We start from the raw sequence: 576716 nt of genomic DNA on the forward strand, positions 1-576716 counted from the left end.
AATAGTAGTTCCGACCCTAAACCCAAACACCCCTGGTATAATAAAGCATGCAGGGAAGCCAAGCACGCTTTATTACTCGGGATTAAGGTGAATGACAGCCTACGTATTAAAGAAACCAGGAAACATTATAAGAAATCCCTAGATGAAGCTAAAGCAATGTGGGAGACAAATGGGAAGCAATTAAGAAAGCTTTAGACAACAGAGACATGAGAGGCTTTTGGAATCTAGTGAAAACCGGAAAATCCGAAGGCAACTCAGCAATTGAACCAAATTTGGGGGAAGAAGTCTGGAGATCCCATTTTAAAGCGTTATACTCAAAGGCCCCAGATGGAGATGTAGCTGTCAGGGCATCAACTAGAAATAAACCCCCCCCCCCCAAATATTAGTGCACCTCTTTGCACTATGAAAGAGGTTACTGTGGCACTGGGCAAATTGCTTCTAAGTAAGGCACCAGGGCTGGATAGAATTCCTGGTGACCTATTTAGAAACGAACAAGTAGTGTGGGCACCTGACTTAAGGACATTATTTAACGCTATCCTTCAAGGTATGGCGTTGCCCCCGACCTGGTCAGGAGCAGAAATTATTCCTATCTATAAAAAAAGTCCCCCGCTCAATCCGGCATATTATCGCTCAATAAGTCTTATTGATATCACAAAAAAGATATTTGCCCGTGTTCTCCTGGGCCGTTTGCAATCATGGATGGATGATAAGAATGTATTAACACCTTTACAAGCTGGTTTTAGGTCTAAAATCTCAACTATTGACCAGATTTTCAGATTGCAATTGATCCATTGGAAAACCATAATCTTGGCGGGTGGCAGTCTTTCTCTAACCTTCGTGGATCTTAAATGGTGCAGCGTGATCAGCTATGGGGCCTACTCCACGACATGGGAGTACCAGCATATTTATGCCATCAGTTGAAGCGCTTACACAAGGATACATATGCGAGAATAAGATATGGTAAGAAAGGGGAATTGACAGCTCCCTTCCCTGTAGAGAAAGGGGTGAGACAGGGATGTGTGTTAGCCCCAACCCTGTTCTCCCTCTTTTTAAATGGTTTAATTGAAACTCTACTGGCAGTAAAAGATATAGATTCACCAAGGTTAGCGAACCGCAAAATAACAGCTTTAATGTTCGCTGACGATACGCTGCTACTGTCTAAGTCTCCTATGGGTATGCAGAGGGTACTGGAGGAGTTCTGTCTATTCTGCAGTAAGAGGCATCTGGAGATAAACCTCCAAAAAACAAAATATTTGATCTTCCATGCTAATACAAGTAATTGCCCACACCCCCAAATGGAAGGCAGGCCTCTAGAGAGGGTGTCCATCTTCGATTATTTGGGCCTCACACTTAATGATAAAATGGACTGGGGGACCCAAGTAAAGAAAGCTAATTTAAAATTGACTCAGTCCATAGGGGGCATTCTAAAAGTACATAAAAACTGCACCCAAAAAGTGGTAGACCCACCTGCAGAAATATATAAAATCCAGGCAAGGGGAGCGTCGTTATATGGAGCAGAACTTTGGGGCCATTACCCGTCCACTACATTATCTATAACAGAGAACATCTTCCTTAGGCAGCTGTTGGGTCTTCCTAAGAGCACCCCCTTAACATCTTTAAGGATGGATTTGGGAATTGGCTCCATTGCTGATATAATTGCTTCCCGACCACTTTTATTTTGGTGCCGTCTATGGAGTATGCCGGACCTAGAATACTATAGGGCGGAATTGAAGAATGTTATGTCCATTTTGGGAGCGGGGAATATTCCATGGCTGTCATATATTAGGAACACATGTCACGCACTGGGGAGGGCAAACATGTGGTTAACACCCGAAGCGACTTGCCCCTCCATTCCTAAAAGGTACCTATTCCTCGCCTATAAAGAACATAAATTTGCCCAACAGTCGCAGAGCATCAACTCATGTAGTCTGACCTCCAGGTTTCTGGATGTCAAACAGCAATACAAGCTAGAGTTGGCTCTGGATAGCATTCAACCTCCTATGGCAAAAAGAAACAGTTTCTGCAATTTAGACATGGGGTGCTCCCACTCCGAGCATTTACAAATAAATGGAAGGGAGCCATTAAATTAGACTGCCCTGGGTGCACTTTGACCGAAGAAACAGAACTCCATGTTCTACTCTTCTGCCCTGCCTATGGAAGGTCAAGGTCTAAGTGGGTGCTCCCGTTTTGCAGAAACGAGGGGATTAGAGACCACACTGAGACCTTTAGGCTATTAAAATATGAGACACACCCACTATTTGTATTTGCCACCTCTAGATTTGTATTTGTGATGTGGTGTATACGCAGAGGCATTATAAATAAAAATGAGCTCGGAAATAATTCAATTGTGTTCTCCTAATAACTATGCTGCTGAGCTAATGTTTGCACATTCTCCCAACTAGAATAATTGCTCTGACTTTCTTTGCTAAACTATTTTATAATTTTATTACTTTTAAAATGTATATATTGTAAATGTTTTTGATGCTTTTAAATTGTGTACATAGAATACCTGGTAAAGACTGACATCTAAGGTTGTTAACTACGGGGTGATGAGTAGTAGTGGGGTCGGAAAATTCTTTAAAAAATTTGTAATATACCATCTCTCCCAGTAATAATGACATTTAGTATTATTTTTAAGTGTATAATTGTCGTGTATTATAAGTTTTTGTAATACATGTAATGCTATAATCATTCTTGCTTTTATGGCTGTATAGCCGAAATAAAGTTTTCTTGACTGACTGACTGACAGAATGCATTAATGCATATAGCTAGCTCAAGGGAGCTGAAGTGCTCTTCAATCAACAAGTACTCTTTATGGGTCATGCCCCATTGGGCTTGTGCAAAACCATGTATGCAAGGAGCTTATGCAATCTTGCAGATTATACAGTTTAACACATCCTTTGACACAAAAACTGTATAAATCAACAGAACTTGTTTATTTGTCTTACAACCCCATTAATTAAAATGTTAATATTTTGACTAGGTACCCAAATGATAATATTCACAAGCATAATATCATGAAGTTGCCAATATGCATAGTGCCAGTAAAAGCTAATATGCCTCATACTGTGATAGTCGTAAAATAAATCGACTGTTGGTCAAGAGTCAATCAATGTGGCTCGTTCAGCATTTTGGAATGAATATACAGAACTACTTATCGTGCCCCATTGGCCCTCGTCTGTTATGATACAAATTTCTGATTTGGTGCATTCCAATTGTGCTGCATTCACAAAAGTGAGCACTTCAACCAACAAGAGGTTAAATCACTGATGCATTCAGTGTCATTTGGAAAGTCATTCTTGCAACCCCTATTATGTGCATAGTTTTAAATGCACAATCTAAAAACAAATACAATAACTGAGGTGTAGGCTGATCACACTGTCCATTTCTAAAGATATGCATACATTTCCTCATCAGAGTTCAATCCTGTCGGTTCTTTTGCACCTAATTGTAAAATGTACCTGCATTCCAGTTGTCTTAATGCTTTTTCTATGTCTCCTCCATGCGAGGATTTCATTACTTGATGTATCACACTGTAGGTTAGAAGATTGGGATTGCTAGCATGGTACTCCTTGAAGTGTTGTGCTACAGGATATGTTTCATCTACGTTTCTTACAGCCCTATTGTGCTGCAAAATATGCTTGTGCACCTGTAGTATAGTGCTGTCAATGTGCCTTTTGGGGCAGGGGGCTTTTAAATGTGTCTATTGCAAAATCAGACTTGCAATTAAATGGTTTCTTAATCTGTATTTTTTCACCCATATTAGTCTTGATTTCTGTATTGTTCTTTCCTTGTAAGTAGGCTTTGCATTTACTGCACCTCCGAAAGCCATTCTTGGGATTTAGCCAGCTGCCTTGGGTGTTGGGTGTTGATTTGATTCTTTACTAGAGTATCTTTAATCAATTGTGATTTCCTGTAGGTGATGGAGAGTTTACTATTGATCTCAGGTAGATTTATCATGACTTACAATAATTTCACAATAAAGTCAGACAAGTCATACAGAGGCATTGCCACCTGATCTAACAAGACCCAGTAGTTGGGCCGGAGATCAATAGCAAACCCTCAGTAACCTATAGGAAATCACAATTGATTAAAGTGGAAAACCCCACAGAGTGCTTGTGTACTTCCAAAATCTGAGCTCAAAGGGGCTTCCTGGCGACACACGGATGGAAGATTTTTTTAGACACCTTGGAGAGGGGTAGGATTCAAGCAATGCTGCCTTCCAGAAATGTAAAGATGATTTCAAATTGGAAGGCTATTTGGAGGAGATTGAAGCACCATTGGCAAAGACACAGAGTGTGAAATTTCAGTTTGGGTCCTTGCCTCTACGTACAGTAACTATTAAATGGCAAAAATCGGGTTCTGATCTTGATCCATGCTGCCCCTTTTGCTCTGAAGTGCCAGAATCCATTCAACATGTTGTTATTTTTTGTCCTAAGTATCATGTAAATAGGAGGAGGCAGCCTTTGCCTCTATATCAGAACCTTGGGGCCAGAGAATATAAGACAGTGTTTAGGCTATTAAGAAATGACACATCACAACCTGTTGTTTTTGCAGTCTCCCTTTTTTTTTTTAAACATGTGGCGCATTCGGGATAGCAATTTGTATTTATGATTGGTGATTGACCGCTTTGTCTCCCCCACTAACTATTAAGATTGATTAACTTTTTATTTAATTAATTATGCTCTTCCTTGTTTTGATAATAACTGTCTATGTATTTTATTGATTATAACAGTTAAAAAAAAAATGCAACTTGTTATTTTAATCTTGTTTGTTTGTATTTGTGCTCTAATAGCATTCGCCGAAAAAAAGAATATGATGATGATATGGGCTGTGCGCCTGAGAAACATCAGCAATACATGGTGCACAATGTTCAGGAAGTTATGGTGGTGACACTACAAATGAGGGGTTCTTGACACCATTGAAGGCACAAAATCCACACACTTGTGTACACACACACCCACACACACCCCCACTCACCACACTCCCCTCAGCTGACCTTTGTACAATGATACTTCAATCAATATCTTTACAGATAAATCTGAGCAGGCCAGTAAAGATGTGTTGAAGAGGTGTTCCAGAGGTGTGATTGTACATGCCATCTACAACCAATGCAAGGTTCTTATCATGCATGGTCCTCTTATGGTTCAGTGTCCTAAACACAGGAATGGGTTGTGGATAAATACAGTCTTTTTTTATATTGTTTTGGCTTAAACGCAGACCTTCAAAAGAATGATGCTGGATCAAACATTTTAACCCTGCCCACAGACTACGGGGCATATTATCAAGCACGGCGTTTAAATTATCACCGGTTTAGCGGCAGAAAACTGCAGCTAAAGCGGCGATAATGGGCTTGATTTTATGCCCTGGAGAATTCCCATAGAAGCCCATGTTCACACCAGAACATGGACTTCTATTGGAATTCTCAAGGGCATATTATCAAGCCCATTATCACCGCTTTAGCTGCAGTTTTCTGCCGCTAAACCGGCAATAATTTTTAGCGTCGTTCTTGATATTATGCCCCTATGCTATTACTCTCTGGTCCTTGGGATCCTGCTGGGCATGACCACCTGTGGTCACATTTTCTTAACTTTATGGACAAGAATTAAACGAACTTTGAATCCCTTGTTTTGAATCTTAAGACAAAGCAGTGTAGTTTATTATGTTTAAAGTAGCCTATAACCCTGATATTTGGCAAGTTTAATAATAAGATTTACAATCTTCCAGGAGTTGCAGATTGAAGGGGGGGGGGGTGTTAGGGGGCGGGGCTGGGTTTAGGGTTCACGGAGGGGGGAAGGGCTGGGAGTAGTTATTAGGAGGTTGAGTTTTAGGGCTCAGGGCAGGGGGCATGAAATGGGCAGTTTTCAGGAATAGAGGGCAGTTGGGCTGGGACCAGCTGGAGAGGGGGGTAGGTTTTAGGGGGTGGGCTGGTTTTGGAGCTCAGGGAGAGGGCTGGGGACGGAGTAGTTTTTAGGGGGCTGAGTTTTAAGGATCAGGGCAGGGGGGAGTATAGGGCAGTTTTCAGGCGTAAAGGGCAGTTTTTAGGGATCCGGGCAAGAGGGAAAGGGGCTGTTTTCAGGGCTTGAAGGCAGTTTTAAGGGCTCAGGACAGGGGTGCTGGGGTCGGAGTAGTTTTTAGAGGGCTGAGTTTTAGGGCTCAGGGCAGGCAGTAGAAAATAGGCAGTTTTCAGGCCTAAGGGGCAGTTTTCAGGGATCAGGGTGAGTGGGAAAGGGGCTGTTTTTAGCATTAGGAGGCAGTTTTAAGGGCTATGGGAAGGGGTGCCGGGGTCGGAGTAGTGTTTTTGGGGCTAGGGTATTGGATTTTAAGGCTCAGGATACGGGGCAGGGTAGTTTATAGGGCTGGGGGGTAGAAAACACTGCAGGAGGGCCGAATTTTAGGGCCCAGGGCAGAGGGCAGGGGTGTGATCTTTACCACACATGCCCTTTTACCAATCATGCATTTACCACAAAATTGTTTAGTAAAGGCATGTGGTTGAGACCGCTTGGTTGAGGCATGTGTTGTTGAGGCATGCGTTGTTCCATCACGCACCCCTACATGTCTCTTTGAAGGATAAAGGAGTGAATTCAAAAAGTAGGCATTCTTTGAATTTAAATGCAGAGATGCAGTGCCACGAAGGCTCCATCCTTTCATTCACAGCCTTTTCAGTAGGATTCTGTGTTTGCGGCAGAGGGACTATGAGCCCCAGACTTCCAAGAGGCCAAGGCAGTGGCCCATCATTAACAGCACCTGGTTCCCGCCTTTAGCGGTATATAGCACTTTATGTGTAGCCGTGGTGCAGGATTCTTTGTTTGTGGCATGGGAACTATGAGCCCCAGACTTCCAAGGGGCTGGTAGAGCGCGGGTCACCAGCTCAGGTTAAACACACACATACCTAAATACTCACCTGGGCCCAAACCATTCACTCAAATGAGCTAGCAAACCCCACTGATATCATTTTTTTTGTTTTCCTGCAATTAAATTTTACCTTACCAAGTCTTACCAATTTGATCTCTTTAATAATTACTTTCTCGATGAATCAGGTTTCTAAGATAGTTTAAGGTAGAAAATGACATTTAACTTAAACATAAAATAACCACAAACTCAAAAAGTTTTAAGAACTTTATCTAAATCAATAATTTTGTGAGTCAGAATCAATTACAGCTTAAACACATTCTTTCAAGAGGCAAATTAAAATCAAATAAAACAAAGTCATAATAATGATCAATGAAGACGGTACCTGGAAAAGAAAAAGAGAGAGCAGGTACAATGACAGTTTTCACAGAATTATATTTACCTAAGGTGATAGATGAACCCAAATCTTTGAAGGTAGGCCAGATAGAATCTGCCAGAACAGGATGCAGACAGAAGATTGGACAGATTCAGATCTGGGAAGGTTCTAAGTGCAATGCCAGCGTCGCATCCCTCTCTGATACTACTCTCCTCGGGTGTCCCTCTTCCGAAAACCCCTTCTAGATGATTAGATTAGCGATCAGTATCTCCATTTCTCGAGCAGAGTTTCTGGCAGCAGCAGGGTCTGAGACAGCATCTCGGACAGAGTTTGTAGCAGCATTCGCATTGCGTCGGTGACAAATCGGAATGGCGGATCTGACAAGTCTGACAAAATTTCTAGTTAACTTACCTCAATTATACTATTCTGTATTCGTGTACCTCCCCCAAAATTGCCATATTTGTTTTTTCCCCTATTCTGATTGGTCACCATATTAAAAGTAATAATTTTACTGTGGACTATTGTTCTATGTTTCCGCCCCTTAATTTACTTTCCCATAGCTTTATTCCCACCCGCATTTCACATTATGATCATTACAAGTTATACATTTTATTCAAAATTGTTGCTTTCATCCGGCTCAGTGGTTTACTTTCCCAGGCGTCTTCGCCTAATGTTGCCTTGGCTGTGATTCAAGTGTGTCATCCCAGTTTCCGGCAAGTTTCTATGCACACGCGCGCGGATCATGTGAGATAGGAATTTCAGTCACCCTTCGAGGCCCAAGCGTGAACTAATAATAAAGTCAGAAAAAGACACGTTAGAATGTGACAATAAATGATCTCACTGTATACCACTTATCTCTACTCTATCCCCATTTACTTATTTTTAATCTTTTGCATTAGTGTTTAATAGAACCTACGAGTTTAGTTCAAGCAGTAGCATATGCGTTCACATGTGAGTTTTAAACGGTCATATTTAGTGCTATTGCGCAGCTGCAAAGTTTTCCCACCAAGTGACAGAATACATCATACTACGTAGATGCAGTAGACGCATGCGCAATAGAAATCCCACGTTTTTGGCAGCCATTTTAAGACACTCGGGTTACTTGTTAGTAATACACATAGGAAAGCTTCACCTAGATGCAGTATGTTCTGTATAATGCAATATTAGTATTTACAAAACGTGTTGGTTACTTGGTTACATGTTATTTGAGAGGATTGCATACAAGCAAGTTTCTTTAATATGAAACCTTGCTCCATCAGGGCCATGGAAGAGGCCCATCATCAAAATCTCCTGTTTCTGGCCTTCAGCGTTATATAACGCAGTGTGTGTAGCCGCGGCGCAGGATGCATTGTTTGCAGCAGGGGTACTACGAGCCCCAATCTTCCAAGGGGCCAAGGAGGAGGCCCATCATCAACAGAACCTGGTTCCCGCCTTCAGCGCTATATCGTGCAGTGTATGCAGCTGCAGCATGGGACACGCACAGGCCGTGCCGGGGCAAAGCCGGGGTCAAGGACGATCCCATCTTGTGCTCATCAGTGACATACAGAGCCAGGACAGGACCACCCCCTGTGCCTTTCCACCCAGTGTACCTAGAAAGTCTGGTAAGCACTTTCATCCCTTCTACCTTCGTTTCCTACTGTTGGTTGGAACCTCCTGTTTCCTGCTTGTGAACTATTGCTTCCAACACCATAATTAGTCATTGTATTCGCACTTGAGCTCAGAGAACATGCAATAGGAGGCTCTCTGTACATCATCATTTGGTTGCTTTGGGACTACAATAGCAGGAGGAGTTCTAACCCAATTGCTGCTCCAGTGAGTTACTGTTTTGAGACTCAAGTTAAAGGGAGATTGATAATCACTCGTCTATAACACGACTGTAACTGGTTGATAACGTCACCTTATCTACCTGATTTGCTGACTGCTGGGAGTCAAACTTGTACCCTTTCTTGGGATTCCCTGACTGTTGGTATAAAGCCCCAGTGGTTGTCTACTGAATTCTGTTATCTCAGCCACTTGTTGCTACTTAATGAGACTTTTGAAAAATCCTTAATGTTGCAGTGTATGGGTATACGTTAACAGCACACTTTTGGCTCCACTGTTTTCTTCTATAGGCCTTATTTAAAACCTTTATCTATGACTTTGTTATTCATTTATAGCCTCAACCTCCCTGAATAATTGTGTGGATTCCTGGCTGTGACTCTGCAGGACGCATGGAACACACCTGCCCTCCGTGCTTCCTATTGACATAGTGGGCTAATATTTGGTGTTATACACTAGGTGATACATCAAGATCTGGTTCAAGGAACTTAGCAATTTCTGACAGCGGCTTGTATTATCTTCCATCCAAAAATCTCCTGTAACTTTATCTTTGGCTGGAATCCACCAGTATCTAGCTAACTTAAGATTTTGCAATGGGGGAGAGTAAAAGCAGTGAGAAACATATGGTAGAACCTAATAACAAAACTTTCCTTGAATCTTCCCCTAAAACTAGTACCATGAGTGAGATCGACATCCTCACTGAAGAGGTAAAGAACATTTTATGCCCTGAATCCCAAAGCAAGACAGGCATTAAACCTAAGGATACTAAAAGTGGCCCATTATTTAGCAAAAAGGGTAAAAAAAAAAAAACCTGAATCTCCAACAAAGCTCAAGATTTGCTGGTTCAGCTGCCATTCCTGTGCCAGGCTCATCAATTCAAACCCATGTGCCAACTTGTTCCCATATATCTCTAGAACCCAGGATCCTCTGTTCAGACTGATTCCTGCCCCTGACCACATGCGATCAAACTGCAAATGAGTCCCGCAAAAGACCTTAGGCCGTGCAGGTTTGTGTGAGGCTGGAAGCCAGATAGAGGACCTCTGGGAAATATTAAACATCATGAGGGCAGACATCACAGATCTGAGACAAAAGGTTTGACTATTAATGGCACCTCACTCAAACTGATTGTCGATGGTGGGATGCGACTCTAATGTGGGTGCCTAGTGTCGGGGGTCTAGTTCGCAACCAATTTAGGACAAAGAGAAACATTGCGGAATCCCGCCCATCTTCCCAATAGCCAAAGAAGGGCCCCGCAATTACACCCCCTTGCCCAACCCAGAGAACAGCCCTCACTAACTAAACTAAACCGGCACATTGTCCACGAGGTTCCCCTACAAACAAAGCCCCACAGAAGAAGTCATTATTATTTGACATAGAATTTCAAACTGTTTGCCCAAGGCACCTTCTAGTCGAAAACCCCACCCCTGCAACTCCTCATTTATCAACATCACACGCTCGGTCCCCCTTACATAAAGGCCAAAACTCTGGTACCTTTTGTCACAGTAGAACAATCTTCATGGCAGGAGTGCCAAGAATACAGCCCCATGTTAGAGAGGATGAGACCTCTCTGGCCAACAAAATTATCTCCTGAATTAGAGAGGGTAGAAAATGCCACAGTGTGATTCATTCAGATATTATTCAAACTATGTGGTTCCTTCAGTAGGCTACAACCTAGACTGTATTAAACTTCAACCTGTGCATCCGATCATTGTGAATGGCCCTGCTGGAACTAGATGCTCGTTCCCTTCCCCATTAAATTCAAGCATACACTTTAAGCCCAGGTACCAGCTATACAGAGAGCTATTGGGACCCAGACCGTGCCTTTTATAAATCTGGTAGTGTGACTGGAGGCTCCAGGGCACTCTGCCCATTCTGGTACTACAGTGCAGAGCTCCTTTGGGGGCCCCAATACCAGTTTTGAAAAATCTTTGCAGAACACCTGTGACTTATCTCACCACCCTTGTTCTACAACAATTGTATCCCCTCTCCAAAACCTAGAGCACACACAGCCTGGAAAGGCAAAACCATCACACATAATTCCAGTGGTTCCTTTGACCAAGTCCAACAACTTATTCCTTATCCCCTGGAGCATAGAAAGTCTCAAAAGCAAGAATATGCAGACAGACTGGGGGATCTATATAGACTCAGGGGATATTATTTTATTCCAAGAGAATTGGAAAATAGAGCATTCGCATAGGCAGGCTTTTAAAACGTATTTTGTTCCGGCCCGCAGGTCCCCAGCAGGCAGGGCATCGGGAGAACTCACTATATCGCTTAGTATTTTTCTGAGCTGCTCTGTGAGACAACTGGCTGTAGAATCACCTGATGCTCTTGGGCTTGAAATCTCTCATTGGCGAGGGAAAGAACTGTCTTTCTTTAACATCTACAACAGAAGTACTACTAAAACTTCGGAGTCCCCAGTGCTAACTCTGTTGAGAGATTGCTTACCAAAGGCTGGAAAAGAGGCTGCCATTACAGTGGGTGGTGATTTTAATTCCTCTTTTGAACCCTCATCGCTTCTTAGAGACATTGCTGGCGATGAAGACCAATCGTTGGTTATTCCACAACCACTGGGTCCGTGTATATCATCCTTGACCAAGGCAACTTTGCAAATGATAGACCTTTGCCTATGATGGGATGTGAGAGCCTGTAATGGCCGATTTCTTTCTGACTTAATGAAGCACCTCACCTTTAGGAGGCACAACTACCAGAGTTATATGGATGATATACTTCTAGACCTATATTCCTGGGATAAACTTGTCAATTTGAAGGTCTGCCAAAGATTTGAGAGCAATCATTTCCCTTTGATCCTCACTTTATGGGGCAATCCCGTTCACGTAACTCCAAGTTCGCAACACCCTGGAGGGGACCTATTGATTACTAACAATAGAAGGAACTTAACATGGAAGCATGTTGTTGAGGATGAAGAAGGCATTGCCGAATTATATTCTTGTCTGGTCTCAACCTTCAGTGCCTTTGCTGATCCTCTTTCCTCACCTTACGCTGTTATTGATCACCATGTCAAGAGCTTTGAAGCTCTGAAAGCTTTTGATTTTACTAAACCTTCTAGCAGTGGTACTATGCTGCCTCCAGTTAACCCTACATGGTATAACAAGATGTTCAGGAAATCTAAGACCTCCATCATTAAAGCCATTAAAGGTGGCTCCTCAAACGAAATTCAGATTGCAAGGGCAATCTACAAGGAAGTCCAAGGGAAGGTCAAAGTTAACTGAGATATCACCATATAGGAGGATGTTTTGGGTGTTGCTCAATCTGGGAACCAGACAATTTTCTGACACACGATTGGCTATGGTGCAAAATATTGCACTATGAGACTGAAAAGTAACATTCTACCTTAAGACTTGATCGCTCATTTCCAAACACTATATAGCAGTGAAACCTCTAGCCCTGCCTTTGCTCCAGCTATGGCCACCGAGAAAATTGACCTTAATTCACATGTGCCTATTTTTTTCACTTGAATCAAAACTAATAACCCAGGCTGTTGCTTCTTTACTGTGGCAGAAACTGAACGTGCTATTGCTCACAGAAAGCCAGCAATGTGCCTGGTCGGGACAAGATCCTAGTGGATCTCTTTAAATCATAGCCCGATGTTTGGACTCCTTATTTAAATCATCTAGCAAAGGCAATCATGGTGGGAGCCGAAAATCCCTGCCCCTTGGTAAAGGGCAGACATAGTGCCTATACACAAGGAGGGCCCAAAATCAGAGCTGGCTAACTATCAGCTGATAAGTCTCATTGACGCTGCTCAAAAAATCTTCTGCAACCTAATCTTAGACCATCTCCAATTGTGAATAGAAGACAACAAAATCCTTTCACAATTCCAAGCAGGATACCGCTCAAAGGCAAGCACAGTGGATCAAGTTTTCGGATTCCCGCTTTTCTGGTGGAAGGTGGTAGATATTCTTAACCTCTTCAGCGCGGCGCGGATTTCCGCGCCACGCTGAAGATTCCGTGCGCAGGCGGGGCCATGACGGAACGGTTCCGTCATGCGCACAGCGCAACCGACGTGCATGACGGAACCGTTCCGTCATGCGCGTCGAAGGGGTTAAGGGCAGCCTCTCCGTCGCATTTGTTGACCTAAGGATAGCCTTTAATATGGTGTTTCCTAGGTGAGCTAGGGCTCCCATCTCTCCTTCTGGACATTATAATTTGTCTCCACACAGAATTATGCTCATATTACATGGGTACATAATGGGGAAGTAACTGGTAGAATAAAGGTCACCAAATGAGTGCGCCAGTGGTGTGTTCTGGCCCCAATACTCTTCCTTCTGACAGATTGCCAAGAGTACCCTTATACTAAAACACAGGGCTGCAGCCATGCTGGGATTTGCCAAGAACACTGCTGTCCACCCTATCTCCCCTTCTCTTAAAAGTCTGGAGAGCACAAGCTGTAACAGTGGCAATATATGGGGCTGAGCTATGGGGATATGACAGAATCAACATATTAGGCACTGCAGAGTACAAGTTCCTAAGGTCAGCATTAAAACCAGAGTTCCTAAGTGGCGGAGTGCAGTGCGAACTGCCGTTCGCGCTAATCTTCTTGCAGCTTGGGTAGATATTCTACCCGAGTGGCAACTCGCGCTCGCCAACTTACCGTTCCCAAGCCCGAGCAGGGAAAAAACTCTGCTGCACTACGCAGAGTGGAGTTTTCTGCACTCCGTGAGCTCCGTGGAACGCGGTGTGTGGAAAATTCCGCAAACTCTGTGAACGGAGCGGAGTTCACCACCCAAACTCCCCCAAAGCACCCCTTTAGTATTTAAACAAGAGCTGGGCATTCAATCCATTGTCCCAAAAGCAAACCTTAAGCCAATTACGTATTGGCTGAGAATTTGGTCCATCACCAAGCTGAAGCCCTTCAGAGTGTGCTTCGGTGATATCTTGGCCAATGGAGAGGGTTCTGAGAAGCCAGTATGGCTAAACTTTATAAAAGAGATGCTGAACTCTCTGAGCCAGATGGGCTTCTGGACTAATCCAGCCTCCGTTACCCACTCTTCTGCCATTGCCGTGAAGACCTTTTTCTGGGAACACAAGGCACGGTAATTGTTCCACACAGGAAACCCAGGTTTACTAACAGCCACATTCACAGAATTTAAACTAAGTTCTCTTTTCAATCAATATATGGACAACATCAATCCACCTTTCACTAAAGCCCTTTACATAAGATTCATGCTTGACTCCTTGTGTCTAGCCACTTTCACGTCCAAGTGGAAAGGGCCAAAGTACAGGAACAAGTTATGCCCAGTGTATAGTGATACAGAAGAAAATGTAGAGCATCAGCTATTCTACTGTACAAGGTACTCTGGGCAGCATAAACGATTGTCACCCTGTGTCACATCCTGGGTACTCATCAATACCAGACTGCACTAGAATGTGTAGGTCTGACATCACGCCCTACATAGTATGTTCTATAGCCAAATACCAAGGTCCTTATTCATGAGACTCCTATGCAGCTGTTGGGTCACTCTTTTTGAGGCTGCCTCAGAGTATCAAATGTGCCACACTGCGCCGTATTTACAAAGTGAAGCATCTAGGCTGATGCGTCACTTTTTAAACCCCTGTGCTACATTATACTGGTAACAAGTATAATGTATACAGGGTGTGTGTTCCTGCACAGAAAAGTGCTTGTAGAAGAGTTGCAGTGAAATCTATGAGCTTTCACTGCGACATTTCTACGGCCTCACTGCGTCAAATCCTTACACCTACTTGAAGCAGGCATAAGGGGTGACACAGGCATTTTCACAAGGGGCTTACTACATGTAAAATGGCACATTGCTGGTTGTTGCGTCTGTTCCTAGACACACTCCAGCAATGCGCCATTTTTGCACTGACAGATACCTCAGGATTCCTATTGTATTTGTCAATCCTTGCAACAGGAGCACGGTACAGTAAATACGGCACATCCATGGTGTCGCAAGGAGGGCGCACTGAAAAGTGTTTCATCGTTGTTTTACCGCAGTGATGCAACACTTTTCATAAATGAGGCCCTTAGAGTGCATCTGGCCTATTCGAGCCAAGATCCTGTCCTCAATGGCCTCTCCAGACCGTCTGTAATAGAATCCTTTAAACAACTTAACTAAAACAACTTAACCATGGCAAATGGCAGATGAGTCATATTATTGTCGCAACTGTTGTGTTAATGCACTATTCGGGCTCTCTAGCTTTGAGGTTGTACTAAGATTCTATGGGGAAGAAGGATTGAAACCTGCTTCTTTACACTACTTTCTCCCAAGCGCGTCCCAAGGTTTGCGCTTCGAGGAATGTAGGCACGATTATGCATACCAAAATGTTATTATGTATAATTAGTGTATTTTATAGGTTCAATTATTTACATATAATTTGACAAGCTTTTCTGCATGAAGTACGAATCACTAAGGTTTGGCATATAGTTCCATGACTCTAAGGGCAAGTGAGATTCTTGCTTGTCCTCTCTCACTTTCAAATGAGGGCGTTTTTAGATTTATGTTTCTAGTAATTGTTATCATGATTGTACATACAGAAGCTTTTCACTGGGCTCAACGTATGCACTTTAAGAGTCACATGAAAGTTTTACCTATTTGTACATATACATTGACAAATTATTCGGTGTGAACTGTGAATTTCTGACGCTTGGCATATTGTAATGTAATGTAATGTAATGAGGTGCTTATATAGCGCTCTATCACCCGACGGGTATCCTGGCTCTTAAAAAGGAGAGTCCCCACCAGAAGTTAATAGGGGCAGCCGAGGTGTGACACAGGAAGGGAGGAAAATAGACATAATATTAGAAGGAAAAATTACTCCAGCCTAGGGAATAAAAACATTTTCAACTTTTTCCTGAAATCCATAAGACTTTGGACCTGACGTAGATCCAAAGGGAGAGTGTTCCATAGCCGAGAAGCAGCGGCAGAGAAGGATCTGCCACCTGTTCTGGACCGCCTGAACCTGACTACATTCATCAGAAATGCAGAAGAAGAACGAAGGTTTCTAGTTGGAGAATACCAGCTGAATTTTCTTTGCAGGTTCTTAGGGCCCATTCCATGAGCTGCCCTAAAGACAGTGCATAGAGCTTTGAATTGAATTCGCTGGTGGATCGGCAGCCAATGCAAATCTCGCAAGGCTAATGTGGTTGAGGTCCCTCGCTGCCTATTTAAAGCGAGTTTCGCTGCAATGGCCTGTATTCTGTACAGCTTCCCGATAAGGGTGTTAGGCGCACCCAGATATAGAGAGTTGCAGTAATCAAGTCTGCTGAGAATTACGCATCTCACAACCTGCGTTCGAGCAGAGTTAGGCAAAAAAGGGAGGTTCTTTCTCAGCACTTGTGCTTATGTACAGGTTGAAATTACTTTTGTACATGTCTTGTTTAGAACTGTCAACTTTTATACTGTGCTTTTAAGGTCTTTGGCCGAAATAAAGTGTTTTTGAATGCTTATTGATTGCACTACGTGTCCCTTTGAGGGACAGAGCAGTGAATTAAAAAGGTAGACCTGGGGCGTGGTTTCGGCGCCGAAGGAAATGGCCGCTGCTCCGGAGAGCTCCATAGGAACGTAGCCGCGACGGTAGTTCTTCAAGTGCTGCTAGCGACTAGCGGTGCCTCAAAACCGCATAAATCACCTGCGGAATGCCTGCTGCTTCGTCTGTTGTCTTCGTGCTTCACTGGGGTGAGCGAAATAGTCCTTTTTTTGCCGTTGCATTTTCGGCGGTTCGCGCTTGAGGTGCGGCCGCCATTTTGTGCTCTCTGCCTCCCCCAGTGAACGTTGCATATTCTCCGCTCAGTGAGCGCTGCATATTCTTCACTCAGCTTCACGATGACATGGATTTTGTCAAGCGCCTTTACGCTGAAATATTTGCCTACATTGCTGTTTTTTAAGTAATGGAAACTTCTTTCCTGACTGACTTTGCTTTATTTTCAATTGTAAGTTCATCTAACTGCCATTTTTCATGGGGGAATCTCCTCACTAGCCTTCACCTCACTATTTTCCTACGCTACAAAGTAGATTTCTTCGGACTACAAATTTCTGCAAGTCGCTTATTTGCTTATCTATTTGAGGGGAAAAGTCGTTTCTACTGTGGACTCCTCCCTGTTCAAGTATTTTTAGCCCTGTATTGTAGAAACGACAGATAAGGTAATATTACACCCAGTTTTGCCAAGTCGCTCTCCCATTGTGGCATTCTTTCTCGTGGACTGTTGTTTTGGAACAGTGGCTCTTGTAAAAATGTTATTGCAGCATTTGCAATTCACGTTTGTCAAAGTATCCAACTTACTTCTTGAATTGTTATTTCATTTTCATATTTAAACCTCATTTTCTCAATGGCAATGCCGCGCTGGAACCGGAATTCCTCTCAGCAGGTTAATGCTGCCAACGTGCCTTTGGAAGATGCTAACCCCTTTAGTGTCTTGCAAGAGAATTTGGAAGATTCACTCAATGACTCTATTGCCGCAAAGTGCTCCTCTCCTCATTTTTCGCGTCCAAGCTCAAAAATTTCAGCTAAATTACCTTCATCTTCTGCTTCTACATCTGGGAAACAAGTGAAAGCGAATCCCCCCTCTCCTATAAATATAACATCCTCCATCTCTATGGAGCTTTTATTAGAGGAAATTCGTTCACTCAAACCCTACATGGCAGAAACAAACGCCCGACTTCAAAGTCTTGAAGACAACTGGTCGCATACTGAACAAAAGGTTGAGCATCTTGAAAAGACAATCGCGTCAGTTCAAGTTTTCACTGACCAAGTTCCTAGTATGCACAGAGAAATTCAGAACCTCAAGCTACAAGTTGAAAATTTAGAAAATCGAAGCAGGCGTAATAATTTACGCATCTACGGTCTTGCAGAAGGTCTTGAAGGATCAAACTCCGTATCCTTTTTCCAAACGTTTTTACCTACGCTGCTTGGTCTCCCAAGCTCTCCAGCTTTGAACATCCAACGAGCGCATCGCCTGGGTCCAATTTCTCGTTCATCTAGTGCTTCTTCTTCCTCTGTATCAAAACCCAGGGGTGTTATTCTGTATTTTTTAGAATATACAGATTTACTCAAAGTTCTTCAGGCTGCTAAGCATAAAGGGAAAATTACTTGGCATGGCTCTAACCTTTTCTTTGCTCAGGACTACGCCAAAATTACTGCAGACCGCCGCAAGAAGTTTTTGGAGATGAGACCTGCTCTTCGTTCTTTGAATGCTCATTATGGTCTGTTTCACCCATGTTTGTTTAAAGTGACTTATAACAATAAGACGACGAATTATGAAGACCCGGCTGTGCTTCAACAATTCTTGGACTCTTGTACAAATGAACTGATGGATATCCCTCGAGTTTAACTATTGAGCATAAAATGCTTTTTATATATTGGAATGATATATTCCGTGCTGATGTCGTTTCTGTCTTACTCCCCCTTTTGTATTTTGTATTTAGTATTTTGTATTCCGTACTTGGTCTTTTGTAGTATATATTTTATGCTTTATATTTGCTTGTCTTCTGTTGTGATTTTAGTGCTTAATATTATCTCTTTTTGTATTCTTTTAGATGCGGTTTTGTGACCCTTGACTTGTGTGTTCTTCAAACTCACTTGGAGGTCATTCTCCCCCTGCGCATTCCTGTGGAGTCTTTGGTTTGGTGTGCTGATTTCCTCATGTGGTTCCACCATCCCCAGTCTCATTGTTTTCATGTGGTATGTCTTTATGTCGTCTTTTTTCTCTGTCAATTGTTAATATTTAACCACTTCTTTGTTCGTTGTTCTCTTCTCTCCCAGACGTTTTCTCTCTTTTCCTTTTCCTTCTTTCTACCCTTTTTCTTTTACGGTATCTTCGTTTCTACTCTAAACTATATTCCTTTTGTCATCTCTCCTTTTATACATATCCTGTTCATCTCCCTTATCCTGAATATATTTCGCAATCCTTTTTTCCCTGTTTTCTGTCTATTAGGTAATAAGAATCTGAACTCTTATACTGATTGCATATTGATCACTCCTATTTTCTTTGCTAGATACTTTTCAAATGTTTTCATTATACTTGTGCATGTTCTTTTTAATGGTTTGCCTTTAGAGTTGTAACCTGGAATGTTAAAGGAGTTAATAATCCTATCAAAAGACAACGCGTGTTAACCCATTTATCTAGATTGAATACGGATATTGCTCTAATACAAGAAACTCACTTATCAGATGCTGAAGCAGATAAGCTAAAAAGATGTTGGGTGGGTCATGTTTTTTCTTCCCCGGTCCTAGGAAAGAAGAATGGTTCATCGATTTTATGTCATAAGAAACATCCGTTTTCAGTTATATCTCAGGAAAACAACCCAGATGGTCGTTGGGTAATTGTTAAATTACATATTGATCAAAAAATACCCTTAGTATTATTTAATGTTTATGCACCTGTTAATGTGGATAATACGTTTTGGACTCAGATTTCTGACAAACTTCTTCTGTTAGATGATGACTATGTTATCTTTGGAGGTGACTGTAATCAGGTTATAGACCCCTCTGTAAAATTTTCTAATACCAAGATGCACTCACAATTCATTTCTGCCATACGTCGTAAAGCTTTAATTGACAGTTGGAGACTTTGTAACCCAGATTTACAAGAGTACACTTTCTTTTCTCCTCCTCACCATTCGCAATCTAGGATAGATTATCTCTTTTTCAGTAAACCGTTATCCCAACATATTTCTCATGCTGAAATAGGTTCTATCCTCATATCAGATCATGCTCCAGTTTTTGTAGATTTTGATTTGCTGCCCTTTTCCCCTAATGTTGGTAGATGGCGTTTTAATAACACGTTATTATCAGACCCTAATTTCACAAGCCAATTCACTTCTTTTGCTTCTGAATTCTTTTCTTTTAATTGCACTCCGGATGCATCTCCTGTAATGATTTGGGATTCTTTTAAAGCTGCAGCGAGAGGATTTATCATAAATTTTGTTTCACGAAAGAAAAAGGTTTTTGAAGCTAAAAATATTTAGTTACTAGCCACGATTAAGCAACTTGAATATTGTTATTATCGCTCTAATTCTGAAGCATCGTTAAAGAATCTTATTGAAGCAAAAATCTCTTTTAATAAGTCTTCTACAGAAACCGCATCCTCTTATCTCTTAAAAAGTAGTGCCCGTTATTATGGAGGCCAGAATAAGATGGGCAAATTGCTTGCAAATTATTTAAAAATCCGTCGCGAACGGACTAAAATAGACTCCATACGTAATAATGTAGGAGATTTGTTGTTTAAAGATAATGACATTCTAAATGAATTTGTTTCATTTTACAAAAATCTGTATACACCAGAACATCAGCCAACTTCAGATGCACTGTCTTCTTTTTTCCAATCAATAAATTCCCCCCCTTCGCATGATACTGATTTTTCCTTGTTAGAAACGGACATTACTTTAGCTGAGATTAAGCACGCTGTGTCCGTACTGAAAAGAGGTAAAGCACCTGGTCCTGATGGATTTACTATCGAATTTTATGCTCACTTCTCGTCCCTATTACTTCCGCATCTCTTATTGCTTTATCAGTCTTTTGTCAAGGATGGTTCCTCTTCAGGATCTTTTCAAGAAGCTATGATTTGTTTGATTCCCAAGGAGAACAAGGATCCCGCTTTTTGTACAAATTACCGTCCGATCTCCCTAGTAAATTTAGATTATAAGGTTTTCGCTAAGATTCTTGCTCTTCGTATTGATCCCATTCTCCCGAACCTTATTGGCCCAGAGCAATCAGGTTTTGTCAAAGGTCGTTTGTCTTCAGATAATTCCAGAGTCTTTTTTAACATTTTGAGTAAGGCCTCTTCTCTCGACTATCCCATTGCTGCAATAGCTTTGGATGCGGAAAAGGCATTCGATAGAATTGGTTGGGCTTTTATGTTTCACGTTCTTCAATGGATTGGTTTCCCTCTTAATTTGATTTCTCTTATTTCTTTATTATATTCTGGCCCTAAGGCCAAACCTCTGACTACTTCCCTCTTTTTAGAGGTGTTCGTCAAGGATGCCCTCTATCCCCTCTTCTTTTCATAATCGTGTTAGAACCTTTTCTAACGAAAATTAGGTTAGACGATAGAATCACTGGTTTTAAATTGACCTCTACTCATGTTAAAATGTCGGTATATGCTGACGATATCCTTCTTTATTGCTCAAATCCGGCTACTTCTCTTCCAGCCTTTCTTTCCCAAGTTGATACTTTTTCTCAACTTTCTGGATACCGCCTTAATTCAGATAAATGTGAGGTTCTTCCATTAAATGTTCTCTGTTTAAAACAGGATTTTGTCTCCACTGGCTTCTCCTGGAAAACCTCTAAAATAAAATATTTAGGTCTATGGTTCACTCCTACTATCCCAGAAAACTTGAAAGAAAATTTTGATAATCTTGCAAAAAATTTATCTATATCTATTGACCGTTGGCATCCACTTTTCCTCTCATGGTGGGGACGCATGGACTCTATCAAGATGATGCTTTCTCCGTTAGTTCTCTATCTCTTTTCTATGATCCCGGTACATATCCCTGGCTTTTACTTTAAAAAAATTGATTCTTTGTTAAATAAATTCCTCTGGAAAAATAAGACTCCTCGAATAGCTCTCAACGCCCTTAAAGCTGACAACAACTCTGGTGGTCTCAAATTCCCTGATTTTAAATCCTATCATTATGCCTTTTCTCTCAGACAATCCTCTCGCTGGCTTTCTCCAGATCAATGTGTTCATCCCCCTATTTGGTTGAAAATTGAAAAACACTTTCTGACTCCTTTCAACTTTCATGAATCTCTTACTTTTACTAACACTATTTCTTCTTTTCGCTCTCAAGTTATTTCTCATACACGTAAAATATTAATGCCATTACTTCCATCCTCGTATCCCTCTCCTTCTTCGTTAGACCAACAACCTATCTGGAATAATCTTCTATTACGTGTCAAGGGTCGTACTATCTATTGGAAATCTTGGAGACTCAAAGGTTTACTCTGGATTTCACAATTGGTATCAAATAATACTCCGCTATCCTTCTCAGAGCTTCGATCACAATTTTCCTTACCCCCTTCATGTAAATCTCAATATGACTCTCTTCTTCCTCCTCTTTAACAATATCTACTTTCCTTACCGCCTAGTCCCAATATCCCTTCCAAATGTTCCAATCTTTTTCCTTTATTATCTTCTAATTCATCAGCTTCTTCTTTATATAGAACTTTGTTTTTCTCTTCTGATAGAATCAAGGGGAAGGCTGAATTGGCTTGGGAAAAGGATCTTGGGGAGTGTTGGCCTATCGCATTTTGGGATAAATTATGGTTAAAAATTCATAAGACGTCTAGGGCAGCGAATACTTCTCAGACTCTTTATTTTGTTTACAAACGCCTCCTTCTAACCCCTTTGAAGTTAGCTTCTTTTTCTACAGAATATTCTTCGGCCTGTTGGACATGCGAAAGGGCTTCAGCGGATTTAAAACATATGCTCTTTGACTGTCCCTCCCTCTCCCGTTTTTGGTTTCTAGTTTGGTCCCAAATTAATAAAATTTTCAATACCCACATTCCATTTTCCCTTTCTAACGTCTTTTTAGGCTCCTTATCACCTTCCTGGTCACACCCAGCTCCTAATCCCTCTTTAATTGACTTACTATTCGCTATAGCCCTACATTTAATAGCTTCCAATTGGAAGCAAGCTGACAAAGTCACTTTCAATGCTTGGTGGAATGCTGTTTGTTTTAACCATAGACTGGACACAAGCAATGTTTCTCCAATATCTTTATCTATTAAATTGGATCTTTTATGGCTTCCTTTATCCTCTTACCTAACTGATATAGCTTCTAATTCCGCCACTATAGTTAATACTCCAGATGAAGTCAGAAAACCTCCATAAATCTTATGTTGTCTCTTTAACTCAGTGCTAAGTGTATATTTTGATATTGCTCCTTTTTATTTTTCAGTATTGTGTTTTATGAAACTATAATTACAGTATATTCACTAGATTTCTTGTTTATGCAATAGAGTTTCAGGCTCTGATGGTTTCTTCTACCCATACAGGATTTTCCTCCTCCCTATCCCCTCTCTCCCTCTCTTGCCCTTTTTCTTTCACTCATAGGTTTTTTTGTCTGTTATAAATTTAGAGTATTCATTAAGCTGTGATTTATCCTATATAATGTTACTTCCTTGTATGCTGCAATTTATTCTTCAATAAACTTTAAACTTAAAAAAAAAAAAGAAAGGCCTTCTCTGAAATCAAACACAGAGATGCTGTGCCATGAAGGCTTCCTCCCTGCATTCACAGCCTTTTCAGTAGGAGTTGCTAAATGAATTGCATCTCCTTAATATTAATGTGGCGTTTTCTGCAAATTCAACTGAATGCCCATTTTGCTCTGTAAAAGAATTGTACATTTGTTGCGTTAGGACGCATAGAAATCAGTGTGCAAAAACACAGAGGGCCTCATTTATGAAAAGTGTTGCATCGCTGCCTGAAAGCAGCTAGGCAACACTTTTCAGTACGCCCTCCTTGCAACACAATGGATGCGCCTTGTTTATTGTACCGCGCTCCATGTTGCAAGGACTGATAGATACGTCAGGAATCCTGACGTATCTGTCGGCGCAAAGCCCATGCATTGGTGGAGTTGTGTCGAAGCTTTATCCAACTCCAGCAATGCATGGGGGAGACCTATTCCCATTGCACTGCATCACCCTTACGCCTGCTACGAGGCAGGCGTAAGGTTGTTACGCAGTGGCATCCTAGAAGTGGTGCCGTGAAATCTGATAGATTTCACTACGCCACTTCTACTAGTATTTTTCACATGGGAATGCCCACTCTGCATACATTATACCTGATGCAGGTATAATGTAGCGCAGGCATTTACAAAGTGACGCATCTGCTTAGATACGTCACTTTGTAAATATAACGCAACGTGGCGCATTATTGATGCCGCCGCTGTGTCACAAAAAGTGACGCAACAGCGGTGTCAAAGTGTTGCAAGCTTTTTATAAATAAGGCCCTGACTGCTTTGCCAGCTCACCTTTTGTAAATAGGGCTTTACATTGGAACTTCCTAGAGCTTTTGAGCAGCGGCCTTACCAAACATCTGAAACCACCATACTATTTAACCGTAAACTGGGCTTTCGGTGTCATACTCGACCATGAGCCAAGCTGTCAGGCACAGAAACACAAAACATACAGGGGTTTACACACTAATTATTAGAAATGATACAGAGTTAATAGGACACTTCCTGTGTCGGACTCAGGCTCCTAAATCCCCCTTACTTAGTCTATCTACGGCGCTAGTCTTATAGCATTTTCCAAGTTATATTTAAAAAATAGCTGATTTCAATAATTCTGTTTCGTGTGCTTCACCCTCGCAGGTGCTGCATCATAGCTTTATTAAAAGCGGAAGTTCCATGTACAAAAACAAACGTGTCAAATATATTTTGCCTGCCTTCTAGTTTAACAGTTTGTAATTGCTCACATAAAATATCCACTTTGTGAACATAACAGACCCGCAGGACTGTTCCTGATGTGCAGTGTTCGCTTACAGGGACAGTCTTCCTAACTGACATGCATCCTATAGATCCAGATGTTTTGTATTTCCTTACATAGCTGTCAACATTTCAGACATGCATCGGTAACTTGTCCCTGAGTTAACATCTGATGCTGAGGACTTGTCTAAATATGTCAGTAGCATGCTTTGCTGTACAGACATTTGTGCTATTTGGCAGTAGCGGCTGGTGCTGTGGAAGACTGGTAAGCTGGGGGTAAGGGGTCGGTTAGTGGACAAAATAAAAAAATTAATTTAACAATCTTATCTGCAGCCGGCCTAATCACGCTCTTCTGCTCCTCTTCTCGCAGGCACAGGCTCCCAGACTCCACTGCGGCCAATCCTGATGCTGCTCTTATGTCATGAGAGCAGAGTCCGGATTGGCCTGAGACGGACGGCCAAACCGTCATGCGCACTGATCACAGTTCACTACCACTCCTCCTGCACCTGTCGTCCCCCAAGACCCCGACCACAAAGACACGGCAGGAAAGGAAAAATAAAACAATAATAAAACGTGTTTATTATTGTTATAGTTTTCCTTTACTGACGTTTTGAGGTAGCTGGCAGGGGCAGGCAATGCTCAGCTGCCATAGCAGAGAATCCGCGGCTGCTATTTGGGTGACGGGGTTAATGGTGTGCAAAACAACTACATCAAATGTTGATTATGGTAGGGGGCTGGGGCATCGCGGCAATGCTGTGAGCCAGGAAGACAGGACTACGTTCCCAGGGATCAGCCACTCTGGCCTGAGACTTTGTGACCAGCCCTAACAGAGTAGGGTGTAGTTTAATTTTCCTAGCTGACACAACTCAACATACTTTCATCTTTTAATGCTGCCAAATGAAGATTGCAGGTCATATCTTCACAGTGGGAAGGGTCAGTAGGACGGGACCAGCTCCCTAGGTTTCAACAAGGCTTACCCAAGACATTACAACGAGCCTCAATGTGATGGTGGAGGGGTGCTTCTAGGGCTCAGCATACTTGCATCTTCTAATGCTGATGTAGGCAGGGTGCTGAGACATATCTCCGCATGCAAAGGGTCAGAAAGATGGGACTAAGCCCCAATGAGTCATTTGCACGAGCTGGGGACATTGAGACCTGCCGTAATGTGGTGGAGGGCAGTTTGAGGTTTTTCCCGGGTGGCAGGGCTCAGCATACTTCCAACTTCTAATGCTGATAAAGACCGATTACCTGCCATATCTTCACAAGGGTGAGCAGGATGAGTCCAATTGCCTGACTTCAGAAAGGCTAGCAGGAGAACATAGCAACCAGTCTCAATGGGAAGGGTGAGCAGGATGGTACTAGTTCCCTGGGATTCAACAATTCTAGCCGGAGACATTACAACCAGTCCCAATGTGGTAGGTGTCATCTTCTCTTGCCTACAAAGACAGATTGTAGGTTCATATCACTGCAATGCAAAGGGTCAGAAAGATGGAACCCATCACCCAGAAATCAGCAAGGCTGGCCCCAGGCATTGCGACCTGACTTAATGTGGTCTGTTTAGTTTGATTTTTTTTGTTTGGAAGCGCTCAGCAGACTTTCATCTTCTAATGAGGATAAGGAAAGAATGATGGTCATATCTTCAAAATGGTAAGTTCAGCAGGACAGGACTAATTGAATTGTGAGTTGTGCAAGACAGAAAATCACACCTTTTGGCTATTTTTATTTTAGTTCTCAAAAAAAGGAGCCTAGGGGGTTAAAGGGTAGGCAGCCCCCCTCTCAAGACCATGAAACACAACAAGACCTACCCCGAAAAGAAATTGATTTAAAATTTATATAGTGTGTCTAGGTACTCAATATCTGTAGTGCCTGCCTCACTCTCACTCTCAGTCTGGCCTGACTATTAGCAGGTTTTCACAGCACCACAGTATAGGGAAACACTTTGACACTGAGGGTCACGTTGTTGTTGCTACTGCCTTGTGACTTCCCACGGAGACAGTGTTTAACAACAACTCTTTCATATGTATGTGGCAGAAACACCAGTGAGTGAGAGTGAGGCAGGCACTACAGATATTGAGTACCTAGACACACTATATAAATTTTAAATCAATTTCTTTTCGGGGTAGGTCTTGCTGTGTTTCATATTTTTATTTTAGTTCAAAGGTCTCTAGCTAGAGGTGGCAGCAGAGTTAATGAGCAAGTGGGGTGGGGTGAAGTGGGAATGGACCAGACAAAGGAGCTTGGAAGGAAAGTTAACTTGGACAGGCATATATAAAAGGTGTTTTTCACAATGTGCTCAGGTCAGAGAAGATCCAGGCTAAATTTGAACAATTTGAGAACTACCATAATGGTGCCATACTGCTGTCCTAGCCTAAACTATGCAAGCAGAGCAAGTCTCTTTTAACCATTGTGTCTCTTTTGTTACCCTAAAATACCACTCACTACTAATAATGGATGTGGAAGTTGTGCTGGGAGGAAATTCTTGAAGGTGAGAAAGACGCTTCATTCGCTATTGTGCTCACAGAGCCGAAACCTACCAAGTGCTTCATCTCTCACCCTCGCATGTGCAGGTTTCATGAATAGTTGGGGTCTGAGCTACGACCCAGCTAGGGCTCACCGGATTGGTACTCGTCTGCCTTTGAGAGCCTTCAAGAACCTGAAAGGAGCTTGGGGCACGAAAGCTGCTCAAACCTTTGGCTTCCTTCAGCCTAGCAGGAGTAGATCCAATCTGGGTATTTTAAAGTTTGTGTAGTTTCTGCTCAGGCTGCCAACCTTGATTACTCTTCCACATACTTCCTCCTTCATACAGAGTATTTCTTCTGCAGCAGACAGTGTCCCTGGCTTTTAAAAATAAACACATAAATTAAAGGAAATGGTGAATGGCTACTGCTTGTCACTACTTCCCATTTTTGCACTTTTGGGGTCTTTTTCCACATTCAACAGTATCTCTGCCTGACGCATGTCCCTGTACGGATTACTGTGCTTTCGCTGATTAACCCTCTGTTTGTTTTGCAGGCCCACAGTATCTGACTGCCCCTGTGGCTAAGCTTATTAGTCCTTATTATAATTTGCATGTCTATCTCTCACGTACCATCACCATTGCACCACCGGACACTTCATCCTATAGCACGATAACTGCACTTCTGTGGTCATTACACACAGAGCATGAAAGCACTTCCCATATAGGTTCAAAATGAAAACAACGCCCTCTCAGCCACACATCCCATACAGTGTAGCCTGCTATCCGTTTGGGTAAGCACTACATCACCCCACATACCATTAGTAAGCACTTTACAAGCAATACAGCACATAAACTACCCATCAATGTTCCTTATCTGCATCTAGGATTCAATACAGGCCAAAGAGTTTGGATGAATAGCGATGCAATGACATCACACATGAGGCTGCTTGAGAAGTGTCTGAGCTAGATCCATGGGAAAGTAAATGGGTAATGTACACAGAGGTGGTTAAATGATGTGCAGTCTCTGTGCACAGAGTGCTGCTGAAGAGGGGGTGGGACAAAAAACATACAATGTAGGGTGCAAAAAATTTTCAGGATATGATGTGGCCGTCCAAAATGGCAGTCAAGATGGTGTGGTGAATTCCAGAGGTGGTTTTGAATGACAATGGTACATAACCTGAAAGACGTATGATCGGCAGACAGGCAAAATCAGGACAGACACAGCTCTACTGGGGTTTGGAATAGACTAGGGGTGGGGGGACTTTGCGAAAGTGACTTTTGCCAATTATCGCGAAATGTTACAAATCTCCGCAAACACGCGGAAATATCGCGAAGATGCGGAAGTTTTTTTCCCGCCCGTTCGCGGTATTTTCTGCATGGTCGCGGCTCGCCAACTTACCCATGCGGTTGCTTGCGGGCGCGGCCATCTTGTTTTCACTCTTCTCGCGGTGCATGATCGCGAGAAGAAAGACGTGATCGCGCGACCAATGACATTACTGCGGGCGCGAACTGTCGCGAGACAGCGCAAATGGCTACCAACAATCCAACATCTTGTGGAGAACGGGACCGGATCGGGAAAACTTGTCGGCGAACGCGGGAATTCAGGTAAGGTGATCGCGCGCGCGCGAGAATGTATTATTTTACAGCGCGAGCAAGAAACAAATTATCGCTAAGCTGCGGAATGTGGAAATTTTGACATTTTCGCGCTCTCCGCGGAACGCGAAAATGTCAAATTATCGCAATTTCCGCGAGCGGAACGGAAATTTAGCCCAGGCCTAGAATAGACCACAACGTGCACGGCTACTTGTCACTTCTGGGTTTAATGGATGATTGTATTTTTGTCTAATTCTACTGCTCAAATTAATTAATAAACAAATGTTTGTTTTCTTATCATTCAGCCATGCCATCACAACATTAGCAAATCACAGATGGCCATGCCCCCTTCTGGCATATATTCAATTTTTTGATTGACCATGATGCCTGCAGAACATGCCTTAGCCACTGATATTACATTTTATGGACAATATCAAGATCTTGGTCTCATTCACGCCCACCCCAAAGTCACCATTGAAGAGCAGTCTGGCCCACTCCCCAAGGATGTTACTTGGAGGAATCCGCAGTCTTGTCATATTCCCAACCCTATCCATATGAATTTACAGATGGTAGTATCCGGCTGGGAACCTAACTCAAACCAATCTCTTTACCATACACATTGCCATTTTGTTGACCCTACTTTGAGGTCCCACCTATCCATGACGTCATCGCACCAAGTAGACTGTTCTTGGGCTGTTTAATTAAGTGTCTCCTATGTTGCACTGAGGTGACCTTTAAGGAGCAGATGAGAATGTATGTGAATCCTAAAAAATATTGGTGATTGATTTTCGGAAGTGTACAAATACTCTTAGCCCCCAAATCTCCAGAATTGTGGCAACATCTGTAGAGTCAACCAGTGTGACTTGAACCCAGAAATGTTGTTGCATGTAAGATGTTCCGCTAAACACCACAGTGATAAACTACACAAACTACTGCAGAGGCGTGTTCCCAGTCTAGCTGTTGACCTCCCAAAAATGCATGGTCCTTGAAGGATGTAGACGGCCCTAAAAAATGCAGTCTTCAGCTGCAGATTTCCATAAAGTGGCATACTGAAAAGAGATGCAGGCTCCTCTAAAATTGTGGCATTGGAGTGCAGTGAAACACACCAACAAGGCATTGTCAGTGTGGGGAATGTATATTCTTTCAAGGGTTGCTGACATGGGACATGATTCAGAGACAAGCATGCAACAAAGCCCAGAAGGGTCAAGGACTGGAGAGACCTGAGATCTGGCAGGGGATCAGTGCTTAATACAGGAGCCGTGTGGCCACCTGCCCACTTTAACTTTTTAATCTGATGTTTGCTCTCCCTACTATGGGTTACCTTGGGTGCACATTTTGTCTGTCTTTTATTGCCTTCATGGTAGTATATACTAAATAAAAAGTCTGAATACTCAGTGTACTAAATATTGAGGACAAAATATTGAAAAATATATCGACAGGTAAGTATGTCTAGATTTCTACACCTTAAGCCACATGTATGTAGAGATACCTTCAAGGTACATAGATATGAAGTTGGGAATACTAAATCTATCCAATCCAATCCAAACAGCTTTATTCGACAAAAGTCATAAAAGCGAGACAAAACAAGTACAGGTACAAAATACACAAATAATTTAACAAGAATCAGTGTAAAAGCGAAGCTACTTAAAATATTTACAAGTTTTAAAAAAGCATATAATAAAAAGATCATTGGGTAAAACATACCAGATGTCTGACTTTACTATCTGATACTCTTAGCTCTTATAATCCATGCCCACCCCAGAAATTTGGCAACCCCCACAACAATTACCGGGTCAGTGCAAGTGCGAAGGAGCCTTCCTGCTTCAACACTCTGTCTAGTGCCCAATAATAGGCAAACGGGTTTCAACCACACACGCCTCGGGGCCGAGTAAGCTGGGCATATAAAAAACATATGCACTAATGTTTCCACCTGGGATTTGCAAAAGGGGCATAAATTACTTTTCTGGGGTTCCCACTGGGCTACAAATGAATTTAAGGGCAACGCTCCCACCCGCATCTGGAAAAACAATTTCCTATCAAGAACTTTGGTTACAAGATCCCAGAAGTGTTCTAGCCTAGGGACGAGTTTGATGTTCATAAATTTGTCCGAAAGCGAAAAGGGTTTAGTGGCAGAGAGTACCTTTGTGTTTACCAGCTCCCAATATTTCTCCTTCAAGAGAGCTTTAGATGGAAAAATAGCTGCTGTAGGGTTATCCCAAAGTTCGCTCAACCCCAGAGCCTCAAGGGATTTTCTAGTTTCGTTAAGCCAAGCAATCTTCCGGGAGCCCACCATCGCCAATATGTCAAGAAAACCCTCTGCATACTCTGCCAGCGCCGGAGTGGTCCATAGGCGACGCCAATAAAGGATAGGTCGAAGCCTGGCTACATCAGCTATAGAGTTCTTCCCAAGGTCATACCTTAGGGGGACTAAAGGTGTGCTCTGCGGGAGGGAGGTGATACTGCGCAAGAACTTGTTTTCCGAGATGGTTAAGGAAGACAGGTTCTCGTACCCCCACAGTTCCGCACCATAAAGAGCCGAGCTCACCGCTTTGGCACTATAGACCTGTAACACGGGTCTAATGGGCTTCGAAGGAGACTTTTTGAATTCAGCAGCTAGTACACCAGCTAACTGCCTGTGTTTTAGAGTAGTCAGATCTCTCTGTAACTTCCATGCAAAGTTATTTTGGATATTAACTCCAAGATAATTAAAAGCCTGCACTTGTTCTAGTGGATTGTTAAACAAAACAAATTGATTTCTAAAAGATTTGTGTGGCCTGAATGTCATAAGCTTAGTTTTTTTTATATTGACCTCCAGGCCACGATCAACACAAAAGGACTCAAAAATATTTAATGAACGCTGAAGGCCGCCAGGTGTCTTAGCAATTAAAAGTGTGTCGTCAGCGAACATTAAAATTGGGACCTTAGTGTTGCCAAGAACGGGAGCGTCAACGTGTGCTTCCAAAAGCCGATCCGCTATGTCGTTAATATATAGGGAAAATAAAGTGGGGGCCATTGCACAGCCTTGCCTGACACCTCTCTGGACCGGAAAATCCTCGGTCAACATGCCCTGGCCACCCCATCTGATTCTAGCCAAATTATCTTCATGAAGCCTCTGGATTAGGGACAACAATCCGCCATGAAGCCCCAAATCTTTTAGAGTCTGCCACAGTTTTGAACGAGGGACTAAATCAAAGGCAGCCCTTAGATCCACGAACACTGCATACAAATTTCCCTTACCCAAGACCACAGTCTTCCAATAGAGAAGAGTAAAACGGAAGACTTGGTCAACAGTGCTAATGTGCTGGCGGAATCCGGCTTGAAATGGGGATAAAATATTATTTGACGCAATCCAGAGATGAACACGATTTAAAATCAGTCTACCAGTGATCTTTTGAATCGCATCAATCAAACTGATAGGCCGATAATTCTCAGGAAGCGAACGGTCACCCTTTTTGTACACCGGAATTATTTCCGCGGCTTTCCAAGAGCTTGGAATTGGAGCTCCATGTGCCAACGCGTTAGCAATCAGCTGTATATACCTCCCCCATTTTAGCTTGTCATACAGAAAGACATCCGCAGGAACACCATCAGGTCCGGGAGCCTTACCAGATGCCACTCCCACCAGTGCCAGATCAACCTCAGAAATAGAAAAGTTATCTTCTGGATTAAACAACTGGGGGGACCCATAGCTATCAGAAGGATCGGTAGGGGAAGCATACTGCGGTTTGAAGTAGTCCACCCACTTCTCATGTGAAACATTATTTTGGGGACACTCAGACTGTGCACCAGAACCCCACTTAACAATACTCCAGAATAATTTACTATCATTCCGGAGACTAGCTTCAAGGAGGTCCTCCCACTTTTTGCCATCCCATTGGCGTTTAGCTTTAGCGACACAGCTCTTGTAGACGATTCTCCTATGCCGTACCAGGCTAACATCACCACCCTTCAGGGCAGACCCAAGCGATAGCCTTGCCTCCCTGCATTCTCTATTATACCAAGAGGCTTGTTGGTTAGCGCCTCTTGGTCCTGGTCTCACTTTTGTGAAGAAATAGGATTTCAGTTTTGCAAATAAACTATCGTGCGCTGATGTTACATCCCTCAGGTTCCCCTCAGCCGCTAAAACTGACTCTATAGCAGTGATGGAGCCATTCACCTCCTCTATAATCTTTGATAAGGTGGTAGGGTTCCCCATAAGTCCGGACCATCTCAGACGACGCATATCGTTGGATGGGACCACAGCGGAAGGGGGCGATACCCTGGCCTCAGCAGGACCACCGTACACCTTCCACCATTTATGTGATAAACAGAGGGGGTTATGATCACTCTCTGGAAGGGACACTATTTCCATGTCAACGAGGGAGTGCCATAATTTCATATCAGCCAGGATGTAATCAATTCGACTCCTGCTCAGCCCATTATTAAATGTACAGGCGCCCTCGCGGTCGCCTGGCATCCTACCATTCAGAGCCCTCAGGCCCCTTTCCATGCAAAGGGAATTAATCTGAATGGCGACTTCTGAGCATCTTGATATAGGGGACAACTCCAGGGGGGGAATACCCCAGCAAAACTCTTCACTGTCCTGTAGGTCCCACTTATTATCAACAAGAGGTTCGAATGATGTATTAAAGTCACCTGCAACGATGACGAAGGTGTCAGCTGAATAAAGGTCAAACAGGCGAAGTAAGTCATCAATGACCGAAGATTTTGCACCTCTAGAACCCCTAACGTACACATTATATATGTCGATTGTACCCAATAATCCAAGGTCTAACCTCAACAGTTGGATATCACTACTTCCCGTATGGGGAAGCTTAGTGGTCAAACACAATTCGCTTCTTAACCAGATAGTTAAACCCCCTGATGGACGCCCGTGGGATCCCTTGGTTGCCGGAATGTGAAAATTTAAGTAGCCCATACAAAAGCGTGGTTCAAGAAGCCAAGTCTCCTGGAATATACAAATGTCCATTGAGTTAATAAAAGCTACCCAATCAGGAATAGCTAGCTTGGAATTCAAACCAGCAATGTTCCAAGAGCAAAGAGAGCCACCAGCCAAAGGAGGACCGGCAATATCAGGAATAGTGAGTTGCGAATCTACTATAGAGTTACTAGCGGATGGATCAAACCCCTGACAAGATTCCGGAACAGAGACAAAATGACTGCTACTCAAAGTTGTAACCACTTGGTTGGCAGATATAGGACAGGGGTCAATGCAAGGGTTAGCCATAATGGACTCCTGGTGCTCAGTGACCCTCACCCTCACGCCCCTGTCCCAAAAGCCAACACCCCCCTCACTGTGTAGTCAGTCATTGGTATCCAGGGATGAACCATCTATGTCCCTATCGCTACAGAGGCCTCGCTTCAACCCCCCTAGATCATGCGAGAGATAGCTTCGCAGTTGGATGGAAGAACCCTCTGGGGGGCAAGTTCTAAACTCAAGTGCTAGAAGATTTTCAGCAAGGTAATTGCTTTTAAGAGTTAATTCGATGCAATCAACAGAAGCCCTGGGTGAAGAAAATCTCGTAGCTCTGGAGATATCCTCCCTAATAACTGAACGACAGCCCCTCACATGTCTCAACCAGTGGATTGCCTTGTTGGTCAGCGACTCAGGGGACTCAGTGCCGCCATTGGGTAGCAATTTGGGGACATTGGTCATGTAGATTATGTTGGAGGAATCTACGACGTAGCCCTTGGGAGGGACATTACGATCGCTCCGACCGACCCGGGACCCCTGGTCAAAGGTGTCATGGTCACTTCTCGCACCCGGCCTCTTTGGATGACTTGTTCTGTCCTGCAAAGAACATTTGGTGTTATCAGGTAAGCTAACCAAAATGTGGTTCGTATTGGCCTTGGCTACATTACTATAAGTGGCATAACCCTTAGGGCGAGGGTTAAAAAGGCCTGTCCTATCAGCCTGAGTTCCTAAGGGATTATCTGGAGCAAGAGAGGGGTTAGGTAAAGTAGTGGCAGGGGCATGGTGTGGGACAACAGAACACAACCCTGCTTTGTTAGTCAGAGATTCTATCACTAATTTCAAAGCGCTGACTTCATCTCTCAACAGGTTAACCGTTTTTATAAGGTCTAATAAGGGGTTAACAGATGAGTCGATAGAATTGCCTAAGGGGATAGCAGGGGAATGCGACAAAGATTCACATGGGACCCCACTGCCGACAACCTGTTCGTTCATCAAGGGAGAAAACCTATTAAAGCAAGGAACAGCAGGAACACTGCTCTGAGTATCAACTGAATCACACAATAGAGTATTGTCCCCAACATTCGAACCCTCGAGCACATCCGCTTTGCTAACCCCCTTAGCAACTCTTACAGTAGGCTTACAACGGAACATTTCCGGCACAATAGGTGTTGGCATAGAGTTAACTAAATCTATACTTCCCTATATGCACTTACCTTTCAGTATTTTGTCCCTCGATATTCTGTCCTCAATAATATTGATGTCCATATTCAGTGGTAAAATACCTTCATGCATGCAAGTTCTTACGCATACAGATACCTCTGTATGCATTTGTCTAAACATAAAGCGATCGATGTGACCATTGGAGGTAGAATACATGAGAGTGAGGTATAGGTGCTCCAAAGAACATAAACCAATAAGCAGTCAAAAAAAGGGTAGTAGACGCCTGAAAATGTATCCCACTTGGGAGCATATTTACAAGGGCATTGTGCCACAGCAACGTCACTTTTAATGACGTTCCTGTTGTGCAATGCCCTGCTCCATATTTCCAAGGTGGGGTTAAGCCACTTAACGTGGCTCAACGTCACCGTGTAACTATGCCTCTTACGACAGCAGTCCGCTGCAGCAAAGGGGTGTTTGCTGTGAGCGTTCCACCGCAACACCCATTGCTTTTTTACGCTGCCCCCTATTTACAAGTGTTCCATAAATATGGGGTAGCTCCAAAAATAAGACCAGGAAAAACCTGGTCTTAAACAGGCGTAATAAGGAGAAATGATTCATCATTAGAAAATAATGAGTTACAACTATTATATGTACTGCATTCTGCAGCACACATAGAAGTTACAATTCGCCATTAGTTATTCATGTGCAGGAAGGGACAACTTCCTGCACATGAACTATGATTCCCTGCAATGCAGGCACCCTTGCACTATGGCGCAAAGGTGCCTGCGTTGCGCCAGGCTGCTAAATTTAGTGCCAGCGCTAGGGGAAGCGCAGGGGTGCACTGTATTATTGTAAATGCAACGCATCCCTGCGTTTTGAAACTGTCGAAGCGCGGGGTTAGCAATTTTGGCTTAAAGCTACTATGTACACGGGAGTCAGAATTAGGAGTTTGTCAAATTTTTCGCCAGTTTGTTTTTTCTCTCATAGGTTTTGGGAGGTCAAACCTGCTGAAATTTACATGGTGAAAAATACAAAGTAAAAAACGGGACAGGCAGATTTTGGTATTTCGGTATTTATCGTGTGTAATAAATAACGCTCAGATACCAAGGCGCTTTATAGCCATAATTAGGAGTGTTACAGAGTTTTCCACAATACCCTGGTTTGCACAGGGGTCAACATTTTGAGTGGTCCGGACTGCGGGGTTTACCACACCCAGTAATTACTGGGTGCAACAAAGGTTGCACCCCTACATTGTAGCAGGTAAAATCTAGATTTAAAAGGAATATGGAATTTACCCTGGCATGCCGATTTTAGTGCTGTAAGCACCAAAATCAGCATATTATTTCTCAAAATTTCGGAACAGCTGCTATTTATCACAGCCAATAAATTCCGAACCACTGAGAGTTGGATTTTATCGGTTGCATTAAATAGCACATTTCCTTTGGGCCAGTCTTAATCAGCAGAGAAAGGCACATTGGTTACAGCTCGTGGACTTCATCTGCCATTTCAAGCTGTACTTTGTCCTTAAAAGAATGGTGGGAATTTGCTTTCTCAGATCTCCTACACGATTTTAACCACCTCTTTTATATATTTTGCACAAATATCAGAATTAAAATACATTTCGAGAAAAAAACACCGCAAACTAGGATCAGGATTTCCAAGAATATTTCATGTTGGAACATAACAATACCTGCCTAAGCAAGGCACTGGAACCGGGATATTTATGTACCCCCAGCTGTGTAACCTGAGACTGGCCTTGGCGCCAAAATAGCATGACATCATTCAGAAAAGAAGCTGAGGAATTTCCAGCTATAGCAGCAGGTCTGCCAACAAAGTAATTGTGTTCCTTTGGCCTTCAGCTACTTGCATGAGTGAGTTGCGAATGAGGAAACAGCATGGATATTCGACATTCTAGGCCGTTCCTGTCTTCCACGTTCTAGTCAGACATGCGCACGCCTGCCATAGGGATGAACGAGCTCACAGCAGCAGACAGCAAACGACGGTCTCAAGTAGAGGTCTAAAGTTCCAATAAACATACACAAAAATGTTTTGTACACGAGCCACCATCTGGTTAGGTCTTGTCTGCATTCCACAGTAATGGATATGACCAAAGTGTAGACGCGGAGCCATCCAGATGGCCCACGGAGCTTCCTGACCTGTGGTGTTTTCAAAATCACTTCTCAGATTCGAAATGTTAAAGAAAGAAGTTGTTTGCAAAACTCTTGTACTTTCCATCTGCACTATTAAAGCTTGCAGCACACACGAGTAAGGCATGGATTTGAAAACATATCTTTTTTTTTATTAAGTCAGAATTAATCAGATCGCTTACATAACAGTCAAATAAGAAAAAAAGTGTCAGGGGACTTTGACCATTTGACTTTGCCCCATTGACCAGCAAGTGGGTGCACATAATGTTTTTTGTTTTTTTTGTAACTTGTCCTTTGTTTAATATCACACAAATATCACATAACATGTTGTCCCATCGGGTCACAAATCAATGAAAAATAAATGGCAGGTTACATTACATATCAGGAAAGTAGTGCAGGATACCACCGCGGCCTCAGTGTTCACCGATGTGCACGGCTCAACTTGGCAGCGATAGGCAGTTGGGTGGTTTTACCAAAAAGCATCTTCAGGAAGCAGGTGGGGAACACTTGTATGCGTGTATGAAGCCCTCCAGTCTCCCAGGGGACAGAGCATCATCTCATCTGAGCGGGGGCGGGGGGGGGGGGGGGGGGAGTCAGGATACACACTTGTGGTATCAATCAAGAGTGGCTCAAAATGCAGAGATAGACGTACAATTCAGCTATTCCGATATAACAATTAGGGGGCATGTAGGGAACCGTCCCATGTCCATCCCCCCAGACCTACACTCCAGGGCATGGCCCATTCCGAAGTCTGCTCAGTCTCTAGCACGCCTTCCCATGTGCATCATGCTGTCATAGACCACACACCAACTCAGTCAGCCAGTCAGGGGACCATCCTCGAGATCATGGCAGAAGCATTGAGGGCCATGTGCCTCCTCACCTGGTCCACCATCCACCAGCAGCCCCTCCAACATAGTTGACCATATCAACAGGTCACGCTCCGCATTCTCATCAGTGGGGACCGGACCAGGAGCATTTGGCGTTCCTCAGCTACGCCCCACTCACACAGGTCTGCCCTCCACTTATTTAACCGGGGGGGGGGGTAATAGAGTGGGTCCAGTGAATGGCAATGCGCTATTTAACCAGTACAAGTCCCAGGAGAGCAAATTTATGTCCCATATGAGCATCTGACTTGAGTATCAGGAACATGCCTAAGAGACAATGTTTGACTGACACCTCAATACGCACACCTGTGACCTCTCGCACCAGTCATAGCATCTCCCTAAAATATGTCTGAAACCGGGCATAATCCCATGTCATATGTAAAAATGTCACAGGTCACACATCACACCGGGGGTACCTTAAAGGGCATGCCGCATCAAACTTCACAACCTCTCGGGCGTTAGATACGTGCAATGCAAATAAAAGAACCGAGTGGGCTTAAAATGTGCGTTGCTAGCCACCTTCCGGACCTGTGCTAATGCCCGTTTCTACTCGTCCTCTGTGAGCAGCGACGATAAGTCAGCCATCCATCTGTCTTGTATTTTTGACACAGCAATCCTGCGATCTTCCTTCAGAGCCTTGTATATGTAGGATATTATTTCCCTAAAGGTGCGCCGGTTGAGTAGCAGTGCCAACGTCTGTGTCTCCTCTGGCTCATCTGGGAACGTGGTCCATATCTCGTGGTTTGCGCAAGATATTTTCGAGTACTGTAAGAAATGGCCATCCGGCACATGAAAACACTCCTTTGCATTGTCAAAAGAAAGAAAGGTCCCATTGAGGTACAGGTCCCCAGCTGTTTCACAACCCCCTCATGCCACCCCCGGAGCATATGGGGCCCTACGCATGACCAGGATAACTGCCCTTTCCCAGGCCCCTGTGACCTGACCGACCACAAACAGGCAATCCGAAGGAGTCTGTGAGCCCATCATGAGGTACCTCAGGAGTTCTGTCTCCACAGCCCAGTCTGCCAACAGCGCCTTCTCTAAATTGGGACCTTCAGCGCACCACTGCGCCGTATATTGTAGCAGCCCCGCAAGAACAGAGAGTAAAATCAGGGAACCCAGGCCCCGAGTCCATATCCAATTTAAGCACCTCCAGTTTCACCCTACTACTCTTCCCGGCCTGCACCAAGGAGATCAGGAGAATGTTTAAGATATTAAAGTCAGATTTTGGGATCCAGCAAAAGGAGTTCTCAAGGGCATAGAGGCAATGGGGAAGCATACCCATCCTCGCCAAGGCTACTCGCCCCATGAACGAAAGGGGCAGGTGCTTCCAGAACCAGATGGACACCTCCAGACCCATGATGACTGCCCCCATATTCAGGGCATACTGGGCCTCTGGTGTTTAAGCCACCTGTACACCCAAATAGCGTAAATGGTCACGCTCCCATCAAAGCCACACATCAGGAAGGTCTGCAGCATCCCCTCTTGCCAGGGCTGCCAGTGGGAATATAACTGACTTCTGGTGATTAGCATAGAATGAGGCTAGCACATCCAGGAGGGTAGGCACCGCTGCTTCCGGGTGACAAATGTACTGCATTACCGCTTATAATGAGACTACATGGGTAAGGCTATCCACGGCAATACCCTATTGGGCCATATCTTGCCACAGCCTCATCGCTAGTGGCCCCCTTGCCAAGGTGAAAAGGAGTAGAGGCAATGGGCAGCCTTGTCTCGTGCTCCTCTCCTTGGGAAACCTTTAGATAAAAGGCCGCCATCGGTCAGCAGTAAAGGAGACGGACCCAAGATATAAACTCCTGGCCAGACCCATCCTCCTCAGGACCTCCAAAAATATTCCCATCACCAGGTGTTGAATGCCTTTTCAATGTTAAGGGCGACCACCGCCGCCCGAAACCCAGCATTTGCCATCGAATGCAGCACGTGTGAGAGTCGCTGTATATTGATATGTGTCACTTTGCTCAGTGTTAAGCCACACTGGTCTTCGTGGACCAGGTGTGTTACTACCTTGCCCAGACATGTTGCAGACACCTTGGCCAGCAATTTGGCATCCACCCCCAGCATTGATAAAGGCCTATAGGAGACAGGATCATGCGTGTAACTACCTGGCTTGAGGAACATAACAATCTGTGCCTCCCTCATGAATGACGGTAAAACCCTCAATCTCCTGGCCTCCTGGAAGGTCTCCAGTAAACGAGGGAGTAGAAGGCTGGCAAACTCCTGGAAGAACTTCACCGGGAGACCGTCCGGCCCAGAGTCTTACATTGTGCCATATTCTGTGTTCTTTCCTGTAGCTCCTGGATTCTAAGCGCCCCGCCAAGTTCGCCCGTCTGCGATGCAGTAATATGGGAGAGCGGAAGGTCATCCAGAAATCCCTTAATCTCAGTTGAGTCTATGCTTGAGCTTTCCCTTGCCACTCCCCAGGCCTATGTGGAATTAGTGGCCGAGAACATCTGCCCTCTCCATTTCTTGTGTAACTTTGGAGTTTCAGGGTCTGATAATTGTGTCTCTTGCAATAATGCCACATGCACTCCCCATCTGCGGAGATAGGTTTTTACTCTATAGCGCTTCAGAAAAAAGTTGAGCACCCGCCCATTCCACATTTAAATTGACCCATCTTTCTGCGACATGCGCCATCTCGGCTCAGTCTGCCAGTTGTCCCGCCATCGTCGCTGCCACCAAGAACCATAATAACAATAAATGAAACCCCCCACCCTCTGGGTAAACACAACAATAACAATTTGTGGCTCCCCAAACATCATCGACTCCAACAGAACCTACCCCTCCCCCAGCTTCAAAAAGTGTACAACCGTTATCTCTTTAGACCCAACAATAACAGAGGATGTACAATGTACAAGATCCAATCAAGCCACAATCAATGCCAGTCACAGCCCAGGCAACCAGTGGCCCACGTACTGCACCAGGTGATCCACTCTCACATATAACATAGTCAGCCTCAGAAGATCACAGTGCCAGGATGAGGAGATGCACCTGTGGCAACCACACGATGGTGCGCCTCAGTTACACCCTTCGACACCTAGCCACTACATGCAACCACACACTCGATCATATACCAGGCATGCTTAGTCACACAACAAATCCGCAAATCACAGAACGACTAATAGAGAAGAAGAGAGAAGAGGACGTGTGAGAAGGGAAAGTGATAAAGGGGAATAAACAATGATAAGAGGTGGAGGGAGGAAGGGAGAGGCACCCTCCTGTGTCATTTTAGAGCCCATCCTGTTCACAACATACATGATCCGGGATTCCGGCCATCAACACACCACCACAGGTCAAACGCCCTTGTAATCCACCACCAGGGTCAGGTGTATGACCCCCCCTGGCAGTGAGGAAGATTAGACACATGTGACCCACTGTTCCTTTATCCGTTCAGGGGTCCTCAGGTTGAGGGGTCTCCTCAATCACATCTCCCATACTAGTATCCGAGTTAGAGGCAGTGACCTCTTCCATCAGGGCTCTTGCAGCCTCAGGCTTGCACTCTCTGCAGTCGTCATCCCTTGTTGTCGGAATCCAGCCGCCCCAAATCTAAGGAACGATCATGGCGCACCACTACTCATTGGGTCAAACCGGAGGCACATCTGCTCCGCCCACCTCACCCACCAGTCCTCTGTGTCTGCTTCATACCAGAGTTTCACATATCCGCAACTCGCTGAACCAGTGATCTCCCCTCGCCTCGCACCTTCAACCAGTCACCTGCGGCCTCCAGGCTGGTGAAAAATGCGTACGATCTCCATGGATGACCTTCAATTTAGCAGGATAAAGGAGCATATACTGCAGGTTCATTGTCCTCAATTTCTATTTCACTCCGCCAAAGGAAATTCTCTGATGTTGCACCACGTGCATGTAATCAGGGAAAATTGAGATGGTGTGATTATCTAAAGTAGGGTCACCATCTCAACGAGCGGCCTTGAAGATGCAGTTGCGATCCCTGTAGTTTAGGATCTTTAGAATAAGTGTGCCAGGCAGAGTTCCCACTGGGGTTGGATGTGTACAGGCACGGTGTGTGCAGTCAATCACAAAGATGGAGAACAGTTTAGCCATAGGGAGCACAGTTTTGATCCGATTTTCAAGTAAGAGTTCAGGAGCCCTGCCCTCTGCTCCTTCCAGAAATTCAACAAAATGTAGTTTGCATTTCCAGGATCGGCCCTCCGCATCCTCTGCTCTACTCTGAAGAGCCGCTGACTTGGCAGACAAGTCAGTGAGGGCTGCCTTCAGGCTGGTTACCTCACTCTGCAATTCAGACACAGTTTTAGTGGCAAGGGACCTTTCTGCCACTGTGTGTAGGTAAACTCGCAAGAGCCCAACATCTAGAAACGCTGTGTCTATTTTGGCTTGGACCTCTGCACTTGAGGCCTTTATCGCTGTGAGTATTTGAGCTCCAGAGGGGTCCAAGTGCATTTTCTCGCTCTCTGGAGGGGACTCATGTGGAGGATCCATCCTCGGCATGCCCCCCTGCGCCATGTATTGGTCCATCTTCATCTGCTGTGCCCCCCTCTGCGGTCTGTCCTTGCCCATGACATGCCCTCAAGGTTGTAGGGCAGTCATTTGTATGATAAGTATGCTACGTGCGGTCCCCTGCCGGTCCCACGTCCCTTCTGTGTGTAAATGTAGGTCTGGTGTACAGAGAGCTGACCGCAGGGGGTAACCCAGGGGCAAGCACTGCCTACTGCGAGGACCTACTGGGGAATGTCCAGCGGTGACCCCAGGAGTGGTATCCACCTCCCTCACATGTAGAATGCAGCACTTAGGATACAGTAGCGCCCATGGGGTGTCCAAAATGCAAAAAGGGGGTGCAGACCAGCTGGGGGCCACGCGAGACTGGGGCAGCAGCAGACCAGTGATGTGCCCAATAAATTCCCAACACCTATGCTCCTTACATCGGCCACATGGTTTGCCTGGTGTAAAGTCAATGGCCCCCACCTCCAACAGGCAAAGTTCTCTTCACATTCGCATTTCACCACCTAGGCATAGGTGAAGGATTCTGGCAAACACCTAGGAGTTTCAGGCATAGAGGATCATTGCCCTCCAGGGCAGCAAAAAGGGCAGCAAAACAATGGTGAGGCACGCACCAGGATGCTCCCCCCAGGGTGCACTGCACCCCAGCATATGCAGGTAAGCAGGCTGTTTGCACTGCTACCACACCAGCAAAGAAAGGGCAGAGGGACTAGAGCTTCCTCCCCAAGCGAAGACTGCCTCCCGCTGTGTCCCACGTCTGCCCCCTACCTCGCAGTATGCTGGGTCTTCAGGCAGGTGCGGCCGAGTTAAAGTGGCGGCATCCACACTCCGTCTGGTCGTGTGCCCGCCTCGCAGGCACAGGAGCTCCAAGTGTGGCTCTACCGCCGTGTGCCTAACCCGAACGTGGGCCGGCGTCTGATCTTCAGGATGGACCCAACCCAGGCAAGTGACCGAGATCAGGTTGACTTCGCCCTCAGCCCCCCGCTTGACCGGCGGGGGGGGGGAGCTCCATCAGTGGCACCACAGCAGTGGGGGAAACAGGTCCACAGCTGAGGCCCAGTAACCAGTTCAGGCTGGGACGGGCACCGCCAGCATGCGTCGGGACCTGGTTGGACCGCGACACCAAAAGGATGAGGATCCGGTGCCATTCACTGCAAACCACGCCTCTACACAGCCCCCACCCGTATCATGAACTGGGGATGGCTGTGCTGACACAGAAATGCAGGATGTGCACGAGAAATGCCGGATTCTGGACGGGTAGTCTGTGAAGTTCCTCAAGCCATGTCCACTTCTGCCACCAGCTTGGCCAGGTGCACAAAATCTAAGCAAACATTATTATATCCAACAGAAATGTTACAACAAGTGTACGGGTAAAGGGATGGTAATTCTAAAAGGAAAACAAGAATTTATTCAATATCAACTCATAGGAGTTGGACCAGGAGGAGGTCTCGCAATCGCACACAAGACCTCCCTCCGACACTCCACATCGAGCACGAGTGACCCCCACTCCAACACAGAACACCTCCACTTCCATATCCAGACCAGCCCAAGGACCACGCTATGCGGCACCCTCATCTACAGACTGCCGTGACCTCGCACCCAGTCTGCATCTACCATCGCCGAGCTTGCTGCACCCCACGCCATCACCTCCACGGACTACATTCTACTCGGGGACCTGAACTTCCACCTCGACAACTACAGCAACCCTGACTCCACCACTCTCCTCGACAACCTCGGACTGAAGCAGCTGGTCAACACGCCCACTCACAGAGCTGGACACACCCTTGATCCTATCTTTGCAGGAGGGACAAACATCCGCTTCAGCCACACCACTCAGTCCCTCTGGATGGGCCACCACTGCGTCCATTTCACCTTCAGCACCACCATCGCACCCAAGCCCGCACCCAAGCCCGCCCCGTGCCCGCCACAAAGGGACAGGAGCAAGGTCACAGAGGAACACCTCAACACCACCCTCTTCCAAGACCCCTCGAGCACCACGACCGACACCAACTCTGCAGCCATTGAACTTCACAACTGGGTCTCCCGCTGCGCCGACAAGCTCTCACCCCTCCGCCACCCCGCCAAACAATGCCCTCTAAAGGCAGCCAGGTTCACCACTGAACTGCAAGAACCCAAACGCTCCTGCAGACGCCTGGAGAAAACCTGGCAAAACCAGAAAACCACGGAAGCATGGGACAACCACAGGAGTGCCCTGAAGGAATACCCCACAAGCGCATAAGAGACACCAAACGGACCTTCATAAGAGACAAAGCCCAAACCAACGCCAAGGAACTGTTCACCGTCATACAGCAGTTCACAAAACCCCCAGCGAAGCCACGGATGTCACACCTTTCCAGGAACTCTGCGACAAACTCAGCTCCTACTTCCATCTGAAGATTAAGGTCCTCTACGACAACTTCAGCAAACAGACGCTGGGCACCAACCCCCCCCAACAATTCTGACAAGCCAACCATCATGACCTGGAATCCCGCCACCGTTGAACACATCACCGCGATCATGACGAAAACCCACTCAGGAGCCCCAACGGACCCCTGCCCACCACACATATTCCACAGGGCCTCCGTCGCCATCGCACCCGAACTAGGACAGATCATCAACGCCTCCTTCATATCTGGCATTTTCCCAGACGACTGGAAACGGGCAGAGGTTAAACCCCTCCTCAAGAAACCAATGCTCGACCCAACAGACCTGAAAAACTACCGGCCCATCTCTCTCCTCCCCTTTGCGGCCAAAGTCACCGAGAGTCTCGTAAACGCCCAGCTGACCGTCTTCATTGAAGAGAACTCCATCCTAGACGCTTCCCAGTCCGAATTCCGAAGCAACCACAGCACTGAGACCACCCTCCTCGCCGCCACTGACGACATCTGCATGCTGCTCGACCAGGGGCACACTGCGGCCCTCATCCTTCTAGATCTCTTCACAGCCTTCAACACCATCTCCCATCGCACGCTCGCTGCCATACTTCACGACCTGGGGATATGAGGAACTGCCCTCACCTGGATCCAATCCTTCCTCGCCGGCAGAACCCAGAGGATCAAACTCTCTCCCTTCCTCTCCGAGCCCACCGATATTAACTGCTGAGTACCCCAAGGATCATCGCTCAGCTCCACGCTCTTCAACGTCTACATGGCCCCCCTCGCCGCCATCATCAAATAACATGGGCTCAGCATTGTGTCCTACGCCGACGACACCCAGCTCATCCTCTCACTCATGAAGAGTCCCGAAGACACCAGCCTCAGCTTCCAGGAAGGAATGAAGAACATGGCAGCCTGGATGAAAGACAGCTGTTTGACGCTCAACTCAGAGAAGACCGAGGTCCTCATCCTCGGAGCATGCACCTCCATCTGGGACACCTGGTGGCCCTCCGCCCTTGGGAATCCACCCACCCCTACAGACCATGCACAGAACCTCGGCATCATCCTCGACTCCTCCCTCTCCATGAACCACCAGATCAACACCGTTGCTTCCACTAGTTTCAACTGCCTATGCATCCTCCGCAAAACCTTCAAATGGATGCCCCGTCTGCAGAAGGACCATCATCCACCCACGCGCTCATAACCAGCAGACTTAACTACAGCAACGCCCTATACGCTGGAATCAACAGAACCCTTCTACACAAACTCCAAACTATCCAGAATGCCGCAGCCAGACTCGTCCTTGGGACACCGTGTTACAAACACATGACCCAACACCTACGAGACCTCCGCTGGCTCCCCGTCGAGAAGAGGGTCACCTTCAAACTCCTCACCCACACTTATAAATCCCTCAACAACATCGGACCCAAATACCTCAACGCAAGAAAATCCTTCCACATACCCAAAAAGAACCTCCGCTCCGCTGACCTCGCCCTGGCAGAGTTACCCCGCATCCGCAGAATCACAACAGGCGTGAAAGCCTTCTCCTACATCGCAGCCAGGACCTGGAACGAGCTCCCGGTGGACATCAGACGTTCCCCGACCCTGCACACATTCAGGAAGGACCTCAAGACCTGGCTTTTCGACTGATCCGGAGCTGCCCCCTCCCCCCCCCAGCGCCTTGAGACCCTCATGGGTGAGTAGCGCGCTTTACAAGCCCCTGATTGATTGATAGTTACAGTGCAGGAGGGGTAGAAAGGAAAAATACAGCACCAATGAAAATAAGAACTTTCAATCTGCGCAAGAGTCGTAGGTATTGCTAAATCTTAAATAATTGCACCCCACCCATTTTCTCCCAAACCTCCTGAGTAACCAAGCGCCCCTTGCTCAAACCAGAGCCTGTTCCGAGTCGTGTATTTGCCAGGAAGTTGCCCACTACTTGATAGCCAGCTGGGGGACTACTGAAACCCAAGATATAGCAATGCAGAGTCTGGCAGAGACTATAAGTATAGACAGCAACCATCTTAGCCCGATGTCACATTCCATTTTGTATCCTAGCATTATTTCAATAGGAGTAAACTGAATACCATATCCTAAACTAGCTGTAACAAGTTGAGTAACCCCCTTCTGAGAACTCCTTAAGGGCGGGGCATGCATATAGCATATGAAGAATATCTGCTGCAAGACATCTACACTTGGGCAAGCTACTTTTATCTGGTCTAAGATTCACAACCCACCTCATTAGTTTTTCTGGCATGTAATATAACATATAAATGGTCTTTAATTGCTGCAATTTCAACTTTACAGAGTGCACCGCACCCTCACCCGTCTCCAAAGTCCGATATATTTCTTACGGTGACACCTCACAGGAGAGCACTTTGCTCCATTTAGCTGCCAAAAAAGATGTCATCGCTCATATGCTTACACAACCCTTGATAAGTAATACTAATCAAAGATTTCCGACTAGTTTTAAGAATGTTTGACAACATGACAAAGGCTTCCAGATCAATTGAAGCCTTGCCTTCGGTATGAAAGTAGTCCTTCAGCTGTACATTTTTAAAAACGTGATGGTGAGGGAGAGCAAACTCGGTCTGCAACTCAGCAAAAGTGCCACAACCATTCACATCGAAAAGCTACCCCACTGACAATTTCGCCGAATCTGAGCCGCGCTTTACAGATAGATATGGAACACCCCCGGAAATGCCTGTTTGTCACAAAGTGGTATATTCCCATGGTTTAACTTTATTGAATATTTGCACAAATTTCTCACCAAGTGTGTCCCTGATGAACTTAACTCTTACCTGCTTGTAATAATTGGAGTCTGTTATTCTGTGAAAGAAGAGCCTACTTTCAGACCCTAAAGCTAGATAATTACCAAGAGTAGTTGAGTACGGTTCTACAGAAGTGAGCAGGTTAAGCAGACAACCAGCAAAAGTTGCCCAAAAATATACCTTAAAATCTGGAAGCTGCAGCCCCTGCCTGTATGGTAGTTTTAGTAAATGTATAGAGCACCTTGCACACCTGTAACCCCAAATAAAACTACTCGTGGCCCCTTCTGGCATCTTAAAGAATGTATTTGGAACTCTTAGTAGTATAGCTCGAAAAAGATAGAATAAGTTTGGAAGAACATTCATTTTGATGACATTACAGCATCTGATAATGCTTATGGGATGCCTATTCCTACTTTAAAAGATGGATTGAAGCAGGGGCTCACAGTTTAATTAAAAAATCGTATCAACCTGAACACTTAATTGTATTCCCAAGTAGGTGGCTGTGGTTACTACCCTGGGTATCGGTGTGGCCAGCTCATGATTTAACAGCAGTTGGGCCTTAGTTTTGTTCAGTTAATAACCAGAGAGTGACCCACATTTCTCAGCCTCCTCTATTAAACATTTCATAGTAATTAGTGGTTTATTGGAATATATAACCACATCATTGGCATATGCGCTGACCTTCAGTTCGCATTCACCAGAGACCATAGACTGAATCCCGGCAATATTCTGCAATGATTGCTGAAAAGGCTCTAGATGAAGGGCAAATAAAAGAAGGGAAAGCGGCCGCCCTGCTGGGTGCCCACCTGGAACTTAAAAGGCGGTGAAGATATGCCAGCATATACAAGTTTGGTGAGGGGGACCAATGCAAGGCCTGTATCCATTGACCAAATCATTCTCCGAACCCGAAAGCTCCCATTTTAGTCCATATACAGTCCCAGGTTACAAGATCAAAAGCGTTCTCAGCATCTAGTAAAGTCATAGTGAGCTTCGTGCCCGTTCTCTCCGCTACATCAAAAGTAGCCATTGCAGTGTTACAGTGTTGATGTGAATTGTGGCATCCCTGCCTGGGATACAACCATGCTGCTGTTTTTAAACTAAATCTGGTAAAAGAGGGGCAAGCCACATAGCTAGAACTTTGGAGAAAATCTTAGTGTCAGCATTAATGAGAGAGATGGGTTGATATGTGCCCATTTCCTCTGGTGGTTTGCCCCTCTTTGCAAAAAACATGAAATATGTCATATTCCAAGTGTCAGGAACTTTACAAACCTCATCAATAAACTGCGTTACCCTTAAGAGTTAGGAATTATAACTACCTTGAATGTTTTATAAAATTCCAATGGGATTGAATCTTCACCTGCCACCTTGCCTGAGGGGAGAGCTATGAGAGTCGCCTCTAATTCTCCAGCAGTAATATCCATCTGTAACAATGATGCCTGGGATTCCTCCACCTTCTGCAGCCAACTACCCTGGACATAGATCCTCACCTCTGACACACAAGCAGTTTAGGGTTGTCTATACAGTTCTTGGTAAAATAAAGGACACTGCTCAGAAATAGCTTGAGGGAGAGTATGTTCCGATCCATCACTGCCTTTAATACACTGGATCAGACACCTAGCCTTTCTTCCTGAAATTTGATGGGACAAAACTCGACCAACCTGATCCATTCTATTCATATTGGAGAGCCTTATTTGTGGAGTAAGCAGTTGCAATCTTCTCCATAAAGTTTTGACCAAGTTGAAATTGCCAATTAATAAGTTGGGCATGCAGAGTTCATTCGACAGGACTCCGAGACCTAATATCTACTGCGAAGGATACTTCCAATTGTAAGATTGCCTGGACCGTGAACCAGCTGGTTGACACTATTTGTATGTCTCTGTTTTACATGTAAATAAAGTGAGCCATGATACCCAGAATATAAGGTTTCATTGCATCCCTCATGACCAATGGTAAAGTTCTACCTAAGTTATCCCTCAAAAATCCTGTGAGAGAATTTTTAACAACCTTACAGTAATCTGAGTTAGTAAGAAGGTGCCTAGGGAATGAGAACTGACGCTGTCGTCCCCTCACCCCTTATAAGTTTATACATAATATTATAGGATTATGTTCCGACGAGACCTTAGAACATACCTCCACTTCCACTTCTCCGAGAATACCCAGTTTTATAAATATCATATCTATCCTTGAGTAGTGCCTATATGGGGATGAATAAAATGCGTAGCCCGGTATAGTAGGATGTAATGCCCTTCAGGCATCCACAAGCCCATGCAGCCAGGCGACTTCCAAAATGGAGGCCCTTGTCTTAGCCATACATGGGGAAGTAGATGATTGGTTGAGTTTATAGTGTAACCAACCATACAATTAAAATCACCCATAACTAGCATTTATCTGGACCAATTCTATAGATCCAAACAAAGCATATTCAACATCTCAGGGTCATCCACATGTGGCCCATATACAGCACAGATTATACATTTCTGTTCAAATGCAATAAGCTGAGCTGTCCCCCATGTGACCAGATGCAGTCCTAAGAGTCTTAAATGCCAAGCTCTTTGCTGCCAAAATAGCAATAGGAGCAGTTTGTAGCGCACTTACATTTACATTATAAACAAGCTCTTTAAATAGATGTTGATTTTTATAGGCCAAATGTGTCTTCATTAGTGGTATTATATGTGGGCTATAGTACCTGCTGTCGTTTGCTGGAGGAATTCAGGCCAGATACATTCCAACACATACACTTTAGTCTAGTCATTGTGGCATTAATTCCACCCTCAACAAACCCACCCAGCCCAAGAAACCATACACTTGCGCAACTCCAGTGACATTGACTTAAAATGCACCCTCTGATTAATCTGTCTATTTTCACCCCTCAGGACCCCCAACCTGCCGATTGTGAGGCCTTTATCCACATATCCTAGCAATGAACCCCACCCAGAACCATCCCCTGCCTGCTGTAGGAGCTCCCGTCTCTGGCAAGTGGAACCTTCTCCGCCCATAGGTTGTTGATGGTTTGGAATCACCCCATGAGACCATCACCCCCATGCCCCCGAGCACTCACCAAGTGCATAAATTGCCCTGTGAAAAACAGAAAAAGATTAGAAAAATTGCGCAGCCTAATACGAAATGTGCATGCAGCCGGACCCATAAATTCAAAAACATACTTTAATAAACGACATACATTGTGGACATTTCAACGGTCTAAGTCTCGATCACTTGGTGGTCCCTTTGAAGTTACCAAGTACAGGCATTGCATCTTGCTCTGTGAAATCTTTCTGGGTCCGCCCTTTATGAAAAATCTTGAGCCTTGCTGGCTTCTGCAAAAAACAACCTGTGCCCCGGCCGCCTTCAGAGGATCAATCTGTTGATATAGTTCCCATCAGCTGTTTATGGTAGCCTTGCTGAGATCTGAATGAACAATAATCGACATGGCATCCACAGCCACTGGTAGAGCTGGACGCGCTTTAAACGACAACGCCTGCCTCAGCAAAAAATTGCCTATGTTTACTAGAATCGGAGGAGGTTGGATGGAGAGTGAGTTAGAGAGAGTCTTGTTGTTGTCTCGATTTATAGATAGTGTATGCGCCTGTTGAATCTGTGAGTCCATGTCCCAATTCATGAGGTCAAGGAAGACTTTCCCAAACAGCTGCAATATGTACTGCTGAGGCTCATCTCCCTCCTTTCCTTCCGGTATGCTGAACATTGCCATGTTGTCTGATCTGACTTGTGCGTAATACTGCTGTTCCTCTGCCCCCTGGACCAGCAGGAGCTGCAAGATTGCCTGGAGAGAAGTTCCTGAGCTTCATGTACAGCTGGAGAATATTCTAATGCCCCAGAAATGGAGTAACAAGGGGAGTGACTACCAGAAGAGCTAGGGCAAGTGTCAAGGGAAAGGCCAGCATCTGAACCAAGTACAGCTACAGAAGATAGCTCCATGCTACGCAGTCTGTCTTCTCTAGCTGGTAGTTGAGCTGGTATTTAAGCCTCCATGTTGATGGTAGACAAGCTGGATACCATAGCTTTCATTTCGCCCTTAGACATCACCCAATCTCGCAGTGGGCTGCACTTAGCCCAAAAGACCTTGCACTTGCCAGGTTGGGACCCCTTCAGCATCCCATTTTGCTTTTAAAGTTATCCCAGCTGTTTGAAGCTCACCGCCTAGTTGATGGTGTACTAGAAGCCTCCTCGGTAACACCTAGCATTGTATCCGCAATCAGCTATGCTTCTTCAGAGAGCAATCAGCATGAGCTGCGGCTGCTGCTGCTACTGTTATTGGCAGTGACATAATATTACTAAACTTTTTCCAACTGTGAGCTGTACCAACAAGACAAATATTCAAGGGACAAAGATTAAATGTCCATCCAGTAATTGAAATGTTCAGGTTTCTTTATTCTTTCTTTTATTTGAAATAAAACACCAAGCAGCCAACGCGTTTTGTTCTTAGACAAGAACTTTGTCAGGGCGATCGAACTGTTACTAGTTGTATTCAACAAAAGCAGAAATCGTCAGGCTGGCTCAACTAAGAATTCTACACAAGACGTCACCTTGTTTTCCAAAGACCAAAAGAAAATAGAATGGCTGTTGTGCCTATCGTGCTGATTGCCGGCTGAATTTTCAGGCTAAACTGCAAGGAACTGTAAGAAGGCCAAAATGCACAGCGTCTCGAGCGGCGAAGTATGCGTAAAGTTGAACACGCCAAAAAACCCCATAATATTACTAATTTTATAGGTATTTTGCATTTGCCTTGGCGTGGCTGAGTCACAAGTTTCCATCACAACAGTGTCCCCAACCAACAATGCGACAGTTAGGTCAGGAGTACTCACAGTTCTGTCCACTAAGTCCCCCAGAGCTGAAGCAGTGATGGGAGTTTGAAGGAGTCACATGGCTGAAACCTCATGAGGCACGAGACTTGTGCTGAGAAGCGCTGCTACTGTGTTGCACCACAGTTGTTTCTGAAATGCCCGCCTCTGTTACAATGTTTCTTTTGGAGATGATGTGGGCCGGATAATCCTTCCAGTGGGGGCTGCCGCCATTAGCACATCCACCAAAGAGGTCTCCTCTCTGGCAGCCAAAGACTCTCTGGAGCATGCTTGAAGCAGGCTGACTGCCGTGCCTGGCCCCAGCAGCATCAGAATCACCAGTCCCACTTGAGAGGTATGGCATTCCACAGTGATTGGCGACAAGCAGGGTGCGCTTTCAGTGGTTTCCAGCCTGTTCACTTCTAAACATGTCTGTGCTGAGCCGGGAGTTCCACCACCACCTCAGAGCACACTGGAGCAAGGTGGTGCCATGTTCTGCCAGACAGTCAGTGCTGGGAGCCTCCATACACGGTCCGCAGGAGGCTGCAGCGACCCCAGCAACTGAACTGCCACATAGATAAATCCCCTTGTCAATAAAAAGAAGGCAGCTTCAGACCTGTAGAGCCAGGTGTCAGAAGTTGCAGCCGAACAGCCTCTCCGCGTTCAGATTGTGCTCATGGGGGCAGGTGAGAGGAGCTGGTCTCTGGTTATAGGATCAGCCTGCCAAATTGTTGTACAAGTGCCACCATCTGGTGAAGTCTTGTCTTCGTTCCACAGTAATGGATATGACCAAAGTGTAGACACTGAGCCATCCAGATGTCAGCCAGTCTCTTCAGGATGTAATACTGAGAAGTACAAACAGACAAGCTACTCTTTTATTTTCAACGAAGGACGTAACTCACAAATCTCACCATTGGCCATATCTTCTAAAGCACTAGTCTAAATGCCTAAGCATATAAAAGCATAATTTTCTTCATGACCAACCTTGACCCCTAAATATGCAACCCTTAGGCCTACTGCTACCTTCCCTGCCCAAAATCTCCAGGATGATAGAGCTTCTTTCTTCTTGCCCGGTCCGGTTAATATAACAAGGTATATGCCATACTATTTTCCAATGATCTCTCAGTTGTCTTCCCCATGGACTGACTGATAAACTGTTTAGTCAGCCCATTCACTGGACCACTTCTGCCTACTAACATTCTGGTCTCATCTCTTTGTTCCCACCCATCCTCCGGGAATCCTACCCGGCCACCTTTCTCGTACTACTCTCTTGCCGACGCCACACAATACCCTATGGGCCACATATATAAAACTTTCACACAGCAAAGCAAAACACCTTGCTCTGCTGCATGAAAGGGGAAGATTGTTCCGGATTTAACATTATAACGTGCTTGCTGACCTTTCCTTGAGTTGGTGCACAAACTGCTGCCTAGTGTAAACACAAGCACCCTTGCGTCTTGGTGCAAGGGTGCCTGCATTGCAGACAGGATTGTTTTTGTGCAGGAAAGGGCACCTTCCTGCACAAAAAAATCCTCTGAGGAATTTTCCACTTTCTATGTGTGCTGCAGAATGCAGCACACATGGAAAGAGGAAATAACGAGGAGAAATAAAGATATTTCTCTTAGTTACACCTCACCTGGGGAGGCGTAGCATTTTGTTGCATTCCCAGGTCTACCAGTAATGGAAAATCTGGGCCTGCACCAAAATCCACGGGTTGATGCGTGAACACCCAAGCTCCACCCATGGAATGCCTCCCTGTGGCAGAGTAAACACTGCTAAGCGATGTGCACTGCATTACGTTACTCTAGATTTATCAAGCCATGCAGGACCACGCTTGCTAAATCTCACTAAGTAGTTGTTTCACCCTTGTACACCATTGTGCGGCACAAGGGTGACGCCACCGCTTGATAAATTTGTCCCTATGTCTTTAGCTCAACTTGTCAAGCGTCACCATGAGTAGTACATTTAACAATACAAAGCCCCAATAATAAACATATGCCACATTATAGTCTCATACCTGTCTGCGTCCTGCTGAGGGGGTCCTTGAAGTCAAAGAGGTGGGGAGCGTTTTGGACACTACCTCCCTCATCATCACATCAGTTGTAGGAGAGTAGGATCTGCACTTATGTTGCCCCCACTTTTTTTCTGATGTTTACATTGGTTTCTGGCTGTAGTCTGGCTGGGACCCTACTAATCAGGGCCCCACCCTCTCTGTTCTCTCTAAACAACTTGGAGTGCATATTAGATGCACTAGTGATTGGATACTGTGGTACCTTATGAGCCCCTAGTATATGGTACCTTAGGTACCGAGGCCATATGTACTTCACAGGCCTACCAGGGGCTGAAGCATGTATTATGCCACCCCTGGGAAGCAGACTAAATCTGACACCACTGGCCTGCTACTGCAGCCTGAGTGAGGTAGTGCTAACACTCCTCACTGAGATATAGGTTCACTATATCTCTATCTACACACACATAGAAACCTATCAGTCACCCCTAAGGCAGGCCCTATCAATCCTGAGGGCAGGGTGCTTGGTTTCCATGTGAGGGGGTGCCTCCGCCTGAGCAGGGCCTCTCTGCAGCTCTCAGAGTCCATTCTCTGTGGCTGTTTGTGAATGTGGTTAAACCATATACTCTTAAGTGCATTATAACCTCACGGTAAATGCTAACTCTGGGATGGCTGCATCAAAAAATGTCGTGTTTGGTGTAAAACGCTTTGGACTCATACCCCCATACCGTAACTGGTGTGGGAGTATGATCCCACCCTTCTAGAGGGATAGACATGTACCCACTGTGGAAACACGGTAGAATCCTGAAGAGCCCTGGCATCACAAAATGGACGCCACCAGTCACAGACACTGGGCTGCCCTCCTGCTGCTGACCGAAACTCGCAGTGGAGGAGGCCCAACAATAGGCATCCTGTCACAGTGAGGTGTGGTCACCTCCCAGACAGGGTTTAGTGTATTGGGGCTGGGTGGGTGCACTCCTAGAGTGCTTTGAAGTCCTGCACTGGGGGAGCAGTAGGCTCCTCTGTGCATATGCCAGCTCAAACCGGTTCAGGGGCTACCAGCCCCTGCTCTGGCGCGTAAGTGGACAAAGGGAAGTGGGTGTAGCCACCCACTCCCCTGACCCTCCCATAGGTGGGGTCATAGAGCTAGTCCCTCCCTTCCTTGTAGTATAAGTTAGGGAACCCTTGTCATTGCAAACTAGATATCCCTGGACGACACTCTGAAGAAGAATCCTGGACCTTCGACGTTCCACTACCTCTGAAAGACTGAAGAATCTCCCTTGGAGTCGAGGAGTGACTCCCCTGCTTGGCAGTCACCAAAACTTTGTATCAACGGTCGCAAACGTTCCCGCTCCCGCCATCGTGAGTCCCCAGCGACGCTGAAGCAAGTGGACCCCACGAGTGACGAGGAACCGCAATACCTGGGTGCCGGGCACTATTTTCGAGTGCAACCCCTTTGCGATGTTCTACAAACTTGTGCTTTAGACCACGTGTGGTCCAAGCCTCCAGCAGGATTGTCTCCGAAGATCAAAGGCCTTCCTTGTCCTGGGTGACCGTGGGCTCCTAGTGAGTGAGTCCTCCCGAGGCATCTTCGCGATCCCTTGCCGGTTGACTTGTGGATCCCCAGAAGACGTTTCTACAAAACCAAAGGGCTCCCCTGGTTGCTCCAGGCCTGCCCTGACTTACCCTTGCTGGATAAGTCCCTCAGACCTTGCTGGTCTGCACCGCCCACTTTTTACACTTTCCACGAGACTTGCTTTTGCCAAGGCTTGTTGGCTCCAATCTGGACGCCAACACCGCAGTAAGCTGCAGACTTTGTGGGACAAGCAGAATCCAGCTCCTGGTTGTCGTCGACACCTCCTGGACCTCATGGCTGAAGACTCGAGAAACCCGTGATCACCTGAAATCACCCAACGACTGTGGGCATCCAGCTTCCTTGCCCCGGGTCTCTGCCAAGTGGCTTTGAACACTGTCTCCTCTGCTTTCAGGTCTTCTTTCTTCTGAATCCAGGCTTGGATTCCACCGGACACTTCTTCTGTCTTCACAAGCAGCAAGTCTTCTTTGGCTCCCATTGAAAACAACGCTGCGACCAGACACCAAAAGACACCTATGCACCCGGCTTCCCTGGGTGAGGTAACTCCAGCACTATGGTGCTCCTGTGTGTGTTGGCTCTAGAACTACTTACCCTGTAAGTGACTTGCTTTTAGACTCTCCCGAAGTATCCCAAAACTTTAAAATTCCAACCGCGATTTGCTCCATTGAAGTCAATTGGGATCCGCGGCTGTGTTCTCACACTGCATGCGTCTCCCATGGGCCCTTTACTTACCTGCCTTAGGTGGATTAGTGAGGCCCCAGCGCTTCTGAAGGCCCTAGGCCTGGTCCCCTCACAAGTCGTTATCCCTAAGTCTCTTTTTTAGTATATGGTCTGGTACGCCCCTAGGGCCCCAGCCATATTTGTGCTTAATTTATTGTGAAACGTTGATTTGTGCATAAATTCCTGACTTCTAATCTCATAAAGAGATTAGTAGAGTGTGTCTAGTAATATATACATATATATTTGATATATATACCTGTGTGGTGTCCTTTCATTTAGTGATTCAAGAGATTATAAGGTAAAACAAGCTGTTTTACATTCCTCCGAGACTTAGCCTGAAGGCTGCTCTCCACAGCTACCACTAGGATAGCTTTCTTTAAAAGGTTGTCTTAAACCTATCTACCATAAGAGTCGAATTGTACTGGTGCAAGGTGTCCACTTTAACTAGTGAACAGCATATACCAGGCCAACTTCTCACATTGGTGGGCAGCGTGTGGAATTACAGCTTGCCATTGTTTTACCAGAAAATCTCTATTTGAATTACTAACGGAAAACCACTATAGGTACTCAAGGTAGATATAAAAGTCAAGCTTTGTATCAATAAGTTCAACTGAACTTAGAGTTGTGTGCCAAGGGATATCACACCCTTTCCACAGCTCAAGCTAGGATCAGTAGGCCACAAACTAGTGTAGGTAGTACAACACTGCACAACACTAAAATGTCCTTAAGGGTTGGAACCAGTGGGTCCACCCAGCCTCAGTATAAAGACATGACTTTCTTTGACTTGAAAGCCATGTGTGCTGCAAGGCACCTGAGGATAGGACAGAGTCCTTCCACACTACACCTGATAGATCTGCTGACAGCAAATTATTTTAGATTAGCTCTAGGAGCTAATGGGTCTGATTACAGTGTCTGGGTCAGATGATGTAAATCTGGATGACCTGGACTCTGTGGTTGAAGGGCCAGACCCACAAGGGTCTGAAAAGGACAGAGGAATCGCCCTAAGAGAACTGACAGAGTGGAGGAAAGGCCTAGGTCCCCTTCAAGGGAATCTGACCACTCCTATCACTCTGGCAGAGAATCTGTCCAGCAGAGGAACTCCTACCCTCCTAGAAAGGAGACCTCCTCTGACAGAATGTACAAACTGCTGTAGTATGAGGAAGCAAGATCTGCCCTCAAAACCAAGCAATTGGCATTAGACAGAGAAGCCTTTGAGCTCCAGAGAGCTTCTAGAAGAGAGGGGTTAGAACCCCCTGGTGGCAGCAACAGTGTCCCTAGAGGTAGTGAATATATTCCAGACCAGAGGAACCTGAGCAAAGTTGTTTCTCCCTACCAGAGTGGGGATGATATCCACAAGTGGATAACTGCTATGGAAAGAGCCTGTAAAGTACAACAGGTCCCCCAAAAGCAGTGGGCAGCAATCTTGTGGCTCTCCTTTTCAGATAAAGGTAGAGACAAGCTCCTCACTGTTTGAGAAGAGGATGCTGATGACTATGAAGTCCTGAAGAGTGCACTGATAGATGGGTTTGGCTTAACCACTGAGCAGTACAGGTTGAAGTTCAGAGACACCCAGAAGGCACAGACTCAGGACTGGACTGACTTTGTAGATTGTGCAACCAAGGCTCTGGAGGGTTGGCTGGTTGGCAGTAGGGTTACCGGTTTCAAGGGATTGTATAATCTAATGATGAGATAACAGATCCTTAATAATTGCCAGAACCAGTTGTTGCATCAATACCTGGTGGACTCTGATCTGACCTCTCCCCAAGAATTGGGAAAGAAGGCAGACAAATGAGTCAGAACCAGGGTGAGGCAGAAAACCCAGAACCAAGGGGGTGACCCTAAGAAGCAGGATTCTAAGGGCTCTGAGAAAGGTGGGGATAAGTCAAAAGACCAGAAGTCTTCACAAGGGCCCCAAAAATCTGCATCTGGTGGGGATTCACAGGCTAACAAGGGAAAAGGCCAAAAGAAGCCCTGGTGCAAATTCTATAAACAGAAAGGGCACTGGACTTCTGACTGTAACAAGTCCAAAGACCAAACCACCACCACTCCTGCCCCTAAGGCAACTGTTCCCACTAGTTCAGCTACTGGTGGAGGTGGTACTCAGAATAAGGGTGTAGTAGGGCTGACCCTGGGTTCTGAAGTGGACTCTGGCCTAGTCAGAGTACCCACTCAGGCATTGCTGATTTGTGATGGAGACATTGATATGTCCTTCCTAGTGAGCCCCAGTAATCTGGGCAAATACAAACAGCAGCCTGTAATAAATGGCAAACAGGCTTTGGCATTCAGGGACACAGGTGCTAGTGTCACCATGGTGGCAGAGGATCGTGTGGACCCTGGGAAGATCATCCTGGGTGAAATGTACCAGGTTACCAATGCAAGTAATATCAGGACCAACCCTAGTCTGTCAGTTGTGAATTTCTCCTGGGGAGGGGTAACTGGCCTTAGGAAAGTAGTAGTCAGTGCAGACCTCCCTGTCGAATGTCTATTGGGCAATGATCTAGAGACTTCAGCCTGGTCTGAAGTAGAGTTATGGACTCATGCTGAGATGTTGGTCATACCTGCAGAGGTATTTGCTGTGACCAAGTCACAGGCCACAATGCATCAAACTGAACCAGCTCTGGATCCTGAAACTATGGACCAGGTGCTACCCAAGAAGAGAAGCAGTAGGGTAAAGGCAGTGCCTTCCCCTTTGTCTTAGATTACAGATTCACCTCTTGAGGGAGGAGAAGCAGATCCTGAAGAAGCAACTGCCCCAGAGGGACTTGAACCTGATCAGGTTGAGTTCTTGGGGTCAGGGGGACCTTCTAGGGAAGATCTGAGTAAGGAGCAATAGTGCTGCCCCTCTCTTGAACCCCTCAGACAGCAGGCTGCTTCTGAGGCTGATTGGAGTGCTAGTGGGTCCCATAAAGTTTATTGGGATGAGGGACTCCTATATTATGAGGGTAGAGATCCCACCCCTGGAGCCACCAGGAGGTTGGTAATACCTCAGAAGTTTAGGGGGTTCCTCTTGACCCTAGCACATGACATCCCTTTAGCAGGTCACTTGGGCCAAAACAAGACCTGGGACAGGGTTGTTCCACATTTTCATTGGCCACATATGTCAGAGGACACCAAGGAGTTTTGTCACTCCTGTGTCACTTGCCAAGCCAGTGGCAAGTCAGGTGGCACAACAAAGGCTCCCCTGATACCACTACCTGTGGTGGGGGTACCCTTTGAAAGGGTAGGGATTGACATTGTTGGTCCCCTTGACCCTCAAACTGCATCTGGGCACAGATTTATCCTGGTGGTAGTGGATCATGTCACCGGGTACCCAGAGGCAATTCCCCTGAGGACCACCACAGCCCCTGTGGTGGCAAGAGCCCTCATTGGAGTTTTCTCCAGAGTGGGTTTCCCAAAGGAGGTTATATCTGACAGAGGTACCAACTTCATGTCAGGATAACTTAAGGCAATGTGGAAGGAGTGTGGTGTAACTTATAAATTCACTACTCCCCATCACCCACAATGCAATGGGTTGGTTGAACGTTTCAACAAAACCCTAAAGGGAATGATTAAAGGCCTTCCCTGCCTTCTGTTTGCATACAGAGAGGTTCCACAGAAGAGGGTTGGTTACAGCCCATTTGAACTTCTGTTTGGGCATCCTGTAAGAGGTCTTGTTGGAGCCGGCCTCGTGGCGTGGTCCTGTTCCCCCTCGCCAAGCTGCACGAGGTCCCCTGCACCTCGGGGCTCCTCCATTTTGGATCGTACGTGACTCTGCGCACCAGCCTACGTGACCCCGCTCAACCCGGCCTCGGCCCCAGCAAGCCCCGACATCAAGGCACCAACAACTGGCCAGGGGGTACCACGTGAACACTTCCCCACTCCCGGCGGCGGGCCGTATCGATGGGACCCCCAACCGTCCCCCCACACCTAGGTGTGATCGCCCCACAGCTCTCCTGGGCCTGGCGCCTCTCCAGCTGAGCGTCTGGCCACTCCCGACCCGGCCTCTCCGCCCCCCGGGCGCAAGGGTCCGGACATCAAAGGGCTCCAGACCTATATCTGGGGCGACCCTGCAACAGGACAGCAGTTGTATCCCGGAGTCAAGAGCCCTGCTGATCGGATCGCGGCTGACCCTACGGAGAAAGACTCATCCTGGAACCACGCTCTGAGCCCTGCTGACTACGTCGCGGCTCTGTCGTGGCCCGACCTTGTTGAACTTGCCATCAGAGCTCAGCTGACCTCATCGCGGCTCGACCGAAGCGGACCTACCACCGGAGCCCTGTTGACTGTGTCGCGGCTCGACCCAAGCGGAACTACCACCCGAGCCCTGCTGACACCGTCGCGGCTCTCCACGTCCGAGCTGCTTTGAGACCAGCACCTGCCGCTCCGATCCCCGGAGCCACCTTCGGCCTAACGCAAGGTCTGGCTCCGAGCTTCCCCGTACCAGGCTGGTACTAAGACTGTCCCGCTACCCTGTCCCTACAAAGACATTGAGACTCTTTCTGGATCTCTCGATCCCCCTGTAAATATTTCGAATGTGCTACTATTGATAAAGTACCTAGATAAGCAACTGATATGGAGTCCTGTGTGGTGGTGTTACTGGGCCTAGTACGATCATTGGAGAAGACCTCTCCTAAGAGGCTTCTCAGCGGCGCTCGGCTATAACTTCGCGGTAGGAAGGTGCCCCGGGGTGGGCCCCCTGACTCCCCGGTGGTCCTCCCTCCAACAGGTCTATTATGTTTGGTGAAGGAGGGTTGGGAGTTACCTCTCAAACCCCCCAAACAGGATGTGATGGACTATGTACTTGGTCTCCGCTCCAGGATGGCCAAATACATGAAGAAGGCAACTAAAAACCTGGAGGCCAGCCAAGAACTACAAAAAACTTGGCATGACCAAAAGGCTGTGCTGACTGTGTACCAGCCAGGACAGAAAGTGTGGGTGTTTGAGCCTGTGGCCCCAGCAGCCCTCCAAGACAAGTGGAGTGGCCCCCACACCATTGTTGAGCAAAAGGGAGAAGTCACCTCTCTGGTGAATCTTGGAACTCCCAGGAGCCCCTTAGGGTTCTCCATGTCAACAGATTGAAACCATATGTTGACAGGGCTGACATGGGCTTGCTCATGGCAACTGATGAGGAACAGGAGGAGGAGAGTGACCCTCTCCCTGACCTGCTCTCACAGAACCCTGATGATGGGTCAGTAGATGGTGTTGCTTTGGCAAGCAGCCTCACTGACCATCAGCAAACTGAATGCAGGTAAGTTCTGCAGCAGTACAGACATATGTTTAGCCTGACCCCTAGTCAGACTTCCTGGTGCACCCATGAGGTGGACACTGGAGACAGTCTGCCTGTCAAGAGTAAAATCTACAGGCATCCTGACCATGTCAGGGACTGTATCAGGACTGAAGTCCAGAAAATACTGGAGTTTGGTGTGATTGAGCCTTCAGATAGCCCTTGGGCTAGTCCAGTAGTCCTAGTACCCAAACCTCATACCCAGGGTGGTAAGAAAGAAATGAGGTTTTGTGTAGACTACAGAGGCCTCAATGCAGTCACCAGGACTGATGCCTACCCAATTCCAAGGGCAGATGAGCTGATTGATACATTGGCCTCAGCCAAGTATCTAAGTACATTTGACCTAACAGCGGGATACTGGCAGATCAGGTTAGCTGATGATGCAAAAGTCAAAACAGCATTTTCAACCTCTGGTGGGCACTATCACTTTGTGGTGATGCCCTTTGGATTGAAAAATGCACCAGACACTTTTCAGAGGTTGGTGAACAAAGTTCTGGCAGGAATGGAAACTTATTGCTCAGCTTATCTAGATGATATTGCTGTCTTTAGTTTCCTCCTGGCAGGATCACCTGGTCCACCTCAGAAATGTTTTGGAGGCTCTGCAGAAAGCAGGCCTCACTATCAAGGCCACTAAGTGCCAGATAGGGCAGAATCAGGTTGTATACCTGGGACACCTTGTAGGTGGAGGCCAGGTTCAGCCTTTACAGAGTAAAATCCAAACCATCATGGAATGGGTTGCTCCAACCACCCAGACTCAGGTGAGAGCCTTCTTAGGCCTGACTGGGTACCATAGGAGGTTTGTTAAGGGATATGGATCTATAGCGACCCCCTTAAATGATCTTACCTAAAAGAAAATGCCAAAAAAGGTTCAGTGGACAGCTAGCTGTCAGAAGGCATTTGAAGACCTAAAGCAGGCCATGTTACAGAGTCCAGACTACACCAAAAAGTTCATTGTCCAAACAGATGCTTCTGAGCTGGGTGTGGGAGCTGTACTGTCTCAACTAAAGGATGAAGCCAGTAACTTTTATTAGCAGAAGGCTGACCCCTAGAGAGAAATGTTGGTCAGCTATAGAGAGGGAGGCCTTTGCTGTGGTGAGGCCATACTTGTTTGGCACTCACTTCATAGTTCAGTCTGACCACAAGCCCCTCCTATGGCTCAAACAGATGAAAGGTGAAAACCCAAAACTTTTAAGGTGGTCCATTTCCCTACAGGGGATGGACTATACAGTGGAACATAGACCTGGGACCCAACATGCCAATGCAGATGGATTCTCAAGGTATTTCCACTTAGAACACGAAGACTCAACTGGTCAGATTTAGTTTAGTGTCCCTGCGTTGGGGGGGGGGGGTTGTGTAGGAGAGTAGGATCTGCACTTATGTTGCCCCCACTTTTTTTCTGATGTTTACACTGGTTTCTGGCTATAGTCTGGCTGGGACCCTGCTAATCAGGGGCCCCAGCCTCTCTGTTCGCTCTAAACAACTTGGAGTGCATATTAGATGCACTAGTGATTGGATACTGTGGTACCTTATGAGCCCCTAGTATATGGTACCTTAGGTACCAAGGGCATAGGTACTTCACAGGCCTACCAGGGGCTGAAGCATGTATTATGCCATCCCTGGGAAGCAGACTAAATCTGATACCACAGGCCTGCTATTGCAGCCTGAGTGTGGTAGTGCTAACACTCCTCACTGAGAAATAGGTTCACAATATCTCTACCTACACACACATAGAAACCTATCAGTCACCCCTAAGGCAGGCCCTATCAATAGTGAGGGCAGGGTGCTTGGTTTCCATGTGAGGGGGTGCCTCTGCTGGAGCAGGACCCCTCTGCAGCTCTCAGAGTCCATTCTCTGTGGCTGTTTGTGGATGCGGTTAAAGCATATACTCTTAAGTGCATTATAACCTCGCGGTAAATGCTAACTCTGGGATGGCTGCATCAAAACATGTTGTGTTTGGTTTCAAACACTATGGAATAATACCCCCACACCAGTAACTGGTGTGGGAGTATGATCCCACCCTTCTAGAGGGATAGACAAGTGTACCTACTGTGGAAACACAGTAGAATCCTGAAGAGCCCTGGCATCACAAAATGGATGCCACCAGTCACAGACACTGGGCTGCCCTCCTGCTGCTGACCAAAACTCGCAGTGGAGGAGTCCCAACAATAGGCATATTGTCACAGGGAGGTGTGGTCACCTCCCAGACAGGGTTTAGTGTATTGGGGCTGGGTGGGTGCACTCCTAGAGTGCTTTGAAGTCCTACACTGGGGGAGCAGTAGGCTCCTCTGTGCATATGCCAGCTCAAACCGGTTCAGGGGCTACCAGCCCCTGATCTGGCGTGAAACTGGACAAAGGGAAGTGGGTGTAGCCACCCACTCCCCTGACCCTCCCATAGGTGGGGTCATAGAACTAGTCCCTCCCTTCCTTGTAGTATAAGTTAGGGAACCCTTGCCATTGCAAACTAGATATCCCTGGATGACGCTCTGAAGAAGAATCCTGGAACTTCGACGTTCCACTACCTCTGGAAGACTGAAGAATCTCCCTTGGAGTCAAGGAGTGTCTCCCCTGCTTGGCAGGCACCAAAATTTTGTATCAACAGTCGTAAACTTTCCCGCTCCCGCCGGAGTCCGAAGTCCATGCAGCCCCGGAAGGGGATTTCCTGATTTCTCCAAGACCATCGTGAGTCCCCAGTGACGCTGAGGCAAGTGGACCCCACGAGTGACGAGGAACCGCAATACCTGGGTACCGGGCACTATTTTCAAGTGCAACCCTTTTGCGACGTTCTACGAACTTGTGCTTTAGATCATGTGTGGTCCAAGCCTCCAGCAAGATTTCCTCCGAAGATCAGAGGCCTACCTTGTCCTGAGTGACCGTGGGTTCCTGGTGAGTGAATCCTCCCCAGGCATCTTCGCGATCCCTTGCCGGTTGGCTTGTGGGTCCCCAGAAGGCTTTTCTACAGAACCAAAGGGCTCTTCTGGTTGTTCCAGGCCTGCCCTGACTTACCCTCACTGGGTGAGTCCCTCAGACCTTGCTGGTCTGCACCGCTGACTTTTTACACTTTCCACAAGACTTGCTGTTGCCAAGGCTTGTTGGCTCCAATCTGGTCGCCGACACGGCAGTAAGCTGCAGACTTTGTGGAACATGCCGAATCCAGCTCCTGGTTGTCGTCAATGCCTCCTGGACCTCGTGGCTGAAGATTCAAGACACCCATGATCACCTGAAATCTCCCGACGACTGTGGGCATTTAGCTTCCTTGCCCCGGGTCACTGCCAAGTGACTTTAAACACTGTCCCCTTTGCTTTCAGGTCTTCTTTCTTCTGAATCCAGGTTTGGATTCAACCGGACACTACTTCTGTCTTCACAAGCAGCAAGTCTTCTTTGGCTCCCATTGAAAACGACGCCGCGACCCGACACCAAAAGACACCTATGCACCCGGCTTCCCTGGGTGAGGTAACTCCAGCACTATGGTGCTCCTGTGTGTGTTGGCTCTAGAACTACTTACCCTGTAAGTCACTTGCTTGTAGACTCTCCCGAAGTATCCTAAAACTTTAAAATTCCAACCGCGACTTGCTCCATTGAAGTCAATTGGGATCCACGGCTGTGTTCTCACACTGCATGCGTCTCCCGTGGGTCCTTTACTTACCTGCCTTGGGTGGATTAGTGAGGCCCCAGTGCTTCTGAAGGCCCTAGGCCTGGTCCCCTCGCAAGTCATTATCCCTAAGTCTCTTTTTTAGTATATGGTCTGGTACGCCCCTAGGGCCACAGCCATATTTGTGCTTAATTTATTGTGAAACGTTGATTTGTGTATATGTTCCTGACTTCTAATCTCATAAAGAGATTAGTAGAGTGTGTCTAGTAATAAATACATATATATTTGATATATATACCTGTGTGGTGTCCTTTCATTTAGTGATTCAAGAGTTTATACGGTAAAACAAGCTGCTTTACATTCCTCCCAGACTTAGCCTGAAGGCTGCTCTCCACAGCTACTACTAGGATAGCTTTCTTTAAAAGGTTGTCTTAAACCTATCTACCATGAGAGTCGAATTGTACAGGTGCAAGGTGTGCACTTTTAACTAGTGAACAGCATATACCAGGTCAACTTCTCACACCAGTGTTCATGTTTTCTCTCCCTTTTCCTCTACAATAGAATAGACAAACCGGTATACCTCTGCTTCTAACTAACATTTTGCCAGCCATCTTATTTTTCGTTGTCTGATCCCAAACCACTCACAATTCTAATAATTGATCCCAATTATACCCATGTTGCATTTAATGCAATGTCGAATGCAATGCTGAACTCCTTGGCAGACAGTCGTAAGTGTTTTCACCCATATAAAAACTAGGCCTGGGCTAAATTTCCGTTCCGCTCGCGGAGATTGCGATAATTTGACATTTTCGCGTTACGCGGAGAGCGCGAAAATGTCAAAATTTCCGCATTCCGCAGCTTAGCGATAATTTGTTTCTTGCTCGCGCTGTAAAATAATACATTCTCGCGCGCGCGCGATCGCCTTACCTGAATCCCCGCGTTCGCCGACAAGTTTTCCCGATCCGGTCACGTTCTCCACGAGATGTTGGATTGTTGGTAGCCATTTGCGCTGTCTCGCGACAGTTCGCGCCCGCAGTAATGTCATTGGTCGAGCGATCACGTCTTTCTTCTCGCGATCATGCACCGCGAGAAGAGTGAAAACAAGATGGCCGCGCCCGCGAGCAACCGCATGGGTAAGTTGGCGAGCCGCGACCACGCAGAAAATACCGCGAACAGGCGGGAAAAAAACGTCCGCATCTTCGCGATATTTCCGCGTGTTTTCAGAGATTATTAACATTTTCGCGATAATTTGCGAAAGTCACTTTCGCAAATTCCGCCCACCCCTAATAAAAACATGCTAGACCCAGTCAAAGCTTCTATGGGGTACACCTTCCTTGATGGCCTACCCACTGTATTGTGAGATCTACTGATAAAGCCCTCCCTACAGTCCCTTGGATCAGGAAATCCAGTTCAGGAGGTAGACCCTTCTCACACCTTTCCTCCCTGTATTGGAACCCGCTACCCACACAGATACGGATATGTAGTGATCACTTTAAATTCAGGAAACTACTGAAAAATGAGCTGTTTTGGGCCAAAGTGTTCCAACTTTGCCTGAGTCCTGTGCTGTGCCGAGATAGCGCTCCTGGGGTGATTTGTTGCACGCTATAATTTAAATTAACATAGCATAACATAACATAACAACACCTTGTTTATGTATATCATGTGTCCCACCAGTCTTCGATTTCTAAGAGTTGCAGATAAGTGCTCTTACTGCAATAGTGCATTCTTACTGACCTCTCATGCGCACAGCTGCTTCACTTATCCACGTTCAGTCAGATATTCCACGGTATAGCAAACAGCAGGTGCCCTGTAGTGTCCAGCCAAGACTCCGGAAAGCATCAAGTCACCATCATTAAACAACTTTAGTATTACGGATGACTGTGTGCGAAAACTGCATTTGATTTTTGAGTGTTATTAGTGCCAAATGTTTATTGTTTTATCTGATTTGATTCAGTGTTTCTTTGCCCATGGTAGGAGTTTAGGTTTCCTCCTTTACTTGATCAATAAATCACTTACTTACTTTCTATCTTGGTCTTCCAATGGATCTTTATAAATCACAATAAGGACAACTCGAGCATTTCTGGTCCGATTAATGTTCGATTTCAATTAACAGTGCATCCAATTTGGCTACACAATGAGGATCAGGGATCTGTAGTCAAGTTAAATGGTGTTTATTGCAAATTAGTAAGTAATTTCAAATAAATCACTCTTAAGACCATACTGTAGAGATACGAGATAGCAACAGAGAGGCCAAGCCCCTTAAAGAAGTTTCGGTGGACAAGAATTAAAGAATCAAGGAGCTTGTTGCTGGAATATAGAACAATAACATGAGAACCTGATGTTTGGATATAAATCTCAATTGTTCTTTTCTATGTATCAGCAATCTAAGTATTCCAAGCACAAACCAAGGCACAGACATACTCATAGTTCAGAAATCAAATAGCTCTATAGAAAATGATAGGGATAAGGCACAAGAGTATTAGCAACACCAGTAGTAGCATTGCAGAAGCTCAGTCAGGAGTCTTCAGTAAGTTGAAAATGTGTCAGTTCAAGCCACACTTAGGAAAAAACATCGGGACATAAGGGACTGTCTTAAAGAGTCCATTCAAAAGGGCAATGGGGATTCAGGAAATGATTTGGGTAGGAGTTAAAGGAGAATTCTTCATAAGGTCTGCAGAAAGGAATTCAGCAAACAGTCTACAAGCAATCAGCAAGGGAAAGCTCAGCAGTGTCCCAAGAGAGTTCTGAAGAGGGTTCACAGCTGTTGATAGGTTATAGTCCACAAGTTCATAAGTGACACCCCTTTGGTTGCATCATCAATAAAGGTCTATTGCATTTGTTTCATTCTTTTTGTGGATTCACGTGCGCACGCTGCAACGGTAGAGAAAAATCCCACACTGGACATAGGAACACCGTCTTGGTCCCACACTCAGGCTGGGGTGTAACGGGCTTTTATTCGTCCACAGGTTTCTCATGTGCCCCTTATCGAATTCCCTTCCCAGACATGTATCTAGCACTGTTATAAGAAATGTATCTATTCTAAGCTAGCAAAGTATGAGAACACCTACAAAAAGCAAGTCAGCAAAATACTGGAGCACAGTAAATTATTAAATGAAATGCAATGAAAGACAGTCATTTTGAGTAAATGCTAACTTAAGCTATTACATCAATGGTGCACATTTATTGTGCATGTGCACTTTGAAACATATATGAATATAATATTTCTTTAGTACTTTTAGTTCATATTGCATAGCTCCCACAATAAGCAATGAAACTGCACAGTTGTAGGGACCCATGATAGTACATACATGGAACTTTAATGCATACTTTAAATATTTGTTGTCATTTGACTTGTACTAAGATACCACACATATAAGGATCATTAAGAGCTAAGAACGATATCCCTAACAGTTATACAGATAACATGGCACACGTTTAGGAATTGTGAGTAATGTTTCTGCATTGAAGCAAAGAGGAGGGTTTTTGGAACAATCACAAATTACTAATTTTCATCTTTGCATTGTAGTACACATCATAACCCTAAATCCTTTTAGTTGCAATGAATCACATATGTTTTATTATTGCATGTTAGTCACTTTATTTATCAACACCAAATGATTATTTCTAAATTATTTTTTAAATGCATCTCTTATTTAGTAAAGACGGTTCCTAAGTGACATTTTCAAAAGTATTTCTTTCGACATTAGTAAACATTCTATATGAGAACTGCAAATTCTACTGTAAAGTTTGCCCTGCAACAGCAGTGTCAAACGCAATGTGTGCTTGAATCATTATGACATGTAGAACTCATGTGTAAAGTGCACGTTCATTTTGTCTGTCAAGTATCATTTGCATTTAAGTTTTAGTGACGTATAAAGAATGGGCAGTTTTTCGCTGCACTATGAGTCATAACATAGTTCTTAGTATTGTCACAGGCACCATTTATTGAGGAGAGATTTAGAAGAGTACACAAACTCCATTCATCTCCTTACAATGAGCACAGGTGACTATGTTATACTTGCATTTACCCTTCCAAGATGTATCAACACAAAAAATGTTCATGGATCATAAAAGTCACAACAGTCCCTGATAGTAATAATAATAATAATAATAATGGTGATGATGATAATAACAATATTACAAATTTGAAGAGTGATAATTTTCATATAGTGCTTCACTTGACACTAATGCAGTTTTTAAGCACTGTAACTAACAGGCCTTACTATTAACTGTTTTAATGGTACGCCACAAGCCAATCCTCTGAAGGATGGCAGGCTACATCAGTCTTAGTGATATTCCAACTTGTGTGCTAGAAGCCAAAGCTTATTTGGTGACTAGCGTCCAGCTACTAGCATCCAACTCACCGAGCCAACCTGCCACCTATGATGTGAGACTTTTCTTTAAAGCCCCTGTGTGGTCACTGATTACTGCCAAAAAAATAGTCCCACTTTTATAGCATGTCCTGACCTCCAAAGCTGAAAACCAAGTAAACCCACCATGCCAATAATTTCCCTGTTATCCCCCATCCCAAATGCCCACCTTTACATGAGTGGGCAGGAGGTGCTGATGTGGGAGAGGCTGTCCATGACCCTACGCAGCCCTATAGTTGGCATTGAAATCCTGGATTGAACAGGTGCCAGACTCCACCCAGCATGGCATCACACCCCCACCTATCACTGGTGAGGTGATCACCCATCTTGCGGCCAAACACTCCACTCCTATAAAGAGGTGAACACAGTCTCAAGGCTGCTGGATTGCCACAACTATGGAGGACTTCCATTAACCCTAAAGAGGGCCTTTCTTCGAGCTTACTGACTTCTCTCGCCAGCTACCTGCAAGTGGGAACTGGCTTTCACATCAGCGTGTCACACTGCTGTGGCTGCCAATATGCCAATTCCCCTAAGCTGAAATGGAAGCTGCCTCCCCTCCGACCATGACCCTAGTTTTTTGCAGTTTGTCAACTGCAAGAATATTTACTTTGTTAGATCATCATTAAAAATGACAAGGAAATGATGTGTGGATGCATCTTGGTTTGATTCTCAATTGGCACTTGCTTAGTAATAGGAGGAAAGGGGTGCCTTATACTAGCAGCAACAAACTGGTGCCTTAGCCAAACTAGACAACAGACTCTCCCATTACTTTTTTCCTTAGAATTTGCTGCTCCACTTTTATTAGACACTCCGAGTGGGTCGGGTATGCTCAGACGTGAGTCCCGTGCTCTCCATGCCAATGGAATCAAGCTATCCTGGCTGAAGAGGGGTGAAACTCTGAAACCGGTCCTAGGATGCTTGTTTCCAGTCCAGGGAGGACCTGGCCTGGCAGTTCGGGCTGGACTGTTCCCATAGGGCACAGGGTCAAGACTGATTTGCATATGGCTGGGTCCAAACTGGAATGGCATGGTGAGCAAAACAACGATGGATTTAGGCCCAGATCTCTGTACTGAGGTGAATGTATGACATTGTTCTGCATTCTGTCCATCAATAGTTCTTTTACCACTTTTATTAGAGCCATAAAAAACAAACTAATTCACCTCTTTGAAGGAAGAGACATCCCTCTTAATAATCACCCCAAACACCAAGAGATCCCTAAAATGTATTAAAGACATGTGTCTAGAAGTGTGATCTGGAAAATATTTGTATTTCAAACCCCCCTCGTTCCTTTCATAATGCCTTTACCACCCTAAGACAACATAAAGCATTTACAACAAATTGAAGAGAGAAGAAGTAGGTATGAGAGAAACAGAGTGAGTATGAGTAAAGGGAATGCCAGGATGGTCCGTTGTCATCACTCTATCAAAGTCGACTGATAAGACCATTTTCCCATCCCCTTTTCAATCATCCTCCTTCATGAACCCTCTTTCATTAAGGTTTGCCTCACCTTTATTATTAAGTGATTCTTCAAAAATCTGTCTCCTAACCTGAGCTGCTCCCATACAAACTGCATACTCTTCCTAATAATATTGAGGTTAACACAGTCATTGACAGGTACAACCTAACATATCCAAGCTGTTGATACTATGGTCACTGTGAAACAAAAATATATACATCTGAAACCCTTACATTAATGGTTCACCCCTAATCTAAATACCAAAACGTAAGAAATGCATATGCTTTAGAAACAACGGATAATCTTTAACATGCAGCCAAGAATACTAAGAGAGCTGCAGAAACAGCACATTCTTCAGCCCAAATCCAAAGTCCTTCTCACATAACTTCAGAGACCTCTTCCAGACATCCACATCAATTCCTCACACATTAGAGAGAATATTATCAACCTTCCACCTATATATGAGACCTTCTCAAACTTTTTTCCAACGATTGAAAATGCGTCCCCCATCACCTCCCTGGATTCATCAATAATGAAAACTTGCTAGAAGTCCACCAATCAGGATTCTGAGGGGGTCACAGAATTGAAACAGCTTCTTTAAAAATCCTGTATGACATTTGCCAAGTACTGGATGGGGTGAATCCTGACTGCTTGTTATACTGCCACTTTCTACACAATTGATCACTCCAGATTACTTAACCTCCTTGAAACACCGCTTTAGCTCTAGAGTTACAGTGTTCAAAGGTTTGCCTCCTTCCTTTCCAAGCACTGGCAAATTGTAAAAATACTTAACAATGCTTGTGACCCAGCCCCTATCATGTGTGGAGTTCCACAAGGATCTATCCTATCTCCCATGCTCTTTAACCCTCATGTAGAGCCACTAACCAATATTTGCAAAGATTCAAGAGTTTCTATTCACCAGTATGCAGACAACAGATACATTTACCTGAAAACCTCAACATTAGAATACATTCTCACCTTAAGAGCAGTCTTACTCTACATTCACACCTGGATGAAGAACAATGTTCTAACCTTTAACCCAAAAAAGACGGAATTCATTCTGTTCTCACCAAAATCTAAAAAATCATTACATGCAGATGTGCTTTAATCTTCTAGATTTAAATCCCACGTTGCCACTATTGCTTTCCTCACTTGGAATTACTCTAGACCCTTCTCTAACCATGGTACCACACATAAATAAAGTTGTGAGAAGCACTAATTTTCTATTTCAGATGCTAAAGAACTGAAAACCATCTTACAACCAGATCACATGAAAACTGCTGCCCATGCTCTTATACTCTTTGGATTGGACTTTGGCAATGTAGTTCTAGTGGGCACATCACAAGCGTCCCTTATGTCACTAAAAGCTGTCCTACATGCCACAGTCACACTATTTTCCTCAACCAATAAATTTGATCATATCTCCCCAAAACTTGCTGATCTGCACTGACTTCCTACCACGGCCAGAATCAACTTCTCGCTGGGTTGTCTAGCCTTCAGAGTAATTTACTTGAAAGCCGTATCTGACTTGATCAACCTACTCAAGACATTAGCTGGAACCAGGAATCTTAGAAGCAAAGAAATTCTTCTCCTTGAAACACCCTTGCTCCGAGCCTCGCATGTTCTACAAGAGGCTACACCTTTAGGAACTCCCTGCCTTCTCTTATCAGAACTGCTCCATCCCTTCTGTTCTTCTATCTTCTGTTGCACTCACACCTATCCGAGCTGTACCTGACCCAATATTCTCTACATTGCGCAACGTGTCATAAAAAGGGATCCGCTTCAATGCCAGAGCTGATCGTTGGACTTGCAAATTTCACCCCCATCTTTCCTGTGTTACCCGTCTTCACTTTTCCAGCTTTCCTCCCTCCCGCTCCCTATTCCCCCAGCGCAATCTCCTTTCACATCGCCCTCTTCTCTCTCCCAATAATGCTTCTCCCACCCGATATTTCCCCCCTCTTCCCCTATGCACTTACCTCTTCACACCAGACTCCCCTCTCAATCTCCTCCTCGTTGTTTACCAATCCCAGTTTTATAGAAGAACCAGTGTTGCGTAAATTGTTAACATATAAACCGCGCCCATATCTTTGGAGACCATGTGCTATATAAATCTGCGAAATAAATACAGTTAATTTTGGTAGCTTCTATATTCCTTGTTTTTCTTAGGTAGAGTCTCAGTTTTCCCTGCCTTATCCCGATTCTGTATGTGTGAGACTCGATCTATTTCTTCCGGAAAAGGAACTGTGGGCACGATTCACAGAACTAACTTAAGACAAAATCCTAAACTTACTACCATTTTGGTATTCACAGAAGGCACTTACTTATTTTGGTATTCACAGAAGGCACTTACTCATTTCGGTATTCACAGAAGTTAGGACTCCTAATTTTAGGACTCCTAAATGCCTTCTGTTAATACCGAAAGTCTTAAAATTAGGATTTTTCTCAGTTTAGTAGTAGCAAAGTTAGGACTCCTAACTTTAGGACACCTAAATGCCTTCTGTGAATACCGAAAGTTTTAAAATGAGGATTTTTCTCAATTTAGGAGTAGTAGAGTTGACTCCTAACTTCTGTGAATACCGAAATGAGTAAGTGCCTTCTGTGAATACCAAAATGAGTAAGTGCCTTCTGTGAATACCAAACTGGTAGTAAGTTTAGGATTTTGTCTTAAGTTAGTTCTGTGAATCGGGCCCTGTATCCTTACTCAACACCATGTGAGCTGAAATTAAGATCAGGTTGTCATAGGTCACCGGAGTGTTGTAAAGCTGCCATTGCTTGGGTATTCATTTAATTGTAAGGTACACTAATAGGCTTCAGTACTCAATTACAAGCATAAACATCAATATCTCTGTTACAAACCTAGACCAATCGCATTTGTACAGCACCACATCACAAACTCTCAGGGAGTGATGTGTTCTAAAGGAAAGGTCCCAGTCGCCATCTTCCCCCCGATGTCTCAACCGGTACCCTGGTGAATTGCATGACAGAGTTTTAAAAAGGGGCTGAAGGGAAGAAGAAAGGTACTGCCTCAAATGACGAGGGATGTTACAGCCACTGGCGTCTTTGTTCCGCTGATGTGGGGCTCTCTACTGGGGTACTTGCTACTTAGATTCGAGCAGTGGCACCTGAAAGATATATAAGCACAGAGGATAATCAGACTGCTTGCAGTGCACCTGATTCTTCAGCACCTGTCAATGTCATAGTAATGTGAGTAATTGTGTCACTAAAAACTAGGAGATTACATCAGTAGTTAAGATCAATAGGTTTTAATTTATTCCTGTTATTTGTTGTTTTATGGATTTTTTATATATTTTTAAATATTTATTCATTATATTTTATTACATTATGTATTGTCTATATAAATGTGTACTTTTATAATCTATGTGCTTTTAGATCGAATAAAGTGTTTTCACTGACTAACTAATTGTGTTACCTGGTAAGCATTATCTCCTCATCCATCTGCCTTGACCCAGTCCTGATTGGGTGAGTAATTGATTCCCAATGCTGGACATTGTTTAGCTGTCCATGCACAAAAAGAAACTACAGACATGGCTGCCTTCCTCTTCATATCTTTATAAACAGTACACTTCCTGTTTCGTTTTTTCCAATGGGCTTATTAAAGTCTATCCAGAATTCTAGCTTTCAAGTAAACATATTTATATTTGATATTTAAGTTGGTCTTGCCATAACATACATCAAATATCTAGAGTGACACCTTAACTGAGAAGCTGTGCTGAACAGGGTTGGTTCCAGGGGGTCGCACATCCATAAGAACTGCTACAGCGGTCCAGGGCTGTATTACATAAAGTGCCCCAGGGGCGCAACGGGTGTTTGAGCTCGCTTTGCGCTCAGCCAGAGCACTTTGGTACTACAGAAGGGGCCTCAGACACTTCTACAGCCTCTTATATAATACCGATAGCACTGGCACACATTAAGTGCCCGCGTTATCTTCAAGGCGCATTCCCTCATTTGCATGGGGGCATACTGTGCTGTTTTACCGTTGGGGTGCAGAGGCAAACAAGCCCTCAAAAGGCGCACTGATGGTGCACCATTTAAAAAGGTGGTGCGCTGTCAATGCGCCTCCTGAGAGCAGACCTCTCCTATGGACCCCCCAGACATCCCCTTGCAGGTGGGTTCCGTCACTGATGACACCCGCCTGCAAGGGGATCTCTAATCCCCTTTGAAAGTGAAGGCGGGTTGCCGCCTTCACAGTGAAACATGGAGCGGCTTTAAAACAGCCGCACCGTATTTCACTTGAATGCGCTGCCCCCATGGCAGAGTGGGCTTGCGGCTGCCCTGAGGGCAGCACATTCATGGAAATAGGGTGCATTTTCATTGTCTGCACAGGGCACACCATTTTTATGGAGTGCACGGCACAAACAATGAAAATGCCCCTAAACCATAATCCGGCCCCAGGTTGTAATGAATTAGCGCATACTTTAGTCATGCTATAAAGGACTGGGTTCAGCGCTCTTTGATTTATCAGAGTGGGAACACGCTAACTGGTGATGTGCTTTGTATTTCCAGCGCCATGATAGGGTGAATCACTGCTAAAGTCTGGCTTAAACATGGGGGCATTATCGCAAGGTTCCATTCCACCGCTTTATATGGCTACCTGGTAATAAGATAAAAAGGGAAGTTCTCATTGCTGGTAATCAAAACAAAGATGCTGACATTGATTGCGGGCGCACTGTACAAGATGTAAATGTTATGGAGCAGAAGAAGTGTGCTCAGAAAAGGCCCAGTACGGAGGTTGGCTCCTCTCCTATTCAGGGTTTCAGGATTTCTCTCCATAGGCTGCATAAAATAACTGTAGGCAACTATTCAGAAGATGATCAAGCAGGCTGTTGATGGAGCTTTCATGCCCAGAGAAGGGTCTCCAACTGTTAAAGTCCCTAAGCTGACTATAGCTCCAGAGGTAATCGTGTAAGGGGAGTCAGAGGATGAAGAGGCCAGAGGACGTTGATACAGGGACCTGAATTAACTAATATTTTAAGTGGACATCCGGAATTTGTGTGAAGCCAATATAAAAAAATGAGAACCTGAAACTTTACCCTTGCATTCTATCCTAAGGAAATATTGTCACAAAAATGGAAGGCGTTCCAGTGACAAACATTTCCAAGATTTCTCACCTGGGGGTATCCTTTTCATAAATTTTCAGATGTATTTCCATCAATTGTCAGGATTGGATTGTTAATGGCTTGCCTCACATCAAAAGGGGTGATCATTTCAGAAGATTCCACTTCACTAGAAGCAGTGGACAGGAAGGTTGGATCAGCAAATAAGTTCTCAAAGATTTTCAAAGGTTGGCTGAACAGATCCGTCAAGGCACAATTTCACATCAACTTAATTTTAATGCAGCAGCAAGGCAATTTGTTTCAGACACCTCAATCGACTCTCTTTGGGCAAAAGTGGCAGCTTTGGGCTTTGCCACTGCAGTCAGGAGGCATAAATGAATGTTTTCTTGAAAGGCAGAAGAAGAAGGCCATGATGATGCATTTTTAATTTTCAGGATCCGAATTTGTGGTCCACAAATTTAAGTGTTGCTCAATAGATCTCCAGAATATAAAAAGCTGATGGCTCTGATACATTTATCCCTCAGAAAAAAAGGCCTTCGCTACAGAAGTGTGTTTGGTAAGGCTCAATGGCAAAGGGATTTAACCAGCCCTGTTCTGGGAGGTGTTGTAGCCATGTGACAAGTCTCAGTTCGGGCCAGCAAATGCATCTAACTCTCCTCCCTCTCCAAAAACATGATTATCTTCTGGCCTATTTGGATATGCCTGTCTGAGGTCACCTAAAATATTTATGGGAACAGAATGAGTCTCATATTTGTGCAATAAAGAATGTACAAATAGGTTATCTCATTCAGTTCAGTTCACCACTAGAGGAATCCTTCTGTCAGACTCCTCTTCCTCAAGACCTAGTTTGTCAAAGAGCCTGCTGAAAGGTATTCATTAACTTTTGTGAAAGATGGCGATCATCCCAGTACCAGAATAAGAAAAAGGCAGAAGGTATTACTCAATCATCTTTCTGGGACAGAAGGTATTAGGAGAAGACAGATCTGCCCTGGATCTAAAGAGAGGGAATGAATATATTCCATGCCAGAGGTTCAAAATTTTTGCTCTACAGAATGTCATGCCATTCCTAAAGCAAGGTGATTTTCTGACATCTGTTGATCTGTTGGATGCCTATTTATATGCCCAGATGCACAGAAGTTCTCAGAGATTTCTGTGGTTTTGTGTTTAAGGTCAGCTCAATGAGTTTCTAGTTCTGTCCTTTGGTCTCTCACCAGTCCCAAGAGTTTTAACAAAGCTCTTGGCACCGATGGCGGGTAGAATTCATGCTTCGGGTTGATTCGCTGGGTGCTTTTTCTTCTTTTGTCATTCTGCAACATACTGTGGGAGCACGGATTCTTAACAAACTTGGAAAAGTCCCACCTGGTGCAAAGTCACTCTCTTCAATACATTGGAGCAGCATTCACAACAGACTTGGTAAAAATATTCTTCCAAACCACAGGAAGCAGAAACTGGTTCCTCATCTGGAGTCTCTTCCACTGCCATCAGAATCTGCAGCCCGACAGTAGTTAAAAGTGCAGAGGGAGATAACGTCAACTTTAGTAATTCTGCCTTGGTCTCATCTCCATTTATATCCATTGGCTCATCGTCTACTGGGGTTTTGCTGCCAAAGTACTCAGATGTGCAAATCCATAATCCTGATATTAGTTCAGATGCAGTGATGGCTTTAGTCATAGAACCTGAAGAAGGTTTACCCTTTTTTCCTACTTCATCCAAAAGTGATTACAGCAGATGCCAGTGGCAGAGGATGGGGCACATTAGAAGGACAAAGTAGCACAAGGCAGATAGGATACATAGCAGCAGGAATGTCTTCTAATTGGAAGAAAATTAGGGTGGTGCACCTAGCTTTGCTACATTTCTCAGATTCTGAAAGTCTAGGTGGTGTGCATTTGAACAGCCAATAAGATTGTCAGATCCTACCTGAATCACATAGGGGCCTATTAGGATGGCGGTCGGAAAACTACCCCTACTGCCATGGAAGCGGAAAAAACCACCGCCCGCCTGTACCGTGGAAAAACCGGCAGCCAAATTAGGATCATCCGCCAAAAAACACCAACCATGGCGGAACGGGGCAAAGAAAAACCGCCCGTAGCGGGCGGAGATGGCCAAAATTCATCCGCGGCGGTCCATTTTGCAGTGGAAAAACCCCAACCCACTGCAAATATAGCGGAGACACCGCACGGGGAATTAGGATATCCCCGATGGTCCCGCTGTACTTTCCGCTATTTCTGACCACCACGGTCGCACACAGGGATGAATGGGAGAGCCAGCGGACGAGCTGCAGCATCTCCACCGCTGCGGACGATCCGTGAAAAATATGGCAGGCTAATGAAAAAACCCACAATAAGGCCGAAAAGTGCACACAGCAAACTAGCCATGCCCCACAAAAACACAAAACACACCCCAATGACACAACCACATGGCAAAAAGAAAAATACAAATCCCAGGACAACCCACACAAAACACCTGACAGCACTCCCCCATATGGACACACCCACATAGCTGAGTATAAAACCAGCCCCTTCCCTGACCACAATCCTTTGCAACACTCCAGAAGGAAAGGGCATTCAACAGATCAGAGAGGAGAGGCAAAAGAATACAGCACACACACATCACCACCACCACCACTATCTCCACCACACCTGCACCACTAACCCCCCTGCACATCACACACCATACACATCACAACCCCACCAACCACTCACACCCCTGCACCCACAGTCACCTTGCACACCACACACAATATCAACACATAAAATGCCCAAATTCACAGAGAGTGAGTTGACAGTCATGGTAAATGAGATAGTCAGAGTGGAACCACAACTGTTTGGTAGCCTGGTCCAACAGACACCATTAGCCACAAGGACACAAATGTGGGCAAGGATAGTCAAAAGGGTCAATGCAGTAGGGACCACCCGCGATCCAAAAAGGAGATCATGGCGCGGTGGCATGATCTGAAGAGGGTTGTCAAAGAGAGGAGAAGCAAGAACCATGAGCTGGCTGAGAGGACTGGCGGTGGCCCTCCCATTCCACCAAAACCATTCACACCATGGGAGGAGAATGTGCTTGCCATACTGCATCCAGAGAGTCTCACAGGAGTAGCCAGGGGAGTGGAGGCTGGTAAGTACAAACAAATGACTACCACCACACTGCCATGTACTGTCTTGCACAGCTACAAAGCTACACCATCTAGCACAAATTCCATTCACCTGCACCACACACTCACAAAAACATGTCTCACAGATCCAACATTCACTCACTCCCAGTCACCCCAAACGTAGCTAGCAACATTACCATGGGGGCATGTGTACAGGCAGCCAGCACAATAACTTCCACCAGGCCCCCTTGTCCCACAGCATCAGCAAGATGGATCCTTCCCCCCACCCCACCCAGAATCATGTGTCAGCCATTACACAACCCACATCAAACTGACAGGTAGGTAGCCATCTTCCCTGGGAGGGTGTTTGTGGGTGGGAGGCCTGTACCACTACTCACACCATGCCCCCTGTCCCACGGCCTAGCAAGATAGATCCCTCCCCCACCCCACCCAGAAGCATGTGTCAACCATTACACAACCCACATCAAACTTACAGGTAGGTAGACATCTTTCCTGGGAGGGTGTTTGTGGGTGGGAGGCCTGCACCACTACTCTCACCATGCCCCCTACCCCACACCTCAGCAGGATGGAGCACTCCCCCACCCAGAAGCAGTTGGAAGCCATTGCAGTACACCTAACAAACTTACAGGTAGGTAGCCAACTTCCCTGGGAGGGTGTCTGGGGGTGGGAGGCCTCTACCACTACTCTCACCATGCCCCCTGGCCCACACCTCAGCAGGATGGAGCACTCCCTCCCACCCAGAAGAATGTGGCATCCATTGCATTGTTCACCTCGACCTAACAGGTAGGCAGCCATCTTCCATGGGAGGATGTCTGTGGGTGGGAGGCCTGTGCCACTACTCCCACCATGCACCGTTGTCCCTGGAGCTCTCCATATCACCCAGATGCATGTGGCATCTAATGGCCCACCTCAAACAAACTAACAGGTAGGTAGACATATTATTCTGTCTTGTGACACCACTGAGCAGGATGTAAGCCTCCACCACGCACACACATAACAAAGCCAAATATGAGCACATAACAGATAAGTAGCCAGTACGTGCACCCAACCATTCGTCACAAAAGAAATGGTGCCATATGACAACAACAGCCCTCTCATTGCACAAATATGCACACAGACCCCATTGCCATGCACAGTGTGCACACAGGTAAGCAAAGGAAACTGTCACAGCTACCAAAGTGTGACACACCAATGCACATGTAGAAGAACGGCTGGGCACAATCATGCACAGCACCTATTGACATGTGCAGTTCCATGGGGCCAGAGCAACAAGGACCATTCGAAAAATAAGAAAGCATGTTTGATGGTACAAATCAAGATATGCACATGACAGGACAAAGGTATGCAGGAGATGACAATGGCCAGTCCATGGCCAGATGTGACGTCTGCCAGGTCAGACAAATCAACAAAGAGTCCTCAATGAAATAACATGTTGTGCCAGTCCCTAGATGTCAACAGGTCCATGTAATCATAAATTATGCACGTGGCGCATGGTATGTATTGACAACTCACACCATGGACAAGTAATGTATGTACTACTGCATCATGTCAGGAGGCACAGTAGTGCACATAGAAAACAATGTGATGATCAGTCAACTGTGTAGTGTACAAACATTGAATGACACACAGCTAACACAAAGCTTGCGGGGTGCACTACAATGACCTTTTCTCATCTGACCCACAGGTGACCAAGAACTCACTGCAGAGGACAACACCAACAACCTGCAGAGCCAGTCTTCCCCCGGGTACATGGACTCTCGGATGGTGACTCCCGGTATTCTCTGGATGATGAGCTTGAAGCCGGCGCATCTGGTGTGCCAGGGAGCAACAGGTCCCAGGACCCCATCGTCCCCCCCACCACATCTGCTGCAATAACAACGTCACTGCAGACCCCTGCTGTTATGGCCTGTGCGTTCACCGCCGCCACCACCACCACCACCATCACTGCCTGCAACACCCTCCCTGTCCCAGAGGATGACCACCCCACACCGCCGACTGAGGAGAGCAGGAAGAGGATGCGGGTGCCCACAGTGGTGAGGCAACAGGTCCGTGGCAGCAGGGTAGGTGGGAGGGGCAGGGTCACCCACAGACACCAAGAGGCTGGGACCCAATCCCTGGACCACATCACCAGAGTCCTTGGGGCATATGAATAGGCCCAGGGACAAACGGGCCGGTTGGACGAACTGTTACGCGAGCTCATCCTGCTGATGAGGTCCATCGACACCCGCATGGGACAAATTGTGGACCTCTTGGGCCAGCAAGTGGCGGTACTGAGGGACAGGCCTGTGCCACAACCAACACCTCCACCTCCCTCTGGTGGGCCGCAGGATGACAGTTCACTATCCTCCTCTGCGCCCACAGAGAGGGGTGAGTCCTCAGACCCCACTGGCCCCCCCGGCCAAGCGACAAAGGGGCAGTCCTAAGAAAACCCTGGGAGTATCTGGAGGCAAAGCACCTGCCAAACGCCAGTCACAGAGCCAACCCTGATGGCAACCATCTTCACCACTGCATTGACTTTTTGGACTGTCCTTCCCCACACTGCCTTGTGAATGGCATCTGTCTGTTGGACTGGGTCACCACATCAATGTGGTGACTACTCGATTATCTCATTTACCATAACTGTCAACTCACTGCTCCACCACCACCTCAATGTAAATGTAAACCCCCTCACATGTCACCATTGAAAATAAAAAATCCTTACACACATGTTGTTGTGTCTGCTCCTTCTTTATTGCAGGATGTACAGTCTTCAACATGATCACAATGTACCAGGAGAATGGACTGTATGTAGGCAAGGAGAAGTTGAAGGCACCTAGGAAAACACAACAGAACAACATTCACTGGTCTGGGTGTGGCATCACAGACATCACACAACACCTACCATCAAGATAATACAACATGCACATGTCACAATGGGCAACAAGTGTCAACATACACATCCTGTAGATGTTCCTAAATGACCTGTCCCAGAAACATTGCCAGCCACCACTGAGTCTATAACCGGCTGCTGTCACAAATCTCACATACCCCTTCACAACAACAGCAACATCATCAGACATTGGGTATGTTGTACATTGTCACCCACCTTCAAGTGAAGTAGCGGGTGATGAGCTGTTCACGCAGGTCAACACCTTCCTCCTCTCCACTGTCCTCATCACTGGACACGGGTTGGTTTGCAAGCGGGGGCCTTGGGTCCTCATCATCATCCAGGAGCAGGGGAATCTTCTTGCGAATGGCTAGGTTGTGGAGCATGCAGCATGCCACTACAATCTGACACACCTACCCGGGCGAGTACGCCAGTGCACCTCCGGTCTTGTCCAGGCAGTGGAAACGTGACTTAAGCAGACCAAAAGTACTCTCCACCACACGACTAGTCCTCCCATGGGCATCATTGTAGCTGACTTCAGCCGGGGTCCTGGGATTCCGCAGTGGGCTCAGCAACCAGGGACCGTTGGGATATGCAGAGTCACCTAGGTATGGCAAACACAAATAGGCATTGCAATGTCACTGAGGCAGAGGGCAGCAGGTCACACACCCAGCACGCCATACGACTAGGCATACTCACCCACAATCCATGGACGCTCGGGAAGCAGATTAGCCATCAGCTGGGGCACAATGCTGTTCCGCAGGATGAAGGAGTCATGGGCTGAGCCTGGGAATTTTGCACATACATGGGAGATGATCATATCTGCCAGGCACACCATTTGCACATTTATGGAGTGGTAATGTTTAAGATTCCTGTAAATGTGCTCACGTGCCTGTGGTGGCACAATCCCAACATGGGTGCAATCAATGGCACCAACAACATGGGGGATTTGTCCAAGGGGATAGAAATCTCCCTTCACAGCTGCCAATTCAGAACCCCTGGGGAAATGGTTATATCTGTCCTTGTATACCATCATGGCGGATAGAACATCATGCAGCACCATGCTGAACATCGGTTGTGCTGTCCATTATTTAACAGTTGAATTCATAGTGTAATGATTGAAACATTAACACTGATGACTTTTATTGTCAGATTTAATCAAAAATAAATTGAGATCATGAAAATCACATAGTACTACAATAAACCACGAACCTAAAACTCATCTTAAAGTGCTATACATCAATTGTTTTGTGTGCAAATTTTAGCTTTTTTTAGACAGACACAGAAAAAAGACACTTTCTATTTACAACAAACATTAACACAACATCACTCATACCCATTCGTACAAATCCTATTTACACAAACAATATTGATTCATGATACATCAAGAGGGCCATCAGAAGAATTTAGCACAGTTGAAAAAAAGAGAGAGACACTATTTGATTTTGAGTGAAATGATTGGCCTCAAAAAGTAAGGTCGACGCGTTTCAGATCTCTTTTCTTGGAGAGATCCTCATCAGGACCAATGGTAGGCTGAAATCAAACAAGAAAGTAAATTAACTAAACGACCCTAACCAATGGATGTCAGCGAATTATAGCCTCTACATTTATTTCTTACCTGCATGAATGCAGACACAACCAACAAATGGTAGTATTTCCAAATTAGACCTGAAAGATAACGACATAGACACTCAGCTAGCAACCTAATTTTCCAGTCATTGTCAGTTTTAACCCAACAAGCACAAATGTCAGTAACCAGTAGTACCGTCTTACTTGTGGTGTCTTGGTGGTTCGTGGACCCGACTATGGGCAAAGAATAGGAGGATTCTAAAGAGGGAGAAGAGCGCTGTTTTAGAATCAGAACAAACTTAGTTGCGCTACTTTACAAATGTGAGGGACTAACTTTGTACAAGGCATACCTTAGAACGTAGCGTTTCGTCTATCGAGCTGGGAGTGGCCGGTATTTTTATTCATTTGGCTTTAAGTTCTTTCTGTGTGGAAAAAATTGGTGGCCATGTCAAAAAAGTATTCCCACGGATGGATGCATGTGCATCGATACTATGACTCTCCTCTTCCAGACACACAGGTCTCTTACCTTTGGATAATGGTATCCGAAGTGTTCTATCGCTCACTGCCCTGGAAGCGTCGGCGTCTTCCTGGTGTACGGCTTCATTGACGATGTTTAAATCTCGCGGTTTATTCTAGTGCCTCTGGGAAATGTAGTTTCACATTACGTTGCCTCTGGGAAATGTAGTTTTCCATTGCGTTAGCGAGCGTGTGTGAAAACAAACTTTATTGAAATGCTGGTATTTTTTGCGGACAATGGTGTGTCCTAAGTGAGAATATATTTTTCACATTGTATTAATGCTTGCTTTAAAGGATAATGCGCATTTGTATCTCGAGGTAAAACTCGATCCATTATATGGTCAGCTCATAGTATTTCTTTGTCGAGAGGCAGATATTAATGCTTTATGTCTAAATTTTGGAAACCTTTTTAAGACACGTAGACTTTTCTTCCCCAGGTGGAGGCTGCATAGACGGCCTTCGTTGGAAATACGTAACCACTTTCTTTAGTGGATCTTTTAGTAGACTTCTGCTGAGAATGGAGAGCGGAGGCTTGTGTGAATCAGCCGCTTTTTAAACTGACAGGTGCTTGTAAGGGTATGAAGTAAATACATTCAGACTGGACTTGGCAGGTGTTCACAAGTTGTAAATTTCAGATAGTTTGTTTAGTCCATCCAGAGATGTATTGAATTTGACAATAAGCATTGCTTCCCGTCTTAGTAGTTTGGAATCTAGGTCGCCTCCCCTCATGTCTTGTTCTACTTTAGAAATTACAGTCCATTTAATGTCTTTTTCTGTGTGACCGTGGGCCAACCAGTGGTTGACTAATGGTACATTCTGGACATTTTTTCGTACTCTGGACTTATGCTGTTGAATTCTTTGTTTGATTTCTTGATTGGTTTTCCCAATATATAGCTTGTTACATGGGCAGACTATCCCATACACAACATACTTGGATTTGCAGTTTGAAAATTTATCATGTTTCCAATAGGTTCCTTTATGTGTGAAAAGAACCCCTTCCATGGTAGATTCACAACTGATACAAGAGCCACATTTGTGATGTCCTTGTACAGGTGGCAAATTTAGAAAACTTCGCATCGTCATGTTTTGAGGTTTAGGAAGGGCGGCTCGGACTAGCTGGTTGGCAATGCTTTGATCTTTTTTGAAAGCAAAGAGAGGAATCTCCTGAAGTGTTGGATCTAGATTCTTCACTAGATGCCAGTTTTGATTTATAGTCTTTTTGAGCCAATTAGAAGAAGGGCAAAAAGTAGAAACGCAGACAATCCTGTCTGTTTTTGTTTTGTCTTTTCTTTGAAGTAGTGAATCACGTGGGGTCCACCATGCGCGCTTGATTGCTTTTTTCAAAAGTTTTTGGGGATAACCTCGGACTAGCAGGTTGTTTTTAAGAGTCTCAGCATGGGCAAAAAATTCATCTTTGAAAGAGCAATTTCTTCTTATGCGCAAGAATTGCCCGTAGGGCAAATTCTCTCTGAGGCTTCTTGGATGACTGCTTGTGAAATGTAAAGCTTTGTTCCTATCTGTTTTCTTTTTGAAAAGTGTTGTGGCCAATTTCCCATCTGTAGCATAGACTTCAACATCCAAAAATGGCATTTTAGATCTAGAATGATTTGCACTGAATTTGATATCAGCTGTTCTATGGTTAAGCCAATCAACAAAGGGCTGTAGTTGGTCTTCATCTCCATGCCAAATCATAAACACGTCGTCGATATAGCGGACCCAGGTGTTAATCCTGTCTGCAAATGGATTGTTGTTGAAGATAAAATTGTCTTCATATTTTGACATAAAGAGCACAGCCAATTCAGGGGCAAAGGGACAACCCATGGCCACGCCCTTTATTTGGAGGAAAAATTCGTTATTGAAGCTGAAGTAGTTATTTTTTAGTGCAAAAGTTGCTAAGTCCATAATGAATTGTGTGGACACTTTTTCGGGTTTGGGTCTTTTATTGAGAAAGCTTTCCAAAACTGCTAAACCTTCGTCTTGTGGTATTTCTGTATATAATGACACTACATCTAGTGTAACTAGAAGGTCGCTGTTTTCTTCAAAATTCATTTGGTCTAGTTTATTAAGGAAATCAGTCGTGTCTTGTAAAAAAGATTTGACCTCCTGAATGAAAGGTTTTAAGAAGAAGTCCACAAACTTGGAAATGGGTTCTAGCAGAGATTCACAACCCGAGACGATTGGTCTTCCCGGGGGGCATGACTGATCTTTATGTACTTTTGGAAGTACATAAAAAATAGGAATTCGAGGGTGGTTGTTTCTTAGGTAATCGTACTCTTTTTTGCCCAAGAAGCCTTGATCAAAACCTGTTTGTAAGATGTTGAACAGTTTGCCCTTCAATTCTATTGTTGGGTCGAATGTTATTTTCTTGTAGCAGCGGTCATTGCTGAGTTGTTTGTTAGCTTCTGCTATATAACGATCAGTACCCCAAATGACAATTGAACCGCCTTTATCGGCTTGCTTTATTGTTATAGATTGATCAGTTTTAAGCTCTTGGAGTGCTTCCCTTTGGACTTTTGTGAAGTTGACTTTGTTGTATCTTTTTTGATTTTTTTCTTTTTCGGAAATGGCAGATAGCATTACCTTTTCAAACATGATGACTTCCTTGGGAACTTTGCTCGATGGTGGACAAAAGAAAGATTTTTTTCTTAGTCCTGTAGTCTCCGTCTGGATCATTGCTGGGTTGTCTTTAAAGTAGGTGATCAGACGTACTTTTCTGCAAAATTCTATCACTTCAGTTTTTATTTTTATGAAGTTTGTGTCTCTTGTAGGAACAAATGACAAGCCCTTTTCAAGTACACTTGTTTGTGCAACAGTCAATACTTTGTCAGAAAGATTATAAATAGGTGATACATTCAATTCTTGTAGTTGTGGCGTCTTGTCGACATTTCCCACGGTTGGTTGTTGAATCTGACTCTGCCCCGTGATTTTTGTTGGCCTCTTCCTAAAAAAGACGGTTGTTGTTGATAGTTTTGTTGATAATTGCCACGTCTATTGAATTCCGGACGACTATTGGGGATGTCTGTATCACTGCCGCTTGATGACGATGTTTCAGAAAATGTTATAAAATTATTTCTGGATCTGCCTCGGTATTCGGGTAGATATTTGCGAGCTTCTGGTCTGGAGTAGAAATCAGTTTGAAGGTATGGATATACTTTTTCTAAAGAAAAGTTTTTTTTATCCTTTTCGAATTTATTGCCCTTCTGATTGATTGAAAAGTCCTTGAATTCAAGAATTTCCTTTTCCACTTTTTCCAGTAATGATTTAGCATCCGTGATTAATTGATTTGATTTGATATCCATTTCTACTGCGGCAATCTCATCTAGTTGTTGTTTAGACAATCGCTGGGCCGTCTCGACAGTTAGGACCATGAGGTCTCTACTACATTTCGTCTCGATTTGACTGTAGCCTTTTTTATAAATGGGGTCTTCTGTAAAAATCACAGGTACATTGCGTATCTGTAGTCCGCCTGGGATAGTTCCAGCTCTGAGATGTTCAACCAAAAAATGGCCATGAAGGTCAGTTCTGATTTGTTTTTTCTTAAGTCTGATTAGTTTGTCTGATTCATTGGTGATTTTAGCTGTTGCGCTTAGGGACACTGAGGCAAACAATGGAGGGTCATTAATCAATTTAGTTATATGTTCTTCGCTGTATGCGAATGTGTCTCGGTCAGTCATGGTCGCGTAAACACTGCACTACAATACCCAACAAACAACTAACAACAAATATGAGAAAATCTTCTAGGGTGGTGGCAGGATAACTCCTAAATTTCCTGCGAACTACTCGTACGCTTTAATTTACAGGGTGCTCACTTCAACCACCTGAAGACCACACGGGCTGGTGCCCGCTAGTAAACCTGAAAAAAACAATCTCGGGTCTAGGCTGTAACGGCAGCAAGGCCTAGCCTAATAATAACAACAAACCTAAAAGAGCTGCCAATGCTGTCCATTATTTAACAGTTGAATTCATAATGTAATGATTGAAACATTAACACTGATGACTTTTATTGTCAGATTTAATCAAAAATAAATTGAGATCATGAAAATCACATAGTACTACAATAAACCACGAACCTAAAACTCATCTTAAAGTGCTATACATCAATTGTTTTGTGTTCAAATTTTAGCTTTTTTTAGACAGACACTGAAAAAAGACACTTTCTATTTACAACAAACATTAACACAACATCACTCATACCCATTCGTACAAATCCTATCTACACAAACAATATTGATTCATGATACATCAAGAGGGCCATCAGAAGAATTTAGCACAGTTGAAAAAAAGAGAGAGACACTATTTGATTTTGAGTGAAATGATTGGCCTCAAAAAGTAAGGTCGACGCGTTTCAGATCTCTTTTCTTGGAGAGATCCTCATCAGGACCAATGGTAGGCTGAAATCAAACAAGAAAGTAAATTAACTAAACGACCCTAACCAATGGATGTCAGCGAATTATAGCCTCTACATTTATTTCTTACCTGCATGAATGCAGACACAACGAACAAATGGTAGTATTTCCAAATTAGACCTGAAAGATAACGACATAGACACTCAGCTAGCAACCTAATTTTCCAGTCATTGTCAGTTTTAACCCAACAAGCACAAATGTCAGTAACCAGTAGTACCGTCTTACTTGTGGTGTCTTGGTGGTTCGTGGACCCGACTATGGGCAAAGAATAGGAGGATTCTAAAGAGGGAGAAGAGCGCTGTTTTAGAATCAGAACAAACTTAGTTGCGCTACTTTACAAATGTGAGGGACTAACTTTGTACAAGGCATACCTTAGAACGTAGCGTTTCGTCTATCGAGCTGGGAGTGGCCGGTATTTTTATTCATTTGGCTTTAAGTTCTTTCTGTGTTAATGTTTGTTGTAAATAGAAAGTGTCTTTTTTCTGTGTCTGTCTAAAAAAAGCTAAAATTTGCACACAAAACAATTGATGTATAGCACTTTAAGATGAGTTTTAGGTTCGTGGTTTATTGTAGTACTATGTGATTTTCATGATCTCAATTTATTTTTGATTAAATCTGACAATAAAAGTCATCAGTGTTAATGTTTCAATCATTACACTATGAATTCAACTGTTAAATAATGGACAGCATTGGCAGCTCTTTTAGGTTCGTTGTTATTATTAGGCTAGGCCTTGCTGCCGTTACAGCCTAGACCCGAGATTGTTTTTTCAGAACATCGGTTGTGACATCCCACCTGCACTGGCCACCATGTGCTGGAATGATCCTGTGGCAAAAAAATGCAGGGCCGCCATCCCCTTATAATTTGAGGTGAAAGCTGTTGGATATGTCCTGCGAGGCTGCAGTTGGCGCTCCAACATATCACAAAGGGTTTTTAGGGTGGCTCTAGCCAGACGGCATTTCCATATATTCGCATCATCCTCCATGTCCTCCAGCACTGTTAAGTGACGAAGCAGATTTGGTCTCCTCCTAGTTGAGATGAAAGTGGACACATGTCAATGCAATACATCATGAGATGGGCACAGCATCTCACGTTCTGGATGACACAACGCCAACAATGACTGTCATTAAAATTGAGTTACAGACCAGCTTACATGTAGGGACACCTTCAGCTACACAAATGGCACACCTGTAAACTTACACAAAACAAGTACCTCAAACACCACCTCGGTCAATGTGAATGCACATAGGGATATAGCCACATTTCACATGGGCAAGGCGGGGAGTATAGCATCCAGCATATGTGTAACAAATCAACCACACTGTCTCATACCTAGCTGCTGTACCTGACACACCTTCATGCGTCATTTGAACCAGGCACACATCCACAACACAATGACCACAGTCGGAGCAGAAATGACGATTGTGTGCATGATCAGACACAAGAGGACATGCAAAAAATATCATCATTCATTGAGACGAACATTGCTGTGATTGTCACTGCACCTCAATACATTGACATGTGTACACACTGTAGAGTCCAGAACAACACTGTCCTGCGTACACGACCATCAATATTGTAAGTGACATGTGAGGGAGTACAGGCCAATCAACGAAATCAAATACACGAACATGGCATGTGTAGTCACCAGTGGAGTAAAGGGAACATTGGCATCGTGTGCACAATATTTTGCCATTGACCATGTGGGCACTGTGCACTGTTGATGTTTGCCAGATGGCCATTGCCATTGTATGGCACCCAAATCGTGGTAGTGATAGGCATAGAGACATGCCCAAATGGCAGTTGGCATGCTCCGCTGCCTAAATCGCAGTGCCTCATGTCAATGTATGCGGTACAAAAGGGGGTGGTGATGGACGGAGCATCAGAACCAATCAAACACTCACACCCAGTCAAAAGATCTGGGTTTGAACCATCACCGTTCTTTAGCCCACTCTGCCACCCCAGTTCAGACATGGCCATATGCAAATCAGTCTGACCCTGTGCCTCATGGCAACAGCGCAGCCCGAACTGCCAAGCCATGCCTTCCCTGGACCGGAAACAAGCTTCCTAGGACTGGTTTCTGGCATTTCAGCCGTCTTCAGCCAGGCTTGCTTGAATCCAGTGGCAAAGTGAGCAAGGGACTCACGTCTGAGCATACACTGCCAACTTATGGCGAACAAAGCGGTACAAAAGGGGGTGGTGATGGACGGAGCATCAGAACCAATCAAACACTCACACCCAGTCAACAGATCTGGGTTTGATCCATCACCGTTCTTTAGCCCACTCTGCCACCCCAGTTCAGACATGGCCATATGCAAATCAGTCTGACCCTGTGCCTCATGGGAACAGTCCAGCCCGAACTGCCAAGCCATGCCTTCCCTGGACCGGAAACAAGCTTCCTAGGATCGGTTTCTGGCATTTCAGCCGTCTTCAGCCAGGCTTGCTTGAATCCAGTGGCAAAGTGAGCAAGGGACTCACGTCTGAGCATACCCTGCCAACATATGGCGAACAAAGCGGTACAAAAGGGGGTGGTGATGGACGGAGCATCAGAACCAATCAAACACTCACACCCAGTCATCAGATCTGGGTTTGATCCATCACCGTTCTTTAGCCCGCTCTGCCACCCCAGTTCAGACATGGCCATATGCAAATCAGCCTGACCCTGTGCCTCATGGGAACAGTCCAGCCCGAACTGCCAAGCCATGCCTTCCCTGGACCGGAAACAAGCTTCCTAGGACCGGTTTCTGGCATTTCAGCCGTCTTCAGCCATGCTTGCATGAATCCAGTGGCAAAGTGAGCAAGGGACTCACGTCTGAGCATACCCTGCCAACTTAAAGCGGTACAAAAGGGGGTGGTGATGGACGGAGCATCAGAACCAATCAAACACTCACACCCAGTCAACAGATCTGGGTTTGATCCATCACCGTTCTTTAGCCCACTCTGCCACCCCAGTTCAGACATGGCCATATGCAAATCAGTCTGACCCTGTGCCTCATGGGAACAGTCCAGCCCGAACTGCCAAGCCATGCATTCCCTGGACCGGAAACAAGCTTCCTAGGACCGGTTTCTGGCATTTCAGCCGTCTTCAGCCAGGCTTTCTTGAATCCAGTGGCAAAGTGAGCAAGGGACTTACGTCTGAGCATACCCTGCCAACTTATGGTGAACAAAGCGGTACAAAAGGGGGTTGTGATGGACGGAGCATCAGAACCAATCAAACACTCACACCCAGTCAACAGATCTGTCAATGTATGGCAGCCATATCGCGGTAGTAACCGCCTGGCCCCAGTGGTGTATCACCAGCACCCCCCATTCGCACAAGTGTGGTAGTGATAGGCATGGAGACATGCCCAAATGGCAGTTGGCATGCTCCGCCGCCAAAATCGCGGTAGCGCACACCGGGCCCCTGCGGTGTGTCACCGCCATGGAGCATGCCCTTACAGCCAATGGGAACCTTGATTGCGGTGGCATGATGCAATCTTGAAAATCACGGGAGGCGTGTTCCGCGGTCATTGGATGCATTTGAAAGAGAGCCTCACATTTCCACTGCTCCCAGAGCCTGCTGCTAGAGACCCCTCACCTGCTGCTACCTACAGGGACTGCTGCCAGAGACCCCTCACTTGCTGCTGCCTCCAGGGACTGCTGTCAGAGACCACTTACCTGCTAACATCCTAATAGACCCCTAAGTGGGGACAGATTCCTTGATTCTGCCATCCCTGTCCCAGAGAATCAGTCTGTGGGCTAAATCAAGCCTACTGGCTCTCAGTGTAGTTTGTCTCCTGGGGAAGGAGAATGTGTGAGAGGAAGGCGCCTCCTGTACATCGAACCCTTAGTATCAGTGGGACAGATTTTTGAGGAGAAAATATTGAATCAAAAATGTTTACAGGTAAGGGGGCGTGGCTTGCTGCCTACGGGAATGGCCGCGCAGTAGCGAAGCTCTGCAGCGCCACTCCCGAAAAATCCTGAAAATCTGCGCCCGAGGCCCCGACCCGAGCGAAGAGCTGACGCTGGTGGTGCTGGAGCCCGGCGGCGAAGTTTGGTGGCAATCGGAGGTGGGGCCGCAACTGAGCTCCACTCCGCGGGAGCTGTTGTGCTGCCGGGTGGCCGAGAGGTGCGGCCTGGACGGACGAGGCAGCTACGTGAGGTCGCGGCTGCGGCCTGGGACTTCCGGTGCAGAGTGTGCTGTGGCTCGGTGCACCGGGTGACTCGAGGGCTGGTTCCGCGGGGCCCTTCGATCGGCCCGACCCCACTGAAGCCCCAACGGAGACAGAGGCTGCAGGGCTGTACACACCCGGTACAGCCGGTGGACTTTTGGGCCTGCAGGTATGGCCGGATCGTGGCCGGTGGCGGCAGAGCTCCGACAAGGAGGGCGACGGAGGTGGCGCGGTGGTCCCGGTTGCCGCTCTGAGTGGTGAGATCTCGGGACGAGCCCACTCCTGGCCCCGGGTGCTGGCAATCCCCAAGCTGAAGGAAGTGCGACCCAGGTAGGCGTTGGGACAAGAACGGTTGCGGTGGCGGCTTAGTCTGCCGGGGGAGAGGCAACGTGGGATGCGGCGTCTTCAGCGGGGCAGAGGCGTGTCCCGAGAGACTCTGCAGCCCCCCCGTGCCACCTCAGAGACCCATACAGTGTCCGGGCGTGATCAGTAGCGTCATCAAGGCAAAGATACTACGGAGTGCTGAGGCGGACGACCTGACCCCCGCGCCACCGGTAGGGGGTGCGCTCAAGTGGTGGATTGCGGGACCTACCAGGAGGTGGGGTGCCAGATCACACAGGGAGCCCTCGGACTCCCGCTTCGGCGGAGGAGCGAGACTTGGCCGCTGGGGCTATCCTTCAGACGACCGGCGGCGGGAGCCGGGGAGCGGCCTTACTGAGTGGCGGGACCCGAGGGCCTCTCTACGAACCCTGACGCCGGGCCCCCACGTGCAGGGGCGCCTGGCTGGAGAGGGACTATCTGGCCACGGTGCAGCAGTAACGGGGTGGCGGTGACTGGCCCTGGCAGTGGTCCGCCCTGGGATTTTGGAGCCAGAGAGGGGGGCAGCCTGCGAAAACCGACAGGCTGGGTGGAGATTACCCACCGCAGGCGGCGGGGATTAGCGGCGGCGCCCCAGAGTTGTGGCGTGCCCACTGAAGGGCGATCATGCCGTCCGGGCGGGGCACCAAAAACACGACACAGGCCAAGCTGGAGAAATTCGCATGGCACCAGCAACAGGGCGGTGATCGGGCTGGAGCGCCGGCCTCGGACGGTGGGAGTGACCTGACGAATAAAGACCTCCTGGACGCCATCAAAGCCGTCAAGTCGTCCCTTGAACATCGGATCGATACTGAGGCCACCTATGTTGGTCTGATTCGCGAGGACGTCAGAAAGATCGCCGACCGGGTGGGGGCAGTGGAAGCGGTCACCAAAGAACTGTCGAACGACACCAGCCTCCTTAAGCGTGAAATCACTGACCTGCGAACATCCCACGAGGTCCTTGCGCGGCAGCTGGACGACTATGAAGGCAGGATGCGCCGGAACAATGTACGAATTATCGGTGTGCCGGAGCAGGCGGAGGGGCAAGCAGCGGACCTCTTTGTCGAAGACCTGGTCCTCACTCATTTACAGCCTAGGGGTCTCTCCAAGTGTTTCTCCATTGAAAGAGCCCATCGAGTGCCGGGGGGTCACCCTAGTCCAATTCTGGCCCGAGTGTTCAACTACCGGGATCGGGACATTATTCTTCAAACGGCGAGGGCGGCCCCACCCGTCACCGTGGAAAACAGCAACATCACGTTCTTTCCGGACTTTACCCTACGGGTTCAGAAACAAAGACGCAGTTTCCTGGAGGTGAAAAAGGCCCTTCGCGAACGTGATGTTAAGTACACCATGATGTTCCCGGCCAAGCTGCGAGTGGAGGCCGAGGGCAAATCGTTGTTTTTCATGCACCCGGAGGATGCTTGGGACTGGCTGGACGGTTGGCGCACTGTAGACAAACGTAAGAAAATGGGTCCTTTGGCGGCGGATGCGGCCGACGACTGGCGCCAGCAGAGACGCTCTCCGGTACGTTCGGATTCTGGGGCCCCCGGCCCAGTGGGTGATCATTGACTTTGGACGATGGTAAGAAGGTATAGGATCTCCCATGGCCACACAGTATCCCCCCTGTAGATGTCAAGAGGCGGACTGCTATCCTCACGGGGACAGTACATAATGTATAGATGACACTTCCGCTGGGAGTGTGTTGCATCCTCGGCTCTGTTGCTAGCATGGTCCCCCGTTGTAGGCTCCGGAGGGTCGTGAGCCGTGCTCATACTAATATTGGTGGCCTCCCCTCAACTGTGTGTTTACTGATGGGAATATTTGATGGAGGGATGTGGGGGAGTTCGAGTTCAGCACGTAGTGACGGGGTCGAAGAGGGCTCTGGCGGTTCGAGCAATGCTCAAACGGTATTCTTTGACTTGTTGTGAGTAGGGTGGGGGGAGGGGAGGGGTTTTATGTAAGTTGTCATTTGTTTTGATGGGAGTGGGGCAGCTCACGTTTTCTTGAAAGATTTATGGGGGGGCGACAGGCACTCTGCATGTTGGGGGAGGCGGGCGGTTGTAGTCCCGTTTTGCAGGGGAACAGGGAGGGTTGGGTAGTTTATTGGATTGAGGTGGTTGGGGGGATTGTTATTTATTGTTTTTTTGCAGCAGTCCGACACGGTAATTTTTGTCAATGCACGGCACGGGCTAGTCTCCTCTTGAATTCTGATCTCCTCTCAGTCGTCTTTGGGCTGGGCGGGGGGCGGGGGGCGGCGGGTGGCGGTACTGGGAGTGCTGGCTCTGGGACCCCTGTACATTGATCACCCCGACTACTCCTGCATGTTGCTGTCCAGATCTGATGGCTATGGCTCAGAGGCTTAGTCTAATGACCTGGAACGTTAATGGGCTGGGCGATAAAATTAAACGGAGCATAGTGCAACAATATATACACCGAAAGCGCGTAGATGTGGTGCTGCTCCAAGAAACTCATCTCATAGGTAACTCCTGCCAGGCCCTAGACCGGAAGGGGTATTGCATGGTTGCGCACTCTGGATTTACCTCGGGATCCAGGGGGGTGGGGATCCTCCTGAGAAAGGGCTGCCCCTATGTGATCCACGCCACTCACACCGAGCCTCAGGGTAGGTAAGTGGTTTGCTCCGGTAGCTGGGAAATATGTTTACAGGTAAGTAAGTCTAGATTTTCTATATCCAACTCCACATATATGTGCCTAGGTGGTACACATATCTTCAAGGTACATAGATGTGGCATTATAAATAGGAAATCTATACTTCTCTGTATGCACTTACTTTTCAATATTTTGTCCCTCGATATTGCGTAGCTGAAATTCCTGTACCAATAAATTGCTGTACAACAGGGGCGTGGACAAACTAAGCTGTTTCCTCCCATCTTCAACCTCTCTTTCTCTATACATCCCCTATTTTTCCAACAAATTGCTCAGATGTTTAGGCACTTTGCCTAAACTTCTTTGTGGCTTTGAGCAATGCCCTTCTTCCCAAATTTTGCAGTCAGATTGCAACACCCAAGGTTTGGTTCGAGGATGCATTGTATATTGTGTAGCCTCTCGGATCTTCTATATGCTTTCTTTCCTATTCCCCTAATCCCAAAGGTGTTACAGAAGATTCCGGAGGATCAGACTGAGGTCTATTGACAATGGCATCCATAGTTCCCTCTTCTTCTGCGCCTGTCCATCAGTCCACAATTAATCTTCCCAGTAAATTCACCTTCCCTTAGAGCTCAGCTCATTTCAAAGGCAACAATGTTATATCTCAGTCTAGAGGTGCGGAACTTAAAAGGATAACTTTACAACCACAGAGTTATTCAGCAGAAGTAGCAGTATGTATTCAGTAATCTAGATGCCCAGCAACAATAGATATTTATGCATGACAATGCATAGCTTTAATAATTGGTGTAATTCTAGAGGCCTTCCATCCACTTCTTATGAACCAGCTAAGATTTTGGCTTTTCTAAGGATAATTTTTTTATTAGGTCTCGCTGAGTCAGCGCGCATATGCTGCTCGTAGAGACATTTTGTATGTGAGTTTTCACCTTTCACCCTCGCGATCGCGATCACTTTCACTTTCGCAAAAGTAAAGAAATTGAAAAAAACATAAATTTCTTTACTTTCGCTATAATCGCGGTACCCGCCCTTTACTTCGAACATTAAAAGTAAAGCGCGGGTGCCGCGATTATAGCAAAAGTAAAGAAATAGAAAAAAAATCTATTTCTTTACTTTTACTATCATCGCGGCACCCGCACTTTACTTTTAATGTTCAAAGTGGAGCGCCGGTGCCGCGATGCTTGTCTGCATGAAAAAAATGAAAATATGTGGGAGCAAGTTTGAAAATCATATGAATGCTTATTAGACAAAAGCCAAAATTAATTATAAATGTACATCAAATTGCACCTCACTATATTAAAATGGTGAATATTGTTTATAAACAAGCCTCTTCACACATGTCAAATATCTTGCCTCCTACTCCCCAACGAACATCTCAGCTACAGTTTGGCAGTCCTGATGTCAAGTAACGCATCTCCTTATTTGATTTGGCACCTTCAACGAGATGTTTTTTTCCTTAAATATAACGGCCCTTACAGTCGTCTTAAATGACAGAAATGTGAACAGTATTAAAGGTGCGCATCTTTTATTTGTTGTAAAAAGAGCCTAATTTCCAGCTGCCGCTATACTCCTGCTTTAATCCTTTCTAGAAGAGAAATCCAGAACATCTGTTGTCTCGGAAGTTGGAGGGTTAGGTTTAAAATTTTGCACACTCTGCTCTGTTCTCTAGCCCTCCTCACTACATTCAGTTGAGGTCCATTTTAGTGGTTAACTTGTCGGTAGGGAAGCTAAGGCAGCTTAACTATTTTCCCAGCTTTCACTTTTGACCTCATAGCGTGCTCCTGGGCAAATCACATCATCTCACGTTACCTTAGTTCTTGCCCCTTACAAAACCGAGAGCGCCCTGCCCAGCTATAAAGTACTGTAAAGACGCTCTTCCACGTATTATTGAGAAACAGCCGAGCAGGCTGAGGTAAGAGTGAGCAGACAGACTCCCTCTCTAGCCCCACTAAAGCTCTCGTCTCTCTTGGATTCGTGGCCCATTCTTAAGGAAATGCCGGCCGCCCACATCAATGGACTGCAGACGAGGAGCGGCCTCCGGCGACAGAAGGGCTCTTCAGATGCGCCGGGCCAACGCCCAGGGCCTTCCAGGAAAGTTTAATGCGCTTTTATTTTAAGAGAGTTCATGCAGTGCCCTTTCTAGTCTATCTACATCTGCTCGCATCTAGCCTTCACTCTTACGGTTTTAGAGCCCAAACTTGAAATGTAACAAGCCCGAACTACGTTGTCATTAAGCATTGATGGTTTGAGCATGACACAGTAATGGCCACACAATTATGCATGACGGATATACATTTCAGGGGCTCGATATATTCTGGAAGGGGGAGGGCATTAACCAGCATCATGTCCTCCTGTTTGCTGACTTAAGGCTATTACATTGCAATTACATCTAAATAGCGTGCAGAGGCGCAACTAAAGCCACATTTCGGGGAGGGGGGCTAATCAAAGTTTCAGTGGGGTGGAGGAGAGCAATTTTTCCTGCAATAAACAGCGTGGGGATGCAGGGGTTCTGAAAAGGGGTGAAAAAACAACAAAGCCTCATTAACAAGTCTCAACAAGCATTGGCATAGCCAATAGGTCTCGCCTTTGGGACCTTATAAGTATTTAGATATGCAGCACAATATCCTTGGTGCAACAACATCAACTGTTGCATGGCTAAACACTTATAAGGTCCTAAAGGCGAGACCTATTGGCTATGCCAATGCTTGTTAGGCTTGGCATCACTCATGCTAAGAGGTCAAGGGGCATCAATTCAACATTTAGTGGTCCAGACCTTAATTCCATTGATAGGATCCCAATTTTTGAAGTGGCTTTATTTAACCAGCCATACATTCACTGGTTCCAAACTGGGATCTTCTTTTAGTTCTAAGAGCAATGGAGTCTGCTCAATTCGTGTCTGTAGAGTCTGTGGCACTGGTGTTTCATTCCTTTAAATCACTTTTATGGGAGCTGTATGCTCAGGTAGGAGGATTGGAGCAACATGGGCTCTGTTGTGCACCAAACTATTCATACTTGTTGAGATGAGGTTGTTTTAGGCCAAGTCCTTCATTTTTTACAAAGATCCATCTGCACTTCATGTGCTCCACGATCTCATGTTACCTGTTTATTGCCCGTCTCCAACTTTCCTGGAGGAGGAGGCTTTACATTCCTTAGCTGTGCATAGGGAGTTATTCATTTATGTGGACAGAACAACTCTGTTAGAAATGGGGTGCTGGTTGGCTGAGGTATGCACCTAAGCCAGGCAGAACACACCACTCTAATCAGGGCAAGTAAGTTACCCACCAAAGATAACTTGTGTTCATTCTCTGGTAGCTTGGGGGAGAGCAGGCAGGCTTATCATCTGATGCAATGTGTAAGGCATTTGCACAACAAACTCACACAGAAACATAATGAATACACCACAAAAAGAGACTCTGCACAACATTATATAAGATATAGTATATTGTACATAACATAGACCAAAACAACAAAAATCATAAATACTGTGCATACTACGCAAATCCTGAGATCGTACTCGTTACCCTGACCAATTCAAGGCAAAAACAACATATATCAGTGAGTACCTAGCAAGTAATGCAAACTATTTAGGGTAGGTCACATACAAATGCAGGGAATACATAGGTACTGCACCCCTGCACTCCTATTACATGTTATGCAGTATTATAATGAGCCCTATGAAAATAATTACATGCAGGCATGAAATACCTAGGGCACGAAATGCAGCAGGAAAAGCACATCTGTAACCGTAAAGATACAGAGCCACAGGAACCTCTGCACTCCTATTAGCCGGGTTATGGTAATCTCTATTTGCCTAACTGAAACAAGTGCACTTAAAAACCAGAGTAGGGCCCTGGGGCACTTGCACCTACTATACAGGATACGGTAATCCTTGTATCATCGTCTCCTAAAATCAAGGAAAGTTCCCCATAATGCTTAACTAACAAGTGCCCCCAAGCTATGTTCTGTTAAGTAAGAGGAGAGGCACAAAACTCAGGGCCACAAGGGGAGACCTTGTTCGTCCCCTGCATTTAAAACACCAACTTCAACTGCCCGTGAGCGTACGGTGAAGCTGCCAAGGTACAGCACCTTTGGAAATCCAGGTTGCCTGCGAAGGTGTGCATGACGACGGTCTCTCACCTGTGGCCCGCACAGTACTGTCCTGTTATCAGAGTGGTCCTCACATCGAGGGACCTGCTCTCGCTCCGAATGGGGATTTGGAGGGCAGATTACCATAGCTAAGTCAGGCCCCTGTTTTTTTTTGGGAAGTGAGCAGTCAGGTGACTGCTCCGGGGTTAGGCTATATAATCGGGCATTTTATAGTGCCAGCCACCATTTGTGGTAGCATGGTGGCTGGCACCTAGGTAGTATATTTTTTGCCCGGCCCGCCCATCCCTTAGCTGGTGGTTTTAGGTAAGGTTATAGCCTGGTCCAGCTTCATTCGAACAGGTGCGCAGGGGGTGCTGATTGTTAATGAGGGTTGTCGCTTGGAGCAGGTGCATTTGACGTTTGGCAGAGAAGTTGCTATCATTTAACAACGTTTATTCTTGTTGGCAGCGTCAATTCAGGCTCAAAGAGAACGGCTAGATTTGTTTCTTCCTGGATGTCACAGGAAGTTCAAGGTTATGTAGGAAGTGTACTTGAGTAGGGGTTAATAGCTGGTGTAAAGGGTTGGGAAGTTTAAAGGGCACAGTTACAGTTAAACAGATCTGGAGCAGGTACAATATTACTGTATTAAGTTGTTGTGGGGGAGGGAGAATTTTAGGGGAGGGGTAGCTTAATACAGGTGAGAGAACTGTATAGGGAGGTTTTAGTTTTGTGAAGCAAAGGCCTAGGTTGTATTGTGAGGTGCACCTGTTTCAATAAAGCAACCTTTTTCACACAATCCTGGTGTCAGTGGTCCGTGCTGCTCCCCTCTTCCCCAATCAACAACCGTGTTCAGAGGGGGAAGATGCCTACAGGGATACCAGCGTTCCTCGGGCACCCTTCCCACCTCCTTTGTTCACAGCCTCACTCACAATGCGCTCTGGGGGGAGCCGGTTATTGCTCCTTGTGCGGCTGGCCTGCACCTGGTTGCCAGGTGATACGTCCTTATTTTGGTATTGCGGCTTCCACAGGACCTCCCTTCATCTGTGAGCTCAGAGACGGCAATTTGGTGCTGGCTTTCACACTCTGGGAGTGCTGAGGTCATCCAGCATTGGGGCACCACAAAGCGCCCACAACACACTGTTAGAGAAAACAAAACTCTCACCATGACCTAGTTTGACCAAAGTGCCCGCACCTTAGATTCAAGCTGAACAAAAGAGTTCAACATGTGCTGGTTTGTGGGACACAGAGCAAGCCTCAAGCCCTGGGAGAGCACTGGGGCACGAAGAGTTGGGCAGGTGACAGGCCAGTACATAAGGCAAAGTGTCAGTCCCTCCTGAAGCACAGCAGGCAGCAGGCCAACACAATAAAGCAGGCAGTCCAAATGGCGGTTCCTCCTGGCAGCCCAGTAGTGCTCTGGCAATGTGCAGTCTGTACAGCCAGCAGCATCTGGTTACAAGTCTATGCAGTATCTAAAAACACTGGGTCAGAGCCCCTGTACTTATACTCAAAAATGTCTTTGATGAAGGGATAACTTCAAAAGGAACATCCCTTTCAAGCCAGCCCTGACTCTAGACAATCAGTAGGGGGTAAATCAGCCATTTGTGTGAGGGCAGGACACAACCTATAGAAATGTAAAGTGTGAACGCCCTCTCCCCCTCCCAGTTTATGAAGACCATCAGTATGTATATAAATACAGATATAGTCCCTGTCACACTCAGCTCTTCCTGTCTTGTGGCTGTCTCGAAAGTATGCACAAAGTGCAGCTGTCAGCCAGCCCTAGACGTTCATTGGAGGCAGTCTGCAAAGCACAAGAGTCATAAACACGGAGAAATGCCCACTTTTAAATCTGACATGTCTAAAATAGTAATGTAGAATCCAACTACACCAATAAGCTGGATTTATCACCACAATTCTAAGTATACCAAACATGGCAACGCCACTCCTTTATCATCAGGAATTCCCAATTAAAATAAATATAAGAGAATTCCCAATGCTAGTTTATGAGAGGAGTCGGCCTCACATCAGTGAGAAACAAAGGAGGCTGTTTGTCACTATCAGGACATACCACACATACAAAGCACCCTGCCCCTTTGGATATCTAGGCCCTACCTTAGGGGTGGCCTATGTGCAATAAAAGGGGCATTTAAGGCTTGGCAAGTAACTTTGAATGTCAAGTCAAAGTGGCAGTAAACTGCTCACATAGGCCCTGCAATGGCAGGCCTGAGACAGGTTTGAAAGGCTACGTCTGTGGGTGGCACAAGCAGTGCTGCGGGCTCACTAGTACCATGTAATTCACAAGCCCTGTGTATGTGGCATACCACTTTACAAGGGACTTACAAGTAAATCAAATGTGCCAAACAGGTGTAAACCAATCGTACCATGTTTAGCAGGGAGAGCACATGCACTTTAATAGAGATTAGCAGTGGTCACAGTCCTACAGCCAACAAAAAGAAGGTCAGAAAAATAGGTGATGGAAGGCAAAAAGTTTGAGGATAACCTCGAAGAAAGGGCCAGGTCCAACACACTTCATTTAGGAAGATAGAGTCTTTCTTTTTGATTTTTAGTTTGACAAGTCAGGATTTCTACGATTAATGACATCTCTAAGTAGAGTGCTCAAACAGACGTTATTGGCCTATGGGAAAAAGGAACTTTCTGGTTCGATTCAGAGATGGATGACTAGGGGAATTTCAATGTTCTTGGCAGTTCTTAAGTGATGCATCAATTAGGGATGTTTGTTTGCTGCACTTGGTCGAATCCACACACCTATATCACCCATTCGATGGGGTGTTGACAAAATTTGGTGCCCTTCTTCTTGATACAGTTAAAGATGACATCTTAAGTTTTCAGTGTACATTAAATCACAGTGTGTACCAGAAAGTATGTTATCTTTGTTTTAATTTGATGGTTGCCTACTTGGCTATAATCGCAACCAGTAAGGACTTGGATGGGGACGATAAAGGAGGTAATGGCCCGGTTACTTACCAGTAATCATCATTGCTCCAAGTTCAAATCTCCTTCGACACTGTCCTGGATTTCCCACCCACAGTCCTGTTCTTCATGGTCAACCTGCTTCATTCTTCTATGGGATTATTACTTGAATTGTGGCTTTGTACATCAGGAAATGCAAATACTGCTTCCTTCTTTTATAATGATGTGCACAGGAAGAGGAAGTAAACCTTGTTTGAAGTTTCTTTTGTGCTGGGATAGCTAAACAATGTTCTGCAGTGGGAGACAAATACTCACCCAATAAGGATTGTAACAAGGAAAACTTGAACTTGCAGTAATAATGATTATCGGTAAGTAACCTGCCCATTGCCCTTGCCCTAGCTGTCCTCTTTCTCTGTTTGCACCCCACCCTGACTGTGTCTGTAAAAGCAGAATAGTCCTGGTTACTGTATTGGAACCTCTTCTACAGTCTAAAATCATCAATTTCTCTGCCCCCCACCGCAGCAATTTTTTGGAGACGTTGGATTTGGAGCATTCTTTAGGTTTGGTGCCAGCACTTGTTCCACTCCTGATCATTTGCAGGCTCTAACATTCACTGCATCAAATTTAATTAGCCATTTGCTCACGAAGTTTCTTCACAAGCACACCCTTGCTCACTTTCTATGAAGTACGCTCAGTAAGTCACTCAAATGAGGGTCTCTGCAATGGCATGTGTTGTGGTGGTATGTGTGCCTACTTCAAATGATATATACTCATCTACTTTTTATGACGCTGAACCTCTCCTTCAAGCCTGGATTCATACCACTCAGTACTGCTATTGTGCTGAACATGTGCCACATTACAGAAAGTGTTCTGGAGTCGCAACGTACTTTCAGAAAAGAGGCAGAAGATGCCTGTGCAGCCCTTTCTATAATATGGATTGCCCTGATACACATCTTGCACCAGCATGACCACGTAAGAGCGTTGACTGCAACGGGGCAATGTCCCCATGTAAATCAGGGCATGCATCGCCTTTGCTCACAAGTAATTTTACAGACTCAGGCACAGAGACAAATAACCTGTTGAGAGGAGCATTAACGGTGTGCCACATACAGTAGGCGCTTAGTCAGTACACTCCACAAGGGCTCCCGTTAGGAAGGGTAGGGTGCCCCAGAAACCCCCACACATTCCTGTGAAAGCGGGTGCAGTAATGCACTGCACACACCTGCAGGGGGCATCTTTTACCCTCTTCAAAGAGAGGCTGGTCCACCCCCAGTGAAAGACAAGCCTGTGGTTTCAAACTGAAATCCTGTCTTTCATTAATGTGCTCTCCTACCATCACAAACAGTCAGAATGCGTGCAGGCACTGAGGACAGGTAAAAACTCAGGTGCATTGTCAAAGTCTGTGCTGAGCGCAAACAGGAACGGTGCGCTTGATGTATTATTCAGGCCCAGTTGGCCACGGCTGTTCTTGGCAATGGTACTTTCCAAAGAGCATTAATTTGTTGGTTACTTCTAATTCTTTATCAAGCTGTAAGGAAGCATCAAGAATAGATGGGATGAGTCTTAACCCCTTCCGTGCGGAGGACAGAATGGTTCTATCCTCATCACGGTGGGCTTGTGGAGAGGACGGAACCGTTCTTCCTATGCACACATAGAGGAAATCCTTTTGCTGTTTACACCAGAGGGATTTCCCTTTTTAGTTTTCAGGAGCAGGGGAAGCCCAAAGCATTTTCTTTATTAGAGTATAATGATGATTGACGCACATGGCACACTGACGTCATTACATTGCAAGTGGAAGTGAAATGTGCCGATCGGCTCATTCGAAGAAAAGGGTCCATTTTCGGTGGAAAAATGTACTGCATCCATGATGCGTTTTAGGACGTTTCCTGTTCTGGGCACTAGGTCTACCCACACAAGTGAGGTACCATTTCTATTGGGAGACTTGAGGAAATGTTGGGTGGAAGGAAGTTTGCGGCTTTAGCCAAAGTTTGAGGTTTGCAGGGGATTCTGGGTAATAAAACGTGATGAGAGCCATGCAAGTAAGTTCGCCCTGGATAGCCCTAGATGTCTAGTTTTAAAAAAATTTACAGGTTGGCTAGGTTTCCCTAGGTGCCGGCTAAGCTAGGGTCTGAAATCTAGGGGAACACAAAATAGTAGAACAAGTGGAATTACCAATTGTCTTTCTCTGCATTTCCACCTTCCAAATGTAAGACAGTGTGTAAGAAATAAGTCATTTTGAGAAATGCTCTCTAATTCACATGCTAGTATGGGTACCCACAAATTCATAGACGTGTAACTAACCACTTCTTCTAATCTACTCAACCTAGCTGTAATGTACTTGACTCATAAACTGGTCTCAAATTGTGGGATCATTGTCAACTCACCAGAACGATTGAATTGGCAAAATATGATTCGCCATAGTGAATGGGTAAGTAGGTTTTTCGAGGCCTGCTTCCAGCTCACCGTGATGGGGCTGGGATGGGGGTCCATCGGTCCCAGGAAGGCGGCCCCGGCTTGGTCAGGTTTAGAAGCTCTGACCGGGTCCCCTGTGAACCCTGGGGTTGGAGCCCCCATCCTGGGCTCTGTCTCCCAGCCTGCCACACTGCAAAGGGCCTGGGACAGGGGTCCATCGGGTCTGGGGAGGCTCCCCCAGATTGGCAGGGTTCAGAAGCTCTGACAGAGGCCCCGGCGGACCCTGGAGTGGTGGCCACCATTCCTGGTCTCCGTCTTGGGACCCGCCACTTGGCAAAGTGCCTCCGACACGGTCCCACGGGTCTGGGGAAGCCTTCCCTGAGCAGGAGCTCTACCCGGCACCGCGGCAGATACTCTCGTCCTGGGCTCCGTCCAAAAGCCTGCTGCACAGCCAAGGGCCTGGGACAGGGACAGGGAATCCTCAGGCCTGGGAGGCTTCCCCTGCTTGGCCAAGTTTAGAAGCTGTGACCAAGGTCCCGGCGGGCCCTGTGGTGGGGCCCTCCATCCTGGGCTCTGTCTTCAGGTCAGCCATGTGGCAAAGGCCCCAGGACGAGGTCCAATGGGCCCGTGGAGGCCTCCTCTGTGTACCTGGGTCCAGGAGCTCAGACTGGGCCTTGTGGTGGGATCCATCGGGCCCAATGAGGCCTCCCCCACTTTGCTGGTGTATTAAGCTGTCTGCAGGCCCCAAGTTGGAGCTCCCTTCAGGCCCTCCCTTACAGCCCTGTGCCTGAGGCCCAGCTGTGACTCCGAGCACCCGGGCCACAGATTCCCCGTCTCCTCCAAGGACAAGTGGCAGCCCTTTTGTTAAGGCACCATGCGACCAGATGTCCATCCTTCAAGCTCTGCTATCTGGGCGCACCAAGCCCCTCGGGCATCTGGTCATGCTCCATGCTTTCTAGTGGGGTATCCAGATGGGCTGCTTGCTTGAAGTCCCGATGCAGGCTAATTTGCTTCTTCAAGCCCAGGCAGGGCTCCAGGAGATCGGGTGCATTCGTAGCGACAGTCCCCTCTGTCACTCGATGCGCACGGATTACATGAAAGGGGTGTAGGACTCTGGATCCCTTTGTGGTTCAGCAGTTCTTTGCTGAACGTTGCCAGGGCCTGGGGCAGCCTGCAAGGGCCCCCAGGGGTCCAGGTCCATGACTGCTTCCCAGCCCTTCCCTGTGACCCTGTCCTCTGAGCCTGCCTTACGCAAGAGCAGGCAGGGTCCCACAGCCGACCTCCCCAAGCAGGGCGGCTTGGCCGGGGAGGGTCCGGCCAATGCTGTATACTCCGATCGATTGGGCAAGCTTGGTCTGTTTAGGGATGGACTGCTTGGCCAGCCTCAGCTGTTGTTTCACATTAGGAGCTTTCACCCTGCTGGGGACTGTCCGACCCGAGGGCTTGACGTTCGCTGAGTTCCTTCTCTTTCCCATCAGAGCAAAGGCCTAGCAGCCTTGGCAGCTTGCACCCCCTCCCACCTATCAGAGCGGAAGGGGTCAGGTGGCGCCAAGTCCCAGATGCCGCTTGGTGGTTTAGACCCCGCATGCCACACTGTTGCCCTCCTTGACCCAGCGCATTTCCGCATCTCAGAAAGACTCTTCTATGGGTTGTCCCAGCCACACAAGCCAGCACCACTGCGTCTCGCTCAGACTGCGCCTCGGCCCACCTCTCCCTTCTATGGAGACGGCCGGGCCCACTGGTTCCCATGCAATTGCACCTGTCCCACCATCAACCTGCCCAGTTGGGTGGGCTTCCCCAGCAGGCTCCCAAGGGGTGCGAAGGCTGGTCGGGCATGAGCACGCGGCACCCAAACCCCCTCCAGCAGGAGCGGCTACCTGGTTGATCCTGCAAGTAGCATATGCTTGTCTCAAAGTTTAAGTCATGCATTTGTAAGTATACATGGCCGGTACACATCCAAGGAAGGCAGCAGGCGCGCAATTTACTCGCTCCTGACTCAGGAAGTAGTGACAAAAAATAACAATACAGGACTCTTTCAAGGCCCTGTAATTAGAATGAGTACACTTTAAATCCTTTAAAGAGTATTCATTGGAGGTCAAGACTGGTGCAAGTAGTCAGGGTAATTCCAGCTCCGATAGCGTATATTAAAGTTGCTGCAGTTAAAAAGCTTTAAGTTGAATATTGGGTTCAAGCTAGCGGTCCACTGTGGGGCAAGCTACCGACTGTGCCAGGCCCTGCCTCTCGGCGCCCCCTTGATGCTCTTGACTGAGTGTCCTGAGGGTCTAAAGGATTTACTTTGAAAGAATTAGAGTGTTCAAAGCAGGCAGGTCGCCTGAATACTTCAGCTTGGAATAATGGAATAGCGCTCTGACTCTATTTTGTTGGTTTGCAGAACTGGGGCCATGATTAAGAGGGATGGCTCTGTGTCATTTATATTGTGCCGCTAGAGTTGAAAATCTTGGGCCAGGGGCCAATGCACGATGAACCAAAGCAAAAGCTTTTGCCAAAAATGTTTTCATTAATCAAGAAAGAAAGTCGGAGGTTCGAAGATGATCAGATACCGTCATATTTCCGACCATAAACAATGCAAACTCGCGATATGGCGGTGTTATTCCCATGACCTGCTGAGCAGTTTCCAGTAATCCAAAATCTTTGGGTTTGGGGGGGGAAGTGTGGCTGTAAAGCTAAAACTTAATGGAATTTATAAAAGGGCACCACCAGGAGTGGAGCCAGTGGCTTAATTTGACTGTTAGTGATATTTTATGTATTACACATTCTGCTTGCTTGGGAAAACTATCAGTGCTCCCTTCCCTTATGGAAATTAGCCAGTGATCTCCAGTGCGTAAATTATTCCTATGTTTTTATTTGCTGCAGGATGGAAGATGAGATATGTTAATTAAGTTTATCTTTTTTAGCATAAAGAGTGTGCTGTATCACTATATTGTAATTTAACCAACATTTTAGCTGTAAATGATTGTGGTTTTTATGATACCTTTTTATATGTATATGTATACTTGATGGTATAATATACCAAATAAAGTACTTTGATGATGAAAATAAAATTAATTTGACTCAACACAGGAAACCTCGTCTAGTGCGGTAACGCAAACAATCTCGGAGAAGTCAGAGGGAGCCCCATGGAGTGTTCTCTTTATTTTGTGCTCTGGAATGGGTTCACCTCAAGAGAGGAGCCTAAGTCTTGGAAAGCATCACAGTTCCAGCGGCAATCAGTGAGCTCTCGCTTGTCCTTGAAAATCCAGCTGAGATGGTGTAAATCTCGCACTGGGCCGTACCCATATCCGCAACAGGTCTCCAATGTGAACAGCCTCTGGCATGTTGGAACAATGTAGGTAAAGAAAGTTGACAAGACAGATTCAGAACTTCGGGATAAGGATTGAATCTAAGGGCTGGGTCAGTCGGGCTGGGGCACGAAGCGGTGCTGGGTGCGCCCCGCAGCTGGACGAGGCACTGTCCTCTGTACGCGAGCCGGGCCCTTCTTGTGAATTGCCCCAGCTGCGGTGGTTGCCTCTACCCATGCCCTTCCCTGACGCCAGCATTCTGCCTCAGCTGGTGCCTAGCAGCTGACTTAGAACTGGTGCTTCTTGACAGGATGTAATGTGGATATGGCCCAACACTATTTGGTACCAAATTGTTAAATACGCTTCAAAGACAAATGTCTCCTAACTGTTTAAAAAATGTTTCTGTTGGTGCTACCATGTCATACAATGTCAGTTAAAAGCTCAAACCTGCAGATTCATAATTATACAAAATGCTTTTACAGACCCACAGGCTGTGGTCTGGGTGCATTCAGGGGCAGATTTACAAGCCCCCTGCACCACCAGTACGTCACTTTTCGAGACGTACTGGTGGCGCAGGGGGCTCCTCCATATTTACAAGGACAGGAAAAGTCACCCCGCTTGACTTTTCCTCTCCTTGTAAATACGGCCCCTTCACATGCAGCACTTTGCGTTGAAGGGGCGTTCCATGGGTGTTGCTGTGGGTGTTCCCACACAACACCCATGGAACAAGACACATCTCCGCGTCTGAATGCTACGCCACCCTAGAGGTGGAGTAGCGAGGCGCAAAGGAGGAGAAATGTTTTCATTTCTTCTTGCTTTTTCCTCTTTCCTCTTTCAATGCGTGCTGCATTCTACAGCATGCATTGAAATAGGAAAATGCCTGTAGTGATTGTTTTTGTGCAGGAAGATGCCCCTCAACTCAGCATGGAAACTGATATTCACTTGAATTTAGAAGACTAATTGAATGCGACCTGTAGCCACTTGGCAGCTATGGGTAGAACCTGCGTTCTAATCATGGCTTCCATTTAAAAAAAAAAAATATGATAAATGAATGGGGAAACTTTAAACGTACATGTATGCCCCAGATATCTTTTCTGCCTAAATCTGAAAAGCCTCGATCTGAGTCTTCCGTTGTGTGTTAAATTTGAAAGTTTCGCAAAAATTCAGTTTTTCTTTTTAGCAGTTTTATATAGCCCGAACTGGACCCTATTTAGAGAGCTTTACATGAGCACTAAGGGGCATATTTACAAGCTGGCGATACAAAATTATCGCCGCTTTTGCGGCCGTTTTCGGCCGAAAAGCGGCGATAATTTTATCGCCTAATTAGCAAGGCCACGCTACCGCGTGAAACCTTGCTTTAGCGTGGGGATTCCTAACGCCCAGCGTTGCATCTCTAATGAGATGCAAAGTGGGCGTTCCTGAACTAACATGACAGGAGAAATGTCGATGTCGCTCAGCGACATTTCTCCTATCATCAAGCCCCGCGCTATGAAGCATAGCGGCAAGAAAAGTAGCGATAACCCCTGTTATCACTACTTTCCTTATGCCTGCTTCAGGACTGACTTAGCCATGATATCCCATGGAAGGTGGATATCATGGCTAAGTTTGTGAGTCCCTATCAGCAAGCTATCGCCACACTGCGTTAGATTATCGCTGGGTTTCCAACGATAATCTCACGTTAGACTGTTAGCGCTAGGATTTTTATCGCTGAGGAGATAAGCGTTGCTAATAGCACGCTATCTCAGCGATAAAAATCCACGTTACCCGGCGATAATTATCCTCACGCTAAGAGCATGGAGCGATAATTATCGCCGGTTGTTGCTGATATGCCCCCAGTTACGTTACACAATGACACATTCATTTTTTGGAAGGCACGGGGAGGTAAAGTGACTTGCCCAGCGTCACAGGACGTTGAGCCAACGCCGAGACTCTAACCTAGATCCCCAGTTCCTAAGACGGTAGCTCTGACAGTTAGGCTACATCCTCTCCCCTTGCCAATAGGGCTCTTTTTATCCACTCCATCTGCTAATAAGGTGTCCTTTTTAATAAAGAACTGGCATCATTGGCTACGGTAACTCTCATTTGAATTTTTTTATGTGTGCAGTGCACAGTGCAACCTGAATACCTCTAGGCGCTGTAACACCCAACATCTACCAAGCATCCAGAAATGAAAGGACTGCTCCAGGGGATGTTGAATGAAGAGATGATACCGGCATTTGTTGCAAGTGAATCAGAACTGTTCACTGTTCACTGTTCTTGGTAGATTTGGTGTTTTGTTGCAGACCTCCAGCACTGTGTGTTTTCATAGTGAGAACTAGCGACATGTTTAAACTGATAGGCTAAAAGGTCGATCTGTTCTTCCACCCATTTCAGGCAATCTGATGGGTTTCGCATTTTTTAAAAACCGGTATCAAGAGTTCTGAAAGTCCCTGTTCATTTTCTAACGACTTTAGAGAGAAAAGAGCCCAAGCAAGTGAGCTCCACCTAACAGAGGGTGGTTTGGAAAACGTTGTTTCTCTACCGATATAATTTTGAAGAAATGGTGCAAAATTGTGGGGCAGATTTACAATAATAATCCACATTTGTAAAGCGCGAGCAATCACCCGTCAGGGTCTCTAGGCGCTGGGGGCCGTCGGGAAGATTAAGCAAGCTATTGCCCAGAGTCACATGGTGCTGGGCTAATCTGCTGCTGGCACCGGGGATCGAACCGTGATACCCAGATTCCGGAGTTAGTCGCCCTGGCCGTGGCGCCACACCTCTTCCCTCAGTGAAAGTGACTCAGTGCATTCCACATGCTATTTGGCTGTGTTGCACTGAGTCCCTTTCAAAGCACAGGGATGCGTCATTTATAACAATATGTCGCATCTCTGTGCTTCCCCCTGCGCTAGCGCACAAACTGCAGCCATGCACCGGCGCAGGCACCCTTGCACCATGGTGCAAGGATGCCTGCATCGTGGGGAGATTGTTTTTGTGCAGGAAGGGGCACCTTCCTGTAAAAAAACAATCACTACAGGCATTTTCCTCTTTCAATGAGAGCTGTAGAATGCAGCATGCATTGAAAGAGGAAAAAACTAGGAGAAATGGAAATATTTCTCCTTGTTGCACCTCCCTACGCCTCCCCAGGGGAGGCGTAGCATTCACACGCATTTCCAGATGTATCATTTCTCGTAAATCTGGAAATGTGTCTGGTTCCATGGGTGTTGCGTGGGAACACCCACAGAAACACCCATGGAATGCCCCTTCCACGCAAAGTGCTGCGTGTAAAGGGGCCATATTTACAAGGACAGGAAAAGTCACGCCGGGTGGCTTTTCCTGTCCTTGTAAATATGGAGCGGTGAAATGCACCACTAGTACGTCACAAAAAGTGATGTACTGGTGGCGCAGGGGGCTTGTAAATCTGCCCCACAGTATTTTGAAGGAGTTTGTTTGTAAATATAATTGTGAAGAGCCAGTTCTGAACGGTCCCTCATGATGGTAGTTTCTAATACTTTCACAGTCTAATAAATAAGGGTGAACTTGCTCACAGGTATTGGAATTTTTCTGCCCCCACCCTATAGGACAGCATAAATTAAAAATTCTGTAGTAAAACTGTGTGTTTAGTCCCGTTTCCATAAAATATCCTAGGTTTAATGGCTGATTCAAATATTCTGCCAAATTAGTTTGACGTAGTCTCATTTTTCTATTGTGTGTAGGAAAGGCACGGCCGGCACAGGTAAGAGCAGTGGAGCAGGGGGGGGCTGGCAAGTCAACAGACAACAGAATATGTAAAATGAAATCGAAAAATGTATAAAACCACTTACCCTGCGCCGAGTTGGCGATGCGGCGAGCGCAAGTTAAGTGGTTTTATTTTTAATTTTTAATTTAATTTTACCTATCTCATCATCTGTCGACTTACCCCTCCCCCATCCCGCCCCGCCCTATCGCTTTTACCTGTGCCAGCTGCACCTGGTGTAGACAAGATAGACAAAGAAACAGAGAGAGTGTTTCTAGCCAGCTCCCATCAGCCATTGGTTGCTATGGATCAGCACACCTTCAGTCATAGCTTTAAGATAGTGTCTTTCATATAGCTGGTCAGCCCTTGGGAGAATTTCTCACCATTATGCTATTAGTCAATCAATCAATCATTCAGGTTTCTTGTAAAGCACAACTAATCGCTTGTTAGGGCCTCAAGGCGCTATGGGGGGAGGGGATCTGTGGTTTAGTCGAAGAGCCAGGTCTTGAGGTCCTTCCTAAATTGAGGCAGAGAAGGTGATTGCCTGAGATGTAGAGGCAGGAAGTTCCAGGTCTTCGCAGAGAGGTAGGAAAAGGATCTTCCTCTGGTCGCCGAGGTCTTGTGGATCCGTGGGATGGTGGCTAGGGCCAGTTGGGTGGAGCAGAGATGTCTGGTGGGTGTGTAGAAGGAGAGGTGATGGTTGAGGCAAGGGGTCGGCGTTGTAGAGGGCTTTTTGTCTTATTGTCTATTAGCTGCATTACCTCCTTGTCCGTCTTCCTCACCACAGTTATAACACTTTGAACTTTAGTCTCCCTACAGAAACTTCCAAGAAAAAGTTAGCATACTGGTTCCCCAGCCCTCCAATATGGCCAACTTACTCTCCCTCCATCCACCATAAAAAGGAAGTGCACCCAGACTTCCACCTGCTTTTTAAAATTTCTGCAAAAGACTTCCAAGTGATGCATCAAATCGGACTTGCAGGTAAGTGTGAGGCAGAGGTCTTGCTTTAGCAGACTCATTATGTCCCACAAAAGTCAAGGTCTTGCGTTAGCAGGCCTGGTACATTGCTGTGAATATTGGTGTTTGGTATGCCCGCTAAGTGTGTGTATGGCCTGAACTACCACTGTTGTACCCAGGCGCTTGCGGTTACCTGATGGTCCCGCTTGAGCGGACTGGGGATCAGGGACGCAGATAAGTATTTTATCCTGCTTGGTGAGGTTCGCGCTGGGGACGCTTATGGAAGCCGGCGTCCTCCAGCTGTTGGTTTTTCAGAGCCTGCCATCGGGTTAGGCAGCTCTTCCGTGTGTGCTTCGGTTGTGAGCAAGCCACCGGATGTAAGCTTTTTTATGTATTACAGCGTGTCTAACTGCACTCTTGTCTTCTTGTCTTGCTTTGCAGCATGATGTGCACACATTATGGGGCGTTTGCCAGGTGATTCTGACATTTTTTTGGACACAGTCATGCTGAATCATCTAGCAACTATATTAGCAGGAAGCTAGGGCTTTTCTGTAACTTTTCCCTGTGTATTATGGAGTCTGGTGGCAAGGCTATGGAGAAATCCCACCATGTGGAGGAGCCTGGAGCCTTCTTCATTAGGGGTAATTCTGCAGAAGATCCAGCAATCTGTGGCTGCTGCTTTTCGTGTGAGAGAGGCTGTCCCTGCTGCTAAGAAGGCTCATTTGGGGGCTGTCTCCTCTGCTGCCTCTGATACAGAGAAGGATGCTGAACTAAAAGGGTGATATGTGCAGGGTCTTGAATTGAAGGAAGAAGGTCCTTCAGTGCATTCACCAGAATTTGGTGTTTCCGGATTCGGTGGTGCCAGAGAAAAGTGATGATTTTGTTTTTCTTAGTATTAATGTAAGGAACGTGAATCCTTACCGCTCCATTCTACTGTGAAAAGGGTGTTGGAGAATGAATGGAAGGATGTGGACAAACATGGTTTTCCACGTTTTCTAGCAAAATGTTACCCACTGCTGACAATTTTCCAGCATCCATAAAGGCAGAGTCCTTGATGGCTGGGTTGGTGTCACAGGGTGCTATTATCTCTGAAGATGCTTCACCTGCTGACCCTGTTGATAAGAGGGTGGATGTGGTGGTAAAACACACCTTTGCTGCATTTAATTTTGCGATTCAGGCTGCAGCTTATTCATCTTATACGATTCAGTCACTCCTCAAAGATTTGCAATCTAAGGCATACCTTATGGATCAGGGGGTAGACCTTTCATCTACTCTGGCTGTGTTGGAGCATAATGTCAGACTTTTGTCAGACATCTTGTTTGATTCTTTAGGTGCGGCGGCATCTATGGTGTATGGCGGGAGAGGAAGTCGGCCATATTGGAGGGATAGGGAACTAGTCTTATAACTTTTTCTTGGCCGTTTCTGTAGGGAGACTAAAGCTCATAGTGTTATTACTGTGGGGTGAAAGATCAGGACCCAGAGTAATGAAGATTACCAGTAAGTAACTGGAGCATTATTGCACATACCAGGGAGTATGTCCAGGGCAATTCATGAGGTGCATTGTCTTCAGGAGCAGCATCAGCTGTCATAATCTATTTAATGAATGTAGAAGCCATCTTGAAAAGGTTTTCCTATTAAGCAACACATTTCGAGGATAAACAATTACTTGATCTAAATATTCTATATCAATATTCTATATTTTTGATGTGTTATTTTTCTGCCAAATCATTTTTTGTTTGTGAAAGTGTCAATCCATGAGTCTTAAATAAAATCCATAAGCAGGATAATTCTTTAAGAGCAAGGTTTTATCTAGCTGAATGACATGGGTGCTCCTGGAGCTCAGCAAAATGACTGACCAAAACTCATAGGGGCATATTCACAAGAACGTGTGATAACTACCGCAAGAGCAGCATAACGCAATTTCAATATCGCAGCCCATCACCGGAAAATAACCCTGTGACAACATGAAATTCACAACAAAGCGGTAGCAAGCGATAGTCTGCCGAAACCGAGGACAATGTCCGCGATCCAACCACCACAACGGCGATAAAACCACAACACCAAATAACACGCGATGGGCCAAAGCGCGATGAGGAAATCAGCGATAAGCTGCGCCAGGCCTGCAACAAACACATGGCAGGCAGGAAAAATCACCATAAAAGTAGAAACACCCAAACACAAACTGACCAACACCCAAGCACCATGGAAGCAGCCGGAGCAGGCGCAGAGGACGAGCTCAACCCCACAAGCACCCTGGATGACCAGCCTGGGACCACGGGAACAGGGAAAGGCAAGGACAAGAAGACGAGGAAGACGAAGTTCAGTCCGCAGGCGAACAGGATCATAGTCACGGAGGTGATGGAACACCATCAACAACTCTTTGTCACCTCCAACGTGTCATTGTGCACCAAAACTGGAATCTGGCGGGACATCGTCGACAAGGTGAATGTCGTCGGAGAACACAAGTGGACAATGGACGAGGTCAAGAGGCGATGGAATGACATCAAGCAGAAGACCAAGGAGAAACTCTCTGCCAACCAGAAGGCAGCAACGCAGACCGGAGGCGGGGGCCCAGCGCCACAGCTGGAGCTGGATGACATGGTGGAGCTGGTGTCGACAGTCATCAGTGTGGAGACTGTGGCTGGAGTCGGGGGAGCAGATACTGCTCGACAGGACACAACACAACCGCAGCAGGGTGAGTGACCACCAGGTACTGGGGGGATGGGTGGAGATAGGCACAATGGCACACATGCATAATCAAGCAGGGCACAGTGCACACCACAATGACCCTGGTTCCTCGACCAGACCTACAGACTGTCACAATGTACAATGCCATGCTATCTGAATGTCAACATGTACCATGCGGCTACATACATGTGGACACATTGTAACACACCATCTCCCCTTCACATCACACGGGCATCGTCAACACCTCCTGCAGAGCAGTCCCAGCCACACTTAACTGATGAAGAGGAGGGCAACGCCAGCATTGACACACAAACCATCCAAGACATCATTGACCTCATCTGCCACTCACCTCCAGGATCAGGGCAGCCCAGCTACATCGATGAGACCCCACCCACCACCCAAACCACTCAGCAGGAGGCACCCACAGCCCCGGCACTCTCCCAGGACCCCCAGGAACAACACATGGCCTTCCAACGTCATGTATTGGAGTGCCAGAGGGAGTCGACTGAGCAGGTGCGGGTGGGCTTCGGCATCATGGCTGTCAAACTGGATGTCATCCTAGGGTGTCTATGTCTGCCCCATGGTCTCCACTGAGCCCTGACTGACATCGCTGGAGTCATGACACGGAGAGAAGAACAGCTGTCCGTTTAGAGTGGCTCCAGCGATGCCAGCCGTGAGCTGGCACACATGCGAAAGCTCATGGAGGACATGGTGCGGATGGAGGCGGAAAGGATGGCAGCCACCGCTGTACATCATCAAAATGTAGCTGGGATCTATCATGCCCTGCAGACCTCCATCATGGCATTGCTGCCACAAGGCGTGGCGCTGATGAATGCTGCTGCCCCCACACCATCCACATCCCCACCCCCTGGTGTGTCAGTGCCTCCCAGTGTGGCAGGCGCATCCACTCAGGCACCTGATATGTCAGTGGCACACAGTGATGCAGCCGGCACTGCAACACCCACAGGTGGGGCAGAGCAAAACTCCGGGGACGAGGACGTGGATGGGTTTGTGATCAGGAGGCACTAGCATTCATTTCCGCCACCTGGCCTGTTTCTGCTTGGTGCTGCACATGGCCTCATGACCTTCCACTGATCCCAGAGACATTCCGATGCACTGACCTTGGACAGCGACATGGACTGTCACATCCTGCTCGATGACCTATGACACGGCGGACAGACTGCGGACTGTATCCTTCCCTTCCGCAGGACTAGTCATCCCCGGATGGACTTTGGCTGGCCCTCCACGGGCCCATATTGTGTAGTGTGCTCGGCATTGCCCTGTACCGCTCCAGCTGCAGCAGTGCACAGGATGTGCAATAAACATCCAGTGACGCACTGCTGTGTCATGTCTTTCATCAGTGATGTATGTATGTGTGGATGAATGTAGGAACAGTGATTTCCCTTGCGTCAATGTTGCTCATCCTGTGGGATGCCAGTCAGAGGGTGCTACATTGCATTTTGTGTACCGGGTCCCATGGACACTACAACAGGGACACACGCATCACTCACTTCCTTGTCCAGACATGGACTGCACCACGCCTAGAGCTCACAAGTCATTGTTGCAAGCCCTGCACTGGTCCGGCGTACTGCAGGCCAGACCACTCCGCTTACGCGCCGAGTGGGGGCCCTTATTGCTCCCCGTCGCAGGCGTAGTCGCTGGTGGTGTGCAGGTCACTGGTCTAGTTGTCAGCATGTCACAGCCACTCCCTGAGGGCAGGTTTTTACACACACCACACCCATTCGGCACATGTGTCACTGGCCATGTGACTCCGCCAACATAAGGGGCCGACAACGTCACATTCCCCTCTTCCGGTTGTGACTGGATGACAGACGCTCCATGGTTCTCAATTATAAAGGGCCCATGAATTGTTGCGCACAGGGTTGGTGGCACCCGAGGCCTTGCGTACGGCAAGGGAATACCACCACGTAGCGCTGACTGGGGTTGCACAGGGTTAGTGGCACCTGAGGCTTTGCATACGGCAAGAGCCTACCACCATGTGGCGCTGACTGGGGTTGCACCGGATTCGTCGCACCCGGAGCATTGCAGCCGGCACAGGCACCCCACCACGGGACGGTGACTTTGGGTGCACTGAGTCAGTGGCACCTTAAGCTGCTAAGCGGGTAGGCAGCCTGCGATGATGCACCGTCCCGGCGGTCCGGAACAACTCATGTTTTGTGTGCCCTGCTGAACCGCAGTGTAGGCCGGGTGCACTGGTATGTCCTATGCCTTGGAGTAATCAAGACCCAGCACCAGACGTGAGACCTGGTGGGCTGCGGAGCGTGGCTGCATGGTGTGGAGGGTGCCATGTCCGTGGGGCCTGGGCCCCGGGCTTGTGGCCTGCAGCAGCACATGGTGGGACATCCTGTCTACACGCCGGTGGAGGAAGGTGAGCAGTGAGGCCTGGGTGTGCATGGGCGGGCATGCTCCGATGGGAGGTGGGTGGGGTGCCTCTGCCTGAGTTTGCATGGGCGGGCAGGTGCTGTTGTATTGTGCAAGTGTGTGTACTGTGCCAGTCAAGTATCTGGACTCTGTTTCAGATGACTGCTCTGACTCAGATGTGTGACCTGGTGTACTGCTATGCATACCGGCAAGTGGTTGGAGACACACCGGTGGCAGCACAACTCCCCTCATCTGCGGAGCCTTCACTGGCTCCCAGTGAAAAGGAGAGGCATTGAAAACATGGCTGTTTGAATTGCCCTAGTGTGTCCCTTCCCTCCCTTTCTGACCGTTCAGCGCCGGGACACTGCCATTGGTGGTAGCCGAGCCCTTTATAAATTGCATGGTATGGGATAGAATGGTATGGTGAGCATTGTGGCCTGGGTGCGCAGGGGTGGCTCTCTCTCTCCCTCTCTTCCTCTCTCTCCATCTCTTCCTCTCTCTCCCCCTCTCTTCCTCTTCCTCTCGCTCCCTCTCCCTCTCTTCCTCTCTCTCCCTCTCTTCCTCTCTCCCTCTCTCCCCTTCTCTTCCTCTCACTCTCTCTCCCTCTCTTCTTCTCTCTCCCCCTCTTCCTCTCTCTCTCTCTCTCTCTCTCTCTCTCTCCCTCTCTTCCTCTCTCTCTCCTTCGCTCTCTCTCTGTCCTTTGATGTGTGCAGGACACACATTCTCATCATGTTTTTTGTCATGCAGGCTGTGACCTACAGAGTGTCCCGAGGGGAGCCGCCATGTGTCTTCATTTCATTTCAGTGTTCATTTTAATAAAGTTTCATTTTTTGCTTCGAAAGTGAATGTGTGATGCTCAGTTCTGTGATGACACATGCATTTCACCAGTTGTGCGACATCAAGCAGATTATTTTGTACATGTTTTGGTGTAGCTGATGTGGCAAGTCTTTGTTTGGTGGGGGTGCCAGGGAGGGGTGGTCCGGAGGATGGTGACGGTGGGTGTTGTGGCCCTCTTGGGTGTTCAGGCCGCATGATGAGTGGCTCCATGGCATCGGTTGCACTTTCGATGTGGCCCTAGGATGGGCTCCCTTTTGTGGTGCCGGCTGCCGTCCGACTTTACACCAGATAGAGCAGGTGTAGATTTCCTGCTGCTAAAGCGCCTTATCGCCGGTTTTGTGTTCTTATCGCCGATCTGGCTGGTCGTTGAGAATGTTGAGGAGTGGTGTTGTCGCGGCTTTTGGCACGGGACCGCCCTCTGCATCTTATTAGCGACAGTGGCGGGGGTCCTCTGTGGCGATGTTTTTTGCGGCTGCTATCGTGGGTAAACTGGTGCTGTGGGCTGTTAGCACCAGCTTGTGAATGGGGAGGTAAATTTATCACGACTTTGGCTGCGATAAAGTGCTGTTAATTCGGCGATAGCTCCATGTGAATATGCCCCTAAGTGCACAGAGATATACCCTCACTCAGTGGTGGAAATTTACCCAATAGTTCAATGCTCAAGCAAGGCAAACAATTATGTATTCTTTCTTTATTCAGCCAGATTGGATCCAATGATCCATCAACATTACATTATAAACAGTTGATAACAATACAGGTTAAAAGTTTCAAACCACATTTAAAAAAAATCTTAAATCAACTACAAATTGATGGTCTTTCCCCTTCACATATGCAGTAGGCAGCCATACTACAGCACCTCAGCATGATGTCTTAGCTTCTTGCCACCACCTTGTTTCTGGAACACCAAGGGCCAGATGTACGACCATTCCATGTGGGAGTCGCAAATTGCGACGTTATGCAACTCACAAAATGGAATGTACAACAGTGTCTCAGACACTGTTTGCGATTCCCAATGGGGTCGCAAACGACCTGCCTCATTAATATTCATGAGGCAGGTCGCAATTTGCGACTCCATTGGGAATGACCAGCACTCACAGGGATGGTGGCCTGCTGGGGTCAGCAAACCACCATGTTTGTGAATGCCTTTTAAATAAAGCAGTTATTTTTAAATGCAGCCCGTTTTCCTTAAAGGAAAACGGGATAAATTTAAAAAAGAAAAATTAGATGTTTCTGTTTCATTTTTTAAGAGTTGGCAGTGGTCCGTGGGACCACTGCCTGCTCTTAAAAAATATTTTCGATGCCAGTCACAAAGGGGAAGGGGTCCACTGGGGACCCTTTCCTATATGCGAGTGGCTTGCCACCTACTTGAAGTAGGTGGTAAACTGCGCGTGTTTTGAGACAGCAATTGCACTAGCAAAAAATTGATAAATAGAAGTGCCACTTGCTATTAGTAAGGGACGCCCTTGGCACCTCCCTTCCTAACAGCGAGTCGCAAACCCTATTTTGCGAGTTGGTAATAGGTCACCAACTCTCGAAATAGGGTTTGTACATTGCACAGTCATATATCTGGCCCCAAGCAACATGTATACATTTCTAACTGCAAATTCTACTATCAAGATAGTGTTTGTCTTGCAGTCTTTGTCTTGTAGTCAATGCAGTTTGATATTGGTGGATACCTAATAACTTTCGCAATGGTTTTAGCCATTTGGCCTGGGTCTGGACTAGAATTTACAAAAAAATAAAAGATGGCCCTGGGTCTCCTCGTATAACATACAGGTTGGACATACATTGTTGACTTCACCCAGACCTGGCCCCTTAGATGTAAAGGAGGCATTTGCCAAGGTCCGAAGTCTACACTTTATTTAAAGTGACCAAGCTACGGGGAGGTACTATCTGATCTAAATAATCTTCAAATGTATTAATTCATTTGGACAGGAAAAATGTGCACGTCAGCCTACCATGGGACCAAGCCTTGTGTTGTTTGACCCTAAAACCCTGCCAATTTGTTTTAGAATGACAGGTCATGCTAAAATTTGACTCAACTTCACATGGTCAGCTGTAGGATTCCATGGCCAAATCAAGTCTTAGGGAAAGCATAGAGAAGTACTTGGGGGATGAGACAGCACTTCCCTTATAAAGGCACTACCAGCTTTCTCTAAACGAGAAGCATCACAATACCTCCCTAGTTCAGATCCTAAGAGAGCTCCAGTGACTTTTTGTGCTCTATATATCTCAATAGCTGGTGATATAGGCTGGTACGAGAATTGCCTCAAGAATTTAGATATGAGCAATCCTCTATGTTTTAGGGTAGAAGTGATTTTTAGTATTTGGTCCAACGAAAAATATGAGTCTGATATCCTTATCCCCAGGTAAGCAATCTCCCTTGATCTTCCTAGGTAGCTTCCACCTATAGACATCTTCCCTCGGTATTTCTTGTGTGGGTCAAACACCATTAACTTGGTCTTACAGGCGTTTATCTCCATCACACGGGTAGAATAAAATAGAGAAAACCTCTGTATTAAAGTTTCAAAATGGTCCACTGGCTGTCATCCAGGGCTTAATCGCCTCAGCCCGTATTCCAGTTCCTGTCAAACTAAATATTCATGGCACATAGAGTAGGCTGGATTGACCGCTCTGAGAAGATGTTTTTAGGTGACTGTATCATAGTCAACTTTAACAATATTGAAAGGGCTGGACGTATCCTCCATACTTTTGGGCTTAATGGTTCCCCTAAGGACAGTATTTTAGTGCTCCCTTTGGGCTTTTTTTATCCTCCTCTCACTGTAAGATCCTTGGAATGGGGAGGACAGCATTCTGGTCAGCACAGATCATAAGACGGATTGGTCAATTACGTACGACAAAGTAAAACTGCAAGCATACCACTCAGTAACCGTTTCGAACACCTGATCAAGTTGGAAGATCCTGATTGACTAGGTCCTGCCCCGACAACGAGGACCTGCCCAAGTCTACAGTACCCAGCAGACTCTCAGTCCTGAATGTTCTCAGTTGGAATATTGCAGGGGTGCGCGGTAAGCAAGCTGATGCTGGCTGGATTCGAATCTTTGCTACATATGACATTGTATGTCTACAGGAGACGTGGAATGCCAGTGATGGCCTGCATCTGGTTGGTTTTTCCTCATTTACTGTACCATCCCCTCTGTCACCCAGTGGACTTGCTAGTTTTGACCTCATCACACTAGTAAATTTGGGTCTTAACTGTAATGTTGAACCAGTTAGGTCCAAGTCGAAGGAGGTCCTGGGTAGTCTTTTAACCTTTAGAAACAAATGTATACTGCTGGTCATAAATGTATATAATGCAACCACACCCAGGTCTGAAGTAGACACTGTTTCTAGCTTAAAAGTTTTTATTGATTTTTTTTCACTTATAATCCTTATTCACTGTGATAATGTTATTGGGGGATTTTAATTTGTATCCTTGTCTGTCTTGACAAGCCAATGATGTATCTGAGAATGCGAACCCAGGCCTTGCTCAAGTGTATCTTCTTCACACACAGCAAGGGGATATAGTTAATATTTTAATTGCCGAGTATAATCTGGTCAATTTAATGTACCCAAGACTAGAGAGGTCAAATGAGAGGATTCCTAGTTCAAAGGGAGAGGTTCCAGCACAACCATAGATTATATTTTTGTATCCTCTTGTTTATACTCAGCCTTTTTAGATTTTACGGTTACCTGGGATATCCTTAACAGCCACAATCCTTTGTCAGCCACCTTTTTCTGGGACAAAAAGCCCAACAATGTGGTCTCTTCCTACAGGGAACTAGTACTCCCTGTCGATCAGGGCCGACTGGTGTGGTGGTCTTCAGTTGTCCCTTCTGATTTCATCTCTAACCTGGTCACCTCCTGTAGTGCCGATTTCCTTTCAAGTCTCACTGAAGACGCCTCGACTCATAGTATCATACTGTTCTTTTCAAATATTTGTAGGTTTATCAAATCGGCCCTTTGTAAACCAGGTGTGCCTTCTACACTGCAACCAGCTAGATGGTTTGACAAAAGGTGCTCGAAGGCACACAAGGATCTGTTGAAATCCCTGCATGAAACACCCCAGTTTCAGGAAAAGGTGAAGAGAGCCAAGGTGGTTTATCATCTGTCTTGCAAGGAGCGTAAGATCCAGCTGAAAGATGAGGCCTGGGAAAATGTACTTACCAGAAGCATGTTGAGGGATAGTGCTGCCTTTTGGTGAGTGGTTAATCTCCCTCTGTTCAATAGCGACCAACTTTCTATCCAACTGCCAACTGTCACTTGACAAGCTTGGGTTAAGCACTTCAAGGCCATTTACAGCCAAGAAGAAGAGGCCATCCAGCCGGAGGGTAGCAAAGAGGATCATACAATCATATTTCTATTGGCCGAGGTGACCTCAGCGACTCTCTGATCTTCCCTCTAACAAGGCCCCAGGGCCTGTCGGAGTCCCTGGGTACCTTCTCAAATTCTCTGTCGATCTCTGGGCTCCCATAATAACCCACCACTTGAATGCAGCTGTCAGAGGCTCCCTTGCACCGACTCTGCGGCAATCAGTTATATTCCCAATTTTTAAAAAGGGAGATAGGTCAGACCGTTTTCGGACGAAAAGCAACGATAATTTTATTGCCTAATCAAGCAATGTCACGCTATCGCGTGAATCCTTGCATTATCGCCCTTTCCCCCAACGCCCATCTTTACATCTCTAATGAGATGCAAAGTGGGCGTTCCTGCCCTGACATAACTGGAGAAATGTTGCTAAGCGACATTTCTCCAATTATCAATGGGCACGCTAACCTGCAGAGCGACAAGCAAAGTAGCGATAACCTCTGTTATCGCTACTTTCCTTACACCTGCTTCAAAACTGACTTAGCCATGATATCCTATGTAAGGTGGATATCATGGCTAAGTCTGCCCTGCCCTATCAACAAGCTATCGCCAAACTTTGTGAGATTATCGCTAGATTTCCAGCGATAATCTCACATTTGGCGCTAGCGCTTGGAATTTTATCGCTTTTGAGATAAGCGTTGCTAATAGCACGCTATCTCAGCGATGAAATTCCACGTTACCCGGCGATAATTATCCTAGCTGAGGTTCCGTGTGAGACGGAACGACACTTTTTGAGTGGTGACGAATATGGATGAGTTTGGTGTCTACGAACCGCAAATGACGAGTATAGTGGGTGTACGCAGTTTCGCTACGCAACCACGTATGGTTCGTCTCATTTTTGGGTTTGTTCATCCGAACCCTCGGGTTCCATTTTAGATACGGCATCCATTTTGTTTCTTGCCCTCAAGTAGCCAGCGAACGGACGTTGTCCGCTTCGTGACCCTGGGACTCCCAAGCTTACACGAGGGACACGTGTTTCTTTGAGGGTGACTTTTACGATAAGGGAAATGACACGGCGAAAGCAGATGGCCCCGCTCGAGGCTCATCTTGCCGTGCTAGCCTATTGTTTCAGTCATGCATGCATTGGACACGAGGTCTTTGATCCTGTCATCAAGTTTCCCTTATTACTCCCAACACTCTTTTCTAACCTGTTGTGCATCTTTGTCCTTTCTTTGCATCTGTTTTTGTCCCCTCTCCTAATGTGTTTACGGTCAGAATGGAATGTGTTTTATTGCGGGGTAGATATGTTTTTACAGTTGGGAACCGGCAATGCTGCTGTAATTATGTTCCGGCCTCCTGAAACATGAACACGACTCTTTTGAAGTTTACTGTGGGAACTGAGTTGTAACCTTTGTTCGCCATACTGTGTAATGGCAAAAACGTGTATAAAAGGAGCGATCCACTTTTGCAATTTGAAGCAGTCTCCGAGAACCTACACGTTGTGTACTTCTTGTGATTTCTGTATCCCTGCAGTAAATAAACGTTGATCTCTGACGTCGCTGGAAGTGTCCCGTGTCTCTGTGTTTTGTACGCCAGAACAGGTAACCCACGAAGGTTTCAGGTGTTGTCCCCTGGCACCGCTGGGTCTTAGAATAACCCAGTCCTTCAGTTGGCGCCCAACATGGGGCGACATCAGCGGTACCGGTCCAAAGCCCGACGATCGTGAGGAACTTCGTGTGAAATCTCCGAGGGAAGGTGCACCCCGCTTCATCGATCCAGTTGTCGAAATAAGTGGCCCGACGTCTTTTCCCGCGAAGATCCCCGCCTCCTGACGGCTGCGACGGGCTGATGCCCTGACTGTCGACCTGTTTTGGCGCCTGGCGTAGTCCTTTGTACGGCGAGACGATAGACGGGCCTTCCTGGTGACGCCATTGCTCTTTCAGTTAAGTATTTGTGGGTCGCTCCCAGTGTTCCTTCGTTGTTTGCATGGTTCCATAGCATTTGTGGTTCTTAGTTGTTGGGTTTTATTTGACGATTGCAATTGCCAAAACCGAGGGTCTTGCATTTTTGTGCGAGGACATCATAATTCGATAGCCCTTGAAGTTTGTGAACTCGGTTAGTGTGCACGATGCCTGGCCGTTGTACTTTGTTTGGGTTTCTTAAATGTTGCAGAACGGATTCCCGGCTGGAGGATTCATGTCAGATACCTCCGGTTGGAACTCCAATTTACGAGCTCTATAGTCGCCATGGCGTGGGTCCTATCGTATATAACGAATATTGGGTTCGTTACACTAAAAATGATGGTGTTCTTAGTTGGCCATCACATGGTAGTTTCGAAACTGCCGTTTTAGATAATTTGGAAGCTAAACTGTTTAAAAAGAAGGCTAGGCCAGCCATGTTTGATTCCATCCGGTTATGGCGTTAAGAGGCCAAGCAGAAAGACATCAAACAGAGTAAGAAAAATAAAAGAGAAGGTGTCATTACGGTGATGCGAAATGCTGAACAGTATCAGCGAGACAAAGATGAGAAAGAGCAGGAAGTTAGTGCTCGACTTCATCATATGGCGGTGGATAAGTGTTATCCGGTGTTACCGTCTAATGCCGATAAGACGGGAGACGAAGTAATAGAAGATTCGCTACTATCTTATTTGTTGAAATCACCACCTCCCTATGCTCCAGATACTGTGGGTCCTATGATTCCTCCTATTCCTCAACCTGCTGTTTTGGCGGCTGCTGGTCAGCCCGTCGTTCCTCCCGCTCTCCCGAATCCTCTTGTGCCGCAAATTGTTCATCCTCCTTTACCGGCTTTTCTTCCTACTGCGCCTTTCCCAGCCCCTCCTCAGCCTGTTGTTCCCGCTACTCCTGGTGCCGCGTCCACTTCTACTGTTTCCACTCCTACTGTTGTTGCTCCTGTGCCTTCTTTTTCTTCTCCTTCTGTTCGTAGCCGTCTCCTGAATGCTGTTGCTACTCTTTATTCTCCGCTTTTTGGGCCAATACTTGGATCGACTCTTTCTGATGTTGCTCAGAGGCGCAGCCAGCTTCCTGATGGTAGGGAACGTGAATCGTTGGTAAAAATGGCACGTAAATGGATTTGTAATCCTGTTAAGTACACTTCGCGTATAGTGTTTGAAACATTTTCCCAGTTTAATGCGCCCACGCAACGATTCGTGTTTGAGGAAATGTGTAAATCGTTGAAGGAAGAGTGGGATCATGATGTGGTCGACAATGTACCGTCTGAGGTTTCTGAGCTCCAGCATCAATTTACAACTGGTGTGATTGTAGGTGATAAGATTCGAGATGCTCTAGAACGCCTGTTATCCTTTCGATGTACAGTGCAACCTCGAGCATTGTTTAAAGACGAGACTGCAGAGTGGATGGCAAAACCTGGTCAGTATCCTATGCGGGAAGTTCCCCCAGTGTGGATGCCAGGTGATCCTAATGCTAATCCTGCTGTCCCAGGACGTTTTCAGAGAGTGTGGATACACCTCCCTTGGAAGCGATCGGAAGTTTTGCAGGTGAAGCAAACTTTGCCCGATCCCCATAAAAATCCTGCAGGTTATTATAAGGAGTTGTCCCAACTAGTAGATGCTACTGTTATGAATCTTGCTGATATCGACATGTTGTTTGGCAATGTAGTGCCTCAGCCGATTTGGGCGAAAATTCGTCACGAGAATCACGCGGCTGAGTTAGGTGGTGACTGGGCTGCCCTTACGGCGGCAGACGCCCAGCAAGTTGGTGGGGCTAAACCTGAACAGCTTATTGTGGATTTGCCCCAGAGGATAATTACTCTTATGAAAACGCTTATGCCAGCAATGCGCGTCAATTGGGACAAATTGTCCGCGTGTAAGCAAAAGAGGGACGAGAGTGTCTCCGATTTCTTTACGAGATTTGAGGAAGCATTTGTTGATCATAGTGGTCAGGACATGAGTTCGGAGGGTGGTCAGCGGTTGTTCGTTGATAAATTTGTATCGAACTTGTTGCCCGAACTCAGCAACAAGTTGAAGAATTCTGAGAGTTCGTGGGCTGTTTCTACCACTGCTCAAATATTGGCTACGGCCCAATATTACGAAAACAGAGAAAAGGAAGAAAGCGAACGTGCAGATAAGAAAACGAAGGATCTTAAAACTAAGGTCTTATTGCAGCAAGCGTATCCTCCGCGCTCAAATTTCAATGACTCGCAACAGCCAAATCGCTCACAATTGCAGTTTTCCAGATCGCAGGTGCGTAATGACTCTCCCGCACCTCGTTTTGTGTTGGGGTATAATCAATGTGCATGTTGTCAAGGGGAGGGCCATTTGAAGTTTAATTGCCCTGTTCTACGTGATAGGAACAATGGTGTGTCGGCTCGAGGAGGTCGTAGTGGTCCTCAACAAGCTTCACGTGGTAGAGGTCGCGGTGTTACTCAGAATCAGGCTGAGCGTCTTGCCACTTCCTCAGACTCGCAGAATTGTTTCGATCGACGCGATCTCTCGTCTGGTAGATCTGCACAGTATCATGTGGACGACTATTATGTTGAGCGTGATGTTGATACGGATGGTATCTACTAGGACAGCCATAGACAAAGGAAGGGAGAAGTATCAGTTCCGGTTGATCAGAGAGGGCCTTACGTCGCAGTTGCCACATTGGGCGTAGTTGAGCCTTTTTTGTTGGACACTGGTGCAGCAAAAAGTTCCATCATGCCTTCGAAACTCCCTGGCGCGCCTTTGTCTGGCTTAACGAATGTTTCCGTTGGATTCTCTGGCGCCCCCGTTAGCAATCCAGTTTCTAGCCCCTTGCCCCTTACGATTGGGTCTCATGAGTTAGAAGCTCCTTTGATTTTGACTACTGGTTGTGGTGAGAATCTTTTGGGCTTGGATTTGTTGAAAAGGTTACATGCGACTTTGTACTGCTCTCCTTCGGGAGTGGAGCTTACATTGGGTCAGAGAGTGATTTCCCCTATGTATCTATCGATCGATAAGCTCCCACCGGAATTGAGTTCTCTTCCGGCTTCTTTGTGGGCGACAGGTCCCAATGATGTGGGCCTGCTGGATATACCACCTTATGTTGTTCAATTGAAAGTTGATGCGCGATTACCGCGCATACCCCAGTATCGTATCTCCCTTGATGGTGAACGGGCACTATTAGCGATCATCTATGATTTGATCGATAAAGATGTTATTGAGGAGACACGAGGTAACATGTGTAATAGTCCTGCGTTGCCTATTCTGAAGCGAACTGATCCCTCCAAGCCTCCCGTGTACCGTCTAGTTATTGACTTACGGGAGGTAAATAAAATTGTTGTCCCGCAGTTTCCTGTGGTGCCCGACATTACAGCTTTACTGACTCTGATTCCAGCCTCTGCATCATGGTTCTCGGTAATTGATCTGAAGAATGCGTTCTTTAGCTTTCCGATTGCTGAGGAAAGTCGAGATTTGTTCGGTTTTTCATTAGGTGGTCGTAGCTTCCGGTTCAAACGTGCACCTCAAGGCTACTGTGAGAGCACATCGATCTACAGCCAAGCTCTCAAGAGCCAACTTGATGCATTTGTGCTGCCAGCTGGTGCGGCCTTGATTCAGTACGTTGACGATCTGTTGGTAGCTGCAGACACTGAACAAATTTGCAAGACTGCTACTGTGTCACTGTTGCAGCATCTATGTGACTTACATCACAAGGTGTCACCTTCTAAATTGCAATATTGTTGTCAAGAAGTTACCTACCTAGGTCATTTATTGTCAAAGGCGGGAAGAAGGTTGACCCCTGAAAGAATCGCAGCAATTGCTCGAATGACTGTGCCGACGACTCAGAGAGACGTGCGTGCCTTTTTAGGTATCACGTCATACTGCAGACAGTGGATTCCACATTTTTCACTGTTAGCGAAGCCATTGATAGCTCTCACGTGCAAGGATGTTTCGACTCCTTTGCCATGGACGGAGGAATGTCAGAAAAGTTTTTCTGAACTTCGTGATGCGTTGTGTTCGGCTCCTGTGTTAGGTACTCCAGATTACAGCAAGCCATTTACACTATACGTCCACGAGAGGGAAGGCTGTGCGTTGAGTGTTTTAACGCAACAATTTGGTGGCAAGCAGCGCCCATGTGCATATTTTTCCTCGACCTTAGACCCGGTAGCTAGAGCGTTGCCGAGCTGCTTGAGGGCGACGGCGGCAGCTGCGGCGTCTATTCGACAATCCGCAGGTCTTGTCATGGATAATATGCTCATAGTGATGGTTCCGCATGCAGTTGATACTCTCCTGAATCGTACAAAAACTCAACATCTGACGAGTGCAAGGTTGTCTGGGTACGAACTGACCCTTTTGGCAAGTCATATACAGATCAAGCGTTGTAATGTACTGAATCCGGCGACATTGTTGCCAATTAATATGGAATCAGATGATGTACCACCACATGATTGTTATTTACGAACTGAGGAAGAAACAAAGGGTCGTGTGGACCTGAAAAACACTCCATTGACAGATCCCGATGGTACTTTGTATGTTGATGGTTCTTGCTTCAAATTGCCGAATGGCGATGTGACGACTGCGTATGCTGTAGTGACGTTGAGTACAGTCGCGGAAACTGCGAGATTGAATCAGAATTCAGCACAAGCGGCAGAGTTGATTGCATTGACAAGGGCATGTGTCTTGTCTAAGGGAAAGCGAGTGAATGTATTTACCGACAGTCAGTACGCATTCGGCGTTGCGCACAGTTTTGGAAGACTTTGGAGAGAAAGAGGATTTATGACATCGCATGGGACGAAGATCCAACACGGGCAGCTCGTGAATGATCTTTTGGATGCACTTACATTGCCTAAACAAGTGGCGATTGTTAAATGTAGTGCACATCGGAAAGTGACGGATGATGTTGGTCGTGGTAATGCATTTGCGGATGAGATTGCTAAGGAAACGGCTAAGAATCTTACAACCCGAATGTACGTGACAGGTTCAGTGAGATGGCCGACGGAAACTGGTATGTGTGAAGACACTGTTGAGAGTGTGAAAGCAATTCAGAACGAGGCAACTGAAACTGAAAAGATCAAGTGGAAAGAAAGTACGGGAAGGTTTGATATGCATGGATGTTGGGTTGACTTGACGGAACGTCAGAGGTGGATGTTACCAGATGCGTACGTATTAGCTGTCGTGACGATGGCTCATGGGTTGTCACATATTAGTGCAAAAGGGATATGTAAGTTCTTGTCCCCTGTATGGAAGAATGAGGGTATTACTAAGTGTGCTGAGAGAGTGGTTAAGAATTGCATGGTGTGTTTGATGCACAATCCTGGCAAGGGCACCCCCACTCCACCTGGTCATTTTGCTCCCCCTGTTTGTCCCTTTGAGGTTATCCAACTGGACTTTATCCATATGGAGAGATGCAATAACTTGAAGTATGTTTTGGTTGTGGTTTGTGCGTTCTCTAGATGGATTGAGGCCTATCCTCTTAAGGATAATACTGCCCTGTCCACAGCGAAAATCCTGCTGAAGGAATACTTTCCTAGGTATGGAATGCCACGGATCGTGTGGTCGGATAATGGAAGTGAGTTTGTGGGAAGTGTGATGCAGAGTGTGTGTAAGGGCCTTGGAATCCGTCAAAAATTCCATAGCGCTAATCATCCTCAGGCAGCGGGTTTGGTTGAAGGGTACAATGGTACCCTGAAACTGAAACTTGCAAAAATACAAGCTACCACTGGTCTATCATGGCCTGATGCCTTGCCTCTGGCTCTCCTATCAACCAGGGCGACTGTACACTCTCGAGTAGGGCTTAGCCCATATGAGATTGTGTTCGGCCGCCCTGCGAACATTTGGGGAGTCCCGAGACCTAAGGCCTTTGATAGTCTTGAGTATCCAATGCTAATTGATTACCTTCATGATTTGACCACTAAACTACGGTTAATCCATCTACAGGTCTTTGAAGCTCTACCGGCGCAGACAGAGGGTCCTGGACATCGGCTCCGGCCAGGCGATTGGGTCGTTACCCGAAATTTTGGTCGGAAACGTAACTTGGAGCCAAGATTCGTAGGACCCTTTCAAGTCTTGTTGACAACGAGGACTGCGGTTCGATTGGAGGGCAGGAAAAACTGGGTTCACGCCGGCCACACGAAAAAGGTACCGATCCCCTCACCAACAGACGGTTGGGTGAGAACTGGGATTGCGGCAACGGAAACTGAGACTCCTTTAAACTTTGTGCCGTTTAGTGACGCTCAACCTGTAGGAGATGATTTGTCACTGCCAAACCCACTTGTGGAGTCATCCGTAGCAGGGAACCCAAGGTCCGACTCGTCGTTCACTTCATTGAACACTGTTGCGCCAGCTGAACAATTGTTTGTAGAGCAAACTCGACCTGGAAGAAGTCGATACTTTCTTCGTTCAAGGACTAATAAAAATTAGTGGTATATTTGTTTTCCCTTTTTCTGGTGCTATGAACATTTTGGACAATTACATCCCTTCTTTTTCGAGTTTTTATGTGCTTTTCACTGCTAAGAGATCTGTATAAAAACTGAATGTTTTGAGGAAACTCTACCATCCGGGTTACCGTAGGGCCGTGCGGGTACTCCTTTCTGTTTAGCAGGTTTCTGACGCTAGGTCGGTTACTTTTGTCGATTCCTGGGAACCCCTGGGAATTGATAATCGCTACTCAGAACGAAGTGCGTCAAGTACGTCACGGACGGTTTGTAGAGGATGGCATTCTCTAAGCTGTTGGAAGTAGAAAGGATGTCGGCGCAGAAATCAGAGTTGCATAGGGTCGTACGAACAAAATGTTTTCTGTTTCAGGTATTCCTACTGTTTCTGGCTGTGTCTATGCTATTGGTGGGCGGAGTGTATTTTGGAATACAGTTGTTATTACCTTCTGTTTCACCTACTCTTTCTCCTAAACTAAGCTCCATCACCACTGTTTCCCCACATTCTTTTCATCCCTTGCCTCAACACGAACAGGTTAGACGTGCGGAATTTATGAATAACTCCTTCGTTCAACTCCTACATCAGCATCAGTTGGTGATGAATACTACCAACTGTTGGGTGTGTGGGTTAATGCCACATACCATGGATAGGGGTATTCCGTATTTGGTCCTTCCTTACAGCTCCCAGGGTTCAGCTCGAGCATTTCAAACTATGTTTCGTAGTGCACTAGATTCCTACCCCAGTCGAGAGCCACGCTCTGTCAATTTTGGTCCCGGTCCGTACCACAAGCCTTTGGCGATAGCGATAGCGGATTTAGATAGAGATGTTTTTGATGCATCGCTTATCCCAGATGAAGAGGTGCAAGCCTATAAGGATCTGAGTGAGGCTGAGTACAGTGTTTCAGTGGGTGATAGACAGCTTAAGAGCTCGTCCCCAATATGGATTGTACCACACCTCGGTAATTTCTGCTTGAAAGGTTTGGATCGAAATCCGAGAGCACAACTTGGGAACAGTGCTTGTACTGACACGTATGTCCTCCCGATGCTCTCTTCCCCTGTTTTCCTGACTGCTAAGGGCACTTATTTCGTATGTTATGAACGCGCATATACATGGTTACCCCGTGATTTTTCGGGTACCTGTTATATTGCGAATCTTTTACCACCGACTTTCACAGTTGCCTCAGACTATCACAAGACTAGAGTTGTGAGAGGCGTTATTAGCAAAGAGGATACTGCCGGTCAAGAAGCAGGAGATTTCTTTAAGGGTTTCTTGCCGTTTTGGGGACCTATGGTTAATAGTAGGAACCTAAGACAGTTGACCCGTGTAGTTGAGTCAGCTGCTAATATTACCGCGAGTGCCCTTGGTAATTTAACAGCTGAACTTCAGGCGGCTAGACTCATGACGTTGCAGAACCGGATGGTTCTAGATGTTGTTCTTGCAGATAGAGGTGGTGTGTGTAAAGTTATCCATTCGAGTTGTTGCATTTTCATTCCTGACAATGCTCCAACTGTCTACCAAGCCATCTCAAAGTTGCACAAGATTTCCGAGTCCATACACGTGGACGAAGGTAATTGGACACTTCTAGGATGGTTTTGGAGTCTGATGTCAACTTGGGGTTGGAAGATTCTGATGATCGTAGGGGTTGTTGTAACGTTTCTATTCACGTGTTGTCTTTGTGTACAGTGTGGTCCTGCGTTATGTGGCCTTTGTGCTACAACGTGTATAAGACGGCCATCTGTTACCAAGGAGATGTTGATGAATAGAATGATGTTCCAGCAGCAGGTGAACGATCTGATGAATATTGAAATCGACTCCGATCTTGACTAGTGCTTGCCTACATGAGGGCAAAAGGAGCGTCTGAGGTTCCGTGTGAGACGGAACGACACTTTTTGAGTGGTGACGAATATGGATGAGTTTGGTGTCTACGAACCGCAAATGACGAGTATAGTGGGTGTACGCAGTTTCGCTACGCAACCACGTATGGTTCGTCTCATTTTTGGGTTTGTTCATCCGAACCCTCGGGTTCCATTTTAGATACGGCATCCATTTTGTTTCTTGCCCTCAAGTAGCCAGCGAACGGACGTTGTCCGCTTCGTGACCCTGGGACTCCCAAGCTTACACGAGGGACACGTGTTTCTTTGAGGGTGACTTTTACGATAAGGGAAATGACACGGCGAAGGCAGATGGCCCCGCTCGAGGCTCATCTTGCCGTGCTAGCCTATTGTTTCAGTCATGCATGCATTGGACACGAGGTCTTTGATCCTGTCATCAAGTTTCCCTTATTACTCCCAACACTCTTTTCTAACCTGTTGTGCATCTTTGTCCTTTCTTTGCATCTGTTTTTGTCCCCTCTCCTAATGTGTTTACGGTCAGAATGGAATGTGTTTTATTGCGGGGTAGATATGTTTTTACAGTTGGGAACCGGCAATGCTGCTGTAATTATGTTCCGGCCTCCTGAAACATGAACACGACTCTTTTGAAGTTTACTGTGGGAACTGAGTTGTAAACTTTGTTCGCCATACTGTGTAATGGCAAAAACGTGTATAAAAGGAGCGATCCACTTTTGCGATTTGAAGCAGTCTCCGAGAACCTACACGTTGTGTACTTCTTGTGATTTCTGTATCCCTGCAGTAAATAAACGCTGATCTCTGACGTCGCTGGAAGTGTCCCGTGTCTCTGTGTTTTGTACGCCAGAACAGGTAACCCACGAAGGTTTCAGGTGTTGTCCCCTGGCACCGCTGGGTCTTAGAATAACCCAGTCCTTCATAGCGCTAAGTGCGCTTAACGATAATTATAGCCGGTCCTTGATGATATGGCCCTTGGTATTTCCAGAATGAGAACATAATGTTTCAGTCCCCAGTCTTCCCATGTCATCTGAAGCTAAGCTCTGCAAAATACATTTAAATATTAGCTGCTGAAGCTTATGCGTGTGTTAGTGCAGTAGCAATGCATTCATGTGACTTTAAGCAAGATGGCGTTGGTTTTATTTCCACAATATTTACTAAGCGTTATGGAAAATACAGTATGCATGATTTTATTTCAAAATAATTAATGAGATATATTGTACATCTACAGATTTTTCTTGATATAGTTTCCAGTAGGTATTTCATTTTTATGCAGCTTGTGTTTTTTGTTTGTGTTTCATTGCCTGTGAAATTTGTCTTGTCCTAATTACTTGTTCACAAGGGCAGTCTTTCTGTCCATTTTAACATTTTAGGCCCTGACATCTGGCTTACCGATGCTGATGTGCAAGCATAGCAGAAGCAAGACTTAGCTGGTTATGTCAGTTTTTCAAGCAGCTATCTCTAAATGATGCCGCTTATTAGTAACTGGATCTTCAATTATTCTCTTACAAGTATATCGCACCTAGGGCCTCATGTAGGTAGCCAAATACCGGTCGGTAACGGCCGACTTTCGGTAATTATACCGTTACCGACCGGTATTTTGGCTTTTGAGATGTAGGGGGAGAATTTCTGTATTCGGAATTTACCGAATCGGTAAAATTACCGATTCGGTAAAATTACCGAATCGGTAAATTTATCGATTCGGTAAATTCCGAATACAGAAATGAGATGTAGGGGGACTGTGTGGTGTGTGTGGGGATTCGTTATTTACCACCAACTAATAGTTGGTGGTAAATGACGAATATGTGTGTAAATGCAATATTTTGCCCGTAGATGTGTGCAATGTGGCAGACACACATGCCCTCAGGGCATGTATGTGTGCCACATGTACACACATGGCCGAATCAGGGGTGCAACAGGGTGTTAATGTGACACCCTGCCACCCTTGCATGTGCTCCCCCATTACCGAATCGGTATTTACCGATTCGGTAATGAGGCATACCTTCCAATCAATGGGAAGGTATGCCTCATTACCGAATCGTTGAATACCGATTCGGTAATTTCCGAATTTTTCCGAATCGGTAATATTTACCGACCAATTACTTACATAGCATTTACCACTTCATAAATACCGAATCGGTATGATTCGGTATTTATGAAGTGGTAAATGCCAGCCCACCTACATAAGGCCCCTAGTGAGGAAGCACCAGTTCAGAAAACTTTCTTTCATCTGGTTAGTAGGGTGTTTTGCTTATTCTGGGCAACTTTTGCTAGGACCTGCTCCAGCTCACTCCGAACTGAGAAAATATGACCCATTTACTTTCCGCTACACATGGATCTTTGACTGCATGAGAGACAAAAAAGGAGAGAAAATGTAAGTTTCAAAGTTTCACAGAGTAACCCATTAGCTCACACAATAATCCAGTCCCCAACTGGAAAATGTTTAGGGGGATTTATTACAAATTCAAAAATAAGCTCACATAAACCACTCTTAGCATAAGCATATAAAAATACAAAATGAGTAAAACTTGACCAAATCTCCTGAAGAGATGTGCTAGATACAGAAGAGTAAGTATGATCATTTCAATTATAATGATATAAACAATCAGGAAAAAGAAAGTTAAATCAAATTTAATTGATTGAATCCCAACAAGCAGCATTAATCCAACCCTTTCCTACACTATCCTAGCAAGAAACCCCTATTCTAACGGCTGATCTTCAGATTCTGGACCAATATCAGGGGAAAGAAAAGAAAGGAGTCAGCAGTGAAGGCTTAGGTAGAAGCTCTTCAAGCATGGATCTAGTAGCATGAAGCCACATAAGTATAGGTCTGCACCCTACCAAGCCTCAAAGGTGTCTGACTCCCCTAAGTATCAACAAGCAATATCAACTGCATTCAAAAAAACAAGTTCCACGTGGCCTTACCTCTGGTATTTTTCCATCACCCTGGAATGATTCTTCTCGCATAGATAAGCGATCCTCCTCGTCCTTGGCCATTCTTCTTCTCCTCCATGGAAACTCATCCCCGTGCTCATTACCACATTCCTCTCATGCTACTTTGTACTTTCACACCTCATTATCGAACAAAACAATAACTCTTCTATGCTAACTAACACAGCTTTATCCACACCTGCAGTGGAGACAAAATACATTCCACACTGAAGGTTAAACACAAATCAAATGTTAAGTGTATCCCACATTTGCACTGAAATACAGCATAAGCTAGAATAAATCACACATGATGTTAGATGAATGCACATTAGGCCTAAAATCCTAGGCAACTTAACAAGTGCACTGGGTGACATATATGTGCACATTTTCTCTGCAGTTAATAAATGTATATAATTCACCATTATATAATTTCCACAAAATTATTAATAATAAATTCTAACTTCACATTCAAATGATTAGACTTCAACCTTCCCACATTCATTAATTACTAGTACCGCAATACCACATGTTAACCCCCTATTTTATCGTAAACTCTGAAAAGTCCCTTACAATATTTTTCATTAGTCATGTTTTATTAAAAAAAATAAGCAAATTTTCCTCTACATGGGATGTACTAACCGAATGTCACCCCTTCTTTAGTAATATTAGTCACACATAATATTTGAGTACATAATCTAGGTAAATATTATGCACTCCTCTGTTTCTCACATGGAGATTAAAATATCTCTTCCCTATGCTGGGACTCGGACTTTGATTTTCAGGGAAGGCTGCATTTGTATTGGGTTTCTTTTGCAAGAATCTGAGCTTGTTTAGAGATAGTATCCATGAAGGTACGTCATTATTTCAAGCCCATATGTTTTGGCCATTTGTCTAGTAGGCTTGGGCTTGTTTTTCGTTTTACTTATATGAGATACAACATTCCTCCTTACTTTGCACCAAGAGTGATTCTGTACCAAATGTGTTTACACACTGAAATGTGTTTCTTGCACCTTGATGTGCTTTTGTATTTTTTACAGAGTTTTATATAGCGTGAACTTGACCCGAATCGGGGATCAGAGCACTTTACATAGCACCAGTTGCATTACATGAGGACACATTCAATTTTGTTAGGCACGGGGAGATTACGTGATTTGCCCAGAATCACAGGATGTTCAGCGTCATTGCCGAGACTCGCACCCAGTTCCCCAGATTCGAGGTCGACCGCCCTAGCCATTAGGCCAAATGATTCTGCACTCCTGCTGATGTTGTACTATGGGCATGCTTGCACTCCGAGATGTGATTTGGGATTCTGCGATGATTTGCCACCCCTGTTAATGTTGCACCAAATGCAATTTTGCATCTAAAAGTGATTTTGCACCTAAATGTGATCCTAAGTGTGTTCCCACCCTCCTGCTATAATGTGATTTTGTACCCAAATTTTATGTAGCTCCCACCACAAGCTGCTTACCTGCACAACAGGAGATCTGGCACCTAAAGTGATTTTGCATGTAAATGTGGTTTTAGATATAAATGTAATTTGTGCTCCTGTAACTGTTTCCACACTATAGGTGTTGCTGCACAAAGAGCTTTTTCGCACCTAAATGTGATTTTGAATATAAATGTGATCTGTGCTCTTAAAAGTGTTTCTCCAACCCCAGCTCATGTTGTATCAATAGTGATACAGCAAATACATTTGATTTTGCTCATACATGTGTTTTGTGCTCCTAAAAGTATTTTCACACCTATTTTTTGCACCTTAATGTGAGTTTGCATCTACACGTCAATACACTTCTAAATTTTATACCACAACACTTCTTACTTGCATGAAGGGTGATTTGCACCGCTAAGCGATTTTCTACCTAAATGTGGAGGTGTGCCTAGATGTGATTTTGCACATAAATAAATTTGTGCTCCTAAACATTTCCCCTCTGGTGAAAGATGTTGCTCTCCTGTTGATTTTGCACCTAGAAGTACTGTCATGCCAATGTGATGTTCGGGCTGGACTTTTACCATCGGAGCAAGGTCAAGACTGATTTGCATCTGGATGGGTCCAAACTCAGGTGGCATGGTATGCAAAATAGTGATGGACTAGGAGACAGACAAGTAATTACCAGTGGCTGAGATTAATTCAAGCATTCTATCAGTCACTTTTTGTTTACTTTACCCTAATTGGAATGGGTATTTCCAAACGTGAGTCCTGTGCACTCTGTGTCACTGGAACCAAGCTATACCTGGCTGATGAGCCTTAACTAGGGTGAAACTGGTCCTAGGTTGCTTGTGTTTTGGTTCAGGGATGACCAGGCCTGGCACTTTAGGCTGGACTGTTATCTTTGGAGCAAGCAGGGTCAAGACTGATTTCAAAATGGCTGGTTCCAAACTGAGGTGGCATAGCGTGCAAAATAAAGATGGATTGGCATGTGGCCCGAGTATTTAGCAGTGGCTAAGCGTAATCCAGGATTCTATCCATCACTTTTTTTGTTTGTGCCTAAACCTTTTCCCACTGTGATGAGATTACACCAAGGGTGATTTTGCACCTAAATGTGCGGTCAATCAAAAGTGATGTTATACTGATGCACATCTTTTAGATATCTTGTGACATCTTGCCACTATATACTCTCCCTGCACACGATAATTTTGCACCTAAATGTTGCACCCTACTCCTGCTTACTTTGCCCCGAGTGATTTTGCACTTCAATGTGTTTGTTCACATAAACATAATGTTTTTGTTCCTAAATGTGTTTATACACCTGGAAGTATCTCAACAGTTCTGCAAATTTTTTGTTTAACATCTGTTTGTTGAGGACAAGCAAATAAAAAACAATACATGTCGCAGAGGGTAAGGGACAAGGGCGGGGGGCAACAAAAAAAAAAAGGAAGGGTTATAGAGTAAACAATCAGACCAAAGACCATGTAAGGAGGGCTGGGCTAGGCTACAGAGATTCAAAATACACGTGCGATGAGGGCACAGCAAATGTCCAAAATGTATGAGACAATGTCCACAAGAAAGTTTGTGCCACGCCTAGAGGGAAAGTTACGTGGTGTGCTGAGAAATAGGGGCCTAGTGAAAGTTTCAACATCCAGTACAAGAAAATCACAACATCACCTGGAAAGCAAACAATTAGGACTAACAAGGTCTGGTGAAAACGAGGCCCTCCGCCCTTGTGGGAAATACAGGTCATAGCGCGACAGCATCACTATGCATTGCAGTAAATAACAAAGGAATCATCAAATAACAGAGAGTGAAGGGGGAAAAAGGGGCAGAGAAAGGAGAAAAGGGAGGGGGACCGAAGGAAGGAACAAACAGAAAGAATGAAAGAAGGACAGTACAGAGCACAGTTCCCAAAGGGATGAGGAAAAGAAAAGAGGACAGCAGTGGATGCGCCTAAGGAGGGAGGAAGAGCGAGGGAGGTCAAGGATCAGACACAGAGTGTAGGCCAATACTTACAGGGCCTGAAGGAGCCGCCCAGAAGGTCAAGCAAATTATTCCAGGGAGGTTGGTCTCGTGCCCCGAGAGAAGGGTACCAGGGGATCATCAAACAGCTGTAGGGCCCGCAGTCTAGGGGGCATCAGGCGAGAATGTTCAGTTTTAGTAAGGTGATGTAGAAGTGGGTGCCAGATGCGATCAAAGCGTGTGTCAGTGTGGGCGAGATGGGCAGTGAGCAGTTCCAGTGAAAGGACATCCCACAATCTGAGGACCCACTGTCAAGAATTCCTGTCATACAAGGGAAACACGCCCTTATGTAAACAGGAGAGCTGTTACATAACTCAAGGGAAACACGCCCTTATGTAAACAGGAGAGCTGTTACATAACTCAAGGGAAACACGCCCTTATGTAAACAGGAGAGCTGTTACATAACTCAAGGGAAACACGCCCTATAAAGGGAGGAACCGGGAGGTACAAGGCTGTCGGATATTGTGTTTACACCGACGTACCTGCTTCGTGAAGAGCAGTGTTCCGGAGTGGTGCTCCAGTAAGGCAAGAACGGAGGTAGGTCGAGTCGTTACTCCCTGGGCCGTGTCTTGCCCCATCGTCACCTGTGAAGGACCCGGAAGCTCTACCGGTCAACCATTGAGCTTCGCTTTTTGACTCGGCTGAGTCCAAGCGCAGTGGCGCTTTTGCTGGTTGGAGTCGTAACTCCCAGCCCGACCAGAGACACAGGGACTGCCAGCTGTAACGCACACCAGGAGGTGTTTGCCGCGTTACAGACTCGGAAGTCCACAGGATCGATCGAGCGGCTGCTCTCGGTTCAGTCTTCTTGCTTGTGATTGGGGTATCGGTGACGCATCACCAGGAGGTGACTCCGCGTCCCGGTGCAGTCTGAGGAAGAGGTTGAGCGGCTGCTCCCTTCAGGTAGAGACCCCGGCTGGGTGTTTCCCTGACTCCTCGATTCTCCCCAACACTCTTCGTGCCCCTCACAGCCTACCGATTGGCATTGTCGGCCATTTCATTTCTGCCCTCTGTTGGCATACGCCGGGATCGGCGTATATGCAGAGGACGGTTAGGACCATCCGTGCTGTGGGCTGGTAACGTACTTAGCCTGGAGGATTCCAGTGACTATAACTTTTGTTTGTTCTTTGTATTTTATTTGCCTTCATTAAAAGAACTAACCCTTCACAAGTGGTTGCGTCCTCATTGTCGTGTCTGTTAAACGATCCTGAGACGTTCAGGGCGTTACAAAATATCCGACCTTAATAACACTAACTGTCTCCCGGTCGATAACAGACATGGCAACACTTGATGATGTGCTGGCTGCTTTAGCGGCCATGCAAGTTGAAGTGGCTGCCTCTAGGCAAGAAACAGCCGATGTAAAAGCCAGACTGGATGCTATCCAATTGGACCCGCTCACGCCCAGCACCTCCCTCACGAACCAGACCCCTGCGGTAGTAGTGGAAATGCCGGTAGCCATCCCCTTGGCAACACCAGAGAGGTACAGTGGGGATCCTAACACAGTGCAGGTATTCCTCACACAAGTGGCGCTACATTTATCGTGCAAACCAAAGGCGTTCCCCACGAGTCAGGCTCGTGTGGCTTTCCTTATATCCTATTTGGCTGGAAACGCGGCACAATGGGCCGTACCTCTGGTGAGCAGGGACGACCCCCTCTTATGTGATTGGGGTGCTTTTCGCGAGGAATTCCTGAAGGTATTCGACAGAAGGGCTGACTCGTACACGGCGGACCGTGAAATGCTTGAGTTGAGACAGGGATCCAACGACCTGGTGCAGTATCTCAACGCGTTCCGAAGGCTGGTTGCGGAAACCAAGTGGCCTGTTGCTAAACAGACGGCGCTCTTCCATCAAGGGCTGTGCGATGAGCTCAAGGACGCCGTGGCTCATATTGACCCTCAACCCAAGACATGTGAGGGCCTTATCAACCTGGTATTACGGCTGGAACATAGGCTAAGTGAAAGAAAGGGGGATCATGGGAGAAAAGGAAAATCCCTTCCATCCTATGTGACGGTGGGAAGTCCTGAAACTTCCACCGCATCCAAGGGAGAACCCATGGACATCAGCGCAATACGAGCGAGCCTCACAGCCACGGAGAAAGAGTCACGCCGTAAACAAGGATTGTGCCTATATTGTGGCAAAAAAGGCCACTACGTACGTGAATGCCCTGCCAAACCGAAGACGTCACGTTATCGGGCCAACCGGTCGGTAACAGCCGTGGTGGACAAACCGGCGGAAAACTAGAGGACTCCAAGACCAGAGAAGGGGCATCTCGGAGTCACTCATCCATCCCTTCACTTTCCAACTCGGTCACTAAGGGACAACGACACCTGTTTATCACGGTGCACGTGGGAGTGCATGACCAGTGGATACCCGTTGTGGCCATGGTGGATTCAGGGGCCACTGGCATGTTGATGGACCACAACGAGGCATGCAGGCTAGGGCTAGTGCTTCTTCCCAAAGCAGTACCCGAAGACGTCTATGCGGTAGACGGAAGGCGATTGGTGACGGGGCCCATCGGACAGCACACGGGGGTCCTTCCGATGAGATATGGGAGGAACCATTTGGAACAAATCGATTTTAACATCATCCGAGCGCCCCAATATGGCGTCATATTGGGATTGCCGTGGCTACAGAAACACAACCCCTTTGTGGATTGGCCAACACATCGCATCGAAATGACGTCACCGTATTGCATCCTGCATTGTGGAATAAGAACGGAATCCCTTGACGCAGATGAGAGCGGGAGTCAGACGGTGGCTACAGCGGCAGAAAAAGATGTGGCTCTCCCCCAGGCTTATCACAGTTTTGAGGATGTATTTGATGAGGTGAAGGCGGAAGTGCTACCACCACATAGACAGTTTGACTGCCAGATCGACCTGGTGCCAGGGGCCAGCGTTCCCAGCGGCAGGCTGTATGCCCTGACGGAGCCTGAAAACGTGCATCTCCGGGGGTACCTGGATAAACTCCTCAAGCTAGGATTCATCCGCCCGTCCAAGTCTCCGGCCGCCTCGCCACTCTTCTTCATCCCGAAGGCTAATGGGGAGCTGAGAGCCTGTGTGGACTTTAGGGCATTGAATGCGATAACCATAAAAAATCGGTACCCCTTGCCTCTCATCAGTGTACTTCTGGAACAGGTCAAGAAAGCTCGTATCTACACCAAGTTGGATTTGAAAGGGGCATACCATCTGGTGCGCATGAGGGACGGAGACGAGTGGAAGACCGCCTTTAAGACCAGGTTCGGCCTTTTTGAGTACCTCGTCATGCCGTTCGGTCTGTGCAACGCCCCGGCAGCCTTTCAGTACTTTTTGAATGAGGTATTCAGAGAGGAGTTGGATATCTACGTGGTCGTATATATCGACGACATCCTCATCTATTCGTCCAGTGTGGAGGAGCACGTACACCACGTCAAAGCTGTGCTCCAAAAGCTGAGGGAAAACATGCTGTTTTGTAAACTCAGCAAGTGTGACTTCCACGTCACATCCGTGGAATTCCTCGGAGTGATGCTGAGTCCAGAGGGACAGGAGATGGCAGAACGAAAGATCAAGGCGGTGAAAGAATGGCCGGTGCCCCAAAGCGTGAAGGACGTCCAAAGTTTCATTGGCTTCGCCAACTTTTACAGGCGGTTTATAGATGGATTTTCAGGAGTGGTGGCCCCAATCACACAGCTACTGAGGAAGTCCAAGGAGTTTGTCTGGTCCCCTGAAGCGAACAAAGCCTTTGAGGCCCTGAAAAGCGCCTTTGGTAAGGCGCCGGTGTTGGCTCACCCCGATCCGGATCTCCCCTACGTGGTGGAAGCGGACGCGTCGGATGTGGCGCTGGGGGCTATCTTGTCCCAACGCAACCACGACACAGGGGTGATTCATCCCGTTGCGTACATGTCCCGCAAACTCAACGACGCCGAACGCAACTACCATATTGCGGAGAAGGAGCTTCTCGCAATCAAGGACGCCTTCACCGAATGGAGGCATTGGTTGATGGGGGCAAGACATGTGGTATCGGTGTACACGGACCATCGGAACCTACAGTTCATGACGGCCACTAGACACCTTTCTCCCAGGCAGCTGCGGTGGATGATCTTCTTTGCGGGGTTCAACTTCCGCATCACATATCGGCCGGGGACGGAAAACCGGAAGGCGGACGCCCTGTCCCGTCAATCTGCAGTTAAGGAACCATTGCCTGCAACCGAGCGTTCCATCATTTCCCCGAGGATGGTATTGGGGGTTATCCAACCGGATACTTTCCTGAGGGGAATAAAGAGAGGGATCAGGTCATTCGCATGGCGGAGGTGGCTCCTCAGTCACAGAGAATGGCAGCTGAAGGACGGGATACCCCTGAAGGGCAGGTGCCTATTGATACCCACGCCTAGGCTAAGGAAACAAGCATTCATCTGGTGCCATGACTCTCCATGCGCAGGTCATTTGGGCTTTGAAAAAACGGTGGCTAGCATGGGACGGCATTTCTGGTGGCCAACCATGAGAGTGGATGTCAGGAGGTGGGGACAGGAGTGTCCTACGTGTGCTACCATGAAGGCCGACCATGGCCGAACCCAAGGGCTCTTACATCCACTTCCGACCCCGGATAGACCATGGGATAGCATATCACTGGACTTCGTGGTGGGCCTACCGGTAGACCAGGGGATGACGGCAATACTGGTGGTGGTGGATTACTTGACAAAAATGGGGCACTTCATCCCCTGCAAGAGAGTCCCTACGGCCGGGGAATTGGCGTCACTACTCCTAAAGAATGTGGTACGACTGCATGGATTACCTGGGGTGATCGTGTCGGACCGGGGGTCGCAGTTTACTGCGCAATTCTGGAAGACTTGGTGCACTGCGCTGCATGTTAAGACCGCCCTGTCCACCAGCTACCACCCTCAAACGGACGGCCAAACCGAGCGCCTGAACCAAACGCTCAAACAGTATCTGCGATGTTTTGTGGACCAGGGCAGGGAAGAATGGGTCGACTTGCTATGGGTTGCAGAGATAGCCTATAACAACGCCACTCACAGCTCCACACAGTCATCTCCGTTCTATAGCAACTATGGCCAACATCCCAGGTTCTTGCCATTTCTACATCCGTTCAGAGAGGACAGGATTCCCGCCACAGCGGACAGGGTGGCACACATAAAAGACACGTTGATGCGCTCAAGGGCTGTCCTAATAGAGGCCAAGAGAAGATACAAGGCTGCGGCAGACAGGAAGAGAAGGCCCGGGCCACTGTACCGCACTGGAGACTACGTCTGGATATCCACAAGAAACATGAGGTTTCGAAAGAACAGTGTGTTCCATCCCAAGTACATGGGCCCCTATCGAATTACCAAGTGTATGGGTCCCGTGAACGTGAAGGTGTGCTTGCCCCAGTCATTGCGGATACACCCTGTCTTTCATGTATCATTGCTCAAACCAGCACCCTCCAAGCCGTCTGGGACACCCAGGCCGGTATGCGTGGAGTCGGAGGTGGAGTATGAAGTGTCGGGCATACGGGCGTCCAAATGGCGCAGGGGGAAGCTGTGGTACCTGGTTGCGTGGAAAGGCTATGGCCCGGAGGAGCATTCATGGGAACCGGCTGAAGGGGTTCATGCTCCGCGCTTGGTCTCCTTGTTCCATCGGCGTTTTCCTGCCAGCGCTGGACCCGTGGGGAGCCGCTGAGAGGGAGGATGTACTGTCAAGAATTCCTGTCATACAAGGGAAACACGCCCTTATGTAAACAGGAGAGCTGTTACATAACTCAAGGGAAACACGCCCTTATGTAAACAGGAGAGCTGTTACATAACTCAAGGGAAACACGCCCTTATGTAAACAGGAGAGCTGTTACATAACTCAAGGAAAACACGCCCTATAAAGGGAGGAACCGGGAGGTACAAGGCTGTCGGATATTGTGTTTACACCGACGTACCTGCTTCGTGAAGAGCAGTGTTCCGGAGTGGTGCTCCAGTAAGGCAAGAACGGAGGTAGGTCGAGTCGTTACTCCCTGGGCCGTGTCTTGCCCCATCGTCACCTGTGAAGGACCCGGAAGCTCTACCGGTCAACCATTGAGCTTCGCTTTTTGACTCGGCTGAGTCCAAGCGCAGTGGCGCTTTTGCTGGTTGGAGTCGTAACTCCCAGCCCGACCAGAGACACAGGGACTGCCAGCTGTAACGCACACCAGGAGGTGTTTGCCGCGTTACAGACTCGGAAGTCCACAGGATCGATCGAGCGGCTGCTCTCGGTTCAGTCTTCTTGCTTGTGATTGGGGTATCGGTGACGCATCACCAGGAGGTGACTCCGCGTCCCGGTGCAGTCTGAGGAAGAGGTTGAGCGGCTGCTCCCTTCAGGTAGAGACCCCGGCTGGGTGTTTCCCTGACTCCTCGATTCTCCCCAACACTCTTCGTGCCCCTCACAGCCTACCGATTGGCATTGTCGGCCATTTGATTTCTGCCCTCTGTTGGCATACGCCGGGATCGGCGTATATGCAGAGGACGGTTAGGACCATCCGTGCTGTGGGCTGGTAACGTACTTAGCCTGGAGGATTCCAGTGACTATAACTTTTGTTTGTTCTTTGTATTTTATTTGCCTTCATTAAAAGAACTAACCCTTCACAAGTGGTTGCGTCCTCATTGTCGTGTCTGTTAAACGATCCTGAGACGTTCAGGGCGTTACACCCACGCAGCAATGGGTGGGGCCGCTTCCAGCAAGAGACAATAGACTGTCGTGCTGCTCCTAATAGGTTAATGATGAGATGGCAATGCGCCGAGGTCATAGCTGTTAGCGTAGCAGGGCGGATGCCCAAAATCACCAGGGAGGGGGTAGGAGGGACTGGGAAACCCACCACCTCTTTGATATGGCTGAGGACCTCCTTCCCAAAAACAGTGAGTTCAGAGCAAGACCACCAAATGTGCAGGAAGTCCCCCCTAGCAGCCTGGCACCGCCAGCAGATTGGAGGATTGTTCGGGAACATCTGGTGGAGAAGGGTAGGGATGTAATACCATCGTGTCATCAGCTTATAGGTCGATTCGCGCTGGGGAATGCTACAGTACACCTTGGGAATGTCCTTCCACAAGCGATCCCATTCCTCCGGGGAGATGTCAGCAGCCAGGTCAGATGCCCAACGGGTTTGGTAGCCATGGAGAGGAAGTTGCCCAGAGTGCTGGAGGACAGAGTAAGTTTTAGAGATGAGGCCCCTAAACCCGTCAAATCTACAGACCAGAGTCTCAAAAGGGGTGAGCCGCCGGGTCATCTCACAAGAGAACTCCGGAGAAGACAGCCAATGATGCAGTTGACAGTACTGCAGGCGTGCGTTATCAGTTTGGTGGAAGAATTGTTTACACTGAGCAAAGAAACAAAGGGTGGAACCCTGAAAATAATCCTGGAGGACCCGTCGACCCTCTATGGTCCAGGCCTCGAAGGCCTGATGCTCAAGGGCAGGGGGGAATGCAGAATTGCATGTCAGCGGGGTGTAAGGGGAGCGGGAGGTCGTAAGTCCCCGAGGAAGCGCTAGCCTATCCCAAATCTCCAAGACCGTTCTCGTTGGAGTTGCTAAGTAGGCGCTGCGAGAACGTGCCTCATGTGAAAGCCAGGCTAAGTCCCACAATGGTCTACAGGCCACCTCACGGTCCATATGGAACCAGTGCTTCTCACTTTCAGGAACGACCCATTCCGATATAAAACAGAGGTGGCAAGCCCAGTAATATTCCAATAAATTGGGACAGGCCAGGCCTCCCCGAGACCTGGGAAGCATGAGTATTTTATGAGAGAAACGGGGGTGCGACTTCCCCCCTGATGAACCTGGGAAGGTCGCGTTGCAAAGCCTGGATAGCCGCGTGTGGGATAGGAGTAGGGAGAGACTGGAACAAATAGAGAATTTTAGGAAGAAGGGACATTTTAACGGCGTGTAGGAGGCCCAACCACGCCAGTGGGAGACCATCCCATCGTCGCATTTCTTCACAGACAGAGTTTTGAAATCCCAGCCAATTAGATGAGGACCACGAAGCGTGCATAGGAGTATGTTCCAAGCCCAAGTAGCGAATCGACTCGTCAGTCCACTGTACCGGAAGAAGGGCTCGTAGCTCCTGGACCTCTGAGGCCGAAAGCGTGAGATTGAGAGCATGGGCCAGAATAATCCGATAGCCAAAAGCGATCTCGAAGGACCCCAAGAGTTCAGCCACCGCAGGAAGAGACGTCGACGGGGAGGACAAGGACAAGAGCAGATCATCGGCAAAGAGGGAGGCCTTGTGTTCAGTTCCCCCATACAGATACCCTCTATATCATGATTACAACGTATGGCAATAGCTAGAGGCTTGACAACAAGCGCAAATAATAAGGGAGAAAGTGGGCACCCCTGACGAGTGCCTCAGTGGATAAAGATAGGAGCAGTAGTAGAGCCATTGAAATGGATACGAGTGGTGGTTTTGCATAAGGGGCCATCAATTTAGAGATAAAGCCAGGTCCCAGGCCAATCTTTCAGAGGACGGCCTGGAGGAAGCCCCAGTCCACACGGTCAAACGCCTTCTCGGCGTCAAGGGAGACCAGGCAGGAGGGGATGCTCCTGATGCACGATTTCTCGACCAAGTGTGCAATCCGCCGTATGTTGTCGGCTCCTTGTCGGTGGCGAATAAACCCCCCCTGGTCAGGGTCAATAAGGCCCGGAAGATTGGGCTCCAAATGGTTCGCCAGGATTTTAGTAAATATCTTGGCGTCAGTATTTAAAAGGGCAATGGGGCGGAAAGAAGCTGCCAAAGTTGGATCTTTGCCCGGCTTGGGAACAAGTACTATTTCCGCTTCATTCATCGTCAGGAAGAGGCCCGTATGATCTGTAAAGTTATTAAAAGATGGAGTAGATGGTCCTGCAGTTGTGGGTAGAAGACCCGATAAAACGCAACAGGCAAGCCGTCGGGACGCGGTGTTTTGCCCGTCGATAGCTGCTTCAATGCCTTGGCGATTTCTTTGTGAGAGATAGACTCGTCAAGCAATTCCTTAAAGTAAGGCGCGATAGGGTCCCAAGGACACGAATCGAGTGATTCTGCACTCCTGCTGATGTTGTACTATGGGCATGCTTGCACTCCGAGATGTGATTTGGGATTCTGCGATGATTTGCCACCCCTGTTAATGTTGCACCAAATGCAATTTTGCATCTAAAAGTGATTTTGCACATAAATGTGATCCTAAGTGTGTTCCCACCCTCCTGCTATAATGTGATTTTGTACCCAAATTTTATGTAGCTCCCACCACAAGCTGCTTACCTGCACAACAGGAGATCTGGCACCTAAAGTGATTTTGCATGTAAATGTGGTTTTAGATATAAATGTAATTTGTGCTCCTGTAACTGTTTCCACACTATAGGTGTTGCTGCACAAAGAGCTTTTTCGCACCTAAATGTGATTTTGAATATAAATGTGATCTGTGCTCTTAAAAGTGTTTCTCCAACCCCAGCTCATGTTGTATCAATAGTGATACAGCAAATACATTTGATTTTGCTCATACATGTGTTTTGTGCTCCTAAAAGTATTTTCACACCTATTTTTTGCACCTTAATGTGAGTTTGCATCTACACGTCAATACACTTCTAAATTTTATACCACAACACTTCTTACTTGCATGAAGGGTGATTTGCACCGCTAAGCGATTTTCTACCTAAATGTGGAGGTGTGCCTAGATGTGATTTTGCACATAAATAAATTTGAGCTCCTAAACATTTCCCCTCTGGTGAAAGATGTTGCTCTCCTGTTGATTTTGCACCTAGAAGTACTGTCATGCCAATGTGATGTTCGGGCTGGACTTTTACCATCGGAGCAAGGTCAAGACTGATTTGCATCTGGATGGGTCCAAACTCAGGTGGCATGGTATGCAAAATAGTGATGGACTAGGAGACAGACAAGTAATTACCAGTGGCTGAGATTAATTCAAGCATTCTATCAGTCACTTTTTGTTTACTTTACCCTAATTGGAACGGGTATTTCCAAACGTGAGTCCTGTGCACTCTGTGTCACTGGAACCAAGCTATACCTGGCTGATGAGCCTTAACTAGGGTGAAACTGGTCCTAGGTTGCTTGTGTTTTGGTTCAGGGATGACCAGGCCTGGCACTTTAGGCTGGACTGTTATCTTTGGAGCAAGCAGGGTCAAGACTGATTTCAAAATGGCTGGTTCCAAACTGAGGTGGCATAACGTGCAAAATAAAGATGGATTAGCATGTGGCCCGAGTATTTAGCAGTGGCTAAGCGTAATCCAGGATTCTATCCATCACTTTTTTTGTTTGTGCCTAAACCTTTTCCCACTGTGATGAGATTACACCAAGGGTGATTTTGCACCTAAATGTGCGGTCAATCAAAAGTGATGTTATACTGATGCACATCTTTTAGATATCTTGTGACATCTTGCCACTATATACTCTCACTGCACACGATAATTTTGCACCTAAATGTTGCACCCTACTCCTGCTTACTTTGCCCCGAGTGATTTTGCACTTCAATGTGTTTGTTCACATAAACATAATGTTTTTGTTCCTAAATGTGTTTATACACCTGGAAGTATCTCAACAGTTCTGCAAATTTTTTGTTTAACATCTGTTTGTTGTGGACAAGCAAATAAAAAACAATCCATGTCGCAGAGGGTAAGGGACAAGGGCGGGGGGCAACTAAAAAATAAAATGGAAGGGTTATAGAGTAAACAATCAGACCAAAGACACTGCAAGGAGGGCTGGGCTAGGCTACAGAGATTCAAAACACACGTGCGATGAGGGCACAGCAAATGTCCAAAATGTATGAGACAATGTCCACAAGAAAGTTTGTGCCACGCCTAGAGGGAAAGTTACGTGGTGGGCTGAGAAATAGGGGCCTAGTGAAAGTTTCAACATCCAGTACAAGAAAATCACAACATCACCTGGAAAGCAAACAATTAGTCAGGACTAACAAGGTCTGGTGAAAACGAGGCCCTCCGCCCTTGTGGGAAATACAGGTCATAGCGCGACAGCATCACTATGCATTGCAGTAAATAACAAAGGAATCATCAAATAACAGAGAGTGAAGGGGGAAAAAGGGGCAGAGAAAGGAGAAAAGGGAGGGGGACCGAAGGAAGGAACAAACAGAAAGAATGAAAGAAGGACAGTACAGAGCACAGTTCCCAAAGGGAAGAGGAAAAGAAAAGAGGACAGCAGTGGATGCGTCTAAGGAGGGAGGAAGAGGGAGGGAGGTCAAGGATCAGACACACAGTGGAGGCCAATACTTACAGGGCCTGAAGGAGCCGCCCAGAAGGTCAAGCAAATTATTCCGGGGAGGTTGGTCTCGTGCCCCGAGAGAAGGGCACCAGGGGATCATCAAACAGCTGTAGGGCCCGCAGTCTAGGGGGCATCAGGTGAGAATGTTCAGTTTTAGTAAGGTGATGTATAAGTGGGCGCCAGATGCGATCAAAGCGTGTGTCAGTGTGGGCGAGACGGGCAGTGAGCAGTTCGAGTGAAAGGACATCCCACAATCTGAGGACCCACGCAGCAATGGGCGGGGCCGCTTCCAGGAAGAGGCAATGGACTGTCGTGCTGCTCCCAATAGGTTAATGATGAGATGCCAATGCGTCGAGGTCATAGCTGTTAGCGTAGCAGGGCGGATGCCCAAAAGCACCAGGGAGGGGGTAGGAGGGACTGGGAAACCCACCACCTCTTTGATATGGCTGAGGACCTCCTTCCAAAAAACAGTGAGTTCAGAGCAAGACCACCAAATGTGCAGGAAGTCCCACCTAGCAGCCTGGCACCGCCAGCAGATCGGAGGAGAGTTCGGGAACATCTGGTGGAGAAGGGTAGGGATGTAATACCATCGTGTCATCAGCTTATAGGCCGATTCGCGCTGGGGAATGCTACGGTACACCTTGGGAATGTCCTTCCACAAGCGATCCCATTCCTCTGGGGAGATGTCAGCAGCCAGGTCAGATGCCCAACGGGTTTGGTAGCCATGGAGAGGAAGTTGCCCAGAGTGCTGGAGGACGGAGTAAGTTTTAGAGATGAGGCCCCTAGACCCGTCAAATCTACAGACCAGAGTCTCGTAAGGGGTGAGCCGCCGGGTCATCTCACAAGAGAACTCCGGAGAAGACAGCCAATGATGCAGTTGACAGTACTGCAGGCGTGCGTTATCAGTGAGGTGGAAGAATTGTTTACACTGAGCAAAGGAACAAAGGGTGGAACCCTGAAAATAATCCTGGAGGACCCGTCGACCCTCTATGGTCCAGGCCTCGAAGGCCTGATGCTCAAGGGCAGGGGGGAATGCAGAATTGCATGTCAGCGGGGTGTAAGGGGAGCGGGAGGTCGTAAGTCCCCGAGGAAGCGCTAGCCTATCCCAAATCTCCAAGACCGTTCTCGTTGGAGTTGCTAAGTAGACGCTGCGAGGACGTGCCTCGTGTGAAAGCCAAGCTAAGTCCCACAATGGTCTACAGGCCACCACACGGTCCATATGGAACCAGTGCTTCTCACTTTCAGGAACGATCCATTCTGATATAAAACAGAGGTGGCAAGCCCAGTAATATTCCAATAAATTGGGACAGGCCAGGCCTCCCCGAGACCTGGGAAGCATGAGTATTTTATGAGAGAAATGGGGGTGCGACTTCCCTCAGATGAACCTGGGAAGGTTGCGTTGCAAAGCCTGGATAGCCGCGTGTTGGATAGGAGTAGGAAGAGACTGGAACAAATAGAGAATTTTAGGAAGAAGGGACATTTTAACGTCGTGGAGGAGGCCCAACCACGCCAGTGGGAGACCATCCCATCGTCGCATTTCTTCACGGACAGAGTTTTGAAATCTCGGCCAATTAGATGAGGACCACGAAGCGAGCATAGGAGTATGGTCAAAGCCCAAGTAGCGAATTGACTCGTCAGTCCACTGTACCGGAAGAAGGACTCGTAGCTCCTGGACCTCCGATGCTGAAAGCGTGAGATTGAGAGCATGGGCCAGATTAATCCGATAGTCAAAAGCGATCTCGAAGGAGCCCAAGAGTTCAGCCACCGGAGGAAGAGACGTCAACGGGGAGGACAAGGACAAGAGCAGATCATCGGCAAAGAGGGAGGCCTTGTGTTCAGTTCCCCCATACAGATACCCTGTATATCATGATTACAACGTATGGCAATAGCTAGAGGCTTGACAACAAGCGCAAATAATAAGGGAGAAAGTGGGCACCCCTGACGAGTACCTCGGTGGATAAAGATAGGAGAAGTAGTAGAGCCATTGAAACGGATACGAGTGGTAGGTTTTGCATAAGGGGCCATCAATTTAGAGATAAAGCCAGGTCCCAGGCCCGAAGGAAGCCCCAGTCCACACGGTCAAACGCCTTCTCGGCGTCAAGGGAGACCAGGCAGGCGGGGATGTTCCTGATGTGCAATTTCTCGACCAAGTGTGCAATCCGCCGTATTTTGTCGGCTCCTTGTCGGTGGCGAATAAACCCCACCTGGTCAGGGTCAATAAGGCCCGGAAGATTGGGCTCCAAATGGTTCGCCAGGATTTTAGCAAATATCTTGGCGTCAGTATTTAACAGGGCAATAGGGCGGAAAGAAGCTGCCAAAGTTGGATCTTTGCTCGGCTTAGGAACAAGTACTATTTCCGCTTCATTCATCGTCAGGGAGAGGCCCGTATGATCTGTAAAGTTATTAAAAAGATGGAGTAGATGGTCCTGCAGTTGTGGGTAGAAGACCCGATAAAACGCAACAGGCAAGCCGTCGGGACACAGTGTTTTGCCCATCGATAGCTGCTTCAATGCCTTGGCGATTTCTTCATGAGCGATAGACTCGTCAAGCAATTCCTTAAAGTAAGGCGCGATAGGGTCCCAAGGACACGAATCGAGGAACGCCTCAATTGCTTCTGATGGGCATGGGTCATGAGCGTAAAGATCTGTAAAGCAGGCCATTAAAGTTCGACTCTTGTCTGTTTCCGAGACAGCCCAGGAGCCGTCATGACATTTAAGCTTTGCTATATGGGAATGGGCAGTCTGGACCCACAGGCGGTGCGCTAGGCAGGCTCCAGCCTTGTCCCATCACCACCCGTGCAAAATTTTTGTTTAAGGTTTACCAGGAGCCATTCGGCCTTATTTGTGCATTGTAGACAGAGCTGGCCACGTTAGCAAGGGAAGGACAGTCATGGTTTACACGTTCCAGGTCCTTGAGATCTCGAGAGAGGGTGGATTCTACCAACCGGGCTTCTTGGGTCCGGGCAATAGAGATGGAGGTAATCACCCCCGAACAGTGGCTTTGACGGTGTCCCAACGGAAATCTTCGGGTGTATCCGTGAGGGAGTTAGCTGTAAAGAAGGACTCAACCTCTCTACGAATGTCTGCCACATCAACCGGGTCACGAATGGCTTGAGGAGGTATCCGCCATCGAAGGAGGGGATCGCCACGGTCAGTGGGAGATTGAAGCGCAAGCCGAACATGTGCGTGATGGGAGATGGAAATGTCTGAGGTGTCTGCTGCGCACAGGACATGAGCCAAGGAAAGCGACAGAAAAAAATAATCTATTCGCGAATAGGAACGGTGGACATGAGAGAAAAAGGAATAGTCCAGAAAGCCCGGGTGCAGGTATCTCCAGGCATCAACCAAACCAAGATCAGTGATGGCATTCTTCAACTGTGCTGACATCGCCCCAGCCATGTGATGCGCCTGCATGGAGCGATCACACTCAGGGTCCCAAACCAAGTTAAAGTCGCTTCCAAGGATGATAGGCATAGAGAGGGAGCGTAACAAAGTTACTAGATGCTGACGCAAAAACGCATCTTGTTTCTGGTTGGGGGCATATACATTAACAAAGGTACAGGAGCCCCAACCCCAAACCATGTCAATCTTGAGGTATCTCCCACCCTCGTCAGCCGTATATTGGGGGGACACAGCACGCCAGCCAGGTTTGAAAAGAATTGCCACACCACCAGTCTTGGACGGGGAGCATGTCCAGTATTGGTTGGGGTATTTGCGGTGGGACATAAGGTGAGTGTCAGAGGAAAGGAGGTGAGTCTCCTGCAGGAAGACTACATCAGGGTCATGCTGAAGTAGATAGCGCCATTTCTGCCGACGCTTGTTAGGAGAGTTGAACCCTTTCACATTAAGGGAGAGAAGAGTGAGAGTGTGTGTCATAGTGTGGAGGAAAAGGGACAGAGCGGCACAGTAGCATCAACAAGACGCCAAACCCAGCAAATCTCGGGCCCCACTAAGTACACCTCAAGAAAGATAAGGAAGGTAGACCCCAGGACTGGGAAACAAACAGCCCTCAAAAATTGTGCAGTAGAGGGGCAGCAACCTATTGACGTGAGAGGCAACAAAGAACATGGAGAGAACCCGAGAGCAAGGAGCCAATCGAGCTTGCAAAGTGTCCAATATCCCCACCCCGTGAACCCCAAGGAACAGCACATCTCGGCCTTCGGGAAGCACATCCGGGAAAAATCAGAAAGAGGGGAAACAGAAGAAAAGAAAAAAGGAGAAGAGAAAGAGTTAAGAAAAAACAGGCCAACAGGGCCAAGTCAACGCGGAGTCTATTCGGAATAGCCCGGGCTCCGAAGGTGGGCCATTTCGGAGAAGTCACTCCCCTATGGGACTCCATGGAGGGGGGGCGGCAGGCACACACAAGGCGGAGAGCCTCTGTCGGCAGCCTCCCGTGTATCAGTGAAGAGATAAGCAGACAAGAAACCCAGCCACCAGGCCCAGACTGGGAGACCTCCAAGGCTAGGAGCAAGGGGAGAGCTCCACCAGGAGCACCATAAAGCAAGAGGCAATTAGTTCATAAGTGATGGGGAGGCACTCAAAGAACGAACTTGATTGATAGCGTCTTGCTTGGCTTGAGACAAATCAAGTCTCTTTGAAAGACGTCTGGCATGTGGAGAAAGGGCGTAGACCATTCCGGCCTAAGAGGGCCCATAGGACGTATACGAGAGGACGGAAGATCATCACTGTCAGAGTCAATAGGAAGGTGGAGGAGGTGCCGCGCCTCCTGCAGGGAGCGAACCATCCGTCGTTTACCCTCCCAGTTAAATTTCAAAGTGAATGGGTGGCCCCATTGGTATTTAATCCCGAGGTCACGCAGCTTGTCCGTCACAGATTTAAATTCTTTCCTCCGGCCAAGCATAGAAGGTGCAAGGTCTTGGTAGATTTGGATAGAAAGCCCATTATAGGAGATGACTGGGACCCCCTGTACCTTTCGAAGGATGGCTTCTTTGTCCACAAAAAATTGGACGCGTGTGATGATGTCCAGCACAAAGCCGGGGCGGTTGCGGGGGCCAGGTACTCGATGTGCCCTATCAAGCATGGGCGGTGACGTGCCCTCACCCTCCCGGATGGCATGCAGGAGGACCGCCATGCAGGACAGGATGTCCGTCCTCTCCGTTTCCAACGGCACACCTCGGATGCGGAGGTTGTTCCGCCAACTGCGGTTTTCTAGGTCCACCTGTTTCATCTGCAGGGTGATGTTCTGATCCTCCAGCTCAGTCACCTTTTTCCAGAGACCATCAAAGTCATAGTCAGGCGCAGCCTTGCAGGTGACCAAGGAACAAGCAAACAGAACCAGCCCAGGGCTAGGACACCCACCAGCGAGATGGGGTCGCACACAGCCCCGTAGAGGTAATGAAAACCCCGATCCAGGGGCGATCTATGGAGGCCAAGAGGAGGGACGCACAAGAGGAAGGGACAGAGAAAGGCCCCGGAAGCCTTCGAAAGGGCCTACAGACAGCGCGGCCTCCAACAGCGAAGGGCAGTTATCCCCAGTATCCAGGAGGTGTTCAGAGGCCCCACAGAGCGCGAAATGCAGCAGTTCAGGGCGCGGAGGTTAGAAGGGCCGAGTCAGGCAATGTAAGCTGTCCCCCGGATCGATCTTCAGAGCCCGGACGGCGGGGAAAAAGCCGGAGTGGCAGAGAGCCACAGGCCGCCAAGGGACACAAAATGGCGGCCCCAGCGCCGGAGCCAAGCAGCGCTCAACCGGCTCAGGCGCCCAGACTGAAATGATTCCCCCGTCCCAGTACCTCCAGTTGCAGGGCAGTCCATACTCAACCGCCACTCTCACGGAGCACAGGGTGGGGAAGAGCTGGATGTCTTCGCAGCAAGGTGTCCCTGGCAGCAGCGGGGCCGATCGTCCCTCCGCCAGCGCAGGCACTGAGGATTCGAGAGGTTCCCAGATCCACTCCGGGGGCCCAAGCAGGGCGAGGAACACCAGGGCGCTTAGGCTCTTCTCGGCGCCAGGTCTGCCACTCCGCATCAGCCAGGGAAGTCGCGAGGTGTATCCAGAGCGTTGCCGTGGCCAGGACCCAAAATGGCAGTCGGGGCGGGACGTGTCAATTCAGGCCAGGAATCACAGCTGAGATAAAGCCCCCAAATGGTTCCAGCAGGATTAAACAGCTCCAGGGAGTCCCCCCACAGATGTACAGGCTTCACAGACAGCAAGGCGGGCCCAGTGACCAGTAACAGGAGGCACAGGAGCGGAGACTCGGTGAAACACTGAAAAGCTGATGTTAAGCTATTGAGATTGATATGAGTTTATGTTGTCAGAATTTGCTGGCACAAGAAAGGACTGAGTGTACAAAAAGTTTTGAATACATTTTTTATGTATTTATACTAATCAAAAAATTGGTTGTAACTACTTTGAGCAAATGTGCATAGTGGTCAAGTACAAGTGACTTGTGTTAGGTTGGTCTTATTCAGGGCACGGTTTACACAAATGGGCCACCACTGTAGCACGCCATCAAATCTGTCATTAAAACAAAGGAGTGCTTCTCTCATTTATACATATCTCTCAAAATCAATACCTTTTTGCATGATCTTATTCGGGTTACAAACAGAACAGAACAAGAGCTTCAAGTCAAATCATACTCTTAGATGCATGTACCTACACCGGATAAATCCTATTCACCACCTGCATAGCCAAACCCACATTCAAATGCTACAAACATAATCTCAAATAGTCAACCGGGAACCCTCAATTAGTGACAAATACCAAGGTATAAGACTGAGCTCAATTAAAAATTACCTGTTTTGCATTTACTACGGACAAAGCCTGGATCAACACACTATGTTTTTCTTATTAGTTTTAAAGAACTGAAAGCATCACTTATGGAAGAAATGCTAACTTTCTCAGGTTGCTGCGACCAGTGATACCCTGAAAGCCCTTGAAGCCTCTAAAAGAGCTAGAGATATTAGCATGTACACCATGCACACAATCCTTCCTGAATATCATACCACCCTCCCAGCGGCGGCTCCCCAACTATGGAGGAGGAGCGCCGCCCCGCCTTCCCCACTGGCCACCTGAGGGAAAGGTGATAAAACAGCATTAGTATAATTTTGTTTACCTCTGGACAAAGCCTAGTCTTTGGGGACAGGGGCAGGCTGTGTCAGGCATGTAAGGGGAGTGGTGAGCAGCACTGCTGTCAGTGCACATGACGGTTTGGCCGACTAACTTAGGGCGGCCAAACCGTCAAGCACATTGACATCTCCCCAATCCAAGCTGCATTGCTGGGTGAAGAGGACAGCAGGCACAGATGAGGGCCAGTCCTCTTTAGAGCAGAAAACATGCCTGCTCCAGACCCAGCACTTCTATCATACTGGCCAGCATGAGAGAAGCGCTGGCATTGGCCGTGGGGAGTCTGGGAGCCTCACCACGTACACAAAGGGAAGGAGAAGAGCCACAGAGTGGCGATCAGGGAGGGTCAGGTAAGTTATTTTGTTTTGTTTTGTTTAGTTTGTCGTCTGCCCCCGCCCCTTACCCCTCCCCTGCCATGCCGCTCTGCCGTGAGACCAGCCGCTACTGTTTTTCAATAATCTACATTGATGGTATCTCGTATGCAACAGCACCTACAATCAGGGTCTCAGACTTTCCCACTGTTTGTTTCCAAAATCAAACAACTCTCTTCTACATACCCATTCAACAGGCACAGCCTCCTTTTAAACTGCCAAGAGAATAAATCAAATGGTTCTTTAGGGCATTGGTAATAGTTGCCAGTAAATATAATTTATCTACTTTCTACTTTATAAACAGTTGGCTCTGTCTATCTGTTCAATTCTCAATCTCTCTATGAGAGAGGGCCAACTACCATTAGAGTGGAAGGCCGCACAAATAATTCCCATCCAAAAGAAGGCTAATGCCCCTGTGGAGGATCTATCTAACTACCGCCAGATCTCTCTCTTACCTCTTCTGAGTAAGTTATTGGAAAAACATATTAATAAACAACTTTCTAAATATATTGAATCTACTTGATGCCTCGACTCCTCACAGTCTGGGTTTATGCCAATGTACAGCACGGAGTCAGCACTGATTGCCGTCACTGATAATATAAGACACTCCCTTGACAATAGCCAGGCAGTACTATTGGTGCTGCTGGATTTGTCGGTGGCTTTCGGCACAATATCCTATTCCATCCTACTCAGGACAAGCCTTTCATTGGATCTCGTGTTTTCTTACCCACCGAACACAGACCATTAATATCGTCTCTTTCCGCTTGCAGACTATGGAACTTACCAAAGGAGTGCCTCAGGGATCTTGCCTCAGCCCTACTTTGTTCAATATTTATGTGGCTCCTCTGGCAGGGCTACTTAGAAAGCTTGGCTTTACTCCGATTTCATATGCTGACGATACTTAGCTCCTACTGTCATTTGACAAAACATTCAGACCACCTTTTCAGAAGGCATGACTGCAATTGCTGCCTGGATGAGGAATAACTTCCTACAGCTAAATGCTGGGAAAACTGAGATCATGCTTTTTGGAGATGCGCCTCTGCTCTAGTCTCCAGAGTGGTGGTCACCCAATTAGGTGCTGGTCCCCAAGACTGTGGTTAAGAACTTAAGCATACTTCTGGACCAGAAACTCACGATGAAAGAGCAAGTTACGACTACCGTGGGTTCCTGTTTCCATATGTTAAGCCTCTTACGCAAAGTATTTCCTTTTCTCCCCCTCACCGTATGTAAAACACTAATTCAAGCACTGGTGATAAGCAGCCTGGACTACTGCAATGCCCTCCTGATTGCAGCATGTGAGTTTCCTCTAAATAGACTTCAGGTAGTTCAAAATACCCCGGCACGTCTTGTCATGAATTAATCAGCCAGAACAGCCTCTCTCCCTCTATTGAAACACCTACATTGGCTATCTATACGTAAGCAGGTCAGATTTAAGATATGTTGCATTGTGTCACAAAGCACTAAACGGTAAAGGCCCTGGTTCTCTAGGGGATAAACTCATCCAATATTTGCCACACAGACCCCTCCGTTCAGGAGCAAAATCCCTGCTCCTCATCCCTCGCTTCAAGAAATCCCATATGGGTGGGAAGGCTTTCTTCTACTTAGCCCCCTATTACTGGTATCAGCTCCCAATTCATCTCTGGAAATGCCCAGAATATCTTCTATTTGGAAACCCTCTTAAGACCAAGCTTTTCTAAATTGCCCTCATCTGGTCTGCTCTGATTGCTGCACCTCCCCAGCGTGGAGATACCCCTCTGGGGGTGATTCAGGCACTTTCCATGTAAATAAATAAATAAATCATTTAGGCAGGTACCATGGGCAAGGAAGTGTGTCCTTCTCACCTTGATCTCAGCCTTCAGGTTGTGAGGAGGGTTTGATGCCACAGAAAGTGGCAATTTTATAGCTTGCTTTTGTGGTGGAACCTCCAACAATCCCATGTAAAATATTACCAAGCTACAGCCGACTGAAGAACCCCAACAAGGCGAGACCAGTGAGGAGTTCCATGTGGTTGAATTTGGAGAGGACCTGGATTGGCAATTTGGGCTGGACTGTTTCGTTTGGAGCAAGATCAAGGCTGATTTGAATACGCTGGGTATAATCTGAGGCAGCATAGTGGACACAAAACTAATGGGTTGGAACTCTACCCTGAGTGATGGTCAGTGGTTAGACTGTTTGCAAGCATTCCTCTTATCACTCGATGTGCTTGACAGTTACATAATGTCTTGCTTACCTGGTTGTGTTCTGTTGGCTCCTTAGCAGAAGAGGTTTGTGCATTGAGGCATTTTGGATCCTGGATTTGCCCACTGTGGTTCTGGTCAGCAATATGGACACATTTCTACTTGGTGTTCTTCTAGGACCAGAGCCAAGAAATGCCCTCAAACTCATCTGTTCCCCTTCTCTTTTTTTAGTGTTCCTTTCACCAACACATTCTTGAAACTCCCTTTCCTTTCTGCATTTAACTTTTTCTTTTAACCCACAGCAGAACAGGCCTTCAGTGAGCCAAGTTACAAATTGAACAATATTATACTCTTTTCTAAGCCTGCCAATCCTCTGAAGTCTCTCTCCAGGACTTTCCTAATGTAATCAATCCATAGAAAATATGATGCTATCCCGAATGACTGCCATTGATGCAAATATTTGCAAGAATTCCGCATGTCTTGCGTGGCTGGTCTTGTTCTGTTTCTTGGTGTAAGAGGTGTGTGTATTGAGGCCTTTTGGATCCTGGATTTGCCCACGGTGGTTCTGGTGGGCAATGGGGCATTTTTCTACTGGGTAGCCATCTAGGGATGTAGCCAAGACATGCCCTGCAAACTCCTTTGTTTCACTTCTTTCTTTAGAGTGATCCTTTCGCCAACAAATTCTTGAAACTACTTTCCCTTTCTGCATTTTCTATTTTCTTTCAACACATAGCAGAGCAGGCCTTCAGTGAGCCAAGTTACTAGGAGAAAACAGGCCGTCCTTGACCTCTCCACTGAGTTGGACACTGTATCCCACAATACCCTCATCAACAGACAATGCAACATAGGCATAAAACAAGACGCCCTCAAGTGGATCACCTCCTTTCATACTGGATGCACACAGAGCATCCAACTGCCTACCTTCACCTCAGCACCCAAAGACATCATATGCGGAGTACCACAAGGATCATCCCTCAGCCCAACATCAACATCCACATGACCTCCCTCGCAGACATCGTCAGATCCCAGAGATTCAACATAATCTCATAAGCATACGACACTCAACTAATCCTCTCGCTCACAGAGAGCCCCTCCAACACCAAATCCAACTTCCACGACACCATAATCAATGTAGCCAAATGGATGAGAGACAACTGCCTCCAACTCAATTCCGACAAAAACGAAGTACTGATCTTCGGGAAGAAAACCTAACCTAGTGGCCTGCAGAACCCGGACATACACCCACACTGATTGACCATGCACACCAGTTCAGCATCATTTTTGACAGCCAACTGACCATAAAATGACAAGTCAATGGAGTTTTATCCTTCTGCTTCCACACACTTCGCATGCTCCTCAGAATCTTCAGATGGATCCCAACCATCACCAGAAAGCCCCCACTCAAGCCCTCTGCACCAGCCGCCTCGACTAAGGCAACACACTTTACGTCAGCATCTCCATCCAGCTCCTCAGAAGACTCCAGACCATACACAATGCTGTAGCCAAGCTTGTCCTGGACATCCCCAAACAAACCCACATCACCCCCCACCTGAGAGAACTCCACTAGCTCTCCATCCAGAAGAGATGACAGTACTAGAACCTCACGTACACCTACAAAACCCTCCATGACGTAGGACCTGCCTACATCATCCATCAACGGAACTTCCACCAACCCTCTAGACACCTGCGCTCCTCTTCACTTGCCCTCGCGCACACCCTCCGCATCCATCGCATCCGCAGTGGTGTCCGCTCCTTCTCCTACATCTTTGTCAAGACCTGGATTGACCTGCCCCTCCAGCTCCGTATAGCCCCCTTGCTGGCAGACTTCAGAAAGAGACACAAGACCTGGCTCATCAACAGAGACACAGCAACCAGCTACCCCTTGGTGTGACAGTGTTGCACTTTACAAATGGTCTTTGATTGATTGATTTATGCTTCTTTCTACACCTGCCAATCCAGGATCCAAAATGCCTCAATGCCATTTTGGCAGCCTAGTGCCAACGAATGCAGCACACATAGATAGAGGAATAATCAAACAGAAATAAAGTTATTTCTCCTCATTGCAACTCCCCTGGGTAGACATAAAGTTTTGGCACATACCAAGGTTTGCATGGTCTTGTAAATCTGGGGAAGCGTCAAAATCCATGGGCGGTGCATGGGAACACCCACCGCAACGCCCATGGAACTCCTTCATTGTGCACTGTAAAGCAATGCAGCGATTTGTGCTGCCCTACCTTACACCATATATGTGAGGCCATTCAAAGCCATGTAAAGTGGCTTTGTGTGGCCTGATAAATATGATTGGTGGTTTGCACCACCGTAGCGTCACCAAAAGTTATGCTACAACAATGCAAGGGGATCATAAATATGCCCCATGGTCTTTTGTAGCATGCCAACCAATAGAGTTAACAGGTATTTAAGGAGAGAGGCAAGATTTATTCTGTCTTTCAGTATTCTAGTAATCATCCAGTGTTCATTTTATGGACATAGTTAAACGAGACATTTAGAGAACGTCAGAAGTTGAATACAAAATACAACCTGCATTTTTTCAAGGCGATTATCCAAATAAATATTGGAGTCCTTGGAGGTCAGTGTGATGCACTTCCCCAGTTTTAGTTTTACCCTATTGACCCTTTAATAAAGGGAACTTAAATCTCACTTTGTATGGTGAAAGGGTGAAGAGAAGAAAGTACTACACCATAAACATTCACTATGGAGCTTGTGGTCTAATTAGAACTGTGGCATAATCAAAAAATAAACAGAACATTGGTAATAACCATTTGCCCCATAAATATAGGGAGGTGATCCACTCATCTCAAATTGTACCCATGAAGGTGCATTCTATGTACTTGGAAGCATTTGACAATTCAGAGGCTATATCTAGCATAGATATGGTCACTTGTCTAACATGAGCAAAACAGAAAATAGAAAGTGCCTCACCGTATAAACACTCTCACACTCTCTCTCTCACCACTTATCACTGTAAACCATGCTTTTTCTCCAGTGAATATCTCACTAGACTTCTATGTGGTTCTTGTTCGCATGTAACATATGGTACACATTAATTGTCACTAATGTTCATCAAAACTGGTGGTTTGCATCATACAGACCACCTAGGACATTGTTTTTATTTATGCAACTAGATGCCATCATCATGATCAGTGGTAGTAATTAAGATCTGTATCCAGGCTAGTCGTCTGAGGCTGTCCCAAATCCCATAGCATCAGACTCGGTAGACTCTCTGTTCTGTGGTTTACAACTGAAGTACTGGGTATTTTAAACCCAGCGGTGCAGGGGCACACACCCTATGACTTCTGGGTTCTCCCTGTTCCAGACCTACAGAAACACAGAGTCTTCTGGGTGAAGTCAAAGATTCATTTATTGGCTGCAGACCAATTACAGGTATCCTAGAAGTACAACAGCGTGTATGTTCTCAGGAGACTGCTAAAAATCATAGAAACGGGCTTCTCCTTAAGTACAGTTTTTCCTGCCTCAGGCATACATTCCTAGGTTTATGATATGGTCATTTAAAGTATACATTACAAACGGAAAGGCAGAGTCATGATGACCATCCCACATTCCAGTTAAGCCAGCCCACAATTATTTACACAGCAAGGTTCAGATCCCACATCAGATATCGCTAGGCCCCAATAAACCACGGGCAGCTCCTGTTGATAGAAACAAGTCATAAAGCAGGAACAGTCAGGTGTGAAAGAGATTAGCCAGAGGCTTGTGTGGGATGAAAGGACTTTATGGCGTGTCAAGCCCTGATGCTAATCACAGGTGGCCGGAGGAAGGGGAGCTCGTGAGACCAGTTTGACCTGGGGCAGCAGAGCCAAGCTGCCCAGGTCACAGAAGAGTCATGGAAAGGCAAATGTGCTGTGAGGCCCGTATTTGCTTCATTATAGCCTATGTGAGGGCAATCACAAGATGGCCACCGCTTCCAAAATGGAACCCGCGTAGTGATGCAGAATAACGTGTACACAGTGCATTCCTAGCTAGAACGGTATACAAAGCACTTGTACATACCGCATTAACCATTTGCGGTTCGCCAATACCAGGATAGACAGTGGTGGGGCCCTGTCCCCTACGCGGACACAGAGATTAATGTACGACAGACCCTCCTTTTGCCCTTACATAGGCAATCACTATACTCATCTTAATCCGAGTCTAGGTCAATGTTCACAAAGTCATGGAGATGTTGCTGTAGCATTATCCTATTACTTAGCTCGTCCCTCGATACACACAAGGTAGCACAGAGGCCACATATCGCAGGAGCACACTGTATGCACAGACAGAACAGGAAAAGAATGGCTAAGATCATTCCAATGACCATCAGAACTTTCCAACCCCAGGCAGATATCAGTTCCCAGAACCACCCCACCAGTGACCAATCTCCTTTATCCACGTGTATGGACTCAGATATTTTATGGAGTCTGGAGATGGCTTGATAGACTGTTGGAGCGTTATCTGGTATGAAAATGCAACAACTGGATTGGATAACCTTACATACCCCACCGCGGTCTGCAAGAATAACGTCTAGAACCATGCGGTTCTGCAAAGTCATAAGGCGATCCGCTTGGAGCTCAGCTGTCAAATTACCGAGGGCACCAGCCGTTACATTGACAGTGGATTCAACCACACGAGTCAGTTGTCTCAGGTTCCTACTATTTACCATAGGTCCCCAAAACGGCAGGAAACCCAAGAAGAAGTCTCCCGCTTCCTGACCGGCAGTATCCTCCTTACTAATTACGCCCCTCACAACTCTAGTCTTGTGATAGTCAGAGGCAGCAGTAAATGTTGGCGGTAGCAAGTTCGCAATATAACATGTGCCCGAGAAATCAGGGGGCAACCATGTATATGCTCGGTCATTGCAGATGAAATATGTGCCCTTGGCAGCCAAAAACGCAGGAGAAAACTGTGATGGGAAAGTGTACGTTTCAGTACAGTCACTTCTCCCCAGTTGAGCTCTAGGATTCTGACCATTACCCTGTAAGCAGAACCGACCTATGTGGGGTACGACCCAGATTGGAGATGAGATTTTTCGCTGTCTTTCACTCAGACTAATACTATACCCGTTGCGTTCCAACCTACATAAGGTCTCAATTCTTCCTTGGGTATGGACGAGTATGCATCGATATCTCTGCTCATATCGGCAACTCCTTTCATCAAAGCCTTATTATTGGTGATAGGTCTGATGGAACGCGGTTGTCGCGGGGAGTACGTATCTAGAGCATAGAGAAACATGGTCTGGAATGCCCATGATGATCCATTGTAACTGTACGGCAACACTAGATAGGGAATACCCTTATTGATGGTATGTGGCATTAACCCACACACCCAGCAATTGGTTGTATTCATTACTAGTTGGTGTTGGTGCAAGAGCTGAATAAACGAGTTATTTACAAATTCTGATCGTCTGGCCTGTTCATGTTCAGGCAGAGGGTGAAAAGAGTGTGAGGAGGCAGTAGAAAGAGGTATAGGCTGTACAGTGGGTGCAATGGGCTTTTGAGAGGAGAAAAATACAAATCCAACGATGAACATTATTATACTACATAGTATAAATAGGCACAAAAATACAAAACATTTACTCTTTATAATTTTACACATCCTTGCTTTAAAGTTCATTTCCTCAACGGGTCTCTCCATCTTAAAAAACTCCATCCTCTAATCGGGCCGCTCGCGGCGGATGAGTTTCTTCTGCTAAGGAGTACGCCTGTCAGTCCAGGGAACGCCCTAGACCAACCAGAACCGTTGACCTAACGTCTTCGGCCTGTACCCCAAAGTCTTGGCACCGCGACCCTGCGGCTGAACCCGGATGGTGGTTCGAAAAACAAAAATCAAGAAAGTCCTTCAGATGGGAGAGCTTATAATGTCAAAAAGAAAAGATAGTAAGGAAATCTTTATTTGTCCATAGGCCTTGGTCTCAAATTATAGCGGAGACGGCCAGGTGCTGTTTGATCCTGGAACAAAAGTTCAGGCTCTGTGGTGTCCAATCGACTTGATGATGGCACAGCTTCTTGCAAAATATCGTTACTCTCTTGGTCTGAAACTGTGCCCTTTATGCGTGCATCACTGAATGGTACAAAACGAGGTACAGTGTCTGTTTCAGAGTCGGCGATACCCTCCTGGACCCACTGGTCATATGGCAGGGGCAAGGGGACTACCTTGCAGTGGGTGCCATGGACCCAATTCTTTCTCCCTTTCACCCGAACCGCTGATCTTGTTGACAGAATTACAAGGTGGGGGCTGATCCAACGAGGCTCGTCGTTGCTTTTGCGCTGGAAATGTCTAATCAGCACCCATGTGCCAGGGTCGATAGGGTGTCCAGGAGTTTCAGAAGCTTGGGGAAGAGTATCATGCACCTGTTGATGTAAAACACGCAGTTTAGCAGTCAAATCATACAAGTAATCGAGTAGTACTGGATGCTCGATCTCACTGAATTTCGTAGGCCTTGGTACACCCCATACGTTGGCCAGGCGGCCAAAAACGACTTCATAAGGACTAAGTCCCACTCGTGAGTGTACGGTCATTCTGGTGGACAGGAGTGCTAAAGGCAGAGCATCAGGCCATTTAAGACCGGTGCTCGCCTGGATTTTGGCCAGTTTAAGTTTTAGAGCGCCGTTGTAGCGCTCTACTAATCCAGCTGATTGGGGGTGATTTGCAGCGTGGAACTTCTGCCTAATACCTAGCCCCTCACACACATTCTTCATCACTTTACCCACAAACTCACTTCCGTTATCACACCACATCATTCTTGGCATTCCAAACCTAGGGAAGAACTCTTTCACAAGGGCTTTGGCTGTGGATAGGGCAGTGTTATCCTTTAGAGGATAGGCCTCTACCCATTTTGAAAAAGCGCAGACAACCACCAATACATATTTCAGGTTGTTGCACCTTTCCATGTGGATAAAGTCCAGCTGCAAAACTTCAAATGGGTATGATGGGGGTGCAAAATGACCAGCTGGAGTTGGGGTTCCCCTACCAGGGTTATATTTCAAGCATACCATGCAATTCTTGACCACATTCTCTGCACACTTGGGAATTCCAGCATTCTGCCATACTGGAGCCAACAACTCACAAATTCCTTTCGTACTGATATGTGCCATTCCATGTGCCATTGTAACTACTGGAAGCACATATGCATCAGGCAACAACCATCGCCTATGTTCTGTCAGATCAATCCAACAACCATTCTCATCCAACTTACCCACACTTTCTCTCCACTTGCTTAATTCTTTCTCTGTAGCTTCAGCTTGAAGCGACTTCACACTCTCTATCGTGTTTTCACACATTCCAACATCATCAACCCATCTTGCGGGGCCTGCAACATACATTCTAGTCTTTACATTCTGTGCTGTTTCTTTCGCGATCTCATCAGCAAACACATTCCCACGTCCAACATCATCTGTGATTTTCCTGTGCGCACTGCATTTCATAATCGCAACTTGCAACGGTAGGGTCAGTGACTCAAGGAGATCATTCACCAACTTGCCATTCTGAATTTTAGCTCCATGCGAAGTCAGGAACCCACGTTCTTTCCACAATCGCCCAAAACTATGAGCCACGCCAAAGGCGTACTGGCTATCGGTGTATATATTCACTCTCATTCCTTCAGACAACACGCATGCTCTTGTGAGGGCGATTAATTCTGCTGCTTGGGCCGAATTATGTGGCACTCGTGCAGTTTCCACAACCGTGTGTAAAGTCGAGATAGCATATGCAGCAGTCGTGTCACCATTAGGGAGCTTGAAACACGAACCATCCACCCATAAAGTACCATCACACTCAGTCAGGGGAGTATCTTTTAGATCTACTCTCTCTTTCGTCTCTTCTTCTGTTCTGAACAGACAGTCATGTTGCTCATTCTCATCTAGGTCTGCTGGATTTGGCAATAACGTAGCTGGATTCAGCGTGTTGCATCTCTTTATGTGTATGTGGTTTGCTAACAGTGTGAGCTCATAGCGCACTAGTCAAGTGTTGTGTCTTGGTTCTGTTTAATAATGTGTCTACAGCATGTGGAACCATAACGATCAATGTGTTGTCCATTACCAAACCAGCAGATTGTCGGATAGACATAGCTGCAGCAGCTGTCGCTCTCAGACAGCTTGGCAATGCCCTCGCTACAGGGTCCAAGGTTGATGAAAAATATGCGCATGGGCGCGGTCTGTCACCAAAAGGCTGTGTTAACACTGATAATGCACAACCATCTTTCTCGTGAACATACAATGTAAAAGGCTTGCTGTACTCAGGGGTACCCAACACAGGAGCTGAACATAATGCATTACGCAATTCCACAAAACTTTTCTGGCACTCTTCAGACCATGGGATAGGATTCGGTGTGTCTTTGCATGTTAATGCTAACAAAGGTTTTGGCAACAGGGAAAAATTTGGGATCCAGTGCCTACAGTATGAGGTAATGCCCAAGAAAGCACGCACTTCTCTCTGTGTTCTTGGCACACTCAACTGTGCAATGGCTTGAATTCTTTCTGGGGTCAGTTTCCTTCCCTCCTTCGATAAGAGATGACCTAAGTAGGTCACTTCTTGTCGACAATATTGCAGCTTTGAGAGAGACACTTTGTGATGGAAAGCAGATAAATGACGCAACAATGATAATGTGGCTTCTTTGCAAATCTTCTCAGTATCCGCGGCAATTAGTAAATCGTCAACGTACTGAATCAGGATAGCGCCACTAGGTAAAACAAGTGCATCAAGCTGCGCTTTTAAAGCTTGGCTGTATATTGATGGACTTTCACAGTAGCCCTGGGGAGCGCGTTGGAAGCGGAAGCTTCGGCCTCCCAGACTGAAGCCAAAAATGTCTCTGCTCTCCTCTGCAATTGGGATGCTAAAGAAAGCATTCTTTAAATCAATCACTGAAAACCATGCAGCAGATGCTGGAATCATCGTTAACAAGGCAGTTATATCAGGGACAACTGGAAACTGTGGCACAACAATCTTATTAACCTCTCTAAGATCAATCACAAATCTGTAAACAGGTGGCTGTGAAGGGTCCGTTCGTTTTAAGACAGGTAAAATCGGACTATTGCAAACGTTGCCTCTTGTCTCTTCAATTACACCCTTATTAATCAAGTCGCTGACAATGTCTAACAATGCTTTCTGGCCTTCATTAGAGATCTTGTACTGGGGAATGCGTGGCAGTCTGACATTAGCCTTTAAAGTTACCACGTATGGCGGTATCTCCAAGAGGCCCACATCATTGGGACCAGTAGCCCAAAGGACATACGGAAGGGATGACAATTCAGGCGGCATTGTATTTTTAGACAGGTACATCGGGGAAATAACTTTCCTGCCTAATGTAAGTTGTACTCCTGACGGTGAACAATACAGTGTAGCATGCAATCTTTTTAACAAATCTAACCCTAGCAAATTTTCACCACAACCTGTTGTTAGGATCAGGGGTGCTTTCAGCTCGCAAGGTCCAATAGAAAGTGACATGGGACTAGAAATCGGGTTCCTAACTGGGGCGCCAGAAAAACCTACTGAAACATTTATATCGCCAGACAAAGGTGCGCCAGGGAGTTTTGAATGCATGATTGAACTCTTTGCAGCACCAGTGTCTAGCAGAAAGGGCTCCGTTACATTTCCTGTAGTCACCTCAACATACGGTCCGCTCTGATTCACTGGCACTGAAACAACTCCCTCTCTCTGTCTACGGCTGTCCTAGTAATCATTATTTTCTGCATCGCCGTCCTCTGCATAATAATCATTATTGTAGTACTGAGCTGTATTACTAATCGCGTTGGCTTGCTGATCAAAGCTATTGATGGTATTTTGAGGCGGAAGAGGACGCGCGTTCTGGGGAACATTCCCACGCCCTCTGCCTCTAGGAGCTTGCTGACCACCCCTCCCTCTTGCGCCATACATGTTGCTGTTACGCTGCATCAATTTAGGGCAACTATATTTAAAATGACCTTCCTCTTTGCAGTATGAACATTGGTTGGGACCTACAGGGACACGTGGTTGATAATACCCATTCATTTGCTGATTGTTCTGAAATTGTTGGGGTTGGTGATAGACACCTTGGGGTTGCCTATAATTATTCTGACCTCCACGTGGCGGATAGGCCTGCTGTAAAAGGACCTTTGTTTTTAGTTCTTTCGTTTTCTTTTCTGTTCTATCTTTCTCGTCTTTATCTCTGTTTTCATAATACTGTGCAGTAGCCAGTATTTGCGCTGAAGAGGAAACAGCCCAAGAACTTTCTGAATCTTTTAACTTTTTACACAGGTCAGGAAGTAAATTCTGCACAAATTTATCCACAAATAACCGTTGGCCACCCTCAGTACTCATATCTTGCCCACTGTGGTCAATAAACGTTTCTTCAAACCTGGTAAAGAAGTCTGACACTGTCTCATCTTTCTTTTGCTTGCATGCAGATAGCTTATCCCAATTTACGCGCATCGCGGGCATTATTGTCTTCATATGCGTGATGATTCTACCAGGGAGTTCTGCTATTAAAGGCTCTGGTTTCGCGCCACCAATCTGTCTAGCGTCAGCAGCGATGATGTTAGCCCATGTGTCCCCTAGTTCTGCAGCATGATCCATATTACGAATGGATCCCCACAAAGGCTGTGGAACCACATTCCCAAACAGCATATCTATATCAGCCAGATTCATTACACAGGATTCTGCAGTTTGTGACAACTCCTTATAATAACCGGTAGGGTTTTTACGGGGATCAGGCAATGTCTGCTTAAGTGCTAACACCTCAGATCTTTTCCATGGAACATGTACCCAAATACGCTGAAAATGTGCTAAGACAGGTGGATTAGCATTTGGTTCAGCAGGTCTCCAAACTGGGGGAACCTCACACATCGGATATTGGCGTGCTTTTACCCTTTTTCCCACAGGGACATCAGGTTCAAACAACAACTGTTGACAATCATCATTCCTGAAGGATAATACAACCGCAACTGCTTTATCTACATCGCGATCCACAATGGTACCAGTTCCAAAATCAAATCTCACTCGACACAACTCCTGCGGGCTTGGGTCTTTACCACTATCATCCAATTCCTCACAGAGAATTTTGCACATTTTCTCAAAGACATACCTCTGTTTTGGGGCATCCCATTGATGGAAAACGTTGACAACTGATTCCACATCATACAGTGAAGGGAAAACAATCCATCTACGCGCCATGCGATCTATTACCTTTTTCTCATCGGGGTTAGGCAATTGACTGCGCAATTGCTTACGCTGTAAGCCAGGAGTCGCACCGGATGACTCAAAGAGAGGTGACATTAACGTAGTAACCACATTAGCCAAATGCTGTCGCGCTGAAGGAGAAGTTGAGGCGAAAACAGGGGGATAAACAGAGGGGAGAAAAGAGGATGCAGAAACAGGTACTGGAGTGGTGCAAGAAAGAGTGTCAGGGGAGGCAGCTGCTGAATTAGACAAAGTCGCTGGAAGCGCGGGGGCAGTTGGAAACACAACTGGCGGCCCTTGAGAGGGCTGCGCTATAGGGATAGGAGCCGGCTGCGAAGCAGCTGGCGGTAGCGGCAAAGCTTGCAGTATATTAACTGGAGGTGGCATATTCACAAGCTGGGGAGGCGCCGTGGCATTTTGAGCATACGGGGGTGGCGAACTCAACAAATGCGACATCAGGGGATCTTTCTCCTTTTCTTCTAACTCATTCTGTTTAGAGTGCGGTAAAGCTGGGTAACATTTGTCGATCCCTAACTTACGCTGTCTGTGCAATTGCTCATTCATCTGCTCCTCCTCATTGTCTTTGAATTGTACAGCTGCTTGTATTACTGTCATACCTTTTTCTCTCCTATTCTTTTTCGCTAGCTTAATTTCCTTCTGTTTGGCTTCCTTCCGCCATAAGCGGAAAGAATCAAACATCGCCGGCCGGGCTTTCTTTTTAAACAATTTAATTTCCAAATTATCTAAAATATCGGTATCGAAACTACCATTTTGGGGCCATTTTAAAACACCGTCTTTTCTGGTGTAGTGGATCCATACTTCGTTATATGCAATGGGGCCTACGCCATGTTTTACATAGAGCTCATAAGTTGGAGTTCCAACCGGAGGAACCGGACATGATTCCTCCAGCTGGAAATCTCTTCCACAACCCAAACAAAATAGTCTACCAAATATTCTAGAACCAGGCATCTTCGCTCACTAGTCTAGATCCAAACGTCAAAGGATTATCGATTACGATAGTCTCGTGAATACACGAGTCCTCTGGCTTTGGTGTTTGCAAACTCCAAATTTCCAAATCAAAACGATCCCGAGGGATACCAAACAAATGGGAGACGCTCCACTTATACTTAACTGAATGTTGATGATCAATGGCGTCACCAGAAGACTCTCTCGATTGTTTCGCTCTATCAAAACTCGTCAAGGGTCCAAAACAGGTCGATTAATCAGGGCAGCAGTCCTTCGTAGCCGTCGGGACGCGGAGAACCTCGTAGAAAAGACTTTCGGACCACGTCGACATGCAGGGGTCGATGAAGTGGCGGCCTTCCTCCGGAATTTCCACACGAAGCTCCTCACGAACCTCTGGCTTGGACTGGTACCGCTGAAATCGAGCCCCACGTTAGGCGCCAAACTGAAGTACTGGGTATTTTAAACCCAGCGGTGCAGGGGCACACACCCTATGACTTCTGGGTTCTCCCTGTTCCAGACCTACAGAAACACAGAGTCTTCTGGGTGAAGTCAAAGATTCATTTATTGGCTGCAGACCAATTACAGGTATCCTAGAAGTACAACAGCGTGTATGTTCTCAGGAGACTGCTAAAAATCATAGAAACGGGCTTCTCCTTAAGTACAGTTTTTCCTGCCTCAGGCATACATTCCTAGGTTTATGATATGGTCATTTAAAGTATACATTACAAACGGAAAGGCAGAGTCATGATGACCATCCCACATTCCAGTTAAGCCAGCCCACAATTATTTACACAGCAAGGTTCAGATCCCACATCAGATATCGCTAGGCCCCAATAAACCACGGGCAGCTCCTGTTGATAGAAACAAGTCATAAAGCAGGAACAGTCAGGTGTGAAAGAGATTAGCCAGAGGCTTGTGTGGGATGAAAGGACTTTATGGCGTGTCAAGCCCTGATGCTAATCACAGGTGGCCGGAGGAAGGGGAGCTCGTGAGACCAGTTTGACCTGGGGCAGCAGAGCCAAGCTGCCCAGGTCACAGAAGAGTCATGGAAAGGCAAATGTGCTGTGAGGCCCGTATTTGCTTCATTATAGCCTATGTGAGGGCAATCACAAGATGGCCACCGCTTCCAAAATGGAACCCGCGTAGTGATGCAGAATAACGTGTACACAGTGCATTCCTAGCTAGAACGGTATACAAAGCACTTGTACATACCGCATTAACCATTTGCGGTTCGCCAATACCAGGATAGACAGGGGTGGGGCCCTGTCCCCTACGCGGACACAGAGATTAAAGTACGACACGTCTCCATGTTCCGGCTCCACCACCTCCTCTTTTTCTTTTGGAATCTGTTTGTAGGTCAGTCTGCTTCACATTGTTAGTTCTTTCCTTCTTCGCCTCTTATGTTGGGGTCTCAAGGCCTGCCATTGACCATCTCCTCTGAGTATGACTGTCTATTGTTCCACCCATTTCCATGCTTCCTCTGGCTAAGTGAAGAAACAAGTTTTGCCCTGGGCTCTAATCTTTAGTATTGGCAGAAGCACAAGCATATATTTTATGTCCATCACCCTGAGTTTGCTCTTGACTTCCCAGAAGAAATTATCGCAGACCTGCATTGCCACTGTGACGTCGGGAAAAAAGAGAGCTCATTTGTTCTCAGCATAAAATGAGGAGCTTTGTCTGCCAATCTGAGTCAGATAGTCTACAGTTAAAAAAATGGGTTATCACAGGCCTTGGTTGTGCCCCTGAGAGGGCATGGGCCTCTGGAACTGTGTGCTCCCACTCCACTGTCAAGAATGTGAATAGGCCTTAAGGTGCAACCTGTCAACTAAACCAGTCCACCAGGATTACTTCCATATGGCCACCTTAATTTTTCTACGGTAGACCAATGGTGCACATATTTGCTCTTTTTTATTGTTAGAGGACATCGTGGGTGTCCTGCACTACCATCAGGATATGATCCAGTCTGTCAGAGTGATTGTTGATGGACAACTCCAACTTGTTCCCTTGTGAAGTGCCTGTGGTCAGCTCCATCTTCCCAGTTTTGGCTTGCAACTCTGAGGGTTTTGGTTTCATGGGTATGGAATGGCCCGTCGAAGCTCTTCACATACAAGGGTTTCCACCAGAGCACCACTAGAGGGACTTAAGCAGGCACCACCAGTCTCCTAGCAGTGATAGAGATATCCCCCAGGTGCCACATCCAGTCCTCTTACTAGATGCTCCACAACAGGCACATCAATCACCACAGGTAAGCCGTGCCACTCTAGGCTATTTCTACAGGGAGCACCAGTCTGAGTGAAGCATACTATCTGCTATTGCACAAGACCTCGTACCTATAAGTCAGTCTATTATTCTTCCTATCACCTCTTCGCGGAGGCATCAAGTGAATGATGAGCATGGGCATGTCGTGGTGGCCTGGTTAGTTGTAAAGAGTAACCACCAAAGGAAATGATGGACGGAGTGTTGAACATTGCAAGCACTCACCCCCAGTCAACTGATCTGAGTTTAATCCATCACCGTTCTTTAGCCCACTCTGCCACCCCAGTTCAGACATGGCCATATGCAAATCAGTCTGACACTGTGCCTCATGGGAACAGTCCAGCCCGAACTGCCAAGCCATGTCTTCCCTGGACCGGAAACAAGCTTCCTAGGACCGGTTTCTGGCATTTCAGCCGTCTTCAGCCAGGCTTGCTTGAATCCAGTGGCAAAGTGAGCAAGGGACTCACGTCTGAGCATACCCTGCCAACTTAGGATATCTGCGTAGACGCCTGGCTGAAGATGGCTGAAATGCCAGAAACCGGTCCTAGGAAGCTGGTTTCCGGTCCAGGGAAGACATGGCTTGGCAGTTCGGGCTGGACTGTTTCCATGAGGCACAGGGTCAGACTGATTTGCATATGGCCATGTCTGAACTGGGGTGGCAGAGTGGGCTAAAGAACAGTGATGGATTAAACCCAGATCAGTTGACTGGGGGTGAGTGCTTGCAATGTTCAACACTCCGTCCATCATTTCCTTTGGTTTTTGCTTTGTTCGCCAATAGTTGGCAGGGTATGCTCAGACGGGAGTCCCTTGCTCACTTTGCTACTGGATTCAAGCAAGCCTGGCTGAAGACGGCTGAAATGCCAGAAACCGGTCCTAGGAAGCTTGTTTCCGGTCCAGGGAAGACATGGCTTGTCAGTTCGGGCTGGACTGTTCCCATGAGGCACAGGGTCAGACTGATTTGCACATGGCCATGTCTGAACTGGGGTGGTAGAGTGGGCTAAAGAACGGTGATGGATTAAACCCAGATCAGTTGACTGGGGGTGAGTGCTTGCAATGTTCAACACTCCGTCCATCATTTCCTTTGGTTTTTGCTTTGTTCGCCAGAAGTTGGCAGGGAATGCTCAGACGTGAGTCCCTTGCTCACTTTGCCACTGGATTCAAGCAAGCTTGGCTGAAGACGGTTGAAATGCCAGAAACCGGTCCTAGGAAGCCTGTTTCCGGTCCAGGGAAGACATGGCTTGGCAGTTCGGGCTGGACTATTCCCATGAGGCACAGGGTCAGACTGATTTGCATATGGCCATGTCTGAACTGGGGTGGCAGAGTGCAGTTGACTGGGGGTGAGTGCTTGCAATGTTCAACACTCCGTCCATCATTTCCTTTGGTTTTTGCTTTGTTCGCCATAAGTTGGCAGGGTATGCTCAGACGTGAGTCCCTTGCTCACTTTGCCACTGGATTCAAGCAAGCCTGGCTGAAGATGGCTGAAATGCCAGAAACCGGTCCTAGGAAGCTTGTTTCCGGTCCAGGGAAGACATGGCTTGGCAGTTCGGGCTGGACTGTTCCCATGAGGCACAGGGTCAGACTGATTTGCATATGGACATGTCTGAACTGGGATGGCAGAGTGGGCTAAATAACGGTGATGGATTAAACCCAGATCAGTTGACTGGGGGTGAGTGCTTGCAATGTTCAACACTCTGTCCATCATTTCCTTTGGTTTTTGCTTATTTGTAAAGAGTACCTTACAAATGGTAAACAGGTGTGAAAAGGCTTCCAAGTGGACTAGTTGCTATGCACTTTCAGTAGTGATGTGTGGGCCAGAGAAGGAAGCCTACACCAGTCCCCTCAGGCAATCCAAATTGGCTCCTGTTCCACAGCCCATTCTTTAAAAATCCAGGGCCTCATTTACAATAGAAAAGCGCAGTGCGGTGCCGCAAGCAATTTTGTAGAGCTTTGCTGCATCATTCCAAAAATGCAGGAATGCACTGAATTTACAAGAATAGGGTGCTGTCCTGTACTGACCCCGGCACCGGTGCTAAAAAAAGAACCCTAGCACCAAAGCAGGCCCCCCATATTGCAAGGGTGCCTGTGCTGCGAGGTTGATTGAATTTGTTCAGGAAGGGACACCTTTCTGCACAAAATCAATCAATGGAGGCGATTTCCTCCTTCTATGTGTGCTGCAGAATGCAGCACACATAGAAAGAGGTAATAAAACAACAAAAAAATGGCATATTTCTGCTCGTTGCGCCTCCCTAACGCCATCCCTGAGGTGGCGTTAGAATATGACCCCTTCACAGGTTTATGATTCCTCATTAATCTGGGAATGCTTCAGATTCCATGAGTGTTGTGTGGGAACACCCACAGCAACAGCCATGGAGCGTCCCGTTCACGCAATAAAAAGCCAAGTAAAGTGGCTTTGTGTGGCCTTATAAATATGCTGTGGTACATTGTGTCACCGGAGCGTGAAAAAAGTGATGCTCCGGTGGCGCAAAAGTGCTACTAGGGCCTCGTAAATGAGACCCAAAGTGCTCCCTTCACTCTGTGCTCCCTTTCTCATAAACATTGCTTGTAAAAGAAAACAATAGGGAGTTTGCAAGACATGTAAGAATTTATTTTCGACGTTTAAGGTATGTTTCCAAACAGACAAATCTGGCACTGGGGGCAAGCTCACCTTTCCCTCAAAGTAAAGGGAAATTGAATGTCTTAATGCTTCAGTGAGAAACCAGTCATTGTAGTGTGGCAGTGGTTTCTATTGCAGCTCACTTTGAATGAAGGTCCACTCTCATTCTAAAGAAGGGTAGGTGTAAAGTGTCATCAGGATTGTGGATTTTTTGCCTGCTGAATTCAACTCTAGATGGGAATCACAACAGGTGCCAAGTGGCTGACCTGTCCTTTACTGCCGAGGCATAGTGCACTACACAGACCTTGACCGGTATGGTAATCACAGGCTCAAAAATTTGAATTTCATAGATTACAACTTGCTGAGAGAGAGGGTACTGCACAGTAACAGTTCATAATATTCTGTCCAGCACTAATTGAGCATTGGTATAGACTTGGAGGCTAATTCCCAAAACCCCTTGTGCCACCGGTGCTTTACTTTTTTTGACCCATCAGCGGCACAGTGTGCTGCCCCATATTTACAAGGCCACGCAAAGCCACCCTGCGTGACTTTCCATGGCCTTGCAAATATGGCCCCTTTTCACGCATCAATTTTCATGAAAGGGGCGTGTCATGGGTGTTGCTGTTGGTGTTCATGCGCAACACCCAAGGATTCTGCCACATTCCCAGAGTTACAGCATTTTGTATACCTGGGAATGCATCAGAATCCTACACCTCCCCCAGAGGATGCGTAAGGAGGCTCAAGGATGAGAAATACTATTATTGTTCCACGTTTTTTCCTCTTTCTTTAGGAGGAAATAGAAAGAGGAAAAAGCCTCTTGTGATTGTTTTTTTGCAGGAAGGTGTCCCCTCCTGCACAAAAACATTCATCCCCGCAACGCAGGTGCAAGGATATCTGCGTAGGCGCATGGCAGCCAATTGTGCAGCAGCGCAGGGTAAAGCACAGGGATGCATCATATTGTTGTAAATATGATGCATGCCTGTGCTTTTAAAAGGATGCCGCTTGGTCCAGCCAAATGGCTTGCCGAGCTGCACTGCATTATTTTGTTGTAAATAAGTCCCGCCAAGTATAGCAAACTGCTGCAGACCATGAACTCACTTTCAGAACTTCTTTGTATATAGGCCCTCAGTGTTCATATGTACAGGCACCTGCAGCCCAAAGGCAGTAATCATTCCTTTGCCAATTCACCCTCTGCTCAGCCGCTGCAAGGCAAGCCTGCTAAAAAGGACCACATTTTAGTGTTGCAAGTATGATGCTACGGGCGTCATCAATATTGTGTGCCTTTCTGCTTGTACCGGGCTGATACCTGCCTATTGGTTCTAGAATTGTCCTCTTAGCTCTTCAGCCACCCGTTATGGCTCTTAAAGCTTTTGCACTGTCCTGTACCAGTGCTCTACCGCAGGTCTTCTATAGAGCTGTGCTCCTGTGAAGCAGGAAATTCTTGTCTTCTGTCCTTTGGCATGAATGCAGCCTTCCGGTTTCCAGTATGTAACCTCCTGGTGGCTTTTACAGCATCTAGGGGTATATTCACAAGAACGTGTGATAACTACCGTTAGAGTAGCGTAACGCAACTTTCAATATCGCAGCCCATCGCAGGAAAATAACCCTGTGACAACGTGGGATTCACAACAAGGCGTTAGCATGCGATAGTCTGCCGAAACCGCAGACAATGTCTGAGATAAAACCACCTTCACGGAGATAAAAACACAAACCACAACACCAAAAAAACCTGCGATGGGCCAAACGCGATGAGGAAATCAGCGATAAGCAGCGCCAGGCCTGCAACACACACCTTGCGGGTGGGAAAAATCTCCATAAAAGCAGAAAAAACACCCACACACAAACTGACCTACACCCTAGCACCATGGAGGCAGCTGGAGCAGGCGCAGAGGACGAGTGCAACCCCACAAGCACCCCAGATGACCAGCCTGGGACCACGGGGACAGGGAAGGGCAAGGACAAGAAGACGAGGAAGACGAAGTTCAGTCCGCAGGCAAACAGGATCATAGTTATGGAGGTGAAGGAACACCAAAGTCAAAAAACAATCCCCTTGGGAACACATATTTGCCTGCAACAACTACTTCTCACTTACACCACCAATTATTCTCATTCAACCAGGGTGATACCAAACACAGAGGTGCAAATTTGATGAACTGAGGAATCAAACCAGTGCAAAAGTGTATAGTAATAATTTTTACTTATTCTTACAATTTATTAAAATAATATATGTACATATAATACCAAATCACAGAGTTAAAAATCATACATTCCAAAGACAGGTTTATTGCTCAATTATATCATTCAATTTAAAAACAAATAATCACAATAATAAATACAAATTAAAAACCACAACAGCAAGTGGGACAAAAAAGCAGCAAGAAAAATGTTTTCAAATCACGAAGCCATCACGATAGTCAGACAAACAAATTAATAAAATTTAAATGCACACAACCAAAGCAACAAATTCTTGTTAAATGCTAATCATAAAGTGTTGCATTTGTCATTGTTCCGTGATGTATTCCAACGCAAAGCATCAACGCGTTTCGGTGGGTCCAACGTTATATCACCCCCACCTTATTCAGGAAAGCAAAATTCTTCCCACCTCGTTTCAATAAATCTAAATAAAATAAAACACACATTTAAAAAAATATTTTGAATTGATTTGATTGAAAAGCTCACAATTAACACCCTCTGTGGGTACACACCCTCTGGTAACCCTCATACACACAAACAATTAGACCCAAAGGCGTACTCTTGGACCTGTCACTGGTTATAGCCATACTACATTCATTCATAAATTTAGCAAAAAAGAGCACACATACCTCAAAGTAAAATAACTGCCCATTAAGGGTTTCGCTAGAGAGTATGGGCTACATTAGGCTCCACAAACAATTTCTTAAAACATTAAGACAACATCCCACACTCACAGTGTGAGCATGCCGCTAGACCTATCACCAGTCTCAACAGTACTCCATTCACTAATTTATTCAGCAACAAAGGGCAAAATTACCTCCAAATGAAAGTACTACCCGACTCAGGTGCACTAAAGAGACGCAGACTATAATCCTCACCATACAAGGCTGCAAGAGATACACAAAGGATAGAGCACAGGAAGGTCCTCAAAATACTTCCCTTTGGCTCAATATTACAGAACTTTATACTTCTTAGGCATTTACCTTATTGAAAGATAGAAAGCCCTCTCACGTTTCTAAAAGGCACACAAGCTCTTTTTCAAAAGTTCGCTTCCTTATGTTAGTGATTAAAAACATAAAGGATATACTCCCAATCTACATGGAAACAAAATATAGGAAGAATAATTTTTACGTGTTGCTTTCCCGCTAGGGTCATTGCATATAACAAACCCTCCAGAGAAATACCTGTTAAGTTATAAAAATATCCAGGCAACTATCGCCTCTCCCGCACGTCCAAAGGAGGGAAGGCAAATTCTCGCTCCGCACAGTGTGTTCAATAGAACATGTCTAAACAAACAAAGGTGAAATAAAGTTCACCATGATTGCGATATAATTGCAAGAGTGCATACTATGCTTAGATTGCGATAAAGTTTTGAAGCTCAAGGCCTATTCTACAACTAGAAATAACTATTTTGGAGGTTTTTTATAGACATAACAAACCTAATGGGTACCCAACCCTCTTCACTAGCAAACCGAAACTATATGTATAATCCACCCATTCTTTGTATCTCGAAGTGTCCCGTCCCCAGGTACGATGTATAGACCAAAATAAATAACCCGGACAAAGTCCCAAAGACAGATTTCAAGGTGCAAAAAAACTCTCTGTTCCCAGCGCTTAATCAAAAAGAAGCTTAGCCCTGCTCTGAAATGTACAAATTGCACTAAAAGCACGGTTTCGAACCACCAAAACCCCTCCCGCTTACCTGTCAAGTCGAAACACGTTCCTTGTACCGGGGATTCAACATGGGGTACTCTGCCTTTGTATGCGTGTCTATTTCCAACTCGACCACATCTCTATTTAAACCTAAAAAGCCCGCGACTATTCTACTTGGTCTCGATTCCTATAGCAGCTATGATGAATATATCACGTGATTTAAGGAAGTTCCTAGTGGCGCCATCTTGAAATGGAAATCCAGGAAGGTAGTATTAACAATAAAAATACAGAACCCTACCTACCAACTTAACAAGCTGCCACATCTCTAACATAATTCCCAGCATATTTTAGAGTATTGAATAAAAGCCCACTGTAAAATGATCTCGATTACTGTAGCAACTATGGTAAATGTATCACGTGATTTAAGGAGATTCCTGGTGACGCCATCTTAAAATGGGAATCCAGGAAAGTAGCGTTTACAATAAAAATGCAGAACCCTACCTACCAGATTTACGTGCGGCCACATCTCTAACAGGATTCCCCACATTTTTTATAGTATTAAATAAAAACCCCTATGGGGGAAACACCAATTTAAGTGGCAACCTAAGCATAGTTAGAAATGTAGGGAAACACAACCCGTAAGCGTCATATTGGCGTTTAAAGGACCGAAAACAAACTGCCCCCACTTGACACTACCTAACTAGGTGCCCAACTATCGATCTGAATTTTTAGCTCAAAGCTAATGGTTGATAAGAGCAGTAGAATTGGATAAATATATCAACGGTGCAAAAAGTAAAATTAACTTTATAAAATCACACGCATTTCTAATAGCTTATGGCCTATAGTGGAGGACTAACACTAACATCCCCTGAACTTGGTGTATACATACTTCAAAAATACCTAACCAAAACGGCCCTACCAAACGTTCCCATTCTTCTTTGGAGTTCAGGCCTTTACGCATAGTATTAAGGAAAGAAATGTACCACTGTTCTTGAGATTTTCTTTTGGTCTCGAGGTTTCCAACTCGCCTGCCGATGGTTACCTTTTCCAATATGAACCATCCTAGATCGTTCTCCTTATGTCCCATTTCAGTGAAATGGGAGACTAATGGGGCATTCTTTTTTCTTGTTTTGATAGTTGACCTATGTTCCTGGATCCTCACCCATAGTTCTCTACTAGTTTCACCCACGTAGCCTAGGCCACATGGGCAAAGCAGTAGATAAACCACACTTTTACTTTTGCAGTTATTAAGGGTTTTATATCTCAAGTGTCGTCCATTTAGCTCCAAATCTTTTGACTGTATGCACAAAGCACATATATTACATGTGCCACATTTCACATTACCAATGGCTATGGTATTGCCAAGAGTTCTTTGAGTCCCTCTACGGTCCTTACGGTCCTCACGGTACGTGTGTACCAACTCGTTTCTGAGGTCCCTATTGCGTTTGAACGCAAACAATGGTTTCTCTAATTTGAGCTCTGCTTCATGATTAAGGATGTGCCAATTCTTGTTCACAACATTCTTAATTTTATTGCTCACATTTGAGTATTTACTTACAAATACCAACTTATTCTGGTTTTTGTTGTTCTTGTCTTGTTCGTTTTTCTCAAACATGGCTTCTCTGTTATAAAAACCTAGCTCTTTTAAAAGAATGAGAAATCAGTTTTTTCGGGTATCCTGTATCTTTGAACTTTTTCTTAAGGATTTCAGAATGTTTATAAAAATCGACCAAGTTAGAACAAATTCTCCGGAGATTAAGGAATTGGCTAAAGGGAATATTGTCCTTTTGAGACTTGGGGTGATAACTTGAGTAGTGTAATAGGGTGTTTTTATCCATTGACTTCGTGAAAATCTCTACTTCTAGGACATCATTAACACCTTTGATTGTGATGTCCAAAAAATCCACCCTAGTTCTACTGATCTGAGATGTAAATTTCAGATTGGGGTCCCCCAGATTGAGCCAAATCAAGAATTCATTCATAAGATCGAGATCACCTTCCCAGACAAAGAATATATCGTCTATGTAGCGGTACCAGCCCGCTACATTCTCAAAGAAGGGAGCAAGATCATTCAAAATATGTTTCTTTTCAAACTCTCCGACATAAAGACAGGCCAGCCTTGGGGCGCAAGTTGCCCCCATACTGGTCCCCTTCTTTTGTTTGAAGAGTTGATCACCAAAAAGGAAGATGTTATTTTTTAAAATCATTTTTACACACTCAACAATAAAGTTTTTGTTGACCCCTTCCAGGTCGACATCCGTCAATAATTCACGCACCATCTCTATGATGTCATTTTGGGGGATGTTCGTGTAGAGAGACTCAATGTCAAGAGTGACCAGATACTGAGTCTCTCCACAGAACGGTTTTTCCTCCAACAGAGAGATAATGTGTGATGAGTCTTTAACATAGGATTTCAGCCACTCACCAATGGACGCAAAAAACAATCCACATATTTGCTGAGTGGTTCCAGAAGTGAATCTATACTGCTAACAATAGGCCTCATAGGAGGATTATCAGGACTTTTATGCACCTTAGGCAGACCATATAGTGCAGGAATTTTAGGTTCTACATTATTTAAAAACTTAAATTCTTCCTCGCATATCCAGTCATTATCTTTTGCTTCATTTAGTAATCGTAAACAATCTCTAGACAACATGGTGAGGGAGCTTCTCTGGGCAGGTTCATAATGCTCAACGACATTTAACATCATGGTCATCCTCTCATTTTAGTCGGTAGTGTTAAAATCTACTACTCCCCCACCCTTATCTGCTGGTTTTATAGTCAACCTCTCATTGTTTTTCGGGGAATTGATAGCTTCTCTTTCCTCTTTACTGGTATTATAGGAAAAAAATGATTACTATCATTTAGGATTCTTTGTAACACCTCTAAGTTTTTTCCTACCATACCTAAAGATGGAGTAAAGGAGGATTTTGGTTTTAAACCAGAATAATTAACCGAATCCCTAGGTGGTCGATTTTCAAAAAAACTATTTAATCGGATTTTGCGAAAAAAAAGCACGCAAATCCTTCTCTAGTTCAAATTTAACCTGGGTGGAGGGAACAAGGCTGAAACCCTTTCCTAATACCCTAACTTCTGCTTCACTCAACTCCACATCCGATAGATTAATTACAGGGGCTACATCTAATGCCAATGACTCTGTTTGCATGTCCGAATATACTCTTGAGGTGGAGGGGGGACCTCGATTCTGTTGCCCTCTCCCTGGGTTCCTGTTGTATCCCTGACCTGTCCGGGGGCGTGTATCTAAAAAAGCCCCATATTCTTTGGGATTATTTCTATTATTGGTCTATTCTCTATTCTCACACTCTTCTTCACTACTGGAACCTGAGGTGTCGGAGAATGTGATCTGTTTTCTACCTCCTCTATTGTACATGGGTCTATTAGCTGGTCTCCCCCACCCTGGTTCTTGTCTTTATTGGTAATAGTTCTCTTTCAAAACGGGTATGTCACTTCCTGATTAAATCTTTCCATATCTTTCTTAAGTTTGTTGTTTTTTTTATTAATGAGGTAATCCCTATAACCTTCAACATCTCTATTGATGTCTTCCAATTTATTTTTGGCTTCTTCGACCGCTAGACTTCCTCTCAATTCTATTTCCAGTTTTTCAACGGCTTCTTTCTCATTAATGACAAGTTCCTGGGCGGTCTCAATAATGAGAAGGATCCAGTCCCCACTACATCTATTTGATATCATGGTCCAGGTTTCTAAAAATGTTTGGTTTTCTACAAAACGCCCTGGTTCATTACGAACCTGAAGCCCAATTGGTATTGTTCCTGATTTAACATATTCAATAAGAAACTCTGCATGGGCCTCTGTGCAAATGAGTTTCTTCTTGAGGTTAACTAACTTACCCCAACTTTCTCCCTTGCCATTGATAACTACTAATTTATTACTATTCTTATCATTAACGATCCGATTGAACTGATCTTCACTAAAGCTGAATGTTTTAAATTGTTCCATAGGCTCCACCGAGCTCAAAACAACTTCAACAGGAGACTCTCCAGTCACAACAGACTGTGCAAAGTATTTCAGAAAAAGAGAGAGGGACCCTATTACACCAAAGGGGTAGGATACCAATAGACCAAAGTCAAAAAACAATCCCCTTGGGAACAAATATTTAACCGCAACAACTACTTCTCACAATTATTCTCATTCAACCAGGGCAATACCAAACACAGAGGTGCAAATTTGATTAACTGAAGAATCAAACCAGTGCAAAAGTGTATAGTAATAATTTTTACTTATTCTTACAATTTATTAAAATATTATATGTACATACAATACCAAAACACGGAGTTAAAAATCATACATTTCAAAGACAGGTTTAATGCTCAAATATATCATTCAATTTAAAAACAAATAATCAAAATAATAAATACAAGTTAAAAACCACAACAGCAACACCATCAACAACTCTTCATCACCTCCAACGTGTCACTGGGCTCCAAAACTGCAATATGGCGGGACATCATCGACAAGGTGAATGCCGTCGGAGACCACAAGTGGACAATGGATGAGGTCAAGAGGCGATGGAATGACATCAAGCAGAAGACCAAGGAGAAACTCTCCGCCAACCAGAAGGCAGCAATGCAGACTGGAGGTGGGGGCCCAGCGCCACAGCTGGAGCCTGATGACATGGAGGAGCTGGTGTCGACAGTCATCAGTGTGGAGACTGTGGCCGGAGTCGGGGGACCGGACAAGGCTTGACAGGACACAACACAACCGCAACAGGGTGAGTGACCACCAGGTACTGGGGGGACGGGTGGAGATGGGCACAATGGCACACATGCACAATCAAGCATAGCACAGTGCACACCCACAATGACTCTGGGTAATCGCCCAGACCTACAGACTGTCACAATGTATAATGCCATGCTGTCTGAATGTCAACCTGTACCATGCGTCTACACACGTGTGGACACATTGTAATATACCATCTCGCCTTCACATCGCAGGGGCATGGTCAACACCTCCTGCAGAGCAGTCCCAGCCACTCTTCATGGATGACGAGGAGGACAACGCCAGCATCGACAACCAAACCATCCAAGACATCATTGACCTCATCCGCCACTCACCTCAAAGCTCAGGGCAGCCCAGCTACATCGATGAGATCCCACCCACCACCCAAACTACCCAGCAAGAGGCACCCACAGCACCCTCCCAAGACCTCCAGGAATAACACATGGCCTTCCAATGTCATGTGCTGGAGTCCCAGATGGAGACGGCTGAGCAGGTGCGGGTGGGCTTCAGCATCATGGCTGCCAAACTAGACGCCATCCTTGGGTGTCTATGTCCGCCCCATGGTCTCCAACAAACCCTGACTGACATTGCTGGAGTCATGACGCGGAGAGAAGAACACCTGTCCACTCAGAGTGGCTCCAGCGACGCCAGTCGTGTGCTGGCACACATACGGAGGCTCATGGAGGACATGGTGCGGATGGAGGCGGAAAGGATGGCAGCCACCGCTGCACATCATCGAAATGTAGCTGGGATATATAATGCCCTACAGACCTCCACCATGGCATTGCCGTCACAAGGCATGGTGCCGATGAATGCAGCTGCCCCCACAGCATCCACCTCCCCGCCCCCTGGTGTGTCAGTGCCTCCCGGTGCGGCAGCCGGATCCAGTCAGGCCCCTGATGGGTCAGTGGCACACAGTGCTGCAGCCGGATCCACTCAGGCCCCTGATGTGTCAGTGGCACACAGTGAGGCAGTCAGTTCTGCAACACCCACAGGTGGGGCAGGGCACACACCCGTGGACGAGGACGTGGATGGGACTGTGGTCAGAAGGACCAGGCACTAGCATTCATTACCGCCACCTGGCCTGTTTCTGCTTGGTCCCGCACATGGCCTCATGACCTTCCACTGACCCACGATACACTCCGATGCACTCACCTTGGACAGCGACATGGACTGCCCCTTCTGGATTGAGGACCAATGACACGGCGACCAGGCTGCGGATTGTACCCTTCCCCTCAGCAGGACTTGTCATCCCCGGATGGACTCTGGCTGGCCCTCCACGGGCCCATATTGTGGAGTGTGCTGGGCATTGCCCTGAACCGCTCCAGCTGCATAACTGCACTGGATGTGCAATAAACATCCATAAACGCACTGCTGTGTCATGTCTTTCATCAGTCATGTATGCATGTGTGGATGAATGTTGGGTCAGTGATTACCTTTGCGTCAATGATGCTCATCCTGTGGGATGCCAGTCAGAGGGTGCTACATTGCATTTTGTGTACCGGGTCCCGTGGACTCTACAACAGGGACACACGCATCACTCACTTCCTGGTCTGGACATGGACTGAACCACGCCCAGAGCCCACGTGTCATTGTGGCAAGCCCTGCGCTGTTCCGGTGTACGGCATGCCAAACCACTCCACTTACGCTCAGAGGGGGGCCCTCATTGCTCCCCATCGCAGGCGAACTCGCTGGTGGTGTGCAGATTACTGGTCTAGTTGTCAGCATGTCACAGCCACTCCCTGAGGGCAGGTTTGCACGCATACCACACCCATCCGGCACAGGTGTCACATGCCATGTGACTCCGCCAACATAAGGGGCCGACAACGTCACATTCTCCTCTGCCCGTGGTGACTGGATGACGGACGCCATGGTTCCCAATCATGAAGGGCACAAGAGTTTTGTTGCGCACAGGGTTAGTGGGAACCCAAGCCTGCGTACGGCATGGGCCGACCACCACGTGGTGCTGACTGGGGTTGCACAGGGTTAGTGGCAACCCAGGCCTGCGTACAGTATGGGCCGACCACCACGTGGCGCTGACTGGGGTTGCACAGGGTTAGTCGCACCTTGCGCATTGCGGCAGGCACAGGCACCCCGCCATGGGGAGGTGACTTTGGGTGCACTGAGCCAGTGGAACCTTAAGCTGCTGAGCGGGTGGGCACCCTGCGATGATGCCCCGTCCCGGCCGTCTGGACAACTCAGGTTTCGTGTGCCCTGCTGGACCGCAGTGTAGGCCAGAGCCAGCGGGCAGCGTGGGCCTACTGCCACGTGGCCTTGCTTCCGGGTCACAGACTTAGTGGCACCCATTGGGCTGATCGGTTGTGCGAAAGACAAACAATTGATGTATGTAATGCTGAACAAATCAAAACTGAGCGGGTGTGCAGCCTGCGATGTTGCCGGGTGCACTGGCATGTCCTCTGCCATGGAGTATTCAAGACCCAGCACCAAACGTGAGACCTGTTGGCCTGCGGAGCGTGGCTGCATGGTGTGGAGGGTGCCATGTGCACGGGCCCCGGCTTGTGTCTTGCAGCGGCACATGATGGGACATCCAGTCTACATGCCGGTGGCAGAAGGTGAGCAGTGAGGCCTGGGTGTGCATGGGCGGGCATGCTATGTGGGCGGCCGGTGCCTTTGTGATACCACTGCCTGGGTGTGCATGGGTGGGTAGGCGATGTTATCTTGTGCAAGTGTGTGTACTGTGCCAGTCATGTATCTGGACTCTGTTTCAGATGACAGCTCTGAATCAGATGTGTGTCCTGGTGTACTGCTATACATACCGGCACGTGGTTGGAGACACACTGGTGGCAGCAGGTGAGCAGTGTGGCCTAGGTGCGCAGGGGCGGCTCTCTCTCTTTCTCTCTCTCTCTCCCTCCCTCTCTTCTTCTCTCTCTCTCTCTCTCTCTCTCTCTTTCTCTCCCTCTCTTCTTCTCTCTCTCCCTCTCTCCCTCTCTTCTTCTCTCTCTCTCTCTTCTCTCTCTCTCTCTCTCTCTCTCCCTCTCTTCTTCTCTCTCTCTCTCTCCCTCTCTTCTTCTATCTATCTCTCCCTCTCTTTTTTTTCTCTCTCTTTCTCCCTCCCTCTATTCTTCGCTCTCTCTCTCGCTCTCTTCCTCTCTCTCTCTCCTTTGCTCTCTCTCTGGCCTTAGATGCACGCAGGACACACCTTCTCATCATGTTTTTGTCTTGCAGGATGTGACCTACGGACTGTCCCGCAGGGAGCCGCCATGTGTCTTCATTTAATTTTGGTGTTCATTTTAATGAAGTTTTATTTGTTGCTTCGAAAGTGAATGTGTGATGCTCATTTCTGTGACGACACATGCATTTCAACTGTTGTGATTGTGTGACATCATGCAGAATATGTTGTACCTGTTTTTGTGTAGCTGATGTGGCATGTCTTTGTTGGGGGGGTGCCAGGGTGGGGTGGTCCGGGGGTGGTGTTGGTGGGTGTTGTGGCCCTCTTGGGTGTCCGGGCCCCATGATGTGTGGCTCCATGGCATCTGTTGCACTTCCGATGTGGCCCTGGGCTGGGCTCCCATTTGTGGTGCTGGCTGCCGTCCGACTTAACACCAGGTTAGAGCAGCTGTAGATTTCCTGGTGCTAACGCGCCTTATCACCGGTTTTTGTGTTCTTGTCGCCGATCGGGCTGGTCGTTGAGAATGTTAAGGTGTGGTGTTGTCGTGGCTTTTGGCACGGGGACGCCTACTCTGCATCTCATTAGCGATAGTTGTGGGGATCCTCTGCGGCGATGTTTTTTGCGAATGCTATTGCGGGTAAACTGGTGCTGTAGGCTGTTAGCACCAGCTTGTGAATGGGGAGGTAAATTTATCACGCCTGTGGCTGCGATAAAGTGCCATTAATTCGGCGATAGCTCCTTGTGAATATGGCCCTTAGCGTCTTCTTCCATAAAAGTTATGTCCACATGTCTGAGATTACAATAGTTTACATCACTTATGTCGGTAAACACATTCTCCCTACTTGCGACCCCGCCTAAGACTGCAGTTTTCATTTGTACCTTTCCTAAAATATCTCCTCATGCCAGACCTGTTTAGATTTGGCAATAATTAAAAATAGGGGCAACAGTAAAACAAAGGGGTTCTTTCAGGTTGGCCTTCCTATGCTCCTATACCAGTACAACCCTATAAGGATATACGTGGCCCAAGAGTAAGTGGCGTGCTTTCCGCTGATATTCCTTGCTTTTTAAATCCCTCCTTTCTTCACGGTCTTGACCCCTTTTTGCAGCTCTCTGTGGCAACCTCTATTTCCCTTTCAAGCTGCCTCTCGCAAATGGGGGACCTGTACCGGGTGCAACTGGGCGTGCCACCTCTCCTCAGAGGCCAACGCGCCATCCAGATGGAGCCCGCTTGATGAGGCCGTAATGTGTCTCGGTCGCACGTGCCTCTAAAGTGAAGGCCCTGATCCGCTAATTATTGCACGTATGAATAAGGGTTAAAATGAAACCAGATGCTCCAGAATCCGAAAAATAATAATAACATCGATGCTCTCTCCAGTTTCGACAACAAGGACGCAGCTGCGCATATCAATAACGGAGTAAGCCTTCAACGGGGAATTTCCAGCACCCAGAAGGACTTTAACGTAGGATGCCTCGCCCTGTCCTGTCTGCAGTAAACTTTTATTGTGTGGGTTGGATTACTGAGCAACGTCTGATGAATTGTTTAGTTCTACGTGATTTTTACATCTTTTCTAGGGTGTGTAAAAATGATTCAAATGTGACTTAAGCCTGCGAATGGGTAACAGAATGAAGTGTTAAGGCAAAATGTGCACTTCCGTTTATTTTAGCAACGTGCTCTGCCGTCTGCCGTCTGGGTTATATCTTACACAGGGTCTTATACGTTCATCTCGAAATCATGCGGAAAGCAGGCCAGCCCCTGTAAGTGCAAGGCCAGGCCGCAACTTTTAGTCTATTCATTTCCGTCTTTTTTCATGCTGTACAATCTCTGCATTGGAAAAGATTTATGGTTTCATTTCAGGAACAAACCAGTAGTGTGCCAGATCTCCCGCCCTTCCAAACCCACAGTTATGTTATGTTTTGTTGTGTTATGGTATTGTTATGTTTTGTTACGTTATGTTATAGTGTGCTAGCATCCATCAAGGTATCCAGGCGCTTTGCAGGAGGGCAGGCAGCTGTCTCCTAGAGGAGATTAATCGAAGAACAAGGACTTCAGCTTCTTGCGGGACTCGAGAAGCGATGACGAGGCTCTGACGTGGTGAGGGAGGTCATTCCATGCTTCTTTGGAGGAGAGATATGAGACGGCACGGCCTCCGGCTCTGGCTTTGCAGATGTGGGGTATGCATGTCAATGAGAGCCCAGTGAGAGTAGGTGCCTGGGAGGTGTGTAGAAGTGTATGTGACTGTTAAGGTATTCAGGGCCGGTGTTCTGTAGTGCTCTGTATGTCTCTGTGAGTAGTATGAACTTGGTGCGTTTGTGGATAGGGAGCCAGTGCAGATCTCTGAGGTGTGGTGTGATGTGAGTGCGATGAGGTCGGTTGAATACGAGTCTTTCTGTGGCATTTTGAATGGTCTGGAGCCCGTTAAGGGGTATCTTGGTGATTCCTGCATAGAGTGAGTTGCCATAATATGAGTCTGCTGATGATCAAGGCCTGTGGTAGCAGTTTTCCTGGTGTTCTCTGGTAGACATTTGAAGATCTTTTTCAGCATCCTAATGATGTGGAAGCAGGACGAGGTCACTTTGTTTACTTGGGATGTCATGTAGAGCTTGTCATACAGCAGGATTCCAAGATTTCTTGCGTGGGTGGTGATAGAGCTAGATTTCTCAAAATTAAGCATCGCTCTGTTTTTGTGTTTCAGACAGACTGTATTTAAATTGGCATGCAGATTTTGGTGCAAGTAAAACACAAGGCACATGAAATATGAAATGAGGCCTAGTCAAAGGTTTTTAAAAAGGGGCACTTTTGGTGATTGCAAAGTGAAAGACGTAAAATGAGGCCTGGTCAAAATGCTTTCAGTCTGAAATGCTTGTGCTGAATTAACGTGTTTTTGCAGTGTAGAGAAACTCGTGATTGCAGTTTCCTTTTTAGCTTTGAAGATAAAATGGAATGTGTTCTCTCCTCCCAGCTCCTTTCCCTTATAATCTACACTCCCTGTTCCCGTCTCAAGAGACTCTGGCTTTGTTGCATATTTAGACAATACATATTCAGTTCATAACACATCTTTTTATAATGTGTATTCATTAATCAACCAACACTACACGAGGGGTAAAAGCATTTTGCACGAAAAGCTATCTAAAACATTAGAGCATGTTGATGTATTAACTGCTTGCGCGTTGAAAATTTGCACTGGTGCATGTTTATGCTATGTTGTACATTGCACATTTTTGCATGTTGTGCACAAATAAAAAGCTGCTTTAAATTAATAGCTTTTGCTAGGTAATAAATAATAATGGGTACTAATATGGGGGAAGGTAAACATAATGGGTTTTTATTTCATAAATTAATACTTTTTTTTGTGTTTGTTTTGTTTTTGACCTACCATAAAATGCCTGCCTGGGAATCCAGCATGGCTGAGAATTGTACTGAATGAGAGACGCATGCGCAGAACTGCCAAGTGCCTCAAGTGAAGACACAATGGGTCAAGGCCACAGTGAACTGTACATTCTTGTTATCATGCCAATGAACCAGTGTTTGTGAAAAGTATCCTTCCTGCGTGCTATGTGAAAGGAAGGAAGAAATGGACTGAAATATTTTTCAGCCTTAATGTTGCATATTTGCATAATTATTGATGGTGAAACAATAAGACCGTATTAAGCATTAACGCTTCCTTTGTTAAAACTGGTATGGGTTGGATTTGCAATGAAAACAGGATGGTGAGACCCTCATGTCATCTATGCTAACCAATCACAGTGCGAGTTTCTACTGAAACTGCAACATTATTAGTGTAGTCAGCCAAGAATTAGAGTATAAATAATTACCTCTTTAGGGGGCGTATGGGATTTTAGAAGCTTTAGGGGGCATGTGAGCTTTTTGGGACTAGAAGAGATAGGAGGAGAGAGGAGAGGGAGCAGATGAGGCCAGACATCATATGGGTTAGGCACGTGAACATCGCGGGTGCAGCCTGGGAGGAGATTGTGTCCAAGGAGAGACAGAGGGAGGTGGGGGCCTTTGCTCATATTATTTTTCAGAGAGTCCTATTTTTGGCAAGGCAGATCACATTCCTCTGTGGTCTTGTGAAGGGCGGGCTGTCTCTCTCTGAAGCACAGATACGCAGATGAACAGACCAGGGCAGAGAGTGCAGCTGATAGAAAAGGTTTAGATTTAAATGCTAAAACTCTAAGTTTATGCTTTGACTGATTAACTAGTTTTGAAAAGATTTATTTGTCTTATGCATTTATTTCTCTTTATGGGAGATTTTTGCCAATTATTAATTATTGATTAGCCTTTCAAACTCATTCTTGAATTATATTTTTCCTGAAACTCTTTAAAGAGTTCTGACTGACATAGAATTAGGGGTTTTCCCTCCTGTATGCAACCTATATGTTTGTATTAATTATATTTTTCCTATTTTCATTTCTGTAACCTGATTAATATTTGACTAATGAATAAAGGGTCAGAGAACTTTAACTTTTAACTAGAAGGGGGAGGAGCCTAGCGCGTAACCAAGATGGCCGCGTAGGCTCAAGGCTCCCGAGGGCCTCCGCAACCTCCCACGTCTATCCTGAATTAATCCTGGTTTTGTCGACGGGCTTTTGTTGATGAGCTTGAGCTGAGGTGCCATCCGTTCTCCAAATTCAAATTGGGCTCGGGGAACCGGAATGGTTGCGGTCTGAAGTTTACAGCCTGCTCCTGCCTTGGTCCCGAACTCGAGTTGGTGAGGTGCCCGGGTACGAAGTGAACAACAGCGGCATGCAGGGCCTGGCCTGTCACGTACCCCGCACTTTCACTTTCGTTTTTGAACCTGTTTGCTGACATCGGCTGAGGGACCTTGATGTTCCAGAGGAGCGTGGATGGTGGAGTGTTTGGCCTGGATCTCGGACTATACACAGGCTACAGTCCGTAACGGCTGTGGTCCCTTGAATTAGCTGTCTGGTCCCTACTCCTGTGCTGGCCGGTGCCGATCTCAGTGGTCACCGGACGATGGCGGCGAGGCTGGACGGAGATAAGCAGAAACCCAAGAATACCCGGCGGGGAGTTTACACCCAGGCTAATAACATGGACCGCTATGCGCAGACAAAGGGATCCCCTGGTGGGTCGCATAAATCGCCGGAAAGGTCCAAGGATGTCTCGGGCCTATCTGCTGACTTGACTTTGATAGACGTCATGGGCGCCATTGAGGAGATGAAGGCTGCAGTGGGTCAGCAGTTTGATACCCTGGCTCGTAAATTGGATGCGGTCCTGATAGATGTAAATCTGGTCAGGGCGGATCTGTCTAAAACGAATGAGCGGGTCAATGCTTTGAACTACACAGCGTCGAGCCTAACTGTGGACGTGGCCGCCCTGCAAACGGAGGTTCGTAGGTTACGGCTGGCCAGTGACCTAACTGACCGTCGACTTGAGGATTCTGAAAGCAGGGCCAGGCGGAACAATGTTCGTATAATTGGGGTACCGGAACGATCGGAGAACCCTGCTGCTGACCTTTTTGTGGAGGATCTGGTGGTCAACCATCTCGCGCCCAAGGGGCTGAGCAAATTCTTTGCGGTGGAGCGGGCTCACAGAATTCCGGGTGGTGCGCCGAAAGTGGGTGCTCCCCCGTGGCCTATAATTGCCCGACTTTTTAACTTTCGGGACAGAGATGCTATCCTTCAGGCGTCGAGGGTGACTGGGCCGCTGAAATTTGACAACTCTAACGTCAGCTTCTATCCAGACTTTACGCAAGCGGTCCAAAAACAACGACTGGGATTCTTGGGCGTCAAACGGCGCTTGAGGGACAGGGAGCTGAAGTATGCGATGCTATTTCCGGCCAGGTTGCGGGTTGAGTTCGAGGATCACTCGCACTTCTTCGACCGGCCGGAGGCGGTTGGAGACTGGTTGGATACCCTGCTTCGGAGTCGAGATCGGGATGGTCAGACGGCGGAGAGTGGCGAGGGTTCGGCGGAACAGGGCTAGAACTTTTGTTCCCGGTGATGGACTAGGCTGGTGACGTTTTGTACCTTAGCTCTATGGGACTCAAGTTTGGTGCAATATGCCCTTCAAATGCTCGGAGGTTGTGGAGAGCATATTGGGGCCCTTTCCTCCTTCAGGGGTTCTTTTTGTGGTTCAGTATATGTTAGGGCGACAGGCACACTGCAAGTTGGGGGGGCTGTTTGGGCTCAAGCAGGGGTGCAGGGAGGGGGGAGTTGTGGTTTGGATATTGTGGGGGAGGGGGGGTGTTGGGGACTGTTTGTTTGTTTCACAAGGCAATGTGAGGTTAGCTGCTGATTTGTCCTGGTTGTGTTCTCCGGGATGTGGGCATCATGCACGGGAGCGGGGTGGGGGGTAAGGGTTTGAGAATACTTTCGTGGAATGTGAACGGACTGGGGGATAGGATCAAGCGCGGGGTGGTGTTGCAGTTTTTGAAACGGATCTCGCCCGACATTGTTTTCCTGCAGGAGACACATCTGATTGGGAACTCCTTCCATGCCCTGAATAGGCGGGGCTATCGCCTTGCTGTTCACTCTGGTTTCACTTCTGGCTCTAGGGGAGTTGGTATCTTGGTCAGGGCCTCTCTCCCGTTGGAGGTGGACGAGGTGCTCCACGATGATAGAGGGCGATATGCAGCATTGGTGGGGAGATGGGAGGGTAGAACTGTTTTGCTCGTTGCTGTCTATGTGCCACTGGGATTACAGACGGCTACATTTGCTGATTTGGGGCGTTTGGTCCTGGGACTCCCTGGGGGGGTTCTGGTGTTAGGGGGTGATTTTAACGCTGTTGTATCCGGTATAGAGGACCGTCACCCCCCCAGGGATCTCCCTAGAGCCCAGGCCTGGCTGGGTGGCTGTCTAGATACTTTAGGACTTATAGATTGCTGGAGACTTGTGGTAAATATTTCGTTACCGGTACTATTTTTTATGCGGTAAAGTCTGTCTAAGAATAACTCAGTAAAATGAGAGGCAGAATCCGTGGTATTAGAGGGTTTAAAAGGGCTTTATTCCTATAAAAAGGAACACAATTCGAATTGTGGGCCTTCTATTCCATCACCACGAAAGTTCAGGAAGGAAGGAACATATATTATTGACAGTTAAGCGGTTTTATAGAAAATGCATTACAGTGAAACAGATGCAAGAGGCGTGACAGCTGATAACTCAGAATAAACTGTACATACGTAACTAAACATGGGTGTAACTAAAATACGTCATTTAAACATGATGTTACAAGTGGGTGGATCCATAAAAGAATCCTGCAATGTCAGCGGAAATATGTGGCAGAGATGCGCGCGCAGCTGCATGACGTGTGATTGACGTGCAACTAGAGGGTGAAGGAGACTTGACATTTAGCTCTACATGTGGAGACAGAAGTCTGGGGTTATGTCAACCTAATTCCAAATCATATCTAATATCCTATGTTTAAAGAACTGTGTTATCCAAAAGAGAGGTCTCTTAGGATAGAATCTTATTCTATACTGACTATACTGACTGTTAGTGCGTGTACAAGCGTCTAAGTGTCTACACTAGATGCGAGGGGATAGGAATATTCCATGGTAACGGGGCTATGAGTTATTTGCATGAGGGCAGCGAGGCCTGGCCCCTTGCACGGGAGCTGGAAGAATGTTTACCTAAACTACTAGACAGGAATGCATCGGATGAGGAGCGAAGAAGATAATCTCGAAGGTGAAATACAGTTTTTGGCAGGCAATATGGTGGATCAGGCACCGTTAGCCGCGCAGGGAGTAGGACAAAGTTCATGGTCACGGATGCGGGCTCAGACTGGAGCTTTCAGAGGCAGAAGGCAGGAAAAGGCTCGATGACAGAATTCGGGCCTACTCGCCTGAATCTGTGAGATGTGGAAAGTGAACCACATAAAGTCGGTGGCCTTTCATACTTAGGAATGGAATATCTGACCCATTCATGGCGGATCTGAAAGAGGACATGTTGACGGTGGACGCACATATATTTGCGTCTTCAGAACTGGAGCAGGAGGGAACATACATGTACTTATAGCATACACATGGAGCCGTTGGGGTCTACGATAGGGGACATAACTGATCACAAAATTCATATTTCCTCATTCCCTCCTTGTCCCCTTCGGACCCTTAGGAGATATCGATCTTCATCAATCCATCGATCTGTTCATATAGTATTATTTGTTCTTCTTTCTTCTTCCGGGATCTCGAACGAAAACTTGGATGTGGGATACACGAGGTGGCACACAGACCACAAATCGCTGGCCCACATTGTAGACATAAGCAGCAACTGAATAGTATGAGAAAGCCAATACCTAGGAAGGATAGAATTCTCCATCCCCAGGCTGACAACACGCCCCAGAACCAACCGGACCAAGTCCAGGTGCCTGGACTCTGGTGTATCTGGCTTACAATCTTATGAAGGCGGGTTATGGCTTTATATACTGACGGCGAATTTTCTGGTATGAAAATGCAACAACTTGATCCGATGACCCTACAAGCTCCGCCCCTATCGGCCAGGATGACGTCAAGGACAAGACGGTTTTGAAGCACAACAATCCGCATAGCAGACTGCTCTTCTGTTAAATTGCCTAAGGTAAACAGGTGGCAGAAGGAATGCTATGTAACAGGTACCATCCCAATCTAAAGGTAGACATATATATGCGGTCTGGCCACATATGAAGTAGGAATGATGGGAAGCTCTAAATGTAGACTTGCCTTGATCACTGAATTTTATTACAGTGGTGCATTTACTATGGCCCATATGTATGGAACCATTCTTTCTTATACATAATTCCCCTTTTACTGGGAATACTGACATGGCGGGCAGGATTGGTGTAGCTTCAGATTCAACGTTCAGGATCATGAGGTTAAGTGTAAAATTACCTAATCCATATACTTCATTTTCTAGATCAGTTCCTGTTCTTTTGGGAAGTCCCTCCTTGTTAGGGTAGCAGACTTTAAGTAAAGCTAGGTTCAGGTTTCCCCATACCCAGTTGTCTTGATAAACTGCGGAATTTGAATCTAGGGTATTAATCAAACTAAACCATGCTCCACAGGAGCCATTGTGTGTGAACGGATAGGGAAAGAGGGGCAAGACTCCCTTATAGTTCTGATAGGGAGGGAGTCGGCCACATATCCAACAATTTGTGGCATTGCTGGTTTGATGGGAATGATGTAACATACTAATGAATGTGTTGTTGCGCAGCGCAAATCTATAGGACAATTCATGCGGAGGAAATTCGCTAAAAGAATGTTCTGCAGTTATATTATAAGAATGCTTAGGAATAGGATAATACATGTGCAATAGGATGCTGACAATGATGATCAAAAGACTTAGAAAAAACAAAATTAATAATGTTACTGTACAATGACTACGAAATGATTTACAATACGCTTGCTTTTTCAGCTGCTTTCGCTGATTTCTTTCTCTTTTTCGGTCTAGAGGATACATGTCAGAGACAAATTCAACCGATTCACCTTGGAGAGGACTTAAACAATCAAATTGTCTGACTTATTAGACCTCAATTTTAGTTTATAGATTTCTGAGTTCGATTGCTCAACCAAGGGGAGCTTTAAGTCTGTCTTTGAGGAAATACAGGGTTTAGTCTCTATATCGGATGGTAGTCCATAAAATTTCTTGATATGACTTGAGTGCAACCATCCTTTTCTTCCCTCGATTTTCACGGCTGTCCTGGTGGTAAGTAAAACTAACTTCGGTGACTTCCACCTAGGATCCAGTTGGGTCTTCCGGTCAAAGTTCCTGACCAGCACCAAGTCCCCAGGAACCACGTCATGGGGCTTCACCTCAGTACTGTCGGGAAAAGCTGCGGATACCTGTGAACGACAAGATTGTAGTGCAGACATCAAGGAAGCCAGGTAATCTGTCAGCATATTACAGTCAACGTCAGTGATTTTACGAGGTATAGGCGTCCCCCACATATTTGGTGGTCTACCGAAGATCACCTCATACGGGATAGCCCTGTTCGAGAATGTGCTACCATTCTCATGTAAAAGAGCGCAACTGGTAAGGCTACTATCCAATCGACTCCTTTTTCTCTACATATTTTGGACAATCTAATTTTCAAAGTTTGATTATGGCGTTCTACGAGACCTGCTGCCTCGGGATGTCGGACACAGTGAAATTTCCATTGATATCCTAATAGAAGGGAAACGTGTTTCATTAGTTCGGATGAGAACGGCTGGCCGTTATCTGAATAGACAACACGTGGTAAACCGTACCGTGGGAAGAATTCTCGAACTAACTGTTTGGCAGTAGTCGGGGCAGTGTAATCTGAAACTGGGTATGCTTCTGTCCAACGGGAAAGAGCACAGACAACTACGAGAACATATTTGAATCCTCGACATCGTTCCATCTGGATATAATCCATCTGGAGGACATCAAAAGCATGATCGGGAGTTTGGAATCCACCCTGTTCTACGGGGATGCTTTTACCTGGATTAAACTGACAACATATCATACAGGTACGAACTTTTTGTTTAGCTGCGGCTCGTAAATGTTTGTTGAACCAAATGTGTTGAATGCTGTCTAGCATAGCTTTTTCTCCTAGGTGTGCTGGACTATGTATAGTGTTAATGATGACTTGGACCATTGAGTCGGGAAGAAACCATATAGATTTTTCCTTCGTCATCCATCCCTGATCTGTTTGGATCCCTCCTAATTCAGTCCATTTCTTTATTTCTTCTGGTGTAGCGTGTGTCTGTATATCAATTACATCAAGGGCGGGATCCTTAACTGTCATGCAATGTGTTGGTGTCGGAACTATTGTCTTTGTCATGTCAGTTGTGTGAGTCTGATTCTGAGCAGTCTGTTTAGCTGTTCTGTCAGCTAGGTCATTACCCTGAGAAATGATATCGGTAACTTTTGTGTGGGCTTTGCATTTCATAATCGATATTGCAGTAGGTAGATGAATCGCGTCTAATAGGGCTTGAATGAGGGGTCCGTGTTGAATGTGGGCACCGTGAGAAGTTAAATAACCTCTCTCTCGCCACAGTACGCCGAAGTCATGGACAACTCCAAAGGCATAACGTGAATCTGTGTATATGTTGACTTTTTTATTTTTGGCTTGAATACAGGCTTGTGTCAGAGCGGTGAGCTCTGCTGCTTGAGCTGACAAAGTGTTAATACAATTTGTTTCAATGACTTCAGTGTCTGTTGTGACTGCGTAAGCGGCCACTAACTCTCCTGTACTTGTTCTCATACATGACCCATCTACATACAATGTCAAGTCTGGATCTGTCAAAGGGATATCTGTCAAGTCTTGTCTGGGTTTCGTCGTGATAGTAATGACTTCGACACAATCATGTGCCAATGGATCTGTTCCGCTCACTGGTAACAGTGTGGCAGGATTTAACGTATTACAACGTCTGATTTCTATATGTGGCTGAAACAGTGTTAATTCGTAACCAGTGAGTCTTGCTATCGTCAAGTGTTGTGTTTGTGTGCGGTTCAAGAGAACCTCTACTGCGTGTGGTACTTGTACTGTTAATTGATGTCCTAACACTATGGCATCGCTTTGTCTGATTGCTAAAGCTGTTGCTGCCACTGATTTCAGGCACGCTGGAAGTGCCTGAGCTACTGGATCTAATGTACTAGAGAAATAAGCACATGGTTTATGTGATCCTGCTTGTTCCTGAGTGAGTACTGACAAAGCAGTACCTTCGCGTTCTGTAACGAAGAGTGTAAACTGTTTACTGTAACATGGTGTTGCTAGGACTGGTGCTTGGCATAAAGCTTTCTTTAAGCTTTCAAAGGCGTGTGTATGTTCTGGAGTCCAAGGGAGGACAGTCGATGTGGCTGCCTCCTGTGTTGTCAACTGGATGAGTGGTTTTGCTAGAAATGCATATTGAGGGATCCACTGCCTACAGTATGAAGTGAGGCCTATAAAAGCCCGCACCTCCTTTTGTGTCTTGGGTGGTGGCATGTTAGCGATTAACTGGATGCGGTCGGATGTAAGCTGCCTTCCCTCCTTGGTCAGCGAGTGCCCAAGGTAAACAACTCGCTGGACACAGAATTGCAGCTTAGAGGGGGACACCTTGTGCCCCTTGTCAGCCAAAAATTTTAAAACCGTCAGTGACGCTTTTTCACATTCAGGTTCGCTTCGGGCGGTGATCAGCAGATCATCGACATATTGAAGCAAGGCAGTGTTAACTGGCATATGGATACTGTCAAGTTCTCGTTTCAGTGCTTGGCTATAGATGCTGGGGCTTTCTGTAAATCCTTGAGGTGCGCGTATGAATTTAAAACTTCGTCCATTTAAACTAAATCCGAATAAATATTGACTTTCCGGATCAATTGGGACACTAAAGAAAGCATTATTGAGATCAATTACAGTGAAGAACGTTGCTTCTGAGTCAATAGCTGTGAGTAATGAAGAGATATCTGGGACCACGGGGAATTGTGGCACAATACATTTATTTAATTCGCGCAGATCAATAACTAATCGATATACTGGTGGAGCTTTTGGATCTGTTCTTTTAAGAATCGGAATTATCGGAGAATTACATACATTGGAGTCTGTTTCGACAACCACTCCTTGTGCAATGAGCTCGTCAATGATTTGCAGTAAAGCCACTACAGCATCTGGTGGTAACTTGTATTGTCGTATTCGTGGTAGTACTATTCCTGATTTCAGTGTAACTCGATATGGTGTAATGTTCATGCAACCAACATCAGTGGGGCCTTGTGCCCATAAATGTGTAGGTAAATTCTGCAGTCGGTGATCCATGTCTCTGGATACGTAGTGACCTTTAAAGTCACGTAAAAATAGTCGTACTCCTTCCGGAGAACAACATATTATAGCTCCTAGAGCTTTCAATGTTTTTATACCTAACAAGTTTTCTGGACATGATTTAGTAAGCAATAAATCTGTTGTACGTGTTAATGGACCTACTGTGAGTGCAAGAGGTTGTGTTACGTCATTAATTATAGGTTTTCCTGAAAATCCAAGAGAAATATTCTGTGAGCCTGAGAGGGGTGCCCCTGGAACTTCACTACGTCTTATAGTTGTTCTGCTTGCCCCTGTATCAAGTAAAAACTTTCTGTCTTCCCCTAATAGTTCACTGTGTACATAAGGTCCCTCTTGGTCTACAGGAACCTCAATAAGGGGTAAGCCAACTTCCCTCTCTAGGCTATCTCATGAGTATCGCTGATAATCGGGATAATCTGTTTGTGCATACTGATACATTTGTTGTGTTGTTGCTTGAGTTGCAGCAGTAGGCTGCGCTTGTGGTGGTACTACAATTTGTTGTGGAGCTGCCTGTTGCGGAGCTAGCTGTTGCGGAGCTAACCTAGGTTGTGCCTGCTGAGGCGTCTGTTGTTGATTCTGATCCTGTCTAGATGGACGTGGTCTCTCATGTGTTCTACCTGTGGCTATATTATGTTTCAGGACTGGACAATCGTGTATATAATGACCTGGTTGTTTACAATAGTTGCATGTCCCTTTCGCAGGGCCTGCGGAATCACCCTTTTGATGACTATCAGCTGGAACTGACTGTGCAACAAGCATTTTCATTTTCGTATCTTTCATACGTCTCTGTTCGTGTTCTTGTTCTTCTCTAATTCTATTGTGATGATATTGTAACATCTGTAGCATCTGTGATGGGGTATTACCTTGCCAGGTACTTTCGAATTTCAATACTCTATTCTTGACTTGTAGCAGAGAATTTTCAACTAATTTTGTCACAAACAGATGTGGGTATGACTCACTACTAGCTTTTATACCACTATTTATACTGAAACATTTTTCAAATCGGGAATAGAAATCACTAGTGTCTTCATCGGGTTTTTGTTTACAGGCTGAGATTGCACCCCAGTCTTCCTTTTTCGTAGTTAATAAACGTGGCAATACCTGTATTAGTAATCCTGCTAGTGCTGTAGTCTTATCCCCAAGCCCTGCTCCTGCAGCTCGGGCCTTTTCTTCGTTTTCTAATGCTGTCCAATCTATCTTTTGGTCTCCTACCTCCCATTCTTTTTCTTTGAGTTTTTCATAAACACCTGCGGGTAATAGGACTTTTAATATTTTCATAATGTCGGGGTAGGTATACTCTCCCATGAGTAACATGTCTTTTATCTCACGGTGGAAACCTGCTGGATCTTTATCATGACTGGGTACTACTTTCTTCATTTCTAATAATTCCAGTTTAGTTATAGGCGTGTACACAAACACACGTGTGAAATTATCGTCGGCACCTCTGATCGGGTGCACTTCGCGTAACGGGTTCTGTCTATCTATGTGATACATTTTTCTTCCCATTATGGGAACTGAAACGTGTTCTGGGCATACGAAATTTAAATATTGGTTTCGGGATTCTAGTATTTCCTTAATCAAATCAGTACCTGACCCTCTCCATATGTTCGTGAGTAGTTCTGTCAATATGTCAGGTAAGGGTCCTGGATCGGAGTGTTGGCTTTTATATAATATAAGGAGGTGTTGAATCATGTATATACTAGCCAAACGCTGTTCATATGGGTCTAGATTCAGAAACGTGTGTGCAAGTACATCATCATTGTATTCGCCGGGACTGTCAGCCCATTGTACTGCTGACCTGACTAATTCTTGTTCGTCCATGGAATCGAGCATGTGGTACCCCCTTCGATCTCGGAGTAATTTATCAGCGGCTTGGAATAGGTGTTCAGGGGATTTTGTATTTAGCATAATGTTTGGAAAATGTCTATTATATTCTGGACGTATTGGACGTATTGGGTCGTTAAAACCTCTGGTATTATTATGGGGTCTTCCTTTACCTACATAAGCTATCGTGTCTACTTGCTCTGATTCTTGCTCCTCCTCCTCTCTGTTTAGATCAGCGGCGTCTACCTCTAATCTTTCTTCGTGTATTCGTTCTACCTCTTTGCGGATCTTTCGGTACATAGCTATTATACATAACTGTTTATCATGTCTTCCTTCTGATATATTCCGACCCCAAGTGACAAGTGTTTGCATTTCTTCCGGATTTACCCCAGGCCGGTCTTGATTTCTAATTACACAGTTTATGAGAAAACGTAACAGTTGTCCCTGTACCTCCGCTTTCTGGTACTCCATGGCTCTGCTAATACTTTCAGGGCCTCGCCCTGACTGGACAAAGTGATATATATTTTCTAAATGTGTATTCATTCCTGGTAACTTCGTTAAATATATTGCAGCTCGTCTAATACGTAATGATGACAGCAGCATTTCGTCCCGTTTACCGGGCACAGGATCATATCTACAATCTACTAGAAGTTCCTTAAGCATGTCGGGAGTGGCTAGTTTGGGCGTACGTTGGAGGGCTAAATCTCTAAGGGAAAATTTATTTCCTCTGGGTGGTGTAGAAAAAATGTCTGTCGTACCTCCTGTAGCACCGTCTGGGGTGCTGGACGTGAAAGGATTTGTTGAGGGTGAGACAGCAACCGTCGTTGTGGGAAAAGCTGTAGAAACAGATGTGCTTGTCGGAATGTGTGTCGAAGCGTGTTGTTGCGGAGGTACAGACGAAAGATCTTGGTGATGAGCATCACCGGCAAGCGGTCTATGTGGTGCGGTATTAGCATACTCGGGAGCTGCGTCATCTAAATAGCGGGAAAGGAAAACATCTTCTGCGGTTCTGGGATGTCCCTTGGGATGTGCTTTTATCGGAAACAATGGAGTTGGCAAGTCTTTTGGTATTTCCGGAGTAGCCTTAGGTAACCCTTCGGCCAGAAGTGGATACATACCATTCATAAGAGCGTTTCTTTGTCTATCTACTTGTTCTGATTTTACTCGGGTACCTTCCTCAAGTAATAGATTTTCTCGGACTTTATTCGAATTCTCCTTACCCTTATTTTCCTGTCTGAGTGCTTTTTCTGTACGTCGATATGATTCTTTACGCCATAATTCAATGGCATCTTTCTGTGACTGTCTGGCTTTCTTTTTCCATAATTCTTCTTCTACTCTCATGATGCAATCTGCATCCCAGGTCCCCGCTGCGGGCCATCTCTGACTCTCTGGTAATTCTTCGGTGTAATCTACCCATAAATCAAGAAATAATACGGCATCTAGGCCATGCTTATGATACATGAAGTACCCTGGAGTGTCCCTCGGTGGGATGGGAACAGCTTCTTCGAGTACACCTTTTCTAGTTTTGATTTGTCTTAGTTTCGAAAAGAGCGGCATTTTTAGATCTTGTTTCTAGAACACACTTTGTACGAGAAAACACAATAATGAACAGTCATTCATACCACAATATATATAGAACGTATTTAAAACATTTAACGCTTAACAGTTTTTAACGAACAATGATAACTAATAAGAAACTAGTTACTGACATTATACTGACACTGGATAATACCTATTTATATGCACAACATACTATATATACTGCTAAACAGTACAGATACACTGCTAAAACAGTGCAGACCGGATTTGTGTACCCAAACCCGTCTTGACCGGCACAGACTATGTGCACGTAAAGTGCCTCCCCGGTAATGGTACTCACCGGGTAGCTCGGAACGGAAGGCCTCGGAACGGAACTTGAAACTGGACCGGACTGGATTCGACTCGACTGGACTCGGAACTTCGGAACCTGGCGGGTCTCTGTATACCTCGGATCTTGCTCTCTCAGCTAGGCTCTGGTCGGGATACTTCGCACTTCTCACCGCCTCGTCTGGGTGTTGATCGCAGCCTCAGTCGTCCCCGCTTGGCCGGAAGGAGACACAGGAAATCCTGCAGATACGCGTTTTTGTTGTCCGTTCAGCTGTGGCAGGAGACCAGGCCTGCAACGCACCGCCGGCGCGTGAGATGAGAAAGTGTCCCTGTTCGGGCGCCAATTTATGTGGTAAATATTTCGTTACCGGTACTATTTTTTATGCGGTAAAGTCTGTCTAAGAATAACTCAGTAAAATGAGAGGCAGAATCCGTGGTATTAGAGGGTTTAAAAGGGCTTTATTCCTATAAAAAGGAACACAATTCGAATTGTGGGCCTTCTATTCCATCACCACGAAAGTTCAGGAAGGAAGGAACATATATTATTGACAGTTAAGCGGTTTTATAGAAAATGCATTACAGTGAAACAGATGCAAGAGGCGTGACAGCTGATAACTCAGAATAAACTGTACATACGTAACTAAACATGGGTGTAACTAAAATACGTCATTTAAACATGATGTTACAAGTGGGTGGATCCATAAAAGAATCCTGCAATGTCAGCGGAAATATGTGGCAGAGATGCGCGCGCAGCTGCATGACGTGTGATTGACGTGCAACTAGAGGGTGAAGGAGACTTGACATTTAGCTCTACATGTGGAGACAGAAGTCTGGGGTTATGTCAACCTAATTCCAAATCATATCTAATATCCTATGTTTAAAGAACTGTGTTATCCAAAAGAGAGGTCTCTTAGGATAGAATCTTATTCTATACTGACTATACTGACTGTTAGTGCGTGTACAAGCGTCGAAGTGTCTACACTAGATGCGAGGGGATAGGAATATTCCATGGTAATGGGGCTATGAGTTATTTGCATGAGGGCAGCGAGGCCTGGCCCCTTGCACGGGAGCTGGAAGAATGTTTACCTAAACTACTAGACAGGAATGCATCGGATGAGGAGCGAAGAAGATAATCTCGAAGGTGAAATACAGTTTTTGGCAGGCAATATGGTGGATCAGGCACCGTTAGCCGCGCAGGGAGTAGGACAAAGTTCATGGTCACGGATGCGGGCTCAGACTGGAGCTTTCAGAGGCAGAAGGCAGGAAAAGGCTCGATGACAGAATTCGGGCCTACTCGCCTGAATCTGTGAGATGTGGAAAGTGAACCACATAAAGTCGGTGGCCTTTCATACCTAGGAATGGAATATCTGACCCATTCATGGCGGATCTGAAAGAGGACATGTTGACGGTGGACGCACATATATTTGCGTCTTCAGAACTGGAGCAGGAGGGAACATACATGTACTTATAGCATACACATGGAGCCGTTGGGGTCTACGATAGGGGACATAACTGATCACAAAATTCATATTTCCTCAGACTGATGCACCCGGGGCAGGCACAATACACCTTCCACTCGGGGGCCCACGGGAGTCTCTCGAGACTTGATTATATACTTATGCCGGCGTTCCAGGCTGGAATGATCGGGGAGGTGCGTCATTTGGCCCGAGGTATTTCTGACCATTCCCCTCTGTTGTTGCAGATGGAGGTTGTTCCTGGGGCAGAGGGAAGAGTAGCGCCAATTAACCCCTGGTATTTACGTAACCCTAATATTCGCGCGGAACTGGTTAAGTCCATTGATCACTACTTCGACGATAATGTAGGGTCAGTGTCGTCTGCTGTCTCCCTATGGGAAGGTTATAAAACGGTGATCCGGGGGCATGCCTTGTCTCTTATTTCCCATGCTAGGAGGTGCGGGAGGGAAGAGGTGGTTCGCCTGGAAACTGACATTGCTGAGATGGAGGGGGATTTGGAGCGGGGTGTTACGGATGAGAAATTGCACGTTCTCAGCCTTAAACAGTCAGATTATAGAGCGCTGGTCACGGATGCTGCTAAAAGGATGAGTAGAGAGCAACAAGGATGACGGTATGATGTGGGAGATAAGGCCGGAAAGTTGATTGCTTGGTTGGACAAGAAGGAGAGAGCGAGTAGAGTGGTGCCGGTTGTGGAGAGAGTGGATGGCGTGTGTGTTACTGACCCGGTGGAAATTGTTAACTGCTTCGCGGATTACTTCCGTGGGGTATACTCTCCGGTCTCTGGGCGTTCGGAGGAGGACTCTCGTCTGTTGCTTAGAGATATTGCATTGCCGTCCCTCTCGGAGGCTGATAGCATATTGATGGAGGCGAAGTTGTCGCCGGATGAGATTGCTTTGGCCATTCGCTCGATCGCTTCTGGTAAGGCCATGGGTCCCAATGGTCTCCCCATTGAAATATATAAATTGCGTCCAGATAAGCTAGCACCGTATCTCCGTGACATGTTCCTCGCTGCACGGGCGGCGGGCTCCCTCCCCCTTGACCAACGTCTTGCCACCATAGTTGTGATACATAAAGAGGGGAAGCCGCGAGACCGCTGTGCCTCCTACAGGCCTATCTCGTTGTTGAACGGCGGAACACAAAATTCTGGCTAAGGTATTGGCCAATCGTCTGGTTCGGGTCGTGGGCGACTTGATTCATCAGGACCAGTCCGGTTTTATACCTCATCGTAATACCGCCCTGAACCTGAGGCGGTTGCATGGCATGCTTGCTAGAGCGGAGTTTATGCGTGAGCCGGCCATCTTGGCGTCTTTGGACGCTACCATGGCGTTCGATACTTTAGAGTGGCCGTATATTTGGGCTGCGTTAGCGAAGTTCGGGTTTGGCCCTGAATTCATTGGGTGGGTAAAATTACTATACGCTGACCCATTGGCGCAGGTTGTGGTGAATGGTAGGGTGTCGGCTCCCCTCGCGCTGGGGAGAGGTACGCGAAAAGGCTGTCCGTTGTCGCCCCTCCTCTTTGCACTTTCTTTAGAACCTCTCGCTGCCTGGTTGCGTTGGGAGCCGTCGTTGCGGGGCATTAGATGGACGCCGGAATTTGAGGACCGTGTCTCCCTTTATGCGGATGACATCCTTTTGTATCTCACCTCTCCTCGAAAGTCGCTAATTGTATTGGTGGACGTATTGAATTCCTTCGGTCGTAATTCTGGCCTGGTTATCAACTGGGCCAAGTCATGTGTTTACGTCCTCTCGGGCGAGGCCCCCCTCCTGCCGCGGGGATGCCCTATTCAGATTGCTACATTGGGGTTCAAATATTTGGGAATCTTCATATCACTGGACCCTGCGGTCCGATATGAGCGAAACCTTCTCCCTCCACTCCAGCGAGGTGGCGACGGCTTCCGCTCTCGCCGCTCGGACGGGCGGCATTGTTTAAAATGATGTCGCTGCCTCGCTTCTTGTATGCTTTACGAAATACGCTAGATGTCGTGCCGGCCCGTTACTTCCGTGAGGTGGAGGGTCTTCAGCGCCAACTGTTTTGGGACGGGCGACCAAGGATCGCTCTCACCAAGTTGACACTCCCTTGGTATGATGGGGGTGTTGCCCTCCCCGATATTAAAAGATACTATTGGGCGTCTCAGTTGGCTGCGGTGAACCACGGGATATACGGTCCTGCTTTGAATCCGGCCTTCGAGATGGATAAGTTATTACTTCCGGGCGGGGATTACAATAGGGCACTGTATTCGGCGACTCCGGATGCACGGTTGACAGGACCAACGCAAGTTGCGGTACGCGTGTGGCACGCGGCGAATGCTGCGATGGGGTGGAGGGATCGCTTGACTCGAGCGACGCCGTTGTATGCCTCCCAGCGCTTGGGTTGTCTGTGGAAAACGAAAGGCTTTGAGAAATGGGATATGATTGGTATAAGTAAGGTGGGTGACCTCTGGGCGAAAGGGTCCTTTAAAACGTTTGAACTGCTCAAAACTGAATACAAATTAAATGATAGGGAGTACTTCCGATATGCACAGGTCTACCATGCGCTGTGTTTGGTTTTTCCGGATGTTGCTGCTATCCCAGAATATTCCCCGTTGGAAGATAGGGTGTTAGATGGCTATGTGCCCGACAGCACTATTTCTCTGATCTATAAAAAACGTATTAATGATCGTACGGACTTGCTGACCCATCTGCGGGAGGCGTGGACGGCCGACGGATTGGAACTGGACGATGAGGATTGGATATCGGCGGTGGCCTCCCCGAAAGAGGTGGCGATCCCGGCCCGCCTTAGATTTGTGCAGCTGAAGATACTCCATAGAGTGCATGTCACAGGGCCTGGTTTGATACGTATGGGTTTTTCGAGGGATGGAATGTGTAAGCGTGGCTGTGGCTTGTTGGGTACCTTTCTTCATATCCTATGGGAATGTTCGGCGGTCGTACGATTTTGGAACGGGGTACATACTGTAATGGAGGAGGTCACGCATGTCGCTTTGTTACCAGAGGCCAGGAGGTGTTTGCTGAATGTCTGGGAACCAAATGACTATAATGCGGCGCAGACGCAGTGGGTGACTTTGGGGTACATGGTGGCTAAGCGCAATATCGCACAGTTGTGGGGTTCCCCGAGGCCGCCTACGATTTCGGTATGGAAGGAGAATATGGATTGGTGTATGTTCAGGGAAAAGACGGTGTATGTGGCGAGAGGCAAGCCTGGGAGGTGGACTAAGGTGTGGGGTCCATGGAATTCCTATCATGGAAATATCTGCGCTCCGCCTCTCCCGCGAGAGGCCGACGTCGCTTTGTCCCCCTAGCCGCACATTCTACGTAATTGTGTATGCTTTGTCCTCTTCTCCGCCGCCCCCCACTACCACCTCCTGTCAAGAGTTATTCCAGATAACGTGGATCTTCCCCCGTCCTGGGGAGCGCACGCTGCTATTTCGGACTCTCATTGCCTTGTTTGTGTGTTATTGTTTGTTTTTTAATAGAAAATATGAAACCGTCCTTTTTGATCGCCCTTGGACTGTGGCCGCGGCCTGTTATATGTGCTTACGAACTTTCGGGAGCATTTGCTTCTGGCTCATTTGAATGTATGGTGTTGCCTTGCTGGCTCCCGAGCTTTCTAGCGGCCGGCCCTTGTGGTTGTAGGCCCTTGTCTGTATCTTTTTAATGTGTAATAAAGGTTTCTTATAAAAAAAACAAATAAAAAAAAAAAAAAAACTTTTAACTAGAAAATAAAACCCTTTAAAAATACTCACAATTCTCTTTATTGGCTTAAATATTAATAGCATTTTTGATTTTTCATGTTTATGCAAAGTCTCCTGAAGGTAATATACAGTGGCAAGGGTCCAGTACCTTTACAGCGGTAAATTAGAGGTAAATGAGGTTTTGCATTGAGAAATTACCGTGAAATTACTGCTGGATCAGTGGAGGGGGTGGATGAGGGTTAGAGGTTAGTTGGCCACCAGGTGGAGTCCCAGGCTGCGGCTTTCCTTCTGCAGATCACACTTCAGTTTATCCTATGCTTAGTTTGAAGCAGTTGGTTTTCATCCATGAGGTTACCTTGGCCGTGCATGTGGAGAAGTTTTTTTTTGTAGTGGTGTTTTTGTCTGACAGGGTCAATATCAGTTGAGTATCATCTGGAGTTGTGCCGACCTGCTCGGTTACCATCAGCAGAGGCGCAGTTGGCTCTGGTAATCCATCAACTGGTGGTCCATTAGCATCAGGATCACTAGGTAATTTAGGTGGTCGCTTTACTCTATTGAGGGCAGAGTAACTGTCACTCATTTTCTCTAATCATAAATGTTTGAAGAAGGGACATTTTAAACATGCCATTGGTTTGCCAAATGTCACAAGAGTGGCAGAGGCCATGGCCTTCATCCCCCTGGTAGACCATCCTCTAGGATCTAAATTAGCCCCTCAGAGTTTGATTGACCAACATTCTGTGAGCACGTAAAGCATAGAAAAAGTGCACCTCTTACAGGCTGGCATCCAAATTAAAACATTTTCACCATAGCAGTGCTTGCATAATGTCCACCTTTGTTATGTATTTCATTGGCAGCATCTTGCGTCAACATTTGAAAACAGTGTGCCTGTAATGGTGAGATACGGTCTCATTCCTCATTCCATCCCGTGGATATGATCTAAAGGCTCCCGCCATTAGTTGGAACATCAGCCACCCATTTACATCCAAAATCTTTCACCAGAAAATATAGATTCGAATTTCATTTTTGGACAATAACTGAGTAATATTAATATCAATAATATCCTGAGATAACACTTAATGAGATTCTTAGTGCTATAAGTAAAGTAGCTCCGTCAAAAGCCCCGGGGCTACATAAGATCCCAGGGGACCTCTTTTGTAGTGAACCCACCATCTGGGCCCCTTACTTGTGGACCCTGTATAACGCTATTTTACAGGGAATGGTGATCCCCGCAACCTGGGCTGGGCCGGAAATTTTACCTATCTATAAAAAGGGCTCTCCACTTCTTCCCACAAATTATAGACCTATAGGTCTAATTGACGGCAGCCATGTATTGGTGGGTCATCTTCAGACTTGGATCGAAGAGCATAAAGTCCTGAGCCCATTCCAAGCTTTCTTTAGAGAAAAGACATCCACAATAGACCAAATCTTCAGGCTCCAACTCCTGTATTGGAAGACCGTGTCTATAGAGGGTAGCAGCCTCTATTTAATCTTCATGGACCTAAAATCCATGTTTGATGTGGGTTCAAGAGACCAATTGTGGGCAATTCTGAGTGATTTGGGGTCCCAGCATATTATATCATGTGCTAAAGTGGCTTCACGAGGGCAACAATGCCCAAATCAGGTTTGGCAAATATGGAGAGCTCACCTCCCCTATTCCCATGGATAGAGGAGTTCAGTAGAGTTGTGTCCTTGCCCCTACTCTTTTCTGTCTATTTATAAATGCACTGGTAGAGACATTGATCGCGGGGAAGGACATTGATGCGCCTAAGATAGTAAACCATAAAGTACCTTAAAGCACCGGCATTGTTGTTTGCCGATGATACTCTTTTGCTCTCTAAATCACCTATGGGCTTACAGTGGATCCTCGACAACTTCAATGCCTTTTGTAAATGCAGGGGACTTGAGAATAATCAGCAGTGCATTGCGGGGGTGCGAGTTATAGTTAGCTCAACTAACTATAACGTCTGAATTTCTATGGTTTTGTACGAGTGAAATGTCCAACTAACTATAACGTCCCTGAAACCTATGGTTTTTCAGTGAAAGTTTAAGGTTTTTTAAATGCTAATTTCTAACTATAACGTCCCTGTAACCTATGGTTTTTTTCAGTGAATTTCAAAGGTTTTCTAAATGCTAATTTCTAACTATAACATCCCTGAATCCTGTGTTTTTTTCATTAAATTTCAAAGGTTTTTTAAATACTAATTTCTAACTATTATGTCCCTGAAACTTGTAGTTTTTTCAGTGAATTTCAAATGTTTTAAATGCTAATTTCTAAGTATGATGTTCCAAAAATATTTTTTTGAGCTTTTTGATTGTTATAAAAATAATAGAATGTTTTCTCTTTTCTAAAAAATAAATGTACATTGTTTGTTTAAAGGTGTATTTGCATACTGATCGAGTACCTGTCTTGTTTGGTGCGTGAATCCAAGAATTTTGCCGCCATATTGGTTAAGTCGTGTAGGATGCGCGTTGGGTATGCGAAGGGTGCGTGGATTGTGGCCATGCATAACGTCACATGCGTAGTTCCGGGAGTCGTGCCATGTGCGTGAACCCATCGCAAATCTTCAAGTTTTAAAAGTATATGTTTACAACTTTATTATATATATTATACCATGACATTATTTAAGATAATTGTAAATATCATATATTTGTTATTGGACTAAAGATATATTTTTGTTAAATATATTTTTCGGGAATCACGTTGGGTGCACGCGGTTGCACGCTGGGTGCGCAACTCCCATGTGATTTGAAACGAAAGCATTTTCTTGGTTAGAAAGCTTTTTATTCTCGAACTTCCAGGACCCCACCCCAATTTTTCATTCTTCCAAGGACATCTTCTGGAGACAAAGCTCTTGTGTTTTCTCTGCTGTTTTATTGCATTTTTTGGTGTTTTTTTAAAACAACTGCAAAGAATGGCTTCTTCTATTCCACCAGTGGACATTCCTACAGAAGAAGAAGATTTGGAGGAACCAGTGAAACAGCTCGAGGAGAGTGACGCCTGGGCGTTTTTTTCAATACCGGCTGGTGAAAAAAAGGTGAACGCCCGCAAGGTGACCTGCACCTTCTGTCAAAGGATGCTATCTAGGGGCTCCAATAAGAAATACTCATGTGGGACTTCATCTATGATGAAACACCTACAAACCATACACCAATGTCATCTTGCATGCAAACAAAATCGTTGCGAAGCAGAAGTATCACAGCAAGATGATCAGGTTGCTGGGCTTAGCACCCCCGCATGTTCATCTCCATTAAGTCGTGGACCCGACATTCATCTTGAGTTTGCTACACTTGAACAGCGCTGTATTAAGTATAAGAGAGTACTGTGCTATGGAGAACAATCTGTTGACGCTGTTGTTTCTGCAGCAAGAAATCAATGCTGTTAATTGGGGTTTTTTTGCAATGCTATTTCAATTGCAAAGTTTTCACTGTTCATTCTGTTGTTTTATCCTTTTTAAAAAAAAATAAAACACCAAAATATACATAAAATAGTTAACAAAAACAAAAAAATTAAAGAAGAAAAATAATGGTTCTTTTTAGAACCGCCTATTTGGTTAAAAATAGACAAACTTGTATTTTTTTATGAATTGCTGCAACTGTAATATATGAATCATTGTCTGAGTATATGAGTATTGTCTGAGTAAATGAATGAGTGCAGCAATAATGCATGGGTCATTGAATTAGTGGACAAATCACTGCATGAGTAGTGGTTGGGTGATTGCATGAGTTCATAAGTGGTGCCTGAGTGCATGGATGCGTGCATGCGTAGTGCCTGGGTGATTGAACAACTGCATGGTTAGTGTCTGGGTGATTGCATAAGTGCATGGGTACTGCCTGAGGGGAAGAATGAGTGCATGGGTAGTGTATGGATTTTTTGACTAGCGCATGGTTAGTGCTTGGGTGAATGCATGAGTGTAGGGGTAGTGTCTGAGTGCATGAATTAGTGTATGGGTAGTGCCTGGATTATTGGAGGAGTGTATGGGTAGAGTTTGGATGGTTGCATGAGTGTAGGGGTAGTGTTTGGTTGATTGAGGAAGTGCATGGATACTGTCTGGGTAATTGGACAAGTGTATGAGTAGTGCCTGAGTACATAGATGAGTACATGGGTAGTGTCTGGGTATATGGATCAGTGCAACAGTAGTGCTTGAGTGATTGCATGAGTGCATTGGTAGTGACTGGGTGTTTGAAGAAGTGCATGGGTAGTACCTGAGTGATTACATGAGTGCAGGAGTTGTGTCTGAGTAATTGGAGGAGTGCATGGGTAGTGCGTGAGTGAATGTATGAGAGCATGGGTAGTGTCTGGTTGATTGTATAAGTGCAAGGGTAGTCCCTAGATGATTGGAGGAGTGCATGGGTAGTGCCTGAGTTATTGCATGAGTGCAGAATTTGTGTCTGAGTGATTGAAGGACTGCAGGGGTAGTGTCTAGGTGATTGTAGCAGTGAATGAGTTGTGTCTAAGTACATATATGAATGCATGGGTTATGTTAGAGGGAATGGATGAGTACAACATAAGTGCCTAAGTGCATAGATGAGAGCATGAGTAGTGCCTGGGTGAATGCATGAGTGCAACAGTAATGCCTAAGTGATTGCCTGAGTGTAGGGGTAGTGTCTGGGTGATTGGAGGAGTGCATTGGTAATGCTTGGGTAATTTTGTAAATGCATGGTATTGCTTGGCTGAATATGAAAGTGCATGGGTAATACCTGGGTGGTTGCATGAGTGCAGAGGAAACGTATGGGTGCTTGGAAGAGCGCATGGGTAATGCCTGTGTGATTGCATGAGTTTATGGGTAATGCCTGGAGGATTTCATGAGTGCATGGATAATGCATGGATGATTGGAGGAGTGCAAGGGTAGTGCATGGTGATTTTATAAGTACTTGGGTAGTGGTGGAGTGATTGCATGAGTGCATGGGTACTAGCTGGGTGATTGGAAGAGTGCATGGGTAGTGCATGGGTGATTGGATGAGTGCATGGGTAGTGCCTGGGTTATTGCATGAGTGGATGAGTAGTGCATGGGTGATTGCATGAGTTTATGGGTAATGCCTGAATGATTGCATGAGTGCATGGGTAGTGCCTAGGTGATTGGAGGAGTGTAAGTATAGTGCATAGTGATTTTATAAGTGCATGAGTAGTGGCTGGGGAATTGGAGGAGTGCATGGCTACTCTCTGAATGATTGCAGGAGTGAATGAGTAGTGTCTGGGTGATTAGAGGAGTGCATGGGTAGTGCATAGGTGTTTGCATGAGTGCATGGGTAGTGCCTGGGTTATTGCATGAGTGGATGAGTAGTGCATGTGGGATTGCATGAGTTTATGGGTAATGCCTGAATGATTGCATGAGTGCATGGGTAGTGCCTAGGTGATTGGAGGAGTGCAAGTATAGTGCATAGTGATTTTATAAGTGCATGAGTAGTGGCTGGGGGATTGGAGGAGTGCATGGCTACTCTCTGAATGATTGCAGGAGTGAATGAGTAGTGTCTGGGTGATTAGAGGAGTGCATGGGTAGTGCATAGGTGTTTGCATGAGTGCATGGGTAGTGCCTGGGTTATTGCATGAGTGGATGAGTAGTGCCTGGGTGATTGGAGGAGTGCATTGGTAATGCCTGGGTTATTTTGCAAGTGCATGGTGTTGCTTGGGTGAATTTGAAAGTGCATGGGTAATGCCTGGGCGATTGCATGAGTGTAGAGGTAATGTATGGGTGATTGGAAGAGTGCATGGGTAATGCCTGAGTGATGTCATGAGTTTATGAGTAATGCCTGGATGATTTCATGAGTGCATGGATAGTGCCTGGATGATTGGAGGAGTGCAAGGGTAGTGCATGGTGATTTTATAAGTGCTTGGGTAGTGGCGGAGTGATTACATAAGTGCATGGGTACTGGATGGGTGATTGGAAGAGTGCATGGGTGATTGGATGAGTGTAAGGGTAGTGCCTAGGTTATTGCATGAGTGGATGAATAGTGTCTGGGTGATTGGAGGAGTTCATTAGTAATGCTTGGGTGATTTTCCAAGTGCGTCAGTATTGCTTGGGTGATTTTCTAAGTGCATGGGTGATTCCTGGGTGATTGCATGAGTGCAGAGGTAATGTATGGCTGATTGGAAGACTGTGTGTGTAATGCCTGGGTGATTGGAAAAGTGCAAGGGTAGTGCATGGTGATTTTATAAGTGCATAGGTAGTGTCTGAGTGATTGCATGAGTGCATGGGTACTAACTGGGTAATTGGAGGAGTGCATGGGTAATGTATGGCTGATTGGAAGACTGCATGTGTTACCCAGTTAGTACCAATGCATGAGCGTATGGGTACTAACTGGGTAATTGGAGGAGTGCATGGGTAGTGCTCGGGTGATTGGATTAGTGAATGGCTAGTGCCTGGGTTATTGAATAAGTGCATGAGTAGTGCCTGGGTGATTGGAGGAGTGTATTGGCAATGCCTGGGTGATTTTGTAAGAGCATGCGTAATGCTTGAGTGATTGAAGGAGTGCATGGGTGGTGCTGAGGTGATTTGAGGCATGAGTTGGTAGAGTTTGAAAAAAATGAATGACTACAATAAAAGTGACTTTAAACATTACTTCATATTATTATGGTTATTACATTATTTTATCTTACCTTCTTTATTGAAGTAGATCTCAAACTCATTGAAACTATTTTACAGTTGTTTCATTGTAAACTAAATTTAAAATATTTTCAAACTTTAGTATTACTTACTGTAAAAAAGAAGAAAAAATCTGTTATTGCATATAATATTTTAGTTTTAAGAACACACCATAATTTTAGAATTACATAACATATTCAGTTTCCCATTTTTGCTGTTTTCAGATTCTATTGAAATTCACCATACACAGTGATTTCAATGTTGATCATTATATACCAGCGGGGAAACACATACAATCAGTAAGATTATAAAAAAAAAAATCTATGTTGAACATATTTACAACAAGTTGAAGTATCTGTTTACCTATCTACAGTTTCAAAATTACATTCTTCAACTACATTAAATGATCTACTTCTCTGAAATACATTTTCTTAAATATACACTCTCATTTACATTGCGTATCATATAAAGAACAAATATACAAACTATTTATTTCAAACACAATTTTGTATACCCAATAAGAATTAACACAAACAATAATCCAAACAGTAATTCTTCACATTTTCCCAATAGGCCGAATAATGTTTCTAAGTCTATTTGTATTCAAAATATCAAAAATAAACTCATTAATTTGTGTTCACATCTTCCCAATAGTCCGAATGATGTTTTCAAAACTTTGGCATTAAAAATGTTAGAGATTAATTTGGTAATTTGTAAGGCAACTGACATTTGAATTCCAAATGGCCATTATTACAATATGTCATCCTTTATTGCACTTTAAATACAGAGTATAGTGTCCAGATGTTGTAGTAGGTCCATCATGAAAAAAATAGTCACTGCTTTAAAAGTTATTCCTGAAATTGATAGTTGACTTTCCACAAAACTTTTAATTTTGGTTTCCAATTTTCTTCCATCTGCTCTACAACGTTATAGCATTAAAATGACATATTGTCCAAATCTTTCTATAAATAATGTTGACAACATTTCTGATTTACAACGAGAACATTTTATATCTTGATAAGCTGTTTTTATTAATTTGTTAAAAGACCCTGATTTTTAATCTGGTATTGTCAAATATATGAATCGTTCAGTGTCTATTTCAGTGGTAGAAGAAAATAAGCACTCTTCACATTTATGATTCCATCTATGACTTAGTCCAAATAAATTTTCAATTTCAATACCTTCTTCTTCCAATACTGCAAGCATATACATAAGAAACTCTTGTGCATCTTGTTGTATATTAAGTGTAAATTGCGAAGAACCAGTACCTATATCCAAAAGATGCCGAATGTCAGAAACAGTATGGATTTTAGTTCTATCACTTACAAACGTTTGAAAAAGATGATGTAATAAAGAACAGAATCTTTTTTCTCGATTTTCCATAACTTTATGATAAAGATCTTCTAGAAAAAATACAACATTTAGAATGATATTAGCATAGCAGTTGATACCTGAACTATTTTCTAACTGGTATCCTACAATATCATCAACAGAGTCCATTCTCATTTTCTTGGCAGCTTCATGCGTCTCTTGAATTGTTTTCTTTTTTTCAATCTCACTAGACTGTTTGTCATATTTCCGTTTTGGACATAGTATATGTTTTTCATATATGGGATATTCACCTAAGTTAGGAGCATACAGTCTTCTTAACCGATTATACTCTCTTACACAATTTGCATCTGCACTAACCTTTTTCTCATCAAAATCAATCAAATACAATCCAGATAATGTTCTTACTCAAGACAATGCAACATACGTCATGCCCTCTTTAAACTCTGTACTTCCAATATTTACCAAAGCACTGTCTACACTTAAACCTTGAGATTCATGAATGGTCACCGCATATGCTAAAGAAAGAGAAAACTGTTTCCTACGAACATACAAATCTTTTACAAGCAAAAAATGAACAGCAAAACTTCCAATCTGTTTTACCTCTTCAATCTGATCAAATTAAATCTTCAAAAATTCAATTCCATCTCTGTTCTGAAAATTCACATAATCAACAACTTTTCCCATTGCTCCATTCACTAAACCTTTTTCAACATCTCAATTACGCCCTAATATTACCTGACAGTTTACACATACATATAAAGTCTTTTCTAAACCTGCAATCTTGGACACCGACTTTTCCAAAGAATCCAATTTTGTAATTTCTCTGAGAGAAGAATAATAACTCCTTCATATTCCATTTTATCAATCACTTCCATTTTAACTATTGGTTGTTTCTCCAGTTTCAAAAGTTCTTGATTGAATGTAGAAGACTATTGCAGTGTTGGCATTAGACAAACTATAGATTTATTTTCTGCAATTTATTTGTTCATTATTTCAGGTGCAATATTTTCATTTGGAAATAAGTTTGTTACTATTTGACTTTGTAAAGCTTCTTTACCATGTTTTGTCAAAACACCAATTCTAATATCTTGAAGAATGTTCCCATAATGTTCATCACTTGCTTGTCGCATATTCTTAATAAGTTCTTTATATTAAAAAAGAGACCAAATGTTCACATTTCCAATGCTTCCCTAAGATTTCTTAGTGTCTTGATGGACAAATGTTCTAAAAACTGATTGTCCTTTCACAGGAGTAAGTTGTAATAGATCGCCGAATACAATTACATGTTTTCCTCCAAATAAAACATCATAATCTGTTTTTAAAATCTGTTGCATTCTTAAATGTACAAAGGCAAGCATTAAGTTTGAGGCCATGCTCTCATCATCAATAATCAGAAGTTTCAGTTTCTTTAGTACTCTTGAAACGTCATAAGAAGCTTCTCCAGATAGCTTGTGATTCCAACTTATTTTCATGTTCAACTGGTAGCATGAGTAATCGATGTAATATAATCCCTTTAATGTTATGTGCTGCTAACCCAGTTGGAGCGATTACAACAAAAGAGAAATGTGATTTAGTGGTTTTATATAGATAACTGGCAAAACTTTAATTAAGAAACTTTTTCCTGTTCCAGCTTGTCCACTGATATACATTCAAATAGGTTTAAATGATGTACATTGGCATTCTTTTTTGTCATGCAGCAAACCATGCAGTATCTGTTGTGTAACTTGCTTATATATTTCTTCTTGTTCAATATTTAATTGTTCTTTCAAGTTTCCCAAATCAATAATATCCTGTTATGCTTGTTGCATTGCGATTTCTACTTCATTCATAGCGAGTGTCGCTTCATTTTCAAGAATTTGTTGTCCTAGTGGATCTTGACTTAGTGGAGCAGAACTTTAACTATCTTGAAAACCATCTCTAGCAATTTCAGCTGCAATACTAGTTTCTTTTTCAATTTCTTCATTCAACATTTGTAAATATTGTGGAAAAACTGTGCATTCAATGCTATCTTTACATGCATTAAAAGAATCTTCACGGCAGTCAAAATCTCTAAGTAATTCCATTTCACTATGCCACAGCTTAAACAGTTGCAGAGGTACTAAATAGAAAAATTCTCTTTTATCTCTTTTATCTGGAGTATCACAACTGAATTTCCTGTGATTAATAAAATGTCCTTTAGCATGTTTTACCAAACATCCATCACATCCAATTGCTGCATATTTTTGTTCATTTATATTTTCTGTAACATTTCTCTTAAAAGCTGTAATGTTGCAGTACTTCATAAAAACATATTTCTTCCAGCTGTGGACTCCTTTTGGGATAGTACGTATCCAACATATTTGTTTTAGCAATATCTGTACTTTATCAGCTCATTCAGAGCTAAGTATTCAATTTCTTGTACAGATTTCAATACTCGATTTTGTGTTGCAGCAAGACCTAGGGCCCGATTCACAGAACAAACTTAAGACTAAATCCTAAACTTAGTACCAATCTGGTATTCACAGAATGCACCTAGTACTTCTGGTATTCACAGAATGAACTTACTACTTTTGCGATTCACAAAATGAACTTAGGACTTTTGCTATTCACAGAATCCATTTACGACCACTAAACTTACGTCCGCACTCGGGCCGGAATTTCCGCCCCCGGAGCGGAATTTCCGAGCCCGGAGCGGGAAGTCCGCATGCGGGCCGGAAAGTCCGCTCCGGGGGCGGAATATCCGCTCCCGGGCTGGAAACTCCGACCTCGGGCCGGAAATCCCGCTTCCGGGCCGGAACATCAGAATTGGGACCAGACTACATTACTGTTGCCATTGATCATTTGAGCCAAGGGGAAACACCTGTTCAAGTCCCTACCATCCCCCACCATGCATCAGCTGACGAACTCCAGCCAATCCCAGCCAACAGCTCCAGTTAGCCATCATGTTGCTAGTGCCTACCATCCCCCACCATGATCCAGCTGAAGCCAATTAACACAGATTGACCAGCAGCAAAAAACATTTAAAAGCAGCACACAGTGAAGGAACCGGTTTGGCCACGCGCAGTTTGTATTTCCAAGCAGAGACCGGCCAAGAAAATGGAGCTCCTGAAGAGAAAGAGGAACTATACAGCAGAGGAGACCACCATGCTTGTGGAGTTCATTGTCAGGCACCACAAACGCCTCTATGGACTCCCACCCTACTGCACCAGTGGGACCCAGAAGGCAGCCCTGTGGCAGCAATTAGCCACTGCTGTCACAGCATTGGGGGAGGACAGGCGCACTGTCCAGGACGTTAAAAAAAAATGGCAGGATGAGCGGCTGAGGGTAAAGGATAAATACTCCAGGATGGAATTACAACGGATCCTCCCAGCCGCACACTCTGGACCACGCATCCGCCTCACCACACAGGAGGAGGACATCCTGACGACCATACACCCCCACTTGGTCCATGGGCTGCCTGTCAGTGACGTCCGCTACGTGGTACCAGGTAAGTGGGATGAAAAGTTAAAGTGCATGAATAGAAGGTCTGTGTTGCACTGTCAGTGTGAATAAGGAAGTAGTCCAAAGTGTATAAATTAATCCGTAAATCAGAGACTCCTGTGTCACCCTCTGTATGTAGCACTACAAGTCCCACAATCCTTAGCGATGGAAATGGCCAATCCCTCCTCCACTTCTGAAAACATGGCCACTGTCCAGTTGCATTAATACACCAGCCCGCTAAGTAGCAATTGACAAATAACAGCAGAGATGCGCCAGTAACAATGCCACACCCAATCCAACTCTTGTGCAACCGCGGATGCGTCACATTGACAATGCGGTGCACTGTGGTGCTGGGATAGACAGATGGGTGTCGCAACTGATGGCATTAGGGGGATGCTCTGCTGGAGTAGTGTCGCAAGTGTGACGCAACTCCAACTATGTCCATGGACCGCCTACACCTAACGTTCAGGGCAACTCATTACAGGTGCCTCAAGCTGGTTTAAGTTTGCATGGCAACACCCTATGAAAAGTGACTACGTGAAATGCCGGCGATTACAATGCATCACTTGTACGAGGCATAACCAAATAAACACACACCCTGCCTACATCACAGCTGATGCATGTTTAATGTTGCGCAGGACCGCACACCGTGAGGCATCCCCATAGATGCATAACATTGGGAATAAGTCTAAATGTGTCACCTGTATTACCCCACCGCTGTGTCACAGAAGTGACGCAACTGCAGTGTAAATGTATTACAAGGGGCGTGGAAACATGCCACTAAATCTCTAAGAAGTAAATCACCCCGTGCAAGCTGAAAGCACAAAGCAGAAGGTGAGAGAACCATCTGGTCCAAAAGTCAGACACCTATTCTGTTGTACATTTCCCACCCTGCCACGCCACTACGACCCCAATGCACCACTGCTCCTACCTGCCCAGTCAGCAGCAGTACTGCAAAACACTGTTAGCATGCAGAAGAAATGGGGAAATCACAGAAATGTTCCACAAGCACATATTCCAGATGTTTAGTTTTCTCTCTTCTCACCCATTGACACATTCAGCCAGAGCACAGACAACTGCCGTAGCGGAGGTCCCTGCATCTACTGGGAGGCATCGCCACCGTACACCCTCACCGACTGGTAAGTCAAAGTGGCCAGGAGATGGTCAAAATGCATACATTGCCAGGAGTGACCGAGGGACATGTAGTGCCCACATATGAAAGTCAACCAGAGATGTACAAATAGCTGCATTACTATTGGAGTAGTCAATGGACATCCACCTTTAGCTAATTATAATTGTGAACAGCTGAAGACAATATATTACATGTCTTGGCTCATCAAACCTTCGTAATTGCGGAACATGACATGTTTTACAGCAACAGGCCCAGACCTGGGAATCCAATCCTGTTATCGAGTGCCACAACTACTCTAAAGGGTGCCCCCACTATGTTGTAATGGTGTCTGTAGACGTAATCAATCAAAGTAATTGACTGAAATATGGCAATGATGAACAAGTGAGATCCCAGGGTCATTAGTATTGACAATGCATACACTGTCCAACTTTGAATGTTTCCAATTTAGATCAAATGCCCAGTCCACACAGCTGGTCATGTACCACTTACATTGTCTGGCTTCTGTGTTGCCCATCAACAAAACACGATAGTGGACCGCACATCAGGATCCGTAGACATGTCATTGTGATATAGGTTGCATTCAGGTAGTGGGCCCATTCGAAGTAATGTGGGAGCAATCATGATATTACGTATAACACACTAATGCAACGCTGGTGCCCACAACTGCTTGTGCTCATCCTTTGTGCCAGAAATCTAGTGCATCACATGTGGCTGCCGGAATGTTAAGTAGCAAAACACACTTATCATTGTAGGTACAACGAGGTCCTCCCAGAATCAAAGACACACACTGACTTCTGCTACAAGGTTGGCTGTGACATCTGTTCAGGGCCCACACACTGTTCCCGTGCTGGGCCAAGGGAGGGGAACCCAAGAATATATCAGGCTGACTGCTCAAGAAATGTGCCTTTCACATCCGCCGTATGTTGCATGTGTATTACAACACTGTTGTCCTGTATCACAATATGCTCACATATGGCATTTGAATCCAGTGCAGGCAGAAGGCATCAAAGCCTTTCAGCCTATCCGCAATGTTACATTCTGCTTGCCTCCTCTCCTACTGTATTCACATGTATAGGTTAGTGTTTGACAAAAGAGGTTTGGATGTCTGCTGTACAAGACACCAATCGTCGTCAGCTAAGTAGTATCATGATCTGGGAAATAGAGTACGCAAAGAGAGGACACTCAAAGGACGGACGTAAGACATCTGTGTTCTCTCATACAAATATGTGTGACTTCATGCGTGGGGAAGCACAAATGAGCAACATCATGTCCCTGACAATTGTAAATCTCACACATGAAACCCTTTCTGACTTGACAACAAACAACATGAGACTCTGGAAATATGTAAGTCTGAATGGCAAAGGTGATAGCAGTGTAATGGGGAGGAATCCGGGTCATTTATCCCTTCCTATCAGTAATCTTCTCATACATGTGTGTCTGTTGATGTGTCATCTGATTGATGTCACTGCTGTGTGGAGGGAACGGCTGGCAACTGCTGCATGTGAGCAGGTGCCCAAATGTAAAGTTCAGGAGCTAAACATGCTGCACATAGTTCTGGATTACCCACAAATGGTCATTGAGAATGACATGTTGGCTCAGAGCTACCATCTCTTGTTGCAAAATATAGACCTGTATGTCTTATCACAGCTGCTGACCGGATTACACCCCAGCAGCATGCACCATCCCGGGGACTGAATGACATCCAACCCTCGCGCAGCCGTCTTTCAGGTAATTCTAGCATGAGGTGTCTGTTGATGTGTCATCTGATTGATGTCACTGCTGTGTGGAGGGAACGGCTGGCAACTGCTGCATGTGAGCAGGTGCCCAAATGTAAAGTTCAGGAGCTAAACATGCTGCACATAGTTCTGGATTACCCACAAATGGTCATTGAGAATGACATGTTGGCTCAGAGCTACCATCTCTTGTAGCAAAATATAGACCTGTATGTCTTATCACAGCTGTTGACCGGATTACACCCCAGCAGCATGCACCATCCCGGGGACTGAATGACATCCAACCCTCGCGCAGCCGTCTTTCAGGTAATTCTAGCATGAGGTGTCTGTTGATGTGTCATCTGATTGATGTCACTGCTGTGTGGAGGGAACGGCTGGCAACTGCTGCATGTGAGCAGGTGCCCAAATGTAAAGTTCAGGAGCTAAACATGCTGCACATAGTTCTGGATTACCCACAAATGGTCATTGAGAATGACATGTTGGCTCAGAGCTACCATCTCTTGTAGCAAAATATAGACCTGTATGTCTTATCACAGCTGCTGACCGGATTACACCCCAGCAGCATGCACCATCCCGGGGACTGAATGACATCCAACCCTCGCGCAGCCGTCTTTCAGGTAATTCTAGCATGAGGTGTCTGTTGATGTGTCATCTGATTGATGTCACTGCTGTGTGGAGGGAACGGCTGGCAACTGCTGCATGTGAGCAGGTGCCCAAATGTAAAGTTCAGGAGCTAAACATGCTGCACATAGTTCTGGATTACCCACAAATGGTCATTGAGAATGACATGTTGGCTCAGAGCTACCATCTCTTGTTGCAAAATATAGACCTGTATGTCTTATCACAGCTGCTGACCGGATTACACCCCAGCAGCATGCACCATCCCGGGGACTGAATGACATCCAACCCTCGCGCAGCCGTCCTTCAGGTAATTCTAGCATGAGGTGTGTCACTGGCTTCGACTCCAAAGCCATGTCAGAGATCCTGATTCCCCTCTGCATGTAATCAGCAGTTGTGTACAAAGTGAAATACAAATCAGGAGTGTCATGTGCCTGTCTGACAATTGGTGATGCAGATAATTGAGAATGTTGTCACTTCCCTCTACAGCTGATGGTTCAGGGACAGATAGGCCCGTGAGGAGACAGGTCCAGCAGGTGACACTAGGGGGGAACACCAAGGGACAGAGAGTTGTGGCTGGAGCTGGTGAGTTTGCCTGTATCTGTGTAACACCTCAGTGCTATGGTGTGAGCTGTCATTTGTGGTGGTACCCTACACAGGTCACATGATCCTCATCTGTTGATGCAAAGTACAGTTGATACAAACCCTTGTGTTGCACCACATGTCATACCAGGTCAATCCCTAATATGGTTGCAACCTCTGTTCCAGGGGATGACGAGGATGACAGGCCTATGACCAGTGCGGGCCGACGGGGAATCAGAGGGGAGAATCCCCTGATCCTCCAAGCTGTGATGTCGGCTGCAAGCACTGCTCAGGAGGAGGAGGAAGGATATCCTGAGGACCTCTACTTGGTGGATGATGAGGACTACATGTCTGACGATGAAGATGCCAATGCGCGATATCGTGCCAGACTGGCTAAATTGGTCAGGGCATCAACTCCTCTGCCAAGCAACGTCCCTCCGCCTCCTCCCAGGCATACCATGGCCTGTCCCCAGACTCGAGCAAACCAGCCACAGCACACACGCATCACAACACAGACATCACTCCCTCACAGTCCTCACGTCCAGGACCAACATGGTGGTTCCCCTACCCACTCTTCCCTAGACAGTGTATCCCTGCCATCCTCTCCACCATCTGGGGGTAGTACCAGCCCTGTTGTGCTGCTGGAATCCCCTGGGCACCATTCACCTGCCCACAGGCTCCCACCTCTCACCCCACCCCCTGCCGTAGGACCTGCACATCCCATCCATGGCAGACAGCTGCAGAGAGGGCCTGCACCTGGCTGTGATTACCAGTGGGAGCAGGACTTCTTCCAACAGCAGAGCGATGTGAGGCAGGACATTAGTGCCATAGGGGCTACCCTGTCCACCATGTCGGACTCCCTGCAGGACATGGTCCACTTCCCTCAGGCGGTGGAGAGGCTGAGCCAAGTGTTGGATAGGATGGATAGGACTTGGCAGGACATGTCCAGAAATATGCGAGACATGCTATCCATCCAGAGGGAAGAGAGTGCAAGACACCATGCCTTGGCCATGAAGATGATGGAGGGCATATTGAGAGTGAGCCAACCTTTCCCTTCACGGTCAACGCAGGGAGGGGAGCCATCATATCTGCCCACAGGACAGCACATCCCCACACCTGTACCAACTGCACACCAACACAGCAAAGGGAGACATCCACACCAGCGGGCTGAACTGGCACTCCCAACACCACCCCCTGTACAGTCACTCCTGCCACCTGCACAACCACCACCACCTGTACAGTCACTCCCGCCACCTGCACAACCACCACCCCCTGTACAGTCACTCCCGCCACCTGCACAACCACCACCACCTGTACAGTCACTCCCGCCACCTGCACAACCACCACCACCTGTACAGTCACTCCCGCCACCTGCACAACCACCACCACCTGTACAGTCACTCCCGCCACCTGCACAACCACCACCCCCTGTACAGTCACTCCCGCCACCTGCACAACCACCACCACCTGTACAGTCACTCCCGCCACCTGCACAACCACCACCACCACCTGTACAGTCACTCCCGCCACCTGCACAACCACCACCACCACCTGTACAGCCATCAAGCGTGCATACACCATCTGCCCCAGCACATGTGGATGACCCTGGACAGTCCCTTGGACAGTACCCACCTCCACGTAGGCGGCGAGCCAGACCTGAGCACTCGGAGCGGTCATCCCCCCCCAAATTGCGGCGTCGCACTCACCAGTGACAGGAACCCGGGACAATGTGATCACGTGTTTGTGTGTGCACCAAATAAACACCTACCAAAAATAATAATCTGTTGTGTATCATGTCCTGTGTAACATTGCAGGTGGCCTGGAGATGTGAGAAGGTATGTGTGTGTGTGACACAGTTACAAGTGTAACCCATCGTTGCAACCAGCCATTATGTGCATAGCAGATGACTCACCAAATATGTGTCCATATTCAGAACCAGACATTCAGAATGAAGTAAAACAAGTGGAAGTTATTAGTATTCCGAATTGTATTTTAAGAAGGTACAAAAGAACAACCGTCCGTTTGGAAGGAAGAAAGGAAAACAAATGATGATCTTAATGCAGAGGGAGATGGGAACCTGGATTGGGGTGGGGCAAAAAAAATATAACACGTCAGGGAGCGTCAGGGAAAACAGTCTATTTACAAGGGGAAAATGAAATAATTGTTCACGTCAAAAGTCAAGTGTCCTTCTGGTCATCCTCTAGGACCACATGTCCAGATCCTCAGAGTCCGATGCAGGCACACGTCTGGCGGGTGCAGCTACGATGAGGGGGACTGGTTGCAGGGGATGCAGCTGGGTCCCCCGATGGAATGGGGAACTCTAGAGGTAGGGAGGGGCTGATGGCAGGCCCAGATTGTTTGTTGGCCTGCCCCGAGGACACCTTTTCAGGGACCACAGGTGAAGATTCCTGAGGAGAGTAGCTCTCCAACACCTCATGGTCCGAGGTGTCGTGTTCACCCCCCCCGTTTCAATGTCTGCAGCCTCCACCCGGGATGTGGCACCAGCATCAGGGTGTCCCTTGTCAGTCCGGGTGGGCGCAATCCCCTTGCCTCTTGATGTTGAGGGTCCCTCCTCATCCTCCTCTTCCTCGCTGGTGGAAAGTGGGTGTAGTAGCCGCCGCCACACTGGTGGCCTCTTGCTCCGGACCAGGTCCTGCTGCCCTTCTGTTTCACCAGCTGTGCCTGCTGAAATGTAAGCAAAATCCGAATGTTATGTTTGTGTCATGCAGGACGAGACACAATCATAGGAGCCAAGGTCAGACTTATTTTCCTCTGATCACACTCAATAGTTGTCAGTGTCTATGAGCTGACATTACGTGTATGTTCACCGTCAGTTCCTGGATTGAGTCTGACATGGCCATCTCACGTGGATGTGTGTGGCTTACACGACTGTATTGGCCAACCCTCAACCTGGCATTCTGGGGATCTGTGTGTCCTGCCACAGCTACATGTGCAGGTTCCAAAAGCAGTCCACCAATGGAGAACATGAAGTCCCGAATCTCAGATTATGGCCATTCATAGGGAGTCGCAGCTGTTGAAGGTCTGGACAAGTGTCATCTGCTTTGTAGCATTGTATGGGACACGACAAGTGGCGAATGTGGGTCACACATGCACTGAGGCCCTGGCCTATTTCTGTAGCTAAATTGTGAGTCTAGCCTTTGGCTGTCCCCACACATGTACTGACAATCCAGTGGCACATATTGGCTTTGGTGACTGATATGGTAATGCAGTACACCGCTGAACACTGGGGGAATTTTGTGACAGCTACCTGTACATGTGAAATGTGAAACAGGCCACTGAGGCTGAGACGTCTGTCAGTGGACACCCCTTGTAAATTGAGAAGCGCTTAAGAGTGATGCAAGGATGTCAAAGTCTGTCTTGACTCCATGGCATATGATGTTTTGTCACAATTGGAACCCAAACTCTAAAAATGCAATGCAAGTCATAGCATCCAATACCCTTTGGCCTGCCATGCGCACACAGGACAGTGTCTGTACCATTGCTCATCCAATGCACACATGATTTCCTAGTGCCAATTGTAGTGGTGCGGGAAGAGCTGATTTCAGTACAAAGGCACAAATATGGCTCATTTAGCCAGTTGTCATGGCGAGACTCCAACTCCCAAAATGCACTCTGCCCTGTACAGTCCATATGCCACAGTGTGCCTTTTTAAGCTTGGTTACTGCTGCATGGACACGGAATCTGTGAATGGAGGCATCGGACACACAATGGTACAGCACTGTTTCACTCACATCATACTCCCAGACACATTTAGCATATGATGCACTTACCATGTCCCTGCTGCTCATGCTCCTCCAGCTGAGCATGGAGGGTCGGCCAAGCTGATCGCAGGACCCTCCTGTACAGTGGGGATAGGCGTGGACGATGCACATGGTGCTGGGAAGACTGGCCCACCAGCTCCTCAGCCTTGTGCCGGGCCCACCGTTTTAGGTCCTCCCAGCGCTTGCGGCATGCCCTCGCACTCCTGGTGTGGACTCCCACTGCACTGCAGCGCTCGGCGATGTTGGCCCACAGCCTGGCCCGGGCTGCATTGCTCAGCTGGTGTTCAGGGTCCCCATATAGCTGAGAAAATTTGGCCAGCACCCCCTCAGCCAAGATGTCCAACTCACTTTCAGTGAAAGGGGGTGCCTTCTCTTCGTAACCCTCAGCCATTATGGGGATAATAAGAAGGATGAGAGCAGCAGGATGTCAGAGGATCTGTCTGTGATAGAGGATGACTCAGAATGAACACAAAATGGCTGCAAACTATTTCCTGTGATGTATTTCCTGCCTCCAACTTCCTGTAAAACATTTCCTGAATGAAATTATGTATTCCGGGTCATTTTCGGAGTTCACGGCCCGTAAGCGCAGTTTCCGGTTCCGGAGCGGGAGGTCCGCACACGGGCCGTACGCTCCGTAATCGGCGCTTCCGCACACGTGCCGTACGCTCCGTAATCGGAGCTTCCGCTTTTTGGCCGCAAATTCCGAAAATGACCCTGAACATATAATTCCATACAGGAAATGTTTGACAGGGAGTGGGAGGCAGCAAATACATCACAGGAAGTAGTTGCCTGCCATTTTGTAGTCATCCAGATCCATCCACAATCTGGAATCACATCTACTGCCATCCTGCTGTTCTGTTGTGGATAAAAAAGAAAAGACAGTGCATGTGAGAATTATTTAAATGTGACAAGAGGGTGAAGTGACCATTTCAAGACATTTCTGCAGTTTCTGTTTCAGTTTCTCATGCTTTGCATTATGGTACATGTAGTCCATATTAGGTGCTCATTTGCAGAGTTGTGTGATGTGTTCCGGAACATTGTGTTTGAGAAGTGTGGATATATCACAGACACAGGGGGGCAGAGTTACGGCTTCTGGCGCATCTCTGCTAATCAGCAGAGATGCGTCAGAAGAGTTGCGATGCATCTGCCCACCCGTGCGCCAACACAGATGCGCCGCATTGACATTTCGGTGCACCGTGCTGCTCGGATGTGCAGATGCGTGACGCATCCCCCGTTGGAAAGGCGGCGCATTGCTGGAGTAGCGTCGCATGCACAACGCAGCTCCAGCAAGGCTCGGGGGTGCCCTATCCCTATGATGCTGCGTCAATCCTTACGCCTGCTTCAAGCAGGCGCAGGGTTTTGACGCAGCATGGCCTTAAAAGTGACTGAGTGAAATATCGTAGATTTTTAGGAGGCGTTTCTGCGCCCGGAAGGCCCCCCCCTGCGCCAGAACGCCTACATGTGGCACAGGCCTTTACAACGTGACGCATCTCCCAGATGCGTCATATAGTACATACCCCGCAGCATGGGGCTGGCTTTGCACCACCGCAGCGTCACAAAAGTGACGCAACGGCAGCGTGAAAGGGCCGCAAGTCCCACATTAATCTGCCCCATGGTGTCTGATTGACCCATTGCATCACTCACGTCGTGGGCGCATCATTTGTGGGGGAGTCACATCTGTTGATGGCACAGGGCCGACAATGCTATGGTTATGGCCTTTTCTGATTAAGAGACCCATCCTCATGAGGTCCGGCTGTGTCTCTCAGTACATGTATCATCTTGCATCTGCGGCTATAGATTCTTTCGGGACATCCACTACACTGATCGCTGACATGGGCACATGTGCTGATGCAGGCTCAACCTTTTGACTACTGTCAAGAGCTGTGATTAACATGCAGTTAGTGTGGCTTGCAAAGTTGCCTCAGGAAGGAATTTATTGACACAGTCGTGTATATCCAAGTTTCATCATTGGCAACAGACAGCAATCCACATTTGGTCCATTCCACTACAGGTTGCTCATGTGAAGAACGTGGCAACAAGCTGCTCACGGATTTGCATGCCCTGACCTCGGTTATGTGCCATGGCCCGGTTTCCTAGATTCATAGGTAGCCGAGGTTCCAGCGGTATCTGTAAGCCATGCGTTAAGGCAATGTTGTGCAAGACACAACAGGCTAAAATGATCTTGCACACTACTTCTGGGGAGTACTGCAGCACCCCCCCTGTACGGTCGAGACATCTGAATCGCGACTTCAACAGACCAAAAGTGCGCTCTATGATGGCTCGAGTCCGTATGTGTGCCCTATTGTACCTACGCTGTGGTACAGTGTCTGCACGCCTGTAAGGGGTGAGGAGATGTGGGGTGAGTGTATACCCAGCGTCACCTGAGTAGAGGGGAAAGGGCAGTTGGTTAGATTTCCCTCTTTGACTTGCACAGGACATGATCTATACTGTATTACATGCATTGTCAGGTGGGCCCTGTATCTAGCTTTATGATTCTTAAAGTACAATGGTTATTTTTGGGGGGCATTCAGACATTTCAAAAACACATATTCCTCCTTTCTAACGCTTGGTACTTACCCAGTAGCCACATGTTGCCAAATTCTTCCGCAGCTATCCGCCGGGCAAGAGGTGACATGCGGAATATGAAGCTGTCATGGGTACTGCCGGGGAACACCGCATGCACATCAATGAACCTCCCTCTGGCATCACAGACAGCTTGCACGTTGATGGAATGCCATCGGTGTCTGTTGCAGAAGATGTGTGCAATGTGGCGGGGTGGCTGAAGGGCCACATGGGTACAGTCAATTGCACCCAGCACACGTGGAAATTGTGCAATGCGAAAGAAATCTCGTGCTGCCCTTTGTCTCAGGGCCAGTGTCGGTGGCATATGTATGTGGTGGTGGGATCTTGCAGTGATGCATCGCAGTACCTGATGCAGGCACCGCGACTGGCTCGCCTGGGATATGCCCACATGGTCACTGGAGACCCTTTGGAATGAGCCAGTGGCGAAGAAATGGAGCGCTGATAGGATCTTGAGGTATGCTGGTATTGCATGTGAGCAGCAGGTCACGGAGTCAAGTTCCTGCTCCCACTCACATACCATATCCAAGATGATTTCTGGAGGGAAACGGTACCTGGCCCTTATATCTTGACTGGACATTCCAAATAAGTTGATCCTCTGTCTGAAGATCCTCTCTGCTCTGGCTCTCCTCCTCCTCCTCCTCAAGTGGTTTTGCTGCATGGCAAGGGGCAGTGCAACAAACACATTCAGTGACATGTTGAAAGGGTTTGTGTGTGTCTGCTCTGCAGTTATACGTGCTGCCGAGCTAGGATTGGCTGGAGTGTGTCAGCTGATGCATGGTGGGGGATGGTAGGGACTTGGACAGGTTCACCCTTGGCTCACATGATCAATGGCCACCAAACCGGATTTTCCGGCCCGTAATCGGAATTTCCGGCCCAGATGCGGGATTTCCGGCACGAGGCCGGAGTTTCCGGCCCGGGAGCGGATATTCCGCCCTCGGAGCGGACTTTCCGGCCCGCGTGCGGACTTCCCGCTCCGAGCCCGGGAATTCCGCTCCGGGGGCGGAAATTCCGGCCCGAGTGCGGACGTAAGTTTAGTGGTCGTAAATGGATTCTGTGAATAGCAAAAGTCCTAAGTTCATTTTGTGAATCACAAAAGTAGTAAGTTCATTCTGTGAATACCAGAAGTACTAGGTGCATTCTGTGAATACCAGATTGGTACTAAGTTTAGGATTTAGTCTTAAGTTTGTTCTGTGAATCGGGCCCCTAGACTTACCCAAATGATTCCTCTTGACTTTGAATATAAACTTGCAGAGGTCAACCGATTTGAACATTTGTAGGATCCAATCTCTCAATGGGAAAGCATCCTCAAACTAAAGCTGTACAATTTGTTACTAAGAGTCTTCTCTTGTGAAATTTCTTCCCACATTTCTTTCAACTCCGTCTTTTCAGATTTAGTTATATATGATGTAACATTGCGAGCAAAAGCAATTGAATTATCTGCAACATATTGGATATCCATATTTGCATTCCACATCGTAAAAATCTCTGGATTGTTGTCATTAATATACTTTGAATCTTCCCTTCTTTTTATGTTGTAAGTATTCTTCGGAGATTTCCGAGTTATAGTATGTCTTACTGCTGCTGACATGAAACTGTTGACTCTTCCTTTCGAAATTACAGGACATGGGAATCCAAAATGACATTTCGTATAAACTTTTCCCTTTGACTTGTATGCCCGTCGACAATATTTCCCACATCGATGACTTTGAAACCGTAAAACTTGTTGTCTTAGGCTATTTTCTCCTCCTGTTTTTGGAATACCACAGGTAACATAGGGCCCCATTATGATGGCGGGCGGATCGCCAACGCCCGGCCAGCGGTGGCGGTCCGCCCACCATCCAAACCACATATGCCCCCGCCATATTACCATGGCGGGGGGTACCATGGCGGACGGAAAGTCTGGCTGCCTCTTTTCTGCCGGTCGGCAATCGTGACGATTGCCGACCAGGCAGAACTCAAGTATAATATGGTGGCGGTGCCTGGAAGGCACCGCCATCCATTTTATGATGCCTGGCAGTTCAGGCCTATCAATATGAAAGTCCATACAAGTCACTTTCAAACAGAAGATGAAATAAATATGGAACACACTGTTGAAATCTTGGATCGTCTGAAACAATCTTGTTGAACGGTATTCTGAAGCTGGAATCTGTACTGGTCGTTCATCATATCATCCACCTTTCCAGTGGGAAAGAGCTGTGGAAAACAACAAGCTTCTAAACTTCTTTCCCAAACACTCATGGGAGTTCCCTTCGCTTTCTTATTTTGGAATAATTCAATAGTTTTTCCAATCACTTTTGAATGTAAAGGATGTATACTATAATGTTCGTAAATTTCTTCACTCCTGGAAATGTCCACTTTTTCGATTTGGCCAATTGAAATTTCTCTATCATCTTCTAAAGATATACATTGATCTTCAAGATAGATATTTTTATAATACATATTGTTTTCTATGAGATCTAAGGTAGCCTTTTGAACTTTGGTGATATCTACTAACTCTTGCCATATTTTCCGACTCTTTGTTGGTACACCATTAACTAGAATAACTACAGGTTCAGTTTCCTCTCTCTCTGCACCAACAGTTTCAATATGTTTCTTAAAATCTAAAGGTAAATACACAACTCTTCCTTTTAAACCTTTTTGTAAATCTGTGGGAGGCAGCTTACCTGTTTTAGGCTCCATATGAACTGTAGCCTGAAACGGGTGCACAGATTGAATGAGAATGGATTCATATGTATTTAAATCTAACAGTTCCAGAGGAATAGCTACCAACTCTACGTTGTTATGTACAGCTCTAGCTGGCATTTTATTCTCTTCTAGTTTGCAGTAACAATATTTACAAATACGCTGATCACTACCCAACTCACAACGACCTTCCACCAACAAATAAGCACCAAATTGCTCCCACTTATCATTGTTTGCCTGTTCACTTTTTAAATACACATCAGCATTCCTAGTTTGACTTCTATAGTGAGTATGTCGTCAACAAATACAAACGAAGGGCCCCATTATGATGTGGGGTGGATCACCACCGCCCGGCCGGCAGTGGCGATCCACCTGCCATCACTACCACATTTGCCCCCTGCCATAATACCATGGCAGGGGGTACCGCGGCAGACGGAAAGTCCATCCGCCGCTTTTCCACCAGTCGTCAATCGTCACGATTGCCGACCGGGCAGAACTCGGGCACACCTCTTCTAAAACACCTACACTTATCAAACTCTCACTTTCTCTACACTTCCCTTCAGGGCCAAAGAAACGAAACTGTATATCATCACAAACTTTTTTTACATCCAACACTACACCATGCAAAAAGAACAGTGTTCATTTCACTTAAAGATAATGCAGGACTTTTTACATAGTACAATCTTCTTACTAACTTACGTATTTCTGAATGATGTACTGCTAACATTCTCAGATGATGAAAACAACTTTGACACACTTTTCTAGAAAGACAAGTCAGAGAATGACCCTGTAAGTCAGTATTGTTTCTCACTTTACAAGGATCTAGTCCATGCGACATCTTAATTTTCTGTTTAACACTTTTTTTTACTACAGTCTCGAAAGAAATTTTGTAAAATATCAATAGATTCCTGTCGTATACTACAGATACTACTACAATCCCACCTATACACTGGAGCTTCTGAACGTCTCTCTGGAACTTCTTCAACTATTACTTCTTCCACATTTCTAGCTACCATCTTTTCTTTTTCAATTGGGCAACCATTCTTAACCTCATAAGAACGACCACTGGTATCAACTGCGTGAACTAATGTATTTTGTTGAAAATAGCTTTCTTCATTAAAAAAAGGTTCTTAACTAGAAGTATGCTTCCATTGACCCAAATTTGTTTTGCAAAAGTTAGTTCTATTAACAAGTCTTTCTCTTTTACTTTTCTCCTTCATAAAACTCATTGTTTTATTCAATGTTTTCATTCTCTTTAAAACTAATATAAACAATCTTCTTTTCAATTCAAAAGCGTTTTCAGCTACACTTTCAATGTGTTGTTTTTCCTTGTAAAATGCAGGATTATTTTTATAATTTTTGCAATCTTTCAATAAATTAATTGTGGTACTCTACTTTTATACATTCATTTCCTAATGTCCTTCTATTGTTTCTTCCTTCTTTCAACATATACTGTTTTTCCGGATCATTGACAAAATATCGACGGACCGAATATCGACCTACAAGATTATTGAGTCTAAAATATCGATGGACAGAATATCGACATCCTATCTTTACAAAGGTAAGTACAAAAATATCGAAACCAAAATTTTGTTGTTTAAAATATCGCTGTATAAAATATCGCTTTTTAAAAATGTCTTAAAAATAATATATTATTAATTAAATACTAAATATAATTAATAAAAACTTAGGCCCCCATTAGGATGGCGGGTGGATTGCTACCCGCCGGGCCGGCGGTGCCCGCGATCCGCCTTCCAGATGGACCTTATCACCCCCGCCATATTAGAATGGCAAGGAAACTGTGGCAGACGGAAAGAGCGTCTGCCGCTTTTTCGTCAGTCGGATTCCCAACCGGGCAGAAAAGGCCCTTAATATGGTGGCGGTGCCTTGCAGTCACCGCGATCCATAATAGTATGTGGCATTTACAATGCCTTTCCAAGGTGGAGACTCCGCCATGGAAAGGCTTGCGGATTTCGCTTCGGGGGCCCGTTGCGGGCACCCAGAGGGGTGGGCAGTGGTAGACTGCACTTGGGGGTACCTATGGTACCCCCCAACAGTGGTATGGACAAGGTGACAGGCACCGCATGTTGCCTGTCACGTTGTGCATGCCAATGCACAACATGCATTATTGACATTGCGGTGGGTGATGCTTACAGCATCGCCTGCCGCAATGTTAACAATGCGGGATGCAACCGCCAGTGTGGCGGTCGCATCCTGATTCGCATGGTGGGACCGCCACACCTCTTGCAGGCGGTCCTGTTTGACGTTGCGGTGGCAGGCGGACTTTCTGCCCGCCATTGTAATGGACCTCATAGTTAGAATTATTCAAAGATGTTAAAAATTATAAATAATAAATGTAACATAAAAAAATTAAACATTTTTATTTATATATTAACTTAATAATATTAATAAATAATTACTTTATTTAATTATAAAATGTTAGAAACATAATAAAAATTATAACTACATATATATATATATAAACATAAACCTGTCATATACATATAAAAATAATATATATATAATAAATAAAAATATTTAAATCAATAATTATTTGTAAAAAATATTTTACACTACATTAACTATAACAGTAAAGAAAATGTTGGATAGCGAAGGGGAATAATTTACTATTCCCACTCCAGCAATTGCAACAGTAGGGAAAGTGTTGGATAGTGGAGGGGAATAACTTACTATTCCCACTCCACAGAGTGTAACAGTAGGGAAAGTGTTGGATAGCAGAGGGGTTAAAATTCGTATTCCCACTCTAGTAATTGCAACAGTAGGGAAAGTGTTGGATAGCGGGTGGGTAAAAATTACTATTCCCACTCCACTGAGTGCACAAGTAGTAAAAGTGTTGGATAGTGGGTGGGTAAAAATTATAATTCCCACTTCAGTGAGTGCAACAGTAGGGAAAGTGTCAGATAGCGGGTGGATACAAATTACTGTTCCCACTCCAGTGAGTGCAACAGTAGGGAAAGTGTTGGAGAGCGGAGAGGTAAAAATGTATATTCCCACTCCAACAAGTGTAACAGTAGGAAAAGTGTTGGATAGCGGGTGTGTAAAAATTACTATTCCCACTCCAACGAGTGTAACAGTAGGTAAAATCTTGGATAGCAGAGGGGTAAAAATTACTATTCCCACTCCAACAAGTGTAGCAGTAGGGAAAGTGTTGGATAGCAGAGGGGTAAAAATTACTATTCCCACTCCAGAAAGCGCAACAGTAAGGAAAATGTTGGATAGCGGGTGGGAATAATTTACTATTCCACTCCACCAAGTGTAACAGTAGGGAAAGTGTTGGATAGTGTGGGGGAATAATTTACTATTATAATACCCACACAATATATAGGGTAGCACTGTTCAAGGAAAAAATGTGAGAAAAGTAGGTGGGGCAAAACAAAGTTGTGGACGAAAACCCTCACTCACCCGAAGGTGACATGCTTCATCATTGGGTTCCTCCAACACACGGGGACCGCAAGGTACCCTGTGTGGGCTACGACTTACCCAAGAGGGAAGGAGCAGGAGTGCAAAGCACGTGTTGGATCTACCACCTCAAGAGGGCAAGGAGGGGCAGAGTGCAAATAATATATAAAGGAGTGTTAAAAACTACCTACGTAGGGGCAACAACTTTATTCTTCCATCCTACGTGATAGCGGATAAAAAGCAAGTGAAATAGGGTTATGGATGTGTACCTTATCTGGTGGTCAACATGTTCCTGCCTTAATGGCAATTAAGTTCAGGGCGTTCATCTGGACCTGTATCTATCAGTTACTCTGCTAAATAAAGTGCATAAATAATAATATGAAATTGGTACTTAGGCCTCAACTCTTGACCATCAATCGCGTTATCAATGAATACGATTGGTCAGAAGGCTCTGCAAAACAATAATCAAAAACATCATATCAATTAAATGGAGCTATCAGCAATGTGTACCACCACCCTTCACTCAGGTGCCGATTACGATCCGGTAAAAAAATTCCCCGTACGACTCGTATCGGGTCTTTATACCGTACGAATCGTACAAGTGCCGTACAAACTGGCAATCACGATTCGCATGGGAAAAAGTCCATACGAATCGCATTGGGAATAATTCCCCACACGTCCTCGGGTCGGAAAATGTGTCCGACACGTCCCCGGACGATTTACCGTACAAATGTGAAAAGTGAAGTCCGACCGTGGATTAACGATCCATCCCGTGCGTCCGACGTTACAACCGTATGGAAAAAACACCGTCCGCACCGAACTCCCATAGCAACCATGGAGACATGTGCCCGCATACATGCCCAACACCCCCCCAGCCCCCGTACGTTCGAGTCGTACCCCCCGTGTATGTACACCCGTGTACGTTCGAGTCGTACCCCCACCTGTGTATGTACACCCGTGTACGTGTCCTACCCCCGTGTATATACACCCCTGTACGTGTCGTACCCCCACCAGTGCATGTACACCCGTGTACATGTCCTACCCCCGTGTATGTACACCCCTGTACATGTCGTACCCCCGTGTATGTACACCCTTGTACGTGTCATACCCCCGTGTATGTACACCCCTGTAAGTGTCGTACCCCCGTGTATGTACACCCGTGTACGTGTCGTACCCCCGTGTATGTACACCCGTGTACGAGTCGTACCCCCACCCGTGCATGTACACCCGTGTACGTTCGAGTCGTACCCCCACCCGTGTATGTACACCCGTGTACGTGTCCTACCCCCGTGCATGTACACCCGTGTACGTTCGAGTCGTACCCCCGTGTATGTACACCCGTGTACGTGTCGTACCCCCGTGTATGTACACCCGTGTACGAGTCGTACCCCCACCAGTGCATGTACACCCCTGTACGTGTCGTACCCCCGTGTATGTACACCCGTGTACGAGTCATACCCCCGTGCATGTACACCCGTGTACGTTCGAGTCGTACCCCCTGTGTATGTACACCCGTGTACGTTCGAGTCGTACCCTCACCCGTGTATGTAGACCCGTGCACGTGTCCTACCCCCCGTGTGTGTACATCCATGTACGTGTCGTACCCCCGTGTATGTACACCCGTGTACGTGTCGTACCCCTGTGTATGTACACCCATGTACGAGTCGTACCCCCACCCGTGCATGTACACCCGTGTATGTTCGAGTCGTACCCCCACCCGTGTATGTACACCCGTGTACGTGTCCTACCCCCCGTGAATGTACACCCCTGTACGTGTCGTACCCCCGTGTATGTACACCCGTGTACGAGTCATACCCCCCGTGCATGTACACCCGTGTACGTTCGAGTCGTAGCCCCCCGTGTATGTACACCCGTGTACGTTCGAGTCGTACCCCCACCCATGTATGTACACCCGTGTACGTGTCCTACCCCCCGTGTATGTACACCCCTGTATGTGTCGTACCCCCGTGTATGTACACCCCTGTACGTGTCATACCCCCGTGTATGTACAGCCGTGTACGTGTCGTACCCCCGTGTATGTACACCCGTGTACGAGTCGTACCCCCACCCGTGTATGTACACCCGTGTACGAGTCGTACCCCCACCCGTGCATGTACACCCGTGTACGTTCGAGTCGTACCCCCACCCGTGCATGTACACCCGTGTATGTTCGAGTCGTACCCCCGTGTATGTACACCGGTGTACGTTCGAGTCGTACCCCCACCCGTGTATGTACACCCGTGTACATGTCCTACCCCCGTGTATGTACACCCCTGTACGTGTCCTACCCCCGTGTATGTACACCCCTGTACGTGTCGTACCCCCCGTGTATGTACACCCCTGTACGTGTCGTACCCCCGTGTATGTACACCCGTGTACGTGTCGTACCCCCGTGTATGTACACCCGTGTACGAGTCGTACCCCCACCCGTGTATGTACACCCGTGTACGAGTCATACCCCCACCCGTGCATGTACACCCGTGTACGTTCGAGTCGTACCCCCACCCGTGTATGTACACCCGTGTACGTGTCCTACCCCCGTGTATGTACACCCGTGTACGTGTCGTACCCCCGTGTATGTACACCCCTGTACGTGTCGTACCCCCACCCATGCATGTACACCCGTGTACGTGTCCTACCCCCGTGTATGTACACCCCTGTACGTGTCATACCCCCGTGTATGTACACCCCTGTACGTGTCGTACCCCCCGTGTATGTACACCCCTGTACGTGTCCTACCCCCGTGTATGTACACCCCTGTACGTGTCGTACCCCCGTGTATGTACACCCGTGTACGTGTCGTACCCCCAACCGTGTATGTACGACCCGTACTCTCACCCACGGACGAATGGAGCGTACCCCAGGCCCCAACACCAGCACCTCCACACAACATCGCGCATGTACGAGTCGTACCAAGCCAGACACAAGGACAGCACTGTACAACAAAATGCCCGAAGTACACACCGTACACACGCTAAAAACGCACGTACACAACCAGGACAAAGCAAAACAACACAAGAATACACCATTCGAATGGCACAAAGTCACTAAACATGTCCAACAAGCTCAAAAACAACACAATCACTGACCTGCAACTGCCAAAATCCAAAACAGAGGCCCAAAACACAACCACTCCTTATAACACACCCACCCAAATTTCAAACACAGCCACACCCACCAATGGACCAATAAAAAGGGCCCATACACACAAACCATGAGCCTTTGCAACAGACTCACTGCTGCCAGACCCCACAGACAACCTACAGCACCATACTAGAAGCTTTACCACACCTTACACTTGCACACCTTCACACACACACCTTCACAAACACCCCCACATCACATTCACACACACACCTGCACAACCACACCCACACACCCACAACCATCCACACCCCCCCCACCATCCACACCCACACCCCTCACCATGCCCACTAACAAGAATCCAAAGTTCACTAGCCGAGAGTTGGAGGTCCTTGTCGATGAAATCCTCAGAGTTGAGCCACACCTCTTTGGAACATTGGTCAGACAGACCAGCATTTCTGAAAAAACATCCATGTGGCAGACCATCGTCGATGCTGTGAATGCTGTTGCGGACACCAGAACGACCAGGCATGAATGCCAAGCCAGGTGGTACGATCTGCGGAGGAGGGTCCGAGCCAAAATGACGGACGAACACAACCAGGCCAACGTCACTGGAGGAGGGCCGCCCCGCAGATGCGTACAATACCATCCCTGGGAGGAGAGGGTGATGGCCATACTGCCGGTGGTGGCAGTGGACGGATTAGACGGACTCCGAGACCCCGAGAACGTCATCCGCAACCAAACTCACAAACAGGCACGCAACCACCCCAAGCTATCGCATGACTCAACCACACTCCATGAACACGCACATGCCACTAGCGCCACCATGCCCCATGCACCCAGCTGGACAATGTCAAGTCACAGGCCACAGAAAACACCAACACAAGACACGGTAACCCGGATGGCGGGAGTGTGGGCCCCAAAAATCACATAGTGCTACTCAGAAGCAGACAACAATGCCCTCTGCCCATATGGCCTAGGTCACAGCCAGACAAACAGTGTGTCCCCACACAGGAAAGACTCGCCAGCAAATGGCGGACACCTTGCATCAACACATGGGGGTGACGGCACGTTCTTGCACATGACAGCAGCTAATGAACAGCCAACACTGTGAAAGAGTGGCAGCACACACCACCACAGCAGCAGTGCAGACACACACACTACACCCAATGGGTGCCTGCAGATCAGAAACAAACTCACATCAACAATCCAAGGGCCATCCAAAGATCTGCTGGAAGCTGGGCTGAGGTGACAGAGGGTGACACACAGAGGGAGGGAGAGGGGGACAGAGAGGGAGGGAGACACAGGGAGATGGACAGAGGGAGGAGGCTGACACACGGAGGGAGGGAGAGGGGGACAGAGAGGGAGGGAGACACAGGGAGACGGACAGAGGAAGGAGGCTGACACACAGAGGGAGGGAGAGGGGGACAGAGAGGGAGGGAGACACAGGGAGACGGACAGAGGGAGGAGGCTGACACACAGAGGGAGGGAGAGGGGGACAGAGAGGGAGGGAGACACAGGGAGACGGACAGAGGGAGGAGGCTGACACACGGAGGGAGGGAGAGGGGGACAGAGAGGGAGCGAGAAAGGGACACACAGGGAGAGCAAATCAGCCTTGTGGGGTGTGGGGATGTCTGCTCCTCAGCAGGTGGACTGCGTGCATGTAGACAAGGGTGGCCAGTGCCAGAACCCCCCCTCTTCTCCATGGCAAAACACAGGGCCATGTCACAACCTGTGCACGAGCACAACGACAGCTACCTGCATCATATAAGTGTGTGGAACCACTCCATGTGCACACGTACAGTGCTACACGGAAGGCGCCAATGCATGGCTCGCCACACCTGCCCACTCCCCTGCTGACTGCTGTCACAATTGACGCAGCAAGTAAGACTGTGCCACACATAGGTAAAGTCTCAAAAGCTGTGGCCAAGGGACATACCCATGCACAAGTGCACTGTCAGTGGAATGCAAGACATATACAAATTCCCCGAGGAAATGTGCCAACTTTGAAAACAATGAAACATGGATGTTGCATGGAACAAAATTAACATTGTCTCTCTCACACACAGGTCAACGTCGTGGATCACCCCCCAACACTGGGGGGGAAGACTCACAGGACCCGGCTCAGCGGGATGACGGAGCCACCGGCAGCGACGACTCTCACCACTCTGTGGACGAACCCGACCCCGACCAACCTGGCCCCTCTGGTGTCCAACGACCTGCAGCACCTGCGTCAGGTACAACTGGGACAACCACCACCCCCACTCCTGCCACATCCCAGGAGACACCCAGGATCCCTGCCCCACTACCACAATGCAGCCAGGCTGGCCAGGAGGGACACGGTGTCCCGGGCACCCAGGAGGAGGCAGGCGACAACGCAAATGCCACCCCTCAGGGGTCCCGGAGACCCGATGTGCCCACAAGGGCAGGCCAGGCGCAAGTGGGCAGGAGTGGTGGGAGTGGAGGACAGCGGTGGCGCGAGCCTGACCGGTTGGCTGGGGAACCGGTATATTCCCATGTCCGAAACATCCTGGACACATACCGGCAGGACACCACGGGCATGGCCCAGGTTGTGTCCACCCCCAACAATATGAAGGGGACCCTCGATGAGATCAAGACCCAGCAGGCCCAGCAACATGCGGAGCAACATGCCTGTCTACTGCAACACCAACGGAGGATGGAGGACCGACAGGCTGAGCTCGTGACGGTGTTCACGGCAATTCACTGTACACTCCGTCGGATGGCCGACAACATGGGCAACCCTCCCTGTGCCAGAAGGCGTAGAACATCACCACCCACAGGGAGGGATGAGGAGGAGGAGGAGACATCCGACGGAGCATCCCAAACATCGTCACGGCTTGCTTCTGAGGGTCCCCGCAGGAGGGCGGGTCGTCCACGGAAAAGACCGTGAGGGTCGGCGCAACAGCACCATCTCCCAGGACACCTGGCCTGGCACCTGGCCCACTGGAGCAATAGCAGCACAGCATCAAAAGACATTCTCTGCCACATGGACTTGCTGGTCACTGTCTGACCAATGTTGACAAAGACTGTGGCATGGACTCTGAGTATTTCAAATGGCAAGGATACCAACTCCCCTAGTGAACTTTGCATTCCACACACCCGGAAAGCCCCTCATGTCAAACCCCCCCCCCCCTACCCCAACCAAAAATAAAAAAGTCACACCATAAAGAGAAGATGCCTACTGATTGCATTATTACCTTACATGTGTCTTGTAAAGTCTAACTATGCCTGAGTTCTCATTTGACTGCAACCATCCACACCCTGGGGCCTGAGTCTGGCACAGGACACACATGGGTCACATTGTATTAGGCAAGACAGACATGGAGCACCATACACACCCGTGATGGGCCAAACCAGCTGAGTGGGTGGCCGCACAACCGTGCCGACAGACATATTGAGTACAGTGACAGCCATGCGCAGAGGTCAGGGATCATGTGGAGTGTCCTGGGGGGGCACCCAGGTATGTATGGACAGGTGGCAGAACCATGTCCTGCAAGCTTGAGTCAGGTGGATGCAGTGAATGGTGGCCTGGCCAACGTTGGATGCATGGGGATGGCACATGTCACAATACCCACACAGTCATTGACTACATGCACAATACAGAGTCTAATCCCACACAAACAGCTTGCATCTTGCTACTCTACACATAGACACATAGCCACTATCACGGAAAACCATGCCAGACATGCCGGATGCACCGTGGCAACACACCAGCATTGACTGAGAAGAGGCACCTTGGAGGCATAGGGACACCTTTATTAGTCATGTATTTGGGATTGCAGAGGCAACTCGGAGTACACATGAACGGGTCATGTGGAGTAACATGTGGGTCCAACACTGGAACCCCCCTTCTGCAGCCCAAATGCGTGATAGCCATGGAACTGGCACACAAGTGTCAGCTAACAGCTAAACACCCCCTGCTGCTCACGGAGAGACTGTCATACACCATTGATCCGCTGATGTGGAAGTCCCACAGCATGTCAAGCCAAGGCAAACCGTATGTGTCCGAGGGCAGTGTAACACACATTGATGCCATCATCACATTCCACAATCCCATCACTGATGACTGTCAACAAGTCTGACCATCTATTCAGGTGTACCCAGCTGCATGTAATGTGTACCATGGTGATGCCACATGTCTGCAGAGGAACCAAACATCGACAGGGGCAGTGTGCATACATCGTGAACAACTGCCACACCCAATACACCCCTGATGCATCCCTTACCCTAAGGAGACTTCCAAACTTGTCCGTGCATGTAACGCTGAGTCAGCACACGTTGACGTGTCCATGAGGAATAGCAGTGCCACAACAATGCAACCAGCAGACGGCATGCCAAAGTACCTGGGGATGAGAGACACACAAGAAGTCAGCCACAAAAAGCACAGCCACTTGCATGTGCATGTACTCGACATATGTAAGGATGACAACATGCCAGGTCACAATTATGACTGGGGAAATACACATCACTGCCACCATCACTCCAGTGACACATCCACACACACCTCTGACTCACGTGGCATACATGCAGATGGACACACACATCGCAACACATGCCACACGGGGACCAATGCGTGCACACACAGACACTGTTACTCACCACTAAGCAAAGAAGTCGCGTATGAGCCGAGTCCGGATGTCCTCTTGCGGAACCACGTCCTCCACATCACTAGCCCCATTGCCAAGACCTTCGTCCTCCACGGGTGGATGGTCCTGATCATCTTGATCCAGGATGAGTGGCACAGCTTTCTCAACTGCCATGTTGTGCAGCATGCAGCAGACCATGAAGATTTTGCAGACCTTCGCCGGGGCATATGGGAGCGCGCCGCCGGTCTTGTGGAGGCATCGGAATCGGCTCTTCAGGAGGCCAAACGTCCTCTCTATCACTCGCCTTGTCCGGCCATCGGCGGTGTTGTAGCGGAGCTGGGCCGGCGTGATGGAAAGCACATGGACATAAGTAGGACAGGAGAAGCTGTCGTGCTGGAAGTCTACGCAAAATACAGACAGACAGACTGTACCCACCAACAACACATGCTCGTTCGTTGCGCAGCTGTGTCATCATTTTAGGCATCCTGCTACGCCTCATGATGTAGGCATCGTGTGCTGATCCTGGAAAACGAGCACAGACATGTGAAATCACCATGTTGGACAGACACACCACAAGGGCATTGATGAAGTGGTAGTGCTTGCGATTCCTGTACGCTACCTCCTGTGCCTGTGGTGGTACCAAAGCCACATGTGTCCCATCTATGGACCCAATGACATGGGGCATCCCTCCCAGGGCATAGAATCCACGCTTGACCCCAGTCAACATTTCAGGGGTTGGGAAATGGATGAAGTCATCCAGGTGAATCAACATGGCCTCTAAGAAATCATGCAGCACACGGCAGAACATGCTCTGGGACATGCCACCAACATGAGCTATGGTATTTTGAAAGGTACCCGTGGCAAGAAAATGTAGGGCTGCCATTACCTTCAGCTTGGGTGTCAGTGCCGTAGGATACCTGTGCAGCGGTTGCAGGTGTGGTGCCAGTCTCGCCGTCAACTCCAGAATCAACGGTTGGGGGAAGCGGTAGCACCGGATACAGTCATTCTCCCGCATGGCAGCCAAGTCCGGAATTGGTCGGGGAAGAGGCGGCGCTCTGCAGTAATTTGGAAGTGACAAGGAAGAGTGAGTGCACCACAACAACAATTTATTTGTACTGAGCACATGTTAATCTGTCAATACACATATGCTACATACGGAGTCAGGTATGTGCCACATGCCCTGGACACGTATGGCTGGCAGGTGACACTCCTACCAAGACCCAGCTCCCACGGAGATTGTGAACCTCCATATGCCATGGCATGGGATTAGCTGTGTCCCAGTGTAAGTGAACAGCCAGACGCAAAACAGGAGTGACATACATCCACACATCAGCAGAAGTAGGATGTCGATTGCAGAGACTGGTAGCGGAACACTAGAGCCAAAGGTCACATGACATTACACTAGGACAGCCCACACACCTTGCCATGAAGGTGTACATTGATGACTCACCACACATTCATAGAGAGGATGCAGACATGTCCTTGTTACGCTACTCCGTGTCCCATGCATACATACGCACCTCACATCCGATACCACATGTGGCATGGTGTGCGGAACAGTGTGCCATGTCAATCTACACACAGACACGTGTTGGTTGCTGCAACAGCTGCTGCTTTTGAGGGAGCTCCAACATCAACCTAATGGGAACCCCCCACACATACATGACATAGTCACATCGTGCACCGTGGGTAGTGACATGTCAGGTGTGGTAACCCCTGTACCGGGCCTCAGGGGACACTTGCGTGTGTTGTTGTCCGTGCCATGCCAGTGACGCCCATCCCAAGTGTGCTGTACGACATGCACACATGTCAAAGGAGTCAAGGGCATGCCTGGCAAACATTGCACCGTCACACATTACATGTGTACACATCTCATCATACATCTGGTGCCTACTCGACTCAGGAGTAATGTGCCACATCACAGCCTTTCACACCTGTGCCCCACACATGTAGTACTGCCCAGACAATGCCTTGATGTCCATCCATGGACAAGTATGTCAGCCCAATTCCTTCCTGTGTGCTGCCTGTCACCACTGTGATGTGTGAAAAGCACCGTACTTTCGCAAAGAGGGCCTGTGTACGTTCCCGTATCACTATGGGAGTGCTGCCGTATGTGTACCCATAGTGATAGTGAGCGTACAGGCGTGTGTACGGTCCGTATCACTATGGGTACGCATACGCGAGAACACCCATAGTGATAGTGAGCGTACAGGCGTGTGTACGGTCCGTATCACTATGGGTATGCATACGCGAGAACACCCATAGTGATAGTGAGCGTACAGGCGTGTGTACGGTCCGTATCACTATGGGTACGCATACGCGAGAACACCCATAGTGATACGGACCGTACACACGCCTGTACGCTCACTATCACTATGGGTGTTCTCGCGTATGCGTACTCATGGTGGTACGGAGCGTACACACGCCTGTACGCTCACTATCACTATGGGTGTTCTCGCGTATGCGTACCCATAGTGATACGGAGCGTACACACGCCTGAACGCTCACTATCACTATGAGTACGCATACGCGAGAACACCCATAGTGATAGTGAGCGTACAGGCATGTGTACGCTCCGTACCACCATGAGTACGCATACGCGAGAACACCCATAGTGATAGTGAGCGTACAGGCATGTGTACGGTCCGTATCACTATGGGTACGCATATGCGAGAACACCCATAGTGAGACGGGCCGTACACGCGTGTGTACGCTCCGTACCACTATGGGTGTTCTCGCGTATGCGTACTCATGGTGGTACGGACCGTACAAACGCCTGTACGGGCCGTTGATATACATTTGGGGTGCCCTAGGGCCCCGGAACGCACCGTACCTGTGTGTGAAGCTCCAAATTACATAGGGGACACATGAGGGACAAGTATAAAGGCCTACATGCATGCTGGTTGTCATGGAGACCAAGTTTAAAGTTTGAATTTGTTCCGGAAGGTGCACAGCAGAAGTCAGTTGGAATGAATCTACTTTGTTGCAATGTGTTTGTGGAGTTGACATCATGCTGAAGAAAAAAACACAATAAGAACCCACTGACTGTGCTAGGTTTGAAGGGATTGGAGGAAACATAGGATGCAAATGTGAGTGACCAATCACTCTGTACTCCTGTGCATGAAACAGGCCAGCAAGGCAGATATAAGGCAGCCAGGTCCCATGAGGGAGCACTTGCCTGCACATCTTTGTATTCCACGACCCAGCTGCTGCTACTGATTCCCTGGAACCATGTCAAGGTCTGTGGAGAGGTCACAGCCTTTCACCCTGGAGGAGAACCTGGCTTTGCTGGATGTGATCCTCCCACAGTACCCCATGCTGTATGGGCGACCAGGGTATCAGGTGAGTGCAGAGTCCACTGGCACAGACTGTGTCCCTTTTTTGTGACTGTGACTTCTGGCATTGTGTCCAGGTGTGGCACACATGCTATGTACTGTAGGGGGGAATGCCTGATGTCTCCCAGCCAGAGCATGCTGTGGTGCATGTCTGCCGTCCTCACTTGCATTGTGTTTACTGTGACAATCACTGCATGGTGCATGCCACATTCTGCCTGTCTTACCCTCCTGGGAATGTAGCCTCTACAGTCCTCATGTGATTATGTGGTCAGCCCAGTGTGACAGGTGACTGTACCCACAGATGTGTGTTAGTTCTGTGTACCTGTGCTGAGAGTGTCCACATGATGTGGGCGTACCCTGGACATCGGTGTGTGTGTAAGTCCCCTGTCATGTGGGTGGGTGCATATGTGGGGTGTGGCACCCGGGCTGCATGAGGAATGGATATACCCTGCCCATGTGATGTGAGCAGGGAGCAGTGCTGTATGTCTGACGTGCAGAGCCAGCCCCACACCTGTGAGCCCCCCCGTCTAGTGGCACATGTGCAGAGTGAGTTTTGTCGCAGCATTCGGCAATGGAAGGTGAATGTCCTGTGCCTGTGTGTGTCTGTGTACTCTGCTGCGGTAGCGTCAGTGGCCTGTGGCATGTGACTGCTTAGAGGTGCTGCACATTATCCTGGTGTACCTTGTGATGCACAGTGTGAGCCTGGATCATTGATTGTGTAGTTGCCCTCATTCCACCTGTGTACTTTCAATGGCACGTACTGCTTTTGCCCTTCCCCAGAGGATGATGTCCCTATGACAAAGGTGCAATGTGTTGGATGCATACTATGCCTTGTTGTACACAGCACATTTGTTCTAATATGTCTCTCTGTGACATGTGCCTGGTGTATTGATGTAGTGTCACTTGTTCATCCTCACAGGTGGGCGCCTCTGCCAAGGAGCAGATATGGCTGACCACTGTCAGTGCCGTGAGGAGTGCGGATGGTCGGAAGCGGCGCCTGTCCCAGGTGAGGAAACGCTGGCAGGATATCCGGTGCTGGACGCGGAGGATCGCACGGGTCCTGCTGGGGGACTCACCTGAGACCCATAAGAACCGGGGGCGCCGCCGTCTGACCCACATCCACAAGCGTGTGCTGGCGGTGGTATTTCCAGACTTGGAGAGGCGCTTACAGGAGAAGCAGCAGCAGGAAGGGGGTAGGTACATGTGTGTTTGTTGTGTGTCACCAGCATTTGTAAGTGCACAGTTGCATGGATTCACTGCCAGGTTTTAAAGGTGCTGTGCAGATCCAGTTACCCACAGTATAGCTGTGCTCTCCTGCCTCCCTTCCCCTCCTTGCAATGTGTTCCCTGGTCTGTGTGTAGTCACTCCTTCACAAGGTTATCTAGGCTGGCACTTTCTCCACGTGAACTATGCCTGTAGCATCATGTGTGGGGGTGGTGTGTAACAGGTTTTGGGACCTTGCCTGTGCCCTGTCCAGTTCAGTACATGTGGGTTCCATGTCAGTTGGCACTGATGCCGAGTCCAGACATGGGAGTTAGTCTCTCAAGTGTCATGCCTTACAGCGCGCATGTCCTATGTTGTGGCCTGTGGCATGATGTGCATGAGTGTGCGATACGCATAGTGCAGGGATGGTGGCGTGTGTTGCAGTCATTCCCATTCAGGACCATGGAGTTGTGTGGCCACTACTGTCCCCTGGGCATATTTTCCTAGGTGTCATGTGTGTCATCACAAAACGTGGACACTCTCAGTGTCTACAGCATAGTTTGTGCTCTGTGCCATTGTCCCCTGGCACCATGTATATTGACGTGAAATGTAGTACAAGTGTCCACTGTACAGCCTGACCTGATTTCCCTTGTTCATAGTCACAGTGGCCAGTGCCTGTGTATCTTGTTACAATCATCTGATGATGGCCATTAGTACATGATTCTTTGGACAGGCGCACCTTGGGAATTTGGCGTCCAATCTTGCATTTATGCAGCCCCTGTGTATTTCACCCAGACTAAGAGATGTAAGTGCTTCCTGTGTCTCAACAAATTGTCTCATGTAGGGGGTGGTTGGTGCGGGCAAAGCCTACATGTCAAAACCTGAAATATCCTTGCTAGGTCTGGCCAGTGTGTGATGTTTGTCTGGACATACACTCAAGGTGCAGTGAGACAGTCATGTTGGCCATGTTTTCTGTATTACCTATGCAGCATGCGCCTCAAGTTCATGGATATGGTCCCTGCTCATCCCTATTTTCGGCAACGCTGTGTGGTGCAGATGCAGTGCTGGATTGTCCCCAGGGCCTGGCTCCTATGTCAGACTCCATTTCATGTCATTTGCAATTGTGTCATGCTCTCCATGGATTTTCAGTGGCATGGTGGGTCTACCAACTGTGTGTTGCATGCCCTACATCTGTACCTTGTTTTGTAGATGTTACTGATCTTTCTTTTCAGGCTATTCACTGTAACCTATGTAGATTGGACTCATGTGACATATGTATACAGGTGTGTGATTAATTGCTGTCTCTTCACCTTGCCCACAGCATCGTCGGGGGACATGGAGGGAGACATGAGCACAGACGGAGCGGAGGGACCGAGCACCAGTGCCAGCGTTGACATTGTGGTTGGCACATTGAGTGGTACGGAGGCGGAGGAGAGTGAGGCCGAGGACCTGTCCACTGGCATGACTGAATATGAAACTGACGGGTCCGAGGATGATCTCTCTGAGTGGGCGGAGGCTTCACCACCAGCTGACAGCGGCACAACATCGCACCCCGCCCCCTCCATTGCCATCAGCCGCCTCCCTCTTGCTCGTGTCCCTTCCCAGCGTGCCCGGTCACCACATGTCTCCTTCCTGCCAGGCACCGCACCCCCTGCCCCTGTCTCCACTGCTGCCTCCAATGCCGAGTCTGTGGACATCCAGCGGCAGTTGCAGATTGGTCAGGCTGCGATCCTTAATGTCCTCCATGGCCACAGCCAAGTGCTGCACAACATGGAGGCATACTTGGAGGGCATTTTTTCATCGCAGGCTGACCAACGCCAGTTGCTGAGGTCCATAGACTCGACACTGACTGCAGCAGTGGGTCTCCTGCAGCGCTACGTCCCACCCACTACCCCTGCCCCATCCACACTTCCCAGTCCCATGCCTGTCCCGCGTACACCCAGACGTCAGCATGCACCCACCACAACAGACACAGGCACCACACCAGCAGGGAAGGTCATACGCACACCTCCTGGCACGCACACACAGGGTGAAGTAGGCACACCCACTGGGTCGGAGGGCAAACGTAAGTCATGCAGCCAGAGTGGGAGTCCGCATTCCACCCAATCCACTCCCTCCAAATCCCCTCCCCTCAGCTCTCCTGGCCACATATCCAGCAAGGACTCCTTCATGGCTGCTCTGTCCCTGAGCCCCACTGTGACACCACCCCGCAAGCGGTCAAGGGAGTCCCCGGTCAGGGTGGTTGAGTCCCCCCCTGTCCACACCCTCCCCCTGTGGCGCTGCGACCCATCCCTCTGCCCCCCCCCCCTCCTTGCGGCCTGTGGTTCCTTCGGGTGCAGGGGAGACGCTGGAGGACCTTGCAAAGGTGTGCAGCGCCATCCTGGCCTCCGCCTTTGGCCCTGACCCACCCCCTGTGGTGGAGTCCTCCATCCCTGCACCCACGACGCCTACCCTTCGCCCTCATGTCCCTGCGGTGCCTGGTCCTTCCCCCCCACATGATGCCCTCCCCGCTCTGGAAGACGATGGAGTCTGACTGTGCAGGCAAGCTAGGGGACACGCGTCCCACTGTGTCCCCCACCTGGATTCGAACTTTGTTTAGCCCTATGGGCATAGTACTTTTTGAACTTTGAAGGGAATAACATATGTTTTGGATGCTGATTAAAGCAATTTATTTTTCCTTAGTACACTACTGTCTGTCTGGTATTGCTGTTGGTCGACCTGCCCCATTATTTTGGGTGGTGATTATGTGTTGGGTGTGTGGGAATTGTCATCTTGTGCTGGTCATAGGGTGGATCCTGGTATCTGTGTGCCATCACAAGCTGTTGGCTACATAACTTTGTTCATGTAAGCAGTTACTGCATGGTGACATCGTCCCAAGGTGTGTTCCTTCCTCTGTGTAACCTGACTTCTTCCCTGCAGGGTCTTTCCAATATGTGGGGCTGAGCTGTGTCTACATTGGCTGGGTGTGTGACGGACTCGTTAGACTTGGCCCATGCATGCTGAGCGATGTCTCCACCTGCATCATTCGTGGCGTCCTTGGTGGTCACTGTACTTGTGTATGTAGACTGTTGCCATGACTTCATGTGTACATGTATTCTTTTAGGCGCTATGCATATGTATACTTCCAGCCTCGCACACATGTGGTACATGTACTGCAGGATCTTTGTGCACCTGACTGACATTTGTGGGCATTGGATCTATGGGTACTCCACCCTTTTCTGTGCAGGGGCACTGCTGTGAGTGTTAGGCACCCACCCCTCCTGTCTCTGGGCACTGCTGGGAGGACTCTGCACACACCCCTCCTGTGACTGGGCACTGCTGGGAGTGTTAGGCACCCACCCCTCCTGTGTCTGGGCACTGCTGGGAGGACTCTGCACACACCCCTCCTGTGACTGGGCACTGCTGGGAGTGTTAGGCACCCACCCCTCCTGTGTCTGGGCACTGCTGGGAGGACTCTGCACACACCCCTCCTGTGTCTGGGCACTGCTGGGAGTGTTAGGCACCCACCCCTCCTGTGTCTGGGCACTGATGGGAGGACTCTGCACACACCCCTCCTGTGACTGGGCACTGCTGGGAGTGTTAGGCACCCACCCCTCCTGTGTCTGGGCACTGCTGGGAGGACTCTGCACACACCCCTCCTGTGTCTGGGCACTGCTGGGAGGACTCTGCACACACCCCTCCTGTGACTGGGCACTGCTGGGAGTGTTAGGCACCCACCCCTCCTGTGTCTGGGCACTGCTGGGAGGACTCTGCACACACCCCTCCTGTGACTGGGCACTGCTGGGAGTGTTAGTCACCCACCCCTCCTGTGTCTGGGCACTGCTGGGAGGACTCTGCACACACCCCTGCTGTGACTGGGCACTGCTGGGAGTGTTAGGCACCCACCCCTCCTGTGTCTGGGCACTGCTGGGAGAACTCTGCACACACCTGTCCTGCGTCTGGGCACTGCTGGGAGGACTCTGCACCCACCCCTCCTATGTGTGGGCACTGCTGGGAGGAATCTGCACCCACCCCTCCTGTGTCTGGGCACTGCTGGGAGGACTCTGCACACACCCCTACTGTGACTGGGCACTGCTGGGAGTGTTAGGCACCCACCCCTCCTGTGTCTGGGCACTGCTGGGAGGACTCTGCACACACCCGTCCTGCGTCTGGGCACTGCTGGGAGGACTCTGCACACACCCCTCCTGTGACTGGGCACTGCTGGGAGTGTTAGGCACCCACCCCTCCTGTGTCTGGGCACTGCTGGGAGGACTCTGCACACACCCCTCCTGCATCTGGGCACTGCTGGGAGGACTCTGCACACACCCCTCCTGTGACTGGGCACTGCTGGGAGTGTTAGGCACCCACCCCTCCTGTGTCTGGGCACTGCTGGGAGGACTCTGCACACACCCCTCCTGCGTCTGGGCACTGCTGGGAGGACTCTGCACACACCCCTCCTATTTCAGGATATGTACGCTTAGAACATACACGTGTGTGGGTTCGCCCCATGCATACGAGGGTGAGGGTACGGGTCGTACTTACACTGTTGGGGTGGGGGATACGCTCCATGCATACGTGGGTGATGGTACGGGTCGTACTTACACTGTTGGGGTGGGGGGTACGCTCCATGCATACGCGGGTAGGGTTACGGTCCGTACGTACACTGTTGGCATGGGGGGTATGCTCCATGCATACGCGGGTGAGGGTAGGGGTCGTACTTATACTGTTGGGGTGGGGGTACACTCCATACGTACGCGGGTGAGGGTACGGGTCGTACTTACACTGTTGGGGTGGGGGGTACGCTCCATGCATACGCGGGTGAGGGTAGGGGTCGTACTTACACTGTTGGGGTGGGGGGTACGCTCCATATGTACGTGGGTGAGGGTACGGGTCGTACTTACACTGTTGGGGTGGGGGGTACGCTCCATGCATACGCGGGTGGGGTTACGGTCCGTACGTACACTGTTGGCATGGGGGGGTACGCTCCATGCATACACGGGTGAGGGTAGGGGTCGTACTTACACTGTTGGGGTGGGGGTACGCTCCATACGTATGCGGGTGAGTGTACGGGTCGTACTTACACTGTTGGGGTGGGGGGTATGCTCCATGCATACGCGGGTGAGGGTAGGGGTCGTACTTACACTGTTGGGGTGGGGGGTACGCTCCATACGTACGCGGGTGAGGGTACGGGTCGTACATACACGGTTGGGGTGGGGGTGCGCTCCATACGTACGCGGGTGAGGGTACGGGTCGTACATACACGGTGGGGGGGTGCGCTCCATACGTACGCGGGTGAGGGTACGGGTCGTACTTACACTGTTGGGGTGGGGGTACGGTCCGTACATACACGGTTGCGGTGGGGGTGCGCTCCATATGTACGCGGGTGAGGGTACGGGTCGTACATACACGGTTGGGTTGGGGGTGCGCTCCATACGTACGCGGGTGAGGGTACGGGTCGTACTTACACTGTTGGGGTGGGGGTACGCTCCATACGTACACGGGTGAGGGTACGGGTCGTACTTACACTGTTGGGGTGGGGGGTACGCTCCATACATACGTGGGTGAGGGTACGGGTCGTACTTACACTGTTGGGGTGGGGGGTACGCTCCATACATACGCGGGTGAGAGTACGGGTCGTACTTACACTGTTGGGGTGGGGGGTACGCTCCATACGTACACGGGTGAGGGTAGGGGTCGTACTTACACTGTTGGGGTGGGGGGTACGCTCCATGCATACGCGGGTGGGGTTACGGTCCGTACGTACACTGTTGGCATGGGGGTACGCTCCATACGTACGCGGGTGGGGGTACGGGTCGTACTTACACTGTTGGGGTTGGGGGTACGCTCCATGCATACGGGGTGGGGGTACGGTCCGTACATATCCGTACCCACGCTGTGGAATGCTTGTGCGGGCCGTACCCAGGCCTTTGCCACGTGGGTACAGCCGTCCCGCCATTGTTGGGATGACGTAGGTGTGGGCGGGGTACGACTCGTACCCACGCTCTTAAGGTGTGGGTACGGGACGTACCTGTATTGTTGTGTTGCCGGTTTGCGTCGTCAACCACTTCCGTTGTGGCGGACGCTGGCTTTGCTGGACACGCCCCCACCCCCTCGGTAGTGACCAGGGCCTGAGGGTCAGGTATGTCCAGGGCATGTGTGCTGTGTGACTTTGGTGGGGGTTTTGTGGCCTGCCCCTGCCCCTGCCCCCCCACCTTTCCCCCCTCCCTTTGTTGTTCTGTCCATCGCGTACAGGTACTCCTTGTTTGCGTCGTCCTGATTTCCCGGCAGTTTTTGGCAGCCGGAAAATATTCACCGTGCTGGATGACGTCGGTGCGAATCGTGATTCCTGGTTCGTGAATGGCAGGCTGCATGCATCCCGACGTCACGTCGGCGCTTTCCCGGATCGCATTTGTACGTTTATTTTCGTTGGTTGGGGTTTAGTACGATTCGTACGGAAATGGTCTTTCCGTGCGAATCGTAATTCCATGTTTGTATATTTTTAAGACCGGGTACGCGTCGGACGGAGAATATGCTCCGTCCGACGGTTCGTACCCGGTTTTTACAGGATCGTGATCGGCACCTCAGTGTCCAGTAAGGTAAAAAACTCTTACCTAAAAGTCAGTGTATATAGTCCAACTCAACCATCTACAGAGTCTCTCACCATGTCGGTTCCTCTAGTAGGGGTTACAAATCGAGTTACACAGACTTAATAAGACAATATGGTACAATATGGTATAGCCAAAGTTACAATCACATCAAGGATCTTGTTGAACCAGATGACCGCATGGAGACGGGCATTACATTCGCCGGATTACTTTATCAATTCATGACCTTCTGAGAATGGGCATAACCTATATACTTGAACTTACATAGCATTCAAATTTATTGCGTTTCACATGCTGGCAACAATCATATGAATGAGAACCTTTTACATTTCAAGCCCTGAAGAAGTCCGCTTCAAGACGAAACGCGTTGGCGGTTTCGAATTTTAAAGAATACAAAAATAAATTAGCTCACACAATTAACACTATAAAATAACTTTAAATAGATATTATATAAAAAAAAGTATTAAAATTAAATAACTTCCCACCCTACTCCCCTATCAAACCACAACCCGCTCCTAATTTTTTTTATTTTTACCAATTAATTATTAATCATTAATATCCAATTAATAACTAGTTAATAACATGTTTTAACACAATTAACAATATGAAATATTAATTACATAAATATTAATAAATAAAATATTAATTAATTAATTATAATTAAATTACTTCCCACCCTACTCCCCTATCAACCCACAACTCGCTCCTAAAGAAATTACACAATTTACATATTTACCAATTAATTATTAATAATTAATATCTAATGATAACTAATAAATAAAAAAATAACATAATTTAACAATATAAAATATTAATTACATAAATATTAATTAATACAGATATTAATTAATTAATTATAATTAAATTACTTCCCACCCTACTCCCCTTTTAACCCACAACCCGCTCCTAAAACAATTACACAATTAACATATTCACCAATTAAATATTAAATATTAATAACCAATAAATAATTAATTAATAACAAATTAATTAACACAATTAACAATATAAATTATTAAATACAAAAATAGTCATTAATAACATTATGAATTAATTAATTTTAATTAAATTACTTCCCACTCTATTCTCCTATAAACCCACAACCTGCTACAGAACTAAAACGTTTTTTTTTTTTAAACTAATAACTTCTAAAAAATGTATAATAAATATATAATAATTAAATTACTTCCCATCCTATTCCCCTATGCACCCACAACCTGCTACGGAACTAAAATACCCAAAAATGAATTAACATAAAATATATTACTTCAAAAAAAATTAAAACACACATTAAAATAAGCTATTCTTTTAACACATATACTAATATACAGAACACTAAAAAAAAATGCAATATTATAAACAACGATATTTTTACTAACGATATTACTAACTTCGATATTCAGTAAAACGATATTTCTTACCTGCATGTCGATATTCTTGTTGACGATATTCTTGCAGGTCAATATTCAGTCATATCGAGATTTAAACATCAATATTTTGGTATATCGATATTTAAAACTTGATATTATGACTGCATACCTGTTTATTCATAAACTGAATTTCTAGTAATAAGTCCTTTTTTCATTTTCTTCTGAATGGTTGTACTACTTTTCTTTTTCTTTTCTCCATTTTGATTTTTTTTTATCTTCTTTAAAACTCTTTTAACAAATTCTTTAGTTCTCTCACCAGAAGCCTTTTTCTTCAATGTCACATGTTGTACTTCATCTAATTTCTCCTTTTCTCTTCCCTTAAATAGTACTGTTTTCTTTCTTTTCTTTTGATCTTTTCTTGCCATACTCAATCTTTATTAATAATAATGGTAAGTATCTGAAAAGAAAGAAGAGCTTAAATACTTTCATTAAATCATTTAATATTAATTAAATAATTATATACGGATATTATCATATGGAAATAAGAAAATATTTGTAATTGCATTCCAAAGGTATGTCATACACTGCAGAATTCCTACAATTAGAAGACATCACAACCTATACACCAGAACCACAGAGCACAACTAAAACATTTCTCATCTGCTATCCAAATCAAATTTGAAGTGCACTCTGTAGTCCTTGTGTGATTGCATGAGAACAAAGGTGCAGAAAGAAACAAAAGAAGTGCAGAAAAAAGGACCAAAGGTGCAGAAAGAGGCAAGAGAGGTATAGAAAAAGCAAAGACGTGTGAAAGACACATGAGGGGCGTAGAAAGAAGGAAAATGAGGTGTACAAAGAAGCAAGAGGAGTGCAGAAAGAAGCAAAGAGGTGCATAAAGAGGCAAGAGGGGTGCAAAAAGAGAAAAGAGGGGTGCAGAAAGAGGCATGAAGGGTGTGGAAAGAAGCAAGAGATGTACATAAAAAAAGAAGTGCAGAAAGAAGGAACAGAGGTGTAGAAAGAGGCAACAGGGGTGCAGAAAGAGGACGCAGGGGTGCAGAAAGACCTAAAAAGGGACCAGAAAGCAGCGACAGCTGCAGAAAGACACAAACGAAGTGCAGAAAGAAGGAACAGAGGTGCAGAGTCCATGGGTACTGCCTGAGTAATTGAAAAAGTGCATGACTAAAGTATGGCTGATTGCATGAGTGCATGTGTAATGTGTGGGGTGTTGTATGAGTGTAGTGGTAATGCCTGGGTGATTGGAGCAGTGCATAGATAGTTCCTGGGTGATATTATAAATGCATAGATACTGGTTGGTTGATTCTAAGAGTACAGGCTTAGTGCCTGGGTGATTTGAAGAATGCACGGGTAGTGCCTGGGTCTTTACATAAGTGCATGTGTACTAGCTGGATAATTTAAGAAGTGCTTTGGTAATGCCGGTGTAATTGTATACTGCAGCGATAATGCCTAGGTGATTCCTTGACTACAGGGATAATGCCTGGGTAATTGCATAAGTGGAGGGGTAGTGCCTGGGTGATTATATAAGTGCATGAGTAGTGGCTACATGATTGAAAGAGTGCATGGGTAATACCTTGGTGATTGCTTGAGTGCATAGGAGTGCCTGGGTGATTGTATGAGTGCAGCAGTAATGCCTCAGGGGTGATTACAGCAGTGCATATGTAGTGCCTGGATCATTGAAATACTGCATAGGTAGTTCTTGGGCGTTTTCCTAAGTGCATGAGTGTTGGGCCTAGCAAAATATAAAGCAGCAAACTATTACATGACTCAACTACAAGTCTCTGCATATTGTTAGAAGCATGCATACATCTGTCTCTACGTTTTCAAATAATCATCATATCTAAAAGAAATATGTATACGATATTTCTAGAATATAGTGAAACCAAAACATGTAATAGATCTGCCTGAGTGATTGCATAACTCCAAGGGTAGTGCTAGGGTGATTGTATGAGTGCAAGGGTAGTCACTGGGTAATTGCAGGAGAAGATGGATAGTGACTGGCTAATTCCATGAGTGCACACATAAACATTGAGTGCATGGATAAGTGTAAAAATAGAACCTGAAGGCATAGATGAGTCATGGAGTAGTTCCTACGAGAATAGATGAGTACAACAGTAGGGCCTGGTTGATTCTATGACTGCAAGGATAGTGTGTGGGTTATTACTTGACTGCATAGGTACAGCCTGCATGATTGCATGACTACAGGGGTAATATCTGGGGATTACTGGAATACATAGGAAGTGAGTGCGTGATTTTGTAAGTGCATGAGTACTGCCTGGGTGATTACGGCAGTACTAATGTATTACCTGAGTGATTACAGGAGTGCAAAGGTAGTGCCTGGGTGAATTTATACGTGCATGAGCACTGGCTGAGTGATTACATAAGTACAAGAGGAGTGCCTGCGTGATTGAAAAAGTACAAAGAGAGTGCGTGGGTGATGGAAGCACAGTATACCTAATGCATTGGTGATTGAATTAGTACAGGGTTAACGTCTGGGAAATTAAAGGAGTACATAAGTAACACTAGGGGGATTGCATGACTACAGGGGTAATATCTGGGGATTTACATGACTACATAGGAAGTGACTGGGTGATTTTATAAGTGCATGGATACTTCTTGGGTGATTGCAGGACTACTGAGGTAGTGCCTGAGTGAATAAAGGAGTGCAAAGGTAGTGCCTGGGTGATTTCTTAACAGCATGACTACTGGCTGAGTGATTACATAAGTACAAAGGTAGTGCCTCCGTGATTGAAGTAGTGCAACGGTAGTGTCTGGGTGATTACATAGGTGCATGAGTAGTGGCAACATGATTGAAAGAGTGCATGGGTAATATCATGGTGATTGCATGAGTGCATAGGTAGTGCCTGACTGATTGCATGAGTGCAGCAGTAATTCCTGAGTGATTACAGCAGTGCATATGTAGTGCCTGGATCACTGGAAGACTGCATGGGTACTACTTGGGTATTTTTATAACTGCATGAGTGTTGGGCCTAGCAAAATATAAAGCAGCAAACTATTACATGACTCAACTACAAGTCTCTGCATATTGTTAGAAGCATGCATACATCTGTCTCTACGTTTTCAAATCATCATCATATCTAAAAGAAATATGTATACAATATTTCTGGAATATAGTGAAACCTACAAACTGAGACATGTAATAGATCTGGGTTATTGCATGACTAAAGGGCTAATATCTGGGTATTTACATGACTTCATAGGAAGTGACTGGGTGATTTTATAAGTGCATGGGTACTTCTTGGGTGATTGAAGGACTACTGAGATAGTGCCTGAGTGAATAAAGGAGTGCAAAGGTAGTGCCTTGGTTATTTCTTAACAGCATAACTACTGGCTGAATCATTACATAAGTACAAGGGTAGTACCTCCGTGATTGAAGTAGTGCAACAGTAGTGCCTGGGTGATTATATAAGTGCATGAGTAATGTGCGAGGAGATGGCCTAGCGGCTAGGGCGGTTGACCTCAAATCTGGGGAACTAGGTTTGAGTATCGGCAATGATGCTGAACATCCAGTGATTCTGGGCAAATCACTTAATCTCCCCGTGCCTAAAAATGAATGTGTCCTCATGTAACGCAACTGGGGCTATGTAAAGCGCTCTGATACCCGATACCTTCAGGTCAAGCTCGCGCTATATAAAACTCTGTGTAAAAAATAAATGGCTACATGATTGAAAGAGTGCATGGGTAATACCTTGGTGATTGCATGAGTGCATAGGTAGTGCCTGGGTGATTGCATGGGTGTAACAGTAATGCCTGAGTGATTACAGCAGTGCATATGTAGTGCCTGGATCATTGGAAAACTGCATCGGTAGTACTTTGGTGTTTCTTATAACTGCATGAGTGTTGGGCCTGGCAAAATTTAAAGCAGCAGACTACTACATGACTCAACTACAAGTCTCTCCATATTGTTAGAAGCACGCATACATATGTCTCTACGTTTTCAAATCATCATCATATCTAAAAGAAATATGTACACAATATTTGTGGAATATTGTGAAACCTACAAACTGAGACATGTGATCGATCTGCCTGAGTGATTGCATAGCTCCATGGGTAGTGCTTGGGTGATTTTATTAGTCCAAGGGTAGTCACTGGGTAATTGCAGGAGAAGATGGATAGTGACTGGCTAATTCCATGAGTGCACACATAAACATTGAGTGTATGGATAAGTGTAAAAATAGCACCTGAAGGCATTGATGAGTCATGGAGTACTATCTACGTGAATAGATGAGTGCAACAGTAGGGCCTGGGTGATTCTATGACTGCAAGGGTAGTGTGTGGGTTATAACTTGACTGCATAGGTACAGCCTGCATAATTGCATGACTGCAGGGGTAGTACATAACTAGTGCCTGGGTGATTGCATGACTGTAGGGGTAATATCTGGGGGATTACTGGAATACATAGGAAGTGAGTGGGTGATTTTGTAAGTCCATGAGTACTGCCTGGGTGATTACAGAAGTACTAAGGTTCTACCAGAGTGATTACAGGAGTGCAAAGGTAGTGCCTGGGTGAATTTATAAGTGCATGAGTACTGGCTGAGTGATTACATAAGTACAAGAGTAGTGCCTGTGTGATTGAAAAAGTACACACATAGTGCGTGGGTGATTGAAGCACTGTATACCTAAAGCATTGGTGATTGCATGAGTACAGGGGTAACATCTGGGGGATTAAAGGAGTACATAGGTAACGCCTGGGTGATTGCATGACTACAAGGGTAATATCTGGGGATTTACATGACTTCATACAAAGTGACTGGGTGATTTCAAAAGTGCATGAATACTTCTTGGGTGATTGCAGGACTACTGAGGTAGTGCCTGAGTAAATAAAGGAGTGCAAAGGTAGTGCCTGGGTGATTTCTTGACAGCATAGGTACAGCCTGCATGATTACATGACTGCAGGGGTAGTACATAACTAGTGCCTGGGTGATTATATGACTGCAGGGGTAATATCTGGGGGATTACTAGAATACATAGGAAGTGAGTGGGTGATTTTATAAGTCCATGGGTACTGACTGGATGATTACAGAACAACTAAGGTACTACCTGAATGATTACAGGAGTGCAAAGGTAGTGCCTGGGTGAATTTATAAGTGCATGACTACTAGCTGAGTGATTACATATGTACAAAAGTAGTGCCTGCGTGATTGAAAGAGTGGAAAGATAGTGCCTGAGTGATTGAAGCACTGTATACCTAATGCATTGAGTACAGGGGTAACGGCTGGAGCATTAAAGGAGTACAGAGGTAACACCTGGGTGATTTCATAACAGCATGACTACTGGCTGAGTGATTACATAAGTAGACTCTTTTAAAGTACCGTAAAAAATAATTCCTCTCCCAACATATCATAAACATAATTTTGCCAATACTACTGCTTCACTATTCTAGCAAAAAAACAGGTATAGCGCATAGATAACAGCAAAGCAACACTTCACTCAACTTTCATAAAAGCCTTCCCCTATTTCTAAATCCATGTATGCATATGTCTAAACCTTTTCCTACCAGCATCATATATGAAAGTAAAAAACAGATACATGTATATGTGTGTTTTACACATCTATCATCTTCAAACACATAACACATACCACAATATATGAGCAAGTAGACACATATCCCAGTCACAACACCATGCACAGCTCAAAACTTCACAGAGTAGACTTCAATTTTCAAACACACACTGAAAATTATGCGGTATATATGAATATAACTTACCTCACATCATACAAATTACTCTAGTAAACAACATCTCTACAAACATCTCAACCCTCACTTTCAGGCTGCTGCTCAACCATTTTACAACTACTTATAATATTACACCTACCCGTTACAAAGTAAGAACCCTTCACATATCTTTAGTAAAAGTCTCACCATATTACTAAAAGCATACATGAATATGTCTGAACCAAAACACTATCCATACCTTAAAAATGCACAGAACAAACTTTCAATTTCAAGCAAACAGCAAATATTATGCAGCATATTTCAACTGTTTCTCTCTAGAAACTAAAAAAGGGAGCCTAATCAATAACACCTTATGTCACCATCTTTTAAACCACACTTTTGTGCCCCATTGTCACCATTCTACTAGTACTCACAGTCTTGAGCCTACCACATAAAAAGCAACAACATCTCTATGTTGCACCTTCAAATGTATAAGACATATGAAAATACATATGCAAGTAGAAACGTTCTTGAGGCAGAAGTCCATGCACACCTTAAAACTTGACAGACTCCACCTCTAAATTTAAAGCAAGAGCTAAAATTATGCGGTATACTACAAATGTACATATCCAGACACTAAAACAAACTACCATCATCGCTAATTCGTCTTCCAATGTACACATATTACTATACAGAATCTATTTCAAACGGGAAACATCCTGAACAACGACTCCGGAACAACGAGTTCTGAAGTCACGAAAGCTGAACAACGACTTGCCTGAACAACGACTCAGCCTTAACCACGCATAAGCGTGGTTAAGGCTGATTCAGTCTAGTGTTTATATAGGTCGAGTGTGCTCCTTTGTAGGACTAGCATGTCCTTCCTGACTCTGCCGTAGAAGCGAATGCAAGTCTGAAATGTGCCTCCTGCATTCTTCAACAATTTAATTCTGCCCTTCTGGCCTAAACCCTGCTTCCAGGCTGACATGCAACTAATCAGACGTCCGCATTCGGCTCCATGGGTAAGCGCACCAATTATCACCTATTTCACAGGCACACTTTAAAGAGGAAGGCGACAGCAGCTGAACCCCAGGCAGGACGGAGCCTTCTCAAGCAGCAACTCTCATGAGGTGCTGTGCTTACTTACCTCCGTTTTGTTTACATCTAGGTGAGTCGTTCCCTCAACAAGCCCTACGTGCTATTTTCCAAAGTAAACCATCTCATTTATTCAATCTCCGATACACGTGCGTTGTACAAGTGCCAACAGGCGCACAACGCCCATTGAGCTCAAAGGGCTGGCAGAATGAGTCCCCCTCCCCCGAAATTTCACTCTAGTTGCGCCTCTGAGTGCCAGCTATCTATCTGTGCATTCTTGATTCTCACACCACTATATTTCCATAACAGACATTATATGCCCTGCTGGTAAACTACACACAATACTGCCACATTTGTTTCCGGTGTAGTACAACTTCAAGAGCAGCAATGGCATGAGCTCACTGCACTTCCACTCCATTATTTGTGATTTTCAGTTCACCCCAACTCCAAGTTCTTAATCACGATAGATGCTCATTCTGTGATCAAGATACATGAAAAAGAAAATGAACACTAGATGGCAGGCTTGCATTCTGCTTGACCGATCTTTAACATCATAACATGAACAATACACCACGCGCTCCAAACTGTTGAAGCTCCGGATAAGTACTTAGACAACAGCAAGTAGGGGAGGTGATGCTGTGGTAGGACGACCTAGTGACAAGGCGATCCACTAGCACACACTGGCATTGTAGCGTCACGATTATAGTACGTGCAAGCATGGCATGTGTGTGGGTGATCGTGTTCATTTTTAGGGTGGGAGGAATTAGCATTTAAGGGGTGGGGGGATCGAGGTACTAGTTGGAAAGCATTTTTTAACACGCATTCCTTTACCACGAAAAATCGTGGTAAAGGAATGCGTGGAAAAAGAAATAGTGGTTTAGACGGGGTCATGGTTAAGACCTCGTTGTAAGGGAAGTCGTGGTTAAGGAACTCGTTGTTCCAACATACAACCATTTCAAATAACACTTAACTTCAATAAAACAAACTACAATACACATCTGTACATTTAATAATATATTTCAAACATCATAGTATTTAAAGTATTTTTAAAATTCAAAATAAACCTAATACATAATACATCTTACAAATGTATAACTCAGCTTCCAAATAGATTTGTAGAATTTAAAATATCACAAGCTCATAAATGATTTTCTTACGCACACAATCAATGTAATGCACCAGTCTCAGCAGGGTAAAACCAGTAATGGCAAAGTTTCCCTCTCTTTCTCCACACAAATACATGTAACAAATCAAATACCTTCCTACATTATTTCAAATTATAAAATTTCTATTGGTTAGACATATGAACCCTTACCAACTGACTTCTAAAAGTGCCCAAACTGTTTCTGGAATTTTTTGGAATCGTGATTCCACTGTGCACCAACACGATGGAGCCGCGAATCCATACAGGAGTCCAAGAATATATTACAAATAAAAATAGCATTATTTTTTAAGTACACACCATTTCTAAACATATTACTGAGGGGCCGATTCCGATCCGGGTCGGAAGGGCACCGAACACGATCCGGCCGGAAAAACTACGAGCCATACGCGTGTTTTCCAGCCGACGCGTACAGCTGTACGAGCGAGCCAGTACAATGCGAGCTACATGAAATTCACCGACCAAGTCGTTTCCGGGTACGAACTGCTCTGTACGTCTCGGTCGTAAGCTAACCGTGGCATGCAATGGATGCGATTCACGACCGAGCCAGTACGATGCACGCGTCGGACAGACTGTGCGAGCCGGAGTTTCCTGCTCACAAAAGCTCCCGGAGTCGGACTTCGGGGGTCCGCGTCGGACCCCCCGACACCCGCAGCCATACGACTTGCACACACGGGGAGACCTATGGGTCTCCCCAACACAGGCATGTACGGTGCGGATGGCACCGACGCGTACCCACTGTAGGGGGCGCACTTGTTCGAGACGTACCCATTCAGTCAATAGGAGCGCATGTACGTGTCGTACAAGTGGCTTCCATTGACTTCTATGGGAGTCCGACCGAACCGAGTCCGACAGCATACATGCGCATCGTACTCACTCGGTCAGACTGTAGGGGTCTGGCTCGGTCAGAAAACACTCCGGATCTGACTCGGTCGGAGTGCTTTCCGACCAGGGTCGGAATCAGCCCCTGAGTTGGGAAATCTTACTTTAATAAGATTTCACTTATATATAAATTACAATTTCACATTTTAATTCCACAGTTAAGTTTCAACCCTTCCCCCATTTTGCTTAGTGCCAGTTTTCATAGTAACAGTTCATGGAACATTCAACTGAACTCACAGGTCAAAAGTTCACTATATTTTCAAGTTCACCACACAATGTTATAAATGCAAACAGCAGGTGTGGTTGACATTTCCAAAATATGAGCTTGTCCTATCTACTGTACCTTTCAAAAAAAAATTACTAACCAATAAAAAAACATGCTTTTTAAAGACAGTAAAATGCACCCTATTTTTGAATCTACAATGTTCTTAAACAGCCAATCAATTATCTACTTTTTAAAAAACAGCATCTTGTCCATCATTTTACATACCTTTCATTCTACCAACTGACTACCTCAGCTACAAACATCTTTTCAATACTTCCAGACATCCCTTCAAGATGCTTACAGTGTGGATAGTTGGACACAGCTATGTTTTCTGGTGCAAAAGGTATGCTGAACGCTGAGCTATTGACAAAGACCTAGGTTTGCAAAATGTGGATATTAACCCCTTCGCTGCGGCGGGAATTCCGCCGCAGCGCTGGGGGGTGCGGGGGGGGCAGCGTGGTGGCGCTGTGCTCATGACGGAGCCACTCCGTCATGAGCCACGGTTGAGCTGTGCTCATGACGGAACGGTTCCGTCATGACTCCGCCCAGTTGCGCTATCCCCCCGCACAGGCGGGGAAACAGCGCCGCATGGGCGGAGCGGCCGCCAACGGTCGTGGCATGACGGAACCGCTCCATCATGAGCACACGGCAACCGTGGCTCATGACGGAGCGGTTCCGTCATGAGCGGGGAAGGGGTTAAATGGATTGCACAGAGAGGATGAAAGTAGCACCAATTGATGCCTTTGGTTAAAACCTTTTTGCATCTCCAATCCCCTGACCTCATGATTGTGCACCGTGGTGGCAATGACCTAAGCACATTGACTGGGGTAGGTCTGGAAATGCTAATGAAGGACACATTTGCACAATTGATCTTGCTTTTACCTTAAACTGTCTTTGTATACTCTAACATATGCCAAAGACAGAAATGGAAGTGGTCAAATCAATTCTGTCCACAGATTGAGAAAGCTTGAAAAAATGTCAAGAAAGCTGTTTCTGCTTATCTCAGAGACCATAGGATGGGCTCCATATATAACACAATCTACATTTTGATATGGATCACATCTACAGAAGTGATGAAGTACACTTCACAGATCAAGGAAACAGTGTTTCTCAACAACCTTAAGCTCTGCATCAGCACTTTCATGTAGCTACAACAAACTCACAATAAAAACTAGGGCTATTTTTACAGCCACCCTATAAAATAATAGTAAATGTAATTTTTTTTTACACATAACATTTTTTGATTTTTTTGGGGGGATTTGCGAACCGGACCCGAATTCACAAAATAAAAGCACAAATTCAATGCACTACAACACAACACACTTTTCAAGTTTAACTATTAATTTGTAATTTTATATATTTTTAACAACTCTATCAATTGTAATCTTGTCATTAACTTCAATCACAGTACCTCTTTCAAACAATTTCACAAATACAACACTACCTTCTACATTATATACTACTTAATTAATATATTTAAGGTAAATTTGCGAACCCTTCACGATTACACGGGGGCCGCGCTAAGAGCCCCGTTGGAGTCATGACACCAAACTTGGAAAAAAAATGCAGATCCACTGCCAATATTTAGTATTCGCCCCATGGACCCCATCCCTCGGGACCTGCCACCATTTAAAAAAAAAAAAAACAATAAGGAGGAGAACTGCATGGACCTCCTCCTCAGGCCACTCCTGGCTCCAGGGACCCCATCCCCGGGTCTATAACACAACAGACCCACTAGATGACGTACAGTGCTTGCTTATTTTATATTATGTACTGCCAGGAATGGGGAGGGAAAACTCTTCTCATCACAACCACCCCCAATAATCTATATTTGTGAGGTGGATTCCTGATAGCCCAATATCTGTACTATTTATTTAAAAAGCAGTGACTATTGCAAGAACCCTTAGCTTGTAGACCACAGTTATCAATTGTAAAGCTGTGGCAACCCCCACCGTGGAAGTTAGTGGGAGAAAAAGAAAAGAAACAAAGAATTGGAAAAAATGTGCGGAGCAAGGAGGCACCTCACGTGCGCAACACAATAGCGGGCTGACACTGGTTTGATGATTACCAGTACTGCCACGTTTCTCATCATCGGTTGCCACCTTGTTCAACAAAAATTGGAAACTGTACCAACAAAAGTTAAAGAAAACACAACGGTGAAAAAAAGGAGTGATCAATTACACACCAAAGTCCTGACTTTAAAATAGAGAGTGGGCCATGACTACCACAACTTTATTTTCTGCTCATGGACCACTTCAACAATAAAAAGTGCTGTGATTAAACAGACACGAAGGGTCTGTTGTGTTATAGAGTAGTTTGAGTGGGGGATGACCCACTAGTTCCTTCCCCTGGAGCTCCTTATTGTTGATAAACCCCATCCCCGGGGCCTGGCTGCTTTGATGGGGACCATGGGGGGAGCCCCAATACCCCCACAGTCCCTGTTCGTTCCCCGCCTCCTGCGGGAGTGGCATTGCTTTTGGGCATGGGGAGCGTTGCATGTTAGCAGCTCCCCTTGCCCAAAAGTAATACTGCTTTGCTTCTTTGCCCCCCCTCATTAATGAAAAAAGCCCCGGGGAAGTGGTGGTCCCTGGGACAGCATGGAGGAGTTAGGACCCCCACGCATTTATTTATCAAGCCCTGGGGACGTGGCGGTCCCCATGGCTGCCTGGGCCCTCACGAGCCCCAGCAAATTAATTAGTAATTGCCCCCGGGACCTGGCACACCCAGGGGCTTAAGTAGAAGGAAGCGCGGGAGCCTGAGCCACGTTTTTTTAAAATGTTCTCGACCGTATTCATGCACCCTGCGCGAATTCAGCCATTTTTTTTAAAAACAAAAAATGCTTTTTTGGGGCCTGGGGGTCCTTGTGGGACCCCCTGAGCAGGACTAGGGGGTGAGGGTGTTTGTACACTGCCCCCTTTTCTTGTTTTTTAATCTTTTTTTCCACTGTTTTCTTGTGACTCAGTTACCGAGTCACAAGATGGCTGCCAACAAGTTCTGGTTTGGAGTGTTGGCAGCCAACCAGAATTGAGCTCATGCTCGGGAGGGTTTGCGGACCCTCCTCGGTGCTCAGATATCGATGTTTTTATTTTTTGAATTTCTCAGCAACTATTGAATGGATTTACACCATTTAAAAATAGTACGCTTTCTGGACCAAGACCTACCTTTTTGCCAAATTTGGTGTAATTCCTTTCAGCAGTTCGAGCTGTAGCCTGTTTCAAAATTCAATGGAAATTATCATAGAGAAAACACGTTTTGGGACCCCCCTTTTTTTCTTCCCACGCTTGATGACTCGCCTCCAAACTTTCAAGACAGGAGCTGACCTGAGTGAACCATTAGTTTTGAAAAGTTCGTGAAGATTCGTCAAACGGCGCCAAAGATATTGGCAAATCAAAAAACGCTTTACCTATGGAAACTAGGTCCTAACTATAACTACCAACTGGCGATAGATAGATAGATAGATAGATAGATAGATAGATAGATAGATAGATAGATAGATAGATAGATAGATAGATAGATAGATAGATAGATAGATAGATAGATAGATAGATAGATAGATAGATAGATAGATATCATCGTGCATAAAAAGTTCCTTCTGAGATCTTGCACGTTGACAGGTGGTGCGCAAAACCGGCTGAACCACAGCCAGACAAGTTAATCCGTAGAAAAGTTCAATGATGTGCACATTCAGAATGATGTTTTGCTCGTGCAAAGACCTTATTACTCAGTTGCTACGCGTTTCGACAGTAGCACTGTCTTGATCACACACCGAGCGATTGCATGAAAGTGCATTACATAGAAATAAGGTAACACAAAGAAAGGACTTCTGGCCCACCATTCCTCAAAACAAGTGAAAATAGAATTGCAAATCTGTGTGAATATAGTAGTATTGCATGTAATGCCTGTAACATATCACATCATATATATATACAAATATCAGTCTGACATAATGTTTAAAATAAACAACAGATGGGATGCATAACGGTGAAATTGCCACAGATATCAATCGCCCTGATGTACATGAAACGAACACAAGCCAATGAGGCACAGAGAGTGAAATCAAGTGATAGCATTGGGGCAGTGTCTGCAAAAAGATACACAGGCCTGTGTCAGTCCCGCATAACCATCTATCTCGGCAATCACAGAAGCGGCCATATAATATTATCACGCTGCTCCAGTGAAAATACCTGGAAATCCCCTAGGGTACAGGACAGGTAAGGTTTCAAGTAAACATACACCATAAGTATAGTCGCCAAGTGGCAGGCAGGCACCCCACATCTCACAATGTGTTATTATTACTCGCCAAGTGTCAAAAGATGTGTGGAAAAGCCCATGTTTCACACAAAGAGAGTACAAGCATGTGCCATGAATATAAGCGCCAAGTGGCAGGCCGGCACCCCGCCACTCACAATACACAGGTTCTACTAGCCAAGTGGCAAATGACGTGAGGAGAAGTCCATATTTCCACAAAGAAAAATGTATATACGTGAAGTAACAGAGATTCTTATCTTAAAGGATGTGCACACCTGACCTCAGGGAAGAAAAGGGTAGGGAACCAGTGAAGTATCCGTCAACATACAGTGGGTCCCTTCTTTTCCTCCTGTGAAAAGAAAACATAAACGATATAATCATGTAAGTATACGTTGAAATACCAGTGTACAAAATATATATGCAATTGCACATTAAAATCATGTACATTTTGTTCATGGCACAGAAGCAAGGAAGAAACTGGAGACGTCATACATACAGACAAAGGGCAACATTAGTCATCATATAAATTAGTTGCTAGCTCTTCGTCCAGGTTGTGTCCCCCAGGGAATTTGGTCTGTAACTCAAGAATCCATTCTATCCTTTTTTGCGCAGTGCTAGTACCCTGTTGCCGCCTCTTGGGCCAAAGTGTATCTTTTCAATGGCAAAAAAGCACAGTAGGGAGTTATTAGATAGGTGGTCCTTCTGGAAATGCCTGGCTATGGGGTAGTGAAGGTCCCTGTTTGTGATGGCCCTGAGATGTTCTAGTATCCTTTTTTTTACCATAAAAGTTGTGCTACCCATATATCTCACCGTGCAAGGGCATTCCAGAATGTATATGACGAAGCTGGAGCTGCAAGTCAGGAACTGGGTAATGCTTCTGATTCTGCTCAAACCTGGTGCATTAAATTCCTTCACCATGTGGCTGTACCGGCAGGCTTTGCAATGCTCGCACGGGAAGAAACCTTTGAGATTATGTGTTAAATAGTGAATTAATTTTTGGCACAATCTGCCAATCATTTTGTGCCTTTTTAAGCTTGTTTATAGCTGATGTTTCTATATTTTTCTTTCTCAGTGCATTTACTGACACTTAATTGTGAGATTGATGGCAAACTGCCAGAGTTTGCACAGTAGATTTCTGGTGTTTTCTGGGAGCTCTATGACTGTGTATTTTACAGTCTGGGAGTAATGCATTGCTCTAGAATGTACTGTTTATGCGGTGTTCATAAACAAAAGAGCATTCAAGTGCTAGCAGAGCTCAAATGTAGGTAATAAAAGGAGTGGGAACAGCCTATGCAAAGGGATAAATGGCCTTGAAGACTCAAGTATTCAACTTCTCACCAAGGGAAAAAAAGTGAGAATTGTATTTGTTAAATAGGACAAATTTCCAAAAGGACAGGGTGAAGAAGACTGATTATATTCATCTACACAGCCTAACAGTAGAGAATCATATAGATTCTTGGAGCCACTAAGAGATATTCATAGAGTGGGGATAGTAGCTGGAATGATAAGGAGACAGCTATCTTCTGTACAAACAGATAATATACTCCAAAACTCTTGCACTGGACCTTGCACAATTGTACTATTGAATATCGACCTAAAAAATATTGAGATATAAAAAGATTCCAAAATATCTAAAATCACAATACTGACTTTGAATTGAGTTTAAGAAAATGACAAAATATCGAATACAATGAAGTTGAATATTTTTTAATATCAACTGTAACACAATACAGATAGACAAAATAAAACACATAATACTGAAACCCCTATCTCAGTACTGAAAGCAAACCAACACATTGAAAAATAAAGTATTGAAAATGTGTATTGTCAATAACATAATCAAATAAGTATATATATATAGCCATGTGGTCCACTACTGGCATTATATTGACGACATATTTTTAGTCTGGAATGGTTCTAAGGATGATGCAATAAGTTTTGTAAATGATATCAATGTCAATGATTTGAACCTTAAGTTTACTGTCTCTATTGATAGCTTCTCTGTTGAATTTCTTCTAACCCTGGGCATAGTTCGCGAAGTAGCACTTCGCGAAGCTACGCAAAGTGCACTTCGCACTACGCGAGCTACGCGTAGCACTTCGCGAACTGCGTAGTACCTTGTTCGCACTGTGCCAGATGTCGTTTTCAATGATTGCACAGTGCGGACAAGCAACCAGCACTGTGCAATCATTGAAAATGGCATCTTGCACAGTGCGAGCTGGAGTTTTCTGCTGCTCGAGTAGATTTTTATTCGAGCGGCAGCTTTCTCAACGCGAACTGGTAGTTTCTCATCGCGAGCGGTCGCGAGCATACGTGACCACTCGCAAGGAGAAACGTGACCTCCTCGCGTTGGGAATCTCGCCGGGAGGTTTATTTTCCATGCTCGCGATCGCCAACTTGATGTTGCTGATCGCGAACAAGGAAAAAGTCTCGCCGGGATGTCATTTTGCTTGCTCGCGGTCGCCAACTTGACGTTGAGGACCGCGAGCAAGCAAAAAACGACCGCAGCACTACGCAACACTACGCTACGCGTGTTCGCACTGTGCTACGTGCAGTTCGCGTAGTGCGAAGTAGCGCGAACTTCGCAAACTACGCGTAGCGTAGTGCTTTGCCCAGGCTTAATTTCTTGACGTCTTGGTATATATAGACAATGATACACTCTGTACTAAGTTACACAGAAAGACTTCTGCAGGTAATTCAATTCTACATGCTGACAGTGTACATCCGCGTCACCTTATTAATAGCATACCTTATGGCGAATTTATTTGTATTCGAAGAATCTGCAGCTCTGAAATTGTTTCGACTGAATGCCAGAAGGCAGCATTTCGCAGATTCTTGGACAGGGGCTATAAAGAACACCTCTTGACCCTTGCCCTTAATAAGGCAAACAATGTACCTAGAGTTAATTTGCTTCAGCCCAGTACCAAAACTGTAATCAAAACTTCAGAGCCAGAGATACAGTCGATTCGCTTGATCACAACGTTCAGTTCTCAAGAAAATGCTATCCGCAAGATCATTTATTCAGAATGGCCTATCATTTTAACTGATAACATTCTTGGCCCCATCCTTCCTTGTTTACCATCCATTACCTTCAGAAAGGCTCCTTCTATGAGGGATGCCCTTGTGAGAGCCATGCCTGCGGTTACTACTAAGGGCACTTGGCTTACTAGGACAGGGTTCTTCAAATGTAACTCTTGCCGTGCTTGTACTTTTGCTACTAATAGCACTCACTATAAAACAGCATTTAGTGATAAAGATATAGCTATCCAAGGACATTTAACTTGTCGTAGTGAGTATGCTATTTACAAACTTAAGTGCACATGCGATTTGGAATATATTGGAATATATTGGAAGTACCAAACTTCCTGTGCATAAGCGTATTCTGCAACATGTTAGGGCCATTGTTAATTCAGACCACAACTATCCGGTTGCTAGGCACTTCAAATCCATTCATGACAATAAATTAAAGGATTTGGAGTATACAGTCATAGGGTCAGTTGCCAACCCCGGACGGGGAGGCAATCGAGATAAGCTATTGAGACAACGAGAGTCTCACTTCATTCTAGCTCTCGACACAAGAGTCCCCAATGGCCTTAACATTAATGAAGATTTGCACAACTTTCTATGATTGATATACCATGTTTTGTATTTTGTATTTTTATCCTTTCTGTGTACAATGAGAATAAGAGAGTTATATATACATGTATTCTCTACCCATAAGACTATCTTGACTTGCTGCTATTGATTCTATCGTTGTTTTAGAGCACTATTTTGCACTGTTTTTTAAACACTTTATTCTGCAGACTATTTATCATCGGGTTATTTCTTGTATAGAGTTTTAGTATTTTTTCCATGCAATTTTACAACAGGAGATTTTATCTATTTATGGCTTTTAGCTTATTTATAATTGTTGCACTAGCATTGCTATTTTTCACACATGCTGCTAATATGACTAATATGGGCTTTTAGTTCATCTTGTTTGGTCAAATTCATGTCACTTTTTTACCTTATGTTTTTTAGCCTATGGATTCTATTTAGTGACAAGCTTCCTTTACTATTACACCTGCATTTGAGTGAGACATGTGCATTGCCAAACTGTTTATTTAGATATGTCGGAATCTCCCTAGGTATTTTGGTTTAGCTATTACTCTATGCAGTATTTCTCTCTTTTTTTAACATCAAATGTCCGTTTTATGCACTTGCAAGGCTTATATCCGCTTTTTACGCATTTATTTAAGACATGACAGTATTGTTGGGTTTTTAATTCTGGACACTTGTCCTCTATTCTCTAGAAAGTTTTCCCCAAAGGCAATATAGGTAACTTTAGAGGTGGATTATATACACTATGTATTCATTTGATTACCGCCCTTTTGTTATCTATTTGTAATTTCGGAAACATTTGTTTTTTCTGTCATTACGATGTGCTATCTTTTATAAGCGTTTTTTTTGGATATGATTCATATCATTATTGTCAAGTATTCGGACATTGTGATACTGAATGATTATAATTTTGTAGTCTGTTTTTCATTTCAATTTTCTCACATGGTTGGTGCTCAGTGTCTCTATTCATGACATCATCAGACGGAGACGCATCATGTGATCAAGCTCCCTGCATGGAAACGCGTCATTGAGGACACTGGTCCTGCTATTTTCTGAAATTAACATTTTTGGGAAATAAATCACCTGCTTCACCCACTCTCCGTGTTGTGGGATTTGTCATTCGATTTCTGGAGGCGAGAGGTCCGTGCCTTTATCTCCGCTGAAAAAAAGAGCGGAAAAGGACTGTTTATATATATATATATATTACCTACTGGCGGTCGCCAGTAGGTAGTTATATTTAGGACCCTGTTTCCATAGGAAATCTCAAAATTCTATTTTGAATAACTTTGGCGCCGGTTGACGAATCCTCGCGAAATTTTCAAAACTAATGGGGCGCTCCGCTCAGCTCCTACCCTGAAAGATTCGGGGTGATTCGTCAAGCGGGGGCAGAGAAAAAGGGGGGGTCCCAAAACGCGTTTTCCCCATGGATTTTTTCATAGGGACTTTAGTCGCAGCTACAGCCCGAACGGCTGAACAGAATTATGAGAAATTTGGCAAAGAGGTAGCCATAAGGTCCATGAAGTGCCTTTTGCAGGTTTGGTGTAAATCTGTTCAGTATTTCCTGAGAAATTAGCATTTAAATCAATATATATATCTGTACGCGCGCAGCGTGCGCGCACTGAGCAAGTACTGTGCGCGCACCCTGCCGTGCGCGAGCGCACTTCTGATTGGTTGTTAGATGTCAGTAAACATTCGAATCGGTGGAAACCATTTTGTCTCTCGCATAAAGAGGGGGTGATAAACAAAGGGGGAGAACGTGAAAAGGGGGCAGAGTGGGGAGATATTGACCCACTAGGCATTGTAAGGGGGTCACAGTAGGACCTTGTAGGGCAAAAAAAAAGATTTATATTTTGAAAAAAAAACTCGCCGAGTGCACGCACCCAGCGCGCACCCGAAAAAAAACTTTGAAAAAAAAAAGAATAAAAAATCGCATTTAAGTGTTTAGATATAAGGTGGCTCTAAAAAGAGCCCTTGTGTTTATTGTGTGTTTTTTGGTACCTACAAGTAAGTACCGATGCAGAGTCTAAAGTTCAAGAGGAAGACTCTGTTGCCTTCATCAGTGAAGTGTACACCATCTCCTCTATAAATGTCCTTAATAAGCATTTCCAGACCTACCCCAGTTAAAGTGCCTAGGTCATTACCACCACAGTGCACAATAAAAAGGTTAGGCTGTGGGAGATGTAGAAAGGTTTTCACCAAAGGCATTAATTGGTGCCACTTTAACCCTCTCTGACCATTAGAATATACAAAGGCAGTTTGTGGAAAAAGCGACATCAATTGCACAAAGGTGTCCTTAATAAGCATTTCCAGACCTACCCCAGTTAAAGTGCCTAGGTCATTACCACCACAGTGCACAATAAAAAGGTTAGGTTGTGGGAGATGTAGAAAGGTTTTCACCAAAGGCATTAATTGGTGCCACTTTAACCCTCTCTGACCAATCCATTTAATGTCTACATTTGGCAAAGCAAGGTCTCTCACCATACCTCTTTTTTCTGCACACTTTTCACTCCAGAAGACATAGCTGTGACCTACAATCCACACTGTGAACATCTTCCAAGGAGATCTGGATGCACTCTGGAGGTGTCTTTCAGTAGAAAGGCAATATGAAATGAAAGACAGTTGAAATATGGAGGCACACATACTTTTTTTTATAAAAAGAACTCATTGGCAGATTCAAACCATTTTACAGTTAAAACTAGGCTGTATGTTTAAATTTTTAAAAGCATGTTTTCTTAAATGTGAAAAAGGCTGGACACTGTGTAATGATTCCCAATTGATTTTCAAGCAACGTTTGCCTTATGATTTACCCAATTCTTACTTAATTTTTCTGAAACCTAAATTTTGAAAACTAAAAACTGCATCTGAAGAAAGCATTTTTTGTAATTTTAAAGGATTATAATTGAAGATATCACTTAAAAAGGATTTTGAAATTACTATTTGGCCTAAAGGAAAAGTAATAAAAACAATTGTGGACTCCTTTGACAGAAATTATTTTGGCATGTGTGCTTTTGCGACAAGGTTTAAAGACGGTTTATCTAGAAAATGTATATTCATCTAGAAAAGTATTTTTAATATATATGTAAAATTTCTTTCAAGGTATATTTTATTGAGGATAGTTTTTGGGCATCTTTTAAACAATCTTTCAGATTGTTTTTTTTTTGCCCGCTGTTAAATGATGAATAGAATTTTTTTCACTATTTTAAGTGAAAATTAAAAAATTCTGAAAACAGCAAAAAAAGGGCAAAAAATTGCTTTGTAAAAACATGTAATGCTTTTTGAAATGTATGATTGAATATTAATATTTTTTTTCTTTTTTTGCAGAACTAGAAAGAAAAATTAAAAAACGAAATTCAGTTCCCTTGCAAAATTTTAAAAATTTATTTTTTCCAAATAAGTTATTGTTTTTTAAAAAATAAGTGAAACATATTTGTATTTCTCAATCCTCCCTTTTCATGCTTCCATTTCATCACCTCTCTTTGTACATTAAATTAAAAAAAAAATTTTTTTTTAAAAACATCCTAGGGTGCGCGCAGGGTGCGCGCACCCCCCCCCCAAAAAAATAAATAATAAATCCCCCAAAAATTTTTGGGGGTTTAGTTTTTAAGTGGCTCTTAAAAGAGCCCTTGAGTTAATGTAGGGAAACAGGAACAGAAAAACGAAAAAAATGAAAAAACATCTATGGCCTACTGCACTCATGCGCATCAAATTTTCTCTGAATGAGATCAAGACTGGTCTCACCCACAGAAATAAGTCGACCGCAATCAGTGCAGCGTGTGGACAACCTCGCCAAACAAGGTGGTCCAAAAAGAGGTGTGGAAGAAGGCAAAGGCACCACTGCAGAAGAAGTGCTCGCCTGAGCTGCCGAAGATGTGCTCGGCTGAGCTGCTGCAGATGTCGTCGGTTGAGCAGGTGGAGGGTTTGCTCCAGAAGCTCGACGAAAAGATACTGGATGCATTGCCTCAACATGCCTCGTCATTGTGTGTATGCTAAAAGAATATTTCTTGTTAGCATTCCCACGTGATAAGACTTTTTGACACAATGTACAAGTAACTTTCGGTGCATTTACCTTTTTTTGTCCCTCTGGGAAAGTAAAAAACTGCCATATAAAGCTGTCTTTCTGCTTCCTGTTCCTCTGCCTCTCAAGAGTGTCCTGCTCAGTGTCTGAAGATGGTTGCTGTTCAGCCATTGTCTCTCAACAACAGAATAGCTCCTTCTCCAAAGGAATCAGAACTAATAATGAGGGGAGTAGGTGTGGTTTGGGAACAATCTGGAACTGAAAATACTTCAAACCAATCAAAAGTGATGATTCTTGATCACATGACTTGCCATGAGGGGATTGGGTGTGGTGTTGAAACAATCAGAAACTGAAAGTAATGTTAACCAATTAGAAGTGTTGTTTTATTATGCATATAACCCGAGGTGTGCGCACTGAGCAAGCTCCGAGCGCGCACCTTGTGTTTACGCATGCGCGAACGCGTAGGAGCGCATGTGGATACGTCATATGCGCGTACGTAACGCGCATACGTTGCACACGCGTATACACGAACGTTCACGCGCGTAATTTAAGCGTATGCGGAAGTGAACCGCGTGGAGCGCGTACGACGCACGCACGCATGCGTATGTACGCATACGTACGTACGCATGCGTACTGGGTGCGCGCTCCCAGCACGCACTGAAATGTATGTATGCGTACGTAAATAACGTACGACGGTATTCATAAAAAACTTACGAAAACGTACTAGGTGCGCGCTCTGAGCGCGCACCCCAAGAATTTATATTAAAAAAAAAAAAAGTGGAGATAAATTAATTGCAAAAATTAAATAAACTGTTCAACTTTATCCTAATTGAAAGTTAAAAAAAAAGAGCAAAAACAAATAAAAGGATACAGATAATATATAAATGAATACATAGGAATTTTTTTTTTATAAAAAAAAAAAAATAATAATTTAATAATTCAAAAATTAGCATTTAGGGGAGGAGCCTAGCGCGTGACCAAGATGGCTGCGTGAGCTTTGAGCTCCCGGGACCCTCGCGCCCTCCGTCAATTATCCTGTTCTTCATCCTGTCTCCTATGCACGGTATCTTGTAGATGAGTCATCGTGGGGACGATTGACGCTGTCCGGGCCAAAATCGCCCGCCGGGGACCGGAGTTGTGGACGATGGCGGATTGCGGCCTACATCCGAGGGATGCCAGGGGCTCGCGTTGGCAAGATGCCCGGCCTCTAATTGAACAACAGCGGGCCAGCGGGGTGTGAACGGGCGGATGGAGACCGTCGCACTTTCACTTTCACTTTCTAGCCCTGTGTTGGCTCCGGCCTGAGAGCGCTTCCTGAGGCTCCATGGACATCTGGAGGACTCGTGCCCGCCCTGGTCGTTGAGTGACGGTCCGGCCTGTCTCATTTAGCTGGGTGAGGGACGTTTCTCCGTAATTGTCTACATCGAGTCTGCAATGTCGGCCAAAGCAGAGGCTGACAAGCCGAAACTCAAGGCTACCAGGCGGGGAGGTTATACCCAGTCCAACAATATGGATCGATATGCCCAGCAGAAGGGGTCCCCTGGTGGATCGGGACAATCGCTGGAAGTACAGAAAGCTGACCCGGCCCCGGCCTCGGAGCTGTCGTTGCAGGATGGTATGGGGGCTATAGAGGGGATGCAAACGTTGATCGGGCGACAGTTTGATGCCTTGGCACAAAAAGTGGATACTATTTTGGTCGATGTTAACTTGATACGCGCGGATTTGGCCAAAACCAATGAGCGGGTCAAGTCCCTGGACCTCAAGACTACTGGCCTTGCGGATGATGTTTTGGGACTGCAAGTGGAGGTTGAGAAGCTGCGGACTGCTAGTGATCTCTCTGCCCGTCGGCTGGAGGAATATGAAGGTCGGGCCAGGCGCAACAACGTGCGCATTACTGGAGTCCCGGAATCCTCGGAGGAGCGCTCAGTGGACCTCCTCGTCGAAGACTTGGTGGTGAACCATCTTGGGCCTAAGGGCCTTGGAAAGTTTTTTGCAGTAGAACGTGCTCACAGGGTACCTGGCGGGAGGCCTAAGGCGGGAGCTCCCCCGAAGCCGATTGTCGCCCGGATTTTTCATTTTCGAGATCGGGACGCTATCCTGCAAGCGTCGAGGGTGGCGGGCCCGGTTCCTTTTCAGAACGCCTCTGTGAACTTCTATCCTGACTTCACCCAGATGGTGCAGAAGCAAAGGCAGTCTTTCCTGGGGGTTAAGAGACGCCTTAGGGAGATGGATTTAAAATACGCTATGCTTTTCCCTGCCAGACTGCGTGTGGTGTATGAGGATCGGACTTTCTTCTTCGACTCGCCTGAAATGGCCGGAGAGTGGTTGGACGCTCTGCCACGGAGGCGGACCAGCGGGGACTGTACCACGGGAAAGGACAGTGACCGGGCTGAGCAGGAGTGATGCCCCGTGTGTTAGGTCTATTTATTTTTGCCCCGGACAATGACTTGTGGCTAACTGCAGTATTGAGGGGGTGGCGGAGGGCCGTTCGGAGCTCTTTCCTCCCTTGGGGTTCTTTTTGTAGATTTGTTTTTGATAGGGCGACAGGCACACTGCAAGTTGGGGGGGCTTTGTAAGCTGACGCAAGGGTGCAGGGAGGGGGGTGGACATGGGGTGTTGGGGTGGTTGTTGGGGGGGGTTTTCTTGCAAGGCGTAGTAATTGTTGTCAGGATGGTTTGGTGGTGGTTTTTCGGGGGGGGTGAAGGTCTCTTGGTGTTTGGGGATGGGGGTAGGGGCTTTAATATTATTAGCTGGAATGTTAATGGCTTGGGTGATCGTATTAAGCGGGGGATCGTCTTACAGTTCCTGAAGCGGGCTTCGCCTGACGTTGCCCTATTGCAGGAGACACATCTTATAGGCAATGTGTGCTATGCACGCAATAGAAAGGGCTACAAATTCATTGCCCACTCGGGCTTTTCATCGGGCTCCATGGGAGCGGGCATACTTGTGCGAGCCTCACTGCCACTAGAGGTTGATTCCACCATTGTTGACGATAGGGGGCGGTTCGTAGCTGTGGCGGGGAGGTGGGAGGGTAGAAAGTTGGTATTGGTTTCTGTGTATGTCCCTCCGGCCCTGCAGGCCTCCACGTTTGCGGATCTGGGCAGGGCCTTGTTGGAACTCCCTGAGGGACTGCTGGTGGTGGGGGGAGATTTCAATGCTGTTGGTTCTGGGCTGCTCGATAGGCACCCGCCCAGGGATACCGGGGGGGCTAAGAAGTGGCTTCCTGATTTCATAGACACTTTAGGTTTTGTGGACTGCTGGAGGCTCCGGCACCCCACTCAGAGTCAGTATACCTTTCACTCCGGGGCGCATGGGAGTCTCTCCCGGATTGATTATGTGCTCACCCTGGCTGCGAATGCCTCGCTAGTTTCTGAGGCTAGGCATATGGCACGCAGCATATCTGACCACTCTCCGGTGTGGGTCCGTTTTGATATTGGCCGGTTGGGAGGGGGTAGGGTTGCTCCCATTAACCCCTGGTACTTCCGTGACCCCAAGACGCGCAGGGCGCTGCTGAAGGCAGTTGATCACTATTTCCAGGAGAATCAAGATTCGGTTGATTCGGCGGTGTCTCTGTGGGAGGCGTTTAAGACCGTATTGAGAGGGGAGGCCCTCTCACTGGTGGTGGCCGCCAAGCGACGGAAAGATGCCGAGGTGGTGCAGATTGCGGATGAGATTGCGGCTTTAGAAGTGACCCTGGAGGAGGGGGTGGCAGCGGATACGCTGCATAATCTGAGTTTGAAGCAGTCAGAGTACAGGGATTTGGCGGAGAATGCTGCCAAGACCCTTAGCAGGGAGCAGCAGGGCCGTCTGTATGATGTTGGGGATAAGGCCGGGAAACTGCTAGCTTGGTTGGACAAAAAAGAGTGGGTCAATAGAGTGGTGCCGGAGTTAACGACGGAGGAGGGAGCGGTTGTTACTGACCCCGACGGTATAGTTCAGTGTTTCTCGGACTATTTCCGCGTAGTGTACACCTCGGTTTCGGACAGGCCGACTGCCGACTCGTGTGACCTCTTGCGTGATATTGCTCTGCCCTGCCTCTCTGACGTAGATAGGGACGACCTGGATGGTGATATAACGGTTGATGAAGTGGCGGGTGCTATTCGGGCGTTGAACTCGGGTAAGGCCTCCGGTCCGAACGGTTTGCCTATCGAATTGTACAAGCTTTGTCCGGATAAGATCGCTCCTCACCTGCGCGCCATGTTCGTGGAGGCGCGGGTGAACGGGTATCTGCCGCTTGATCAACGACTGGCAACCATAGTGGTGATACATAAGGACGGTAAGCCTCGGGACAAGTGTAGTTCCTACCGGCCGATGTCGCTTCTTAATGCTGAGCCGAAAATTCTCGCTACGATCCTGGCGAACCGCTTGGTCCGGGTGCTTGAGGACTTGATCCACCCGGACCAATCGGGCTTCATTCCGCATCGCAACACTGCATTGAACCTTAGGCGCCTCCATGGTGTGATTGCTAGGGTGGACACGCTGCGGGAGCCGGCTATTGTGGCGTCTCTTGACGCCACGATGGCGTTTGACACGGTGGAGTGGGCATACCTGTGGGCGGTACTAGCCAAGTTCGGCTTTGGACCTGGATTTGTTGACTGGGTGAGGTTGCTTTATGAGGGTCCCCTCGCTAGTGTTGTGGTAAACGGGAGGGCTTCCAAGCCGTTTCCTCTTGGGAGGGGCACCCGGCAGGGTTGCCCCCTGTCGCCTTTGTTGTTCGCCCTTGCTCTTGAACCGCTTGCAGCGTGGATACAATGGCATCCGAGTATACGTGGCCTCCGATGGTCGCCCGACTATGAGGATCGTATCTCACTTTACGCCGACGACATCCTATTATACCTCGCCTCGCCCCAGAAGTCTCTCATAGTGGTTTGCGACGTCTTGACTTCTTTTGGTAGGAACTCGGGCCTTGTTATCAACTGGGGTAAGTCATATCTGTATGTACTGTGTGGCGATGTTCCGCCTGTCCCCCGAAACTGTTCGATCCAGATCGCCCAGCAGGGCTTCCGGTATCTGGGGATCTACATCTCCACTGACCCCATCCTGCGATATGAGAAGAATCTGCTCCCCCCCTGGCGCGTCTGCGGCGGGATGGCGGAGGCTGACGCTCTCTCTCCTCGGACGCGCCGCGTTTCCTCTATGCCTTGCAGAATACTCTTGACTGGGTCCCGACTAGTTACTTTAGAGAGGTCGAAAGCCTCCAACGATCGCTATTGTGGGATGGGCGACCGCGCATAGCGATCGCTAAGTTGACGCTTCCGTGGTACGATGGTGGTATTGCGCTTCTGGACATTCGCAGATACTACTGGGCTACCCAGTTGTGCGCGATTAATCATGGCGTCTATGGCTCGGCGTTGAGCCCCGGCTTCGCTATGGATCGGTGGCTGCTGCGTGGCGGTAATTACCACAGAGCCTTGTACTCGAAGTCATTGGACTTGTCCCTTACGGGGCCCACTGGGGTGGCGGTGCGGGTGTGGAAGTTGGCGACGGACTCCCTGGGTTGGAGGGGCAGACTTACCCTTGCTACCCCGCTGTTTGACTCGGATATCCTGGGGAAGCTTTGGCATACAAAAGGGTTCGAGAAATGGGATTTGATCGGTATCTCAAGGGTGGGAGACTTGCTGGCTCGGGGCAAGGTGAAGTCCTTTGAGGAGCTGCAGAAGGAGTATGAGTTGGGGAACACTGAGTTTTTCCGCTATGCCCAGGTGCGTCACGCCTTGCGGTCGGTCATTGTAGAAGGTGAGAAGGTGCCTGCGTCCTCTCCGTTGGAGGACCGAATTCTGGATGGCCATATGCCGGAGAGCACGATCTCTCTCATCTATAAGAAGCTGATTAATGTCCGGGCTGACCTTCTTCGTGGGTTGCGGGATCAATGGACTAGGGACGGCCTCGAACTGGATGATGAGGACTGGCAATATGCAGTTTCCTCTCCTAAGGAGGTTGCGATTCCGTCGCGTCTGCGGCTGGTGCAGCTCAAAATACTTCATCGAGTCTACGTGACAGGCCCTAGGTTGGTCCGTATGGGTTTTTCTGAGGAGGGTTTATGTAAGCGAGGCTGCGGCATGGTGGGCACCTTCCTACATATCATCTGGGAATGCGGCGTGATTGTGGAATTTTGGAGGCGAGTCCATGCAGTGATGGGGGAGGTGACGGGCATTGTCATGCAACCGGAGGCGCGGTGTTGTCTTTTGAACGTCTGGGGTCCTACCGATCTCGATGACGCACAAACTAAGTGGGTGACCCTGGGGAACATGGTGGCTAAGCGGGATATTGCGCGCCTGTGGGGCTCGGCAGTGCCTCCCGCGCTGGCAGCGTGGAAGGAAAATATGGACTGGAGCATGCTCAGGGAAAAGACAGTGTATTGTGCTAGAGGGCGCCCGCGGAAATGGCATGCAGTACGGGGGCGATGGAACCACTACAGAGGGGACATCTGTCTGCCCCCTGATCTGGATCAGCCAGAGGAGCAGCTTTCCCCTTGACATGCCTTCCGGCTATGTTCGTATTGTTGATGACTGATTGCCTGTTGTGGGTCTCTGCTTTCCCCCTCCCTCCTCTCATTATAGTGTTGTCTCTGGTAGATGAATGGGACTAACTCCCCCTGATGGGCACCCCTCATGTGCACTCGAAGCTTAACGCCTTGCAAGGGTTTGGTTTGTGTTGGTGTTTCTTTAAAATTGAACCTTTTATCTGATTCTCCTGTCGGTTCAGTGCGAATGCATTTCAAAGTTGCTTCACCTAAGCTGCCGAACCTCCGGGTTGTCGGCTGAATAGCTGTGTTCCGGATAAACTGAATAAAGGTTTTAAAAAAAAAAAAAAAAAATTAGCATTTAAAAAACCATACAAATTCACTGAAAAAACCATAGGTTTCACACACGTTATAGTTAGGAATGAGCATTTAAAAAACCTTGCAAATTCACTGAAAAAACCATAGGTTTCACACACGTTATAGTTAGCTGGACATTTCTCTCATAAAAAACCAATGAAATTCCCCCATTATAGTTAGTACAGCTAACTATAACTTGCGCGACCGCAATCCACTGCTGATGACCTCACATATTACATCACTCATGACATGGTCAGTGACATCACTCATGACATCACTCATGACATCTCAAATGACATCACTGATGATGTCACTGTTGAAGACATCAATGTGATAAATTACCACATCTTCTCACACCCTTATAAAACCATTGATATACCAACTGAAAATTACACATTCCATTCTCAAATCCATAAATAATGCAATACTAATAACTGCATACCCAAAAAAAAACTTTTAGATCTTCATTCACCTCCACACACTCACCTGTACAGTCACTCATAGTTACATTCAGTCCATAAAAAAGTATCATATGAATTTATACATATATTTATATAGACACTCACACACTAACAATCATCTATAGAGGTACTCTCACACCTAGTCATTCATACAAATAATCACACTGCCATTTACTCATTAATGCAGCTATACACACAAGTTCACTCACTCACAAAAATAGTATCATATTCTTATGCTCAATTAGAATCATTGACACAAGCACACATTCATCCATACAGTCACTGTCACAATCACACACTCTCACATCTAACCACTTATATACTCTTTCACACATATATAATGCCTTTTACATATTTAGTTAGTCACAAATGTACCACTGAGATATACATTCAAACCATAACACAGCCATACATACACTCACTCAACCATACAGTCCTTCAGAGATGCACTTTTAATAACATCCACTCATAGAATCACACACTCTCTCATCTATGCACACTCACACACACTTTACTCACACAAACACGTAGGAACTCATACAGATACTGAGACAAGCAATCAATAACCCATATAGACACTTATATAGCTATTCACAAAACCATGCCACGACTTGTACACCAACACACAGACACATACAAAACATTTACACAGTTTATGCACTAGTCTGAAGTAAGATGTAGTTAAAGGACTCACTTGTTGAGTCAGTTACACAACACAGAAAATCATGCCTTTACACACTTGTACACCCACTCATTCTTTAACAGGCCTTTCTCTATATTTATAATTTTTTTTGCAAATTAAACGTTCACTGGATGACATCATCAGTGACATCATCAGTGATGTCATTTGAGATGTCATGAGTGATGTCATGAGTGATGTCACTGACCATGTCATGAGTGATGTAATATGTGAGGTCATCAGCAGTGGATTGCGGTCGCGCAAGTTATAGTTAGCTGTACTAACTATAACGGGGGAATTTCATTGGTTTTTTATGAGAGAAATGTCCAGCTAACTATAACGTGTGTGAAACCTATGGTTTTTTCATTGAATATATATATATATATATATATATATATATATATATATATATATATCCTACTGGCGGATGCCAGTAGGTAGTTATAGTTAGGACCTATTTTCCATAGGAAATCCGCAACATTCTATTTGGAATAACTTTGGCGCCTGTTGACGAATCTTAGCGAAATTTTCAAAACTTTTGGCCAGCTCCGGTCCGCTTCTATCCTGAAAGTCTCGGGATGATTCGTGTGGTGGGGGCTGAGAAAAAAGGGGGGTCCCAAAACGTGTTTTCCCCATGCAATTTCCCATAGGACCTTTAGCCGCAGCTGCAGCCCGAACTGCTGAACGGAATTACACCAAATTTGGTTCAGAGTCATGCCTTTTGCTTAAATGGTGTCAATCCGTTCAGTAGTTCCTGAGAAAATCAAAATCACATATATATCTGGGCGGAGCCTAACCACACATCTCATCGTGAGATCTGATTGGCTGTCAGTACTTCATCCAAGAAGTGTTGGCAGCCATCTTGGGACCAATATACCTGAGAGCACCTCATTAAAAAGCATTGCAGTTAATAGAAGGTTTTAAGACTTTAGTTACATTATAAATCATTTGTGGATGGTGCCATACTCATTTTAGGAACTGTGGTGTGTTCTAAGGGGATTTTACCATGTGAAAAAGCCTTCTGCTGTGATATCATGAATCATGTTTGAGAGAAAACTATTTTCTCATACTTTTCCCACAGAGGTTTGGAAGGTGATCTATAAGCTAAACTGAGAGCATATTTTCTGTGAATTCACATTATCTTTCTCAGTCATGTGAGAATGAAGTCTGACATTCTCAGTAAAACATGTGCATCCAACAAGGGCAGAGACTGTCAGTTGATTCCTTTGTGTTCTACTGCAGCTTCCCAGAGTGTTCTAAAGAACAACTAGAGCGCTAACAGTCCTACTTATGACAAACGTATTGCACACCTGAAGCCATCTTGATTGGAATAAAGTGGTAACTCTTAAAACATTTAATTTAAAAAGGAACAAAATGAGAGGGTTCCTTTTGCCATAGAAAGTATTATTAGTGCTGCAGAAAGAAAAATTAGGGCACATTTTGAGTGACTTCTCAAATCCTCTTCTATTGCATTAAAAAATTCTGACATGCAGACTGAAACATGCACTTTCAATACCAGCAGCAGACTTCCCTGGTGAGCAGTAGCTTTACTACAGTGATCTAATGAGCAACTAGAGTGCTAACATTCTGAATTTATGGCAAATGTGTGACACATCTGAATGCCTTCTTGATGGAATCAAAGTAAAAAAAACTGAAAGTATTTCCTACTGAGGAGACAGCAGTAAATGATGAAATTAGGAAACTTCATAACAAATAAGTCTCCCAAGATGGCCACCAGAGACAAAAGAGCCCAAATGTAGCCCAAATATCACCCAGATGTAGCCCAAGTATAGCCCAACGACAGAATGTCCCAGAGTGTTCTTAAGAACAACTAGAGCGCTAACAGTCTTACTTATGACAAAAGTATGGCACACCTGAAGCCATCTTGATTGGAATAAAGTGGTAACACTTAAAATATTTAATTTAAAAAGGAACACAATGAGGGGGTTCATTTTACCATAGCAATTATGATTAGTGCTGAAGAAAGAAAAATTAGGGCACATTTTGAGTGACTTCTCAAATCCTCTTCTATTTCATTAAAAAATTCTGACATGTAGACTGAAACATGCACTTTTAATACCAGCAGCAGACTTCTCTGGTGAGCAGTAGCTTTACTACAGTGATCTAATGAGAAACTAGAGTGCTAACATTCAGAATTTATGGCAAATGTGTGACATATCTGAATACCTTCCTGATGGAATCAAAGTAAAAAACTGAAAACATTTCCTACTGAGGAGACTGCAGTAAATGAGGAAATTAGGAAACTTCATAACATATAAATCTCCCAAGATGGCCACCAGAGACAAAAGAGACCAAATGCAGCACAAATATCACCCAGATGTAGGCCACATGTAGCCCAATGACAGAAGTGTGCAAAACACTTATTTTTTGTGTTTTTGCAGTTTTATATAGTGCAGACTTGTCAGGTATTGGAGTGCTTTACATGAGCATTGGTTACATCACACAAGATCAAATTCATTTTGGTTGTAGACATGGGGAGAGTAAGTGATTTGACCAGAATCACAGAATGTTGAGCTGAAGCAGAAACTCCAACCTGGTTCCCCAGTTGCAAAGTCTGCAGCTCTGGAAGTAACACCACATCCTCTCTCCTAAGTGCAACATTTAATCAAGTGGTCAACTGGATAAAAAAATATAAAGATAACAAATAATTTAAAAGTGCTTTGTCGCTATTTGAAAACTCAGAAAACATGTCCTCATTTTAGTTTTTTAGAGCACTAACCATAATTTTGATGCAAATAAGACCCTCTCATATATGTAATTTCTAAAGGAAATGCTCTATGTATTACAGTTTTGATTACATCAAGATGACGTCAGGCGTTCCAAATTTTTGTAAGAAATATAGAATGTTAGCAATCCACTTGTTCATTAGGATACTGTTGAGAGGCAGAGGCCAGGGGCACGGACTCTGAAACTTGAAGGCAGGTGGGAGGGTGCAGAGGCAACAATTTGACCACACTGGGCAGGCAGGAAGTGCAGTGGCAGCACAACAGACTATGGAGGGCAGTGGAAAGGGGGGCAGGGGCAACAAACCAACAATACAGGACTGGCAAGAGAGGCTGTGGCAATATAATAGACCATTCTGGGCAGAAGGAAGAGGCAGTGGTAGTACAACCATACATGCCAACAGACCCGATTCAGCCAGGAAACGTCCAATGTTTTTAAGCTCAAATGGGCTTTATTTGATCTGTCTCCTGTCTACAATCTCCTCTTTTTCAATGTAACTCAAAGGGGAAAATCAATACCCCAGTTTTTTTTCAAAATCTCCCTCTTACCAAGTTCAAAATCTACGCAAGTATGGTACATTGGATCATGGAAGGCAGGAGGAATTGGGGTAGGGATATGGACTCGGATAACAGAGGACAGGAGGGACATGGAGAGGTGCACCAAACTGACCCTACAGGGCAGGCATCAGGGTTTGCAGCAGCACAATACACCACACAGGGCATGCGGGACGGGAGTGCAGCACAACAATCCATAGAAAGCAATAGGGAGGGGACAGGACCATGCACATGGACAACAGAGAACAGTGGGGAAAGAGGCAATGGTAGCTAGCTAACCATAATGGACAGACAGGAGAGAAAGCTGCAGCATAACAGACCATAAAGGGCAGGAGGAACGGATCAGGGTCATTGCAATGGAACAGACAAGCCAGGAGGGAGAGAATATGGGTCTGCACATGGAAACAGAGGGCTGGGGGCAGGACAGGAGCAGCAGGATGACCATGGAGGTCAGGCAGGATGGGCACTAGAAACAAGACACACCATGGAGAGCAGCAGTGAGACTATGATGGCATACACACAGACTATGGAAGGAAGGTGGGAGGGGGGCATGGGCAGCTAGCTGACCACACAGGGAAGGTGGGAGGGGCTGTGACAGCACAGAAGACCATGCATGGCAAGCAGGAGGGTTAGTGGCAGCACAATGGCTATGATGGGCGAGAAGGAGGGTGCACGGGCATGCGCAAAGGACCATGGAGGATAGAAAGGAGGGTCAGGACCTGGGCACAGACAAGAGAGTTCAGGGGAAGGGGCCTCACAACAGACTGCGCGGGGCACGCAGGAGGAGCAGTTGCAGCACAACAGACCAGGGAGGGCAGAAGGGTGTGGCAGTAAAATGGACCATGGAGGACAGAAGTAAGGGGATAGGGGCATGGCATGTAGACAGGCAGGGTGGAGGTGGCAGGGACAGGTTACAGTCATCTGACAATGGTAGGCAGGTGGGAAGGGAGTGGCAGCTCAACAGAACACTCAGAGTAGATAGGAGTGGCAGGTCCATGGAACATGGTGGGCAAAAAGGATGGAGCAGGGGCATGCACAAAGACATCGGAGGGCAGGGGGAAGGAGAATAGGGGCAGCAAGCTAAGCACAGAGGCTAAGCAGGAGGTCAATGATGGGGCATAGAATTGGGCAATGGAGGGCAGGAGGAGTAGACTGGTACATCATGCTAAATGGAGGGCAGTGGCAGCACATCAGACCATGCATGGCAGGAGGGAGGAGGCTAGTCCATGGATTCAGACAACAGAAGATAGGGAGGGGGTGGATGGGGCAGCAAGCTAACTGTTCAGAGAAGGTGTGTCTGTGCAAACTATTTAAAATATGAACAAGTATGCAGCATAATCTCACTTTTATTCAGGAAGAAGAGGAAGTTTGTGACTGTGACTCCGGGCTCACTTGGCAGAAACACCCCCTGACCCTCCACCCCCCATCGCAAAATGTAATGCCCGTTAAAAGGGTAGATGAACGCAGTGTTATAGAGAACATAGTCCTGAGAGCACGATTGAAAATGAAAACTAGATATAGTGTATGGTACAAACTATGCACCAAAAAGTGTGATATAAGATGAACCGGGGCGTGAAATATAATATGCAATACATTGTGCGCAATGACAGATTCATTGGAGAGCGCGAGATAGCACAGGCAGTTAGCTTGTGCTATGCGATATGCGCCTTGGAGTGTAATATGCACAGGGCAGTGTTGAGTAACCTAACTAGTCTCTAAAGTTGTAATATAAAATATGTGCTGGGGAGTGTAACGTTGCATATGCACTGTGACAAAGATATGGATCCCAGATTGTAATATGTATGGCATAGCACTGTGCGTTATAACATAGGCATTGAGGAAGGCACGTTAGATGGGGCAAAATATCCCGTGCGAAGGCAAGTGTGACATGACATATTCACGGGTGGTGTTACAGTGCACATGGGCTAGAGAGTGTCATAGCATACGCACTAGCTGTTGGAATACAACACAGAGGTGTGTGGCACTCGGCGGGCACTAGTGGGTGTAACACAGCATTGGGCTCAGCCAGGAGCGTGCTGTGACTCTCAAGTGAGGTTTGTCTCCTTTCCAGAGAGTAAAATAAAAAGTATTACACATCCCGCGGTGGATGTGTGTTTTATTAACTGTGAGGGGGGTTTCTTGCATAGTTTGGTCAAATTTTTGTCGAATCCCCTTTGAATGGCTTGGTGTGCGTGTGTATTAAATGTGCCCGTCAATAGCTACCCATGTTTGTATAAATAAACAACAAGGGTATTTACTTGGAGAGTACCCACCGGCGGGGGCGCCGGGGTTAGGCATGGTAGGGCGTCAGACACGTCAGAGCTTCACTAGCGGTGTAAATACATTCCACGTGGATTTATTGTATGCATAGTCGCCTTTGAATGAATGAATGAATATCACGCAAATCGTCATGGTGATAGGTACGTACGGTTTGTCCAGCATGTCCTAGGTGTTTCTATAAGTATATTTAAAAAAATAATAATAAAAAACAAAGGCCGGCCCCAGGGGATGGGGTCCCCGGGTCCATAAGTGGCCTGAGGAGGGGGGCAACGCAACCCCCCTCCTAAAGATTATTTTTTTTAAAAGGCCATGCCCCGGGGGTTGGGGTCCCTGGGGCCGATTAAGGCCTTGGGAGGAGGACCACGCGGCCCCCTTCCAAATTTAAAAATAAATAAATAAATAAATTAGGGGGCAGGCCCTGGGGGATGGGGTCCCCAGGGCCAATAAATTAGAAAAAGAAGGGGGGCCATACAGCCCTCCTTCTTAAAAAGAAAAAAGAAAATAAAAGACCGGCATAGTGCCGGAGGCCAAGCCCTCTCCTTGCAGCACTCTGCAAATGCGCCCCCTGGCCAGTTGTAATTTAGGGAAATAATTCCCCTTCAATACTGAGGGTCCCTGAGGGCCAACTAGCCCAACAGGTATCTCCAGTATGCGCCAGAGAGCTGCGTTGCAGACAGGTGTTCTGAGGCCATGCCCCTTTTTACCCCTCTCTGCAACGCAGCTCTGTGGCGCTTACTGGAGGTACCTAGTGGGCTAGTTTGGCCCTAGGGACCGTTAGGATTCAAGGGGACTTAATCTCTCAACTTAGAACGGCCACAGGGTGCGTTTACACAGTGGTGAAGGGAGGGGACGGGGCCTGAGGTGACGTGTGCAAACACGCCCTGTGGCGCGTTTTAAGTTGGGGAAATAATTCCCTTTCAATCCTGAGGGACCCTGGGGGCCAACTAGCCCACCAGGTGCTTCCAGTAAGCGCCACTGCTCTACGTTGCAGAGAGGTGGTGCAGGCCGTGCCCCTTTTTACACCTCTCTGCAATGGCGCTTACTGGGCGTACCTAGTGGGCTATTTTGCCCCTAGGAACCCTCAGGATTCAAGGGGACTTCATCGCCCAACTTAAAATGGCCACAGGGCGTGTTTACACAGTGGGGAAGGGAGGGGACGGGGCCTGAGGTGACATGTGCAAACATGCCCTGTGGCGCGTTTTAAGTTGGGGAAATAATTCAATAATTCAATCCTGAGGGCCCCTGGGGGCTAACTAGCCTACCAGGTGCTTCCAGTAAGCGCCGCTGAGCTGCGTTGCAGAGAGGTGGTCCAGGCCATGCCACTTTTTACACCTCTCTACAACGCAGCTCTGTGGCACTTACTGAAGGTACCTAGTGGGCTAGTTGGACCCTAGGGGCCCTCAGGATTCAAATGAACTTAATCTCCCAACTAAAAACGGCCGCAGGGCGTGTTTAAACAGTGGTGAAGGGAGGGGACGGGGCCTGAGTTAACGTGTGCAAACACGCCCTGTGGCGCGTTTTAAGTTGGGGAACAACTTCCCCTTCAATCCTGAGGGCCCCTGGGGGATAACTGGCCCACCAGGTGCTTCCAGTAAGCGCCGCTGAGCTGCATTGCAGAGAGGTGGTCCAGCCCATGCAACTTTTTACACCTCTCTGCAACGCAGCTCTGTTGCGCTTACTGGAGGTACCTTGTGGTCTAGTTGGACCCTAGGGACCCTCAGGATTCAAGGGGACTTAATCTCCCAACTTAAAACGGCCACAGGGCGTGTTTACACAGTGGGGAAGGGAGGGGACGGGGCCTGAGGTGACGTGTGCAAACACGCCCTGTGGCGCGTTTTAAGAGGTAGTTTTAATCCCCCTGCCCTATTATATACTAAGGGCTTACAGAGGAGGTCATGCTAATCACAGGGGGACCCCAACGCATGGTGTTCCCTAGTGTATGTAGGTGTTTTCACTGTATTCTGAGTGTCTTTTAACATAGCATTGGCTCTAGGACTGGTTAGTCAGACTCAGTTATCACCAGCATCCGTCTGAAAAAGTTGAGGGTACAGGATGATTTTGCAACAAGGCTTCTTTCTGCTCTTCTGTTTGTTCTTTCTGCACATTATCCTTCTTCCTGCACTTTTCTTCGTCTTTGAGGACTGTTGCTTCTTTCTGCATTTCTTTTTTTTCTTTCTGTGCATTTTTTCTTCTTTCTTCACATGTCCTATCTCTGTAGGCATAGTTAGAAATTAGCATTTAAAAAACCTTTGAAATTCACTGAAAAAACCATAGGTTTCAGGCACGTTATAGTTAGGAGTTAGCATTTAAAAAACCTTAGAAATTCACTGAAAAAAACCATAGGTTTCAGGGGCGTTATAGTTAGCTGGACTTTTCACTCGTACAAAACCATTGAAATTCCCCCGTTATAGTTAGTTCAGCTAACTATAACTCACGCGCCCGCAATGCACTGCTGATGATGTCACATATTACATCACTCATGACATGGTCAGTGACATCACTCATGACATCACTAATGACATCTCAAATGACATCACTGATGACATCACTGATGACATCATCCTTGTGATAGAGTGGCAGACCTCCTCTCACCCTAATATAACCTTTGATACACACATTCAAAAATACAAACTAAAAATTTCAAAACAATGGACATACCAATACAAGTTACAACAACCTATTCAGTAATTCTAAGATCCACATACACATCCACTCATTCACCAACAGTCTTATACAGTCACACATACATGTACTCACTCATCATATGTACTCATACACCTATACATCCTGTTACACAATGCCACTCATCCATAGAGTTACTCACACATATGGTCACTCATGCTAATAAACAATCAAACATCCATTTACTTGCATATACAGTTATACACACACCACCACACTTACTTCTACAGAAACTTACACATACTTAGTCTTTTAAACAATCACTTATAGAAACACATACTTATTCATACAAGAACTCTTCCAATCTCTCACTCTTACATATACTCACTTATATACAGCAATAGTCACATATAGTAGTTTAAAACATATGTAGTTACTCATAAAGACACTATTGAGACAGTCATTCACTCACTAACACACCCATGCACACACTCATCCACCCATACAGTCCTGCACACATGCTGTCTTCAACACATACAAACAGTGAGTCACTCATTCATGCACCTATGCACTATGTAATACCCCCCACCGAACCATCCAGACACTCAGACACTCAAAAAAACACCTAATAACCTATATAGACACTCATGTAGCTACTCACCAACCCATGCAGCCACTTATACACAAAGTGAGAGACTGATACAGATATTTACATATTTAAACATTACTCACTAAGCCATGTATTCACTAAGATACAATTAATCAGTCAGTTATACAATCAATTGTTCAAAAACAAATCATCCATTTAGACACTTATATACCCATTTATTCTTCCATCGACCTTGAGATATACATATATAAAACATACGTAATTTTCAGAAAAACACACATTCACTGGATGATGTCATCAGTGATGTCATCAGTGATGTCATTTGAGATGTCATCAGTGTTGTCATCAGTAATGTCACTGACCATGTCATGAGTGATGTAATATGTGACGTCATCCGCAGTGCATGGCGGGCGCGTGAGTTATAGTTAGCTGAACTAACTATAACGGGGGAATTTCAATGGTTTTGTACGAGTAAAAAGTCCAGCTAACTATAACGACCCTGAAACCTATGTTTTATTTCAGTGAATTTCTGAGGTTTTTTAAATGCTAATTCCTAACTATAACGTGCCTGAAACCTATGGTTTTTTCAGTGACTATATATATATATCAAAAGAACAGCCTCCGAGCAAAGGAGCCCCCGACCCTACAGGGTAGCCCCACAACAATGGGCACGGAGCAGCCCATCCATTGCCTTTCCAACAAGAACCACATTGAGGCCCATTACCGGAGTACAAGCATTTTATTGGCAGGCACAGCAGCTCAATAAGTTCTCCTTCTCTTTACGCGTTTCGACAGCATTTGTCTTGATCACAGGTGGAGATAAAGTGCTAAGTGCATTCGTGCGCGCCTTTTATGTAAAAAGTCACATGACAAGCTTAAAGACTTCACTTCCCTTGATGCATTTCACTGGTAATTGTGGTATAATGCATGGAGTCACGTTACATCCATATGCCTTTTCAGTCAAAAGTTCATTCTTTTTCGTGCATGCATCAAAAGTCATAGTGGGTTTAATTACTCACGCTGTCTTGTGAATATTTGTTATTCCCCATGCCACTTGTTTTCATGGCCTTGAAAAAATGCCAGTCCTCCGGCACGATCAGAGTAAGGAATCATCCCTCTCTGAATCCCTTCCTGCACCGTCACAACTTTGCTGGTTTAGCACTTCCTCTCTTAGGCTTCTAACGGTGAGGGAGTCATGCTCCAGATTAAGATCAAAAGAACAGCCTCCGAGCAAAGGAGCCCCCGACCCTACAGGGTGGCCCCACAACAATGGGCACGGAGCAGCCCATCCATTGCCTTTCCAACAAGAGCCACATTGAGGCCCATTACCGGAGTACAAGCATTTTATTTGCAGGCACAGCAGCTCAATAAGTTCTCCTTACGCGTTTCGACAGCATTTGTCTTGATCACAGGGGGAGATAAAGTGCTAAGTGCATTCATGCACGCCTTTTATGTAAAAAGTCAAATGACAAGCTTAAAGACTTCACTTCCCTTGATGCATTTCACTGGTAATTGCGGTATAATGCATGGAGTCATGTTATATCCATATGCCTTTTCAGTCAAAAGTTCATTCTTTTTCGTGCATGCATCAAAAGTCATAGTGGGTTTAATTACTCACGCTGTCTTGTGAATATTTGTTATTCCACATGCCACTTATAGATATATATATATGAACATACCATCCACCTCCCAAAGACAAGTCCCTGGAAGAAGGCACGGACATGAGGTTGTCAGGGTACGGCATCGATTTATTTTTTCAGGACACCTTCAACCCATGAGGTAGGAGAAGAGACGCGTTTCAGCTTACAGAAGGCCTTTGTCAATCTTAATGGCGCCATTACACACACTTGCTATATGAACACTCCCACTTGAACATAATAAACATGGAAGAAATACTTTCAGGTAAGTCAAACATAATGTGTAGCTCAAATACTAAAATAACATGTTCAAAATGCTGAAAAAGCAATTGCTAAGTTATAAAAATGCACAATGCATATTATAGCAGCTTCAATAAATATCCACTGTATTCGCAGACATGAATAACAAGCATAGTGAAAATTGTATCATAAACGTTCCAGTGGGAATAATTTTTCAAATATCAATGTACCACCAGTCTAATTCATCTCGCATCACCTGAACTTGTAAAGTTAAAATAACATTGTATAAAAGTCAAGCTGCTGAAAGTCATTGAATTGTTCCATAGAGATAGCCTCTGCCACAAGTTGAAAACCGCCGCTGATCACAGCGCCATCATAATGTGCCTTTTGACCTTCATTCGCGGTGGCACGAGAGGAGCGAAGCTGTTTTCAGAAGGAGAAAAGATACAGACACATCGTACGTTCCGGCCGCGAACCTTGGAAGGAGGAGCGTCACAACGTGACGGGCTTCGGGTATCAGTCAGCTGACCGTGACCGCGGCGAAGCATTGTGGGCGGAGCCGTGCTGAGCGTCGCGTTGCGAGTGAGCGAGGCGGAGAGGTCCGCGAGAGTCCGTGAGAGGCCGCAGAGACCCGGTTGATATTTGTGATCCTGCGGGTGCGACCGGCAGCAGCGGCAGAAGTGGCTGAGAGCGGCCGAGAGCGGAGGGTAGAGGCCAGCTAGCCTCGAGGAAGACAAGGTGGCGGAGCAGCATCAACTTAGCACCAAGTAAGTCGACCTGGGGACTTGGGGGTGTGTGGTTGCTACGCCCTATGCACCAAGTTCCTCTACACGTCGCATTGTGCTCCCGCCCCCGCAATCCTCCCCCCCCCCCCCGCTGCGGTCTCTTAAGTCTCTTAAGCCTTTGGTTTCCCTTTCCTGACTGCCCCCGGTTTCGGCCTCTCTGCCTCTCTGGCTCTCCATCTTGCCTGGTTTCTGCCAGCTTTGGACTCCTAGATCACCGCTCACCGTTCTGCATCGCTCGGTTCCACCTTTACCCCATCTTCGCCTCAGTCAGCCAATTGGGCAGTTAGTCAGCTGCTCTGGTCGCCTGTTAGCTCGCCAGTTAGTGGGCTCTCCAGCCTTAGTTCTGCTCCCCCCGCGCCCCTCAACCGCCCTAGCCCGTCGCTACCAGCACCCAGCATTGCTCCCACTGCCCAGGGGGAATTCGGCCCCTTCCGCTGGCCCAGTCCCCCTCCCCCCCCCTTGCCGCCGCGCTGCGACTCTACCGGTTATTCGAACTGGGTATTGCTTGACCGGTCAGTCGCGGACGCGAAGTCTTGGGGGGGCAGGGCACTGGGAGTTTAGTGGGGGGTCTAGACTCAAGGGTCTTACCCCCAAAGCCGTTGGGAGCACTTGTTGGGAGGCCGCGGCAAAGGGTAAGGGATTAGTAAGTGGTTGGGTGGGGTCTAAGCAAGCGGGGGGGTGCCCTGTTCCAAGCTGTCAAAATCAGCTGAGTCTGTTCTTTCCGTCCTGGCCGAGCTTGGATAATTCCAGTAAGCCTGTCCGGGAGTTAATCTGGTCTTTTACGCCCCCTCGTGTTCCTGTAAATACACTCCAGTTTGGTTGGCTCTCCCAGCATTTAAGGGTGTACTTGACTAAGGGCTGAACGACCCAGTCTATCAACTCACAGACTTTAATAAGCCTGGTACAACAACAGAAGAGATGAGATCCGGGAATACGAGAAAAGCACCTCCAGCTTTAAAACGGAAGAAACTAAAATGGTTGGCCGCAGTCGCGGAGTCTGCTCCCGCCATTCCGGTGATTGCTCCAGAGTCCTCGGATTTACCGAAGTCTCCCAACCCAAAGGGATGGCAACATACTAATAAAAGCGACATGCAACCACTCCATATATCCTCTGCGTGCTCCTCAAAATCTTACTCGTTACTGGATTACTTTAAAAAAGCACCTGAGGCAACCAAACCTTGCAAGCCAATTCAAGCCTCTGAGCCAAATTTGCTCCCCAAATCATCCATCACTCCGGCTCATAACCCGGATGTTTTCATCTTTGGGTCAGCACCCGACTTTCGGAAACCTGTTTCAGAATGTGCTTTGATTACTTCTCAAACACCGGGTTCAAGTGATCATCAATCCTTACCATGTCAGCCTTCCCTCCCCCATGTATCTGTTAATCAAGAGCACTGCTCTAATCAGCAACCGTTTGTGAGTCCAACCTACAATCTAAGTCTCCCATCTCCGCATGTTTCTCAATCAGAGAATTTTTTGGTTATGTCTCCATAACCCTCAGGAGTTTGAGACGGCTCCCATTGTGTCTCACTCTCATTTAATTTTTCCACAAATTCATAGTCATAATGACTTAATTCCCATTTCTGATACGCTCAGTTCCGGTTCACCGCAGGTCCTAAGCTTTCTGGAGGGGAGCCCAGACCAAGTTAAACCGCAACAGCGTCCACTCTCACCCCAAGCAGTAACTTCAACCTTTTCAAAGGTTTTACAAACGACAGAATTAAAAGATCAACGGCTAGTAGATCTGTCTTTTTCTTTTATGAACACCTTCACTTCACCAAATAACACACCCCACTCTGGACCAAAAAAGGAGCCTCACCATGATCCTGTCACAACCCCGACCTTCTGGCCCCAATTACTCCAGACCTTTCAATCTACTGTCACGGCCCTAAATTACCATTCGGACAAATTGGACACTCAGGTGGACCTATTGAACACTTTAGATTTGTTCACAGCAGGGATCGATAGCAAGCTGGACAAACTCAACAATCTAATAATGAGTGCGCAAGCATCTTCAAAATTGGTTCAGTCAATCTGTTGCTGCTCACCTATTATTGATTCCCTTTCCTCGCTCCCAGACTTTTTAACTAGTGTCCTAAATGAAGTCAAACTGCTGAAGGGCGGCGCTGTTCCGTCTCGGCTTGACCAACCCCCTCGATCTCTCTTAACCCATGATTCAGATAATGCGAATACCCCTACATCAACGACCTCTGGGGTACAGACGAGAGAGGAACGAAAATGTACTATGACACAGACTGATCATCAAGACGACCCTCACCCAGCCCAAGGCTCTTTATGTCTGACGGTACTGTTGGTACAAGCCGCTACAAGCCCTCAGACAGTAAATGGGCTTCCTAATGGCATTGTTAGTAATAAGGCAGGGTCAAGTGTCAATTCAGCGGTCGTGGCCCCTTCCATCCCGGAAATGCTCCACCCCCCCTTGCCACCCTGTAGTAAGAGAGAGCGTAAGCGTCAACGAAAACAAAGGAATAAATCAAGACTTAACACCAAAGCTGATCTTCCCAAATTATTCCCGTTGTTTTCAATCGCTACTAATAAAAACATCTCAAGCACTTCACTATCTTTAGCAACACCAGTAAGTTTGTCTCGAAGCCCTCACAAGGCTGACATAACCACAACCACCAACCTACAGATTCCTCTGAGCAGTCTTGAGCAAAGCCTTGTACCACCGGAAAATGGGCCTTCAGAATCTCAGCCGGTCACAAACGAACCAAGAGGCAATTCCACTGAGATAACCACAACGAGGTCATTAGTCACATCACCCCAACCCCAAGTGGCTGTGTTGCTAAGCCCATCTTGACGTAGTTCTACAATCCACAACACAATCTTCAATAATATATCAACTTTATTAAAAGATTCTCGGACATCCGGGCAAGGCACACGGGCCCTTCACCAACCTCATCAGAGAGCACACTCAGATACTCCAAGTGCCAATCTCTTACAGCCTAACTCATCCCGGATTTCCGACACTGTTATTAGAGACACACATTCTCTAAAAATTCTCCTTGCCCCCGAATATAAATCAAAAGGTCGGCAGGATATTCTTAACAGATCAAATATAATTAAATTAGTCAACAATGTTCCGGGATTTGAGGCTTTGTTTTCGGACGACATCGAGTCAATCGAATTTCTCCCCCCAAGGGGTTCTCAACCCTCTGAGGTAACCGTGGTGTCCTTTAAGTCTACTATTTGGGCACGACTATTCTTAGACCAAAAGCCCTTATTTCGGAAATGGGGCATCAAATTCTACCCCTACTCCACGCCAGGATACCCCACAGTGTTATCTCAACAACCCCCTACTTTGCTAAGTGGGGAGAAAAATAGGCCATACTCAATCCTTAAAAACGCCTTAGGATCACTACAATCGACCGAAGATGGACGGTCTAATCCCCTGAATTTTGATAATATTTCTGATTGGGGTTGGCTACCAGCCACTCTGTCCCGTAATATATTAGATTGACCACGTGACGAACATCCTGCAGCCCAGGATCAATCAGGACGCCCTTTAGATTTTTCCTCAACTATTCCGTTCCCCCAGCCGCAGTCTTTGCTCACCCTATGTTCATGGAACATTAGTGGTCTCTCTCAGAAATTCACAAATTCAGAGATCCACTCTTTCATTTTTGGTCATGACTTAATTGCCCTTCAGGAAACCTGGGCGTCTCAAACCAGGCCCAGTTATTGGTTTCATTGAATTCTGGAAACCGGCAATCAGAACTTGTCTCTACGGCCACCCTAAAGGTGGCCTGTCGATATATGTTTCAAATAACCTAAAAGGCCCGATTGAGATACTGACCTTTGACGAAGACTGGTTACTTGGTGTTAAAATTAGTGCATGGAATAATCAGCATTCTCTTTTACTTCTTAATGTTTATATCAACCCTAATACCCGTTTTAAAAAGAATTGAATGGGTAGAAAGCAATGCAAAAATTACTCAGGGATGCAATACAATCTGACAAACGACGTCATCTAGCCCAATTTTGGTGCAAACTTCTATGGGAGAGCAAAAGCTGTAACTCTAAAAGATTCTGGGCCCTAATCAACCGCCAAAACTTCAGCTCCTCTAGATCCGGGTCAGCAAACATCGCAGAAGCGGCCTGGTCTGCCTATTTGACTGACCATTTTAGGGCCTCAGAGGTCTCTATGTCTACAGTTTTATCTGTTCCTAAACAACCGACACTCAACCCACAACTGATCAGGAGTACCTCTATGGTCCGTGCAGATCTACGAAGTGAAGATCTACAAGTCACTCAATAAATGGTCACCAAAGTTCTTTCAAAAGCAAGATCTGATGGCGCTCCGGGTCCAAACGGCCTACCACAGTCCCTGTTTAAAACAAACATTGATTTATGGTCGAGATATTTAACCAATCTTTTCAATTGTGCACTGACAAGTTCAACCATACCGGATTCATGGCGAGGGGCAATAATCCATCCGATTTACAAGTCCGGCTCTCATGCTTCTCCAAATAATTATAGACTAATAGCTTTGTTAGATATTGAAGCCAAGTTTTTTGCAGGAACATTATTGGGGGAACTGAGACATTGGGTAGAGCAGAACAATCTGATTCCATTGAACCAAACTGGCTTCACCGCCACCTCTGGCACCATGACCAACTTACTGTCATTGTCAACAAAGCATTAGTCACATCCAGCATGGTTTTTTGTTGTTTTATAGATTTTAAAGCTGCATTTGATCGGGTACCAAGGGCCGCTCTATGGGAGAAGCTAAAAAAATGGGGGATCCCAGACAAGCTCCTGGATGCGATCATCCAACTCCATTCGGGCACGTGGGTACAAGTGAAGTTGGGGACCGGCACACATCTCTCTCGGAAAATTGTGACAACTAGAGGAGTCAAACAGGGATGTGTGCTGGCCCCCCTTCTTTTCAATCTGTTCATAGCAGATTTGCCATCCTCCCTTGAAGAAATTAACAGTCACTCGCCCAAGATGGGAGGTGTACCGATAAGCAATCTTTTATATGCCGACGATTTGGTCCTTTTTAGTTTGACACGGGTAGGGCTGCAGAGGCTATTAAACAGACTGGAAGTCTACACAACCATGAACGGGTTGGAGGTCAATCTAAAGAAAACCCAAGTGGTCACTTTTGGTAGAAAACTACACCGTGGGGGTGGTTGGCTGTTTAACAACTCTAGCCTCAGAATAGGAAACATTTATAAATATCTTGGGGTCACCTTTGACTCCAGGGGTAACTTTAACCAACACCGTAAGGTCATCTCAGTAAAAGCCATGAACCTACAGGTAAATTTCTGCAAGCTCTCAAGAAATTTGTCTGGCCCAAGCCTGTCCCCATTACTGGAAGTTATGAGAGCAAAAATAGGGCCTACATTGACTTATGGTGCTGAGATTTTTAGGGGGAAATTAAACTCCTCTTTTAACCAACATGTGACGAAACTATACAAAAAAATCCTCCACTTGCCCAAATCAGCTTCTGCTGCACAGATCAGACTAGAATTCGGTCTATTAAACTATGAAATTTCAGCCACTGGACTGTATCTAAACCTGTGCCACAAATTGAGACAGGCAAAGCCAGGCTCATTGGAGTCCTTAATTTGGTTGGATATTTCCCAGACAAATCCACGCGGCTCTTACAGCCGCCTTTTTAAGGACTCGATCCAAGAAATGTCTGCAGGTGCATTATGGGACCTCAACCCTAGTAAATCAGCATTTAAAACTAGCATTAAGAACTGTATTCGAATGAGGTCCCTGATCATTGATAAAGCCCAATTTGCCAAACGCAGACATGCTTGGGCAACAATGTCTTCATATGGTCGGTTATCCCCGCATCTTACTTATCTTGCACTTACTCCTTGCACCTTAAAATTAGCTTTATGGCTGCCAGACTGGGCGATTGGCAATTTCTAAAAGATCTGTCCGTCTGGCGCCGTCTGTCAGAGGACGTAATCTGCAGGGGGTGTGGCATGTCTCCCGAAACCATGGAGCATATAGTTTGTCTTTGTCCATCATTTATGTCACAACGTAGACGTAAACTGAAAACTGAGTGGAATAGGCTGGGAATCCGAACGTGCAGACAAGCAATTATTGCAGCATTAATGCCAGAAAACACAGGTTTAAATATTGCTTTTACAATTCTTTTACGACATGCCTACCGCTCACTTAAGCAGTAACGGGTTGGTTTGTTTTTATGCTTTTTTAAGAGCTATTTCACTTTATTTTGTGATTTCTCAAATGCTGCTAACACTTTTTTATCTGACTGTTGCTTTGCACAATTGGCTGTCATTTTATGGTCCATGGACTGTATTTACGGTCTTTGTCAAATACTTGAATTTAAATGCACTTTAAACGTTATACTGGTCATTGCATTTTGCACACTAAGTCCTTACTCCATTGATATATCGGTGAAGTTTTTTATTGCAATTTGAAGTTTCTATCAACTACTGTTTTTATGCTAAGGTTCTGTTTTTAAAATGTATTGCTGTGTATCTTTGAGGTGTTCTTTTAAGGATATTTTTATATCTAAATAAAGTATACTTACACATTCATTCTGCATGCCGTGAAAACTCCTGACGTGTTGAAAACTAGCAAATTACAACGGCTATAAAACAGCACACATAGAAAAGGGGTAATTGAAGTCCCACTCCGGAATACAATTAGGCACAAATTGTGCAGAATCAAATATCGGCATAAAATAGCAAATCACCGGTATGAAGCATCACGGGACTACCACTCCCAGAATGCTGCATGACGTTCCACACATTCTCACCAGGAGTTGCCGGCAAAAATTAAGTCTTTATGAAGCTCAAATCAAGGATGCAATTTGGCCAGGGCCTGGCCGAGAGTCTCAATGTCCAAAAGATTAGCAGCATTGAAGTGAAATAATTAACAGGCACAAACTCAGGGTTGAAGGGGGCCAAATAGAAAAAAAGGGTGAGTATGCCAGACAAACCTCACCACTTCTGCATGGGCGTCAGCAGTACCCAATTACCAGGGGAAGCCAGACTCCTGGGCAAGGCTTTTCTTGCTGTGAGTTGTGGACCCCACGCTGGCATTCGCGAAAACCGCCCCGTTGCAGGACCCCAGACCCCCACAGCTGCCATCCTTGTTCCTGGCTATCAAACTGGGGCCTCAACCTCTAGCACTCTCGTACTCCTCCAAAGAAATTGCGGTAAGAAGGGGAGAGATATATATATTTCTCCTCCTTTGCATGTGTAGCAGCCGCCGCACACCAAAACAGAGGGCGTGTCATCACTACGGATCACCCAAGCTCGGTCCGATATTATATGACCACCTCCTCGATCACCAATGATTGACAGCGCTGTGTTTTGACAAATTCAGGTTTTATTTGTCAGCTGTTTGGACGCGTTTCACCTGAACCAGCAGGCCTGCTCACTAACAAAGTTTTGTCAAGTTACCACCATTTTAAATTAACCGTGCATGTGTCTTAATCACGTGTTGGACTACAAACATAATGTATTGAAAGACAGACTTGTAGTTTCTCATGTACTACTAAAAAAGTACTTAATATATTGTACTCTGTTATTTGTTATCCTTATCGTTTCATCAATGAAGATTAGTTAACATTCATTTTTGATTTTCCGATAATATAACTATTAAAACATACAATTTATATGGTTGATTTTCTTTAGGTCAACATATTAAACCAGGTGTATTATAAATTCATTGAATTAATTTCATCATATCCCACATAAATCATCGTGAGGCCAGCCCATAGGGGCATCCCACCTCATAATATTTGTTGAACCAAGTGAACATTTCATTTTTTGAATTTTTTGAAATCCTGCCCCAGTGGGCCCTTTTTAAATTGTACTAAATGCTCCCGTCAATTGTTCAATTCTTCATTTCTTCCCAAGTGGGCCATACAATTTGAATTGTCGTTCTTATCTTATGCTTTGTAATGAAAAGTGCTTAAAAGAGTGCTCTAAAAAAACTTTCAAAAACAGAGAATTTGAAAAGGGTATATTACAGAATTTTGACATAGACACCTCTTATGTTCCCACAAACTTATTAAAGATGAGTGTGCATATCTTCTAATATGGAGCAGGATTCCAATCTTCTTAACTTTTTCTCTCTATCACCCCCTCTGACATTGGGTGGGATGGCATCTATGACGAAGTAAGACAGTCCCTGCACATTTTTATTGTGAAATTTTTCAAAGTGGCGATCCACTGGATATGACTTATCGCCATTTTTGATCGCTCTTAGGTGCTGTAGCACTCATCTGTGTACCGGTAAAATAGTACTGCCCACGTATTGCAAATTACAAGGGCATCTCAATACGTAGGTAGCATATTCGGTTTTACAAGTGAACTGCCCTCTGATCTTCTTTTCTCTTTTAGATAACCCCGGTGTGTATGTTGACATGTTTTTCACATGCACACAGGCTTTACATTTCATACATTTGATGAAACCATCTTTACATTTCAACCATGTTAAATTTGCCACTGGTGGATCAGATTTTGGTGCCATGTTACTGATCAACATTTGTTTAAAAAATCTTGCACGGCGGAATATTATTAAAGGTCTCTTTGGCACTAATTCCCCCAATATAGGGTCATTTTGTATCAAGCGCCAATGTTTTGAAAGTATATTTCTCACTGTGCCATGCTGTCTATTGTAAGTAGTGATCAATCTACAAGCATTACTGTTGCTTTTACCAACTTTCTCTTTTACATTGCTTGTCTTAAACAAAACGTCTTCCCTTGTTTTTTTCTTTACCTTTTTATAATAATGTTTGCACACAATTTTCAGCATAACCTCTAGCTTTAACCCCTTCAGTGCCCCGCCCTTTTCCCGCCCTGTGCCGGCCGTTGCATTAGTGGGCGGGGTTCATGACGAGATAGTCTCGTCATGGGCACAGCGCAACCGCGCTCCATGACGAGACTATCTCGTCATGGGCACTGAAGGGGTTAAAGCGTGTTTTTAAAATGTTTAACTCATTGTTTAAGACCTCTATTTCACTACAGTTCCGCAGGGTCCTCAGGCATTCCCCATAGGGGATACTTCTAATGAGGTTATCAGGGTGGAAGCTTGCTGCGTGCAACAACATGTTTCCCGCTGTGGGTTTTCTAAATGGGCCTTGTATGTAATTTTGCATCTTTACATAAATAGTCAGGTTAAGAAAGTTTACCGATGTATCACTGATTGTACTCATGAATTTTAAGTTCAAATTATTCACCTGAAGCTTTCTAATAAACTCATTTAATGAGGTCACTGAGCCTTTCCATACGACAAATAAATCGTCGATGAACCAACTTCAGTGCAAAATGTTGTTTTTGCCATTCCTCCTGGTACTGTTTCCGGACCACCTGCTCTTCCCACCAGCCCATATGCAGATTCGCATAGTTGGGGGCAAAGCAGGTGCCCATCGCAGTACCACAGGTCTGGTGGAACAGATCACCATTGAAAAGAAAATAGTTGTTTTTTAAGCAAGTTGAGACCATCGTTATTAACATCTGTGTATGTGTCCACATTTTTATAGATCTGCTGCCCAAAAAGTATTCTACTGCATTTAAGCCGTCATCATGTCTAATGCTGGTATAGAGCGTCATAACGTCTATAGTGGCCAACAAAAGATCTCGCTCCCAAGGTAAATCATAGATTCCCTTTAAAAAATCCCCCATATCTTGAATATACGATGGAAGCATTTTTACTAGGGGACAAAGAAATGAATCTATGAATTTGGAAGTATTTTCTAACCCACTACCTATTGCAGATATGATCGAACGGCCTTGGGGGTTTTCAAGATCCTTGTGTACCTTGGGTATCAGATAGAAGACTGGCACTACAGGATTATTAATCTTTAAAAACATTAGCCCGTCACGCGTGATCAAACATTGATTGTACCAATCTTGCAGTTGAACATTATAAAGACGGTGACTTGCAGTCATGGTGTCCATAGATATTCGAACATAGCTTCCTCTATTGTTCAGTTGTTTATAAGCTTCATTTAGATATCTCTGCTTGTCCCATGGGACTATGTTCCAGCCCTTATCAGCATTACGAACTATACAGTCCCTGTTTGATACTTACTTCATTACGAGAGCCGAATGCTCTTTTTGCTGTTTGTACCAAATTTTATGTTTGACACTTGTACATTTTTCATTTTCTGTAGATCGTTAATTACTAGTTCATTGAATACATCAATACAGTCTCTCATAGACATGGGAACAAATCTTGAATTAGGTCTGAAGTTTGTTGCTTTACTTCCTCCAATGTCAATTACTTCTTCTACAGCTAATTTGGTCACTTGGATGGCTGTTTGCTCTGCATTCATCTCTTCAGTCACATTAGTTGAAGCTTCCATTTGCCTCATTCCTACTAGAAGCCCCATATCATTGACTTGTAGACTATTCAGTTCTCTTTCCTCTGTAATCGGTTTGCTTGTTGCTGATATCCTAGGTTGTCCTTGATTTATCGCAAAGTGTTTCTTCAATTTAAGCATTCTTGTGTACTTGAAGATGTCCACCCTTGTTTGCACATAATTAAACTCAGCATTAGGACAATATGACAAACCTAAACTTAGAATGCTTTTTTCATTTTCAGATAGCGGGACATTGGTTAGATTGATGATTGATGTTTTATTCTGTTCTTTTACTTCTTCGCTTGTTTGGTCTTGGTTTTTTCTTCTGAGCTCCTGTTGTTTTGCGCCTTTGCGCCTCTGCTGCCTTTGCCTCTTCCTCTTGGTGGTTTTAAATTGCTTACCAGTGCTCTGGGAGGGAGATTGAATCTCCATTCCTGCTGTAAAAAAACAAATTCATCAATCACTGAGGGAACTTTATCCATTGATACCCCACTCGGATACCCCACTCGGACCTTCATCTGCTGATGTTTCTTTTTCGGAACTATGCATGCTGCTTAGTCCTGACTGCACCTCAGTAGTTGGTTTCTCACTTGTATTAATTTTTTGTCTTCTCAGGTTTTTTAATTTCTTGGCAACAGTGTAGATTTGCCCGCGCTCACAATCTCCTTTATCGCGCAAAAACTTTTGTGCTTTACGTTCTTTAACTGAAGATTCCAATTTTCGCAATCGTTCCGCCATTTCCTTTTTAAACTTTTATATGGGTCCTTGGTCCGATTCTTTATCTAACATCTCAGTGATTTGCATTATTTCTTCCATTATTTTCAATTGATCAATGTCCGCATATTTAATCATTATGGCAAGCATTCTGCGCGAGGATTCCTGATTATTTTCCACCCACTCGCGGAGCATGTTCGGGTTCAGATCTTCATATGTAGGTGCCACTAAAATTCTGAGGCCTCTGGAAATTCTTTTAACTTCCAGTTACCGCTGGAGTGATTTTGATTTCCACCACTTCAAAAGTTCACCACGCTTCAATTTTTCTAAGCGCCTTAACCGAATAGTTACATCCGATGTCTTATCACTACTTAGCACACTTCCTATATTTTTCTTTTTGTTTGTGGTTATTTAAGTGTCGTCAAAAATGGAGAGTGCTGCCCCCTCCCTTTCTTTCATCTCTGCAGCTGACATCATGTATCACCCTCTGGAAATATTTCCGTGTCAAAAACAGCCAGCGTCCATGTTTTGCAGTCAAAGCCGACTTTGTATCTTTGCTGGCATTCCCTCTTCCCTTATAGTTACTCCGGTGCCTCTTACCTGAAACAGCATTAGACATGATGACGGCTTAAAGCAGTAAAATACTTTTTGGGCAACAGATCTATAAAAATGTGGACACATACACAGATCTTAATAACGATGGTCACAACTATTTTCATTTCAATGGTGAACTGTTCCACCAGACCTGCGGTACTGTGATGGCCACCTGCTTCGCCCCCAGCTATGCGAATCTGCATATGGGTTGGTGGGAGGAGCAGGTGGTCCGGAAACAGTACCAGGAGGAATGGTAAAACAACATTTTGCACTGGAGTTGGTTCATCGATGAATTATTTGTCGTATGGAAAGGCTCAGTGACCTCAGTAAATGAGTTTATTAGAAAGCTTCAGGTGAATAATTTGAACTTAAAATTCACGAGTACAATCAGTGATACATCGTAAACTTTCTTGACCTGGATATTTATGTAAAAGATGAAAAATTACATACGAGGCTGTTTAGAAAACCCACAGCGGGAAACACGTTGCTGCACGCAGCAAGCTTCCACCCTGATAATCTCATTAGAAGTATCCCCTATGGGGAATGCCTGAGGACCCTGCGGAACTGTAGTGAACCAGAGGTCTTAGACAATGAGTTAAACATTTTAAAAACACGCTATAAAGCTAGAAGTTATGCTGAAAATTGTGTGCAAACATCTATACAAAAGGTAAAGAAAAAAACAAGGGAATAAGTTTTGTTTAAGACAAGCAATGTGAAACACAGTTGGTGAAATCAACAGTAATGCTTGTAGATTGATCACTACTTACAATAGACAGCATGGCACAGTCAGAAATATACTTTCAAAACATTGGCACTTGATAGGAAATGATCCTATATTGGGGAAACGAGTGCCAAAGAGACCTTTAATAACGTTCCGCCCTGCAAGATCTTTTAAAAATGTCAGTAACATGGCAACAAAATCGGATCCACCAGTGGCAAATTTAACATGGTTGAAACGTAAAGATGGTTTCATCAAATGTATGAAATGTAAAACCTGTGTGCATGGGAAAAACATGTCAACATATACACTGGGGTTATCTAAAAGAGAAAAGAAGATCAGAGGTCAGTTCACCTGTAAAACCGAATATGCTATCTACGTATTGAGATGCCCTTGTAATTTGCAATACAAGGGCAGTACTATTTAACCGGTACACAGACGAGTGCTACAGCACCTAAGAGCGATTGCAAATGGTGATGTCATATCCAGTGGCTCGCCACTTTGAAAAACTTCACAATAAAAATGTGCAGGGACTGTCGTACTTTGTCATAGATGACATCCTACCCAATGTCAGAGGGGGTGATAGAGAGAAAAAGTTAAGAAGCTTGGAATCCTGCTACATATTAGAGCTCGATACAAGAATCCCGTTCGGGCTCAATATGGAAGAAGATATGCACACTCATCTTTAATAAGTTTGTGGGAACATAAGAGGTGTCTATGTCAAAATTCTGTAATATACCCTTTTCAAATTCTCTGTTTTTGAAAGTTTTATTTAGAGCACTTTGTTTGAGAACTTTTCACTACAAAACATAAGATAAGAATGATAATCTAAATTGTATGGCCCACTTGGGCAGAATTGAAGAATTGAACAATTGACGGGAGCATTTAGTGCAATTTAAAAAGGGCCCACTGGGGCAGGATTTACAAAAATTCAAAAATTTAAATATTTACTTGGTTCAACAAATATTATGAGGTGGGATGCCCCATGGGCTGGCCTTACAATGATTTATGTGGGATATGATGAAATTAATTCAATGAATTTATAATACATCTGGTTTAATATGTTGACCTAATTAAAATGCAACCATATAAATTGTATGTTTTAAAAGTTATATTATTGGAAAATCAAAAATGAATGTTAACTAATCTTCATTGATGAAACAATAAGGATAACAAATAACAGAGTACAATACATTAAGTTTAAAGTACTTTGTTAGCAGCAGATGAGAAGCTACAAGTCTGTCTTTCAATATATTATGCTTGTAGTCCAACAGGTGATTATGACACATGCACGGTTAATTAAAAATGGTGGTAATTTGACAAAAACTTTGTTGGTGAACAAGCCTGCTGGTTCAAGCGAAACGCGTCCAAACAGCTGACAAATAAAACCTGAATTTGTCAAAACACTGCGTCGTCAATCCTTGGTGATCGAGGAGATGTTTGTATATATATATATATATATATATATATATATAGTTATGTTATAGTTAGGTGGATATTTCTCTCGTAAAAAACCAATGAAATTCCCCCGTTATAGTTAGTTCAGATAACTATAACTCGCGCACCCGCAATCCACTGCTGATGACGTCACATATTACATCACTCAAGACATGGTCAGTGGCATCACTCATGACATCACTGATGACATCATCCTTGTGATAAAGTGGCGGTCGCGCGAGTTATAGTTATCTGAACTAACTATAACGGGGGAATTTCATTGGTTTTTTACGAGAGAAATATCCACCTAACTATAACCTGTGTGAAACCTATGGTTTTTTAAGTGAATTTGCAAGGTTATTTAAATGCTAATTCCTAACTATAACGTGTGTGAAACCTATGGTTTTTTCAGTGAATTTGTACGGTTTTTTAAATGCTAAATTATGTATTTCTTAATATATATATATTTTTTTATTTTTTTTACCGTGCGCGCACCGTGCGCTCACCCCGCGATTTGTTAAAGAAAAAAAGAAATGTTTTTTTCCCCCTGGGTGGTCCTTCTGTGACCCCCTGACAAAGGCTAGGGGGTCAGGAACTCTCTTCCCTGTCCCCTTTTCACGGTTTCCACCTTTTTTCCCCCTTTCCTTTTCAGTGCGAGAGACAAAATGGCGGCCGACACTTCCTGATTTCGACCGATTCGAATGTTGACTGACATCTAACAACCAATCAGAATTTCGCTCGCGCACGTCACCGAGCGCGCACGTGCGCGCACCGTGCGCGCACAGTGCGCGCGTATAGATATTTATATGCTTTTAAATGCTATTTTCTCAGGAAATACTGAACAGATTGACACCAGACCTGCAAAAGGCACTTCCCTGACCTGAGGACTACCTCTCTGCCAAATTTCAAGTAATTCTGTTCAGCCGTTCGGGCTGTACCTTCCACTAAAAGTCCTATGGAAAAATGCATGGGGAAAACGTGTTTTGGGACCCCCCTTTTTTCTCGGCCCCCGCTTGACGAATCACCCCGAGACTTTCAGGGTAGGAGCTCAGCGGAGCGCCCCATTAGTTTTGAAAATTTCGTGAAGATTCGTCAACCGGCGCCAAAGTTATTCAAAATAGAATTTTGAGATTTCCTATGGAAACACGGTCCTAACTATAACTATCTACTGGCTATATATATATATATATATTCACTGAAAAAACCATAGGTTTCACACATGTTATAGTTAGCTGGACATCTCACTCGTAAAAAACCAATGAAATTCCCCCGTTATAGTTAGTTCAGCTAACTATAACTCGCGCGCCCTCAATCCACTGCTGATGACGTCACATATTACTTCACTCATGACATGGTCAGTGACATCACTCATGACATCACTGATGACATCTCAAATGACATCACTGATGACATCACTGATGATGTCATCCAGTGAATGTGTGTTTCTGACCAATTTTAATATGTTTAATTTATATAGGGAAAGGCCTGTTGAAGAATGTGTGGGAGTATAAGTGTGTGAATGGATGATTTTCTAGGTGCGTAACTGACTCTGTAAGTGAGTCATTAAATGTATCTTATTGCAGACTAGTGACTAAACTGTGTGAATGTCTGTATGTGTCTGTTGGTGGTGTATAAGTGGCTGCATGGTTTTGTGAATAGCTATATGAGTGACTATATGGGTTATTGATTGGTTGTCTTAGTATCTGTATGGGTGCCTAAGTATTTTTGTGGGTAGGGTGTGTGTGACTCTATGCATAAATGTGTGAGTGGATGATTCTATGGGTGCATGGTTTTAAGCGTGCATCTGTGATGGACTGTATGGTTGAGTGAGTGTATGTATGGGTGTGTTAGGGATTGAATGTATATCTCAGTAGTACATTTGTGACTAACTACATATGTAAAAGGCAGTATATGTGCGTGTAACAGTATATAAATGAGTAGATATGAGAGTGTGTGATTGTGAAAGTGACTGTATGGATGAGTGTGTGCTTGTATCAATGATTCTATAAGAGCGTAAGAATGTGGTACTTTTTTATGAGTAAGTGAACTTGAGTGTGTATAACCGCATAGGTGAGTAAATGGGAGTGTGATTATTTGCATGACTGACTAGGTGTGAGAGTACCTCTATGCATGATTGGTAGTGTGTGAGTGTCTATATAGGTGTATAAATGCATATGATAGTCTTGTATGGAGTGACTGTAAGTATGAGTGACTGTACAGGTGAATGAGTGGAGGTGTATGTAGACCTAAGAGTTAATAAGTGGGTATGTAGCTATTGGTATTGCAGTATGTATGGTTTTGAGAATGGAACCCTTAAATTTTGAGTCGGTGTATCAAAGGTTATATTAGGGTGTGAGAAGATGTGGTAACTTATCACATGGATGACGTCATCAGTGATGTCATCAGTGATGTCATTTGAGATGTCATCAGTGATGTCATGAGTGATGTCACTGACCATGTCATGAGTGATGTAATATGTGACGTCATCAGCAGTGGATTGTGGGCGCGCGAGTTATAGTTAGCTGAACTAACTATAACGGGGGAATTTCATTGGTTTTTTACGAGTGAAATGTCCAGCTAACTATAACATGTGTGAAACCTATGGTTTTTTCAGTGATTTTGCAAGGTTTTTTAAATGCTAATTCCTAACTATAACGTGTGTGAAACCTATGGTTTTTTCAGTGAATTTGCAAGGTTTTTTAAATGCTAATTCCTAACTATAATGTGTGTGAAACCTATGGTTTTTTCAGTGAATTTCAAAGGTTTTTTAAATGCTATTTTTTTATTTTTTTAATATATTTTTTAAATATTTCTTTTTCAAAAATTTCCCTATGTATATATTTATAAATTATCTGTTTCCTTTAATTTTGTGTGGGTCATTTTTTTTTTACTTTGAATTTGGATAAAGTTGAACAGCATAGTTAATATCTTCTATTAACTTATGTCCACTTTATTTTTTATTTTTTCTATAAATTCTTAGGGTGCGCGCTCAGAGCGCGCACCTAGTACGTTTGCGTAAGTTTTTCATGTATGCAAGCGTACGTTATCTACGTACGCATACATACGTTTTAGTGCGCGCTCGCAGTGCGCACCTAGTACGCATGCGTACGTTTTTTGTGTACGCATGCGTATGTTATATACGTACGCATACGTACGTTTTAGTACGCGCTCGCAGCGCGCACCCAGTACGCATGCGTACGTATGCATGCGTGCGTCGTACGTGCTCCACGCGCTACACTCGCATATACGCGTAGAGTACGCGTGCTGACGTTCGCGCATACGCGCGTGCTGCGTATGCGCATTACGTACGCGCATAATACTTATGCGCATGCGCACGTACGCGTTCGCGCATGCGTAATTGCACCGTGCGCGCTCCGAGCTTGCTCAGTGCGCGCACCTCGGGTTATGTGAATAATAAAACAACACTTTTAATTGGTTTTCATTACTTTCAGTTTCAGATTGTTTCAACACCAGACCCAATCCCCTCATGGCAAGTCATGTGATCAAGAAACATCACTTTTCATTGGTTCAATGTACTTTCAGTTCCAGATTCTTCCAAAACCACACCCACTCCCCTCATTATTAGTTCTGATTCCCTTGGAGAAGGAGCTACTCTGTTTTTGTGAGACAATGGCAGAGCACCAGCCACCTTCTGAGAGTGAGCAGGACACTCTTGAGAGACAGAGGCAGAGGAAGCAGAAAGACTCCTTTATATGGCAGTTTTTCACTTTTCCTGAGGGACAAAAGAAGGTGAATGCACCAAAGGTCACCTGCACACTGTGTCACCGCACCTTGTCACGTGGGAATGCTAATAAGAAGTACTCTTTTAGTATTCACACTATGATGAGGCACGTTGAGGCAATGCATCCTGTGACTTTTCGTCAAGCTTCTGGAGCAAACCCTCCACCTGCTCAGCCGACGACATCTGCAGCAGCTCAGCCGAGCACATCTTCGGCAGCTCAGGCGAGCACTTCTTCTGCAATGATGCCTTCACCTTCTAACACACCTCTGGATATTCGTCCTTGTTTTGGGAGGATGAGTACACGGTGCATGGATTGTGCTACTCTTATTACTATGGGTGAGAGCAGTATTGATCTCATTCAAAGGAAATTTGAGGAGCACCCTTGCACTAGGCCATAGTGTTGTTATTTTTTTTTCCGTTTTTCTCTTCCTCTGTCCCTACATTAACTCAAGGGCTCTTTTTAGAGCCACCTAAAATCAAAACACAAAAACTTTTGAATCTATTTGCCTTTTTTTTTTTCGGGCGCACCCAATGACATTTAAAAAAAAATCATTTTTCTCACCTTTAGTAAACCTTCAGGGACTCCCTGACAAAGAGAGGGGAGTGGCAAAGTAATTAAAAAAGAGATGGTGTACATTTCACACATGAAGGGAAGAGAGTCTTCCTATTAAGCTTTAAACTCTGCATCAGTACTTACCTATACGTACCCTAAACCTATCAAAAAAGATAATAGCTCATTTTAGTGCTGCATTTGAATTGGCTGTATTTACAAGGAGAGGAAAAGACACACAGAGTGGCTTATCCTCTCCTTGTAAATATGGAAAAGCACCCTGCGCCACTAGTACGTCAAGAAAAGTGACGTAGTGGTGGTGCAGGTGGCTTGTAAATGTGCCCCAGAGATGTTAAGGAAATTAAGGGTAAAACAGACAAACCGAGAGTGACAGATACAGAGACAGAGAGCAAACATCTGAGAAGGAGTAAGGCAGTTAAAAAGACTAAGACATATGGATACAGAGAAAGAAACATGGATGAAAAATTAGTGATGGAGGTAGTAAAGGTAGGGGAGTAGTAGAGAAGGAGTGAGGGAGTTACAAAACAGTAGTAAAGCAGGAAGAGAGAGTGAGAAGAGAAATGAGAAAAGCAGAGTAAGGAGAGGTTAAGAAAAGGAAGCATGAAACGAAAGCAGTGACACATACAGATATGTTAAACTTACCTGACCATCAAAGTAAATTATTTAGAAATAAATGTTTTTATTTAATTACAAGGAAACTGAATTACATCTTCTAAATTTTCTTTCTAGTTCTGAAAAAAAGAAAAAAAGTATTAATATTCAACAATACACTTTATTAAACAGTACATGTTTTTTCATACTTAGCAAAGCAATTTTTTGCCCTTTTTTTCTGTTTTCAGAATGTTTTGATTTTCACTGAAAATAGTGAAATCAATTGTATCCATCATTTTACAGCGGGCAAAAAAAAAACAATCTGAAAGATTGTTTAAAAAAGCCCCAAATGTATCCTCACTAAAACATACCTTAATAGAAATGTCAAAAATACCTTTTAAGAACAATAACAATTTTCAAGAAATAACGTCTGTAAACCTTGTTGCAAAAGAACATTTTCCAAAATAATATCTATCAAAGAAGTCCACAATTGTTTGTTTTACCTTTCCTTGAGGCTAAATGGTAAGTTTAAAATCCCTTTTGAGTGAAATATCCAATTTTAATCCTTTTAAATTTTTATAATGCTTTCTTCCGATGCTGATGTTAGTATTTAAAATTTGGGTTTCAGAAAAATTAAGTAACAATTGGGTAAATCATAAGGCAAACGTTGCTTGAAAATCAATTGAGAATCATTACACAGTGTCCATCCTTTTTCACATTTAAGATAAACTGTGTAATGACCAGAAGTTATAGAAGGACCATCATGAAAAATTATTGCAACTGCTACAAAAGTTTTTCCAGATATAGATAATTGGTTGCCAACAAACTTCTTTAGTAAAGTTTCCAATTTTGTTCCATCAGCTCTACAACGTTGTACCATTAAAATTACATACTGTCCATATTTCTTTAAAAATAACGTTGACAACATTTCAGATTTACATTTAGAACATTCCATGTTGTGATTAGCATCTTTAACTAATTTACTAAAAGTCACTGTTTTACTTTCTGGTAATGGTAAATATATGAACCTTTCAGAATCTACATTACTACTGCTTGTGTTCATACAGTTATCACAACAATGTTCCCATGTATAAGAGACACCAAATGAATTTTCTACTTCTACTCCTTCATCTTCCAGTACCATCAGGATATACATCAAGAATTCCTGTGCATCTTGCTGGACATTTTGTGTAAACTGTGTACATCCAGAACATAAATCTAAAAGATTTCTAACATCAGAAGCACTTTCTATTTTAGTTTTATCATTACTCAGCTTCTCATAAAGGAGACTCAGCAAAGAACAGAATATTTTTTCATGATTTAGTATTATCTGCTCTTGCAAAGTTTCAAGATAAAATACAACATTCAGCACTACATTTGCGTAGCAGTTGACACCAGAGCTATTTTCAAAATGACAACCAACAACCTCTTCCACACTGTCCTTTTTCTTTTTGCTTGCAGTCACATCACTATCTTTTTGTTTTCTCTTCTGTACATCCTCATTACAGATATTCTCAAATCTCCTTTTCCGACAAACAACACGTTTTTCAAACACAGGATACTGACCTAAATGAGGAGCATAGCTTTTTCTTAATCTATTATACTCCTTTACACAGTTTGCATCAGCACTTACTTTTGAGTCATCAAAGTCTATCATGAATAAACCAGATAATTTTTTCACGCGTGACAAAGCAACATATGCCATACCTTCTTTGAACACAGTAGACCCAATGTTTACAAAAGCACTATCAACAGTTAATCCTTGAGACTTGTGAATAGTTACAGCATATGCTAGAGAAATCGGAAACTGCTTCCTACGTACATATAAGTCTTTCACTAGCAAAAAACGAACTGAACAACGACTAATGACTTTAACCTCTTCAATCTGATCAAATTTTATTTTTAAGAATTCAATTCCATCTTTTTACTGGTACTTTACAAAACCCACAACTTTTCCCATAGCTCCATTCACTAAACCTTTTTCTACATCCAAATTGCGTCTTAAAATTACTCTACAGTTCATACACACATAAAGATTATTTTCCAAACCAGCTGTTTTTGAAATGTTTTTCTCCAGAGAATCCAATTTAGTAGCCAATTTGCCTGTCAATATAATAGTTATTCGTTCATGTTGAATTTTATCCACAGCTTCCAGTTTTATGATCTCTTCATTTTCCAATTTCAAAAGTTCTTGATTGAATACAGAGCATTCATGTAGTGTTGGCATTAAGCAGATTACATTTTTTTCAGCAATTTTCTTGTATATTTTCTCTGGAACTATTTCTTCTGTTGTAAACAAATTACTCAGCAATCGACTCTGTAATGCTTTTCTGCCATGTTCTGTGAGTAGTCCAATTCTTATATCTTTCAGAATACTTGCATAGTCCTCATCATTGGCTTGCCTCATATTGGTAATGAGTTCCTTATACTCAAATATGTCCAAATATTTACATTACCTATACTTCCTAATGACTTTTTCGTGTCTTCATGTGTAAGAGTATGGAATACCGGTTGTCCTTTAACTGGAGTAAGTTGCAAAAGATCCCCAAAAACTATGATGTGTTTTACTCCAAATAACACGTCATACTCTGTCTTCAGAATTTGCTGCATTCTTAAATGCACAAAGGCAAGCATTAAGTTTGATACCATGCTTACCTCATCAATAATGAGTTCTTTCAATTTCTTCAATACTCTTGAAACTTCCAAGCATGCTTCTCCTGCTAGTTTGTGGTACTGTATTTTGTTCTCATGCTCTACTGGTAACATTAGCAAACAATGTAAGGTAACTCCTTTTATGTTATACGCTGCTAACCCAGTTGGAGCAGTAACAACACAAGACAAAATGGAATCCATTTTCTTCTGTAGGTAGCTTCTAATTACATTAATTAAGAAACTTTTTCCAGTTCCAGCTTGTCCACTTACATACATTCTCATTGGTTCAAAAGATGTGCATGAGCACTCTTTATTTTCATGTAGTAATCTGTGATCAATTTTTTTCCTGACTTCTTCATGAATTTGTTTTTGTTCTTCATTCAGTTGCTGCTCCAAATATGTTAAGTCTACTAAATCTTCCTGAGCTTGATTCATAGCTGTTTCCAATTCATTCATGGCTATTGCTGCTTCATTTTCTACGATTGGTTGTCCTAGAGGATCTTGACTGAATGTCCCAGAACTTTGACTGTCTTGAGAACTGTCTCTAGCTACTTCAGCTGCAATTGTTGCTTCTTGTTCAATTTCTTCATTTAACATTTGAACATAAGTTGTGAAAGCACTGCATTCTATGCTGTCTTTGCTAGCATTGAAGGAATCTTCATAACTCTGGAATTCTCCAAGTAGTTCGTCCTCTGAACACCATGGTTTAAACAGCTGCAAAAGTGCCAAGTAGTAAAATTCCTTTTTGTCAGGAGTGTCGCAACTCAGCTTCCGGTGATTTATCAAACTTCCTTTTGTTTGCTTCACCAAACATCCCACCTCACCACTGACTTTATATTTTCCATTGTTGATATCTTCTGTGGCATTCCGTTTAAAAATGAAGTTCTGCAGCACTTCATAAAGACACATGTCCTCAAGGTGATGACTTCTTTGTGGGTAATATGTGTCCAACATGTTTGTTCTTAAAATGTCTGTACTTTCTGGTTCGAACTCTGCTAAATATTCAATTTCTCGAATAGATTTCAGTACCCGATTTCACATTCCTGCAAGGCCTAAACTTACCCAAATTATTCTTCTGGATTTCGAGTACAGACTTGCAGGTGATAACCTATCTGAGCATTCGTAGGATCCAATTTCTCGATGCGATAACATCTTTAAACTGAAACTGTATCGCTTCTTACTGACAGTCTTCTCGTGAGAAATCTCTTCCCACATTTCCTTCAATTCCGTTTTCTCAGATTTAGTGATGTAAGATGTGACATACCAAGCAACAGCAATAGAATTGTCAGCCACATACTGTATATCCATGTTAGCATTCCACATGGATAAAATGACTGGGTTGTAGTCATTTATATATTTTGACACTTCTTTTCTTCTTAGGTTGTAGGTATTCTTAGGCGATTTTCTTGTAATAGTATGTCGCACAGCTGACATAAAACTGTTTACTCTTCCTTTTGAAAGAACAGGTCGTGGAAATCCAAATCGACATTTTGTGTAGAATTTATCTTTACTCTTGTACTTTCGTCGACAGTATTTTCCACACCGATGACTTTGGAAACGTAAAACTTTCTCTTTTAAGTTTTTCTCTTCTGTGCTTTTAGGTATAGCACATGTTGCATGTCCTTCAATGAAAGATAAAACTGCTTCATCAGCATCTGTTACAAATTTTGGGGCATCCTTGATCCACAACAGCATATGAATATGAGGAGCACCTCTTGCTTGGTACTCTTTTCTCCAAAAGAAATCCACAACTTCTCCAAGAGGTGGATTTTTTTTATTGCAGATGAAGGACATCATAGCCTCAAATCTATGATTGAAATATCTGCAAACATTAATCGGATCTAATGAGCACAATTCTCCTGCTGTCTTGTATTGGATGTTTTCAATGTTTGAATTTGCCTCTCGCAGAAAATCCAGTAAATCATCCCAAGCGTACTCAGCACAGCTCAGGGTAAGGAACCATGTAGGAGTTCCTAAATTCCGTAACATACACTTCAATTCTCCATGGCGTCGGTACCAATATTCATTAGTTCCACGCTGACAAGCCATCAAATTGATCAATTGAGATTCCAAATGATCATCTCGCTGTTGTACTTTTTTGTTGAGAAATTCCTTTGCTGACACATTATGTAGATGTAAATGTGATTTACTGCATAAGATAGTGCAGACAAGTCACTTTCAAATAAAAGATGGAACAAATAAGGAATACTTTGACGAAATCTGGGATCTTCTGCATATAATCTTGTAGTCCGATACTCCGAAGCAGGAATCTGTACTGGATGTTCATCATATCGCCCACCTTCTCCTGTAGGAAACAGTTGGGGAAAACAACGAGCTTCCAAGCTCTCCTCCCATACACTCACAGGAGTTCCTTTTGCTTTCTTCATCTGAAACAGATCAATAGCGTTTCCCATAACCTCTTTAGAATGAAGAGGATGTATGCTGAAATGTTCATAAATTTCTTCTTCTTTTGACTTATCCACTTTTTCAATTTGCCCAGTTGGTATTCCTGTGTCTTCTAGTATTTCTTCTTCATCTTCATCCATATAAATGGCTTCATACCATTTATTATTTTTTTTCAAATACAAATTTGCTCGTTGTACTTTCCGTACATTCACCAGCTCCTGCCAAATTTTCTTATTCTTTGTTGGTACTCCATTAACCAGAATAACTAATGGTTCAGTTTCCAATCTATCTGCATCAATTGTTTCCATATTTTTTTTCAAATCCAATGGCAAATAGACAACTATTCCTTTTCAACCTCTTTGTAAATCCGAAGGAGGTAATGTACCTGTTTTTGGCTCCATACGCACTATGGTCTGAAACGGATGGACACATTGAATGAGTATAGACTCATACGTATTTAAATCAGAAAGTTCTGGAGGAATATCAACCAATTCTAATTTATTATGTACAGCTCTTGCTGGCATTCTATTTTCTTCTAACTTGTTATAACAGTATTTACAAACACGCTGATCTTCACCCAAATCAAAACTATTTTCCAGAAATATATATGTTGCAAAATCCTTCCACTTATAATTATCTTCATTTTCACTTTTTATATACAGATCAACATTCCTTGTTTGAATTTTGTAATGGATTCTCCGGCAACAAATACAAGTAATATTTGGTCTTTCATTAGAGATGATAGCAAATTTTGTCATTTCATCTTCAAAATTTTTACTAACAGTAAGTTCTACATTCTCTTCCACATTTTCATCAATAACTGTGTCATTTTCTGCACTTTCTTGTTCTGGACCAAAGTAACAAAACTGAATCTCATCAGTAACTTTCACTACATCTGATACAGATCCATGGAACAGAGCATTATTCAACTCATTCAACTTTGGTGCTGGACTTTTAGCAAAATACAATGTTCTCACAAACTTTCTCATTTCAGTATGATGAACAGCCAGCATCCTAAAATGGTGCAAAACACTTTGACACACTTTCCTAGATAGACAAGCCAGAGAATGTCCTTGCAAACCAGTATTTTCTCTCACTCTGCATGGATCTAGTCTTTGAAGCACCTTAATTTTGTGTTTAACACTCTTTTTACTATATTCTCTTAGAAAGTCACGTAATTTATCAATAGATTCCTGACGCACAGTACAAATACTACTACAATTCCAAGTGTACACTGGGGCTTTAGGACGTCTCCCCATAACCTCATCAGCCATCACTTCTTCCTCATTTCTTGGAACCATTTTCTCCTTTTCCATTACACAACCATCCTTAACTTCATATGCTCTTCCATTGGTGTCAACTGCATGCAACAAACTATTACTTTGAAGATAACTCTCTTCATTAAAAAATGGTTCAGTACTTGAACTATGCTTCCATTCTCCTAAGAACACTTTACAAAAGTTATTTTTTTTTACTTCTCTTTTCCTTTTGCTTTGTGACTTCATTGCATTGACTAATTTATCTAATCTACGCATCCTGTTCAAAATTAAAATGAATAGTTTTTTTTTTATTTCTAATGCATTGGTAACAATACTTTCAATTAATTTCTTTTTCTTATAAAATTTGGTTTTTTTCTTATATTTTTTCACATCCTTTAGCAAATTTAACATCACTCTTCTCTGAAACATTTTTCGACGAATGTTTTTAAAATCTATTTTCCGTGTTAAGTCACTCTTTCTTACTTCTGAGTCTACATTAGCATTTTGTTTTTGCTGTCGACTCTGTTGCTGTTTTGTACTTGAAACACTGTTTGAATTTATCTTTCGATCATTTTTTTTTTTGGAAGATATTTTTTAAAAATTCTTTAGTTTGCTTACCAGAAGACTTTTTCTGTTTTCTAACACACGCTTCTTCTTCTATTTTTTTTTTACCAGTTGTCTTCAAATATAGTTGTTGTTTCTTTTCTTTTCTCTCTTTCTTGACTTTATAGGCATCTTTATATTTTTTCACTGTTGCTCAGCAATACCTGCAAAAAACTAAAAAAAAATACCTTTATGTAATTTTAATTCATTACAATTTTTTTTTTCAACTTTTCAAATCCTATCACATGAGCTGATCCTTTCCTACGAGTACAAGTCTTACAAAACAAGAGAAACATGAATTAAATCTCTGACAACAATTCCTGTGTGCACACAGACTCATGGTGTGATTCTAGGCAGAAAACGATATTTGATTAGCAATTTGAAAGCACATTTACTTCTGTTGAGGAGCAAATGATAATTACTGTGACAGCCTGACACATTTTTCTTATATTTTAGAGAAGCAGAAAAGAGCACATGTCCTTACACCTATTTGAGACCATGACCATGTGTTACAGGGTGAGTGATTAGACTAGAGCAAAGGAAAAGAGCCTTAGTGACATTCAATCTGTTTGCGTTACACACTGCTATCTGAAACACAACACAGAGCTGAGTATTATGCATGGGAGTGTAGGAAAAGCTGCTACATGTGTGCAAAGAGTGTGTTTCTGGAGACTGTGTATTGTCAGTTGCAAAAGAGATCTGCATGGAGACTTTTTCAACTGCATGACGACTGCAGATATATGTGTAAGAGTACATGTTTGGTAAATGTTAATTGGAGTTTTGTACATGTAGGAATTACCTCACCCATTACAAGATTGAAAAGAAAATCTACCCTGTTGATTTGAAATGTGTTACCATTTGCCTCTCATTTTTCTGATAGTGATTTCTGCTGAGTACTAACCAACACATTTGAACAAAACAAGCTGGCCCTTTCCTGAAAGTGCAAATTTTGCAGAACAACAGCAACACAAATAAAATCTCTGACAACAATTCCTCTATCCACACAGACTCATGCTGTGATTCTAGGCAGAAAACGATATTTCCTTTGGCAATTTGAAAGCACATTTAGTACTGTGGATGGAGCAAGTGATAATTACTGAGACAGCCTCACACATTTCCCTTATATTTTAGAGAGGCAAAAAAGAGCACATGTCCTAACAGCTACTTGAGACCATCAGCATGTGTTACAGGGTGAGTGATTAGAGTAGAGCAAAGGTAAAGAGCCTTAGTGACATTCAATCTGTTTGCGTTACACACTGCTATCTGAAACACAACACACAGCTGAGTATTATGCATGGAAGTGTAGGAGAAGCTGCTGCATGTGTGCAAAGAGTGTGTTTCTGGAGACTGTGTATTGTCAGTTGCAAGAGAGATCTGCATGGAGACTTTTTCAACTGCATGAAGACTGCAGATATGTGTGTAAGAGTACATGTTTGGTAAAGGTTAATTGGAGTTTTGTACATGTAGGAACTACCTCACCCAGTGCAGGAGTGGAAGGACAATCTACCCTGTTGATTTGAAATGGGTTACCATTTACCTCTCATTTTTCTGATAGTGATTTCTGCTGAGTACTAACCAACACATTTGAACAAAACAAGCTGCCCTTTTCCTGCGAGTGCAAGTTTTACAGAACAACAGCAACACAAATTAAATCTCTGACAACAATTCCTGTGTGCACACTGTCTCATGGTGTGATTCTAGGCACAAAACAGTATTCCTGGGTGATACCAGGCCCTTTCCTGAAAGTGCAAGTTTTACAGAACAACAGAAACACAAATTAAATCTCTGACAACAATTCCTGTGTGCATGTTGTCTCATGGTGTGATTCTAGACAGAAAACAATATTCCTGGGTCAATCAATCAAAAGGCTTTATTTCGATAAAAGTTATCATAAAAGCATCACAATAAAAGATTTCAGTTCATTTTAGCTTAAAAAACATTTTTTACAGTAAAAAGAGAAAGATATCATAAATACATTTTAAAAACAGATTAAACAGTTATTTTAAGCCTATTGGTTCTGATGCGCCATGCCCAAGATAAAAATTTAGAGAGGGCACAAGCATACAATGGACGGGAGTCGGCCCTTAAAATGCGTAACGCCTCAACGTGCTGTCTGGTACCTAATGAACGGCACAAATGTTTGAGCCATCTTCTTCTTGGGAGTACATACACTTGGCATTCGAATAGAAAGTGTGCCACAGTCTCGTGCCTAGATGTGCAAAAAGGGCAAAATTCTGTCGTCTGTGCAGGAGGTTTCCACCCAGATGTAAAAGCATGGAGTGGAAGAGTCCCAGTCCTAAATTTGAAGTAAAGGGTCCTATCAAATGGTCTCTCTATGATATCTAGATATAATTCCCGGAAGGGCAGGTCCTTGAAGCTCAGAAAGTCCTCCGTAAGTCTGCCCAATATGCAGTTAGAGCTCTGTTGGGATGCAATCAAGTTCCAATATAAGGTTTTGAGTGTAGCTTTCGGTGGGGAGGACCTGCTTTCCCATGCTAAACTTAGTCCCAGATTGCAAAGGAGGGTTTTCATGTCTCTCAACCATTTAATCTTGTACCACCCGGGAAGTGACATTACTTCAGAGAGGCCTTTAGCATATTTAGCTAATTCCGGGACTCGCCACAACCGAGCCCATAGCAGTAGGGGGCGGAATTTCGCCAACTCATCAATAGGCCGGCAACCTAAATCAAGCATCAATGGGGTGGTGGGGGTACCCTGAGGGAGTGACATGATAGCCCTGCAGAACTTTCTCTCTGATCTTGACAACTCACTAGAGTTGCATGAGACCTACAGCTCGGCCCCATAGAGAGCAGAGCTGACTCCCCTTGCTGTATAAATTTCCATAACAGGGGCTATAGGTCTAATTGCGCAAGAGCGCTGCTCCTTCAGGAGAGCCCCTGTAACCCTTTTATGGGCTAAAAGCATTTTGCATAAATGTGGGGCCCAGAGCATATTATGTGATAAGCAAATCCCAAGATAATCAAACACATCCACCCTCTCCAAGGGTACGGCATTCAACCTCGGGGGACGCACAGGTTTCTTAGGTGGGTTCATCACAAGGTATTTCATTTTATCAGCATTAATTACTAGGCCCCGTTCTATGCAAAAAGACTGAAAGTTGTTTAACAATTTTTGGAGGCCCATTGTGGATTTGGAGAGTAAAAGTGTATCATCCGCGAAGAGGAGGGTGGGGATACGTTCCCCCGCCAGGGATGGTTCGTCTGAAGGATCTTTCAACAGATGCTCAACCACACCGTTAACATAGAGAGAAAAGAGGGTGGAGCCAGCACACAGCCCTGGCGGACCCCTCTCTCTACCGGAATTCTACCTGTTTTTTCTCCCTCCCTGCCCCATCTAATCTGGGCAAAGGTGTTTTCATGCAACCTTATAATTAGCGATAGTATATAGTGGGGTACCCCCATATCAGTGAGAACTCTCCAAAGGGTCGCTCTGGGTACTAGGTCAAAGGCAGTCTTTAGGTCGATAAATGCAAGATAAAGACTGCCCTTGGCCAGGACCACCACCTTCCAGTAAATTAGCAACAACCTAAAAGCTTGTTCGATTGTGCCAGTACCTACTCTAAAGCCTGCCTGGAGGTCGGAAAGGATGTTGTTTTCGCCGATCCATTGGAGTAATCTAAGCAACAACACCTTGCCAACCACCTTTTGGGTTATATCCAGCAGGTTTATGGGTCTATAATTGGATGGGTCGTCCCTAGCCCCCTTCTTGAAAACAGGCACAACCTCCGCCCCCTTCCAAGATGCGGGAATGGGTGCACCCTTACTAATAGCATTTAGCAAGGTATGGATTAGTTTACCCCATTTCAAGATATCTGAACGCAACAAATCCCTGGGAATGCCATCAGGACCAGCGGCTTTTTGAGGCCTAATGGTGCTAATTGCATATTCAACTTCTTTAATAGAAAAAGCGGGATCTGCCAACTCTGGCTCCCAAACAATAGGAGGCATAATAAGCCGTGAGATGCAAGCGGCATGATCAGCTCTCGTGAGTGGGTAACAAGATTAGTACAATCCGACACCCAGGCGTGTTCTTCATTAAAGGGAGCTGTATCAATATCACTAGCTTGGTTAGAATATAATTTAGAAAAGTTAGTAGCCCACGCCTGACTAGTGATTTTGCATGTTATGATATCACTATCCGGTCTACTTCTGGTTCTGATTGTATCCCAGAAGCGCCTAGGATCCTTCCCATAGCTTGCCTCTTTTAAGGTACACCAATACTCTAAGTCCCACTCCTTTCTAGCATTTGCCAGGGTTTCCTTGTAATTTTTCCTAGCTCCCTGAATCTTTGCTTGGATTTTACTTTTAATGGCCCTAATCAGAAGAGTTTTAGCATGTCTACAAGTAGATGTGAACCACTCCTGCTTGGTCCTAAGATTCCGAGCTACCATATTTTTACCCACTCGGTTCTTTTTCAGGAAAACATTCCCAATAGTCTCAAGAGTTCCCTCAAAGATGGTTATGGTCTTTCCTATAGGAGGAATGGCTAAGTCAATATTGTCCAGCTCTATTTGGGAGGCAATAAGGATTGTATTCATGGTATTGAGCTTAGTTTCATCCCCTGCAACCAATTTCCACTTCAACCGTCTCCCACAAGAGGAGACAGAGATATCGTCGGTTGACCTAGGAGATGGTTTAATCATTTTATTCGGCCAGGGATTCTTGAGGGACAAGGAAAGCGAATTATGATCGCTTTCGATAGTTGGCAAAACTATCATATCCTGAACCAAGCCCCAAAGAAAAAAATCAAGTATAATATAATCGATCCTTGAGGTATGGTTGTCTCTATTGAATGTGACCGCACCCATAGGGTCTGAACTTGTGCGGCTGTTGGCAGCTCATAAACCAAACTCTAACATTAGAGCATTCAGCTGAATCGCTGATCGTGACCATTTTTTAATCGGGGGGATGGTTAGAATTGGGATACCCCATCTAACATCATCCTCACCCGGGTCAAGAGTATCATCTGTTGTGAGAGGCTCATAGGTACAATTAAAGTCTCCCGCAACCAAGACTTGGGCTACAGCTGGATTATTTCTAAGTTCCGATTCGAGGGTAGACACTATCGGTGACATTGAGCCATGTTTAGTGCCTCTAGCATAAACATTGTACAAGTCGAGGGTAGGACCCGTATGGGGACCTCTTAAAGAAATTCCTAAGATGTCAGGGGAATTGATTTTTTTTTAATCTATTCGGCAATTCAGAGCAATATTTACCCAAATAAGCAAGCCTCCCAAGGGCCGACCCTTGCCATTTCTGGGGAGTCCTGCTGGAACAAAATACGTAACATATCCAACCCGATGGAACGGTTCTAGAGACCAGGTCTCCTGGAATAGGCAGATCATGTGAGCCTCCACTAGAGCATTCTACTCGGGTGAGCACAATTTCCTTTGAATGCCCGCTAAATTCCAACTTAAGATCTTTACAGTGTCCAAAGAAATATAACCATCAATATTTGGGGAACTAGTGCATTCAATAAGAGGTATGGATACAACTGATGTAGGAATAGGACATAGGCATGGAATTAAGGCCTGCGGGATTCCATGAACAGCTGACTTCTGGGTGGAAGGAATAGGCTTAGTGACTATACCAGTTTTAGACAAATGACTATCCGGGGATTGAGGCGAGTTGGAAATAATATGATCGGCGCCCTCCAGGACATGCCCTGTGCATAATAATGGTCAGTCCACTGCATCTAGACAACTAAATCTATTAGCCCGAGGTATGTCTCTCCAACCTGTAGTGAAAGCTGTACCTCTATTCTCGTGGCCCTGCCAGCCATCCCGCACCCTTCTTCCATCCCAATTGCCACCTTGTAGCCCACTCCTTTCTGGAGTAGGACAACAATTTGGTGAGGAGTAGAAGAAGGAAAGCCTTCTCGTCTCTATTCCATCATGCTTGACCCATGTACCACAACGGCAGATGTAATCCGCCGTGTGTGGATTGTCAAAATTAACTATGACACAGTCCCCCCGGATCCGTTTCTTTTCACTACCTAACCAAGACACCCTACGTACCATTAGTATCTTACTGGCGCAAAAGGGTGGGAGCGGTCTATTAGTAGTGAGCCAGTGCTGCACCTTATTTTTTAGGGACCACAAAGGCTCCTCTGTGTTAGGCCTTAAGCCTGGGACACCTGTCATGATCACAACGTATGGGTCAGCTTCAGCTGGTAGATGTATACGCTGGCTGTTTACAACCCCATTATTATCGTTGTTATTCGCTGTCCCTGGGGATTTAGGTGGTGTGCAATTCAAATTTACAACAAGGGGTTGGGATTTAGCAGGCTCCACAGCTAACTTGCGATCATCTGAGGATGGCTTAGATTTTTTATTCCAATCTTTGGATAGTGTTTGCTCCGTCCTTATTGCTATATTAGTTGTTGTTTTCGGCTCCCCAGAAATAATCAACCCCGCACCCATCCTTGCCTCGGGCAAAAGAATCGAGGGAGATGTATTCCTAGATGCTAACAGCTTTTCGATATTTAGAAGTGATAGTTCTATAGGTTGGATATAGGCTTTAATAAGTTCACCTATTCTACACAAAAGTAGGTTGTTAGCCTCACAAGTCTTGCATCCCTCCCCCAAACTAGCAGAGTCTCTAGGAAAGATTGGGTCCGTGGAAGGGGCAGGAGTATCCATGACCACACTCTGTGTGAGTGTACTTTTGCTTTGTGGCCGACTAGTGGGGGCTTTTTTATTGAGTTTGCGTTTGCATTTTTTTGCCTCCCTAGCCTTCTTAGTTTTGGGAATGGCACCCTCCCTCTTCCCCCTTATTTCATCGATAACGGGGGACTCCTGTCTTGAGCTCCTAAAGAGAACAGGCGTCCTCTCGTGGACCTCGCTAGATTGCATGTCCGAGGAGGCCAAGGATGCCGAAAGATCGACAATATTTGGCACTCCATGCGTCTCGGCCTGGACTGTAATTAAGGGCCTAGACTCCCTTGGGTTTAAGGGTGACTTAGATAGTGCTAGAATGCCTATAGAAGATCGCTTTGCCAGGGCCAGATCTTGGGACACCCTACGTTCTAAAAGTGACATGCCTTGGTTAATTGCCTCGTTCGCCCTGATAATATATTGGTCAATTGGGCCTGATACATGTAATGGACCATGTGCTGACTTGCTTCTGCTGCCCCTCGTCATCATTGCGCAACTTCACTGATGTGGACAAGCACAAGTACAACCAAAACAGGGATAACAATTCACCAATTTAGGAATAGTAGTATAAGAAGCAACAATTGCAGAACGAGTGCTTCCAGGGCAAAATTTGGGGAAAGGGCCCAGTCCAGTCTTACCCGGTCTTTTACGGGGTTAAACGGGCCCGCTGCGGCAGGCTGCTGGATGCTTTATGCACCTACGGGCGCTCTCTCAGCTGCGTCACAGCGGCGACCGTTCGGGCGTCTGGTAAATGAAGTCCCTTAATGTCCCGCTTCTGGTCTCAACATCAGTAACTGCAAACAAGGCGTAGCATAGTTCTACCTTATGCGCTGGGACACATGTACCAATGTTAGGGGGGTGAACCAGCCCAGTCTGGACCAGTCAGGGACGGGCAAGGACGGGCCCGCCCTTGGCCCGGGCTTCGCCCGGGTGCTGCCCGCGCGTGTCCCGCGCTGCGGGGGCACCTGGTGGCCTTTATCCTGGCCCAGCGCAGCCGCGTAGCGTCACTGGGGTGCGCGGGCGCCAAGGGTGCTGGGAGTTGTAGGCAGGCGTATAGCGTGGATGGCGTCAAAGAGTGGCAAAGTGGCAAATCCGCTGCTGAGACCGCTGCTGTGCCATTCCCCTCACGGCTGGTGAAAGCTACGGTCAAAGGTAAGGCGTCCCGCGCTGCGGCGGCACCTGGTGGCCTTTATCCTGGCCCGGCGCAGCCGCGTAGCGTCACTGGCGTGCGCGGGCGCCAAGGGTGCTGGGAGTTGTAGGCAGGCGTATAGCGTGGATGGCGTCAAAGAGTGGCAAAGTGGCAAATCCACTGCTGAGACCGCTGCTGGGCCATTCCCCTCACGGCTGGTGAAAGCTACGGTCAAAGGTAAGGCGTCCCGCGCTGCGGGGGCACCTGGTGGCCTTATCATGGCCCGGCGCAGCCGCGTAGCGTCACTGGCGTGCGCGGGCGCCAAGGGTGCTGGGAGTTGTAGGCAGGCGTATAGCGTGGATGGCGTCAAAGAGTGGCAAAGTGGCAAATCCGCTGCTGAGACCGCTGCTGGGCCGTTCCCCTCACGGCTGGTGAAAGCTGCATAAGTCCAAAGTGTGGATTGAACCTGTCTGTCTCCTAGGAGATCCTGAACAAGAGAAGCAGCTCCCAACTCTGTGGCCAGCAAAACACCTGGGTCATACCAGTACACCTTAACTTATGGTGAAGACATACTCCATAATATCTTTCAAGTTCAAGGCACTTAAATATCTTCCTTAACATAAAATGTAAAACACAACTTTTAAATTGGTAGGAAAAAGTACCATGCTATTTTCAAATGTGTTTGCATTTGCCTCTCATTTTTCAGATAGTGATTTCTGCTGAGTGCTAAGCAACACACTTGAAAAAAAGAAACTGCCCTTTCTTAAAAGTGCAAGTTTTACAAAACAACAGCAACACAAATTAAATCTCTGACAACAATTCCTGTGTGCACACAGACTCATGGTGTGATTCTAGGCACAAAGCGATGTTTTCTTTGGCAATTTGAAAGCACATTTAGTACTGTGGTGGAGTAAGTGATAATTACTGTGACAGCCTGACACTTTTTTCTTATATTTTAGACAAGCAGAAAAGAGCACATGTCCTAACAGCTCCTTGACACCATGACCATGTATTACAAAAAACAAGCTGCCCCTTTCCTGCGAGTGCAAGGGTAATAGAGCAAGACCAACATGAATTAAATCTCTGATAACAATTCCTGTGTGCACACTGTCTCATGGTGTGATTCTAGGCAGAAAACAGTATTCCTGGGTGATACCAGTACACCTTAACTTATAGTGAAGACATACTCCATAATATCTAACATGTTCAAGGCACTTAAATATCTTCCTTAACATAAAATGTAAAACACCACTTTTAAAGTGGTAGGAAAATGTACCATGCTATTTTCAAATGTGTTTGCATTTGCCTCTTTTTTGTGAGTAACTAATTTCTGCTGAATGCTAACCATCACACTTTAAGCAAACAAACTGCCCCTTTTCTGCGAGTGCAAGGCTAACAGAACAAGAGCAACACAAATTAAATCTCTGACAACAAATCCTGTGTGCACACAGACTCATGATGTGATTCTAGGCACAAAACAGTATTCCTCAGTGATACCAGTACACCTTAACTTACAGTGAAGACTGTAATGATCGCGGATGTTCTGCAGGAGCGTCCGGAGCCTTGGAGAAAAGTCCACAGTCGTCCCCCACGTTCCTCCGACTCTATCAAACTCTAGAGTACGGAGAACCCGCTGGGGAAAACAGGGAAACAAAACAAGGATAGGTGGGGGACAGGTAGGTCTTGACGGATGATCCTGGCAGGAGGAACAGCAGGAATGTGATGGTTCTCGACAGGAAGAATGATAGGGCCTCTCAGCTGTAACACAAAGATGGTTATAGGAATATCTATATACAACTACCCTTGACCTTTCTAATTTCACACCCCAGGCACCTACCAGGGTTATCGCCAGCCGCTCTGGTAATAGTCTGCGGGAATAAGTAGGTATGGCTCTGCACGAAACACCTGCGATAAATCCCCAGAGTAGTACTCAATCTCACTATTTTTAAGTAGTCACTTTTAGGGCTGCGGAAAACAGAGGCAGGGATCATGAACAAAGGAGGGATAAGATTCCACACATGCATATAAGATGTTTAGGAAGAACAAGTACCGTGCTTCTTATGAAGAACTATGGGAAACCTAACCCACTGCTCAATGGTCCTCGCAGTAATCACCGCCTGATACCTGATACGTGTTCAAGAGGACGTAGGGTAGGGATACGAAGTGAAGGTGCTTATTCTTGGTATAAGCACAAGGAGGTAAAAGATACTTAATACGTGGTAAGAACACAAAGTATGACTCCAACCATTCACAAGACTCGGAGTCGCCTTAACAGCAGGCTAAACACAACACAACACAAGCCTGATAAGGCTTATACTGGATTCAGCAAGAGAAGCAGTGCTGGAGATGGGGACCCACGAACCGCCTACCAACCTCTGCCTCCCATGTAAGGAGTGACGAGTGACTGGCGACCCCCACACTACTAACTAACAAGCAGACCTTACTTGGGAAGGACTTCGTCTGCCTCCACATCAACCAGAGGTAGAAGGCGCAACACGCGCAGCCGCTCTTAGGGATAGAACACCGCTACGCTTCACCAGGACCAACAGCGTGAACAACACAGGAGCCGGGACTCGTCCGCTTCGATTCGTCCGCGACTCGAAACAGGAAACAGGAAATGCGTCAACCGGAAGTCAGGCATAAACACACGGGACGGAAATGGGGCTCAGTGCAAGAACGCGAAGCGGCGTTTGCACACCCTTCGCCGTTTAAATACTCACTGCACTCAGGGGCATGACCGCGGGGCATGACAAAGACATTCTCCATAATATCTTACAAGTTCAAGACAGTTACATTTCTCCTAAATCACAAAATTTAAAACACAACTTTAAAACAAGAATGACAATTCAATTATTTATATCAAAATACACCACATACTTCCCCTCTCAAACTCATAACTCACCTTTAAAATTAATTAGTTGAGAAAGAAATGTGGCACTCAAACAGCAGATTATCAGAGCCAGAATCTCAGAGCTGTACACCTCTCTCCTCTCTCCACAACCAGTAAATGGCAATTTTTCCCTCTCTTTTTTCCCACATATACATGTTAATGTAAAATCACAGTCCTTCCCACATTTTTTCAAATGGAATCACACATTTCTATTGGTTGCAACTTTCAACCCCATTCCAAATCATCCATTCCCCCAACATGACTTCTGCCTGCTACCATAGAAACAGCTCATGGAACACAGGTGTGAGCAGAGAGGTCAGAAGTTCAGCACTCAATGTTTCAAATCCAAAGAGCAAGAGTGCTTGACTTTTCAAACCTAACAGCAAATCCAAAGTAATGTTCAGTGGGAACACATTTTTCTGTACCAATCCAAAACATGCTTTTAAAAATGTAAACATACAGCCTAGTTTTAACTGTAAAATGGTTTGAATCAGCCAATGAGTTCTTTTTATTTAAAAAAAAGTATGTATGCCTCCATTTTTCAACTGTCTTTCTTTTCATATTGCCATTCTACTGAAAGACACCTCCTGAGTGCATCCTGTTCTCCTTGGAAGATGTTCACAGTGTGGATTGTAGGTCATAGCTATGTCTTCTGGAGTGAAAAGTATGCAGAAAAAAGAGGTATTTTCAAAGACCTTGCTTTGCCAAATGTAGACATTAAATGGATTGGTCAGAGAGGGTTAAAGTGGCACCAATTAATGCCTTTGGTGAAAACCTTTCTACATCTACCACAGCCTAACCTTATTATTGTGCACTGTGGTGGTAATGACCTAGGCACTTTAACTGGGGTAGGTCTGGAAATGCTTATTAAGGACACCTTTCTGCAATTGATGTCACTTTTTCCACAAACTGCCTTTGTATATTCTAATATATGCCAAAGGCAAAAGTGGAACTGGTCCAACCAATTTTGTCCGCAGATTGACAAAGCAAGAAAGCACGTCAATAAGTCTGTTTCTGCTTTCCTCAGAGACTATGGTATGGGTTATATATACCACAACAACTTGCGTTACAACATGCAAGACATTTATAGCGGAGACGGTGTACATTTCAATGATGAAGGGAACAGAGTCTTCCTCTTGAACATTAGACTCTGCATCGGTACTTACTTGTAGGTACCGAAAAACACTCAATAAACACAAGGGCTCTTTTTAGAGCCACCTAATATCTAAACACTTAAACTTGATTTTTATTTCTATTTTTTTAATGCTTTTTTTCGGGTGCGCGCACCTCGCGATGTTTTTAAAAAAAATTAAAATCTTTTTTTTTGGCCCTTCGTGGTCCTACTGTGACCCCCTGACAATGGCTAGGGGGTCAAGAACTCCCTACTCTACCCCCTATTCACGTTCTCCACCTTTCCTTTTCAGTGCGACAGACAAAATGGCGGCCGACACTTCCTGATTTCGACCGATTCGAATGTTTACTGACATCTAACAACCAATCAGAATTACGCTCGCGCACGGCAGGGTGCGCGCACAGGGCTTGCACAGTGCGCGCACCCTGCGCGCGTATAGATATTGATATGCTTTTAAATGCTATTTTCTCAGGTAATACTGAACAGATTTACACCAGACCTGCGAAAGGCACTTCCTTATGGCTACCTCTCTGCCAAATTTCAAGTAATTCTGTTCAGCCGTTCGGGCTGTAGCTGTGTCTAAAGGTCCTATGGAAAATGCATGGGGAAAACGTGTTTTGGGACCCCCCTTTTTTCTCGGCCCCCGCTTGACGAATCACCCCGAGACTTTCAGGGTAGGAGCTGAACGGAGCGCCCCATTAGTTTTGAGAATTTCGCGAGGATTCGTCAACCGGCGCCAAAGTTATTCAAAATAGAATTTTCAGATTTCCTATGGAAACTCGGTCCTAACTATAACTATCTACTGGCGACCGCCAGTAGATAATGTATATATATATATATATATATATATATATATATATATATATATATATATATATATATATATATGGCGCCGGTTGACGAATCCTCGCGAATTTTTCAAAATAGGTGGAGCGCTCTGCTCCGCTCCTACCCTGAAAGTCTCGGGGTGATTATTCAAGCGGGGGCCGAGAAAAAAGGGGGGTCCCAAAACACGTTATCCCCATGCATTTTTCCATAGGGACCTTTAGTCCAAGGTACAGCCCGAACGGCTGAACAGAATTATTTGAAATTTGGCAAAGAGAAAGTCCTCAGGTCAGGGATGTGCCTTTTGAATATCTGGAGTCAATCTGTTCAGTAGTTCCTGAGAAAATTTCAGTTAAAAGTACATATATATCTATAGGCGCGCACCGTGCGCGAGCGTAATTCTGATTGGTGGTTACATGACAGTAAACATTCCAGTCGGTCGAAATCAGGAAGTGTCGGCCGCCATTTTGTCTCTCGCAGTCTGAGGCAGTGAAAAACAAAGGTAGAGAATGTGAAAAGGGGGCAGGGTGGACAGTTCCTGACCCCCTAGCCTTTGTCAGGGGGTCACTGAAGGACCCCCAAGGAAGAAAAAAACATTTATTTTTTTTCGAAAAAGCGCGGGGTGCGCGCACCGTGCGCGCACGGCACGCACAACGCATCGTGGGTGCTCGAAGCGCACCGAGCGCCCACAGCGCACGCATTGTGCGAGAAGCGCACCGTGCGCGCACTGTGCGCGCACGGTGCGCGCACGGTGAAGAACCTGAAAAAAAAATATTAATAAATACATAACTTAGCATTTTAAAAAACTTACAAATTCACTTAAAAAACCATCGGTTTCACACACGTTATAGTTAGGAATTAGCATTTAAAAAACCTTGCAAATTCACTTTAAAAACCATAGGTTTCACACATGTTATAGTTAGCTGGACATTTCCCTCGTAAAAAAACAATGAAATTCCCCCGTTATAGTTAGTGCAGGCAACTATAACTCACGCAACCGCAATCCTCTGCTGATGACGTCAGATATTACATCACTGTATTTAGACACCTATTTACCCATGTCTTCTTCCATTAATCTTTAGCTATACATATATTACAAATATTTATTTTTCAGAAAGACACATATCTAATCAGTGATGTAATATCTGACGTCATCAGCAGAGGATTGCTGTCGCGTGAGTTATAGTTGCCTGCACTAACTATAACGGGGGAATTTCATTGGTTTTTTACGAGGGAAATGTCCAGCTAACTATAACATGTGTGAAACCTATGTTTTTTTAAGTGAATTTGCAAGGTTTTTTAAATGCTAATTCCTAACTATAACGTGTGTGAAACCTATGGTTTTTTAAGTGAACATATATATATATATATATTTATATAGTCATGAACTTCTTGCTTATAATAATCATAGATGCTGGTAAGCTTGATCCTCTGAAAGCACCACATCATAGTTCAGGAAATAGTACCCGTAATGACTTTTACCATACAACATGCTAAGCAACAAGCGACAAGTAATACCATATGTCAAAGGCAGATGGTGGTATCTGATACCCTCCTCAACAGACACAGGTAATTGCATACACACATATAGCAATCTCTCACATTCATCATATTTTTGTACTCATACAACAACTTCGCATAAGCATTCAACATATAATCACCCATAGACAAATCTACATGCAATAAGTGACTAGTCTGTTCTATCCAAGCACTGTCAGCTCCTAATGTACCCTCTTTTGTGCTAGAAGTGATAGGTATGGATGTCCCATGTACTTCCACGCCATTAACTTCAGCTTTGTGTGAACCTATAATGGACAGTGATGACAGTGATGACTGCAGCTATAACTATGATCACCCCTACTATAAGTGTACCTATTATACATTTGTGCTTATGGTTTGAATTTTCAGACTCCATATTTGACTGAGTTCAGATTGTGCCTGTAAGAGGATTGATGCAAAGTCTCTTTCTGTGCCCCTCAATGTTGCACAACAAAGTTCACATGCAGTTTCTTGAAGTTGTGGAAATAATTCTGACTCGGTTCGTGGCACAATTATTTGCACAGCTGAAAGACTTCCCTAGCCCTCTTTCTTCCAGACCTCAATGCTGCCGGCATCTGTAACTAAGGGTGGGCGTAGTTCGCGAAGTAGCACTTCGCGAAGCTACGCAAAGTGAAGTTCGCACTACGCGAGCTACGCGTAGCACTTCGCGAACTGCGAAGTAACATGTTCGCACTGTGCAAGATGTTGTTTTCAATGATTGCACTGTGCGGACAAGCAACCGGCACTGTGCAATCATTGAAAATGGCATCTTGCACAGTGCGAGCTGTATTTTTCTGCTTCTCGAGTAGATTTTTCCTCGAGCTGCAGCTTTCTCAACGCGAACTGGTAGTTTCTCATCGCGAGCGGTCGCGAGCATACGCGACCCCTCGCAATGAGAAACCTGACCTTCTCGCGTTGTGAATCTCGCCGGGAGGTTTATTTTCCATGCTCGCGATCGCGAACAAGGAAAAAGTCTCGCCAGGATGTCATTTTGCTTGCTCGCGGTCGCCAACTTGACGTTGAGGACCGCGAGCAAGCAAAAAATGACCGCAGCACTACGCAACACTACGCTACGCGTGTTCGCACTGTGCTACGTGCAGTTCGCGTAGTGCGAAGTAGCGCGAACTTCGCAAACTACGCGAGCGTAGCGTAGTGCTTCGCCCAGGCCTATCTGTAACAAGATAAGTCCACTCCAGGGAAGCGTATCTCTGGCATGGTACTCTCACCCTCCTCGATCTCCTCAAGCTCCCCTGTGCTCATTTCATGTCACTTTGATCCGACTTAGATGATTCAGATATGGGAGCAAGATCCCTTTCCGTTGCAAGTCTCAGGTTCTGCCTTTTCTGTCTCACAGGCCATGATTCTCTTGCAACTTCAGTTTTCTTCCGCAGCACATAACCACTTTTCACACAAGTCTCTTCAGCTGATTCTGACTCTATACCACTCGCAACGTCACCATCTCCCTCAAAATCTGTACCTGGGTCTTGTGTAGGGTGACCCCCCCTTAGCTTGACCTGATGGGTATCCAGCCTCGTTAGGAACCCAGGCGGCTTGGCTGCCCTCTCCTGTGGTCTTGCAACCATGGCTGGATTCACTTCAGGGAGTGGAGCTGTTCCTTCCGAGGGTTCTGAAACTCTGCGGGTGTGGGAGGCGTGAATCCAGTTCGGCTAACCTCCGCACTTCACAGCAGTGTTGGTCACCAAGATCACCTTGTAAGGACCTCACCAACTTGCATCAAGACAGTTCTTCCTCACATGCTTCGGGACCAGGACCCTGTCCCCTGGGCACAGGTCATAACAGAGGTCTTTTAAATTTCAACCTGGTGAGACCCAGAACGAACCACATTAGCCAATCCTTTGCAATAGTCAAGAACCAAATCATTGGTGATGTTTGTCAATGCTGTAGATGGCACTGTGGGCAAGCGTATCGCCCTCCCCATGAGGATCTCATGCGGGATAGTCCGGTTCTCCTGTCTATAATACAGTGCAAATTCATCAACGCAAAAGGCAATGCATCAGGCCAAATTCAGAGACGTTGAGGAGCACACCTTTGCCATTCTCATCTTTAAAGTCCCATTCATTTGTTCCACCATGCCGGACGCCTGCAGACTGTAGCTACAGTGTAACCTCTGATTGACATTCAAGGCAGTGCACAACAGCTTCATGATCTCACTGTGAAAGTGAGTTCCTCTATCCAATTCCAATGAAGTTGGAAATCTGAATAGTGGTAACAACTCTCTTAGCAATAACGTGGCTACTGTGCGGCTATCACACCTTCTAGTCGGATATGCTTCCACTTACGGTGAAAAGATGCACACTCTACCAGAATGTACCGTAGCCCATTGCACCTAGGCATCTCTATGAAATCCAGTTGATTTTGGTTAAAAGGACCTCCAGACCTTTCAATGTAACTCACAATAACCACAGTTTTCTTTCCAGCATTCATCTGTTGACACATAACATATCGATGGCACACTGCATCAGCAAACACACAAAACCTCGGGTTAAACTACGTTTGTCTAAACACTCACACCATTGCATCTCTCCCAATGTGAGCTACTCCATGAATTTGTCTCGCCATACGATTCAGTAAACAATCTGGTAATACTGCTCTGCCACCAGTTGAGACCCAAATGCCATTGTCCCTCTTCTCATAACCTGCTTTGATCCAACCAGCTTGTTCTTGGTCTGACATTTCTCCCTGCAGACGCCTGACTTCATCCCAGGTATCTGCTATGGCTAACATCAAGCTGACCTCAGTTCATTCTGTGCTCTCGGCTGAATATTCCCCATTAAAAATACATGTATGAATTGTACAAAATGTGGGCGACTTCGTCCGATTCTTCCCCTTCCCATGGGCAGCGCACTTCACAACGGCCACTGTAAGGCTTCCAACAGTTGTCTCACATATTCACCATTCTTGATGAGAGATCCTTATGATATTAAGAACCCCCTCTTTGACCATAGCTGTCCAAAGTCATGAACTGCACCAAAACCATACTGGTTATCGATATAGATGGTGACTCGGATTTGATTGGAAACAAAACAAGCATGGGTCAAAGCAATGACTTCAGTCACTTGTGAGGAGTATACTCCTTGTAAACAAGAAGCTCCCACAACTCCAGAAATGGTACAAACAGTAAAAGCTGTTCTCAAGTAACCCTCATTGCCTCTTAAACATGAACCATCAACAAAAAGGGCTTAATGATGAGGATGATGATAGGAAATTTGTAATGCGCTACTTTGCCCAAGGGCGTCAAGGCGCAACTGATGGAACAATCAGCCAAATCGAGAGAGAAAAGAACATTAGGGATAGGCTTCAGCTTAATCACATACAGGTAGAGGTTTATCGACAATGTCGGGTCTCTGTTTAGAACAAAGTTCAGTTACATCCAAACAGTCATGGTCCTCACAATCTTCCCCTTTAACATTTGGATCAGGCATTAAAGTAGCAGGATTTAAGACAGAACATCTCTTCAAGGTGACATTCTCTGAGGCTAACACTATCTGTTCATATTTTGTGAGCATATTGTTGGTCAAGTGCTGTGTTTTGGTTCTCGTCATCAGGAGCTCGACTGAGTGTGGAACATAAACAGTAAAAGGATGACCCATCACAATACTTTCACACATTTCAATGCTGACACCAGTTGCAGCAACGGATCTGAGACATCCGGGCAACACTGAAGCTTCAGGGTCTAATGTAGCTGAAAAGTAGGCCACGGGTCTACGGATAGCCCCATGTGTCTGGGTGAATACAGATAGTACACAACCCTCCTTTCACAGCAAAATAGCGAAAACGCTTTGTTGTAATCAGGCATTCCCAAAGCTGAAGTGTGACACAGGCTTCCTCTCAGCTCCAAGAAGGCGACCAAGCAGTCGTTATCCTAGGGTACCAGATCACTCACATCCTTGTGTGTCAATCTCTGTAAGGGCTTCACCTTCAATGAGACATTTTGAATCCATTGTCAGCAGTAGCCAACCATTTCCAGAAATATTCTGACTTCCTTTTGCGTGGTCGGCGGATTCATTTTCATGTTCATCTCAATGCGGTCTGGTGACACCTTTCTCTTGCCTCTCTCAATGCGATGACCCAAATACTGAACTTCAGGCAAGCAGTACTAGAGCTTTCTCTGGGACATCTTGTGTCCATTTTCTGCTAAGTGATTCCGTAGAGCAATGGTATCATCTCTACAAGCCTCCTCGGTCTCTGAAGCAATCAGGAGGTCATTGATATATTGTACAAGCACTGAGCTTTGTGGCAGTACCAAGCTCTTGAATTTCTTTTTCAAAATCTGGTAAAAGATGGATGGACTCTCAATATACCCTTGTGGAATATGACACCATGTTAACACACGGTTCTCCAGCCAGAAAGCAAATAAAAATTGGCTTTCCTCATGTAAGGGTATAAAAAAAATGCTTGGCACAAGTCAATCATAGTAAACCATTCAGCCTCACAACGAATTTGGAATAGGATCACAGATGGATTCTGTACCACAGGACAACATGGTAACACAATCGAATTAACTTTCCTAAAATACTGGACAATGCGATATTTACCACTCAGTTTCTGCAATCCCATTACGGATGAATCGCACAGACTTTCAATTATCTCTTTCAAGATACCCTGCGAGATCATAAACTCAATCACAGGTGTAATCCCTGCCACCGTTTCTGGGGTCAGGTTGTATTGGGGCGTTCTTGGAAATTCTGCATTTGGCTTGATCTGTATGCGAACTGGCTCAACTCCTCAAATCAATCCTATCTCTTCTCTTGCGAAGTCCCACACCACGGAAGAGATGGTGTCTCTCAAATCATATGACATGTTGTCCACTGTTAGTACAGGAAACATGTCCACACAGTGGTTCTGGTTCGCCAATTTGAATGCAATGCCATCATCATTGGTCTGTAGCTCTACTCCTTCGAGCGTACAATAGATGGTACAATTCTGCCTGCACACAAGGTCACATCCTAACAAACAGACTGGACTCGAATCACACACCACAAACTGGGGTTGATCCTGGAAAGTTCCCTATTTTCACGGGTATCTCTTCTGTTAGTGGGTTTGTCATTCTCCTATTGGCAACTCCTACATATTGGATTGATTGTCCAAAGAGGGGTAGGTTTGGGACTACTGCAGATCTCACAGTAGAACGGGTAGCACCAGTATCAATCAAGAATGTAATGGGATGACTGTCTACATCTGCCTCCACATCTGGTCCACTCTGGTCTCCCTCTAAGACTGTTCCAAGGGTACAGTCTTCCTCTCCCCTCAGGCACTGTCATTGTGACAGATCCAGATCGAATCCGTCCAGAGTTTCTATAAAGCGCACTCGGTGATATGCTCGATTACTCAGTGGGATTCTCGCAGTTTGGGGTACTTGCACTAGCTTATTCGGACCCCCCCATTAAAGGATCTAGGTCTTATTACTGTATTTATAACATCAAGCACCTGTGCAATCTCTTCCTCTTCTTCCTACAACTGATTAGCTGGATTTGCTTCAACACTAGCGCTTCCAATGCCCAATTTTGTGACAATATTGACAAGCAGTGTTTTTCTTTAGTATATTGATAGATATCCCTGGCTTGGGATCTGTACCCTTCCCGTTCCCTTGTCTGCATTGTTCGGACCATTCTGAATCCCTCCTTGTTCGTTTCCCTGATTCCGACCTAAGGTTCCCCCATTAATCTGCGCCTGCTCTACCCTGTTAATATTTCTCATCTGAACCAACATTAACTTGTCCTTCATTCTCCTGTGCTTGGAACCCACCTCATCACTCACTACACTATCTGGCATACCGTAGGATCTCATCCACAGACTTGTTTTGCCAGCAGATCAATTGTTGTTGGATCATGATACTAATCTCTGGTCTCTATCTGGTATATCCTAGTACAAATTTGGAAACAAACTGTCCCATATCTTTCGGTTCAAGAGTATCCAACCCACTGTACTGCTTGAAGGCTTGTAGCAGCCGTTCATAGTAAGCACGTACTGATTCCTTAGGCTCCTGGGTTGTTCAATCTATCTTAATCCAATCAATATTTTGTGGAGCTATATTAGACTGCAACAATGTAATTAATTACCTGTTCAAACTTTTTCATAACTAAAGGTGAAGGACCATGAGTTATAGGATCTCTATCTGGTTCGGTAGAAGGCAAATTAACAGCAATTTTACAAGCAGACTGTAAGTCACTAGGAACCACAATGTCAAACAATGTGTTCAAATCAATCCACAATATCTTTGAGATCTTTACAAACTTGCTTATACCATTCAGCAGGTGTCTCCCTCAGCCATAGAAAAACATTTGTGAATGCTGCCAAATCACCCCTGCTCCACGGCACATACCCTCCGCTCAGTACCTCTCACAATGGGTAAGCCTCAACTCCTGGCATCCCCCCTCCTGGAGGCGGTGTATTCTCCTATCACCTTCCTAACATTCTTTTTCTTTGACCATCTTTCCTCCAAGCATGCTACATGTGTGTATCCCTATGACCAGCTCCTGAATGTGTGGTTCCAAACCTGTGACTCTTTTCTCTTCTAATTCCTGATCGCTGTAATTTAACCTGTGATTTCCATGTAACATTTTAGTTTTGAACAAGTCTACATCATATTTTTGGACCAATTCTATCAATGTCGCATGTGCTCGCCTCGCTTTACAAGTGACATCCTGTGCTATGTACAATAATTCATCCTGTTCATAAGGCAAATTCCCACTGATTATTTCATCCACCTCCGCTTTCTACCTCACTATGTCTAGCAATTTCCCCTTTACTGCAGCCTTGATTGTGCCCTGACTCGGCACGCTTGTTTGCCCTTCTCTATTACTGCTCCAACTTCTCTGCCAATTCTCTGAAGTTGGGGTCTGCAAAATATGCTGATTTCCAGGTGTTCCCTGATCTGCACCTATCTCTGGTATCCTTCCCATGGGTCCCCTAACTGGAGCTTCCCACATCCTCAAATCTGAATTTGAATTTGCCACTGACACAGATCCTATAGTACTAGACCCAACACTACTCTCGAAGGATTTGCAGTTGCTGGCAACGGGGTACCAACTTTTATAGGCATCAGAAATGGATTTTTCCCATTCATTGTCACATTTCCTTCTGAGTCGACCCTTTCTCTCAACCCTGCTGTTGCTGACTAGCGCTTTCCACTTAATTCCGTTCATACACAGAGACTATGGGTCCGACTGTTACTGGTACTGTCAGGGCTTCTGGTAACCGCATAGCAGCGTTAACTAAACTTGATCCTGCAATTCCTAATACAGGTATCCCTGTTCCATTCGCTCCTGTTGAAATCTTACCCACTACCCCACTGGGGCCTGTCTGTGCCATTACCAATTTTTCCATATTCGCTGCATTTGCCAGTTCTCTCCTTCCTTCCTCTGAATGTGGATTGTAAGGTGGAGGACACTCTGCTCGTAGTCTGTCTAACAAGCTGTCATCAGTGTTGCTCCCATCATCTCCATCTCTCTGACATTCCTATTCTGAGTATCTCCCTCTTTCACTAGTAATGGGTACAATCTTCTCCCTCAATGGTGTCTACTCTCTATCACTTTAGCTGTGCATCCCATCGTGCATCCTGATATGCTTTCATTGCCTTCCTCATCTTTCCCTGACATCTTTCCCTGCTCTTAACCTGAGCTGCTCACCTCCAAGCACCTAATGCCACAACCTGTAGTGGCATAGGTGGAGGCCGTAGTGACGACAGACGACATCACTCCCCTAAACTGGTATAACACCTCCAAACTAAATGAACCATAGTGTGGAAAGGCCAAATCTACTTCTTTTTCAGTGATTTTATGCCAATTTTGAAGCCAAACTATTGTGTGGAGCTCTACATTTATTGCCATGTAATGTGCTGGGGTATCCTCGGGTGGTGCTTCCTCACCCACTCGAGTTACCACTACCCTGTCTCCCCTACAGGGGTCCTGTAATGACTTAAAGCATTGCATGATTAAATCAAATTTTTCCTTCAACCGACAAGATTTCCTCACTTCAACTTCTAGATGATCAACAACCAAGCCCAGCGTGGGGTTACACTAACCGACCTAACGCAACGCAGCACACTCTGATGTCACCCTTTCCTCCTCGCAGTGGTTCACCCTCCTTCACAATTTCTCCATTCCCATTCACTCACGCATTCACAACTCCTTAATTGTCTACCTTTCTAAAAGATCAATAGAATTCAATTACTCAAGAACATTCACACACAGCAACTCTCAACCTGCACCGATCAGCAGGATCAATATAGTCCAGCCCTGTACACAAGGTTTACCATACGATTCTAACAAGTCCACTCACACAAAGTTCCCTGCCTCAGGTGGGTTGCCGATGACATCTCACAGCATCCCTTCAAACCTACGGACAGACAATCACAACAAATCGGTGTTTTCTACACAAAAAATATATCCCAGGATCTTTTGCTACTTCGAAGCCTGAAACTCAAAACAAAACTCTTGCACCACGTCCGGCCCAAAACCACATTCACTCAACTTTCACACAAACTCCGCCAGATATCATACAATCAACACACTACCGCAATCTAACATACAATGCATCCCTATTGATACTTACTCCTCCTTTCACCGCTGGTCTCGCCGCACCATCAATCTTCATCGGTCTCCACCAAAGTCTGCCGCTCTCCGCTCTCAATCATTGGGCTCTATTTTGGGGCACTGTTACACTGTTACCTTGAAGGCAAAGGTAGGGAGGCATTGGACCTTGTTTGACCTTACAAACTGCAGATTCTAATACTACCTATTGTACTGTTGGGGAAGTTGCACATCTATTGGGGTGATTAGTATTACTGATGGCAAAATGAATAAAAGTAAGATTCCCAAGGAAAAACAAGGGTCTGGACACGTTGGGACCCTGGATGCCTTTTTAATGAGGGCCGATTCTGTCCTGGCTTATGAAATCGAACTAACTGAGAGAAGGCTCTCTTTGGATACCCTGATCATGCAAAAACGTTCCTCTTTAGGTCAAGGGACTTTAGCCACTGACTTATTGAATCCTGGTCAATTAGTAGATGAACTGAGTTCTGTTATAGCTCCAGCAGTGAATCCATCTCCACCTACTAACATTAGAGACGAAGACTGCAATACAACCCAGGAGCATTCAACGACCCTCCAAGTGAAAAATAACTACCCAGATACGAAATCCAAAAAAGAAAAGGAGGTGGCCCCTTAAAACAAAAAACATTAAAACTGATTTGTAAGGTGTAAGATACTGGGCGCAAGAAATTGGACACAGGAGTTTCATTACAACTAAGATCTACTAGATCTACCAGACAAAATGAAATCACCAATCATCCAGCTTTAGGGACTGATCATCCTTGTGATTCTGACCTAATGAAAAGATAAGAGACTATGATGTCTGTATTATTAAACCCTATATTTTATAAATTGTCCCAAATTGAGGAAAAATTATCTTCTCTTGGGGCCTTTCATCTCTCAACTCAGCCCCCCTCTAATACTATTGTGCTAACCGACATAGTTACACCCAATCTCCAACTAGGTATGGTCCTCTCTACGATGTTTGATAGGCCAAATGTAACCAATGATAGCATGGGAAGTCACGCCCTACAACAAACTATGGGGCTTCCTACTGTTCTCTCTGGCTCTGTCCGTGATTCTGCCAAAAAGTTGAGAGCTAACATATACAAAACTCACGGTAGGACACAGACAAAAGCACAAGGTAACTCTGAGGATAATAGCTGTTCAAGGTTACATGGTGAACCACAAATATCCACTAGCCCTACTGTTACTCGCCCACATACTACCCCATCCATGCCTAGAACTTGTTTGGAGGAAAGGCCATAACCATTGTGCTTGGGAAGGGGAGCTTCTCAGCATCAAGATGAAATTGGGAAGCCCAAGTCAACATTAGATCTCCCTCCAGCTGCTTGTCCGTATGTTATAGTCCTAGCTAATGTTCCAGAGCTCAAAACAAATACATTAGAAAATACGGAGCAGCTAATAAATAAATCCCAGCATTGGCTATCTAATCGTCTATGTGAAAACTCTAATGCCCACCATAATATTATTATGGCTAGGAGTGTTTCTTGGGTAGGAAGAGCTCCCAAAACTATCAAAGGTGACTGCATCATAGTGAACTTTGATAGCCACGATATAATGGGTGAATTATTATCTGTTCTACCAAATATGTCATAATTTCATTCTGAAAGTTTTTGTCCTACCTTTGGGTTTCTTTTATAAACCCTATCCTACATCACAGCTGTTTACTTATTGATCACAAGTTATCTGGAGGCCATCCCGTCACCTGTTTAATCAACCTCTTCCCCCTTAGTTCCACCGCTTCCTCTAAGAAATAGATTTGCTGCTCTAGAAGGTTTGTCTGCCTGCGACTGACTGGATTCTCAGATTATGTTAACTAGTGGGGATGGTGTTTTAGATCTACCAAAGGGGTCTCCCTCGCACACTACTCCTTCCTAATTCCCGCAGTGACATTAGCCAGGCCCCAAGTCAGCCTAAATTTGCCCCAGAGTCCGCTACCTCGAGAGAATCTTTCAGTTTCTATAGTGGCTATGTCATAGAACATTGCTGGTTACAACCACAAGAGGTCTAATAATGAATGGCTGTCTTTGTTGACATCTAGTGATATAGTGGGCCTTCAAGAGGCTTGGGAAATAGATACAAAATATTTGCATGAGTACCGTTCCTTTCATACTTCTGCTGTACCGTCACCTTCTGATCGGGCAAAGGGTGGTTTGCTGACGTTACTTTCTAATGCCTTTACTTTTAAAGTGAAGTCATTAATGAATATGTCACCTTATTACCATATCATTTTAATCAAATATTGTGTGGATTATTGTGGGCTTCTTATTAACTTTTACAACAATAATTTTAAAAGTAATCAAGCAGTGGTGTTGGCCCCTCTGGAAAGAGATATTAATGATTTACAAGATAAATGCAACAAACCCTGCAATATAATTTGGCTTGGGGATTTCAACATTCACCCATGTGATAAGATTAATGCGTTAGCTTGTGAAAAACAGGATGATGATGGGGAGAGTGTCCCCCACTTTTGTCATACGGAGTATGGTAACACCCTAAATAGATTACTAACGATAAATAACCTTGTATTTTTAAACGTTTTCGATGAGTTAACTGGTCAGTTAGAATTTACGTTTTTAAATCATTTTTCCTCTTCTACCCTTGATTATGTTTTGGTCTCTGACTCAATCAATGACAGGCCTTTTTTCTAATTTTAAGACTGTGTTTTACCCATTTAGTGATCACGCTGCAGGAATCTTTTTTATTCAAACCACAAAGAAAAAGGATTGTACCTTTAAACTCCCTATAAACCCTGTAATTGCAAGAGAAAATTGCATTGTTTTAAAGTGGGAAAAAGTGGACACTGGGAAATTTTTGGCCAAATTAGTGTCCAACCGATATGGGGAGATACTGCTCTGCTTAGATTAATTTCTACATGACTGCATGCTTTCGGATTTTGAGTTAATCTTATCTGATGCTAAAAATAATCTAACCCGTGTTATCCGGAATGGCCGGCGTAAAAAATATAGTTGGTTGGATGACAACTGTGATAAAACACTAAAGAGTCTGCATATAGCCTTGAAGTCCAAACCTCGCAATCCACTATTGGTCTAATGTTTCGCCAAGCCGATAAAAATGCAAAGATCACTAGGCTGAAGTCCTTAAAGGAAAAATGGTGGGAAAACTTGCAGAAGGCTGCTATACTAACAAGTTTGCAAGCATTCTGGTCCTAGATAACCAAGATCTATGGGCCCCATTTTTAACAAACGTTTTTAATAAAATTGCCCAAACAGGTGCACCGCCATCGTGGAAAACAACTGTAATCGTCCCCATATACAAAAAGGGGGATAGGTAGACTAAACTAAAGACCTATCTCCTTGATAGATTCTACTGCAAAATTAATGGGTCGACTGATTTTAAACAGACTAGAGGATTGTGCCCTAGAAAAGAATATTATCATTCCATGTCAGTTTGGCTTTAGAAAAGAGAAAGGCACTGTGGATCAATGTCTGAACCTGATCCTAATTATAGCGAAATACACGGCTGCATAAAAAGGTCATCTTCATTTAGCCTTCATGGATCTGTCTGCAGCCTTTGACTGCATGGCACAGCCTAGGCTGTGGTAGATCATGTAGGCAGTGGGGATTGACCTGAATGTTATTAATATCATCCGCGACCTGTATTCTGGTGCGTCAGCCTGTGTTCGTTATGGAAGGGATGGTGAGTGCACCAGGTCTTTTAAAATTGCAAGAGGTGTGAGGCAGGGGTGCGTTCTTGCCCCCTTCTTATTAGCACTCTACACCAATGGTGTAGAATCTGCACTGTTGGGTTCTACTCCGGATGTCCTTTATATTAATTCAGAACAGGTGCCAATTCTACTAAATGCGGACGACGCAGTGCTTTTAGCTCGTACTAGTAACGCACAGCGTCGTCTAGTCCTGGAATACACACAGTTTATGAGCAATCTAGATATGAAAGTTAATTATTCAAAGTCTTTTATTCTAGCAGCAGGCACAAAACTACAAAATCATCCGCAAATTACTACCGAAGGGGGAAAATTGGGGGTTGTCGATTCTTTTAATCATCTAGGGATTATGTTTGACTCCCAAACTAATTGGCAAAAGATGATTGTTAATAGAGGGACTCAGATGGAAAAAAACATTGTGGCCCTAACTAAATTCATTAAAAAAAACTGGCTTAAAACCAATAGATTTAATAAAATCAGTGTATCAAGCTAAGACTGTATCTGCTGCCACTTATGGAGCAGCTGTTTGGGGAATGAGAGATTGTACAAAATTGCAGATTATTGAAGGTAACTTCTTAAAAAGGGTCCTTTCACTGACAAAGTCATGTGCCAAATATAAGTGCCACATGGAACTGGGGGCCCTTTATGTCACCGATAAAATTGCAATGGCGCCGATTCTAATGTGGCACTCAATATAGCGAAAGGAGACCCTTGCTCTGACAAGAGACATTATAAAGGATGTTTTGAAATTAGATGGGGTAGGTAACATCACCTGGCTAACTTATGTTGAATCGACATTGAAGGCAGTTTGGACTACATCACCTTTTTTTGGATCCTACTACTCGTTGTTCCATTTCTAAAATTGACTTAAAAGCACGATTATTATACCTGGCTTCCCCTAGTATAAGTCAAATGGATTTACACACAACATATTTATCTTTTGTCACTAATCTGTGACACAGGTATATCCTGGTGAGGTTTATATTCCTCTTATGCTGGGCTCCCCCCGTAATGTTTATGTTGCTTCTGACCTTCCATTCTGTACCTGTGATAAGTGATCCGTACAGGATGATATACATTTTTTGTTCTTTTGTAAATTTTATTGTGATGAAAGAAAACGATGTATTACCCCTATTATGCGTAAAATGAACTTTAAACAGTGTTGTGTAGCCCTCTATTATCTGCAGTTCCTATCTGGCCCTTTTATCTGCTTCTCTCTGGCGTCCTTTTTGCTATCTACACAAAGAGACGTACGATCTGATAAAATTATATCCCCCAAAATGAAATGAATTTACTGTATTGTGTAAATGACTATGAACTTGTATTTTTAAATGTAATCGTTTTTTAACATTTCTTATATTTTAACTTTGCTGTAATGATGTGAAATGTTTCTTTTTAAATGTAGTATACTTTTTATGCCTACATTGTGTTGGCGAAATAAAGTTATTCTGACTGACTGACAGCATAACTTATTATTAATGAGCTGTTGATGGCAAATCTTTTTAAAGCAATAACGAAGATGCCTCTTTTGTGAGGTCATACGATCACACATATTCCAAGGCATCTTTAGAATCTATAGATAGCTGCTGCACAAAATTTGTACTACGGCTCTCCTTTGACTTACCGGGTAAAAACTTGGCTTCTTTCGTCTTGATTATTACTGCACCATTCTTCTCAGCATCCTTTCCTCTGCCCCTGCAATTTATCTTCAATTTTGGTACCTGTTCTTTTCAAGCTTCCACATTTAGTCTTTTCCTCTAACTACCCTCTTTCAAGTGATTACAGTTCTCTGTGTGTTACCATTTACACTGTCTTTGTGTGGCAGTAAGATTATAGTCCTCTTCCTACTTTTTGTCTGCTGTCTTTTATAACTGTCTATAGTCCTACTTGAAACCTTGACTCTGTTATTAAACTTCAACTTGTTCTACTTGCTCCTCCTCATGCGCATGCTTGTTTTTCCTCTGTTACCCGCTCACTCCTGATGTAGCAGAAACCACATTTCATTTGTAGGGGTGCATTGTAATCACGCGCGTAGAGTGCACCCGCATATAATCTTTTGTCGTATTAACATGAGATGTTAGAGTTGTGATATGTATTAATTAGAAACGTGATGTGCTTAGGCTAATGGAAAGTAACATGGAAAATTAATGTAGAAAGTAAATGTAACTAGTGTGAAACATTAACGTGATAAACTCTTGTTATGAAACTGACAATTATTCATGTTTTAAATGTGTTTAATAATTATGTTGTTTTACATGTAGCTAAGTGCATTAATTGAATGTGCCTTATTTTCCTATGCAAATTTGTAAAGCTCATATGCTGGTTTCTTATGTTAGCTGAATCATGTAAGCCTGAAATACGTTTCCCTCTCGCTTCAGAATTATTAGCTGAAATACATGTGTGCTGTGGAATATGTTCTTTTTCACGTTTTGTATTGCAGTTGAAAGAAGCATTCTTGTAATCTAAAATAATGCATTTGTTTTATTAGTCAAGCAAGGAGAGAAGAAGTTACAATTGCATAGTCTGAGTTGATAAAGGAAGGCTGTTGCGCTTAACACGGGAGAAGGCCTGGAAACCAAGGACAAACTGTTTGTTGCAAGAAGAAAAACATTGTTGTTCCGGGGACAACTACCTTTAGGATCGTACCCGGAGCAGATGGCATGACCCGCAGGGAATCTTGTGAAAGATACCTGAAATAATGCGATGTTGGGAGTAGGAAAAGTGCCCACCTCTTCCTTTGCCTTTGGAGAGAGAGCATCTTAGAAGAAGCTCTGTCTTGATAGCTTTATGCTGACTGACCCATTGATGGCGGAAAGGCTTCTTAGAAAGACTCCACATGCTGACACATTTTTCATCCATATTCTGAAGATGCCTAAGTAGGAATGTCATTTTAGTGATAGAGTAGAGATATATTAATGCTTTATATTCATGATCCCTCGATGCAAGTAAACCTGGGGCCAGATGTACGACCATTTTACGAGTGCAAAATCGCTTGCTAATCGATTTGCACATGCGAAATCGGTTGTACATAATGTACGATAGTCAACCGCAAAACCATTTTTTGCTATGCGACTGAATACCGACTCGCAGAAATAGCGTGCGGAAATAGTGAGTCCCATATAGCAAGTCGCTAATCAGAATGTACAGACCAGTCGCAATTTGCTATCATGCTTAAATTGGCTCGTTTGCGCGTGCAATTTACCATGAATCTAAAACAGGTGGTAACATGGCCCAACCTATAAAAATAACCCCATAATGCATTTGAAACATTTTAACAACGGCTGCCCTGTACGTGATAGCAAGGTGGATGCAGATACTGACTGCTCAACAGGGGAGGCTGGAGACAGGAGAGGATATTCAGAGTCATTCTAACCTTGTTTGAGAAGACAGAGGAAGAGATATATGAGCAGTACAGGCTGAGTAGCACTGTGATCCTAGATCTAATAGAGCTTGAAGTCACAACTAGAAAGCAGAACCCAGTGCAGCACTCCCCACACATGTCCAGGTGGTGTGCTCCTTCCACCTACTGGCCACTGTTAGTTACCAAGATGTTGTTGCAGTGGCTGGAGGGGTGTCGCAGAGTGCGCTTTTGTGTTTCTTCCACAATTTCTTAGATGCCATGCTCAACCACATACACCATCACAGCTACCTGCCTAGGGATGATGTGGAACTAGAACATACCAAAATGCCATTCTACAGAATAGCAAGGTTTCCACAGGTAATTGGGTACATAGATGGTAGCGGTACAAAAGGGGGTGGTGATGGACGGAGCATCAGAACCAATCAAACACTCACACCCAGTCAACAGATCGGGTTTGATCCATCACCGTTCTTTAGCCCACTCTGCCACCCCAGTTCAGACATGGCCATATGCAAATCAGCCTGACCCTGTGCCTCATGGGAACAGTCCAGCCCGAACTGCCAAGCCATGCCTTCCCTGGACCGGAAACAAGCTTCCTAGGACCGGTTTCTGGCATTTCAGCCGTCTTCAGCCAGGCTTGCTTGAATCCAGTGGCAAAGTGAGCAAGGGACTCATGTCTGAGCATACCCTGCCAACTTATGGTGAACAAAGCGGTACAAAAGGGGGTGGTGATGGATGGAGCATCAGAACCAATCAAACACTCACACCCAGTCAACAGATCTGGTTTTGATCCATCACCGTTCTTTAGCCCACTCTGCCACCCCAGTTCAGACATGACCATATGCAAATCAGCCTGACCCTGTGCCTCATGGGAACAGTCCAGCCCGAACTGCCAAGCCATGCCTTCCCTGGACCGGAAACAAGCTTCCTAGGACCGGTTTCTGGCATTTCTGCCGTCTTCAGCCAGACTTGCTTGAATCCAGTGGCAAAGTGAGCAAGGGACTCACGTCTGAGCATACCCTGCCAACTTATGGCAAACAAAGCGGTACAAAAGGGGGTGGTGATGGACGGAGCATCAGAATCAATCAAACACTCACACCCAGTCAACAGATCTGGGTTTGATCCATCACCGTTCTTTAGCCCACTCTGCCACCCCAGTTCAGACATGGCCATATGCAAATCAGCCTGACACTGTGCCTCATGGGAACAGTCCAGCCCGAACTGCCAAGCCATGCCTTCCCTGGACCGGAAACAAGCTTCCTAGGACCGGTTTCTGGCATTTCAGCCGTCTTCAGCCAGGCTTGCTTGAATCCAGTGGCAAAGTGAGCAAGGGAATCACGTCTGAGCATACCCTGCCAACTTATGGCGAACAAAGCGGTACAAAAGGGGGTACCCATGTGCCCATATGTCCCCCATCTTGCATCGAATACATATTCCGGAATCAAAAAGGCACATATTCCCTCAACATCCAAGTTGTCTGGAATGCATATAACATCATCACGGACCTTGTGGCCAAATACCCAGGGAGCATTCATGACTCATACATGTTTAGGCACTGTGGCATATACCACAAATTAGAAAGAAGTGACTTTGAAGAAGGATACCTACTAGGTACATGTCCACAGTGAGATGTAGTGGCACTTTAATGTCTTTCTGCATGTTGTCTCACCATCATGTATCTCTCACCAGGTGACAGTGCATATGCCCTGTGGACATGGATACTCACACCGTACCTGTCTCCCTACAACCCACATGAAAGACAGTACAACATGGCACATAGGCACACCAGGGCCATGATTGAGCACACATTTGGCATCCTAATATCACACATCTGGTGCCTTCACAAGAGTGGCGGAGCCTTGCAGTATGCACATGAGACTGTCTGCAAAATAGTGACAACCTGTGCCATACTCCACAACATTGCCTGCAGGGGTGGCTTGCCCATGGAGGTGTCTTAATCTGACTTGGAAGACGATGACCCTGGCCCCCCTGCCCAACAGCCAAGCGAGGGAAGCACAGCAGCAGAGGGGAGGAGGCACAGGGACCACATAGCCAGACATTATTTTTCAAGGTACATCCTACCCATTGACACTCTACCCTCAAAAACTGACCATACGAGCTGTGAGTCTCACAATGTCACATTCCCTTCATTTTGAGGGCATGCAAAAATATTGTTGGACAACATGTCCATCTGCATTCGCATAATCAAAAGAAAAGTATAACTGTCATGTGGTTACTGCACCACAAAAGAAAATTAAACTGGGCATACCGTATGGCATATTGGTGCAAACAAGACATTTCTTGCCCCTACGTCCAACAATGGGGAGATCTGGTGGGTGGGTTACAGGCTGGTGGCTGCTGCTTCTACTCAGCATTGGTGTTGCTGCAGCAGAGGTACTACTGCGGCTGGACACCTCACTGTCTGCTGCCTTCATTTCTCCTCCACTAGAAAACATGTTTGTTTGTATAGCCTCTACTGCAGCTGTTATCGGTTGCGGCCCTTGTGCAAGTCACCACTGTAGAGACCCATCTAGATATACAGTCCAAGGGTGCGCTTGGTGTGTTGTGTGGTTGCCTGCACCAGCCTTCCCAATTGCCCTAGTCGTGTAGTCCATTCTGTGTGCCCGGTTGTGCTCCATTCTCCTTTGCTGCCCTCTCTCCACAGATAACTCTGTGTAGCCCCTGTAAGGGCATCACATTTTCCCTCAATGCAGGCCTGGTTCTCAACCAGCTGTTGTGTTATGTTAAAAAATCCCTAGGTCAGCTTGGTGTTGATAAGCCTAATCTGTTTTTGCCGCAGGGGCTTTTTCCAGGCGACCAAACACCGTCTGAGTGGCTGCTCCAGTATGGGAGGGATTGTGCAGCCTAGCTTGCAGATGCCTACCTGACTGCTGTGTTAGACTCAGCAGCCAGAGCCTGACGACCGGAGTGCGTTGGGATGGTGCTGGCTGCTGGGGTGCTGGGATGTCAATCACTGGAGCCTGTGGGGACCTGGATGCAGCAGTAGCATGGACATTAGAGCAACTTGGTCTTCCCTCCTGCCCTTCATCCATCTGGCCCTGATCCTGGGCTTCTTCCGTGTCATCCGCCCCTTGCACTCCTCCCAGAAGTGTAGCTATATTTTAAATATGAAAATAAAGAAAACATATGTGAGTCACTATCTCAGTGGTGGTACTATGATATTCAGTTCATTTCAGTGCTTAACTGCACTTTTTATGTCACTGACTACATTTCCCACAATGCACCAACTGTGGCTTTAGGTTCATGTAAATGGAGCATCTAGATGTAGTTGGGTGTGGGTGTGTGGCATGCATGTGGGGAGCAGGCTTCTGGCTGAAATGCTGACATGGTACACATTTTACACTTACCAGGGGGGGTGGAGGTAGAGCGTTGTCGAGGGTCCCAAATCCCACCAGTGCCTCTCTCTTCTGGGTACTCTCCACCAGAACCTATGCTGCAGAAGGTTCTGAAACATTAGAGGGGCCTCCTACTGTCCCTTGGACTTCACACAGCCATGTTGTCACCCTCTCCTTGGCCCTGGAGCAGAGGTTGTACCACCTTTTTTTAAATCATCCAGGGACCTGTCAGCCACACCCGGGGCATTAATGCGCAGCTGCATCTCTCCCCATATTTTTCTTTTGTCCAACTCTGGGACAGTGTGAGATGCACTCCCAAACAGCTGCCCGTGGTTGTTGCAGCATTCCTCTATAATTATGTCCAGTTCCTTTTAGGAGAGTTTCAATTTGCGCAGACCCTCCTTGTCTGCCTTCTCACTGGACTTGCTGAACATTTTAGGTTTTTTTTGGGAGCCTGCCTGCAATGTTGGGCTGTGCTGCTGCACCTCGCCATGTGCCACAAATCTGTTTAGGATCATCCAGGGACACCGCTTCCTGTTTTTGGGTCCCGCTGCTCTCCCAGGAAGTGTTTCAGCTTTTTTTTTTTATTGTGGTCGCTATTTGGGACCGCACAATGTCCTTTTCTGACGCGTTTGCTATTTGCGAACTCTAAACAGGCTTTTTAGCAGCAGACGCTATCTGCGACCCCTTAGCGCCTCTCAATCAGCCTCCTCGCTAAATTGCAATGTGAGTCATTTGCGACTCGCAATTTGGGGACCAGTTGGGTACGTACATTGTGATTTGCAACTCGCAAATTGTGAGTCACAATTTGGCGCATATTGCTAGTCACAAATGATTGCGTTTGTACATCTGGCCCTTGTACTCATCCTTCCTGATCCTCTGTATTTTGCTTCTTGAATTAATTGTTCTACTAATGTTACCTTGTGTAAGCTGGATATGCAGATTTGGCTTTATGCTGATTCCGATGTATTTTTACACTCTCGTCTTGAGGTGTCTTTATGTTCAGTTATTTTTTGCATTGTTATAAATTAACTAATCTTACGTAGTTGTCTGTGGTTACTGTGTCCAAAGGATTTCTTGTTTAAATGATTGACACTAATAACGTATTTTCTCCCCTCTACGCTTCCATGCTGCTAAAGAGAACCATTGGATTGTGATTCTAGAATAAGTTCAGAACTTATGGGCCCGGCCCTTTCACTCCTGACTGCTGTACCTCGCTCTATTTCTTTGTTATTCCATCGGTTAGCGTCACTTTATTGAGGTAGAAATATCAACCTACAAAATTATCAAATGCACACTATCGACCACAACTGTATCATCAATGTAAGAAGGTATGGCGTTAAGAATAGTAAATCTATACTTTCCTTTATCTAATTACCTTGACGTTATGGTGGTAGTCAATATGAGGGATGCAATATGTTTGTAGGCCGCTATTTTATAGTGAAATCTTTTACTTCTCTTTAAACCTATAAACATTGCCTCGTGGCCCATCTTGCAGACATTTGAGGACTCTGACATCTCAAAACTACTGTCTTCCACTAAACTTTTCAACCACTTCAATGACCCTCTCTGCTCCAAATTCCTCAAGGAAACTTCACACCTCCTGATACCCCTATGGACCAGAATTATCAATGCCTTTCTTATGCAAGGCACCATGCTGGACTGTCTAAAAAGTGGACAAATCCCATCAATCCTAAAAAAGGCAGCCGTGGACTCTCTGATACCAACAATTTCCCCCCATTTCGAGCATCCAACCTTATCCAACGTCCTTGGAAAATGTGCTGATCAACCAGCACCAACTCCTCAACCACTGCCAATCTGGTTTCAGACCAGGTCACAATATTGAGACTGCCATGGTCCCCATTGTTGACGATGCTTTATGCTTTCTTGATCATAATAAATCCTGTCTTTTAATCCTTCTTTCGTATCAGCTGCATTTAACACGGTCAAACATAAAACCCTCCTGAACCTCTTAAAACTTAGGATGGGTCTCTCTGGAACTGTCTTAAAATGGTTCTGCTCATTCCTACTAAACAGATCCCAATGAGTCCTGATCAATCATGACTTATCCGATCAGATGCTGGTCACTATCGGTGTTCCTCGAGGTTCTTCACTTTTCCCCACCCTGTTTAATCCTCACATGAAACCCCTGACTGAAATTCTCAAATGCTCTAACATCTCGTACCATATGTACGTTGATGATACACAATTGTACATGAAGATTACCTCAAAAAAATCTTGAACAAAACTCAACACTGGTTAACTCAAATTAAATGCCCTCAAAACGAAATTCCTATTAATCTCGCTACCCAGTCTCACCTCTCACATCAAAGACTGGCTCCCACTACTCACCACCTTGAAGTGTACCCCATATATCATTGATTCAGCAATATCCCTAGGAATAACACTTGACAACAACCTCTCCATGCTGAACCACATCAGCTCCACAACCAGAGGGGCCAATTTCCATTGCCACGTCTTAAGAAAACGAAAGCCTTTCTGGGCCAATGCACATCTCAAGATGGCGGTTCAGGCTCTCATGATCTCCAAATTTGACTATGGGAATGCTACCCTAGTTGGCCTACTGAAAATAAAACTAGCACCGCTTAGTGCTACCCTCAATTTAGCTGCACGGCTCATCACATCACCCCGCCCTCCTCTCTCTGAACTGGCTAGCCTATGAATCTAGGATCCACCTAAAAATAGCATGTATGATGTACAAAGCCATCCACCACAACAATCCTTGCTACTTGGCTCGGAAACTGGTTCTATCCGGAAGGAATAGAGCTTTTCATAATGCATGCTCCCTACTGCTGAAACCCCCAAAATTCACAAATAGAAAACCTATAAGAGAACTTTCTCCAGAATTGCCCCAAGAATTTGGAACTCTCTTTCCCCAGAGATCAGGACCATCCCTTCAGTCGCACTTTTCAAAAACAAAGTGAAAATGAGACTACTGGATAATCTCCTTCCTTTCTGAGACCACTATCCATGCCAATTTCATTTCATTGTGGTGTTTTCTATATATCTTTTCGTATTATCTTTTCATGCTGTATATTCTATATTCTATTATTTGCTACTTGTATATTTGAGGCTATTTGTTAGGTTGTACAGCGCACTGACACCAAATGTTTGTTCTTGTTCGTACTTTATAAAACATCAGAAATAAAAAATAAAATATAAAACAAAATAAACCCCTAGTAATGACACTAGCTCGATTTTATTAATGCATCTTTAGCTGTTTGTATAAGATTTTTAACAATGGATCATGCTTTAGTGACAGCAGTATAACATTCAATAACAATAAACGTAATGTATGCATGCTTCAGGACACTGTTAGGAAGGAATATGTTGAGAAAATTGTTATCACAATTGCTACTGATAACACATTTATGATCACCCATACACACATTTTATGCCACGAATATTTGTATCACACATCACAAATGCCGAATCTAAAAATGTATATATTTAGCAAAGTTTATGGGCTCATGTTTCTTCAAATATTGCTGGAATCTATGTATCTCTGTGTTAAAAATAAATAATGTTTGAACCCCTAGGCAAATCCATTCAAATCTAGTTTCATTACACTAAGGACATCCATGTAAACTCTTTCTGGTGCTAGTAAGGCTTACGAGAACATTCGCTTTTTTGGTCAATATTTGATTGAATTCAAGCAAATATGTTGTCAAAATCAACATAGTGCCATCAGAAAAAATCAAAAATACATCTTATATTATCTCCAGATAGTTATCCATAGGTTTTGAAACTTAAATAGTCATTCATGTGGCACTGTAAACTAAATAATTATTTTATAATTTAGAGAAAGTGCAATCTTTCAGCAAAAAAGTTTCTTTTATGATATATCATTACAAAGTTAACTATTGTTTGATGGTATCTGAAAAAAGTGTGAATATTTGATGCTCAAGAGTGTACATGCAAGTGTCTGAAGAATAAAGGTCAAGGACTTTGTGCAAGACATAGGTTACATAGGTTAGTATTTCTTTAGGCTAATATATATATATATAAGGACTTTTTAAAGCGAATTGATGAACTGATCTGGGATGAAAGCATGGTAATGATAACACTAGACATCTCGAGTCTGTACACGAGCATTGATCACCTCCAAGGACTAGAGGCAATCAAATGGTTTCTAGGAAGAAAATCTATGAACTTATTTGAACACAATTGTATGATTATTGAATTTGTTGAATTCTGTTTATGCAATAATATATTCCTCTTCCAAGACCAACTCTTTAAACAGATACGCGGTACTGCGATGGGCACCTGCTTCGCCCCCAGCTACGCGAACCTTTTCGTTGGCTGGTGGGAGGAGCGGGTGGCCTGGGCAGAACCGGTTAATGCAGAATGGAATACTAGAGTTGTGAGCTGGAGCAGGTACATAGATGACCTATTTATCATCTATAGAGGTACCGAACAATCAGCTAGGGACTACATTGATATATTAAACACCAATATATTAAACCTGAAATTCACAGGAGTGGTGAGTAAAGAAAGTGTAGAATTTTTGGATTTGAAGGTATTTCCTGAGGGGGGCAGACTGTGCACTGCGTTGCACAGGAAACCAACCGCGGGAAATTCCGTACTACACGCGAGTAGCTGTCACCCGGGGAAAACCATAACAAGTATCCCATACGGGGAATTGTTGAGAATCAAAAGAAACTGTACACGTCCATGTGACTATACAGTAGCAGCAAGGGAGAGCATGAACAGATTCAAAATGAGAGGGTACAGACAGGAGACTCTGGAAGAAGCCATGCTAAAAGTAGAAAAGAAATCCAGAAAAGAGTTGCTAGATGAGAACAGTACGATCAAAGACAGGAAAAAACAAATGGAAGGAACCAAAAATAACTTGAGGATGATCACAGATCACTCTGGGGATGCGGGAGCAATCAGAAAAATTTTTGTTAAACATTGGCACATCCTGAGATCAGACCCAACAATAGGGGAGGATCTGCCGAAAGCTCCCTTACTCACTTTTAGACGAGCTAAATCCCTACGCAACATATTGGTCCAAAGCCATTGCGAGAGTGACAGTAAAGTTCAACATTTTGGCAAACTTGCAGGATTCTACCCATGTCTTAAATGTAGGGCATGCAAGAATAGTAAAAAAACACTGGAGTATAAGGTACCAGGAATGAGGGAACCTAAGAAAATCAAAACTCTAATGAACTGCAACACTACCCACACGGTATATTGTTTGATATGCCCGTGTGGGTTGAGATATATTGGCAGTACAATTCACCCGACAAAGATCAGAATTTTAGAACATCTCAGGGCCATACAAAATAGAGATCCCACCTATCCGGTGGCACGGCATTTTGAGATGTTCCATCAAAGTAACAGAGACCTTTTAAGCTTCTTTTGCATGGACCAAGTGCCCAATAATGTGAGAGGTGGTAACAGACTGTTGCAACTACGCAGACTGGAATCACGACACATTATTGATAACCAGACCAAAAGACCAGGCGGCCTCAACAGTGGGGAAGAAATGGCTGTACATTTATAATACTCTCTACTCTGTAAGGTCTTGTGTCTTTTTGTTTTTTTGTTTTTTGTTCTAAAAAATGAGAGATCATCGGGTTAATTATTATGAAAACATATAATAGGATGCAAAGCCCATCCAGGGCATAATTGTAAAGTTTTCTGTTTTTTATGCAACCAATGACTATATTATGTTCTTTGTAGTTTGTTACAGCCCATCCAGGGCAAAATATCTACGTTTATTTGAACATAATGCATATTACGAACCCATTCCAAGATGGATGACACCTTCACTGAAGCAAGTGTAGGTGTCCCTTGTTGATGTCTCTTAATGTAAAGATATTTAAATCTGTGGAAAACTGGCGCCGGCCTCTATTGACAAAGGCGGCAAGCCGAAACGCGTCTAGTGTGTGTGTTAAACCTTTCAAATAAATATCTGAAAGGAGCGTTCTTGCGAGTGCTGGTGTTTTTGCCACGAGCTTGGGATTCGGAATCCGCACGGTTTCTGTCACCGTGCATGAAAGCACCCGATCGCGAGTGCAGGGACTAAGACGGAGTGAGAGCAGGATATATATATATATATATATAAATAAATAAATAAATAAATATATATATATATATATATATATATATATATATATATGTGTGTGTGTGTGTGTGTGTAACCAGTAGTTAGTTGTAGTTAGGACCTTGTTTCTATTCAAAAAGGGTTTTTTCTTTTGCCAATATCTTTGGCGCAGTTTGACGAATCTTCACGAAATGTTCAAAACTAATGGCCCGTTCTGGTCAGCTCCTGTCTTGAAAGTTTGGAGGTGATTCGTCAAGCGGGGGTCGTGAAAAAAGTGGGTTCCCAAAACGCGCTTTCCCATGTTAATGTCCACAGGAAAAATTGGAACAGGCTACAGCCCGAACTGCTGAACAGAATTACACCAAATTTGGAAAAAGGTAGCTCTTGGTTCAGAAAGAGACCTCTTTTTTAAATGGTGTAAATCCAATCAGTAGTTCCTGAGAAATTCAAAATATAAAAATATCGATATCTGAGCACCAAGGAGAGTTCGCGAACCCTTCTGGGCACGAGCTTCACTCTGATTGGCTGTCAACACTCCAAACCAGGAAGTGTTGGCAGCCATCTTGTGTCTCAATAACCGAGTCACCAGAAATCATTAGAAAAAAAGGTGAAAAACAAGAAAAGGGGGCAGGGTAGAAACACCCTGACCCACAAGGCTCAGGGGGTCCCACAGTGACCCTCAGGCCCCAAAAAACCATTTTTTTTTAACGCAGCAGAATTTGCTCTGGATGCACGAATCCTGCTGAGAAAATGCCAAATTATATAGCGGGGGCCCTGTCATAGCAAACTCTGCTTTCGTTTTTGGACCCGAGAGCAGGAAACCTGCTCTCGCATCCAAAAAACAAAGCAGATTGCTTTTGCACAAGGGGAGCTGCATATTTGCAGCTTCCTGTTTGCAAAAGCAATGCCGGCTCCAGTAGGAGGCGGGAAGCCGGCAGGACTGTGGGGGCATTGAGGCTCCCCCCACGGTCCCCAACTTGAGGGCCGGCCCTGGGGGATGGGGTCCCTGGGGCCAGAAGTGGCACGGGAATAGGGCCACGCGGCCCCCTACCCTGTAAATTACAAAAAAAATAAAAACGGCAGGATGGCCCGGGGGATGGGGTCCCCGGGGCCAATAGTGGCCTAGGGAAGGGAGTTGATGTGGCCCCCTACCCAATAAAATAATTTGAAAAAGGAGGCCATGGGGTCCCTGAGGCCGAAATTGGCCTCAGGAGGGGGGCCATGCGGCCCCCTTCCCGTTGAATTTTTTTTTTTAAAGGGTCAGGCCCTGGGGGATGGGGTCCCCAGGGCCCCAAAAATAGTAAAAGAAGGGGGGCCACAGAGCCTCCCTTATAAAAAAATTTGAAGAAAAAAAAGCTGGCCCCATGCTGGATGGCCCGCCTCCTCCCTGCACCACTCTGCAAACGCGCCCCCTGGTGCATTGTAAATTGGGAAGTTAAGTCCTCATGAATACTGAGGGTCCCTGGGGGCCAACTAGCCCACCAGGGAGCTCCAGTAAGCGCCACATAGCTGGTTCACCGAGCGGTGGTCCTAAGCCATGCCCCTTTTTACACCACTCTGCAAGCACGCTTCTTGGCGCACTGCTGGTGGGGCGATGAGGTCCTCTTGTGTCCTGAGGACCTCAGGATGCAAGTGGACTTCATCCCCCAAGCAGCAGTGCGCCAGGAGCTGTGTTTGCAGAGTGATGTAAAAAGGGGGCATGGCCTTGGACCACTCTCAGCAATCCAGGTGAGTGTCGCTTACTGGAGGTACCTGATGGGCTAGTTGGCCCCCAGGGACCCTCAGTAATGAAGGTTATTTAATACCCCAACTTAGAACGTGCCAGGAGGCACGTTTTGAAAGTGGTGGGGAATGGGGGTGTGGCCTTTGTCCACCTCTCAGCAATCCCATTGTGTGGGGCTTACTGGAGGTAAGAAGTAGGCTAGTTGGCCCCTAAAAGACCACCAGCAGCAAAGGGGACTTCAATCCCCATCCAAGAGTATGCCAGGGAGCACGTTTGCAGAGTGGTGGGCAAAGGGGGCGTGGCCTGTTATGAGAACTTAGCAATCCTGCTGTGTGGGACTTACTGGAGGTAATAGGAGGGGTAGTTGGCCCCCAAGCTTGTCCTTGGGGGCCAACTACCCCTCATGTTACCTCCAGTAAGTCCCACACAGTGGGATTGCTAAGAGGTCTTCGGAGGACATGCCCCCCTTTCTCCACCACTCCGCAAAGGCGCCTCCTGGCAGACTACGGGATGGGGGATGAAGTCCAATTTACTCCTGAATGACTTTGGGGGCAAAGAAGCCCTCCTAGTACCTCCTCTAAGTCCTATGCAGCGGAATTCCTGAGCGTTGGTCGGAGGCTCAGCACCCTTTCTCCACCACTCAGCAAACATGACTACTACTTAAAGAAGCATCTTTCTGCACCTCTGACTGAGAGGTAGTTTTAATCCCCCTGCCCTATCATGTACTAGGGCCTTACAGACGAGGTCATGCCAATCACAGGGGTACCCCAACGCATAGTGTTCCCTAGTGTATGTAGGTGTTTTCAGCGTATTCTAAGTGTCTTTTAGCATAGCACTGGCTCTAGGCCTGGTTAGTCAAAGTCAGTTACCACCAGTACCTGTCAGCAAAAAGTTGGGGGCACAGGATGACTTTGCAACAAGGCCTCTTTCTGCTCCTCTGTTGGTTCTTTGTGCACATCTCTTGCTTCTAACTGCACCTTTCTTCGTCTTTCTGGACTTCTATTGCCTCTTTCTGCATTCTTCTAGCTTCTTTCTGCGCCTTTCTTCCTCTTTTTGCACATGTCCTACCTATGTAGGCATAGTAGGAAATTAGCATTTAAAAAACCTTTGAAATTCACTGAAAAAACCACAGGTTTAAGGGACATTATAGTTAGAAATTAGCATTTAAAAAACCTTTGAAATTCACTGTAAAAATCCAGGTTTCAGGGACGTTATAGTTAGAAATTAGCATGTAAGTAATGTCATCAGTGATGTCACTGACCATGTCATGAATGATGTAATATGTGACGTCATCAGCAGTGAATTGCGTGGGCACGAGTTATAGTTAGCTTAGCTAACTATAACAGCAGAATTTCTCTGGTTTTGTACGAGTGAAATGTTCAACTAACTATAACATCCCTAAAACCTGTGGTTTTTTTCAGTGAATTTCTGAGGTTTTTTTGAACTGTTAATTTCTAACTATAACGTCCCTGAAACCTGTGGGTTTTTTTAGTGAAAAAAAAAAATATACATATATATATTCACTTAAAAAACCATAGGTTTCACACATGTTATAGTTAGCTGGACATTTCACTCGTAAAAAACCATTGAAATTCCCCCGTTATAGTTAGTTCAGATAACTATAACTCGCGCACCCGCAATCAACTGCTGATGACGTCACATATTACATCACTCATGACATGGTCAGTGGCATCACTCATGACATCACTGATGACATCACCCTTGTGATAGAGTGGCGGTCGCGCGAGTTATAGTTATCTGAACTAACTATAACGGGGGAATTTCAATGGTTTTTTACGAGTGAAATGTCCAGCTAACTATAACATGTGTGAAACCTATGTTTTTTTAAGTGAATTTGCAAGGTTTTTTAAATGCTAATTCCTAACTATAACGTGTGTGAAACCTATGGTTTTTTAAGTGAATTTGTAAGGTTTTGTAAATGCTAAGTTATGTATGTTTTGTTATATTTTTTATATATTTATTTTACAATAAGCTACTTATGTATATAGTTATAGATTGACTGTATCCTGTAATATGGAATGGCTCGTTTAAAATGGTTTTTTGAAAAATGTTTTTCACCCCGCGATTTTTTGAAAAAAAAATAAAATGTTTTTTTCACCCTTCGGGGTCCTTCAGGAACCCCCTGACAAAGGCTAGGGGGTCAGGAACTCTCTACCCTGCCCCCTTTTCACGTTCTCCACCTTTCTTTTTCACTGTCACACACAAAACACACAAAATGGCGGTCAACACTTCCTGATTTCGACCGATTCGAATGTTGACTGACATGTAACCACCAATCAGAATTACGCTCGCGCACGTTATGGTGCGCGCTTATAGATATTTATGTGCTTTTAAATGCAATTTTCTCAGGAACTACTGAACAGATTGACACCATATATGCAAAAGGCACATGCCTGACCTGAGGACTACCTCTTTGCCAAATTTCAAGTAATTCTGTTCAGCCGTTCGGGCTGTACCTTCGACTAAAGGTCCTATGGGAAAATGCATGGGGAAAATGCGTTTTGGGACCCCCTTTTTTCTCAACCCCCGCTTGATGAATCACCCTGAGACTTTCAGGGTAGGAGCTGAGCGGAGCACCCCATTAATTTTGAAAATTTCGCGAGGATTCGTCAACCGGCGCCAAAGTTATTTAAGATAGAATTTTCAGATTTCCTATGGAAACACGGTCCTAACTATAACTATCTACTGGCGACCGCCAGTAGATAATATATATATATATATATATATATATATATATATATATATATATATATATATATATATATATATATATATTCACTTAAAAAACCATAGGTTTCACACAGGTTATAGTTAGGTGGATATTTCACTCGTAAAAAAACAATAAAAGTCCCCCGTTATAGTTAGTTCAGATAACTATAACTCGCGCGCCCGCAATACACTGCTCATGACGTCACATATTACATCACTCATGACATGGTCAGTGGCATCACTCATGACATCACTGATGACATCATCCTTGTGATAGAGTGGCGGTCGCGCGAGTTATAGTTATCTGAACTAACTATAACGGGGGAATTTCATTGTTTTTTTACGAGTGAAATATCCACCTAACTATAACCTGTGTGAAACCTATGGTTTTTTAAGTGAATTTGCAAGGTTTTTTAAATGCTAATTCCTAACTATAACGTGTGTGAAACCTATGGTTTTTTAAGTGAATTTGTACGGTTTTTTAAATGCTAAGTTATGTATTTATTAATTTTTTTTTTTCAAGGTTTTTCACCGTGCGCGCACCATGCGTGCACCCCGCGATTTTTTTCAAAATAATAAAATGTTTTTTTCCCCCTAGGGGGTCCTTCTGTGACCCCCTGACAAAGGCTAGGGGGTCAGGAACTCTCTTCTCTGCCCCCTTTTCACGTTTTCCACCTTTTTTCCCCTTTCCTTTTCAGTGCGAGAGACAAAATGGCGGCCGACACTTCCTGATTTCGACCGATTCGAATGTTTACCGACATCTAACAACCAATCAGAATTTCGCTCGCGCACGGTGCGCGTGTATAGATATTTATATGCTTTTAAATGCTATTTTCTCAGGAAATACTTAACAGATTGACACCAGACCTGCAAAAGGCACTTCCCTGACCTGAGGACCACCTCTCTGCCAAATTTCAAGTAATTCTGTTCAGCCGTTCGGGCTGTACCTTCGACTAAAGGTCCTATGGAAAAATGCATGGGGAAAACGTGTTTTGGGACCCCCCTTTTTTCTCGGCCCCCGCTTGACGAATCACCCCGAGACTTTCAGGGTAGGAGCTGAGCGGAGCGCCCCATTTGTTTTGAAAATTTCGCGAGGATTCGTCAACCGGCGCCAAAGTTATTCAAAATAGAATTTTGAGATTTCCTATGGAAACACGGTCCTAACTATAACTATCTACTGGCGACCGCCAGTAGATAATATATATACATATATATATATTACCTACTGGCAGTCGCCAGTAGGTAGTTATAGGTAGGACCTATTTTCCATAGGAAATCCGCAACATTCTATTTGGAATAACGAATGACGAATCTTCCCGAAATTTTCCAAACTTTTGGCCAGCTCCGGTCCGCTTCTATCCTGAAAATTTCACTGTGATTCGTCAAGCGGGGGCTGAGAAAAAAGGGGGGTCCCAAAACGCGTTTTCCCCTTGCATTTTCCCATTGGACCTGTTGACGCAGCTACAGCCCGAACTGCTGAACGGAATTACACCAAATTTAGCAAAGAGGTAGTCCTCAGTTCAGACTCGTGCCTTTTGCTTAAATGGTGTAAATCCGTTCAGTAGTTCCTGAGAAAATTAGAGTTAAAAAGATAGAAAGATCTGGGCAGAGCCTAACCACACATCTCATCGTGAGATCTGATTGGCTGTCAGTACTTCATCCAAGAAGTGTTGGCAGCCAGCTTGGGATCAATATACATGATAGCACCTCATTAAAAAGCATTGCAGTTAATAGAAGGTTTAAAGACATTAGTTACATTATAAATCATTTGTTGATGATACCATACTCATTTTAGGAATTGTGGTGTGTTCTAAGGTGATTTTACCATGTGAAAAAGCCTTCTGCTGTGATATCATGAATCATGTTTGAGAGAAAACAATTTTCTCATGCTTTTCCCACAGAGGTTTGGAAGGTGATCTATAAGCTAAACTGAGAGCATATTTTCTGTAAATTCACATTATCTTTCTCAGTCATGTGAGAATGAAGTCTGACATTCTCAGTAAAACATGCACATCCAACAAGGGCAGAGACTGTCAGTTGATTCCTTTTTGTTCTACTGCAGCTTCCCAGAGTGTTCTAAAGAACAACTAGAGCGCTAACAGTCCTACTTATGACAAACGTATTGCACACCTGAAGCCATCTTGATTGGAATAAATGGGTAACACTTAAAACATTTAATTTACAAAGGAACAAAATGAGGGGGTTCATTTTGCCATAGAAATTATGATTAGGGCTGCAGAAAGAAAAATTAGGGAACATTTTGACTTCTCAAATCCTCTTCTATTTCATAAAAAAATTCTGACATGCAGACTGAAACATGCACTTTTAATACCAGCAGCAGACTTCCCTGGTGAGCAATAGCTTTACTACCGTGATCTAATGAGCAACAAGAGTGCTAACATTCAAAATGTATGGCAAATGGGTGACACATCTCAATGCCTTCTTGATGGAACCAAAATAAAAAACTGAAAGTATTTCCTACTGAGGAGACTGCAGTAAATGAGGAAATTAGGAAACTTCATAACAAATAAATCTCCCAAGATGGCCACCAGAGACAAAAGAGCCAAAATGCAGCACAAATATCACCCAGATGTAGCCCACATGTAGCCCAATGACAGAAGTGTGCAAAACACTTTTTTTATGTGTATTTGCAGTTTTATATAGTGCAGACTTGTCAGGTATTGGAGTGCTTTACATGACCATTGGTTACATCACACAAGATCAAATTTATTTTGGTTGTAGACATGGGGAGATTAAGTGATTTGACCAGAATCACAGAATGTTGACCTGAAGCAGAAACTCCAACCTGGTTCCCCAATTGCAAAGTCTGCAGCTCTGGAAGTAACACCACATCCTCTCCCCTAGGTGCAACATTTAATCAAGTGGTCAACTGGATAAAAAAACATAAAGATTACAAATAATTTTAAAGTTCTTTGTCGCTATTTGAAAACTCAGAAAATATGTCCTCATTTTAGTTTTTTAGAGCACTAACCATAATTTTGATGCAAATAAGACCCTCTCATATATGTAATTTCTAAAGGAAATACTCTAGGTATTACAGTTTTGATTACATTAGGTTGACGTCAGGCGTTCCACACTTTTGTGATAAATATAGAATGTTAGCAATCTAGTTGTTCATTGGGATACTGTTGAGAGGCAGAGGCCAGGGGAACGGACTCTGAAAATTTAAGGCAGGTAGGAAAGTGCAGAGGCAACAATTTGACCACACTGGGCAGGCAGGAAGGGCAGTGGCAGCACAGCAGACTATGGAGGGCAGTGGAAAGGGGGGCAGGGGCAACAAACCAACAATATAGGACTGGCAAGAGAGGCTGTGGCAATATAATAGACCATTGTGGGCAGAAGGAAGAGGCAGTGGTAGTACAACCATTCATGCCAACAGACCCGTTTCAGCCAGGAAACATCCAATGTTTTTAAGCTCAAATGGGCTTTATTTGATCTGTCTCCTGTCTACAATCTCCCACTTACCAAGTTCAAAATGTTCTCAAGTATGGTACATTGGATCATGGTGGGCAGGAGGAATTGAGGTAGGGACATGGACTCGGATAACAGAGGACAGGAGGGACATGGAGAGGTGCACCAAACTGACCCTACAGGGCAGGCATCAGGGTTTGCAGCAGCACAATACACCACACAGGGCATGCGGGACGGGAGTGCAGGACAACAATCCATAGAAAGCAATAGGGAGGGGACAGGACCATGCACATGGACAACAGAGAACAGAGGGGAAAGAGGCAATGGTAGCTAGCTGACCATAATGGACAGACAGGAGAGAAAGCTGCAGCATAACAGACCATAAAGGGCAGGAGGGACGGATCAGGGGCATTACAATGGAACAGACAAGCCAGGAGGGAGGGAATAGGGGTCTGCACATGGAAACAGAGGGCTGGGGGCAAGGGGGCAGGGCAGGAGCAGCAAGATGACCATGGAGGTCAGGCAGGATGGGCACTAGAAACAAGACACACCCTGGAGAGCAACAATGAGACTATGATGGCATACACACAGACCATGTAGGGAAGGTGGGAGGGGGTCAGGGGCAGCTAGCTGACCACACAGGGAAGGTGGGAGGGGCCATGGCAGCACAGAAGACCATGCATGGCAAGCGTGAGGGTTAGTGGCAGCACAATGGCTATGATGGGCAAGAAGGAGGGTGCAGGGGCATGCACAAAGGACCATGGAGGATAGAAGGGAGGGTCAGGACCTGGGCACAGACAAGAGAGTTCAGTGGAAGGGGCCTCACAACAGACCGCGCGGGGCAGGCAGGAGGAGCAGTTGCAGCACAACAGACCAGGGAGGGCAGAAGGGTGTGGCAGTAAAATGGACCATGGAGGACAGGAGGAAGGGGATAGGGGCATGGCATGTGGACAGGCAGGGTGGAGGTGGCAGGGACAGGTTACAGTCATCTGACAATGCTAGGCAGGTGGGAGGGGAGTGGCAGCTCAACAGAACACTCAGAGTAGATAGGAGTGGCAGGTCCATGGAACATGGTGGGCAAAAAGGATGGAGCAGGGGCATGCACAAAGACAGGAGAGGGCAGGGGGAAGGAGAATAGGGGCAGCAAGCTAAGCACAGAGGCTAAGCAGGAGGTCAATGATGGGCCATAGAATTGGGCAATGGAGGGCAGGATGAGTGGACTGGTACATCATGCTTAATGGAGGGCAGTGGCAGCACATCAGACCATACATGGAAGGAGGGAGGAGGCTAGTCCATGGATTCAGACAACAGAGGATAGGGAGGAGGTGGATAGGGCAGCAAGCTAACTGTTCAGAGAAGGTGGGTATTAGGAACTTTATTGTTTTTAAAATGTGTGTCTGTGCGAACTACTTAAAATATGAACAAGTATGCAGCATAATCTCACTTTTATTCAGCAAGAAGAGGCCGTTTGTGACTGTGACTTCGGGCTCACTTGGCAGAAACACCCCCTGACCCTCCACCCCCATCGCAAAATGTAATGCCCGTGAAAAGGGTAGGTGGACGCAGTGTTATATAGAACATAGTCCTGAGAGCACGATTGAAAATGAAAACTAGATATAGTATATGGTATAAACTATGCTCCAAAAAGTGTGATATAAGATGAACCGGGGCATGCAATATAATATGCAATACATTGTGCGCAATGAGAGATTCATTGGAGAGCGCGAGATAGCACAGGCACTAGTGCGTGCTATGCGATATGCACCTTGGAGTGTAATATGCACAGGGCAGTGATGTGTAACCTAACTAGTCTCTAAAGTTGTAATATAAAATATGTGCTGGGAAGTGTAACGTTACATATGCACTGTGACAAAGATATGGATCCCAGATTGTAATATGTACGGCATAGCGCTGTGCGTTATAACATAGACATCGAGGAAGGCACGTTAGATAGGGCAATATAACCCGTGCGAAGGCAAGTGTTGCCTTACATATTCACGGGGTGGTGTTACAGTGCACATGGGCTAGAGAGTGTCATAGCATACACACTAGCTGGTGGAATACAACACAGAGGTGTGTGGTACTCGGCGGGCACTGATGGGTGTAACACAGCATTGGGCTCAGCCAGGAGCACGCTGTGACTCTCAAGTGAGGTTCGTCTCCTTTCCAGAGAGTAAAATAAAAAGTATTACACATCCGGCGGTGGATGTGTGTTTTATTAACCGTGAGGGGGGTTTCTTGCATAGTTTGGTCGAATTTTTGTCGAATCCCCTTTGAATGGCTTGGTGTGCGTGTGTATTAAATGTGCCCGTCAATAGCTACCCATGTTTGTATAAATAAACGACAAGGGTGTCTACTTGGAGAGTACCCACCGGCGGGGGCGCCGGGATTAGGCACGGTAGGGCATCAGACACGTCAGAGCTTCACTAGCGGTGTAAATATATTCCACGTGGATTTATTGTATGCATAGTCGCCTTTTAATGAATATCACGCAAATCGTCATGGTGATAGGTACATACGGTTTGTCCAGCATGTCCTAGGTGTTTCTATAAATATATATATTTTTTTTAAATAAAAAACAAAGGCCGGCCCAGGGGATGGGGTCCCCGGGGCCATAAGTGGCCTGAGGAGGGGGGCAACACAGCCCCCCTCCTAAAGAATAAAAAAATTTAAAAAAGGCCATGACCTGGGGGTTGGGGTCCCCGGGGCCGATTAAGGCTTTGGGAGGGCCAAATGTATTTTTTTCAACAAAACAAATAAGGGTGCAGGCCCTGGGGGATGGGGTCCCCAGGGCCAATAAATTAGAAAAAGAAGGGGGGCCACACAGCCCTCCTTCTTAAAAAAATAAAATAAATAAAAGACCGGCATAGCGCCGGAGGCTATGCCCCCTCCTTGCAGCACTCTGCAAACGTGCCCCCTGGCCAGTTGTAAGTTGGGGAATTAATTGCCCTTCAATACTGAGGGTCCCTGAGGGCCAACTAGCCCAACAGGTATCTCCAGTATGCGCCAGGGAGCTGCGTTGCAGACAGGTGTTCTGAGGCCACGCCCCTTTTACACTTCTATGCAACACAGCTCTGTGGCGCTTACTGGAGGTACCTAGTGGGCTATTTTGCCCCTAGGGACCCTCAGGATTCAAGGGGACTTAATCTCCCAACTTAAAAAACGGCCACAGGGCGTGTTTACACAGTGGGGAAGGGAGGGGACGGGGTCTGAGGTGACGTGTGCAAACACGCCCTACGGCGCGTTTTAAGTTGGGGAAATAATTCCCCTTCAATCCTGAGGGCCCCTGGGGGCTAACTAGCCCACCAGGTGCTTCCAGTAAGTGCCACTGAGCTGCGTTGCAGAGAGGTGGTCTAGGCCGTGCCACTTTTTACACCTCTCTGCAACGCAGCTCTGTGGCACTTACTGGAGGTACCTAGTGGGCTAGTTGGATCCTAGGGACTATCAGGATTCAAATGAACCTAATCTCCCAACTAAAAACGGCCACAGGGCATTTTACACAGTGGTGAAGGGAGGGGATGGGCCTGAGTTAACGTGTGCAAACAAGCCCTGTGGTGCGTTTTAAGTTGGGGAAATAATTCCCCTTCAATCCTGAGGTACCCTGGGGGCCAACCAGCCCACCAGGTGCTTCCAGTAAGCGCCACTGCGCTGTGTTGCAGAGAGGTGGTCTTGGCCATGCCCCTTTTTACACCTCTCTGCAATGGCGCTTACTGGACGTACCTAGTGGGTTATTTTGCCCCTAGGGACCCTCAGGATTCAAGGGGACTTAATCTCCCAACTTAAAACGGCCACAGGGCGTGTTTACACAGTGGGGAAGAGAGGGGACGGGGCCTGAGGTGACGTGTGCAAACACGCCCTGTGGTGCATTTTAAGAGGTAGTTTTAATCCCCTGCCCTGTTATATACTAGGGGCTTACAGAGGAGGTCATGCTAATCACAGGGGGACCCCAACGCATGGTGTTCCCTAGTGTATGTAGGTGTTTTCACTGTATTCTGAGTGTCTTTTAACATAGCACTGGCTCTAGGACTGGTTAGTCAGACTCAGTTACCACCAGTATCCGCCTGAAAAAGTTAAGGGTACAGGATGATTTTGCAACAAGGCTTCTTTCTGCTCTTCTGTTTGTTCTTTCTGCACGTTATCCTTCCTCCTGCACTTTTCTTCGTCTTTGAGGACTTCTGTTGCTTCTTTCTGCATTTCTTTTTTTTCTTTCTGTGCGTTTTTCCTTCTTTCTTCACATGTCCTATCTCTGTAGGCATAGCTAGAAATTAGCATTTAAAAAACCTTTGAAATTCACTGAAAAAAACATAGGTTTCCGGCACGTTATAGCTAGGAATTAGCATTTAAAAAACCTTAGAAATTCACTGAAAAAAACATAGGTTTCAGGGGCGTTATAGTTAGCTGGACTTTTCACTCGTACAAAACCATTGAAATTCCCCCGTTATAGTTAGTTCAGCTAACTATAACTTGCGCGCCTCCAATGCACTGCTGATGACGTCACATATTACATCACTCATGACATGGTCAGTGACATCACTCATGACATCACTGATGACATCTCAAATGACACTCATGAGCCGTGCTCCCGGCCTGTCATTTCAAAGCGTATTTGTAAATACTGTTATAACAAGTTAGAAGAAAATAGAATGCCAGCAAGAGCTGTACATAATAAATTAGAATTGGTTGATATTCCTCCAGAACTTTCTGATTTAAATACGTATGAGTCTATACTCATTCAATGTGTCCATCCGTTTCAGACCATAGTGCGTATGGAGCCAAAAACGGGTAAATTACCTCCTTCGGATTTACAAAGAGGTTTAAAAGGAAGAGTTGTCTATTTGCCATTGGATTTGAAAAAAAAATGGAAACAATTGATGCAGATACTTTGGAAACTGAACCATTAGTTATTCTGGTTAATGGTGTACCTACAAAGAATAAGAAAATTTGGCAGGAGCTGGTGGATGTACGAAAAGTACAAAGAGCAAATTTGTATTTGAAAAAAAATAATAAATGGTATGAAGCCATTTATATGGATGAAGATGAAGAAGAAATACTAGAAGACACAGGAATACCAACTGGCCAAATTGAAAAAGTGGATAAGTCAAAAGAAGAAGAAATTTATGAACATTTCAGCATACATCATCTTCATTCTAAAGAAGTTATGGGAAATGCTATTGATCTGTTTCAGATGAAGAAAGCAAAAGGAACTCCTGTGAGTGTATGGGAGGAGAGCTTGGAAGCTCGTTGTTTTCCCCAACTGTTTCCTACAGGAGAAGGTGGACGATATGATGAACGTCCAGTACAGATTCCTGCTTCGGAGTATCGGACTACAAGATTATATGCAGAAGATCCAAGATTTCGTCAAAGTATTCCTTATTTGTTCCATCTTTTATTTGAAAGTGACTTATCAGCACTATCATATGCAGTAAATCACATTTTGAAAACTGGAGTACATCTACATAATGTGTCTGCAAAGGATTTTCTGAACAAAGTGTAACAGCGAGATGATCATTTGGAATCACAATTAATAAATATGATGGCTTGTCAGCGTGGGACTAATGAATATTGGTACCGGCGCCATGGAGAATTGAAATGTATGTTACGGAATTTAGGAACTCCTACATGGTTCCTTACCCTAAGCTGTGCTGAGTACGCTTGGGATGATTTACTGGATTTTCTTCAAGAGGCAAATTCAAATATTGAAAACATCCAATACAAGACAGCAGGAGAATTGTGCTCATTGGATCCGGTTAATGTTTGCAGATATTTCAATCATAGATTTGAGGCTATGATGTCCTTCAATAAAAAAAATCCACCTCTTGGAGAAGTTGTGGATTTCTTTTGGAGAAAAGAGTACCAAGCAAGAGGTGCTCCTCATATTCATATGCTGTTGTGGATCAAGGATGCCCCAACATTTGGAACAGATTCTGATGATGCAGTTTTATCTTTCATTGAAGAATATGCAACATGTGCTATACCTAAAAGCACAGAAGAAAAAAACTTAAAAGAGCAAGTTTTACGTTTCCAAAGTCATCGTTGTGGAAAATACTGTCGACGAAAGTACATGAGTAAAGATAAATTCCACACAAAATGTCGATTTGGATTTCCACGACCTGTTCTTTCAAAAGGAAGAGTAAACAGTTTTATGTCAGCTGTGCGACATACCATTACAAGAAAATCTCCGAAAAATACCTACAACCTAAGAAGAAAAGAAGAGTCAAAATATATAAATGACTACAACCCAGTCATTTTATCCATGTGGAATGCTAACATGGATATTCAGTATGTAGCTGACAATTCTATTGCTGTTGCTCGGTATGTCACATTTTACATCACTAAATCTGAGAAAACGGAATTGAAAGAAATGTGAGATTTCTCACGAGAAGACTGTCAGTAAAAAGCTATACAGTTTCAGTTTAAAGATGTTATCGCATCGAGAAATTGGGTCATACGAATGCTCAGATAGGTTATCATCTGCAAGTCTGTACTCCAAATCCAGAAGAATAATTTGGGTAAGTTAGGCCTTGCAGGAATGCGAAATCGGGTACTGAAATCTATTCGAGAAATTGAATATTTAGCAGAGTACGAACCAGAAAGTACAGACATTTTAAGAACAAACATGTTGGACACATATTACCCAAAGAAAAGTCATCATCTTGAGAACATGTGTCTCTATGAAGTGCTGCAGAACTACATTTTTACACGGAATGCCACAGAAGACATCAACAATGGAAAATATAAAGTCATTGGTGAGGAAGGATGTTTGGTGAAACAAACAAAAGGAAGTTTGATCACAGGAAGTTGAGTTGCGACACTACTGACACTACTGACAAAAAGGAATTTTACTACTTAGCACTTTTACAGCTGTTTAAACCATGGCGTTCAGAGGATGAATTACTTGGAGATTTTCAGAGCTATGAAGATTCCTTTAATGCATGTATAGATAGCATAGAATGCAGTACTTTCACAAATTATGTACAAATGTTAAATGAAGAAATTGAACAAGAAGCTACAATTGCAGCTGAAGTAGCTAGAGACAGTTCTCAAGACAGTCAAAGTTCTGGTACGCTCAGTCAAGATCCCCTAGGACAACCAATCGTAGAAAATAAAGCTGCAATAGCCATGACTGAAGTGGAAACAGCTATGAATCAATCTCAGGAAAATTTAATAGACTTACCAAATTTGGAACAACAACTGAATGATGAACAACAACAAATTTATGAAGAAGTCACAAAACAAATTGATCATGGATTACTACATGAAAATAAAGAGTGCTCATGCACATCATTTGAACCAATCAGAATGTATGTGAGTGGACAAGCTGGAACTGTAAAAAGTTTCTTAATTAAAGTAATTAGAAGCTACCTACAGAAAAAAACTGATTCAACTTTGTCTTGTGTTGTTACTGCTCCAACTGGGTTAGCAGCATATAACATAAAAGGAATTACCTTACATCGTTTGCTAATGTTACCAGTGGAGCATGAGAACAAAATAGAATACCACAAGCTAACAGGAGAAGCATGTTTTGAAGTTTGAAGAGTGTTGAAGAAAATGAAAGTTCTCATTATTGATTAGGTAAGCATGGTATCAAACTTAATGCTTGCCTTTGTGCATTTAAGAATGCAGCAAATTCTAAAGCCAGACTATGACGTGTGTTATTTGGAGGAAAACATGTTATAGTTTTTGGGGATCTACTGCAGCTCACTCCAGTTAAAGGACAACCAGTATTTAATACTCTTGCACATGAAGACACAAAAAAGTCATTAGGAAATATAGGTAATGTGAATATTAGGTCATAGTTTGAGTACAAAGAACTCATTACCAATATGCGGCAAGCAAATGATGATGATTATGCAAGTATTCTCAAAGATATCAGAATTGGACTACTCACAGAACATGACAGAAAAGCTTTACTGAGTAGATTGCTATGTAATTTGTTTCCAACAAAACAAATAGTTCCAGAGAAAATATACAAGAAAATTGCAGAAAAAAAACTGTAATCTGCTTAATGCCAACACTACATGAATGCTCTATATTCAATGAAGAACTTTTGAAATTGAAAAATGAAGAGATTATGAAAATGGAAGCCTTGGATAAAATACAGCATGAAGGAATAACTATTATATTGACAGGCAAATTGAAAACTAAATTGGATTCTCTAGAGAAAAACATATCGAAAACAGCTGGTTTAGAAAAGAATCTTTATGTATGTATGAACTGTCGAGTAATTTTAAGACGTAATTTGAATGTAGAAAAAGGTTTAGTGAATGGAGCTATGGGTAAAGTTGTGGGTTTTGTTAATTACCAGAAAAAAGATGGAATTGAATTTTTAAAAATAAAATTTGATCAGATTGAAGAGGCTAAAGACATTAGTCGTTGTTCAGTTCGTTTTTTGCTTGTGAAAGACTTATATGTACATAGGAAGCAGTTTACGTTTTCTCTAGCATATGCTGTAACTATTCACAAATCTCAAGGATTAACTGTAGATAGTGCTTTTGTAAACATTGGATCTAGTGTGTTTAAAGAAGGTATGGCATATGTTGCTTTGTCACAAGTGAAAAAATTATCTGGTTTATTCATGATAGACTTTGATGACTCAAAAGTTAGTGCTGATGCAAATTGTGTAAAGGAGTATAATAGATTAAGAAGAAGCTATGCTCCTAATTTAGGTCAGTATCCTGTGTTTGAAAAACGTGTTGTTTGTCAGAAAAGGAGAATTGAGAATATCTGTAATGAGGATGTACAGAAGAGAAAACAAAAGGAGAGTGATGTGATTGCAAGCAAAAAGAAAAAGGACAATGTTGAAGAGGTTGTTGGTTGTCATTTTGAAAATAGCTCTGGTGTCAACTGCTACACTAAGTAGTGCTGAATGTTGTATTTTATCTTGAAAGTTTGCAAGAACAGATAATACTAAATCATGAAAAAAGATGTTGTTCTCTGCTGAGTTTCCTTTATGAGAAGTTGAGTAATGATAAAACTAAAATAGAAAGTGCTTCTGATGTTAGAAATCTTTTAGATGTATGTTCTGGATGTACACAGTTTACACAAAATGTCCAGCAAGATGCACAGGAATTCTTAATGTATATGCTTATGGTACTGGAAGATGGAGGGGTAGAAATAGAAAATATGTTTGGTCTCTCTTATAAATGGGAACATTGTAGTGAAAACTGTATGAACACATGCAGCACTAATGTTGATTCTGAAAGGTTCATACATTTAACATTACCAGAGAGTAAATCAGTGACTTTTAGTAAATTAGTTAAAGATGCAAATCACAACATGGAATGTTCTCCATGTAAATCAGAAATGTTATCAACGTTATTTTTAAAGAAATATGGACAGTAAATAATTTTAATGATGCAACGTTGTAGAACAAAATTGGACACTTTAATAAAGAAGTTTGTAGGAAATCAATTATCAATATCAGGAAAGACTTTTGTTGCAGTTGCAATAATTTTCCATGATGGACCTTCTATAACTTCTGGTCATTACACAGTGTATCTAAAATGTGAAAAAGGCTGGACACTGTGTAATGATTCTCAATTGATTTTCAAGCAATGTTTGCCTGCAGAATTACCAAATTCCTACTTAATTTTTCTAAAACCAAAATTTTAGATACAAATTGCAGCATCTGAAGAAACCATTATTTCGATTTTATAGGATTACCATTGGATATTTCACCTAAAAAGGATTTAAAAATTACCATTTGGCCTCATGGAAAGGTAAATGTTTCTATTGTGGACTTCTTTGACAGATATTATTTTGGTGTATGTGCTTAAGCAACAAGATTTACAGACGTTATTTATTGCAAATAGTTATTGTTCTTAGAAGATATTTTTAATATATATGTCACATTTCTATCAAGGTATGTTTTACTGAGGATAGATTCAGGGCTTTTTTAAACAATCTTTCAGATTGTTTATTTTTTTGCCCGCTGTTAAGTGATGAATACAATTGATATCACTATTTTCAGTGAAATTCAATATATTCTGAAAACAGCAAAAAAGGGCAAAAAATTACTTTGTTAAATAATAAAATATGTGTACCTTATTCTAAAATGTATTGTTAAATATTACTACTTTTTTTCTTTTTTTTCAGATCTAGAAAGAAAATTTAGGAAATGTAATCCATTTTTCTTGTAATAAAAAAAAAACATTTATTTCTAATTAAGTTATTTTGTTGGTCAGGTAAGTTTAAAATATCTGTATTTCTCACCCCTTCACTTTCATGCTCCCTTTTCTTCACTTCTCCTCACTCTGCTTTTCTCATTCCCCTTCCCTCTCTCTTCTTCCTTTACTGCTCTTTCATAACTCCCTCACTCCTTCTCTACTACTCCCCTAGGTTTACTGCCTCCATCACTATTTTTTCAACCATGTTTCTCTCCCTGTCTCCATATGTCTCAGCCATTCTAACTGCCTTACTCCTTCTCAGTTCCTTGCTCTCTGTCTCTGTTTCAGTCTCTCTCCCTTTGTCTGTCTTACCCTTAATTTCCTTAACATCTCTGTTTCTACTACTCCTCCTCTCTCCATCACTCATTTTCCATCTATATTAATTTTTAAACCTTCTCCGTCATTCTCCTTCCCTCACCTTCCCTAACTGTCACGATCCTTTACTCATAGTCACTCCTATTCTCCTACTTCACTTCCTCCTGTCTGTATCTCACACCCCTTCATCTTTTCGCATTCTTTCCTTCACTCTCCCTCACTCTCCTTTGCTCATTGAAATCCTGACTCCCTTTCTCTCACTCCAGTTTCCTAAATCCCTCCATCCCCTCACTCCCCATCTCTCACTTTCCCTTACCCCCTTTTCTAATCCTCATACCCCTTATCTCACCATCACTCCACTTCTCTTACTTTCAATCCCTTTACCTTGCTGTACTTCATCCGCTTCATCTGTTACTCCCTTTTCCTATCTCCATCCCTTACTCCCCTTTTCTCACTCCCCCTCCATCACTCTCCATTACTCACTGCCATTCCCCTACTCATTCACTCTTCTTGCCTGTATCCTCTACCCTTAGTCCTTTTGTTGCAGTCAGTCTTTCACTTCCCTTTCATGACTGATCATACTTTCCTTTTCTCACTCATTCTGTCTGTCCTTTCCTCGTCTTCACTCAGTCATTTCAATCATTTCAATCATTCATGTATACACTACACATTCATTAAATAAAATTACAACACAGTATATTAGGAATATAGCTCTTCTTGGAGAAGTGAAGTGAGTTCTGAAAAGAACAGTTTTTTTTTGTCTTTTTTGTTTTGTATTTTTTTTTTTTTAGAGCACCAAAAAAAAACTGGTAATGAAAAACTGTTCAACAGGAACAAAAATAATAAATGAAAAAAATTAAGGGCTGGAGCATGTGTGCTGCTGTATTCTGTTTTCAATCAAGTTAATACTGCTCTCACCGTAGCATTGCACACATTACAATGTATGTGCACCTTCTGGAAAAGTGGGCGGATGTCCAGTGGCCTGGTGCACGGAGAATCTGCGGCCGCAGATGATGTGCTCGGCTGAGCAGGTGGAGGGTTGTCCCTTAGGGCTCTAGTTGTCTCTCGAGCATAAGGTACAGGATGCACTGTCTTGAAGTGTCTCAGCATTGAATAAATACTAAATGAGTATTTCTTGCTGGGATCTCCTCTGGATAAGACAGTTCCACAAATAGTGCATGTCACCTTCGGGAGAATCGACCTTCTTTTGGCCCTCTGTAAAGGTGAAGAATTTCCAGATGAAAGAGTCTTTTTGTTTGGTCTTCCTTGGTGGTGCCACAAAGGTCTCCTCCTCACTCCCTGAAGTAGACTGCTGTTCTGCCATTTTCCAGTAAAATTTTACTAGAGTAGCTGTTCAGCTCCTTGTCCCAGGAAATAAGAAGAAATAGTGAAGGGAGTGGGTGTGGTGTTTGAAGATTCAGAAACAGAAACTACTATGAACCAATGAAAAGTGTTGTTTCGTAATCAAATGACTTGCCGTGCGCGCACGGTGCTCGCACGTATGCGCGCACCGTGCGTGCACGGTGCTCGCACGCATGCGCGCACGGTGCACGCACGGATCAGAAATGAATTACTTTTAACCCGATTTCTAAAACATGAAAAGGAGGCAGGGAAGACACCCCTGACCCCCTAGACCTTCTCAGGGGGTCCCTAAAGGACCTCGTAAATCAAAAAAACCCATTTCCTTTAATAAAAAAAATTGCCTGAGTGCGCACGGTGTGCGCACGGTGCACGCACCGTGAAAAACCCTTAAAAAAAAAACATTTTAAACTGTTTATAAGTTTATAGAAGATATTAACTATGCTGTTCAACTTTATCCAAATTCAAAATAAAAGAGCTGAGCCATTCCATATTACAGGATACAGTCAATCTATAACTATATACATAGGTAGTTTATTGTAAAATAAATAAATAAAAAATATAATAATACATACATAAATTAGCATTTAAAAAACCTTACAAATTCACTAAAAAAACCATAGGTTTCACACACGTTATAGTTAGAGATTAGCATTTAAAAAACCTTGCAAATTCACTTAAAAAACCATAGGTTTCACACATGTTATAGTTAGGAATTAGCATTTAAAAAACATTGCAAATTCACTGAAAATACCATAGGTTTCACACAGGTCATAGTTAGGAATTAGCATTTAAAAAACCTTGTAAATTCACTGAAAAAACCATAGGTTTCACACATGTTATAGTTAGCTGGACATTTCACTCATACAAAACCATTGAAAGTCCCCCGTTATAGTTAGTTCAGCTAACTATAACTCGCGCGACCGCAATCCACTGCTGATGACGTCACATATTACATCACTCATGACATGGTCAGTGACATCACTCATGACATCACTGATGACATCTCAAATGACATCACTGATGACATCACTGATGACATCATCCTTGTGTAAGAGTGGCAGACCTCCTCTTATCCTAATATAAACTTTGATACACACATTGAAAAATACAAACTAAAGTTTTGAAGACTATAGAGATACCAATACCAGTTAGAACAACCTATTCAGTAATTCCAAAATCTACATACGCATCCACTCATTCATCAACACTTCTATATAGTCACTCATACATGTACTCAGTCATCATATGTACTCATACACCTATACATCCTGTTACACACCTACACTCATACATAGAGTTACTCACACATGCAAATAAACATCTATTTACTTGCATATACAGCTATACACACACCACTACACTTACTTCTACAGAAACGTACACATACTTACACTCTTAAATAATCACTTATAGAAACTCATACTTATTTATACAGCAACTCTTCCAATCTCTCACTCTCATATATCCTCACTTATATACATCAATACTCACATATACTAGTTTAAAACATATGGACTTAGTCATAAAGACACTATTGAGACAGTCATTCACTCTCTTACTCACCCATACACACACTCATCCACCCATACTGTCCTGCTCACATACTGTCTTCAAAACACATACAAACAGTGAGTCACTCATTCATGCATCTATACGCTAAATAACATGCCCCACTGAACCATACAGACACTCATACTGATACTCTAAAAATGAACTAATAACCCATATACACACTCCTGTAGCTACTCACCAACCCATGCAGCCACTTATACACAAAGTGAGACACTGATACAGATATTTAAATATTTAAACATTACTCACTAATACTTGTATTCACTAAGATACTGTTAATAAGTCAGCTATACAATTAATTTTACAAAATAAAACCATCCATTTAGACACTTATTTACCCATTTATTCTTCCATTAACCTTTAGATATACATATATAAAAAATATTTATTTTTCAGAAAGACACATATTCACTGGATGATGTCATCAGTGATGTCATCAGTGATGTCATTTGAGATGTCACTGACCATGCCATGAGTGATGTAATATGTGACGTCATCACCAGTGGATTGCGGTCGCGCGAGTTATAGTTAGCTGAACTAACTATAACGGGGGAATTTCAATGGTTTTGTACGAGTGAAATGTCCAGCTAACTATAACATGTGTGAAACCTATGGTTTTTTCAGTGAATTTGCAAGGTTTTTTTAAATGCTAATTCCTAACTATAACGTGTGTGAAACCTATGGTTTTTTCAGTGACTATATATATATATATATATATATATTACCTACTGGCGGTCACCAGTAGGTAGTTATAGGTAGGACCTATTTTCCATAGGAAATTCACAACATTCTATTTCCAATAACTTTGGCGCCGGTTGATGAATCTTCGCAAAATTTTCAAAACTTGTGGGGTGCTCCGGTCCACTCCTATCTTGAAAGTTTTGGGGTGATTCATCAAGCGGGGGCCGAGAAAAAAGGGGGTCCCAAAGCGTGTTTTCCCCATGCAATTTCCCATAGGAAACTTTAGACACGGCTACAGCCCGAACTGCTAAACGGAATTACACCAAATTTGGCAAACAGGTAGTTCTTGGTTCAGAAAGAACCCTTTTTGTTAAATTGTGTAAATCCGTTCAGTAGTTGCAGAGAAAATCAAAAGTAAAAACACATATATATCTATGGCCTCGCTGGATTTGCGCACCCTCCCGATCATAAGCTTTATGCTAATTGGCTGTCAACACTCCAAACCAGGAAGTGTTGGCAGCCATCTTGTGCCTCAGTAGAACCGAGACATAAGAAATCAGCAAAACAAGTGCTTTTTAAAAAAAAATCAGCAAAATTCGCACAGGAGGCGCGGATCCTGCTGAGAAAAAAATTTACTATTTAGATCCCGGGTGGGCCAAGTCCAGAGGGCAATATTTTAATTGTAATGGGGGGCCCAGAGGGCCCTTCCAGCCCCTGGGACTGCCACCCCCTGGGGCTTTATAATAATTTGTGGGGGGCTCACAGCCCCCTCAGCCCTGGGGACTTCCACCCCCAGGGCTTTGTAAATAAATGGGTGGGGGCTCAAAGGCCCCCCCAAGCCCCAGGGACTGCCACCCCCAGGGCTTTAAGACAATATATGTGGGGGGCTCACGACCGCCCCCCGCAGCCCCGGGGACCACCACCCCCCGGGGCTTGTGTTTTTTAAAAATAACCTGTGTGGGGAGCTTGAGCCCCCCCCACACGCCCCGGGGACCGCCACCTCCCCGGGGCTCTAAATATTATAATTGGGGGGTCTGTGACTGACCACCCAGCCCCATGGAACCACCACCTCCCTAGGGCTTTTGAAATGTTGGGAGGGGGGCTGCGAGTCCCCCCTCCTGGAGCCCTTGATGGCCCTGGGGACCACCACCCCCCAGGGCCGGCTCCTGCAGTGTCCCGGGGTGCCCACCCAAGGAACACTGTAGTTTGCTATGGCAGGGCGGGAGCCTCGCGGCTCCCGCCCTGCCATAGCAAACTTGGTTTGGATTTTGAAAGAGAGAGCAGGGAAACCTGCTCTCTCCTTCAAAATGCAAACCAAATTGCTTTTCCACACGGGGAGCTGCATATTAGCAGCTCCCCATGTGGAAAAGCAATGGGGACCGTGCGGGGATTGGGGACCCCTCACGGTCCCCAACGGAGAGGGCCAGCCCCGGGGGATGGGGTCCCCGGGGCTATAAGTAGCCCGGGAAAGGGCCACGTGGCCCCCTCCCCAAAATTTTATTTAAAAATATATATAAATAAAAAAACAAAGACCGGCACCGGGGGATGGGGTCCCTGGTGCCATAAGTGGCCTGAGGAGGGGGGCAACGCAGTCCCCCTCCAAAAGAATTAACATTTTAAAAAAAGGCCATGCCCCGGGGGATGGGGTCCCCGGGGCCGATTAAGGCCCCTTCCAAATTTTCTTATTAAAAAAAATTAGGGGACAAGCCCTGGGGTATAGGGTCCCCATGGCGAATAAATTAGAAAAAGACCCACACAGCCACTCCCACCCCACACTCACCTTCACACATACCAGCCACTTGCACACCCATATTGCCACTCACACACTCACACACAGGCAGTGGTACACTTATAGAAATAGCAATAGCATAATTTTGTATTAAATGTGTTGCTATTTTAGTATTGATTGTGAGCTTTTAGTTTGGAGTGGATCTGCAGATCCATAAAATGAATTTAAAAAAAAGAATGATTTGATGTATTGCATTCATAGGAAGACAACATAAGTTACCTTACCTTATTTTTTTATTTTGAGTTCTAAAATATATAATAAGAATGAATGTGTGAATAAAATGCATTGATAAGCTTGTGAAAATGTATATTAGTAAATTGAACTTATGTGTCAAATTCTAGTACAATTTATATTTTTTTAAACTGTGAAATTCACTAAAAAAACATGAAACAGCACTACCTACAACAGATAGGTTAGTCCCATTCAAAAAGCCCTGCGTCATTCCTTATGCCTGGTCTTAGCAGGCGTAGGGATTTTGACGCAGTGAAGGCGTAGAGTGATGCAGTGAAATGTTGTAAATTTCACTGCGTCAGTTCTACATGGCTTTTTGTGTAGGAACGCCCACCCTGCATTCATTATACCTGACGCAGGTATAATGTGGCGCAGGGCTTTACAACATGACGCATCTCCCGAGATGCATCACGTTGTAAATGGGCCACAAAGTGTCACATTGTTCGCGCTGCCGCTGCGTCACAAAAAGTGATGCAACGGTGGCGCAGAAGTGTCGCAAGGGCTTGTAAATCTGCCTCAAGATACTCACATCGACAGTAAGAATTCAGGTAGAACCAACAGAAACTCTAAAGGAATATCTACAATCAATGGAATAGGATTACATAAACCACCACCTATCTGAGAGGTTTACATTTCTTCAACTTTGCCTCAACCTATACATTATTTAACATTCTCAGAGTCTTCCTAAGTTGTCATTTTCTCTGAAGAAGTAATTTAAATAAACGCATTCTAGGCTATATCCAGAATATAATTGGAAAGAAAGGTTTTTTCTATTTTCAGTTGCGTTTGCTAGATTTTAAGAAGTAAATAGCTTATGATCTCTGGCATCATCTCTTTATGCATTCTCGTTACAGACAGCATTAAAACCAGTAATTGAGCTTGGACTTTCATTGGGCTTTGGGTCTGCCTCTTTCTCACGATTGGATGACTTTCTTCTCTATTTCAAATCCCTACTGCTAATTCAATGACATTTTTTCCTCTTGTTTAGTCTGCCCTCATTTCCCCCCTGCCTCTCTCCCCCTCCTCCCCAAAGCATTTAGGTTTTACTCTTCTTTTAGATTGGTTGAGTTTATCCTTCCACTGCTGACACCTGGGAATTAATGTTTTTGCACCTTTCTGTGACATTTGATGTTTGGAGCAAATTTGCGGAGCATGTCCTGCTTCTTCCTTTTTCTCCTCATTTGTGATTCTCTCTACCTCATGCCTGGTAATCTGTTTCAGTGTCTCTCTCCTCCCTCCGCCTTCTACTTTACTCACTGCTGCTCTGTCTCTCTCTCCCCTCTCCCCTGCTTCTGTCTATACCTCCACCTCTTCTGTTCTTTTGGTTCAAGAGGTTACAGGTGCAGCAGGATGGGAGTGGGATATGTGCCGTGCACACGGGCCAATCCACAATCCACAATCTGCCTGTATTTATATGCTTTGAGAGCTCTACAGGCATGTTAGTTCCACCATCACGCTTCCGTGCAGTCTGCCGCGGAGAAAAGAAAGAACTACATGTGCCTCAAGCCTTCCATGACTAGTGGGGGCAGAAGAGCAGGTTAGTTTCAGAGTCCCCGAGCCACCTTAGACTGCAGTGCACACGTCATACAGTTCCATGCATCATTCAGGTAAAGTGCACGCACCGCTGTTCCCTTGAAGCATTTTGTTTACACGCTGCTGGTGGTTGATGTCTGACGCAGGGTTTTAATGACGGGTCAGCGAGGTAGAGAGTGACCACCCTGCAGAGACAGATGGATTTGTGCTAAAGCAAACAGGGCTGTTGCTGCACATTTAAACCCATCTATAAATAATTAAATACTGCTTTGGAAGGGGTGTCTTTATGGCAGGCATTTTAAAAGAATATACATTTTTGTAAGATTTACGTATAGTATTACAAACAGCTGTCAGACCAAGTCACATGCATATTATTTTTAAGTTACAACGTTGAAGGACACTGACCAACTCAGGCGAGGTAGCGAAACAACAAAAACATAAAAAATTAAAAACAACATTAAAGAATGCTGTGTTCTTGGGTCAACAGCATTATAGAACTACAGGGAGAGGTATATAACGTATGGATGTACTTTTATCACATGTATGCGCAATATGTGGCATGGGCATCACTGTTGCCAATTTTTCAACAAAATGGCTGGCGGGGCTGTCAGGGGGTGAGATATCTACCTTCAGGCACCAAGCATGCGGGGTTCAGTAGGGCGAGTTCAGTTGTTATTATGATCCATTGAGTAGGTTGCCTACTGGGGAGTACCATAATTTTTGGATGAGTTATTCAGTAGCAAATTCCAAGCCAGCGTCATGTCTGCATTCCCTATTCCCTCAAAGTATTGCCTTCAGCCTCAACCCACCTGGACACATTGGCTATCCAGCTTGTAGCTGAACCCATGCTGAGGGGCAGATTTATGTTGGACTTGCGCCACTTTTACGCCGCAGTTGCGTCACTTTTGTGATGCAGCGGCGGCGTAAACCCTGCGCCACGTTGCGCCCTATTTATATCGTGACGCATCTATGGAGATGCGTCACGGTGTAAAGCCCTGCGCCACATGAAACCTGCGTCAGGTTTCATGTGGGCGTTTCTATGCGGGGGGGCGTTCCGTCGCAGGAACGCCCCTGAAAAGTGACTCAGTGAAATCTACAAGATTTCACTGAGTGACTTTTCCAACGCTGATGCGTCATAACCCTGCGCCTGCTTGAAGCAGGCATAAGGCTTGAGGCACCACGTTACAGATAGGACAAGTTGGAAGAGTGCTGGAGTTGCGTGTCGCACGCAAAACTACTTCAGCACTGCGCCAACTTTACACTCCAGATGCGACACGCATCTGTTTATTCCTGCGCCATGATGCGCCGCATTGTAAATGCGGCGCATCATGGGTGGCGCAAGGGTAAACTTGCGTGCTGCATCTTTCCTGGCGCATCCCTGCTGATTTGCAGGGATGCGCCAGGAAACATAAATCTGCCCCTCGATGTCTAAGGCGTTCCTATCTTATGCTTTGACAGAGCCTGGCCCGCTTAGGTCCTGTGCTATGAACGTCACTGTACCTGAGACATTGAACCTTTCTACGTCCTGTGAAATGTGCTTAGTTGTCCAGGACCACAGCTGAGCATCCACACCAAAGCAGAAGATTGATGGTATGATGTGCGATGCTGCCGGCTCCGGACAGAACCCTAGCCCAGGCATATGGATTGTAAACAGTGGCATGTTGTGGGCCCCTATAGCATGATGGTACACATGGCTGGTACAATGACAGCCCAGCATATCGCTTTTGTAGCATGATTGTGCCTACCCTTGGCATAATACTACTCTTTGCATATAGATCACAGTTCTTGACATAAAGGGGACATCCTTGGCGTGAAGGGCTCGATCCCAGTGAATGCACTGTCCTTGACCTCTTGTGAGGATCGATTGCATGGTGATGCTCACCTTTGATATATGTCTTGTAAAAGCATCATAGTGGTAGTTCTTGGCATATTCGTGTTTCAATGCCATGAGGTGGTGGTTCATGGGCATGCAAGGTTGTATAGACTAATGCATGGCAGTTGTTCATGTGAACAGTTGATGAAAACCACAGGTAGCTATTTGAACATTAAACATGTCTTTACAAAAGAAAAAGAATGTGCTATGTCAGGACAATACGTTCTGTTTTTGTCATGAAAATGATAAAGCTTTGAGGGAATTAACTTTATTTTTCCAGAATGAAAAGTGAGTATTTGATAGTAATATGCATATATTTTCAAAAAAAGACAAGCTGATGCTTGAGGACGAAACAACTATGTTCCAGATCTATATGTAATGCAAAAAGACTGGGGGTGAGGGTCTGAAAAGTTTTAGCGCTCCGTCTGTCATCTCCTCGTGTTTGCTGTGTTTGCCCTAGGTTGTCAGAGTATGCCCAGACGTAGGTCCCTTGCTCACTTTGCCACTGGATTCAAGCTAACCTGGCTGATGAGGGGTGTTACCCCAAACCCGGTCCCAGGATGCTTGTTTCCGGTTCAGGAAAGAACTGGCTCGGCATTTCAGGCTGGACTGTTCCCATGAAGCACAGGGTCAAGACTGATTTGCATATAGCTGTGTCTGAACTGAGGTGGCAAAGTGAGCTAAAGAACGATAATGGATTCAACATAGATCTGTGACTGGGGGTGAGTGTCTGAAAAGTTTCAGCGCTCCGTCCATTATCTCCTTCTGTTTGCTTTGTTTGCCCTAAGTTGGCAGGGTATGCCCAGAGGTGGGTCCCTTGCTCACTTTGCCACTGGATTATAGCTAGCCTGGCTGATGCGGGGTGTTACCCCGAAACCGGTCCCAGGAGGCTTGTTTCCAGTTCAGGGAAGACCTGGCTTGGCAGTTTGGGTTGGACTGTTCCAATGAGGCACAGGGTCAAGACTGATTTGCATATAGCTGGGTCTGAACTGAGGTGGCAAAGTGAGCTAAGGAACGATGATGGATTCAACCCAGATCTGTGACTGATGGATTCAACCCAGATCTGTGACTGGGGGTGAGATTCTGAAAAGTTTCAGCCCCCCATCCATCATCTCCTTGTGTTTGCTTTAGATCTATATGTAAAGCAGATATTTTAGTGATAATCCGCTTGATTTCCAAAATCTTAACCTCTTTAGAGTAGAGAACATGAAATCCACATTCTTCGCACATCTCTGTAGTGTTGAGAATATAAATGTCTCATCCTTGCACCATGGGAGGGAGTCATTTTGGTGATGACACCAGAGGAATTCCCTTTTAAGGAAACGATCTTAGGCTAAAAGGGAAGACCGAGACAAGCAACCGTAGGCTGCCATGCAGTCTCACGTCACTGACTGTAAAAGGTAAAGAGGCATTGGTTGCTTCAATGTGATCAAACCAGCTCATTCCCCTGACCACCGAACTGAATGAGAGACATACAGTTGAAAAGGGGAGACTCCTCTTTTTCGGGATTGCCTCTCCCAAGTGGATCCCTGCTCAGGGATAACCACGGGAGGGTGATCCCCAAGCAAGAATCCATTCACTAAACATCAGGGATGGTTGTGAGGGCAGAGCAGCTCCACAGTCATGGACAATTGTTTGTCCCCTCCTCACATAGGTCCAATACAGTAATTTTGCCCCAGTGGGGAAATTGTAGACTTTAGCCCCAATCTTGCCACTCTAGGGGGCAGAAAGCCGACTAGACATCAGGGAAGGGATATTTTAAAAATAAAGTTGGGTAGATGACTGGCCTGTCCTGACATCAGACTGCCCCGCTATCTCTGGGCACAAAGCAGTCATTCTGACCTTGAGGAGATGGATTAGGGCGTTAATGCCACTTTGCTCCCCAGGGCACAGGAAGCCCATGAGACAACAGTTAAAGAATAAATTAAAAAAACAATAGGGTGGGGAGGACCATCCTGGCATTGGGTTGTCCCCTCACCACAAGACCCCCAGGAAACCCTGAAAACACTGGGCATTTTGGGGAATCCAAGGATGTCTTCCTTGCATGTATCCCAGCATATAGGTTTAGCCAGAATGTTCTGCAAACAAAACTGTGACTAAAATCTCCTGATTTCCATCAACTTTCCATGAGTGTTGACTGCCATACACACATGTCCATGGTTGGGCTAGCAGAAACTGCTAATCCCAAACATTTCTGAAAATGAGGTGCCTGGGGATGCTAAAATGGTGTGGCTTGGATGGATCTCATTACTTGTTCTTACCCATGGAAATGTTGACATTTGCGGAATGTTCCTTAAGGCATTTCCTGACCCGTGCAATAGGCCTACTCACATGTGGTCAGGGACAAACTGGAACAAAAATAGGCCAGGGCACCAAAATAAAAGAGGAGAAATTAGCAAAGCAGATATCTAAAAAAGTGGTAAGGTTAGGGTCAACTGTAAAAATCAGCCCACCTGGTCATTAACCCGGCCCACAACTTCTAAACAAAACGGCCCACACACTGATCTGTCAGACCAGCATATCGGGCCATGCCTGATTGCCCTATAGGCAAGTCTGACTCTGCATATGGGACTGTTTTTATTAGGAAAAGTGTGGGAGTAAAGAATAGTAGGACTTGTAATCAGATGTTAGAAAGTAATAAGGATTGTAATCCTTTCTCCTACAAATAAAAAAAAGTGTTATCCTAGAAGAGCACCAGACTGCCCGTACTCCCGTCCAAATGTGGCTGTATGTCGAAATATTGACTATAGAAACATAATCCTACCAAAATATTGTGACTAAACTATTGAGGAACAAAATATCGCGATGGTAAGCATATATACATAAATATATATTCTTCTGAACTCCACATATGTTGAAATATATAGTCAGGGCACATATATGTGCAGTTAAGTAAAGTAAACATATAATATACTTTGGTCACCATATTTTGGAAAAATTATATTCTGGAGTTAATAGTAAGGTGTAGTACCCCATATTAATAGTCCCACTATGGTGTTCACGATCACTGACCTATTGTGAGCATTCTTAAAAACATAACAGCACCAATACCATTGTGGCGTAATCAGTGGACCACCTTAAACATGCTAAAACATTTGTAATGAAATTCTCGGAGCTCCTGTCTTATTTTCTCAAGCAGAACTTTGATCAAGGAGATCTGCTATGTTCCCCAGTTTAGAATTAGGGCTTTCCTGAACTTAAAGTCAGACATCTCATGGCCCAGGTTAGTAGCAAACATTGGGTCAACAGCTTTGACTCCAGTAGGGACGGATCCTGTCAATGAAGGGGATCAGTCCTGGTTCAGACCATCAATGGGGAATCGTTTTAGAGAGGCCACAAAGACACCGGGACACACAAAGACTTTTTGCAGAACTTTATTTGAAGTCTCAATCAAGCTTAAAGGGATCTGCACAACCAGGGGCTGCCAGAGGACTCCTAATTGTTGGTAGTGGGTACCACTTCTAGCACATTGCCAAAAGGCTGGTGATGGTTTCTTTCTCAAGACACACTGGATGAAGGCTTGTGGTTAAGGGTAGGTGAAAAGTTCTAACAAATTTCAAAACATACAACATTTGTCTTTGTTTTCCTCCTGTAGAACAGAATCAGGGTTGCTTCAGTTCGCCGCAGATGCAAATAAAATCACAACACAGTTGCTGTTATGGGCACCGGGCGGAGCCAGGAAGTGTGTTACCATAAGATATTTACAATAAGGTAAATACATTGCCTGGATATCTGAGACTGCTCTTGTAAGTAACTTGTAAGTAACTGCTCCAGCAGGGAACCCAGTGTGAAGCACCTGTCTGCTGGGTCCTCCTGGCATTCTAGGAAGCAGGTTCCACGAGCAGACTCCCCTGATGGAGAACTTGCTTTGGTGCACTCTCATGGGCTGGGCAGTGAAATTAACTTACTGAAATTGCAGTTAATGTAATTACATTGTCCAGCTCCAGGACAATGCATGGAAGGAGAAATTCTCATGCTTTAGGACATTAGGCCTCCATTCCACCTTTATTTTAAAGTAGGGGCAGGTGAATGTGAAACCATGGACAGAGTTGCCGAAGGTTCACATCCGTTTGCCATGGATTGAAAAAGGGAATTTGTCCACTCATATTCATGGTTTTCAGGGATGGGAAAGTGGATGGGCCCATAAAAGTTAGCCAAGGGTCTTGGTGCTGGAGGGGAGCACACTAAATATGCAGAGCCACCCTCAGTGTCATGAGGCTCCCATGTACATGATGAGTACCTTCATCTGCAGTCCTCCTCTGATCTCTGGTGAAGGAGAGAGAAAAATTGTTGCAGCTCAGGTCAGCATTTATTCAACTTCTTGCATTTGAAGGGCTTCCACCCAAAATAGACAGAAACTGCAGGTCATATCAGCAGACCTGTGCACTTTGGGACCATACAAAGCTGGGAAAACATCATACAAATGCACCTAGTCAGAGGCAGCTCCCCCATTAAGGTGTAGGAGTGTCGGGCCACTAAAACTTTGCCCCCAGATGGAAAAACAAAATGGTAATTAAAGTTAATTTATTACCATTTTATTTTTCGAAACCCCACCCCGAGCCGAGCATCGGGACAGGGGGAGGGGCTTTCTGATTTCTGCTGCTGTCAGTCAGGCAGCAACAGAAGGAAGTGATAGACAGGGCACTTGGGTTTGAAATGTGCATCTCTTTTTGGCTGGCCATCTTGGGCCGGCCCACCAGACATGCGCATTTTAAACTTCTCTATCCCAGCTGTCTTATAGACAGCTGTGTTAGAGACAGCATAGGGCGCCAGTATGCTCAGGAGTGGTGAGAGAAGCCGCTCCTCCCAATCCTGGAGCTGCTCTCATGCAGCATGAGAGCAGTGCCAGGATTGGCTACTGCAGTTTCCTGGTGCCTGCCTGCCTGGAGAAGACCCAAGCGAGGAGGAGGATGTCGCGTCAGGAAGGTAAGTGGGATTATCTTTTTTAACTTGCTTTTTACTTTTCTTTTTGTCCCCCGCTCTCCTTACATGCCAGCCACCACTGCCTAAAGTAACGTACTGCAATATAACATAACTTATCGCTGGCTCTTACAGGTCAAGTCTTAACACAGCTCACAGATAAAAAGAGAAGTTTAGAGCTTCACCTTCATGAAGCATGTCAGCAAGGCCCACAAATGTCTATGATGATGTAGGTCTTATAAGTGCTGGAATAGGCCTCCACCGTTTATGCCCAGTGCATAGCAGTTAGTACATTTCCTACTTGTAAAATCCCAACCACCCAGGTAGGTGCAGGTATTCCTGTTTCTGGGAATGTACAGATGTTGCTTTGCAGAGGCAGGCATGTCCTCCAAATATGTGTTGCGGGCACTGGCAGCTATGTGCCACTAGACTAAGGACGTCACCACGGGGATATGATTCCCAGTCTAACACTTCAAAGTCAATAAGAAGTGCGGAATAGGTTAACCTTGTTGTTTCTGTTGGCACAATGCATCCTTGATCCTATAGAAAGACCTTAAACAACATTATGTTCAGAGACAGCTAGATGTAACCCTAACATCAAGTAGGCTTTACAGGGAAGACTTTGCTTGAGAGGCAACTCCTATGAGTATAACTACTGTATCTGAAAATGAGTTCACCAGGTAGATACTATGGTAAGGAGTTCTGAAATGTGGCCCTTGAGACTTATTGAGTAGGAGAACCAGTTTGCTGTGTCTCCTGTTTCAGGAGTCACTGAAAGTGGCCCTGGAGAGAATTTGATTTGGACAGTGGTCTTTACATTAAATGCTGCTCAAACAGAGTCAACAAAGTACAGGGCAACATCGAGTGCACATCATACAGCTGCAGGCCTTCACTGTCAAAACTGTTGCAGTGGACATTTTGGTCAATGGCCAACCTGGTGCTGATGTCAAAAAAACTTTATTCCAGTCTGCATTCATGGTCCAAGCAGCAGCACTTACTTGTGGCAAACCATCTCATCTTCAAACTCCTCAAGTGACAGTGATGACAGATGCATCTCTTCTGGGATGGGAAATCCATTCAGATGAGCATTCATTCTATGCCCTATGGTTAATTTGAGAGCCTCGTCTCCACATCAGTATCTTGAAACTAAGGGACATATGCACAGCAGTGCAAGCATTATGTTACTACTACAGGTGTTCCAGGTTTATATTCAAACAGGCAACTTAACCATCATGTACTCAGTGAGAACGAGGCGAGGAGTAAAATCAATAGCTATGCAGGTGTCTTTGGGAGCCCAGACAAGGACATCTAAGAGGCAGCCACAATTCACAGTGCCGACGCAGATAGGCTGTGCAGGATATTTTCTTCTATTTATCAGCAGATCAGTCAAGACATTCTATGCTGGTATATGTTTTTTTGAGGTTTTTGGATATGGACCTATTTGCCATAATTCAGAACCGAAAATGTCACTGTGCTTATAGGAGGGTCTTGGAAACATTTCATGCTGGTTCAATGGCCTTAACCCAACAATGTCTGAAAGTGACACTGAATAATGCTAAAGTATCCTTGATTGCACTAAATTGCGCTGGGCAATCGCACCGTACACATCTACTGAATTGTGGTTTAGGGCCACCGTTATAAATTAAAGGAAGATATTATTCTTGCAAATGAACACGAAAGTCGTAGTCTTCAGGCGCGGAAGTTGGAAAAAAAGGGGCATGAAATCTTCCATATTGCTAGATGAAGTGGCTTTGAGTTATCTTTGCAGCCAGAAGACTGTCTATGAAATCATTACATTCAGGACAGCATTGTAACTGGTCACTCAGCAATGTCACGACAGAGCATCATCCATTCCCCTTTTATGTCAATGAGCTAGGCACTGCCATTGCTCCATATACAGTAGACACAAGAGGAGTTCTCAATTTCTCACCAAGGTGAACATCAGAAACTTCAATTCTTCCACAAAAAGAAGATCTTGGGTGCTTGTTTAACTTGTTATTGAGTCTTTGTTATCCACCAAGGGGGTGTAGGCTGCCTTTTGAAACATCTGAGGGGGCCTCCTAGGTCAATCTCATTCGACATAGGTTTCTCCTCTGTGTCTAGTATGTCGGCTTCAAGGACAGGCAAATTCATGCTCATTTTGACCTCCTAATCCTACAACGGCCTGTACGAAACAATTCTGACACGTTCTTTGGGTCCTCACTGTATGATGTTTTTAATTATGCACCACTGTATATTTACATGATATAAGGAGCATTTTCTCTGTGCTGATGTACAGTCCCATTCTTCATCTTTGATGCCTCACCAGTCCATCCTCAGATATCTGAGGTTCCTGAGAGGATGACTGTTTTCCAGCTCTTCGCTCGGCTTTGAGTTTCCACACAGAATTGCCTCTTCCAGCCTCTTGTAGACAAGGGATCCACCAAGCATGATGCATGATGCAGTTGTCCTAATAACATTCAGATCCTGAGAGGTTCCTAACCACAGGTTCTCTTCTCAGTCAATTAGGGCCATGATGACATTTGATCAATACCAAAAGTTCAACTTACCTCCCTTCCAAGGCCAGGATGAGACTTTGACATAACCCAATAACAAGTGGGGGTTTGTGCCTCTGACTGTCCCAGTGAAACAAACATCATCATTTAATTTCAAGTGTACTAGGAATTACGAACAAACATTGCAACTAGAAAATATACCAAGCACAGCAAAAATACAAGAATACAATGAGTTTAAAAGAAGTAAAAAAAATGTGCTGGGAAACAGAGAGTCTACAGACAGTTTAATTCCTATACATCACTAAGGTGCATTGAGCATGAAGCAAGTCACATTGCAAAAATAAAATATTATGAAATACATCACTATTAGGCTACAATCTTTTTTAGTTTAGGACGAATCTGCAAACCTGAATTTAAATGCTTTGCAACCGAGAAGGAAGTACAAGGGCTGTCGATCAAATAGCACAGTGTTAAAGCTTCATTTACATTCAAGGATTGAATAACCTTAAAAAGGTATTACTCATCAATTCGGGGTAAATTTATGCAATGGACTGAAAGAAAATTAAATGTGTAGTTATTTCTAACAAGTCAGGTTCCTGACTCAGTGTAATTGTTACCCCATCTTCTTATCACTTCTTCAATTGGTAAAACTCTTAATCTGAACCTGGATGTTAAAATCCTTTTGAAATACACAATTTCTTTCTTAAGGTGTTGGAACCTTGTTATGTCGTTGTATGTGTCACTGTTCACTGCAAGATTAAGGAACCAGGCTGTTGGGAGTGTTCTGTGTTTGACAGTTGCCTCTGGGATGAGTTGTGAGGCAGCTGGTGGTTTCCTTGTCCACAACTCTTTCATTAAAACATCACTTATTTGCATGTGGGAGTCTCTGGTGTCATTTTTGAGGTGGAACTTAACACTGGCGACGAGTTGGCCTTTTGCTAAATAAGGACACCACCAGATTGTTCCTGCGGTATTTGACTGGAACATTTCACAGATTTTTTTTAATGGAGTTTTATATAGCGCAAACATTGACCCGAAGGTATCCGGTATCAGAGCGCTTTACACGAGCACCAGTTGCATTACATAAGGACATATTCATTTTTGTTAGGCATGGGGAGATTAAGTGATTTGCCCAGAATCACAGGATGCTGCGCGTCCTTGCCGAGGCTTGAACCCAGTTCCCCCAGATTTGAGGTCGACCGCCCTTGCCGTTAGACCAACTGCTATCTCCCACTTGGTGGATTTTTCAAATTATTATTGAAGACCATGGCTACTATTAGACCACTGTCCAGTTGGGAGGTGAGGCGCAATTTGTGCTATATCTACCAGGGGTGCTGGCCCTCCATGCGCTTGATCTGTGTCCATCCCCCAAATTGAAGGATCACCCTCTCAATGCGTTGAAGGAGAAACCAATTCTCAGTGCACGTGATCTCTGTGTGCGTGTTTAATTGTCCATCTCTCCCTTTTAAAATGCAGAAGGCGATTGCTCGGAAGTGAATGGTCGGTAATCCTCCCCTCTAGATGTGTTGCTGACTGTCACATGTTATACTCCTGAAGAGGCAAACTTCATGGTGGAGCAACCATTTTGAGCTGGAAAGAAATGATGGTATCCAGAGTGTTATTTTACTTTTCTTCCACAGAATGAGCTTTCACACTGATTTTAGTCGTGTGAGAGTATGCATGGGTTGCACAGCATAGTAGCATTGTTTAACGGTCCTCACAATGTGGATGGTAACTAACAGGAAGCATTTTTGTTTTTGAATATAATGTGTTTTGGAGACATTCACAATCCTGAAGTAACTGTTATTAAAGCTACAGTTTGGTGGATTGTTGGATACTACATCTGTCATTCATAATAATATAATAATAAAAGAGCTTCTAAAGCACAATAGTTACTTCGAAAGAAGTGTCGCAGCGCTGCAAAGTCAGAAACCCCCAAGGGGGGTTTACAAAAGACAGAGCCAACAGCCTATATAAAAAGCCATGTTTTCAGATGTTTCCAGAACAGAGTCTCTGTGTCCGATTGCCTAGGACAGAGCAGAAAGAGGTCCATAATTTGGGTGCCAAAAAACTGAAAGAGGTGCCGCCAACATGGACTTTCTTATTTATTTATTTATAAAGTTTTTTATAGCGCGAACAAGATCCCGAGGGATAACAGAGCGCTTTACAATATGAAGTGAGGAAGGACAAAAGCAATATCTATGACAATATCCATAAGAGTAAGGGAGAGAAGGAAAATACAGTGCAAAATATAACTAGGATGGTAATACAATAAAACAATTATAGGCGTGTAGCAAGGGTGAAACACAGTGTACAAGTTAACTCTAGGCATTTGTACCAGCATGGCTGCTGCCATGTCACAACTGCCGCAGTTCTTACCAGTAAAAGGAAATCCCCTGCTGTTATGGAAAAAGTGGAAATAAACGTTTTGACTCATACAGTCTTGCAATGGGGGGGAAAGCTTTTTGTGGTTAGGAAGCAAGCTGTTTTGCATGATTAAGGAGCTGAAGGTAGGAATGTGTATGGAAGCCTGGATGCCTGGATGATCTACCTGTGGGAAGGTGAACTCTCTTATATGTATGAAATGTCTATGATGATCTTGCAGAAACATTATGGTTATCAGATCAATGTGGTTTTGGAGAGACACACATTTTTCCTGAGCGTTCAAGTTAAAACGGAGAGGATTGGAACTTATGTCGCTTTTTTAAAGACTTTGGCAAGAACTCATGGCAAGAACATGTAAATTTGAAACTCTTACTGACTCTGATTAGGGATCAGCTTGTTAGGTGTACTAAGATTCAGAAAGTACCAGAGGAGTTTCTTGCCAGAAAATCATTTTTGGAAAGAGGCTGTGGAAATAACTGAGGGAATGGAGAATATCACAGTGAGTGCGAGTAATGAGAGATGGACAAATAGAAAGACATTGTTGCAACAAATGCTGTGTCTCTTGAAGAAAAAGTGGGAGAATTATGTGATGTTTGTGTGCAACAGGTGCATGGTGACAGTAAGGCCATGAACAAAGATAATAGAGAATTCATCATCATCATCATACAAGCTTTATTCAGTTTATGAAGCCGAGTCTTAAAAGCATCACTGAGTTACATACAATTCAATAAAAACATCCAATTTCATGTTGTAGATCACAAGTATAAAAAGCACTTAAAATACATATAACAGTTAAATTGATGAGAATAAATATCTGTTATATGGGGGGACCTTAATCAGCCAAGAATACATATGGTCATATATTTAGTATTATGGTTCATGGGCTAATTCATTACAATTCCTGTATCACTTAATGAGACTCTCAGATGGAGCACAGTGGAAAGAAGCAAAACGACCCTGAAGCAGATATTCGCGTAGCTCAAATCATACAAATACATGAAAGCTTAGTGATGATGTATGATTCTATCTTTTATAATCGGGGTTTTAACATAAACGTTTTAGGAGATAGATAAACCTTACCAAAAGCGCAATGTGCTGGGTAGATTGAACCGACCGATTATCACAGGGGCATTTCTGAGGGATAGTTCCCCACCCTGCTTTCCTTAGCACTGCTATTTTACAGTGAAAAATGAAGAGGCGTAAATGAAGATGTGGCTCCTCCATAATAGTGGAGGAGTATCGCCCTACTGCCAGCAATTTTATTATCATTTTATTTACCACTGCCTGAGCATCTTGACTGAGCCTTGAGGTCTTGGGCGGGGTTGGGATGGGCCATGGCAGGAAGGAGGGTTGGTGGGCACTTATAAGTGCGCATGTTGGTTTGGCCACCTGTCTTAGGCCAGCCAAACAGACATGCCCACTTATATTTCTCGAACCCAACTGTGTTGCACAGCTGGGTTGGAGAAAAGCAACAGCCTGTGCCTGAGCAAGCATCAGACCAGCAAGCTCAGGCCAATCCAGGCGCTTCTCTCATGCTAGGTATAGCATGAGAGCAGTATCTGGATTGGAAGTAAAGCCTGTGCTGTGGCCAATGGAGTGACGGGAGGAGAGCTTGAGAGGAATACTGAAGTGGCGTCAGCATCAGCTGCATGGAAGTCTTTTCTAAAAATGTATTATTATTCACCTAACCCACCCCAACCCCCTCGCTGCCCCTCCACTTTAGACTGGTGCTGGACACCACTGCTGAAACATGTTGAAAGGTACCTGTGATAATTGCTGTTAGTTAATGTAAGGCACAGCTTATAACGATACATGTCATTTAAAACCAAGTGTTGAGACCTTGTGCTTATCAGAGTGGGCCCTTTTCTCTTGGCAGGCCTTATTTACAAACCCCCCTTAAATCCCTTTTGGAATAGTCAGTGATATCTTATGGGAATGCCCAGAGGTCCCTTTCTCCCTGCCCCAGGTCCCGTTAAGACTGTTTTATGTTGCATAGCCGTGGGATTTGTTTAGCTTGTGCTAGGCTTAAACAGTCCCTAATAATAGCTCTAGTAAAATGGGTCTCTGGCTGACACCAGACGGAGTGCCATAACTAGAGTAGGTTGCTTTCTAAAATATCTGATAGATAATCTGCACCCAGTTCACTATGAACGATGGAATCTGCATTTTAATGGAGTACAGCTAGCAATCTCTTATGAAACCTCTTGGGTTTGCAGGAGCCTGTAATCCCCGATTCCCTAGATCCCTGAGCCATAAGACGCGGTGGAGAAGTTTTTGGCATTGTAAAGAATTAGCATCTCTGCAATAAGTTTCTTAGAGGCACACCTAACCAGACCTACATTGTTCCTGATCATGTTAAAGGCGCACGTCTCTTTGTGACAATTCCAGTCTAAGTTGGAGGATATCTGAATCCCCAAATAACTGAAAACATTTCCCTTGATTTAAAAGGGACGGTTTTAACCCTGGGTCACCCACAGTTAATGGTCTAAGTTTTGGCAATGTTTATTCTCATCCCCTTTCCCTCCATGTAGTCTGTAAGGAATTGATCAGGACCTGCAGGTAGTTGAGTGTAAGAGCCAGTACAGCCGCTTCGCCGGCGTGCAACAGGATTGTGATTTGACGTCTCCCAATCCTGGGGGTATCTGCGCCTAACGCCTGAAGCGATTGTTCCAATAAAAAATGATTGTTGTGGCATTGAAGGACATGTATCTAACAGGCCAACATATTTTGCAAGGTCCACTACTTGCAAGAAATGTGGTAAAAATTTTATTAATCCAGAGTTTGCTCCAGTGGTAAAACACTACGTGTGCCACCATCGGAGTATGAGGAAAAGGATATCTTGAATGTCAGGTTGTTTCAGGTTCTCCATAATCTACAACAGATGAAAAGATCTTAAAGAATGTATTTGGTTCTGATAAGATTTAATTGTTACCATCTGACATTAACCAACTAGGGTATGGTGGTGTCAAGATTGATGTATTGGGTTACACTGTAATAAAGATTCTGTTTAGAGACAAAGAAACTGTGAGCAGAGTTTATATTGTCAAAAGATGCAACAACTTGTTGGCTGGCGTCACCACGGTGCTATGGGTATTACACTCAACCCCAGTCCTCCTGAAAAAGTGTTTGTTCTTGCTAGTATGATGATAATTCTGACATTTATCAAGCATTTCCATAAGTCTTCACCATTACAATTAGTTTACTCAATGGTTTAGAGCATAAAATCAATCTCAAGAAAAATGCTATTCCATCGTACACTAAGTCAGGAAATTTCCACACTTGATGCCAGGCCCCTTGAAAGATGACCTCCGGAAACTCCTGGAAGATGGTATTATTGATGAGATTTATTCATCAAAATGGCTCGCTTCAATCGTCTTGGCACCCATGGCTGGGGGAAAAACAAGAATGTGTGAGGACTTATGTGAAATAACAGGAAAATATCGGTGACAAAGGAGTTCAATTTGTTTCCCAAACGTGAATTCTTAGGAGGGTTATCTATTATCCATTTAAAGGTCTATCTTCTACACACGCCAATGGTTTGGTTGGATGAATGGATAGGATGGTTAAAAATTATACACAAAGAGCAATTGACAATATATTTTCATTTGCAGATGTTTTACAGAAAACATGGTCAGCCCATAGATAGACTCCGAGTGGCATTACTTTATACTCACAATTTGTCTCACTCAAGGGCACATTGCCTAGCTCCCAACTTAACTCAGTGAGGTTAAAATTAAGGAATACAAAGGGTGATGAAAGGCCGCCTCCTGAAGTTCAAATCTGGGTATGATGGCAAGCACTTTACCAAGTCGGTGAGTGGAATGTAGCTGACAGGATCTAGGTAAGAAAACCTGTTTTTAAAAAAAAAATAGTCACTGCCAAATTCATGGGTCCACTTGTACTACAAAAGGAGAAATAAATGATTGTGGTGTATTCAGGTGACATTTGGAGCATGTCCAGATTGGTGAAAGTTGGAGTAATTACCAATTATAATTTACATTTCAAGTTGATGCTACTTCTGTAGGTTATTTTCATATAACTGACAGGCTATAATTCTTATTGTTGAACAAATTATATTTCAATTTTCTCTCTCTCCATTTCCCTTCTCTAGTGTTTTCCCTTCCTTCCTCCATTTATAGTACCCTAATGGTTAAAGTTGCTACCTGTTTTTTGTGTTTCCTTCTTGTGCTACACATCGTATTTGTATTTTCTTGTTTGTACAAAGGAGAAAGGTGTTTTATAATCCGTTTGCATTGTATAATTGCTTTCTTATGGTGTTGGATCCTTGTTATGGCATTGTATGTGTCACTGTTTACTGCATGGTCATGGAAACAGGCTGGTGGGAGAGATTTATGCTTGACAGCTACCTCTGGTATGAGTTGTGAGGTGGCTGGTGGTTTCCTTGTACATTCGATTAAAACATCACTTACCTGCATGTGGGAGTCTCTGGTCCAGAGTATTATTGTGTAATCAGTGGGAATATTAATGCGAACAATTAGATCATCTTTTTCTGAATTAAATTAAGGGAGAGCCATAGACCTAGGAGTTCAAGAGTAAGGCAAAATGTCTGAACTAAGATAGGGTATTCCTACCCTCTAGAGGAGAGCTTTCAGTTTTTTGGAACACAGCTTTGTCTAGATTTTTCCAAAGATGGAGTAGCATTTCAAATGAGCTTGGTGACTAATGCGGACAGGAGGAGCTTTAGGCAGTGATTAATTTGAGCTGGTGGTTGTAGGTGGGGCTCATCGGCACTCATTTTTTGGGAATAGGACTTATTTTTCCCATCATCAGCTACTAAGATATTTACCATTCTAGACTGTTAGGTAACTCAAGGTGCATTATGGGCAAGCATAAATTGGGGTCATTCAATTCAGTCCAAAAATTACACCTTGGATGGGTTTACTGAGCGAGCAGTGGGAGTCATCAACAAAGAGATCCAGCTTGCCGAGTGACGGCTGTCTCTCGCTGCTGACAGTTCTAACTTACCTTCATTTTCTGCTTCTGCTGTTTCATCTGTGTCCATTGGTGGGTCGCCAAGCCACAGATCAGGTGGTCCTAACCCCAACTTTCATTCTCCTCCAGCTTGTTCACCACTTCTGATGCTGACTCTGACTCCCACGTGCTGCTCACCCCAACAAAGCGCAAGAAGCAGGGCAAGCAATTCAGACTGAGAGCAACTGCGGTCAACTCTCCAACCCAGGCTTCCTGCGATCCATCTGGCTCTTCTAATCCTCTCTCACTAGGTACTGTCTGTGACATCAACGGCCTCCTTACCCAGATATATGCACTTTTCACCACTATCTTATCCCCCAGTCTTTCCCCTTTGCTTGAGAGATTGTCTGCTGTTGAGAAAAAGCTGTCTGAATCCTTGGGACCTGGAGATGTCTCACATGTTAGGGGGATTCACAGCCCACTTTCAGAACCCACGGAGACCCAACCCTCTACTTCTAAGCTTGCCAACAAGGCTCTGACCCACTTCACTCACGATCCCTTGACACCTCATGTGTGGTGCCAACTGTCCATCAGCTGCCTGTGCCACCTTTTCATGAGGCCCCCTGCAGGGCCGCCTTCCTCCATCAGCCTCGGATATTCATAGGAGGAACTTACCAGTGCTACATCTTCCTCTGATTGGTTGCCCTAATGTTGTGGTACTTGCTTATGTTCCCAAACGTGAGCCTCAGGTATCTTAGAGCACAGAACAGCTTATGTAAACGGTTACTCATTGGCTGCACTTTTACGTGAACTGCATAGACTATGACCCTCATTATGATGCCATTTCGGGGAAGAACCGCCTGACCATAGGTCGGCGGTTCGGAACACCTAATTATGATGCAACTGCACATAGTGCGGTCGAAAACGTCCGATAACCGCCCGCAGCATGAGCTCCGATTGAGAAGTTTGTGAACATCCCTGCACCATGTGGCAGGCACCTCACTGTACCTGCCACATGGTGCATGGATGTTCCGGGGGGCACCATGGGTGCCCCCAGGCCCAAATGCGGAGGCCGCAGAGGGAAGGGGCCACCAATGTCGCTTTTCGATAGCCTCTCCATGTCAGAAAGGCCAACATGGAATGGCTGTCACAAACCAACATCATAATCCCGACAGCGGAGACGCCATCCTGAAGGGATTATAGTGAGTTTCCGACCGACCGACAAGCTCCATGAGCCCGTCGGAAAGCATTGGTCAGTCCCTCTGAATGCTTTCTCTGACCGCACACATTGTAATGCGTTGGTCGGACTGCAGCAGTGGATGCCGGTTGGACTGCAACCGACAAGCGTCGTTTGAAGTCCGACCTGCATCATAAGCAGGCCTTAAGTGTTTTCAGAAATTGTGTTTTCATGTAGGGTGGCTTGGGTGGGCACTATGGACAAAGAGTTCAGGGGTGATTGTGTAATTGGTAATTTTGCCAAACCATTTGTTGCTAGTAATTTGATTTGTTCTTTCTACTCAGGCCTAGTTAAGTCAAGTAATGTGAAGGTATAGTCATTAGGGTATTTTTATTGGGATTTGGGTTGGAAGGGTAGTGTTCCAAGTGCTGGAAGTCCTCCTCAGCTGCCACTGTGTGTATCCCATCCTGTTTCTCCTAACAACCGTTTTTCAGCGTTGTCTGGATGTGCGACATTTTTTGACGCCCAGGCCATGTTTTGCTACCCCCGATGATCCTGGCACTGCAGGGATGTCAAACGTAATTTTAGCCTATGACCCAACCAAAGATGTTTTAAATGATAGTCCCTCTAGCGTCCCTTTTGTATCTTTTTGCTTGGGCAACCAGGTTAATATGTTGAGCTGGAACATTACGTAGCTTGCAGCAAATGTTTACATGAGGAATTTCATATCATTGTTTTACAGTTTTTATTCTATAGGAGACGTGGGTCCATAAATATTTATTTTGTGTTGGGTTTACTTATTTTCCTGTCCCCGCCACACCCTCTGAGATGGGCAGGGCTCGGGCTGGGTTAGCTGTTATTTTAAGATTTCTTTTGACTGTGTCACCTTGCCTTTTTCCATCCATAACAGGCTTTTTCAGGCATTTTCAGTTAAGTTGTCTAAAGTTTTAAGTTTTGTACTTATACATTTTTATAATGACAATTTCTTTACCAATTGTAACCCTAACTTGGTTTCTCTTCTCGAGTTTATTGGTGAGTTGGAACTTAGTCCCACTTACCTAGACACTGGCCTGAATATAGTTTTAGCTGGGGATTTCAACCCCAAGATCGGAACTGAGGTCGATGGTCTAGCTAGTCTATAGTTTCACATTTTTAAACCTCATTCGTCGGCTATCCCAGCTGGCTTTAGTGATTGCAGAGGGTCATTGCTACTGCCCTATCTGCTTAAGCACAACCTTTATAATGCATTTGAATAGGCCGCTCCATGTCAACTCACAACCCCCAACTATGTGGGTGGGGCAAGTTTGTCCACCATTGATTATCTTTGTCATTATGAATCTACTTAATTCTATCAAGGGTAGGGCTGTTTTTCTAAGTATCTTCAGTGATCTTAACCCCCTATGGGGATGCTCACCGCCTTGTCCCTGGGCTACTGCTGTAGGAGGTAACAATGTTTCCCTTATAGCGATGGACTTAGGTTGGTGTGGAAATCGACCAACCTGACTGAAGTCCAGCGCAGAGTCTGTGCAGGCTACCTGTCCTTGCTTTCCGATTGCCTTCAACTGATCAATGGTGCCGAATGTAGTGTGGACACTTTCACCACCCGAGGTCACGCTATTCGATCATATCTCCTGAAACCTATAGGCCATGTTACAAAATCTTCTCACTCCTGATTTGAAAAGGCATGTAGGGTGGCCAGCAAGGCCTGTATTGTGCCCTTAAGGCTACCCCCAGGAACTCAGCAGCTTTTGCTTCCAGCACAAGGCTCTAAACATCTACCATTAGCCTGAGAAAAGCCCAACTAAGGAAGGAAGCTTAGTCTACCTTGGTTATTTTTTACAGGGCTAGGGACACTTGTCAGTTCTGGCACATTGTTAATGACAATAAAATTCTTGAAAACTGAGTCTAATCTGGTTTGTGCCAACATGAGCATGGACAGTTGGACTGAGCTTTTCAGGAAAATCTATCATACAACTCACAGGGTCAGTGGGATACCCAACATCAATGGGCCACCTTTTCCATTGGGCATAGAGTTTACTGTGGGTGAAGTGGTGTACGCAATTCATGAAAGTCCAATGCATAATGCACTACGGCCCAATGAAGTCCCCATGGATCTATAAAAACTGGGGGTGGACCTGTGGGCACCCATAATTATCAATTATGCCAACAGGGCGTGTAAGAGCGGCATTCCTGAGTCTTGGCATTCAGCCATTATAATGCCTTTTTCAAAAAATGCAATAGGGCCTCTCCCAGCTGTCACAGACCTATTTCCCCCTTAGGCTCCACTGAAAGTTATTGCAGGGTTGTAGTTAGCAGAATAATGTCTTGTCCTCAGACAGTCATATTTTCTCTGTTCAATATGGCTTCAGATCAGGACTGGGCACTCAAGATCAATCTCTTAATTTACATCTGCACATAAACAAGTACACCAAAGGGGGTCTAGTTCACCAGCTTTTATGGGTCTGGCCTGCACATTTGACAGTGTGGTCAGGCCGAATCTGTGGAAAGTGCCTGTCTGTATGGGGCTGGACTCTGGTCTTTCGTCATTCCTACGAGCTCTTCATTCACACCTTAGTCCCTCAATTTATTTGGGCTGAATGGAAAATATAGCAAGACTATTGACCTTAACCATGGTGTTCACCAGGGATGTGTTTTGGCACCAATCCTGTATATTAATGATTTGGAATCTACATTGGTTGGTAAGAGGAATGATCTGCCAACAGTGAACTGGTGGAGAATCCCTGTGCTTCTATATTCAGACAATGCTGTTCTATTGTCCAGAACACCGAATGGACTTCAGTTATTGCTAGACACCTTTGTGGATGGCCTATGGCTGGTCACAGATTTGCCCAAATCTTTCATCATGGCCTGCGGCTCCAAATTTGTACATCGCAGTGTCTGGCTCTTCGAGGAAACCCTATTAGTAGAACTTAAGAAGCATTCTACTTAGGGGTCAGTATTGACTCCTAGAGGACCTGGGGCCCCTGCCGGACACAGAGGAGACTTAAGTGCTGCATCTTGATTGGTTACCTCTTTCGCCTGGCCTCTAAAATCGGTGGCAAGCCTGTTGGTCCTATTGTTAGGATCAATAAAAGGAAGTACCTCCCCGTTTTAACTTATGGCTCCAGCTTGTGGTATTACAAGGCAGTTAATTTCTTGAAGGATGAGGAGAATAGAGTTTGTAGGAATATCCTCAGTGTTTCACCAAGGTCATTGACGTTCTCCGTTGACAAGCAACTAGGACTTCCTTATGTAGCTGATGATATCAATCTTGCCCCATTGATGATATGGTGCTCCATTTGGCGTAATCCTGAAGCATTTCTGAACAAGGAGATTATCCAGGATTGCCTCTCATGTGATAAGGGTCATCTTATCCCCAAGGCCACTTGTAATATGCTATGCAGAGCTGATCTCTTCACTTTCGCTGGCCACCTTCTTCCACCACAAGGTCATAGACATCCACGACAGCTTCAACACCCCGACCACCCCGACAACGCTAGCTCCCACCCGCCCGACGAACACCACCCGCCTGACGAACCCCACCCGCACCAACGGCCTGACCACCTGGACCAACGTCAATGACGAAGAGACACGCAAGGTCATGAACTCCATCCACTCAGGAGCACCGTCAGACCCCTGCCCACACCACGTATTCAACAAAGCAGACGCAGCCATCGCACCCCAACTTCGGAAGGTCATCAACATCTCCTTCGAGACAGCTACTTTCCTGGAAAGCTGGAGGCACGCCGAGATCATCGCCCTTCTCAAGAAGCCCAAGGCGGACCCCAAGGACCTCAAGAACTTCCGGCCCATCTACCTGCTCCCGTTCCCGGCGAAGGTCGTCGAGAAAATCGTCAACATGCAACTGACCCGCCACCTCGAAGACAACGACATCCTAGACCCGTCCCACTCTGGATTCAGAAGAAACCACAGCACCGAGACAGCCTGCATCGCCGCCACAGACGACATCAGGCGCCAACTAGACAACGGCGAAACATCAGCCCTCATCCTCCTGGACCAGTCAGCCACCTTCGACACGGTCTGCCACCGCACACTAAAAACACGCCTCCAAGAAGCCGAATCCAAGAGAAGGCCCTCAACTGGACTACATCCTTCCTCTCCGGCAGAACCCAGAGCGTCCGCCTCCCACCCTTCTGATCCAAACCCACCGACATCATCTGCGGCGTACCCCAGGGCTCATCCCTCAGCCCGACGCTGTTCAACGTCTACATGGCCCCCCTCGGACAAGTGGCCCGCCAGCATGACCTCAACATCATCTCCTACGCCGACGACACCCAGCTCATCCTCTCCCTCACCAAGGACCCGCGCACCGCCAAAACCAAACTCCACGAGGGAATGAAGGCCGTCGCCGAATGGATGAGGAGCAGCCGACTAAAACTGGGCTTGGACAAGACGGAGGTCCTCATCCTCGGATGGACCCCCTCAGCCTGAGACGACTCCTGGTGGCCAACCGTGCTGGGAACAGCACCGACACCCACTGACCACACACGCAACCTGGGAATCATCCTCGACTCTTCACTCTCCATGTCAAAGCAGGTCATCGCCGTCTCCTTCTCATGCTACAACACCCTCCTCATGCTCCACAGGATCCACAAGTGGATCCCTACCGAAACAAGAAGAACGGTGACACAGGCCCTCGTCAGTAGCAGGCTGGACTACGGCAACGCACTCTATGCAGGAATCCCAGCCAAACACCTGCGATGACTGCAACGCATCCAAAACGCCTCCGCCCGACTGATCCTCAACATCCCTCGCCGCAACCACATCACCCCGCACCTGAGAGACCTTTATTGGCTCCCCATCGACAAGAGGATCACCTTCAAGCTCCTCACCGACGCACACAAAGCACTCCACAACACTGGACCAGCCTACCTTAACAACAGGCTCAGCTTCTACACCCCCACCCGCCAGCTCCGCTCCGCCAGCCTCGCCCTGGCAGCGGTCCCCCGCATCCAACGAACGACCTCCGGTGGCAGATCCTTCTCCTTCCTCGCCGCCAAGACCTGGAACACCCTCCCTACCCACCTTCGACAGACCCAAGACCTGCTCACCTTCAGAAGACTCCTCAAGACCTGGCTCTTCAAGCAGTAGCGGCACACCCCTCCCCTCAGCGCCTTGAGACCCTCACGTGTAGGTAGTGCGCTCTACAAATTGTTGATTGATTTACTTTGCCAGCAAATATCACTTTGAGGAACAAGAGTTGGATTAAATCCAGTTTCAGAGATCTTAGAAGGGAGGAAAGGGAATTGCTAGAGCTGAAGAATCCAGTCAATAAGAAGTATGTATTGGTCCAAACAACTTTTGGGTTTAAACCGTTTTCGGAGCTGGTACCAAAAACACGGTGCAGAAGTTTACTGACCAGATTTAGGTTGGGTCAGATTAGGAGCCAGCTTTCCTTTCCTCTGGGCCAGTTTGACCCTAAATCTATCCTGGTTTCTCCCTGTGACGAGCACTCTGCAAACATTGGCCCATTTAGGGGCTTATTTACAAGCCTCTTGCACCACTTTTGCGTCATTTTTAACATTAGAATAGTGAGGTATGGGTGGCGCAAGGGGCTTGTAAATCTGCCCCTCAGTATTTTTTTGTAGCCATTATCGCTGTTTCACCAGTTTCTAATTCTGCTTCTCCATTGAGCCTCTGTTTTTACACATATTCCCGCCCTTTTTTCCTACAGAAGCTCCCTACTCTGGAAGTCTATGTAGAAGCAGTCGCTTTTCTTAAGCACGCTCTTCGGTGTAGGCAAAGACTTCACTGCAGCTGCTCTGACTTTTTGTGTGATTTTGGAGTTTTAGGGTAGTTGCTGAGTTCTCGTTGGGGCGTCTAAAGGGAATTTGGTGTTAGTATGGAATGTTTATGTTTTATTCCATGTGTGATTTTGTGAGATACTTTTTACTAATGGCATGTCTGGTTTTGTTCTCATATCTTTAGGGTCGATGTGAGTTCTCGCTGGGGTGTCCCAAGGGAACTCGCTGACACTGCGGATTGTTTTCCTTATTTAGCTATGCCATGTTTGGATTTGCAGGAATGTTTTTACTTATGTTGATTGCGGTTTTATTTTGTGTAATGACTCTCTCTGTATCGAGCCAGAAGTCGAGCCCTTTGACTTGTGTAGCCTTTTTATGTTCGATGTCTCAAATCTGTTTGGCTTTTACATGATCTTTTTTTTATTGTATTATATAGTGTCTGTGCTTTTATAGGTTGCTTTTATTAACCGAATAATGTGAAAAAAGAAAAGACTGCTAAAGTTGTTGATTTGGCGCAACTGCCATAATTTGTATTGAAAGAATTCAAACCTGTCGTTGTAGAAAGCAGGCTATTCCTGAGTTTAATCAATGTTTCTATTAACTTCCCAGAAGTGGACAACCAAATTCCTAAGTCATCAAAATCTACATACAGATAGTGCAATGGCATTACAAAGCGGTTGTTTCTTCAGCCTTTGCTTCAGATCCACAGCCATGATTTCAGAAGTCTGGATTTCAAATAGAATTTCCAAAACTGTGCAAGGCTGTTCTCCATGCAAGCACAGAGAATGGCATTGTCTGCATTCAATAGTAGAGGGACTGTATCTTGCCCCAATCTAGAATCATTTCAAAATGGGGTTTTTTTGTTGCCGATTTATACAGCGCGAATTCAACCCGAAGGTATTGGAGCACTTTACATGAACACCAGTTACATTACACAAGGACACATTCATTATTTGGTAGGCAAAGGGAGATTAAGTGATTTGCCCAGAATCACAGGATGTTGAGCCCACGCGGAGACTCAAACCCAGTTCCCCAGCTCCAAAGCCGGCAGCTCTAGCCATAAGGCTACATGTTCTTTCAGTTCAGCAGCAAGACCATTGACAAAAATTAAAAATAGAAAAGGCACAAGATAAACTCTTGATGGATTCCATTTGAAATTCTAAAATTCCTTTATCAACTTTCTATCGTAGTCAACTTGAATACGTAACACAGCATCTGAATGAATCAGCAAACTAGTCAATCAGAATCACATAAGACCCAGTTACTTCCTTAATGCGTAACAGTCTAGTCCTATTCATTGCATCAGATGTGCGCCTGAGATCTAGTCAAGCTAGAAAAATAGTCTCCCCCTTAAGTTAAACATACTTTAAAACCATTGATTAAAGTTGCAAGGCTTGACCAATTATTCCCTGGCTTGTTTTTTTCCCAATACACATCTGCCCATCCTGGAGTCACTTGAAGACCAACTTCCTAAACTTCTTTCCATGGCACTCCTTAAACGATATAGGCCAGTAGTTCCCACGTATAGAATATCACATTTCCTGTAAATGGGAATAATTGCTGCCCTCTTCCAGGTCAATGAGATATGTACCATCATCGAAACTGCATTAGCTGCCTTCAAAGCAAATTAGAAACTGACCAGAACTCTGGTTCATTCATGAAACGAACCCAGGTTGTTCTGTCAGGACCCAATACCTTTCCCTGTTTAAAAACCCTTACAATGTGATTACCCTTCAGGTATCATTCAACTAGTCTCCCCTGAGATAAGAGAATATATTATTGTCCATAGGCACAATGGTCGTCTATCTTCTGAAAACCTTCTATAGATCACTAAGGATATAAGCATCAATGGAGTCCACCTTGCATTTTTCTGGCTCCCTTCCTGGAGCATCCAGTTGTCATTCGGATGGGGGGTATCCCTCCTTCCAAGGCCGCATTATACTGAGATATATCTCACACCCCAATGAAATAAAAGTTACTTTCCAGTGATGTGCTCAGATAAGGGTTCCTATGCCTACCCTTGGGCTAAACTTAGCACAAGGGTAGCCTCAGTTTCCCCGGTGCCCTCAGATTTCTTTCAGCCTTCATTTGTCTTTCTGACCTGCAGACAGTCAGCTACCAGAAGTCCATTGAAATTCTAGTGCCTGGAAGCCTCCTGGAGGCCAAATCGAAAGCCTAGGATTCTGGAATCTCCTCTGAACATCTCCAAGGGAGTGATGCATTTGAGTGCCACACAACTCTGTAATCCTAGGGCCTCTCACCCTAATTGCAAGAGATTCCCGGACAGGGTGAAAGGGCCCGGACAGGATGGTAATTCTTGAGGACCGCTTTTCAAGAATGATACAGGAGCCATTCTGATGGAGGAGGGTATCTTCTTTATGTACAAGTTAGGTACTTGTGTTCAGCCCCAGATACATAGGTCTATCCAGGGTCCATCCTCCCACCTACTGTAACAATCTAGACTTCTGCACCACACACATCAATAATCTATTACACGATCATTTACCCTCAGCATTCCAAATACCAGTTCAGGCGTACAGGGAATGAAGGTGCGTATGTAGAACACAAGACAACGTTTTACGCACAAACTACCCATGATACATTTCTGAAGGAAGCTATCTCTTCCCACTTTGGACCAGATATATCATTCGGCTAAGCTCCTCCTTTCATTTGATGATTCACCGCTAGTGATGTATCAGAACTATTTAGAATTGGTTGGAGGTGCATCTGAAGCCTTTACAGGAGCAATCTGACACCAGAAGAATTTTCAAAGAGGAACCTGTCGGGAGATCAAGTATCCACTTAAAATGTGTTAACAGAGGTGAATAAGTTATTCAGAGGTGTTGAAGCGCATGAGCATGAAATAGCTGTGGAGAGTCCAATGTCTGAAAGAACTGCCAAAATCCCTTGCTGAGCATAACTGCTGACAAGTCAGTGCCTTAAAGAACTGCTGTAATATCTGTATCAGGAATGCCCCAGGGCCCAGAGGAATCTATGTATAGAATAGTGCAATGAAGCATATACCTGGAAAAGGACCTGCAAATTATGTACCTGGAAGAAATACATATAGGTTGGCATTTGGTATACTGTTCTGAAAAGTGTGCTTTGGAGAGACAGTGATAGGTTTGTGCCTGAGGAAAGTCACCTGCTGAATTTCAGAAGGTGAATGAGCAGTAAAGATGCCTTTATATTTAGTTTTCATCTTGTCAGATCTGCTGTGGATTCAAGACAAGGTCAAATGTCAAGATAAGTCTTTAGAAAAATTGCTGCTTAATCGTGTAACATGGAAATTGGTGTTTACTTTCTCTGACTACAAAATGAGAGCATTTTGAAAAGTGAAATATGTAACAATTTAGCTGTGGTAAAGAATGTTTGAATGGAAAGGCTGTGAGATGTCACTTCTAAAAAAAAAAGGACAAAATGCGTATACCTGTAAATGAACTGTACAAATTATTACAACTGTATCAGCAGCTAAGAAAGCGCAAATTAAGCAGTTTTTTGTAATCCTGAAATATGATGAAAACATAGATTTTAAATCGATCAAAATAAATCAAGGCAATTTACTTCTTAGTGAATAAAAGACATACATATTCACAAAATCCGATTTCCACACTTTTGTTTGTGTGGCGTTTAGTTTTATCAGTAAAACTGTGCATACGTGCAAACGTCATGGCCTGTGCCTCTTCTCCATCCAGCCGTGCAGCACAGATCGGATGGAGAGAGATCAAAGTGTGCATGATAGTTTGGCCAGCCTTAGACAGCCAGCAAGCTTTCATGCACACTTACAGTGTACACTGCTCCACCCCTGCTGTCATTATGGCCCCGCCCAGACTTGGCTGGGTCTAGCGGGGAAATAAAAATAAAATGATAATAAAATGGTTTTAATATTTACCTGTTTCCCTCAGCTGCCTCTCAGCAGGGGGAACTGACGCTCCTCCGCAATAGCAGAGGAGCCACCGCTGAGAGGGCACTCAATGAGGTACACTAGGCGTGCGCAGCTTTTCTCTGTTAGCCCAGGTAAGCCCTCATGACAGTAACAACGATGCATGGAATGGCATACCTAGAAGCCAATTGCTCATGTTTGATTAGGACTACCAAGCGGTTGGTTGGGGAGATTCAGCAGATACCTTAAATGTCAGCTTGTACCTCATAATACTCCAGAACCCTGCCCCCTCCTATCACCCCCAGGGCCCATAGAAAACATTCCAGCAGACAAACTGAACCAAAAACAGGAAAAGGGTCCTCAGAATCCAATGAATTAAAGATTGTGACACCTCATTACATTCAATAGAAGACAGTGGAACCCAAAAACGTGAATGCGAGCACTTCTAACTGGATTTATGGGCGTGTCTCTATATATCTAGGCTCACACTTTTCAATCAGTTGTCAAGAGTAAGACATAGATCTTTGAAAGAGTGTCACTGTAAATCCTAAGGAGAAAGTGGCTTCAACATCCATTTAAAATTCACACAATATATATTGGAAAGAGAGGAAGTGGAGGAGAAGTCATTTCACATGAGTTACAGTATTTGGTATACCAAGGGGGGAGATATACAAATATTTTTCGCCATCTTTGTATGAAAAAAGTGATGCAAATTGGTACAAAATCTTTTTTACCCAATTTACTTTCCATTAACGTCAGAAATAATGAAAAAGTAATGCAAAGCAGCGCACAGTACTGCTTTGCATTATTTTGTGCCTTGGGGGCGTACCAAGGGTGGAGCATGGGCGGTCACACGCAACCACCCAAGGTTCCTCATGCTAAACCCAATTTACTAAATAAAGTAGATTGGGTTTAGCATGACAAAACTGCGCCCTTTTCAAATAGGCGCAAGGAAGGAGAAATGTTTTTTATATCTCCTTCCTTTTCAGACTTTGCATGTGTGCTGCACTTTACAGCATGCACACGAAGTGGGAAAATGGTTAAAGTGAGTCTGTGCATAGTATTTTGTACTGGAAGGGTTCCTTTCAGTGCAAAACCTATGCTAGGCTCACGGAGACACCCTTGCACCATGGCGCAAAGGTGTCACTGTGGCGCATGGCAGCTGATTTTAGCACCGGCGCTAGTGAGAGGGGAGGAGATTGCCTTATTTTAGTAGATAGGGTGCTCTCCTCCTCTCTCCTTTGCATGTAGCGCAGCGCAGCATTTGTGGCTGCTGCAGAGCGCTACGTGAAAAAATAGTAAATCTGCCCCCAAGAGTCGGTGCAGGCCTCATCTTCATGACTTGGTCTTGGCATGGATTCTCGTGTTCAAAATAGTTTATTAAATTTTAAATTAAACAACGGATAATACAAAAAATAGCACAATGAAAATACCCAATATGAACATATGGAAATTATCAATATCAATAAAATTCAACCGGTACAATATAATATAATATAGTATTACTGAAAATTAAAAGGGAAGGAGAAGAAACAGGTATACATATGTTATTAATGATCATTAAAATAGAGCTACTAACAAATAGAAACTAAGCTATAATATCAATAAATAATTAGAGAAAAAAAATACATTTTAAGAAGATAAGTAATTATCAATAGGTTTCCAAGATAAATGATAAGAATTACAATTATGATGAATACCATTCAAAGATAAATGGGCTCCTCTTCTAGTAAAAATAACCCATGACCACCAAACATGAACAGATAATAACGAAACATCTTTCCAACATGTGGTAATGGATTTTAAAGCTGCAGATAACAGGAAATTAAAAAGTTTACCTTCTAAATCGAGTAATTTTTTAGAAAGAACAACAGATTTACAAATTAACAAATTAAATGATAAATCATCATGAATATTAAGTATTTTCCCAAACTTATGACCAAAATTTAAAAACAGAAGGACATTCAAAAAACATATGCTTTAACGAACCAATATGTAAATAACAGTGCCAACAATTTGAAGTCGGAAGAAGTTTAGCTTGAAACAATCTCAATGGAGACCATAAACAATTATTTAAAATATATGAATTTGTTTGATAAAGCGAAACAGGTAACCATCCTGAAATATTATTAAGCCAAATAGGTTTCCATGTTTCATGAGATAATGAGATTGAAAGCTCATTATTCCAGAATGTTAAAATCACATTAATGTTGTTACCTTGAAATGCAATCATCTTTTTATACAGTATTGAAACACCATGAGATAAAGTGGATACAGTGTGAATATAAATTGATAAATCTGATTTAGCATTAGAAGGTATATTATGAGGAAATGAATCTAATATAGAATTACATAAAAATTCATATTTGAGGAAATCAGAGGAAGGTAAATGAAATTTTGTCTGTAAAACATCAAAAGAAATAAAAGCATTATTATAGTAAACATCTTTGAGGTAAAAAATACCAGCTCTTTAATCCATGAGTGACAAAATCTAACATTTTTAGTAAATGTTATGCTCGGATTATACCATAATGACATATCTTCAGTACTGGACATGGGTGATTGGAAAATTGAATCGAAGTCATGTATTATTAACTTAGTGGATTTTAAAATAACAGATTTATTAAAAAATATTGATTTATTGGACATAGTTAACAAAGTAGGTAAAGGAAACAGTTCTATTAAACTCTTTTCTATAGAAAGCAATGTGGGGGGATTAAACAAATGAGAATGATTAAACCAAAGACAACTTTCATTTAATATAGAAACTTTATGATGACAAAAAAAGTGTGGTACTCCAAAACCTCCATTACATTTAGGTAATTTTAGTTTTTTGTATAACCAATGCAAGGTACTTTATTGTTCCAAAGAAATATAGAAAGGAGTTGATCAACAATTTTGTAGAACTTCATAGGAAATTGAGTAGGAATCATGGCTAGGGAATTAAAAAAAATTGTGCTATAGTCATTTTTTTGGAGTCCATTTTTCCCCACCATGAAAGATGAAGTGAAAACCATTTGGATATTTTATCCTTAATGTAACTCAAAATAGAATCACAATTTAATGATATTGTAGTTTTTATAGAAGAGGAAAACAAAATGCCTAGGTATTTAAATGTATCTCTTTGCCAAATGATATCCTTCATGGGCAACATATCTGGGGTGCAGTGAATATTTATAGGAAAACATTCTGATTTATTAGTATTTAACTCATAACCAGAAATCTTGGAATAAGATGAATTTATCTCAAATAAAGGAAGGAATGAGGATAAAGGATTGCTAATAAATAAGAGTACATCATCTGCATATGCTAACGTTTTAATAGTAACCTCCTTAATATTTATTCCAGAGATATCATTACATTTCCTGATGGAAACAAGTAAAGGTTCAATAACAAGAAGAAATAGGAGCGGGGAGAGAGGACATCCCTGTCTGGTACCTCTGAAAGAGAAAATTGGTTTGAAGTTTGGCCATTAATAAATAAACGAGCCATAGGAGTAGAATAAAGAGCAGATATCATACAGATAAATAAATCACCAAAATTAAATGCTAGTAATCAACGAAATAAAAATTGCCAATGAACTTTATCGAAAGCTTTTTCAGCATCTGATGCTAGTACTCCTGATGGTAAAGCTAAATTGGACCCTTGTTCTATAACATGTAGTAATGTTCTTGTATTATTTGCAGAATATCTATTTCGCATAAACCCAGACTGATCTGAATTAATAATAGAATCTAAAGCAGAGGATAACCTAGTTGCAAGTATTTTGGCATAAAGCTCACAATCTTGATTTATTAATGAAATAGAACGATAATTTGATACAAGTGTAGGGCCTTTATTAGGTTTAGGTAGTACAACAATTAAAGCTTCATTAAAAGAACCTGTAGTAGCCCCTGTAGAACTAAAAAAAGGTAAATAATTTAAATAAATGAGGAATAAGCTGTAGTTGAAATTCTTTATAAAATTCCGCTGGTATGCCGTCTGGTCCTGGGGATTTATTTTGTTTAAGAGATTTAATGGCTAATAGAATTTAATCTGCAGTAATGGGTAAATCTAATTAATTTTTTGTTAATTGGGAAATCTTGGGTAGACCACATTTAGATAAAAATGAGTCAATTAAAGAAGAATCATCAAAGTTAGGGTTATTATATAGAGTAGCGTAATAATTTAGAAATTCATTAAGAATATCATTTTGCAATAGGGCGATTTTCCCATTGAGGCCATGAATTGAATTTATTTGTGTTTTATCTTTTTTAATACATAGATAGTTGGCTAAAAGCCGTCCAGATCTGCTAGCATTAAAACTGAATTTGGCTTTAAAATTGGAGAGTTGAATACCAGCTCTTCTGCTAAGGATTGAATTAAATTCATATCTAAGTTTTTGCAATTTCAACCTATATTGGGGGTCATTGTAAGTAAGAACAAGTATTTCAAATTTAGCAATTTGCTTATCCAATTCCTAAATTCTTGCAATAAAAGATTTTTCATGTGCCATGGGAGAAATGTAAGCACCCCTAATGTAAGCTTTAAAAGTGTCCCATCTATTCACCATGGAAGTAGAACCTTCTAAGTGAGCTGAAAGTATTCTTGGAGAGTATTTAAGAGTTTTGATTTGTTGTGTTCATTAAGAACAATAGTAGCATTCATTCACCATCTGAAGTGTGTTTTAAAATTTGAGTTAAATTGTAGAACAAAGGATATTAAGGCATGATCCGCAATATCAATATTACCAATAGCAGGAGTAACCACAGAATTAATTAGTTGTCTGGAAATTAATAAATATTGAAGTCTAGAGTGTGAGTTATGTGGGTTAGAGAAAAAGGTAAACATTTTTTCCATATGAAAATGTAATCGCCAAATATCTACTAATTTTGTAGTTTTAAGAAAAGATTTAAAAGTAAAAAAAGCTTTAGGAGGTCGATATTTAGTAAGAGAAGATTTATCTGATAAAGGATCAAATATAAGGTTAATATCTCCTCCAACTATAAGAGGAACGTTACCTAACTTTAGTACTTCAGTAGTTAGATTAACCAAAACAAAGGATCATCAGCAGGTGGACCGTATATATTAAGTAAAAACATAACTGAATCATGAATTTTAATTTTAGCTATGACAAATCTATCTTCTGAATCTGATGATTTACTTAAAATTTGACAATGTAGTCTTTTTGCAAAAAGAATAGCAACACCATTTTTTCTACCTTTCGCAAGAGAAGAGATAATAGTATCAACCCACTTTTTTTCATATAATCTAAGACTTTGTCTTCAATATGCGTTTCCTGTATCAAGCAAATGTCAGCTTTACAACTTCCTAAATAATCCAAAATCTTCATACGTTTTACAAGATGTCTCAGACCCTTAACATTTAAAGAGATTATTTTAACATTATGAACATTAGCCATAGTTAAATAGAGAGGAAAAAAGAATTAGGAAGAGGAGAAAAAGTTAAAAAGGAACATGAAAATAGTAGCTCTAGAACATGGAATAAGGAAAGAGAAGGAAAAAAGAAAAGACAAACAAACATTAAAAAGACAACAACATATAAACATTAATAACAGATTTGAAACGCACACACGCTTTACAAGCATGACCAAACCGTTGGAGCCCAGTGTGGAGAAAACAGTAGATTTAGTCAGAAATACATATTAAAGCAATATTAAAGTAGCAGAATCATGCGTATCCATAGAATGCTGTGAATGTTGATCCAGGAATAATTTTAAATCTTCCGGACGTTGAAAGGACTTTGAAAAATTGTCTTTCCAAATTCGTATTGTTGAAGGATCAAAAAGACCATACTTAAATCCAAGACTTCTCAATTGAGGAAGAATGTCAGTGAATTCTTTACGAATCTTAACAGTATCTTTAGCGAAGTCTGGGTGAATAAAAATTATATTACCATTGACCATTAAGGAAGGAATTTCCCTTGCTGCTTTCCTTATCAAGACCAAATGATGATAACTTAAAACCTTAAAAATCATTTGTCTTGGCGTGATGAGGATTGCGATGAGATGGAATTCTATGTGCTTTATCGATTACTAATTTCTCCGGAAATTTGATGTTTAAAAGACCAGGTATCAAATTCTCGGAGTATAGTCTGCAATTTGAACCTTCAACATCTTCTGGTAAATTAGAAATACTCAAATTGTATTGCCTATTACGATTTTCCGTATCCAGAAGGAGAGCAGACATAGGAGAATTTTTTGTCACAAGTGGTGTAAAAGCATCAATTTTAACTTTTTTATCTTGTATTTTGATTGAATTGTCCGAAAATTTCATTGACACACTAGCCATATCTTTACGCAGGCTTTTAATCTCTAACGCTATGGTATCACTGTTGGCACGAAGTGCTTGAAGTTCGTCAAGAATGAATGCCAAAGTAGGTTCACTATATTCCACCATTTTAGATTTTGTTGGAGGAGGAGAAATCTGTTGTTTCCTCTTATTATGAGGAGTTTGCGCATTTTTATTCTCCATTTTCTTATTTTAAAAATTAATGATGTAGATAGATATAAGTGCAGGAAAGGAGATAATTGCAGAAAAAAATGCTTCAAAGAAAGGCTGGTGCAGCAGCTAAAACAGACTGTGGGAGTGGTTAGGCCAAAGCCAGGCCCTTTCCTGAGTATTTACTCCGCCTCCCTGACAGCAAATCTGGGCAGTACCTTAAAGCAGAGCTGGAGGATGTAGCAGGAGGGAGAAAACACCTCTTCTGACATCCAGAACACCAGGAAAAACCTTCACAGCAGCAGGTAGGACTTCAGAGAGCTGCTATTCTATTTTTAGCAAAATTCTGACCGGAAAGGAAAAAATAATCGTCGAAAACGGGCTGTTCCGGCACGGAGCCTACCGGGAGGTGGCCATATCTTGGCATGGATTTTAAACCCTCAAATTGTACCATATGTCTTGGGCTTTGTGTTCACTAAAACATGGTTGGGTTAGTAAATGGTAATACAAACAAAAGAGCCCTTTAGGTTCATCATTTATTGTTATTATGAAAACTTTGTTAGGCATTAAACTTGAAAGCTATATATTTTCTCAAAAAGATGGCTGAGAACAAATGTGTTTTTAGTATTTTTCTCAACAGCAATAGTTCTTGTTGCCTCAAGAAGTTCATTAAAATTTGATTCTGAAGGGGGAGGGCACTCCCAGGTACTTATTAGGTGGGTTTTAATCAAAAGGCCCAAGGCAAAGCTGACGACTTTACTCCATCCAAGTTAATGGCTCACTGCGACTGCACAAAGCAAAAAGATCTTGATGCTTGTTTCCGGTCCAGGGAAGACCTGGCTTGGCATTTCTGGCTGGACATTTCCCATGAGGCACAGGGTCAAGGCTGGTTTGCATATGGCTGGGTCTAAACCTGGGTGGCAAAGTGAGCTAAATAACGATAATGAATTCAACCCAGATCTGTGAATGGGGGTGAGTGTCTGAAAAGTTTGAGCGCTCTGTCCATCATCTTGTGTTAACTGCGACTGCACTCCACCTCCCGAAATATTGCTGTTGTAAATGAGACCCTTGAAATGTGGTCGTAATTCAGAAACCAATGGTTAGCTTGTGTGTATTTTCATAGAATGACAGGGTAGACTGTTACTTTAAGCAAAACAGTGTCATGTGTTTGGTGATAAGGCTCTGCTATTTATTTCTATTGAAAGGTCTCAGAGTGAATGATCATTTTTGGGGTTACAAAAAAAAAGAACATTCAAAATGGGTGATAACAGATTTTGCTAAAGGTTTAAATCATTTATTGGTGGTACCTCATTCGTTTTAAGAACTGTTGTGAATTTTAAGACGGTTTCACTGTGTGAAAATGTTTGCTCCAACTGCTGGAGTTGATGAATTGAGTAAACAGTTTTCTCTCATGATTTTCACATACAAATTTTGGTTGGTGATCCAAAATGGCACACCAAGGGCACAGTTCACGTAACTCACTGCTGTGGCCCTCATCCATGCAAGAAAATAGTCTGACCTTGTAAGTGAAAGATTAGCAGCAGTCCATCTGTTGATTCCCCATGTTCTGGTGCAGGGCTGGGCTGGAAACCGAAACTGGCCCTGGCAAGGAGCTTGGCCGGACACAGGGGGAACGTGCTAGCTGAAGGAATGCTTTGTGCTGCTTTTTTTGCTGGGGGCCGATATTGCTGCAAAACCGGACCCTTGTAACAAAAACGGCCCCACAGGGGTCTAAAACCGACCTCCACCCTGGCGGCCTACCGGGGAAATGCCCATTGCCCGCTGTGGCCAGTCTGGACCTGTTCTGGTGTACTTGCACCACAGAGTTTCAAATAACTGCTAAACAGCTACTGTGCTAATATTCTGCACTCATAACAAAAGAGAAGCACTGTCATGTTGCTTTAATGGTAGCAGTCGAATTATATGCATTTCTCATAGATTGGCTGTGGTAAATGACAAAAAGAACAGTTTCGTTGTTCTGTTTCTTGTCACTGCAAATACAAAAAAGAGTTGCTTGAAAAATGTGAGGAGAAAGAAGAGTATTGAGTCATTTATTGCATCAAATATTTTAACTGGGCTAAAAAGAAAGAGGCATATTTATAAGCGGGGTTGTGTTGCTCTTGCACCATGCAAGGTGGTGTAAGAGTACCGCAAGTCCTAAATGAGATTTATGAAGCCACGCAAAGCCACTTTGCTTGGCCCTGAGTGGCTCAATAAATCTGGAGTAAAGCAACGCAGTGCAAATTGCTGCATTGTCATACTCTGCGCTAGGGAGGTGTTCCATGAGCGGTGCATGGGTGTTCCCATGCAACTTCCATGATTTTTTACACATTCACAGATTTACCAGAACTAGTAAACCTTGGAATGCACCAAAAAGATATGCCTTCTGTTACAAATGGGGTTTCTGGTTGGCTAGGGCATACACCTATACCAGGCAGAACCCACCACTCTAGTCAGGGTAAAAGAGTTACACACTCCAGATAACCCCTGCTCACCCCCTTGGTAGCTTGGCAGAGCAGTCAGGCTTATCCAAGAGGCAATGTGTAAAGCGTTTGTGCAACATACACACACACACCAGTGACACACTAGGCACACACAAAAAGAGATTCCACACAAGAGTATATCAAAAATACCATTTGTACTATATAAACATAAAACACATTTGACCATAAATCACTGCGTAGCATGTAAAACACATTGAGACCACATCACATAAATCGCTGCACCACTAGGCGCTTGTCATAAAAAATACATATGAACCACATAGGACCGCAATTACAGACTTACTGTGCCACTAGGCACTAGTCGTAAGAATGCATATGAACCCCAAATAACACGTTTCCATAAATCAATAACCACTTTGCCATCAGGCAATTGTTCTAACATCACCTTTAGTGCACTGAGATAAACGCTCATAATCTGCACAGCATAGTGAACGTTATTACTGTACAAATCAATGTATAACACCACCTTACACCCTCATTGCTCAACTTAGGCAGTTTTTAAAAATACCAGTACTTGTTATTCTGCCCATGCAGGGTAAAAACATCATGCCTAAACACAGTGGTGCAGCAGATTTGCTAGATTAGGCACAGAATCCACCATGAGAGAACTAGCCACTGGAATAACCTTTGTAAGATTGGGTGCTTTACACCAGTTTGCACACTCACTAGGCAGCCGCAGCGCTCCTGTGCGGCTTTAATGGGGGATATACTAGTTGTCTGAAATTAACTTGAGCAGAACCGGGACCTCCGTCGAGGGTTGCCCTCCTGCCCTGCTTGTTTCTAACCTCTCAAGGTGCCCACGGTGTGTACAGAGAACGGAGGGGGAGACCTCACCCGGTCCTCCCCCCGTCCTGATCCAGGGGTCCTGGAGGCCATGGCAACCCACTGAGGCTCAGGCAATGCTTCAGGTGCGGCTTCGGCCGCGCTGACTAGTCCACCGCAGACTTTGTCGAGTGAAGGTTAGTGACCTTAACTCTCTGCGTGGCAGGCTGCTGGTGGGAGCCTGCGAGTCTCTGATGTCTTCTGGTGGTTGGGCCCGCCTCTTCTGACACACCAACGTGGGATAGGCACCCGCCCGGGACTTCCTCTCCCTGCTGATGATCCTCTGGTTGCCACAGCAACCTGCCGGGGAGGGGGTGCTCCAAGTTGCTTTTTCGTGGCATAGCTTTCCAGGTTGACACCAGCTGATCGGGAATCCACGCAGCACGGGCCAGTCCAGCAGAGCCCCAGCTGCAGTTTCTTTTAATCAGTTTCTGCAGTACTGTGCTGAAAAGACAGCCAGCACTGCCACTCTGCAGTACAGCGCTCTCCCCTAGCGCTGATCAGGGAGCAGAGCCAAAATCGCTACTCTCAGGTATATAATGAAGTGCTCACCATGCTCTTGGTTTAAATACGTGAAAAGTGGATAATACAGCGCTCACCATGCACTGTTGACTCCTTCTGCACTACCACAGCTGGGGATTAGATATCCATCACCTCTACAGGTTTTCATTGCAAGAAAAAGAACACAATGAAGAACAGTCCAATCCTTCTGGAAGTCTTTTGTATCCCTGAGACTTTTAACAGGAGGCCAGCGCACACAAGCCCTTGGAGATTTTTCACAAGCAGGATACCACAGCAGGGTAAAAAGAGTCAGTCCTTTAACTCTACCACAGACAGAAGCAGCAACTGTAGGCCAACCCCACACAGCACACAGCAAAGGGGCAGTACTCCTCCTTACAGCTTTTTAGCTCTTCTTCTTGATAGGGTCCTCTTGTTCATTGAAGTAATCTAAAGTCCTGGGGTTTTAGGTGCAATACTTATACACCAAAATGTATTTGTTCTATTTAAGGCAAGGGTCTCTGAACCCAGTCCAAACCAGTCCTGTCCACCCTGGTACAGCATGACCACAGGGGGCGGAGACAGCATTGTGCAAAAGGAGATACAGCCCATTCAGGTGTAAGCACAACTCCTCCCACCACTCTAAATGCAGACCATGTCTATTCAACCCTATGATGAGTCACCCAGGCAAGGCAGGGCACACCTCAAACCCCCAAGTGACGGTCTAGAGTGAATGCACATCTCAGCTCCTGTCACTCACACACCAGACGCTGAATACATAAACAGCCAGAGGCACACAGAATAGTGAAGTAAAAAAATGTCCACTTTGTAAAAGTGCCATTTTCAAACACAGGATTTAAAAACCACCTTCACCAAAAGGTGTGTTAATAAATTCTGAGTTAAGAGAGTCTAAACTTCATTTTTCTGTCTTGTTCCTATTGCAAGTTACACATGTAAAATTGTAACAGTGCAACCCCAATGATAGGCCTATGGGACAGATAGCCTTTCAATAGTGAAAAAATAATTACACAGTATTTCACTATCAGAACATGTCACACACACTAGTACATGCCCTACCGTTCACATACACTGCACCCTGCCCATGGGGTACCTTGGGCCTACCTTAGGGGTGCCTTACATGTAAGGAAAGGGAATTTTGGGCCTCGCAAATGGGTGCACTTACCAGGACATTATGGCAATTCCAACTGCACGTGCAGACACTACAGTGGTAGGTCTGAGGCATATTTACAGGGCTACTCATGTGGGTGGGTCAACCAGTGCTGCAAGCCCACTTACAGGCGAAGGCACACCTGTGCACTTCACTAGGAACTTACCAGTAAATCAAATATGCCACTCATGGATAACCAATCATAGTCATAATTGATACAGAGAGCATATGTACTTTAGCACTGGCCAGCAGTAGTAAACTGCCCAGAATCCTATAGCCATCAAAAACAGGGTCAGGAAATTAGGTGGCAAAAGTCTAAACGTTTGGGGATATACCTGTCAAAAGGGCCAGGTCTAACACCTTACCAGGGAGGGGTAACAAGTAGAAATGTCTTTATTTCTTCTTGTTACTTCCTCTTTCTCTGTGTGCTTCATTCTGCAGCACACATAGAAAGAGGGATTTGCATCTCAGGATTGTTTATGTGCAGGAAGGTGTCCTTCCTGCACAAACAAATCCTGCATGCAACACAGGCACACTTGCACCATGGTGCATAGGTACCTGCGTTGAGGCTAGCCAGTGAAAAGGGTGCCAGCGCAGGGGAAATGGCAGGAATGCGCTGTATTACCTTAAATATGGCACATTCCTGACCTTTCCCTGTCTTGCAGTGCAGCGCAGCAAGTTACCTAGCTGCACTGCACTGCACTGCGTGACTTATTCATAAGTCTGCCCCAGGATATTGAGTTCTGCCTACATCCATCAACCGATTTCCACATATGTTTACTCAATACTCCTCGTCACTTAATACCTTTGCTATCAAAAATAGTATTATTTTGGCATACAAGAAAGAATATATATAATTTTTTTAAATAAATAATAGTAGATTTTATTAATGTAAAAAAAGTATTTAAAGACAGATAGCTTATTTCAAATAGATATTGTTTTAGTCATTCTTATTTTTGATTCTTCCTTTTCCTTTTTCAGTAAAAACTTTTTGCATCCTCATCTATGAAAAAGCACTGATTTCAAATTAACTTTTCACGTGAATAAAATGTAAGAAAATACTAATATGCATTTAAAAAAAGCAAATAGTTTTATTTGTTTAAAAAAAATGTATCTGTATGTATAGCTTGTAAACAACTACATTCAAAGTTAATTGATTACAGTGTACTTTAAAAGAAGTCTTAGTCAAAGATAAGGAACACTTTGCTACATGACTGCATGACAGAAAAATAAATTCATCATTCAAGAATTAAAACCCAGTTTTAGTGCCTTTTCAAAAATAATACTGCTAGATTGTATGCCTAGTGAACAGGCCTCTTTCTTGCCTGTTGCTGTTTGGCTCATGGTAACACTCTGGCCCTGATTATGAGTTAATTGTGATGGTTGTGTTAATTATCAGACGCGTTAACCCCTTCAGTGCCCGCCCCTTTCCCCGCCCTGTGCCGGCCATTGCATTAGCGGGCGGGGTCTATGACGAGCTGGACTCGTCATGGGCACAGCGCAACCGCGGCCCATGACGAGTCCAGCTCGTCATGGGCACTGAAGGGGTTAAATAACTCAACTTTCGTTAAATTTCATCAGTTCAAACGTGCTGAAATTTAATGTGGGAAAACCATACAGAATTTCTGTTTCTGCAGATTGTAGGTGCGTTAAACACCAAAATCTACATGTTATTCCCCAACACCTTCTAATAGGTGGTATTTATCGCACTCAATAAAAAATGTACCCCGTGGTATAGTTATCTATCATGTGCAATAAATACCCTTTATACTTGTAATCAGGCCCTTTATGTACGATTTCATCTCACGCTGTTGTACTGCCTTGCACTTCATAGTGCACCGGTGTTTACATGTGTGGCTTCTGGCTCATAAATAAAAAATATTGTGCTTTTTCTGTTTTTTAAATACTTGAAAATATCTGATTTGGAAAAATTGCATGTACATGGTGTACAAAATGGGTGAAATTAATTTCTCTATTGATGTGCATTGTATTGGAGGATTTTCTAAGTGAGAGAAAGCTGACATTGAACAATTTTTAGCTTTACAGAATTGTGAGTGCCCACCAAAATCAGCAGTGCTGGCATTTAAAACAAGCATGGGCATAGCCAATAGGTCTCGCCATTTGGACCTTATAAGTGTGTAGCCATGCAGCACATTATCCTGGGTGCTGTACCGCCAGGGGTTGAAGAGCTATATAATTACTATGCTCTAGTTTTTTTTGTGTGTGTGTGTGTTAGGGTGTGCTATTCCAGTGTGTGTGGCCTATGTCTGTCCGCACTAGGAGCACCCATTGAATAATGCATTGCTTTCAGGCTTTATTTGGCTGCACTGAGCTCATGATACACTATTTGTAGAGTGTATTTTGTGTATGCGGTGAGCACATGATACCAATTGTGCAGGAGTGATTATCCATGTGACTACACCAAGTTGTCAATGCATATTATCATTATGAAAATAGAGAGATACCTATTGGCATTGTCCGTGCCCAGCTCCTCAGTGGAAACGTAAACATAGTGAAAGATGCAGTTAGGAGGGGTGGGGCGTGTCTTGCTAAAGTGACACAAGGAAGTAGGTAGTTGTGTCTCTGAGAGAAAACATGGGACACCCGGAAGGAGCATTTCCTGTTTGTGTGCCTTGAAATGCCAAGATGGGTGAAGCTGGACACTATAATGGACGGACTGTAGCAGCTTGAGAGACGAATATGTCTTAAGTGTCAGCATCCAGTGCCATAAATCAATGCCTGAGGCAGATAAAGTGGGAGGCATTGTCAGCTTTGTGGTCACAGTCACAACACCCTGTGTGACTAACATCGCATAGGATAAGGAACTTGATGTTGGTAGCATGGAATTGGCAGGATACTGTGGCCACTTACAGTTTCTTGGGTCCACAAATTTCTTTAAGAGCACGCAGGCTTTTAGGGAAAGATAGTTGGCTAGGTTGATGCTTCCGCTGCAGAGATTAATGTATAGTGTCATAGTTTTTTTTGCGTTATGCATTGCACAATACGGGGGGAGAGGGGTGGAATAAAACATTTGTAACCTGTACTTTAGCAAGGATGTCAATTGGTTTTGTAATTTTTTTCAATAGTAGAGCCGTGCCCCCAGGTTCAGAATGAGTGTGGATGGAGTACTGTAAGTAATCCTCTCAAGTGGTAAATTTATTAATTTCAAAGTATTTTTATAAAATTTTTACAAAACAGGTACATTCGCATTTTCGTTATGGGTTTCCAGATAAACGTAGTTGGTGTTACAGAGATTGCATGATATTGTTTTGTACACGTCCAGCTGGTCCCCTCTGCGTTGACTAGCTGGAAAATTAGAGATAGGATAGCAAGAAGACAGAAGAAAGGAGAGAAAGAGTAGAGGTAGGGTACAAGAAATGTTCTCTCCCTATGAGCCTAGTGTGGAGTTGTATCACTGTGTAGAGGACGATCTCCCCCCTGGGGTTCCCGAGTGGGCTTGGGGTTCTTAAGAGTCCAGGAGCGTGTCTAGCGACTTCCACATCTCCCTAGTAGCTGGTCTCCAGGGCGAGTTTTGCAGGGTAGTGCTATCTGTGCCTCTGAGGTATGTCACCCAGTTAAACCAGCATTTGTATGTTGTCCTAGCAGTAAAATTCCAGTTGGACAGGACCAATTTAACTGCCGTGGTCAATAGGAGGTCTAGAAGATCCCTGTCCTGCTGTGCAAGGAGTCCTGCGGTTATAAATACGGTGGTGAGGGAGGAGAATTCTGGACTTAAAGTGCACCCCAGCGCCCTTTTAATGAAGTCAAAGATTTCCTCCCAGAAATTTTTGAGTTTTGGCCAATAGAAGATGAGGTGTGCTAGATCCCCTTTTTCACTGCCGCAGTTCCAGCACAGGTCATTCTCTCTGAGGCCTAGCGGGGCTAACCGAGCCGGGGTCCAGAAGGTCTTGTGGAGTAGCCAGAATTTTGTTTGTGATAGTGCTGGCGATATTTTGTTACGTGAGGGGGAGGCCCAAGGGAGAGCTATCTCCTGCTCATTGGATGGAGTGTTGGATTGTTTTACCTAGTATTAGCTGTCTTGTCGTTGAGTTTGGTGGAGTTTGGTCGGAGAAGTTTGTAGAGGTTTGATACTTGATGACCTATCCTATTGATTTTTGTCATATACTGCATGATTGACGGGGTGACTGACGAAATTTTGGCTTTTGTCAGGGCTGTTTTGATTTTTAGGAAATTGTAGAACTCCATTGCCGGGAGTTTATGTCTATCTTTCAAAGTGTCGAACGTGCTGGGGTGGCCTTCTTCCTCAAGCTGAGCTGGGTATGAGATGCCTTTCTCTATCCATGCGTCAAAGACTAGGCAATGACCATTGTACTTGAACTTGCTGTTGGCCCAGAGGAATTCCCATTTCGAGTTCCTTACACTGTTCTCCATTTTCTTGTCTATTTTTAGTAGGGCTATTTTTGTGTTTTTGAAGATTGGGCTTGAGGCGTGTGCATGTTTGTTAGCTGTCAGCAGAGCTAGCGGGTTGAGGTTGTTTAGTATGGCTCGTTCCATTAGTAGCCATGCTGGCATGTAGTCTTGCGGGGGTGACAGCCAGCAGGCTCCTTGCTTTGCCAAGAATTCCGTTTGGTAGGTTCTAAAGTCAGCTAAGTTTAACCCCCCCAATTTTTTGTCTAGTCTTAGTTTTTTAATACTTATGCGTGCTTTTTTACCCAGCCATAGGAAGTTGCTGATTATTTTATCCACTTTGCAGAGGAAGTCATCCTTGAGCAGTAAAGGTAGCATGCTCACCAGGTAGTTGATCATTGGTTTAATTATCATCCTAATTGTTTCTATTCTGCCCCACCATGTTATAACTTTGGGGGACAAGGACTCCAGGAGTTTCTTTATTTTTTCTAATAGTAGCTTCTCATTTTGGTAGAATGTGGTCATGAGATCATTTCCAAAGTGGATCCCTAGGTATTTGATGAACCCTGATTGCCAGGTCAGGCCCGAACCTCCCAGGGAGTCCCTAGAGGTGTGGATGTTGAGAGGTTTGCACTCTAATTTGTCCCTGTTGAGCTTATATCTTAAGTGTACTGTGTATAATTCTATGGATTCAATCAGGGCCGCAATAGAGGACTTAGGCTTCTCTGTCATGATAAGGATGTCGTCAGCGTAGGCGGCTAATTTAATTTCCACGTCCCTTATATTGATCCCCTTTATTTCGGCATTAGTCTTGATATCGCTAATCAGTGGTTCTAGGGCTAACAGAAAAAGTGAGGGAGACAGGGGGAAGCTTGTCTGGTGACGTGTTGCAGCATGAGAGGTTCGGAGAGTGAACCATTAATAACTATGCGTGCTTTGGGGTCTCCATACAATGCCATCACCTTCCTAATGTACCCCTCCCCTAGGTTGAATGACTGCATGCATTGCTCGAGGAAGGCCCAAGAGACTCTGTCGAAGGCCTTCTCGGCATCCAGGGCGATAGTCACAGATGGCTTTGTCAGCTTAGAGGTGTGTTCTAGAATGTGGCAAAGGAGTCTGGTGTTGTCACTAGCGGTAAGTTTATATGATATTTTCGAACAGTCCTGGCTTTTTAGCCAGAAGAAATATTGGATTTTGGTACTTGTTGTTTTGGTTTGTTCGTCTTAGGTATACTCACCCTTAAATCCCAGGATGCTGAGTGCTAGCTAAAAATACTCACTGGGTTGGCCCACAGACAACTTGGCAGCTATGCTGCATCTCAGGGGTTATGTGCGAGCACTCCTTGTGTACGCATGCGTTACAAAGCCAATCATCTGTGGCAGTGAGGTCTATGAATAACCAATAGAAGCAGGAGATCTGTAAAGCTTGTACCAGCACAACATTTGCCAGATAAGGAACTGTCCTTAAAGCTCATCATCGATTCAAAGCTGCACAGGAATCTTTGATAACTTGATTTGAAAAGAACTAAGTGACCCTTTGGAAGCCTCGCCATACAGACACTATATGGACTCCTCCCTATAGACAGTACGAGTATTAGGCTTTTTGGCTGTATGATACACAGAGAAAGGGATTTAAAAAGGCAAATCCACCTCATTTTGTTGCTGGAAGATAAAAGACAGTTGGGCAAGCGAGATAATGCCTGGCAAATTACAAATAACTGTGACTCCTTGGTCCCACAGCCTTACCTGATTGCTTGTCACTCATAGTTTTTAAAAAGCAGGTTCATATAGCATCACTTTGCCAACACTGGATAGCTTACCCCCAGCTCAAAACAGCAGATAGTATTGAGTGCAGACTGTGTGATAAGGTTAAGTAATATATTAATACAAATAAGTGAGGAGGAGGCTCTGATGTGTTGAGGGAGGTTGTTCCATTTTATTTATTTATTTATTTTAGAGGCTTTATATAGCACTGGCTAGACCCAAAGGTATTAGAGCGCTTTACATTGGTAAGAAGATAGTAACGGTTAAAACGCAATTACAGCAACAAGGCAAAAACAATATATCAATATCATAGAATATCAACATAAAACAGAGGAGAAACAGCAAGAAATTACATATATAATAAACAGATAAGTAGTAATGTCATGTCAGGCGTATGTTGGGAGTTGGTTGGGATCTGTGTTAAAAGGAAGGATTGATCTATTTTGGCGATTTTTTCCGAGAAGAAGTGGGCAATTTCTTCAATCTAGCGATCGATGCCATTGGATTAGGAGGTGCGGAGGATGTTTGGTTGTGAACGATGTTGAACAACTCCCTGGGCCTGTTTTTGGCCTGATCTAGTTGTGTGTGGAAGAAGGATGCCTTCTCGTTAAAAATGTGTTTTTTGTATGTGGATCTAGCTAATCTGAGGAGTGCCAGATGTGAGGGAGAGGGATGGTGTCTCCATGTTCTTTCCATCAGTCTAAGTGAGTGTCTTTCGTTGTTGAGCTCTAAATTAAACCAAGATTTGGAGGGTATATTTCTTTGATTTTTAAGTTTAGGCGGGGCCAATCGGTCAAGTACTTCCGTAACAGTTTTATTGAAGTGTTCTGTAAGCTCGTTCATGTTTTGTGAGGACGAGGTGAGGAGAAGTTGAGCTTGGAGTTGAGCCTCAAGAACACAAGGAGGGATGAGTTTAAGATTTTTGGTTAATTTTTGTGGTTTATTATTTTTGGGGGGGGTGGGTGGTGCTGAGGTAACAATGGAGAACAGTACAAGGTGGTGGTCAGACCAGTCAATGGGGATGATATTGGTCAGGAAGGCCAGATCCTTACTGTTAATAATGGTGTCCAGGATGGCTCCTTTGGTGTGGTTTGGGGACTGGCATAATTGTTTGAGGTCATTAATCTCAAACAGATTAGTGAGGAGGCTGGTTGAGGGATCATTGGTAGCGTTCCAGTGGAGGTTGAGATCACAAAGGAAGAGATTATTAGATTTGGAAATTGAGGATTGTGTCAGAAAGTCAGAGAATTCATCAATGAAGGGTTGAGGGATTCCAGGAGGGTGATAGATGTTATGTAGACGGATTGGGAGGGAACCTTGTACTTTTAGTTCAGCTTCAAGGTATTCAAAGGAGGAGTGGCCAGAATTATTGACAAGGGAGAGCTCAAGTTCATTTTTGAAGATTATGGCTAAACCTCCCCATACTCTGTCAGGTCTATCTTTCCTAAGGATAGAGTATCCGGGGGGAGAGTAAGTCAAGTATGCTTGTTGAGTGGTCATTGAGCCATGTTTCCGTGAGGAACGCAATGTCAATGGATTCACTAAGGATCGTTTCAGAGATTTCAGTGGTATGTCGAATGGCAGAACAACAGTTCACAAGCAAGCAGGCAAGAGGTTTGGGGTTGTTCTTGGGTGGTGAGCAGGAGTGGATAGCGGTGAGTTGGGGAGGGGGTCTAGGGGAGACGGGAGAAGAGGGGGGTTTGTCAGTTCCTAGAATGACGGGGATATTGGAGTAGGGGAGAGGGGGATTAGTGATTGGTGAACTAGTATGGTAAGAGTTGCATAGGTCGGAAAGGTCGGACGGGGAGAGAAGGCTCAAGGTGCAGTGAGGCCTATGCATACGGCAGCGGAGAGGGATCGTTCTCCAATGATTGGAGTTAGTGTTGTATTTTCAGCTGGAGTAGGGGGACTTAGCACGGTTGGGGAGGGTTCTTGAGCTGAGGTAAGAGAAATCTTCTCTGATTCGAGAGAGTTCATTCGTCAAGTTAGAAGGATCGCGTTCAATGTTGCATAGGATCTGGGTTATTAGAGTGAGGGGGGACCCTGTTGGGGAGGGGGAGGGGGATAGAGATAGGGATTGGTCTGTGTTTTAGCTGTAGAGTGAGGATTGTAGAGAGTAGGGTGTGAGAGGTCATTGGGGGCAGAGTGAGGGGTTACCAGGCTATTGGATGTGAGGTGTGGCGTGATGAGGGATACGAGATTAAGGACCTCCGGGGATGTGGTAGTAGAAGTTAAAAGAGTGTGACGAGTGTGGAGAGAGATCGTGCCTGGGTTAAGGGGTGGTGTGTTATTTGGGGGGTGGGATAATGGGTTAGGAGAGGGAGATGAGGGGGCCAGGGGGTACGATAGGGGAATCAGGGTGGAGGTGTAGGGATCCAGGTTGGGGGAGCAGGGGGGAAGGATGGGGGTTAAGAGTTTTATTGAGGGTAGGAGGGGGCAGGTGCATGTGTGGATGGACGAGGGGGAGTGAAGTAGGGATGTCAGGATGAGGGAAGGTCGTTGGGGGGAGAGAATATTTGGAAGTCGGAGATTGGGGGATGGCATAAGTTGAAGAGCTGTCCAGGGAGGGTGATGTCGGTGATTGGAGGATGGTACCATGTCTTGGGTGTGATGTAGGAGAATGAGCAACCTCTAGTTTTGTGGATGCGGGGCGTGTGTGCATGTGAAACAGAGCATAGGTGTTTGATGGGTTGGTGAAAGTGTATGTGGCTGTTCAGGCATTCTGGTCCTGTGTTGTGTAGAGTTTTGCATGCATGCTTGAGAAGCTTGAATTGGCTGTGATTGTGAATGGGAAGCTACTGAAGCTTCCTGAGGTGCGGTGCGATGTGGGTGCAGAGTGGGAGGTCAAGTATCAGTTTTGTGACTGCGTTCGGGATGGTCTGGAGTCTGTGTAGGAGTTGTTTGGAGATTCCACCATAGAGAGTGTTGTCGCAGTCCAGCCTGCTGGTGATGAGTTGTTGTGTGACAGTCTGTCTGGTGTTGTGAGGCAACCATTGAAGACCGAGCTTGTAGAGTGAAATCCTAATAAGGGATACCACCTATGAAGAGCAGAATAAGTAGATCTATTACTCCAGCACTATTAATAAGGATAACCAATTGTTCAGGTAACTCAATGTCAAGTACCCATACATGCCAGCACTTATTATTTAAGCAGGAGAGAAGGTGTGGTTTAGAGCAAAAAGCATGCTATTTGAACTTTCTCTCTCTTCAACATGATTCCCTGACACATTCCAAAACCCTCTCCCTCGTACTGAGTACATGCACTTCTAAAATTTGGAAGTGCCTGCATTTCTCAGGAGGGGGGCAATACTTTTAACAGGAGAGTACTGGCACTACTCAGTAGCAGACAGGTACTCTAGTAGCGTGGGTAACAGCACTTCAATGTTTCCATTTAAATCATTGTATTGATTTATACACTCGTGTTTTGTTATGCTGTAATGAGAGCATGCTGCCGTTCAGTCTAACCATTTACGGTTTTGGGATCATGTATAATAAATACTGCAAAATACATTAAGCTGTTTAGGACATGTTAAGACTTAACCCTCAGCCATTGATTATTATTGTTTTGGGTTTTTTGAGAAAAAGAGGATTTAGGCATACTTACACATGCACTGGTGTGATTAGCAGGAAGAGAGTTTGGTTAATCTATTTGCTTTTTCCTGCTTCGTGTATTTGCACAAAAGCAGTCTTCAGCACCGCAGAAAGTCAAATGAAGACAAAAAAGTTTGCAATAATATGCAGACACAAACACACACGTGCCCTTCAGAAAATACGATGAGGGTTATGAAGGTTGTGCCCGGAATACCATGCACACTCCACTGTTGGGCATCCTTAGAATGAAACCATGGGCTTGTTTACAGGTTATAAACACTTCCTAGTGAAGACATTCACTAGACAAGGGACAGGATAGGGACCTCTGACAGACAGATAGACTCCACCATACCTAATGAGGCCGAACCTGCTGACACGTCTTCGGCAGCACTGCTCCCATTCACAATATCAGGCAGCCATCAAAGTCATTCCTGCGATCGGCATCAGAGACGCTTTTGGGGACAGAAAACCTTGCTTGTTGTTATTCAGCAGTGATGCTCAGGCCTGGGATGCTTTTGGCCTTCTTCCACAGTCACTAGCATTCTGTTCAACAGACACTACTTACTTTCACTTTCTCTTGCGGAGGTCCATGGGGCATTTCAGCAACGCAAGCATCTCCATTCCCATTAAGAACCTGAGATGGTCTGCTGAGCAGCGGTCAAAGTGCATTAAATAAGCAGCGATGGGGGAGAGGGATGGGGCAAGCAGCGATGTGGGGGGAGTTGGGATGGGCTGGCAATGACCTGGGATGGGTGGTGGGGCGGACAAGCAGTGTTGTGGGAGGGTGTTGGGGAGATTGGCAAGCAACAACAGGGGTGGAAGGAAGCAACAATCAAGGCAAAGCAAAACAAGCTTTCACAATCACAAACAGGAAACAAAGAACAAACTTGTGCTGAAAAACGAACAGATAAGCTGAAAAGTGAAATCTGCAAGTAATTGGACAGTGCTCTGTGAGAGGAAACAAAACACGAAAAGGTGGGACAAAGAGGAAAGATTTACCACTAGCAAGCCAGCCTTTTTAAAGGACAATTGAAGTAACAAATAAAAAGGCAATGGGCGGGCTGTAAGCCCTCAAAGTGTATACAACATGTCTTGAAGAGACAGCCCAAGCGCTGCCTAGGCTGGACCTTAAATGTGAGATTACTTAATAAAAAAAACAATAGGTAATTGATTCCTTCATTGACTTTGATTCACCGAAACGTTGGTGATAGCTGAAGTGACATCACACACCCTTTAACCTTATTTGCATCAAGAAAAGTATGTCATATGACAATTTATCTTGAGTCTTTCCATGAAGTTATGTCACATGGCCTTAACTGTGATGGTATCAGAATAATTGAAATTCTGAAGTTCCATATTAACTGCATTGTTATTATAAAAACACAACACAGAAAAATGTCTCATTTAGAGATCACCTATTTTAATCCATTGCCATGATATGCCATGGGCCATTACTCATTTCTACCTGTATTACATGAAACGTATGTATTATGTGTGAAGAAAATATAGTGCCTTGTAGCTCAGAAAAGCACCAGAAACCTCAATTATTTATACCACTGTTAGAATTTAATTGTTTCCATGCTGTATGCTTCAATTAATAAATGCAATGAAGATTATAAAGGGGAGGCAAAATAGTTTTTAAAAACAGTACTAGATATGTTCACATGTATTCACTGATATAGGCCATGTACTGAATAAGAACTATGTTATTTGCTCAAATTATTCCGTTTTCTTAGAACATTTTAATCTTTAATCATTTGTAAGGTGCTATCATTCGTGTGAGGCAGAGAGGTGAATTGTTTATTCAAACACATCATTTTTCATGTACTCACAATAATGTAATATGGCAACCACTTGTGTGAAATGTGTTCATCTTTAATTTTTTTAAGCAGAAGAAAGCACATTGCACACAATTAAATTATTAATTTTACAAAATCTAATGCATAATATTCCGGGACTGTTGAAGCTTCAGAAAGTAAATAGTAAGCATCAAGATGCTGTTCGCCTTTTGTTCTTGTAGTGCCAACTGATTATGTTTGGGGGGGCTCTGTCCACTGCTGTTTAAAAGGCCCTGACTACTATACCTTGCTGCTCCCTTCGCCTGCCGCCTGTCTCCCCTGCCGCCGCTGCCATTCTTGCCTCTCGGCGCAGGCCGCAGTGAGGGGAGGACTACATCTCCCACCAGTACTTGCGGCAGGAAGCCGCACACGCATCCTCGGCAGCCGGAGGTGTACTTAACTCGAGGAGAGCCCCGGTGGAGCGGGGGCTCTGTCCACTGCTGTTTAAAAGGCCCTGGCTACTATACCTTGCTGCTCCCTTCGCCTGCCGCCTGTCTCCCCTGCCGCCGCTGCTGTTCTTGCGTCCCGGCGCGGCCGCAGTGAGGGGAGGACTACATCTCCCACCAGTACTTGCGGCAGGAAGCCGCACACGCATCCTCGGCGGCCGGAGGTGTACTTAACTCGAGGACAGCCCCGGTGGAGCGGGGGCTCTGTCCACTGCTGTTTAAAAGGCCCTGGCTACTATACCTTGCTGCTGCCTTCGCCTGCCCCCTGTCTCCCCTGCCGCCGCTGCCGTTCTTGCATCCCGGCGCAGCCGCAGTGAGCGGAGGACTACATCTCCCACCAGTACTTGCGGCAGGAAGCCGCACACGCATCCTCGGCGGCCGGAGGTGTACTTAACTCGAGGAGAGCCCCGTGTCGCGGGACCGCGCGCGGGTGGCGCCGGGCTAAGTCCGGGCAAAGGGCGGGCCGTCTGTGGCCGTCCGGGGCTGTACGAGGCTGGGCTGGACCTACCCTCTGTGGTAGATTGGGCCCCTTGGCGTCCTGCTAAAGGTAACGTTCCAACCATTACGGGGATATTCATCTGTGTTGTACTTCTCCATTCGTCCTTGTTTTCATCTCCTGGTTTGGTCACCTATTACGATTTTTTGACATTAACATTGTAAGTTATGGGCAAAAGGAACTTGCTAGATGTCACTAGAGCGTCTCAAGCAAACATAGGTGGGGCAGCCAAACGGAAAAAAGCCAAGAAGCCCTGTAAGAAAGCCCAATCGAATGGCCCTGCTGCAATGGACCGTATTGAATCTTTGGTTGAGGACTGTGAACTGATGCTACAAGTTGCCCCGAATGCAATATCCACATCTGGGACGGAACCTCTCTCATCAAGAAAAAAACGATCTGGCACTAAGTCCATCCCTCAAATGTTCAGCAAAATACCCCCTCGCCATCCAGCACCTCAAAATGAGGAGAGAGGGAGTGATGAGGGAAGCGCTCTGGTGGCCAATCCTGGACCAGATCTTATGACAATTGATGTAATCCCAGTACCCCTTGACCCCGTAGTGATTGAGTGCTCCAACCGCTATGCAGCCTTAATTTATAATTCTGATTTGGCCACACTACCTGAACCGGACCTAGAGCCTGACCAACGACTTCTGACTAATATGACAAAGGAATGTGAGCCTCAAGATCGAACGGGTGGGGGGGCATTAGACGTCAGGCAAACTGTTGATTTGTTAAGACAGGAAATTAGTGAAATGAAAATACTAATCTCTGAACTGATGTCGATTATCAAAAAATCTGTCCCACACTTTGTATTAACCCCTACTAACAAACCTCTACATCCTGCATCTTGTATTCCAACTCAGCCTGCCACCTTAAGATATACTGAAACTCACACTTCCCCTCCCATTTTATCTGAATGGAGCAGAATAGAACCAAGGGCAGCGCACAGAGTACGCCCTAACTCTGTTAACCTTCCTAAGAAGTCCCATTCGATCCCCACCCTACTCAACCATCTTAGTCAGACCAACCAATTGCGTAGTAATCTTGACTCTTGTCTACCCATACCCTCCAATTTAGCCAAGACATCTCTAGCCCCTAACAAGCCCACGGTCTATATGGTTGGGGTTCCACTAGCAAAAGGTAGAGAAGACGAAGGATCATTAAAAAATAAGGTCACCCATTGGATACGTTATGTTAGAGGTTGTCGATCCCTAATAAGGGATGATATTATCCGAGCACAAAGACATAGATCAGAGGATAGTCTCACAGAAACTGTTGAACTTACTCTGGCTAACCATTCCTTGGCTGAAGGCCTCTTAGCTTTAGAGTTTAGAACTTCTTCTTCAGATTCATCTGCCATCCAATTTAGGCGATACCCCCCGTCAAACTTAATAGGAGAAGAGGTGTAGAACAGGACCTAGAAGAGGTAAACCACTCTGTGCTTGATAATATTGACTGACTAATTCCTGATGTGATGTTGTTAAGTAATCTAGGTACCTCTTCTGGTTATGATATGCAAATGGCCCAATCCCAAAAATCTTCTGCTACGATTCATAATATTAATGCTATCGTTGTAGGTGGAGCGAATACACCCCAATTGCATCTATCCCATGTTAACGCTACTGACATCTCACCGCCCCTTCTCCCAAACCTTAAAATAATCTCATGGAACATTGCTGGCCTGCGAACCAAACTTTCTCTTCCAGATTGGAATGAGTTGATTGCAGGCCATGATATATGTATCTTCCAAGAGACCTGGAGCCTTGTTCCATTACATAAACATGGCTATGCCTGTTTTTGTGTTCCAGCAACCTCGAAGGGGCGAGGACGCCCCTCGGGAGGACTTATAGTCTGGGTGAGCATCGCCCTCAATCTTGAGGTTTGCGGTTTTTTCAACATTTCCCCTGATATAATGAGATTGACGCTGAGAGGATCCAGGGGCAGCCCTGTCATTGAGCTTTTTAATGTTTACATTAGAGGAACAAGTGGTGGCTCCAAATCATCGATATTAATAGATTTGGGAAACAAACTCTCTTTGTGTCCACCTGATTTTCTTATTTTGGTGGCAGGTGACATGAACTGTACGTTCGAACCCTTGGCTACAGATGATTTTCTTGAAATGGAGAATGAGGATGCCAGGTGGTTTATTCCACCTTTAACACTACCTCCAATTAAAAAATGGACACCAGTAGCAATTCAACTAAATGCTATAACATTAGAATTTGGCCTAAGAGCAGCTAATGGACGTTTCCCATCCGATCTCCACGGTGCTAATACATTCAATAAAATGTCTTGCCCATCGCGAATTGATTATATCTTGATTGATCGACGACTATGGAAAAACGCAGTGGATATGGCCATAGTTCCATCTATCGAAAGCGACCATAATCCTCTGTGCTTAACTCTGAAGAGTCCATGCTCTTCTGTCCCATCAGGCTTTGGTGCTGATCCCATTATTCTTTCCAAAGAAGTAGTTCCATCAAATTGCAGGAGATACCTCAAATGGCCTAAAATTATTTGTAATGAGCAGAAAATGATAGCCATAAAGGAGGTCCTGCTAGCCAATATCATGGAACTGCAAAAAGCATGTAGTGATCCAGATGGGTGCTTAATCAATCAATCAATCAATCAAAGGCATTTATAAAGCGCACTACTCACCCGGAGGGTCTCAAGGCGCTGGGGGGGGGGGGGTCCGCTACTGCTCGAACAACCAGGTCTTGAGCTTCTTCCTGAAGGAGAGGTGGTCTTGGGTCAGGCGTAGTTCGGTGGGGAGGGCGTTCCAAGTCTTGGCGGCCAGGTGGGAGAAGGATCTACCTCCTGTTGTCGCTCTGTGGATGCGGGGGACGGCTGCGAGGGCGAGACTGGTCGAGCGGAGGTGGCGTTTGGGAGCGTAGAAGTTGAGGCGGCTGTTGAGGTAGGTCGGGCCTTGGTTGTGTAGGGCTTTGTGTGCGTGGGTGAGGAGCCGGAAGGTGATTCTTTTGTTGATCGGGAGCCAGTGCAGGTCTCTCAGGTGTCTGGAGATGTGAGTTCGTCTGGGGACGTCGAGGATGAGTCTCGCCGAGGCGTTCTGGATCCGCTGGAGTCTCTTCTGGAGCTTGGCGGTGGTACCGGCGTAGAGGGCGTTGCCGTAGTCCAGTCGACTGGTGACGAGGGCCTGGGTGACTGTTTTCCTGGTCTCGGTGGGGATCCACCGGAAGATCTTACGTAGCATGCGCAGGATGTTGAAACAGGACGAGGAGACGGCGTTGACTTGTCTGGTCATGGAGAGGGAGGAGTCCAGGATGAAGCCCAGGTTGCGTGCGTGGTCTGTCGGTTTGGGTGCGTTGCCCAGGGCAGGGGGCCACCAGGAGTCGTCCCAGGCGGAGGGTGAGGAGCCCAGGATGAGGACTTCCGTCTTGTCTGTGTTCAGTTTCAGGCGGCTGGTCGTCATCCACTCGGCCACGTTTTTCATCCCTTCGTGTAGGTTGGCTCTGGCGGTGGCGGGGTCGTTGGTCAGGGAGAGGATCAGCTGGGTGTCATCGGCGTAGGAGATGATGTTCAGGTTATGTTGGCGTGCGATGGCCGCAAGGGGGCTCATGTAGACATTGAAGAGGGTGGGGCTGAGCGAGGAGCCCTGAGGGACGCCGCAGGTGACTTCCGTGGCTTCTGATCTGAACGGGGGCAGGCGGACTCTCTGTGTCCTTCCGGTGAGGAAGGAGATGATCCATTCCAGTGCCTTCTCCTTGATCCCGACGTTGCTGAGGCGCTGCACTAGGGTGCGGTGGCAGACAGTGTCGAATGCCGCGGAGAGGTCCAGGAGGATGAGGGCCGCTGTTTCTCCGTTGTCCAACAGGGTTCGGATGTCGTCTGTGGCAGCGATGAGGGCGGTCTCGGTGCTGTGGTTGGCCCGGAAGCCTGACTGGGAAGGGTCGAGGGAACCGGTCGTCTCGAGGAAGGCTGCCAGTTGCTTGTTGATGGTCTTCTCGATGACTTTGGCAGGAAACGGGAGGAGCGAGATGGGGCGGTAGTTCTTGAGTTCGGTGGGGTCCGCCGTTGGTTTCTTTAGTAGAGCGCTGAGTTCGGCGTGCTTCCGTGCTTAAGGGTGGGGACCATTCATAACGACACAGTCACGAAGATAGGTTCACTTTTTTCGACATCCTGTCCTTTGAGAACCTCTAACAAATCTCATAACGTAGCAGGCTCATGGTATAGTCCAGAGTGCAGGCAAAAAAAGACTATACTAATATCCGCCGTTAAAACCTCTGACTCTTGCCTAGTGCAAAGAGCTAGAAAAGAGTGCAGAAAGGCAGTGACGCAAGCAAAACGCGTATGGGAGGAATCCCATTGGCAGGATCTTAAAGCCGCTAGTTTGGCTAAGGACGGAAATTCTTTTTGGAAATTGTGTAGAATGTCCTCAGGTTCGGATTTTGACACCATACCTAATCATATTTCTAGTCAAGAGTGGTTTACACATTTTAAAAAACTTTATTCTGGGTAGGATGCACAAAGCCGTAGACTTTTACATCATCCAATAGTAACCACCTCCACTATAGATACATGTGATCCTTTTGTTGAGTCTGAGGTTTTGATTGCCATTAATAAAATAGTCCCTGCTAAGGCTTCTGGTCCAGATGGTCTCCCTGGCGACTTGTTTCGAGCTGATTCTCGAAATTGGGCAAAGTATTTCACTCTTTTGCTCAATGTCCTCATTAATGGATCATCTGTTCCGGACTCATGGAAAGGAGCCGAGGTGGTCCCAATATTTAAAAAGGGCTCTAGGGGGGACCCTGCAAACTACCGACCGATCAGCCTCATTGATGCTGGTCAGAAGGTGGTTGGCAGAGCTTTGCTGGAGAGAATCCTGCTATGGGTTAATGAGAATAATATTCTGTCTCATTACCAGGCAGGATTTAGATCAAACACAGGCACAATTGATCAGGCCTTTAGACTCCTCCTCTTGCACTGGAATGTGGTCACGATCGGCAAAGGCAGTCTTCATCTAGCTTTTATAGATTTGAAAACTGCCTTTGATCTGGTCCCACGTGACCGTTTGTGGTCAGTCATGAGGGAAATGGGCGTGCCCATGCCAATCCTTGACCTTCTGATTCGCCTGCATGAGGGCAATTTTGCCCAGATTAGATGGGGAACCCAGAATAAAAAAACAGCAAAAATCCCTGTTAATAGGGGAGTTCGCCAGGGCTGCGTTTTGGCACCCACCCTATTTTCCCTATTTGTGAATGGGGTGGTAAAATTTTACAAGATATTCCAGCAGATGCTCCGGCCCTGGCGGGCGATAAGGTTCCCGCCCTCCTTTTTGCAGATGATACCCTGCTAATTTCTAAGACCCCGGCAGGGTTGCAGAAGCTCTTGGATAGATTTCACCTGTTTTGCAACTTAAGAGGACTGGTCATAAACACCTCAAAGACCAAACTTCTTTCGTTTAACTTACGTAGACCATCCAAATTTATTCTCAAGTTAGACGGAGTCCCTCTCGAGTCTGTGAAAACTTTTGATTATCTTGGCATCAGAATCTCTGATAACATCAGTTGGAGACCCCATTTAGATAAAATGCTTCTTAATCACAAGCGGGTTGCGGGGGCCATTATCAAAGAACATCGCTCCTCACAGAGCAGACCTATCGCACCCGCCTTAGTGATTTACCAAGCAAAAGCTGTCAGCTCCGCCCTGTACGGTGCTGAGCTTTGGGGCTTCGATGACGTCAAAGAAATTTCTGGGTCAGAAAACAAATTCTTGAGGGAATTGGTCTCAGTCCCAAGGTGCACTCCCCTTAAACCTTTATTTTGTGACTTGGGCAGGCGTGCAATTAAGGATTTGGCAAGACTGCGTCCGCTGCTTTTTTGGGCCCGCTTATGGCGAACCCCCGAGTTATCAAAGTACGTAGAGGGCCTTAGAGAAGTGAAAAACACTCCGGGCTCACATAGAATTGGCTGGCTGTGTAATATCAAAAAGCTTCTTCTACAGTTAGGATTTAGAGAAGCTTGGGAGTCCGGCAAACCAATAAACAAGATCGATCTTAAAAGAGTTTACTGGTCATGGATTGATACCCAAGAGATTAGCAAACCTAACCAAGGTAAATTAACAGAAGCCTTTGTTTCACACAAACAATTCGTCAGCCTTGAGCCCTACCTTGACCTCATCCAGAAACCAAGAGACAGAACACTTTATATTCAATTCAGAATGGGCACATTACCTACCCGAGAGTATACTAACAAATGGAAGCCTCCCTTCCAGACCACGGCATTTTGTCCGAGCTGTAGTGAGAAAGTTGAAAGCATGGCACACCTCATGTTCGAGTGCCTGGCTTATAAAAACCCAAGAGGCAGATGGCTAAGTCCAGTCTGCAGACAGCTGGGCACATCGAACTATCGTGTAGCCCTTAGGATTTTGCAATCAGATACCAGCGCATTACTGGTTTGTGGTGTGGCCAAATTTCTTGGGTGGTCTTGGAATATTAGGGTTAAGAATCTTTGCCCTGATACGATTTCATAGCTTTAAAAAAAAAAAATAATAATAATAATCTTTTTTACCTTTTTAGCTTGTTTATTACCAAATCAAAAGCTTTGGGACATATATGGAAATGTAATCTCTTTTTACCTGAATGTAAATATTCTGCATCAAATGTATTTATTTAATTTTTTAACATTCTCTCCCAATCGATAAATTGTACTTCTTATGTATGTATGTTGTTGCTTTTATGATACAATTTTTATCGAAATAAAGCTTTGATGATGATGATGATTATGTTTGAAAGTGGTGGGGTGTCAAACTGGCACTGAATTGTAGTGAGTGAGTGATGTGATTGAGACCCACCTCCTCTACTGACAGTTTGGGGTAACAAATGCTCTCTCCCCAGAAAACTTTGAAAAAAGTGGGTCATATAGTGCATTTTAAAACACAATTTTCACATAAGTTTGTTAAAAAGTCATAGGTTCTGAAAGTGCATTCATGAAATATTTAAGTCCTTTTATGGTTTGCCAAGCCAATGAAAACTGATGTTCACCAGGAGGTTACCTCTTTTTTTACAAAATGGCAAAAATTACTTCCTTGTGCCAGGGCCTGAATTTTGTCATTAGTGCCCGCCAAATAGTACAGATGCCCTCTTAGTCACAAATTTACATACAATATGCCAATTACCATAGGCCACCCAGATATTTAAAATTACTTCTAGGATGTCAGGGCCAGCTTTTTATCATGCTTGCCCCTTCCACGTGCCACAACTGTCTTCCCTTAGACCAAGATGTACCTCTAATATGCTAGCTACAACCTTTAGCCATGGTGCCACCGTGCTTTCGATTTCCTTTTGTAAGCTAGAGCCAAGGTTTTTACACAGGTGGCTCTATGCCAAGTATTACCTCCAGTATGCCAGCACGTTTCCACAGGTGTTGCTATGGCAAGAATTAAATTAAGTATGTCAGCACCAGTATTTTGCTCTGGATGTCCTGCATGCCAAACATTGCCCCTAATATGCAAGTACCAGTATTTTATCAAAGGTGCCTGTAATGCTAAGAATTGCCTTTAGTATGCCAGCACCAGCATTCTGCTGAGGTTGACTCTAAGGGACATATTAACAAGAGACATAACGCCGCTTTTCCGGCACATAGCGCCGGAAAAGCGGCGATTATTTTAACTCATTATTAACAACGCGCCGCTAACATGCATTAGGACATGTTAGCAGCCGTTTCATTAATACCTCGCATCGCTAATGAGATGCAAAGTAGGCGTTGCTTCCCAGAAACAACAGGGGAAAACTCGCTAACCAGACATCGCGGTATTTACAAGCCGGCCCCGGACACGCAAAGCGATAATAAAAGCCACGCTAACCGCAGTTATCACTGGTATCTAACGTCTGCTTTATTTCCGACTTAGCTATCTGTATTATGGGAGGTGGATCGCAAGGTTAAGACCACATCTCCCTATTATCAACATTTTCATTAGCGCAGTTCTCTTATCGCAGGATTTCGCATGCTAATGATCATTATCACCGTCTATCACCGGATTTCACATTGCCTGTTAGCAAAGCGTTGCAAATACGCCGCTAACACGGCAATGTAATCCGGCGATAGACGGCGATAATGAAAAACGCGCTAAACGCGTTTAGCGATAATTATCACATCTTGTTGATATGCCCCTAAAAGTCTAGAAATACCTTCAGGATGCCAGGGTCAACAGCAGACTTGCAATAATAGCACCATATTCTCACTCAATCTCACTTAAATTAATTCACTCACACTCATTCTTACTCATTCACACTCTCATTTATTCTCACGCATATGCACTACTTCATTCTATGTCGCTCTCATACACCACTCTTCAAAGTGCTCACTCATTCTCACTTATTCACACTTACTCTTACTCTGACTCCCTCATACTTTCTCACTTACACTGACTTGCACTCACTCTTGCTTTAAATCACTTTTCTCAGTCCTTCTCACTCTCCTTTACTCACCCTTTTTCACTCATTCACTAACACTCATTCACTCTCACTCTCACCCACATTCACATTTGCTCTCTCATACTTTCTCGCTCACTCACAATCACTTGCATTCACTCTAACTTGCAATGATTTTTCCTTGTTCTCGCTCATTCTGACTTTACTCTTACGGTTATACTGACTCACTCGCACTCCTTACTTAAACTTATTCTTACTCAGACTCTCTAATACTACCTCATGCCCATTCTTATTCCTTCTCACTGCTTGCAATCACTCATTCACACTCACTGACAGTCACTTAATTTCACTCATTCTCGCTCATCATCTGTCCCTCACCCACTTTCACTCGCACACATGCTCACATACAGACACACACTTACACAGAGACCAGTGCTCTCTAAAACACTCTCTCACCAACATGGGGAGAGGAGTTGGCCTAACGGCTAGGGCGCTCGACCTAGGACCTGGGGAACTGGGTTCGAGTCTTGATAATGACGCTGAACATCCTGTGATTCTGGGCAAATCACTTAATCTCCCCGCGCCTTACAAAAAATTAATGTGTGTCCTCATATAACGTAACTGGTGCTATGTAAAGCACTCTGTTACCCGATTTGGATTCGGGTCAAGTTCCTGCAATATAAAACTCTGCAAAAAAAAAAAATGCATGCATGCACACAACATACATTCAATAACTGGTGCTCGTTTTAAAATAAATGAATAATAAACTACTGATTACTATTACTATAACAAATAAAATAAGCATCGGAGAAAGCAAGATGGCGGCCTCCTAGACACCCGCGTCGGTGCTCCCCCGGAGCTTCCAAAATCTTACCTTGCTCCTGCTGTATGAATCGGCCTGGCTGCTTGGAGTCCTTCACGGTTCGCGGTTCCTCACGACCGATCGATTGGCCCGCCCCATTGCGATGCTCACAGGATCTTCGATGTGGAGAGGGACGAGGAACGGGGACTGGCGCTCGCTCTGTTAGCCTGCTGCACGCCGGTGTCTCAGTGCTCTGGACTGGTGAGCGGGACTTGCCAGGAAGCTGCCACGACTGGCCCTCGGATTAGGATACCGTATTGCCTGGGTGGCTGCCTGATCGAGAATGCCACCAAAACCTGTAAAGAGCCTGAAAGACAAAGGTGAAGCGTCCAGCATAGCTCTGAATAGATCTACAACTCGAGCCCCTGCTGTCAGACTGGATGGGAGCCTCGAGCAGCCTGGGCCAGGTAAGGCAGCAGCGGCAGTAACAGTCCAAGTGGGGAAAAACAGATTGGGCAGTATTAACACTATTAAAAGGAGGAATCAAGCCCCTAAATCAAGCAAGACAGGTGCTGGTGCAAGTGTTGAAGAAGTAACAGGGGCTATGGACACTGCCTCACAATATGCACCGCAGCCCCCAATTACAGAATTTTTAATTTCACCAGCAAACATACTGAGAACTGGCCATCTTTACCATCTCTACCATTTGCAGGTAAAAAAAAACTAGTAGACAGGCTACACCAGAAGTGCTAGATGCCACACAACAGGCAGATGTGACGGGAGAGGACGGAGAGGATGGGACAGAGGACAGGGAGTCCTGCAGTTCTAGTGAACCCTTTGCTACTTGAACAAGTAACCGAAGCTGCAGGGGCAGGGGGTGGCGTGAATAAAGGCGAAGAAGGGAAAGGACCACACTGCTGGGATGTACGACGCTACAGAGGCTGCATCCTCTGACACCACCTTGGAGGGGGTTGATAAATTCTTCTCTTTGACTGATGGCTTAAACTCTGAGGCACCTGACTCATATAACAGTGAGTCTAGTGGGAATGTCTCAGTTACATCGGAATCTAGCACCCTGGAGGCACCTGAAACAGCATTTAAACGCCTGAAGCAGCAGAAAGTGCGTAAGGGCAGTATTGAGCCTCGAAAACAAAGAACAAAGAAAGTTCCTGGTAGCGGCTTAACATGGGATTATTCCCACACAAGGATGGCTGGGATTTCGCCTGGGGATCCAACCGCTGATGACTCAAAGACAACTACCACACAACTAACCAACGCCAACCAATATTAGCCCCGAACTTAGCTTAATATTAGATTCTATTAAAGAGCACCGAGCCGAGACACGGGCAGATAGCAAAAACAACAGGCAGGCGACAAAAAAACTAGAAGGGGCTGTACGAAAGGTCGGGAAGGAATGCTCGGAGATTGGGGAACGCTTGACCCATATTGAGGATAGAACGGCGGCCCTTGAAGATGCAGTCACGGAAGTGAAAGAGCAAACCAAGATGCATGAACACCAACTAAGCGATGTACAATGAAAGCTGGAAGATATGGAAAACCGCCAACGTAGAAACAACCTTTGTTTCCTTGGCATAGAGGAAGGCGTGGAGGGCGAGGACATACGAGCATATATGTTGGACCTTCTGAAAACATCATTCCCCAAATTGGCCGGATGGAACTGGGCCTCGGAAATGCAAAGAGTTCATAGATTTCCAATGATTAGCAAAAAATCAACACCAGCTGACAGGAATCCAAGGCAGCCACGAGCCATCCTAGTCTTCATTGGGAATTTCCTGCTGCGACAGGCAATATTTGAAAAAGCCCGCCCGGACACTCGACGGACATATCAAGGTATATCATTCTTCACGTGCCCGGACTTCTGCCACACGACAGTTGAACGTAGGTGGCGACTGCGACAGGCTATCACGCCATTCCAGGATGTGGGCCATGAAGCATATCTACTGGCCCCTGCCAGACTGAAAACAATAGTGCGTGGCTCAGTAAAAAAATGTACGTCAGAGATCCAGGCTAAAGAATATTTGGGCCAGGTTTCAAAGAGCGATAAGAATACTTGAAGAACAGGACAAGGCCGGGATGGGATATGGGAAGAAACTGAAATTCGCCGGACATCTAGACAATCCTCTTTTTTCTGCTTATGGTAATTTTTGGGCCAATGATTTTTGTTTTTGTTTGAGCTGTGTTCATCTAGGAGCAAAGGGGACAACACATGTTAAGAGGGGGGGAGCACCACGGTGCTGATAGATGGCTTCCATCACACAGACCAGGTGGTCTGACTGCTTTCACTATGGGGGGGAGGTGGGGGGGAGGGGCGTGGGGGGTGGTGGCTGGTTGGAGAGAGGGGAAGGGTTGGGGTAGGGGTAACGGTAGACTGAGCAATGGTACGTTATGCGATATACAGCAAGTAGTGGTAATAGTATTATTGGTGCAGCATTTTATGGCCTTGGGAAGGAAATGTCCTGATGCACATGAATTTAGAGGGGAGAGAGAATGGGCAGCAGGTATTCTAGAAGTAGAGGGGGCCCTAGCGGTATCACACTGGAGCAAAACTTCAGGTTCTAATAGGAGGTTATCTCGTATGGTGGAAACAATCCCCTTGAGATACGGCTAGGTTGCGTATAGCATCTATCAACATCTGCGGCCTGAATGATAAGGCTAAAAGAAGGAGGGTACATGAAGAGTTTGGTTATTTAAGAGCAGACATGTATTGCCTTCAAGAAGCTCATGTTGCCAGAGAAGATAGGGCCTTGCTGAACACTCTAGGTTTAAAGGTTATCTGTCATACAAAGCAAGAAACCAGGACCAGGGGGGTGGCTATTTTAGTGAAAGGCACCTCAACTATTCCAGGCCGCAGCGCAGTTGATCACGCTTAGCTATCATGTATCCCAGAGTCACCCACCGCGTCTGCGGGACCGAATAGTCATTTGGTTCCCACACATTCAGCAGGCATCTCCTCGCTTCAGGCAACAGCGCGACACGCGTAACCACACGCAGGACCTCATGCACACCACGCCAGAATCGCTCCACCTTTGGGCACTCCCACAGTATATGCATGAAAGTTGCCAACGCACCACAGCCACGCTTACACATTCCGTCACCAGCAAAGCCCATACGTAGAAGCCTTGGCCCCGTCACGTAAACCCGGTGAAGGATCTTAAGCTGGACGAAACGAAGGCGAGCCGGGATGGCCACCTCTTTTGGAGAGGCCACCGCGGAAATCCAATCCTCGTCGTCCAGCTCTAGCCCGTCGGCGAACCAGGCCTCGCGGAGACTAGTCAGCAGGCCCGATCTGTCGTTGATCAGTTTTTTATATACGAGGGAGATCGTGCTGTCTGGGACATGGCCATCCAGCACTCTGTCCTCCAGGGGGGAAGACTCCGGAATGGACGCGACATCCGGGAAGACGGAGCCCAGCGCATGGCGGACTTGTAGGTACCGAAAGTACTCACTGCCCTGCAGCTGAAACTCCGTCTGCAGCGCCGCAAAAGTCTTGAATCCCCCCCTCGTCCAGAGATCTCCCACCGTGCTGATTCCGATCGTGTCCCACTTCTCGAAGCCCTTCGACGTCCACAGGGAGCCCAACCTCTCAGACGCGTACAGCGGTGACGCTCGGGTCAAACGGTCCTTCCACCCCATGGCTGCATTAGTCGCGTGCCAGACACGCACCATGACACGCGTCGGTCCCGTCAGACGGGAGTCGGGCGCGGCAGAGTAGAGCGCTCGATTGTAGTCGCCACCGGGCAGGAGCATCTTGTCCATCTCAAACGCCGGGTTCAAGGCGGGCCCGTAAAGGCCATGATTAATTGCAGCCAGTTGGGAGGCCCAGTAATACCGTTTAATGTCCGGGAGGGCGACCCCCCCATCGTACCACGGGAGCGTCAATTTAGCTAGAGCAATGCGCGGCCTCCCGTCCCAGAACAGGCGCCGCTGGAGGCCCTCCACCTCACGGAAATAGCGTGCTGGAACCAAGTCCATAGTATTCTGGAGGGCGTAGAGGAAGCGCGGCAAGGACATCATTTTAAACAAGGCCGCTCGGCCGAGCGGCGAAAGCGGCAGACGCCGCCAGCGCACCACGTCCTCCTTCAAGCGCTGGAGGGGGGGCAACAAATTCCGCTCATAGCGGGCCTCCGGGTCAAGAGTGATATATATACCCAGGTACCGAAACCCCTGGGAGGCAATCTGGATCGGACAGTCCCGTGGCAGGACCGGAGCCTCCCCGGAAAGCACGTATACACAGGATTTCGCCCAGTTGATGACAAGTCCTGAGTTGCGACCGAATGAGCGCAAAACATCAACCAGGACGATCAGTGATTTACGCGGGGAGGCGAGATACAGGAGGATATCATCAGCATAGAGGGACACACGGTCCTCATGCTCGGGGGTCCAGCGGAGACCACGGATGGAAGGGTGCCACCGCAGCCACTCCGCCAGGGGCTCCAGGGCCAGTGCAAACAGGAGAGGTGACAAGGGGCAACCCTGTCGCGTGCCCCGCCCCAGCGCGAATGGGACCGAGACTCGCCCATTCACCACCACCTGCGCCAATGGGCCCGAGTACAACAATTTGACCCAGCTGATAAAGCCCGGTCCAAATCCAAATTTCGCCAGCATCGCCCAGATGTATGGCCACTCCAGCGTGTCAAACGCCATGGTGGCGTCCAAGGACGCCAAGATGGCCGGCTCCCGCACAAATGGGACACGCGCGAGCACCCCGTGCAAGCGCCGCAGATTGAGCGCCGTGTTGCGGTGTGGTATAAAGCCAGATTGGTCTTGGTGGACCAAATCGCCCACCACGCCAACCAACCGGTTGGCCAACACCTTGGCGAGGATTTTGGGCTCCGCGTTCAGGAGCGAGATCGGCCTATAGGATGTGACCCGTTCACGGGGCTTCCCCTCCTTGTGGATCACCACAATTGTGGCCAGACGCTGGTCCGGCGGGAGGGAACCCTGCGAGTGGGCCGCCAGGAACATCGCGCGCAGGTGGGGCGCCAACACATCCGGGCGTAGCTTGTATAGCTCAATGGGAATACCATTGGGGCCCATGGCCTTGCCGGATGCAACCGAGCGAATAGCCAAGGCAATTTCGTCCGAGGTGGGAGGAGCGTCCAGCGAATCCCTGTCCTCCACCGTAAGGGAGGGCAGTGCGATGTCCCGAAGCAGGGCATGGGAATCTTCCTCCGAGCAGGGGGAAACCGGGGAGTAGACTTCGCGGAAATAGTCCGCAAAGCAGGAGACAATGGCTTCCGGCTCGGTGACACACGCACCATCCACACTCTCAATCAAAGGAACCACGCGGCTCGCTCTCTCCCTCTTATCCAACCACGCAATCAATTTGCCAGCCTTATCACCCACATCATACAATCGCCCCTGCTGCTCTCTACTGAGGCCCCTGGCCGCCTCCGTGACGAGGGCCCGATAGGCCGCCTGCTTTAGGTGTAGAACATGCAGCTTGGTGTCTGTTACCCCGCCCCCCAGGTCACCCTCCAGTTCTGCAATCTCGGCCTCTACCCGGGTCACCTCCTCCCGCTCGCGCCGCCGGGCATGGGAAATAAAGGAGAGGGCCTCCCCTCTTAGAACTACCTTGAAAGCCTCCCACAGGGAGATGGCCGAAGGGACCGACCCCACATTCTCGTCGAAATATCGCTGTAAGGATTTGATCAAATCGGCACGAATGGTGGGGTCGCGCAAATACCATGCATTGATTGGAGCCACCCTGCCATCCCCCCTCGGGAAGACATCGAAATGTAACAGCAATGGGGAGTGGTCTGAGATACCCCGCGCCAGATGGCGCACCTCCCCCACCCTCCCTGCATGGGCCGCCGGGACAAGGATGTAATCAAGCCGCGAGAGGCTACCATGGGCGCCCGAGTGGAAGGTGTACTGCCGCTGTGCGGGATGTTTTAATAGCCAGCAATCCACCAGGCCCAGCGTGTCTAAAAGGCCGGGCAGCCACGCCTGTGCCCGGGGGAGGTCCCTAGGGGGATGGCGATCCAGAGACCCAGAAGCTACCGCATTAAAGTCCCCTCCAACCACCAGCAGGCCACTCGGAAGGTCCAGAAGGAGGTGCCCCAGATCCGCAAATGTGGTGGCTTGTAACCCAGGCGGGACGTACACTGATATAAAAATAAACACTCTACCCTCCATTCTTCCCACCAGAACAGTGTAGCGTCCCCTCTCATCATGGCGCACCTCATCAATCTCCAACGGGAGCGAGTTCTTGATCATAATGCCCACCCCCCGCGAGCCCGAAGTGAAGCCAGAATGGGCCGCCAAACGATATCCCCGCCGATTCATTGCATGAAAGGAGTTACCTATAAGGTGCGTCTCCTGCAGGAAGACAACATCTGGTGAAATACGTTTTAAGTACTGCAGGACCACACCACGCTTAATCCTATCCCCCAGGCCGTTAACATTCCATGACAACACAGTCAAATCCCTACCCCCCATCATACGTCGAAACAATCGGTCGTCCCCCACCGAGCATCTTAAGAACAACAACACAGTAGCGGGTTTGCCTTGCGGTGCAAACAAACAACACACCCCCCCCACCCCCCCATCCCAACAGAACTCCCCCCTCCCTGCACCCCTGCATGAGCCCAGACAGCCCCCCCAAAGTGCAGTGTGCCTGTCGCCCCATAGCTAAAACTAACTAGTCCCCCAGAGGAGGAGGGAAGCCCCCAACAGACCCCGCATGACCTCCGTAGGAGGGGAACATATGCAATCAATAAATGGTGAAGGAACATCGTCCAAAGCAAGGCCTATTCAGTCACCCCTCAATTCTGATCCGGCGGGCCCTCCTCGCCAGCCGCGCCCCCCCCGCCCCCCCGGCCCCGATCTCCAGGCAGAGTGTCCAACCAGTCCCCAGCCGCCTCGGGCCGGTCGAAGAAGTGCGTGCGACCATCCACCTCCACCCTCAGCTTAGCTGGAAAAAGCATTGAGTACTTGAGGTTCAGGTCCCGTAGGCGACGTTTAACACCAAGAAAACTCTGTCTCTGCTTCTGAACCGCCGGAGTAAAGTCTGGGTAGAAATGCACATCCATGTTGTCAAGCTTGACCGGTCCCTGTTGCCTGGAGGTCTGGAGGATAGCATCTCTGTCCCGAAAAGTAAAAATCCGGGCAATGAGAGGCCGCGGCGGGGCACCGGTCTTAGGTCTGCCCCCAGGCACCCGGTGAGCACGCTCCACCGCAAAAAGCTTACTCAGCCCCCGGGGCTGGAGATGGGTCAGGATCAATTCTTCCACAAAAAGATCCGCCGCCTCCGCCTCTCGTCCCTCCGGCACCCCCACAATACGGATATTATTCCTCCGGGCCCGACCCTCGGAATCCTCCAGTCGCCGGTCCATCAGGGCGCTCGCCTGGCCAAGCCGGCGCACCTCCTTCTGAAGGGCCACCACGTCCGTCGTGAGGCTCGTTGTGGTGTGGGCCAGGGAATCGACCCGGTCGTTCGTTTTGGACAAGTCTGCCCTCACAAGGCTCACATCCACCAGGACCGAGTCTATTTTTTGCGCTAGGGTGTCGAAACGCTGGTCCACCGAGGCCTTCATCTCTGCAATGGCGCCCATGACGTCCCGGAGGGTCAGATCCACCGGATGAGCAGATGCCTCCGTCGGGCCCACCGGGGATGCGCGCAATGTCTCCGGAGAACCCTTCTGGAGCGTGTAGCGGTCCATACTGTTAGCTTGGTGCGCCGTGCCACGGCGGGTTGTCTTCACCTTCGCCCGGTCGCCATCTTGTTTGGTGGACATGCTTGCTCTCCCACCGCCGTGCCAATCTCCTCAAACGGGCCGCTATACCAATTCACGGGCTCCGGGGGGGGGCGGGGGCGACCACCGAACCGCAGGTCAACCCACCGCCGGCGGGTCGGCCGGGCTCCTGGACAAGACCACACCACCGCACCCGGCTCCGCAACCCAGCCTCGCTTGAGTGCAAGGAGGGCGCAAAAGCGAAAGTGAAAGTGCGGGGTACGCGAGTCACCCAGCCCTGCCCGCCGCTGTTGTTCAATATGTCCCCGGATCGCCCCACTACTCCAATCCGGGGGGCCGGCGAGGAGAAGGCCGCAACCTTCGATCGGTGCTCCCACCGGTGTCCGGGGTCCGATTCGAGCCCGAAAAACGGGTGGCGCCTCTGCTCGGGTTCCCCGACACAGTCCCCTCAACAAGGACAGGATATCGCCAGGATTAATTCAGGAGGTCACGGAGGTCCTCGGGAGCCTCGCACCTACGCGGCCATCTTGGTTGCGCGCTAGGCTCCTCCCCCTTTGCGCTATTTATTAACCCTTTTATTAGAACGTCAGAAGCCTCACAAGATGTCGTGCCCGTTATACTACAGGGGTGGGACACTAAGACTCTCGCCTATGCCGATGACATTGCCATAATTACAAGTGATCCAGACAGGGCTATAAGGGCAGTGGAGGAACTGGCTGAAGTATTTGGAACTGGGTCAGGATTCCTTTTGAACAAAACTAAAACCCAAATTTTAATCAACAGACACACGCTAGCATCTGATATTAGGATTACAAATGAAGCTACGTGTCTTGGTATTCACTTATCACTTCAAAGATAGACGTGATAGTTGGTAAAAATGTGTCCCCTATTCTGGAGAAAGCCAAGCCTGATTTTAAAAGATGGGATAACATGAGATTGTCGATAATGGGAAGATGCAATTTAATTTAAATGATCTTCCTTCCAAAAATATTATACGTGTTTAGATCTCTCCCACTAGAAATTAATGATATATGGTTTAAGAAAATTGATCGGATAACAGCTAGTTTTATTTGGGCATACGGGAAGACCAGAAGAGCTAATGCTTTTATGTGTTTACCTAGAGGTAGGGGCGGCTGGGCACTACCAAACCTCAGGCTGTATTATCTCTCTGCAGTCTTGTTATCAGATATTGTTTAGCTGTCGCACAACGGCGCAGGACTCCAGTATCAGGTCACCCTCCATCTATGAGCTATTGCTTGGTAAATCTGCTCTGGGTTGTCTAATGATGTTCTTTGAGCCAAACTACTTCAAACGAACCCGCTTTAAGACCTTGTATGCAGCTTATAGGAATTGGGTATTGGTTAGGAAAAAAGCAGGGGTGGGTAGGTATAGTCGATATACCCCTCTGATTCAAAATGAGCAACTGCCTTGCATTTTTCAGGACAGCTGCTTTAATAGATGGGGGTGTAATGGGGTCAGCAGACTGGGAGATTTTTTGGTAGGGAGCTTGTTTGCTCCTTTTGAACTGGTCCGCCGTAAATTTAATATTTCATCACAAGATTTTTTTAAAAACTTACAGATCAGGGATTTTTTTTTTTTAGAGTAGGGGGGACTGCTGGCTTTGATCAAATACCGGTATTGGAAGTAATGGTAAAAGAAGCTATCCCTTCCATCTCTCAGATATACGGCTGCCTATTGGAACTGGTCCCTGATGACCTCGAGAAGCAGGACGGGAAATGGAAGGAGATACTTGACATGGTCGATTCAGGGTTTTTGGAATCACTGGAGCTAGGGGGCACAGTTATGTATGCCTTGAATTTGCAATCGCAACACTATAAAACGGTGTATGATCTATATATAACTCCAGCAAAGGTTGCAAAATGGGGCGGCACGGCTGGGACAAATTGCCCCAGATGCCATGCTCCTGGGGCAGACCTGGTTCATATATTCTACTCCTGCCCCAGTCTAAATCAAACAGAGCTAGAAATTGTGGGCTTTTTAGGGGAGATATTAAAAAGTAATATCACTCCGTCACCGCAGCTTATGCTATTGGGAGTAGACAAAACATATTTAGGGCCTGGGCTTGAATTGATTTTTAAAGCTATGACTGTGTATAGATTGTGCATATCTGCTGCATGGCTGGATAGACTTCCTCCGACATTCCAGCAATGGAAAGGGCGCTTCCTGCATGTATATCAATTTGAAATGGACCTATATAAACGTAAGGGTATTCAGGCTAAACGAGTTCTAAGGTGTTTTAATGTTGCATACTACCCCCAAATATGATTCAAAGTGGGTTAATGTTAATTGGAGCACTGCTTTAGCTTAGATACCGGTATTTGAAGTATTGTTTTGTTTAAATCCGTTTTTTATACCTAATGCTGCCCGTGGATTTATGTACGTACACTTCCTGATATTGTATATGTATTATTTGATATGAAAAGGGGAAGAAAAAAAAAGAAGCAGGAAATAAGGAGGATAGACCCCAGACATCCATAAACCCCCCTCCTCCGCCCCTCGTTGCTCCAGGCACTGGTTTTGCCACCTCTGAGGCTAGTGGTCGCAAAGGCGGTATCAGGAGATGCAAGGGGCAAGCCAGGGGGTGCGGCTGCGACCCCCCAGTAACCATTAAATGATTCCCATGCATTTCTTTAGATTACAACCTCTTCTCTCATATTCCATATCTGACCATTGGTTAAACTGTTTTGAAGACATTGAAAACTGTTAAGGGTTGCTCATCCTAAAACAATTTCACAGAGCAGGATTTTCGGACGTTCAGTGAGTAGCATGTCTCTCCGTGCAGGCACATCCTGTGAGATAGATTAACGTTCTAGTTCTTTATGAGAATGATGTGATCCTCACGTGCAGCTCTTATGGGATTAAGGCCTTATGATGCTTGCCTGTGACTATCATGGTGCTTATCTCAGTTTCTTGCTTCGAAAGTTTGAATCTCCCTCACAGCACACCTATAGGAAGCAGCCAGTCACGATGCTGGATGTTGGTAGTGCACAGCAGCTGTCTGTATTATTATCAGCTACATTTCAATGCAGTGCATTATAGGTAATTGTTACCAGCATAAATCTAAATTAAGCCCTGATAGGCAACCAATGGAATCTTTGCAATTCTCAGATTTATGTCCCAAAGCAGGAGTTGCAATTGCTGCTTATGGTGTTGGGCTTCGCGCAACCTGCAGTATAGCGTGCTGTTTTCTAAGTTCCAGGAAAGTTGAACATAGTTATAAATCTAATTTGCAAACAATTATAGCTTGAATAAAAGCTGTTGTATATTCTTCCTGCAGAATGGGGAGTGTAACTAACATAGTAACCAGGTTTACCTGTGACAGCTCAGAGTCACAGATTAATTCCAAGGAACTGCCATTTTGTCTTATGGGGTAGTGATTCCTGCCGGTATACTATCCTTATCCACCCCACTCATTCACATGATCTGGTTCCCATGGTCCAGCAATGGATGAGGATGTGGCCTTCTCCTCGACGCTTAGGAACCGGGTTCGAGTCTCCGCAGGGACGCTCAACATCCTGTGATTCTGGACAAATCACTTAGGGGCATATCAGCAACAACCGGCGATAATTATCGCTAAGCGCACTTAGCGCTAGGATAATTATCGCCGGCTATCGCCGAATTTTATCGCTGAGATAGCATGCTATTAGCAACGCTTATCTCAAAAGCGATAAAATTCCAGGCGCAAGCTGCCAATTGTGCGATTATCGCTGGAAATACAGCGATAATCGCACAACGTTTGGTGATAGCTTGCTGATAGGGCAGGGCAGACTCAGCCATGATATCTACCTTCCAACGGATATCATAGCTAAGTCAAACTAAAAGCAGGCGTAAGGAAAGTAGCGATAACCAAGGTTAGCGCTACTTTTCTTATCGCTATGCGTTTTAGCGTGCCCATTGATAATTGGAGAAATGTCGGTTAGCGACATTTCTCCAGTTATTTTGAGCTGGAATGCCCACTTTGCATCTCATTAGAGATGCAAAGGTGGGCGTTACGGGAAAGGGCGCTAATGCAAGATTCAGGCGATAGCGTGACCTTGCTGATATTGCAATAAAATTATTGCCGCTTTACGGCCGAAAACGGCCACAAAAGCGGCGATAATTTTTTATCGCCGCCTTGCTGATATGCCCCTTAATCTCCCCGTGCCTAACAAAAAAATATATATTTTTTTTTTTAATGAATGTGTCGGTCTGTATCGCAACTGGTGCTATGGAAAGCGCTCTGATACCCTTTGGTCAAGTTTGCGCTATATAAAACTCAGAGAAAAAAAAATGTTGCATCACGAGTAGCTTTATTCTAAGCAACATAATTTTTCTCCTTCCAAATTTGTACTTCACTAAAAGCGTCCCCAAAGTCCCACTGGCTTTCCTGAAAATCTTCAGTAAATGTATGAGCCATCAGGGCAATTGGGATGTTCAAAATATCCCAACACCTACCAATAGAAAAACCAACTGCTTAACAACAGGCTTCTTAGTATTTGACCCTCTGGAAAATGATAGTTCCTCACTGGACTCAGTGCCTCTGACATAATCGTTCACTTTGACCCTGTTTTAGGGAAGTAAAGCAGATCTACAATTATAATATCTTAATTGAGGAAACAAACTCCAGCAGCCTGACTGGTGCTCTTTTTCTGAGATAAAGCTTTTATTCTGAGACAGAGGTCTCCCAAAGACTCTTAGAGGCTGGTAGGCCTGGGGCAGCCAGACACCGCGTACGGCGCAGAATTCCCACTCCTCTAACCATGCCTCCCAGTAGTCAACATGGTGGCCCAACTCTTCTTGGTTGTTTTTTTATTTCTAGCTATTTGTTTTCATCTTTGAATTAAGGCACCTTATAATTCTATAGAGTAAAATGATGAATGGCGTTAATGGGAGAGTTGAGAAGGAGAAAGATGGTGATCCCCAGAGTTGTGAAGTTCAATAAATATCAATATCATCATTAGTATACATTTTTAAGAGCCTGGCCACAACAATACTCATGTCCAGGAAAAGAGAGGCAGAATGCTGTGGGTTCGCAGAAGCGCTGCTATCAAAATCTAGCCCTTTTTAGAACTGTGTTGCTTTAGCAATGAGGAACATGGAGACTTTGGGCCTGGTTACGATATCGGTTGGAGTTGTCTGTGACCAAAATCGCTGTGGAATCAGGACCGAACGACCTCGGTCAACAGTCCCGAATGCATTATTATGATGCGACCGCACATGCTGCGATCTTCGGAAACCGGTCGCAGCACAAACTCCCATAGAGAAATGGGAGTTTGTGTAAATCCCTGCACCCTGTGGCAGGCACCTCATGGAGCCTGTCACAGGGTGCAGGGATTTACAGGGAGGCACCATAGGGGCCCACAATCATAGGCCGCAGATGCAAGGGGGCCCTGCCAGGGGCCGCCAAAACTCACATTCCAACAGCCTTTCCATGCTGCAAAGGACAGCATGGAAAGGCTGTGTGAAACCGACATCAAAATCCCGACAGCAGAAATGTCGTCCTAAAGGGACTACATTGCGGTTCCGACTGGCTGACGGGCTCCGTGAGCCCGTCGGAATCCGACCGGAATGACCAGCCGATTCGACTCTTGACCGCCTGCATTGTAATTAGGCAGTCGGAAATTAGAACAGGGAAGTCGGTCGGAAAGCCTCCGACCACTTTCCGACCAACATCATAATAGGGCCCTTTTGTGATTTAGGGTGTGAGGGATTGGTGTTTATACAAGAAACGATGATGTCAGAGGATAAATAGAGGTCAATCGCTAACTCTGTCCCTCGTGCTCAGGTACAGATCTGAGAGATCAATAGGTGCCAGTCTCACTGTACATGTAGCTCCACCCTAATGAATCCTCTACAACTCAGCACTAACACTCTCCATTATGATGTCATCCTTTCGCTGCTTCTCAGTCAGATCTGTGCTTTCCCCCAGCAGGCACTTTATAAGCAGACCACATTCAGATGACCCTGGCATCTCTGGTCATCAGAACCAAGCTGATGCACTGAGCCCATGTGTCTCAAACTGTTAGCGTGGGATGTCAGAGTAAAAGGAGTGACTCAAAAGACGATACTAAGGTCACCACATTCAAATGCAAAAGTCTGAAAATGTAGACCATCTTCCCTACTCCTGATGACCCCCATCCCATTGTATGCTTTGTGATATTATTCCTGACAGGTACAAGAGTGCCTATCTTGAGTTTCTGTGTGTATTTGCGTGTGTGTGCCTTTATGTCTGTCTGTCTGACTAGAGGTACAACCCTTGTCTATCTTCAGTAATCCATAATTTTAGTTCCTCCACCTGGTTCAACATGTCCAGCAACCCTAAACACTCCCATACATAAAGTACAACTTTGCTGGTGTGGTGCCTTTTTTATCTCCATATTTAATACACTACCTGCTTTTGTACTGCAGGGGGGATTCAGTATAAGACATTTCAGTGGCTTACAGGAAAATAATATTAGAACATTTATAAAAGAAACACCACAGCAGTCCAAATACCCGGAGCATCCACTCCAGCAATATTCATTCTCCCACTGGCATCCAGCCATGGTGTCCATTTTCTCAGTGTTGCTCTTGTTCTCATGGGCCTGTGCACCACTGCCCTTCTAAATGCATTCCTAATGGTCAATAGTGGACAAAACAGTAATGCAGTGGAGGGACTGAGTAATCCAGAGAGAGGTAGTCACCATCCTGTATCCAGCTGGGGATCAATATTATGAAAAGATGTACCTGGTTGTCTAGCTGGGAACTGTACCCTGTTGCATGTTTGTGTGCCTGTTTTGGGGCAGGGAGCACACACACTGGTGCTGTGCCCCGCCTATCCCCTCTTCAAATCGTGGGTTGGTGTCCTTAACAGTGGGGACTCACCATCCACTGCACAAATGCTATCGTGTTGGAGTCCATTGGGTCTCTGATGCCTCGGACCAGCCTAGTACCAGCCCTCCGGCCATCGTCTTGCTGATTGTACTATCACTTTTCAAACCAGCTCAAACTAGGTCATTCCTCTGGAAATTATATACCTCCTGCCCTGAACATTGTTTCACAATTTGCACATTGAAATTCCCCTGGAGTGTGCATAGTCACTCAGCTCCATTGCATAACCTGTAATCACACACTTACTCCGCACATGCACATTGTGAACATCCCCCTATCACTTAGAAAAGGGGCAATGGAACTTCCTTCTGGGCACACAGGTTCTTGCACCTCTGGAGGAGGGCTCTCACGTACACTGAACTCCTACATTCAAGCACACACATGTCACCTGTTCTCCACAGACACTCTCACCGACCAGGTTGGGACCTCAACAGATAGGCACCTTGGCAAGGTCTGTTAGGGAGTCCTTCACACCTTACGTCTTTTCCTGGGGAAGAATGGCTCACTGCGGGCTTTAAGTGGGCAGGGTCTCATCGGTGCTGAGCACCGGCAGTTTTTTAAAGGGGGCCTTAAAACGGGTCTCTATCAGGCTCTGTTTTGTGCCCTGGCACAGGCGGGTTCAGACTGCAGTGACAGCAGGCACATCGATGTGCGTGTGCTCACACTACTCACTTCTCACTAGTGGTGAAGTTATGGCATGACGTCATGCCAGGTGAGCATTGTAGGGGAGGGGAAATCCTTTAAAGGGAGTCATTTTCTCTCTGGATTTCCCTTCTCTTTTTCAAACTCAGGAGCAGCAGCATTGTCGTGGTGTCACAAGGGCTTTAAGTGGAAACGTTTTCAATATTATATACAAGCCATAGTTGCTGCTTATTTATTTTATGCAACTAACAACCATGGACAAAGCCAATAGTCCTGACTTGTTGTAGGTATGATGTTACTTATTGTATCATATATCTGGTTCTGGTTGCAATGACAGAAACAGCAAAATACAAGTCGGGCAGCACACTTTGCTAAGCACAGATTTTTAGCTTACTAGTTTTTAAGCCACGCCCTTAATTACATTGGCCACGCCCCTTTGAGAGACCCTCCAGTTTTACCATCCCACTTAAAGCCCTGTCTTAATGAACTGACTGCTCGCAGCTGAAACGTGGCAATCTACATGCCATGATCATGAGCCCCAGCAAATACGATCCAGCCTTACATCCTTCTAAGACGATAAACTGGTACCTGCCCACCATACTAGAAGGAATGACGAGCGTTGCTGAAGGACAGTGGCGCGTGAGTTTTTCACATGGACATTTCGCTCGTTCAAAGCAGGCAAACTGCGTGAAATACAGTCAGCAAATGAGGACAAATGCGGGAGAATCATCACAGAACAATGTTTCCTTATGTTATTCCTCATTTCACAGGGGCAATCTTGTAATCCCTCAAAACAGTAAGTCTGAGAGTGGTCATACCAGTGCGGTATCCCCACACTCCTGGCCTGTGATTGGGTCCTTTGTCAGCCAAAGGGATAGTTTCACCCTGTACGTGTCTGTGCAACGAAAAGCTGACAACACAAAACTTCAGAATCGTGTTTTTTCAATTGTAACTTTTATCACATTTCTCTCATCTCAACAGCTGAACACTAACTCTTGACTGCTGCCATCTTTCTCCCGCCTTGTTATTCTCTGACACATTTCAAGTGGAGAAAAATGCTAGCATCAGGTGCGTAGTTTGGTGGTGAGCTTCAGATTTTCCAACAATCAGGTTGGCATATAATGTTTAAATACATTATAGAACAAGCAGAGTGCAAGAGAGGGGCCTATGGTCTAGTGCAGAGGTCTTCAAACTTTTGGGTGCCGAGACCCCCCTGTCAACATTTTCAGTCATAAGGACCCCCCTGACAAACATTTCTAAACCTGTAGGCAGGGTTTCTGGAATTACGAGGCAGATGAGGACCAAATTACACGACAGGCTTGACTAAATTGTGTGGGAAGAAAATTTAAATAATGTTATGTGATGCCGCGTTATTTTGGGATAGAATTGCTTCATTATTTTGACATTTTTTGCACACAGTAACACTGAAGAAAGATTTCACCCCATCAGTACCAGTTTATAACCAAAATACAGCAATTAACATCAGAAAGATGAATAGTCAACCTTTGTGATGGGCCTTCCACTCCGCAGGAATACGTGCTGCCACATTAGAAGCTCACCTGGCCCTGGCCGGGAGCAGCAGGGGTCCCTTAAAACCCTGGCGGTCTTGTGCAGAGATAAGCAATTTACCCATGCCGCTTTCCTCTCATCCTTCCCTTCCATCCCTCTCTCCTCTCCTCTCCCAATCCTGGATCCCTCTCTCACTTTGCAGGCCATTTTCTTTCACCCCTTTTTACAACTTCTAAACTCTCCCCATTCAACTTCTCACTTCACCCTTAGTCACCTCTTGCCATTCTGTCTTTTCACTTCCCTCATCTCTAACAGTTTCTCGCATTTATCTCATGGCCTCTCTGGCCCCGTCACCTCCCGTGCCCATCTGCACTTCTCATTCACCTCAAGTCTCTCCATTCAAATTGTTGTCTATTTGTATCTTACACCTCTCCAGTCCCCCCATTAATCTTTCATATCTCTCCTTTGTTTTTTCACACCTTCTGGAACCAATGTCCCTCTCCCCTGTTACCTCAGCACCAGTGCTTAATTTGAGCAGGTGGTTTCCGGTGCTCTGCACTGGCACCTAATTGTGCACACTGGCACTATGACCGTCTGCCACATGGTGGCTCTGTCTGTGTAATTTAGAGATGAGCAGAACAGCTGTTTATTAATTCAATATACATTAAAAACGATAAACTCCTGACATCCATGCCATTCTTATAGTTTGGGGGCTTGAAATAGTCACACTTGTACAGTGTTATGGTTGGTAGTTGCATAGGTATTGTCACTGGCCGCACAGGCAAGGCAATGGGTGGGTGGTTAAAGTTGCGGTGGCCTACTGGTGAGGGCCCTGGCACATGTTTTATTACAAATTAATCACTGCTCAGTACTCCCTCTCTTCCCCTAGAGCTGCTGTCCCTCACCCATGTCACATCAAATTACTTTTTAGGTCACAGATCATCTCTCAGCTATCTTCTCTCACAGTTTGACAGTAGCCCTCCTCTGTGACCTCAACTTTCCCTCACACTCACTTCTTGCGTGTCCGCACTTCCCTTCGGCACTTCACATTTCTCCTCATCCCTGACATCTTCAATCAAATTCCCTCACTCCCTTGCTGTTCTTTCTCATCCTCTCATCTCTCCTCACCGAGCACACGGGTTGGACTCGTATGCTCCTCTTGGCCTGTGCCACTCTGCTTATTGTTCCCTAATTCAGGAAGGCACAAATTGTCTGTCTTGCTGTTTTGGTGCAGGCCACACAGTTATGGAACGTGCACCCTCCTTTGCTTCGCTCCACCAAGAATCTATTATCCTTTAGGAAGATATAAAAACCTGGCTCTATGCTCTGTAGGTCACCCCATTTGGCTGGTTCTCCTTCCCCTTCTGTATGTTTCTCATTTGCCTTCAGGCAGCAGATGGCTATTAGCCCCAGGACACCTTTTGGTAACAGTAGCACACTACAAATGTAAACAAGATTAGTAATAGGCAGAAGCATGGGAGCCACTGGACCCAAACTTCGCGGGGGGCCTACACTCCCAGGCAGGGCTGGCCATAGCACTGGTCACACATGGCGCAACAGTCTTTTTTGGTGCCCCGTCCCCCGTTTCCTCCTTCTAAATAAATTCCCTCACTACCACTCACCAACAAAGCACCTAATCTCTCTGTAGCACCTTTCTGACAAACATTTTTTTTTTATAGTGCTACTCATTGTTAACTCACACTCAGTTCTGTGATCTGCATAGTACATGTTCTTTGTAGCAGGCACATTTACCCTCTGCAACAGTGTGAGAGTAGGGAAAGAGGAGTGCCTGCAGGGTGAGTGAGGTGACCATTTGAATTTGGGTGCGGATGTAAGTGCAGAGTGGGACGAATGAATGCATGGTTAATGATGGGCTTGTTTGAGCGAGTCGCAAATTGAGCAGTGAGGGTCAGGTGAATGAGGTGTCACATGAGTGCAGGATGAGTGCAGATGAGTAGTGTGACTGCAGGCTGAGGTACAGGGTGAACAACGCAAGTGCATTGTGATTGCAGAGTGATCACTGTGAGTGCAGGGTGAGAGGGTGAATGATGTGAGTGCATGGTGATCAGTGTGAGTGCATTGTGATCTCTGTGAGTGCAGGGTGAGCGTGAAAGTGAAGTGCGAGAATGAGAAGTGAGTTTCTCTGAATGCAGGGTGCATTCCCAGACACTTGAAGTAACTCAGCATATTATTGACGGCAGCATAGGGTTTAAGATATAAGTTAAACTATTGCTATTATTACATTAATCAGGGATCGAGGGTGGAGGAAATAAATAATATGCTGATCCTGCAACACACTTCCAGTCCTATGGTTAGGGTTGCCTGCTCATTATTTTGATGTCCCAGACGGTACAAAAATAAGCAGTCACCTAAAGCTGTATATTTCAGCACTCATCTGTGCGTACTTAGAACAGCAAATATAATTAGAAAGCACTTTTAATTGTGTTTTAGGGCTGCCTCAATGATCCATGACTGATAATTAAAGGGAACAAAGACAGAAAAGTCACATTACGAATTAATACATATGATTTTATTTACAATCCTATTTAGTGTCAAGAGGAGGCCTTTGCAGGCTCTTTAAACATCAAATGGCTGGTATTTTTCTTCTGGCAACCCTACTTTATATTTCTTTTCATGAAATGCATTCTCACACTAGAGTAGTAAATGTAAACTACAAATGTAAGGAAAAGGCAGAGTTGGGGCCCAGGGGGTACTGGAACTAGAAAAACAAGCATTGGAATCGCCAATAGGTCTCGCCTTTGGGACCTTATAAGTGTTTAGCCATGCAACAGTTGCATAACTAAACACTTATAAGGTCCCAAAAGCGAGACCTATTGGCTATGCTTGTTTTAACTGCTGTAATCTATTGAAGCCAAGCCTCACGGAGAACATCAAAGCGGCCGTGGGGCCGCGAAAGTGATCGCGATCAAACATCAAAGTGAAAGTAGTAGCGGTAAAGCGCACATGCACTGTAGGTCTAGGCTGGCCTGGTAGCACTTTTTAGAGCCCTCACAAAATGTCTCGTCAGACCAGCGCATGCGCTGGGTCAGGCGAGACCTAAAAAACTAAGCCTCAGTAACCAGTTTACAAAAGGTATGTAAATATGCAAATGGTCTTTAACGACCTGTGAAAATCACAGGCGTGCCGGGCTGTGCTGGAGATAAGACAGCAGACACAGCCCAGCGGAGCCCACAGCAGCTCGAACTGAGACACACTACGGGGGAGGAGGGGGGCTGAATCCCTTGTAGTCCAATGGGCCTGGGCAGAAGTGTGACCGGGAATGCGTGACCCCCTTTCCATCACTCCACGGCCCCCCTGGGGGTCGCGCCCCACACTTTGAAGACCCCTGGTCTAGTGGGAAGGGATAGGAATGCGGATTGAAAGGTGTAAAAAAAGAACAATAGTTTTGAGGACTTTCAAAAGAGAGGGAGGGGGTGTTTGTGCATTTTTGTCTGTGTGTATGTAAAAATTCCTGGTGAAATCCGACAGACTCTTCAACATACCCAACTGTACCCAACTCAGCCGCGGCCCGTGGAGGGAGTTCCGTGGCGCGGAAAGGCGGGGCAGGGGAGGGGCAGGGTGGGGGGTACTAAAAACCGGAATATGGATAATTGGAGGTAAGTAAACAATTAAATAAATAAAACGAATTTCGTTGCGCGACCTGCATCGCAAAATGCGATGCAGCGCGCGCTACGAAATTCGTTTCGCCCCTCCCCCGCCCCGCATTTCCGCCCCAGGGAACTCCCTCCACCGGCCGCGGCTGACCCAACTATTTATTGGGGGGGTGTAACACCGCAAACACCCCACTCCCCCTGAAGCTACGCCCTTGGCAAGCCTCCATGCAAATGTCCACACGCCACTCATTCCCAAGCCCTGTAAGCAGTGGCGTAGCTAGGGGGGGGCGGTGGGGGCGGGCCGCCCCAGGCGGCATTGTTTTGGGGGCGGCGGCCACGCGTCACTGGTGGTCCGTGGCTGCGGCCTTTATAATTTATTTGGGGACACTCACTGACACTACTGTCAGTCACTACAGTGTTCCCAAATAAATTATAAAGGCCGCCACCACGGGCCACCACCAGTGACGCATGGCCGCCGTATTAAGTGCAACCACACATGCTTGTAAGCTGCCTGCAGTGCACGCACCGCGGTGCACGACATACCGCGTTTGTGGGTCCCGTTCCAGGGCCGTCAATCTTGTAGCGCGCAAAAGCGCGCTACCAATGATGGCCCTGTAAATGGTGCCGTCCTGCCCCCAAGAGTGTTTCTCTGCCTGTGGCCGGGTGTCCCAGCACCTGCTGCGTGGGGGACGTGCGAGGCTGCGTGGTGGACGTGCGAGTCTGCGCGGCCTAAATAACGTGGTCTCGGCCGCCGCCGCCGCTTCCGCATTGGGGTACTGGTAGGTTCGAGGCTAAGTTACGATGCAGCAGGCGCACGGTGAAACCATCCTTCTCGGTTTCTAGTTAATTATCACACATCTTCAGAGGCACATTGGCCTGCCTCCTTCTAATTGATGTGACCCTCTGCACTTGGAAGCTGTGACAGGGAGACCTGGAAACTGAGCAGGCCTTGCGCAAATAGTTGGACCTGGACACCTGGAAAGAAGCACAATCCTACGAGCAGAAATCCAGGTACTGTACTTTGATGCCGCCGTGAGAGCACATTGAGAAAGTGTGGTGTTTTGATTGTATAAGGATGCACTTAGATCAGAGGCGCAACTAGAGCCAAATTTCGGGGGGGGGGGGGGGGCTAAGAAAAAATTTCGTGGGGGGGGGGCTGAATCTGTTAAGCCATAGGCAGAGTGGAGCTGCAGGGGCTCTTAGAAGGGGTGAAACACCAGCGAGGCCTCATTAACATGCAAATGGTCTTTTAAAGACCTGTGAAGTGCTCGGGTGCGGCTGTGTGTGCGCCGGGAGCTGTCTCAGCCCGGGCTGCCACACACGAGGGGGGGGGGGGGGGGCTGAATCCCTTTGAGTCCAATGGGTGTTGCGTGCCTGACTTAGATGCTATCGTGATATTATGTGGTTACACCGAAATAGTGTGCCTCGAGGTTACTCCGATGTATTGCTCAATTATGATGATAGAAAAGCGTACTGACTATTTGACATAAATAACAGTCATGATTTGGCTATGATGTGCATTGAGGTTTTGTGCTAATATAGTACGTTGAGATATGTGCCATTATGATGCCATGAGAGGACGCGGATATATTATGCTATTGTTAGGCAAAGAGGATGCACTGATATTCTGTGCTGTTATGATACTGTGACTGATACATTGTGCAGTCATGATGCTACAGATAGTGTAATGTTACGGCGATGCCGTGTAGGTTAACTGTGGGGCAGTTTTACTAAAATCTTGCGCAACACAGCACAGCAGGCAAGAAAGCAAAAGAAGAAGAGAACAGGAGAGCGCCATATTTAAAGAAATATGGCTCTCTCCTCCCCAGTGACAGTGCCCTTGGCTGTAGGAGGAGTGGGTAATGCCATGTATCGTGGAAAGGTGATGAGAGCGGACAGTTCTGCTGTCAGGTGACAGGAGGTAAGGCCTGTGTGATGGAGGATTTTCTTTCTTGCTTTGCCTCAGGGCGCACATGTTTTGCCTGTGGCACGCATGCCAGCAGCCATCAGCCTGTTCTAAGGGTTAGTAAGAGGTGGCCCCAGAGTTCAAGATGCCCTGTGTTGGATGTTAGGTCACCTGCCCTAGTATTTTATTTTATTGGATTCAGTTCCTGCAATGGGAATCCAGTGTAACTTAGTAGTTAATGTAACTTAAGATTTGACACAGTGCTTCTCGAACCTGTACAGTTCTTTTAAGGGAAGAAGGGGTTAAAAAAAAAAGCTCACTCCTGATACTTTTACAGTGTGCATGCATACTCCTGAGTCCTCTTACTGGCTGTTCACGATCAAGCTCTTATTTGTATTTCTAATAGAACATTTCTTTGTACAAATTTTATTATAGCATGCGCACAAAATAATGTGTTGAGAACTGACTGAATATGCAAGGATGGTAGCACTTATTTCATATGTTTTGTCAGGGGCTACTCACATAATGCTTAAGGGAGGGGGTGTTTATAGAGACTTTGCTACTGATCAGAACACGTGTGAGCAGTTTAATAATTATTATACATAAGGATGTGTTAGTAAAGACTCCTAAAAAATAAAGAGTACACCTGGAGTTTGTTGTGAATTTAATGGGTAAACGGTACGCCCAGGGCTCTAAGTGGGTTGAGAAAACTTGGGGAGGCGGGGGAGTGGGGGTCTCTCAAAGAGGCTTTACCTATGTAATAAAGGGTGTGCTTAAACAGTTAAAAATCTGTTCCGCCTGAATGGCATTTTGGTGCTTCTTTATGTAATTGCATCCAAATATGTAATAGAACTGGCATGCACTTAAAACAAGCCCAGACTATTGGCTTTATCAATGGTTGTTACCTACAGTAGATGAATATGTGACAACAATGACTTTGTGGTAAATAATAGTGAAAATACCGCAGTTCTATAATTAGGACACTGTGAAATTACTATACCATGCCATTAGAAATGTTAAATAAAACTTTTTGTAAAATACTTACTTTTATTTGTTATGTGCTTGAACAAATGTCTAGAAGCTGGTAATGCTTGGCAGCAGCTGCCCATGCAGCAGCATTAATCACTGCAGACATTTTAAATGTAGAGCCTACCCTCTGTCCTTTACACCTCTTGCCCTGCTGTGGATCCCCATGGCGTGCACTTTCAGATCACTAGCAGGTGATCGTATCTTCTGATTAGCTCCTTCGTGGCACCTGCATAACAAAAAAGTCTCTCTAGGCAGCCCTGCCAAGTTCCACACACATCAGGGGTGAGGCTAACGCATTTTAGTGTGGTGTTCTGCATTACCGCACTAAAACACAAATTCACGCCTCTAAAGCTCCTCTCAAACCACCGCGCTGACATGCAGACACAAGCGGGATGGAGCACCGCCCAAGCGCTTCATGATGAGCAACTGTGCGCTGGTCTGGCACAGTGTGCGTCTCCAGCACTGGTACTGCACACTGTGCAGAAAAGTTTTCATGTACTGTCCTGGGGGCTCAGACAGGCTGCCTGGCTGCAACATTATTGCAGCTGCTGCAAGACTCAGTCCCGACCGGCTGCTGCGGCCTCCATGTGATTTCACATCACATACTGCAGCAAAGTGTATGTCCATATGGCAGACTGATTCTCTCTTTTGAGTGCAGGTCGTGGCAGTTGTTTCTTTTTAGTTTGATGCTTCCCTCTGTGCCCCAGTAATTGGTGCCTCAGCATGCGGAGCGCAACGCCAGCATTCACAATCATTGCCCGGTGAGAGGTGGTCACACATTCTTATCTCAGAGGCAGGATCGTCATGTAAAGTAAGTATACAACTGGATCTGACTGCCTCTAGTAGTGCGTCCTCCGGAATCTCGTGGCAGCCCGACTCACTTAGGTCTGTGTGAATCATTGTGCATTTCTGATTTTAATACCAATATGTTGATTATGAGGTGCTAAGCAGCCCACACGAGGTGCTTATCTGTGCATTGCCGCTCTACAGATTGCACAGAGAAACATATTCACGTCTGTTTCAATTCAATGGCAGCAAAGTTACATCCACTGCACCATGTCAAATCTCAATTTCCTATTACAGTGTACCGAAATGTAAATACACATCTGTCAGTAGAGATTTTAATGGAAATAATAATTTTACTTCTTTTTACTGTTTTTGTGCCATAAAACAATGGCTAGTACATGGGACAGAGGGGACACCAGACTTAGAGCCACTGTGGTGCATTGCAATTGTTACTGAAGTGTGAACTCTCAGGCAGCGGGCACCGCTCACTCAGCTATTGATGATTATTTTTATGGAATAGTGACTGAGTTAAGTCTTTTTGAGATATTGGTGCTTCGCAGCACTTTTAAGATAGTTTCTCATTGCTCAAATGGGTGTAATTTCTGATATTTATAAGTTTCCCTCTTCATTGCTTGATTTTGCTCACAAGAAAATGTCCCTCATAATTTCACTGAAATTATGAAAATGTCACACATAGCAATCTGAAACTTTAGCAGCTATGTCTAGTTTTACATCAAAGGCTGATGATTGCTAGTAGTGCCACCAAGTGAAGATTTCTTTTCACTCCCAGAGTGATGGCAAAAATGAAGAGTCCAATAGGGACCCGTCTCAGCATCTGTTTTTCAGAACTGCTGGTGCTTGGCACTGGCAGGACCTGGCTCTCTTAAAGCCCTGGGTATGCAGATGAGGAGACTATCTTAATCTACAAGTACTTTTAGAGGGCCCAGCAAATCCTGGAAAACTTGAGACCCACCCCCTGTCCAGCCTAGTTTTCTATTTCTGACCTCGAGCTTCTGGATTGTAATTAAAAGAAAACTGCAATCCTCACCATGAACAGAAATAGGCTGGTGGAGGGCTGCAATGGCAGGGATTACTTTGGGCTCTTTTAAGCTCCTGCTTTTTTGCACTGATTTACCATCAGTTACATTATGTATTTGTGGTGACAGAGGGTCACAGTGGGAACTGGTCATCAAAATGAGTGTTATTAATAGAATTTAGGCATGATTGCTGAAGCCCATTGTTGCCCAGTGTACCTCCTCCTACTAAATGTATATTGAATGGACTTTAGAATTAATTTAAAAATGTTTTCTGAAGGCTAGTTTTGTAAAATCAGAGTTTCATCTTTGGGCTGGTTTTTGGGCTGATGCTGCTCTGGTTGGGCTGAATTTGGGCTTGTACTCGGGTAGCTTTGGGCTTGGGACGGATCTCAAAATCTGGCAACACTGCTGGCCTCTCCTGAGGAGTCAAGTCTGGGGCAGTGGCATTGCTGAGCGATTTCTGCAGGCTGCAGTAGAACCAACCTCTACGGGAGAGACCCTGCCACCACTGTGAATACTGGAGCCTGAGGACGGTAAGAGATAAACGGTTGTCACGAGGGGAGGAAAGGATCTTTGGTGAGTGGCAGGGCAGTGGGCACAAGTCCTATAAAAAGAAGAGGGGGGACTAACCAAGTTAGGCAGTCAGCAAATGACATCATGACACGTGCCATCCATAGCTGCCAAGGTTTCAGATTGCTATGTGTGACATGTTCATAATTTCAGTGTGGTTATGAGTGACATTTGACACTTTCTTGCAAGTAAAAATAAAGCAATGAAGATGAGGAAACATAAATATCAGAAATTAGACCCATTTGAGCAACGAGAAACATTTAGAAGATCTAAAACTGCTGCAAACGCCTGCTTCAGCTGACTATAATTAAAATGACAGCTATGGACCTCTAGAAAGCAAGTCACATGGCTCCTCTAAGAATTAACACCAAAAAGAGCAAGGACCTACGGTTAGGCTGTAGAACCACTGGAGCGAAGCTGTGCAATAAGAGCCACTGACAATACAAGACAACAGTTTAGTAGAGAACACAGATCTTTACTGGACCCCACCAATGTAGAAGGGGCATTGCTGGGTGCACATGAGGCATTCAGAGTTGTAGTGGCATGAGCATCACCAGAGCCTGCCCTGATGTCCTGGCAAAAATATCTCTAGTGACACACAGCGAGTGACAAGTTACACACCAAGTGTAAATACACCAGACGACACTTCAGGCAAAGATTGCATTTTTTTTCTGCCCATGGCAGAGAAGCAGCTTGGTCTTCAGTCGGGTATTTAGTCCACCCTGCATTGCTGTTTAAAGCCTGCAGCACTGCAGGTGTCGAAAGACCCCTAAATCTAACACCCCAGCTTCAGATCCAGATAAAGCAGGTAAGTGCAAAAGTAGTCTGTCTCGAGTCACAGTCACGACGCACGCTGATGAGAGTACCTGTCTGTGAACATGTGGCATTGCGGCTGTTTAGAGAGAGCTCAAATAATAAACCAGGCGAGAAGAATCGCTAAACTCCATGCTGCTCTCTCTGTCCCACAGGAGACCTGGGCCCAGACTATAACAGGGTGTGAGAGACCCTAACACAAATCTCAATTGCCTCAGGCCTATACCATAAATTCATTAGTCAGCTCACTCACGGACTCCGTCCACCACAGTGAGCATGTGTGTGATAGCATGATTGCTGGGCAAGCCTCGGTAGAACCTGTGAGACACCCATAGTAGTCACAGTCAGGCAGGATGACAAATATGTTTAAAAGTATTTTAAAAAATCACACCAGTATAATTAAGCGAGTGGCCCCAGGGTGCTGTGCGCAGCCCTCTACAACTGCAAGTTCAGATAGTTAACACTTACTTGCACTAGTTAATAGAGCAGTGTAAAACTAGCATTCCAATGATACATGTGAGAAGCAGTTGTGCCCGAAATTTGACAGTGAGGTGAGATTCAAAATTCGATTCCGAGACTTAAGCTCACACAATCACAGGGCTACAGATGCCAGGGGCGGCAATCTGAGGGATAGCCCCGGGCGCCACAAGCTCTAGCTACGCCCCTGCCTGTAAGGCCTTTTATTTCCTTTCAGAGTTACTGAAAGTCTCCTCTTCTGGTACACTTCGAAACTGGAGTCCAAATAATGCTCCTCACTCGATGAAACACATCGCTCAGGTCTCAGATGAAGAGTGGCTTTTGTTTGCATTGTCGTCCTTGCAGGTTATTCAGATGCAGTATGGGGAAAAGTGGAAATAAAAATCAACAGAAAGCTTGGGGGAGCAAAAGATGTGGGGGCGGGTTCAAGAAGTGAAGGGCGATGAAGCAGAAGATGGGCAGGTGACAGGTAGAAAAGGAGGCAAAAATGGTCTGGAAAGAAGCAGAGGGCGGTGGAGAGGAAGATCGCAGAAAAAAAATCGAGTGGAGACATGGGGATGGGTGGGGGAGGAGCAGGGCTTTAAGTGGGATACAAAAACGTGGGGTTCCCTCAAAGGAGCGTGGCCAATGTAATTAAGAGTGTGGCTTAAAAACACATAAGCTAAAAATCTGTGCTTAGCATAGTGTGCCGCCCTTGTATTTAGCTGTTTCTGTCATTGCATCCAGATATATGATACAACAAGTAACATCATACATACAACAAGTCAGGGCTATTGGCTTTGTCAATGGTTGTTAGCTGCATAAGATAAAGAAGCAGCAAATATGGCTTGTATATAATATTGAAAAAGCTTCCACTTAGCCCTGGTGACACCACAACAATGTTGTTGCTCCTGAGTTTCAAAAAGAGAAGGGAAATCCAGAGAGCAAATGACTCTCTTTAAAGAATTTCCGTTCCCCTACAACACTCACCTGGCATGAAGTCATGCCATAACTTCTCCACTAGTGAGAAGTGAGCAGTGTGAGTAGCGCACATCGATGCGCCTGCTGTCACTGCAGTCTGGGTACCCTGTGGCACAACACAGAGCTCGTTAGAGACCCGTTTTCGAAGACCCCTTTAAACAAGCATTGGCATAGCCAATAGGTCGCGCCTTTGGGACCTTATAAGTGTTTAGCCATGCAACAGTTGCATAACTAAATACTTATACGGTCCCAAAAGCGAGACCTATTGGCTATGCCAAGCGGCCGCAAAAGTGATCGCGATCAAACTTCAAAGCGGCCGTACGGCCGCAAAAGTGAAAGTAATCACGGCCCGTGCACATGCACTTTAGCTCTAGGCTGGCCTGGTAGCACTTTTTGGAGCCCTCTCAATAAGTCTCGCCAGACCAGCGCATGCGCTGGGTCAGGCGAGCCCTAAAAAACTGCCAGTGCTCAGCACTGGTGAGACCCGGCCCACTTATAGCCCTGGGGACGAGTAGAGTGAAAGAAAATAGGCATGAGGTTTATGAGATGGAGAAATGAATCAGACCCTAGAGTAGAACAGAAGAAAGAAAAGGAAAAAAGGGCCTTGGTAAGGAGAAAGGGTGGATGAGAAAGGAATAAATCACAAGGTCACAAAGAACGAGATGTTGAGAGTGTGAACAGAAGGGTGGGGAGGGTGGGGAAGGGAGGACACGACGGGACGTGAAGCAGAAGAGGAAGCCAGCCTCGCAAATGTCAGTGCAGTTGTGCATAAAGCGAGGGCAAATTGGGTCTCTCGCCCAGCACTAATTATAGCCTTCTAATTGTAATCAATTCGCGAAGAGAGGTGCCAAGGAAGACAGGGCTGTTACTCCCAGCTGGCTGCTTCTGCATGGCAGGTACAGGCTCTGAGTCAGCGGCCGGTCTATCACGCTTCTGTCACTTCTGTATAAGGCTGCCAGAGCCCTGTAATGAGGAGCAGAGGCAGGCCTGGAGGAGTCCCAGCAGAGTGACATCACAGCCCGCAGCTATCCCTCACCAGTCTGCCATGAAATTCAACTTCCGGGGGATATTAAGCCATGATCCGAGCAGACGGGCGCGCAGGTTACTGAGGCTTTGTACCAGACATGATTCAAAGTCACAATGCTGGAACAGACAGACAGACAGACAGACAGGCAGATGGATGGATGGATGGACGGACTGATGGACGGATAGATGCAGGCAGGCAGACAGACAGACAAACAGATGCAGGCAGGCAGGCAGATTAGATAGATAGATAGATAGATAGATTAGATAGATAGATAGATAGATAGATAGATAGATAGATAGATAGATAGATAGATAGATAGATAGATAGATAGATAGATAGATAGATAGATAGATAGATAGATAGATAGATAGATAGATAGATAGATAGATAGATAGATAGATAGATAGATAGATAGATAGATAGATAGATAGATAGATAGATAGATAGATAGATAGATAGATAGATAGATAGATAGATAGATAGATAGATTTTGGAAATAAGGTCGAAGGGAAATGGCCAGTGCTTCTCTAGGATGAAATGAGGCAGCAGCTTCAGGCCACCACCTTGTTGTGGTGCCAAATTACAAGGAAAAGCCCCAAAATTGTCTTATGTCAGTGAAGTGCGTGAGTAGGAAGACAGCTATTAAGCCACAAGCACTAAAAATTCTCCCACATTTGCTGGTATGTAACGTCTACTCAGGAGATTCCGGAAAGGGCTGTGAATAAGAGTCTTGTTTTCAGCCTGGAGGGCTATACCTTGATTAGGGGGTAAGAGCCACACGTACTTGACTAGGGCTTTCTCCCACTGCACTGGGTGACAGATCCTGCATGGGCATTTGCTCCGAAGATCTCTTCAGCTTCCCCCTGCTGAAGAAAACCTGCTGTGAGGCCAGAGGGGCTGTGGCAGGTGGTGTCTAACTGCATGGTCTCCACTCCCTCCTTGGACCTGAACAAGTCCAGCAAATATGTTTAAGGGTTGGAGAAATTGGGTTCTGACCCAGGGCACCTATCCTTCAAGGGGCCCACTCATTTAAGCTTTTAGGAAAGTCCCACACTGTTCAGAGTTTTAAAAGAACCTGTTTGGTTTTTTAGACTTCTCAGGCTGTCTGGCCAGCCCACCCCTGCCTGAGAGATGGAATGGGGCTGAAAAAAATACCTGTTTGATCTGGTTAGATTCAGCTGGAACTCTCACCTTTTAAAGTGCATTGGCCCAGCCCAAGTTGACAACACTTTGCCTTCATTCAACTCTGTATAGGTATTTAATTCATGACAGGTCTCTTTTTACACTCACAGTAGCCAGGGCCAAGACACCCACGGGTATTTGTGCGCTCAACAAGTTCATTTAACATACCATAACATTTATTCAGCAATCTCCAAATATGTAACGTAAACATAAGCATTGTGTTCAGCCTCTGTGACTGCATGTCCTTGTGGAGCAGAAGTCAGCAGGTTCAATCACAGCTTGTTCCCTTCTGAGAAAGAATACCTGTAGCACGTTGTAGAGGCAGGGCATTAAACAAAAGCACCCATCAGCACCGCATGCCCAAACGGTGATGACAGGCTAGCAACTCCACACACTGTTGGTAGAGCGTTTGGTTGGGCCATAAGCTTTTCTGCTTTTCTGCTTTTCTGGTGGGTAGGCCACAGGCCACATCAGTGCTGAGCAGTATTATATGCTCCCTCCATGACTGTAATGTCCACTTGAAGCAGCTGCTGGGCTGGTGCGATCACCTCTTAATGCCACCTGACTCAAAGCCCCTTTTCTTCAAGGAGTACAAACTAAAGTGCAGTAAACAAAAAAAGCATCCTCCAAATGCACAGGCACAAACAGTGAAATGCCAGTCCACTCCACCACATGAAACTGGCTTGTTCAAGTCATTAGTCTTTCTGCTTCTTTGGTGCTGCGAGAGACTGCTTGTTCTAAGGTTGGGCCCTGAAGTAGGCTTGCCAAGGAAGAGGATTCACAATGATCCAACCACAGCCGCTGAGAGTATAAATAAACCTAAAATGGATAGTAAATTCAGAGTTGTTCTGAGCATGGGGCCTGTTAGAAATTGTGTTTCTGGTTGGCAGAGGTATGCACATGTCCAAGTAGGAACCACAATCCTAGTCAGGGTAATTCACTTACACACCCTAAAGTAACCTGTGCTCACCCCCTGGTAGCTTGGCACAGAGCAGTCAGGTTTAACTTAAAAGGAAAGTGTAAAGTATTTGAGCAACACTTCAACCACTAAGGTGAAAACACGATGCAAAAAGATACCACACCTGATTAGAAAATAGAATTTAATTTAAAGAACAAAACAAGATAAAAACGACAAAAATCCAATAAGCTTAATTTAAAGAACAAAACAAGATCAGAATGACAAAACTCCAATAAGCATAACCGGAGTTATGAATTTTGAATAATAAATGAAAATATACTGCTTACAAGCTTAAAGCACCAACCGGGAATATCTGGTCGTGCTAGACTGGGGTAAATCCAAAGGTTCAGGCCAACTGCGATGGCGTGTGGGTCGAATACAGGGACCAGCGGTGGCCCACTTCGAAGTATCTTAGATGCGTTGTCGAAGGAGTTGAGATGAGAGAAGCACTGAAGAGATGTGTTGTCTTCTGGCTTGTAGGCGACGTGCTGGCGTTAAGCTACGCAAAGTCGGTGAGGCGTTAGAAACTGGAGATGATGCACCGCATAGTCTGCAATGTGAGGTCCATTGTCCGTGCAGCAGCGACGATGCGTCGAGGGAGATGCACCAGTTCTGATCAGCGCGATATGGGCGATGTGTGGATTTTAGCAGTTGCAGCCCTTTATACCTACTTCTGAGGGTCCAGGACTGGATTGGCACCACTTGGCAGGGCAAGACTTGCAGCAAGCAAAGTGTAGGTGTTGTTGCAGGTTGATAAAAAGTCTTTGATCACCTGAGACTTATAAAAGGGGCAAGCCAGCCTTCCCTTGGGGTCTCTCTGGTTTTAAGTGAGATGGGTCCAATTCTTCCTCAGCAGGGCAGAGGATAGCAGGCAGCAGGGCAGCACAGCAGAACAGCAGTTCTCCCAGAGCATCAGTTAACAGAGTGGCCATCCTTGTAGCAGCACAGCAGTCCCTCCTCCTGACTGAGTTCTTCACAGGTCTAGTACTGTACTGATTTGGTAGGGTCAGAGGCCCAGTAATTACATCCAGTTGTGCCTTTGAAGTGGGGGTGACCTCAAAGAGGGGCTTTGAAGAGCACAGAGTTCCATTCCAGTGATGTGAAACATGACAGACCTACTCCTTCTCAATCAGAAATTATTGCTTATTAGTTGCATTAAGGAATTGCCAATGTTAACCTAGGAGAGTGGTAGGCCTCACAGTAGTGAAAAATGAGTTTTGGAGTTTTTCACAGCCAGGACATGAAAAACCTAAAGGTACATGTCCTACCTCTAGATTACATAGCACCCTGTTCTATGGGCTACCTAGGGCCTGCCTTAGGGGTGACATATAGAAAAGGGTAGTTTAAGGCTTGGCAAGGGTTTTTTAAAGCAAAGTTGACATAGTAGTGTTAACTGCACACACAGGCCCTGCATTGGCAGACCAGAGACATGTTTAAGGGCTACTTGAGTGGGTGACACAAGCAGTGCTGCAATCCCACTAGAAGCATTTAATTTGCAGGCCCTGGGAACATTTAGTGCACTTTACTAGGGAGTTATAAGTAAATTAAATGTGGCAACTGTGGATACATCATTTAAACCATGTTTAGGGGAGAGAGCACATGCACAGCAGAACAGGTTAGCAGTGGAAAAGTGCTCAGTCATAAAGCCAACAAAAACAAAAGTTTAAAAAAGAGGTGGAGGAAGGCAAAAGCTTTGGCATGACCCTTCAAAGAGGGCCATTTTTCAAAAGGACCCTAAATTAAGTTTAACCCAGGGCCCTCAAAATCATTAAAAAAAACACTGAGGTCAAGGCAGCAATGGGAATTCTGGGGCTCAGTCCAGTCACCAATGTGAACCTCTCCAGCAATGGATAGTCAAGTAAGTCAGAGCCTGTTTTTGGTTGCTAGAATAATGGCAAGGTAATTACTCGCTCTGGCTGGAGAAGGGGAGAGAGTTATGTTTGGCCCACACACACTTTTCAGTTCAGAGGACACAGCACTAGCATAACCATCACTCAGTCTCCATTCCTGGTTCTAAGAGCTGATACAGACTGCCTGATGAGTATGTGGGGAGGAAGAGACCAGCCTACCTCTCGGAACCGGCGACAGGTTGGTTGGCACTCAAGGCACCACACACACATATATCGTCCACCATAAGGCCTGCTCAGGGTGCCGGCATGATTTTTGCACTCATTGTGACACTGCTCACTCACTCACTTCTGGTATTAGGCCCCCCTGAGCCCACTTGCTCCCTATTGTAGTTTGTATGTGACTAAAACCTCTAAGCCGCTGGGTCTGGTGGCGTAGTGGACTAATGCATCCACTGAAGGGGCCTGTGTTCGGCCTCATTGTCACAGGATCAAATACCAGCAGGTCTGCTCAGCCTTTCATTCTTCTGCAGTCGATAAAATGAGTGACACTGAGTTGGGTAACAATCAACATCTGTTATTCAGCACCAAGAGGCCTACGGGTGAACATGTGTTTTACAAATACACATGTTATGTTATAAAACGTGGAAGAGTTAAGCGAAGTCACAAGATTTAAAAATATGCTTTTTTGTTTGGAATATTTCTATAGAAACCAAATATCAAACACAGTGACAGAACATGTCAGTCTAAAGGCATGCTGCACTTTCGCATGTGTGTACTTGAAGAGCTGTTATAGAGGAAACTCCCCAGGTCTCCAAGATCTCCTTATTTACTTTGTTTTTGCCCCTCAGTGTTAGGGAGTGTCAGAAAGGAACTAATATATAGATGTGGACAGCCCATCTACATTGATCACAGAGGTGTTGATGACATGGTCCTTATATATTCTGATCTTTATGGTGTGAGGCTGCATCCAGATGGCCTTTGCCATTTTTTTCCTACTTGCTCCTTAACACAGTCACAAGCCCTGCAAATGGTTTCTTAGTGAGAAAATGACTGTTCTAATGGGATTTAGGTTGAGATAGTGACATACGTTTGTGGAAGCTTTGTCAAACCAAAATGAGAAATAAAATGTTTTAGCAGTGCAGACGCTTATTTGCTGTAGTTATTTAGTAATGACGTTCATAAATCACAGAAGTATTTATTTTCTGCGAAATCCAATACGGCGTGCAATCTCCTAAAGCGACTTTTGGCTGCTTGTATATGACACACAATTTGGAAGCAGCACCTAGGAGCGAGTTTCTCTACTGCAAAAGAGTATTTTGGTAAGTAAAAAAATAAAACATGTCGAGCTGTAAATTAAAGTATGCAATAAATTCCTGCCCCTGCTCTGTGCATGTTTTGCGAAAACATGAAATTACTGTTGACATGAAACATGTTTTTAGAAGAATCAGATATGTTTTAATTCATGCACAAATTGGGCAATTGTCAAGCACCCCCACCTTCCAAGTAAAGTGGCAAAGTTAGTGGGACTGTTGAAATTCATGTATAATAACGTTGTTAAAAAAAGCATTTTTTTCCTAATTTGACAGCAAAGCATTCTTAACAGAATTTAAGGACTGAATTAATAAAGGGATTCAAAACATCACAAACTCTTGGAGAGGTGTTTACTTTCCAGCTAAAAAGGTATTTTGGGGCATATTATCAGAAAACTGCAGCTAAAGCGGCGATAATGGACTTGATAATATGCCCTTGAGAAATCCAATAGAAGCCCATGTTCTGGTGTGAACCTGGGCTTCTATTGGAATTCTCCAGCTTTAGCGGCGATAATTTTAACACCGTGCTTGATAATATGCCCCTATGTGCTTGAAAGGTGCCCTTTACTCAGCGCAAATAGGGGCATATTATCAAGAAACGGCGTTAACATTATGGGCTTGATAATATGCCCTGGAGAATTCCCATAGAAGCCCATGTTCTGGTGTCAACATGGGCTAAAGCGGCGATAATATTAACGCAGTGCTTGATAATATGCCCCATAGTGCTTAGTGCTGCTTTGCACCACTTTACATCAAGGGGGCATTAGAACAGTGGAACTTGGGCAGATTACCACAAGTAGGCAACTTTTTGGCGCACAGGCCGATCTACTATAGACAGACTGAGTTTGCATCATGAAGAAATATTTTTGTTTCTCCCACTTTTCCTTACATTGCATGTGTGCTGCATGGTACAGCACACATACATTGTACGAAATGTTTCCGAAATGTTTAGGCATAGGAGTTAGTGCTGGAAGGGCATGATTCTAGTACAAATCCTATGCTATAGACCACCCACGCATTTCTGTGCTATGGTATAAAGGTTGTGCGTGCAGCTCGGCAGCATGTTTGTGCGCCAGTGGAGGGGTATGAAGCAGAAACTAGCCATTTCTAATAAATATGACTTTGCTCTGCGTTCTCCGACTTTCGCGACCCATTGCATCAATGTTGGTTACTGCACTGTGTTGAGCAAACAAATTATAAATCTGCCCCTTGGTATTCCTTCCTGCCCTACCAAGCCTTGTTCTGTGCACTCTCAGGCAGTTAATACCAATTAAATCGAAAAATATTCAGTTTCATTACTCTTTCCTGACGTCATCTCACGTGTTCTATCTTACCCCTCTCTTTTAACCTCCCACTCTAGCTCTACTTTTCTTAGTACAGTATTTCTATCTCAGCTCTCTCTACGTCACCTTTTTCTTCCTCACCAACGGCTTCCTCTTTTTGCTCTACATTACATTTCTCCTCCACCCTTTCTTTCATTCCCCACTACTTTCTCCACCTGACCTGTTTTTCCATACTTCTTCTCATTTGCTCTCTCTCGCCAGCTTACATCTTTAAGTTTCTCTTCAAGTCTCTCCCTCCCTACCTTTACACCTCTCTAATTCCCCTCATGTTCAACATTAAGTCTCTCTCTACCTCAGGCTTGGAGAACTGTACTCTGCTACCCCTCTCTACCGCTGCCCTCTCTAAATTTTCTTCTCCTACTCTCTATCACTCTCTACTGCACAACAAAACCGTACTTATTTGCCTGCCCCTCTTTACCTACATCTTACACTTCTTTGCTTATCTTTCCTTCTGGCTACATCACATTTCCCGATTTACTTTACTATGTATTTGTGAGAAATTGGGTTGTTGGTTGACTGTGGTGTGATTCTCAGTCAAGCAACAGCCACAATCCTTTGCAGGGTAAACCACAGAAACTCACTTAGGGGCATATCTACAAGGCCAGGCGATAATTATCGCTCAGCGCTCTTAGCGCGAGGATAATTATCGCCGGCCAATGCAGAATGTTATCGCGGAGATAGCGTGCTATCAGCAACGCTTATCTCCAAAGCGATAAAATTAAACGCGCAAGCTGCCAACTGTGCGATTATCGCTGGAAATCCAGCGATAATCGCACAACGTTTGGCGAAAGCTTGCTGATAGGGCAAGGCAGACTTAGTCATGATATCCACCTTCCATAGGATATCATGGCTAAGTCAGTTGAAAAGCAGGCGTAAGGAAAGTAGCGATAACCGAGGTTAGCGCTACTTTTCTTATCGCTATGCTTGTTAGCGATTCCCTTGATAATTGGAAAAATGTCCGTTAGCGACATTTCTCCAGTTATTTCAGGAAGGAACGCCCACTTTGCATCTCATTAGAGATGCAAAGCTGGGCGTTCAGAAAACAGGCGCTAAGGCAAGGATTCACGCGATAGCATGACCTTGCTGATATAGCGATAAAATGATCGCCACTTTTCGGCCGAAAACGTAGATATGCCCCTAAGTTAACTTGTGCTTAACCCTTGGCAGCTTGGCACAAAAAGCAGTCAGGCTTAACTTAAAGGCATGTATTTATGCAGCACACAAACATTAATAAAGTGAAAATGCAACTCAAGAAAAATTTTCAACCAATTTAGAAGAACACAGTACATTTTGATCAATTATTTGGCATAAAAATAACAAAAATCCAATCAGTAGAACTGTAGTTATGAATTGTTAAAGTTTTTAGTAAAAACGAGCGCCTAAAAGATCACATTATGAACTGCGGACATCTAGTCGTGCGAGACGGGGTCAAAGTAAAAAAATATGTCCGACTACGATCGAGCACAGGTCGGATACTAGGAGTGAATTGAACCCGTTCAGCGCTTACCTTTGGACTTAAAAGAACTTTTAAGAAAAATGTTCTGAGAAGGTAACGTTCAACGGGGCAAGGCAGTGACCAAGGATGGAGCGTGGTCGTTGGGGAACCTTGGGTCGAAGCTGTGGTGAAGATTTCTACCCTCGGATGTAATCTTTTTTTTGGAAGTTGAAAATCTCCAGCAGGACAAGGCAGAAGGCTGCAGCCGAACACAGTTTTCAGGAGCTCCGATACCCTTTTGGCGAATGACCTATGAACAATATTTGCTGCTGTGGAGAGGAACGTTGCGGTTGCAGCCGCAAAGTCAGGCTGAAAGGCGATGCACCTTGGGGAGTGGATAGACAAGCAAGTTGGTCCTGGTCTTCCCTCGGCCCTTAGGTCAGTTTGGCCTCAGTTTGGGATTTTGGCCATCTGGGTGCATTTAGCACCACTTCCAAAGGGTTCTTTGGCTCTGACCAGGAGGCCAGCAAAATAGCCCTTGGAGTCACTCTGGCAGTCCTGGCTTCAGGTGAAGATGCAGGGCTTAAAGAGCAGGGCTGGTCTCTGAAGATTCAAGGCAGGTTCCAGGCAACAAAGAAGTCCTTCCAGGTACAGCAAAGAAGTCTCACAGAGTGCACAGCAGGTCACAGCAGCAGGCCGTCCTCTGAGAGTCATTTCCACAGGCCCAGAAGTGAACCAAAGAGTAGGTCTGAGAGTTCTATTTTTATACCCAGTTCTGTCTTTGAAGCTGGGAGAAGTTACTAGAGGTTTCTGCTTTGAAGTGCATGGAATGTCCTGCCTCTCCTGCCATGTCCTGGCTCCAAGCTGGCTGCAGTGACATTGTGGTAGGTGTTAAGCCCCTTGTGTGAAAGCAGAGCACAGTCTATTCAGTTGCAAATGGGGCTGTGTCCAGCTCCACCCCCCATCCAATCAGCAGATGGCCCATTCAGGCACACTTAATCCCTCTATTGTGTGACTAGCTGGGAGGAATTCACAGAGTCTAACTGTCCACCCAATCGTGTGACCCAGGAGAGGTTGCATGCACCAAATGGCTAGGGACAGGAAAACATTAACTTTTTTAAAGTGGTTGTTTTCAAAATTGTAGGGTAAAATCCGACTTTGCCATTAAAGAGGATTTTTTATTACAGTTTTGTAGATACCAAACATGAAATGATTATCTGTCTTCAATCAAAAGTTAGCACTTATTAAATGTAAGATAGGTCTCACAGTAGTGAAAAACAAATGTAGGAGTTTTCCACTACCAAGACATATAAAATGTAAAAGAACATGTCCAACCTTTTAATTACCATGCACCCTGCACTATGGGCTACACAGGGCCTACTTTAGGGGTGACTTAATGCAATAAAGGGAGAGTTTAAGGCTTGGCAAGGGAGTTATAATGCCAAGTTGAATTGACAGTTCTAAAACTGGAGTCAGGCTCCAATGGTAGGCCTCGGACAAGTTTCAAGGTGCTATTTATGTGGGTGAGGTAATATATTCTGCAGACCCACTAGTAGAATTTAATTTACATGCCCTGGGTATATGGTATACCGCACTACAAGGGACTTATATGTAAATTAAGTATTCCAATCAGGTGTAAGCCAAACAAACCATGTTTAGGGGAGTGAGCACAAGCACTTTAGCAGTGGAAACGTGCTCAGAGTCCTATTGCCAAAAAAACAAAATCAGCCAAAAAAGTATGAAAAAAGACAAAATGTGGCAACCGTACAGAGAGAGCCAGGTCTAACACTATTCCTCTCCCTAGCTTACATATCTCTCTACAGCATCTATGTGTCTACTCCTTTTTCCCTCTACATTACATCTCATTTAATACTGTTATGGTCACGGTCACAGGTAACTGTCTATTCAGAGAATTGCACATATATAAAAAGAAGAAGAGCGTCAAGGCAACGGAAGAGAAATTATGAGAAAGGTATTAGATTTCACCCAAAGGAACGGTGAAAGTCCACAGAGCAGCAAGAATGTCAGAAGTGAAGTTGGATATATTTGTGCCTAAACATTTTTTACAACTAAAGCTGCAATTTAAAGCAATATGTACATATGTCTTTAATATTATGCACTAGTCCACTAGACAGCTAACAAGTCACTCTTAGCCTATTTTTCTTACAATGGGTAAACAAGCTGGTTAGAGACTGAAAATATACACATATATTGTAATGTCAAAAAAAGAAATCTAGATCCAATAAAAAAACAGTATTATTAATATTGCTTGTTCAAGCTTTCTTTTAGTACTGTTGCCATTGTACATATTGCAAAATACTTTTAGGCATCACTGCTTATGCCTTGTCAATTACATTTGTTTTTATTGCAAACACGCAGTGTTGCCATAATTTACTGTTTAGCTGTTTTTGCCTGCCCTAGTTTGTGAAGATTTACCTGGCATCTTTACAGCTCAGCTTTTTTTGTGTGTTCTTGTTTGTGAAAATGTAACGTATAATTAATTTTGTTTCTCTTAGATCTGCCAACCTTGGGGTGGTCTTCTCCAAACATTTTGCCTACTTGCCTCCACTTTTTGCTGCATTTCTTTTGTTGATCTAAGTTTAGGACTCTGCATACTTTACTACTGCTAGCCAGTGCTAAAGTGCATGTGCTTCTCTTCTAAACATGGTTTCATTGACTTATCCACAATTGGCGTACTTAATTTATCTGTAAGTCCCTAGTAGAGTGCACTACCTGTGCCCTGGGCCTGTAAATTAAATGCTGCTAATTTTAGAAATGCCACTTTTAGAAAGATGGCATTTCTCTGTTCCGAAAGCTCTGTGTGGCTGCAGCCTGTCTCCAATACACGTCTGGTGCATTCCCTCTAGACAGCCACACATAAAGGAAGGGTAGGTGTATCTGAGGGCCCATCTGAATCCTGATAACTCATTCTGGGCAGGAAGGAAGGGAGAAGCTGACACTTACACCTGAATGGCAATGTCCTGTGCCCAAACAAAGAGTTGATTACACCCCTGTAGTGAGTCTGGAGCCAGGACTTGGCAAGGGGGACATCAGTGCACTCCAAAGCCCCTACTTCAAAGGCACAGCTGGGAATAAGTACTGGGTCTGTGACCCTACCAAATCAGACACTTCTGGACCTGTAATGAAACTCTGCCAGGAAGAAGACTGTTGTGCTGCTACAAGGACTGTCACTCTTCTGAACTGCTGCTCGGGAAGAACTACTTTTCTCATGTGCTGCCCTGTTGCCTGCTACTCTCTGCCTCTGCTGAGGAAGAACTGGACTCTTGCTTGAACCCAGAGTGATCTTCAAGTGCATGCTGGCTTGCCTCCTGTTTTGAGACTCAGTGATATCAAAGTCTCACTTCCTGCTCCTGTGCCTGGTCCATTGGAAGTGGATGCAGGTGCTTGCTCCAGTGGAACCAATGCATCCTCTGTTGCGTGAAGCAGAATCACTGCATCACCACTGTAGCATCCTATTAGCCAAGGTATTAGCCAATAACCGTGTCACACACAAAAAGTAGTTTTACACGTCTTTATTCAGTGGCGTGTAAGTCAGAACTCAACATTCTAAGCCTGCCTTCAACACATCTCTCCAATGCTTACGTCACAGGCCTACGGTGTACAGTGGGAACCAAAAGAGTTCCAGTGTTCTTTTATTTACAAGACACTACATCTCCTGCTTTGTTAAATAAAAAGTTACAACTTTTTCAAAGTAAATAAATAAACAAATATAGGAATAAATACATGAATCAACACATAGATGTACAGGCAATTATAATTCTTCAATTAAGCGTTGTGGTGCATGAATCACACGTCCTGATCGGGTCACTGGTAACCGGTATCTGGCAGTCAAAGTGTCAGTGTTCTGCACAGGTGAGGTGGAATCATTAGCAAGCACAGAGTCATCAACGGTCTGTCTGGACCCAGTCTCTGCATTGACATCGATGTTTGGTGAGTGATGGGATACATGTCAAAAATTAGAGGATTCTCGTAAGGGACTTCCCAGGACACTGGGCAGTCACCATGTATCCTTCGGTGTTAGTGATGGTAAAGGGTTCAGCCTCAAAGGGAGCATCAGACTTTTTTTTCCTGTGCAATCTGACAAGCACTCGATATTCTCTTGCAAACATGACATCTTTTACATGATGTTGTCTGTCAGTGTTGAACCTGGCCCTTTCTGCAGGGTTATTTTTCTGTATACCACTAGAGGGGGCTATCCTTGCTTATTTAAATCCTGATTTTGTTCGCAAGATTGTTGCGTGGCCCAATGTATATCTTATCAAAGTGTAAGATCTACACCCAAGTAAATCAGTGTGATCTATACAGCTTTTAGGATGTAATTGTTGGGTCCTCACCCACAGGTACCACCTGTGGCTTGCTTCATCATCGGACCCACGTCCTACTCGGGTTGTACCTGTGGGTGAAGACCCAACAATTATATCCTAAAAGCTGTATAGATCACACCGATTTACCTAGGTGTAGATCTTACACTTTGATGGGATATGCATTGGGCCACGCAACAATCTAGCGGACAAATCGGGATTTCAATAAGCAAGGCTAACAATCTCTAGTCGTATAAAGTAATACAATTTCAGGAGGTCGAGGGTTTCAGCCCAACATACACTTCTCACTCCTTCTAAGTGGTGACCTGGGTTTATTTTCTGACCTTCTTGTTGCTGGCTTTAGGATTCTGGGTACTTTACCGCTGCTAACAAGTGCTACAGTGCCTAAGCTCCGTAGTCTAAACTTGATACCGTTGGCTTATCGACAATTAGCATATTTAATTTACTTGTAAGTCCCTAGCACTGTGCACTATATGTGCCCAGGGCCTGGAAATCGAATGCTACCAGTAGGCCTGCAGTGCTAATCGTGCCACCCACTCAGTAACCCTTTAAACATGGCTAAGCTCTACCATTGCAGAGCCTGTGTATGCAGTTTTAAACTACCATTTTGACCTGGCAAGTTAACCTACTTGCCAGGCCCAAACTTTCCTTTTATTACATATAAGTCACCCCTAAGGCACTCCCTAGGCAGCCCCAAGAGTAGAGTGCAGCGACGTTTAAAGGTCGGACATGTACTTTTGAGTTTTACATGTCCTGGTAGTTAAAAACTGCTATGTATGAGGTACCACATTGTGTACTTGGACAAGGTGGGGAACGCAAAATTTATAATATATGTTTCTGACCGGCAATCCTTTTCCTTTTTACTTTTCAGAAAGGAACAGTGAGGCAATTCATTTGCACTTAACAACAATTTTTTGCATAACTTTGAGGTATGGAGTCTGGGAGAAATTTCCACAGTGGGAACATTCACTGACATAAGGAAAGCTATTTGAGCCATCGTGTAGTTCCTATAGAAAGTATACAGGATCTGCAGGTTTAGACAACATACACTGTAGGATTGGTGTCAGGCAAACTCTAATCTTCCCCACCGGGTATGCTGGCTCTTTTTGTACCAACTAGCCCACAGTGCCACTAGAATCTCCTCTTATCAAGGAGAGAATAGTTCTTGGCAACCATCGGAAATGACAACCCTGATCCCTCAGGACCGTAGCAACAATATACTACTTTTCGCTCAGTCACTCGTGCTTACTTAATCTGTTTCAGAGAAATACACAGAATAAACAGGCTGGGCTTTTTCAATAAGAATTGATTGAACAGTTGTTATTCTGGTGTAGTATAGATGAGCTGCAACAACCGTTAGTCTGTATAAGATATAAATGATTAGCAGTATGATAAAGGTAAATGAATGGTATAGCTCTACCATCTTGCTACAGTCATGAATACATATGAATATATAAAACACATGATAAAAGAAACGTACTCCTACTAGATGTACCTAAGTGTACCTAGCCTGTGTGTAGGTGTTAAGCCAAGAATCCCTCTAGGATTTAGTCAACCTCATTACATGAAGTGAGAGACTGTGGGACCCTGTCCTGGTCTCGAGTTGGACACCTCTCGAGGGATGTTAGACCACTGAGAGCTGGATTGTCTGTGTGCAGGAACCTCAGCGTCTCTGGTCAGTGTGCCGGATGGGAAGTCTTGATCTCCTCTGTCTTATCTTAGCAGGATGTGATGTATGTATACCCATAGATCTCCCCAGGGGTCCTACCTTGCTGTATTACTGTGTTGGCCTAAGAATGACGTTGCATGAACTTTGTACATAGATTTTATACAGGAGATGGTAGTCCTGCTGTGCTTCCAAGAACCCTCATGCATAATGTATGAGATTTAGAACTAGGGAAAACCCGCGTTCTGACTGCAGTGTAATATCTAGGTAAAAGGTCAGTCCCTGTAAACCGTGACAAGTGTAATGTAGGGAAAGAATATAGGTGGCGGGTAATGAGATTACCGGGGCCTATGTTATGATACCTATATGGAATATAACACCGACTCCTCTTCCGAATGGACGACATAGTTAAATTCTAAACGTACTACTAGGCTGACTAGATACTGGTACGCAAACGATAAAAACATTAGTTTCTTTTTATGCTTAAAAATGAAGCTTAAAACGTTAATAAATTGTTCTAAAAATTCTAAAAAGAGAACAAAAAACGGAAATTGACACTTAAGTTATAGCTCTAAAATGTCCAAAGGTATCGTTTGAACTACTAAAAGCATTTAAAAGCAATGCATGCTCAAAAGAATGTCAATTTTGATATGGGGTTCAATTTTTCTGTTTGCTTTTCAAAAGGTCGAATTTTTTATCAGCACACGACGGGCCAAAATGAGTCAGATGTTAATGTGTCCTGGCTGGTAGATGCAGCATTCTCGTTGCTTGCTTCCCCAGCTGGTGGTCCTGTAACACCTCTCATATTATGTCAATTGAGCACAGATGATCTTCCGAACTATCCGCAGCCGGTGCTGGGGCAGCCTGTGCGCCATCTAAGGCTTGGGTGTCAGAGGAGGAGCCGGTGTCCATACCAACGGGAGCTGAGACTGCCTGTGGTGGCTCTAGGAATGCCGCCATCAACATGGGAATACGCTGGGGACACTGCAGAACATGGGCCGTTATCGGGTCCAGTAGAGCATCAACATCCGGTTGCGCACATGATGGAAGTGTCAGACAGAGATCCAACACGCATTCTTCTCTGCAAACCACGCATCGAAGGACAGGTAAGTTGCAGTTCATCCAGACTGGTCTAAATGACAAGAACCAAGAAGCACTTAGTTACCTTAGGCGAGGTGTGCCTAGAAGTTGTACCATGCGATTACAGTATTTTCTCTCCAGAAGTACTGTTTCCATCTCCTTGGTGACTGGGACGTCCATTGCGTCACAGAAAAATGACAATCAGGATACCTGCTATTAGAAACAGGATCAGCGGCAGCCCTCCAAAGATGCTTCCAAATACGGAGTGTATAAAGTTTGGTATAACTCTGAGGACCGTCTGAAAGGTGCTTAATAGTCCCAAACCTCTGGTCTTAAACAGGTGGACAACGCCTGTCGTATCAGACATGTTAAAGATACAATTTACCATTTCTGCTAAATGAAAAGGGCAATTTGTACGTATAAGTGCCTGTATCTCTGCCCAAGACCTCGCGACTTGAAGATCAAAAGTCTTTCGAGCGGAGATTAATGGCACGGGTTTCTGTATAAGCATGGCTTTCATTCTGTTCAAAGTATCAAATCTTATTAATGAAACATTTCGTGAAGGTCATAACGGCGCCTCCCTGACTGTGGGGCAAATCTACAAGAAAGTGCCGCAGCGTGGCACCGCAAGCCCTTTGGCTGCGCCATGCTGCGCCACTTTCAAAGTACAGGAATGCAACATATTTACAATAATATGTCGCATTCCTGTGCTCTCCCCCGCGCTGGCGCACAAACAGGTGCCATTCGCCAGCGCAGGCACTCTTGAACCTTGGTGCAAGGATACCTGCGTCATGGGGAGATTGTTTTTGTGCAAGAAGGGGCACCTTACTGCACAAAAACAATCACTACAGGCATTTTCCTCTTTCAATGCGTGCTGTAGATTGCAGCACGCATTGAAAGAGGAAAAAACGAGGAGAAATGAAAACATTTCTCCTTGTTGCGCCTCGCTACGCCACCCCTACGGTAGATTAGCATTCTAACCCATTTCCACGTTTACGATTCCTTGTAAATCTGTAAATGTGTCAGGTTCCATGGGTGTTGAGTGGGAACACCCACAGCAACACCCATGGAACGCCCCTTTCATGCAAAGTGTTTGTGTGTACAGGAGCCGTATTTACAAGGACAGGAAAAATCATGCAGGGTGGCTTTTCCTGTCCTTGTAAATATGGGACGCACTGGTGGCGCAAGGAGCTTGTAAATCTGCCCCTGTATGTGTTGGTGGAAACAATACTTGCATACAGCAAGTAACCCTGGAACTCACAGTTACCAGATATGCGATGCCAGAAGCATCCCACAGCAACCTTGATCTTTCAGCATCAAAAACTCCCATTTGAAAGTAGCCCGAACACTGGAGTGATCATGGCAGCTGAGGCATCCTTTAGGTGACAGGATAAATTTGCTACTGAACCATTACAGTCCCCATGAAGCATTATATCCTGGCATATAAGTGATCCACTTAAAGTATTCTCGCAGTTTGTACCACTTAGAAACACTTCTTTTTTCCCACTCCGGCATCGAAATCTGTACGGTAATTCCCAAGATTGCTTGATGAATTCCCTACCCATTTCTTCATATCTGTTTTTGTTATGTTATCCGTGTGTGATGGTGCTGGCACCCGAGGTGTGTTCAAATCTTTATTCCTGGCTAACCCAAGACAAGTTGTTTGTTGCACTGTTTAATTCGAGAACATTATTAATTAATGAATAAGACATGCTCTAAATAGTGCCTCTGTTCCCTGGACCTGACAGTCTCTAGTACCTCACGTCTATGGTGTCTTTCCATAGGTCGAACCCTTGTTCAGACAACTTGGCAATAAAGGAAGCAGAATAAATCTGTTTGGCGTTTGTCAACATATTTTTCTGTGCTAGTGTATGTGCAACCGTATAGTAATATGAGGCTGGGTTTGACGTGTTACACCCTGAAAAATATGGAAATTTTTGTGCAACTGTTTTTGAACTGCTTTTCGTCAGTGTTGGGCAATGTTCCCATTTGTGATATGTGAAAACATTTCTAGGGTTAGCAGATTTATGCATAGAGTGATGACCATAATGTTGATAGCAATACATTTTCTCAAAGTCTGATGTGTTTTCATTATTAGAAAAAGGAGCAGATTTCTCTAAATCTGACAACATATTTTTTACAGTTTCATAATTCCAATCATTGGAAAATGTACTGGAGGTAATGATATCACTCAATGATATTTTAAATAAATGTGGTATTTTTAAAAGTTCAGTTGGGCCAAATATATCGAAATCAACCTTGTCCCACACTATACCGTCAGGTATAGGAACTGCTGTAATGTTCACTGATGATAGGTCTCTTTTTCACAATGTGATGACAGATGTGGTTTCAGAATCACATTTACTTTCTGTGCTGCAGAGCTTTCTCAAAGATAAGTTCCGTTAATAAGCATGCTAAAAACTATTACTAGGCCTATCCAGAAAAGAAAGAAAAGTTTTCCTGTAGATATCCAGAGTTCCACCCAAGGGGATACCAGGTAAGTCTTTTAAGAAAGTTCAGAAAATCTTTAAATCGCTGTAGACGAGTTATTTGGGCTGGTGTTGTTTCAGGTTTGCCAGGATCTAACGAGAAGGTGTCAAAGTCAATGAAATAGCCAAATGCAGTTCGATCAATTTTCGGTAGTTCCCTCAGATTTTGTGGAAACTGTAGCTTGCTCTTGTTGGGGCATGTTGACACAGATATTCGTGTTTGGCCGAATTGAAATTTGTCTTTCAGTGGAATTCTCATTTTGAACTTCAGTTTCACGAGGAACGAGTTCCATTGCATAGTTGCTTAGTCTTTCATTCCGTGCAGGTGACCCTTCAAACGTTATGCATCTTTCTGTTTGAACTTCTTGTATAGTTGTGAGAAAAGGGTGTCTGTTACTTCAGAGTCAACGCGGCCTACTATTCAGTATTGGCCACATAGTGTGGCTTGATTAGCTCAATTGAGACAAATATTTTCTCCTTTTTACCAGCAAGAGGTGGCAGAAGTACTGTTCTTGTTACTTCAACTGCCATGACAGGTAGAGGTTTTCTGTATGGTGGTCCACACACACTAGCCCCAGACCTTGCTGGGGAATGGAACTAGAGGCACGGGGCCTAGGGACTCACCAGCCTCCAATACGATATGTATACACAAAAATGGGCTGCCCCTAGTGTGGGTTCCTACAGTTTCCTACAGAGTTATCTTGAGATGCATCACCAGTGGGGGCATCTCATAAAAAGTGACGGACTGGCCTCACACACCGCCCAGTGTCATGCTCTGCATCATCGGCTGTCCTCGCCCTCTAAAAACTTCGTTTGATAGAGGGCGGGCATACACCTGGAGACAGGGATGCACTTCTAAAGCTAAGTGGTGGCCCATGAAATAGTGAAAGGTGATCTAAAAACCATTACACTTGTCAATAAACTGTATTTATTCAGGGAGCAAATGCATGGTATTAAAAGAGATGAACGGTGATCTGGGACGTTACTCTCCCTTCACCGTGTTAAGTGTGGTCAACATGTTTCTGCATTCGTGTCCCCATAGGGTACATAGAATTCGTCAGGACCAAAGGGTTTCTAACTATGGGAGCAGCCTTTTCGCACGTGGTGCAAAAAATACCTACCACCAGAGGGACGGGGGCTGTGGGCATCAAGCTCCCAGATCAGTGCAGTACCAGTGTAAATGATTCTGTTGGAAAAAATGGGAACAAAAAAGACAAACAAACCCGAAGTGTAAGTATATTTCAAGTGGCTAACTTTGCCATCCATGCAACGTCACACCTATTGCGCGCGTGGTGTGGTCTTTATGAGACACGTGGCAAGTATACGTGTCGTCATTCAGCAAATGAAATGATAGCAGTACACTTCTTACCCTAATATACTATCCTACTTGCTCCATGGGAGGGTGAGGGTGGAAGGGCCTGCTGTGACTTTCTGCAATGGAGAGGTACAGAGGGTCAAAGCCTGTTTGTGCATCCACAGGGCTGTGACTCAATGGTCAACATTCACTATTGTGCAGATTAAAAAAATTATTGTGCAGTGTAAAAAAATGTCTTTATGCCCAGTGTAGGCAACACACACACACACTTTCAACAGAAGGTGAAGCAAAGTTTCACCTTCGCAAACATACGTGGCAGTCACACTCTTACTGTCTGAATTCAGCGCTTCCAGCCATTCCATCTACAAGCATCCTCTTGGTCTCCCCGTTGGTAGAGTGTGGTGAGAACCCGAAGGGTTTAAATACTGTGGTTAAGTGGTTGGTTAATTGCTTAATATGCGCTAATTGGAAGCGCATAATGTCTATCCTGTGTCTCGCTGGGGCTGCGCCTGGTCGCCTGGTGTAGGGTGTGCCCGAGTTCGCCCGCACGTATTGGGGGAAAAAATAGGTTTTCCGCCCTGTCCTTAGTATTCCTAAGGTGCGCACGCACTCCTGATTCTAAAGCCCACATTACCAGGCCGCCTACTCTCCGGGATCTGTTGCCATGACTGGTTATGCGCTGGGGTCAATGTTCTCGCTACGCACATGCGTGCTACTATATTCCAGTCCATTTCACATGATCAAAAGTTAACTCATCGCTGCTATGCACCGCTCACTGCCCATGCATGTGGTGGGTCGGAGACTGCGCGTTCTGCCCTAGCAGATAGATATTATTTAATTGTGGAACATAGTATGCCCACTCTTTGCTAATTGTTGGTTATAAACAAGGGGCCCTGAATGTGGGTGCCATGATCTCTATTTTTTCGCATGTCCCGCATTTGAGCCAGCTTCCTTGCTCGGCGGAGGTTTGCCAGGTCGGGCATAACCATCCCGATTATTTTACGATTAACACTTCCTCGTGTTTTAAATCTTGGATAATTAAGTGGTTGGATTTTGCTTGCAGTTGCTATTTTATAGCCTGCGGTGATATCTAGAGCTATAACCTCGTGGGCTGCACACGTGTGGGTTTGTTACAGTGTTGTGCTCATAGAGCCTCTCTACGGTGGTTAGCAAATGCGTGAGCAGATGGTGATTCTGTACACCGGGTAAGGCCTGGTCACTTCGCCAACTGTAACCATGGTATTTTGTCATTAAGGCCTGTCTCCCATGTATGTAACCTATACACCCAACGTTGTTCCCGGATGTGTAGTTGTCTGCTAATGTCAGTTTTTTGTTTTTTCATCACCTCCAGAATGACCCAACGTATATCAGAATAACTATGGGCTTTTCTGTGAAATGTTTTGTCAGTTTTGTGTTTGTTTTCCTACACTGGATTGTGCTGCGGTGTTCGCTGATCCGTGTTTTCACCTTCCTCATCGTCATCCCGACGTACTTCAGATTGCATGGACAGGTCAGTAGGTAGACCACGTTTTCCGTATTGCAATTACTAAAGCCTTTTAACCTCCATGTGTTGTTTGTGCCAATGTCTACTTCCTTAGGATTGGTGGTCAAACGACAGCACACACAGTTGCCGCACAGGTAGTGGCCTGTTGGTTTTGGTTGGCTCCATAGTATCATTTGGTTGTCATTGTTTTCGTGTGTGATCTTCGAGTGCACCAGGTCATCCCCCAAGTTTCTACTCCATTTGAAAGCGAAGAGTTGGGGTTCCCACTTTCGATTTCCGCTGTTCAGAATTGCCCATTTCTTTTTCATGATGTTCTGGATTATTTTTGAAACAGGAGTATACATGGTTACACACACCAGACGGTCTGTTTGTTCTTTAGCTGTGGTGTCCAGTAGGGCTTCCCGATTATTGTTCTTTGCCCTCTTCTTTGCTCGTTTGATCATTCGACTGAGGTAGTGTCTCTCCAGGAGCTTGCCCTCTAGTTGTTCCGCCTGTGTTTGGAATGTCTCTAACTCAGAGCAATTCCTTCGTACTCTGAGAAATTGTCCGACTGGCAGGTTTTTGCAAAGAGCCATCGGGTGGTAGCTCTCTTAGAGGAGGAGACTGTTCCTGTCTGTTGGTTTTATATGCACTTTGGTGGAGATCCCTTCCGTCGTCAGGGTTATGTCCAGGTCAAGGAAAACAGCATGGTTTTTTTCAATGGTGTGAGTAAACTTTAGGTGGGGGTCTTTACTGTTGACCCAGTCTACAAACTGCATGGCTTCATCTGTAGTGCCCTTCCAGATGATCAGAACATCATTTATATACCGCTTCCATGTTTTCATCTGAGTTGTAAATGAATTTGCGGGATTAAAAATGTAGTCCTCTTCAAACTGATGGACGTAAAGGCACGCCATGCTCGGCGCGAAAGTGCTGCCTATTGACGTGCCTTTCACCTGGTGGTGTAGTGTGCCCTCGAATTCGAAAAAGTTCTCAGTGAGGGCTAGTTCCGCGCACTCAATGATGAAATGCATCGGTGTCATGTATGTCCATTCTTGGTCCTGAAGGATTTGTTCCACCACTTCCAATGTAAGTCTCTGGGGGATGCTCGTGTAGAGCGCCTCGACGTCCATAGTTATGAACATATCTTCATCGATATTGGTCTCCAGGTCACTTAGATGACACAGTACGTCCTTTTGTGTCTCTCAGATAAGACCGGGATTTTTGCACAATTGGTTTTAGAAACCAGTCGCAGAACTGAGAGAGTTGTTCTAGTGCCGAACCTATTCCCGATACTATCGGTCTTCCTGGTGGTGGCATCCTGTTTTTGTGGATTTTGGGAAGGGTATAAAACCTGGGTGTCCTGGGCTCGGTGTTGATGAGAAACTCAGCCTCATGTTTGGTTATCCAGTTACAGGTCTCTGCTTCACTGACCAGACTTTTGATTTTGTTCATGATCCGGGGTGTGGGGTCTTCATGGTGTACCTCATAGCTCGTTGTGTCTGATAGGAGGCGTAGGCGCTCTTCCCTATACATGGTGTGATTCATCAGCACTATTGCCCCTCCCTTGTCAGCTGGTTTTATAACTAACTCATGGTTGTTTTTGAGTTGTTCAAGGGCCGTCCTCTCCCCCCTGGTCATATTTTGGAAACCCCTTGAGTTCAACCTCATTTAGGACTGCCTGTTCAAAAGCCAGAACATTACAAGAAATGTTTTGGGTTGCTGGGGAGAAAGTCGACTTTTTCCGTAGGCCTGTGTTGCCTTTGTTGTTGTCCAATCCTTGTGCCTCACCGAAGAAGTCTTTCAGCTTGATCTTTCTAAAGAACTGTGCTAGTTCTTTGTTGAGGAAGTAAGCATTATTGTTTGGAGTAGGGGCAAAGCCTAAGCCTTTCGCAAGGAGCGTGGTTGGCGTTTTTGTGCTGGTTGTTGTTGGGGTTTATCGTAATATTCATCAGATGTGTAGGGATACACTGTCTCCCGTTTGAATTTCTGGACATCTTTTTGTAATTTGGTGATCTTAGGTTGTGTAAGATACTCCCTATATGCTGAGTGATCATTATTTATTTCTTCAAGTTTCTTTTTAAAAACGGTCACATGAACTGAAGTCTTAAGTTTGCTTTCAATCTGTTGTATTTCCACCAACAGGGCATCTGCTAGCTGTCTGGCCATATTGATGATCAACACCAGCCAGTCTCTGGTTCATTTCCAGGCTATGCCGGACCAGTTGATTCTGAATTCTTTATTATTCAAGAATAGTCTGGGCTCATTCGTGACCATGAGTCCTCGTGGTGCCGCGTTCTTCCTCAGGTACTCCGTCATAAAAGCCCCGTGCAGGGCAGTGTTGATCATCAATACGGCCAGACAACTAGCAGATGCCCTGTTGGTGGAAATACAACAGAGTGAAAGCAAACTTAAGACTTCAGTTCATGTGACCATTTTTAAAAAGAAACTTGAAGAAATAAATAATGATCAGTCGTCATATAGGGAGTATCTTACACAATCTAAGATCACCAAATTACAAAAAGATGTCCAGAAATTCAAATGGGAGACAGTGTATTCCTACACAACTGATGAATATTATGCTAAACCCCAACAACAACCAGCACAAAAACTCCAACCACGCTTCAGACCACCACCCCAGAATTGGACCTACAGCTCAGGGGAGGAAAGGAGCGATAGCAGTAGTGACGAAAGCACAGGAGGACAACAGACCCAGAGGTATCAGAACCCCAACCAACCAATGTTTGCACCACTGATGCACCCATTTAGATTCTGGCCACAGCAATACTATCCACCGGGATTTGGACAGCAGCCTTTTTTATTCAGGGGCCAAGGAAGAGGAAAGGGTAGACAGAAACCAAGAAGACCCGCCAGGGTGCAATGGGAGGACGAAGCAACAACCAGCGGGGCAGTGACACGCAGCAGAGGCAGGGGCACCTCCCTGACAATGAACAAAGAATGACGAACGTCGTGAACCTGAGCAATCATACACTCAGCACAGAAGAAGAGGCCGTTCTCGCGAAAGGTTTAGGCCTCGTCCCTACTCCAAACAATGATGCTGTCTTCCTCAAAACAGAACTAGCACAGTTCTTTAGAAAGATCAAGCTGAAAGACTTCTTCGGTGAGGCACAAGGATTGGACAACAACAAAACCAACACTGGCCTACGGAAAAGGCGACTTTCTCCCCACCAACCCAAAACATTTCTTGTTATGTTCTGGCTTTTGAACAGGCAGTCCTAAATGAGGTTGAAAAAAATGATTTCAATAACTCAAGGGGATTCCAAAATATGACCAGGGGGGAGAGGACGGCCCTTAAACAACTCAAAAACAACCATGAGTTAGTTATAAAACCAGCTGACAAGGGAGGGGCAATAGTCCTGATGGATCACACCATGTATAGGGAAGAGTGCCTACGCCTCCTATCAGACACAACGAGCTATGAGGTACACCATGAAGACCCCACACTCCGGATCATGAACAAATTCAAAAGTCTGGTCAGTGAAGCAGAGACCTGTGACTGGATAACCAAACATGAGGCTGAGTTTCTCATCAACACCGAACCCAGGACACCCAGGTTCTATACCCTTCCCAAAATCCACAAAAACAGGATGCCACCACCAGGAAGACCGATAGTATCGGGAATAGGATCGGCACTAGAACCTCTCTCTCAGTTCTGCGACTGGTTTCTAAAACCAACTGTGCAAAAATCCCGGTCTTATCTGAGAGACACAAAGGACATACTGTGCCATCTAAGGGACCTGGAGACCAACATCGATGAAGATATGTTCATAACTATGGACATTGAAGCGCTCTACACGAGCATCCCCCAGAGACGTACATTCGAAGTGGTGGAACAAATCCTTCAGGACCAAGAATGGACATACATGACACCGACGCATTTCATCATTGAGTGCGCGAAACTAGCCCTCACTGAGAACTTTTTCGAATTCGAAGACACACTAAACCACCAGGTGAAAGGCACGTCCATGGGCAGCACTTTCGCGCCGATCATGGCGTGCCTTTACATCCATCAGTTTGAAGAGGACTACATTTTTAATCCCGCAAATTCATTTACAACTCAGATGAAAACATGGAAGCGGTATATAAATGATGTTCTGATCATCTGGAAGGGAACTACAGATGAAGCCATGCAGTTTGTAGAATGGGTCAACAGTAAAGACCCCCACCTAAAATTTACTCACACCAATTGAAAAAAACCATTCTGTTTTCCTTGACCTGGACATAACCCTGATAACGGAAGGGATCTCCACTAAAGTACATATATAACCAACAGACAGGAACAGTCTCCTCCTCTATGAGAGCTACCACCGAGGGCTCTTCGCGAAAATCTGCCAGTCGGCAATTTCTCAGAGTACGAAGGTGTTACTCTGAGTTAGAGACATTCCAAACACAGGCGGAACAACTAGAGGGCAAGCTCCTGGAGAGACACTACCCCAGCCGAATGATCAAACGAGCAAAGAAGAGGGCGAAGAACAATAATCAGGAAGCCCTACTGGACACCACACATAAAGAACAAACAGACCGTCTGGTGTGTGTAACCACATATACTCCTGCTTCAAATAAAATCCAGAACATCATTAAAAAGAAATGGGCAATTCTGAACAGCGGAAATCGAAAGTGTGAACCCCCACTCTTCGCTTTCAAATGGAGTAGAAACTTGAGGGATGACCTGGTGCACTTGAAGATCACACACAAAAACAATGACAACCAAATGACACTATGGAGCCAACCAAACCCAACAGGCCACTACCCGTGCGGCAACTGTGTGAGCTGTCGCTTGACCACCAATACTAAGGAAGTAGACATCGGCACGGACAACCCGTTGAGGTTAAAAGACTTTAGTAATTGTAATTCGGAAAACGTGGTCTTCCTACTGACCTGTCCATGCAATCTGAAGTACGTCGGGATTACGACGAGAAAGGTGAAAACACGGATCAGCGAACACCGCAGCAAAATCCGGTGTAGGAAAACAAACTCAAAACTGACAAAACATTTCACAGAAAAAAACCATAGTGATTCTGATCTACATTGGGTCATTCTGGAGGTCATGAAAAAACAAAAAACTGACATTAGCAGACAACTACACATCCGGGAACAACGTTGGGTGTATAGGTTACATACATGGGAGACAGGCCTTAATGACGAAATACCATGGTTACTGTTGGCGAAGTGACCAGGCCTTACCCGGTGTACAGAATCACCATCTGCTCACGCATTTGCTAACCACCGTAGAGAGGCTCTATGAGCACAACACTGTAACAAACCCACACGTGGGCAGCCCACAAGGTTATAGTTATAGATATCACCGCAGGCTATAAAATAGCAACCGCAAGCAAAACCCCCCCGCTTAATTATCCAAGATTTAAAACACGAGGAAGTGTTTAACATAAAATAATTGGGATGGTTATGCCCGACCTGGCAAACCTCCGCCGAGCAAGGAAGCTGGCTCAAATGCGGGACATGCGAAAAAATAGAGATCATGGCATCCACATTCAGGGCCCCATGTTTATAACCAACAATTAGCAAAGAGTGGGCATTCTATGTTCCACAATTACATAATATCTATCTGCTAGAGCAGAACGCGCAGTCCCGGACCCACCACATGCATGTGCAGTGAGCCGTGCATAGCAGCGATGAGTTAACTTTCGATCATGTAACACGGACTGGAATATAGTAGCGCGCATATGCGTAGCAAGAACATTGACCCCAGCACATAACCAGTCACGGCAACAGACCCCGGAGTGACGTCAGCCTGGTAACGTGGGCTCTAGAATCAGGAGCATGTGCGCACCATAGGAATACTAACGACTGGGCGGAAAACCTATGTTTTCCCCCAATGCGTGCGGGCGAACTCGGGCACGCCCTACACCAGGCGACCAGGCGCGGCCCCAGCGAGACACAGGATATACATCATGCGCTTCCAATTAGCGCGCATTAAGCAATTAACCAACCACTTAACCACAGTATTTAAACCGACGGGGAGACCGAGAGGACGCTTGTAGACGGAACGGCTGGAAGCGCTGAATTCAGACAGTAAGAGTGTGACTGCCACGTATGTTTGCGAAGGTGAAACTTTGCTTCACCTTCAGTTGAAAGTGTGTGTGTGTGTTGCCTACACTGGGCAAAAATAATTTTTTTACACTCCACAATCATTTTTTTAAACTGCACAATAGTGTATGTTGGCCTTTGAGTCACAGCTCTGTGGATGCACAAACAGGCTTTGACCCTCTGTACCTCTCCATTGCAGAAAGTGACAGTAGGCCCTTCCACTCTCGCCCTCCCATGGAGCAAGTGGGATAGTATTTTAGGGTAAGAAGCGTACTGCTATCATTTCATTTGCTGAATGATGACACGTATACTTGCAACGTGTCTCATAAAGACCACACCACACGCGCAATAGGTGTGACGTTGCATGGATGGCAAAGTTAGCCACTTGAAATATACTTACACTTCGGGTTTGTTTGTCTTTTTTGTTTCCTTTTTTCCTACAGAATGAGCGTCAGCCGAGCACTGGGGCCACACCCATAGGAACCTAGAACAGGAATCCACTGCAACCATGATATACTTGTAAGCCCCATCCGATTGTAAGGGGCTGCAGTGGTCCAAATAAACACACGCAAGTGGTTTGTCTGATATTAATAATGGTGTCTGCACTGGATGTGTTGCAGTGGAGCCTTTTATCTGCTGACAGATGTCTCATTTCAAGACATAGTCCTTAGTCTGCCTTCTTAGTCCTGGCCACCAATAGTGTTGTTTCAATAGAGAAGCCGTAGCAGAAACTCCTGCGTGTGCAGAACCTATTCTCTTGTGTGCTGCTAGAATTAATCCTAACCTGCGATTCATATTTGGTATCACTCTATCACCCACTCCTGGAATTTGAGCAAATGGAACATTGTTTGCATCTAACTTGTAGGAGTGGAGAAGTGTGGCTCAATGATTAGAGCGGCAGACCCAGATGCAGAGATCTAGCCCGGGACCAGGGTTCAATTCCCCGCCTCGGTGGGTCTTGGGCTCAAAAAATTCCACGGACCTGATAATTCTCGCCTTGGTGCCATTCCAATCATGGAGTCCCACTCTGCAACTCTGGGCAATAGCTTGCTTAATCTCCACAACGGCCCCCACAACGCTAAGGATGCCTGGCCTCCACCTTGGGGGTGCCCAGGAGTGGACGCCTCACAGGGAAAGCCAGGATGGGTTCCACAGCGGTATTCGTACAAGCGCCTTGAGACCCTTGCGGGTGAGTAGTGCGCTATACAAGTATCAATTTACATTTACTTGAGTGGAAATCTTTTCGGTATTACTGTGTTATTGCGTGTGGCAATAATCGCAACCATTATCTCACTGTCTATCCTCGTTTTTGAATGAGTGATTACAGCTACAAAAGCCGTTCGCACAGCCCCCTTTGCGGCTTTGTCAGCCAATTAATTCCCTTCAACGTGAACGCCATCACGTTGATGACTCAATGTGTGTATCACGTGAACCCTTGGTAGTACGTTTCTCAACTCCACTCCCTGTTCCAATAGCGTTTTGTGCCTAATTGTGTCACCTTTTGCATCTTTAAACCCGTTTTGTTCCCAGTGATGTAAATATTCATTATATGACTGTACACAGTAAAAGGCATCACACACAATTAGTGTGGGGAATTCTCGATCCATATTTACCAGTGCCAGTATTAGTGCTTTTAGTTCTGCCAGCTGCGCCTTGCAGTCTCCTAGAGACTGTGTTTTTGTGCAGCTCGGATGAAACTTCCTGCATGCATCCTTTAACGATAGCACATGAGGCGCTGTATTGCTGTTTGCTCCCTATGGCGGGTTGTGCAGAACAGTCAGTATAAATAATATTTTCTTACTGATCTAGAGGAATTATTTCGTTTGGTAGAAGATATTCTTGTCTGTATTGCAGAAATGCTTGTGTTTTTAGATTTGAGTCATACCTGCATTCTACATCTGTTGCAGTGAGAGAATTAGCCATTGGATCCATCTTGGATGTAAGGCTTTAGCGTTGGGAACGCTTGCCTTTGTCGCAGCTACTAAGGCTGGAACCGAAGTAATGACTATTATACGTTTCCCTTGAGCCAGGGCTCTTTCTCTGATTACAGCAGTCTGTACTGCTGTTAGAATGTTTTCTGTAGATGCAAAGCGCATCCCAGCATTTGTGTACAAATGATATTTATATGCTATTGGTATCCTGATACCTGTCAGGTTTCCTAATATTATCCCTATTCCTAAGGTGATACCTCCTTTCGGAGGGCTCCTGTGGAGGAGATCTACCTCTGGATTGAGATCTGTTTTCTTTATTTTTTATTTTTTTGTTATTGTCCCACTTCTTTTAAGAAGAAGTAGGTGTCTGCTTCAAAGTCTCCTTCTCGGGACTACCCATCAATTATGGTTTTAACGCTTTTCCACCCAAACTGTCCCTGCCTGACTCTGCATACGCAGTTTCTATTATTTTTGGGTAGTTCGTGTTCCTGTTGCAAAGGGCTGAACTCCCTTAGGTGTTGGGGGATGGCCACTGATGCTGCCTCCCCTTTAATATTTGCTAATATTATGGCTGATACCTGGGCATAGTTACCTAGTAACTTCATCCCTAAGTTCAGAGCAGGTTCTGCTCTGTACTCATTTTGTATTTGTCCTAATACGTCTGGTATTACTGCTAATGACGGGATACCATGAGTTCTGGTATATAGCCGGGTCTGGTGGCTCAGTGGACTAATGCAGCCACTGCAGGGACCTGTGTTCAACCTCATGGTTGCAGGTTCAAATCCTGGCAGGTCCACTCAGCCTTTCATCCATTTGAGGTTGATAAAATGAGTACCATTGAGCTGGGTAACAATAAACATCTGTTATTCAGCGCCAAGAGACTTCTGGGTGAACGTGCGCTTTACAAGTAAACATGTCATGTAATATGTCTGCAAATATTGTACCCCAAGAGGTACAATACTCTATCTGTGGTGTTATCCCCATGGGTAGGCAAATTGTGAGCATGCTGTGTTTTTCATAAGGGCTAGAATTTGAGAATACTGATTCTAGCTGTGTTATCTTCTGAGCTATCCAGAAGGGCATGTGTTCCCATTTTGTGGGCATTTTACCCATTACTGCATGTAATGTTTGTGCTGTAATTTTAGTTGCTGTGTTCTGAACGTGAGCTGCATTTGTTGTTACCATCGCTGGCTGGACCCTAAGAGTCCTCATGATGTATTGCGTCATGTTTCTGTAAAGTTGTATTAATTCTTTGTGAAGTATGAGTAAGTCTGGTCCTGGCATTGTTTCAATGTCAGAATGTTGTGTGTAGGCTGCGAGTATTGGCCATGTTGCCCCTTCTCTTCTGAGCGGGCTGAGTCTCACTCTTCTTCTTGTATGGGGTAGGGCGCCTTTAAACCAGTATAAATGTTCCTGGTACGTGAGCGGAACTTCAATATCCTCATACGGACAATGTTCCGCTGTTGGTTTATCTTCTGTGCAAAAATGTTAAGTTTTTGTTCTTGCATTTGCTGCTGGGAATGTAACTCATGAATAAAATAACTCTGTTCTATATGATTTGTGTGCCTCAACCACGAAAGCTACTACGCCACCCCTAGGTGTTAACCCATGCGCAAGCAGTTTCAGGGTGACTGCATGTTTAATGTTTGCCGAAATATGTATTGCGTTTGCATCTTTCTCGTCTTCCGAGAGTAGTGGTGGCTGTTCTAGTGAGTCTAAGACCTGGTTTGTCATTGTGTTTAGAACCCGTAATAACTTTTTCAAGGGAACTAAGATAAGGTGTTTTGCACAGTTTTAGGAACACTGGGTCCTTCAAGCTTAATTAACCAACAGCTTATAAATAGTATTTTTGCCTACTCAGATGTGGCAGAGTTTAGCCTACCCTCACCAGACGTCTCTGCTGTTTTGTGAATAGGGATTTCTGAGAATAGCACGACTGAACTACTCAAATTCTACCGTTAAATAAGTACCCAATCAACGTAGGTGGCGCCATATCGTACATTTCCTTTAGAAAGTATACAGGATCTTCATGTTTAGACAACATACACTGTAGGATTGGTGTCAGACAAACTCGAATCACCCCCACCGGGTATGCTGGCTCTTTTTGTACCAACTAGCTCACAGTGCCACTAGAATCTCCTCTTATCAAGGAGAGAATAGTTTTTGGCAACCATCGAACATGACAACCCTGATCCCTCAGGACCGTGGAAACAATATACTCCTTTTCGCGCAGTCACTTTTGCTTACTTAGTCTGTCTCAGAGAAAAACACAGAATAAACAAGCTGGGCGTTTTCAATAAGAATTAATTGAACAGTTGTTTTTCTGGTGTAGAATAGATGAGCTGCAACAACTGTTAGTCTGTATAAGATATAAATGATTAGCAATACGATAAAGGTAAATGGATGGTATAGCTCTGCCATCTTACTACAGTCATGAATACATATGAATATATAAAACACATGATAAAAGATGTGTACTCCTACAATGCCTCCCTAACTAGATGTACCTAAGTGGACCTAGCCTGTGTGTAGGTGTTAAGCCAAGAATCCCTCTGGGATTTAGTCAACCCCATTACCTGAAGTGAGAGACTGTGGGACCCCGTCCTGGTCTCGAGTTGGACACCCCACGAGGGATGTTAGACCACTGCGAGCTGGAGTATCTGCGTGCAGCAACCTCTCTGGTCAGTGTGTCGGCCGGGAAGTCTCTGTCTCCTCCATCTTATCTTAGCAAGATGTGATGTATATATACCCATAGGTCTCCCCAGGGGTCCTACCTTGCTGTATTACTGTGTTGGCCTAAGAATGACGTTGACAATGAACGTTGTACCTAGATTTTATACAGGAGATCGTAGTCCTGCTGTGCTTCCAAGAATCCTCATGCATAATGTATGAGATTTTGAACTAGGGAAAACCCCCATTCTGACTGCAGTGTAATATCTAGGCAAAAGGTCAGTCCCTGTAAACCATGACATGTGTAATGTAGGGAGAAAATATAGGTCGCGGTTAATGAGATTACCTGGACCTATGTTATGATACCTATATGGAATATAACAGAGCATGTTGTCACTTTTTTATTGTAGGTTTGTTATTTGTTAGTCGTTTTTGGAGAAGGAAGAATTTTTCCATCTCACTCGCACTGCAGTTTTGAGACATTCTGTTTTGACCGTTGGTAAGCTCCATGAGTGGCTTTCAGTTTACAAAGGGTGCTTACTGGGATATTTAGTTTGTAGCTACACACAAGGGTGGCAATCTGGATGATTTGAAGTATGGGAGGCCGCTTCAGATTAAGAATCTCTGAGACTCTGTACGGAATAGCATGTACTATACCATTGAGCACAGTACACAGGAGATTTGACACAACATAGTTTATAAGCGAATTAGGAGCACTTAGCTGCATGAAATACTCTGGAAGCGGCTAGCTCCCTTTGAGCCACACAGGACTTTTCTTATTCCCTGAATGTCTATTTGTTATATGTAAACTATTAGTACTGATGGTGTCTCATTTCAATTATATTTGTCTTATAGTTACCCCTGATGAAGGGACTTGGCACCCGAATAGCATTGGGTTATATCAACATATGCACATTTCTATTATGATTAACGAAGATTCCTGTTTAGTTCTCAGCCAATGTAAAGCAACATTTTGCAATATTCAAAGAAGATTGGAAATGGATTGAATAATAATGTCATACTGTACAAGGAAATCTAGGTTTATGTAATTGTTGAACTGTGACAAAGTTTGAATGTATATTGTTTACTAGTAGCCTTCGGGCAGATAGCTGTGCAGGCTGGAACTTGGAAACTGAGGAGGTCTAGCTATCTTGAAGATATTTTTTGGGTTTTGGGTGGGACCTGCTCTGGCCCTACTATGTTCAGTTTCTGATTTTAAATCCGTTTGTTTAACAATGTATAGATATTTTGGCAATCTTGAATGCATCAGAAACATTGTAAGTTTACCTACTTGCCAGGCCCAAATCTTACCTTTAATTACATATAAGTCACCCCTAAGGCCCACTCTAATCAGCCTCAAGGGCAGGGTGCAGCGAATTGTAAAGGTATGGCATGTACTTTTGAGTTTTACATGTCCTGGTAGTTAAAAACTTCTAAGCTCGTTTTTCACTAATTCCGGGGCTATCTCTTCCATAGGTAACCATGGCGACTGCCTTAAAACATCTTTAACTTCCCATTGGGAGCAGATGAAAACTTCAAGTTTGGTGTCTCTGGTTTCGCAATTTAAAGACACATATTTTAGTCAAGTTGGTTTTAAAATTGCAGTTCTGAAAATGTCACTTTTAGAAAGTTGTAATTTTCTTACTTTAACCATTGTGTGCTTCTGCATGTCTTTGAATACACATCTGGGTTATTTGACAGCTGGGCTTTGCACATTCCTTCTAGAGAGTCACACAGAGGGAGCTGAGGTGTGACATTTGCATGCTGGTTGCCCATCACCAGGCTGAAGGGTCTTCCTGCAGTAGATTAGTAGGGAGTGGCTGACACCTGCACCTGAATAGGTCTGTGCCTGTCCCCACACAAAGAGCTGCGTACTCCCCTGTAGTACGTCTGGACCCAGGTAAGGCAGGGCATGGACCTTGAGAGGATCAAAGGGCTCTTTTTTTGTCTACCCCACTTTAAAGAGACATTTTGCTATAAGTACTGGACCTCTGACACCCCCAAAACAGTTCACTATGTAGTCCTGAGGAGACTCTGCAACTACGAGGGGCTGTGCTGCCAGGAGGGACTGCCACTTTGCCACTTCCTTTGCCCTGTTGGCCTGCTGATTGCTGTGCTGCCAGGAGAGACTGCCACTTTGCAACTTGCTCTGCTGTATTGGCCTGCTGCCTCTGCAGAGAGGGGAAAAATCAAAATTCCTCTGAACAAACTCCCAAGAAACTCCAAGGGCTTGGTGAATTGCCCCCTGTTGTGGAAGACTCAGGGCCAGAAAATACTTTGATGTGCTCAGATCAAACACTGCCTACAGTCCAGTGTTGGCTGCTGGATATTTGCAAGCTTTATTGGGCCATCAGATGCACACCCTGCAGACCAGTGCCTGCTGGTGAGATCACATCTAGCTGCATGGCTGGCTTTCCATGGCCCAAGATCACCCACTTTACCTGCACGGCGATCCTGCAGCGCCAAGGGAAACCCGCAAGGCAGGACCTCTGCATTGCCAAGGAAAACCTGGGCTTCCCTTTGTGACGGGGCATGCCTCCTGTGTCACGTGACCCTTCATGGTGGGCCAAGGTCAGTGTTCTGCTTAACCCCGCAAGGCAAAGACCAGCTAGGAAGTGAAGAATACACACCTGTACTCCATTTTAAGTCACGACTTCGCTGTGCAGCCCCTAACTCCAGACCACGACGGGCCTACCCACAGCGCCTGGCTTCAGCTATGAGGCTTATGGGGGCCTGATATGCTGATCGGGACAAGTTCTTTGCATCCCTGCTCTCAAGGGCATTACGCTCAAACCCTGCCCTCCCTGTCCCTCCTGATGGCGTGCTTCCTTAGTGAGGAGGGGCATGGATTTGTTTTTCATTCATCTGTTGAATATGTGCTAGTTTTGCTTGTGCAGGGTACATTATTTCCCTGCTGATAATGTGTCCTGTAGTAAAGACCTACTTCAGCCTTTCCATTTCACAGTTGGCATGCACCAGCCCTGCTAGTCATTGGATGTAGTCATGAGTGGCTGGTGTTGAAATCTTACTCATCGCAAAGAGAATCACTCTTGCTGGCAGCATCTTACGATCGGAAGGTCAAACAATCATTTCTGGCCCCTAGATTTGGAGAGATTCCCACGCTAGACCTTATCCCAAAATGGGGGATGGGTAATCCTTCCGAAATCCGGACTTGTCGTCTGTGCCATCAGGAAACAGAGACTCTGCTCCACATTATATGCATCTGCCCAATGTTAATTGACCAACGCAGAAGTCTGTTAACCCCTACCACGCTCATGACGGAGCGGTTCCGTCTTGAGCGTCGGTTGCGCTGTGCGCATGACGGAACCGCTCCGTCATGGCCCCGCCCGCACAATAGAACCTTCAGCACAGCGCGAAAATCCACGCCGCGCTGAAGGGGTTAAGGTGTGAATTTCTTGACCGGGGAATCAGATCCTGTAGGACTGCACTTGTGGAGTCAATGGACCCAATTAACACAAAGATGAACATTAAACTAGTGCAGTTTCTGGCTATTTTTACAAATCTTTCAACTGATTAATTTAGTGTAATGAGTGAACTTGGGGGGAGAGAGTCATGGCACTTGATTCTAGGCTGTGTTAATTCCGGTATTGTTTAGGCAAAGGTGTACGAGCTGGTAAACTTCAAGGTCGGGCTGCTAGAGTTCTCTTTAGTCCCTATCCCGCATTGTTAAGGTAATAATTAACTCAACAATGCACCTTTGTCTTGTATATTGGCTCAGTATCAATGCATAGTCTTGTATATAGGTGCCATATTTGACTGAAAACCATTGTCTACTTAGCATTGTACCTATTTCTGCTGCTTAAGTCTGCACATAAGCACTTTAACACCCATAGTAGTGTTTTTATGAGGAGGATAAACGGCAGTGCTTCAAATGTGTTGCTGCCAGGGTCCCCTATAATGGCTGCTCCCTATCTCATCTTGCTAGGGCAATAATTGTACTTAACTTTGCATTTCCATCTTGCACATTGGCTTTTTTTACGTACTTGGGTATCATATTTGATTGAAAACCATTGTCCACTTAGCATAGCGCCTACTACCGCTTCTTGAATTTGCACTTAAGCACTTTAACTCCTATAGTGGTGTTTTTAGGAGAACGTTCATCATCAGTACTACAAATTTGTTGTGGCTTGATCAAGTAATTGTGAGACTTTTTATTTCCTGTATTAGACACTTTCTATTTTAATGGACAGGAAGGGCTAAAGAAAAATATAAAGGCCCATAAATATGAGGTTTTATGGTGAAGTAGATCTATGATGTCTTTAAAAGCTTTCTTCTTATTGTTTGGTTTTGTGTATTGTGCTATGTTTATGGTTTTAATTGACTAAGCAATATATATATAGTCATTGGATGATTGCTTTCTCTACTGACGAGGTTCTCCCTTAGTGAGGAAGGGCTTGAATTTCCATTGGTTCCTTTGTGGAACATGTACTAGTACTGCTAGCATTGGGCACATTGTTACTTTATTGCTAACAACGTGTTGCTCATTTAAAGTAGGAATCTAACATATGTTCATTCTGCACATTTGACCTGCGCTAGCCCTGCTAGCACCAAGGACTGATTGAGGTAACAACGTATCTACTTTAGGGAGAAATGACTGAATATGAACAGGTCTTGCATTCATTAATTTAAGAATTATTTTTAGATTTTGATCACAATTTCCTAAGATAAAAAGATAAATATTTTTCTAAATTGGCATGGAGTCCTTGTTGTGGTGTTTTCACTTTGTTACTGTACTTAGTGCGCTGCACAAATGCTTTGCCCATTGCCTCTCTGCGCCAATCTACTAGAGTGTGATCACAGGTTATCCTATGTGTGTATCTGACTTACCCTGATTGGACTGGTTGGCTCTGCATGGCTTAGGTGTATACTCTAGCCAACCAGAAACCCAGTTTCTAACAGTCAGCATGTATTTTCATCTACTACTTGCGACCAAAGTCCGTAGGAGGAATGTCTTCCTTATTCTAGGATCTGAGGTTGGTCCATTGAGACAGTTTGGTCATCATGGCTCTTCAAAACATGAGACTTGCATGGCTTTCCCCTGTCATTGAGTGAAGGGTCGAATGGCAAGCTCTAAAAGTAGTGTTAAAAACAACTTTAGGGCTGAACTTCTCCAATGCATCATGATGATCAGTTTTCTTTAAGGTACTCATGAACTGTCCAGCCAGACCATTGGCCTGGGGCGAAAGAGGAGTGCTTTTTTGATCTTTTATATTGAGAGTATTTCGAAAGTCTTTCAATACCCGACTATTAAAAGGTGGACCGTTGTCAGATTTTAAAATTTTAGGTACACCCCATGACACAAAGATACCAACTAATTTTTTAATAACCTTTTCATGTGTAGTGAATGAAAGGTCTTCTATCAATGGAAAACTGGAGTATTCATCAACAATGACTAGAAGACGATATGGATTCTCAAGAGGACCACAGAAATCAATAGTGATTCTTTCCCAAGCATAATGTGGCAATTCTGGCAAGCTCAACGGGTGCTGAATAACTTGAGACAAAAGAAAGTTACATATGTGACAAGTCTTTAATTCTTCTTCGACCCTTTCGTCAAGGTAGGGAAACCAGACTCGGTCACAGAGAGCTCACTTGGTGGCAACTATTCCTCAATGTCCCTCATGGGTGACGTCGATCACTTGTTGTCGTAGACTCTCAAGAATAACAATTTGTATACCTTGTAGAATGAGGCCTTCTTTAGTCACTGAAAGTTCATCTCTTACATTTTTGAACTTCAAGTACTCACTGTCATTAGTGAGAGGTCTAGAATGCTGGTTTCTTGATTGATGACCAGTAATGTATTTTAACTTTAACATGCCACTATCTTGGCTCGTGGCAGTGGCAATTTGTTCTAAAGACATGGCAGCTGGTGTGCTCGATTTCACAATAAAATTGATGTAGGCCTCCGCTGTACCAGGAAACTGTAATGGGACTCTTGAAAAATAATCAGCAGGATTTTGATCTTTCCCTACGCGATGAAGAATTGTATAGTTCTATTCTTGTAACCTCAAAACCAAACATTTAATTTGAGGAGGCATTTAGGATTTGGGATTGCCAAATATTGTCAACAGTGCTCGATGATTAGCCGCTACTATGAAAGGCTTTCCGTACAAGAATATATTAAATATTCACAAGCCCAGACCTCTGTCAAACTTTCTTTCTCAGGTTGCGAGTAAGCACGCTTTGTTTGTGACAGGCTGTTACTGGTTTATGCAACAACATGTCCCCGGGCATTTGGCTGCTTGTTGTGCTGTGCAAGGATTGCGCCTAACCCGACAGGGCTAGTTTCAACTACAACCCCTGTATGAAGTTTGGGATCAAAGTAGGCCATTTCAGTGGCACTCTCAATAACTTGCTTGATTTTTTGGAAGTTCTTCTCACATTCAAGTGACCAATGAAAAGACACATTCTTTTTCATTAGCTCTCGTAATGGTGCACTGATTGTAGCAAAGTCTTGTCTGTATCTAGAACAGTAACTGGCAATTCCAAGAAATGATCGTAACATGGAAATGTCTCGTGGGAGATTTGCAGTAAACACTTGCCCTTTAGCTGGATCAGGTTTCATGCCCCCCATCAGAAAAGACATGAGCAAAGAATTACAAGCTTTTCTTGTGGAATTCACATTTGACAGCATTCAGAGTTAAGCCTGCATCATTTAGCAAACAACATACCTGCATGAGATCTTTAGTATGCTATTTCTGAGTGGCTACGAAGACCAATACGTCATCACTATAGCTAAATGCTTTTACTACAGGTGGTATGATACATCAAATGACATCTTGGAAATGTTCTGCAGCAGAGGATCCTACAAAACTCAATTGCTTATAGCGAAACAGACAAATATGCGTAAAAAAGGTTGTATGCACCTGGATTTTCTTCAAGTTCTAATTGGTGACATCAATTATTTAAGCTGAGTCCAGAGAAGAACTTAGCACCTTTTAATTGAGTTATCATATCAGCAATGTACAGACCTGGGTGTCTTTCTCGCTCAATTGACTTATTGGCCTGGTGCATGTCAACGCATAAATGTGCAGTTCCTTCACTGTCTCTTTTAGGCACTCCTACAATGGGAGAAACATGTGGTGTTGGATCAATGGAGCGTTCAATGATGTCATGTTTAAGCAATGCATTGAGTTCTTTTTCAACAGCTTCTTGCAAGTGAAACACAATTTGTCTGTGTTTTTGAGCAACAGGACCAACATCCTCATTTATATGTAACTTTACTTTCATTGTTTTGAGTTTTCCTAACCCATGAAATAATAATGGAAATTAACTTTCAATTTTATGATGAGCATTCCTATTGTAGTTCACTGATATCAGTCCCATATCGGCAGCAGTGTTTAAACTCAGCAAACAGGCACTTGAAGCTGCTCCTTGAAGTACATGAATAGGTGCTTGTCCCAAAGTTTTCTTATGTTCATTGTGGCTTCAAAGGAACCTTGACTTTTTAAGGGTGTTGAAGCAGCCCATGTGTATACTTTTCTTTTTGGTCATAAGTTGTGGTAACAGAAACAATTCTTGATACTTCTCCTCAGTCATGATATTTATCGATGCGCCGCTGTCAGTTATGAATGGTATCGAACAACCATTTATCTTTAGAGTGATCTTTGGACAATGTTTGAATGTTTTTGATGCTCTTTCGTGTCAATTTTTCTTCCCTTGGATTTTTCCTCTCATTTGACTAGTCCCACCCGTGCATGCCTTTTTAAAGGGAACATAAACATTGCACAGTTGTAATTGTCACTTTTACTGCGCCTTGTGGAAGCATCTTGAACGTCACTGAGGTAGAGTTTGGTTGGCCATTTTGCCTTCACACTGTGACATACTTACTTTTCTCTTCGGCTTGCAAGTTATCACGCAATGATTTGCTTTACCACAGCCTATGCATATCTATCCAATGGCAGGTCATTTACTTTTGTGTGGAAATGATAGTCCATATCTGTAACAAATTTTCTTTTTCTGGGGAGACATCACCTTGTATCCCTCTGTCTTGTACCTTGGCTTACTTTACATGCTCATGATTGACGCAGTTTGGGTGCATCTGGCCTCTATGTCAGTTACTTGATGACCAGCACTCTCTTCAACGCGAGTAGCCTTGAGGACTTGTTCCAAGCTCAGAGTTTCCTTCAGCATTCATTGACGAAAGGAATCTGACAGACATCCATCGATTACTCTGAGGTGGGCACCTTCCTCATCATTAAATGTATTGATTTTACAGTGCTTCACCAGAGCATCCAGTTTCTCAACAAACTCGTGGATGGTTTCACCTGGTCTCTGGCATTCTTAACTGAATAGGTATCTTTCATAATCCACATTTGGCACTGGATTAAACTTGACATTCAAGGCAGTTTCGATTAGATCACACTTCACTTCACCCTCTGGTGGTATCTTTTTCATCGCTTCTTTCCCTCCTTCACCAGCCATGTTCCTCAAATACTTTATAATCTTTTTATCATCTTTTTCATCTATTGCATCTATGAAATCTTCAAAAGTCTCTATTCATGCAGTCCATCTATTGCCAATATTGAAATGCAGTTGGTGGTTTCAAGAATGCAGTGACCGTATATACATTGGTGGGCAGTAGTGGTCTCTCACACACTTCTTGTGGAACTCGATCAGGCAGAGCCTCTCTAGAGCCTTGTGACGTGCTGGCTTCGGGGTCAGCCTTAATGACTTTTGGAGTTTGGATCTTGGCTGGCACTCAATCAGAGCTCTTTACTTGATGGTGATCTATGGAGCTGTTCTGTGCCCCTATGCTGCAGCTTTGGTAGCTGTCTCGCAGATGTCAAACACAACCCAGGGACGAGGTGTGGCGCCGGGGCCAGTGTGACTGCCTCCGTAATCTGGGGATGACGGTTCGATCGCCGGCGGCAGATTAGCCCAGCACCATGTCACTCTGGGCAATAGCTTGCTTAATCTTCCCGACGGCCCCCAGCGCCTAGAGACCCTTACTGGTAATTGTTTGCGCTTTACAAATGTGGATTATTAACCTGACCCTCCTTCTGGGGCCGATTCACAGCACATTGTGGCATAATGACTCGTCAATGGTTTCAGTAAGTCGATAAACCTTGTATGCTACTAGTCCATGAAAGCATATAATGTTATGATGTGAGGCAGCTTTGTCCTTCACCAACACCTGGCTAATCTCTGTTTCATAGCACATAAATTTCAGTTTAATTTGTGCTGAACTATTGCTGTGCACTTCTTTAATAACCTTGTTACATCCGCCATTAGCCTTCGTACTCCGTGTAGCTCATGGCATTAATTTGTATGATGGCACAGTACCTTTTAGTTGTGGTCATTCCATTCAGTTTCTGGACACAAACATGTAGACTTTCAATGTTGCTTTCTTTCTCTTCAAGTGTTTTACACAAGCTTGCATTGTGCTGGGACTCCACCGGAGACCAGCACTGATTCTGCACTTCGACTACAGCACACATGGCATGCACGAGCAGATTGCTCGAGCACAGCAAACTCAGTGGATGGGCTTCATATCCCCTATCTCGTCACCAGTTGTAGCATCCTACCAGCTCAGGTTCTCGACAATAATCACACCACACTCTGAGACTAGTTTTACACATCTTAATTCCACTGCGTGTAAGTCAGAACTCAACATTCTAAGCCTGCCTTCAACTCATCTCTCCAATGCTTACATCACAAGCCTATGGTGTACAGAACTAAAATAGTTCCAGCGTTCTTTTATTTACAAGACACTACAGCTGCTGTTACAGGAACAAGAACTGGCACATTGCACTTGTAACCAGCACATTGCCTCCAGCACACAAGAATCAGAACCACTGCATCGCAGCACTACAGTGTAAGAAGATTGATGCATCCCCTCGACTGCATGGAGAAACCTAGCGCATCAGCTCCAGAACCAACGCCCATTGGTTTTGGCACTTTATCTTCGGAACCTGTGCAGCGCCATAGATTCTTGGAGAAAATCAATGCATCACCTCGACTGCAGGGATAAACACCAACGTATCGCTCAGCTGCGACCTGCATCTCGCTATTGCGACCAGGATCAAAGTACTTTTTTCAGTAGGCCTCGCTTGGCTCCTGTATCCCGCCCACAGTCCATCGTGGTCAGCCTGAACTCTTGACTTTGCCCCAGTCCAGCAAGATCAGATAACCCACATAGGCGCTGACTGCTTCTATTATTATTTTTTTATATTTTTTGGGGCATAAAATAAATAAAGAATTTTTTTTAAAAGGCGCTGACTGCTTCTAAGTGCTATTTTTACATTTAATGTTTAAAAAATCATATCTCGACTTCTACATATTGGATTTTTGTAATTTCGGTCTTGTTTTATTTAAAAATAAAACTGGTGTGGAGTCTTTTTGTGATGTTTTTACTGATGTTACAGTTTGAAGTGTTGCACAAATACTTTATACATTGCCTCTTGAGTTAAGCCTGCCTGCTCTGTGTCAAGCTACCAGAGGGTGAGCACAGATTAATTTATGGGGTGTATCTGACTTACCCTGACTTGGATTGTGATCCCTGCTTGGACAGGGTGGATACCCCTGCCAATCAGACATCCAATTTCTAACAGTTTGGCATAGGAGGACTTGAATGAGCTTAACAGTGGCAAAATATTTATAGTTGCTCCAAACCAAGGAACCCAAAATACACCTTGCATGGGGCCCCACAAATTCTTAATATCCCAGCAGGATATACTGAAATTATTTGAAAAGGTATGTACAAGACATTACAAGGAACAAAAGAGAGGAAACTCAAAGTTATTTTTTCAAAAGCGCCAATCGGCGTCATATATTTTTGGATAGATCAACAGAGCACAACAGGGTATAAAATACTCTGGCAACCCTAGTGAAAAAGTGTACAAAGTGCTCGTGCTAGTGAAACAACGGCGCTAGTGACAACGTGAAAACAAACAACACAACAGCCGGCGCATGAAGGCAATATGTACAATACAGGGTCCATATAACAATTTACTGGATAGTAAGATTGGTAATTTTCTTTTTCAAATGAACCAGGTTTGTGTGCGCCAAGAACGTTTAGGCTGGTGGGTAATGGTCAACGGCGTTTCGATCCTGCCAATTTGAGGATCATCATCAGGACCTGGGTTGCTTAATTTGGGAGTGCTCTTGTGCAAGGGGAAAGGGCTGAGTGTTCCACAATAGGTGAATATAATTGTGGAGGGCACGGGGAGGATGTCTCCCTCGGAAAGCGAAGCAAAAAGGAACTTCGCGGGAAAAGCAACCGATGCAAGGGGAGGACCGGTACGCAGCCCAAAGAGGAATGGAGCAGCAGTCAAGGATCTGGTCGCGTAGTTGATTAGCGGTCAACAGCAAAACAGGAGTTAATCCAGACCGTCACTAATCGACCTAGTTGGTGCACATGTAGTTGGCTCCTCTAGTCCTCTCTCCCGCTCTGGATTAACTCCTGTTTTGCTGTTGACCGCTAATCAACTACGCGACCAGATCCTTGACTGCTGCTCCATTCCTCTTTGGGCTGCGTACCGGTCCTCCCCTTGCATCGGTTGCTTTTCCCGCGAAGTTCCTTTTTGCTTCGCTTTCCGAGGGAGACATCCTCCCCGTGCCCTCCACAATTATATTCACCTATTGTGGAACACTCAGCCCTTTCCCCTTGCACAAGAGCACTCCCAAATTAAGCAACCCAGGTCCTGATGATGATCCTCAAATTGGCAGGATCGAAACGCCGTTGACCATTACCCACCAGCCTAAACGTTCTTGGCGCACACAAACCTGGTTCATTTGAAAAAGAAAATTACCAATCTTACTATCCAGTAAATTGTTATATGGACCCTGTATTGTACATATTGCCTTCATGCGCCGGCTGTTGTGTTGTTTGTTTTCACGTTGTCACTAGCGCCGTTGTTTCACTAGCACGAGCACTTTGTACACTTTTTCACTAGGGTTGCCAGAGTATTTTATACCCTGTTGTGCTCTGTTGATCTATCCAAAAATATATGACGCCGATTGGCGCTTTTGAAAAAATAACTTTGAGTTTCCTCTCTTTTGTTCCTTGTAATGTCTTGTACATACCTTTTCAAATAATTTCAGTATATCCTGCTGGGATATTGTCGCATTTACAAGTATTTACCCAATCTCAGTTGGGTCTATGGGTATAACTCCTGTGATTATTCCACAAATTCTTAAGACATGTTTATTTGGATGCATTGCAATTGGCAGAAATATATACATTACAACATTTTGAGCAGCCAGGAGAGATATGTAGCAAAAATGAAGAGGTTCCCATTATTCCCACTAACTTGTGTTGGCGTGGAGGGACCTTTAAGTGGGAGGAAGCCTAAGTGACATAATATTTTTCCTAAATAATTGAGAGCCTCCAGCCCAACCCAGGAGTGTTGGCATGTATGTATGCAAGAATGCTACAGATGACTGGCCCTGAGAGGGAACAAACAAACAGGGCAGCAGAGACAGATATCAACCTGTAGACATGTCACACAAAGTCTATGGAAATGACCAAAAACGTATGCTTACTTTAAAATTTGCAAAAAGCACATTCATAACAATCAGACATTTTAAGTGGCAGAAAGTGCCAAAGAAATCTGCTTAGGGTTCCTTTGTGTGCAGTCAACAGGCATGAAATGGTGGCATGTAGGGTTAGGCATCGCCTATACACAAAATGATGAATAGGGCATAAATGAAGCACCTAAAAAGACAGTTTAAAACTCTTGACTATAAGCATTTTGCATAGTGTCAGTCTGACATCTTTATTATGCCCTGATCTTTTAATAGAGAAATGATGACAGCACCACATTGTTTACAATATAAACAAATATAAATGTCAAGATATGAGCAATGATGCTTAAAACATTTTTCAAAGTGTCAAATGGCAAATCATGAGCCCAGATCAGGCAATGCTGTCCAAATCAAGTTAGATGCAGACTTCTTATGGCCTAAGTATACATACTGATTTCAGATTCAAATGAGAACAAAACACGGCAACTAGTGAACGGTCTGTGAAAATCTTTCTTCGGTGAAGAACTGCCCCTCTGTGCACCTTCCAAGATGTCCGAATTCAGAGTGGACTCTCCTGTGGTAATTTTATCTGTATTTTATGAGGTAGCCATAGAGTGTTCCAAACATGTTCAAAACATTGCAGACATAAAAGAACACCTTCAACTCACAGTGCTGTGAAGTTATTGTCTTTTGCTTGGAGATGGTGCAGACTCATAAAATGTATCTGTAAGGCGGTATCCTGGGACACATCCATAGTCAGGAAATCCACCACTGAAATGCATTGAGAGATCTGGAGACCCACAAATATCGGGGCAGATTTATGTTTCCTGGCGCATCCCTGCAAATCAGCAGGGATGCGCCAGGAAAGATGCGTCACGCAAGTTTACCCTTGCGCCACCAAAGATGCGCTGCATTTACAATGCAGTGCATCATGGCGCAAGGATAAAAAGATGCGTGACGCATCTGATGGCGTAAGGGCGGCGCATTGCTGGAGTCGTGTCGCAAGCACGACGCAACTCCAGCAATGTTTAGGGGCTGCCCATACCTAACATGCTGCGTCATGCCTTACGCCTGCTTCAAGCAGGCGCAGGGTTTTGACGCAGCAGCGTCGGAAAAGGGACTCGGTGAAATCTTGTCACTTCTCCGAGGCTTTTTCCGATGGAACGCCCACCCTGCATACATTAAACCTGACGCAGGTTTAATGTGGCGCAGGGCTTTACACCGTGACGCATCTCCATAGATGCGTCACGATGTAAATAGGGCGCAACGTGGCGCAGGGTTTACGCCGCCACTGCGTCACAAAAGTGACGCCACGGCGGCGTAAAAGTGGCTCAAGTCTAACATAAATCTGCCCCATAGTTTTGGTCGGTTTAGAAGATAAGTTCAACAGTAGAGAGACATTTCATGCTGAAATTGTTAAGGTCAGTAAAAACAAATGCAGGGTCAGTGAGGGGGTTGTGTCAACTACTTGATAAAGGTCAGCCAGAAATGTGAAGCACATGCACTGGACACTTGCACCGTAGCACCATGCCACCCAAAAACCAACATGTCTCCCCTCAAAGAGGATGCTGCCAACCAGGGGCCGTATCACGAAGAGTTGTACTGGCTCCAGGGGCGGCTCCTCCGCTAACGCGAAGGAGCGTCTCCCCACTACTCTTTGGGCAGGAAAAATAAAATGATAATAACATAGTTATTATTTCATTTCATTTTTCACAGGATCGGGCTGGCTTAGAGCGTGGCGGGGCTGGAGGTACAGGGGTAAGAGTGGTTTGCACACTCCAAGTCCGCATGACTGCTTGGTCGGCTGTCTTGGTCGGCCAAACTGTCATGTGCACTTTGCATGTTCCCCACCAGGCTGCATTACAGCCTGGTGGGGAACAAGCATTACAGTCCCCATCTGAGTGCCGATCCACATCACTCAGACCTATCACAATGCTGCATTGCAGCGTTGTGATTGGCTATGGGGAACCTGAGTGCTTCCTGGTTCTGGACAGGAGAAGCGGAGGAAAGACGCGGAAAAGGTGAGTGGTATTTTATTTTTTGTTTGTCCCCCCCTGCTACTCCCTCAACCCCCCCGCCTCTCTACCCTCATTCCCTGCCAGCCACTACTGACCGGCTCAACGCAGAGCTGAGTACCTGTTTTTTTGCATTAGAGGCGTCTTGAGATTAAACATAGCTCAACATTTCTCTGGGTTATTGTATGAACTTTAGACAGCACTTCAGTATTGTAAGTAAAGGGAAAGAACATGTGATTAAATCAAAACTTAAGTTAGGCACTAATAATCAGTTGGCTAGCTTTTCTTGTGGAATGAATATGAGAAGACCTTGAGAAGGAGATACAGTGGGTTGAGGTAGGGTAGAAAGGTGGCTTCACAAAATCTGCAGTTCTCGCTTGGCAATGCAGTGCACAGCAATGAATTTAAAAATTCATGTTAATGTGCAACAATGCAATGGCATTGATAGTACTTTAAGCAGGTATACAACGATTGCACATAAGTCAATAAACGCAGAAATAGACACGTTCTCGGTACCTTGGCTCTTGCACGCTGCTACAGGTTAAATATTCTCACCACCAGCTGTTGAAACAGAACGTGATCTCAGGTGGCCCAACATTGAACTAAATCAATTGCACTGTGTTTACCTTGTTAATTTGATGGGGTTTCTCACAAAATGAAGTGTTATTATCACTTCCACAGCTGAGTTTTATGATCAACAGTGCTCCAATCTGCTACAAAGTCTCTTCCCTTCTTTAAACGTCTTATTCGGTTCATTTTGACAAACTACTTTTGATTTTTTTTCGGTGGGGGGCGTCTTAAACGACTGGACTGTCCACCGATTCTAGAGAACCAACACAGCAATGTCATTGTAACAGAACAGGTAAATAAATATTTCTTCCAGCCATATAGAAGTAATTCCACAGGAGCACTTTATTTAACTTCCTGTCACTTAACTATCAAACATGGAACGTTCACCCTCCTTACCGGGCTCGCGCCCTTGGTCCAATGAGGGAAAGGAATGGAAAGAAAAGAAAGGAAAGAAAAGAAAAGAAAGGAAAGGAAAGGAAAGGAAAGGAAAGGAAAGGAAAGGAAAGGAAAGGAAAGGAAAGGAAAGGAAAGGAAAGGAAAAAAGGAAAGGAAAGGAAAGTCAAGAAACAAAGGCATAGCAAAGATAGATGAAAATAAATAAAATATGAAACTTAAGTATTATCAGTACATAAGTAAATATAGCAGTCATACTCCTTGAAAACCGCATTCAGGGGCAGATTTACAAGAAAGTGACGCATCTATACAGATGCGTCACTTTCCCTGCGCCAACCTTAGAATCCCTTGCGCCACCATAGATGCGCCGTATTTACAATACGGCGCACTATGGCGCAAGGATTGACAGATGCGTCAGAAATTCTGACACATCTGTTGGCGGAAAAGTCACGCATTGCTGAAGTCGTGTCGCAAGCACGATGCAACTCCAGCAATGCGTGTTGAGGCCTATTCCCACTACACTGCGTCACTACTTACACCTGCTTGAAGCAGGCGTAAGGTTTTGACGCAGTGGCGTCCTAAAAGTGGCGCAGTGAAATCTTGTAGATTTCATTGAGTCACTTTTACGAGGCCTTCCTACGTGGGAACGCCCACCCTGCATACATTGGGGCAGATTTATGACGACTGGCGCATCCCTGCATATCAGCAGGGATGCGCCAGTTATTATGCGCCACAGCTGCGCCACCATGGATGCGCCGCATTTATAATGCGGCGCACCATGGGGCAAAAACGGCACAGATGCGTGACGCATCTGTGCCGAAAAGTGGCGCATTGCTGGAGTTGCGTCGCAAGCGCGACGCAGCTCCAGCAATGATCTGGGGGGCCCTATCTGTACAATGCTGCGTCAATCCTTACGCCTGCTTCAAGCAGGCGCAGGGTTTTGACGCAGCATTGGCTCAAAAGTGACTGAGTGAAATCTTGTAGATTTCACTCAGCCACTTTTAGGAGGCGTTCCTGCGCCGGAACGCCCCCACCTGCCCTGGAACGCCTACATGTGGCGCAGGGCTTTACAACGTGACGCATCTGAGAGATGCGTCACGTTTGTAAATACCCCGCACCATGGCGCAGGATTTGCGCCGCTGCTGCGTCACAAAAGTGACGCAACGGCGGCGCAAAAGTGGCGCAAGTGCAACATAAATCTGCCCCATTATACCTGATGCAGGGATAATGTGACGCAGGGCTTTACCACGTGACGCATCTCCCTAGATGCGTCACGTTGTAAATAGGCCGCATTGTTTGCGCCGCTGTTGCGTCAAAAAAGTGACGCAACTGCAGCGCAAAAGTCACGCAAGGGGCTTGTAAATCTGCCCCTCAGTATTTTGTTGTGACAATATTTTTAAATGTATTCTTAGGGAGAACACTTACTGTGAAAAGGTGCTCCTGGTTGTGAAAAGGAGTACTTTATATCCAAGCTTATGTCAATGCCCACCCATACTAAAGAATCCATCTTTAACCCTTTCAGCGTTACATCTTAGCCTTGTGAAAAACGCTGGAAGCACCAGAGAAGTAAGAAGTCTTTAACGATGCAGAATTTGTAAAGAAGCAATTGTGCTGTGTGTTCCTTTGAGTGACAATGAACTCTTGCCTGTGAATCGCTACCTAGTGGCATATCCGCTTGTTATTCATTGTGATGGATGAAAGGTCTGGGCAGACTCTGACCCCTCGACTGCTGGATTTGAACCTAAGATTCTGGCGTCTGAAATGGATGACACCTCGTTCTCGCCAGTCTCACCTGCCAGAAATGCGACACCTAAGTGGGTGGTTAATGTCATGAGTGATGGGACTGCTTTATGCTTTCCAGTCCCCATCATCAGATCTGCAGTTCTTTAAAGCTCAGAAATCTACATGTATCTATTAATAGGGTTAACAGTTAACCTAGATCCTGGGTTGCTTCAACCAATAATGCCAGTCACCCTTCATGGCTTATACGTTCAAATAATACAATGCAATTTTGCGGGCAGGCAAAAGTTCATACCAATAAAAATAAAAAATAATAAGAACGATTCTAATAACTGTACATTCACATTGATATTCTCCGTTATTTTTTCTTATTATTATGTTTCAAAAGCTTCACATTGCTATATAGGAAAATAAGAAACTGAAATACCCAATACATTCTTAACATCTTAACAGCCTTTTTGTTAAACTCTATCACTATCCTTGGGCTCCACATGTGTACTTACATAATTTTTGATTACCAGTCCAAAGTCCTCCGAGACTTAAGGCCTGATTTAGATCTTGGCGGATGAGTTACTCCTGCACAACGGTGACGGATATCCAACCCGCAGAATTATAAATCCCATTATATCCACTGGGATTTTTATTTTGGCGGACAGGATATCCGTCACTGTTGTGACAGAGTAGCTCGTTTTTACCAAATCGCTATTTGGGATTCACAATATAGCCTTATAGCCCGCCGTAGCGGGACCGGCTATTAAAGGTCCGTTCCAGCGTTTGGCTCGGGCCTTTAACAAGGGAGAGAGACTTTAATAGCCGGTATAGCCCAGCTACGAAGGGCTATAAGGCTATTAGAACATTCTGCCCACAAATAAAACAAAAGCGTCTCGGAGCCCGAGGGGATTTAAGTACCCTCGAGCTCCGAGAGGCCTTTGTTCACAGTAACAGCTGTGAACAAAAGCAACATTGGAATATTGCTCAGCGGGCCTTTACCGGCCCGTAGAAGCACGGAGCACTCCATTGTATTCAATGGAGTGCTCCACATTCCAATGTTCTAAAATGCTATACATGATCCAATTCACAAAAAAATACAGAATTGGTCAAATTTGCAAATACTGATTTCCAATTAGCGATTCGCAAAATAGCAAATCTCTATTAGGTAATCGCAAAAATGTGAATCTGCTATTTTGGTGCAGCATGATGACCTCACAACCAGGAAGTGAGGCATGCCATACTGTTAGCTATGTTCTGAGTGAGAGGAGGAGTCAGACTCCAGAAGCACAGCACCTGGGAGCCTGTTTGGAGAGCTGGGCCAGTGGATTTCAACAAGCATGACAGCTGAAGACAGAGGGAAGGAGGCAGCACTACGCAAACGTAAAATCAAGTTCAGTGAGAAAGAGCTAGAAGTCTGACTGAGGAAGTGGTTAGGAACCACGAAAAATGTTTTAGGAAAAAACTCCATGTACAGGAGGATGGGAAGAGAAATAATTGTCGGGACATCCGAATAAAAATAAATAGCAGTGGGGGTCCCGCAGCACTTCATGGAGGAACTTTGTAAGCGCTGGTATGATCTGAGCAGCAGGGCAAAGGAAAAGGTTGCTGCAAGACTTGCAGAGGCGAAGAAGACTGAAGGAGGCCCACGCACACAATCTGAATCCACACTCTTGGAGGACTTGGTGGATTCTACCCTTCAGCCTGAAGCTGTCACAGGAGTGACAGAGATAAACACCTCAGCGGGGCCCAGTACCACCCAAGGTAAGATGCATGTAAATTTACATGTGAATGGTATGTGTAACTAATTCCCATTTTGGGAGAGCAGGCAGAAACCTGCTAATACTACTCCAGTCCACATATTCGCTGCCACACAGCAATGCATTATGGGAGTAGTAGTTAGAAAACACAAGAGGTGGGGGGGCGTGGCTTGGATGCCGCGCAAGATGGCCGGCTAGATACGGAGCTCCGCCGCATCGACCACCTCACGGCATTTTTTTTCCCGATGTAAACGGGACCATTACTGTGCACCGTCGCCGGATTTGGCTGGCGGAACATTAGTGGAATCAGCGGAGCAGTTTTTCATCGCTTGTGGAGCCGTTTTCGCCCCTCTCCGCGATGAGTTCCCTGCCCCTCACGGAGCCGCCATTTTGAGGCTCTTTTGAACATCGGAGCCTCTGCTGACAGGAGCTGTCAATACGCGACGTGCCACTGGACACCAATGAACTCTTAGACACCGACTTCACTTCAGGGGTGAGATTTACATATATTGTGCAAGTCACCTTTACTGCGTTTTTTCTCTCCTCCTCCACATTCGAGGCCACGTCCAAATACGCAGTTTTATGGCGCTTCACCCCTGACAACTGGATGTTTCCCGCCCTAACATGCTTACTGCTCTGAAATACTTTTTATCCTAAATTCCCTCCTCATGGCGATATGACAACAACGTTTTTCTGAGACTTTTTGCCCGTTTCTCCTGCGCCTCAGCTACTTCAGGATGCTCCTTCCTGTGCTCCCACTCTCACCTTCTTTTTTGTACTCGTGATTTAGCATACTCTAATTCCCTGTCGCTTTTTCCACTGAGTTACTTTTGGGTGCTTCTCCCTCTTTTTGGAGATATTTCTGGAACATTTCACATGCACCTTTAGTCGCCTCACAGGGAATTGAGGCTATATTGTCGCACGTTCATTTCTTTCTATGGTCAACTTACGCACACCTAAATTTGTCTTCATACCATCGAGGAGTGCTTCAGGTGCATCTTCATCGGGTACGAATAGAGCCACTCCATCTGCGAAAATGACGACTCCAAAATCATCATTGGCTCATACTAACACCAGTAAGTCTTCCCCACCCGCTCCGGCGGGCAAGCGACCCAAGCAAAATTCTCCTACACCAGAAGACAATCCTTCTCATTCTTCCATTGACCAAATTCTGGAGGAATTGCGTGCGCTGCGCCCATTTATTGAAAAGACGAGTACAGATATGCAGCTTTTAAAAGATAAATGGGAAAATATGGATGCCCGTCTCTCTACTGTTGAACAGCACCTTCCTGAAGTTCAGTCCAACACACAACGTATAGACTCTCTAGAAAAAACGGTCCTCTCACTCCAAAAGCATACAGAAGATTTGGAAAATCGAAATAGGAGGAATAACCTCCGTATTTACAATTTGCCGGAAAATCTTGAGGGGGATAATCCAGTAACCTTCTTCACCACTTTCCTGTCGAAACTTTTGGACCTACCACCTTCCACCACCATTAGTATACAAAGAGCCCATAGACTAGGTGCCAGAACGGGCTCCTCCTCAAAACCTCGTGGAGTCATTATTTTATTTCTGAAATACACAGATCTTTTATTGATTCTCTCAGCCGCGAGGAGTAAAAAACAAGTGTATTGGCAAGGTCAACGAGTATATCTATCTCAGGATGTCTCTAATGTCACCGCCTCCAGACGTAAAGAATTTCTGGCTATGCGTCCCTCTCTGCGCGCCTTGGGAGCAAGATATGGCTTGTTTCATCCTTGTACTCTCAGAGTCACCTATCGAGAAAAGACTTGGTCATTTCAGGAACCTGGAGAATTAAGGAACTTTCTTCTTCTACACAGTGATGAAGGGATGGACGCCTCCACTTCTGCTCCGACCAGTGGCTGAAATTGGACTTTTATTGTTTAACTTGTTTGTCTTCTTAATGGCTTGTCTTTGACTTCGTGTATTCTCCTTACTTCTCATCTCAGTTCTTATATTCTCTCTTCGTATCTCTTCTCTCTTTTATCTGTTTCTGGCATCTCCTATATATTCCTCTATTTTTCTTTTTCGACTCTCTGGACTTCTATTTTTATGCCTACAGGTTATGTATGTTAACATTTTTCCCTTTTTTCCTCTCCAGACGGATATGTATCGGATACTCCTTTCAGCACCTTGTCCCATTCCATGTTCCTTTTGTGCGGTCTCGATGTGGTTCTCCTCCTGATCCTGGTCCGTACGTCTTGTAAAGCATCACCACCTCCCCACCTTCCCTATGTGTATTTTTTCTCTTTCAGGTATGTTTAATACAGTCATCCTTCTGGATTTGTACTGTCTTCTATGCATTCTCTCTTTTCTTCCTTCTTCCATCCCCACTGGTCTCCCTTTCCTTTTCCCATCCCTCTCCTCCTCCCTTTTCCTTTTTCTTCTTCCTTTTCTACCTGTTCTTCCTTCTTCCTTTTTGAAGAGTTTTATGGTTAATACTTCTATACAGTTTGGATTATTATTACATGTACAGTATGTTTTTGCAAATCTTGATTTAGACCAGTTTAGTAAGCTTTCACCTTCAAAGTTGTTTCATGGAATGTGAAAGGTTTTAATCACCCTATCAAAAGGCAAAGAGTACTCTCCCACCTTTCCTCTTACAACCCAGATATCGTCCTTATCCAAGAAACTCATCTATCTGACATCGAATCTTTAAAGTTAAAGCGATTATGGGTTGGAACTGTTTTATTTTCTCCTGCTTCCCAAAAAAAGAATGGAGTAGCCATTTTGATTCATAAGCGTCTCCAGTGTAAAGTAGTTCTAGAAGAAAAGGATGACGAGGGACGCTGGGTCTTAGCTAAACTACTAATTAACAATATCCCACTTACGATACTCAATGTTTACGGTCCCACATGTTTTGACTCCTCTTTTTGGCCCTCCATTACAGCAAAATGTATTCAGCGTAAAGATGATGCTTTTCTATTGGGTGGAGACTGTAATCAGATCATTGACCCTTTTTTAGACCGAAGATCCTCTGTTCGTTTTTCTCCTCATAAACCACATAAACAATTCCTTGACACTATCACTCAAACTCATCTGGTAGACTCATGGAGACTCACTCACCCAGACGTTATGGATTTCTCCTTTTTCTCTCCTCCTCATGCTTCCTTCTCCCGCTTAGACTATATCTTTCTCTCTTCATCTCTTTCTCAACACCTTATTTCTTCTTCTATTGAACCGATTGTTATCTCTGACCATGCTCCTATTATTACTGTTTTTGACCTTCTTCCTCCTACTCCTAAATCTTCTCGCTGGCGCTTCAACCCTTCTCTTCTTACTGATCCTATTTTTTCCTCCTCTTTTCGTGCTTTTGCTTCTGAATTTTTTCATCTTAACTCTACGCCTGATACCCCACTTCATATTCTTTGGGATTCCTTCAAGGCCACAGCCCGAGGTTTTATTATTGATTTTGTCTCTAAAAAAAAGAAAAAATTCCTTCAAAGGCGTAAAGTCACCCTTGCACATATTAAATCTCTGGAGCATCAATTCTATACTTCCTCTGATAAGATTATGTCTCCTGAATTGCTTAAGGCTAAGATTGCCTTTAACAAACTTACCACAGACTCTGCCTCCTCTTTTCTTCTCCGGAGCAGCGCACGTTTTTATGGAGGTCGAAATAAATCAGGTAAACTGTTAGCCAATTATTTAAAATCTCGTAAAGAACGTACTAATATTGATTCTATTTATTCCCCCTCTAATGTACTTCTTCATACCAATGCAGAAATCTTGGAACAATTCCACTCTTTTTATGAAACTCTATATACTCCGGAAAACCCTCCCACCCCAGAGCTTATTCAATCCTACTTTGATAACATACCTCAACCAGATACTTCCCACCTTAATATTTCGGCTGTTGATTCTGATCTTACGATTTCGGAACTGTCCTCTGCTCTATCCTCCCTCACTAAGGGGAAAACCCCAGGACCTGACGGCTTCCCAGTTGAATTCTACCTACATTTCTCAGACCTTCTTTTACCCCACCTTCTATCTCTATTTCAGTCTTTTTGTTCTACTGGATCAGCCCAAGGCTCTTTTCAAGACGCTACCATATGCCTTATCCCTAAGGATGGTAGAGACCCTAAGTTTTGTAAAAATTATCGACCTATATCTCTAGTTAATGTTGACTATAAAATCTTTGCGAAACTATTAGCTCTTCGCCTTGACCCGCTCCTACCACATCTTATAGGGAAAGAACAATGCGGCTTTGTCAAGGGCCGCTTGACCTCGGATAATTCCAGACTCTTCCTTAATGTTTTAAGTAAAGCCCCTTCACTATCGATTCCCCTTGCAGCCATTTCAGTAGATGCTGAGAAAGCCTTTGACCGGGTTGACTGGTCTTTTCTTCTGGCCTCCTTAAAATGGCACGGCTTTAACCCTAAATTCATCTCTTATATTTCTTTGATATATTCTATGCCCAAAGCGTCTGTTCTTGTTAATGGTCAACTCACTTCCCCATTCACACTTCGACGTGGTGTTCGTCAGGGCTGTCCCTTATCACCTCTTCTATTTATTTTAGCGCTTGAACCTTTCCTTACCTCCATACGCAACAATTCATCTATCTCTGGCTTCCCGTACGGTAAACGTCACCTTAAATTGTCTGCATATGCTGACGATATTCTTTTATTTATTTCTGACCCGCCTTCCTCAGTCCCCGCGTTACTAAACGAATTTCAGAAATTCTCCTTGGTCTCCGGTTACAAAATAAACTCGGATAAAACAGAGATTCTTCCTTTAACCAAACTTTGCCTCCCCCATTTTTTCACGGCTACGGGCTTTGCTTGGAATTCTACAAAAATTAAATATCTCGGCGTTCTTTTTTCTAGCTCTATATCTTCCTCCATTCAACTCAACATGAATGCAGTCATATCTAGGATAGACTCATTACTCACCTCTTGGAATCCACTATTTCTTTCCTGGTGGGGCCGTCTTGACTCCATCAGAATGATGATTGCCCCTATTTTGATCTACCTATTATCCATGCTACCACTTCGTATCCCAAACTCCTATTTCCGTCGCATTGATTCTTCATTGTCCAAATTTCTTTGGAAACAGAAAAAAGCCCGCATATCCCTTTCCAACTTACGTAAATCTAAACTTAATGGTGGTACCAACTTTCCAGACTTTCGTCTCTACCATAAGTCCTTTTCCCTTCGACAGGCTTCCCGCTGGTTATCCCAGGAACCCTCCCCTTTTTCTCCCCTCTGGCTTTCTGTTGAACAGGAATTACTGCTTCCGTACTCTTTCCAAGAAGTAATTCGTTTTACCTCTAAAGCCCCATGCCTTAATCCCCTTTTATTCAAGCATACTTTTTCTCTTTTGCGCCCTTTAGTCTCCCCTTCCTCAGTAACGCAGGAATCCTTCCTACTATCGCCTATATGGCACAATTCACTTCTATTAATTAACAATCGACCTATTGTATGGCCTTCTTGGAGAGCGAAAGGTATCATCTGGATACGTCATCTTTTTGATGGGTCATTCCCTTGCTCATTTCCTGCATTTCGGTCTCAATTCCACTGCCCTCCCTCTTTTGTAAAGAAATTTTCTATTCTTATGGAAACCATTCTAGATCGTTATTACTCTCTTCCCTCTGAAGCTTTACCTACCTCATCTTCCTCTCTACTCACTGTCCTTTCTACAACTCCTAAAGCTTCCGTCATTTACCGCTACTTTTCAGCCCCCAATCCAGATCGTCTCAAATCAAAATTAGAATTGTCCTGGGAGACAGACTTACATTCTTCATGGCCGACTTCTTTCTGGGACAAAATATGGGCTCGTTCCTTGAAGATTTCCCGTACTGCCTCTCTCACTCAATCCCTATTTTTCTTTTACCACAGACTATACCTTTCTCCTCTTTCTATCTCTCGCTTTCAACCTGACGCTGTATCTAACTGTTGGACCTGTAATGCCCCTTCTGCGGATCTTTTCCACCTCTTCTTCTTTTGCCCCTCAACTCGTATTTTCTGGTCTCAGCTATTCTCTCGCCTTTCTCGCATTTTCAACCTCTCTATTCAATTTTCTCCTTCTTTAGTATTTCTCGGTAGCCTTTTAGTGGATTTAGACCTCCCCCCACATTCTTGCGGTCTTTTTGACCTTATGCTGGCTCTGGCACTACAGCATATTGTCTCTAATTGGAAATCTCTGAACAAATTGTCTCTCAATTGTTGGTGGAATCTTGTATGTCACTCGCACAGACTTGATGTTGCCTTTGCTTCCTCCTGTAAACCCTCCCGAAATGTTGAATTTTACTGGCTACCTCTTACTCTATACCTTGATCAATCCGCCAAAAAGAGTTACTCTCCACTATCTTCAGATAATTTCAAGCCCCCTTGAACACATGTACTCTTGCCTGCAGTTCTTCATGATATTTTTCAGTCTCAATATTGTTATTACTTAGCTTTATATTGACCTACTTCATACTTCTTTTTAATCCATGCAATTACTCATATGATGGTCTTTTACTGTACGTTTTGATTGCCATTGACTGTGTTTCCTATTATTGCTTACCCATCTTCTACGATCAATACCATGTTTTTGTTTTCTTCTCTCCTCCCCTCCCTCCCCTCCTTCCCTCCCCATTATTTAAAATGCTTTGTTTTTCATTGTGATATTAGCTGCTTCTATTTTCTTTGTCCCATTTTTTACCTTTGTTCTCATATTGGCTGATGTCACCTTATTGTAATACTTATTTTTCTCTAATAAAGCTTTCAAACATAAAAAAGAAAACACAAGAGGTAAGGCAAGGAGGTATAGCCAAGCAGCATAGATGCATTTAAGTAATACAAACAAGTGACATTTACACATACTGAGTGATGATAAAAAATCTTTATTTTGCAAAACTATGTGAAATGTGACATACAGGTGAAAAAACTTAAACTAAACTAGTACTGTTTAATGTCATAGATAACCCAGCGCAAGAGCCAGACGAAAGGGAATCCAATGACCTTGTGGAGACTCAGGAACAGTCAGGAAATGAGGACACAGAGGCCCCCACACCCAAACACCTTCACCTACAAGACACAGGAAGCCAGTGGCACCACTACCTGACTTTGAAGTGGAAGGAGAATAGTGCCTACCTGATTTGCTCACAACACAGGCAAAGCATACATCCCCCCCACCCCCCCCCCCCCCAGAGCCCAGGTCCACATGCAGTGCCTCAACATCCTGAGAAGGAGGCGCAGGGCAATGGCACAGTTGGAAGAGGAGGAAGGCACCAGCTCTCCAGTATTTGGTGGCCTGGAGACAGCTATGTTGATGGTGCAGTGCCTGTAATGTAGGAGAATGCGGACAATGCAGGCACAGCTTATTTCCATCAAACACGACAGATAAAGGACAGCATTACACAGCTCAGTACAGCAGTGGTGGAAGAGCAGAGAGAATGTTCTGACAACTTCAAGCAAATGACAGATGCCATCATGGAACTTTGCAATGTCCTGAAGGAAGACCATGTTTCCCACCGCAGACGGCATCAAAAATTACTTGCCCATTTAGATGGCTGCACTAGGGCCATCAACCGCCTGAGTAACACTACAGCACTCCTGTCTCTACGCGCAGTGGCCATGTAAGTAGAAATGGCACATTGTAGCTGTGATGTGGCCAGAAGTTTGATTTAGGTCACACATTCTGGGGAGCACTTGCAAACTGCTATTGTTGGTGTTAATGATGTACTGGGTGAGGGCGATAGTGAGGAGGCATCAAGCCTAAGGAGCCTTAGGGCACTGCCTATGCCTCTGCCTCAGAGGCCTCATCAAGGGAGGCAACAGAGCACACAGATCACACAGACCGGGCCACAAGAGTGTGTGGCCACACAAAATAGAATGGCCTTGAGCCCTGAAATGCAATTTGGTGACATTCTGTAGCATTCAGTTGTCAGGGCAGGCCATCAAAGACTATGGAAATATTTTTTCTGCATCATTACTTTCTAAGTTAAAATCTTTTACTTTGAATGTGTGTATGTACACTACCTGTATTCAGGGATAAATAAAACACGTTAACAGTTAAAATTATGTAGTGCATTGTTCCATCATTACTCATCTTAAAAAAAAATCTGTGTTATTTTGGCATATCTCTGTCTGCCGTCTGCTGCCCTTGCACTGCCTGCTGCTCGACGAGGTTGATGTGGCTTAGTCTCTTCATCAGACTCATAATCTGTCAGGTCCAAGAGTATGCATTTGGCAGTTGCTAGGTTGTGCAACATGGCACAAGTGGCCACAGTTTTGCAACAGATCTCTGGCCTGTACTGCAGTGTATCTCCACTTTTGTGTAGGCATAGGAACCTACTCTTCTGTAGGCTAAAAGCCTGTTCTGTCACATTGCATATTGACTTATGTGCAGAATTGTATCTCCTTTCTCTTTGAGTTGTAGGATTCATATATGGGGTGAGTATGAAGGAGTCCACAGCATACATGCTTTCACCTACAGGGTAAAAAGGCAATAGTTTACTCACTGGATTGTTTGACCATATCCAGAGAGTCTGCCAGACTGTGTTACATACATTTACCTAGCAGGTAACCTTCACCAAATTCACCTTCAAGGAGACCTGTGTATATACCACTGTTTCTAAAAATAAAAGAATTGTGCATGCTGTCAGGGAATTTTGCCACTATGTCCTTTATTATGTGTGAGGCATTACATATGACCTGGATATTCATTGAATGAAAGGATCTCCTGTTCCTGAACACACACTCATTACCTGAGGAGGGACAAATGGCTATGTGTATTCCATCAATGACCCAATTACATGGAGGAATTGGGCTATCTGGTAGAAATCTAATTTGGTTTGCTGCAGTGCAGTGGGGAATCAAATGTAAGGGTGTATCCTCTGCACTATAGCGTCCAGGATAGCATTAAAAAAGCTTGACGGCGCACTTTGGGAGACCCCTCCTGCTGCTGCTATCACCCCCGGTAGCTCCCTGAAGCTAGGAAGTGTAGTGTGCATAGGACCTGCACATGTGTATGAATGGCATTGGTCCTGCGAGTCTGATGCTGCAGTATTGGATGCGGTTCAGCTATGAGATCTAGGACTGTAGCTGAGTCTAAAATTTATTTGTCATAGATTTCTTCCTCCGTCTGATGAAATAATGTTAGGTGCACTCTAAAATGTGTTCTTGTCTCCTACTTATTCTTTGCGCTGCTGCTTGAATCCTCATTCTCCTCCCTATGACATACAGCGCTGCCATTGTGAAAAATTCTGAGGCCCCCTGGGCATGTTTTAATAGTTTGAATTTGGTGGTAAATTGCATGTGCAAAATTGTAAATTTTGGCTCATTCACAAATTGTGAATGTTTCATACATGGGTCTGCGATTACCAATTTGCAATTAGAGATTCGCAAAATAGGTAATCGTAAAATAAGGATTCACAATTTCTGCGATTACCAAGATTTGCAAATACAAAGCCTTTCATACATTAGGAAAAGCGAATTTGCATTTGCAAATGGCCTAATTTTGCGATTCGCGCTGTTTGCGAACGCAAAATAATTTCATACATCTGGCCCTTAATACTTTATTGTATCAATATAGCAATTTACTGTGGTTTACACGACCCAGGAACCATTCTTTGTTGTTTGTGTGATACAGCTTACAGCTAAGTTAAATTTTAGAAACATAATAAAAAGAAAAATTAACGGAGAATATCAGTTTGGCCCTACAGTTATTAGAATTGTTCTTATTGTTTTTCCTTTTCATTACTTTGGACTCTTACTCCCTATACACATGTATTATATTACAGGAATCAACTACGCCTTTGCCGAAACCAGTGTTTGTTAAACACAGCAGACAAAACTGACATGATTTCTGAACAAGGCTTTAATACAATTGCTGATGAAGATGTGTAATCTTGATCCCATCTGCAGATAATGCAAGAGTGCATCATATTTATACATAGCACTGAAATATATTCTGTTGTGACTAATGTACAAAAGGAAGGAGAGTAGTATATGCTAGAAAGTGTTTTGTTTTAAATACATGTATTTAGAACATGATTAATAAAGTTGCGTGACAAGTTAGATATGAAGTGACAGGAGAAAATAACACGAAATGTCGTATTGTTAGATACTTAATTAGGATGTGTGCAACTACTGTATAATGTTTACACGCATAATTTGAATTAATCAAGTGCAGATGCATTTACACTGAAGTTTTATAATTAATTGCACTTATTCTTGCTTTATGCAGATGCATGTATTTGTTTGTAGAAAGCTGCACGTATTCTGTAACCCTGTACACATGTGTAACTTAGCAAAACTGGGCCTCGAAAAGAAATTAATTCAGTTGCTGCTTGCATTAAGATTTGAAATGTAGTTCACGTTTAGCCTTCATTATGGAATGTACTTTATTGATTTGTTTCTATTGCAGTTGTGGACAATCCTCATTATTTAGATTGGAGAACTTTTGTGCAAAGAGATAGCAAAGCATGAGACGGAGATTTGGCATAGGGAATCGCTGGAACGAGCGAGGAGAGGAGTTCTCATGGGAGAGGAATGGCCAAGGACGAGAAGAAAAATTGTGTTACATGGTTGGGAAAGGTATTGAAGGTTTCCAATTGTGCCAGAGCTATGGAAACAAGCATTTGCAATGCAATAGGTCTCGCATTTATAAGAGTTTGAGCTATTGGCATTGTAAAATTACAATGCCTTTTATTTATGTTTTGGTTTTAAAACAAATAAAAGGCATTGTCATTTACAATGTCAGTAGCATAAACTCGCATAAAAGCAGGGTGTGAAGTGCAGGAGTGTGCGGCGTGCAGCAGTGTGCGGCGTGCAGCAGTGTGTGGCGTGCAGCAGTGTGTGGCGTGCAGCAGTGTGTGGCGTGCAGCAGTGTGCGGCGTGCAGCAGTGTGTGGCATGCAGCAGTGTTTCGTGTAGCAGTGTGAGGCATGCAGCACTGTGAGGCGTGCAGCGGCGTGCAGCAGTGGTGCGGCGTGCAGCAGTGTGCTGCGTGCAGCAGTGTCGTGCAGCATGCAGCAGTGAGTAATGCAGCTGTGTGCAGCAGTGTGCGGCGTGCAGCAGTGTGTGGCGTGCAGCAGTGTGTGGCGTGCAGCAGTGTGTGGCGTGCAGCGGCATGCAACAGTGTGTGCTGTGCAGCAGTGTGTGGCATGCAGCAGTGTTTCGTGTAGCATTGTGTGGCGTGCAGCAGTGTGTGGCGTGCAGCAGTGTGTGGCGTGCAGCAGTGTGTGGCGTGCAGCAGCATGCAGCAGTGTGCGGCGGGCAGCAGTGTGCGGCATGCAGCAGTGTGCGGCGTGCAGCAGTGTGCGGGGTGCAGCAGTGTGTGGGGTGCAGAAGTGTGTGGGGTGCAGCGGCATGCAGCAGTGTGTGGCGTGCAGCAGTGTGCGGCGTGCAGCAGTGTGCGGCGTGCAGCAGTGTGCGGCGTGCAGCAGTGTGAGGCGTGCAGCAGTGTGAGGCGTGCAGCAGTGTGAGGCGTGCAGCAGTGTGTGGCGTGCAGCAGTGTGTGGCGTGCAGCAGTGTGTGGCGTGCAGCAGTGTGTTTCGTGTAGCAGTGTGAGGCATGCAGCAGTGTGCGGCGTGCAGCAGTGTGCGGCGTGCAGCAGTGTGCGGCGTGCAGCAGTGTGCGGCGTGCAGCAGTGTGCGGCGTGCAGCAGTGTGTAATGCAGCAGTGTGCGCAGCAGTGTGCGGCGTGCGGTAGTGTGTGGCGTGCAGCAGTGTGCGGCGTGCAGCAGTGTGTGGCGTGCAGCAGTGTGTGGCGTGCAGCAGTGTGTGGCGTGCAGCAGTGTGTGGCGTGGTTTGTAAACAACAAGAAAAGCGGACATCAAAGGAAGGGTGGGAGGGAACGAGCATATGGGGTGTGAGTTATAACAAAAGTTAATTGTTGTAAGAGGGGATGCAGGAAGTGAGGCCGAGCGCATTCTGGCGAAAGCAGTCTGCTGCTTTCAAGTCCGATGCAAGATGCCAGCTTCGCGCTTGAATGCCTCACATGCACTGGCCATAAACCGCATTCCTAAGGTCTTGTGCCCCTTACTAAATCTCTCTGAATGCGTGAGGCGGCACACGCGCAGGAAGTAGCTGGTGGCAAATGGAATGCGCGTGGTTGTGCGCGTAACCGCCACCCGATCCGCCTGGGAAGCCTTTGGGAGCTTTTTCTGAAGCCCCTACATAAGTCTCGCTGAGCGAACGCTTACGCGATAGCCTGGCGAGACCTAAAAACCTAAGGAGGAGCCACATGAGAGTGTCACGACGACTGCGGGCCATATTATGTGCAGCGCTTAGTTCGAGACAGAGTCCACCTTGGGTTCCTTTAGGAAGCATTAAGCTACTTGACCCATTGGCAGAGTTTTCTATTGAAGACTCTGATGACGGATTCTTCTTCCCTAGTTTGATGGCTAAATGAAAAAGAGGGTAGGGAACTCATCAAACCAACCGTAAAACAGTAGATTTTGTTGAAAATCTGTCTTAAGGGGGAACCATACATTTCAATTGTTAAGTTATTAGTAACGTCTACCATGCTCCTTATTGACAAGGTTTAGGTTTAATATATTTCATTGGTTTTTAGTTATTCCTAAGGGTTTTCGTAAACAAGGAGACCTCAATCCATGCCCCTGTGATAATTTGTCAGACCAGAATATGATGCACTTTATATTCTTTTGTGATTTTTACGGTACCCTGAGGAATAAATTTATACTCCCCTTAGTCAGAAACAATAATTTTTCAAAAGTCAAAGATTACTTTATTTCGACCACAAAGTCATAAAAGTAGACACAGCATGGTAAAAGAGGACATTTTAAAAACAGATATAAAATAGACAATATGGTATGATTCAATATAAAAATAAGAATGAGTTACAGAGATAGGAATAACAATCAGTACAAGAAGGTCAAGCAAGAAATCATGTGAGTCAATTTGGTAATCAAAAGTAACTACCATACTAAAATGCATAAAAGTTAATCCAGTTCACAACAATGACCATCACATCAAGCATTTGGTCCTTTTCAGCCATAAGGCATGCCAGTATCTAGATAAACCAAAAACCACAAGTCTGCTTGTGTCCGTACTTAGCAATCTAAGCACCTCCAGATAGTGGCTGGAGCCAACAATTTTACAAAGTGGAAAAATTCACTTGGCCCTCAGCAATTTATATATCGGGCAAAAAAATAGGAGATGAATAATAGATTCAGCACTAGCATTACAAGCAGGACATTGATCGTTATTCTCAGAGTCTGACCTCCAGTTTTTGCAAAACGTTTTAAGCGGGAGTGTTTTATAGCGGAAGTGAAAAACAACTTCTGAGCCAAGGGAGGGACAATTTCATCCAATGAGTCTTCAAAGCGAGGTACACATTTAAAATTTAAAAAATTGGTGCTCAAGCTACCCTTGGCGTTAAGTGCAATTTGTACGGATGTTGCTTCCCAATACCATTCCTTCAGCACAGCTCTCGAGATGGTAACCATACTTCCTGGGTCAAACCAGTACCCCATCATTCCAAGCCTCTCTAGGAGAGCCCTCAGAGCTCTAAACCAGGGGACAGATTTAATAATAGGAAATTTCATAAGCTCACAAAGTAGCTCCCGGTATGGGCACAATTCCTCCACAGTCCACAGTCTGTGCCAAAACATCAAGTGATTATAACTAATTTTATGGGCCAGCTGTCTGTGTGCCAAATCAAAATAAAGGGGGACTAGAGGCGTGCTTACTGGAAGATTAGTCAAAGATCTAAGGAAACGATTTTCAACAAATGACAAGGGAGCAGTTGTACCAGAGCCCCAAAGTTCTGCTCCATAAAGTGCACCTCCCAAGATTTTCATATTATAAATTTCCAATGCTGGCGCTAACTGCCTTGTAAAAGTATTTCTGTGTATATTTGCCAGATTTGCGGTTTGAAGGATAAGTTGCAACTTTACCTTATCAATGTGTTGATCCCACCTCAATGTGGGAGTTAAACGAATGCCCAGATAATCAAAACATTCCACACGCTCTAGCTTGCTACTGCCAGCGAGGACATGTCTTTTGTTTAGTTTGTCCTTACCCCTCCTAAAAATCATGTATTTTGTTTTAGTTTAACACCAGGCCTCGTTCCTCGCAAAACAGAATAAAATAATTTAAAAGCTGCTGGAGACCTTGGGGAGATTTTGCAATTAAAAGAGTGTCGTCAACGAAGAGGAGGGCTGGAACTCTTCGGCTGCCCACCTTCGGAGCATCACACCTGTCCCTATCTAGCCACTTTATAACGCCATTAATAAAAAGAATATAAAGAGTAGGGGCAAGGACACATACCTGTCTCACACCACAGTCCACATGGAAGTTGTCCGTAACTTGGTTGTTCTCACCCCATCTGATCTGTGCTGTATTAGATGTGTGGAGTCTAATTAAAATGTCTAAAAGATTAAGTGGCATGCCTAATTCTTTGAGAACCCTCTATAGTTTTGCCCGGGGAACAAGATCAAAGGCAGACCGCAGGTCTACGAAGGCCACATAGAGTTCCCCTCCCTTGATATACACTTCCTTCCAATATAAGCATAGCAAATGGAAGGTTTGGTCCAGGGTACTAATTTTGGCTCGAAATCCGGCCTGAAGGTCACTCAAGATTTCAGACTCTGTGATCCAGTCCTGGAGTCGAGCTAGTATTTGCATGCAGAAACTCTTTTGTGAGAAGTCAATAAGACTTATCGGCCTAAAGCTCGAGGGCTTTGTTTTGTCCCCTTTTTTGTAAATTGGGACGATCTCGGCATTTTTCCATGAAATAGGTAGAGGACTACCCCTAAGAATGGAATTTGATAGTATGTTTATATACCGACCCCATAGGGCCACATCCTCCTTATAAAGATCATTAGGGATTCGATCAGGCCCTGGCGCACGTGCTAGGGTACAAGAAGCAATTGTAACTCGGGTCTCCTCTAGCGAGATGTGAAGATCAGTTACATCCAGGGCCTCATCAATCAGACTTACGTCTTGACCTACAGGTGCCTTGTCCCTAGATTCGTATAGGGTGCAAAAGTGAGTTTCCCAGGCCTCCGGTTGAACCGTAAATTCCAGATGGCACTTATTATCCTTTAACCAGTGTGCTGCCAGACTCCAGAACTTTGAGTCCCTCGCTAGCAAAGCACTCCTTAAAGATGACCAAAGATGGGCCTCCCACTCCTTTTTAGCTTCTTCGATGGCTTTTTTATACTTAGCCCTGTAACGCATTATATCAGGGCGAGATTTTTGCTTTACTGCCTTTAATAATTCCTGCTTTGACAGCCTACATGCCTTTGTATACCAGGCTCCCTGCTTATTTTGTGCATAATGGGGATTTATTCTCTCTCTCGTGTGCGACTTCTCCTGGCTACCCAATAGATCCCGGATTTCTCTATAGAGGAGACCATGACTTGTGCCTATCACATCATCGACCTGCTCCATGATTGATCTAGCGGCTTTCTCAAGGAATGCGGAAACCTTCCCCTTTACTGCACCCAAGACCTCCGAGTGGGCCTCAACCCAGTTCCACTTCATTCTCCTCTGATTATTAGCAACTGACAGGAGCCCAATATCCGGGCAACCCCGGTCTATGGTCCACCCGGATGCTTGATTTGTAAGGGTAACAGCGAGAGCATTATGGTCGCTATCGGCCCTTATGACCACTGCCATGTCCAATACAAGACGCCAATAATTTAAGGATACAAGGGGCAGTAATTAATTCTGTTTTCCTGAGCAGTCCTATTAAAGGTAGAGTCCCCTTTTGCATCTGATAGGGTCCTGCCATTGGTAGCCCTGAGGTCATGTTGCAGTGTAAGTGCCAACAGCTGCGCTCCTCTTGCACACCACCTAACCGGGGGCAAATCTAGTTGAGGAACCTGCCACTCACTATCCCATTCATCAGTTAAATCGGGGGGAATTGAGACCAAAGGCTCGAAAGTAGATTTAAAATACCCACAAACTAATACCTGAGATTTATGGGAATATTGGGTTAGTGCAAGTGTCAAGAATGCGCAGAGTATCTGTTTCAACCATACCTTTCTGTACCCTATTATAGACATTAAGAATTCTAGTTCTAATGCCACTATTGGTGCTAACTTCAAGGGCTAATATGTCTTCCGACTCTACCTGCAGCTGTCTAGCTTTGCACCCAAGTCCAATGTTCACCCAGACTGCTAGACCTCCTGAGGGTCTCCCTCTCTCTTTTCTAGTGGCGTCTTTGGCGTAAGTTGTAAAGCCAGTTCGATACGGGCAAGAAAGACTCCACATTTCTTGAAATAGAATGATATCGAAGGAGTCTATAAATGAACACCAATCTAGGTCTGCCATTAGCTTATTAATCCCTGCCACATTCCAAACCAGAACCTTAAGGGGGGGGGGGGGGTGACTGCGACATTGCTGCTATCCGAACCTCTGGGCTAAATTGTTACCCTAAATCAGGGCACAAGTCCTAAAAAAAGAAGTGGGGGGACGCTGTCACCGGAAGTGACGTCACAACAGGAATCTCATGAGTATTCATATGCCTTTAGATGACGGGGCATTTCACAGCACTGCTACCCCTGGTCTGTTCCTCAATGTCCTTTGCAACCCCCCCTCCCCCCCACTCCCCCGAGGGGGTGCCCCAGTTGCACAACGAAGTGCTCAAAAGTGCACAAGATACAGAAGGACACACATTCCAAGCGTTAACCGCCAACGCCTGCTCGCTCCGCCTCCCAATCACTCCAGCCTGCACACACCACCGGTGCCTCTTAAAGTCTCCAATTACAAATATTAGCATATCTTTGGTACACAATGCTGTCCAGCTTTTGGGCAGGGGGGACGGCGTCCACCCGGAAAAACCTGGTAAAATAAGTGGGGGGACGCCGTCCACCCGCGTGGTATCCCGACTCGAGCCCTGCCCTAAATGCAAGCCCACCCCGGTCCCAGATTCAGCAATGGGAGCACAATCAATATTAGTAACTGCATCTGGATCTGGGACACAAACTAGGAAAGAAGAATTTGTGACTGGGGATCTAGATTCACTGGAGCTATTGCCCACACAAGTGCTTTGGGAGATTTGCTTTAGGGGACTGTGAGGGGCATGATTATCCATGTGTGAAAGCATTTTCGATTCCTGAGGTCAACTAAACCTATTCCCATCAGCCGTATTCAATAAGAGGGACTTGCAAGGGGCCCCCTCCAGCTCAGTAAGACACATAGCTTCCCGTGGGGCGCAGATGGGGATCAAGGAAATTGTAGGTAAATTATCACGTAGAGGTCTATACCTAATGGTTATGTTGGAATTTCTGGGAGGGATCTTACGGGCCTCCATGGAGAGCAAACCAGTGATAATGGCAGCATCATGAAAAGTAACCTCAATCATGTCCCGGGTGGTATTTGGCATAGATAATCTTCTAGCCATTCCAATATCTTCCCTGATTATTGAATAGCATTGGCGTGTATGTCTAAACCAGTGTGTGATCTTGTTTATAAGGGACTCCTGATTTTCGGAGATTCTACCATTATGTTTGGGAACTTCCATAAGGAATATCTGGGAGGGGCTTTCCTCCACTCGTGGTCTCACATAGACACCCTCCCTCACAAACACCCATGGAGGTCCCCACCCCTGAGACTGCATGATGGAGGGGCCTACATCATGAGCAACTTCACCTCTATGAGCATCCTTACCCGATATTAAAACTGGGGTAAAGACCTGGGGTGCCTTTCCATATGACAGCTGCTGATGAGAGTCACCCGTAGGGAGCATTGGGTTTAACAATCTAGTATAGATAGGGTCTGTGGCACATGTTCCCCTTTTATAAACTGCACTACATTCCTTTGGACTAGTTAGGTCCCTCATCCCTCATCCCTAAAGACTTCTTATGCTGGGGCTCGAGAGCTTCGCCCTTGTCATGATCAAACCTTTCTAGTAGACCAATAACCTTCGCTTTGAGTGATCGGACCTCTGCTCTCAATGCTTCTATTATGTCTATTAATGGCTGTGTCCCACCCGTCGTACGTCCTGCCTCCCTGATGTCTATGGGATCGACCCTCCCCACCTCCTCTCGGCCCCCTACTTCCAGCAGGCGAAGAGGGTCAAATCTGTTGGAACATTCTATGCTAGGTAGCGATGCGTGACTCGTGATGGATGGGGAGTTTAGCACCAGTATATTAGCTTTCGCGCATGTATCAGGTGCCGTACCTTTGACCTTCCTGCACCTTACACGCTGTTTTCTTAGCGCTCGCGGAGAAAATCTAGCAGCCTTTTTGACAATAACTTTTCTCAAATAAGACCTCCATGTTGTTTTTACGACTCACATCGCCATTGGTGTGTTTTGGGATCGCACATTTTCTTTGCTGAGCAACTAGACTTAGGAAAAAGTTAACTATTGATTGGGGGGTTTGTTGACAGTTTTTAACAGTTTTAGCTGAACTATAAAGTATTTCGCCGGTCCCGATTAATTTCTGATAGCATAACGGACCTATCTTTTCTAAGGTTTTTGGTGTTAGATATTTGTTGGTCTGGCCTTTTATATTGCTTCTTATTTCTGTTTTAACTGAGTATCATTAAATGTCATCAGCAAAAAATTAAGTTGCATGTTGGTATTTATATGAGTCAAGTGTAATAATGTTTTAAATATCATTAATATATATATATTTTTATAGTCTAGATTGACCGAGTAAAGAAATACTGACTGATTACGTCTTTATTAAATCATAATCTATATTAGATCTCTTTTTAAAACAGATCATAATAGCATCATTTCATCAGAAACACCATACATAATCTTATAAAACCATGTAAAAGACAGTTAAGACATTTGAAATCTTTTTTAAGTTGTTACGAGTTTCAACCAATGACGTTGCACAGAAGGGGTAGTAATTAAAACCATATAAAGGTACTGACACAGTCTTTATAAGATGTTTTGACATTCTTAGGTTCACATTACTAATGAGAATACCCTTATTACAACGATTCACATCAGCATGCCCCGGTTCTTCCTCTTTCTCATACATGCCCATAGTAAACAGGCTACAGAGAAGCAGACAAAGGGATCAGAGAGTGCCTTTAGAAAGTACAGTGCCACCCTGCATTGCGAAACATAATGGCGCCTTAGAATCGGAAGAATAGAAACTTCCCTTTCAGTTTCATAAAAGTTACAGAATAAAACTAAATGTAAGTCCGTTTGGGGAGAGTGATTGTCGCAAAGGGGCAGGGGGGCAAGTCAGAATGTTTCAACTTCCTCACTGGTAAGTCCAGCATCAAGGGGATATAGTTCAGAGGAAAGCGCAATAGAATAAATCTATGATGTGCATAGCTAATACACGAGAGGTATGAGAATCCTTCCCCTAATCTAGGTGGAATAAGATCATATGCACATAACGCCTTTTGATGCTGATTCTTTTCCCTTCGAAGGAAGTTGGCCCACTGTAGAAACAGGTCAGTGATTTGCCGTTTAGAGACCTTCCTGCAGAGTGAGGGGTCCCTGAACAGCTCTCCCAGGCCAAGAGCGGTCAAAAGCTTCCACATATCTAAACCACCCAATCCTATTGTAGTGGTCCAACTCCAGACAACTGCCAATTATACGTTGAGTTAAATTGACAGTGGACCTGCACCAAATCGAGAGCCACAACAAGATTGGGGCCAATCTGATGGAATCCAGCAAGTACGGTAACCCCAATTCAAGCTGTAAAATATAGTTTGAGTGTGAGTGGGGTAATGACACCCGATTTTAAAAAAAGGTATCTTCCATACTTTGTAGAACGTCCGAGGATGCCACCCCCCACACTCCTGCTCCATCTGTCAACATTGCCTTCGTTTTAGCATGATAGATATTTTTAATCGTGTCCAGAGGACTGGCTTCCAGCTTCCTTGCAAATCCCTTGATAACTTGTAGACTCCTCTCCATACCTAGAGCTCGTGCTGCCACTAGCTTTTTCCAGGAGTGGTTCTTATCGAATAAGACCCCCAGGTATGGGAAGGAGTCCACCACTTCTATTTTCTTTGAGGCAAACTGGAAATGGGGGGATTTTGCTTCTCTTTTGGCTACCGCTATGATAAAAAATTATTTTGTTTCATTTACCATAAGATCTATTGAAGCAATGAATGTAGCATATGAAGTTATAAGAGGTTGCAGGGCAACCCCTGTCCTGGCAATTAAGACCGCATCGTCAGCGTACACCAATATCGGAAGGGGGGGTGTTATCAAATGTAGGCACATCCAGATGTGAGCCAGTCAGGGCAGCCTCCATCCCGTTTGTATAGATGGAAAAAAGAAACGGGGTGAGGACACATCCCTGCCTGACTCCCCTCTTGATCTTAAATGAACGTGTACATTCCCCATTTGCGCCATACCGAACACAGGCGGTAGCATTGGTGTACAGCTGGCAAATAAAGCGGACTAACAAGGGATCAACCCCCATCCCCTCCAGTATCGGCCACAACTTCTGATGGGACACACAATCGAAAGCCGCCGAGAGGTCCATAAAGGCCCATGTAGATCCTCCCCCTTTCACTTTAGTGTATTTGTAAATGCAGAGTGATAAATTAAGGCATTGATCCACCGTCCCCGTTTCCCTTCTAGAACCCATACTGAGCCTGCATCAATATGTTGTTCTCTTCAGCCCAGTCCTCCAATCTAGATAGTAAAAGCCTGCCCATCAGCTTTGCAGTGGTATCCAGAGGGGAAATAGGACGATAGTTCTTACGAATGCCCCTATCCCCTTTCTTATAGATAGGGACAATTACACTCTGAGTCCAGGATGGGGGAGGACCATCTACCGCTATACTATTTAAGACATTCGTTAGTAGGGGGACCCACATATCATAGTTTTGCTGGAAAAGATCGATTGGGATCCCATTAGGGCCTGGGGCCTTCCCGGGTGCACAAGACTCCAGCGCTCTTCTAACTTCTGCTAGCGAAAATATCAGCGTACCTTGTTGCGATCGGGATTGGTCCGTAGGTGGTAGGACTAGGGAGGTGTTGGAACCAAAAATACTTTCAAAGTGGCCAACCCATGTGTCCTCATCAACGTGTGAGTCCAAACAGGGATCCTTGACATCTTTGAAATAAGGGGCATTTATAACTCTCCAAAATTCCCTGCTGCTGCCCGAGGCAGCAGCTTGCTCAAGGTCGTTACAGGCCTTCTCCCTGACGTCCTTCTCTCTTCGTTTCCTCGCCTGCTTATATTAGCTTTGTAGAGATTTTATCACTGCTGGATCTCTGTGGGGAGCAATTATGGCAGTAATGAGGTCCTTTCTTGCTGTCGAACATTCATGGTCAAACCAACCTCTGGTTTGATTAGAATTGGCAGACTTAGGGCGAGTAAGTGCCAGTTTTAATTTCGTTAAGAGGGCTATGAACTGGGTGACTATGTGTAAAGGTGAACACCCCTCAATCAGGCACTTTATTATGTCTTCCTTTACATGGGCTATTATTTCATTGGCCAAGTTCAGCTTCACAATCTGCGACCATTTTGACTGATAGTCATTTTTCCTGGTTAGCGATAAATTGTCTACTATTTGTTGAATTTTGTTTTGCCTTTCAGGCAAGGTTTAGAGCCATAAATGAGATGGCATGATCGGCGTAGCATGTGAACAGGTTATTTAGATGGGCCACTTTACCGCTTAACAAAGAGGAGACTAAAATGAAGTCAATTGTTGACTCCTGGCTGCCACGCCTAAATGTTTTTCCTGTCTGGCCTGCAATTGAGATATTAAGTATTCCCAGATTACTCGAAAATAAGAGATTATTTAGGCTATCACCATACTCGTTATGTGAGAAGTGTGTTAGAGGATTAACCTAAGGGTCAGCTAGGCCACACACCTTAGACTCTTTCTGTTTACAAAGGTGTGTGTAAAAGTCCCCCACCCAAATAATATGGGGTGGATACTTATTTTTGATACGTCTTTATTTAAATTCTTTAGGTTAGGGTTGCCCTTTAAGGTAGTGTAGGGAAAGTTAGACCGCCCATGCTTGTTAAAGAGAATCTTCTGATGAAATGTAATCTTCACTGCTTTCTGACTACCTGCGTCATTATTTTAGAGTTAGTCATTTCCTTTGTACTATATAGGGTACATCTCTCTTTTTTTTTGTTTTGTAATTCTTTATTAAAATTAAAAGGCAAACCTATACATATAAGTACTGAACAACATGATGGACATACAGGATTCTATTGATAATATAGATATTAGTGTGCTATTAGAGAAGAAAGACTACATAAAGTAGAAAACGGGGGTAGGAAAAAGAAAGAATCAAATAGAAGATGAGGAATAAATGGCAGAAGAAAGGAATAATGTGCATAGTATGTATAGTAACCCATAGCTTTCACTCCCCATATTCACAGGATAATTTAGATAGAATGGATCATGAGTATGAGGAACTGATTTGGAGATGATCATTGAGGGCGCTGAGTTGTAAGAAAGGTTACCATCTCTTTGTCCGGAGGCAAGAAGAACATAAGGAAGAGGGAGAAAAGGGAGGGGGAGAGGGGAGGAGGGAGAGGGGGAAAAGAGAAGGGGGAGTGAGGGGAGAGGCACGTGCGCAATAAGAAAAGAGAGGAAAGAAGAGAAGGGGAGAAGAAGGAAGGGCAGAATAGGGGGGAGAAGAAGAGTGAGGCAAGGGAAGAGAACATTCAGGAGTCACGAAGGAAAGGGGCCCATACTTGTTGGAACATTTCCTCTTGGTCTTGCAACTGATATATCACACGTTCATGGAATGCTGTCTGAATCATTGCTACCATCCAATCATCCTGTGAGAGAGGGTTGGGTGACTGCCACTGTCTTAAGATACAAATTTGGGCTGTGGAGAGCTCAGTGTGCTGCAAGAGGCGACATTGTGGGCGCGTAATGCCAGGTGAATTCCCAAGATCATGCAATAAGATGAATGGAAGAGTAAGAGGGAGTCAGAGGGGAATTGTTTCCCTCTGGGTGTCCTCTACATAATCCCAGAAACACTGTATAGAGGGACATTCACATATTATATATGAGAAAGGTCACAGTTAACTCCTGAACATCTCCAGCACTTAAGAGTGTGGCAATAGTCCTGCTCGTGGCAATTTCAAAGGCGACCAGTACCAATCATGTAAAGTTTTGAAAAGACAGAATTTCAAATGTGCTTCCCTAGTACCCTTGTCTAGGGCTTCCAATATGTCTGGCCAGACATCTTCTTCAATAGTGATATGTAGGCGCTCCTGACATTTCTTTTGGATGGCTTTGAGTAGTGGTTGTGAATATAAGTGATTAGTTAATACACCATACAATCCCGACATCACTCCCTTGTGCCGTCCCCAAATTAGGAGATAATCCAATATCGGGGAGGGTTCTAACGTCCAGGGATGTGGACCAAGGCATCGCCGCAAGCAATGCTGTAATTGTAAATGTCGCGAAGCCTGATGAAATGGGATTTCAAATTCCTCACGGAGTAAGTCAAAGGATTTCAACTCTCCGTTTAGTATGACTTGGTCCAGTGTCTGGATTCCTCTCGATTTCCAACTGAGCTAGTAAAGCGCATGACCATTTATTGGTATGCTCTCACTTCTATGCGCCTTCCTGTTCTGGTTCATAGCTCCGATCTTCTGATGCTAGCAGCGCCGGAACGCATCTTTGCTGAGGCAGCTGCGCGCTATATAAACTCAGATAACATAACGTATGGCAGGGATAGCCATGGCTGCTTCACGTTGTTTCAGCTGTGCTGCAAGTAATCAGCCTGCTTTCTCCCCTTGTTCATAATGCCTACTTTTAGAAGCTGAAGGGCATACTCAGCTTTGGAGGTGTACAAATTATTGAGCGCCATTTTGGCTTGCTCTAGGCATCAGCGGTTGGGCACTGTGGGGTGAGAGGAATATAGGCGCGTGAGGGAAATAATTTGATCCTCAAGTTCAGTGCGACAAAGAGATGCTATCTTATTGGCCTCAGATGCATCTCTCATCAGTTGCCCACTAATAGTTGCTTTTACAGCCGCCCAAATGGTCCTACAGGAAGTAACTGATTATTGATTAAGTAGTCAGAGGGATGAGAGCGCAGTTGGGTCTTACCTTGGGGTGAGCGATATCTCTGAATGTTCATACACCATGGTTTACGGCCTGGGGAGAATAAACCTATGTCAAGAGCAAGGAGAAGCGGAGAGTGATCAGACAGAGCAGCTTCCAATGTATGGGATTCATTAGGGACTGTGACTACCGAGTGAGAGATAAGAAAATAATCTATCCTGACCTGGGTGCATTGAGCAGAGGAAAGGAAGGTATACTCCTGGTCTGTGGGGTGACAAAGGTGCTAATGATCCACCAGTCCGTGGTCTGATGTTATATCTCTCGATAAGGCTCTGTCTGCCTCGCTACACCTGTCCAAAGGGCCTGTACTGTCTAAAACTGTGTCAGGGGCCAGATTCCAGTCCCCGCCATTGATATCAGTGGATGCTCCGATTTCCAATAACAAGCAGTTCAGATAGAGAAGATAGGAGCAATTAGCTCCTGATGGAGCATGTACTGAGCCAACATAGAGGGTCTTATCTCCTATTTTAAACTTAGCAAAGGCATATCTGCCATCAGAATAAACCCAAGTCCTGAAGGTTGTGGCAGGTAAGAATTTGTGCAAGAGAATAGCCACTCCGCATTTCCGTGGTTTATTCTCTTTAGAAGGAGACTGAGCCGTCAGGCCGCAATGAATTACTTTTCCCAACCAATGTCGTCGTAGCTTGGAAGATTCCAAAGCATCCAAGTGTGTCGCTTGTAAAAGAGCAATATCAAGCCTTTTCGTTTGCAGATAGTAGAGTACTTTCTTTCGTTTAATATAATGCATGAGACTGTTAGCATTCCATGAGATAATACGGAGTGGATGAGAGGAAGAAGAAACATTTGTTGTCGTGTGCGTTGGAAATCAAGAGAGGTTGATTTCTTTTTTAAAGGGATAGTAGATGTAAGGAAAGAGAAGTGGTAAAGTATAGAGGAGAAAGACAGGAGGGAAGTAGGATAGAGCGGAGAAGATGCACTGGTAAGAGGGGTATCACGGACAAATGTGGGCAGGAATAGGGAGGAGAATTTATGCAAGGGGGTGGAGTGTGGAAGAAACGAGAGGGTAAGAGAAGGAAGAAAACTGCGGACAAGAGAGAAAGTGAGAGAAAGAGAGAGAGAAAAAAAGCAAATGCGCTGTGCAGAAAAGACACAGCACTAGGGGAATAGAACTGTTCTCTGCGGTTCTAAACAGTCAGGCTATCCGCGTCGGATGAGCCCCATCCAGCGACAAAATCAATAGCAAAAACGTACCTATGCTATAATATTGACATTATTGAGGTTGAGAGTATAAGAGTACTCAGGTATACAAGTATAAGACTTATAGCATAAATAGTATAAAGGACGGGCTTAAAAGTCAAAGAAATAGGGGGAAAAGACAAGCATCATAAGAGTGCAGCATAAAAGGAGAAGAATAGATCAAGGAAGAGGAAGAGGAATGGAGATAAAGGGGGGTCGATAAAGGGAGATAAAAAGGAAAGTCTATGTCATTTAAAGTTTATCGGAGTACAATCAAACAGGCTTTGCATAGCATTAATGACAATTAAATATTATTATTTTTAAATACTATCATATTTACATATTATCATAGTTAAATATTATCATAAATACTTGTTAAAAAGAGAAAGAAGGAAGGGGAGAGTGTGCGAGAAGGGATTAAAAGAAGGAGAACATTATAAAGCATATAATGCATAACATTTAAGCAAGAATTCAAGCATATAGCTAACAATCCTAATTCATGTCATATAGAATTTACAATACAGAGAGTTTAAGCAAACAAGATTTGCATAACAATATGAGGAAAATTACACTTTGTCAAAATGTACATGTTAGGAGAGGGAAGGGTAAGGGTAAAATAGGAACATTATAAAACAAACAGTACATAACAAAGTAACATAACAAAGAAAGTAAGTATTAAGGTACTCATCTAATCGTCTTTTTGGCAGGTAACAAGGTAGCTAAGTTCTATCATCTCTTTAGTGTAGGTCAATCGAATAATGAGTCAAAGTTGAAGACGCACCCTGCTCATATAAAGAAGGGGACTTTTAGAGGAGAGTGTGGCCTGTCCCCGTCTCTTTCCTGCGTGAGGGCAGCCACCGCTCGGAGGGCTTAAACTCAATCTCCCAGGGAGCGGAAAGGTCGATATAGATCTTAGCCCCTACTGTGGTACCTGCCTGGGTTACGTCGGACTCCACCAGAGGGTGTCTTAGAGTTCAGCGATGGAAGTTGAGATTCAATCTAAGGTATAGACGCAGCACAATTCATATTTTGAGGAGTAAGATTGTCTAAGAATTGTTGAAGATCTTCTGGATTAAAGAAATATTTGGAGATTCCATCTTTAGTGATCCGCAGATGTGTAGGTTCAAAGAGGCCATACTTGATGTCTTGTTGACGCAAGCCGTGTCGAAAAGAGAGAAAGGCTTTGTGATGTTCATTTGTTTCTTTTGAGAAGTCCGCTGTCATTCTGATCCCATGACCTTCAAATGTGTATGGGCCATGGGTACGAGCCGCAGTGATCAATTGACAAGCCCGTTTGTGAAGTAGAACATTATAGAGGAAGCAATGCATAACAAGTAAGCAAGTATTCAAGTACTCATCTAATTGTCATCTTCAGCGGACGACAAGGCAACAAACTTCCATCTTCTCATTAATGTAAGAAGGTCAGTCAATCAGTCCCGAATCAAGACACACCCTTTTCGGATGAAGGGGGCTTTAGAGGAGAGCGTGATTTGTCCCTGTCTCTTTCCTGCATGAAGATAGCCACTGCCTGAAGAGCCTGAGCTCGATCACCCAGTGAGTGGATGGGTCGATCTGGGTCTCTTCCTCTACTCTGGGACCCGTCTGGACTACGTCAAGTCTCACCAGAGGATATCATAGGTTTCGATGATAGGAGTTGGGATCCGAAGTCTGGTGGAGATACCGTACATTCTATATTTTGAGCAGAGAGATTGTCTAAGAAATGACGAAGGTCTTCTGGATCAAAAAACTTTTTAGATATGCCATCTTTGGTGATACGTAAATGCGCAGGCTCAAAGAGGCCCTATTTTATATCAAAATGATGCAGGTGGGGTCTAAGAGAAAGGAAAGCTTTACGACGATCATTAGAAATCTGTTGCCATTCTGATCTCATGACCTTTGAATAAATATGGACCATAAATACGAGGCACTATGATCAATTGATGGGCTCGTTCATGGCGTAGAAAGCAGATTGATGAGTAGGCTTGGTCTCATATCTTTCCTTGTGATTGACGGTCCTATGTGATGTGCTCTCTGCATCTCCAAGGGTGGGTCAAAAGTAAGACCTGTGAGCTTCTGAAGGGTTTCTCTGAGAAAGGATTTTGCGTCCGAGCCCTCTATTTTCTCTGGTAAGCCAAAAAAACGGATGTTGTCTCTGCAGCTTCTATCTTCCAAGTCTACTACTTTGTTTCTAAGGAAGAGAAGCTCTTGGTCTTGGTCTGGTACAGCATAGAGGCGGCTCTAGACCGCTACCACTCACGCAATTAGGCTATCTATCCAGCTATGGAATCCAGCAATGTCTGTGCAGATAGATTTAGTCTCTGCAGTAAGATCAAAATTGGACGTCTCCATACCCTAAAGCCGTCGGCCAACAGCAGAGATTTCCTGAAGTATCCGTTCCATCGTGGGATCCGCTGATGTTGGCATCATAGGGTTATGATGATTTGATGTAGAGGGATCGACACCCCGTACATCTGAGGTGGAACGGCCTTGGCTTAGAGCTTCTGAAAAGAGGAGCTGTTTTGCAGGTTTTCCAGTCTTACCAGAAGGCACCTCAATTTATCAACCGCAATCCTCTGATATAGAAATTCTTCACTCCATGTAGCTCTATGTAGCTATCAATGGGCGTAAGTATACGTGTTGCAGGTCAGGGAGAAAGCATAGATATAACAGTATCTATCAGCAGCGGTCCGTGGAGGGAGTTCCATGGGGCAGAAAGGCTGGGCGGGGGAGGGGCAGGGTGGGGGGTACTAAACACCGGAATATGGATAATTGGAGGTAAGTAAGCAATTAAATAAATAAAACAAATTTCGTAGCGCGCGCTGCACTGCATTTTGTGATGCAGGGCGCGCTACGAAATTTATGTTATTTATTTAATTGTTTACTTACCTCTAATTATCCATGTTCCGGTGTTTAGTACCCCCCACCCTGCCCCTCCCCCGCCCCGCCTTTCCGCCCCACGGAACTCCCTCCACGGACCGCTGCTGGTATCTATAATCCTGATATGCGACTATCTTTGATAGTGGCCAACTAGATGGAGACTAGTATCTACTTCAAAGATGACTGGAGTACACACCTCAACTGTAGGAGGTTGTAAGAAGAAACCACCTTCTGGAGGTTCCAAATATACTGTATTTCAGCTCCAGTATTGTGGTAGACGGATCTTCTCAAATGTTATAAATATTGAGAATAGGTTCCTCTATGAGGGACACTAGTAGGTACTCCTATCTAATCTTCCAACCTTCCACCACTGGTGTAAAGGTCTCACCGTTCCAAAGAAGGGATGAGGAGATCTCAATAAATAGGATCCACCACACAAAGGGCATCCCCTTTGGCTTAAAACTGTGCAGGTTTTCCTTACAGACTACTTGGGCTCTTTAGTGGCAGTTCTCAATAAGTCTCTCAAGACACCTAGGAGACATTGTCACCTTTAATATTAATTACACCCTATAGTGTCAGGTCGCTGTCAACAATATTGCTGTAGTATATCACAGCTGTCTGGTAATTACAGGATTATTTGAGGCATTTAACTAGGAAGGAAGAGCAGGATCATAACTGTAGCCTGCAAACTCTACCCTCGTCCGGCAGAGAAAAGAGAGGACGCCAGTAAAAGTTTACCTTAAGGCCTCTCCTTGACTTCCAAAACAAAATGCCAAGTCAAACATTGAGCACACAAGTGCAGGGTCAGTTTAACTCATCTAAAGATGAGGAGAGAAAGGCTTCTATTTAAATCGGTGCACAGCAACAAAACCAAGAATGTCAGCTTATGACTAATGTAGAAGTATCAAAAAGAGAGTGAGGATTTAGAGAGCTAGTCCTTATCCCCTAGGTTATATGTTAAATCAATGAGAACTAGTCTGTCAAGACGTGATATTTTTGTAGGTTCCTCCAAAGAATCTGATTAAAAAAGAGATAGCATCCTTGTATTGTCCTGCAAAGGCATGTTTTTTAAGGAGCATTTTTATCATTGTTTTGTTCAAAGTCCATCAAAGTCATTTTTTTGTGGTGCAGTAATTGTTGGGTTATTTCAGTAGCTGTTGTTGGTAATCATCACAACTTTGGAGCTCTAGTGTGTGGAGGTCGAAGCCAATCCTCCTTCTCTTCCATCTACCACTCGAGTACAGTATGGCAAAGAAGACCTAGGTTTAGCAGGAAGGGGTGTTAGGAGAGAGAAAGGGATATACACTCCTGCAAGTTGGTTCTAGGAATATGCAGACTGCACACAGCACAAGAACATGGGTCACAATTGAGAGCAGATCTGGTCTCCTCCTTATTCAAGCCAAAGATAAGCTGTACCTACTCCCTGGGCAAACCTAGAGTCCAGTTCAAAAAACAAGATTTAGCAAATACACAAACAGATGGTGCATCACTGAAAGAGCATATCCATTGAAATTATAAGATCTGTGTCCAAAGGTGTTCTTCAAAAAGCTTCCTTTATTTTCAATCAATTCAAAAAGTTCTATAGATGAACAGAACAGCCAACGCGTTTCGTCCAGAGAGATGGACTTCTTCAGGGCTGTAAAGTGGCAGATATATATATATACAACAATAAAAAACATATAAAAACACATACAAAACATATATATATATACAATATATCAATAGACACAGCTTCTACCAACGAACATTTCACAAACATTTCTCACATTTGCAGGGCTGGCCGTACATACATATAAATATTATCAAGGATGTTACAATTCTTTTTATCATACTCGAAAAGAGAGAATCTATAACAGATCACCAAGCCAAACACTAAACAAATATGTTTTGACTTATAAGGGCTGATTCAGCCTGACCAAAGTGCCATTATCATCGTCATACCCCCCATTTAGAGAGTAATTAGCTGGAAAGTCCTGGAGAAATTTTAGAGATTTTGGAAATTTAAAACAGCTTAGATAGAACTTAGGAAAGACTTGAAAAAAACCCTAGGCAAGAAACAAGACTTCAAAGATGTAAAACAGAAGGGGATAAACCTTAAAATAAAACTATTTATTTAAAGGTGAGTGAGAATATCTGAGCGGAAGAGAGATTAATAAGATCAGATACAGCGATCAAAATAGAAATGAAAGATCAGAGTGCAAAGTGAACGCCCCTAGGAGTATAAGAAAATAGGAATGAGCGGTATTAATAATGAAACATGATCTGAGAGGGGCCTCCACTAAAATGGACCGTGATTGCGGAATAATATCATATCCCAAGTGCCAAGAAGGAAAAGGGGGTAGCTAATAATACCCACCAGGTGTCAAAACACTCCTGATGTAACACAAAGTAGTTTCTCGGAACAACGAGTGTGACCAAGTATACCCGAATCCGTGATCAAAATCTCTGGACAAGGAAGGAAAAATTATGTATCAATCCTGAGTGCTCAGTAAGTCATGAGTTATATATTCATGACATGGGAATATATCTAGGTTGTGGCTCAATACTTACTTAATAAACAGTCAAGTAGCAATGCGTGTAGCTAATAACAACCGGACTCCAATGATGTATAAGTAGAGAAAGTGATGAGGTCACACACACAGAAATAGGGACCAAATAAAGGCCATCAAGAGTCCTACACCTATAATGGCAGAACAATCGGAGTATCAAATACTGAATAAGTCACAAAGAAATATTCAAAGAAAAAAATATATATACTCAGTTATCTGGAATAAATATGTGTTCATGGACTCAAAAAAATAAATATATATATATATCATTTTTAGTGCTCATAAATTATAGCCTATGTCAAAACCATCCAATTGGGATGGTGTAGAAAAACAGTGTCCTCAGACGAGAGCAACCTAAGCTATTAATATTGTAAAAAATTGGTAAAAGAGGAGGACGAGCAATCAAATATCCTGCAAGCGAGCAGGAGGTCATAGATCCATAACCCCACATTCATCAACTGTATACCAATTACAAAAGATCACAAAAAATCATAACAAAATAATAAACGAAAAATAAAGTCCTCTGCGACTACCTAAACCTGCCGAGGGCAACAGGGACAATCACTCCCTATCCTGCATGCAGTGCAAGCCCAAATAACGAGCTTACTTGTATCACCGTCCTCCCGTAGTGCCAGTGAGCAAAAGGAAGAGCCATGCCCAAAAGAACTTACATGACATGATAAGTAATGGGAAAAATGCTGCTGAGTCTCGCCTCCTAACGTAGTGAAGTCAGGAGAGACTGTGCAGCTGCCTCGTCTGATTTTTAAAGAGCCGCCAATGATCTCAAAACGAAACAGCTGCGGGGGGAGTATCCCACCAGTATCCTCACGTCAGGCTGCCGTATCCTGATAACATGGCCGCCATTTTGTAGTGGAATCCACTAAGAACTGTAGATTGCCGTTCTGCTGTCTAGAATGCCCTAAATATATCTAAGAAAGACTAGTAACGAACCTAGAAGTCTAAACAAAAATCAAACGGGTATCTAGAATGTTTTTTGTAAAACAAACTACATAAATTAATAGTTAGCATAAATTCGTAATATCACTTCAGAGTCCCTCAAAAAAAGTATTGAGATGGAAAACTGAAATCGCTTTATTGTGTGATCATATAACAAATGTAATTCCATACTCATCCTCCGCATACCAGATAACGTGTAAATTGTATTTTTCGGAGAAACGGTCAATATGTAAAGAAAGAGGGCAGGGGAGGGGTGGAGGATAATCCCCTCCCAATATCGGCAACATGGAGGACTACGAACGTTTTCAAAAATAAATTAAAAAAAGCCGAAGCTACAGAAATTTCATACATCAAATATTACAAACAGAAATACATATCAAATAAAATAAAGTGTAACCTACACAAGTGACTTAGGGGTCCATAGCTAATCACTAACCAGGTAGCCTGTCATGACCATATGAAGCACAGTGTAAGTGTGTCCACAGGAAACAGCCAAGAGGAAAGATATTTAGGACAGTAAGAAATAACCCAGAAATAAACTGGGTAAGAACGTGAGCGAAAAACGGAACAAAGGAACTAAGAGAAGTTCATACAGTAAGTAAAATCTAATTAGAGGACAGAGCATATTTGTGCCAGATCCTGTTTCGTATGTACATGGTAACATAAAATATCATAGCTTCGCCAACAGTGTTTGGCTTGGTGATCTGTTATAGATTCTCTCTTTTCGAGTATGATAAAAAGAATTGTTATGTGTAACATCCTAGGTAATAGTTATATATATGTACGGCCAGCCCTGCAAATGTCAAAAATGTTCATCAGTAGAAGCTGTGTCTATTTATATGTTGTAGATATATATATATATTTTTTATGGGTTTTTATATGTTTTTTACTGTACTTATCGTTGTATATATATATCTGTCACTTTACAACCCTGAAGAAGTCCATCTCTCTGGACGAAACGCGTTGGCTGTTTTGTTCATCTATAGAACGTTTTGAATTGATTGAAAATAAAGGAAGCTTTTTGAAGAATACCTTTGGACACAGATCTTATAATTTCAGTGGATATGCTCTTTCAGTGGTGCACCATTTGTTTGTGTATTTGATAAATCTTGGTTAGGCCTGGGCCAAAATTCCGTTCCGCTCGCGGAAATTGCGATAATTTGGCATTTTCGCGTTCTGCGGAAAGTGCAAAAATGTCAAAATTTCCGCAATCCGCATCTTACCGGTAATTTTTTTCTTGCTTGTGCTGTAAAAAAATACATTCTCGCGTGCGCGCGATCGCCTTACCTGAATCCCCGCGTTTGCCGACAAGTTTTCCCGATCCGGTCGCGTTCTCCACGAGATGTTGGATTGTTGGTAGCCATCTGCGCTGTCTCGCGACAGTTCGCGCCCACATTAACGTCATTTGTCGCGCGATCACGTCATTTGTCGCGCGCTCACGTCTTTCTTCTCGCGATCATGCACCGCGAGAGTATGAGAAGATTGAGATCTCGAACACGTCATTCTCCACCGCGAGCGAGAGTGTGAGGACGCGGGCACGTCATATCAAACGCGAAAAGGAGAAAGAGACCCCGAACACGTCATATCCAACACGACAGGGAGCGAGAGAACGCGATCAAGTCACTTTGGACACGCCATCGACATTCGGCGGAAGTAATGTGAAGCTCGAGAACTCGAACATGTAACATTTTCAATTTGGAGAAGAATATCAGCTCTAGCAGCATGAAACCTTCTGCAAATGATGATTTGGATGAAAACAACTCCTCAGATTGACATTTGGCGGTCCTTTTTTGTGCAAGGAGTCCTTTTTTTAAAAGGTGGGGAGAGGGAGGAAGTGCCACAGAATCTCCAACGTCCTGTTCTTGTCCAGCAGGCTCCACCCAGTGCTTTGTCCATCTCCTGCTCATTCTGCCTTTGGATTTTGAGCTGGAAAAATCACTCTTTTTGTCTGCTGCATCATTGCAATTGGATTTGAGGATTTTTTAATTGGATATTTTACAAGTAAGTGGTTGTTGTGTCTGTTTGATTGGGTGCATTACAGTTGTTGTCACTACAATTTATTTTTGGTAACTATCATTCCTGTTTTTTAAAAATGTTGTGGGTAGTAGTAGTCAGTAGTAGGCCCGAGCTAGTCATGGCCTAATGGGTGTGTGCATGATGAAGCAACTGTTCCTTTGGTGTTTTTTGAATGTGTTTCATTTTCAAGCATCATTTGGGGCCTGGATGGCATTGGATTTAGTTGGGAAATGTGTTTTTTTGGGGTGGGCTTTCTGTTGTTGGGCCTGGCCTTGTGGCTGGTGGCCATTTAGAAGCCTAGGCCTGCAAGCTTGTCTGGCCTTGCCTGGCAACAGGCCTGCTTTCATCCAGTAGGATCAGAGCAGGTAGCCACAGCTTTATTAATCAAGTGTTTCTGTGTGGTCTGTTGAATTTAGACATCATTTAGGGCATGGATGGCATTGGATTGAGTTGGGGAAGTGTGTTTTTTTGGGGTGGGCTTTTTGATGTTGTTGGGCCTGGCCATGTGGCTGGTGGCCATTTTGAAGCCTAGACCTGTAAGCTTGTCTGGCCTTGTCTGCCAACAAAAGGCCTGCTTTCATCCAGTAGGCTCAGAGCAGGTAGCCACAGCTGTATCAAGTGTTTCTGTGTGGTCTGTTGAATTTAGACATCATGTAGGGCATGGATGGCATTGGATTGAGTTGGGAAGTGTTTTTTTTGGGGGTGGGCTTTCCGATGTTGTTGGGCCTGGCCATGTGGCTGGTGGCTATTTTGAAGCCTAGGCCTGCAAGCTTGTCTGGCCTTGTCTGCCAACAACAGGCCTGCTTTCATCCAGTAGGCTCAGAGCAGGTAGCCACAGCTATATTAATCAAGTGTTTCTGTGTGGTCTGTTGAATTTAGACATCATTTAGGGCATGGATGGCATTGGATTGAGTTGGGGAAGTGTGTTTTTTTGGGGTGGGCTTTCTGATGTTGTTGGGCCTGGCCATGTGGCTGGTGGCCATTTTGATGCCTAGGCCTGCAAGCTTGTCTGGCCTTGTCTGCCAACAACAGGCCTGCTTTCATCCAGTGGGCTCAGAGGCTGAGCAGGTTGCCACAGCTGTATTAATCAAGTGTTTCTGTGTGGTCTGTTGAATTTACACATCATTTACGTCATGGATGGCATTGGATTGTGTTGGGAAGTGTGTTTTTGTTGGGGTGGGCTTTCTGATGTTGTTGGGCCTGGCCATGTGGCTAGTGGCCATTTTGAAGCCTAGGCCTGCAAGCTTGTTGTCTCTTGTCTGGCCTTGTTGTCTGCCAACAGACCTGCTTTCATCCAGTAGGCTCAGAGCAGGTAGCCACAGCTGTATTAATCAAGTGTTTCTGTGTGGTCTGTTGAATTTACACATCATTTACGTCATGGATGGCATTGGATTGTGTTGGGAAGTGTGTTTTTTTGGGGTGGGCTTTTTGATGTTGTTGGGCCTGGCCATGTGGCTGGTGGCCATTTTGAAGCCTAGACCTGCAAGCTTGTCTGGCCTTGTCTGCCAACAACAGGCCTGCTTTCATCCAGTAGGCTCAGAGCAGGTAGCCACAGCTGTATCAAGTGTTTCTGTGTGGTCTGTTGAATTTAGACATCATTTAGGGCATGGATGGTATTGGATTGAGTTGGGGATGTGTGTTTTTTTGGGGTGGGCTTTCTGATGTTGTTGGGCCTGGCCATGTGGCTGGTGGCCATTTTGAAGCCTAGGCCTGCAAGCTTGTCTGGCCTTGTCTGCCAACAGCCCTGCTTTCATCCAGTAGGATCAGATCAGGTAGCCACAGCTTTATTAATCAAGTGTTTCTGTTTGGTCTGTTGAATTTAGACATTATTTAGGGCATGGATGGCATTGGATTGAGTTGGGAAGTGTGTTTTTTTGGGGTGGGCTTTCTGATGTTGTTGGGTCTGGCCATGTGGCTGGTGGCCATTTTGAATCCTAGGCCTGCAAGCTTGTTGTCTCTTGTCTGGCCTTGTTGTCTGCCAACAGGCCTGCTTTCATCCAGTAGGCTCAGAGCAGGTAGCCACAGCTGTATTAATCAAGTGTTTCTGTGTGGTCTGTTGAATTTAGACATCATTTAGGGCACGGATGGCATTGGACTGAGTTGGGGACGTGTTTTTTTTTGGCGTGGGCTTTCTGATGTTGTTGGGCCTGGCCATGTGGCTGGTGGCCATTTTGAAGCCTAGGCCTGCAAGCTTGTCTGGCCTTGTCTGCCAACAACAGGCCTGCTTTCATCCAGTAGGCTCAGAGGCTGAGCAGGTGGCCACAGCTCTATTAATCAAGTGTTTCTGTGTGGTCTGTTGAATTTACACATCATATAGGGCATGGATGGCATTGGATTGAGTTGGCAAGTGTGTTTTTTGGGGTGGGCTTTCTGATGTTGGTTGTCTTAAAGACATGCTTTTGTTGTGTGTGTCTGGTGTGTGTTGGTGTGCAATGCATGCACCCTGCAGACCTTTTTGGGGCCTGTGAATGCTCGTATTTGCATTTTGTTGCATTAAAAAGACAGAACAGTGTGCTTTAGCATGCATCCTTTACCTGGCTTTTATAGGCCTTTTGTCAGCTCCTGGTGTTTCCCAGGCCCCCTGCTTGTTTGTGATTTGTGAGTGTCTATGTGGCTGGTGGCCTTTTTTTGTGTTGGGAGTTACTAGGGTCCTACTTTTGCCATATAGGCCTGCATGGTTTTCCTATTGGCTTACTGCTTCCATCCATCCACCCCCTTTGCCAGCAGCAGCTCCATGGATGCTCAAATAATTTAATGGCAAATAGGGTCCACCCCACTTCCATTACATTTTTATTTTGGTGGTTCTTATTAACTTTCCTATCCTTCCTGAGAGTGTAGTGTGTGACTGTACACAGTAGTATAACATAGCCCTCGTTGAAAAAAAGTCAGAAATGGCTAGACTATATCTTTTGTTTGCACTAGTACAGTAGTAAGTAACTGAACCACAACAACAAATGCAACATTTCACTGATGTTCTTCTCCTCGCTTATTTGCTTTTAGGTGTACAAAAAGCCAGAGGAGGAGGTGTCATCATCATCATCACCCGTTGTACTGTCAGCCAGACAGAGGTCCTGCTTCACATCACGTCCACGTGTGACCAGAACTTGTTGTGCATCTGCATCCTGCCTGACATCTGAAGAAGATGGCCCCAAAGAAAGGTACCAGGTCCAGTACCAAGAAAGTTACCGGTGAGAAGAAGGAACAGAAAAAGGAAGTGCCATTAACCACGACTGGTGTGCCGGCCAATGTTTTTTTTTGGCACCAAAAAAGTTACGCCTGCAGCAGCGTTGTCCGGGAACCAAGCTGGGAGCAGCACCTCAGCACCAGCGGTCCAACCCCACCAACTTAGGCCCAAGGCCTTGAGTGTCTCAGAGGTAGCCAGTCTACTATCGAGCAGCGATGTTGAAATGTCATTATCGCAAAGTAGTACACAATCAACGCAGGCGGAAACTCAGCAGATAAGTGTACAGCCGCAACAAGAACAGCAGCAGCCGCAACAAGAACAGCAGCAGCCGCAACAAGAACAGCAGCAGTCGCAACAACAGCCCACCATAGTAGTTGTTGCTCTTGACGTAGAGGCATTTCAGGAAATCGAGCTTCCTGCAGACTAAGTGGAGCAGACCACTGTTTCGGAAGATCTATTGTCTTCCAGACCACCAGCAAGGAAAAGGAGGCTTAGTCCATCATCTTCTTCTTCAAACCCCGCTTCTGATGATCGTGATGCCACTTGGCAGCCACCAGCTCAGTCTGAGAGTGATGCACGCCACAAGACAATGCTTCTGAAAAGGAAGGTCCCAGAAAAACTTAGAGCTATGGAGATAGATGTAGAAGAGGGGGGGGATGTTGATGAAGACGAGCCAGTCATCACGCACATCACTCCCGCCCCAAAGGGATTGGAGACCAACATTCTCACCCTATCCAGAAAGGCTGTTACTCAGCAGGATTTAGCACGGATATCACCAACACAGGTTACACCACCACTACCTCCAGCTGCCATATTTTCCAAGGCCCGGCAGGGACCTACATCCAGCTCAACCATCTCAGTAGGTAGTGGTAGTAAAAGTCACAGTGTAGCTGCACAGGGTCACATTCCAAGCACACCCTCCAGTTCATCTGGTATTGAAAGTGGCACATCCAGCAGTGCCAGAAAGTTCTCCTCCCCAGTTTGGGACTTCTTTTCTGTTAGCACCAAGGAGGAAAACGTTGCTATATGCTCAATTTGTCGACAAGGTGTTCGGCGGGGTAAGCTTGGTACAAACTATGGTACCGGAGGCCAAGCAAGTCATCTCAGAATACACCACACTATTGTGTGGGAGAATCACCTACTTCAGTTAAAAGAAAGTAGAAAAACTCAACCCATTGAATTTGGTCAGGAAGAATCAGGGGGTGATATTATTGCGGTGGAAGGTGAAGAAGAGGGAGGCATTTCTAGCCCTGTCCCCAGTAGTGTGGTGGTGCCGCCCACAGCCTCCTCAGTAACATCTGAGTGGCACCGCAGTAAGAGCCATACTCAGAGTCAGGCTGAGACACCAAGGCGACCGAGTACGGCAATGAGACAAACTGCATCGTTGAGCCTAAGTGGGTTAATGAAAACAACAGCACCACAAAGGAAAGTAATCCAGCCTACCATTGAGAGCATGCTTAGGTTGGAGGGGAAGTTCCAACGCAACCACCCAACGGCACAGTTGTACAATGCGAAGCTGGCTGAAATGTTAGCGCTGGACCTTCTCCCTTTTTCATTTGTGGAAGGGGTGGGTTTCCTTGAATTTGTCTCAGCCATCTGCCCTAAATGGAAGGTTCCCAGCCGGTCCTATTTTGCAAGAACTGCTGTTCAGGCACTACATCATGATGTGGTGGAATTGGTTGGACAAGCTTTGCAGCAGAGTGCTGTTCACAATATCCACCTGACAACAGACATGTGGACCAGTTGCCAAGCCACAGATTACATGTGCATCACTGCACACTGGGTCTCTTTTGTGGGGGTTAGAGATAAGCTATCTGAACGAGATGCTGTTGACACAGCTGCGATTTTTAAAGGTACTCGGAAACATGCAACTGTAGCCATGTTCGCCATGGAGAAATCTCATACGGCAGTAAACATTTTGCAAGAGTTTCGCAGCAAGGTTTTTGAATGGCTGCGCCCAAGAGGGCTTAGTATTGGTTTTGTTGCCACAGACAATGGCAGTAATGTACTTAAGGCCATGGATCTTGGTTCCTATTTCAGGGTTCCGTGTTTGGCGCACTACATAAACATTATAGTTCAAGACTTTCTGAAAAAAGAACCCATAGTCAGCAACTTACTGGCCATCTGCCAAAGAATATGCACTCATTTCAGCCATTCTTTTAAAGCTCGGAAGCAGCTGAGGATCATTCAACGTGAATATAGGATGCCAGTCAAAGCACTCATCCAGGAGGTGGCAACACGTTGGAACTCAACGTATTACATGCTTGATCGTCTGTTTGAGCAGTATAGGGGAATATGTCTGGAAAAGAGGGGATGCTACTGTTAAAGGCATGAACCTTCAGATTGGAGCAATGGAGCCTAATTAAATGCCTGACTGAGATGTTTCGTCCTTTTGAGGTCTTCACACATGAAGTCAGCAAGGAGGACTGTGCAATGGGCCAAGCAATCCCATTATTGCAAATGCTAGAGCATCAGCTGAAGAAGGTGTCTGAATCATACAAAGGTGTAGAGGACAAAAAGGAAGCCTATGACTTGGTGGAGAGCTTAGCCCGTCGCTTAGCTGAAAATACAAGGAAAGAAAATAAAATTTTGTCACAAGAACATTACATTTGTGCCACAATTCTGGATCCACGTGCAAAATTTGGACTGAAGACATTCTTTGCTTTTTCAGAGATTGATGTTGCCCGCTACAAAACTTGTATAGCTGAGGCAGCGAGTAAGTTGGAAAACGAACGGCTGCTAATTAAAAGCCCGCAAGATCAACCCACAAGAAGTACTGCAGCAGGGCATGCAGCATCAAGTAAAACTTCGTCGGCTGAGGGCAGTGCGTTTGGTTCACAACACTCACCATCACTATCGACAACAGCAACAATAACTGGATCATTAGGCCCAGTAGAATCATTAGACGATTGGTATGTACAGTTAGGCATTAATTAGCACAGTGCTGATGCACAGAGAAAAGAGTCCGAAAGCTTGCCAGCAGCACCCCTGAACATTGAGCGGATGGTCCAGGCCTATCTGGACGACCCAACAGAGGTGTACATTGATCAAAACCCATTGCACTATTGGTATAGGAAAAGGTCTGAATGGCCACTGCTCAGCAGGCTGGCGATAAGCTATCTGGCTTGCCCTGTCGCAAGTGTCTCTTCCGAACGTGTTTTCAGTGCTGCTGGTTCCATTGTAACAGTGAGAAGGACCAGTCTCTCGCTCAAAAACGTGGAGAGGTTAACAATGATCAAAATGAATCAGCACTTCATACCACTGAATTACACAATACATGAAGCAATGGAGGAAGATGAGGACAGCGGCTCAGGTGACGGAAGTAGTGTGTCACATGATTACCTACTACTGGCTGAACCCCCAGAGTTTGAGGACGAGCTATACTTCCCTGACAATTAGGCTTGCACTTACTGTCTTCCTCCCTTTTTTTCCCCTTTATTTGTGTGTCTGTCGTTCCGGTTACAAACTTGTGAATCACAACAAATCCATTACCACCGTCTTCTACTCTTCTTATTTAATAAACAAGTTTCAGGTGTCTGCAATTTGACAGTACAGTCCTCTGAATCCAGCTCCTCCGCTCCATCATACTGAATCTCCCGCCTAAATCCATTGCCCTCATGAATGATGATTGGATGATGGAAAATAGAAGAAAAAATAAAAACTTTCCTAGTCCCGCCAAAAGACGTGGAGCATGAATCAGATGACTACTATAGCTATCCTCCTTTCAAAGCAGAGAGAGACTGCCCATTAACTGAAAATGAGATGGAACAGGTAATGATTGATGCCATGCATTGGACGCAGAGTCGCAGACTGAGTGATTTTGTTGTTGTTTGTTGTGCATGAAGTTATGTCATTGTGCACTAATCATCTTTCTACAGTACACACTAAACGTAACTCAAGGTGAATTTTCCCCTTCTTGCAAGTAAGAAATTTGTACTTCTCCTGCAGCTTGATACATTGCTTTTAATTGAATACAGGAAGGGGACTCAATCTGCGCACTGAGTATGATTGACAACAGCACCGTTCATGATGATGATGGCGAAAAAGACGGCCCGTTAACTTAAGATGAGAAGGAACAGGTAATGACAATGAATGGCATGCATTGGACACCTGACTCTGAGCGATTGGTGTTTGTGTTTTCGTTGTTTGTTTGTTGTGCACGAAGTGAAGTCAAAGTGTACTAGTAGTCTTACTGTACACACTAAAGAGTGACTCAAATCAATAATATTTCTACTCTTGTTGTGTAATAACAAAATTTTACTTCACAGTCAGTCAGTACAAGTATCGGAGATGATTGATGGAATAATAGCAAGTCAGGAGGACGTTTCATGAGTGGCATAAAAGCCTAAAGGTAAACACGTCAACAACAACCACAGCAGACCCAAATGTCTGTGTAGAAGTGGAGTCGAGTGTAGCGGTGGGATGACTGCGGTGCATTGATTTACTAATTTAAAAGGAAATGTGCTTTGTCCAACTCTAAACGTAGGATGTGCTAAGCAACGTGCCGTCAGGCCTGTCACTGTGGGCTTGCTCTCTCCTGTTGTTGTTGAAGGTCAATGCTGGAAACAGACTAGAGTAGAGATGATGCATACATGCCGCTTTGGAAAGTGTTCTTGTTGCACTACACCATATCTTGTGCATTTGTTTCAACTTTGTTTCTCAATATCCCCTTTGTTTTTCCATCTACAATTACAGGCCGGGCCTTGCCCTATACTTGGGGAAACATTACAATGCACACTTACCTTACCAATTAATCAACATTTTTTTCCAGACGGGCAGTGGCGAGTGGCGACACCCAAGATTGATGGACGAGAGGACCAAGAGGAATGCCGAGATGCAAATCCAGTCCACATTTTTGTCCAGGATAACAAAGTAACAGTATCAACTTTCATCTTCTTTTGAATAATTTGATTAATTTTTGTCTCTACAATCTTTACAACAGTGTGTTCTTGTTGTTGTTATTATCATCATTAGGTTTGCTCTCTGTTTACGATTCATCCCTACCAATATTTAACATTTCTATTTGTTATCTGTAAAAGTATTAAGGCCAGAACAACAGAACAAGAAGTGTATGTAATCCGGGTCTCCTTATCAATCATCATCATGCATGCATTTCCTTTTTCTCCCTTAACATATGGATATGGAAGTTTTCAAAGATTGTCGTTTGTTTGTCGATGCGTACTGTTTTTCACTGTCAAACCTTTCCCCAAACCCCCTTCCCATCCATTCAACAAACCCTAACCCTCTTCCCCGGGCTGTGTGACTTATTGTCGAGGTGTGACTAAATTAAATGTACACCAATACTTAATCACACGCTTGCTGGGGCGGATGTGGTGAAAGCAACAGTACTTCAATTTCAAGGCAGAGCGATGATCTTCTTCTGCTTGCCCACCCATGAGTAGTATATTTTAGAGGTGATTTTATTTAACAAAAGAACATATACCTCAGCATTAATTGCCGGCATTGATTGGATTTGTTGTCATTCCTCATACACAGCACTGTTACGCTGTAGGCCTAGTCAAGTGACTCGACACAACTATAGTTTGTAACTCTGTCTAGTAGGCTATCCCAACCACCATTATGTTTTGTTGTAAAATATTTTAGCATATTATTGTTGCTCGGTAAGTTCTGTACTGTACTTCATTCTACTACTCCTCGAACAGTCTCTCAAAGGCGACTGACTGTCTCATTTTCTTTTTTTGCAAATGCTGCTGCCCTGCCAGTGTCTACTACTACTACTATACTACCACCTCCACCCCAATCATGGCATGTTAGAAAAAGGAAACCATCTTCACCATGCAGCCATTGCTGTGCCTAAGTTAAACATCAAGCAAAGGTAAGAGAAGTTTGGGGGAGGCAGAATTAATAATGGACATATTTTCAATGAATTCAATTTCACACACCCCTTTGAGTCCAGATAAAGAATGCATAGACTAGAGGAGAGACTGAAAGTACTAGTAGGACAAGTCAATCAGTGAGGGGTGTCGCATCTATCTGTTTGTGTCTTACACAGTCAGCCAATTATTTAAATCAAACACTGGCTATAGGCGGGCCTGCACCAGCAAGGAAACAGTGTGATGTAAAACAGTAACCCTACCTACAAAACATTAACAACATTGCATGTAACGTAGAAAAATAGATTTAATTGACCCTAACAAAAATAAACTAAAAACCCACAAAAGCTGACCCACCCCCTCCCTAACCCCAACCAATGTCCGTAAGAAAGTCCAGAAAATAGTCCAAAAACCCAACGCCCAATTCCCACCCATCCAAACAAGAATTAAAAAAGGGGCAGAAGACAGGGACTAAGGTGTGGGGCGGGATTGCAGGAGGACATGCATCTGCTCCTCTAGACGGGCGACACGGCGTCTGAGGGCGCGGCAGTTGCAGCCACAGTGGGGGGGCACCAGTGATGGTATTGGGGTGGCGGCGGGCAGCCGCCAGACGGTGGCGCCGTACCGCTGGAGGGCAGTGGCTGGGGCCCGGGGCACTGGAGGAGGCTTGAAGTGCTGCTGCAGTCTCCTCCTCCTCCTCTGCCAAGACCACCAGCCGCCGATATTCCTGCTGGATTGCCTCCAGCTTCCGGAGTCGTGCCTTGGCGGCCAACTGCTTCCGATTAACTTTGGAAGGAGTAGCTGTGTATCAAAAAGAAAAAAACAAGACAAATGTAAAATATACTCTTAGATAAACAGTAAGACAAGTTAATTATACACATAGTGGCATGGTAACACTATAAAGCACAGTGCATAACATTTTAAATCTCGCCCGTCCTTCTTCCTTCCACCCGTCTTTCACTTTTTAGTTGAACACAAGGTGATCTGATCTGACTTTTAGTCTTCTCCATAAAACTTTCAAAGAAGAGTTGAAATCAGATAGATGAGGCCATTGGTTACTCAATACTCCCGCCCCTATGCCAATTAAAGGGTGTCTAGTTCACTCTTCAAACGTTCACAACAACTCCTACTTACTTAGGACATCGGATGGCAGGCGGACTTTGTCCGCCCGCCATCCTCACGCTAAAAAGGGTGGGGGTCCCATGGGGACAATTAGGATGCGCCCGCCACAGTGGCGGGCGCATCCTGTTTTTATTACATTCTGGTGGGCGGTGCCGAAAGCAATGCTAAAAATACATGTTGTGCTTTTCCAAGCACAACGTGACAGGCCCGTGCGGAGCCTGCCACGTTGTGCTTTGAAAGGCAGGGGGGTACCATAGCATAGGTACCCTCCATGGGGGCCCCCAAGCATACTCCGCATGCCTTTCCGTGGCGTCCGGCAATGCCGGCACGCAAAGGCATTCCAAAATGCAGATTATATGGCTGGCGGTGTGTTCAGACATCGCCACCATATTGAACCCTTTTCCGCCCGGTCAACATGTGGGGGGTTTGACTCTTTTCTACAGGGATGGCGGGAGGTTTGCCCCTGCGGGGTCGGCGGTGACTATCGCCGGCCCGGCGGGGGCAATCCGCCCGCCATCCTAATAGGGCCCTAAATTTCATCAGTACAATATACATACAGTACACCCTTGCAGTGAGTGTAGTGTCAACAATAGTTAAGGATTATGAATCTAACTTACCACCGCCCGCCACTGGTGCTGGCACTCCCCCTACCGCTCCATCGTCGGTATCGGCAACTGCCGCATCCTCTCCCTCCGCGTCGCCTTCGCTGGCCCCGGCAATGGTGGTCGTGGTCAGTAGTGCGCCTAGAAAACATTACACATTTATTAGGCATCATATACACCTCCCCCTATTGGTCAGTAGCAAGATTGAAAAATGAGTTAATAGTATATAACATACATCACTAGTACAAATCAGGTAGTAGTAGAGTAGACACTAATAGTTATATATGGTCCCCCCTAGGGTCATTCTAGCCTTTGCTTAGTTAGCCCGAGCCATGCAACCATTTTACCTTTGTGTCTTTTATTTTTGCACATGTGACGTTACCTTGCAGCTTATAAGACACCTTTGCGCCCACAAGACCTGCCTCACACTGCTACTGTCTACGCGCTGCGTACAAGTGGTCAACAAAAACATGAACAAGCCACTTTTTTACGAAGTACTGGTGTACTGTTAGTCCATATTGCTTATCCATAAATGCTACACTTTTTGGCACGGCTGAGAAATACTTGCAAGTTGCAATATACTAACGCGCACCATTTCATTTTTCGCATTACAGACGGAAGATTCCCTTCTACGAACCAGAGCTTTGCAGAGCTTATGATGCAACAACTACCAGTACTAGGTTCTTCTAAGGTGAGGGGTCCCTGCACTCAGAGAACTTCATTTATAAATTTATATAAACTAAATTCCTAGGGGTTGGTGGTGCTGCCTTCCACCACTGTTCAGTTATCATGATTTAATTCCCAACTGTAAGTAAGTGTAACAATGTTTATTGTTTTAATGTTATTGATTTTCCTGTTGGTGCTGGATTATATAATAGAACAATGTACAGAGCTTCTCAATTCAAAATAAACATTTTGAACTTACATAGACTTGGTGGTATTTGGTGTGGACTTACACGAGTGAGCAAATTAAAGGAAGGGTGTGCATGTGCATTGCTTCTACGACTGAGAGGTTGGGTGTGTTATGTTCTGGGTTGTCTACCTGTTGGGAATCTTGGGGCGAGGGTTCGGAGACCTAGTAGTTATGACAAGACACTACTGTAGTCGGGCAGGGGATTGTGGTGAGTTCTGAATTTCTGATTGAGGTGTGTGAGGAAGGTCCAACCTACCATCACCAACATCCTATTTTCTTGTGCAAAGGTCTGTATGTGCATAATCCCTACAAAAGTAGTAGTATGTCCTATAGGCTATCATATCAAAATAGTAATAACTCTGGTTGGGCATTTGTTGGTGTGAATTGTCAAAGCCTCAAGATTAACAAAGACTCAAGATCAATAAGACTAGAAGTAGTACAAGAGGACGAGCCAAAGGACTGTAATCAATGGCTAGAGCTACTGGTGAATCTGAGTTTTATTTACAACCTTTCAAATAAAGAGTGGCCAAGTGGGCAAGCTTAGCTACTACAGTACAGACAGACTGATAGTAGTAGTAGTACAGAGAGTCATCATAGCAGAGGCAGGGATAACAAGATTTTTTAAACTGTACAGATCGAAGGATAATTGTTGGTAAAAAATAGCATTGGGAAACTGAAGCAATAGTTTGTGAAAAATATGGGGCAGTAAAAGTTATGGAATAAGAATTATTATTAAAAACAAGAAGACTTACTAGGGCCAGCAGAGGAGCCCTCGTTGGTGTCCTCCTGGTGGTGGTGTTCTCCCGCCGACTGCCCACTCCCTGTCTGCCTGCCCCTGGGTGATGATGAACAGGAAAGATATAAGAAAGAGACAAACATTGATGGATGGTGTCAAACAAATAAAATATTTTTAAAGAACGGTCAAAAAACACTTATGTAAACAACAATTGCAATAACTAAAATGACCGATCTCATCTGGTCAACAAGTAGTATCGGGGGATTCGCGGATCGACTACTTAAGTTACTATTTATCAACAATAATCCAGTCTTCCATTCTGATTCCAGAATACTCAGTTACAACCAAGCCTAAGTACGACGTACCACCTGACCTAGCCCACCTATTCCAGGCGTGCCAATTGTACATTAAGTATGCATTTCCACTTCGTTTAGTCCTCAACAATGCATATGGTCATTTTTTGTATACACCACATTTTGGGTTGATTGATTGATGCTGATGTTCTGCTAGTGCTAAGCCAATTACCACCACTCATTGAACAAACTAGAAAAGGTTCTAATAAAGACTGGCGTACTAGCAGCACGTGACGTAACTGAGGGGGCATCACGCATACCACTAAAAAATTACAAACTCATACAAAGTACCTAATCCTAAGTATCAATCCGCCCCTATCTCTTAGCGACAGGACAAAGTAAGGAGTAGAGTCACTATAGCATTACGTAACTTAATTTCTCTAAAATAAACTCTTACAGAATCACGCTAGGCGAGCGCAAGTGCAAAGTTGCAAACAAGTAAGATTAGTAGTAGCGCAGAGGAGCACCTGTGTCATAACAATCACAGAAGACTTTTAAACGTAATTAACCTGGAATGTAAGCAGCAACATTCTAGCTGGTTGGAAGAAAAAAAAGATATTCGCAATATATAACACAGAGCAGAAGAACAGACACAAAGTAGTAAAAATGAAATAGTTACTCACCAAGACCCAGGACCTCCACTCCTAGTAGGTCCAGCA

This window comes from Triturus cristatus, chromosome 11, assembly GCF_964204655.1.
Source record: "Triturus cristatus chromosome 11, aTriCri1.1, whole genome shotgun sequence".
NCBI classification, from domain to species: Eukaryota; Metazoa; Chordata; class Amphibia; order Caudata; family Salamandridae; genus Triturus; species Triturus cristatus.